The sequence below is a fragment of the Epinephelus lanceolatus genome, chromosome 16 (genome assembly GCF_041903045.1).
Source record: "Epinephelus lanceolatus isolate andai-2023 chromosome 16, ASM4190304v1, whole genome shotgun sequence".
NCBI lineage: Eukaryota > Metazoa > Chordata > Actinopteri > Perciformes > Serranidae > Epinephelus > Epinephelus lanceolatus.
The window spans coordinates 7758703-8305000 of record NC_135749.1 but is presented as its reverse complement, the minus strand read 5'-3'; the positions used below and the strand labels follow the sequence as shown (position 1 = coordinate 8305000).

General features: G+C 41.7%; 5 protein-coding genes and 4 non-coding genes across 14 annotated transcripts; 4 read left to right on the top strand and 5 right to left on the bottom strand.

The window, feature by feature from the left end:
* Nucleotides 1–82862: 82862 nt before the first annotated feature.
* Nucleotides 82863–364571, bottom strand: ptprua (protein tyrosine phosphatase receptor type Ua). 5 transcript variants are annotated; one of them, XM_033636998.2, is made up of 31 exons: nt 364275–364571; nt 283496–283624; nt 225755–226026; nt 206004–206085; nt 191800–191915; nt 186800–186971; nt 185050–185343; nt 179570–179890; nt 175331–175440; nt 171330–171531; nt 166565–166667; nt 163529–163808; nt 160229–160265; nt 149863–150001; nt 147488–147517; nt 146893–147053; nt 146348–146535; nt 139871–139943; nt 136625–136701; nt 132964–132981; nt 128621–128657; nt 121594–121691; nt 116997–117113; nt 116646–116800; nt 110587–110722; nt 107241–107390; nt 102549–102863; nt 96254–96379; nt 89154–89311; nt 87677–87812; nt 82863–83917 (listed from the first exon to the last, which is right to left on the bottom strand). In XM_033636998.2, exons 1-31 carry the CDS (start codon nt 364342–364344, stop codon nt 83855–83857), a joined length of 4365 nt encoding a protein of 1454 aa, XP_033492889.1. In that variant the 5' UTR covers nt 364345–364571; the 3' UTR covers nt 82863–83854. The 5 variants fall into 5 exon arrangements, with proteins under 5 accessions (XP_033492889.1, XP_033492886.1, XP_078031610.1 ...); XM_033636995.2 differs by lacking the exon at nt 132964–132981; XM_078175484.1 differs by lacking the exon at nt 147488–147517.
* Nucleotides 364572–414399: 49828 nt separating this feature from the next.
* Nucleotides 414400–435117, bottom strand: gmeb1 (glucocorticoid modulatory element binding protein 1). 2 transcript variants are annotated; one of them, XM_033637308.2, is made up of 10 exons: nt 434988–435117; nt 431539–431731; nt 431255–431307; nt 431000–431115; nt 426793–426896; nt 424869–425017; nt 423480–423605; nt 423231–423368; nt 422803–422940; nt 414400–419556 (listed from the first exon to the last, which is right to left on the bottom strand). In XM_033637308.2, exons 2-10 carry the CDS (start codon nt 431664–431666, stop codon nt 418703–418705), a joined length of 1806 nt encoding a protein of 601 aa, XP_033493199.1. In that variant the 5' UTR covers nt 431667–431731; nt 434988–435117; the 3' UTR covers nt 414400–418702. The 2 variants fall into 2 exon arrangements, with proteins under 2 accessions (XP_033493199.1, XP_033493200.1); XM_033637309.2 differs by having other exon boundaries at nt 422803–422925.
* A 1663-nt stretch (nt 435118–436780) lies between these two features.
* LOC117264229 (U11 spliceosomal RNA) lies at nt 436781–436915 on the bottom strand. The gene has a single exon (XR_004502268.2). It is a non-coding gene; the product is annotated as a U11 spliceosomal RNA (small nuclear RNA).
* A 1596-nt stretch (nt 436916–438511) lies between these two features.
* Nucleotides 438512–448016, bottom strand: rab42a (RAB42, member RAS oncogene family a). Its single transcript, XM_033637318.2, has 2 exons — nt 447550–448016; nt 438512–445256 (listed from the first exon to the last, which is right to left on the bottom strand). The coding sequence occupies exons 1-2, from the start codon at nt 447762–447764 to the stop codon at nt 444815–444817; spliced, it is 657 nt and encodes a 218-aa protein (XP_033493209.1). The 5' UTR covers nt 447765–448016; the 3' UTR covers nt 438512–444814.
* A 441-nt stretch (nt 448017–448457) lies between these two features.
* LOC117264085 (uncharacterized) lies at nt 448458–451115 on the top strand. The gene is made up of 6 exons (XM_078175445.1): nt 448458–448619; nt 449771–449835; nt 450088–450146; nt 450320–450371; nt 450624–450694; nt 450866–451115. The coding sequence occupies exons 1-4, from the start codon at nt 448473–448475 to the stop codon at nt 450352–450354; spliced, it is 306 nt and encodes a 101-aa protein (XP_078031571.1). The 5' UTR covers nt 448458–448472; the 3' UTR covers nt 450355–450371; nt 450624–450694; nt 450866–451115.
* LOC117264237 (small nucleolar RNA SNORA16B/SNORA16A family) lies at nt 449875–450011 on the top strand. Its single transcript, XR_004502275.1, has one exon. It is a non-coding gene; the product is annotated as a small nucleolar RNA SNORA16B/SNORA16A family (small nucleolar RNA).
* LOC117264225 (small nucleolar RNA SNORA44) lies at nt 450414–450543 on the top strand. Its single transcript, XR_004502264.1, has one exon. It is a non-coding gene; the product is annotated as a small nucleolar RNA SNORA44 (small nucleolar RNA).
* LOC117264236 (small nucleolar RNA SNORD99) lies at nt 450731–450805 on the top strand. Its single transcript, XR_004502274.1, has one exon. It is a non-coding gene; the product is annotated as a small nucleolar RNA SNORD99 (small nucleolar RNA).
* A 1-nt stretch (nt 451116) lies between the features above and the next one.
* ctps1a (CTP synthase 1a) lies at nt 451117–462753 on the bottom strand. Its single transcript, XM_033637899.2, has 19 exons — nt 462560–462753; nt 460981–461162; nt 460711–460881; nt 460529–460629; nt 460268–460384; nt 457460–457543; nt 457276–457356; nt 457032–457183; nt 456753–456885; nt 455490–455578; nt 455306–455400; nt 455133–455195; nt 453514–453557; nt 453323–453419; nt 453182–453237; nt 452989–453085; nt 452737–452881; nt 452557–452648; nt 451117–451445 (listed from the first exon to the last, which is right to left on the bottom strand). The coding sequence occupies exons 2-18, from the start codon at nt 461147–461149 to the stop codon at nt 452564–452566; spliced, it is 1779 nt and encodes a 592-aa protein (XP_033493790.1). The 5' UTR covers nt 461150–461162; nt 462560–462753; the 3' UTR covers nt 451117–451445; nt 452557–452563.
* Nucleotides 462754–546298: the final 83545 nt, after the last annotated feature.

Genomic DNA, 546298 nt, shown 5'->3' with positions numbered 1-546298 from the left:
AATTGTGGAGGAGAACACAGAGCATGTGTAGTTTGCTGTAATTGTAAGACTTTTTTTAATTTGTTCTTGTTGCTGCTCCTGTTTATTGTGGAGAATAATGGACCTGGAAGGAAATGAAATCCTTCACCATCTTGTATTTGTTGATGAGGCTGGTTTCAATTTGGCAAAAGGCAGGAAACACGGCGGAAACATCATAGGCTAGCAAGCCAAAGTGGATGTACCAGGCCAGCATGGCAAGAGTATCATGCTGTGTGCTGCAATTTCTGAAAATGTTGCGAGTGCATATATTCCCATCACTGGGCCATACAACACCCAACACCTGCTGATTTTCCTGGACACCCACTACAGGGATCTCAACCCTGAGCATGACAGAGAGTTGGTGATAAATGGCTCGCCAATATTTGCAATTGTCTGGGATAATGTCAGCTACCACTACAGCCCATTCTTGAATGCTACTGAGAAATTCTTGTCTGCATGGAGGTGGACAGGGTACGACCATAGACCACAAAATCAATGTCTGTGCTTAATGCAAAGGATGCTGCTTGTGATGACACACCACTTGATTTTGTTACTGTCGTACACTGCTGCATATAGTATGTTTTGTTTCCACAATATGTGTTGTTGGTTTTGATTGGCTTTATGTTTTTATTATGTCAAGTATTGTACAAGGTTTCTTTCTTTTTTCTGCTTACTTTACTCACAAGTATGTGAATTGACCTCGATATGAAGCGTCGGTAGCGCCAAACAATATAACGGTTAAAGCACTAAGACGGGGGAAAAAAAAAATCATCAGCAGCGGTCACATTTCAGCAGTGGCGGTGCACCGCTGCTAGTTGCATATAGGGGAAACACTGCACGGCATGCTATTTTCCTCTCAGTGTCTGACAGCTGGCGGTCAAGCTAACACAAGCTAATCATTCAAACGCAGTTCAATTGTCCATTTCTGTTGCACATTAACCCACACACTCATTTGGCTATCAGGCCGTAAGGGACACCTAAACAACATGTGCTTGGAAGTAGTGTGTGTTGAAACCCTGTCCGTGTGTGTGTACATGCTGTTTTTAGACCCTCCCCACTCAGCTCTTATTGGCCTGCTGAGTTTGATAACACTATACTATTGGTGGAACTACCCATGTGCTTCGCTGAAAATCAGAAGATGATTCATTAAATGCTAACTTATGCCAAGTTGTTGCCACAAAAAAAAAAAAAAAAAAAAAAAAAAAACTAGAAATGTCCGCCACGCCGGAGTACTTTAAGCCCTGAGAGTGTTCACTTTGAAACACAACAGCAGTTAGCCTCAGAAAAAAAACATACTGGTACAGAAGGCATTCAGTGTCAGTGAAAACATGTAGAATAAGGAGGAGCACACCATCGGGAGAGGCAAACCAGGCAAATGTTTGGCCCTGCCCAAAAAATAGGAAAAAAGGGGCCCTGATGTTCATTATTTTTGGCACATTTTGCAATTTGAAGGATGCAAGGTCACAGTGACTTTGACCTTTATCTACCAAAAATTAATTAGTTCATCATTGAGTCCAAGTGGAAATTTGTGCCAAATTTGAAGAAATTCCCTCAAGGTATTCTTGAAATATCCTGTCAGTGAGAATGGAATGGATGTATGGATAAACGCACAACCCAAAAACAAAATTCCTTCAGCCACAACTATCGCCGGGGCAGTTGCATTATGATTATGACTTTTGATCAACCACAACTGATCAAATGCACGTGGGGCCAGATAAGGAACTCAATTCAGAGTCCACTGTCATGCTGACAAAACATCTAAATATTTTGACCACGCGTCAATTTATTGGCAAAGACTTATTTATTGGCACAATAACATTCTGACACATGAATTTGAACTTTTTTTTTTTTTTTTGCAAGTTGCAGCCTTTCGCAGGTTAACAAGTGTGTTGCTGCATGGATGAGCTTTTTGGGAAATGCATTGTCATTGCTCAGATACCCTGTTTAAACATTTTCAGAATTCTATCTATACAACCACTTTTTATAACAATATCTGAAATAATGATGACACATTTTGCATGGTGGAAGTGTAGCGGTATATGCCAAACAGAGGTAGACGTGCTGGCTGGATCATCTCGTAGAAAGGTATTTGTCCAGCTGACATATTGAACGCCTGGGAATGAAGCAGTATTGATGTCAGCTCTCCGTTCCTTCATGGGCATCTAAGAGACCATGGATAGGATTGATTCACAGGGAAGGAGACTCAGAGTAGGAAATTACAGGGTCAGAAGATTCAAGGGCATTACTGCTGATGTTTTTTTCTTCCCCTCAGTGTGGATCTTCGTCAATAAATGGAGTGATCTGTGTTTATCGTCACTGCTTTGAGTGTTGTATTACCAATAAAAGAGTTCACAAGGTTAAAGCTATTAGGAAAGATGTCGAGAGTATATAAAACACACCTGCTTCATCAGCTGAAATACCAATGAGGGGATGCATAAAGAGCGCTTTGCTCACACTGGGTGAGACACTGCAAATTGTTACTGAAAATGAAATTCTGGTAGAGAGAAAAAACCCTGACATGACCTGAATGTGAAGAGTGAGATAGGATGTTAAGGTTTCAAAACTACATATTCAGAATTCTTCGATGTCTGAAGGAAGATGCTTATGTATTACAGCAGCGTGCTGTGTGTGTTGACCTTTGCAGTTCTTTGGGGGAACCTTGCCAATGAAGATTTTATTATGGGTAACTGTAATAAAATTCACAATTACAAACTTCCTGAACTCTGAGAAAACCAAAACTGAGACTGGAAGTTTTCAGATAACTTAAAAATCACTGGAGTATTGTCAGTGAGCATCTTTGATTATGTGGCCGTAAGGTTCAGTAATACATGCAATTAGATTTGGTTGTCGTAAAGGAAGGACGGTGACAGAGGTTAATGACAGTGAAATGTTTAATAAAACACTGTAGAATAAAACTTTGTGGGCTGCTGCTGGTAGCACACTAGCCATACTAGCTCCTGCAGGTTGTATGTACAGTCCTGGCCACGCTATTTCCTGTCTCCTCCTGCTTTTGGTCACACCACCTGAATAAATGTCACCAGAAGCATTTTGGTCTGACAGCACCATAAAACTGAAGGGTGGGCGGGGCCACAATTAGGACCAAGTCCGACTCTAGAGGCATACCGGGAATGAGTGTTGCAGCATCTGGGTGGGAACATATCACTAAAGCAGCTTCCCAGATGTTTGCCTGTGAGGCAAAACCCTCCTTGCAAATCACATACCTCATTTTCCACTTCTATTACCACCTCACCTAACTGAGGGTTTGCTCCAGCTAGGTTTTAAACTCACTTCACCCAGTCCCCAAGCTGTGATAACACCCCTGCACTATCCAGCTGCTGCCACGGCCATCTCATAACATCACTTCAGCCAAAGTGTTGATTTACTGAACTACTGCCCGTTAGCTGGCTCAAAGTATGCCTGTTCGGTACGGGGCGATTGCTTGGCATGTGGTATTGCTGCTTGCAGCTTTCTCACGAACCCCTCATACAAACAACTTCACAGTCAACACAGCACTTCTCTGGGTCCTGAGCAGTACACATGGGCTATAAACAGCTGTAGATTTATTATGATACGATAAGAAAAACACTGAATTATGTTGCTACTCTAACTGTACCCTGAAATACCATAAAAAAGGTCCATCAGTGTTACACGACTTACTTCTACTTCAGAAGAAAACACTGTAGCCTACGACAACATTTGAGTTATGTTAGTGGTTATATTGCAGAGTCAGATTTTACTTGCAAAATAAAACAATTAGAATATGGTATATTGTTATTAATTGAACTATCCAGCATTATATCAGAATTAAAAGCTCCACCTTGAACACATTAAATACATTTAAGTACACTGTGCTGACAATCCCTTGATAGTTGCTAGTTTTGCTTCAGAAAACCAGAATCACTGCCTTGCCGTTATACGCCTCCCTGAATCAGTCAAGTTGCGCTTACAGTTAAAATCCATATCTGTAAATACATTGTTGCTTCACACACATCATTCAGTATCTGACCAAAAGTCTGCACTCCTGTTCTTGAGATATGACACTGAGTAATGACCAGAGCATCCTGATGTCACAGTGACGTTGACCATTTGGATATAAAATGTCATCACTTCATTTCATCCTATTACATGAGTTAATCATAATTAGCTTGTGAATTCTTGCCTTATAGCCAAAAAAAACCCCCAAAAAAACAGTTTTCTACAGTGATCTTTGACTTTCAACCACTGCTTTCTAATCCATTCATTGTTGAGTCCAAGTGAACGTTTGTGCCAAATTTGAAGAAATTCCCTCAAGGTGTTCTTGAGATTTCATGTTTATAAGAATAAGACAAATGTAAGGCCACAGTGACCTTGACCTTTGACCTATGACCACTAAAATCTAATCAGTTCATTGTTAAGTCCAACTGGAAAACTGTGTCAATTTTTTGAAAAATTCCCTCAAGGCGTTCTTTAGATAACACATTCACAAGAATGGGATGGATGGATGGATGGACAGACATCCTGTGAACACAATACTTTATAACTAATACCATAACTAAATCAGCTGCTGAAAAGCACATTCAAGTCACAGCTACTCACAGTCACAAACACCAGTGAAATAAACTCAGTTGATGTATTAATTCCACGTTGGTGCATTGGTTGCTTACGTTGACAAAACCACCATGGTTAAACTTACACAGTATATGTAGGTAAAGACATGCTCAACTTGGTCTGCACCACGGTAGATATAAATAACAGCATGGATTTAATTCACCAGGGTATTTTCCAGCAGCAAAGTTGTCTATTTTCCATACGTAAGTAGCCGAGTATGACGAAAATTGTACTTGCGAAAATTGTACTTCAGAAACACAGGTTAAGTACACTCAGACATGCTCTACTCGGCAGGGCCCTGAAGCCCCCGAGTGCTGCCCGCTTTTCGACTCAAAGTTTATCGATCCTGAATGTATTGCAGATTCAAAACACACCAACTTCAACACTGCATATCAGTGGGTCCCGAGCAAAATACTTGGATCAGATGAATGGTTGTTGATACATGTGAATTCAGTGCTCCACTTACTTTTATTTACGTGGGAGTTAAGTGAGCTGTAAGACACTCACATGTACACTACCTTTGAAAAAGAGGACTGTATCTATACTCCGTTTGCTTGTCGTACGAAAGGTTGTCCTTGGTTGTCACTATGACTCCGTGGTTAGATCAGCTGCCTCCAAACCAAACTGTCCAAGGCTCCAATTTCACCCCAGCCAACATGCTTGTTTGAACAAGAAGGGTTGGTCAATATGAAGATATTACATCATTATTGAGATGTAAGACTATACATCGTCTTAGATTTTGGATATTGTTGTATCGTCATATGGCATAAATGGTGTTTTTTCCCTTGTTTTAAAGGCTGCTTTACAGTAAAGTGATGAAACAAAACAAAACAAAACAATAGTCATTCATACCACTTTTTTTTTGCATCAGAGAGGGTATTTGGTCAGAAATATTGTTATGTTGATTTTGTCTCCTAGTCCTAGCATCAATGAAGCGCTTACCGAAAGGGGTGGGAATCTCTAGGCACCACACAATTCAATTCAATTCCGAGGGCAACAATTTCGATTATAAAACGATTCTCGATTCTAAAACAAGCCAATAAGAAAATTTACACTAGATATTGAAAAACATTATGGTCATAAAGCTGGGAATACATATCCAGTGCATACAAACTGTATTACTTACTGTGGTTGAGATGACTACACTCCACCAGTCTCCTCTGGTCCATCCTCCTCATCCACAAATCTCAATGGGACTCTCCTGTCCCTCTTTTGCAAAAAAGACGAACGATGGCAAAACTACGAACTATGGTGAAAACACGGCAAAAAACACTCAAAAACACCACATAAAAAAAGCTCTCAAAAAACACAAATACTATTATTTACAACACTAAATATTCCTCCTCGACATTTCTTCTCCAGTATTTACAAAACTATAACTGACTATAACTATCTATGAACTATAAAAACAAAATATTGAAATATTGCAAAAAATACGAATGATGGCAAAACTACGAACTATGGTGAAAACACGATGAAAACACGGCAAAAAACACTCAAAAACACGGCATAAAAAAACCTCAAAAGCTCTCAAAAAAACGCAAATACTATTATTTACAACACTAAATATTATTTACAAAGAAAACGCCACCCAAACTCCACTAAAACTCACCAAAACACCGCTAAGTCACTCCAACTTGCACTCGGCAGCTGTCACTCTCCTCCTGCTGTGCTCACTTCCCTCCCCTCCACCACAGGTAATGACGTCACTACCGCTTCTCCGCTTCTCAGCTTTCAGAATCCGTAGGAATTACGTTGATAGCGTGAATGGTTGAGGAGTTATGGTAATTTGAAAAATAAATATAAAATTAAAATCGATTATGAGTTTTCCACATCGATGCTCGCATTGTTCAAGGCAGAATCTCGATACATCTAAAAATCTATCCCCCCCCCCCCCCGTGCTCCAGAACACAGCCATCACCTCTCTCCCTTGACTCAATGTCAGAGGCATTTCAGTGGTGCATCGTGCCAGCTGAAGAATAGAGGGCTTATCGTTTTCCACATTTCAAGTTGAGGTTACGGTAAATAGTTGAAGTGTCTCAGTACTTAACATAAATAAAGCCTCGCCAAAGAGTGGCTATATTTGCCAGAGTTTTTTTTTGTTGTTGTGGCCTGGGGTTCTCTGTGGACAGTCGACCAGCAGCTGAGCCTCTCAGATAAGCTCCCAGCCAGAGAGAAAAGAGAGGGAACAAAAAAAAAAAGACGAGTGAAATAAAGAGCAGGCCAACAGCACTGTGTGATTGAGAAGGGCTCCATTTCACAGTAAAAAGCAGGCGAAAGAGGGAGGAGGTCGCAGTCAACACAATGGGAATGGGAGAGTGGTGGTGGGGGGGCGGGGATAAAAGGCACAACATAGTATTAGGATACGGCCTATGGGAGCTTTTTGGGGGGGGGTGAGATGGGAGAAAGTTGCGAGAGCATGTCGGTGACTGCACCCTTCAGTGCCGCACTGCAGGGAAGGCAAGTTTGGTTGGTCTCACACTAATGGTGGTGACAGCAAGCACTGAATGCTGAGATGCACTCTGTCTCTCTGTCTGATGTTTTTGTCCATCTGTCTGTCTGTCTGTGCGTGTGTGAAGCACTCTGAGCCTCCCTCCCCCTTTCTGTTTGCTGATGTGTTGCTGGTGCTCAAAGGATATAATTTAAAAGATCCCATTTCTCTTTGGACGTAGTGGAGTACAGTATATCGTTGTAGGTCTCACCAATCTCTTTTCAAATAATGTGGTCATTTTAAATGTGCTGTTTATGCATTTTAACAGCCATCACTCACAAAAAAAAAGTTTTTTAATCCTCTATATCCTCAATATTTTTAGGCTATATCACGATACAAGATATACATCTCGATATTATGAAATCTCCTCTAAACTACTGCAGACTACTAAAATACAAAACTATTAAAAGTACTACAATTACAATAAAGTTAAAGTAGCTACTGTCGTATAATCAAGTTATATCAAGTATTGTTATTATAAAGTTAAATAAAATACCACTATAATAAAGTTAAAATAAGTATTTTTATAATTAAATAAATCAAAGTGGAGCCACTGGTGCTTTTATTTTGAAGCATCCCATGTTTTGGTGCTGGAAGTGTTGATGTTTTTGCTGTGAACTTGAAGCTTCTGGTCAACAGTTGATGCAAGCAGTTAGCAGAAGGTTAAACTGTTACAGTGGCGCCATTACACTTGATGATTTTTTCAGTGTAAGCTGGAAACAAACAAACAACTCTCCAATTCATATATTAATAACATGTGAAGTCCCACTGGTGCTCCATGGTTGCAAAAGGCAAATCAATAGTGGTCTGGAGCCCTTCAGATACAAAAACAAATGCCTCGCCTCACTCACTATCACTCAGGAGAGAGTGGTCTGGATGGGCTGAAGAGTGAGTGTGACTTATCATGTTTGTGAGTCTTTCTTTCTGTGTGTGTGTCCATAAGAGGGAGCGAGTAAGAACCAAAATGGCACCACAAGTCTTATGCTGATGGCTTAAAGGGTAAAGGTAAGGGTATTCAATACATCGCCCATCCCTACTCTCACAAAACCTGCCGTCCCAGCCTAGTCACCAGAAAAAAAATATTGGCATTGTGAATTTCAGCAAACCAGAAATAGATTACATTTGCATGTTCCATATGTATCATATCAACATTTCTAAAGTGACGTAGTATGTGAGCTGACGCTGTCAACCAGAGGTACAGGAGATGGTGGATGGCGTCTCACCGAGGTAAAATGCCTGCAGTCCACTCTTTGAGACCAGTGTCAGAAATTAGCAAGGGCCACGGGCCATTTGGCCCGCAATTTATCCAAGAATGCCCCCAAAAGCCATGTTCCGGGGGCCAAAATTGCCCCCAAGTTTTTGAAACAACTATATGTATTTATATTTTTAACAGTATTACAATCTGACATTAAAGTATAATTTTATTTTCATTAAATTAATTTACCGTCACGTCTACAACTCATTTTCCAGACATAATCAACGAGACTGCACTGATTACGTGAGAGTAATCTGACAGAGAAGGGGAGGGGGCTTTGCTGTACCATAAGTATAAATTAACCATTTCTTGGGTGATCTGTGTCTACACAATGACAAATTAATGAAAAATTAAGGTAGAATGAATGTTTAATTTTAAATTAACTTACGTCCAGGATGGCATCTAAGGAATTTATAGTAATTTGGCCTTTTTAACAGTAAAAGTAACTGTAATGTGGTGAAACATTAGTACTGTTATCAGTAGATTAATGGTTAAATCATCACATTTAAACTGGTTGAATTATAGGAAATCTGAGTGATATTTTGCAACCATAACTTTATGTAACCCATTATTTATTTCATTTATAGTGGTTTCTACTGAAGAGTGAAGACACTATCTTAGTTGGTTTTGCTTTTCATGTGCTTATTGTTATAACATAATTACAATTTTTTGATGGCCCCCAAACATTTTGAAAATGCCGCCATTTTTTAGACCGTGGGGGCCAAAATTGACCCCAAAATATTTTGTTAATTTCATACCCTGTTTGAGACCAACAAACAACCAAACTGGTGGTGTTTTAGCATGTCATCTCTGTTTCAAGCTTCTTTCTAGCCATCAAACGTGGGTGTTAGCAACCCGTCACTGTTTTTCAAGCGGGGACAGTGCCACGAAAAAAGTTCCTGCCAGGAGTGGCACTAAAGCCTGACCTTTTCCTAACCATAATCAAGTGGTTTTGGGGCCCAAACATAACCACGTTAACCACAATGTTGCTGAAATGTAAAGTTTCAATGTACCTGCTCCATTTTTATATACATATAAATATATCTTTATATTACATTGTCCCCTGTAATACACCTGCCAAGTGTGACGTAGATCGGATGAACAGTTTTCGAGATGTGCAAGGACAGACACACAAAGACATATGAACAGAAACCCCTTGCTTTATAGTTAGTTAATAGATATATTAGGAGTTTGATTATTTCAGCAAGCAGCTCACCAAACTATATGGAGACCTGAAGTGTTCAACATTACATAAATAAATAAATAAATAAATAAATAAATAAATAAATGAAGGTTTGGGTGGTGACGACAGACAACTCACTGTAATGAAAAATTGGAGGTATGAGAGCCTAGGTCGTAAAATAAAATATGACATAGAGATAAAGTGTCAATTGAAATCCCGCGTTATGTTTATAATAATATCTTGAGTTTACTGAACTAGTTTTCTGGAGGCAAACGAGTTTTCACGTTTAAAGCATGAGGGGAACATGATTAAGTTGAACCAGTTTCAAAAGACTTAAAGTTTGTATTTTATACAATTTGTGTACACAATTACTTCATATTGTCTTATTCATTTATTTATCTACAACACTTCAGGGCTCTGTGAATTTTCTGTTTATCATCATGAGCAATACTTGGAGCCGTACACCACATGAAAGTTAATTTGAGCCTTTTTTAAAGCCACAAAGACCCTCACATCGTGTGTTAAGAAGTTGAACGCAGTCATAATATTAAGTAAATTTACATCACGCATCATAAGATATGGGGAGCTGATCACCGTCACTGCAGCGGTCCTTTGAGAGCGGTTTAAATTCTCATTAACCTTGAATTCTGTCTTATTTGTTGCAGATCAATACATTATTTCTCTTAAAAGACGAAACAACTTGCCGAGAGTCAAGGCAATCAAGACAGAGAGTATCCGGAGACAGTTTGCCTGCAGGCATGTCGACTGAATAATAATGTAAACCTCTGCTGCTTCATTACACAATCTTAGCAAAACTAATAAGGTACTGGTATGTGGATAGTTTACAGGGACAAGACCTGTATAAATTATATAGAAAGACCATTGTGTGTAAATAAACAGATGGGATCTAATGCATGCTCAGATGTGTGCATAGCTGAGGCAAATGAGGGAGGCAGACGGTGGTTATTCTGCTTTTCAAAGAGAGAAAGTGCTTGTGCTTTTTTTCCCAGTTCTTTCTTGGCTTTGACGGGGAAGTTGGGGAATTGTTGGTGCACAGAAGGATTATGAATCTGCTGCAAAGCAAACACATTTCTCATGAGTTGCTGTGTGGATTTGAATGTAAATTAGTAGTCTTGTGTGCATCCTGAAATATATTGTCACCTGTGATATCAGTTTTGTAGCTCTCGTTCAACCGACCTCTGTCCCAACAGTGTTTCCAAATTAAATATTCAGCATGAACAAATGTGAGAACAAATGGTGCATCACTTCAAGCCTTTAGATCCAAGTTTAACACTAAGAGCCCTGTGAATTTTAAGCTACTGTTTGTTTTATTTATTTGGTTGTCTGCAGGAAAAATAAGACTTGCTACTAATGGATTTTGGCATGAGCATTAACCTGTTTATCTTCAATTACACAGTCAGTTATCTCTCTGTCACTCATTAAAATGTTCCAAAGTAAAAACAAAACTGGAAGGAGCAACTATAACACTGTGTTCACCATGAAATAAAAGTCCAAACCCACTTTATCTCCAAATGTGAATTAGTTTTGCATCTAACAAAAGATGTAATCATCAACTGTTGGTTGCAGATAAATATAGAGACATGAGTATATTTTTCACAGCCCAGGCAAATTTGCTGCAATGTTTCACACAAACAATGGCAACTTTAATTATCTGTTATCAGCTGTTAATTGCGCGAAGAATTTGTGTTGGAGCCACTTTGCGGTCGTAAGATACTGCAGAGCCAAGGAAATTAGACTCTTTTACACAAGCGAGCCAGAATATGTTGAAGCTTGCAGGGACACAAAGTAATACACTCTGATATCTTATCAAAAGATAATAACATGTGAGATGAAAATGTAACAAATCCACTGTAATAAACAGGACTTAATGACAACTTAGTAAAGGCATGCTGTAGTTGTTGTTTGTTTGTTTTACACACATAGTGATCAGTGGATAAAGAATAAATTACAGATAAAAGTCAATTCATAATTTTGCTTTAAATTTTTGCTGTTTTCCTAAAAGAGGACATCTCATCAAACAGATTTTCAGCAGATAAAATATTGATTGTTGTACTGCTGGGTGCTCTTTGATCAGTTCATCAGTATGTATGGGGGTTATAGTAAAGTCTCTTTTGATACTTTTTCTGATTTAGTCCATCACTGAATATTCTACTACGTTTCTATTTTGTCCCTCATGCAGGAGACTGATGAATATTTATGAAGGTCATATATCTGAGCTGTGGTCATAGAGCGTGTAACCATGAAATACAGATATGCCTACTATATACAGAATCTGTACAACAAAGTAAGGAATGAATATTAAGTGTGTTCTTGGTATTGAGGTCATGGTAACAGAAGAATGACAAGCAAATCACTGAGCAATACCAGCCACTTGATTTAGCCTGAGCGGAAGTCTCCTGCTGGCCAGATCACCTCGGTTCACCGGCTGACGCATTGAATCTCCATCTACGCAGCCATCATCCTTCAGAAAGCTTACATTCACTCTTTTGAAGTTATTTAAAGCAGGTTAGCCGCGCTGGTACAGACATCCAATTTAATTAACATTCGGGGATATAAAAAGTCCAAAGATCATTTGCCAGAGCTATTAGGTTTCCTGCATGAAAATGGCGTTCAATTTTTGACCCGCAGAGCCCGGGGGGCAGATTCCCTCTCGCACTAAATCCCATCGCGTCAATTAACAGGGGACACATCCATCAAACGCGGTCCTCCCGAGCTGCAGCTACAGCACTGCCAAATGTTAATGAACACCCTGCAATTATCAACATGAAGACAGATTCAGCAGAGGTCTATAAACATGCTATGAAGATGGAGATCACGATGAAACAAGCCTTATATTGCATGTATGCAGTGTGTATTGTGCTGGTGATGCCTGGAGTTATGAAATTAATTCATGAAAATGCCCCTGAAAAAAAGCCAAGTGGAAAATTAATATATTTGCTACGGCTGTCAGGAAATGTGGGGTTGTACTGTTATCATCTCTGCTTCATATCCGAGATGTGAGTGTATGTGTGTGTGTGTGTGTGTGTGTGTGTGCTGGGCGTGCATGTGGAAAATTATTTCAAAGCTCCTGCCGACATTGTGCAGGGGCCATAAAAAAGCTCATGGAAAATAGATTTATCCTCTTTTTTCTTCAAGTTTTTTGTTCTTGGCAGAGTGTGATCTTTATTCATTCTATAGCATTTAAGTGGAATGACATCACCGGACTAATTTGCAAATGCAAATTAGTGTGGAACCTCTAAGTTCATTTTTGATTTCCAGGGGGCATTGTCAACGGTCATAGGTTAAAATGCCTCTGGACGCAATTGGGTAGACCAACAACCAATCAGAGCAACAAAGCGTAATGCAGCGCAGAGCAACAGACAAACGTAAACAGACGAGCGCCTGTGGAGATGAGCTGTGATGGTGTGGCACAAGACCCCAGGACCAGGCCTGGCTTTGGAGCCAATTTGACATGGTCGCCAAACAGTGGAATTACACCTTCCGGGTCCGTCACATAATGGCTATTGGGCCCAAAAACACTTCTTCTCATAGACTCTGGATACATTTTTTTTAACCATCGCAATCCCCAAAAAAGACTTGTTTCAGTATCGGGATTTGATCTATTCAATCTGATGGCATTTTGAAAGTCCAGCAGAGCCACACAATCAAATGATTTTACCCAAGTTTAAGTTAAGCCTAGTTCACATTACATGATTTTCACCCTGATTTTGCGTCACAGAGACTATTGTAACCTTTTGAGTGTTCGTACCTGGCGACGTGTGCTTCTGTCAGCGGGAGTCTCACCAACTGCGTTACGACCTGTGTGTGCACACCACAAGATTTCTCCACCAAGCCCTCGCCGACAGAGCCCCAGATAATGCGGTTACGTCACCAAACTTGGAGACGACACATCGTAAAGGCATGGATATTCTTCCCAGTGTTGAATCAGATCTGCCTCCAGGGCCTGGGTCCAAACACAACGTGCTCCCCGTGATCCTGTGGATGCCGCCATTGTTGTTCTTGCTTGCCGGCTTGTCAGTGTTGCCAGATCTTGGGAGAGAAACAAGCAACCAGGGCTATGGAAACAAGCCCAAAAGACGCGACTATCATGCATTTAAATAACTTATTAGACGGATATATATAGAGGAAGATGACGTTTAGAGAGCAAGCCCAAATAAGCGACTCCACTTTAGAAACAGCTAATGAGCGGACCTGGCAACCTTGCGGCTTGTCCTCCTCACATTTCTTCCGTCCTCCAGCGTGCTGACGTGGGATCTATCCCGCCTCTCACTGGCTGATGCTCTTTGCCAGTCGTGTCACACTTCTTCAATTTTCTAGCTTGCCAGATATCCAGTCCCAGTCACAGACGAGGGGGCGACTTGCTCGTAGGCTTGTTCACACATGAGGACTCGTCGTGGCAGACTATCTGCTGACTCACCTCCGACCCCAGGTGGCCCAAATCGTGTAATGTGAACTAGGCTTTAGCGCAGGGCTAAACCAGAAGCTGGCTGCATGGCCAGCAGAAGTGTGCTGCTCAGCCACTGAAAGTCTCCAGTGCCCAACGATACAGAAGATTTGGGTAAATCTACACCTGGGAAATAAGGCTCGCGCAGTATCAAGGTGTTACGGTATACCACAGTATTTATAAATCCTAAAGGCATGATTTTTTTTAATATCCTCCAAAATACAGAAATACAGAATTGTCTCGTTCCCAGGCTAATATATTAGTGCTTGACCTGAGAAAACTCCATGGAAGTTTAGGGTAGTTAAAGAAGGTTTACAAATGTAAGACGGTATAAAATAGCAAGTGAGGACACTCAATGGCATTCCATTGAAATCCCATGAAGTGGATTTGGTGTAAATGTCAAAGAAATGACTTTGTTTTGACATTTCAGAGCTCTCCATTTGATTCACCCATTGTTTTGCTGTGTGAGCTTCCTTTTACAATGACATGCAATTTTGGTTTCTTCCTCTCAAGGGACATTTTTTTACGTAGTCATACAAAGTTGCAGACAAAAGACAGACCTCAGACATCTATAAATGCACAGTGCTGAAACTTTTCTTATAATTGTATATCAAAATGTTTAAAAAAAATAGCTCTGCATCAGTGATGACAGCTTCCTCTGTATCTGCTGTCTCGCACTTAAAATAACAGCAGTCTGCAAACACTGCCCATCTCCTCACTGTCTTCTCAGCTGTCATCCAGGACATCTTCAATAAAGTTAATAAACAGTAATTGTTTATAGTCGCTGTGTTTACCCAGCCATCACATCAGGCTGGCTCTACGGGCTCTCTGAACTTCAATATGCTTCGAGGAGCTGCAGAGCTTCAGTGGACACAAAAAGACACATTTACTAAAAGTCAGAGAATCTATCAAGCAATGACAGACTGTCTGATGTGTCATTATTGCTGAAGGCTGAGAAAAGGCCTGTCTTCAAAAGGAGAGGTAAGTTTTGGAGGGATGTCTGGATGTTTCTGGGATCAGTAACAGCAATGTTCAACGCTTGTGCAACACATTTCAGGTGTTACTGACAGTTTGGGGATTTGTAATATGTCGTGTATTCTGTATAGCTTAACACAAAGTATCAGGCCGTCTACAGGTATCAGACACTTAAATGTAATGCTTTCTAAAGACCTTTTTAAGATATTTTTTTAACCAAATTTAAGACTGATTTTTGGAAATATCACCATTCTTATTCAAGCATCATAGGCAAGTATAAAGCTCAGTGGTTTAAGTGTAGTCCTGTGATACAAGTGACAGAAAGAAATTAAAATATGATATTTAATGACATATTGGGCTTAATTTTTATAGAATTGAATCTATGACATTTTAAGACTTTTTAAGAGCTGCAGATACAGAATCTAGCGTTGTGTACAGAGATAGGTTTTTGTATTGAAGAAATGTATTCATGTGTTAATATCATTATGTTTATTTGATGTGTAATGATTCATAAATTGATATATATAACTGATATATCAATTCAATGATCACCGATCCAACAACATCAATGCAGAGTGAAAACACCAATCCATATCATCACCTTTAGGTTAGGCTTTTATTTTGAAATTCTGTGGCATTAAAAAATAACGACATTACATGCCAACTGTTGAACTATGAGCAGAGGAAAAAAGGTCTGCTAGCCGCTAAGCTAATCTATGCAGTGTAAACATGCTTAAGCTAACAATGAGTGACTAGCATAAAACAATTGTTTTGCTTATGAACCTTTACAGTTGTTACTAAGCTCAATTTGATAGTTTTGCTAGACACTGTTGTTGTTTGCCTTCAGGGCTTTAAGCCAGACAGACTCTAAATTTTATGAAAAAGATCATTGTTCGGGTTAAAATTAAACCATTTCTTCCTGAAAAGGCTCTCTGACAGGAAGCCCTGAAGGTTAAATTATCCCATGTGCTGTTTTATGTGTGATAGCGGAGGAGTAAACTTTATTGCACATATTTTTTTTGTGACAAATTGTGTTAATCGGGTGTATAATATCATCTTATATCAATTGCAGGCCCCTGAATCGCAAAAAATCAACTTTGTAATAACAGCAAATATAATGTTGTTTAAAAAAAAATCGATATATAACATATTGTGATGAAACTGGTGATTTACAGCCCTAATGTTTGGTTTCGTCTCTAGTGACTATTTATTCTCAAATTGCCACACGTGTATTCAAATAGTGTATAAATGGACAAAATTGTGGACAAAATACGGGTGTAGTCCTTTAAATTGTCTTTAAATTAGCACTGGTCTATTGGTGGCATTACTCATGACAATCTTCTATCACAATATATATCATCATGACGGTATATATCACGGTAAATGTTCTTGAATTTAATTAGGAAATGGTTTAAAACAACCACACCGAACTTCATCACAATTGATTATTTTCAATGCAGAAGGCACCCTTTGGCATCTATATTAGATGTTCAGACTCTTAACTAATTCCAATGTAAACCCATCCACGACAATATTTGATGCTCAGAGCAACTGATGTAGTATAAAGAGCAAGAAAGTCCATGTAGGGCAGGGGATGGATTGGTCAAACAAATGCAGACTTTCACCCAGGACACTACTGTTCATGTCTGGTGTGAAACCAAAAGTCAGTCCTCACTCACTAGTGACAAGACTCATCAATGTCATGTTGGGTATTTATTTTAGCCCTAATATTGTGTTTTTTCTAAACCTAACCAAGTAGTTTTGTTGCCTAAACCTAACTGTGACCGTTTGATCACTTTAACCACGTGTTACAACAAGTTTAACCCAGATCATATCTCTACGTCACATACGTATGTTAAAGGGTGTGAATACTTTAACTTGAAACAACTGAACCACACTTTATCCACCAAAGGAATTTTCTATGCAGTCCTATAAGAAGAGTGGTGGCCCTGAGAGCTCAACGGCCCTGAAGATTAGAAACATGCGCAAATTAAGATATCTTCAACAGTTTGACATCACTGCTGACTTTAACCAGCTCTGATGCCCTGTCGAAACTGCGTCATCAAATTTGTGAGATGACTTTATAATGACCTGGGTCAATATCAATGATTTCTTCTAGGGATGTTTATATGAACATATAATAGCATGCTAAATGGGCCTCTATCCTCTGGGCCCAACAGCAGGAGGAACAATAATAGAGCAGAGTAGGGGGCCATCTATAATGCAATCACAAACAACACAGAGCTTCATTTTCTAGACAACCCCGAGGGACATGACTACACTGGATACACATTCTCTCATTAAGCTTTCTCACTAGCATAACCTCAATATCATCTGCCTCAGCTGAGCAGCTTCCTTCCTTTGGGTTGGTGTTGAATGTTTTCTTGCACATTTATAATTATTACTTCCTGGGATCATGTCACTGATCCTCCTAGGAAACAGGCATCTCTCGCCATGACACAAATTTGATTTTAAACCCAGAGACCATGGACCATTAATCAGCATTTTTATTGCCATTCTTTCATAAAGAGTATTTAATCGTATTTCTATACTAAAATGTTCTAAACTTAAGATGAAATAACTTCTTCAATTCATGTATGGGTGTATCTTACTGCTGATTATTGTGCATTGGCAGGGGACGAAACTTCACCAAATGCAGTCACATAGGTGGTTTTAGCTATGGGAGCAATGTTCTAGGTGGTTTCGTTGTTGTTATCCTCTGCACTTGGTGCTCAGCCTGTTTAATGACCATTTACCAGCTTACACTCTTGTTTGGGGGATGTTTTTCTGAAGCAGCACTGTTGATGCTTTGAAGACAACATAAGGGTCAGCACATTGCAACCTTGAAAAATGTGTGCACTTGACACGGACTGCAGTAAGAACGACATTAGCGCTTCATATAAGAATGCAGCCTTCTGGTTATCTAGCATTGCATTGCACTGCACTACCAGCCAAAACACACTGAACTAGAATATAAATGCAACACTGTTAGCACATTTTTCATGATTTAGAGACAGTAGCCATTTATGCACATGAAACAAATTTGTTAAAATCTGTTAGTGAGCACTTCTCCTTTTCCAAGATAACCCATCCCCCAGACAGGTGTGACACATCAAGATGCTGATTAAACAGTATCATTACTACACAGGTGTGCCATGGACTGGTCACAATAGAAGGCAGTTGCTGCTGCCTGTGAACTGAATGTTCATTTCACCACTATAAGCCATCTCCAATGTGGTTTCTGAGAATCTGACAGTACATCCATCCAGCCTCTGAGGCGCAGACCACGTGTAACTACACCAGCCCACTGTCTTCACCTGCAAGAAAGTCTGAGACCAGGCACTCAGCTGATGGAACAATTGGTTTGCAGAACTTTAGAATTATTGCTCGGACTGTCAAAAACTGTCAGACAGGTTTGAAAGAGGTGTGAAAGAAGCCATCTACGTCAAACTGGAATGACCATGGTTAAACAGAGGAGGTGGCCTACGACACCACTTATCGCCCACCTACAATGCAGTCTTGGGATCCCTCCCCAGACAACTTCACACCCATTCACAACTGGTCCCATCTTACCCTAAGGACACACATGATGGCCAGGTGGGTCACGACTCGAGATTTTCTGCGAATGTTGGGCCGTTTTGCCGGCAAGCTGCGAGTGTTTAGACACACAGAGTCGGATTGGCGAGTTGATCCGAGGTGTCCAATTTTCTGCCTCGTAGGGTAGACACATTGGCGAAACCCTTTTAGTTTAAACAGACTGAGGCGGCCTTCCGCAACAGGAGGGGCTGTTGAAGACTTGTGGGAGGAGCTGTTGATGACGCTGCACGTGCGAGCCACTGGCGGTGGATAAACAGGAAACAGCTGATAGCAGGAATTAGCGAGCAGCTAGTAGCAAGAGGGGAAACACAAACCTGACAGACACTGTAAAGATGAGCAACTGGGGAGACAAGGAATTGCACGCCCTCCTTGTCCTCACAAACTAAGAGGCCATTAACCATCAGATAACAGGGACGGTGAAGAACGGGCCGACTTATGAGAGAATCGCCGAAGGACTGACTAGCTGCAGCTTCCCTACCACGTCACTGTTTACGTCACACGCTGAGCTACACGTTTTGTTACTTGCTCACGCCCCCATTGCCCCAAAAAAGGCGCATTCTGTATAAACAAAAGTAGGTCAGTGGCATTTTGCTGCACTCCCCGATTTTGTTTTTATACTGCTAATGCTAAAAAAAGACTGATTGGGCTTTCCTGCTAATTTGCACAATTCCTATCTAAAAAGGGCAAATGAGTTCACATGTGACCCCAGCGACCCTGTAAGGGTTCACACCCACACAGAGTTTAAAGCCTGCGGCTCGGCACCAGTCCTTTAGAACTGAAGAAGCTTCTTGGATGAGAGGCAAAATGTCTTCAAGAAACGCAAGCAAGTCCAGTTGCCTACGATATAGACTGTCAGAAACTGTCTCAGAGAACTGCGGTTTGTCGCTGTAACCTACTTTAGTGGGCAACTGCTCATTTTCGATGGCGTACGGCTCTTTGGAGAAGTGTTGTTTTCACAGATAAAGCCCAGTTTACACTGTACTGGGCAAATAGCAGATGGAGTATATGGTGTCCTGTGGGCAAGCAGTTTGCTAATGTCAGTGTTGTAAAGCGCCCCATGGTCACAGTGGGGTTGTGGTATGGGCTAGGATGAGCTATGGACAACAAACACAGGTACAATTATCGGTTCTCATATCTTTACAGCAGTAACCACATAGATAAATACTAAGGGGCCCATTTGACTCTCTCCCAGACAACATGGCCCAAAACATTGAGACTTTCTGATCACTATTGATCATAATAGTCTTGCTGACCTCTTTGCAAGATGCCAGCCTAGTCCCTCTTGTAATTGTTAGTTTTTATAGTTAGCTGGTGGTGGCTGGACTTGTTAGTTAGTCCCTCTATGGTGTTAGTAGGCCTTTGTTGTGAATCTGGCAGTCTCTCAAAAACTGTTGCAAAGCTCCTCTGAGGCTCCTCAGCTTCTCTTCAACAAACAGTTGAAAGCCACTCTGCCAGATTAAAGGAGAGTCTGTTGCTTTCCCACTGATTACAGCATCTCCACCCTCAAATCAGAGTCTTTAACTTACCCTTCACACACCTGACACCCACTCCTATCTCAGCCTAAATGCCCATCTAAACACATGATAGGAGTCAAAGGCGCCACAAATGTAGTCTGAAAGCAAGTACTACAGCCCCGGATGACAATTTGAGTTTTATTGTGAAATGATTGCAGTGGCATAAGGCGATGCTTCTCAAACTTTATGGCTTGTGAACTCTTTAAATGAAGCAATGCTTTCTCGCAGTCCCCCATCGAGGCATGCATAATGGTGAAGTTCAATCAAAGGAGGGTTTCCCTTTATAGATTGTTTCATTCAGTTAATTATCAGGGGAAGGCCTAGAGGCAGAAAACTATTAAGTTTTTCCACACAGTGATGATAATATATTTCTATTGAAAATGCATGTCTTTTCCTCTGCTATAGATGATCTAGCAGCTCCTCTTAAAACAGTCCTCCAGCTTCTTAGGAGGACCTAATGCCTTGGCTAAGAACCCTAACCCCACAGCACAGCAGCTTTTTCACTATCACTGGCCTACCTTCTTAATGATATCACAATTTTTGTCATTTGTGATGTAGACAACACTTCAAATGTTCTAGGTTCAAATGCTAAACACCACCACAAAGGTACAGAATTTGCCCTGTGTATATATCATATTGTTAATGGTTACATCATATCTTAAAGGGTAACTTAATGACAATGACTGCCATGTGCATACAGCGTGAGAGAAGAGGGAGAGACGCTGTGCTGCTGTGTCGCTGATTAAGTTCCCTCTGCAGGGAGGGTAACTCGCTAAAAGAGTCTGAGAAGTCCGGAGCTGTTAATAAAACATTCAGGACGCCACAGTTTATTCCACACTGCTGAAGCTGCTCCTCTTTTTGGAACCACAGCAGTCTAATAACTTCACTTTCAGCCATGCTTGTTGTTGCCGTGGGTAACAGCATGACGTCATATGCCAACAGGTCAAACTTCCACGAGTATGATGATGTGAATTGTTTCTTTTCAATTTTTCATATTAAAAATATACCCGTATTATCGTGAACAAGGCCATATGGCCTAATGCTGACTTTATATAGGCTGAAATGAGTCTGGTGGTTTTGTCTATGGTGATTTCAGGGCTGTTTCTGGTCAAACAAAGGGATTTGACTCTTACACAAAAAGCTCTGTATCTCTGTAGGATCCTCTCCATAATGTTGTTAGACACTTGGAATAACAACCTCTGCCTGTCAGAGGCAAAACCAAGAACTCTTAGTGGATGTAAAGTGACGGTGCCAAATGTCCTGGGTGGTTACAGTGCAGCCTGTTTCACAGCTGCCCAACACTCAATACTGGACTGATTCACAGATTGTTGCTCTCATTAGTCACTTAGACACAAAACCTGGAAAAATAGGGTCCAAGTAGAAAATACTGAAGTTACCCTTTAAGCAGTGTTTCAAAAAGAAGCGTGTGACACGGAGTATGAATGAGCTCGGATCTGCTACGTAAACAGAGGGAATACCAAGTTATCAAAATACCACACAGTTGCGCAAAGGCAATTTGAAGGCTGGGAAAATACATAACGGTGTTCACACTGCTTGAGCTGGTTGTTGTGCTGCAAAAAAACAGAGCCAGTCATGTTTTTCCTCTCATGTACCCTATAACTACATTTTGATAGGCCTACTTGACATACTGGATGCATTATTGGGTTTGTACTGTTTATTTACATGTATGAAGTACCAACTAAGTTTTTATTTCATGCTAACTTTGGTTGAGATGTTTATTACCCTGAGTGGGTTTGATGGTTATGTTTAATGATGTTTATTTCATAAACGCCTGCTTTGGAGTCAGTGTGCACTGCAGTCATCACTCTTTTCATCTGTGATTTCACTAACATGTGATGTGCATATAAATACAGTTCTTCCATCTGTGGTGTCAAAATTACTCAGGAACAGTGTCCATTATTATCTGGTTACTGCAGGATCACCCCATTGTCTATGGCAGATCATCAATGCCTGTGCATGACAGGTTTATTGATGCCACTCACGCTGCACACTTTGAAAATATTGCCTCACGTCAGAGCATTATATTCAGGCCAGAGCAGTTTTTTTAATCATATCTGCAAGGCATATCACAGAAAATGATGCCTGCATGCAAGCAATCAGTGCAACTTAATTCGTTAGCCCAGTGGACAAGATTATTTTGTGCATTGTTTATAAGCACTGCTGTAACGGATTTTCACAAATCACAAATTGATTGGAAAAACATGCACTAGATAAATGGGTAAAAAAGTTTTTAGACTAATAGCGTGCAGAAAATGAGATTTTAAATTGCCTGCATACGAGCTCCATAGATTCATGTGGGACAAATGCTTCAAGTACCACTAAGTGATTTAAAGTTGATTGGAACTGTCCCTGCTGTGATAAATGATGCTAGTAATGAATTGATCTTCGTCCTGGGATCAAACTGCATGCAACGCTGGGTGTAGACAACAGTTGGGCGTCCCACTGTAATCCCATACTGCCTGTGCATCCATCTGATAAAGTGTAAAGTGATTGGTTGCCCCGTGCAGTCTTGTTCCATCAATCATGGCTGGGTCAAGTGAGGCACCAGAGGGTAAACCTGAGAGAGTCTCCAGGGGTGTTAATGTGAAACAGGCGAGGCTGTGATGGAACCTGGGCATACTAAACACAGCGAGAACCTCCTTTACCCCTCTGAGCTACTGTCACTGCATGTGCACCATGGACTGTCTTTATGTGACCTCACAGCCTGAGCTAACAACTGGGTTTGTTTGTGCTGTGTTTTTTTCCCCCTTTCTCAAATCTGCCGCTGGCCATTTTTTCAAACTCTGACCAGAATGGGAATAAATTGAAAGTCGCCTGAGTCACCGGGGATCATGCTGAAAAATGAAAGTTCTTAGTTCACTTCAGCCATGACAAATGTAGAGATTGTTGCTCCGTGACCTGAGTTTGTCACATCAACTTGACCCTCTTTATGTTTGTGTACACACAGTGACCCATTCTGTTGTGGTCAGATGTGATCTGGGGTCAGCAGCCTTCTCAGTACCTTCTTATTCAACCTTTCACCTTACCTCAGTCACCCAGTGGAGCATGGGGAATACAGCTTTGAAGGCCTAAAACTTTAACTTTAAACTGAATCTCAGAAACTGAAGCTGACAATTTCCTAAATATGCACTTGTTTTGTTAGATATCAGTATGTGATACCTACCGAAATGACCCAGTACCAAGTAGTACTGAAATACCTCCTGTCAAATGATCCTGCATTTGATCCTACTTACACCAGGGGGCTGATCCTAGACCATCCTTACTCCCCACCGAAACAGCGAACTTTCTGTTGCTGCCATCTCCAGAGCCGCTACCCTCCAGATAAGCTGTCAATTTAATGTCTTAAAGTCAGTCTTAAATGGTACCACCAATCTTGCAGTGACACTAGGCCTGATCGATATCGGTATTCTCAGGCTGCCTGGCGATACAAGATATATATCTTGGAACTTTGTGATCAAAATAAAATGCAAAGACAGGGATTTTATTCCCCTGTTTGAAAATACACAGCTGCACAACATGTACATGAAAAATGATATAAAATAAATATCAGGGCTGTACATTAACATTTTGCAAACAGCACTGGAGTTACAGAGGTTTAAAGGTTTGCAGCACAGGACACAAAACTATAACAGGAGTATAAAAGTATCAAGTAGGCCGAAATCTATTGTAGTCTGAAACAATTAAAAATCTTTGTGGCGGAGATAAAAATTTGTTTTCCATCTGTTGGCCTTTCAAATGAATCCAGAGCTGGAAAATGATTTAAATATTTTTTATTTATTTAGACTATTAATCTTATTTATGCACAGAGCATCAACAGAGAGGCCGAGGGAGGGAAGGAGCGAGAGACACTTTGTCCTCGCTATATACGTCTTGTTTATGAAATGTCTGTGTTGTTGCATTTTGTAAACCCATCTGTCGCCTGCATCCAGGCGCTGTCTCAGTGTCACACATTAGACTACAACTACCAAGATGAACGGCAGTGCGCTACGATCCACCTCATACACAAACTCGCAGCACTGCACCACATATGTGGCACTGCGGTAATTTCATTCATCTCACAGACTGATTTAACGTAGCACGTGCAACATACAGACCGATTTCGCATTGTAGACTAATTAACAGACAGATTAAACAGAAGAGCAGCTCTGTGTCTCTCTGAGTGTTGATGGAGAACAGTGAATGAGTGTCACGCAACATGACCCTATATCGATATAAACAGTGTTTTCTTAATGTATATCTTGCCTGAAAATGTATCAATACAGTATATCGTACATAGTCATTATATCGCCTGGCCATAACTGACAAAGAAACAGTTCGGCTCAGTTGTTGAACCCATTAATCACCGTTGGGTAACATTAGCCCTGTGATGCTAACAGTTAGCCCTGTTAAATGTGTTTGTGCAGCCGGACAGACTATCACAACTTTCCCCGGCGCGGAGCTCACTCTCCCGCAGCAGCAGTTACAACCCGTTAGTCTGCGGCGTGGTGAAGTCGAGTGTGATAAATTTGATAAAACATTCTAAAGTATGGCTGTAATACACGCTGCTACATTCCCATTACAAGTATAGTCCCTTAAAGGGTGCTGGTATCAAAATGTTTTAAAAGACACCCAGCCCTAACTTGTTTGCATCTCACAACCTTACCTTACTGATGATTTTTATTGTTTGTATTTTGTTATATTCACAAATATCTCACCCAGTATTACAACGGCTGCACCACAGTGTCCCTCTGTCTCATCTTTTCCATTTGCCACATTATTAGACTGAGTTTAACACACATTAAAGTAAACCATTACATACATACACGTAATTATGCATGCTGCGATGATGATGGCTATTTACTGATGCACCCACATGCTTTTGAGTCAACTTCTTTATCAGATAAATAGTGGAGCACCTTGGCAGTGCAGTGGTTACAGCGCATGCCTTATAATCACAACATCCAAAGTCCAGTTTCGCCCTTGGGACCTTTGTTGCATGTCATACTCCCCCCCTCCCCCTCCACCACTTCTACACTGTAAAATAAAAGGCATAAAGGCAAAAAAAAAAAAAAGTGTATTTCAAGTGTGTGGTCTGACTTCCATTTCTAGGAATTATTTTGCTAACAACCTTGGAGCAGATGGTACAGATGCTGGAGTGCAAATAACTGGAGATTATTTTTGTATTGCAGCATTAAACATAATCAGAATTTACATTTCATTATGCATTCGAGAAATGCATAATGGAGGAAGCCCGCAAAGGCAATTACTATCACTGCTGGTGTTCCTTGTACTTAAAGCTAGAGTAGGTAACTTTTACAGCAAAGGCTTTTTTTTATAGCTGTCACTACATCGTGACAGCAGTATATGAGGCAGATAATGCTCCACTGCCCCCTAACAGTGCTCCTTATGGCATTTGCAAGGATCGCAAGATCACAAGAAAGTGCTCCAGCCAGTAGACGGTGCCTGGTTTCAGCTCGACTGTTTTCAACATGGGTGCTGGGTCACAGACTTTCTCATTTTACAGCTAAACAGTACACTAAAACATGTTTCTGAAAACAGTTGAGGGGAAAATAGCAATGCAGTAACAAAATCTTGATTCATAGTTGATCAGCGCTGCCTAGTTGACAGTCTAACCACAGACAGAACTGACAGGTGCTCTCTGAAAACGACCTGTGATTGGTCAAAGTCTCCTGTTACACACCCACTGAAAATTTCCCCTCAATGCTGCCGTTCTTCTCAGCTAAACAGAGAGTTTTACATTCTTTTAGCTCATTGTTTGGTTTCAGGGAACCCAGATTTATCATTTTGTTACCATTTCGCCTTTCCAAGTCCCATATGTAGAAATAGGGGGATGTATTGGCAGAAATGGTGTACAATATTCATATTCTTAACTTTGTTTACACTGCTTAGAGTTACCCAGAAACTAAGGATGCATTCACACTGGCGCTATTTGGTCCACTTTAAACGGACCAAGTGTTGCAAGTGAGGGTTGAAAGTGAACCCTGGTACGGTTCGCTTACAGTGGGAAATGCGAATGGACTATCCAGCGAACCAAAGAGAAGAAGTGACAAAGAGCACAGTGTATCTTGGTGTTTGGTGTTTTTGTGGTGACCAAGCTGGCTGAAGGGGATGGATTTCCATTTTCGGTCCTGGCCAATCGATGAGCCGGGTTTTCTTCTTCCTCTTACTTTTTCTCTTCCTGGTCAGTGGTTGTTCCCGGGCAGCCGTTGACACTGTGTGACATTGTCCAGGCGGTTTGCTCCACTTTAAAAAGTGCAGTGTGAAAGTGAACCGAACCATATGAAGATGTGAAATTTTTCGGTATCCTGGTGTGAATGTGCCCTATGAACTGTTGTGTTTTTGTTACACCAGAATTAGGCGTTTACACCTACGTAGGGCAGAGCAGTTTCTCTGCCACAGAGTCTGCCATGTTGTCTCTACAGTGGCCTGCAACAGACAAACGTTTAGATGCCGCTAAATCCTACACACTTGACCCTTAATTAATCTCATTTTCAGCCACATCAAGCAGTTTGGATGTGGCTGATCTGTTTTGGATAAAAAAAAGCTCTGATAAACCCTCTGCATGCTGTCTGCCTTGCACCAACCACTGGACAGATCATGTTAAAGAGTCAGATATTATTATTTTTGTATGTACCACAGTGTTCATCAGGTGGCCAGAAACACAACTCTAAATGAATGATAAGGTTGCTGTGTGTCTGCTGCACCTGTTTGTGAACACCTCCCCCACTATTGGATTGCTTATAGTGTGATGCACTGCACACTGTGCCTGTGGCCAAAGTAAATAATAATGCAGCTTTCAATGACATGCACGGTTACCAGTGGTAACAGCAAGTGTTTTTTTAATAATACAGACCTCCATCAAAATCTGACACATGTATCGACCACTGGGGCCGCCAACTATGCCTTCAACTGCCACTCATTCAGAAAGAACAGAGAAAGAGCAACCGCTGTATCGGTTCATGGCTGGGCCAGACAAACTGCAGGCTGACAGGATTCATCATGTCACATTGTTTTATTAAAGAAGACAGTCAACAGTTACTATGCCTACTCTTCCAAATGCCTGACGCTGGCTTTTGTTATACATGACGTCCAGTGCATGCATGCATAGCGTCCTGCGAATCCCTTGTGTGTGTGTGTGTGTGTGTGTGTGTGTGTGTGTGTGAATGAGTGAGTAAGAGGTGCGCATGTATTAATGTGAGTGCTACTAACAACATGAATGAAGCTAAGGCAAATTGACTACAGCCTTTTATTTTCCGTGTGTTGCTATTTTCTCTCAAAACTTGGCTAATACACATGATACATCGCCAGCTCACGTTAGCTACCGCATTGATTTCTGTTATTAATCAGTCATTATGAAGTCATAATACACATACGACGTTAATGTTATCTTGTTGTGTCAGATCCGCTCAGCGAACTCGATGCATACTGTTATGGCACATAATTAGGAGGCCTAGGTGTACGGTTAGGGGTGGAGTTAGGAAGCAGGGAGAGGCTGATGTTCCACTTGGGGTATTGGGTAACTCCCCTTCCTAGGAGCTCACACACCTTCAATTCTGGAATTTACATTGTAGAATCCGTTGGCGGCCCTGTGTGAAAGACGACTATGGGGGGGGGGCTTTGAGTTTGAACGATGCTGCGCTTTAGCCAATCACAACTGAGGGGGCGGGGCCAAGACGGCAGGTGTCCCCAGGAAATGTGTACCTACAGAAACAGCAAGCTCTGCGTCCATGGCGGCTGCTCCACCCGAAAGGCCGTCTGGTCAATGTGAAATTTTTTTTATTTTTTTTTCCAGCGGATGTCTTAGTTACAACATGATTGGGCTAACTGGCGTAGTTTCATGTTGTATCCGACAACGGGAGACTTTTAAGAGATGACATCCTGATGTTAGCTTTGCTGCTAGTGTTAGCTGTCCCTGTCAGCTGCAGCCACTGATGCTCTCTAGACATCATGATTTCCCAAAACTGAATAAATACCACACATAGCAACACAAAACTGCTTTGCTAGCTGCTATCATGTTGTAATTAAGATATCCGCTGGAAAAAATATTTCTTTCACGGACCGTATATTGAGTTACTGAGTTGCTACAGACACCGCTAACGGCTAACAGCTAACGGTTAGCCCAGCAAATCTACGATAACCATGTTATTAATTACAAAACGTGCACACAGAAATAGTAACATTTGTTCAATCATTGTGTTTATAGACTTTACAAACATCAGATTAGTCTAAACGGTGATATAGTGACGTGAAAAATGTGATATAACTGCCGGTTTTCTACCTGGAAGTATTTGTAAACAACAAGGCGATTCCCTGGGGGCACTGCCGGAAGTTAAGGGGTTGAGCGATCCCCGAGGCCCCTGCACTTCCGTTAGTCGAAAAACTACGTGCAGTGCCTCCAGAGGTAAAGGAAGAAAAAAAAAAATCCTTTTTTTTTCTCCTCTTTTTTTTTTTTAACCCATTTACCCCCTAGACAGCTTAGAGATCTACACACATTAGGTAAGTGAGGCATACGTTCAAGTCCAACTGCACACCGCAGGGAAATAACGAAGCTTAGTTAAAGGTTACAGTTACCAGCGTTAGGAGTGTCAGGTAACGAGTCAGGCATAACGTTAGGTGTCTTGTAACACACACACTGAATATTTTCTACTGTTGAAGCATTGAGGACGTGCTATTGTGGTATGCTAACTCTGTTTTGCAATACACACTGTTTTCTTTGTGTTTTAACTTGTAATGATCCCACACCCTTGACACCCTTGACGCGTTGTGCAACAGAAACAACCATCCATGCAAAACACAGCGCACTGTATTACTGTACTGGGTTTAACAGTGGAGAACTTGATGGCTGCTTCACTTCTGCAATGATGCCGTCCCAAAATCATTGGTAGCTACCATATGAGCAAAGTGCAAAGCAGCAGCCATGAGGTAGTCAGTGGGATACACACCAGATTGGCTATGACAACAAACCACAGAGAAGCTTTACTACAACGCACAGAGATGTAGCATGTCCTCACTGTCTGCTCAGGATGCCATCACTCCCCTACATATTTAATTATCAAATAGTGGCTTGCTGCTATATTAATGCTGTGAATGACAATGAACCTTTCAAAGTTATTATTTTAAACTCATTAATTTGTAGGTTAGACTAAGGAGTGAGATCTGGAATGTTTTATTTGGACTAAAAAATGATCTTAAGCACAAGGCGAGGATGATGAATACTAACTGAGTTCACCCACCTTTCCATTCATCACATCATGACTGGTTGCCTGCTCAGAAACATTTTCCTGAGCTCCCCTTCACATCCCTCTCATTACCTGGTTTAGTGCAAGTCATACAGGGAAAACCTCTGCACCTTGCAAATGCTTATTTGAATGCAAAGCTGAATGCTAAAAATGTACTCCAGCACTCAGTGCCTGAAATAATTACTCTGTGCCAGATCTCTTTTCTTCTGTGAATGACTTAATCATTTCTGAGTTTCACAGATTTTCCTTTTTATTCACATGCTCGGTTAAAAAGGCAATGATTCATATTTTCTGAGAACATAAGGAAGCATATAGCATTCTATCTGCCCATAAAATCTGATATTCTTTGCCCTTAAAACGGCACTTGAGCCACACTTTTTGGACACTTTTCGAGGCATATCACTTGATAGCTGAATAGCTACCATCAACTTTTAATTAAAGAGACGAGGGAAACTATGATGTATATTTTAGACCTAATTAGCGTGCCGACTCAGGGGAGTGAATTGATTAGATGAGTAAAGACTCCCCATGGATGCTGCAGATGAGCACACATACAAATGCATACACACACACTTGCATTCTGAGGGCGTTTGCACTTGGACTCCCAGCCTTGCAGCACTCAAAGCGATGTTTCACTTTGGTGTGACATTTTCATTTTCCACAGTGCAGCGCTAGCTTTGTATTCACCTCCAATATTTCAGGCTTTTTCCAGCTCTCTTTATCAATGATTGGAGTCGAGCACAATTACCTATTGAAAGAAGACAGAAAACATACATGATGATGTTACTGTTATTGATGGTACTGCAGTGCTATCAGTAACAATAACATCAAAGAGCTGTTACTGCCGTAGCTTTCAGAGTTGCTATCAGTAAAGTAGTCAAGCGCTGAATGAAAGAGCATGAGAGGCATGTTTGCCATTTGCCAAAGTCTTAGTAATCCAAACTGAATGACAGACAATGCACAGTTAAAATGCTGTAGTCATAGCTGGAATGAGAATCCCGAGGTTGTGTGCAAAGTCATGAAACCCCAGAAATTGTAAACAACATAAGTAGGGCAGCAACACTGCTGTCCATATCAGGTGAGCAAAGACAGTCAGCATTAGAGAACATTTTCTTCTACATTCAGAGAGACAGTGACATAAGGCAAACACTTTCAGTCTCTTCAGGTAATCATTCTAACTCTCCTTAATGTTCTTCTGTCTTACTGTGCCACACACTCCAGTATATTATTTCAGTCATTAAATTTAACCTGCACAAACCTCTGTGAATCTCTCTTCCTGAGTAGTGCTCTCACTGTCGAAATCTGAGAGAGCCTGTGGTGTTAGCTGCTTACACCGCCTCTTGGAATAACACCTCACACAGGATTCTCCACACCTCATGCCTGCAGGGACGGATCATTTTACCCTCATCTTTAAAGCTGGTCATCAATCCAGATTGTTTTGGTGTGAGTTGCTGAGTATTGGAGATATTAGACGTAGAGATGTCTGCCTTCTGTCCAGTATGATGGACCTCGATGGCACTCGACACGTGGTGCTCAGAGTGCAAAAAACATTTGAAAAGCTCATCAGCAATGTCTCTTTCCAGAAAGCATGACCCGGTTACTCACAATAATCCACAAAACTTGTTGTGAACAGTTTCATGTGGGAACTATTTTTGGGAAGAGAAAGATCTGCAGCCTGACTCCAAAATGCAAATGCTAGAGTCATGCACTCTTCAAATAATTCTGTGAGGCAGCATGTCTAAGGTGATCATTTTGGGACAATTCATACATGTGTAACTAAGATAAAATATTTACATTTTTTGCTTATTCTCATAATACTGAGCAGCACATCTCCATAGTTAATGTGCCCATTAGTAATGCAAGTGGCTCTCATATTCCAGGTGGCACAGAAGACAGAGCTGACACAAAATCAGCAGTAAGAGGATTAATGCGTAAAACATTAAATTGCATTAAATTATCATTATCTTAATTAAATATATTTACAATCCAACACCCAGGATTCGACCCTTGGCAGGTTACCCACTGGGTGCCCGGGGCTCAATACCCAAAATGTGCTCTTGCAAACAGAATAAATGTGAAGTTATACTTTTGGGTATAACCCCACTATTTCATATTTTTAGGTATGGGGAGAAATACATAAACTGAAGTGGTGGGGCGTTAGTGGCTTATTGGATAGAGCAGGCGTCCCATGTACAAGGCTGTTGCTGCAGCGGCCCGTGTTCGACTCCAGCCTGTGGCCCTTTGCTTCATGTCATTACCATTTTTCTGCTTTTGGCGCTACCTGTTCGACCTCGCTCATAAACACATTATAATGGGACTCACTGTCTGTGAATGTAGCTTGTCGTTACAATTCCAGTGCAATAGGTGGTGGTATGCATCGTAAAGACGCACTTAACGCACCTGGTCCGCCAGAAGAAGAAGAAGACGAAGAAGAAGCAGACGTAGTAGCAGAACCAATCCAGAGACCTCTCGGTACAAATAGGTGGGCAAACAAGTCCAAAAGTGGTCCGAACAACTCTAACTCATCGTGTTATATTAGCCTGTGTCTGTATTAACATAGCTGGAAGCTCAACATGTGCAGAGACATTAACTCACGCTGTTAGTAGTGTTAACTGCAGTGCAAGTCCCGTAGCAGCTCGCCTCCGTTAATCAATTACAGCGGCTGCACCAGCAACGGGAGCGGCGCGACAACCCTCTATTTTATGCGGCTCTTCTATTTTTGACGCGCTATGCTCCCCTACGTGACCCTCCAGCAGATAAAAACTACATGAAATAGTGTGCTAAACGAGCACAATGTGTTTTTAAATGAATAAACCATTGTTTGACCAACAGAGACCAACACACAACAAAACCAGTTGTTTAGCAAGTCATCGCTGCATTTCAAGCAGCTTTTTAGCCAAGAAACGAGGCTTTTTTTTTTTTTTTTTTTTTTACAACCCATTGCTGCATCTCCCCTGGGGGTAGTGCTTCTAAAAAGGTGAGACATTACCATGTTTTAGTGCTGTGATGTGCCACCAAAGTCAGGTCTTTTTTTCCCTGACCATAACCAGGTGGTTTTTGTGCCTAAATCTCACCACACATTAACCACAGCATTCTTGAAATGTAAAGAACTTTCAAGTGTCAATGTATCCACAACATAACAACAAATGCACAAACAAATGGTATGGTATTCATGGTTTGCAGAAACATACTGATTGGTGTATAAATTGCATATATCATTATACAGCAGTGTTATTTTGCAGGTTCACACTTTCTAATATCTTTTAGCAAAGTTTTTAATTCAAGCTAGCTTTCAACCATCTATAATGTACCAGCTGTATGCATTTCAAGAAAGTGGGCTTCCATCTATAAACACTATTTTTACTGAGCTCATGGCTCTGATGAAACAGTGCCCTGTGCTCCTCAGCTGGTCGCCATAAACCTGTAATGAGTTGTAAAAGAACTTTCCAGCATCATCGCCAGTCTATGGATCAAGCCAGGCCCCGTCATCAGGGCAAACTTTAATGCTGGTGAGTTCTCATCTCTTAATTATCAGGCCGGCTTTCATTTCCCAGGCATATCATTTAATTTAGCTGCCCTTTAATGCACAACTCTGTCTTTTATAATTGTCTTGCTTTTGCATCGCTAGTGGGCTCAAGTGTTTTGCTCTAACTCAGCAGCATAATTTTGTGGGAATGTGACTGCAGTGTTCATTCTTGGATGCATTCCTTACCGTCTTAGAGCCCCAGAGACTCAGTGTAGTCAAATACCAGTGTTATAAAGTCAAACATATGTCTTCTATGTCTGTTTTATGCAATGGATTTAGAGTTGTGTATTTTCAGGAAATTGCTCATAAAGCCTGAATGCTCCTTTTCATGTAAGACATTCTTACAGATCCCTTATTTTAGTCCTGCTTTGAAAGTAGTGGTGCAGGAATGACACGAGAGCACCTGCTCTCATCTGCTCATCTCCTGCTGAACAGTGACAGGGTGCTTTTGGTTGCTGTGTGCAAAATAAAAATCTCATTCTTTCCCAGAGGAGTGTTATGTTGGCTGGAGATGGCTCAATGCTGTATGTGAGTCTGACTTCAACTCTTCAACTCCACCAGACCTACCACTGTGCCCATCAATACAAATGTATGCTGTATGGCTAACACTTGTAGTAACCCACACAGCTTTATTTGAAATTCTTGTCAAGATCTCAAAGTTTCCAAAGAAGCTCAATAAGTTAGACTGACTCTCAGGAATCTGGGGCAAAAACCAGGCAAGATCTTGAACAAGTAGCCTCTATTCTGAATATACGGTGTACTGTATGTGATATAGTCATTACTCTCTCATATAAGCCTGATATCTTAATTATCTTAAAAACAATCAATAGAATAACTAAAGCAATTCTGCCTTACCGCACAGTGCAAAATTTAGTAAGCCAAATGTCGTTAACAGAAAAACCTGACTATCCAAGTTCTAGTTGCTCAAAGGCTGGGGACTTTAACAGTGGCAACACAGTGAAAGGAAAGGGAAGAGCTAGCATAGAAAGACTTTCACAGTAGTAGCAATCTGATGAATTAGACCACAAAGTGGTACTGAAATCCTTGAGCTGAATGTTAGAACATCAATGTCAAGTGACAATGTAATGTAATCACATTATTATATGTCTAGTTTTTTCTTTCTTTACACTGTAGAGGAGTGGAGTGTGTGATCAAATATATGGTATATATGCCATAAAACACTGGAGATAGCCACTGTGGTGTCACCCATTGGTTTGTGGACTCCCATTCTGAAGACTCGAGTCTGGCATGTCAGCTATTGCCGTCTTAGATTTTTGGAGCCAGAAATGACCATAATTGGAAGAGAGAGCGAGGTCAATCCTGATGCTAGCATGCTAGCTTGGTTAGCATAGTGCGTTCACCGCTATGGTTAACTGTGATAATGCTAATGTTAATTTTTGCCGGACAGATGCAACCATTAAACAAAGCGTAATGTTACTTACCAATAAAACTGAACATCCAATTTCTTACATTGTCTTTTAAAACAGTCAAATGCTAAACGAGACTTTTTAGGCAACCAAAATGCTCTCATTAACTGAGAACACACTGAAACAGCGACAGCTACAGCTAACCCTATAATGTGTGAATCTGGGTTACGTTACCTAACAAACATTGTCAAAGGACTGCACCTATCTCACTCAAAACTGTTTTTGAATGGGCTGTAAACATGCTTATTTCTGCTGTAAAGTTAGACATTTTAACATGGGGGGTCTATGGGGATTGACTCTATTTTGGTGTCTGCCTGAAGTGGACGTTCCAGCAACTGCAGTACCAAGAGGTTGCCGCTTGGTATCTGCTCTTATAGAACTGATACAATGATAATATTTTGTAGTATCACACACAATAAACTCCCTCCTATTTGACTCTGTTGTAAACTCTTTTGATCAGATAGTCACTGCACTACACAAGAATTTGAGAATCGAATTGTGGAAGTATTTTGGGTTCTTCACATTCGTACAGGCCAAAATGACCAATGAAGAAAAGTTTGTTCATTTTTGCAAAAAGCAGCTGCCTTACTCTAAAGCCACAACAATTCATGGGATGTTTAACACATAACTGGAGCCATGACATACAATTCCAAGTCCCACCACAATCTCAAGATACAAAGTGCAGAAGATATATACTGAAGGGTAGGACACTGTCGCTGACCACTGAGTTGATGGTTAGGGTGGTTTCTATATTGGCTGTATTCACATTAACTCTAATTAATTACATGTTAACTTTTTTAAAAAGCTACAGCCCCAATGTTGTGGTATGTTTTCTTCTTAGAATAAGAACTTAATTCATCATGACAGAACAGACTGACTGCTTTTTCTCTTCTACTCTAGAGTCCAAAATCAAGTTTATTTAAATATGATGAATGAAATTTCCTTCTAACTTTCTGGATTATACGGCCAAAATTAATTACAGGGCTCAACAATAACGATTGCCCGGGGCAAGTAAAACTCAAGGTCAGGCATGTAAACTAACAACTCACTTGCCCGATCGGGCAAGTTGCTAAAAATAGTAAAAGTTAATGACTAATTGATAAAATAAATGTATTTTAAAACGTGCTCTTTTGCTCTGATGCAGCGGTCTCTCTGTCTGAAGTCACAGGCACACACTTTGTAACAATGTCCTGCCCACAGCCCCCATTGATATTATTTTGCACGACGGACGCTTCATATAATAACAGAACAATATACTATTTATGGTCTCAGTCAAAAAAGTTCAGAGTGCTCAGAAGGTTCATCTAATCATGTGACGAAGGTGCTCTTTGGTGGGAATGTTGATATCAAAAAAGGGAAATCCAAGGCACTCTTCTTTAAATGTATAGAAAGCCTTTATTTAAAAAATGGCTGTTTCATATAGAAAAGGTTAAAAACATGATGAAAGTGGGTTACAGCCCACGCGTTTCGGCACAAAAGCCTTCTTCAAGGTGTAACCCTCAGCACACTAATGCTCCTTACATAGGATGATTAGGAACACCTGAGTAGGTAGGAGGAGCTCCTTACATAGGATGATTGGAATCACCTGGGTAGGTAGGGGGACAATAGAAACATCAGAAGTAACAGATCATGACCAATAGATGGCTCCGCCAATTGTTAAACAATTAAATACAGAGAAAAAGAAAGAAAAAACACTGTATCTGTAATGATAGAAAAAAGTTACAAAAAAGGACTGAAATCAATGTCTTCATTTAGACCTGGATAGATAGTGGCTTTCATTTGGTAAATATAAAAAGTCTGTCTCTGCAAAAGTAATTTGAGTCTGACACCACCTCTAATGTTTTTTTGAATACTTTCTAGGCCTTCAACAATGAGTGAGCCAGGATTGCTGTCATGTGCTTCATAAAAGTGCTTAGCCATTGGGTAATCAAAGTTTGCTTTTCTAATAGCATACTTATGCTCAGAGACTCTGTCTTTTAAACGTCGCTTAGTGCGGCCTATATAAAAACAACCACAGGTACAGGACAATCGATAGACCACAAACATAGTATTACAGTTAATGAATGACTTGATGTCATAAACCTTGTTAGTGTTAAAGTCACTGAATTGTTTGCATTCTTTGATATTGGCACAATGTTTGCACAAGCCACATTTGTAAGTACCCTTCACAGGTCGATGAAGCCAAGTTTTTTTATCTGAAGCAGAGAGATGGCTAGGCACCAGCCTGTCACGTAAAGTGGGGGCCCTTTTAAAACTGATTTGAGGTGGAACAGGAAAAACCTCTCTGAGCAGAGGGTCACTCTTGATTAAACTCCAATTAGAATGCACAATCTTTTTTACAGAGTTTGCAAAAGAACTATATTGTGTGACAAAGTAAATTTGCTCTGGTTTTGAAAATTTTTGTTTATTTGTCATCAAGAGCTCAGACCTAGGTATAGATTGGGCTTTTTTGTAAGCACTCTGAACAATCTTAGCCTCGTAGCCTCTATTTGCAAATCTGTTTGACATAATTTTTGCCTGATTTTCAAATTCGGAGTCAGTGTCACAAATACGTCGCAGACGTTGAAATTGTCCAAAAGGTATATTGTCCTTCAGCCACTTAGGGTGGAAACTGTCAGCCCTTAATACTGTATTTTTATCTGTTGATTTTCGATATACTGTGGTATGCAATTTGCCACACTCACCTTTGGATATGGTCAAATCCAAAAAATGAATGCTGTTTTGAGAATATTCAATGCACAGTTTTATGTTTCTATTGTTAGTGTTCAAAAAATCATAAAACAGTAAGAGTTCCTCCTCAGAACCTGTCCATAACAACAAAATGTCATCAATATACCTCCCCCACCATTTTATCTTGTCATTATATCTGGTGTGAACGACTTCTTTTTCCCATAGTCCCAAAAAAAGAGAGGCATTATTAGGAGCAAAATAGGCCCCCATAGCAGTACCTCTATCTTGAATATACAATTGATTTTGGAAGAGGAATACATTATTTTTAAGAATCAATTCAGTGAGCTGTAGAATGAATTCAGAAGGAGGCAAAGAGTCCATAGGCCTGCTCTGTAGAAAATATTCTAGAGCATTTAGTCCATCATCATGGTTAATGTTGGTATACAAGGACTCTACATCTAAAGTTACCAAAAAACAATCAGGAGGAATTCTCATTTCATGAAGTGCCTTTAAAACATGAGTAGTGTCCTGAATATATGAGGGCAGTTATTGGGTGAAAGGCTTGATATGAAAGTCCACAAATTGAGAAGCAGGCTCTGTAAGGGATCCACTGGATGATATAATAGGCCTCCCTGAAGGAGATTCAAGATTTTTATGAACCTTAGGGAGCATGTAAAAAGTGGGTATCCTAGGATGTTCACACCACAAGAAATCATGCTCCTGCTTGGAAATCCAACCAGCCTCCTTTGCTGTGGACAGCATCTTTCCCATTCTCTTCTGCATGTTTTCCAAAGGATTAGAGGACAATTTGTGATAATACTCCAGATTGTTCAACTGTCTTAAGGCTTCTTCAATATATTTCTCCAGGCAAAAATTATGTCAAACAGATTTGCAAATAGAGGCTACGAGGCTAAGATTGCTCAGAGTGCTTACAAAAAAGCCCAATCTATACCTAGATCTGAGCTCTTGATGACAAATAAACAAAAATTTTCAAAACCAGAGCAAATTTACTTTGTCACACAATATAGTTCTTTTGCAAACCCTGTAAAAAAGATTGTGCATTCTAATTGGAGTTTAATCAAGAGTGACCCTCTGCTCAGAGAGGTTTTTCCTGTTCCACCTCAAATCAGTTTTAAAAGGGCCCCCACTTTACGTGACAGGCTGGTGCCTAGCCATCTCTCTGCTTCAGATAAAAAAACTTGGCTTCATCGACCTGTGAAGGGTACTTACAAATGTGGCTTGTGCAAACATTGTGCCAATATCAAAGAATGCAAACAATTCAGTGACTTTAACACTAACAAGGTTTATGACATCAAGTCATTCATTAACTATAATACTATGTTTGTGGTCTATCGATTGTCCTGTACCTGTGGTTGTTTTTATATAGGCCGCACTAAGCGACGTTTAAAAGACAGAGTCTCTGAGCATAAGTATGCTATTAGAAAAGCAAACTTTGATTACCCAATGGCTAAGCACTTTTATGAAGCACATGACAGCAATCCTGGCTCACTCATTGTTGAAGGCCTAGAAAGTATTCAAAAAAACATTAGAGGTGGTGTCAGACTCAAATTATCTATTGGTCATGATCTGTTACTTCTCATGTTTCTATTGTCCTCCTATCTACCCAGGTGATTCCAATCATCCTATGTAAGGAGCTCCTCCTACCTACTCAGGTGTTCCTAATCATCCTATGTAAGGAGCATTAGTGTGCTGAGGGTTACACCCTGAAGAAGGCTTTTGTGCCGAAACGCGTGGGCTGTAACCCACTTTCATCATGTTTTTAACCTTTTCTATATGAAACAGCCATTTTTTAAATAAAGGCTTTCTATACATTTAAAGAAGAGTGCCTTGGATTCCCCTTTTTTGATACTATTTATGGTGTTATGCCATCGTGTCATTTCTGTCTCTACATGGTCACGCGTTAACAATTCTGCCCTGCTCTCTGTATCGCGCACGGCGGAGTTCCGCCACACACACAGGTGAGCACGCTAGAGCGGCTCGGGCCGCATTTTCCTGACCAAACCTGACCCCGAGCCCGGCGCAGTTTGTCAGCTGACAAAGTTATTGAAATGGACAGTGTGTAAATAACCAACAGACTGCTGTTACACACAGACAAACAGCTGCTTGCACAGCAGCGCAGCACGGCACTCATGCTGAGCTTGTGTTGCGTTCAGGCGTTGTCACGTAAATAACAACTTCCAACACTTAAATAGGTCATAGCACAAAACAGCAGTATGTCAAGTGACTTTTTACTTTATTATATTCAATAAAATTGTATGTTCCTAAATCTTGAGACACCTCATATGTAAGCTAGACAGACATTTCACCTGCTCATACTGTGCACACATGTACTGTATGTACTTAGTCCTAAAGAGCCCTTCTGGTGCCAGTAGATACATAGAAACATCCCAGCAGGCTGTGCTTTGCAAGCATACAAAAAAGTTTCACACATGTGAAAATTATTTTTCATGCGTGTGCTTCACCTCCGCTGCTACAACTCCATCCTAGGGGAAACACTGCTGTGTGCGTTTTGTGCAACAGGTGGATGTGGTAGTCTACTGGTAGAGTAGAGAGAGAGCTAAGTAGCGTTGAAGTAGAGTAGAGCAGGGCAGAGAGATGGAAGCAAAATATATTAAACCCAGTGTTAATACAGCAGAACTGGAGAGAGGGGTGAAAAATAAATAGAGGTGGGCATGGCTCAAGTAGGGCGCAAAATTATAGACGGAGAACGGTTGACAAATTTTTCACTTTAAGCCCTGACACTGTCATTTTTGTGTAGGAATTAAGCTACAATACATGACATTTGTTGTTTTAATTAATACAGTGTGAATAAAGATTATATAACATAAAAATAACTGCAGTCTTTGTTATTTGATAGCCGCTTAAATTAAACAATTTTTATAGGGCAAGTAAAAACTGACTTCGGGCAAGTAGATCTCTGACCAACTTGCCCGACCGGGCAAGTGAAAAAAAAAAACCTTAGCCTTGAACCCTTAATTATGTTATTTTGTAAGACATATTGTCAATTATACTACTCAAGCTAGCGCTTCTGTGAGGGCGTATTTAGGTATAACAAGGCTTAAAGGTAAATGTGAATGCCTGCATGCTAAAATGCTAAAACTGACAATGCTAACACGCTGATGTTAAGCAGCTTGGTAATCCGCAAATATTGGTCACTTGTGTTTTATTTACACTGGGGAGTTGGAATTTCCAGTCAATTTTTTTTTAACTCGAACACCCCCTGAAGTCAGATTTCCAGAAGAAAGGGCCTCAAAATCCAAACTGGCTGCTCATCAACATCAACAGTAGTAAAGCTGCAGTATGATACTGTTATTAGCACTTCTGTCCTATTTATATCCCATTAAATCAGAGGTACACACAGTACTGTCCGGCTTCTATCAGTGGACATGTTGCTGCAGTGTTTGTGCTTGCATTATGCAAAATGAGGCATAATGCCACCTGGCTGCAACTGGTATTGTAGCTGCTGGTGGTGTGTTGTCATTTCCAGCTTTGACTTTCAAAGTAAATGGAACACAGCATTGGTGCATTAAAACGCTAACATCTGCAAATTATCACTAATGACTACGTGCAGCTGAGGCTGACGGTATGGGAGTGCCAATACTTTTTGGTTTTTAGTAATAAACCAAAGCATTGACCTGCTGGTGATGCTGGATGAGAAGTCACTGAAGTCATGCTGGTATTTGATTAGTAAATAGGGCCGCATGCCAGACTCAGTGCTTTTAAGGGTACCCACTAAATTACGCCAGTACTGCCAAGTACTCATTCATATTAAATCAAATGTGCCAAATTTCGGTGCCTAAAGGTGCACCTGGGTGAACACTGGGTCATTCTGTGAGGGTTATTGTTTAGCTTTGCTACAAAAAAATTAATATTGTTTGTTTATATTGATTCTTGCCTTTTGATGATCACATTGTGGCTCATAGTTTCATTCATCCGTCCACCCGTCCTTCACCTTGTATAATTCTGCACCTTGTATTAGACAGTACACACTATGTACAGCCACTCATTTAAACAAAATCCATGTTCTCTTCAGCATGTTTTTCTGTGCCTTTGTTTGCTTTCATTCATCTATTTCAGCTCTATGTGTAAGAAAAGAAAGACTGAAATGTTTATAGATTGCATACTCTGCTCGTGATGAGATTCTTGATTAGACTTTTCACTGAATTCTTTCGTTTCACTTTCCTTTTGTAACATGGAACAAAGAGCCATCAATCTTTTAATCATTTAACACTTAGATTTTTCACACTTTATCTCTTTGTCAATTTGTTTTATTTATTTATGTGTTTGTGTTTGTGTGTGTGCGTGTGTGCGACTGTGACTTGTGAGCACATTCCACGAGCGGTTTAAATACAGTTTAAGAGGCTTTTCAATAATCCAAAAGGGAGAACACTACTTGTAAATGCTCATGTTTTGGCACAAAATCCCAAGATTAAAGCTCTATGTAATGACTTTCCATCGTGCAATAACTGCTTTTACAAGCACTGTAGCTGATTCCAACAGGATTAAACAAAGGTTAGATGTACCCAGCGGAGTCCTGGACCACATGTAGCACTATGGAGCAATGCTTTTTAGAGGGGGTCCATGTTTTGTTTGTATCTTAGGCACGCACACAAGAATGCAAAGTCTGCGATGCACAGTCCTGCTTCATACTTTTTTACTGACTGACAGCTGGTGGTGGAAAAGTGCCAAAAAAAAAAAGTGGCAACAAGCCCAAACAAAGTCCAAAAGGAAGAGAATCAAATGATAATGCAAAAAATGAAGGTTTCAAATTACTTCAAAAATCCCTTTGCAAATGTTGTATGGAGAAGAAATGCAATTTCTAAGTCAATGAATGTAAACGTGGCTTTGTTTAGATAAAAAAACTGCAGGGTACATTTCAGACTTAAGGCCTGGGTGCAGGATTTAAAAATTTAAAACAGCAATTTTTTAACAGACACAACAGCGTTGTGAGGCACATTGTTATTTTGAGGTAGCAGAAAGTGACTGCACCATTTACCAACAACAACCTGGTCTTGAGTCAGAACATCACAGTATTTTCCTGCTATTTAGAGGGCACCAGAGCATGTGAGTGGAGGGAAGCTGGAGCAGAGCTGAGCGGGGAGTAGAAGGATTTTATGTTGAGCGAGGAGCGGCTATTTTTTTTGAAAAGGTGGAGCAGAGCCTTATCTCTTGCTCCAATTTCGCTCCGGTCGCTCATGCCCCACCCAGAATGCATCTTTGCACCTGCGCATACCCACACTATTTTCTTTAAAAACTACGGAGTTTACTGTGTAGCTACTTCAGAAAAGAAACTGAGAAAAGAAGCAGCGGTACCTTGGAGAACGGTCCCTAATTGCAGGAGAGGCGAGAGGGCTTCCCCGGAGGTCAGCTGCTTAACCCGGTCCATCTCCTCCACACTTGGACTTATTTCCACCCTGCCGACAGCGGTACCGTGGAGAACGGTCCCTAACTGCGGGGAGAGGGGAGAGTGCTTCCCCAGAGAATCTACCAAGCTCATGTTTTATTTGTGAATAGAAGATTACAGGTTAGGGTAGTACGACACAGTTTTTTTGAGCGGAGTGGTGAGCGAGTGGAGCGGGATAAAATTTATGATGGAGTGGAGCGGAGCGAAGAATGCGCAGAACCAAGCGGAGCGGACGAGCGGCACAAAGTGACAGGTCTGCCAGCGAGGAGTGGAAATTTTCACCCGGTCCACTTCGCTCACATGCTCTGGAGGGCACATTATTCAGATAGTAAGATGCACCTACAAAGGCGAGTTCACATCATATGAACTCTGCTTGCTACACACACAGGGACATGCAGAATGGTTGCAGTTGAGTTAATCAGGAAAATAATAACATTCTCTAAAATATGAACATAGCAGTGAGCAGAGCAGAGCTGCTGTCTAACTCCCCAGTAAGAGAGATGCTGTGTATGTTTTTGCACGGCGAGCAGCGTAACTTAATTATTTCAGAAGCTGAGAGTTTAGTTTTGTTTCCAATGTCAAATTTACTACATTTTTTTATTTTTTCTGCATAAATGTCCCACAATAGCAGAAAACCATTCCCTTCTCCCATTTGCCAAATCTGCCACATAAACAGCAGTGTGCCAGGTGTGGGCACGCCTGGCTTTTAAAGGGAACAGGATATAACACTGTGATTGGTTGAATTCATATTACACACAAAACATGGCTATGATTATTTATGGGACTTAAAGCAACTCTTACCTTTCTTGCATTTCACACAGAAAAAATTTGAACATCCACAACTCCCGCCTCCCTCCAAAGTCCCATCCTCCTCCTGCAACTCCACCTCTCCCCAAAGGCCTACTCCCCCCTCCTCCATTACATCCTCATTACGTCTATGATAGACGTAGGAGTTGGCAAGGTAACGTTAGATACACAGAAGAGGAGAGTGAGTGTAACACATTGCTGATTGCAGACAGTCAAACGCAACCCCAGAGTTTTAAAACTCAACCGGGGTCAGTGATGACTGATGAGTTTTAGAATAAGGTTACAGTGCTAACGTTAGATAGTAGCATTAACATTACTAAGAAGTGGAAATGCACAAGGAAGATAACGTTAATGTTTCAGAGGCTACACTACAGTAGCCTAACGTTAGCCATTAGCAACTGGATGCTGTGTTGTCATATATAACCTATATAGCCTATGTTACATTAGAGGCAAACTAAAAATACAATGTTACACGAGCGGTTACATCAGTCGGAGGCCTCCACGTGGAGAGACAGGCAGGATGCTCGGCCAGTAACTGCATTCAGTCCGAATGCAAAGACTGGTCGGAGTTTTCTTAGAACCATATGAGAATGGTAATGAGTTTTTATCTCTGGTGGAATTCACTTACATTTTAGTGTGCTTATTAATAGCATTTTAACCTTAACAAAGAAAAGCGTAAAACTTCCAGAAAGGTAAGTGTTGGTTTAATACAATCTCTTTGCCCCTTGTACCTTTGCATCCACATTATGTGACATTCAACCATCAAAAATTGAGCTTGATGACCCTAAATGCACTTGTACCATGCACTTTAAATTTTTTAAATAGTGCCCAGAAAAAGCTATCATAGCTTATTAGCACAGAATAACAGCTAACGGCAGCTTCACTTAGTATATGTGAGGGTTTGCTTTTTGGTCTAAAAGCTACACATTCAAATACCATGCATTATATTTAGCTTTTAGAAATATGAGCCAGGGCTCCAACTAAAATGGTTTTCCTTTTCAATCAATATAATTGTTATTCCCTGGATGAATAGATCACTTGGTCTAAACTAAATGCCAAAAAACAGACCACAAATTATGTCCATCACAATTTAACGGAGCCCGGGTGACATCTTAAAATGACCGAAATTAATTCACTACCATAGGAGACTCAGCAAACCAGTAAAGACTCATCGTTGAGAAGCTGCAGTCACTAATTTTACTCTTTCTAATATAGAAAAAAATAAATTAACTGATAGATTGCCAATTAACTTTTTGTCATTTGACTAATGAATTTATCAGCTAATCTTTTCTCTCCTAACAGCAGGTTTTCTTTACAACCTAAGGTGACAAGAAAAATGTAAAATAAATGTGCATACATGTAAAATAATTAAAAGAATATATATTCTTTTAAATTCCACCCAAAATATTATTTTTTTAATTTAAATTTATCAAATGTACTTACAAGACTGCATATGTATAAACAGTATAGTATTACTTATCATCTATTTCCTTTTGTACTCCCTGTTAATTTATTCAGAGACTATTTTATTTATGTTCAATATTGTGTATTTGTTCTTTTTTTTTTTTTTTTTTTCTTCATTTTTTCCCCTTGGTCACAATTCCTTCAAGGAACAATAATATTTATTTGTAAAGAACATATTGTCTGAATCAATGACTTCTTTTAATAATGATTGCCAGGGAAAAAAAAGGTGTTTTATACAAATTGTGATTCCATTACTAAAATCAAAGAAGTCAAGTGTTGCTCAGCCGTGTGCTGTGAAGCATGATATGAAGCTGATGTGACAGGGCATGGTAAACATTTACCCAGAATAAATGGTGAGAATGAGCAATAAAGGCCTGACATTTTTTCAGCAGTGTATAAAAGAACACAGCCTTCCTGTTTGGCATTGAACAAATGTTTGTATATGTGCGTGGCTTTAGGACAAAAATGAACATACTGTCACACCAACCTCCAGCAACATGACTGGAGATGGGCCCATGCAAATGAATGCTATCAGAGACAAAGTGTGATAAATGTGCTGTCAATAGAGATAGTGCGGTGCCACATCACACTACCCATCAAAGCCCAGCAGAGCCAAAAGAAATCTCAGTGGTGCTCACAGGCAGCATCAAACCTCATCTAAAGAGTGCATGAAATGCTGCCTTGCTGCAGCTCTGTGATAAACTGTATCATTTCTCATATTTGCCTGTTGGTTTTTGACTAGATTTTTTTCCCAGTCTGGCCTTGTGCCTTTGTGGTCACTCAGACGGAACATCAACAAATCTGGGTTTTAAGACCCACTTTAAAAATGCTCCTAGCCTTCCTAAATGTACTTTTTTTCTAAAGCATAAAGCACAAAGGCTGATGGCAGACTATACTACTGATAAAGTCTATTATAATTTCTGAATAAGCTGTGATGGCAAATAATAACATACCTTCAGCTTAAATGCTACAATGTTCTATTAAATTTTTTGCCAAATAAATCAAACTTGCATAACGTTCCTTGTGCAGCCAGTCTGTGGAGATCTAAGGACAATAAGAAGGCACTGCATATGCCCATCTGGAAATATCTGTTGATCCTTTTGCTAGTCTCCACTGTTTCCTCATCATGCCAGCATGTATAAGATCTGTCAAATGGTCCATACCTGCAGAGCCGTTCACCATGCAGCTCCCTGATGACTGACACAATATGGCCACCAGACTGCCAACATCCCAAGGGCTGTCATGACAGGAAGGACCTGCTGGTGCAAAAATGAGAAGACACTTTTAAGAGCTGCCATTGTTTTTTTTTAAATGGTTAAAGAAAACAACTGGTAATAATTAATGCTGGCAGCTGGAAACACACAAACACTGATCGCAATCTCACATCCCTCTGCGCATGATATTGACGCCAAAGGCACCCTATAGCGTCTTTATATGGCGCACCCGGCTTTTTTTGTTGCCTGAATCTAAGTGCAACCATTTCACAACATTAACCACATGATACAATGTGTTTCAGCTGTGCACCACATAGATTCACTAAAGGTTTCCACATTTCACTATCAGAAGCCAAGGGGCATGACAAAGCATTGATGGGTTGGCACTAATTGTGGGTCTGACAGTAGCCATGTTTCCATTCAAATCTCCCTACCAAAATTTAAAAAAAACTAATAATAATTTTTAAAGAAAATAAGCCAAAGAAAATGTGAATGAATGCCCGCTTCCATTCTCTTCTGTTATTTGAATATTAGGAGTTTGGAGCATTGAGACAAACAGCTGGTGGCACTAATTCCCCCAGTCAGCTGACAAAAAACTATCGCAGTAGAAGAGATGATGTTGTTAAAAGAAACCTATTTAACAAGGACAGTGCACGTCTACTTAGCTGCACCAGATTAAGATATAAGATATTTTTTTATCTGTAGTCCCTGGGCAGTATACAGAGAATGATTTCTCTGCTAAAAGACTAGATTGAAACATGTCACTTATGTTTTTTTCATGTTATCTTACTTTATCTTACTATATAATGATGAAAACTCTGTCTGTGGGTGTGGGTATCTGTGTGTCTGTTCCACGTTTTTCTCCTCACTGACTTGGTCAATCCATGTGAAATTTGGCACAGTGGTAGAGGGTCATGGGAGGATGCGAATGAAGCAATATTACATCAATTGGCCAAAGGGGGGCGCTATAGTAACCGATTGAAATTGCAAACTTTGAATGGGCATATCTCATGCCCTGTATGTCGTAGAGACATAAAACTGTGCAGAGATGCCTCTCCTCATGAGGAACACATTTGCCTCAAGAACCCATAACTTTCGGTTATGTAGATTTTCCACAATTTTGAATTTTTGAAAAACACTTAAAATCGATCTCTTCCTAGGAAGTTTGACAGATCTGCATGAAACTTGGTGAACATAATCTAGGGACCAATATCTGAGCTTCTATAAGGCAATGAATATTGCGGAGGGCGTGGCTCATCACATAAAGGTGTATAACATCTCAAGGGTTTCACCCATCACCACGCAACTTTGTAGGCATATGACCACACATAATCTGAGGGGACCCCTCCATTATTGACCCCATCAAACAAAATGGGGGCGCTAGAGAGCTAATTTCTTATCTAGGCCGAACCGCCATAACGATTTTTACTAAACTTGGTAGATATGTAGAACAGGACACCTCAAGGTGACTGGAGAAATTTAACTCTAATTGGCAACTGGGTGGCGCTATAACAACAGAAAAATGCTTACAAATGGCTAAAATGCAACCCATCGCTGTGGCTCCCCCTGTGGACCAATGTTTTTTTTCTAATTTTTGGTATGACTAAGTCATGGTATGGATTGCTGCTGTAACAAGGGCTAGCTAGCTAATGTACAGTTTTAGCCCACTAACTATCCCACTATCGGCAATGGTACTACTGTACTTTCAATAAAGCAATCGTACTATCAAATTCACAAAAACTCTGTCTGAATACATTGCTCTTCTTAATGGGTTCAGTTGACTATTTAATCTGCAATTTCCTATGACCTGTATCCCAAACACACACCATGTGAAACTGTATGTGGGCAACTGTGCACTCAATGGGTGTGGACTAGTCATGTTATAATTTGAGGAAGGTTACAGAGTCTATAGCTCAACATAGATCCAGTGTTTCATCTGCTTCTATTTTTCATCTCCTAAACTGAATGGAGGCTTTAGTGGAGGTTCAAATCACATGCCCCATGTACATCATGATATATTCGATAATCTGCAATTTCAGATACTTGTGTCTTTCGCTTACAAAATTATCAGCATTGAACACATAAGACTGGCAGGATTGGTTTAACAATGCATTGACACATTCTTTATATGTACTGTGTGTATGCAGCGTAAAAACTGGAAGGGTCTCAGTTCCTGTAGTGACACAGAGAGGAAAAGATTCTCAAATGTTGTTTAAACCATTGTATTTTCAATGGGCTCCATAAAGAGGAACAAGTCAGTCTAGAACAATTGTGAAAGGACAGTTGAGACAGAATTTAGACAGCATCTCATCATCTCCAGCATGAACAAAAGATAGAAGCTTTAAGGCAGTTTTCAAGCAATTGCAGCACTTTAGAATGTGTGGTACAGCTGCAAACTGTTGCTCAAATAGAGGCAAATTGACCAATTTTTTTTACCCTAAAGCAGCTGTGTTGGTATTGCTGGCCGGCACACAGTGTCTCCGTGGATACCATCACTGACACTGTTGACCTAGGTGTGTTTCTTCATGTTTTTCACTCTTGCAATGGAAATGGTGTTTTCCCCACATGGCAGCAAGAGGACATTGAAAGCTTTTAACTTAGGCACCCAGGAAGCTGATGCCAAAAGGATAACAAGATAACAGGATGAAGGATAAAACTGCTGTGGAAGACATATTTTGGGGTTTTACTTTATAAAAACCCACTGAAATCAAAATAAAAAATAATTTTGCAGAGTATTTAATCTTGGCAAAAAGAAACACTTAAATTGTGCTTACTTAGTGGCAGTGGCGCTACGTTAGGTGTTCTTTGTACGGCTTAAATTTGTGTGTCTAAATGACAATGGCAGTGTGGTTGGTGCCATATCCCTATAGGTCAGCACTAAAGACAGTTTTTGAGAACTCCCTACGTTACTCTATGATTTCATGCGTTACTGAAATTAAAGTTTGTAATACTGAGCAAGAGACGATAACTTGTAGCTGGAATATATGCTGTCGGTGCACTTCCTATGTGTATAGTCTACGCAGTCACAAAAAATGGGCTGGGGGCAGACACTCACAGACATGGGAGGATTACAACATTTATGCCACATGTAAAAACAGCAGACTTTTGCAGAGGGGGAAACCATGAATTGGCCTTTAGCACCTCAATCTGCAGCTCCTCTCAGTTCAATGAAGCTTTATAGCAACTCTCAGCTTTCTGACCTGTAGCCTTAGAGTTTGGTTCACTCTCACGGGGTGGGTTTCAGCAGATACAGGCAGTGAAAAGCTCTAAAAACAAACTAGTTGCCCAACACCAAACAGCAAAAAAAAAAAACAGCAAAAAAAAGTTAGCAACTAGCTGTCGAACATAGAGGATCATTTAGCAGTTAAAACATTTACAGAAACAAAACTTCGATTAAACAGTCATGTTGCTCCAGATCAGCCAGGTCGCCAGACAGAAATGTTGGCATGTTGGCAAAATGTTCATTTCTGCAAACCAGGAATACGTTGCATCTGTTCATTTTGTAATTATCATTCCAATTTATTTAGGCTTACAACTATTAATGACGAAACAGGAGACCAGGTAGAACTTGCTGGCAGGCATGTATTCAGAGTAACCATCAGAACAGGACAGCGTACCAGTTGCTACACATAAAACTGGAGGGCGCAACGGTATCTCTGAAGGGACAAACTTATACTGTCAATACATAACATATCCCCCTCTTTACTTTGGAAGTTCACCTAACAAAGTCACATCAGTCACATCCTCTTTGGTGAGAACTGCATGAGTCCTCGTCTGGGCATAGCGATACCTGGGGTAGGCACCTGAGCAGGTCTAGGTGTGCCTAGGATGGAACGACGTTTATAACAGTTGGAGGGGATGGAGGGGATAGTGGATGGCTTAACATCAAGGCAAGATGCCTGCAAAGCTGCTGAACACTGCAAACCACAGTTTGAGACCAACAAACAACAAAACTGGTTGTGCTTTTTTCGACCCATTGCTATTTTTCCAGCGTGTATTGTGGAACAAAAAGCAGTTATTTTTCAGAGCCATGGCTGTGTGTTTGCTAGCAAGGTCACCCTATGAACTTGAAAGTGATACGATGTCAGTGATGTGTTTACAGCTTGTTTCCACTGCGCCCAAATGGACAAAAATCTGTTTTTGCAGGTAAAAGTTTAACTTTAGGATGTGGTATAGATGAGACTGTGCCCAACACCAGGATTGTAAACTGGTTTAACTGACCATGTGCTCCCAGAATATGAGAGTTATGAGTATTAGACTGATGTGCTTTGTAATAAAAATTTTGCCTAATGCAGCTTTAAAGTGACATTCTTGTTAATCCGTATAGGTTTTGTAGGCCATTTCAGCCCAACAGTCACTGCCTGAGAAAGCAGAACACCATTTCCAGTCTGACCCAGTAAATTATTTCTCCATCACCTCCTTTATGAGTTTTCTTTCTTACTGTAGTTGCCGAACACTGTCTGGAGCCTTAATTCCTCCAGTCAGCAAGGGAAATCGGTGATGCAGGGCACTCGTGGCACTTCTTGACTAGTGAAGGGAATTATATGTAAATCACTTGACATATTACCTCCCTTCTCACCTTCACAATGCAGAGCACATTTCTGCAATCCAAATGCAATGGGCAAAGGATTTGTCACACAGCAGATTGGAGCACAGTTTTTTTAACGCAAGTGGCTGCTTTTCTGAGTGAACTGCTTATTGGTGTGAACAATATAGGCTCAGTGATTTGACTGATAATGCGTGTCTGTGAACGCGGGGGGGTCAATTGAAAGAAAGACCTCAGTGTGTCAGGCAATCCGTTCGCTCAGACTGTTTATGTTAATCTTTCCCCTGCCAACAGAGAGATGTAAGTCATTACTTTAGATTGCAGAGAGGATCCTGAGGAGAGGAGGAAGTGCTGGTTAACGATCTGAAGAGAGGGGAGGATAACAGTGATGACAGGACAGAAAGGACGTGACCATGACTTGATAGCCCACTGTTGAGATGTTCTATTAAAGACATGTAATTGTTCCTTTAAGATTTTGCTGTCAGATCTTAAGCACAAAATTCCCCATTGTTTTCCAACAAGTGGCTTTTCTCAAGATTAGCATCCAATAGTTTCCTGTCCCATTTGTCCACTGTGCCATCATGAAGTATTAAACTGGAACAATTTAGCCCACCTCTATTAGAAGAGGTCAATCCTGCTAAATGATTCCCTTCCAATTGACTCATTCTCTCTCCGGCATACCCATTTCAGCTAAACTCAACAGAGCACTTACCATTTCAAGAAATCTCACTTTCAGCTGTTGGCGACCGCTGCGACATGTCTGACTGGTGGCTTGCCTTCTGTGTCACTGAGCAGTGTCTGAGGCCAATTGTCACACTTCAAAAAGCTTTCATTCCAGCATCTTCTCACATCACCTCAGTAACCACGGCCAGTGCTCTGTCTTTCTGCTTTCTATTTGTGGACCGAGAGGCACAGGAAGCAACCGATGGGGAAATGTCGTTCTGCACAAAGACACACAAACTGAGACTCATAAACTCAAGTCTGGAAAGGGATCTGTCTAGGTTACAAAGGGCAAACATATCTATATAAACGTTTTGGATACAATAGGAAGCTATATTTTTGCGACTAGCAGCCAGGCCAAGGCGTTTGTCCCTTAGTCCAACACTTTGGTTCAGAGCAAGACATCTGAAATTTTAATTTCCATGAAATCTAGCGGGCTACTCATGTTTGTTTGTTCCCTGACATTTAAGGCTTTTGCTCACCAAGTCCATATTGTTCGTCCAGAATTGTCACACATTTATAATAAATACTCCATAACATTGTTTCAGTCACTTTCTTCTGCATTTATCGCAACCAAAGGAGAAGTGTGTTGCATTTTGCTTCATATTTGCAAATTTTCGCGACTAATAGAACAATAAAACACATCAGACTTCTTCTGTGCATGACAACTTTTTTTGGATGACGAATTAAAGAACACAACCAAGAGACACAAATATGACAAAAGGTGTGGTCATACCTGCCAACAATCTTGATGGCGATGACATGAAAAAAAGTTTTAAACAGGAATCTATTGTACATGTGTTGCAACATCCACTTTTATTTAACCTCCTCTAATGAGTATCAGCAGCTCCATGGTTTGCAGACAGCGCCTCTTCAATACATCTGTGAAGTTATTTCTATTAACGACCAAAAAGTTAGGTCGGAGAGCCAATGTGACAGACTTAAGCAAAGTCAAAGTATCCTTGAGCAAGATACTGAACCCCAAATTGCTCCCGATGATGCTTCCATCGGTGTGTGAGTGTGTATAAACTGAGTAGCAGGTGGCACCTTGTATGGTAGCCTCAGCTACCAGTGTATGAATGTGTGTGTGAATGGGTGAATGTGACTCGTAGAATAAAAAGCACTTTGAGTGGTCTGATGAATAGAAAGGCACTATACAAATGTAGGCTGCAAGTTGTCACGACATCCCCCAGGTCTCACCTCCACCCATTTAACTTTTTAAGCAAACCCGTCCTTGACACTGCCCAACTCAAAACCAGCTGCTGATTTAAAAATATATTTCTGCTTTGGATATTTCAGAATTCTAGAGAACAAATCCTGATACTGTTTTGACACCACAACCTCTCCTACAGCACAACTATCTGGACAAAATTGAGTACAACGCACATAAAGGATTCCAAGGGTAGGCTACTATTAAGTTTACAGAGAGAATAAAGCTGCCAAGGAGGAGGAACCTTGATTCTGATCACACTATGGTCTCTCCTGTAGCTCTGTACATGTGCATTTTGCAAACCTGTGAACAAGTTACAATCTCCATTTTCAGAAACCTGAAAATTCCATCAGAAATAAATACAATGTTGAAAATTGCCTCAGAGAACACTGGGCACAATTTTCAGGCTCGTGTGCAGTGCCCTGTGCCCCTTACACAGGTGGTGCATGGAGAGTGTCTCTGCATGAGAGCCTGATGATTGTGTTGTATTGAAAAACTGGTTGCATGGTTACAATTGGACAACACTATTTTTTTCTACTAAATAAAGAATATCAAATAGGCATTAATTATTCATTGAACTTGTTTTATTTTCAGTATGAACACTGCAGTGAGGGTGTGTGTGTGTTCTTCATCAGATTGACAGAGCTCTAATCCAATGACTTTGGAGGGGGATCACATTTTGGGGACACCCCTGCACAGAACATATACCCTCCTTCAAGCAAAGACGGACTCACCAATTATCGATGTCAAATATAAAATTATGCTTTAAAAAGCTAACATACTGTAATGGGCAAAAGGTAGAGTCCCTGGCTGCGCCCTCAGAAAGTAAAATATATCTGTTTGTTCTGCTTAAATTTGTTATTGTGTTTGAGCCCTGACAAGATTAAAGGTTATACTTCTGTGTTATGTTTTTGTCTGAGTGAAGTCCTGTGTTTTATTAGTTGTTTTGTTTTTCTCTGACATTAATGGTCATATAAAAAGGTAAGAAATATCTAACAAGGGTGCATTTTTTATCTGATACTTCATAATATTCTTAGGTGTGTGTTCTAAACAAAGCTTTGTTGTCATCTGTCACCTCAGCTGTGTTAACTCATCTTGTGATCTGATGAATGTCTACTGAAAAAAAAAAGCATACTACTGCTGTTCTTAAGAGAAGTACGCAATTATCAGTATGCGTGAAGAATATCATCTGTATGTGTGAGAGAAAGCTGGAGACAGACGGGCGTATAGGAGGTTTATTTATAAAGATTTATTGAACGTTCATTATATCTTTTTCAAGGATGATTATGCTGAGATAAATATCACTGTTGCCCAGCATTACTTCAAACCTTACTTCAGTTGAGCTTGGTAACATTAGTCAACAGCACTGATCCCCTCACTGATCAGCCACCAGTCGGCAAGACTAATATGTCTGCAGTAACAGTACAATAGCTTGGAAACACTTACTGCCAACTTGCTGACACTGTTAGCTAACGCACAAGTCCAAAAATGGTTTAGTGTCTATTGGTCGACAAGGAACATTCTTAGCAGCAGCCCTACTATTTTCCAGATTCCATCTTTCTTCGCCATCTTATTTGAGGGGGGGGTGGTGTGAGCGACAGCCGTGACGGCCCAGGTTGCTGTCTCTGATAACAACTGGAGCTTTTATATTGAGGTAATGTTACCTGTCCATTGCAGCAGCCAACTTCACTGCAGGAGCAGGACAGCCTGGGTCTGCCAGGGATCGTAACAGCAGCTTAGTTTGATCAACAGCGCTGTTTGTGTGAGTTAGAGACAGACATAGATACTAAATATCATTAAATGGTGTTAAATGAATTGAATGAAAATAAAATTATGGCTTAATTTATGTAGGGGTGACCCCGAATAGTCGATGATTCGGTGATTTGATTCGGAGAAATCTGACTCGACTGCTAGTCTCACCGTCGAATCGTCGCAAAATGTGGTTATGAAACAAGACCGTACCATTCTGACTATATGGGGGTGCTCACTGCTGCCCAACATCTTTATTTGACATAGAATGTATTTGTTTTCTAGTAATTCATGATATATAGCCTATTTTGATACAAACATCAGCCTAATTTCTGTTAATAAAAAACTGAAAATGAAGCGTGTGTTTAATCAGTAGGCATAATCATTACTATGCATAAGTAAATCACCCAGTTGCTCGACCCCCCCTTTTAAATGTGTTTGGTGCTAGTGAAATTATACATAATAAATGAAGACAGTGACATATTTTCAATAAAAAACAATGAGTTGAACGTTCATTTCAAGCTTTTGTAGAACAACGAATTTCAGAATTGTACGAGTGTGGCCGGAGAATGGGCGGTAGTGTTTGATGCAGGAAACTCGATACGGACTTGAAAATCAGTTTCGGAGTGGGGGTGGTTTGGAACGGCGGTGTTTCGGAATGGAGGGCTGTCCCCGGCTGGGCAGCGCGTCTGCGCTCATCTAGAGCATCATACCTTGATGAAGTGAAAGGAATAAAGATAAAGATAAAAAGATAACCCTTTTACTTTTATTATTATCTTACTATGCTAACTGAAGAATAAAATTTGTTTATTTGGGTGTTTTAGCTCTTTTCTCTGGAGCGGAAACTGACGCAAATGAGCTCATTAATCAATGAGGGGGAAAACAACATGATTGGACGATTAGTCGGCTAAAGGAAAAATCTGTCAAATCAGATTCGACTATGAAAATTCTTAGTCGGGAACACCCCTAAATTTATGATTGTGGTGATATCTAGGTGGCCATTTTTGCCTCTTGATCACAGCTTTTCAGGCATTCTGAGCATTTTTACCCATTTTTACCCATTTTTATCCTTTGCCCTTTGCAAGAAATCCTCTGATTTCTTGCCAAGTTATTAGTCAAGTAATATGCACTTTCTCACAAATACAACTGAATTTGACAACTCGGAGAGATCTCTTTTTCCAAACACTGTTTGTATGCGGTGCTCTTTGGGCAGCCTACTTATTGACCTTTCGCTAAGCTTCGCTTACCCTTTGTGATGGTCCAAGCTGTCGGAGCAAGCATGGAACCCACACTACTAACTAACAACTAACTGCACTCCCTGAAGAAATATTATCATATTTTTGGAAAAAACTTGAGTGATTCCAGAGAGAAGCAGACAGAGGGGTCTACAGTCTGTGTTTGAAGGATATATCCAGGATGTCAAACTGACTCAGCAGCAACAACAGGTTAAAAAGACAAAGATAGTTAGACGCTAAAGCCAAACTATAGGCTACAGATCACAGTGTAAAAGTGAACCACCACATCACTGCTGATCGCCACACAAGACAATGACTATAAAGGGAAACTTCATTGATATTGGAACCAGCTGTGTGGCATCGCAGTGTGTGCAGATGAACAGTGTTTGGCTTCGCCCCCGTGCCGCTGCCAGCACCCGGACCTCCAGGGTAAGTCAAACAACGTTCATCTGCGCACACACTGTGATGACACACAGCTGGTTGAATATTAGTAAAGTTTCCCTACTTCCCTTCACTGGTTCCTGTACAGCAGGGTCGGTCTTTGTTTCCCTGTTACAATCATTACAAAGCAAAAGCAGCATGTGTATACATTCAGTGGGCTATATCTTCAGTAGCTAGCTAGCTAACCCTACACTTTTCAGGGTTTGATTTTGGTTTTGGAACAGGGAAGAAACGTGTATCTTTTTCCAACCTCTCCAGGTAACGAGTATCATTAATACACGACGTGCCCCAGGCACAACATTTAGCTGCAAATCCACAAAACCAGCCTGAAAATGAAGGAAATCTGAAACGACTGCATTAGAGTCAATGTCAGACCCTGATCTGAGCCGGCCCGATGCTACGTTATGATTGGCCAGGGGCAGGACTTGTGAAGGTGTGAGTGAAGGGTCAATTGCCACGCTAACTACCTGAAGTGGGTCTACTATGCAGCAGAGGCATTTTAGTTTCTTTTACTTTTACTGGTTATGAGTCATGTATCAGTTGGGGATAAAGATGATAAAAAAGAGCTATACTGTATTTAAATGCAAATGTCTGATTGTTACTGTAAATGACTCATGCAATTCATGGGGCTGGTATTTATTCTCCTGCCCATAATAGTATAAGACAGCACTGACTGTTTACCTGACTTAAAAATGTGTCTGCACACACACACACAGAAGCGATATAAAAAAACACAACAAGTGCATAGTCCGCATTTGCTGTCATATTTGGTCTTTTTTGGCCTCAATATAACATTATCAAATCCATTCACATTGAGCCTACAAGTTAAAAAGAGTGCTGATGGAAGCACATGAAATACATGTTGATAGGCCCGAGGGAGGGCTTTTTTTTTTAACTCGTCTGAACAACACAAGACACCCTCAGCAGAAAGAAACGATAAGGGACAGATGAGTGGGTAGGAGCTGGGGGTGGCATAAAATGATTCATCATGGCCTAATTCACTCCTTGGTCACTCTCAGTCCTAATGTTTCAGAGCAATTTTACACCCTCCCTTGATATGCTGGCAGTCGGCCCCAGCTTCACTCTCGGGAGTCAAAAAGGCAAAGGCACCACTGGCTCCCTCTCTGAACACACGCTGCAGCCCAGTATTTCCACAGAGATACCTCCCCGTCACTGCAGGCTCAGACAAACATGTGCCCAGCAGAATCAGTACAACAGATGAGTCTGAAATCGCGCCTCAAGGCGAGCTTTCATGTACTAACTCAAACCCGGTCTTGCCAGATGACTACCGGCTGCTCCAACGGAGTCTGCGCTTTGATAAAGTGATGTAGAGCTGAGGGATGTCTGCAGATATGGGTTCCGCAATCTGATAAATATTAAAGGTAAGAGTTCAGCTAGGTTCACTGCCTAGTGGTGATGGCTGGTTCATATCGGGTTTGTTTGGGTTGGATGTCCGCCGGCTCATTCCACCTGGCCAGAAATGAAAAATCCAAGAGAAGTCTATAGCAGGAGGCTACTTAATATTGCACACTTCTACCTCAATGTTGGTTTCCACAGAAACTGATATAGCATTTATCTATCATCTGTGGTGCTCAGTTTATCCACCTGTCTGTATGTCATGAGCTCTGCTTTCCTCACACTCTACCATATCATGTGTCAACACAATGAGATGAACCGCTGGTGTTTCAGTGAAAAAAAATACCCACTTAACTCCTCCATCATTTCACTGTGACCAAATTGCCAAACACTGTTTGACAGAATGAGGCTGGAGAGTTGCCTATAGCACCATTGAGAGATGTCAAAAGGCTGTGTAGAGCAAGGTTTTCATCTGACAGTCACTGAAGCCTGGGCTTCTATTCTCCTTGACTTCTTTGCACTGTATGGCTTAAACACCACATATAAAAGAGGCTTGCTCTGGCTGAATAGATCACAGGACAGGAGGACTGCTCAATATCTCCAATTAGGAAAAAAAAAAACTAGTTAGTTGGGAGGGCTGCTGCTCTGCACGGACCCTTGGCTTTGCAATCAAGGAGAGTTATCCTGTTGAGTTTGTGTGCAGGGGGCCAGAAGTCCAATGGAAAGCAGTGGAAAGTAACAGAGCTCAACAGTGAAATGAGGCCCCTCTGGATAACTAGGTTCTGTAGAAAGAGTGAAGATGAAAACCTTCCACCTGCACCAACGTGCATCCTGGTGATCACATTGTAATTGAATGGAGGACAGAGCAGATAAAATGTCGTGTGTGAATGCACCAAAGAGGCTCTTAAAGTTTTAAACGATGCCCAAACCACTTAATCTTAGCCAGAGACAAATTTCCAGCAAAGCATAAATACAAATTTGAGTACACCATGCAAGGTGTAATGGCTTACAAGGAGCTGTCTCTACATCCAGTCCAAGTGGCAACCTCTGGGTCTGTAAAATGAAGGCAACACGCTAGTGCCAAACACTTCAGTTCCTTGAATGGCCACTTGAGGCTGGCTCCAGAAGCCAGTGAATCTCCATAGACCCCCATGTTAAAACTTCAAACTTTCCAACAGCCTGCTGCTTGCAGCCTGGTACAAAAAAAAACTTTTGGTCCAAGTCCACAAACCAATGAGTGACATCACGATAGCTACTTCCATTATTTTTACAGTCTATGGTCCAAAAAGGCTCCATTACTTTGTCACCTAAACTCAATGTTCTTTCTGATTAGTTATCCTGTTTGAATTTGCACCCCCTCTCCTCTGCCAATCAAATCCATCCCCATTTTTCTAAGCAGTCTGCCAATCCTGTGACCAGCTGACCATTCCGAGGTGCGTGGCCATGCCATCAGATAAGAAAGCCTTTCAATGCTGGAAAGTCAACAATGTTTTCCTTCAGAAATCATAAAAGGGCTCTAACATTGTTTTCCAGCAGTGAAAATGCTTCCAACATTAAAATTCTTAGTGTCAAACCCGAGAAAATACCCACAGGTAATTTAATGCAACTGCAATCAGTCACATAACAAAAGTAATCAAATGTGATAAGTTACATTACTTTGTTGAAGTAGATAACAGAGTTACATTGCTTATTACATTTACACTGGGTAACTAGTAATCTGTCACCATTGACATTTCAAAAGTAACCTCCAACAATACAATCTAACTTGTTAATTTCACACCAAATTTACCACGTTGTTGAGTTGCAGCAGCATCTCTACTAACTCTAAAACTTTACAAACTTGGCTTTAATCAAACATTTTTGGAGATGTTCACCCAGTGTAGCATTTTGGTAAAATTGGAGAGAAAACCATTACTAACTGGTGACAGAAGACGCTCTTGTGTATTGATGAATATTCAATTTCACATTCTGGCACTTCAGTAAAAGTTGCTCTCAGCAGCTTTGTGAATAGTTTCTAAGTGAAAAACTCTCCAGCTGGGCAGACACTGTGCATTTTCATTGATCCTGTACGTTGAGTTAACTCACACTCTACATTTTCATCAGCCAGAACTTACAACTTGTCCAGAGACAATTCCAATAAAGTTAAGTCAACCAAGATCGCCATTTCCTCAAAATAAAGTAAGAAGATTGAAGCCATAGATGGCTGGAAAATCCAGAAAATAGGGTTGGTTTCATATCACAGCTGTCTCTGCTGTCAAAACTGATCTTTTGACAGCAGCCGTGTGGAAAATCAGACCGTGGAACTGCTCAAACTGCACACAGCTGACCACAATTTCAGACACGCCTGAAATCCATCCAATCGTTTGCAAGCCAGATCATTGATTGTTCAGGCAGTTAACCGGGCGTTGAGACCCTCAAACTGCACGTCAGACAACAATTGATCTAGAGGGAATTCTGAATTCATAGTGCTATTTGAGAGGGCTCCTGGAGTTAAGATAAAATCCTCTGGGCCCAAATGATTTCTTTCACTTAAAATGTTTACGCATTGGAAAAAAACAACTATTATATAATTTAATAGAGTTGTGTACTTCTTGTAAATACAGTGACTGGTGAAACGTCCCTCAATCCAGCCATCACAACACAGCAGGTTTTATGGGTTTCAACAAAACAGATATTTCCAGTGTGAAGATTAAGGATGTCTACATTTGTAAAAGCAACTGTCTATGAATTGCACAGTCCATGTATGTAATCTTACATGAACGGAGTATTGATTTTAAATGCATCTGTCAGAACTCTTTACTGGTGATGAAAGAATTTCTACACACTGTCCTATTACTTGCAGTCTGCTTTACAGAGTTTGCAAGCTGATGACTGTCTGAAGACTGTGCAGGGGAATTCTCTTATCTTCACCTATGGACAATATCCTCCTACGCACCTGTCCACAAGTTTCTGACCATGTGCATGAGCCTCCACATTCTAGTTTTCAGAACCCTTTACTGAAATCTCACTTCAGTTATTCAAACGTGCATACAACTTTTTGTAATTTAAGATGATACAACAGTATACTATGCATAAATAAACAAAAACAGGAAACATTCTGTGCCGACAGGATGTTACAGTACAAGCTGAGGAAACTAAAATATATTGGCATAATTTCTGGAAGCTGTTTACATTTTTCATAAAATGTCACGCTGTTTGCAAGCATGCAGGCGTACTTGCACTTGCACTAGCCACTGTAGCCAAAGGCTGCACTGTTTTGCATGAACATACAGTAGCTTTGCTGCCGCTTGCAACCAAGTGAAACTTCAAACAGGAAAAAAAAAATACCCAATGTTGGTTCTCCTCAAAGAGGAAGGTAAATACAAGATGTTTGTAGGAGCATAAATATTAATGATGATGAGCATGATAATCTGTGTGGCGGCATGGTGGTACAGTGGTTAGCATTGTCGCCTCACAGCATGAGAGGTGGGGGGTTAGAACCCCTGGGTGGGGCCACGTACATGTTCTCTATACATCAGCATGGGTTTTCTCTGGGTACTCCAGCTTTCACCCACAGTCCAAAGACATGAAGGTTAAGTTAACTGGTGACTCTAAACTGGCCATAGGTGTGAATGGTTGTCTGTCTCTATGTGTCAGCCCTGTGATAGTCTGGTGACCTGTCCAGGGTGTACCCCGCCTCTTGCCCAGTGTCAGCTGGGATAGTCTCCAGCCCCCCTGCAAGCCCTAACAGGATAAGCAGTTACGGAAAATGAGTGAGGAAGGTGGTGACTAGACATTAGCATGCTTACAGGCTCAACTATCCTGGTGAACACTGTAAGCATTATGCCTGCTAATGTTAGTACTGTCACTGTGAACATGTTAGCATGCTGATGTTAGCATTTAGTAAAAAACCCTGATGTCATTTGGATCATGTATATTTACAACTGAAGATGACAATATTTTATAACAGAAGGCCTGTGTTTCAAACTGGCCAAGGCATTTTACTGGCAAAGGAGGGAAGTCTACCAAAAGACACTTTATAGTTGCACAATAGTAACTGTAGGATGTAGTGTTTTTGAAGCTTGATAGTGGCCCAAAAGTCTAAATACCTCAGTACCCCAACTTGATGGAAGTGCGATACTAAATGCCTAAAATGGCCCTTTAAGGGTTTTAATCAAGCAGCGACCTCCTGGGGTAAAAAATAAAGTGCAGGATACTGCAGTTCCTAAAACGGCCACTTGCGGCTCCAAGGGAGAGTCAATCTTCATAGACACCCATGTTAAAATGCAAAAATGTTATGTTTAAATTTATGTTTTTATGTTTACAGCCTGATAAAAAAAAAAAAAAAAAAATCTGATTTGGTCTCTTTACCTAATTTTCCATCCATAACAGTACAAGGGGCAAAGTTTTATACAAGTCACCAATCTAAACTCAAACTTGCTTGCTTTGGGTGCCATTCTTTGACACTGCGACAATGCTGGTGCAGTGACATAACCATGACGTAACCCCATTCATACAGTTGGTATTTCAGTGCGTTTTCATTTCATCAAAGGGAAACTTAACATTTTTGTCTCTTGAAAAAACTCCAACAGGGAGTTGGACGTTCAGTTTTTCTGGGATGTACATTTTGTTTTTTAATGGTTTTAAGGGGTTTTTTGGATCGTGAAAATTAGCATAAGTATTATCATATTTAACTGTAGCCGTAAATGCACCATGCTAACCAAGCTAGCAGCTAGCGTCAAGATTAGCTCCACCATGTCATCCATATATGGTCATTTACCTCCAAAAATTCAAGGTGGTGACGGCAAAACTGCAAAACTCAAGGCTTCAAAATGGAAGTTCATAAAGTACATGGGTGACATCTCGGTCGCTCCGTCCATTATTTTACACAGTATACTCACAATCTATGCTACCACAATTACTCTTATTGTTATTATTATTATTAGGTTATTACTAAAATTAATGTAGTTGTAAGTTACTGTCATTACTGTCTGTCCTGCATCTCTCTCTGTCTCTGTCTCTCTTTATGTATCATTTTGTCATACAGATTACTGCAAATCTATTATGTTGATCTGTTCTGTACGACATCTATTGCATGTCTGTCCGTCCTGGAAGAGGGATCCCTCCTCAGTTGCTCTTCCTGAGGATTCTACTTTTTTTCCCCAGTTAAAGGGTTTTTTGGGGAGTTTTTCTTTATCCGCTGTGAGGGTCCAAAGGACAGAGGGATGTCGTATCCTAGTGACATCAATTTGACCAGAGGTGAACTATCTACTAAGTGATATCTAAGAATTCAAATATAAAATGTATGTTAATTTTATGTGTGAAGTGGTCTCAGGTGTCTGATTCCTGAGCATGCCGAGAGTTACATAAGAAATATAATAGCTACTGTTTTATGAGCAGAAGGATAAGGAATGGTGTTTTGTTTGTCCCGCTGTTTTATTGTCCTACTGTGTATCTAAACTTCAGATCTTTGCTAACAGCCTCAGGCTCTTCAGGAAGACTGTAACTAGCCAAAACAGAAACTAATTGGTGTTGCTGAGGGCAAGTCTGTAGTGAATGACTCATTACGTTTAGTTTTAATGAACTAGTGTAGTGCATAATTAGGGGAGCAGGACAAAGACCCTATGCCCTGGCACATTAGTGTGCTTTATAGTCTGACAAGTTGGGTCCTGGAGAGTCTGGGGAGTTGGTAAGTGCTTTCTGATGCCACACATTTATTTTTGGAGAATCAGTGCAAAATCTTTCAAGGTGATGGGAGGAGGACTTTTACTTCAGGTTATGATAACGACATCCGAACCAAGCGACAAACTCAAAAGCCCACTCCACTTCAAATGCATCAACAGCTGAGGGTAACCAAATAATGATGCAGCTTATGAAGGATTTATAGCAGAAACCATATTAAAGTGAAAGTGAGGTTAAAAAATACTGGAGCATTATTCATCAACAAATATGCTGCAGCTCTCACAGCTATCTTTTATCATGCTGTGCTGGTTTATGTCCCGGAGCTGTATGCTCGGTGTGCTCTGCTATCAGTAGACTGACAGACATGCATGGCTTCATTCAGCTCACTAGTGCACAACAACATTTTACCTACTGGTTGCAGCAGTGCGATTGCTAGGGCACACCAATGGGGGCTTTGATCCCAATAAGAAAACCAAGTTCTACTGGCAATTAGTTTGAAATAAACACGTTGCCATTGATTTTCCCTCCCAAATCTATTTTAATTACTGGATGCAATGTTAACCTTAGAGATCTCTTAAGGGATAAAGCTGGACTGATCTCCCAGAGCTCTCTCAGTGCAACCTGAAAGCACTTTCATTACTGGTTGCACACCAAAACCTCAGCCAGGCAGATTAAAGCACTCAGACATGCAGCGTTGGAGAAGATTGCTGGGAACACTGGCTAAACTAGATTGCCAATGGCATCCCAGGATCAACTTAAGTTCAGTGTTCAAGGTGAAGATTCACAAGCCCCCTGATGAGAAAACTTTAATCTCCATCTCTCTCCTCCTCTTGGCCTCTCTCTTATTCCCTATCTGTCTATTCTATCTATCTATTCCTCTGCAGGGAGGAGAAATGCCTTCAGTTTCTTACATCAGGTAATGCAGGTTGTGGTTTCTCAATGTTTTAGCTTGTTATGTTTGTAGTGTCTTGCAGGGCAACGTGGGCAGGGGTGGACAATATGGCCAAAACCTTATCAGAGTAAATGTAATGTTATATCACAGTCACAGTTTGTATCCCAGTACACTCATTTCTGCTGTAAATTCAATTAAGAAGTGATTTAAAATAACCACATTGTACTTCATCATATTTGACTGTCTTCTTTAATTTCGACCTTCCACAAACAAAAAAACAAAAACCAGAAATGGGACAACACTAGCTCCAAACAGCCGCCACAATTAAAACAGTATGGTCAACTCTTGGTCAGAGAACACATTTCTACCTCTGCATGGTATAAACTCTCCTATCACCCAGCCCTACTGGGCACTACAGGTGGGCAATATGGCCCTTAAATAATATCACAATATTTCAGGGTATTTTTGACGATATGACAAATGCGTTATTTTTTTTTAAATACTAATTCAAGAACATAGAACTGCAACACAACATGTGATATAGTTTTACAGTTTGCCTTCAAATATTCAGTAAAAACTAAGCAAAATTATCTCTAATTTCTTTAGTTTGTAAACAACAACAGTAGGGCTGTCAAAATTGCTCAAAAATGATGTTCGAATATTCCTTCTAAAAATAACTCATAGGTTCGAACCATTCATTTTTTTTTTCCGCATTATGTCCACAAGAGGGCAAACTAATACAAGGAAACATACTTGTATATGTATTAATACAAGGAAACATATCTACTTGTAGGTATTTTTATTTCAACATAAACGTCTTTGAAAACATTTACATACCTACACATTAAAACACATAAAACAATTATCTATAACATTACGTTATAAACCTCTCGCTTGCCCCCCCCTCTGACCCGTCAGGCCACACCGCCTGCGGAAGCACTGCAAATAACCTAGAAGCGCAGAGAAGCAAAGCCAGTTTTCTTTCGGGGCGGCCATGTTGTGCCGTGCCACGCAGCTCCATGGTCGGCTCGCGCCCTGCAGCGATCGTTTCGGTGTCTGGTCTATGTGTGCGCTGCGCTTCGCAGCACTTCCGCGGGCGGTGTGGCCTATGCAGTGTGTTCAGTGCAGCGGCCCAGGCCAACGCCCACTCGCAAAGAGGACAGCTGCGGTGGTGGGTTTTTTTCTCCACAATTGAATATCAATTTTCACATTTGAAGGTCCATTTTTTTTTTTTTCAAATTCAAATTTAGAATATTCGTTGACAGCCCTAAACAACAGTAACTCAGAGAGAGATTCAGATTGTGTATAAAAAATGTAATATTACAACATAAAATCTACCACAAATTAATTAGAGGGTTCGTTAAACGGCTGTATCATCAAATAAAATAGTATTGGACTGGGCCTCAGTATCAGCAGATACTCAATATTAAATGGCCCGTATCAGGATCCGCGGCAAAAATCTTGATTGAGACAAAAACACAAGGACAGCACTACAAGTTCCATTAAAAGACAGAAGAATGCTACTATCAAGCACGAAAGTGTGCCAGCCTTATTTAGAAAACATAGAAAGTAGTTCTACTCTTGCACTGAGTGACATACTCCATCATTACAATAAGCATGGCCAGTGAAATTTATTCTAGACTGCCCTCACCATAGAAACAACAGCATTGACCATTTCTTCAGATTTAATGAAAAGGACCTCTTGAGGTTGTGCAAACTAGATTTCTATCTCCCAAAAGCAAAGACAGAAGTGGCATGACATTGCTGAAGCACCACAGAAAACCTCAGGGAGGAGGTTGGGGATGGTTGGGTCAATAGTGTCAAATGTGTGACTCGGGAGACTCAGACAGTTTCTGTATATTTATAGACAGAGACTGTTTCTGAATACTGTCACTGACAATATGTGAATATTGTCTATGACAGTATTTACATTTGGACCCAACTGCACAGTGCCAAATTTTACTTACAGTGTATTTGCCAAAAGCTATCTAACATCAAACATAATCTAGGGCTCTGGATAGCTGTCCAATAAGTAGGGCTGTAATGGCACATGTATTGGTACAGAACCATTCACAGAACAGGGGTCATGAGCTGGTGTATTCAGCCGAAAGCAGAGTGCATACTATGTAGATTAATGCACATGATGTGGAACCAAAGTTCACAAGAGTGAGTTCTGCCCACAAGCTTTTAGCTGTATGCTGTTAGCCATTGTCCATTGCAATTGTATTGATCTTAAAAGAAATTTTTGAAGGATAATGGAGCTCTAAGGCACAGAGGCAACATGTACAGATACAGTGTAAGGCCTTGGCAACACTGAGAAACAAATTGTTTGTTGGTTGTGGCATTATAACAGCCCACGGGTTTTGTTGCTTTTCTTTGCCTAGTGGAGAAGTGCTAAGTAGCTAGTGTCTATGTTGGCATCTACAGCTCGTTAGCTAAGAAGATATTGAACTTTTTCACTGCTGCAACCTTTTTTTTCCCTCATAAAACTCAAATATTTGTAATAATACTGATCCAATACGCTGTAACAGGTAACTTGGCCTTATTCCACTTGCTGCAGACAGACAGGTGCTGTGTGTGTAATGCTGGGAGAGGGTAACAATAATTCCTGTACAGCCAGGCTTTTGTTTGTTTCCTCCTTTTATCTCCATGCTAACCCAAGTCCACGGTTTCAAAGTGAAGCCTACAGCAATAAGGAGCCATGTGCTCTCATACAGCTGGCATAAAAGTAAAAGAAACCATTGATCATACTCCTGTGTGTTCACAGAGCCATGCTGTTATTTACTGCCGTTCCCTCAGGTCCGTCTCATGGGCATTGCAATTTCTTTGAAATTGTGCATGACCACACACACACACACACACACACACACACACAGAGTAAAGCCTTAAATATAGATAATAACAAACATATCTCCACTAAATGGTTAGTATTTTTTCAGTATGTCTGCTATCTTAATCTGAATAGAAACATTTGTCCTAAGGGTTAACTACATAAGTGAACCAATTCATGTCTTTGCTAGGTGATTGGCTATTGATTTTCCATCTGTATAGCAGATTGGTCCACGGCTTTTGCCCAGCAGAGACAGAAGAGAGAACTATGGTCCCTTACCATTTCATTTCGGGCGCCATTAGCACTGAGGAGCCCATCAATTGTGGTTCATGGACTGTCTGTCATGTTCAAACATGACACTGCTTCATTGTGTAAAGCCCATGAAATAGCCCCAATAATCAATTCAGCGGTGCAATGGTATGTAGAACATTACTGTGGAGGTATTGACTGAAATCAGTCTCCAGTGCAACCCAGTTATACGGTAGCCCAGCTTTCCTGTATTACAACGACACTGTCCTGCTGTATGTTGTTACCTCAGCTATCCAATAGCGCCAAACATGCTAAAGCGAGGTAAGATTGGAATCCAATATGTTTAATGAATAGTGATGCGCTATTAGTATTCACTGTGTGCAGATAAAATGGGTTCTTTGCAGACTCTCTTTCCTTTCCGTTTGAATGACACAGAGAAATCAAAAGAGCGCCAGAGAGGCACAGAGGCCTTTCATCTGCCACCAAGCAAAAGTAAGTGAAAGAACAGGGCAGAGAGTTAGAGGAGCTGAGTCACTGCTTATTCTGTAGATTATCCCTCTTTGCTCAGCATGCCATCCAGAAATCCTCTGTGACTTCTGTTTTGTTTTCTGGCTTTGGCTGTCTGCCCCTCTGCTCACAGAAAGAATGGATGGACTGTATCCAGAGGCAGAAGAGATCAGTCTCAATGTAGATTTATGTTTTAAGTATGAATATGGTAATTGTAATAACATCATTTTTATGAGGTTTAATTTTGGCCTTGATAGGGGTCGTCCACCAATCAGAAGATCAGCGGTTCGATCCCCAGCTCCTCCAGTCTGCATGTCCTTGAGCAAGATACTTAAAAACTGAGTAGCAGGTGGCACCTTGTATGGTAGCCTCAGCCACCAGTGTATGAATGTGTGCGCGAATGGGTAAATGTGAAGAGAGGATGTGAAAAGCGCTTCGGGTGGTCGGATGACTAGAAAGGCGCTATACAAATGCAGGTCCATTTACCATTACCATACCATTATAGGGTGAAGATTAAATATAACACTTCCATGTCTTTGCCAGTATGGCTGTACTCAAATCAGTATACATTCTTATAAATACACAACATTATTACATTATGACATTATATTATTTTGCATACTACCTGAATTTCCCTCTCGGAGCTTTAAAAGCTTATCCCCTTATTTCCCCCTCAATACACCACACTTACCATTATGAGAAATATATTAGTCACTCGTCCACCTACTTACACTACAGTCCAGCACACCACCTGCCCCACACTTAACTCCTGTAACAGCCTACATGAGTAACACTCATGTTTTAGAGCCTTTTCCACACAGAGAAATAAAAAGCAGCCAAGGCTCTCTGGTCATAGTTCAGTTATAAAATCCTAACGCACCACAGAGAGTCTCTCCTGCGACTGACTGCACCTTCAGTCAAACACTTACTCACTGGATGGCAGAAGGTGAGGTCATACCAGTGTCTGGTTCAGAAGTAGTTTGGCTGACTTGGAACAGTAAACAGAAACAAGTTGTGCTGCACTGTGTTCCTCTGCCCTCCATCACCCCTCTCTGTCTCCATCACAGTTAGTTTAGTAGTTAGGTCATTTCAAGACTAAAGTCAGTTTGTAAAGGTTTACAGCCTGCCAGGGTGTTATTCTGTGTTGCTGTGTATGACACTGCTGCTTAAAAACAATGCAGTGATCCTAATAGGGCTGCCTGACTAAGAATTTTCCTAGTTAACCAATAGTCGTCATTTAGAGCCATTAGTGGACTACTCGCTCACATGTTTACGATATTAATTTAATTATTAAATGATATATTTTGGTGGTTTGAGTTGAAGGTGTGAGAAAGAATAGTATCAGTAACATTGTTAACACTGTGCTACATTACAGAGAAATACAAAACCATACTAATGAACCTTCATTAATATAGGCCTATATTTTATCTCCAAGTGCACGTCACACTCTGAGCGAGCCGCCTGTTAATGACGCTGTGGGCTAATGGGCATGTAGCTACTTCCATGTTTCAGATGATACGTCATGTTTGTAGTCGACCAATGAAGATGAGTTTACATATCACCTTGGGTTCGTCCTTCACCTTCTCAAAATGATCCCACACTTTGGATTTCCTGCCCGACATGTTGTTATTCCACAGGCTAGTTAACAACGTGTCAGGGCTGGTACCTGGTAATTAACATGACTCCTGTCTGACTGCTGAGCGTGGACACTTCCTGTGTCTGTCCTTTCAAATTAAATTCCAACATGGTCCAGTCATATAGGTTTTGGTTTATTTTGACATGGCGCAGCTCCTAATAGAGTTTCACACTTGTTTTTTTTTTTTTTTTTCCTGCGACTAAGTGACCAATGAAATCTTGCAGACTAATGATCTTTGTGGTCGACTAACGTTTGGTCAACTATTAGGGGACAGCCCTAGATTCTGATGACAAAATGTGAGTCGATTTGAGTCACTAAACTTTAGTAGGCAAGAAACTTGACTCGTTAGTCTACAAATTTACACTCGTGCTCAGCAGAATGTTGAGTTATGCTGGAAATGGATCCTCTCATTGCATTTTGACTTGTCAAAGTCAGAAAAAGTACAGGTGTTGGGTATTACTAATAACTACTACAACAGACCAGATTGCAGAAAAGAAATCTCTAGTCCCTGCCTGCCCTCCATCCAGGATTTAAACACCTCCAGAGTCAGGAAATAGGCAGGAAACATCACTGCAGACCCTTCACACCCTGGACACAACCTGTTCTAACTTCTCCCCTCTAGCAGGAAAACACCACAGAACATTGTGCACCAAAACAACCAGACATGAGAACAGTGTCTTCCCACAGAACAGATAATATCAGCTCACATCCACTCGCTCCCAATATAGACTATATCTTTGCAGTTTAAAATGCAGTTGTTTTTTTCTTAAATATCCACATACTATGATGACCTGTCAGTCTCAATATAAATCCTGCATGTTGTATATACAGTGTAAATAATAGATATATATACATGTATGCATAGTTCATAATCATCCAGTCCATGTAGGTCCATTCATAATTTAATTAACTGCACTTTTTTGTGTTGTTTACATCTCACAGAATTACTAAACTTTTCATACTTTATATTTGATTGTTGTTGTTGTTCATTGGTGCTTTTTATATATAAACTTATAGTTTGACATACTTGTTCTCATAATTGTCCTGTGACTATTCTGTACCTTATTTGTCCAGCTTTGTTGCTCTTGTTCTTAACTTTTTTTTGTACATTGAGAGCAGCAAGAAAAAAGGTCAAACCCCTCGTATGTGTTCATACTTTCTTGTACTCCTAAAATGACACACCCAAATTAAAATGCCTGTAGCTTCTGAACCGCTCTGACTACATACATGCATGAGGTCTTGCCAGAAAGAAAACTCTCTGAAGTTTCTTGTGAAAGTGTCAGAAACACTCTAGGTGATACAGAGACAGAGTAATAGGCCTCTGAAGTCAGTAAAAAATTGAAGATTTTGCCTAAAATAAAATAAAAAATGTTTTTCAGGATGAATAACTGTCTGTGGCTTCATCTGAGCAGGTAAATGACACTGTGGGGCTGTAGGCACACTATCAATGAACACTCGTTTCAAATTTGACGAAGACTGCTCAAAGTATGACCATTCTACAGTGTTTTTTTCCATGAAAAGATCCAGGCAGAGCTCCAAATGACAAGTCGGTCACTCGGCTTCAAAACAGTACTATCAGTGATCAAACAAACATTGTACCTTATTGAAATCAGGTGTGATAATGATAGCTGATGTTGTTTATGACACAGAAACACCATAAAATATCACCAAATAAAGCCATGTGAAACGTGAAAGTTATGATACCTCTTTCTAGACGGTATATTTCAGCCAAAAACAGTGGTAGGAGTGCGACTCGTACATTTTATAAAACAGCTACGTGCCCGCTAACAGTTCCACATAAGATTGTGAGTAATCCTTAAACTTTTCCCGTCAACAAATGGCATGACATGACTTGTACCACTCATCGCGATTTTGGACTTTGTGGACGTCTGCGTCCTGGCGGAGTTAGAGAAGTTAAAGCTACATTATCAACAGCTCTGTTCACGTGTCTTATTAAGTTGTGATATTGCAGCAGTGAGCCAGCATAAACAATAAGATGACCCTGAAACTGAAGCAGCTCGATAGAGTTAAGATGCCAGTTGTCCTTTTTGTAGATGGTACGATCCCTGGCCCTTGCAGTCTACATGTTAATGAAATCCTTGTGCAAGATACTGAACCCCAAAATTGCTCCAGATAGCTGTGCCATCTCTGTGTGAGTAGGTGTGAATGTTTACCTGATGAGCAGGTAGCACTTTGTATGGCAGCCTCAGTGAACAGCGTATGAATGTGTGTGTGAATGTCTAAGTGGTGCTTGTGTTGTAAAGGGCTTTGAGTGGTCGCTAAGACCAGAAAATCGCTACACAAATGCAGTCCATTTACCATTTTATTATTTACACCTCTGCTTGTCATACTGTAAACCTATTACATGAGGTCACTGAACTTCATGAACTAATAAGAAGCATAACGTTGTTAAGTACTCCTTACTTTAAATGTGCGATAAAACTGACAAGGAGATTGTAGGAGATGTCAGTGAAGCACAGTGCTCACGCCCACACAGTCCTGAGGAAAAGGCTCATCAGACAGCATAAGTGAGAACAACTTAAGGATGTACCACTGCTGTACGGATCTTAATAACACATTAAACTGATCATCAATCAATTTGTTTTTGTTTTTTTTCAAATTGATGTGTAAATTGGGGATAAAGACCCCTTCAGATCTACTTAATTTGCTGATGGAGAGCTTCTGAAATTAGTTTTAAGAAGTTTACTTTTAACCTTCCAAAATTAATGGACAATTTAAGGGCTCTTTGGCTCTCATACCAACCCAAACATCTTAGTCTACTTTGAGGTGTTTTGTATGGTTTCATGGATTAATTAAGGATCACTTAAGGGCATCTTAATAGATGCACATGATGTAGAAATCCTTTCTTACAGCAGATATTTTGACGACTAAAACACAGGCTGTAGGTCAGCGGGTAATTGTGGTAGTGGTGGAGCTACGGGCCAAAGTTGGATTATCAGGTGGCTAAAGCAGGCAACAGCCCCGAGGCACCAGAACTCCAGGGGCACTGAGAGCCACAGGCTTACTGTGTGTCAACCAGTTTGTACTGCATAAATAGAAAATGTCTGGGAATATGCACCACTAGAGCAAACTATCAGCTGACAAGATGAGGGCCTTAAAGGGAAACTTTTGGTATTTTTCAACCTGCCCCTTACTTCCCCATGTTTCTGTCTCTGGGGCCTTTGCATACCAAGTCTGTATGTTTTTTTTTCAGCCATTATCCAAAAAAAATTGTTACACACAGACACCTTGCAGAGTCAGATGCATTTTATTGTCCGATTCATAGCAAAAATGCCCAATACAAGACAAAATGGAAAGACATATTTGCTCCCTTGGTTCTCTAACTGGAGGGGCTGAGCCATCTGCCCTCTCTATCTCCACACTGTCGCTCTCTCCGTGTCTGTGATGTTACCTCATCATCTTCATCCACTTGAATATTACCATCTAACCTGCTAAAAGTAGAAAATCTCTCTAGAGGCTTTTGACAAATGCAAAAAAACGCAGGTAATTAAACCTGTTAGGACTTGGTGTGCAAAGGCTTTCACTGAATAATGGGGATGACAATGTTTGAAAATGAGTTCAGTGTTGAGAGGGAGCGCTGCAGCCAGCAGCTGTAAAACACTTCTAGGTTAAGAAATGGCACACATATAAACATATTAGTTATACATACTTGGTCCCTATGGTCTTGGCCACCTCTTTTGGACACATGAGAGAATGTTCGGAGCACAGCAGCCCTGTTAATCAGATCAGATCCACATTGGAAAAGTCAGCAAAATATTCAGCCATGACATTCAAAGTCTTTAACACTAAGTTAGTAACCTGGAAATCCAGATGCCCCGCCCCTAGCATATTCTACTTTGCACTACACAGGGATCTGGCCCCGACGAGCAGAGCCTGCTGAATCGCCTATCAGACCAATCAGATCAGTCTATCTGACAGAGGTGGGCTCTGGGCGGGTGTAACATGATGAGGACAGCGCTGCACTGTAGGAGTCGAAAAGTAAACAGCCAAGATGGCAGCTGCAGAAGGACCACATTCATTCAGTTTAGCTTTTGAAGAAACGCTAAGCCAACTACACTTATCTTTTTCCTTGAGAGAGGAACAGAAGACTGCCCTAGAAGCTTTCGTTTTCAGGAAGGACGTTTTTGCAGGTTTGCCGACGGGATAAAAGCATAATATATCAGTTAGCCCCACTGGTCGGCAAACAAATGGGGCTTAGTACAATGAATACGTCACCTTGTTTTTTGCTCTGATTGGCCTTCATGCTATCCAACTGTGTGTGGTGGCTTTTGAAATGCATCAGTTAGTGCCACCCCTTGGGTAGGAAGGGTGTATCGGTGAGGGCTAGACTCAAAATCTGTCTAGATTTGAGTCTGAATTTCCAGGCTACTAAGTTAGGCTTTCTGTACTCTTTGTCGTCCAGCAACAAGTCAACCCTCGTGAGACTTCAGAACGAGACTTCTCACTGAGGAGGACTTGGTTAGACACAATAACAAAGACTTCAACAACAATCTTAGCCTGCCCTCCACAAAAGCAAGCTTTTTTATTGGACGTACACTGACAGTGTACAATTGCCCTGCAGGATTAAGCTGCAGCCAGTTTCATGGCTGCCATCTGCAGTGCTCTCTCTCAACTATGGACCAGTTTCAAAAAATGTTGTCCCTATTACAGGGTGTCTACAGGTATCTGACACCAGTTATGCTTTTTAAGACCTTTTCAAGATATTTTTTTTTAGCAAATTTAAGACTGATTTATAGATAAATCATCTTTTCTCTCATTCAAGCACTTCAGGTTAGTTTTAAGGTAGTTAGTATACGAGTAGTCTTGTGCAGAGGTAGGTTTTATGTCACAATATTAGGGATGCACGATACTGGATTTTTTACTGATATCCAATATGTCGACATGTAACAACTAATGTGATCAATAACCAATACAGAATATATCCACCTGTTTCTCTACCTAATTTTAATGATCATCAAGTCTCTGCTGAAGTCGAATTAAAATCAAATTATGCATGCATACTCTTATCATGATGGGGCCTGCAGACACATTGTAGTACTCCAGGGTTACTTGGGTTGAAAAATCCTTTAGTTTCTCTTTAAGGTAAGTTCATCTTAATTATCTTAAGGCCCAGTCACAGACCAGGTGTATACTGTGTGTGGAGAGAATGGAGTCAGTCCAGCAGCATATTTTAGCACCTGGGCCTCCATGCAGGTTCATCCTTTGTAGTTACTTTGCGTCTCTTTGTAGTCATTTTGTGTCTTTTGGTGGCTGTTTTGCCGATTTTGCAGTCGTCGGGAGTCTCTTTGTGTCTCTTTGCAGCTGTTTTGCATCTCTCTGTAGTTGTTTTGTGTCTCTGTATGGTCTTCTTGTGTCTCTTTGCACTTGTTTTATGTTTCTTTGTGGTCATTATCAGTCTCTTCCTGGTCTGTACATGTCTCTTAGAGTAACATTTTGCAGATGAAAGGGAGGCCCCGAACACTTTGGGCATTCTGGCCTGTGCTCGTTTGGCCTGTTCAGTAATCAATGAACAAGAGCTGCCCCCTGAAGATTTGAATCAACAGTCAGTCAACAGAGACTGCTTCAAGTTGAGCAGTCCTTTTTTGCCTGTCAGTGAGCTGTGCAGTGTACTTCCAGGGATGTTTTGGTCCCCGGATTTAGCTGCAGAGTGAGCGCTCTTGACTTTCATGATACTCTTTGGTACAGTAAGCTGTGGCTGTGATGCAGCGGCACAGAGGAAGAGAAGCTTTGCACCTTAAGGCTCTAAAATAACACTATCTTCTTTCTTCTGCTTAGTAGTGGTGAGTTAACAGCTCACAGCAGCCTAAACTAGTTAAGTTTGTTAGTGCCATTAGCTTGTTTACGAGGCTATATTACGCGAATGCCACACTGAGCGTCTCGCTGAGCCTGATTCAAACTACAAAACTCAATATCAACTAAAAAAATAAACTAATCGTTGAACATTAAACAACCAAATCTGACTTGACTGCCATAATCCTGTCAGATACAGCCCTACACTGAGTAACGGTGAGTAACAGAAAAAAAGTATGTCTCTAAACCCACTTTCATTACATTTCCAAATAAGAGCAAATGCTTAGTGTCACATTCATCAGCTTGACTTGGGTATAAAGCTCTGACAGCTCTGGATTTACCTTATTAAAAGTGAGCAGTGTAAGTCGATCAGGTTGCACCTCATTACTCATATCAGTCCTGTCCATGCAGGTCACGCCACCTCAGACCCCCCGGCCTCCCTCCCAGCTCATTCTTATTGTGCTATCACATAGAGAGGTGGAAGATGGAGATGCAGGCCCCGCGTACTGCAAGTCACTGGGTTGAAGCAGGGTCATTATTGACTGGCCCTAGGCCATCGCCTCGCATCATCCCTCCCACCTCAATAGATTATGCTGTGGGTGGGAGAACAGTCTCACCAGTTTTTTCCTCTTCCACATTTTCAGCACTGCCAGGCCCCCCCCCCCCAGTCTGATTCACTGCCTTCTTACCAAACGACATATTTGCCATTAACTGCCGCCTTCATAGACGTTCTATCAGCCAGGCCTGACATAATCAATGATGGTTGCCATACTTAATGAGACATTTTCTTAAAAAACACCAGCTTTTAACAGCAGCAGCCCCCGCCATCCTGAAATAGGTTTTGCAGACCTTGTACGACATTATTCGATTTTACTGTGTAAAGAGATGAGAGAGAAGCTTCCGGTCCACATACCCGTTAAGAGCAATCTAATTTAATGCAATGTAAAGTCATGTCAGAGATAAGATGAATCCGCATGGATCTCGAGTGAGCTCAAATTGAATCTGCCATCACTCTGGGGAGTCACACAGATACATCTCTATTCACCAGCCGGGCTGCGGTTCACCTCCCGTGGTGAATTTGTGTCAGAATGACAGAGATTAATTGATTCATGTGGTGACCCACTGCATGGCTGGAGCTTTAACACAAAGCCAGCAGGGGGAAGAGATGCATCTTTGTATTTGTGTTTGCACAGCTTTACTTCTGTGGACTTGTGACGCTGGGGTGCCGAGGCCCGCTCCCACATGCTTGTACATCCCATCAGCCTATTTGGCCCCAGTGTTTTCGACACTACAGACAAGCTACTGATTCATTACAGGAGTTAAAAAGCTGTGGATTTACATGACAGGGATAAGGAAAAGACAAGTCATGCAGAGCCGGCTGGACTCAACTAAAGACAAACTGTAACCCACCGCCAGCAGATCCATTGTGGAAACCAGCCCGGCGTTGTTTATCATCGGCTTATAGTGTGCTCAAACAGCTCAGTGTGTCTGCTCTTTTATGTGGATATTAATAACTTATGAGTGAGAATTTGAACAATCAAAAAGCATGCATAAGTCTGCTGTGATTGCTCTCTTAGTAGGAGGGTGTGACAATGAAAAATGAAACAAAAGGAGCAAATAATAAACTATTCATGTGTAGTGAGAGCGGTGACTGCAGGTAGTCTGGGCCTGAAACACCGCAACCACTTTCAAGATTACCGAGCTTTATCACTACCTTTATATACTAATTAGATCTTCTGTACGTTTCTGTTGATTGCCTGGAATAAATAGAAATTCTCTGCGAGTGTGTGTGTGTGCAGAAAATGTCCTGTGATTAATGAAATCATCAAGATAAGCAACCTCAGATACCCACTGTTCATTCAGTCATCTAGAAAGTCTCAGTTCCAGCACTTGAATGCAGCCTTTCAGTGTGAAACAATGGCTGCTACAGTAATTACAGATGCCGCCGCTGTGACAATGAGACTCACATCGTACTCTTAAGCATTCAGATCAGCCTCCAAAAGAAAGAAGACAGCGGCAGCTCAGACAAATCTGAGGACCTGTGTTTTCTTTCCAGCAACATATAAAGAAAAAATACCACGTTTCCAGGTTTGTGTAATCTGACACAAACAGATGCTTTGAGGAGAGCTTCCTCCTTGTCCTTTTGTGCGCTGCGCACAATGGCAATTGTGTTTTGTTTTTTATCCGTGGCGCATTATGCAGCTTTTCATCGTCCTTTAAATGCCGTAAAAAGATCTATTGCCTCTTAAACAGAAAGGGAGAATGTAATTTAACCTGTGGAGACAACACTGACAGACAAACAATGCACCTTAGCGTGGCCTTTGACCTCATCATGTGATCATACTGTCTGCCTGTTTTCTGGAGTTCATCTTCCCTGCTGTGCAACCACTCTCATATGTTAGAAAATAATCTGTCACTGTCCTGTCTCTCATTTAGAAAGTGCCCAGGCAGCAGAGGGAGTGTACAGTGTATTGATAAGAAACAGCGCAGAGTGCAGAGCAGGGTCAAGCAGTGAATCACCAGAGCTTATCAGCCACTCATAAAACACAGTAACTAGATGTGACATCGCTTGTAAAGCGCCACATGCAGATTAAGTGTGCCGAGCCCTCGATCAATGGATCATCAAGACTCTCCAATTAAAGAGGTGGCTGAATCCTAGAGGCTCTGTTTGGTGGTAATGATAAAAAAAAGTCCATTAAAGTTGCTAATTAAATGATAAGCGTAAATTAAAATACAGGTCAAGCGAATGAACTGTGGGATTTTTAAGCAGCAATAATGGCTGGTTGCAAGTGGCTGGGGCGGGTGGTGGAAGTGGTGGTAATGGTGGAGGTGTTGGGGGGGTGGGGGGGGGGGGGCATCAACAACTCTTCATCACAAACTCATAAGTGCTTGAAAATAACTTTGCAGAGTGGAGCATCGGCCGCGCAGCCAGCTAAAGCTCTGTGAGGGGGAGTTCATAACAGGAGGGGCTGTAAAAGAGTACAAGTGTGTTAAGACCTAACGCTTCAGTTCCTGGCACTAATAACCTTTATCGGTAATAGCTTCATTACATGTGAATAAATCATTGCTGTTTGTAACTCCAAATGCCTACAGCCATGGACATATTATGAGATGATGGGCTCCTGGACACAGTAATGTAAGGGCCCTGACACACCAAGCCGACTGTCAGCCGTGAGTCAATGTAAAGCCATTGATGGACGTCTGTCGCCCTAGTTTTTGAAGTGTGTCCCTCACCGTTGGCACTATATTGCCCTTGTCTGCTTTTTTTTCAGCAAATCAGCATGTTGAGTTGGAGATGTTGGAGCCATAGACTGTATATTAAGATGGCGGACACCCCACTGTACAAAAATGAAGGCAAATATCCCGCCTACGGCTGCTGCCATCTTGCGCTGGTGATGTCATTTGGAGCCAGGGGCATTTGGACCCAGAGTCGGTAACGAATCCCACCCAAACATCAGTGTAACCAGTTGCAACCAGCACCACTGATTGTGAGAACACTGACCGGTAAACATGTCTGTCAATCATGCTGTCAAACCCCCGTTATATAGCATCAAATAACTAATTAAAACCAAACTTCTTTGAAAAATGAACACTCGAACAAACATCAGCATGATAAGAGCTACATAAAACGACCAAAATTTATTTGAAGCATACTTTTTAGTTTGACCCATTCACTAACATGGAGAGGGCGGGGTTTATGACCTGTACTGCAGCCAGACACCAGGCAGCAATTCGGATATTTTGGCTTCATTTTTAGGGAGTTGTCATGTTGTCCATCTTTTCTATACAGTCTATGATCAGGGCTTGTCAGTGAGAAAAATCACTGGGATTGGCGATGGAGCTTCTGCTGGAAGTAGCCATCAGAAGATGGGTACACTGTGGTCATAAAGAGATGGACACGGTCAGCAACAATACTCAGGTAGGCTGTGGTGTTTAAACCATGCTCAGTTGGTACTAAAAAAATCTCCCCCACAGCATTACATCACCACCAGCAGCCTGAGCTGTTGATACAAGGCAGGATGGATCCATGACACCAAATTCTGACCCTACCATCTGAATGTGGCAGCAGAAATCCAGACTCATCAGACCAGGCAACGTTTTTCCAATCTTCTATTGTCCAGTTTTGGTGAGCCTGTGTGAACTGTAGCCTCAGTTTCCTGTTGTTAGCTGACAGGAGTGGCACCTGGTGTGGTCTTCTGCTGCTGTAGCCCATCTGCTTCAAGGTTGGACAAGGTGCTGTTGCTTCAGAGATGGTCTTCTGCAGACCTTGGTTGTAACCAGTGGTTATTTGACTTCCTGTTGCCTTTCTATCATCTTGTACCAGTCTGGCCATTCTCCTCTGACCTCTGGCATCAACAAGGCATTTTGGCTCACTGGATATTTTCTCTTTTTGGGACCATCCTCTGTAAACCCTAGAGATGGTTGTGCTGAAAATCCCAGTAAATACTCAGACCAGCCCGTCTGGCACCAACAACCATGCCACATTCAAAGTCACTTTGAATGTTTTCACACTTGGTCCTTTTCAGCTCTCTAAGCAACTCAGAGCGGCGACTCAGCTTTTTTAGCGCATATGTCAACACTCAAAGAGAACTCAGACCCCTTTGAAGTGAACCGTACTCAGACCACCGCGGGAGGTACAGTTGGCTTCAAGTCAGCAGTGCAGTTTGAATACAAAGCGCTCCAGGTTCGCTCTGCTCTTTACCATTGTATTTACCCTTCTAGATCACATGCTGTTGCACTGGGACGCCTGAAAAAATAGACGAAACCACGTCGGCCTGTAACGCTTGCAAGGATGCAGGACGAGGAGTAGTTTGGTCCACGGAAAATACTGCACGTCTCCAGATGTGAAATGTAGAATATGTCAAACTGCAACAGTCTACAGCACAGAAACGCTGAGGGTTTCCTCCAATTTTAAGTTCATCTGTAAGTGAGGGGCATTATAACTGCACTGCAGTGCCACCTATGTCAATATATCATACATAGGCTATAGTGTGAACAGAAAGAGGACTGAGGCCCCATCAGAGCTGAAGTGGACCAGAAAGAGAACTGAGTCCTCTCCACCTGAAGAGGACATGTTCAAAGTCACTTAAATCACCTTCCTTCCTCATTCTGATGCTCCGTTTAAACCTTAATTTACCTTAATGAGCAGCTGAACAGGTGTACCTAATAAAGTGGCCGGTGAGTGTATGAGCAATGGGGGACGCAGAGACAAAGACAAAAAGCCACCAGTCAGATGACAGACATCACACTGCAGTCAAAACTTTCTCCAAGTCGAAATAAATAGCTTAAAAAAACAACTTGTTAACAAAGCAAACACTTAAACTGTATTTCATTTAAGCAATTAATCTCAAATGAGAGGTGGTGGAGACACTGTCGGGACATGTCTCCACTGTCCTTTGCATAAATTACGCCCATGAGTTAAAGTTTGACGAGGTAATTAGCATGTAAGCTAACTACAAGATGCGTTCACGTACCTTTCTTTTGCCGGTTCTGTAGTGACGGACGAAGTTTAATGTTTTGTTGGTCGTGTCGCTGGTTTCTGAGCAGCAGACCTACAAACAGCTGTTCTCTTCTTCCTGCCGTCATTAAAAAATAATCCTTGAATCGATATTTTCTTGATTTGGGACTAGCCTTCTCCATGGTAACGACAGCTTCTGCTGGCTGGCCTGCTGCGTCACAGTAGGTTGCCAGGTTTGCGCGCATTGCACTACAAATCACCCAATCATGTTTTAAAAAGAAAATAACTTATCAATATCTCGAAAAATGCAAATATTAAATCAAAAACGTGAAGTCCTCTCGTGTCATCTGTCTTAAGTCTAAGTCTAGTCTCAAGTTATGAATGCAAAGTCAAAGTCAAGTCATATTTTATCATTGTTAGCCCAGGTCCAGTCATATGACTCGAGTCTCCTACCACTGCTTTGTGGTCATTTTATGTCTCTTTGCAGGGGCATACATACAGACAGTGCAGGCAGTGTGGTTGCACTTGGGCCCCCTGTAAGGCAGGGGGGCCCATAGAGAGAGTGGGCCCTCTAACGATGCAATGGGTGGAGAATGGGTCCTTATGGGTGACTGCCACCTTGAAGATATGCCTGTGTTCCTAGACGAACTGTTGTTGCAGCCACAATAACATTTTTGCGTTACATTTCTGTGACTACATGTGAATATATAGAGTTTTGTTGTTTGTACACAGGGTGGCGCACAGGAAAACGCAGGTAACACAGGTAAGGTGCAGGTGATGAGTGGCAGGTGTGTGACGACGGGGGAAACAAAACATTTTTGACCATGTTAAGTGAGTAGTTCTTAAGCAAGAAGAGTTTGTAGCATGTTGAAACTTAAATTGATGAATGGAAATTTACCTTTGACGGACACTGAACTGTTGAATGGACACTTAATCTGTGATGGAATCTGAAACTGCTCAGTGGAAACTTACCTGAGATGAATTATGGACATACAGTGTTTTACCTGGGTAATATGTGTGTTGATATTATCCAGCGTGAAGTCTCTGATCATGTGATGAGATGATATGTGCACAATAGCACGCACTAGAGCCCATCATAACTACCTCACTCCATCGTCTCCTTGTGTTTCTCCATGTTACGTTGTTTACGTGTATAGTTGTTTTCAGCCACTCTGTGGTCACTTTGAATTCTTTTGTTGTCCTTATGCATTTGTGGTTATTTTTAAGTCCCTCTGTGGTCACTTTGATTATCTTTGTGGGCATGTTGTGTCTGGTTGTGGTCGTTTTGAGTCTCTGTGGTTGCGTTGGGTGTCTTTGTGGTTGTTTGATTGACCTTCCAAAAATAAATATTAACATAAGGGGTGCACCTGATAGAGCCCTTTCCTGCACACTATTTCCTTCTCTCCCCCGCCTTCCCTGACTCTCTCTGTTAGTATCATAATATAGCAGAAATGCCTAAAAAATAAACTCAGCAGTTTCTTCATACCTGCATCCAGCAGGCTCCTTCAGTAAACCATTTTACAAACCTCACTTTGTTACAAGTCGCACAAAACATGACTGCTAGACTTGTTCTGGCCCGCTCTGTTAGAACAAGCTCCATTACAGCGTCCTACGGCTCACTGTTGAGCAAAGGATAACCTCAAGCATGGCCACATTGTTCAGTTGTACCATGAAGTGAAAGATGCCAACATTTTTATTCAAGCAAAATTGAACTCGGCCTTTATATATGCAAAATTAACAGAGCCATATCTAACTGGAATGAAAATGAATTTGTATTATATTTGCTGAAACTGTCACAATATTATGAAAGAAGCACATGCAGCAGATTTTAATGGCATTTGCTAGAATCTACCACGGCACACCGTAAACCATTCAGACCGAGCAGTCTCTAACGCAGCTGTCAGTCACGTTAATAGTTCTGTGAACTGCGGTCAAACTGTCAAACTAGACAGCGCTGATCAAATATGAATCAAGATTCTGTTACTGAATTGCCCATTTCTCGCCTCAGATGTTTTCAGAAACATGTTTTAGTGTACTGTTTAGCTGTGAGATGAGAGAGTTTGTGACCCAGCCACCATATCGGATACTGTCACCTGAAGTAGTAGACATAGTCAACGCAATAAGAGAATTTTGATCCATATTTGATCATTTTAGCGCTGCTTACTTTGACTTACATGACTGACAGCTGCATTTGGGACTCTGCGGCTCTGATTGGCAGTTTTCAAGAATAAATCATCCTTTGAAACAAATATGCAGAAGCATGTGATGGCATGCAGATGACAGAGGTGTATTCCTGTTATGCCTAATAAGAGCTGTGAAATTCTCACCATCTATCTACTCATATGCATAAAACACTTGTTCTTTTTAAACAACATTTATAGATAGATCTTTATTAGTATTCTACCTAATTGTATGTACTGTTGAGTGGCTGTAAATAGTATGCAAATGTAATTGTATGTGTATTAGTGATGTTAATGTTCATCATGTAATGTGTTATGTAATGTATGCCAGGTGTATCACATCGTGTAATATGTTATATACTGCATGTTAGGTGGCGATCAGCTGATTGCCATGGCATCAGCTAATGGGCATACTTTAAATAAACATGCTAACAAGCTATCTATCACCCTCTACTTCAGACCCAGATCCTATCTGTGAAAAAAATCCACATAAAGCATGGTTGTTAAGCAACAACATATTTTATTTACTTTCCTGTTTTATACACTATTTAGAAAATAAAACACATTGAATAAATACAAATTTAGAAAGCGACAGATTTTTCGCCGTATTCTCACAGCAACACGCGGTTATTCTTACGGAGCTCTCTTGGGACTAGCGGAGGGATTCGCGGTGCAGAATCCATCCTAAAGCAGACTTGGGCCACACACTGCGATGAAACACTTAAGACTGGGCATGCAGATGCTGAAGTGGTCCCCATTTACAGACACAGAGAGAATGGATTGGCACACTGATAAGACGTTGAGAACATCTAGAAACACCCGGGGGTAGGGAGGGAGGAAAAAAACATCTATATACACGGAAAATAAATAAAGAGAAATTAGGTCCAAGACAACTTTACTGTACAGATATGTCCATAGGATGTGAGCAACTTCTTTCCTTCTCACCCTCAGCTTACCTTCCATCGTCAGCCTCATCCACGATAAAGTTCAAATATAGTACAGTACGACATGGGATGTTCACCAACAGCAGATTGCACCATTTACAGTGTTACAAACAAACACAAAATATCACCCATTGGTTGGCATCAACTGTAGTTCCCTTTCAGTGTTTGTTCATAGTAAGGCAGGATACAGCTGAGCTCTTTGAGTCCCGCCGTCGAGGTGTACGACAGGAAGTCCGGCTGCCTTGACAGTGGTCGTATATAAAATGAACTCTACTCCTGTTAATTGTCCTCTGGCTTGGCGGATGTAAAGTGGCCCAAAAGAGTACAGGTTGGATCAGAGCGCCGAGGAAAAGCAAAAAGGGTGTCAGTAGTATGTTACAAGTTGTCCAGTGAGCTTTCTCAAACAGTCTTTATGGCAGACGATGTTTCATGGCGAAGAAAACAACCAGAGCTGTGTACATGGACTAAGGAGGCAGGAGCACAGATCCAGGACGCGAGATCCAGGTCCTAGACCTTCTCTTCAAAGAGGGACAAGAGGTCAGGGATTGGTGCTATCTTACTTCCAAGCAGTCCAGGTACTCCTGGGCCAGGTCATAGCAGAACCGGTACTGCTCCTGCAACAAGCACAGATATTCAACCAAGATTATTTTCTGTATCAACAGTAAATCATTTGTTAGAAATGATCTGTTGGAATATTCAGAGCAATCCAGGAGTAATTAAGTGATCAAATATTGTAATTTAGTTCTTCGTGTACCCACTTTTCCTCCACCTGCTCTGTCTACTCCGGTTAAAGGAAAAATCTAGTGATACTCTGTATCTCTCTTAATGTCCCATGTGACCAACAATGAATTACTAACATCACTGCCTCGGACAGGCGAGAGAAAATATTTAAAACTTTTGCATATTAAATTGAAGACTCTTTTTTTTTTCTTAAGAAACTGAATCCAAAGCTTTTTTTTAAGACTCTTTAAGACCTGCAGATATCCAGTAACAAGTATTGTGTCTGTATCCAAAGCCTGATATATCTTAATCCTTTTAAACACAAGCGCAACACATGTGTATTAATACCCCGCTGGAATTGGCAATGTTGGCTAAAAGCTCCAGTTCCCAGCTGGTTCAGGAAATAATTCAGCCTGCTTAAAATTTATATATAAAGGAAAATGTATTTAAAAGTGACGAGTTATACTGGGTGATCTCCGCTGGTTTTTCTGGCATGGAAATACATGGAATATTCCTGGCCTTGTCCCGGTATTGAAATGTTCCTCCTGGGCTGCTCTTGGGCTTGACAGGCTTTCGCGTTTTAAATTGTTTGTAATATATTCACCTTATTCCTGGCCGCCATGACACCCTGCATGTATTATGGGCACGACTTCCTGCGCTGAACCATGACCGGCGTTTTCCAATGGTACGCTAATCTTTTGTAGAGCCATTTGGAAATAAAAGGTGGAAAACACCACCTCTGATGCCGTCTCTCACAGCCATCTAAAAGCATTGGTTGTTTCCCTTTTTTACCAGGCACATTAGCGATTAGCTTGTTAGCCTTGTTCCTTTAGCATATTGTTCAATTTAGCAAAGACCCTGAGCTTGCTTACTGTACACATCTACTTCTTCTAAAAAATGATTTATCACGACTCATACACTGACGCTTACGCATTTGGTGACATTCGCATAATTCACTATTAATTTTTAGCTCCATGTAAAGTAAATAAACGTGATGTTTCCAAGGTAACGTTCTGCTCATCTGCCTTAGTTTACTGAGTGAAAGATAGCGCAGGGTTCAGAAGCAGACCTCAGTAAAAGGGCACTGAATTCATTAATCCAAAAATAAGGCCTCGGTTGGTATCAAAAAGTCTTTCTGTAAAGATTTATCTTTGCAAAATCTTAATAATGCTGGGAAGTAGAATTTTGTGAATCATTTTTTTGTGATGTTGCATTGTGGTATCTCAAATAATATATATATTTATGCATTAATGTCATGTAGATCAGGATAACAGAACCAAACACACTCAAATTTTGTTCCCCGCTGGGATGCTCAGAGCAGTCTGCTGTCTGCGAGCTAGCTGTCACTGTGCCATAGACGACATGGGGACGTGCAAACTCAACGAAAATTGGCTATTTAAGATTAAGATTTTGCAACATGGCTGAAAGTGATACAAGGCCATGCAAGAAAACTCGCCAACAAACAGAAGGCATATCCCAGTTCGTCTCCACCACAAGACAAAAACAGCCATGTTTTATGTTACAGTAAACACTTGGGCAAAATTGTCCCTGACCCTGAGAAAATGATCAGTTCATGTGTTTTTTTCCTTCAGTTTTGGTTATTAAAAAAGCCTAAAAATGTCTTGTCAGTTCTCAAGTGAAATGCGTTTTTCTTTTTATTTCAGTGCTTTAGTACAAGTGGTGAGTGTGTCCAGACAGTGGACAATTTATATTCTGTCCCTTTTCGCTCTGATTTGTATAGTGTGTGTGTGTGTGTGTGTGTGTGTGTGTGTGTGTAGGGTATGGGAGCTTGGTGAGTACTCTGTTAAAACTCTTTGCTCACAGAGAGCCATCCATTAGCACTCTTTCTTATTGAAATTTTGTATCATAAAGTATTTTAATATTTCTTACAGATTTAAACTAGTTGGATTTAATAAAAGTTTCCTGTCTTTAATACCCTGCTTTAATTGATTAATAAATTTTGTGATCTTGGGAGAATTCCTCGTCTCCATCCATCATTAACGCTCACATGTGTCATAAAGGATCTGTGGACTTTCAGCTGGTGTGAGCTGAGTATTAAAAGGTCAGTGTAACCTAAAATCTCCAATGGTTAACTGTTCCAATTCACTGGCTGTCTGTTTATGTGTTTGTCTGTGTGGTGTCCTCACTCAGACGCCATTATGTTTCTCATAAAGCTGCACTGAATCCTGGTCTGTTCAGATAACTGTGGGTGGAGAGATTGGTAATGCTGTCTCTCCTACAATGGATTTGTCCCTGTATGACTGCTGAATGTCACTGCTAAATAATGGATTTAGGAGGAAGAAGACGTAGCTCTTTGAATCTGAGGGGCTGACACCAAAACCTGAAGTTTATTGTTGATGCGTCAGATCATGAATACAATTTCTGCTGGCAAATATAAAATAGTTGTCTATGTTTGACCAGTCACTATGGTAATAATTAGAATACACTGGCAACAACGACATGACCCCAGGAATGTGAAATACATTACTACAAATATTTAAACAGTCTTAAGGTGTTCAGACTGACAGTGAAGCTAATGTAATGTTAGCTGTAGCTAACTATCAGTACATGCAGTGACCACGTGTGTGGAATCATTTGCTGAGACTCTGCCTGAAATCAAATTGAGGTGCCATTTTGTTTCACATTATTATTCAGCCTGACTTTATGATTTTGTCGGCCAGTTTCTTTTTGGGACAGGACATTTTGTTTTAGCCCGAACCAAACAGAAGCGTGTTAGCTGCTATGTCCATTTTTCCGTTGCTATTCTCCACAGATGTGTCAATACTACAAAAACAAATAAATAAATAAAAATAAAATAAAAATAAAATGATATAAAATAAAATAAACAACAAAAAAATAAAAATAAAATAAGATAAGATAAGACAAGATAAGATAAAATAAAATAAAATAAAATAAAAATAAAATACAATCACAATAAAATAAAATAAAATAAGAATTTTACAGCAAATAAATGTTAAATTGTTACAATATTCTAACAATTATTTTAACAAACAAATACAGGATTGATTTGTAATTTTAAGAAAAATCGACAGCTACAAAAACAAATGAATGAATAAAAATAAAATAGCAATAAAAATAAAATGATATAAAATAAAATAAAAATCAAAATAAAATAATAAAATAAAATAAAATAAGAATTGTACAGCAAATAACTGTTAAATTGCTACAATATTCTAACAATTATTTTAACAATTACAAATACAGGATTGGTTTGTAATTTTAAGAAAAATCAAATTAATTCTTTATATGCATGTGAGATGCAGATAGATGCAATTCAGCTGAACCGATCCTCTCAATTCTTGATTGATTTGCAACCACATGCTGTTTTCCCTTTTGACTTTGTATGCAACATGATATACCTAAAATTTCATTCCCATTCAGCCTACATACACATTTACTGTGGAAATTTCGATTTATACAGTTTGTTTCTACACAAATGTTTTTGTATTTATTGAGTAAGAGAATTATATTGTAGAAAACAAAACACGTTTGATTTATTTTTGGAAAGTGGCTCATTTATTTCGCTTTCTTCCTGCAGAGCAGTTTTTCAACTTTGCTGACATTCCCTGTCTGAGGCAGCGTAGCATGAAACATGTTGCCGTAAAGAGAGATAAAGATCCCTGCCTGCTCACCATTGTCTCCACCATGTTTGGCTTCGAGTTGCGCAGTGTTTTGGCAGCAAAGAACACGTCCACCATGCTGTGGTGACGAATCATCTCCAGGATCATGGTGCTGGCACAGAAAGTACCACTTCGACCGCCGCCATTCCTGCTCCAGGAAACAACGAACAAAGGCACACAGTCACAAACACACAGAACAGAAGACATGAAGACATGAGTGACCTAATAAAGATGTGGTACAGCAGCTCAGACAGCCTCTCAGAGGGGGTGCTACAGAGTGAAATGTCACAGTTTGACTGAGCACAGATCAAGCATGCTGTCAGAAAAAGGCCAACTGGCAGACTTTCAAGATGAATATCTGAGTAAAGCTCTCATTAAAATACAGGAGCGGGGACTTAATCAGATATGAGATGTCTAACATGCAGCGCGACCTCCAGAGATCAAAGGGCTCCGACACAGAGATGGAGGACAAATCTAATGGAAGGCAGGAAGCTCGACTCAAGCAGCTAATGTAAAGACACAAACACTTAAGAAAAGTTTGTATACTTTTCAGAGTTATTAAATCTCATTAACTCTGAGCTACAGGGGATAAATTAACCATTAAGTGTGACCGTGGCAAGTCTTAAAGACCAGTGGTGAGGTGAATAATATGAATGCATTGCTGTGTCTCATTAGAGCTCAGCTAACTTGAGGGAGTCCAGCCTTCATTGAAAGTCTTAAAGTTGTTTCTGATGCATTTTCATTCAGACCAGGATAACATTTATGTATAGATGTTGAATGCATAATAGTTCTGAATGTTATGTCACATCAGCATCACATGAACACAGACCACAACTAAGCAGGATTTATACTTTTTCCTTTATCTACACTACTGTACGCCATACCCTTTGCTGTAGCCTGACATGCACCTCCCCAGAATGTCACAGCAGTGCAGACCTCCTGTCTATTTTTGTGAGCTGAAACTATTTTCCTCAGTGGAAACAAAGTTGTGAAGACACTAAAGCCTCACAAAATAGTATTTCAAGTCTTGTGTGTGATTAATCCTTCTGGGATTTATCCTGGCTTCATATGAGCAGAGGAAATCTCCGCTCTTCGCTAGGCTAATTTATACAATGTAAAATGCCATAGGCTTGTGCTAATAATGTTAGCATGTTGTATGGGGAAAATGTGTCCAGATAAAGACAAGTGTTTGTCTGTGAATGCTGCGAGCTGATTTGTGTACTTGTGTTTGAAACTGTCTCTATTTAGCCATGTTTAATGTGTGTTTTGAATCAACTAAACTTTACAGCACTTCACAGAAACAATGTCGCCAACTAGTGTTTTGGAGGTGTAACTGCAGAGTGACACAGACACACCACCGCACAAGTATAAATGCTCACAACAACGTAGGCCATGTGCATAGCCTACGGCGTCCGTACGGCATTGATTCGATGCAGAAATGAAAATCAACACACACATGCATAGAGCAGATTTCCGTAAGCATACTTACAGGCAGTGGACGATGGTGCGTCCCTCTCCACACTCCATCTGCCAGTTGTGAACCTGAGCCAAAAGGCTGAGGAAGGCTTTCTTGGAGTCGGGCACATCGCGGTATGGGGACCAGCGCAGGAACTGGAAGTGACGCACCACAAGCTGGCCTTCCTGAAGCTTTAGAGAGGAAGAGTCGTGGACAGGGAGCAAAAAGTGAGGAGGGTTAAATATTTTTTTCCAATATAAGACATCATATATGCATTAATCCCTCTGCATACACTCCACATATTATAAACTCATTCAAACATCTATCTGGTTATCAGCCGGAGGGGATTCTGTCAATGCTGCAACCCTGCTGCCCGAGTTCAACTGAGGACCTCCTGTTCTTAACTTCTAATTGGCTCTAAAAGTGGGAGCAGTGGCAGTGTACTGTAACCTACCACATTAAAATGAGACACTGGAGTTAATATGAGCATAGACCACTGTGCCATCAAAAGTAGCAACACTGCATTTTTACAGTGTCAATGACTGTAGCCAGAGTTCTTTAAATGTGTTTCTCCATGTGATTTAAAAAAAGTATTTTTCCTTTTAACACTTGAAGCTGCATTAATTGACTTATTGGCAACGCTAAATGCTCCACTATGTTCACTTCACCTGTGTGCTGTTTAGATGTTGGGCAGGTAGAGTACAATGACAGTGTCGGAGCCAAATCTCCCCCAGCAGAACAATAAAGAAGTGAACTTTTTTGCTGAAAACAGCTGCTTGCTGTGGCTGGCGACAAGGTTGATGGCAGTGATGAGAATGGACTGAAACAGTAAATTTGTAAGCCCTAAAATCAAAACAGCAGACTGAAGGATGCTGTAAAGCCTCGCTGAGGGGAAGTGACTCAGCTGGGTTGTATTTCTCTGTGAATTTGTCACCGTGACCAACCTAGTTATCATTACACCTCAACGTTTGACAGCCAGGGGATGGACTGTGGGAAAGGCACCTTAAAAGAAGTATGCTGTAGCTCACCCTGCACCACTGAGCTAGCTAATGTTATGGCTCAGCCACGGAGGACACCATTAATGTTTAAATCTCGTTTCGTCATCATCCAACTAAACAGCAAAAACGACTCTGTACTAATGTCACATATAGTCTGGTGATACCTACACATAATTTAAGTCTCAGCCCACTGTGTATTTTTGGATGCTGTTATCAGTGTTTCCACATTTTCCGTTATAACATTACAGATTGTCAGTTTACACCCCACGCCACTGACATTTCACTGTCTCGCAGTCACACTTCCAATACTGTTTCATCTCATGTGATATGAAGCAGCCTACTTCATTCATGGTTCTGATCATGTCACTCGTAATTAACAACAAACATTATGTTTGTGGCTGGATTGGAAAACTTAGGGCGCATTCACACCAGGATAGTCCGGGGGACTCAGTTCAATTGTGCTGGGAATGCTGAAAAATTTCACACCCTCATTTGGTTCAGTTCACTTTCGCACTGCACTTTTTAAAGCGGACCAAACCGCCTGGACAACGTCGCGCAGTTACAACAGCTGCTCGTTTGGGGGTGGTATTGCCCAAAACGACCACTGACCAGGAAGAAAAAAAGCACGAAAACCTGGCTCATCGATTGGCCAGGACCAAAAATGGAAATCCATCCCCTTCAGCCGGCTTGGTCACCACAAAAACACCAAAGTGCACTGCACTCTACGTCACTTCCTCTCTTTGGTTCAGTTCCTCTCTTCGGTTCACTTGCATTTCCCACTGTAAGCGAACTGCACCAGGGTTCACTTGCAAGCGAACCGAATCCCCCAATTTTCAAGCAGTCCAAGATTCCCTCATTTGGTCCGCACCAGAGTTCAAATGAGCATTCACACCACTCCAAACGAACCGAACTATCCATGGAAGCGGACCAGGATTCGTTTAAAGTGGACCAAAGAGCGCTGAACAGCCGAATAGTTGACCGAACTAGTTGATAACCAGATTCATGATACCAGTTACCCAGACAGCCAGTGTTGGAGTCAGTCAAGATGGATAACGAAAAGATATCTGGCTTCCTGGTACCGAGGCCCGTACTATGGCAGGGGTGTTAATTATGAGTGACATCATCAGAACCATGAATGAAGTAGGCTGCTTCTTAAGATATGTGATGCAACAGTAACCGATATCACCTGCAGGAATTGTTGGTGTAAAGTTGTAAAATATGTGTTGGTATTTCTATATTTGAAATTAGTACAGAGTATGTCACATAAAACACTTTCACGCAACACCAGACTGTTTCTACAACCTTAGTAAAGGGTGGAAAGTAGCCTAGTTACTGACTGGTGAGGTCCATCTGACCGAAATGTTGGATTCATAATAACAGGAGCCAACTAACAGAGTGTGGATCATTTTTCTAATAGAATATAACCTTTTCTAGTTCACACCACACAGGTGTCTTGTGTTATTTTGAGCTGCAGTGACAGAATCAGAGTATAGAAAATAGCAACACTATCATCTATCAGCGCAGACTAAAATAAACTTTGCATAAGTTGCTAAAATCATGTGTTTAGTGTGTAAATGATCTCTGATAGATGCTCCGTTTTAAACCCAGTGGAAACAGAGCCCTGGAAAAATGAAACCATTCTACTGACCCGTAACAACATATAGGCCACTGTTTTTCACCTGTCACCTCTCATGGACTTTTGTCCTTGTCGGGATCAGGTCATGAGTTTTTCAAAAGTAATTTTTTCGTGCTTTGAGCACCACAAGCTGAGTGCCATCTAGTTCCATTATACTGCAGAGAAGGACATCTCTACTGCTGGTATCTCCAATACTCAGCAGCTCAAAACAATCCAGACTGATAAACAGCACTACGTCGTTTTGATTCTGAGGTGAACTGTCCCTTTAATTTGGGGAAGACATACACTAGCAATACCCTGGAGTGAGGAAGAAGCCATCAATCATCTCAAAGATGGCATGACTTGTTAGGCTAAATAAACCCAATTATCACAGTTCATTACTGCCAGGCTCTAATGCTACTCATAGCACCTTTGCTGTATCCACTGGACAATGAAGTACCTTCTTGGGTAAGAGCCTATCGGTGTCTTGTTCTGTGGGGTCTGTCTCCTCGGGATCCTGCAGAGAGCCATGTGGGAACAGTTTCTGACACACTGTCAAGATACTTGAGGGGCTGCGTAGGAGTGAAAGGTTGACTGGGGCACTGACAGTATAGGTTTAGGCCAACGTGAGGGTGGGGTAAGATGCTGCAAGAGCTAGGAGGGTTCGTCAACTAAAGGAGGCTTCACGACAAGGACACATCTGCTCAACTAGCTGCTGGGAGCATCTACAGGAGACTGCAGAGCACCTACTGAGGCTACTGAGGTGGAAGGACGGGAGCTGGAAGTGTTGCGACAGTGGTAATTGGGAGCTGGGGGTAAGCTAAATAACAACACCCAGACATGGGTGTACACACAGACTCACAACCCACAAACATTCACTAACACAAAAGTCCTACTGAGGTATTGGATACAGTCAAAAACAGGAAACGTGTCTGAGCCATTGTAGGTTGTGAAAACATGGTGTTTTATAATAGAAGTTGTGTTTGCTTTAATATCATATAACTGCTCAAACAGCAGCATATCTGCTTATTAAACAAGTCCTGGGTCTATATGTGGCTAATAACATTACCATACTGTTGATACAGTTGCTTTTTTGGAAGTAGGATTATTATGCTGCAAATCATTCCAACCGCTGGGAACAACAAATGCCAGCTAGGACCGAGGTCACCATTCTGAATCATTATATTAGCATCAGGCTTCATTAACCCTCTTAAAAATAAATGCATTGATTCAGTGCCAGGAAATGCCTCCCACAGCAATACAGAGCTGGAGCAGCTCTTTGCTGAGGCAGGACTTGAGCAAGTGTTTTTGTCCGTATCCAACACTGAAGCAAAAACATGTCGTTTGATAAGAAAATTAAACATTTGAACGGTAATTTTTCCATTAGCTCTGTCAAACTGACATATCAAGGCAACTTAAGAGTGATTCAGAGTTTGTTTGTGCTGCGAAGACAGAAAAATGAAGGCAATTACATATTTTCATTAAATTAAGTTAGGGGGAAAAAAGAGCGGATGATGTGGAGAAAATAAGTCTGACAACGTGCAGCCTCACTGTGCGCTGCTATCATCAAGGTAAAACACTGCTAATGTATAACTGGACACTTCAGTAATTAGTTATATTTAGTGCATCATAAACTCTACAGCATGTATGTTTGTTTCATTACTTCTTCTACCTCCTGAAGGTGAGGCGTAGTGGAATAGCAGGAACATTTCACATCAAATGCAATACTTCTCCAGAGTTGCCAATTGTCACACTTGTGGTGCGAGACACCCGCTTACAGGTACGTACGTCTCAAGCTCGCAAAACAAATGTCACCTCAATATATGAGTGAAAGAGGCACAACGTGTGAACGTCAAGCTTGTCAAAAAATTCCAGCTTCAAGATTAATCTATAAACATGATGTTTTCAGCCGTTTGAGGACCTTGAACTAAACTGTGAGAATATAAAAACTCAGGGTTTTATATCTGGCACAGTCTCAGCAAAACACTTTAGAGAGCTGAGGTGAAACCAGAACCCCCATGTTCTGTTTCAGGAATAAGAAAACACCCATGGAAATAGGAAAGAAGCCTAATTGGCTACCTTTAGCTTTTTTGTTTTCTACAGTGTAACACAGGGGTGTCAAACATACGGCCTGCGGGGTAGAAACATCCTGGCAAAGGGTCCAATTCAGCCCACTGGATGACTTTGCACACCTAACACTGATGCACTTGTTAAGGCTGAGAGTTGCCAGGTTTCAGGAGCATGTTAAACAGTGAATAGCCTATTTTATCTTTGTAAAAAATAATGAATATTTACTGTGGACATATTTAAAGATATTTAACATTGTGCAAAATATTGTCATCAGCAGCTTCAGTACAAAAAAATCTGTATCAGACTTCTATCTAGAAATAATGTTGGTGCAAAGGCACTGCCAAAACTTTAGATCTGTAATTGGTCTGTAAAGCAGGGGATAACTTAACCTGCTTCCTCAATAGCTTCCACTATAGTTTGGTGTGGTGATGCCGGCATTACTGCACAGGAGTGGAAATGTAGACTGAGATATTTAGCCTGACTGAATGTGGAAAAACTGAGATATTGTTAAAACTGCGCTTATTTTTCTGAAGACATCTCAGGCTGTTTATCATCTGTTTTGTAAGTGGATGGAGGCACATCTTCACACTATTATGCAATGGTTTTTGGATCAAACAGGAGTAACTGAGCGACGACACGTATTAACATGTGTTTTTTGTGCAATCGCATTGCTCTTGATCACATGTAAGTACAGGTGTAAATACACTCCAAACGCATCCGAGGATGGATTGTTATCCGATCTGCCAAACCACTTCTGAAGGTGGTCAGGGATGCATTGTGACCACATTGAACACAAGTGTAAATGCAAATGCGTCTCCAATTCACATGCAACAACTCTGTGGGCGGAAATATGCAAGTGAGGTGCACCAGCTGGACACAGGAAGAAGGAAGAAGAAGACAACTACAACAACCCTCACCGACCAAGAAAAAGAAAACGGATGATAGCCGAGGATGGAGTCACGGTGAGACGAAGTGTCTGCTCTCCTTTTAGTCCGACAAAGTGTCCATACAATAACACGACTTCATGGCTGGCTAACATCTTGTTGTTGTTATTGCGGCGCACAGGATATGACACTGTAGTCCGCTGCTGTGTTTGCAGAAGAGGAAGAAGAGGATGTGACATCAGTGGGACGGAGCGTGATCGGATAGCAAACGGATCTGGATGTGGACACCAGACGCATATTAATACCAGGTATAAATGTATGTGGTCAAGCGCTATCCGATTGCAATCAGATCGCAAAAAACCCATGTTGATGCCAGGTGTAAAGGGGGCCATAATTGCTGGGGGGCAAAACACACACAGCGCCAACAACGATACTGTTTGAACCTGATTGGTTGAGATTATTTTCCTTACAGTGAACATTTAACATGTCTTTATTTATAACGTTACGCGGTGGTGTTGAGTCAAGTTTGTTGCAGACATGTTTAGCCAGCTGATGTTACCATTGATTTATGTAATAACTTGCTTTAATCACGTGTAACATTAACATGCACACCCTCTCTGTACTTTTTGTGTCATGTTTCCGACCAGGTTAAAATAGTATCATCGTGGTTGCTTGCACAGAAGCAAATACGTGTCATTTCTTTGGAGTGTGTGTTCATTATGCTTTTGTCAATCAGTTTATTTTTATTGATGCCACTGTTGCCATGACCACCTGCTATATTTTCTGTGATGAGAATGATGCTTTTGCCCACCAGTGCTATGCACAGGTGCACTTGTCTATAAACACTGGTTGCTCCTGTTGCACTGTTTGTGGCCCGTGAACTAAAATGGTTTGACATCCTGGTGTTACATATTTCTAGTTTTCTGTCAACAAGGAAAATTGGATATAAGCAAACTGTGTGCCATATATGTAATTGTATCTGATTGTAATGATTTTGCAGTCTTTTTGGGACTGCTTTGTTTATTTGTTCTGCCATGAGTCAGAAATTTCCAAGATCTTCTACTTGAAATAAAAATGAGAAGAAGTGCATGAACATTTTTTCCCACATGGCTTACTACAGTTTTAATGTTAGCATGATGCTAGCTGTCCACACACTGTGTCGTGCCAGGAAAGAAGCTGAAATGAAAAACTGTCCGGATTGATGAGTGAAAATCATCAGTTGCAAACCATCAATCATGTTTTTCCTTCACCTCAGCCAAGTTACATGGTTGCTAACGCAGCCAGCTGGTTCACAAAAATTGTTGTCTAACGCTGTGTTCAGACAGAGCTTGAAACAAATTAGGAGGCAGCATGATTGCATAGAGCATCGATGGACCCAGGGTGGCGGGAATTCAATGTTTGGATTAAAGTAGATTTTACAGATGTGCCTCTAATTGTGTTCATACCTCAATTAGTCTTTTTGGATTGAAAAGAAAAAAAAAATTGCACGATGCAGCTTCCCATTGGATCTATACATCATCTTCTTAAGCAGGACCATGGGACTTATTTTGTGGTGGATCCACCTACCCGAGTGATGTTCTGAACCCGGAAGAGACGGATGATAACGTCATCATCGGCTGTCCTGGACAGAAGCTCGACCGTCATTGGCCCAAACTGCTGCAACCCCGGTTCAGGCCAGTACTGCAGGCAAGGCTGATGGAAAGGAGAGAGGAGAGAGAAGGAAAGAGGAGAGGAGAGGAGAGGAGAGGAGAGGAGAGGAGAGGGGAGGAGGTAACAGGTCATTAGCCCACACTTGCTTGAGGCTGTACAAATCATTATGTCAGCAGCCAGTGATGGTGAAGCCCAGTAACAAGACACCTGAGTATTGACAGCAGAGACAATTAGCCTAAATGACAATGATTATCCACAAATAGCAAGCGTAAATTAAATGAGCAAAAAAACAACCTGCACGTCGCCAGGAACAATCCTTCGAATGAGCAGCATTCACCTAGCTTGAATTATTCATAAGTCCAAATCATTACCATTAGCGCATTATAAATTAATGGAGAAGGAGACCTTGGCTATGCCTGGGAGACATAAACAGGAAGTTAGCCGAGAGGTTGGCACACGCAGGAGCCAAGGTCTCCCATCACGGCTGCTTCAAAGACGTGTCCCTCCAGCCAAAGGGAGATAGAAGGAAAAAAAACACAGGGGAGCGGTGTTGACACGCTGACGAGTTCTGCGGTGACTTTGGGGTTGAGGAGACCCCTGGAGTAGGAAGTGATAATGGCATTTCACAATGACAGAAGGGTATTAACAGGTGACATTGGGCAGGAGGGGAGATAAATATTTATACATTCAGACAGGAGACAGGCAGCTCCAACTCAGGAGGGCAAACTGAGCGTGTGTGTGTGTGTGTGTGTGTGTGTGTGTGTGTGTGTGTGTGTGTGTGTTGGGGAGTGAACTGTTAATCCACTGGCAGCGAGAGACAAGGAAGGGGAAGAAGGGAATAGTGACAGAGGAAGAAGGACAGGTTGCAGCTGACAGGCATTGGTGGAGATGTTGAGCGGGAATCCAACATGACACAGTGACAGAGCGGCGATAGGGAGACGGCAGAACAAACCCACGCATGAGCAAACATGGGGGAGACGATAAGAACGTGTTAATGCCCTGACAGCCTGTGTAAATTAAATGGACGGACTGAATGCGGGACTGAAGCTTCATGGCAAAGCACTAGTTAGAGGTCAGACATGTGATGACCCCATCCTCACTGTACCGTGTGTCACATCATCTGAAAGAGAGGGCGATATGGATGGCATGTTATCACTACTACTCTCCACGTTTTTACCCATAGGGAATGGTTATATGTACAGTCATGTTTATTTATGAATTTCAGACCAGATGATTATTTCTATGTTCATACACATGATTCTAACTGTGATGCAAATCAGCAAAAACAACAATGTTTGAGTTCACTTGACATTAGACAGTGAGAGGAGTCAAATGAATTCAACCTGCTGCTGCTATTTGCTGCTTTATATTGTTGTGGTTTCACTCTTTGGTTTGGAACCGTTTGTTGGAAAAAAAGAAAGACATGGGAGGACCATGGGTCCCAGGCAAAGCTATGCAAATGGTCCTACAACCTCTCCTACACAGAAGCAAGACACACTTTGTGTTGTGTTTGTGTCTTTTTATAGTTTTTTTTAGTTTAGTCATTTTGTGTCTCTTTGTGGTCATTTTAAGTCTCCCTGTGGTTGTTTTGTGTCTCCTTGTGGTCATTTTGAGTCTCCTTGTGGTTGTTTTGTGCATCTTTGTGGTTGTTTTGTGTCTCCTTGTGGTCATTTCGTGTCTCCTTATGGTCATTTTGAGTCTCCTTGTGGCTGTTTTGTGCATCTTTGTGGTTGTTTTGTGTCTCTTTGTGGTCATTTTGAGTCTCCTTGTGGTCATTTTTTGTCTCCTTATGGTCATTTTGAGTCTCCTTGTGGTTGTTTTGTGCATCTTTGTGGTTGTTTTGTGTCTCTTTGTGGTCATTCTGTGGTCCCTTGTGGTCATTTCTTTGTCTCCTTGTGGTCATTTTGAGTCTCCTTGTGGTTGTTTTGTGCATCTTTGTGGTCATTTTTTGTCTCCTTGTGGTCATTTTGTGTCTCCTTGTGGTTGTTTTGTGCATCTTTGTGGTCATTTTATGTCTCCTTGTGGTCATTTTGAGTCTCCTTGTGGTTGTTTGGTGCATCTTTGTGGTTGTTTTGTGTCTCTTTGTGGTCATTTTGAGTCTCCTTGTGGTTGTTTTGTGTCTCCTTGTGGTTGTTTTGTGTCTCTTTGTGGTCATTTTGAGTCTCCTTGTGGTTGTTTTGTGTCTCCTTGTGGTCATTTTATGTCTCCTTGTGGTCATTTTGAGTCTCCTTGTGGTTGTTTTGTGCATCTTTGTGGTTGTTTTGTGCATCTCTGTGGTCATTTTATGTCTCCTTGTGGTCACTTTGAGTCTCCTTGTGGTTGTTTTGTGCATCCTTGTGGTTGTTTTATGTATCCTTGTGGCTGTTTTGTGCATCTTTGTGGTTGTTTTGTGTCTCCTTGTGGTTGTTTTATGTCTCCTTGTGGTTGTTTTGTGTCTTCTTGTGGTTGTTTTATGTCTCCTTGTGGCTGTTTTGTAAATCTTTGTGGTTGTTTTATGCCCTTTTATAGTCGTTTTGTGCCTCATTGTAGTTGTTTTGTGTCTCTTGGAAGTTGTTCTGTGTCTCTATGTGGTTGTTTTGTGCCTCATTGTAGTCACTTTGTGTCTCTTTATGGTTATTTTGTGTCTCTTTGGAGTCATTTTGTTTGTCTTTGTGGTTGTTTTGTGCATAACTGTAGTCGCTTATTGTCACTTTGTAGTCGTTTTGTGTCTCTTTGCAGTCGTTTTGTTTTTCTTTGTGGTTGTTTTTGGTAACACCATAGTTGCTTCATGTGTCCGTATATCTGTTTTGTGTTGCTTTGTAGTTGTTTTGTGTCTCTTTTTGGTTGTTTTTTGTCTTTTTATAGTTGTTTTGTCTCTGTGTAGTTCTTTTGTGTCTAGTTATTTTTGTGTCTCTATTATTATTTTTTGTCTCTCTGTAGTTATGTGTCCTTGTAAGCTGTTTTGTGTCTCTTTGTAGTCGTTTTATGTCTCTTTGTGGTCATTTTGTGTCTCTTTGTGGTTGTTTTGTGTCTTATTGTAGTCGTTTTGTCTCGCTTTGTCTTTGTTTCCTGTCTCTTTATGGTTGTTTTGTGTCTCTTTGTCTTCCCTTTGTGTCTCTTTGTGGTTGTTTTGTCTTTTTGTGGTCATTTGACCCCTTTTTGAAGATATTTTGTGTCTTTCTGTAACTCCTTTGCATCTCCTTGTGGTCCTTTTGTGTCTCTGTGGTCATTTTGAGTCTCTTGACGGTGGGTATGTGTGACATTTTGCAATTAACGGCCCTGAGACTTCAGCCCATAGTAGGTCCATTCACAAAACCATCCGTGACTTATAGTCAAAAAATAATGTCATGAGCATTATTCTTATTTTCTGACAGTGTATAAACTAAACAATAAATTGACTATTTGAAAACAAAACTAAAAATAATTATTACTTGCGGCGATAGTATTATTTTTTAACTTTTACAGGTGAGTTTCCTCAAAGTGAGACGGTGGAAAACATGTTGAGGATGACACATTACTTGTTTAAATTGTGCCACAGTGTCAGTGCCAGCTTTTAGACTCCTAAGTTTTAGGTCTGACAGTAATTTAGAAAGCATTGAGCACTACAAGTAAAAGTCTGAGAGAATTTAGATGCAGTCCAGAGACGTGCTCAGAGTCAATAATGTGCTGCTGGCAATGAGTCTCATCATGTCAGTATTTTACAAAAAATACAATGATACCAAACCTTACTGAGGATTCAATCGGCTCACCAAGTCGAAACAATCCAGTAACACCAGGGATGCACTCTGCTGCTTGGACACTGGAAAAATATACTTTTCAATACTGATGAACCTGCGATATCTTTGCTGTCAGTAAGAATTATTCATTAGACCAAAAGAGCATTTTTCAGACCCAAATTTCCTTAACAGGCCATTAAGTGCACATTACACATTGTAGGAGAAAGTCTCTGCTTGTTTCAAATGCAGACAGTACAAGCTCCAGCTATTTCTCCAACCCCAAAGAATGCTGGCTATTAACACATCAGGGAGATTTACAATATCCTGGAAACTGCAACGATCAAAATAAGAAGACCCCTTTTCCGCTACATGGCCACTAAACCAGACCACTGACCTAAACCACCTTTGATCCTTCAAGATCCCCAAGAGCCAGCAAGATGGACAGACCACTTCACATCCCAGTGTGAGCTGTTAGTACCAACTGGATAAATATTCCTCAACCACTGGCCATCATAACTCACTGCTGAGAGCCAGTCACCCACAGAGACGAGCTGGCACATAATTTAATCCCACTGTGAGCTCTGATCTCTACTAAACTGTAGTTTGGATTTCATACAGTGTATTAGTATGTGTGTGTAATATGTGTTTCCCTTACTTAGACCCATATGCCACTACCTTTAAAGCTACTAGCAGCTACTGGCAGTACTGGTCACACTGAATGTCTTGTAATGAAGTCTTGAAGTCATTGTGGTTTTCACACTACATGACTGACCGGTGACAGGGGGTTACACACTACAAGATCTTTCACCAGGAGGAGTATCTAGTGAGTGTGTCAAGATGGGTAAGGTCAAACCACAACCCAGGGTTGGACAGGTGCATATCAAAAATATCAAAGTCAAAAATTAGGCTGATAACTGGTAGAAACACTACATGCAATAGTCCACCTTCCACCTGCTCTTCCTCGCTTACTGTTACTTTCTTACTCTCACTCTCAAACAAATACACGTACACACATCTTGGAAAGCACTGAAGCGCCACTTATCTCTGTCTACAACCCGTGTCTTGCACTCCAATAGGCTGTAGCTCACCGACATGTACGCAGCAGATCCAGATATTTAGCATTCTAGATACAGTATGTGGGAAACATCTGCCGTCTTTGAACAGTTCATACATAGCGCCCGAGCACTGATTTGCGAGTGGTGAACCCACGGCAATTTGACTCTGATCTCTTGTCGGGGAGCTCCAAATACTGTCAGTAGGCAGAAAAATCTGTGCTAAAGTCATGTAGTTTGAACTCAGCATAAGTTAGGAAGTGAGCCACTGACAAAAACCCCTCCCATTTTTGGGAAAACTAATGTCACGTTTGGTACCATTTTGTGCGTTTTACTCTCAAAACACTAAAGCTATTATTAAAAAAAAAAACAAAATGAGAAGTTAAAATGTCATAACTTTGATTTAGGGATGAACAGCATTCAGGAGATGAACTGCCCTGTCTGTGGACAGGAGGGGACTGACTCCACTCTGGGTCAACCCGCCCCTTCTCCTCGCTTCGGAGCTCTCTTTGTTCTTTACTAAAAGTGTCTCTCAGCAGTTTTGTGAATAGGTCTTGGGAAACTTTTTTATGCCATTTAGGAGGAGTCCTGGTAGTAAGATAAGATCCTTTGTGAATACGGCCCAAGATGTCTTATGTTAATTCAAATCCTCATATAAAGTGACTGTGGTATAGGCAAAACTTTACTCATAAAAAACTGTCAGTGCAAGATTTAATAAGTATGTTTATCAGGATCATGAAGATATGAGGTGCTTCAGTGTATGTTGCCTTCTACACAGCAATGACAGAGCTCCTCATCTGGAATAATATCTAGAATCACAAGGCCATTTTTGGATTTCTCAGGCAGGAGGAGTTGCTCTTTGCAGGAGAACAAGCCTGACAGCATTTTTGTTTTACATTGCTTTTTGTGTCAATACATTTTCTCTGGTTCTCAGCTTACTGCTTTCCCGATTGTGTGTGGTATGAAATCGGCCTTGACACTAGACACTCTCCGCATCTTCTTTAGATAATACACACAATATGTTTCTCAGAGGAAAAGCTGCTCTGGTGGCAGAAGTTAAACCTCAGTAAGCAGAGTGAAAAAAAAAAAAGATCAGATTCGAAATCTTCAATTTCTATATGATAATGTTGGTGCCATGAGCATGCTGTTGAAAAACAATCATTGGCAAATTATCATGACGACTATCTCATGGGGTCATGAGAAGTTTGGGTGCTAGAAATAGGCCATAAAATATTAACCTTGTTCGAACATTACCCCACGCTGATATCTGTATTATTAGAGTGTATGTAAATGGCGCTAATCAAAATCCAGCTGCCACACAGATGTTGTCACACAGAGGGTTTTAAAGTTACCCATGGCTAAATTACAAGTGACAAGCTGACATCATAGAAGTTCATTATAAAATGACTTCTGCTACCAAGACATGCTAATCTCCAACAGGTTTAACAGCCCCTGTCATCTTACCCAGGCTGAGTTGGACTGGTTGAGCTGGTTGAGCATCACCACCGAGGTGCAGCCGTAGTCGTACACGAGCCTCCAGAAGTCAGTGGTTGTGCCAGGCAGCGGGTGTGGCGTCACCACGAAGGCAGCAGGCCTGAGGAAGCTGTCGGCGAGCGCTGCGTTGATGTAGTTGCTGCTCTCTCCTTCGGTGGTGACCAGGAAGGCCAGGGAGCGGTCCGGCGGCAGGACGTCCATGCTGCGGTTTTTCTCGCGGTTCCTGGGCATCAGAGAAATGCTGCACTCCTCCACATCCAGGTGAGGAGTCACCGAGTTCAGAGTCTGAGGGAGGAAGTGGAGGTAGAGGAGGAGGAGGACAAGCAAAGTGAGGGAGAAGAGAGTGTGCGGGGAAGATAATTAGAAAGGTTAGCTTGTGTGTTCATATTCAAGATGCAGAGATACAATGAAAGACTGAGAAGAAAGACTGTGATAAGAGGAGACAGACGCAGCGGAACCGAAATGGGATCAAAGAGAGATGGACAGACGCAGTGAAAAATATTCTGCACTCAAACAGCCTGACTGTCAATACTTGACAAGCACAACTATCTCCAATCATCTCCGGGAAACTTTAAAACACATTAATTATCAGTCAAAATCCCCACAAGGCTTAATGGATAAAAACACATTTAGTGCAATCTCATACATTATGAATAAGCATATTATGAAGCAATGGAAATTGAAATGAACTGATTATCTAACTTGCTTCGTATTGTGAATGACTCCCAATTGGTTTAGACAAAATGAATAGAATATTCGAGCTCATAACTGGAATACTGCGCCTAGACTACAAGTCGCAATTATGAGAGGCTGTCTTTTTTGACGACTCATATGAGCGGCACTGAGTGAGGATAAATGTGCTGCATGCGGGAAGGAAAATTCTAATTATTCTGGCCAAAGGTCACCAATCAATAACATCATTATAACTGACATTAACTGGACAAGGCAGTAGCATTACACAGAAGACAAATACATGTTCTTAGTTGCAATCTGAAACTTTTCTGCTGAGCAAAAGGTTTTATATATTTAATGTATACTGATTAGAAAAGCAGCTCCGGCCTCGGTGGCTATCACTTTCATGCTGGCTATCCATTTATATCAAGAAACCAGAGTATTCTCCTCACAAGAGACCGGCAGTGCAAGACACATTATGTTTGAAAGGGCAAATGTCAAAGCTCTCAAGAAGAGGATATACACAGAATCACAGTTGTGTTAAAGAAATCACACAGTTGTTGTGAAAACAGACATAAAGAGAAGTCAAGTAGTGGCATGACATGAAAATAAAATAACAGAATCAGAGTGAAGTCTCCGTCGTTTTATCATTTGTTGTCGACTTTAAAGGTTTTGATTTTCAAGATTTACAGCTTACAGTAATGAAAGCAGAGTAATGAAAGCCTGAACTGCTTCTAGTTCAACACCAAATGCCATTTGCATGGAGAGCTGTTACTGTAAACAGAATAGCACAGTACAGGTGTGTGTTTAGAAATTATAGCTACCGTGCCTACGTGTATCGCTGAAGCCAGCACCATAGCTGATGTGCACATCTTCAAATGCCCCTTTCCCTCCAACACAGAACACATTTCGCTCTGGTTTATTACCCCCACTTTTAACTGTTAAGCCTAGTTCACATTACATGATTTTCACCGCGATTTTGACGTCGCAGAGGATCTTGAGAGCCACCTTGGGTCGGAGGTGAGTCGGCAGATAGTCTGCCACGACGAGTCCTCATGTGTGAACAAGCCTACGAGCTGGATATCTGGCATGCTAGAAAACTGGAGACGTCTGACACGACTGACAAAGAGCGTCAGCCAATGAGAGGCGGGATACGTCCCACGGCAGCACGCAGGAGGACGGTAGAAATGTGAGGAGGACAAGCCGCAGGGTTGCCAGGGTTGCCAACCGTGACTTTGGGCTTGTTTTTTTGTAAAGTTGCTTACAAATATTGGTAGTCGGGTTGCAGTTTTTTGGGCTTGTTTCTAAAGTGGAGTTGCTTATTTGGGCTTGCTCTCTAAAAGTCGCCTTTCTCTATATATATCCGTCACCTCTTTTGGGCTTGTTTCCATAGCCCTGGTTGCTTGTTTCTCTCCCAAGATCTGGCAACACTGAGTCAAGCCGGCAAGCAACAACATCAATGGCAGCTTCCACAGGATCACGGGGAGCGTGTTGTGTTTGGACCCAGGCCCTGGAGGCAGATCTGATTCAGCACTGGGAAGAATATCCATGCCTTTACGATGTGTCGTCTCCAAATTAAAAAACGTAGTTTGGTGACGTCACCGCGTTATCTGGGGCTCTGTCGGCGAGGGCTCGGTGGAGAAATCTTGTGGTGTGCACACACAGGTTGTAACGCAGTTGGCGAGACTCCCGCTGACAGAAAGACACCTCGCCAGGTATGAACACTCAAAAGATTACGATAGTCTCTGTGACGCAAAATCAGGGTGAAAATCGTGTAATGTGAACTAGCCTTTAGGAGCACTTTGACCAAAAACAAATTGGTTTGGAACCCAAAAAGCTGGTTATCAGCTGAAACCAATACATAACAAGAATTCCTCGATAGTCGATACACCCTGTGCTCCAACAATTTTACCCTTAAATGATGATTCTTCATTATCCCTTGAATTTCCAGAGCTGGAAGCCCCCACATACACTCCACATTACTCAGTGGGTCACCCTACTGTATGCCGTAACATCTCAAGAACTCTGTATTGCCCGGTCAACTAGGGCCATGATAAAAAACATCGAAGCTCTTGCTAAGGTTATGGACAAGGTGAGGCAACATTTACCCATATGGCTCAGGTTGGTCATCAGTCTGGTTCACTGTACTGAATATGGCGATATCTTGATCTCGATTACCGTGGTCCTGGTAAAAAACTTGTCGCAACGTGGGCTGCTTTCCTATATCACAACAAGGTTCCAAGAATTGTGAAGAGAACCAGTTCAAGAACCAGAGCTAATTTGGTGGAGCAGAGGTAAAAGTTTGACGACATATGGAAACCACAATATCTGTGATGTGTCGGCTTGGGCTGTTTGAGTTTCCTGATGACAGCAGAGACTGTGTGGAGTGAAAACAACCAACCTTTCCACTGTCACTCTGTAACACAAGTAAATGAAGGATGCTGTGTTTGTGGGGACTGTAATGGTACATGGCAAAAAGGTCTTGCAGTTGTATAGCGCCTTTCTAGTGTTCCAACCACTCAAAGTGCTTTTACACTTGTCGCATTCCTCCATTCACACACACATTCACACACTGGTGGCCCAGGCTACCCTACAAGTTGCCATCTACTACTCAGTAAAACATTCACACACACTCACACACCAGGACAGGTTTAATATCTTCCCCAAGGATCCTTTGACATGCAGCCTGGAGGAGCTGGGGATCAAACCCCGCTGATGTTGCGATTAGTGAACCACCAACTCTGCCTCCTGAACCACAGCTGCCCTGTTAGAGCATTATCCAGAATGATCAGGTACAGAACATCTGTCAAGTGTTGGTGATATTAACCTGAGAAATCTGACACTAGACAATTAATCAAAAGCTGCTCCACAGGCATCAACTCCTGTTAACACCTTATGTCCACTAAAAACCAGCCTCAGACTGGCACTGGAAACAAACTACACGTAGATACATGTTTCCCATTCCCATGGCTTCATCTGGCATTGCGTAATGCTCCCTCCCTGGTGCTCTGATATGTCCTGGTTTTTGCTTTGCAACGACTCAGTGACCGCCCTATCCTCATGTATTACTTTGAGTAACTCATCATAGAAGCATAGAAGCAAAGAAATCTTTGGTCTAACTTTTCACCACCTCTGTAGTGTTTTCTGTAACTGAGCATCCAACCTAGCGTGGAAAATCTGCTTCCTGTTTTGCCCAGTGTGTGCGAATGGTCATGTGATGTACATTTTCAGGCGTGTTGGTATGGACAGAGATTAATAGAGTGCTGCAGGGATAACATTTTTTTTTAATTAACATCACCTTGGTTCCCCCTACAAACAGCCTACAGGATTTTTCCATTAGATTTTGGATACCTGCAGAAAATAAGCTCTGTGGCAAACAAAAGTTTATGATACTTGCACATTTTTTTCAGCAAGATAATCTCCACAAATGAACACCACTTTAATGATTTTTGAGGCAGAACGTTAAGCTATAAACAAATGACACCACCGTTGCATGACTTCAACATCGCTATCACAACAAGGCTGTAAAGCTGCGTTCGTGGTGATGACACTCTGTGGTCTCATTTGGCCACTTGCTAGCAGCCATCCTTTTTCAGACACACAAAGGTTTTACATTTTCAAGTGGCATTTTTATGAACATATCTTATGTTGTAGAGTAAAATGCATGCCCAGGTTTTAGGACTTATTTCAGCACCTCTATGTTCTCAAATAGAGCTCAAATGTTTTAAAATGCCATTTCAAAAGGATAATGTATTAGTCTGGATGTAGCCTAAATCTCACACCCTGGACAGGTCATCAAAATTCAAGTTTTAGCTAGGTGTATCTACCAAACTGGCAACTAAGTGCATGTTGCACACTGTTTGAAGGGTAAAGTAAGATAGCCATGTACTGTAGCTAAACCGAAGCTGTGGAGATGATACCACAAGAACAACTGTTGCTTTATGGTTAGAGCTGTAGGTTAGGGAATGAGTGTGTGTTTTTGTGTATTACCTGAAACTCCTCTCTCAGCTGCGAGGTGTTGCTCTGTGAGTCAACCTTCAGCATCTCCTTATAGGTGAGGGCGAACTCATTGACAGGGATGGCGGTCTCTCCACACAGACAAGCCTCCAGAATGGCATCATGGATGAACACATACTGCTCCTGAGAGACAGACAGCGGGGAAAACATTCACAAATTTACAAAGTCGTGCAAACCCTTCACTGCACTTATGAGCCTCCTAACTGTTAATTGCCCACTTGAAGAACAATGTAAAATTTAATTACTGCTGTTGAATGTTGACTAATAGTCATAACTGTCACACATTCTTCAAATCGCCATGCCCACTCTTAGGCATTGTTCCCGAGCAGAAATGCGCCTATAAATGGGGTAAAAAGTGCAGAAAACACACATCAGAGGAGCAAAAACACTGCCCACACACAATAGTTTAATGCCGTCATGAGCTGTGTGCAATTAACGAGGAAACTAGGAAATTTGTTTTGACATCCAACCAAACAAAAGATCAAAGAAGCGAGGATAAATTCAAAATTACAGGCATAAAACTGTCCCTCTTCCAACTTATTTATCATTTTTAATGTGTTCTGTAATTGCAGAAATATTTATTCAACTGGTAGACGAGCTCTCGCTGAAAGGTGAAGAGAGGAAATTAAAAAGGGGGAGAAATACCATTGTTTTGGTATTTACTGTACCGTCTCCACTTGCAGACTTGTTAATAAGAGAACATTTCTAAACTGTTTTCCAACTTTCACTTTTATTTACTTTGGTAATTAATGGATTTTTCTGGTGTGTTTATTTGAAGATTGGGAGTTCACAATAAGTAGACTTAGTGTGAACTCCCAATCCCAAATAGAATACCTTGCAATTAAACACAATTAAAGCGGATATCTTGAGTTCATACTTGTGTTTAATAAGTATCGACTTGACAGTATTGTCTCACCCTAGTATGACTTATTGTTTTAAAACCATTGGCCTTTTTAAATGAATGCAGAATAACAATTATAATTTCATCCTTCAAAAAATGTGCCTTCACTTACCAGTTGTGGAGAAGCAAGCGACTAAGTATACTTGCGTTTTATGCTACTTTATATTTTTATTGTACATGTCATATGTAAATCGTGTAAACATCAAACTCCACTACATAAATTTGACACTTATAGTCAAATTAATGTATTATAAAATCCTTAAATATGACACTTTGTGTATTAAACTGTGCAAAAATAGTACTAATAGTTCAAATAAGCTCTGCCTAGATCAGCTACAGAATCACCTGACCTCAAAATAGCTCTGAAAATCACACACACCCAAAACTAACATTTTAATTGACTGTTTTAGATTCCACAGGATTTTTATATGTGAAATAATTATGATTTATACAATATTTTGATCTACTTTCATTTTTAAAACTTTTAAACTTGCCCTGTGCCAGAAAACACCCTCGTTCCAGGCGAGAATTCACAACTTCAGACAGTTAAAAAATGTGTTAAAATCCTTCAAAACCTAAAACTAACAGTACGTACCGATAACACTGGTGTAAAAATATGCTGCTATAATCATCTTTTTTATTTTTGGATTTTTTTAAGATTATTTTTTGGCTTTTTTATGCCTTTATTGGACAGGGCAGTGAGAGGGGATGACATGCAGCAAAGGGGCTGGAATTGATGTCAACGATGCTGCCTTCACACATGGGACGCCAGCTCCACCCACTGAGCTATCATCTTTTATAAAATATAGAGTTTTGTGAAAATGTTGGCCCTTTAGTCGATTTTTGTCAACTCTGAGGAGTAAGCTGTATCACAAGGCCTCCTGTCTCACTGCCTGGTAATGCTGCTTTAGTGCTGGTTTGCTTTCTATTCATGATGAATTCATGAAACCATAACATGTCAACTCCATAGCCTCTCTAAATCAAAACTAAATAAGAATTTCGATTTAAAAATGTTTATTTCAATCAGCATTAAGAGGAAATCTTGGCAGTTTTAAAAAATAAAGTGGCTACTCAGTACAACTGATGTGAAAGTAATAAATATATAACTTTTGTGTCAACTCCACAGGACGTCAACTCAGTCAGATCTCACCTCTGACATCCATTATGTCGGCTATTCAAGAAAAAAATTAAATCACTGGGAGGTTGGCCCATTACAGGGTTTAACAGTCACGGCTTTGAACTTTTAAATACATTTTCCCAGCATCAAGAGTGAGCCTTGTGATGTATATGCTTTCTATATTACTGGTCACCTGTTCATCTATAATGTGCATGTATGTGTTCATTATACATGGTCCCTATCAAATAAACTTGGAAATAAATAAAAGTACTGGACTTAGAGTTGTCAGGTGGTCAGGGATCTCTTTTGGATAGCCAACGGTCAGTCAGAACAAATGTAATTTAGCTTGTTACGCTGGGCCTTAGTGCAACAGCACCTCCCCCCACCCTCCACCTCCCTAAAAAAAATAAAAATAAAATAAAATAAATGAAAAAATAAAATAATGCTGCTTCAAAGGAATACTTCACCTGTAAAATGACCTTTTGTATATCAATCACTCTCGCGTGTGTTACCTTAAATAGGTGAAGAAAACTTTGCTTTTCTTGCATGCCTCCACTGTGAATGGAGAATCCAAAAAGGCGAACATTCTTCATCCTTTACACACTGCTCATGCAGCCTAATAAAAGTCCCATTTATCCAGCACATGCATTTTTACTAAAACATTATTATACATTATTATTATTAAAACACATCAGTACAAATAGCCTCATGCCTGGGCACATACATGCATTTGAACTCTGCTTAAGTGGGGCACAGGCACGCTCAGGGTACGATACTCGTAGACAGAAGTGCTTTACACTGTGACGTTTTAGTGAAAATGCATTTGTTCGGGAGGCACAGAGCATATAACTGGATAATGAGACTTTGATTTTGCTGCACATGTTCTGTGAAAGTGTTTGTAAAAAGATGTTTTGATGTAGCTTTGTTGTTGCCATCTTCAGTTCCTTAGAAAAGTTCTCCTTTTTTGGATCCTCCGTTCACCGTGGAGGCATGTGAGAAAAACGTTTTCTCTACAATTCAAGCTAACACATAGAAAGTAATCAATATACAAATGAAAATTTTTGGGGAATCTTGCTGTTAATATTTATACTTCAACTTATGAATTTTGGATGTAGAAGTTTAACTGATGGCTGTCTAAGAGGCTTTTCCAATCTGAAAACATTTTAATTCCAGTGCAAACACGCATAACAAATAATAATACATAAGCAACGTAAAATAGGAGCTACATTGTGAAGATCAACCTATGAGCTGCTGGTTAACAGTGTCAGCCTCTCTGACCACGTTCCTGTCCTCCCACTCACCTCAGTCTGGATCATGTTGATGCGTCGGGAGCACAGAGTCTTGACACAGTTGTAGATGTCCACCACTCCTTCACACTCAGCCATATCCAGCATGACATCCAGCACAATGTAGCAGCCGGTCCTGCCTGCCCCCATACTGGTGCAGAGGAGAGAGCAGACGGATCGACAAGCCTGAATATACCACTGAAATGAAAAGGTCTCGGCAGGGAGCCCTTAGTAATGATCAAGATACTCCGTCCAGATTGAAGTATAATAAAGGGCTTTGTTCTGGAGAGAAAGAAAGGGAATACAGTGACTATTATTTTCTGGCATCACAAAAAATCCAAGTTAGGTTTGAAAGAGAAAAACCTTTTAGTTGGAGAGTACGAAGACATTTAAAAACGCCCTATGTACTGGCCTGTGCCTTCAGTGTCTTGGTCTACTGTTAACACTGTGATAATGGCGCGTGTGGGAGTTAGTGAATGCCTCAGCTGTCTCTAAAACTCAGTTACTTTAAGCTCATCAGAGTTAAAAACCGGGATGCTTTTTGCCTCATGTGTCCTCATACAGCAGCGTTAACTGTTTAATTTTCACTGAACAGAGAAAGATCACCCTGCAGTGCATCAGTATTGTTAAATGAGCACATCATTTTTTAAAAGATGTATCAAAGGATTTGTGTGAGCTGGAGTTTAAGCCCACGGTCAGAGAGCTGGTGTACAGTGGCTCTCAAATAAAAACAGAGATCAGCGATGAATCTCTGACTCTTTGTGAAAACATTTAGTGTCCCGATGATTATTGCTCGTGTTCATTTTGCTCATGCTGCTTATAACACTGATGTTTTTGACAGGCGTCTCTGTGCAGCACCATATTAATATGCTGGGTTGACTTGGTGGCACGTCATGCACAATGCCACCCAGCTAAAAAAGGAATAATGCACAAATAATAATAAATAAAGCAGGAGACTGAAGAGCTGTGAGAAATCTGTTGTTGTTTTCATTAGATATAAGAACACTTTAGCAAAATGAAATGTGAATTAGGGCCGGAACACATGGCGCATCTTTCACCTGCCTGGGAAACACAAGGTTGGATGCTAAGTGCTACTCGTGTGCCTACTCTGCTCCAGCGGACGCAGGTTGAGTCCATGGTTGCTAAACGACTATAACCAGTTCCGTATCATTGGCCTTCTAAACAGACATCCTCTGAGCTGATCCTGCCATTGTTTCTTAAATATTGTCCCGGGGACAGATGTAAGACATACACTCATTGGCCACTTTATTAGGTACACCTGTTCAACTGCTTGTTAACATGAATAGCTAATCAGCCAATCATGTGGCAGCAGCTCAATGCATTTAGGCATGTTGACATGGTGAAGACGACCTGCTGGAGTTCAAACGGAGCATCAGAATGGGGAAGAAAGGTGATTTAAGTGACTTTGACGGTGGCATGGTTGTTGAAGCCAGGCGGGCTGGTCTAAGTATTTACTGGGATTTTCACACACAACCATCTCTAGGATTTACAGAGGATGGTCCCAAAAAGAGAAAATATCCAGTGAGCCACAATGCCTTGTTGATGCCAGAGGTCAGAGGAGAATGGCCCGACTGGTTCAAGATGATAGAAAGGCAACAGGAAGTCAAATAACCACTGGTTACAACCAAGGTCTGCAGAAGACCATCTCTGAAGCAACAGCACCTTGTCCAACCTTGAAGCAGATGGGCTACAGCAGCAGAAGACCACACCAGGTGCCACTCCTGTCAGCTAACAACAGGAAACTGAGGCTACAGTTCACACAGGCTCACCAAAACTGGACAATAGAAGATTGGAAAAACGTTGCCTGGTCTGATGAGTCTGGATTTCTGCTGCCACATTCAGATGGTAGGGTCAGAATTTGGCATCATGGATCCATCCTGCCTTCTATCAATGGTTCAGGCTGCTGCTGGTGGTGTAATGGTGTGGGGGAGATTTTCTTAGTACCAACTGAGCATGGTTTAAACACCACAGCCTACCTGAGTATTGTTGCTGACCGTGTCCATCCCTTTATGACCACAGTGTACCCATCTTCTGATGGCTACTTCCAGCAGGATAACGCACCATGCCCCAAACTCAAATCATCTCAAACTGGTTTCTTGAACATGACAATGAGTTCACTGTACTCCAATGGCCTCCACAGTCACCAGATCTCAGTCCAATAGAGCACCTTTGGGATGTGGTGGAACGGGAGATTCTCATCATGGATGTGCAGTTGATAAATCTGCAGCAACTGTGTGATGTCATCATGTCAATATGGACAAAAATCTCTGAGGAATGTTCCCAGCACCTTGTTGAATCTATGACACCAAGAATTAAAAAGGGGGTCCAACCTGGTACTAACAAGGTGTACCTAATAAAGTGGTGAGTGTCCTTTCACATGATGTGCAGTGTGCGCTGCAGTGTTCCCAAAGTTTAGAAGAAGCACTAGGCACTCAGGATGCACTTGAGCGTGCCCTCCACATGTCTACATTGAAAATAATGGATTTAAAGGTGCAAAAACGCACCGTGTGTAAAGGCCCTAAGGTGCTTTAACATGTAACCTGTTGGGGCGTCGGTGGCTTAGTGATAGAGCAGGCGCCCCATGTACAAGGCTGTTGCCGCAGCGGCCCGGGTTCGACTCCAGCCTGTGGCCCTTTGCTGCATGTCACTCCCTCTCTCTCTCCCCCTTTCACGCTCGTCTGTCCTGTTAAATAAAGGCTAAAAATGCCCAGAAAAAATCTTTAAAAAAAAAAACATGTAACCTGTTTGGCTCAGGTGAAAGAACTCGATTTGCTTTGTTTAGGCTGGTGTACAAGCTGTCAACTCTGGTTAACAACCACCGTAGGACCACCTGAAGAGGTGCGTCTCTACAGTGCGAATCAGTGGATGAGTTGGAAAACTGGTTTCTTTTCACAAGGAAAAACAATCACACAATCCAAAGTGCGTCATAGCATTTCATTGCTGATGTGTTTTCTTCTTTTTTAAACGACTGAATCAGAGAGCTGTCACACACGTAGTTTGGTTAATTTGGTCTGGACCATGGGTCAAATTGTTGCCTTTTCTTCCTCAGTGCGCTTCGTATTCACACCGATTTTTTACAAACAAACCAAGAGCTGTAAACATGACATTAAATCGACTGACAGGTAACTCATTGATATGACAGCTTCACTGTCATCCTGCATCATCAACATTACGCACAGGGACATCATATTCCCTTGACTGACAGCAGGTCACGCTGCACTTTAATATGAGTGTTATTAGTATTATTAGACTGCAAATCAAATGCAAGGTAATAACGATAAACAGGTAGAGACAGCAGGAGGAAGAGGCGTCTTGTACAGCGGTACTGCAGAGGGGTATTATTTTGGGATCACTGTGTCATGCTCTTTTTCATGGACTTAATGAACTGTCAGAGTACACAGAGTGGGATACAAGCACAACTCAGTGCAGTCGAAACTAATCTTCACTTTCTGATTTATCAGGAAAGTCCTTGTGCATAGGTTACCATGGCTACCAAATGATTTCCATGCAGGCTACATCGCTTGTACAGATGACTTACTACACTATACCATAGCTTCCTGAACAGGTCACAGTCAGCAGAGGGATCTAATGGCTCGGCTTTCTGCAAAAATCACATTAAATCACACACAAATGAGACCAAGATGCTCCTTTTCAAACTGTCTAGGTCAGGTTGTTCGGCCCGTAGTTTTCACAGTAGCCAAAGCTAACTGTACCAAACGGCCACCAGAGGTTGTTTGACCCAAACCAAACAGGTTACATGTGACAGAGAAAAAGATTGGCATGGATCAAGGACCACCTCTGGACTTCAACGAGGGGCACTGCGTTTGTTTAAACCCCTCGTTTCTTCTGTTCTATATTTCGTCTTTTGGGCTTTCTGGTGGGGTGGATGGCAGTATGTGTGCTTTGTCTACAGTAGAAGAAGAAGGAGGTAGTATTTGCCAAGGTGTATCAGAAAACCATGTCTCTATCTCCTACGTGACAAATTTTCCAGCATAACTAAACAAATTTTCTTTACATTCCCCCCCCCCTTATTTCTGGTGTTTTAAATGCAAAAGCGTGAAGGTATACTATGCAGAATTGTCCGGAAAAACAATGTATAGACTCATACAAAAGTAATTCAAAGTATCCCTTTTTGTTACCCCCCCCCCCAAAATGTGTAACTGCGTATCTCCTTAAAATGCAGACTTTACATGTGACAGCCAGTGAGTGTAGCTGAGGCTAGACAGCTTGCAAATGTTTATTTGCTTGCTTGTTTTTACCTGGGGTGTTGTGTTGCCTGGGACTCGTATTTTCCTATCAGTCTGGAGGATGGAGAGTCAATCAGGGAGCAACATTTTTCCACCACCGATCCAGCCAGGTTCATTAGCTCTCTGTAGCCTGCAGCTGTCCACGATTAAAACCCAGTTCTAGTTGTTCAGCCAGTGTAGCGCTACAGCCAATGTCTGTGGCCGAGGAGGGCTCACCCTTATGGGGTATATATCCACGCGCTTGTTCTGCTGTTGGTCACTGTGGGTGTTTCAGGAGGTTTCAGGACATGTTTTTCACAGTGGAAAGAGTCTTGATACCACTTCCTGCAGCATTAGTGTTTCTTCCGACAAACTAGCTTTCTGCTCTGTGAGGAGCCTGCAAAGCGCTACGAATACAAAAATGAATCCAATGATGACACTATTTGGTTCAGTTCAATCAAACACAAAATCATTTGCCCCCTGAGTGCGGTTCATTTGGGCAGGTGTGAACACAGCAATCACACTCATGTGCACCAAATCAACCAGACCGAGCCCTTCTTGAAGAGGTGGTCTCAGTCCGGTTACAAATGAACTCTGGTGCGGTTGGTTTGTGGTGAGAAGGTGTTCTGACCTGGATGTGAACCAACTGCAGTCACATGACACATTGTTTGGGTTAAACATGAGCACGTTACAGTCCTGGAGGATTATTAATGTGCACCTCCTCCTGTACTGCCTTAATATGCACATTCAGCACATCCAATGCATCAAAACATTGTTTTCTAGTTGGAGCCGCGCCTCGTTTTCAAACTGTATGGTTTGACTAAAATGAACAATGACAGCAATATAGTCCACGATGAGCAGCGCTAAAATCAACCTGCGTAGTTGTCCCTCCATTGTGACATTAGAAAGTGTCACATTTATCTTGCAAGTGTACTCTTCTTCAATGTTTGCTTTACTTCCTGGATTTTTCCCACATGGAAATTCTGTCCAATCAAGAGCAGCTTTCTCTCACAAGGTATTTGATCTGGTCCGCTTGTAAATGCTGTCGTGAGAACATGAACCAACTCTAGGCAATTATACAACTTTGTCACAAATTTAGTCCCTGATTCAGGACTCTGAGACCCTGCCCTCTGCCTCTATTTTCTTATTTCCTACTTATTTTCGTCTTATTTTGTTCCTGGACTCAGTGAGCAGGTGAGGTTAGGACTTTATAGAAGAGGTAGCATCCAGGTGCCACATCATAAGCAGCAGGCATTCAAGAGGACGCTACAAAAATCGTGGCCATAGCACGGAAAAAACACAAATATAGTGAATGAGACTGATTCTTGCGTCAGCTTTCATTTTCACTTTTGCCGGTGATCTTGTCTACAAAAACTATACTGCACAGTAGACCTATAAAATGCACATATTGACAGGTAGATGGAACTCTCTTGTAAACAATGTCCTACAGAGAATGAAAAGTCCTTCAATGATAAAGGCAGACACTATCTCCAAAAATCCCACTGCCTGCATCTTCGTGAATTCCTTGCTGGTTATGTGTGAAACACAACATTCTGTTGGACAGTCTTATTTCATTTTGTGTATTTGTTTTTGTCACTATAGTGCTCTCCACCTACACACACACAACACCGAGACGCTCAAATTTATTTTGGGAAATGTAGAAAAACAAACTGGAGTTGACATTAACAGGGTAAATTAAGTGTGTTATGTTGTTACGTTATTAACGAGAAGAAGAACACCCGAGGCTGGAGTTATTTTAAACTCCTACTATATCATACATCTGTTAGGTGTTAACGTCATTATCAGGATGGGGGAGCGATGAGTTACCTGCAGTGGACCACCACAGGCCCAGCGTCAGGAGGTGTCGAGGCCTTGACCCGGCGCAGGAAAGCCAGCAGGCCGGTAGCGTGGTACGGCACCCCATGCTCGGGCCAGGAGGTGAAGTGGAACTGGCACACCTCATGTTTGGCAGGATAACCTCTCTAGAAGAAACAATCAGGCGCATGTAATGAGATGCTATTATTGTAAGAGCGGAAATATTTAGAGGAGTTCACGAATAGAAACCAATTACACAAAACCTGAAGCTAAATGAGAAACGTATTGGTGCATATATATATATATGACACAGAAGCTGCACACAGAGAGCTGAGATAAAAATAATGTGAGAGTATGACTCACCCTCTCCATGGCGAAGGTGCGCACAGTGTACTCCGCCAGTGTTTCTGTCTTCAATAGTGTTATCTTAATGTCACCGTAGAGCTCAGTGTCATCAGGCCAATACTTACAGCACTTCATCTGGACAAACAACAAACAAAGTTCACAGAGGTTCACACACACACATACACCTGATTCATCTCGGCACTAGACAACAAACATTCACGCCACTAGGCACTACGATTTCTACAAGCAGACAAATTGCGATGCTGTAATCCTTCTATAACCTTTGCTGAATATTTGCTCCAATCATCTCCGCCATCAGACCTGACATATTAAAGAGTTGACACACTGAGGTTTGATGAGATATTTCTTTATCTGATTTCCAGGGGCATTTCCCACTCTTGAAACAGAACTTAGTGTCCGTGCAGGTGCTATTTTTCTCCCTCTGTGCCCTCCAAACCTCCGCTTTTAAGTTTTTTAAGCGATTGGCTATTTTATATTTCCGTTGATGCAGTTTTTTTCTGTGGCGTCGACATTTTCTTCTCCTGCTGCTTGCGTGGTGTCAACATTTTCTACCGCTCCAGGCCGTGGACTCATTTTCTGATCCAAAAAATGCAATATTTCTCCCACCTACAAAGCCCGGGAAGACTCTTGCACCATCCCCTATGGGGGACGTTAGTTGCACTGCCATGTGAAATGATGAAAGGCTAAAAGGGCACTCTTGATTTTTTGGGGTATTCTTGTCATTCTTTTTTTTCCCTTACATTTCCTATTTTCAACTTCTCCCTGAGTCTCTGCTGATTTGTGACTGACACTGGCTGACACTCATTTACCCGCCTTGTTTTTCTGTTATTTCTACAGATGTTTCCTAGCAACCAATTCATACATCACTAAAATCTCTGATAGCTGAGAAACATCTTAAGTTTTAATGGTGCATCTTATTTAAAAATTTAACTCTAGCGGTCACTTATTTACAGGACTGTACAGGATAAATTGTGATTTACAAACAGCTGGTGCGGCCCTATGGAAAGCCATAAAGGACATATAAAGGTACAACTGTATCTTGAGTTTGCACAGGGTTTCCTCACATTTTTACCAACAGAGTTTTAGAAACTTCCCACTTTCCCATGATATTCTACCCTTTTTCTACCCATTACTTTATTTAAGATGTTTAAAATGGGTATGCCTACATGTGATGCAGCCATTATTATATTCCTGGCCCCTAAACGTTGAGGCCAGAGCCATTTTTGTTGACAAAAAAACAAAGATCCTATTGATATCAATGCAATTTGACTCACGTTTGGATTATAATCCTGACATGTTTGTGTGCATTTATTTCTTGTTAAATAAATGTTTGTTCTAGAGACATGTCCACTAATTATTTTGCAACCTTGCATGAACCTGAGCCTTAAAAAACTTTAGGTTGCTGTCCTGTCACACTGTCAAAGTGGATCAGTAATGCAACACAGTGGCTGGATATTACATATATACCTGCCTGGGTCATGAAAGGCTGTAAATAAACAGCTTGTTAATGTCAAACTGTTCGATACACAGGATGAGATTTATTTGGATATGAGGGTCTGATGCTGCTGTGCTATACAACGGTAACATTACTACAGCAGCCTGACACTCAAGCTAACATTAGCTATCTATCAGTAGTAACTGTCACAGCATCATTTAAAGCTTTACCACAATTAATATTTATTTATCTTATATATATATATATATATATATATATATATATATATATATATATATACAGTACAGGCCAAAAGTTTGGACACACCTTCTCATTCAATGCATTTTCTTTATTTTCATGACTATTTACATTGTAGATTCTCACTGAAGGCATCAAAACTATGAATGAACACATGTGGAGTTATGTACTTAACAAAAAAAGGTGAAATAACTGAAAACATGTTTTATATTCTAGTTTCTTCAAAACAGCCACCTTTTGCTCTGATTACTGCTTTGCACACTCTTGGCATTCTCTCCATGAGCTTCAAGAGGTAGTCACCTGAAATGGTTTCCACTTCACAGGTGTGCCTTATCAGGGTTAATTAGTGGAATTTCTTGCTTTATCAATGGGGTTGGGACCATCAGTTGTGTTAAAATTCATATTATGGCAAGAACCAATCAGCTAACTAAAGAAAAACGAGTGGCCATCATTACTTTAAGAAATGAAGGTCAGTCAGTCCGGAAAATTGCAAAAACTTTAAATGTGTCCCCAAGTGGAGTCGCAAAAACCATCAAGCGCTACAACGAAACTGGCACACATGAGGACCGACCCAGGAAAGGAAGACCAAGAGTCACCTCTGCTTCTGAGGATAAGTTCATCCGAGTCACCAGCCTCAGAAATGGCAAGTTAACAGCAGCTCAGATCAGAGACCAGATGAATGCCACACAGAGTTCTAGCAGCAGACCCATCTCTAGAACAACTGTTAAGAGGAGACTGCGCCAATCAGGCCTTCATGGTCAAATAGCTGCTAGGAAACCACTGCTAAGGAGAGGCAACAAGCAGAAGAGATTTGTTTGGGCCAAGAAACACAAGGAATGGACATTAGACCAGTGGAAATCTGTGCTTTGGTCTGATGAGTCCAAATTTGAGATCTTTGGTTCCAACCGCCGTGTCTTTGTGAGACGCAGAAAAGGTGAACGGATGGATTCCACATGCCTGGTTCCCACTGTGAAGCATGGAGGAGGAGGTGTGATGGTGTGGGGGTGTTTTGCTGGTGACACTGTTGGGGATTTATTCAAAATTGAAGGCACACTGAACCAGCATGGCTACCACAGCATCCTGCAGCGACATGCCATCCCATCCGGTTTGCGTTTAGTTGGACGATCATTTATTTTTCAACAGGACAATGACCCCAAACACACCTCCAGGCTGTGTAAGGGCTATTTGACCAAGAAGGAGAGTGATGGAGTGCTGCGGCAGATGACCTGGCCTCCACAGTCACCGGACCTGAACCCAATCCAGATGGTTTGGGGTGAGCTGGACCGCAGAGTGAAGGCAAAGGGGCCAGGGGAGTGTGCAAAGCAGTAATCAGAGCAAAGGGTGGCTATTTTGAAGAAACTAGAATATAAAACATGTTTTCAGTTATTTCACCTTTTTTTGTTAAGTACATAACTCCACATGTGTTCATTCATAGTTTTGATGCCTTCAGTGAGAATCTACAAGGTAAATAGTCATGAAAATAAAGAAAACGCATTGAATGAGAAGGTGTGTCCAAACTTTTGGCCTGTACTGTGTATATATATATATATATATATATATATATCTTGCTCACCTTTGATTTTTTAAATTCTTTATATTTAATAAAGTCAGTTTGCTTTCTTTCCATTTCCTGTCTTTCTTTCATTTCTTTTGGAACCACAATTTTTCTTTCTATAGGTGTATAGCCGGTGTTCCAGCAGCAGAAGCAGTCGCTCTCTAGGCTCCAGCTGTATTTAGAGACGAATCCTAGCGCAGAGGCAGACTAATCCATTTTGCAACTTTAAGGGGTGAGAGGGGCCTCAGAAAGCTTCCACTATTTCTTTAAAATAAAAAATGAGTTCTTTATAAAGATTTATTTTCATCCGTCCATCCATCCATTTTCATTCGCTTATGCGGTGCCGGGTCGCGGGGACAGGAGGCCAAGCAAGCAAAGCACCCCAGACATCCCTCTCCCCAGCAACGTTTTCCAGCCCCAAGATTTATTTAGCCAATTTCAATTTAGTTGACACTACTTATACAGAAATAAAAAATTGCAAACAACATCAAACTTTTCATGTCACGCTTTTCAAGGGCCCCCCTCCCGCTGGGGCCCTGGGTGTCTTGTTAATGACACCCCTGCGTCTGTGGCTCACATCTCAGTACGAAGATTACCTGCTTTATAAAAGCTCTAAAAGCAATGGTTTTCCCCCGAAATGGGAGCGCTGTCTTGGTGATGACGTGATGCCTGTCTGTTCTATGTGTATCATGTGACACTAGTGACGTTTCAGCAGTCATGCAGCGCATCACTAGATTCTGAATTTACCATAAAAAGAAGGTATTTTGTGTCACCTTAGACATGTTTTGGGATTTTTATGAACATATTTCAAACAAAAGCCAAAACAATGTATATTTAAAATTGTTTTATAGAACATTCTGTTGATTTCAAACCATTTCCAAGCCTGGAAAACTATTTTTTGTCTAATTTCATAACTGTAGGAACCCTAAATCTATACCATACTAATGACATTTACGTCTGGTTGTGGTACCTTCAGTAATCCCATTTTATAAACGGTATGTTTAGGGTAGGTTAAAAACATCATGTCTAACACTTTGTCATACACAGTACATTCTGGGTCCATTTAAAGCAGCCAATTCTATTCAACAGAGGCAGGAATAGTTAAGAGAACAGAGGCCACAACGTTCTTTCATACACATCAAAGCTTTGACCTTGGAGCAGAGCCACCAAAGCAAAAGGTGATCACTCATGATCAGACAGCGGCGGCCATTTCCTCCCACAACCATGAGCTGCAGCAGCTCTTCTGATATATAGTGAATGATAAAGGGAGCTCCAGAAATACATTCTCTCCATCCATCTTCACAGGTGGCTGAAGAGGTCACAGGACAAAGGGAAGGGAAACCTACCCTGCCCACTTCCACCAGCTTGGTGATCATGACAATACTGAAGCAGTTCTCCTGCCAAACCATCCGCCAGAAGTCATAGATCATCTCCTGCTTGGGGCCTGCAGAGGAGGAGATATACAGTGGAGGTATAGGTGGAGAGGTTGGACGGGAGGGAAACAAGCCAGGGGAGGAGGTGGAGGAAGAGAAAGAGAAAGAGAGGAGGATAAGGAGGGCGGAGGGATGAGCCATAAGTCAGAGAAAATAGCAGCAATAACCATCAATGTAGAGGCGCTGTGTAATCCATGCCAGGGAATAGAGTAACAATGTGTCATTCATGAACTATTGCCCGCTCTGTGTTCTCCTAATACTACAGAAAAATGTCATTTCAATACACCCACAAATCCTCAGCCATTGTGCAAACAAGCTCCTGTATTGCCTTTCCCGGGTACCGGTGGCAGACACAAATCACAGGCCCCTGGAGAAGATGACACTTTCATTGATTTCATTACACCCTGGCGTTGATAATATCACAAGGTCCTCCTTCATACTGCCTCCTCTGCCAAACACACTACACCGCTTTTAGTGAACAACATGTCTATTCATTTCCACCCACACTGTTTGTTTAATAGGAATATTATCTTGTCTCCTTTAACTGACCTGGACGACGTTTTTAAGAGAGGGTTGCATCTTATCATCCTTCATACGTGCTGGCAGAGTATTATATCCCTTTTCCTTTATTAGGAATGTTGTTTTCTGTTAATATTTAATCATGTATTGATTTCAGGTTTATTTGTACAGTACAATCTCCCACAAAAGCAATTCTGTGTTCATTATTTTGGCAATATGCTATTTGTGTTGATAGCTACATTGGGCTGAGTGTGGGGCAATATCACCTCGGTCTTACTAATATTTACTCTGTCTCCACAACGCTTCAGTCTGAATCCAAATTCAAGCATGTGTCTCCTGTTTAGCCGTGATGTCCTCACCACCTGTAAACTTGCATCAAACACCTTTTAGATGCTTTTTTTGGACAATGGAGAAGAGATTAACACCAGCATTATCCTTTAAAGCCAGTTCATGTTTGAGAATCAGAGTGATCTGATTGAAGTTTTGGGTCCTAGTTGCAAAATAATTGGAAAGAGTTGAAGCTGTTGAATGGGTTTTGGAGGAAGGCTTGGGGCATTGTTGTGATCCAGCCTGCTGATGACAAAGGAATGGACACATGTTTCACAATCTGACTTGGATAGAAAGCAATATCCCTGATTTAAGTCAAAAAGATAAAGGGCCCTGTTAAAACTATCTATAGTTCATGGTCTAAAGTGCATTACCCAGGTGCTTTTGGGGCATTTCCAACTCCACTTTTGATCATTAAATGGCACATAATCTGGGCATGAAGTAAGGTGATGGGGCAATGGGATTGTATTAAGTCCCATAGGTGTGTTTCGGCTGTAATATTAATTCAACCAATCAGAGTACTATCGCCCATTCCATTGAAAAGCAAGGTGCTACATGGTGGATTCAGCAAATTGGAGAAGTGAGCTGTTTTCTGCTGAGAGTAGTGCGGTAAGAGCGGTAATGTCACTCCAACAAATATTGTGGGACTTTTAAGCAGCAAAAATAAACACTGTAGTTATAAACTTGACAGAGGAATCAAAACCAAACTTGTAGCTTTGGAATTCATCAATGAAGTTACACTGCTCCCCGTGTGTAAATACCCACAGCGTCTCTTGTAATGTGGAGTTGGACAGCAGCTCTGCAGCTCAGCTCTTGTCTCTGCTACGTTCACATTTTTATCGCTGTAATATTTCACCCACCTTCAACCCATCCACGTGTCTCTGTACGAGACAATAGAGTGTACGCGTGTCGTGAATCTGTCTTTGTAGGCACATCGTACCATCTGAATAATGCTCCCTTTGACTTAAGACAAGGTTTTTGTTGGTCAATGGCACAATCACTTTCTGCTGCCTCGAAATATCAATGCACCAATGATGGGCCTAACCACACCTCATTGTATGCCGGAGCGTGGATCTTTCCAGGTGCCTCTTTGTCAGCTCAGCTAAATTTGTACTAAATTTAGGCGCTTTCGTCTAATTTACAAGTGTTGGTGTTGGTGTTGCTTTGTGCGGTGAGCTTGGACGGTGGCGATGTGTGGCTGGGAGTCACTCATCTGCCGACATTTAGCCAAATAGCTGCTAGCCAGCCAGGTCAAGGTTTTCAAATGGAAAGATCTGTAAACATCAAGGAAAAGATAGAGAGGGTGAGCACCAGCTGAACTAGCATCCTGCTAGCTGTTGTACAGGTGTTGGGAAAAAAACTGGACAAATTCCATGCCGCATCAGTTTCCATCAGGACATCAGGAAGTGTAATATCCTTTGATTGACCAAATATTGGTTAAATCCTGGACAGCGCCATTTAACCAGGAGACTCTTTTTCTATACAGCAATTGCACAGGCCAGAGGAAGGAGAGGTTTTATGTGCTCTAGGGTGAAAAAGGACTGGTGTGACGGTGGGAATGTGAGGTGCTGTCTAGTTCCTGCTGTGGATTGTTGCTATAAACCAATCAAAGGTGGCTGAGAGCAGCGGTGTCCATGTTCAGGAGAAGCAATCACATGGCTGTCTTGTTCAGGTCAGGATGTCTGGACAGTTAAATCATTCCACTACCAGAACCATCTGGATACACGGGCAGTTATAAAGCAGCAGCCAACAGTGTGACGAGATGCAAAGACAGGACTGAATTACAGGGCACAAGTTAAAGGAGCTGATGGGATCGTATTTCACTGTAGTTGTAGCTTGTATAACTTCATGTGGCCAATAAACGATCAACTGATTGATTGGCTGATTTTAAGACGTGCATGCATTGGGCACAATTACATCTGCTGCTTACACAACATGGCTGCTTGCCATGAAAATGACAACTGCGTCAGTCTGAAACTAGCAATGATAGTTGGGCTGTGTTCAAACGACCCAAAGAAATCAATACACAGTCCTGTGGAGGGTTTTTTTGTCTTCACAAACATGAGAAATACAGTGGTGCATGTTTTTACTGCTTTTTATTCCACAGTTGTCTTAACAACATGAATCAAAAGGTGTGCATCGACTACATGCCCCAGGCCAAACATGCAAAGACCTGCAGAGGCAGAGACGTACAATAGGAGAAGGAGGAGAAACAGCTTCACTTGCCTGTTAAAAAACAGGACATTTGCAGAGCCCTCCCTTTCATACAGCGATACACTGGTCTTTACTGTAGTTTAACTGAGGTGAGCTGAAGCCAGCCTGTGTTTTAATATGAACCTGTGGGCAGCTACTTTAACCGCTGTTTTCCCTCCTCTTCACAGGGTTATTCACAGCTCACTCCCCTGTCAGCAATCACCGCGCTGGTTTCTACGTGTATTAGTGATATGAGATGTTAATTTTTCAGCAGCAGCAGGAGAAGCCCGCTAATGCATCGCCAGAGGGACGGGGCAGTCGGCAGAGAGACAGATGATGTGTGATCCCAGCGGCTGGGTGAATCTGTATGCATAACACAACATGCTGCCGCTTTGGACTCGGGCTTTCAGAGTGTGCTTGGCATTTCTCCTCCTCGTCCGCCTCCCCCTCACCCGCCTCTCCCTCTCCCTCATCTCTGGACATAATAGAGAGTTAGCCCAGAGCACCTGCTGCCTGCTGAAAAAGCACAGCTGCCTTAAGACTCATCGAAGATACAACAAATCAACCTCAACCTGCCGTAACAGCCGACCACCCTGGGCTCGCCACGAGTATGCAGAGCCCGTTATTCAGTGCATGTTGTTGACAGCTGTAATGATGCAATGTGTTTACTGTACAGTGTGTGTGCACGCTAGGACACTTTACATGTGTTTAACAGTAAAAGCAATGAATTGTAATTACTTTGGCATCTGTGACAGACTGTTCTTTGGTACATGTTTTCAGCCTATAACCAGAGGTGGGTAGAGTAGCCAAATATTGTACTCAAGTAAGAGTACTGATACTTTAGAACAATATTACTCAAGTAAAAGTAAAAAGTAGTCATCCAAGAACATGAACGTAATCAATCAATCAAAAATAATAATCTGCAAATTCATGTATTTTAAACGATACCCCTTTAACTAAAACAAAAATAAATTAAATCTTTACAAACATAACATAAATCAAGGCACAAGAAACACAAATATATTCTATATATATATATATATATATATATATATATATATATATATATATATATATATATATATATATATATGTAATTATGTACTCAGAGGTGGGTAGAGTAGCCAAATATTGTACTCAAGTAAGAGTATTGTTGCTTTAAAACAATATAACTCAAGTAAAAGTAAAAAGTATTTTGCATTAAAACTACTCTGAAAACTACAATTTATCCAAAAAGTTACTCAAGTAAATGTAACTGAGTAAATGTAACTAGTTACTACCCACCTCTGCCTATAACATCATTTCAGGTCAGACTTTTTTGTGTCACATAAGTACATAAGCTCATATTTGAATGCAAACCACCAAATATTGATATTAGCCTAAAACCATTACACACTGAGCCATTGATTCAATTTTAAAATATTTAAAAACTCAGTAAATTATCTCATACATCTTATTTTTCATGTAAAATTATCTGTAAGTGACGAGGGGTGGGAATCACCAGGGGCCCGCGATGCAATATCATCATGTTACATAAGTTTCGATGCAATATTGTTGTGATTTTAAACGTGTTGCGATATGCTGAGTATTGTAATAAAATATATTGCGATATATTGCAGTTTATTACCCATTTTTCAGCTGAAAATGATGCCCCCAAAGGAAAAAATGTGTCCACATCAACAGCTTTATCTAATAAGAAGTTTTTATAAATATATGTTTGGTATTTTGATTATCTGCTTGCAAGAAGGCCCTCACAAGGCACTGGCTGCACATTAGAGGAGATATTGAAAATGATATTCATGTTATAGAAAAGATTACTTTTTCTCTTCATCTTCAAAAAATGTGTTCATTAAATTCTCGTTAAAATACATAAGACCTGGGGCGCCAGTAGCGGAGTGGATAGTGCCGGCACCCCATACACAAAGGCGATTCATCACCGCCGCAGCGGTCGCAGGCTCAACTCCGGCTTGCGACCCTCTCTGCATGTCATCCCCCCACTCTCTCTCTCTCTCTCTCCCCCATTTCACCCTGTCTGTCCATTAAAGGCAAAAAGCCCTGAAAAAATAATCTTTGAAAATACGTAAGACCCTTACGACCTGATTTTGTGGAGGTATTTATTCCCTCTTCAGGTCTCATTGACATGTGGCACTTATATGTGCACTTAATCTCTCCCAAAATATTCTTAAATTGTGAAAACATTTTCAAAGCATTAAAAATTACTTTGTTTATCATAATTTATGTTTTGCTTTGTAAAGTGCTGCAAAAAAAGATGAAGTTTTTAGTTTGCTCATCTTACTTTAGTCGTTTTTATCACAGCAAAATGTATGAGGTAAATTAAAAAAAGCAGCTGATTATATCATTCTAGCAGGCAACCAAACATTTAAGTTATATTTGTAATATTAATAATTTAGACAAAAAAAAGTCGATACTTGGTGTCTTTGTAATGATATGACATTGCAACACAAAAAACATTTTGATACGATGCTGCATCGATTTTTCCCCTCACCTTATCAGTGACTACGTTTGCTAAAGGACTAACTACCAACCACTACATGTTATACTGCATTGCAGTGTCTTTATGGGATGTGTTCAGGCCCAGTATTAAGTTGCGCACATCAAGCAGAAGAAAACAGACTTCAAGTCAAAGAATACACTTTGGGTCCTGTTTAAGTGCGTATAGCGTAACAGCATGTCTACACAGGGGGCGTTTTCAGTCCATCTGCTCACGCTACACCTCCTGCGCAGATGGTAAACGATGCATATACAGTAAGATTTACTGGATGGTGTTAGAATCTGAGAATCCATTTAGTGTGAAACCTTTTTATGAATAGAGTTTAAACAGATGCGAATGGATTCATTATGTCAGCTGTACTGTATGATATGTTGCACCTGTGCAGAACTTTCACTAAACTCTCGGTGTAGAGTAGCAGAGGTAACAGCAGCACCCACTGTTGTAGGAAAACAGGAAAGGAAAGTGCAGGTACTTTCTATGTTCCAGTTTTAACAAAACATCAGGTGTGTGTATAAACCCACCGTCCACACTGTCCACGTGCACAGCATATGCTTCTCTAGGTTATGTATGGTTATGTTTTATTACAGAATAAAATGAAACTTTCATTTGCTTCAAGTTAAAATAATCAGAAGTGTTTTATTTCAACAATCAAAGAAATTTTGTGTGATTCTAAAATCGGTTAGTTGGAGTAAGATTTCACACAGTGCTCCAACTCGAACAGCTCCTTCCACCTCTGCCTGCACTCTCGAATGCAAAAAGACTTTGCGAGCAAAATGTGAAAGAGAGGGAGAGGAATTTTCGGAGGTTACTTTTCTGAAGCGGTAGAGCTGAGACCAAAGTGAAAGATGGAACGAAATCAGAGGGGGATTACAAAGTGAAAAACATATTCACTGAATAAATAGGATCAGAGCCGGGTGAGAATAAAGAGAATGTCTTGCTCTCTTTCTCTCTCAGTCTGTTTCTCTCCTTCTTTCCGTCTCTCTCTCCCTCCTTTCTGTGAGTGTGTGTGCGTGCCGCTTGGGGAATGCAGCCTATATAGTGTATCAAACTGACATCAGAGAGCTGGTGCACCACACATGCAGATGGCGGGGAGGAGAGACACAAAAGCAGAGCTTCACAGGGGAGCGACAGTCAGTAGTGTTACAGTGCAGATTGACTGACAGTTACAGTCGATTGTTATGGGAGTGTCTCTCACAGGCGGGGGAAAGTGATGCTTTATGGTGGAAATCCAGATGTGAGCGTGAGGCAACACAGGCTCCTTGTTGTTTACACATTAATAATTCACTTAAGTCATTAGAATATTGTCAGCTGGGCTGCTGTGTAAAGAACGCCACAAACAAAAGCAAACATTAGCAGTCAAACAGCGCTGAGGGGTATTTTTACACTCACCTTGTGTGGCGATGAAGTGATTTGATCGCTGGTAACCCTGTGTGACAGAGAGAGAGAGAGATAGTGGAGGGAGGAAAGAAAAAGAGATGGGAGAGGAGAGTTAATAATTACAAGAGCATATGATGAAGTGAGACTCAGGGACCTCTAACTTTCATTTCACCCCTCCCATCCATTCTCTTCCTCCATTTTCAGCATCAAGTCATCTCTTATTCATCTCAGAGCTGGGTTTGATGTCAGCGCGCTGCTAAATTTCTGCTCTGCTTTTGACTGAAGATATTTCAGCGGCCGTGAAAACTAATCTGCGCCATGCCATCGGTTGATGACGCTCTGCTTAAAATACATTAGCGCGTTTGACCGGCCAGATTCTTTGCACTGTTCAGGCTCTAAGTTTGGGTGGGGGGATCACAGCTGAATTATAATGCAGAGAGAAATGACATTAATTCAAGTTTTTCTCTGTCTGTCTGTGAGCCAGGTCATTACATGCAGAGTGAGGGCGCTGCGTTTCAAAAGCAGCCCTGCGTGCGGTGCTTTGCATGCAGCCAGGGCTGCTGATCAAAAGGTAGATTGACAAGTGAGGGATCCTCAGCTCTGGGAGTAATTCTAACTTAGTGACACTGACTGATCTGGCTGTCTCCTCTCTGCTCAGCTTGGCATTAGCACAGTTATGATACAGTGTGCACGGTCTGGAAGGCTATTAGTGGCGTCCTGGCCCTCCACCAGGCAAAACCCCGTGTGTTGAATGCAAAGCAGCCGATCATGACAGATCCCAAGAATCAAGATTAGTGCGCCCTCTCATAACTCATGAGTAAAGCGATTCCAACTGTTGTATGGAGTAAACATTTGTACAAACACTGTACAGATGTCCCAACACACACGACAACTCCCCATCCCCCAGCACACACACTGATATACACATACGCACTGTTCAGCCAGGCAGGCACACAAATTACATTCCATAACTGTCATGCCACAGAGGGAAGTTGAGATGGATGGCCATTGCTATGAAAGAGTGCAGCGACCCTCATTCCCATGAGCCTCCGTTGCTGAGTTTCCCTGGGCCGACCAGTTTCCTGTCTGTCACCTTGGCAACCGCATTTCCCAACAGCAGGCAGGCAGAAAAACATCAAGCAATGTGAATTCAGAATGGATAAGGCAAAAATAAAACATGCAGAGTCATTTGAGACGTGGAGAACTTATCAATACTACCAAAAAGACAGAAAAACAACTTTCAATTTGTTTTGCTTTGACAAATTTGTCTCACTCTCACTGCAACCTGGGACAAATCAGTGAAATTTTGACCTTGGTGTATGCAAGTGGATGAAAATCAGTGCTCATATTTATCATGCATCTCATAATCACTTGTAGGAAAACTGCTGAAACTTTAAATGTTAATAGAAACCATCCTCCCAGAGAGAACTGGAGGACATTAAAAGGAGGTCTGAGGCTGGCTCTGCTGAGAATAAATGACCAGGATCAGGGTTTTGCAACACCTAGGGCTCTTTCTTTTTTGTCAAACACTGGGATCCACAAATTCAAATGACCTACAGCCTGCATTTTAAAATCAGCTGCATGGGAAGTGAAACAAGAGAAAGAGTATCACCGCTTTCGGGTGCACAAAGAGCTGTTTAAGCACAAGTTAAGGCTAAAAATATACAGTGCTTAGTCAAATCTGACAACAGTTTCAAACTGCACAAATGATAGTTGATGTGTTTATCTGAGAAAACTACCCACCATAGTATTTTAGAGTCTGAGGGTCCAAATTATCCCTGTTGTAGCTTCATTTCCTTGTTGCCGAAATTTGCAAGAACTCGTTTCCTGTAGAGTTAATGTGTGGGTGGAGGAATTACCATCACAAGCAATCAAGCAATGGCTGCCACAAACTGTTTTGATCCACTCAGTATCTTTCATGACGCATTTTGTTTGTTTTTTTTGGACTACCGGTAAGACTTTTACATTTGCAGTGTTCACGACTGATAGAACATGTGTACATGTGTTCCATAGGTGTCACCTGTTGGCTTTTGTGTTTGGGGTAAACAGGGAGTCACAGATCTGTATGCTGCTGGGGTTTAAAGTGCTCCAAAAAACTTATATCTTTCTAACTTGACCAAGCTTTCTAGTTTGCTGACTGCAAGGTAATCTCTGTAAACAAGTGGGCTTTCTGCATATGTATGCAAAATCTGTAGGCAACAGTACAATATTTTGGTATTGGAAGTGATCTAGTTTCAGTTTGTAGTCTGAGTAGTATTGATCAATCATGTTTGAGCAGGTTTTGGCGAAACACACTGGCTGAAATACAATCTCAGAAGCCATCAGCTACTGTCTGACAACCAACTTTTCTGCATTCATATGCAGATATCTGTTTATAAAAATTAGCCAAAATGTTGTCTGGACCTGTCTCAGGTTGCTAACCAAACTGTGAACAATAAAATAAGCAGCATAAAGAAGAGGTAGCCTGGGCCTGGATCTCAGTTTGCAACTCCCAGGGTTCCCATTGATTTTTACCAATGAATCTATAGTGTTTCCATAATATTTTGCCCCATTTCCATGACTGAATAGTTTAAAATGTAAAAGCCTATATCGGGATTCAGCCGTACATTATTAAAAAGGCACTACCCAGGCATTTGCAGACAAGCAAACTGCTCGCCTTTGATGACTTGACTCGCTCATAAGACATCCCGGCTGCCAACTAGCTGCTCACTACCAATAGACCAAACCAGCACCCCTTTTTTGGAGGTATGGAAACAACAGATCCTATAGTTTTCAATGCTATCTGTGTGTTTGGATTAATAATAATTTTGACACTGGTGTGCATTTATTTCTTGTTTCACAAACTTTTATGTTATGCAAATGTCTAATAATTGTTTCGCAACCTTGCCTGAAACTTAGCGTAAGCTATACCTTCATAAATTATGGTTGATCATTGTCATATCTCTTCAGGCTTGCCCTGTTCATATGGATGAATAAGCCAACACAGTGGCCTGATATTGCTTATCCTCAATCAAGTAAGTATACTTGATTGAATCACAAGGTATCATTAGTGTTTACAGCGTCTGTAAATAATCAACCTGTTCATTGCCAACTGTTAGTTGGAGACGACAGTCTGATGCTGCTCTACTCTATGATTGTCCTGCAGCAGCCTCCAACTCAAGCTAGCTTTAGCTATCCATCTGTTGTAACTGTCACCAGCATCATTCAGTGATCTACCACATTGACAGTGAATATTCACATGTCATATGTGCCTGAAATCTCAGTGATAAAGCCTTGGTAAACCCATACATAATAGCTGTGGGGTATTTCCTGTTTCTCTCCTTTCAACAGTCACACAGTGCAGGGCTAGATTTTAATTAGTATCTCTAGGAATATAAACAATGCATATTCAAATCTTTTCCAAAACATTCTGTTAATTAAACAGTTTCCAGCCCTGGGAAAGACTTCAGAGTTGTCATGACTGTGGGAACGCTGTAGAGTGGATCCCCTGAAATACTGGCCAATGCCCCCACAAGCTTTTTAGTTGTCAGACGATAGCGGATGAATTCTGAGACTGGCTGGAAGGTAACGTGCTATCTAACCTACTACCTGGCAATTGACGATCTGTAAAACTTGCTAACTCAAAGTAACAAGCTACATAACATGTTAACCACCAGTTGGTAATCCTTCTAATTTGTTAATTAGCAGTTAAGCTACCGTTGCTGGTTTTTGCGGCCGGCTAGTGCTACGATGTCACCAGCTAGCTAGCATGTTATTGGTTATCTTGTCAGCCACAATACCTTCCCAAATAGCCCTGAAATTAGTCACCATGTCACCAAACATCCAAGTAAAAGAATGTTTCTGTTCCACTTCATGGTTTGACCGGACAATAACCCTTCTCTGAGATGCTTGATGAATATGGGCCCCGAGAAAAAGTCTATAGGTGTCTCTAAAATGATTCCCACTCTTGTCTGCACTGTGATTGCATCTGTTTTTCCCCAGTTCACTGTCACTGAATATGTTTCAAATGCTTGCTGAGTCATGGTAACAATAAACTCGGGCTTAGATCCGAGTTGCTTGATGTGACCTAGTCTCCTCTCCTCTGTGGTGTACTATCAGGCCTTTTATAAGACAGCCTGATGTTAAGCAAGAACCCCAGGTGAGCGTCTCTCTATGAAAGAGGACACTGCTGCACTCAGTTTGGAAAGAATTTGACTCAGGGGAAAAGTGATGGCGGACAGGCTCAGCAGCTCAGAGCAGAAAAGGGAAGGAAGATCTGCTGCTGGAGGGAAGCCATGGAGGGCTGGCAGGGACAGCGAGAGGGGGCAGCATGAAAAGGGAGAGGAGATGGAAGAAAGGAGAAGCAAGATACTTACTTCCCTGTTTATCCGAATCTAAGAGATGCCAAAAGGTTGAAAACGGGGGGCGGAAAACAGAGAGAAAGAGAGAGAGAGAGAGAGAGAGAGAGAGAGAGAGAGAGAGAAAGTAGGAGGAAAAAAGAGCTAGTTATTGTGATTAAAGACCAGGAAAAGAGGGTAATGAAATGGTTAGAGAGCAGCTTGCCTTCAGGACCTGTGGAGAGAATAATGATCAAAAGCCTCAAATTCCCATGTTTCCTCGCAAAAGGCCACTTTTGCTTTTTAGAAACCAGTCTGTCTTTTCTATTAATGGCCTCTAATCCTACTCACCTTTAGCATGCTACACCTTTATTTCCATAGATTTAAGTAAAGACTTTTTAATCCGGAGCCAGTGATGACACAGAGTTGTCCTTGGTGTTAATAACACAGATGATACTTTCGCAAGTTCTGTAATGAAAGAGGGCATGGTAGGGATAATGTCTCATAGGGCTGGGTACCAGAACTTGATACCTTTAAGGTATCGACTGAAACAGTAGCGGACGGCCTTTCGGGAGCATAGAGGGTCGTTTTGGCCGGCCATTAACGATCAGCTTGACCAGGAACCAGGAATCAGGGTATCTACAGGTATCGGACACTTAAGCTGTCGTCTCATATGAACTCCAGACGATGTCCAGAGAATCAGATGCACACATTGTCCGGAGTTTCCCTTTCGCACATGTAGCACACAACAGCAGATTGTCCGTGTCAAAAGCGTTCTCACCACTAGGTGGTCCATTTTGTTTAGGAGAACATGACATGGTTCGTAATGTGGTCTCTTGCCATTCCTTCAGATCTCATCATCTCTCCAGTTAGACATTCTTGTTGCTATATTTGCGTAAATAACCCTTCGTCGTCACCTGTGGATGGTTGTTTTCTTCCAGTTTCCTGCGAGCCATGTGACAGAAACGTCATCTGTTCACCTGCTAGCTCGCTGTCAATTCTCCAGACAATGGCCTACTCTATTCACACATATGCTCAGTCGAACATTAAATGGCCTTTCTACTGAGCAGCTGGCAGGATAAAGTCAGTTTAATGTCTGATCCAACTGATTTGGACATTTGCATTCTCACACACAGCTCCTTCGGGTAATGTCTAGACATTTTCAGGCCTGCAGTTCATGTTTGACTTTACCTTTCAAGATCATTTTTAATTAAATTTATGACTGATTTTTGGACATCTTATTCTTATTCAAGCAGGCTAGTATAAAGGCAAGTAGGAATACAGTTATTAGAGTGAGTCAGGTTAATCTACACTTTGCCAACAGGTAGGTGCAACTATAAGCTAGAAAGACAGTTTTAAGTTCAGCGGTGGTCATAGATTTGTAAATTTGGACTTTCACACAGAACAACTTGACTCTTTCTGACAAAAAGAAATTAAAAGATGAATAAATTGAATTGGATAAAACGTTCTTGCAATCTTGACCTCACATATTCAAATTTAAAACTATCTAATGACTTTAAAGGCCTGTTATCTAGAAAATAGACATTTTAACACTTATTAACCTGCAGACACTCTGAGGAATAAGTCGATGGACCTTTTCAGAATCCATGCATGAGTCGCAGTGCTCACACACTCACGCCAGAGCACCTGTTTGGAAGCCAAACTTCACAATCTGCTGGACATGATTGGTTGATAGCGACACACATAGCAACTGTCTACCTGCTTCTCTACTGATAACAGAATCTGCTCATTGAAATGGACGGTCAGAAGAAAAGGAAAGGTGGGGCAGAGAGAGGGGGAGAATAAAAACAGAGAAAGGCCCTGGCATCAGACGCAGCTAAATGCTGCAAAATAAGCAACATGTTTGCCAGTAAGGGGATCAGATCAGTCAGAAACACAAGCTAAAACACACAAACACAGCCATACACACATGCCATGGCCTACCTAAGTGATAGCCCAATTACTCACTGGTTACTCGGGTAGTTTATTGTTAACCGTTAGTTTGTTTAAAAATGCGTGTTTTTCATCACATCTGACCTCAGCATTGCTGCAGCATTCAGAGATCTCAGAATAAACTTATTGATTACAATGTATTAATCACCATGGGACAGAAACTACCAGTTTAAGAGAAGGTTAAGTTGCATGAAACTGGAATTTTTCGAGGGTGACATGGGAAAATAAACTTGGTTATCCAGCCATCTCCAGATGACACACAGACATGCAAAAATATATAAAAAGCTCTTGGATTGGAAGTTCTTGGATTTGTCTGCTCAGCCATTACCTCCCATGCTCAAGCTCACGCTTTTATCTTATTCCAAACTCATTACTGCTGCTGATTCCAAAACAAAAGTGTGAAAAGCATTCCTTCCTGAGCACCAGAGCAAGACAACACTACCTGAGGGGGCGTTAACAACACTGATTTCAGAGCCTGTCAAGAAGCGAGTGTGATGATGATGGTGTCACTTTTGTGTTACACCTGTCAGCAACAGACGGCAACAAAGAGAACATCAAAAGATCTGACACAAAAGTGTCACGTCTTGCAACCAACGCCCAAGAAAAGATTATGTAAACCTGCATGTGAATGAGAGGAGAGAGTGCCGGAACTTTTTTGGTTTAACCTTTAAAAAAAAGCAATGTTCCATTTATTCCAACCTTGGCGTCTTCCATGAATCATTTGGAATCATTTCGCTGCAGCGTTGTGAGCCAGGGGTCTTGGCATGACATGCGGGCGGTGCTGTAGACAGCACAGTTAATGATACAAAGGTCCTTGGAGCGTTCGTCCTAATGGAGCCCTCACGGAGCACTAAAGGGGATAAAGTGGCCACGCACAGCCCTGTGAGCTTTGACGTTCCGCTTTAAGCAATGCCACCCACACACGCTGAGTCAGGCACCCGCTACTGATCGGCCCTCTCTGTCCATTTTACATTTCCTTTTGTTCGGCAAACAACAGTAGAAACAAAGGACGTAATACAGCATGCAGAGACCATAACAACTCAGGTTAAACCCTGCAATGAGTGCTTCAGCAGGCAGTGCCAAAAAATGGAGGAAAGACTGTTGAGAGCTTTTCACAGTCACCCTCAAGTGACCCCTCCATTATGAGCGAGCAGCAGATCTCAGACGCTGGCCTGTGCTGGAAGAAAAAGTAACTGTCCTTCAGATAGTTTTGGTCCATCTGATGCAAAGCGGCAGAGATAGGATCTGGCAGGAGTGCATACTGCTGCTGGGACTGGAGAGGCTCCCTGAGATACTCACTCAAGCTGAACTGTAGGTGAGATCAAAATATCTGAAAGTAGATGAAAGGATCAGCTGTGTTATATTGAGTCCAATTGCAGGGCAATGTCGCCTTACAAAAGCATTTGGGTGAGTCATGATGCCCGCTGCTCCGAGCTTATGGGCTCTTGTAGGATCTCCGAGTTGCTGCGATAAAATCTCACCTCAAAGCCTGCATGTAGTAGCACACCTAGATATAACACTATAGTTTGTGGGTGTAGTTACTAAATGACAGTTCAGTCTGAGTAACAGAGAGCTCACACAACCTCAGGCAATATGTGGAGATGTCCTCTGGTCAGGCACTCGGTCAACCACAGCAATAGAAGCTGACTAGTACGAGCTCTTAGCGCGGAGCTGTGGGATCAGCAAAGCCAGAGATGAGAGAGTAGGAGGTGAAGGAGGAGGACAAACAAGACTGAAGGTGACTTACGTCTATGTAGTTGGCATTGACATAATCAGAGCTGGGGTCCGCGAGCAGAGAGTGCAGCTTGACTCGATGGCGATCATCTGAAACACACAAAAAAGGAGGTTCACTGATTACGTGATGACACTACACCCATCCACTCTGTCAGTTTATATATTGACTTCTATGGACACAAATGCAGATGTCAGGTGTTCTATCATAACAAATTCAAATAAAGTGAAGGTTAGGGTGTAACTCTGCTGATTCATTTTTCGTAAAAATCAACATTCCTCATTAACTAACAGATAATTTGTGCTGACTGTGCTGACACTAAGTAGAGTGCAGATCTCCATCAGGTGACCAAGCGGCAGTTCAGGATCAAGCCCACTCAAGACGATCAGCACGTTTAAGAAGCGTCCAAGAAATACACGCCTCGTCTATTTTTGAATAGGGATGCACTGAAATGAAAATTTGTGGCCGAAGCCGAAGCCAAATAATATTAAACGCTTGGCCGAATACCGAATGCCGTTTTTTAGTTTTTCATTAGTTTTTGCAGATGAACCCCCTCCAGATTAGTGTTGTCACGGTACCAAAATTGGGACCCACGGTACGATACCAGTGAAAGTATCACGGTTCTGAGTAGTATCAGGATACCACAGCGAAAATGAGGCAGATGTGCCTTTTGTCATTTATAAAAAGATAAATCACTTTTCTATAATACATCAATGATATTTCAATGGAATAAATTACTTATTGACTTATTCATACTTCAAAAACAGCATCAATCAGTGATTAACAAAGGGGGGATCAAAATAAAATAAATAAATGAAATAAAAATCAACCAGCCACCCTCCTCCCCTGACAAGTCCCTTCATAAGTAAAGAACAGTCCCTAAAGTGCGGTGAGGTTTGTGGGCCGTTACCTGCCACAAAGAGAAATGTGAACAGCTCATTTCTCCTCTGATAGGCCACATACTGTGTGCCGCCATGGCTCGGCTGTTCAGGTACTTTTGGGCAGTCATGACAACAAGTTATTCACCTGGAGCCGGACTTCTCTGTCGCCGGTAAGCCGTTATCATGCGCCGCCGCCGTATTTGACAGGAATACGTATTCCTGTCCGTGTCTGTGACCCCCGTTCAACCCACAACCGGCGGGATTCGCCGTTTCGTTTCTGCTACTGGTTGAAATCTGTACTCACACAGCGTGCTGAATGATTTATTTTGCCCGCACAAAACTATTTTTAGTCGCAAATGCGAGTGCGGTGACAGACGGAGTAAAATATCGCCACACTGCCGACATTTTACTCCGTCCGTGACCGCACGCTGTTTGATTGTGTCATCAAAACACGCCGCTATTATTCGGCCTTGCTTTTCACTTATTCCACCGAATACTGAATGTGTGGTTTTTTGCAATATTCGGCCGAATATATTCGGTTACCGAATATTCGGTGCATCCCTATTTTTGAATGAGCTGAGGGGTTCTCAAGTTCTCTTACTAACACTGTATTTGAAATATAGATACACTATAATTATGAGGATGAATGTATTAGTAATGACAAAATTATAGCCAGACATCTTTGATCCATGTCATTCAGAATTACACTTTGAACAGTATTAACTTTACCTGTAGGCCACAGAGCAACAGAGAAGATAATACAATTAAAACAGACAAAAATAGAAACCATTTAATGGCCTCTTTACAGGCAGGAACAAAAATATCAAGGGTTTTGGCCAAATCAAAAAGATCTGTAAGTCCACAAAATCAGGCAGGTAAAGCGCTTCACTTCCAAGACGCTCCTTGTGTGGTATGACCCCTTGCAGCAAACAGAACAAAACTGGGTTGTAACCATGGCAGTGGGTACCTGGAGCAGATGCGCCCATTGAACTTGTCCTTCCCAGCTTCCTTACAGTTAAAATAATAACAAGGGAAAACAGAAATAAGAATTTACTCATCTCATAATGTGCCTGACCAGATGCTCTGGTTCAAAATAAAACCAAACTTTTATATGGATGTCAGTTTTTGAGACATGACAAAAGCCAAAATGTTTCCTGCAGACGGTAAGACTTGTTGTTTTCAGCTGAGCCGGCCCCTACCTTGTGGCCCCTAGCGTCCATTTTAAAAGGAGTGAGGAGTAAGCAGTGAATCACGGCACAAAGCAGTCAATAAAACAGGCTTTTCAACAATTGTGAGTCACTACAGCTATCAGGGGTCCCTAAGCGTACAGTCAAACACGTGCACACAAAACATGAGGCTGACTGGTCCAGTAGTTTGTGAGATTAGCTGTGGACAGATGATACGTACATGTAAACACACAAACGCGCACACACACGACCATTGACATGATCCTCATCCAGGCCTGGCTGAGATAAAAATGACATAATTGAGAGTTGGGAATTTGATGACATCAGATTAGAGAGCTACATTTGTCCCCTTCTGCCGTCTGTGGTCACCATACAGTGTTTAAATGTAGTCAAATTCACTGTATAGTTGTTTTCACTTACATATATTTCGGTTTCTGTTGTCAGACCACTGAACATGTGTGAAACAATTATTTCATGGCAGCCTATAAACACTGCTGCTGCACTGTGGTCATCAAATAATTATCTTATAATCACAACGCCAGTAGCTCTGCTATGTGTTCTGCTTTACTGGCCCTCAAACTGAGTGATTACAGATAAAGTCAGAGATGACAGAAAGTTCTTTTCAACTTCACTGGCGCGCAGTTTTAGTCTGGACTGAGAGCTGGAATGGAGAGAAAAAGATGCATTTACAAATGTAACCGACTTCATTTGGACGTACTCTCGGTCTGCTGTATCTGTGACGCAACCTTCATTGCCTTTTAAAAGCTGCAATCACACCTTAAAAAACTCATGATAGAAAAAATAACCATAATAACTGTGTTATTTCTTTCTACAATGATGGTAAGAGAACACAACAGTGCACTGAAGATATTGAGTGTACTTGCTATCAAGTCCAGCATTTCAAAACCTCTATTAAAGCCACTACTGAACAATCAATCTTAAATAATCCAACATTACAACATAAGTTGTTTTCTTCTCACATTAACAGCGGTTCAGGTGGGAGTAAAAATAATCATTGGTTCTAGACTTGCAACACACAGTGGTGCTGTCGTTAAATGTTAATGTACTTTACAGTGTATGCGTGAAAAGCTATAAAAGTTAAGGTGTGCTGTAACCTACAGTAAAATGAGACCGAAACCGAGCCAAGTAACAACAGCATCAGTGTTTCTCTCTTGTAACCCTGCAGTACTTACGGCTGAGCAGACTATCGTGCCTTCCTTTGGTCTTGTCCTTCTTTTTCGTGACGTCCCAGCCATCAAAAAAACTCTGCAATGTAAAGTCAGAGATCACACGTTACGTTTATTAAAAAACATATTGCAACAAACAGGGGCGATGTCTTTGAGGCCCTTGATGCGTCTTGAAACCCAGAGTAGAAATGACTTTGGTAATGCGCTCCAAAGTGCTACCCTAAGGTTGTCTGAGAAACTTCACTATTATAGCATCTTGCCAAGTCATCAACAGACATCTGCCACAACATAGCGGGGAGAGACCGAGGCTGAGAGATGACACGCAGCACTGAGAGATGGCTGCGGCCTTGAGAAGAAGGAGGCAGCCCACTGCAGTCATTCTCATTCTGCGCACAGTATGGGGCTCGCTGCTTGAAGAAGCTATTGCTCCATAATACCTCAGTGTTAAACTGCTAAATTTGGGACAGCTGTTTATGACACCCATCTACTAAATCTGCTGGTGCAGCGAGATGAGGCATTGAATCTAAATCAATACTGTAAGTGATAAAAGAGCGGGTGGGGGTAGAACTCCCCCCCAAAATATGAGAGTGGATGGGCCTGGCTTGAGTCTTGTCATATTCTGCAACATTTTAAATCACAGCCTGATCTCCCTGCTGTATCGGTAGGCACATCCAGGCTCTCGTACTCTCATCTGCAGCCAACTGATCCCCCCTGGGTGAAGGTGGGACCACCTGAGAACCCGGCAAAGACGCACACAGCAAGCTGATCAGGGGATTACAGCTGCCACTGGATCCTGCACAGGTAATGCCTGATCTAAGCCTGCTTAACAAACCTGTCTCAGTCCAGCACCCTGTGTGTTTGGAACCTCAACAAGAATTTGTTCACCTTCATGAAACTTTACTTTAATTAGCTACTACTAGCTTGTATGTTAAAGTCAACATGCTAAACACTTAAAGGGAAAACTTGGATGTTATGACGTTGGGTTCTATGTGGTGCTGCAGCAAACCATTCTTAGCCACTTAAAGAAATCAGTCTAAGTGGACGCTATACTGAGAATATTTCCACCATTCTACCTTACCATCAGACAGCCCTTTCCTTTGACACTACATTTTCTCAACCACAGAACTTCCTATGCATAAGTGAAAATGTGCCGTGCATGTATTATGCCACAGATCAGTTGCCTGGGTCAGACTTTCAGCGGTTTATAGAGGAGACAACACATACAAGGAAATAAAAAAGACTGATTATGAAAGGGACTATGAAATGCAGTTCACTCTAGAGTCAAGAGGATACGCTAAGGAGCCGGAGTATACAGAAGAACTCTTGCAGAGGCAGACTGAATGGGCTGAAAGAGAGAGATATGTAGGAGTACTGAAGTTTTACAGTTGAGAAATGTAGTGCCAAAGGAAAGGGCTATCTGATGGCAAGGTGTAGCAGTGAAAATATTCTCAATATAGCATCCACTTAGACTCATCTTTTAGAAAAAATTTTTTTAGGTGGCTAAAATATGTTTTGCTACCAACCTCGATCCACAAAAGTAAATTCCTTAGGTTCAGTTGTTGTACACTATTCTGCTTCTCCAAACTGGAAGATTGCCGACTGACATCTACTGTAATAAATAACACACTGACTATGAATAAGTACCTCGTACAACCCCACTTAAAAAAAATCCAAACTACCCCGTAAAACCTTAAAATTTGGATACAAATTCCAAAGTGTTACTCTGACTGTGGCCTGGCAACTTAAGCAAACAACCCCACATCTCTTATTGATTTTCACCGAAATCATGAAACATTGCCAAATACTTATTGGTTCATGGAAGTCTGCAACATCATCTTTTTCCATCCAAGCCTGCCAGGTTTGTGAAGATTCTCAGTTATCCAGGTCATGCTAATCTTAAGTGCTATATCGTAGGCAACTGGACTTTAGTTCTATGGAACTGAAGAAGCCTCTTGGATGAGAGGTGAAACGTCTTCAAGAAACTCAAGCAAGTCCATCTGCCCTCGATATAGCAGTGAAGACAAACCCACCATCTTAAAACTAAGAAATCACAGAAATTTTAGATCTTGTATATAAAACCATAATTGAAAGTGTTTTAACTTTTCATCTTTGTGCCTGGTACGGTCACCTTAGCTGCAGATCTAGGAACAGTCTGTCTAGGATCGTAACAACTGCCAGCAAAATTGTTGGTAAACCTCCAAGGACCTTATCTCAACTCTTTACAGAGAGGACCAGGAAGAAAGCGTGGAGTATCTTAAAGGATAACTCCCATCCTCTCTTCTGTCAGTTTGAGCCTCTAAGCTCAGGGAGGCGATACAGAGTCCCTCTGGCAACTAAAAACGTGCTTAAGAAGTCTTTTATTCCAAGTACCATCGCTATTCTTAATTCAACATAGTGAATGAAAACTGTTGAAGCCACAGAAATGAACTGTTTTAATATGTTGTAATGGTGCTTTGTCTGTGCTATTGTGCTCTATGTTTTATGTTTTTTGTGTTTTTATGTTTGGTGAGCCAAAGACAGATTTCCACCTGGTAGACAATAAAGTTATATTCTATTCTATCTCGAATGTGAAATAACCAAAACTTCCTCAACTTTGCATGCTCATGTTGGACCTCATTAGTTATAGTATGAAGCTGACTGAGAAAAGAGATTTTCAGGTTCTTTAAGCATTTAAAACACCAACGTATCCACAATGGTTCCAACATCTTACGAAAATGCACATACAAGAGTTCATACCTAACAAATTAGCATCCCATGAACGGCATTGTTACATTACATACTTACGTGAGTTACATGATTGATGTTAAGTTACATACTAAACGTAAAGTTATGTACATAATGTAAATGTAAATATTTTAGGTTTAGAAAAATGACTTTGTTTAGGTTTGGTTAGGTTAGATTAAGGAAAAGAAACCTGGTGATGACATACTTTCAATGGGGTTTGCTTCTGGCACCACTTGGTCAACAGAGCAACATGTCCTCATACAAGGGTTCATATGATGTCTAACACGAATGTCATTGTCATGTTACATACTGAAAATAAAGCTGCGTTAAGTTCTTCAGAAAAGAAACCTGGTGATGACATACTTAAAAATAACTCAAAAGTTTACTTGGTTTCACTCTGGGCATGAACACCGATTTCCTGGGAGAAAGTCCTGTAGTTGTTTGACCCATCCACCACCCTAACCTACCTCTCAAACTTTCGCTCTTTATACCACTTTCTTATTTACTCCCAGCAGCGAATTGGTCACGGGATCGCAGCCTTACCAATTATGTGGGGTACATACAAATTCTGGTGCATTATTTTTCGTAGATGTGCGTATGAAACAGTGCATGAGAACAGCATGAAAACACGAATCACATAGCAATATTAGGCATCAACACTAGTAACCAGGCCGCTTTATAAGGTAGTTATTGTGCATTTCAAATGGTATTTTGTAACGTGCAGTGTGTACTTTCTGTTTTTATAATGTAACCTGGTCACTGTACAAGGTAGCTACATGCTAGACACAAAGATTTACTATAAAAATAAAAATAATAAATACTTGAAATAAAAAATAAAAAATACTCGAGCACAGCTGTTATTCTGTAAAATGTTCCGCTCATCATGTATTTTGCTCACAGTCCAATAAATCTGCATGAATACACTTTTAAGACAGAACAAGCTAAAACATTAAACACAAAATCTAAGAATTCCTTATAAAAATGTTGGAAAGACAAATGTTGACAGAAATAAGCTGTCAGATTTAATTTCAATGATCAAAATCAATTTTGTCACTGGCCTCAGAAATCCATTATGAGCTGGGCGTTACATCACCGTGTTGCAGGGTTGAGGGGGAGCTTTAGTTCCAGGTGGAAACAAAATAGCGTAGATTCACCCATAGGAGGGCTGCATCAGTCATGGAGGATGACTTGCTCTCTGTCAGTGTGTTTAGTCACTGGCTCTGGTTCCAGATGTTGGCTTCCAAACACATACAGTATCCTACGCTCACTGAGGGCCTGACTCATTCACAACCCCCCACAATGCCTTGCAACACGTCTGATCAATGGCACCAGCACGACCATGTGGGAAATAAGGGTTATGAAGTCTGACAGCAGTGTGCACGCTGATCCCCTTCATCTTGTTTATTTCTCCAGGCGATGGGGAGCCAGAATAAGGAGTGAAAAAGCGACCCATATATTGATTTTGGTGGGGGGAAATTTGTTGGCCCCTCAGGGTTCTTAATGAATCTAAAAAGTGCATCTGGCTTCCTTGAGGTGGATGCGCAAAAAAAAAAAGACTCATCACCACTGGTTGATGCAGAGGACATCATATTAAAGTAGAAAAAAAATGCTGAAAGGACTAACTGGTACTAAGTCCACACAGCACCAGGAAGCTGCATTCTTTCTGTAATGCAGATGAAGTAAAATGCCATTTTACTGCTCGCTCATGAATATTAAACGCTCCATTTAAGCCTGTTCAAAGTAGACAGTAGTTGTCTGCGGTAACACAGAGATAAGCTCTAAGTACTCTAACTGCAAATAAAATAAAAAATATCAGGAATTTTTTAATGATGCCATCTGTAATATTGTTTTCACTCCTTTCTCTTTCCCAGCTGGAGAAACGGGTGGTCTAGGTGTGTGAGAAATAAAATCTCACAGGTTTGAGCCCCTTAGCTCTCATGTGTCTGACTGTTCTTCAGCAGTTCTACTCACTTGCTATATAATGCTTTAAAAATCCAAAGACTTACTCACTTCCATTGATCTTTCCATGGGTTTGGAGATGAGTTCCTGGAACATTTTAGCGCTGCTCAGGTGGTGAAACTGAATGTGAGTATCGCCAGAGTTCTTTTAAGTGTTGCCACCAGTGCTGCTGATGGTTACTGGCCAAGCAAATGTTTGGTATGCTGCTTTTAGGCATCAACAATCTTAAAGTCCAGTTACACTTCTTCGGCGTATAAATATGTCTCTCATCGTATCGATGCCACTTCTTTTATTATAGTCTGACTCACATCTGGCAGCAGGGATTTACTCCCACTCAGTCAAAGCTTTAGCGAGGTCCAACACTAATGTTTGGTGCCAAGGCCTGGTCCACAGTCGGCATTGCAGTTCATCTCAAAGGTGTTGGATGGGGTCGCGATCTGCAGCCTGTTGCAAGTCTGACTGTAAGCTTGAGTGAAGTAAACACTAACTGCTACGTTGCAACTAGTTATTTTCCCTCTAAAATTGCCACTTAGTTCTGTTGTTAATCTGTATTTAATGTATTTAATTAATTCTACAACTTAATTAAGTCAGTTCTAATCAAAGCATCGTCGCAGATTTACCCAGTGGATTATTCAGGTACTCAGGGGAAGAAAGGCTTTTTTCTTTCTTTCTGTCTTTCTTATACACCATATAGCACATGAATGCAAAGAACAAAACAGCTCACTTAATTGGTTTAACATCAAGTACCCTTTTAACACACATCAAGTCAAAAACAAAGTTTTAAATTAAGCACAATTCCTCAAGAATTTATAGCACACCTGATTTTCAGATCTTCATCCAACCAAACAGCAATTCTTGATCAAAATAAATCGAAGTCTAAATGACCTTAAATTATATATCTATTCATCCTGTGCTTTCACACATTTAATTACAAGAAAACACAGTATTGCATTCAGCCTTGTGCTTTATTTTTCAACTGACACTGAAATGCTTAAAAGCAACATTTAAGTTTACACCAAAGTTTGATGAGTGTGCTACACGCTCTTAAACTTCACCTTCTTCTTTTACATGTGCGTCTCATCACCTTGGCTTCTGCTGACTATTGACAGAAATGAAAACTGTTCATTTAAAAAGTAGTATAGTAAGCAACCGCATGTAAACTAGCTCTGATATGATATGACATTTGTATTCAGGCTGCTCTAACGCTGATCGTATGTATGACTTCGAATAGTAATGCACCGCAGTTCCTATATAACCCACATTAATCAAGAGGGCTGCGATGACATGACGAATGTTCTGACGAGAGTAAGTAGTAGAGAAGGAAATAGTACAAAGAGCGTAAGGAGGCAGGTTGGGGTGGTGAATGGGTTAAACAAACACTGGACTTTCCCCCAGGAGATCCGTGTTCATGTCGCCTGTGAAACTAGGTGACCTTGAGTTATTTTAAGGTACGTCATCGCCATGTTTTCCGTTATTATTATATCTAAAATAGAGTGATATAATCTGTGCTCCCCAGGTAAACACTCCTCTGGCTCCTCTATCATTTGTCTCTGTTGTGTCTTCACTCCATGTTCTAACTAACCTGCACAGTCAAGCCATTTTTATAACAAGGCATTGTCATATTGAAACAGGAGAGGGTCTCCCGTAGATTGTTGCCACTAAGTTGAAAGCAGACTTTACATCATACAATATGTCGTAGCATGGTTTCCCATAATTGGAGCTTAATTGGAGCTACAGGACGTGACCTAAACCAGTTACAGTGTATATTTCTTTCTCCTCCTTTCCTTTTCTCCTTCTTACCTCATATTCTTGTTTGAAGCCGTATCCCTCAGCTGTCTTCATCTGGTTGATGTGCTGCAGGAGGTCAGCCACCCTTACAGCAGGGTGGAGCTGACCCGTGTGATACGGCGAGCTCTTCCTCCGACAGTGGCGGTGGGGCGAGCCTCCCAGTAAGCTGCTGGACTCGTTGACTGAGCTTCTCTGTTCATCTGGGAACATCAACACATACAGTTCAAGGCACAGCGCTGACATTGTGCACTCTGCGACACGGACTCTGTTCTTTTTTATTAATGTAAACTCTGCTGAAAAGTCTAGGGGGCAGCTCAAGGAAAAAAAAAACAAAAAACTCAGCGTTTCTGCAGAGACGTGAGAGCTGACTGGCACTGCAGAATATTCAAACAGACCAGAGACTTGCAGGAGATTTCTCTGTTGAGAGCACCTTATGGTCTGGCAGAACAGATTGGATACATGCTTGGAAGTAAACATGGCTGAAGGTCAGGAAGGAGGGGAGCTTCATCTCTCTAGACACTTTCTCAAGAGTACCCATATGTTCCTAGCTGTCTTACTTCGAGCATTGCAGCCGTGGGCATCCATGAAGGAGTGGGCCATCCTCTCATCTTGCTGGAGAGTGCTCTGCTCTGTCATGCTGCAGTCTAAAGAGCTCAGCTTCCGACTCTTCTCTTGCCTGTAGGACATGGCTGCCTTGTTTATGGCCACCTTCTTCCTACTGTAGAGATGCAGAGAGAGGCAGGAGGACAGACAGAGAGACAGAGAGGGGCAGGGAGAAATAACAGACAGAGGACAGCAGAGAAGGGGCAGAATGAGAGATAGACAGGCAAAGAGATAAGGAAGAAAGGAAAGGAGGGCGGGTGAGGAGATGAGAAATTGGACTGAGGGGGAAATATAAGGGCTACGAGATTGAAACTGGACGAGGGGGAAAGTGTGATTTGGTGATAGCAAAAGAGTGTCGGGGGTGGCGGTGGGGTTGCGGTGGAGGTGGTGGGGCGAAAGGAGGTGAAGGAGGAAGGAGGAGGGGGGTCGATACTGGAGGATGGGGTGGAGAAAGCAATGCTCATTTCCACTCTAGTAATCCTGGGGCTACGAAGGGCAAGCAAGGGGAAGATGGCGTCAGGGTGGGAGATGGAGAAAGGAGTAACTTACGGGTAGTAAGGGTAAGAATAGAAGTCCCTTCTGATTAGCATGAAGGAGGAGGAAAGGAGAGAGACAGAGAGTGAGGAGAAAAAAAAGAGAGGTGACCATGGTTTATCAAAGATGGGCATCAGAAAGATAAATGAAGATGCTCAGTGCGTTGGAATGTTCCTAGCAAGCAATCATGACGCAGGATCAAAGCATAAAGACGGACGAGAGAGCCTGCTGCACTCCAACAATGTGACTCTGGACCAATGAAAATGTTGCTGTCTTTAGGATGCTTCCTCTACCTGCAGTTTAGTTCCTAATTATTTCTCATGCAAACATCACATAACAACCATTAATGGTTTAAATTGAAAAACACACTTGTACCATCAAATGCTCAAGCACGGATAATTAGATTTTTTAGTGACTGAAAACACAGAACAGTGTGCACAAATTTTTAATTATGTGTCAATATGTATTTATTTTGAAAAAACATTTAAACCCACTTGCATTTTCTTTTCAGTTAAGCCACTCAAAGGTTCAGTGAGTCACATTCAGGGGGATTTAGCGGTATATCACAATGAGGATTACAAATTACAACCAGCTAAAGTGTTTCCTGGTTAGAATTCCTTCTGTGTTTGTTGTTCAGGAGGTTTTTTTGTCCTTTCTGGGCCACTGTAGCAACATGGAGGTAATCATGACAGTCTCCATAAACAAGGAGCAACTCCCTTTGTAAATATAAGCGGGTCATCATGAGGTAACTGTAAGAGCCATTTCTAGCAAGTCCTAGTTTCCTATTATTTTCTGAGTCACTTTAACGCACCACCTGACCTGGCATCTTGGGAACTTTAATCAAAGGCAGGTGTCAAGCGAGTGTGGAACGTGGAAGACGCCACAGGGTTATAGTCTTTAACCGCCGTGTGTTTGTTTCATCTTGGTGTTAATTGTTTGATGAAGTCGTTTGTTTGGAGGATTTTTGTTTGCAGTTTTTTGAACGCGACATTCAAGACAATCAGGTCATAGCGTCATCCTGCGATATTCTGCAAATCGGTCAACTCTTAAACCGACCGAAGCACCTGGATCATCAAACAGTGAGGTTATCATATCTCCTGTTTGAACTTATTTGGAAGCTGCAATGGTAACAGTAACACAATGAGTCATATTTTCAGGGGATTGTACACTGAAGAAAAAACACTTACTATATTCTATATCTGCCAGTATATCCCTCCTAATCCTACACACTGAACCTTTAAATATGAAATATAAAAGTCACCCATTAGTAAGCAGTGTACCTTTGTGTCCTTTTTGTGCCAAAGACTAGAAAAATGTATCTCAACACAAAATGAAGGAATTTCAAATTGGTATAGAAAATGAAGGGGTGGATATGTGTATATAAAACCAATCCTTAATGTCCAGTCTTGTGTGAGCCTGCGTCAAAAAGATTCTCGCTCCTCGACTTGCAGAAAGCAACAAAGTTTAAAGTTGGTCCAGAGCCGAATCTCAGCGAGCAGCATGCCCTTTTTTTATTTCTTCTTTTCCATTGCCTGCATTTCACCAGCACCCTACTGAATTATGCTGCAGGGGATCTCTAATTTTCCCAAGATTACAGAAGCAAAATATATTTACTTAGACAGTCTGACTGTATATTAGTGACAATATCTGGTGGCTAAATATAAGCATGTCTGCTCCTGTTTTCCCCATGTGGCTGTCTAGTTCCTATTGTGCTGGGGAGATTGGCCCACTGAATCTTATCAGTCACTGCCTTCTTCCAGACATCCCATTCACTCTACCTCTATTCTCTGTGAGAAAATTCCGCAGGGCGGAGAAGTTCTCCTTTCCAAAAAAAGCAAAAACAACCTTCCTAACCAATTACTAGCCCATCCACTGGCACCTCACAGCTGCTCGCTTCATGTAATTGAGTGGGCAATGGAATAACATGCCCCTTGATGAAATATTTCACACTCAGATGAGTGTTCCACCATTGCCCAGCGAGCGAAGGAAGAATACACTGCAGGTGCGATCGACGACAGAGGTAATTTGCAGGTGGAAAGCAGCCAACAATTCCAGTGTGAGCAGGCTGCATTTGAATGTGCCCAGCCAGCACGCAGACCTTGAAATTAAAAGATGAGATGAAACACAAAAGCTTGGCTGAGGCAGCGGTGGGAGAGTTTAGGATTAATGCTCTACCATTCCGCTAACTCTGGTTGTAATTCACTCTCATTGCCAAATGCTTTCCTCAATAGACCCTAGCTGCCAAGTGGGATAGAGATAAATTTACTCCTTTGGAAAGGCTACACAGGAACAATAAGACTTAAGACCCTGAAATGTTTGACTGTGGAAAGGTCTCATTCATCTGACATCAACTGACCGGCAGACACACAAACGTTTTCACAGCCACTCACCCCTTCTTGACGATGATGACGATGGCCCCCAGGAGCAGAATAAGGACAACCAGACCACCAGCGCAGGCCCCAAGGATCAGACCCATGTCCTCAGCGTGCTGGGACACCTCCAGAGCCCGCTTAGAGTCCTTACAGGCAGCTGCACAGTGTGACAGAGAGGTGAGGAAGACAGTCATCCACATCTTGCAAAGACAGCCACTGTGAATGGTTCAATTCTAATTGCAAAAACAAGATGCTACTTGTAGCGGCTTGATGTCAGTAAATCATTGTCACAGCATAATTACCAACAAACACAACTGTTTCAGCAAAGATTGGCAGCCTCTGCTGGTGTCGATATTGAGGGTCTGCTTTGGTGGGAAGAATCTGCTGGATTTCTTCATTGATTAATGGCACAAGACAAGAGAAGTGTTGTTCTTTTACCACAGACAGAGCCGAAGTGGTGAATTCATCCAAGTGACAAAAACAACAACATATTTTCTGACTTAGCTTCAGTGGAGGTTTCTATATGCAAATTGTTTTGGCTTTATTTGACCATTTTTGAGAATATATGTAAATGGAGTTTCACAAATGCGTGGAGGTGAATGAACAGTGGAGTTTGCAGCACTGACAAATGACAGTGATGATTTAAAAACATTCACCAGCCAAGTGTCTGTTTAGTAACAGCGTCCTGTCTAACCTGTATAATTTACAAACCTCCCTGTGAAGTGTTTTCATTGCAACTACGTTCTACTAGAATTGTTTTGCATTTCCATTTTTGTATTAGGGCAGTGACAGAGATGAATCTTACAGCCTGGGTATGCTGTATCTGTACTGGTGTCAGTAGGGGGCTTAAGATTGCCAGGGGGCCAGGCCCTTTAAGCAAGACAGTTTGCCTCCCTGTATAAAATGTATATACACTGAAATAACCTTAATTATGGCAGTGCAGCAGTGCCCTGCAGTTTTACATTTAGTAGCATCTGCATGGCTCGATGATACAAAAAGAAGTGAGCATGATTTTCCCCTTGTGCAATTACAGTGAACTGCCCCTTTAAGTTTCAACAGTTTCTGTGTGAAAATGATTCTTAGAAACTTTATGGCTGTGTCTAACACCGCTCTGTAGACTTCACACCTTTATGATTCATCATCACTGACAGGTGTATTCAGCATGATCATTTTCACATCTTTACACTGCTCTGCGTGGTATTACAGGAAAATAGTACATGCCAAGGACACAGTTTCTTATTTTGTCGGTGAAGATTCTCAGTCATCCAGGTCATGGTGATCATAAGCGCTATATCGTAGGCAACTGGACTTGCTTGTGTTTATTGAAGACGTTTCGCCTCTCAGCCAAGAAGCTTCTTCAGTTCTAAATGACTGGTACAGAGTTGCAGGCTTTAAACCCTGTGTGGGTGTGAACCCCTGCAGAGTGGTTCGGGTCACATGTGAGCTCTTAGTTTCTATTTTGTTCCACTGAGGGCATTTTTGAGAGCACAGGAAAACATTTCACACTCTGTAGAGACAGCCTACATATTGTGCATTGAACCTGTAGTATGGGCAGGGTTTAAAGGGATAGTGCACCCAAAAATGAAAATTCAGCCATTATCTACTCACCCATATGCCGAGGGAGGCTCAGGTGAAGTTTTAGAGTCCTCACATCCCTTGAGGAGATCCAAGGGGAGAGGAGGTAGCAACACAACTCCACCTAATGGAGGCTGATGGCGCCCCAGATTCAAACGTCCAAAAACACATAATTGAAACCACAAAATATCTCCATACTGCTCGTCCGTAGTGATCCAAGTGTCCTGAAGCTCTGACATAAAAAGTTGTTACTCACATGTGCGCACTTGCGTGTGAGACCAGCGAAAACACGTGAACACACATGAAGGCGGTGCCCATGTCTCACGGTCTCTTGCAAGCGCGCACAGAGAGGACACTTGGATCACTACGAACAAGCAGTATGGAGATATTTGATGGTTTCAATTATGTGTTTTTGGACGTTTGAATCTGGGGCACCGTCAGCCTCCATTAGGTGGAGTTGTGCTGCTACCCACTCTCCCCTGGTATCTCCGCAAGGTATGAGAAGACTCTAAAACTTCACCTGAGCCTCCCTCGGCATATGGGTGAGTAGATAATGGATGAATTTTCATTTTTGGGTGAACTATCCCTTTAAAGGGCCAGTGTGTAAAATGGGTTGAAAACAGTGACATCAGTGGTCAAATTCTAGATTGCAGGGCTCACTCGACAAAAAGCCTTGCGCACAAGTTTTTCAGGAGTAGGTCTATCTAGCGATGAGGTGAATATTTATTTAGAAATCTAAACCATGTTACGACATTTTAATGAATCCCTCACGAGCAGGAGACCTGAGGAGCTTTCGGGAAAAAGACCAGTTTATTTGAGCACTCCAAAAACTCCGGTAACACTCCAGGGGGTAAAAGACTCCGTCCCAAACTCTGACTCTTCTAGCGTAACACACACACTTCATACACACATACTCGTTTACCATACCGAGTGGGGACCCCCTCCCCTCTCTGCTCCACCAACCTCCAGCCCGCACACTGACTGACAGCGTAGCCTGTAAACAGAGCTCAGCTGTTTATTTAGCCTAGCAATATCTCCGGACTATAGTAGCTGCAATGGACGACTTTGAACGCGATTTTGAAGAGTTTCTTGTAGCGGACACAGACCCAGAGCCATACCTGTTTGAGCCGGAGCACACAGATGAGGAACTCCATGTGTTGGATGCTGAGCGGGTGAGAAGAGAGGCTGAATGCACAGAATGGGATTCGGTGCTACTGCTACCATTGTTGGGGAGATATATCATCAGGAGGAAAAGCGCCGCAGAGAGTGCATCACAAGGAGTGAAGTTGCGTCTTCTTTTCCACGCAGATGACGGTTCGGGTTCATTCTCTCCTGTTGCGTGGTAAGTGTGGTGCATTCGCAAACTTTATAACTAAAAAACTTTTCACTACTCTCTATCGACGAACTACTAACACTCTCTGCTGTTTCCTCCTCCTTCTTCCTTCCTTCCACTCTCTTCGTTGGTTCATTTATACATGCGAAACGCGTTCTCTGGCTGGCTGGATTGTCCGCACGGTCTGCCTTACATACATGGCGGCGCAAGATGGCGACCTCTCTAAAGCAAGGCCCTTGCTATATATATATATATATATATATATATATATATATATATATATACATATATATATATATAAAAGCATAATTATAAGGCTACGAAAACCAAACGAATTTTATTTTATAGCAATTATACACTTATATAAACATATTAATGGGGAGAATATTCAGATTCAGATTCAGATTGACAATAAACCATGCCAAATATTACACACTGGCCCTTTAACGTTACGTTTAACTTCAAAGACTGCAGCTCAGTTCAAGGCTTATTTATATAAGACACAACCAGTGATGGACACACAAAGGTTGGTGGTGTTGCACAGTCTCCTACAGTAATCCTGGCATGGTTACTGTAGTGCACTCTGTGGTTTTAAATCCACCAGGGTGATTCACACAAGCCGGGGAGGGAGCGAGATGTGATAGAGGTCAACACACATCCAGTCGGCACACTCACAGGTGAGACAACAGGCAGCAAGCTAGTGTATTACTTATTATTAGACAGTATCAGAGAGGGCTTGGATGCTATTTCAGTTCACTGATATCAGCAACAAAGGAGAGCTAAACATGTTCGGCCTGGGAGAAACAACGCTCTGGTTATCTTATAGGACTGATGCATGCTCTCATTCAGGCAGCTATTTCCCTCCGACCCATATGTCACAGTCTCAGTGCATTTCTGTCTGCATTCCCATCTCAGCTCGCCAAGAGCATGAAATCCCCCTTTCCATGAATCATCTGCGCTCCCTGTTGTGTCGTATCCAAAGGTGAAAAATCGCTATGAATTGAAGGAGTGTTATTACACTTCTGGCAGTATGCTCTTCATTAACAAGCCATCTCACTGATGAGAAAACAAATAGGGTGGGGAATAAAACAAAATGCAGAGAGGTGGAAATCATTTAAGGGTTTCAGGCATGTCTTGGCAAGTTGCGCAGCAAAACCGGGTTGGACAACATCCCTGTGTTTTAACAAAGCATTGATGCTTCACAGGGGGGAGGTATTGCTTTTTGTCTGTGACTGAAAAGAGAAAAAAAACAGCCTTTACAGTGAAGCAGAATGCTGAGTTTGGCTTGATAAGCCGTGGATTGGTGGTGACTATAGCTCCTGGCAGACAATGCAGCCCGACAGACTTTCCATGATTACACAAATCATGCTGGGTGACTCATTCTACTTTTAGGGCCATATTTAGAAATTGGCTATCACGATAAATTTCATAGCACCAAAAGAAATCGAACAGTGGCCGTGCACGGAAATCCACAGGGATAACATTACACAGCACATTACAAAGGAATGTTCTTTGTAATGTGTTTTATGGTGATCTGATGGAGGCCATAAGCCGAAATGCACTGGTATGACAATGAAATTGTTCTTCATATAGCAAATGTTCCCGAAGTTTTGACCTCACCGGGGAATAAAAAGCAGCCAGGAATGGTTTTAACAGGATCTGTGCAGGAAATATTAATTTTCACTGACAGTAGCTTGACACAGAGTAAATAAAAACAGTACTTCTGTTATAAAGATAAAGTCAGAGCGGCAGAATAGTAAGCACGGCATAACTACGTTGTTAGACTGATGAAATTAGGGCTGAAATGTCCACCCAATCACCAGGAAAAATGTTGGCATTGTGCACTTCTGCAAACCACCCATATGTTGTATTTGTACTTTACTATGTAGCAGATATGTACTGAAACTGTACGTTTCAACAACACTGTAGTTAACTTGTGGTTAACCACGTGCTTTTGGGTTGAAACACCTAGTTTTGGGGGCACAATCCCAGCAGGAAACACAGTGATCTCTCAACCACTTTTCATGCCACTATCCCTCCAGGAAATGCATTGATGTCTTGGTAAAAAACAAACATTTTTCGTGCCACTGTCTTGGCAGAAAACACAGCGATGCCTTGGTAAAAAGCAACTGCTTTTTGTGCCACTATCTCAGCAGTAAATACTGCAGTGTCTTAGTAACAAAACAACAGCTTTTCATGCCACTGTCACCACAGGAAATGCAGCATTGTCTTGGTAAAAGAAGGAGAACAACTGCTTTTTGTGCCACTACACTGGCAGGAAATGCAGCAATGTACTGGTAAAAAAGCAATTGCTATTCATGCCACTATCCCAGCGGGAAATGCATTGATGTTTTGATAAAAAACAAATATTTTTTAATGCTACTATCCCAGCAGAAAATGCAGCAATGTCTTGATAAAAAGCAACTGCTTTTGTGCCCCTATCCCTGCAGCAAACATAGTGATGTCTTGGTAAGTAACACACACTTTTTGTGCCACTATCTCAGCAAGGAAATACAGCAATGTTTTGGTAAAAAACAACTCCTTTTATGCCACTATCATTGCAGGATATGCATCAATGTCTCAGTCAAAAACAACTGCTTTTTGTGCCACTTTCCCTGCAGCAAACGCAGTGATGTCTTAGTAAATAATGAAGACTTTGTGTGCCACTATCTCAGCAGGAAATAAAGAAATGTTTCAGTAAAAAAGCAACTGTTTTTTCATGCCACTATCACTGCGGAAATGCATCAATGTCTCAATAAAAATCAACTGCTTTTTGTGATACTATCCTGGCAAGAAATGCCACAATGTTTTGGAAAAAAACAACTGCTTTTCATGCCACTATACCAGCAGGAAATACAGTAATATCTCCCTAAAAAAACATCTGCTTTTTGTGCCACTATCCCTGCAGCAAACACAGTGATGTCTTGGTAATAACAAAGACTTTGTGTGCCACTATCTCAAATAACTGCTTTTCATGCCACTATCCCTGCAGGAAATGCATCAATGTCTCAATAAAAACACAACTGCTTTTTGTGACACTATTCTGGCAAGAAATGCCACGATGTTTTGGAAAAAATAACTGCTTTTCGTGCCACTATACTAGCAAAAAGAGCAGCGGTGTCTCGTAAGAAACAAATACTTTTCCTGCGACTATCCCGGCAGGAAAAGCAGCAATCTCTTGGTAAAAAACAACAGATTTTTGTGGCATTATCCCCAGTGATGCAGTGATAGGTTGCTTAAAGACACCCACATTTGCAAGGTAAAAAAAAGAGTCATGGGTCCCTAAACAACACCCATGTTTGGTGCATAAACAAACACAGCTAAAAACAACAGTTTTGTAGTTTTTTGTGGTTTCCAGAGATGAACAATGCAATTATTTTCTTCTGCCAACCAGGCTGGGAAATGTACATTATGTCAAATTCGTCAAAATCCAGGTAAACATGGCAGACGTGTTGACTTTGCATTAACGGCAAACAGCACCATGAAAAGGGGTCAGATCAGAAAACAATTCATCAAAATGTGACAAAATATGATTATTTTGTCACATGTCTGTATTTGAAACCCATGTATCTAATATAAGCTGATTTCAAATAAAGGTCTAGGCCACTTCATTCAGCTGTCACAAAGATTTTAAGCAAAATGTTCAAATGCTGCAGAGGCTAAATGTAAATGGGATGCTCTTCTAGCAGCTGAGCTGACATGAATAAAAGCCTCCTCTTGTAGCAGAATGGTGAATCTTTCAAGACGATTTGATTCGTAATGAACATGTTCTCACTGTTCTTTAGTGTCAGCTACTGTTGGCCGTGTTTCATCTGAGGACAAAAAACAACAAAGAAAAGCGCTTGGGTGGCGTGGAGAGGAATTTTTAAAAAAAAAAAAAACACTCGCCCACGACTGCAGCGGCTTGGCCAGGTGCTCCGGTGAACACAGCTGGCAGCATCTGTGTGTGGGAAGCTGGAGAGAGGAAATGAAAAGCAGCCAGGACTGAGCTTAACGGGACCTTTGTGGCACCTCTTAGGGAACTGGAGTAACATCAGCATGTCCTCTGGGTCTGCCTGCCACAGTCGTATATGCACAAGTACAGTAAAAAATGGCTCCTATAAATATACCCGCAACCCACCTCCTCCACTTAGGTGACATGCCAGCAGACAATTGTAAGGCAGGATTCTTTGATGTCATCGCACTTCAGATAAGAAAGAGTTCAGGGAGAGGAATCCAATTTAACTGCCACCTTTCTCAAGAGCACTACAAACTTCAGACATAATTCAGTAGGGAGGAAGGGGGGGGAACAACTTCATTTCACCCTCTGTCTCTCTCCCTCTCCCCTATTGTTTGAACTGAGAGCCTTCTATCTGTGTCTGTCTCTCAAGCAAACACTCCTGGTCGCTTCCTCTCCCAGGGAGGAAAAAAAAAGGATACGTAGCTGCATTCTGGATTTCAAAGCCATCCGAGCCCAAGAGGGGTTTGCCAAAATGTCAGTGTCAGTGATTCAAGAGGAACAGAGAGAGAACATGGATGCATGTTTGCTTTCACCTTTCCTCCTGTGTCTCTGGTGAGGGGAGATTGGCAAGGGGGCTTCCTCCCTGCAGCACCCAAAACAACACTAAGTCTGTGTCAAATCCCCTAAGCGGCAGCCTGAGCCAGGATAACTGTTGAAGTCTCTGACATTGCACCTTTTACCACATTGTTGAAACCACTGGAACTGCAAAAATATCCTGTAGTGGTTATGATCACAGAGAGAATCACACTTTTACTTATTCAACATTATGTTAGCTGAGAAAAACAATCGGTGGCCTCTGTCTCACCCCAGCGCTGCTGCTAATGTGGTAGCATTTCAGAATATAGCTTCCTATAACCTGCTCCTTTTATATACCCTCATTACAATAGATAATGATAACATTTTCTGCAGCGGCTTAATTGCTGAGACATGGGGATACAACACTGCAAGACACAGTTTAACAAAGGAGTCCATGGGGCAACCAGATGAGCAATCAGACGTTAAACAAGTCCCCAATATAACCTCATCATTTTAACTAGTTATTATATTCATTATGATCCATTATAATCTTCCAATCCATGTCAGTGCAAATACAGCAGGATATATTGCAACCACAGAGTAGCTCTGCAAAACACAACTCTTACAGTTATAACAGAGTTAAGACGATAACTGGAAAGTTCAAATTCATTTCCACCTCCTAGTGAGTGGTTTAGATAAAAGGGTTCAACCAGGGACTTGTTAGAAACCTGTCTGATTGCTAATGCGTTTGCCCCAGGACCCAAGTTGTAAAGCTGTCATTAAGATCCCTGTGATCCCATATTTCAACAATGAAGCTGATGAGTGAAATATTAATATTTATCGACCTTTAAAGTTGCTGGGCTTTAATAAAGATGTCCGACACGCTAATTAAAGTTAAAGTTCCACTGATTGTCACACACCTGAGTGTGCGAAATTTGTTCTCTGCATTTGACCCATCCCCTGAGGGAGCGGTGAGCAGCAGCGGTGCCGCGCTCGGGAATCATGTGGTGATCTATAATAACTAGAATTACCGCCTTGTGGTTGTATGCATCCGCCAACCAGTCAGGTTGCAGTTTACATCCATGTCTGTCCAGACTCATATGTAGCCATGACAGCTGACAGTGCTTCACGTATGGATGCTGCTGCAAAGAAGCTACAATTTCTAAAACGTGGATGCTTCACACACATCTTCAACCTGGCTTCAATTGTGTCATAACTGGCGTGTGAATTATTGGGTTATAGCCACATTGACCTTTGACCTTTAACTACCAAAATCGAATCAATTCATCCTTGAGTCTAACTGGACATTTGTGCCAAATTTGAGGAAATTCCCTCAAGGCGTTCTTGACATATCTCATTCATTAGAATGGGACTGACAGACTGTTGCTGGCGCAGAGGCATAACAATGTCGTGATCACATGTTGTCTTCCACAGTACAGCTACACTACATGTGTCACACCGCCAGTATGTACATGCATGGTTCACAGTGAGTCCTGCATGTGAAACGAAGGCAAGAATTCAAATATGATGAATAGTTATTGCTGAAAAATAGCATCCATAATAGTATTAGAAACCTCAGGGCTAGCTAGCCACTGTTCTTTGTAACTCCATGTAATATCTCATTCCGCATTTCTTTAGTCGGCCTTTCCAAAGAAATTATTCCTGGGATTACCAAACATATAAGATGTTGGTATCCACTACAGCACTTTGTGATCTGTTACGTCATCATAACCTTTTAGCTCTGACATCTGCCGTCAAAAACTTCTATACTGTTTGGTCCTTTCTGTCCTGCTGTTACTGCAGTCATGTCTAAACTACAGCTGCTGCCACTCAGCACGCCTTATTCTGTCACCTGCAATAGATTGCTGCTGGAATGACGTTTTCTTGTAGGCTGACCATTAAGTTAACATTGCCTTGGTTCCCTCGACAACAAGCTAATGGGATCAGATTTTGGATTATTGCAGAACGTTTTTACTTATACATTTTGTTTTGCATGATAATCATCACAAATGAACACCACTTTTATGATTTGTGAAGCATTACTGCAATCACCAGAAGTAAAAAGCTAAGTTAGCACTAAGCTAAGGTTATAAATGAACTGCATTACGGCTGCATGACTTCACTGTTGCTATCCTATCCCAGCTGACATTGAGCGACAGGCAGGGTACACCCTGGACAGGCCACCAGACTATCACAGGGCTGACACATAGAGACAAACAACCATTCACACTCACATTTGCACCTACGGACAATTTAGAGTCACCAGTTAACCTGCATGTCTTTGGACTGTGGGAGGAAGCTGGAGCACCTGGAGGAAACCCACGCTGACATGGGGAGAACATGCAAACTCTGCACAGAAGGGCTCCCCCACCCTGGGTTCTAACCAGGAACCCTCTTGCTGTGAGGCGACAATGCTAACCACCACACCAAAAACAAACAAACATGGACTTCAAGACAAGGGAACTGGAAGTGCAACAATGCTAACTCATGTCAGTGTATTAGAACATATTCCCGCCACACTCCAGGAGCTTATGGGAAATGCTGTTTCTTAAAGGTCACTACAACCAAAAATAACTAGTTATTATTTTATTTTATTTTCAAGCTGATGTCTACATAAACCAGCTGTACAGCATTTTGCACGATTACAAATGCCAAATGTTATTTCAGAAGTTTGAATTAGAGTTTCTCTATAACTTTAACTTCCTTCCTACTACTTGCCATAAAGTCGAGGCTCCACCATCTTGTTTGGTGCTGTAAAACATCTCTCTGTGTTCTGTGAAGCCCCACAGTAATCCAAACAGGGAGCTTACAATGTAAAAGACACAAAGAAGAGCCAGCAGATAGCCGTCATGATCACCTTGTTTAAGGTATACTGAATCATAATTAATGTGATAATGATTTATTGACGTCAAGATGTTCACAAAGAACCTTCAAACTTGAAAAGGAAAGTTAAGCGTTACCTTTGCGTGCAATCCGAATGCAGTTTATCCTGGTCTCCTGTGAGTGAAAGAAAAGGCTGAATTAATTCATTTGGCTTGGTACCGCAAAGACAAAACGATTAACAAGGGGGGAAAAAACGACCACAGTGCAAGTTAATTATGAGTCAGTCTGTCGAAATCCTCAGCCTTGTGTACAACTTGCAACACAGACGGCTGTGTGTGTCAAAGTCACCCAGACCTTTGCTACGTGGAGGAAATAATTGAAATTTCCAAGTGGATGACATCTCCTTGTGATATGAGAGACCTCTGCTCCCCTCAACCATGCGAGGTCCCTCACCCGGGTGCACTGATTGGCTCCATCTACCCCTACAAACAGCCACCCCTGTCCTGGAGACAGAGGGGCATGTTACCAAATTAAGATTTAAGGAAGTTAAATCAGGCTTTATGGGCAATTATGCTAATCTTTGCTCTGAGATTGGAGTCAAAAACCTTTCACCTAAAACGGTTGCCAAATTAGCTTTTTTAATTGGAAATCTGTTTCAAGTGGATTCTCATCTCCTCTCATCTCTTACAGTGACAGATAAGTCATATATACTCCCACCCAGGGGTTATTAAAGCAGTGGCAGGTAGTATGTCATGTGTCATCATGTCCTCTGTCAAGGTGGGCTTTTGGACACCAGAGCTCATCAAAGTAGCAATTTAATAAGAAGAGGGATTTGAAGTATCGAATTCTCCCTATCCTTGGGGTGGATTTTGATAGCATTTCATCGAATCTTATTTCAGTATCGGCTCTGCTTATCAAATCTGAATTCTTCCTAATCCCTTACAGAATCCACTGAGGTTTGGCTTTCAACGTTTGTCGGTAAATAAAATTCTAATTAACAAAAATCAAAGATTCAGTGGAGATATGTGATCATGTTTTGCTGTCTGAAAGTACATAAAAACACCACATATTTGAGAGGAAGCCTAATTAATGTTCTCGATCTTATTCTGTAACCTTAAAATAAGATGTTATGAGTGCTCTGACCCAGCACATCTTATTTTTCACTTATTTACTGATTAACAACAAATAAGTTGATTAGCTTAAAACATCAATATGATACGCATGAGTGTGTAATGCAGCCAGTTAGGGGCTGCTAAACTGCCTGACACCACAGCGTTGACATACAGCATGATCACCTTATTATCATTTTTTACAATGGTAAACATGTTGACAAACTGATGTCCATTTACACATCCAGCAGACACGGAGCAAGATTAGCATTCATCTACAGTCCCATGTCTGGCCCTCTGACAAATGTAAGTCCAATATTCACTCTCCTTTTAGCTTTGTTTTGGTCTCCACCAACTCCTTAAAGATATATCTCTCTAGCTAATAAATGCTCATTTATGTTCACCAGCTAGTTGCTAACTTCCTGCTGTTTTGTGTTGAGTACGTAGTGGGCGATGAGTTACTAAGAACTTTTTCCACTGAAACCAGCTGCCTGGGTTGAAAAGAACAGTTCGACTGAACGTAAACAGAGCTTAAAGGGAAATTTCGGTTATTTCAACCTGTCTCCTGACAACCTGACTTTGAATTCAATGTAACATGTGATGAGTAACTGATAAACAAGCAGCCAGGTGATAATTGGTGGGGTGATACTTCTCTGTGGGTTTGTCACTGTGAGCGACATCTTTCAGCGCACCTTGAATACAGACATGGACTTGTAGAAACGACAGGCTTGCTAACAAAAGTCATTGTGGTGTTTTAGCGAGTAGCTTAGACACAGCGTTAACTTTACCTAGCTAGCTAACTGCTATCAGCTACATCTGTCATTTAAAAGCAGTCAAAGTGGTGATCAGCAAGTCTTACGTTTTTGTACATTACTTTTTGTTTATAAGAGAGAAATAATATTCAATAATAGATCTGTTAGTTTTGGGAATGTGGATGTTTTTTGCCAATCTGGAGCTGGATCAAAAACAGATCAGAACCTAACCCTACCCAACATGTCAGCATATCCAGTAACTTAACAACTGGAATGAGTGGCAGGTAATCCCAGATGATGAGTTCTGATAAACGTAGCAGACGGTTGAAAATGAAATGCTGGTATTTTCATTTTCAGTGTAACAGATAGCAGTGATCTAGATATCGACTCCTATGCAGGAAAAATACTTAGAAAGGTGTGTGTTGTTTCCTGCTTGTGTGTTTCAAAACAAAGTGGCAGCACCAATCATGCACCTTTCAAGCCCCACTGAAGGCATATCTACCAAAGCAATTACTGTTTCAATTCAATTGCAGCCCGTGGTCCATAGTAAGCCTCGTACATCTAATTTATCCTGGGTAATTGTCAAAATAATATTCCTTTTCTATCTCCCTGAGCAGTCCATCTCTCCTTAAACACAACTATAGCTCAGAAAATAGATTGGAGATGAAAATGTTTGCAGGACAAAAAACGAAAACAATCAACATGAATTATAATATTCAGTTTGTCCTGTCGGCTGATTTCTGACTCAGAGCTGCTGTGTCAACAGAGCTTTTAATTTGCTCTTGAGGGAGAATCAACACAAATGGTGGTCCATGAAAGCTCACTGCTGATTTCAGATCACAGGGGGGGAAGTTTTCAGTCAGACGCAGTGTGTCGGCCCTGAACAGCACCCAGAGGAAACGGGGTGTATCTCTGCTAGAGAATCAGATACTGATGTCTGGATGAGAGGCTGCAGCCAGGCAGGCGTACATAAGCTCCATATGGACCTAATGATTTAAACAGCATTTACTTCCATTGCTTCTGTGCACACCGGCCAGCACATCTCTTATTCGTGCTTCAGTCACTTTTTCAATTGCTCAAGGAGTTCTCTTTTAGATTGCTACAGGCCTGGGAGGCAGGGTTTGATTTTCCCCGAAAAAAAGATTCCTAAAGTTTTTAAAGAGTTTGAATACAAGGGAATCTGACAACTGCAAAGAAAATACAAGAGTACACATCCTGAATGTAATTATCTTCGAAAAGTTAAGATTCATTTGGCCACTTGGCTTGTGTGGTGTTTTTGAGGGGTTTGTATTAAGAGATGCACCATTAAGAAGTCTAGCTTCACCAGTGGGAAACAATCAACCCAAAGCCATTGTGAAAAATAATATAATAAAACACATCACCCCACTTGGAAATAAATAGAGCCTTGTTTATGCAAGGACTGCTTCCTCTCTCACTGCGCCTCCAGCAAACTGCCTCCTGCCTTCTGACTTCCTCGACACAAATCTAAATTGACTGTCAAGGTTGCTAGATCATAAAAGTGGCGTGTTTGAGCTCCAGAAACAAAAGCCTTGTCAAGCATCTGAACAATTCTTACCCCTCTGAAGTTGCTGGTGGCCTGGAAGTAGATGAGGTAGTTTTTGGTGGGGTCTAAAGGGCTGTTCCAGTAGCCGTTGTAGGTGTGGTTGTCGCCCACAGTGAATGGTGTGGCCTCGGGCAAACTGCTGGGAGCCAGCTCAGCTGTGTAGTAATGTGGCGCTCCTTTAGCCTGCGCCTCGCTGTGAGAGTTTGGTGTGGGGAAACAGTCGACGGTGCCCAGCTCCCTCCTCCTCACCTGGCGGGAGCCATCCTCTTCCACCACCACCACCTGGTAGGCACTGGAGGAGGACAGTGTGGAGCTTAGTACTTCAAAAGAGTGCAAAGTACTATTGAAGCAAAACAAACTACTGTACAGTCATGTCCTGTTTGTCTGATAGAAAAATCTCTATTGTTTATTGTATGGCCAGAAGCCATGCTGTAAACTGTGATGGATGTTTGCAACAGAGAGTTTGGGTAAAAAAATAACCTTGTGGCTTTGTTCTCTCTTTCAAAGAGGTTTGACTTGAGGTTTATTTACAACCTATCTGATTGTCTGACTGCTCCTGGTCGTGTCACCACATTTCCAGATCGAAGCAATCAACTCACTGGGTACAATATCAGATTAACAACAGGAGTGACGGCCAAAACAATGAAGCTAAGTTCCAAGTTACACAAAACCACAATGGTCCCTTTTTAATAGCCATTTAGCACTTGTAATGGTGCCCATTCTTTTGAAGGAAATAAACAGAGCAGTGTGCAAAATTATGCTTTGTATTTATAGAAGCAACAATTATTAGTATTCTTTCAAGAATAAATGAGACGTTGGAGAGGAAAACTAGTATAATCACAGTTGATACAGTGCTTCTACTGGATGAAAAATACTAAAGCAAAAACTAAAAGGAGAATAACTGTAACAAGAGAAACATGTACAGTAGAATATGCTTTATATTTCAACCTGTTCTCTTTCTCAGGTTGTCAAATACACTTTCTCATGCCTCCTCTTAGTCACACACAGGGCAACATTTACCGTCTGTATGTGACACACAGCTGAAACACAGTCTAACATGTGGTTAATGTTGTGGAACAGTTGAGGTTAGTTTTAGCAACAGTGTTATGGCTTTAAGTAGTCACGCTCCATACATAACTCAGGCTGTCCTCATGCACCGTCTGCATGCTTTCCTAAGAAAGTAATGCACCAAAATAATTATTAGTGTAAGTAGTAGTAGTAGAGTAAATAAGGAAGCCGTCCCAAGTTATTTCGTTAGGTGGCAGGTTGGGACGGTGGATGGTCACAAAACACAGGACTTTCCCCAGGACACCGGTGTTCAGAACTCTGAGTCATTTTAAGACCTCTCACCTCTCATCCGAGAGACCTCTTCAGCTCTGCCTCTTGGCAGGTGAAACGTCTTCAAGAGACTCAATCAAGTCCACATTTAGCACTTAAGATTACCAAGACCTGGATGACTGAGAATCTTCACCAACATATATTACTTTGTGTTAAGGACGCCATCCCATGTCACAAGCGTCATTTGTTGGGCGCAAATTTGCAGGATATGACACGAATCAGGATACATATCAGGATACACTGCGTCAAGCGAGTGACGTCACTGCGCTACAACCATAATTGCCGTAAATTTTGTAATGTTACGTTACAACAACAATGACTTTTGACACAAACTGCGGTCTCCTGGCTGAAAGTCCAGTTTTGTTTGACCGATACACCTTCCCTCTACGTGCCCTAAGCGGACTTTCTCGCTCTTTATTAGGGCTGCCCCTTGAAAGTTAGAGATTGAAATCGTGAGTCAGAGATCCCTCAGTCAGCTGAGATTGATCCAAGTTGAGCAATTGGTAAGTGTGTTGTCCAGTGTGCTTATGGGGACATTTTATTCCCCAGATTTTGCTGCAGAGTAAGCGCTCTTGACCATAAGTCGACAAGATAACATTATTGTTTCTCTTCCGCTTCTAAGTGGTGAATTTACAGCTCATACATACTTAATACAACACAGTGTCTGGCTTTCGTTTGATATCTAGGGTCGCCAAAAGAAGTTGTTGAACATTTCTGACCGGTCGTTAGCACAGTTAGCTTGACTAAATTACATGAGTGCCACTGTCACTGAACGTGACTGAACATCCAGCTGAGCCCTGTAAAAGCGTTAAAACTTATATGGAAAAAAAAGAAAGTCAAATATTCATATTAACTGGCTGAGTCTGATTCGACTGACATAATACTGGAATTAGCTGAAGGCCCGGTGCATCTCCTTAACACACTAAAGGCTATCTTTGGCATTGATATCACACGTTGAAGCTCATGAAAAAGTGTTGGTATTTGATACCCTGGAAATAACAACAGGCTGTATATACTATATGCAATCTTAATTGTTTTCTCTTTCAAACTAAAGCCCCCAAGTTGATTTTTATTTGTGTGTTTATTTTTATGTTCTGCCATCTGTACTGCAACACCAAACACTATGGTTTAAAAAAAAACAAAATAGCCTAGCCTCACCTGCCACACAACACATTCCTATTTGCATTATTATAACAAATATATTCTTCCACAAAAGACTGGAGTTTCTTTTTCAGCTTTTTCTCAAAGCCTGGTGCCTCCATTTTCCCAACCCTGATTGATTCCTGACTGAAATTGGAGTGTGGTGCTTATTACAGTGGCACAGCTGTCAACCGGTCAGCATGTGATTGGTTGACATGTGGTGTCATTCCATAACTGTCTGACATGGTGAGTCAGGTTTCAGGATGGAGAGGGAAATATCTGGGTATTTTTTAGGCTCAAGAAGTGCAAAAAGACACAGCTCAACCTATTGAGGAACAGATCCCTGTTAATCAATTTGAAACATTACATACATTCTGTACAAAACGCGAATCGAAAACCACTCTGGTTCTTAATACCTTGTAGTTAAAATGCTATCTGCTTTGCTGCAAGCCTGGAGAACTATTCTCTGGTGCTATAAGAGAGTTCTTTTTGACTGCAGCTATAAATATCACAGTGTGGAAGAGCACTGAATGAATGCTGGTGTAGGAGTGAACAGTGTATTAGTTGTACCTGACTGGAGCCCCTCTCGCCAGCGCAGGGCGAAGCAGCACAGTGATGGTGCTCTCCGACTCACTCAGAGGAGAGGGGATGTCTTCATAGTCAAACACCGGGGCTGAGAAGAGAAAACCACACAAGGCAGAGTCAAAAAAGTTGAAATGTTGTGGGAGAAAACACGAATCATTTAATTTTTGGATTCCTCAGAAAGATAAAAAATGTTTGGTTTAGATTTTGAGTTTAAAGACATGTTGCTGCACTTTTGCTTGGATATTCTCGTAATCTTTCCACCCCTACATGAAATAAAAGTGCGCTATCTTTATTCAGTACCCGCACACGTCCCCTGTGTACTGCAGTGTGTGGAGGCCTCCCACACAGTGCCATTGACTGATGATGACTAGAAACAGCAGCCAACTACAGAGAAAACAAGAGGCCCTTATAATATAATTAGGACAGATCTCAAAGCTGCACAACCTCAGCAAAGCTCTGGGGACAATGAGGTTGAGTGTTTCCATCTCTGTTTACTACAGGGAGTGAATTAACCGGAGTATGTAGTGAGGCAAATGGCTATCCTGGTACAACAGATAAGCTGAAACAAAAAGGCTGCAGAATGGAATTGGAAATGTTTCTGCTTCTGAGGCAGGGCATTAATGCTTGCTGAAAAATCTGCTTGTGTAACCTGTCATCCAAAAAACACACACTCACACCTGCACACAACAGCTGAGGTCTGCATTATACACAGTGGTGTCGAGGAGTGTTTGAGCCAGTGCATGTTAGGCGGTTAAATCCAGCATGAATTATGAAAAGACTAATAGTGCAACATTACACTTTCATGTTTGCTTCTAAAATCAGTGCAGGAGCTGGCTTCCCACCGGGCTTTTCTCGCAGCTCAGCCGGGGGAGAGCATGTGATACTGTAGGTTGAATTGTATACCTTGACAGCTGTGGGCCCACGTAGGCCACCTCCTGAACCAGATGGAACAGGTACAGATAATAAGAAGAGGTGGGAAAACAGGCTGCATTATTTACAGTGCGGGGTCGCAACAAACAGAAGAACTTGAGATTAATTTCTTCGGTAAAATCAATAGTGTTTAGATCAAGTGAGACCCTGAAGTGTCATTTTTATAGACCCAATCACAGTGTTTGTTCCCAATAACTTCTGGGTAGAAAATCCCTGCACACACGATTTAACGTTGCCGAGCAAACAGGGGCGAACAGCTGAGATATCAAGAGAAAATGTTTAAGTCTTGTTATGTACGTGGTGCCAGATAATAGTAAAGAGGTGAGAAAGGTTTGGGTTCTTCAGATTTCCATCTGCAAAGAGCTAACACAGGCAAAGAAAGCTACACATTCAGCATCCAAAATGGGAAAATATTTGAGAAAGACTGATGGCTAGCGTTAGACGAAAAGACGGGCCTAACATTGTCAGGAGTAGGGCTGCAATGATTAGTCGACTAATTGATGATTAATCAACTATCAAAATAATCTATGACTATTTTAGCAGTCTACTAATCAGTTTGAGTCATCTTTCATAGAAAAGTACTATAAAAGTACCCCAAAATACTCTTATTGAAGCTTCTCACGTTCAGATATTGGCAGCTTTACACACTCTCCCATGACGGTGAACTAAAACCCTCTGGCGTGAGTACGAAACAAGACATTAGATGACATAGTTTTTGGGTTTGGGAGAGACAGACTGACATTTAACAACATTTTAACACATTTTTCGATAAAACGATTAGTCAACTTATCGAAGAAATAATCGACAGATTAGTCGATAACGAAAATAATCGTTAGTTGCAGCCCTAGTCAGGAGTTGGAAAATCCTGGCAGCCTGGTCCTTGTGACCAACAAGTAGGCTTTATGTCTCATTTCATTTTCAGGAATCAAATACATAAACTTATTTAAGGTTGCTAGCCTTGCGATAGTTAGCTCACATTAGGCTACTTAAAGCTACTATCGAGCATTGAGGCTGGTGAGCAAATGCTCTGCTTTTAAGTAAATGGTAAAGTTAGTTAAAAGGGAGACACATACACTGTTGTCGAGTTGCTGATGAATTGTACAGCAGCTCAGTAAGTTACGTTAGCTGATGGTAATAACGGGATGAAACTGAGTTTAAAAATCATCTGCAGTATGTTAACAAACTCAGCTACAAGTCAGACGGACAGATATGTATCTATATATCTTTAAAAGCTACGGTTAGAGCTGAATATGAACAGTAACAGACAAGTTTGCCAGTTTCACATGTCTCTGCAATCCAGATCTATTACCTATTCTTTAATTAACCCTACTTATCTTGTAAAAGTCAACCAAGCTCCATATTTTGCATTAGCGATATCATCCATCAGCCCAGCGCAGCCACTTCTGTTGCACCTGTGCAGCTCAATGTGAGCAGTTGGAGGTTCAGTATCATGCTTCAATACACTACAACAATAGCTGCTGAGGGTGGAGGAGTCACTGGTGATTTGGTCACTTTCAGGTAGACAACTGGCATTTGATTTTAATTATGGTGAAACGTGAAATCAGTAAACTTACCCATACTTACGCAGGCTGCAGCAAAACACATATTTGCCACCTAAAAAAAGTATCAGTATCAGTTTAAGTGTACTCGAGATGTAGAGTATTCTCTCTGCTTTACCTCACACACTACCTGTTCGAGGCATGCAGGGGACCAGCAACTGCTTGCAAAGTAACATTTTTGTCAACATAGTCTGGTGACTTTGAGATAACAGCTTCAGTTCCCTTGACAGAAAGCGCTGTCTGACAGCAGGGTAAAGTGGTAAAAATACTCTCATTATAGCATAGGCTTAAAGTGATATTGATTTCTTTTAGGTGGGCCTTTTGTAGGTGGCTAAAAACTAAACACCTGAGACAGCGTTCGTGCAGTGGCGTTTTATTTTATGCACGTGACACAGTGGTTTTCTACCTGGAAGTTACTGCAAACAATGTTGTGATTCATTCATGATGGGATTTTTTCTGAAACTACTTTTGTGTTCCACTACAGTTAATGTTGCCTTACATCGCATTACAGGTCTTTACACACTGTGACGGACAAACAAATAACCAATACGCAAATGCAAATTACCTGCCTGCATCAAAACTATTCATATTAGCAGTGATGCAAATTTGCAACCACGTTCCATAAAATAATATTTACGTTCAGTGTGAAAGGACTCGTGACAAAATCCATAGTACTGGTGTGTAAATTAATCGCACGAAAAACAGTGCCCCTTGTGTGTGAAGGCCTTAAGTCTCACATTCCCTCACAATATTTTTTCCTTCCCCTCTGATCTAGCATCAATCCAGGGTCCACTCCAGTTATAGCAGTGAAGGGAAACACTGAGAGGACACAGAGAGGAGAGATGATGTGGCACTTTGCATGATGCATTTATTGCTCCACTTCAAACAGCAGAGCCTCAACAGCATGCAGCCACTTGCTGTGAGCACAGCAACTGCTCTGCCTGGCTGTGGCTGTGGATATGGTTCATGTCTGGGCTGCAGTCATGGTTAAATCTGTGATGCTATGGATACGGCTACAATAACTGTATTGCGACTGCTCCTCACTGCTCCTGTTAACATTAACCAAGAAAGCGTAGTTAAGCCACACAGGATTTGAACCCGCCGTGCTTGACAGTGTCACCAACAAACCACGGGAGTTCAGGAATACAACAGCTTCAGTAACACTCAGCCAGCACAACCATATCAATTCACCGCACACATACAACAACACACATATAGTGAGTGTTACAGCCATTACAAACTAATGTGTCAGGCATAATCATAACAGCTGAATCACAGCCATGGCTACAGCTGCAATTACAGTGAAGAATGTCACACTACTTAAGTATTAGCCTCTGAGACACAAAGGTTAAAAACCGTATGGCGAGTATATTCTTGAGATTAACATAAAGAGGTTGTTTTAAGCATCGGAACAACACATTAGCATCAGCTTGCCACATGTCTGAGTTTATACTGATCCAGAAATAAGAAAAAAGTGTGTTCCAGAGTCCTACTTTTCACTATTCCTGTATGGATTCCTAGAAAAATCCAAATCATCTAGCTCATCTCATTGCAGGCATTTATCTCAGGGGAAAACATCACAATAACACGTGATGCTTCATCTCAGCAAACACAATTAGCGGACCAGCTCGCAGACACCTATTTGTAGATGAGAGCGTTCCACATTCCCTCGACACATTTTCCAGACCAATCTCAAGATCCACACCGGCAACCTTTTCACTCACAAACACGTCTTCTCTAATTTCTGAGCTGCTGCGTCACCCTTGGATGGTAAACACAGACTCTGTTTGCGGTGATGTTGGCTGAACAAAGCTGTTTTCACCCAAAAACTATTCAAGCTGAACATATGCAGTTTACCCAAATACAGGTTTGCTCTCGTTTCATCAAAGGCAGCGCGCGTCTGAAAGCTGTTTGGGCTCGAGGAAAATGAAGATAATTTGTATAATTTGAACGTATATGTGTAATTTAATCAAAAGCTCTTCAAAAGAAGGGAATGACGAGCCATTACTTAGTGTTTGCTTTGTCTGCGAATGCTAAAGACGCTTCTTTAAGGGAAAAATAAGGTTTCTTCTTCTTTAAATTGGTGCTCTTATGACGACTAAATTCTGCATTATTTGCATGCATTATCAGCATAGTATCATTGGAGTTAACCATTCAAGCCCATACTTTGATCTACTATCACAAATACACACACACACACACACACACACACAACAGCTGAAACACCCCTAAAAAGCAAAGCAGTCAGCACACGGCCTCACCAGAGATGTTGGTGGTGATCTCTGTGAGCGCTGTCTGGCCAAACCCCTTGGCAGTTCGGGCTCGTACTGACACCAGATAGGTGGTTCCGGGATGCAGGCCAGAGAACATGTGGTAGGTCTCATTCCTCAGCTTGGACACTGTGCGGCGAGGACCTGGCACGTTAATGCCTGGGTCTGACGACTCGATACTCTGGTAGCTGATCTGGAAACAGGAAGAGGATACACCAGATTAAAACGACAGATTACAGCCATGCTAGCCTAGACCTTAGACTAGGAACTCTTGGGGATCAGAAATTCTGGACTACAGTGATTGACTGATCGTGAACTGATCAGACTTTCAAGGATTCAAACACCTTAGCATGAGTTCAAATTAGGTCATAGGAAGTATTACTCAATTTATACCATTGTTAGGTCAGAATAAATCTCACTGTACAAGCCTGTAGACTATTTGTAATATGCTTCTCGCAGCCTATAGCTTATTATCCACACCACCTGAAAGACTGAATTTAGATGGCATTTTATTTAAAGGCTCTCTCACAAGAAATGCCTCTCAATTAATCTTAAAATGTCATCTTACAGCGCAGATCTAATAAATCTTGTGCTGCAGTTAGGCACTGATAATCAGACTCGGGTACACTCTGTGTCGTACCCTCCTTCTACAGCACTGCTGGCCTGATTTTACACCGTTTCTCTGGATTAGTTGATAAAATAAAGTCAGAGAAAAACAACAAGTGCTGATGATGACAGGTATGAATGAAGACCAGCTTGGTGTTATTGCTTTTTTGTTGCAATTTGATGAATGTGTTTAAGTTGGTAAATCAAGATTCATAAAAGTGAGGATATCAGCCAGGCTGCTTGTAAAATTGCCCATTCGTCATTCTAGTGGCTGCTCTTCAGTGTGGTGGTTTGCTCAGCGGTGTGACCTTGAAGCTGGGAGATCCTCAGTTTGAATCTGGCTTGGCTGTCTGTGGTCTGTCCTTTTCCTTGTTAATATTCTCCCAAAGTCCAGAGAAATGGACTGTAGGTGAGCTCAAACTGGAAACTACAATTGAATGAGTGTGAGTATGTTAGCAGCCTAACCAGGATTCCCTCCCATTCACCCAATGCATGCTGGGATAGGCTTCAGCCCCATGACCTTGAACAGGATACGCAGTTTCAAAAATAAAACTGATAGACAAATGGATGGATGGTCCATGGATGTCAATAAAATCATGTTAGAGCTATGTGACATATTGGTTATTGATTGACCCATAGACTACAGGACGTGATTTATGGGTGACAAGATGATTGCTCGTCTCTTGTTCAGTTCCCTCTTCAACTGGTTGACTCAGTCTCACCCACAAGTTTCCTAAGGTAAGCCCAACCTCTTGATGTAATGTTGTCAAAGTTCCCCTGTTAGTGCCTCTATGTATGTACAGGGCTCCACCCTATATATATTGAAATAGCTGACATTACTGACCCATTTCAGCTCGCCACAAATACATTATATTGGGGTATATGACACTGAGGGACATTCTCAGAGTCTCCTCAAACATATATACTGTCACAAATCTTTGACTGGACACACAGTTTGTGCCAATGGCTTTGTCTAGTCAGCTCAGAAACACACTCCGTTCTAAATGTCGTAACAGTAACACTAAAATTGAGCAACTGTCAGGGGTTTTTTTTCGTAGTTTTGTCTGGGCAGACACCCAAAGAACACCAGTTATGATATAATGGGTCATCAGAAGTGCAAAACACCCTACATTTTTGGTGTATATATAAATATACCCTTTTTTGACCAAGCGGTAATCTACAAGACTGGAAAATGAAGTCAACGTGGAAGTGCCAAACATTGCAGTTCCTCTAATGGCCACTTGAGGTTGGTTCCAGAAGCAATTCAGTCCCCATTTTACAGCAGAACATGTTAACAGCCTGGTACAAAAAACAGTTTGGGTCTCTATAGCTTATTTTGAAAAAATGACGGGGGTGAAATTTTACATATCTTATCCTTTAAAACGTTATCAAGGCTTAAAGTCGTCACCACAGTCTGAGTCAGATCCACTCCTTGCTCCTCCCCACTCCACCCTCTCGCCCAAATATGGCCACTTCAAAATGAGTGTCCACAAACTAATGGGTGACGTCACAGTGACTATGTCCATTATTTTAAACAGTCTGTGACTTTGACACAAATCAGCAAAACTGTATCCACTAAACCAGTGATTCCCAACTGGTGGGTCGCGGTCCAAAAGTGGGTCACGGGGGCCTTTTAATATGGACCGAAAGTGACTCACGAACGTGTCAAGTTTGAAAAAAAAAACACACTTTGTTTTGAAGTGCAGTGAATTTCCGGCACAGAGCTTATTTTTTCAAGTGCTGTTTAATGCTGTAGAACGAGCGACTAATGGACAGCTACGTAACAGAGACGGCAAACTAGCTTGACGACATGTTCAGATGCAAGTATGACATTGAATATCTTAAACTGTGTGGACCTTAAACTAACCACTGTATTAAACTAATGCATGTTTTTTTCTCACAAAAAATGTGTGTATAAACACCTGTGGGAATTCATCCAATGTTGCCACAAAAAATAATATTATACGGTACAATTATTTATTACTGATTGCGGGGCAAATGCATACAAAGTCAATGGAAAAACACTTGGAAGTGAATTTGCCCTGAAACACAAGACACATCCAGAGGAATTGAAAATGTTTCTACTTGAGGGGGACATTGTGAACCAGCTTCAAAGATGTACAGAGGTGAGAGGACAAACTATAGAGACTGGTTGTTTAGCTTGCTTAACATTACAGCTAACGTCTGTACATTTGGCATACTAGATATTTGGGGCGTGTAAATATGGACTGCGAAAACAGCCCAGTGGTCAAATTTGTGCAGATGAAAAAGGATGAAAATGTTTTCAAATTTGCTTTGTTTTTTCTCAGAATATATCTTCCAAGTCAGTATGTTAAAATATCTGTTTGGGGAAAATGTTTGTGTCTAGGTGTTGCTCATATTGGAAGAGTTGCAACAATACCTGTATGCAGCAAAAACAGAAAACGCTGGTGAGAATTCAAAAGTAAAAACTGGCAGTTTCACAGCTTTTTCAAAAGGGTTTATTGGACTAAGGGAAATAGTGTTTGGCTCTTATTAAATCCATCCTACAGACAATGTATTGTTTGTCAAGGTTGTGTGAGGATCAACCAAGTGCTGTCCAATATATGGTAACAAGCCCATAGCCTATAACATAGTTTGTTATCAGATTGTGCCTCTCAAACACTGATAATGGTATCAGCCTCAGGAATCCAGTATTGCACATTCAGAGCAGTAGTATTTGGAGGTCAGAGACGAGGTCACCTCATCTGTATGCAGAGCAAGGTTACAGTCCGACTCCACTCCCTGCCTACTTCCTCACTTTTGAGCTTCTGCTTCTTGTGAATGGAAACTAGTTTTTCTCCCCACCAGGTGACCATGTGTTAAGCCATGGTGGACCTTCACATCCACTTACAGAAGAAAAAAAGCTCCAAAACCCATGCTACAAAGGTCTTCGGTTGATACGGGGCCGTCAATAATTAATTAGAAACATTTAAAGTTGCCCCCTTGTGGAGGCATCTCTTAGGCAAATAAGTAATTAGAGTGGTTGTCCCCCATGTAATTACAGCCTGAAGTCTGTGCCTCAGCTTCATTACCATATGAACATGTACAGTAAATCCCATGAACTGTGAAAAGTGGGTCCTCCTCACTCTAGTGGCTCTGGCTCATGTGTGCTACCAGCATTTGGGCGAGAACCAGGAAAAAACAAGCCTGGGGGGAAATCAAAGAGGGGGAGCGGTGCAGTCTTTAAAGTAAGCAGAGGACAATTTTCCTTGATTTGAGTCATTATAGTGAAGGAGGATGAATAAAATAGATATTGGCAAGGGGAAAATAACATCCTACACCTGGAGAGGATTAGTGTGTGATGTAAGGGCGGTCGTATCGCTGCGCAGTGTGGATTTTTTTGCATGACTAACAAGGTATCCTACCTCGTACTGCGTGATGAGACCGTTGGGCTCGACGGGCTCCTCCCACTTGAGGAAGATCATGTCATCGAGCGGGGTGAAGGTCAGGGACTCTGGAGCGATGCCGCCAGGAACTACAGCAGGAGAGAAAAACAACCCTCTCTGAAACAAACACTCGGCTCGGGTCTCAAGTTAATGGACTCTTGCGCAGGCATACCAGGGGGTAAAAACACCTTTGACAGAGCGAAAAGGCACAGGGCCAGGGAGGGATGGAGGAGGACGAAAACAGAGGGAATAGAAAGACAGAGCAAAAGGGAGGTGATGAAAGGAAACTGTGGACCGGCTTGCTCTCAGCCCTGAGGATGAATTGAGATTCTGGCTTCTCCTGTCTGATAACAGAGCACCGTGTCTTGGAGGATGACAGTCGATTTTTCTTCTTTAGCACCTTACTGACAGCAAAGTAATCCAACCTGTGAACTGGCCGAGTACCTCTCTGCGTTTTTTGGCTTAATGAGATGCATCTCTTTAAAGGACTACACCTACTTTTCAGGAGCCAAGTGCTGGACAGTTGTGAGACTACATTGTGAGAATAAATAATCACTGACAGTGTTGGCTCTGGTGCCCTGTGGTAACACTTGGCGATAACAGCCTTCAGTCATTAGCATGTCACAAAATAAGACTTAAGAGAGCTAATGCCAAGAGAGTAGACTTAAAAATGTTACTAAGTCTGATACTTTTGTGCAGGGAAGTGAAAAAAGTTGCTCACCTGAAAAAAAGCCTGGCTACATCTATTTTGAGTGAATCATTTCATCATCATAAAATGTAGGAGCATTCAGGAAGATAGAGGAAATAAAAGCTCAAGCGAAATAATGCCCTGAATAAAGTGTGACTGACTCATAAAATGTACAAAACTACCTTTGAACAATGTTCCTTTTCGGTTAAAGAGGCAAAATAATGCAATTCAGTGCTCATCCTTGTACAAAGGCAGCATGACTTGAGTTTTCAGAATAGGCGCCCTACGTCAAAGTTCAATTTTAGATTTTGTTTTCTCACATTTTAAAGTCATGTTCAGGGTAGTGCAACTTGGTCCTCAGTCTGATAGTTAAGGTCATAATTTTTATCAGTCACGACAGAAGTTATGGCCATTGTGCTCGTTGTATGCATCAAGATACAACAGAAATACGAGTCCGTCGAACATCCCTGATTATTTAGTCAAATCTGGATGTTTTTTTTTAATTTATGATTGTTGCATATTTAGTCATGGCTGTCCAGGTTACAAAGGAATAATATTTTAGGGGCTTTACAACTAGATTTTGACTCAGAGCCTATCTAAAGGTGCTTTGGCTCCTTTGATGGATTCACATTATCAACTCATGCACTGAGTAACAAAACAAGTTAATGTTCCACCTTAAAAGTCACCGGCAGTCGGCTCAGTGAATGAAGTTATTGTTTCTCAGACTCCAGCTGCTGTGAGAGGCAGCAAAACATCCTTTCATTTTATAGTTACAGTTTACTAATAAAACTCTCCACAGTATGAACAGTGGTTACATGAGCCTCAAAACCAGACACAACTCAGCCCTGAGCAGAGTGACCGTCCTCTACTGACCAATCAGACTGCAGTGTTCACAGCTCCACCTTTTAGTACCACATCTGTGTGCTAGGTACCCCAACAGAGGGGGGACCAAACATGGGGACAGTGTGGAACAGTTCCATTGGTACCATCCACAACTTTTCACAGTGGAAATGGAAAAAAAAAGTGTATCGAACTGAACCGAACCGGACTGCTCGGTGGAAACGGGGCTCAAGTTACACAGGTAACTTAAATGCTTCTGATGCTTGTGTTTATGTTTTTTGGTGTCACAAAGAGCCTCAGAAATAACTGATTTGGAGGCATTATTTGTAGGCTATTGCACTTAGAAACAGAACCACAAAGAGGCATCTCATACTTTTATGGTCCAGGGCTCATTACTGTGGAATTGCTGTCACACACTTCCTAACGGACTTAATGAACTGACAAAGTTGAATATAATCAAGGCAGTTTTAACTGCTTTTTAATGAGGGAAAAATACAATTGCTGACATGCTCATGTGTTACCATGGTAACACATATGCATTAGCATAACTAGGTTATAGCCTGGACATGGCCTTTATATAGATCAACTGTAAGATCGCAGACAGACTTGATCAGGTGATTATTTATTTGTAGTTTAGCTACTTGTTGAAATGATGCTAAAATCACATCTGCTATCATAAAACTCTGTGGTTGGTTTGTTTGCTTTCACACCACAAACTAACTGCACCAGAGTCCAGTTGGAAGTGGACCAAGACCAACCTTTTTAAGTGGTCTTTGTTCAGTGGTTTGGTCGGCGCCAGGGTCTCACTGACAGCTTTCACACCAGCCCAAATTAAAAGTACTAAGCATGCAACTGGACCGAGGTTTGTTTCAACCAAACTAAACAGGTTGGGTGTGAGGGCACCCTGAAAGACAAAGTCTAAGACCCATGTTAGCTGATGTTGTGCTCTAGCCGTACATAATCTAGTGCTGATGGTAGGTCAATATTGAAACAGAGTGTCAGCCTGTAAACTGTGATTGTCTCATTGCTTATGTTTCCTGCCATGTAAGACTTAACAATATCACATTTACAGATCTCAGAAATGAACTTGGTGAGTACGATTTCATTGTAACCACTAGAATTAATAGCCGACATTGTGCAAATAAATAATAAATAATTTCATCTTGTTGTAAATTGTGCCTTTGTTGTTATTTTGTTTTCTTTTTTTATTGTATAACACTCAAACAAAAATTGCTTTCACTTTTTCAGTCTCTCCTGGGGACAAATGAGCTTCATGTTACTGTACATACAGAAGAAAACAAGTTAACCCGTGACTTTTTGGATATAAAGGTATAAAGACAGTGGGGAGGTCTCTATCTTCATATTCGCTGTGACTGAATAACGTTACTCTCTTGCAATGTAAGACTTCTTTGGCCTGTCTGTTTGCCTCAAAAGCTGAAGCTGAGGTAGGCAAAGCACGCTAGAGGAAAATCCTGCTGTACCCATGAATCCCTGACAGCCAAATCTGCTTCCTAGAAGCAGCGGAGACACAGCGTAAGCAAAGTGCTACACCAGTGTTTGATTGTTGAGCCCATAGGAAACAGGCAGGGGGAACTGTCACCGGCTGCGGCTCAATTACTGTAGTTGTGAGGGTGATGGCGGCTCTCCTTGTGACAGGGGGATTGGGGACTGTCAGGCTGGCATTCAGTGGCTCAAAAGCAAAACTTTCCATTGGTGCTGACATTCAAAATATCAAGTAAAGTGGGGGGAAAAACAATCACGGCTTGTTTTTTTGACATGTGTGTTTTAACTTGTCACTTCCTAACCAGTCAAATCTAATGAGTAAAAAAAATGGCATGCTACATTCTGTATGTTATTCCATTTATGTAAATTCATTTCTGTCTCTCCACAAGACAGCAGTGTGTAGGTGTAGATAATTAAAAACACTGTCTGTTTTTTCAACATCTCTTGCACTGCTTGGCGTTTTCACATGTTCCTTGAATATAATACAATATTCCATTGTTTAGCACATGCTAAAATGCATTTTGAAGATGAGAAAAAAAAGCCTGCCTTTTTCATATCGTAGCCGTCATTCCCTCTCACTCTCTCCGCCAGGTCAAGAATCTCCCTGAGTGGCATTCAATTACATTGAAAAGTCTTGCTTATTCTACATAACAATAAGTCTTTGACCTCCTGTGCTTCCACTCTCTGGGAATTTGCATTAGAATATGCCTAATCTGCTGATGTACACAGGAAAATATTAATTCAAAGATAAGCAAAGTCATTTTACCATTTTGCTACCGGCCATGGCCCGAGCTGATTAATGTTCCACTGGTCTCCATTTAAAAGGCTGATCTTCCATTTAGTTACGCTGATCCAGCTTATTTTGTGAGTCAATATTTGTGGGTTTTTTTTTTCTGGGTCTGGATGACTAAAGGCATGGATTTGTGTAAGCAGTGCACAATAATTATCTGAGCATGAGGGAGCATGCAAAGAAAACGAGAAATTCAAGAAGTTTAAAAGCCTGAGCTGAGAAACTATGACAAAAAAAGAGCTTCAGTGCACACATAAAAAAAAAACAGCCTGTTCTCCATAATGATGTCGCATTTGCACAGATGTAACAATCGCATGCCTTATTTCAACAAACCCTTTGCATCTTTTGTCCTGTCTGCTGTTCACTGGGTAAAATGACAAAAACAACGCCCACTCACTGTCTTCCTCAGTCTGGAAGGTGACCTCTCTGCTCTCCTTCTTGCCTTCTGGATTGGCCAACGCCAGTCGGACGTGGACCGAGCGGAAGGGTGGCAGGTCTCTCAGGGTGAAGTGAGAGGTGTTACGATCGACGGACAGGCACTCCCTGACGGTGGCGTTGTTCCCTCCGCTGCCTCCTGTTGGCATGGAGTAGCGGTAGCACAGGGACAAGGAGTAGGTGTGACAGCGGGTGAGGTTGTAGCCCAGCGGCTCCCACTGGAGGGCCAGCTGCCGGGGCTGGATCTCTGAGGCTGTCAGACCCCGCAAGGCACGCATGGGCTCTGAGAGGGACAGGAAACGATATCAGTAAAGTGCAAATGGTACTTTTGGACAAAGTGGATAAATCTGTGAGCTTGCAGGTAAAAAACTGAGATGATTCAGAATCAACAAGTTTCAGATTACTGGAAGTTTCTTAAATTAAATAAGTATTATAAGAAACACTGAACCAAATTTGCATTTTAAAGGTTAACTTGTACAAAATGACACAGTCTCTTGTGTTGCAATACAATAGTCCTCACTGCCTACTCAAAACTACTGAGTTATACCACATTATGAGGACAGAAGACTGTGAGATAAAGTTAAAAGGTCAAGAAAAGCTGCTAAGTGGCCCTTGAGTTGAGATTATTTTGTCACACTGCTGATCCCAAAGTCAAGAATGAACTTCCAAACTCACATTATTATATACAGCCTGAGTTACATTATAACTTGAGATCTTTATAAAGCGGCATAATGTTTTTTGGCCACTAGGGGGCAGTGCAAAAAGCTGTAAACACACTCTATTACTCAAACCCTCACTGATGGTCATTTGCCTTCACTGAAACAATGAGTTCACAGGTACAAGTGGTCCTTTTCAGGGGACCTCACCATCATCCTGAGGGGAAGGGCAGGCATAACGATGTCCTAATATCAAGAAGGATTAGGAGTAGATTGTCTCTTCGGTTTGAAAAGAGACTGTTGAGGTGGTTCAGACCTCGAATCAGGATACTTCTTGAGTGCTTGCTTGTAGAGGCAAAACATCTGTTTGGACAGAGACCTCAGAGCAAACCCAGAGCACGCTGGAGGGACCATATATCCCATCCAGCCTGAGATTCTGCGATCTCTCAAGCGGATGTGACTGGGGCGTCAGATGTCTCGCTACTTTGCTGTCACTGGACTTTGACACATAAAAAAAGGATGGATGGAAAACCATGATAAGTTTAATTCATGCTAGAGGGGATGAGATGCTGTTCTCTGTTGCAGCACAATTTTGTGATTTATGCTGACAAGACGAGAGTATTTTTACCTAACGCTCCCACCCAGTAGAGCTTAAAAGACAAATACTGATGGGGAAAAGAAGACAGCAACAGTTGCAGCTGACTTACAAACTTAGACTACGAGGTTACAGAGGGGTGAAATCAATGAAAAAATAATACAACTCCCTGACAAAGTGCATTCCTATTTATGCTAACATGAATGAGATGCAGCAGGAGACCAGCGCGCGGCCTTGTCAGAGAATCAATTGTGAAGCCTAATTACTGCTGTCATGTGTGAAAGCTGTGATTGCGGATGTCCATGTCCCTGTCATGCAAAATGAACAGTATGAAGGGCATGGTGGGTTATTTCCGTCCTGTGGCCTGGCCTGGATCTTCAAGTGTACTGCTGAGACATCAGATAAACCAAGAGGAGGGCATTGCCGTCAGCATGGCACAGACTGGCAATGCAGAGCTGCAGACTGCTGGGGGCCAGGACTAGGGGAGTACTAGCTACAGCCCTGCTGCCTCACTAAACATAGATCAGAAGCTGCTGCAGAAATGAATGAAGCAATGTCACGGAGGAGACATCAGTTCTGCGGGGACAGAGACGCGACGGAGAAGAGAATGTCCTCAGAGCCCTTGCTGATTTGAAAGATGTTTGCTCTTTCCCCAAAAGGGTGAAAGTGAGTTTGGCTGATTTGTGTCTTCCCTGCCAGTACTGATTCAAGCTAAAACTTTCCCGTGGAGTGGTATCAATCAATCATACGGTGAAAATTCAACTTTGAAAAATTGTATCATAACCGTCATGTCAGAGGTGCATGACAGAAACTGGCTCAGTGTCAGGTTTTTTAACAGTATCAGCTCCATATAGCAGTTTAATCCTGCTATAACCAGGTCTGCCACCGGGGGCCCACTGACTCAATGTTCACTTTCTGCTCAAGACACCATTACTCATCATTACAGCGGCGTCGCAGCAAGCTCTGTCCTGTCCTCTCCAACCGCCAGTCCTCCACCAGTCCTACCCCAAACTGACATTCAGCTTGATTAGCCTAATCAGAGGGATTAGCCAGAGGCAGAGGGAGTGAAGGAGGGGAGGGGAGGCTGGACAAGACATGAGCAGCAGAAGAGAAAAAGATGAATGAGGGAGAGTCCCTGTGGGTCTGCACATTTCATCTCATGCTCCTCATCTTTAACAGCTGCCTCAGTGAGCTGCCACTGAGGCCTATCCCTCCTGCCAGGAGCTATGTTGGAATTATGATGGACTATCAGTGCACACCCTGATACTTACCATTGAAACCACGGGGGGGGTTTGGGCCACTGACATGCATATTCTCAACGAGTATCCGCAGGCGTCAATTTCTTGAAACTTAATTTAAATCTGAAAACTATAAAGTTTTCAATCATTTTTGATGTGCTAATTGCTATCAGGTGTCCGTCATGGACTGCTTACACGTCAACAAGCAGTGCAGAATCTTTAACCTAGTCGTCAACTGCAGAGACTGCATATCAAACCATAACTCCAGTTTGCTGTGTCTGTTTGATAAATACACCATGTGTTTGGGGCAGAATGCGTCGAATCTGCGCATGACAAACTAGCACAAAAGCCGCAGTAAATCCGGTCCTCTGTGTTTTGGGTCTCTGTCGTCTCGACACCATTAATAGTTCAAATGGGGAGAACATCACATACTTTTGGCGTCTGTGTCCTCGAAGGCGTTCATAGCCTTGCACTTGCTTGTACACATGAAAAATGGACTACTTACTTTTTTTCATCAAAATTAGGGTGTGTATGCAGATTTTTATATGCAGGAATGCCCATTTAAAATAGGCAATAAACTCCCTTCCCATTGGCGGTAGACTAGAGCTGCGTACATGGTCAGTCTAGTATGCCTTTGTGTGTCACATTCGATGTCACGGACAGGCCAGAACACAGGGTAGTCAACAGTAAAGCAGCATGAAGGCCAGTGAAAGTGTTACTCAGTCTCTCTTTCACTTCATTCAGACTAAACATTGGATCAATGTTCGAGGGTTGCTTTGGTGGAGACGGATGGTACTATGTTGTGGCCTGTTATTGCATCTCAACTGTAAAATGGCTAAAATTAGTGCGTCCACCCATGCGCTCTATTTCCATCACTGCCAGAGCTGACTGGAGCTTGAGCTGATAAATACCCGTGACCACTGCAGAGTCATTTGACCCGTTTGTGAATGCTGATTGTCACCTTTCCCATTAAATAAAAAAGCCAGATGTTAGCAGGTGTCAGTGGGTTTTGTGCGTGGTGGGAAAGGGGCTTAAGCAGATTAAGGCCTGGAGATGAATGGGCTGAAAGAAATGCACACACTACCAAAATTCACCAGGATTGTGACATTTTCCAAAAAACTAAAATGCAGACCATTAGAATCATTTGCAACACACCAGTGATACATAAAAATGTGATCCAGGGGCGGGAAAATGAGTGCTAAGGTACATGAATAGCACATCTGCTTTCATGCCCAATTGCTTTTTGTAACCACACAAAAGCATGAACACTGGGGAAGAAAGCACAGGCCCACATCATTCGTTTAGTATCTGAACTGGGCCTGTGTGTGGCTGACCACCCTCAACAATGGCCCATGGGATTGCAATCCTCTGCACCAGTAAGTATGAAATGTCACACTCAACGACTGTCCAAAAAGAGGAGTCACTGTGCTAAAAGAAATGGCTCTCTGTGACACATTAGGAAGACAAATTCATCCAGAGTTTTGTGTCACGGGGCCTCTGCTGTCTGCTGCCTTCCCCCTGAGGATAAAGCTTCACATCTGAGCAATGGGAGTTGACAGGAGGTGGGTGAGAGGAAGACACTGACGAGAGTGGATCAAAGAGTGTGGCAGGTGACAGGGGCGTCATGCCGTCTACTTGACAGAGCGGCAGGGTGCCTTTTTCACCCGGATGAATAGCACTGTGGCTAAAACACAGATGAGAGGTGGCGACAGGACCCCTTCCTCTGCTTGCATGACACGAGAGCCTCAACGCTACACGAGCTCTTGAGCTCGACTTTCTTCTACAGCTGGCTTCAGATGCGTCATTAACCCAAGGGTCTAATGCTTCAAATATGAATCCTCACACACTGTCTGGTGCTTTTCACACATCTAAGACATTCCTGGTCTTGCATGTAAATGACTGTGGATGAAACCATACCTTGGTTCTTCATACGAATATGTATTTTCATTAGGGCGAAGCCCTGGAAAAATAATAAGCATCAGATACCTTTCATGCTGCAATCACAACAAACACACCCTTTGTCTTCCATGGCTGCGGGCAAACTACAAGCTGTTAAGTGATGCGTCAAAACAGTTTGATGCAGCTCCCAGCTGCAGCTCAGAACTCGGGTGTATCTCGGAGCATCAGAGCAGGAAGAGACTCTGAAAACTGTATTCTCTGTATCTGTGAACTGTGGAAACCAGATGGTCTTCTGTTTGTTTCTTTGTACTGATGCTTTAAGTCCTGTATACGCTGGTGCTGTTATAGCAACGCATGAAACCTCACATGTCCAATTATACTTTCTACATAGGACTAAGAAACAACATCAGACTATTGTTATATAATTACCATGAAGTGCATTAATAGCAGTCGGCTCTTAATAAACAACAAGTTTAGGGAAGACTCGTGGGTAACCATATCATCCATTTACATTCAGATATCTTGAGATGAGAGTTCAAGGGACCCCTTTGAGAGAGGTCATGCCAATTGATCCCTTGGCAAAATTTAGCCCAACTTTGGAGAATTATTTTACTCACTTTACAACAAGCTATGCCGACATGGTTGGTACCAATGGATGCTAGAAGTTGTTTATTTTGTTTCCCAAGATACAACTTCCTAGCTTAAAATATGAGTGCCCCACAACCTCTTAAAGACAGTAATGTCGGCCTCCAATTATTTTCCCCAGCAGGAGTCAGTGGGGGGGGGGGGGGCAGCAATTGTATCAGTAATTGTGCCTCCTTTGGGCTTGTCACTCATTAGCAGGGCTGTCTGGAGGCAAAAATGTTCGCAGTGTTTGAGGTTTAGGTAAATCTTGGTAGAAGAATTGTAGGCAGGTTTTAATCTAAAAAAAAAAAAAGTCTATTTAAACCCTGCCTACTAACATTTATCCCAACCAATGAGATTCCTTCTGGTGGTCTCTGTCTCTGTAACTTAAACTCCAACATAGATGTCATCAGAGCTTAATCTGACTCACCTGCACACTTTGTCCTGCTGGTCAGAGGAGGTCCAGGTGCTCCTGTGCCCCCCTCCCCAGGCCGGGTGAGCAGGACACTGATGCGGTACTCTGTGTCTGGCTCCAGATGCCAAATTTTATAGGTAAGTGAACCCACACCGTGAGTCTCCGTCCACGTGGACTGACTGGCTCGGTACTGGATTTCCCGCCGAATAACTGGTCCGTCCCCCACGATGGAGTTGGTGTTGAGCTGGATGATCAGGTAGGTGGGGCCTGCCCGCAGGAGCTGGGGGGGAGCAATCGGTGTTGGGGGCACTGCAATACAGAATGTCTTGTCATTATACTGAATAATATTACAGTAAAGTTTTTGGTGTGGTTTATTGCTGATAATACTCAGAAAACTGATTTAACGCTGATTAAAGACGGTCAAACATCACCATGTTCTGCAGAAAAGAGCAAAGTCATGACAGCAAAGACGAAGTCGAGCATTTCTGTCATTGATTTTCTCTTTTTTTGTTTTACAGTTTCAATAACATTATTTCTGCTCTGCTGGAGCACTGAGTCATAAAAATCTTTTAATCACATCAGGACTATAAGGCAGCGAGACACAGAGAGAGACAGAGAGAGAAAGCAAGACTCTTGAATGCTGTAAATTCTTAATTTTCACTCTAATGACGCAGAATAAGAGCTTATTTGCATGAATAATTGCCTAACTAATTCTGTCCTCTCTGCACATAAAGAAATTCAGCCTTGATGGATAATTTGACCCTTATCAACCCGGCGAACATCAAATTAATTCATCACATGACGCAGTGTGTGCGGGAATGCGTATGTGTGTGTGAGCGGAGGGAGGGTTGACTGCTACATTAGTCACTACACCTACTGTACCAGCAGAGCACAATAAGATATTAATATTTAGAATATAAAACAAGACAGATTCTGAATGTACGTTGGTTTACTTAATTGGGAAGTTCAGCATTTTTTTGTGTCTTGCTTCTTTTACCTGTACCGAATGAATAAAACAAAAATGACAATTTGTGGGATAGGAGGAGTTACACAATCCTCCAATCCCAAATGGATCCCTTACAGACATATTGACTCAAGCCCTAAGCCCTTACAGACCTAGGACCAATTCCATTTCTTCCCCTTAGCCCTTGTCTAAGATTTCATTGGTCACTTAGATGCAGAAAAAAGAAACTGACCAACCGACCAACCAGCCAACCAAACAAAAAAACAAACAAACAAACCTGAAACTCTATTAGGAGCTGCACCTTGTCAAAATAAATCAAAACGTATATGACTGGAACATGTGTGACTTTAATTTGAAAGGATAGACACAGAAAGTGTCCACACTCAGCAGTCAGACAGGAGTTTCTGGTACCTGTGGTTATCCCACAGGCTAGTTAATAACATGTCGGGCAGGAAATCCAAAGTGTGGGATCATTTTGAGAAGGTGAAGGACGAACCCAAGGTGATATGTAAACTCATCTTCATTGGTCGACTACAAACATGACGTATCATCTGAAACATGGAAGTAGCTACATGCCCATTAGCCCACAGCGTCATTAACAGGCGGCTCGCTCAGTGTGTGACGTGCACTTGTAGATAAAATATAGTTGTTGGGTAAAGGGTGGATATGAGTTTTATCTCTCTGTGTTGAGTGGAGCACTAACCTCCACTAAAAGGAAGGAGGAGGATATATGAGATATGCCTCCTGGTAACTCTCGGCCAACACTGGTTAAATTAGTCACGTGTTCCTAAATCTGCTTACCTCTGACAATGAGTTCTCCAAAGTTGGACACAGCAGCGCCCCTGGGGGACAGGGTGATGCAGCGGTAGAGGTCCTGCTCCCCACGCTGCGCCTCCACCTGGAACGTCGCCATCAGCCGCTTATGGCTCAACCGAGACAGCATGGACGTGTCCAGCACCATGCTGTTCCTCCGCTGACAGACCACACAGAGAGAGAGCAGGTATGAGCAACCCGAGTCACACATGTTTACCTGAAGTCTATTCATGTGATTAAAAATGGGCGGCAGGCTGAGAAGCAGACAGGAAGACAAAGGAGGGTTGGAATTAGCTACATGGGAGGGCAAGATAATGAATGTGTGATAAATGTCACCGGTAACAATGGTGTTTTCGCTCGAGAGGCTGGTGACACAGGCCTCCCGGTGTATTGTTTCCGGCACAGGGGCTCGAACTGACATCTCCTCATCTCTCGCCATGCTAATGTGTCAGTGCTCCAGGCACACTGGCAATTGGCTCGACACGTGGAACTGGATACTGAGGCCAACACTTGCAATGAGCTGTTCCAGGTGGGAGCCACAATATATGCAGCTCCCTCACAGAATAAGCAGATTATTATGTAAACTGTCGCCTGCTCTCACTTTCTGCAAGTAAGTAGGTTTGACATCCACGTGTTTCAATTGGTTTAGGAGGGATAGGGGAAAAATTGGTTTAAGAAAATAAGAAATTAGATGCACAGTGGCTGGGAACCCATGCCTAACTGTACAGGTTATACCTCATTTTAACTTCAATATCCTCTTTTATATAAGCTCCAATTCTTCATTTGTTTGCTATTTGTCTTGCTTTCAACACTCAGTTTGACTCGTCAGAGTACAGCATACACATGTTTGATTTTTAACATCAGTCACCTAAAAACTGCATCCAACATTAAAGTCCACCTTTAGACTTTAGAGCTAATAAATGCTTCCATTAGCCGAGTGTGCTGCCATTTCTGTCTGGCAGTGAGCCCCGCGTCATATCGTAATTAAGAGTTGATGCAAGAAGTGCTTCAGGTTTGGACTGAGAAAACGTTGATGTTAAAGATGTAAATAGCATCTGAGACAGATGTCTGAAGCGTGGGCCAGAGGACGGTGGTGGAAATATGATGCTAATTGATTAAGAAACATTATGCTAACAATTTGTTTGGACTAGCTAAATAGAGGAGAGAGTGTGGAGGAGCAGCCACAGACTGGTGCAGAGAGGACCTCCACAGCACCGCAGAGATCAAAGAGAAGGCAGCAATTAGCAGTCTCAGTGCTGATGATCAAACGGGCCCCGCACAACAAATGGAGGAACAGAAGGCAGTAATGGTTTGCGATATATCTCTATTTTCTGCTGTTACCTGTTTTTTTTTTTCTCTTAATGAGAAAAGCAGGGAGGAGCTGAAGCGAGTGTTGACTTACGGAGAAAAGTTCACGGCAGCATTCTGTCAAATCACAAAAGACAAGCCTCGTATTGTTTGTTTGCATCTTCCTGTGAGTGCATGTGTGTGTGCGCGTGTGTGTGTGGCTCCGCCAACAAAGTCGCAAACTCTGAAACTGATAAAAATGTCTCTTTCACATGCCGATGATCTTCAAAGGCTTCAATTCAGAGGAGAGAGAGGGGGGTGTGAAATAAAATCGGGTGGAAACACAAGGGATGGATCACCAAGTATAGTGAGATCTCATTTGCAAAGCGCCTTCTCCCTGCTGCCATCATTTCAAAAGCACTTAGATGTGCATGCTTCAAGGCCAGAGGAAGAGTGGAGGCATTCAGGGATGGATTTTTGAAGACTAATATTAGCTCATATTCAAACTAGGAAAATTGAAACTATTTTCAGTTGCTGCATGAGAGAAATGACTTTAGGGGCTTTAGTAAACTAAATGCCACCACAATCAAAAAGCTACAAAAGCAGAGGCGCAAACTTAATAATCTTCCAAACCCTCAAATGACTCATTTCCCTGCAACAACACAACCATTAAAAGACAAACTCAGAGCCACAAACTTGCTGTATTATTTAACATTATCAAATTACAGTATTATTGCTGCTGTTACACTGACAGTTAGGATAATATCTGCCTTTCCCTTTAACAACTATACAGTTCATCACAAGGTCAGAGGAGGTGACTCCAGCTCTTTATCATCAGCCAGCTCTTTTTTTTTTAATAGAGATTTAATGTTGTACGTGGGGGACTTGTGGAGGACAGAGTTAAAAAAAGAATAGCAAAAATTGATGCAGTAGAAGCAAAGATATCCTGACTTGTTGTACCTTATATGGGTCAAGCTCCACATCAGTGTATCCTGCAGCCATAACTCAACTAATGTGTATTTTCTTTCTTTTTTTGTTTTTTTTAAACCCACCGCGCCTGGTAAATGCCAGCAGCATTCAAACTCCAAGCCCCCAGCTTGTGATGCCGGCTTTCAATTAAAAATTTGTCATGTGTGTCCAAGATATGTTAGAAACTGTATGTCACTTCGGTAATTACTTCAGACCTGGCAAAATGCCATCAGAGTCTCCAGACAGCTTTAAATCCAAATATAGAGAAAAAAATAAACTAACGTTGCAGAAAATGTGTAAAAGAAAATGTGAATTAATGCATGTTTCCATCCATTACCAATGCCATTAATTCACTGCAAAAGAAGAGGCCACAACGAGATGACATAATTAAAAGAGCACCTGTCAGACCTTTAACTTAACAATCAACGTAAAAATATGATGGATATTTCTGTTTTTTAATGTATTAATTTTAGGAATGTTACAGTCAAGGTTAAAGTGTGCATGTACGTCATGATTTATTCACTATCTCTGTTTACATTGAACTTTTTTCCTCCTAATTTTCGATCCCCACTCTGGCTTTTTTTAATTCACAAATTGAAAATGAGCATAAAAACAGAGGAATGTAAACACACTTGCAGACAACATTAAAATCAGTTTCCTGATCAGTACAGTAAAGTGATGCTGGAGTGTAAAAAAGGTGGCATGTCCCTTTAAGTAAAAGCAGAAAGTAGATTCCATTATTTGGGTTCAGTTTGCAACGTAACCCTAAGCTCAGCCATCCCAATGGACATGGGGGGAATGACGATAAAATGTGCGTTGGGCATGACGATAGTTGTTTTATCCAGTGTGATGTTAGGTAGTGAAAGATAACCGACACAGCGTCTGGGGAAATTAATCTGAAATTCCACAATACTGCCGTAAAAAGATCCGCCATTACACCAGCTTTGCATTTTAACACTGAACCAAACAACGTTGGCATAACCCTTCTCTAGTCTGTGATTTTAGATACTGTACGGCTGTTCTGGAACCAAACGAGGCATGATGTGTACAGCAACAGCTTCCGCTCGAGTGTTACTACCTCTGCTGCCGGCTGTACTCCTATTCTATGTTCAGCACAGTCGTCAGTATAAAATGTTGGCATTGTACATTTCTGCAAACCACGGATAAGTTATATTTGTATGTTTCGTACATATGATATCAACATTTCTAAAGAGATGTAGTTTAAGAGCTGAATTTGTCATCAGGAGATGGAGGGGATGGTGGATGCAGATCACTGTTCAAGACCATTTTTCTACCGGGGATAGTGACACAAAAAGCAACTATTTCAAGCCAAAACATGATTTTCCCGAACCAGTAGGGGGAGAGATCAGTCCTCAGTAACTTCAAATTCATTGTGCTGCAGTTATTTGTCTACTGATGTGTTTTGACAACCTGGTCTCACTCTGAAAGTCGTTGAATTCTGGTGCTTGGGCACTGACTTCCGGTGCTGTCCTTTCACATCGGCATGATACGCAGCTGGTCACGGTTTGTTTAACGGTGCCTGGTGCCGTCAGGGGAAACACAACAGGACATTAATTAAAGTTAAGGTGGCGGAAGTCCAAGTAGGGCAGGCAGGAGGGGTGATGGATGGGTCCAACAATACGGATTTTCATCTGGGAGGCTGGCGTCTGCTTCCTGTAAGATTGTAAAGCCAAACATTGTTCTTTTTTCCTAAACCCAACTACGCACTTTCGTTGCTGAAGAAAAAACAGCGTCAGTTCGTGGAGTTATACTGATGTAGTGCATTTATTTTGAAAGAGACTGTATGTAACAGGCAGAACTTGACACGGCGTCCCAGAATGGCACCAACCAACGCACCCAGGGTACCTTGCACATGGTATCTAGACGTGGAAAGCCCACGACCAAATGCCAATATGTGACGAAGTTGGAGTGAGAACGTGTTGGTTCTGACCAACCTCTTCAACTCAGACAATTGGAGTATATCTTATTCACTGTCTTAAAGGTTTATTGTAAATTTAACTAACTGATAAAAATGTAACCAGTGACAGGTAGGCATAGACTTTGTGTTGTGCTTGAGCAGCTTGGACATCATTTTTATCCAAACACATCCCCTCCCCTGCTTTAATATCAATGTTTGACAGTGTTTTGAAATATCCACCATTTGAGACTTCTGATCTCGCTTTTTATTGTTCTCCATTGATGAAATATTCTCTATGAAAACTTTTAAGATGATGCCATGACGAAGCATCTTTAGGCATCTAGTTTGAGGAGGAGGCACAAGTTCAACTAACCTTCAGTTACTAAAGGGACCTCTTGGCTTTGGCTCGTATCAAAGTGTGTCGCTGCTTAATCAAAGACGTTGGTCACAAGTAACAAAATCTTTTTCAGACCGTATAGCTTGTAGAACGTGTTATCTGAGGACAGGAATATTCTCTTAACTGGTTTAGACTCAGTGACAGTATGAAAAGCTCTTGTCAACAGCAGCCTGAATAAGACTTTAATGGGAACGTGGCCAGCAGCGGTGCATGCAAATGTAGCTACTGTAAGTTGCTCTGGATAAGACTGTCAACTAAATGCCAAACATGCAGAACGTCTTATCTTTATCCTTTGTGTTGCTTCTTCTTCCTACAATCTCCAATCCCATTCTATTATCCAGGTGCTGAGATGTTGGCTTGACTGTTCAAGCAAAGATAAGAGAAAAAACCCAACACACACACATCTTTATTCCTCACCTCCAAGAGGAAGGGCTCAGTCTCAGAAACTTTGCCCGTGGCGACACACTGGAATGAGGCATTCTGCCCAGCATTAACCTCCACGTCACCCAGCCGAGAGAAATGAGGCACCTTGTCTGTGGAAGGAGGACACACAAGACACACAAACAGTGATGAAAGCGGCACCATCTGGAGCTGAGCATCACTGTCCAGATATATTAAACACACAGCTGTGAATTGTAATTTATTCAGAGCCTGTACAAATACACACTCAGGCCTGGGTACAACCTCACAGACATGAGTGCGTACATATAGCACATGTATGATGAACACATGAACATACAGTATTGATACAAACCTTGCAAAAACATTCATCTAAATAAGTCAGTAAAACTTTTATGAACTTAGTAATTTTAAAATATTGGCTTTTTGTAATCAAACTGAATCATCTCTCCCCCAGCAGCAAAACGCTAGCATTAAAAAATATACATCATAAGGCTGCATGAGACTAAATAACTTATCAACACAGACATTTTTTAAAGATTACACACACACACACACACACACACACACACACACAGACATTCTCCATTCAGTTTGACAGAGACGCAGTTGCCTACAATCACAGAGAGACGCTGTTTTTCTGCAGCATCAAATACTGTACTCCTCCAGCATTTATTAAGAAGCTTCTAAATCTAGAGTCTGAATTACATTGTTATTTAAACCCCGATCAAAAACACAAGTGAATCCCTATTATGTGTTTCTAGGGCAGCGTGTTATTACTTTATAATACATCTCACTAAAATATAAAACAACGAAAGCTGGGCTAATTTTATCAAATGACTCGACTGAATGGGCTTTAAGACGTGCATAAGGAATGCGTCTGCTGGGATGCATTGCTTTTATCAAATGACATACCATGCAGTTAGTCACAGCAGTCTCTGTCCGTAGTCACATACAGCATTACATTTGTTTACTGTAATGCGCGCAACACCATATGGTAGCCCACGGAGTCGTGATACATCCACAGTGTCACCGTTTAACACAGTGCAGCATATTTTCAGCTTATTTCTTTAAGGCTTCCTGTGGAGATTTCTTCAACACATTTCAGTTTACATTTGGTTTTTCTCACCACAACATACTGTTGTTTTCTTTAAGGTCTAACAAACAAGTTGAGTGCATTTCCTCGCTCATAAAATATATAGAAATAGGATGTTTGGAATATTTTTTCAACATTGTTTACATCCATGTTTGCTGGCTAGCAGTCCTCCTCTTCCCTGCCTTTTATTGGTACATATGGAAGTTTTTATTGGACTTTATTATTTGAACTTATGCAATAGTACAAAATAAAATGAACAAATAAATTATGATGGATAAACATAAGACTATTTACCAGCCTCAACATTAAAGTGATAAATACATAAATGCATCAGTAGTTTTATTTGATCTTAAATGGGCCATTCTGCATGATGAGTACTTTTACTTCTTGTTTCTCTTGTACTTTTACCTGAGTAAAAGGTCTGAGTACTTCTTCCACCACTGCAACCCTGTGTCAATTAGTCTATTAGCTCAATGCTAACACATAATGGGAATTACCATTAACTCGCTACTGAAAACTAGCATTGCAGTAATATCAAACTTACAAATGATCAAGTGTTGTTTCAAATGCTTAACATAAAAAGAAATATGTGCTCATACTTAGTAACATAAATTCCCCATGCTCTCTAGAAACGAACTAGCCTACTTGCTACAGTTATCTCATATGAGGGACACTTGATTGACCCACTGCAGTTTGCGTACAGGTCCAAGAGGGGGGTCCAGGACGCCACCATAACTTTGTTAAATCACATCTACAAGCACCTTGAGAGCTCTAACAATCATGTTAGATTGATGTTTGTTGACTTTTCATCTGCCTTCAATACTATTCAGCCTCATCTACTAATCCAGAGACTGATGAACAACTTTGGTCTGGAAGGCATTATTGTTGGCTGGATTTTGGATTTTCTGACTTGCAGAACACAAAGAGTCAGAGTTAATGGTCAACTCTCTGATCTATCTGTATCATCTACTGGCTTACCTCAAGGATGCGTCCTCTCTCCTCTGCTGTACATGCTGTACAAAAATGACTGTTGTAGCACCTTTGAAAACTGCCATTTATTGAAGTTCGCTGGCGACACGGTCATAGTGAGCCTGCTGAATAACTTTGAAACTTCACATGGTCCTGTGGTTGATTATTTCTTAAAATGGTGTCAGGAATCTTTTTTATCTTTGAATGTTTTGAAGACAAAGGATATGTGTGTTGATCTTAGACATGTGCAGCCCTCATCTCCTGACTTCACAGTGATTGATGGTCAGGCAGTTGAAACTGTAGAGTCCTGTAAGTACTTAGGCACTATTCTTGACAACAAGCTGACATTCGAGAAAAATACGGACTCGATTTATAAGAAAAGTCAGCAGCGTCTTTTTTGTCTTAGAAAACTTGCTAAATTCCAGGTTGACTGTACCCTGATGACTATGCTTTATCGTACTTTTATTGAGTCTGTGATCACGTTTTCTTTTATCTGTTGGTTTCAGTCCTTGAGGGTAAAAGAGAGAAATCTACTAAACAAGGTTGTTAGTTAGTTTGTAGTAAAATCACCAGGTCTGCACAGGAAACTTTACAGGACCTTTACAACACACAGCTGATTAAGAAAGCAAACTCCATCTTGTCCAACTGCTCTCATCCTCTACACCAACAGTTTCAGTTTTTACCATCAGGTTCACTGCTCAGACTCCCACTTGCTAAAACGAACAGATACAAGCACTCCTTTGTTCCTTCCGCTGTCTCTCTTCTTAACGCCAGGAGGAAAAGTTACAGTAGCTTATTCAATAGTGTGGAATATCTAAATCTTTTTTAACTTGAGTTTGAGTGAGTACTTATTTGGCTTGTCCACAATGTGTTTATTATGCTGTGTGTATTTGTGTATCTTTGTACTTTGTGTTGCTCCCACTTGCTGTGAAACTAATTGCCCCACTGGGGACAAGTAAAGCAATTGATTGATTGATTGATTGATTGATTGATTGATTGGAATGTCGCCACCTGCTGGTGTGGCGAGTAACTGCACCTCACACATATTGTTTCCCAGATCCTGCTGTGGTAGGAATCGGACAAAATTATGCAAATACATGTAGATGGCGAAATATTTTTGGATCATGGTACACATTTGTAGATTGGCCTGCGTGGGTTACAAATAATAAAGTCCAATAAAAACATATGTTACCACCAACAGCTGTTATTCAGTGTAATAGCATGAAACAGAACATGGGCTAATGGTGCTGGTGCAGTTGGTAGAACATGAGATACAAACAAAACTGGGGTTCACTTATAAAAACATCACCTCACAGTGCCTCCAGTGATGAAATCAAAGTTACTGCTGTGTGGTTGTATGTCTCCGCAAAGTAGTCAAGCTGCAGTTACAGTTTACATCCATGTCTGTCAATGTAGACATCATTAATTAATGTTACCAATTCAGTATCTGACCAATAGCCCTTTTCGACTGGCATGGACTGGCTTGGTTTGGGCCGTCAGCCCAGCACAGCAGTTTGTATTTCCATCACAACAGGGCTACCTTCTTGAAGGTGAGTCTTAAACTGATGACAGCTTGTCTTGATCGATGACGTTTAGAAGCAGTGGGTTGATCCACAGCTAAAGTTCCCTGTTATTTTTGCTGCATGTGTTTTTCCACAGCAGGGCAGGTAAAAGAAGTTTGCCTGTTGGAGGTGAGCTGTTTGCAGAGGTGCAGGAAGAGCCTGTTGACTGCAGCTCTTCATCAACATCTCACTGTGGCTGTTTCTGCTTTTACAGTACTTTCCTTCCTGAAGTTGCGAACAAAGTCCAGCTAATTCAGTAATAACACCTCTTTTCCTATTGATTCTTCACAATAAAAGTCCCCCGTTATTTTGTTAGGTAACATCTTCTGAGGAAAGGAAATGCTGAGTTTTCGAGCAGCAACTCCACACAACTTCTAATACAGCTGATAGCGAACATGAAACAGTAAAATGAAGCAGATATCTAAAGTAAAAACAGGAAGCAGGAGAGAAACTAAACTCAAAACCACACAGATTCAGTTAGAAGCTACAGATGTACTGAGTGCTGAACACAGCGACTTTTAAAGACGCCTTTCTCTCTGGTCTGCAGACAGAGGTCAGTAGAGTCTTGCAACACACACTCTGTGGTCGGTGAGATGTCACTGGTTCCCGCTTAAGGGTGGGTGGCCCAGCTTTTGGACCTACTCCTGAGAAGGTCAATCTCCAGAGTGGCTTGGTGTGGCAATGCGTGTCAAAACGGATATTGGAAACGTAAATCGGCGAGGCTTGGCTTTACTCAGTGTGACAATGGAAAAAGGGTACAAATGTCTCCCAGTCTGTTCCTGAGTGTTTAATAATGGACAGAAAAGTGTTTTTGCAGATGATGTCACAGTGAAGCTGACCTTTGACGATTTGGATATAAAATGTCGTCACTTCATCATTTTATCCTCGTAGACATTTGCGGGAAAGTTTGTCATATAACTAAGAATTCTTGAGTTATGTCCCAAAAACAAAATCTATCTCTCTTCATTGTTGAGTCTAAGTGGACATTTGCTGAACAAAGTCCCTCAAGGTGTTCTTGAGATATCGTGATTATGAAACAACCTGAAACATAATGCCTCCGGTCACGGCGATCGCTAGTACCTTTAATGGGGAGAATTAAAATAATCTTCACAAAATTGTCCTTCAAATACCTTTTTTTTTTATTCAATTATTCTCAAAATCATATATACAGCATGTACATCCGATTTGCTCTCCTGTCCTTCAGTCTAATTCAGTGCATGTCAGTTCCATTTATTCTGATTCTGCTGCAGATCTGCTGCTATGCGGCCCCGCCTCTTAGAAATTACATTCATATACAACTAATTTGAAAGAGCAAATATGTTTGAGGGAAATATAGTGCTGAGTGAAACATGTTTTCTATTAACATAATGAGGAAATGTTGCTAATTAGTAAAATGTTCACTGACAACGTGTTTTGTTTGTTTCTGCCGAAGTAAACAAACAAATTATCACCTTTTTTATAGCCATTAGACTGAAATCACAGTCTTCCCTATACCCTTAACCAAAGTGCTTTTGTTGCCTGAACCTAACCACAGACAGAACATATACAGCATAGTGCATAAATGTAGTGTTTCATTAACCGAAAGAAATGTTGTCTCTGAACATAATTCGGGCAGCAATTACATCGTCCCCACAGCAATTTTAAAAACAACTGACTAATATACAAATGCAACGTCTAGGAGACGGGGTTGTGCCATGTTGTTGCCAGATCAAAGTAGCAAGGGATCATTTTCATTGTGTTGTCATTTCCAGCTATGTTCTGATCTCCACGCGAGTCGCAGAGCATAGAGATGCTATAGAGTTTGTGTGTGTTTATCATTAATACATCAGTCTGACATTATGATTTGTGTTACTGCAATGCAGACAAAAACATTTCACTGCGTCTGACAAGCAGATACACCAGTGATACTCGAGGTTGTTTTTTTAACCAGCTCCTCGTAAAGCCCTTGAAAATGTCTCAGTGAGTTTCAGTCTTCAAAATCTGATACCATAAAAATATTTTTTAAAAAGCAGGTGATTTAGATAACAACAGATCTTTTAGAAAGCAGACATTCTGACTTTGCATCGCAGGGAAAGCACAATTGTTAGTAATAACATCAAGGATGATGCCATCGCTGTGTGACAGTCAGTAAGCATGCACAGCACAGGAACCTGAAACTGAAGCTCATTGTATTATTTACACCTGTGCTTTCCCTGCTGTATGTGACAATGTGTCAGAGCGTCTTGGCTCACCAGTAAGGTCGCTATAAAGCATCAGCTATTTGCTGTAGAAAAAGTGCTGCCCTTTCCTCATCACTGTGCACCTAATTTTAAGTGGCACTTAAGTGCCTCAGTTGGCTTTACGTCAAGATTTAAAATTCATTACATTATCTAAAAGGTATTGTGGTCCTCACTGTATCTAGCAATTATCTCTGTAGTACTGGTATATTTTATCTCTAACCCTCCAACATTTGCATTAACCTAAAAGTTGGCACATAGTTTATCACGTACCCACTCTCTCTGTTCTCACATGAGACAAAAGTTTAACTGAGACAAGTTTTGAAGAGGAGGCTATAGTGCTCTTAGTTTTGGACCACAGCTGACATTAATTATATTTTGTGCTGATAAATAATAGAAATAAATGAGAATTTTAAAACAGTCCCTGCTTCTCAATTAGTTTTAAAAAAAATGTCTGACTAAGCATTAGGCCTATACAACACAAAAACTTTACAAAATTAATGTTACTAAAGTCTAAACAAAAGTCTACGACTGAGATAAAGTTTTTTTTCTACCAGATATCATACCTGTATCATAAACCTTTGTTTGCCACAGAGGTTATTTCCAGCAATAAATCAAAATCCAATGGAAAAATTCTATCAGCTTTTTGAGGAGGGAACAAGTGTGATGCGTCCTCCCACAGGCACTCCATTGGTCTATAGTTGATGTGAGTGTTGGAGGGTTAAAACCATATTTTAATAGCTCAGTTTACTGGCAAATGTCACTTCATGCTAACCCTAGCAGACAGCAAATGATATTTTGCTATAAAAGAAGCACAAATTTTATATTGTGTAACAACACCCACTCCCTACATAATGTGAATGTGTTAGTGCCAAGTCAGCACCGTCTTTTCTAAATTGGCTGATTTATTTTTCAAGTGTATTTAAAAACAATAACCATCAGCTTCATCAAATAGTGGATAGCTTGCTTATTTACCTTTCCACCCTCACTAGTTTAGAGGAAAGTAATAAACAGGCCTCAGCTGCAAAAATATTGTGTTGTAATATCAGTGACATTTGTTCAAGTGTGATCTTTAAATGCATATATATATATACAGGAGGTGCCAGGCTGTTGTGGCTGTGTATGGTTCTTATATACGCTACTGAGGCTCCTGTTTGTTAAACGGATAAACTCTTTAATTGCCAATATGTCTTTCTTCAGACTTCAATCATCCAATCCACCAAACAAGAGTCAAGAGCAAAAAAAAAAAGCTGTTTGGCATTGGCAGAGAAGATTTGGCAAATTTTTCATGGGTGCAACCCACGTACTCAGCTCTGCTGCTCATCCCACAAATGCATGTTCCTTACAAATGTGGCACCATTTAAAAGGGAAATAAACAGGCTTTACAACGGTATAAGATTTATTGCCAAGAAGCATTTTTACAACAAAGAAACAATCTACCACACACAGATTTCCTTACTTTTTGTGCTAAGTTTATATATATTAAATAAACTACAAAATTAAAACTGAAGTTCTAACTAAGGCAGAGGTAAATGTTCTACTGTTTTCAGTCTCCCTCTCTGTTTGGGAGTTAAAATTTTAACAGATAGCGACAATTTACCATAAAACTTCAATTAATAGCCTCAGCTGTTATTTGCTTCAGTCATTGAAATCAACAGGTGTACATTCGGGACAGGCCTTTCATTCCTTTCACACAAAACTGTTGCTCAGCAAAGGTCAGGAAATACAATCAAATTGTTTATTCAAACCAGTGTGAATATTACTTGCTTAAAAATTAGGCTTCAGATAATCTATTTATTATGATTAATTAATTTGATTGAGCTCAGACAGACAGAGCATCAGAGACAGAATGAGTTACAGCACCCATTATACCGACACAACACCACTCTATCCTGTAAAAAACAATCCTCACAACTTGGATTAATTTTTATGAAAAACCCTTTTGATTCTTTTGATCGTAGGACAGATTAAAAAAATACGAATAACTTACAGGGTAATAGAGGAATTGACACATACTTTGAGGTAGCCAACAACCTGGTTTTATACATCTGAAGAAATTCTATTAAAAGAAAATAAACTGCTTGGCAACCAGACCAGGCCTCTAATTGAGACAGGTGTTTATTTGTCAAAATGTACAGCCACACTGGGCTAGTAAAAAGGACGAGGCTTTTTACTGATGTTTTATGGTAGTTACTAGCGGATGTTATTTTATGCAAACGCTAGCTATCAGACAGCAACATGTGTTTTGCTTTAAAGTAGCATAAAATTAACATTTCACCATCTGCTTCCTACATAACATGAACATGTTTATTATGTGGCCAAAAACCAAGACAATCGGCCAAAGCTTTCAACAGACAGCTAGCTCACTGATCGTTCCAACTTCAGTAAGTAATTACTATAGTAATAGTCATGTACCGTGAAAATACTGGTAATCTGGGATATTGTCTGCCCATGGGCTATTTTAAGAATATATCTATAAGTACGTCTAATTTTACTTGTGTCATATAAATCCGGTGCTTTCCTGTCGATGCTTGTTCCCTGCAGGTTGTCAGAAGACATTGTGGTAAAGTGTAACAAAAGTCAACTCTTTAAAAAATGATTGCACTAAGCAGATTTTGGATTAAATAGATTATAAAACGTGACAGTTTGAAAGCTAAGAGTTCTGTTTATCTATCCATAGTACAGAAGCATCATTTACTACACTTTCACCAATAAACCTGAACCTCCTGAGCAGCTTTTAAACAATGAAAACAATGGGAACAATGGGAACATGGCCACCTTATAAAATACAGTAATATAAAACCATACTAATAGAAATGCAATGTTCTGGTTTTACATGGTGAGTTACAGCCTCCTACTGTACACCACACGGGAATGATTTTTCAGGCAATGAAACAAAGTGATAAAAATATAATGAGAAAATAATAACCTCCATCATATAGGAGGAAGAAGCACAGTGATCACAGTGTGGAGCTCCTGCTGTGGTGTAAATAGGACATGTTCTGGGTAAACTGTTTCTGCAGGACACCAATGATGCAGAGACTGACACCTTTCACACAACACACACTTTCATCTGTGGTTTCCACAGTAACCAGCAGTAACATCTGGCTGAGGATGGGTCAATATAACTTGAGTCTCACATTTTAGCAATTGCTCATTTTCACTTCCCTCTCTGCAGCCCTTTTTTTGCTCTCTGACCAATAAGCAGAGCGAGGAAGCTCTGCAAACAAACTCCCTCGGGTGCATATATCAAACAACACCTAACTCATTCCACGAGTATAAACCTTGTATGTATTAAACTCTGCAGACCAGAAGCAAAGCTGAAGTGAGACCTAGCAAAGTAAACTCCCTGTCAACATTTGTTGCGGTGCCAGAGAGAGGAAACAAGCATAAACTTTCAAGTCATCTTTTAAAGACGGGCATTCACAGCCCCAATTATAGGAGAAGTCATTTGAGGATGAGGCAGTTGCATTAACAGTTACTGAGGAAAAAAAAAAGTAATTTAAAATCTAAAAGCCCGGCACTGTGGATGTGTGACCTGTCTAGCCTCAATTAATACGGCTAAACATAAATATAGGCAAGGTAATTTGAGTCTCAGATGCATTCTAGCTGTCTTAGATGTTGGCTCTCGAAATTAGTAATGCTGCCTCTTATTCTTGATGCAGGACAGATTGGTTTTGACTGAAACACAGGTTTGGAATAAAGATACAGGCTCTGGAGGAAAAACACCACAAATGTCAAATGAGTGGGAAAGCAAACTGAATAGCAGTTGCCTTCGACTTGAAGCTTTCCTAAGGGGGCGTACCATTATTCTTGCTACCGGTGGGAACATTGATGCCAGTTAACCCATATTTACTTAGATCTCTGTGTGACTGTGTGTGGTTTTAAGGGCTGTTATGGGCGACTATTCCTGCAGCTACACCAGCTGCTACAAAAGAACATGTGATTGTGCACATGTATGCTTTTCCTGTACTTGGCATTTGCTTGTGTATGAGTAGATGATTGTACATATGTGTATTTATTGTGTATATATAAAGCAGCCCCTGGCAGAAAAAACAGCCCCTAATATGAGTTTATAGGCATGCGGTGGGTCCGCCATCTGCAACAAGGCTAAACCCAGTCTGACTCATGTATCGAGGGGCCCTGGCAACACTACGTAACCAAAAGCCCCATCCATAATCACCATGGAAACACATCCTGCTCCATTGAGGATAGGGTGACAGAGGGCAAGTGGCAAACTTTGAGATGAGTAAAAAAGGTACAAAAAATTTAAAAAAGATTTGCGCTGGTTTTAGAGAGATCCTCTGTCTGCTTCCCAGTGAGGATTCAATGATTAATAACGCGTGGCCTGTCTGATTTTTCAGTAGAGCCAGAGAAGGATATTTGAATTTCATGAGCTAATGAATACCCTACATTATCATTCATTAACATTTTCTCACATTTATGCGGCTACAAAACAATAGTACTGTTCTCACAGAAGGCCAGTGGAGAGCAAAGCAGCAAGGTTTGACAGAAATACAAGGTTACTGAACAACAATGACAGTATTGTTGGATATAAGCTGCATATTTGACAGATTACAATGCTTGAAACTGCATGTATATAGTTTTTTTTTTTTTTTTTTTTGTGGCGGTGGTAGCACACTGGGGCAGCAGAACAAGCTATAAACAAAGCATAGTTACATTGCAGTTACATTAGCCCAAAACCTTTCTGGCAATATGATAACCTTAAAGGGATAGTGCACCCAAAAATGAAAATTCAGCCATTATCTACTCACCCATATGCCGATGGAGGCTCAGGTGAAGTTTTAGAGTCCTCACATCCCTTGCGGAGATCGGCGGGTGGAGCGGCCAGCACACCTAATGGCAGACGGCGCCCCAGACTAACGTCCAAGAACACAAAATTGAATCCACAAAGTATCTCCATACTGCTCATCCATAGTGATTCAAGTGTCCTGAAGCCCCAACATAAAAAGATGTTTCGAAAAACATCATATGAACTCTGTTTTTAGCCTCACTGTAGCCTGCAGCTCTGACTGCTTCTCTGTGCTCCGCGCTCACGTGTGCACACTTGCACAAGACCAGCGAAAGCATGAGCTTTGCTCACCCGTGTTTACATCACGTGACATGTGCACCGCAGGGGGAGACAGCAGTAACCACAGAGCTAAAAGATAATTTGCACTACGGTCTTTCAGCAAAGGACAGCCCAACATGTCTGAAGACTTTGAAATTGAGGAGGAACAGCATTTCTTTGTTGAGCCGTATTTGTTTGAGCCCGAGTATACGGACGCTGAACTCAGGCTACTGGACGAAGCAGCCGCCGCAGCTCATGAGCCTAACCCTCAGCCAGCCGCAGAATACCGGAGTCGAGCACTGGAAACCTGGTGGTGTAGTTGTTTCAAATGCAAAGCAATGCCAACGGATGAGGAAAGTCTTTGCTGCTCAGACTGGGAATTGGCGATGCCTGCACTTGAGAATCTGGACATCAGTACTGACGAGACTGCTGCTCTTCAGAGACCGTGCATCACCGATCACCCTGAGCGTGCGCACGTGAGCGCGGAGCACAGAGAAGCAGTCAGAGCTACAGGCTACAGTGAGGCTAAAAACAGAGTTCATATGATGTTTTTCGAAACAACTTTATGTCGGGGCTGCAGCACACTTGGATCACTACAGATGAGCAGTATGGAGATATTTGGGGATTCAATTTTGTGTTCTTGGACGTTAGTCTGGGGCGCCATCTACCATTAGGTGTGCTGGCCGCTCCCCCCACTGATCTTTGCAAGGGATGTGAGGACTCTAAAACTTCACCTGGGCCTCCGTCAGCATATAGGTGAGTAGATAATGGCTGAATTTTTATTTTTGGGTGCACTATCCCTTTAAGTCTAAAATGCATTCTCATTTGGCCTTGGAGAAAAATGGGTCTCTAGCTGCAGGAAGCTCCATTATGTTCACCAGACTGCAGACTCTGCCTGTCTGACAAATTTAAAATGTTCCGTTGTTGCTCGTGCCTGCCTGTGATCTCGATTGTTTGGTTTAAGTAAAGTGAGCATAAAACCCAGTCCAGACTGTCTAAAGTCAGTCTTTTGCTTGCCTTGACATTCTGACAAAATCAAACATTAGCATACGTTTTAGTCTTGGCTCATGCAAATACTGAAGTTTAATGACATAACCATTGTTAACAACTAATAGCTGCACTCTCTCCAGCACCAAACAGGAAGTAGCAAACCTGGAAGGCAGTAAAAATGGAGGGGACTCTGGGAAGGCACAAGAACATGAACAAAGACGAAAGAAATCTTATCATATTTTTGGAGAAATGAAAGAGTGATTCCAGAGAGAAGCAGACAGAGGGGTCTGTGTTTGAAGGATATATCCAGGATGTCAAACTGACTCAGCAGCAACAACAGGTTAAAAAGACAAAGATAGTTAGAAGCTAAAGCCGAACTATAGGCTACAGATCACAGTGTAATAGTGAACCACCACATCACTGCTGATCGCCACACAAGACAATGACTATAAAGGGAAACTCTGCTGATACTGAACCAGCTGTGTGGCATCGCAGTGTGTGCAGATGAACTGTGTCTGACTTCCTGCCTGGACCTCTGCTACCACAGGGAGCTGCGGGGGAAGTCAAACAGCGTTCATTCGCGCACACTGTGATGACACACAGCTGGTTGAATATCCGCAAAGTTTCCCTGCTTCCCTTCACTGGTTCCTGTACAGCAGGGTCGGTCTTTGTTTCACTGTTATAATCATTACAAAGCAAAAGCAGCATGTGTATACATTCAGTAGGCTATATCTTCAGTAGCTAGCTAGCTAACCCTACACTTTTCAGGGTTTGATTTTGGTTTTGGAACAGGGAAGAAACGTATATCTTTTTCCAACCTCTCCAGGTAACGAGTATCATTAATACACAACGTGCCCCAGGCACAACATTTAGCTGCAAATCCACAAAACCAGCCTGAAAATAAAGGAAATCTGAAACGACTGCATTGGAGTTAATGGAGCACAGCTGTGTTGTTGTCAGACCCCGGTCTGAGCCGGCCAATTGCGCATTGACACCTTTTCTCTCGTGTTTCTGGAGTTTTGTGTTTTTGCAGACACGTAAGAAACTGTTTATATGTCATTTATTTTAAAGGGAGTTTGGCATAATATTTTCTACCTGGAGCAGGATGGGAAATAATCTCTGTGAGAGGATATCAGACTTTATTCTTTTCAAAGTCTTCTAGTGCACGTCAGGAAAGAACTGCAGAGGTTATGAATAATTCTTTGTTGATTCGTCAAAACAAGCAACATCTTTCTCGTAAGCCATAATAGTCTCATCCATTGCTCATGTACAAATACTCATTATTGCTACCCTAACATATTATTTGAGCAAATATGTGCTGTGAAACCCTTAAACATTAGATTTCAGCTTTACATTCCTGTCACTGGAAATTAAATTAGACCACCATGATGCAATAAAACCCCTCACTGAAACAAGTGCATCTCAGCACACAGACATCAACTAATAATGATGGCACCAAAAACATTTAATCATCTATAAATGTGTGGAGTTCTGCTATAAGGTTAATAGCAGTGACTAATTATAGAGTTGTATGTAATCAGACTCACATTAGTTGGTCAAACTGGTAATTATCAAATGGATAAACATGTTATTTAATAGAAATAAAACAGTAATGACCCACTTTTTAATTACATCATATTATTTTCTGTTCTGGCACCATGTTATCTCCTTTTGGACGTCAGCATGGGTCAGTGCAGCTTTTATAAAGACGACTGCTTCCAGGCAAGCCAATCAGATCAGATTTAGCTTTTGTCTATGGCGTCCAACAGAGCTAATCATCTTGGAAACAGCCCAGCAGTGGGGAAAAGGGTCTGTTATGATGGGTACAACATGTACACAGAGCTTGTGTACCAAAGGACTGCAGGAGGTATAATGGTAAAGAACAGGACATAATGGGACATTACTAGCACTCATAAGGCTCCAACCCACTGATATCCAAGCAATGACAAAAAAAAAAAAACTTCCAGAGAGGATCAAAGTACAACCACTAGCTGTCCTTTTCTTGCCTGTAACATCACATTAGCTTTAAAAGCACCCGGCTGGGAGCATAGCGATCAGAGGAAAAGGTCAGCCATTCTGCCCGGACAAAAGAGAAGCCTCCTGCTGTGTTATTGTGCCTGTGTCACTCGGATAGGCACCAGGTATATGTGCCTCAGTTGCCCCCCTGTCTGCAGGTTTGCCTCATAGTCTTCAATCACCTCTGGGAAAACTGTTCCTGAAGCTTCCTGGCCCGGCCTTTCAGTGTTCAGGCGGACACTTTCCCCGAGCTCAGAAAAGGTCAGCAGGTATGCTATGAGCAGTGCAGAACAGGTACTTACAACAGGGGTAATTGAGCAGCACAATGTCGTCCAAGGCAATGTAGCCCTGTCGCTCCTCGGAAATGGTCGCTTCAAAGATGACCTGTGGAGACAGTGGATAAATTAAATGACTACAGACCATTACATCTTGAGTGGCAAGTAGACTGACAAAGTAGGAAATGGGAGGGATGGAGTCCAAAGGCCTGTCAAGAACAGACATGCACAGATATTCCATTAATTCCACCATACATTTAGAGGCTCTGCTGTAAAACCTGGAATTGCTATTTAAATGGTAATCTGGAAGGTTCCTTGCATTTCTGGTCCAGTGTGTTTTGTGATATTTGTTCAAACACAGTATTCTAATAGCAGCTAAATCAGAATTTATTAACTGAACCTTTTCATCTCTCTGAAACACCAACAGGGAAATATCAGGATTTGGAATAAGCCCCTCAGAATCAAAAAAGAGTGTTCTGGAGAGCCACTATTTTGTCCCAAAAGAAAGTCATGAGTCATACAGGGAAAAACATTATCATAGAGGAAGCATAGATTTCTGCACCAACACTGGCCTGAACAGATCTGAGTGCGAGGCAGCCACCTGACAGTTTGTGGTTTCAGCTGTGAGTAGTGATTGCAGTGATGTCTCAGTGGTCATAAATAGCTTGGATTGTTGGATATACTGTGTGCTTAAACCTATACTCCCAAGGTAGATATGAAAATAAACATTTGCAATTCAATTTTCTGGCAATAAAAAAAATTGCTTGTCTAAATGCAAATCTCAATGGCTATCTGCAGTATCCCAATCATCAACCAGAGCTTGACCAAACTAAATCTTAAAGGGACAGTTCACCTCAAAATCTAAACGACATTTTTGTTCTTACTTGTAGTGCTATTTATCAATCTCGATTGTTTTGGTCACAGTTTGAGATATCAGCCGTCGAGATGTCTGTTGTCTTTCTAATGTAATGGAACAAGACGGCACTGAAAGCGCCAGAAAATGGATTTGAAAAACCAATACATTCTCACTCCAACCTCGTCACATATCAACGTTTGGTCATGGACCTTTCACGTCCAGATATAATGTGAAAGGTACCCTGGGTGCGTTGGTTGTTGACGTTCTGGAATGCTGTGTCTGTTCGTTTTCACAGAAAATTTACCATTTACATACAGTCTCTTTAATAAACACACTACATCGGTACAAAATGCAAATTGACGTGGTTAGGTTTAGGAAAAAAAGAACAGGGTTTGGCTTTATAATCTTATAGGATGCAAACACGGCTCTCCAAAGTGAAGGTCGGTGTTTGTTGGACCCATCCACCACCCTTCCTGCCCACCCTACTCGGACTTTTGCCGCCTAAACTCTTATTCTTGTCCTGCTGTGTTTCACACTGATTCCGCCGAGTGCTGTCGAACTATAACGGCAACAAGCTGCGTATCATGCCGACGTTAAAGGATGGCTTCTACAGTGTCTGATGCTGCAAGTCACTGCCCAAGCACCAGATTTTTACTGGGTTGGATAAACTCAAAAGCAATGTCTCTTTCCAGAAATCATGACCTAGTTACTCAAGATAATTCACAGACCTTGTTGTGAGAACTTTAAAGTAGGAACTATTTTCTTCCTACTGAACACACACCAGACATGTCACCATGCAGAAGGAAGTGTGCATCTACTGCTAACTCACCTAGCACCACTGAGCTAGCTAACATCACGGCTCAGTCGAGGAGGACGCCATTGATCTTTACATCTAGCAGTCATGAGCACAAGCCTCTCTTCATGAGTAGATGCACACTTCCTTCTGCATGGTAATTAGTTGGTAGAAAGAAAAACTCAACAGCAATGAGTGTCTCTTTTCCAGAAATCATTACCTGTATAAACTACACCAGCCAACCTTATCATCATGCAGAAGGTAGCGTGCATCTACTAATGGATGAAAGGCTCGTGCATGCGGCACGGCAAGATGTATATATTAATGGTGTCCTGCTCTGCTGAGCTGTAACATTAGCTAGCTCAGTGGTGCTAGGTGAGCTAGCAGTAGATGCACACCTCCTTCTGTGTGGTGATATGATTAGTGGGTAAGGTAGAATGATAATGAATGATAAAAGTTCTACAGATAAGAGGAAAAATATGTATTTTCCATATTGAGGTGAATTCTTTCTTTAATTTTATCCTGATGTTTCTTCCATTTTTTCCCTATCAAACATTTATTTCTTTGGTCAGGGTCGGGAGGTCTCATCCAGCTCCAAGGACAGAGGGTGGCATATACTTCATGGATAGTAGCCTGACTTGATTTGAACACCCCTTGCCTAATGGATAATCATAAGCATTCTAACCCTCAGTAAGTATCTCAGTCTTTATTAAAATTCTGCTTTCTCAAAAGGGAATTAATCAAAACGGATATTCAACACAACAAACATCAGAAAATGATTCACTACACACCACATACTATATAAAGAATTCTATGTATAGAATTAAATAGTGTGCCAGATGGATAATTAAATCTCAGAAAACTCAGGTCATCCTGTTAATTCAGTAGGCGTATATATTAGCATTTTCTTCTGCACAACTGTCTGCAAAATGCGCACAGTTAGGGACTATTGATTGTACACTACATGCTACGGCGCCTTTAGGAATAATCTGATGCTATGTAAGGTATACTGTAATAACTCTTCGCAGCACAGCCAAGGCATTTTATTAGGCAGAGTGGTAGGCTCATAACTTCGATTACAATCAATTTGCCTCTTTCTCTCAGGCTCTTTGGTGGACAGGGCTTATAAATAACTCAGAGAGCAGGTGTGTAAAGAGCTAATTCATAGCATCTTTGGTGCATTATTTTGTTAACCTGCTGTGTTGGACTGAGTTTGGGAGCCGGCACTTAATTTACTACTTGCACATTTGTTGAGAACTGCTTAATCAACTACCTCCACATATGACCGTGGGAGACCATTCCTTTTTACTTTACCACTACAAGGGTTGTTTATTTTACTGTCATATCAGCAGCACATAGGTAGAAATTAAGAAAATAAGATAACGAAGACAGTTGAAACAAAATAGTGCCATTCATCCATTCTCAATAGAGAATATGCCAGCTGAGCGCCCCCTCACTCACCTTGACATTACACACGTGAGTTTTCCTGCATATTGTCCTGCATACAGACACATTATTGATTGGTGTGGCCATATATAATGGTCACATCAACTGTAACATTTCACAGTGGTACCAAAGACCATTCTTGACAGTTTGCGTGACAAAACAATCTCAGCTCAAAGGTCAATCTGTCGACACAACACGACCAGGACCACGCGTTTGAAAGCAAATAAAAAGCTAATTAGTGGTACTATTAGTTGAGAAGATTTTGTCACGTGTGCCTCCACATTGTTTACACCCATACGGTACGTTTCTTTATGGCACATTTTTATGAGGCAATGCCCACAGCCTAGACAGAGGTTATGACCCCACTGCCCGTTATTCCTGAAATATACAGCCAACAGAATTTTAACAGCATTCAGACCACAAGATGCCAAAAGTCTTCACTGAAATCAATATTACAAAGGCAACTATCATTAAATCCGCTTTTACACATACAGACTTGAAGACTGGAGAATTGACAGAATAGCAGTCATTAAAAATTGATCCCCAGTTCACAAGCTGTCACTGAGACTAAAAGACACCCCACTGTATAATGTGGGAAAAGCCATGCCAATCTGTTGAGCTTGTACGTCATTGTTGGACTACACAGTTTCAATGAGCATAGTGGCAACATCAGAAAATAACTGCCCAATCGGACTTGAGTAGGTGTATTACTGTGCTTGTTGCTAAACAATGTGCAAAGAAGGGTCCCGGCCATCCATTTGCACATTCTCCCCGTGTCAGCGTGGGTTTCCTCCAGCTTCCTCCCACAGTCCAAAGACATGCAAGTTAATTGGTGACTCTAAATTGCCCGTAGGTGTGAATGTGAGTGTGAATGGTTGTTTGTCTCCATGTGTCAGCCCTGTGATAGTCCGTCTGTGTGTCCAGAGTGTACCCTGCCTGTCACCCAATGTCAGCTGGGATAGGCGCCAGTCTTCCAGCAACCCTGTACAGGGATGAGTGGTAAAAAGTATAATGAATAAGTTGCTAAACAAGCCTGACATTTAGACTCATAGCAGGGAAGAGACACCCTGCGACTTTAGAATCCATAGGTGAGAACTCAGATTCGAAGCACTTGGCAAATGTCATTAAAAAAAAAAAAATAATGTCTCTTAGTGGTCTTTAAATAAGTCTGGCTTACCAAGAGTGTACAAAACATGAATAAATCCCTCTTCTGTCCTTTTTATCAATCCATACGGCAGCTGCAGGAGTCCTTAAACGCAGCCTAAATATTCACTCAGTCATCTAAATGAGCCGGGAGCATGCAGAGCCTCAAAGTGAATCGGGAGGCCTCCCAGAGCGCAACAAAGTCATTCCGGGTTTCCGAGTAGTAATTACAGAAAGCAGAGCCCAAATCATTCTCTCTACGAGCAATTCTTCCCTTTTTACTGCAGCACGACAAACTCTGAACTTGAGGGTTGAGTGCATTAACAGCTGCGAAGATGAAAGTTGTAACTGTATACTATATCATGTGTGTGTGTGTGTGTCACTGATTTAGCCACTCTTACTACGTCTAGTTATCTATGCCAGAGCCCAGTGGAAGTCAGACTGTGACCGTGCACTCAGACGAGCAATAGATTGCAATGTTGACAATACATCAGGCTTTAAGTGCCTGGGGCCAATCAATACCACAAAAGGCCTTGGCAGATGGATACAGACTAAGGCTTTCTTTCCACTAATTTATTTTTATTTTTCATTCCTATGTCGGGCCATTAGAGACGTCAGACCGATTAACTCTTCAATTCATCACGCGTCAACGCACCCACCACCATTGATTCACTCAGCTCCGTGCTTTGAGCCATCATTAAGCTCCTCCGCATCTGCCCTCACTTTTAGAAAAGTGTGTTTGACTATGACTGTGCCAGACACGGAGGAACTTGGCATCCAATAGCTGCGCACATGCAAAAACACAAGCTATTATGCAAATGGCTACAGTAGAATCCCCTTGAACTTTGTTCACACAACGCAGGGCAATGAAAATGAGACGATTTGCTCAATGTACGAAGAGTGGAGTGAAGCTGGAGTAGGAGAGGGTGCAATGGCCCTGAGTGCTCAATGCACTGCAGATGAAGAGGACACATGAACAGAGACAAAAAAAAACACAATCAGATAACGCAAAGATCTTCACCAAACTGACACAAATATACAGCATAACTAAACTCACTGCCAGAAAAGCCAAATACAGGCAACACAACCAAACACTGAAAGATGATGCAAATATGTACAACACAAGCAAGACAGATGCTTCAAGTTGCACGGAAAATAAAAACAGAGCTAAATTTTAAAACAAAGTTTCCATGGCACAAAAACCAATGAACATGCATGGACATGGATTTGCTTATGCTGTATGTATTTTCTGAGGGTCTCTGAATTGGGTCATGTTGTATGTAATTGTGGAGCATTACTGTATTTGGTTTGTTGTGATGTATCTGTGACGCATCTTTGTCAATGTGTTCAATGTGTGCATTGTAATTTAGTTTTTTTTTTTTTTTTTTGCCTCTTCTTACATTTCGGGCTGCTGGTTTATAACTGTCCATGTTTCCAGACTGGCTGCAGTGCGTGTTTGTGGCATCCAGGATGGTTCTAGTAATTCATGGTTTCTGTACTGTAGTTTTGAAAACAGTTTCTTCTGTTGTTTTACAAATTAAATCCAGACTCAGTGATTTCATTGATGGCAACGCTGGTGTCCTGGAACACGCTTCGGACTCTGATTGGTTCCAACTCACGTGTCACTGAAGGTCATAGTTTATTTACAGATCTTGAAAATACAAAAACAGGTTTCACACATCGGAAACTGTTCCTTTTGGAAACCCTAACCCTTCATCAGTCAACTGTCGAAACGTCACATGCAGTGATATGATTAAAATTTCCAAAAAGAGCAGTTTCTGGTGTACAGATCTGTTTTTGTACAGACCTCGAACACAGCCACCTTCGAACAGTGTATAGGAGTTATCCAAACTGTTTATTCCCCTTGTGGTGCAAGCCGAGCAGGAATGGGACAGCACCTCACATTCCTACTTTCGCACCAGTCCTTATTCACCATAAAGCAGACACCTCCTCCCCTCTGTCAGATCAGCATTTTGGAGCCACCTCTGAATGGCATATAGTACTAATCCAAAATGTTTATTCCCCTTGTGGTGCAAGCCGAGCAGGAATGGGACAGCACCTCATGTTCCTACTTTCGCACCAGTCCTTATTCACCATAAAGCACACACCTCCTCCTCCCCTTTGTCAGATGAGCATATAGAAAAGAGTCACGTGGTTGAAGCTGCTGTCCACGATTTAGCCAAGTTTTGGTGATACAAAGAATTTACAACTGGAAACTGGTGCAGGCATGTTGTCCAGTTTATTATCCAGGATGGCAGTGGTGCCCATGTTTTCCATCTTTTCCTCGATTTTACTGATAGAAACATTTGAAAACCTCGACCTGGCCAGCTAGCAGAAGTCGGCAGAAGGAGAGTTTACAGAATGGTGAGTTGATTTCCTCATATCTGAAAAGCTTCTTGCCACCATCTTCCAACACCAATCACAATAAGCACCTTGCAAAACAGACACAAGGGCATAAATGCTCGGGTTGGCCGGCTCTCTTTACTGTTTCTTAGACTTTTTTATTGGCATTCTCTTGTTTACAAAGCTGTTCTTGGCTTACCTCCAGCATACTTATGTGTCTACATTAAGCAAAAAATTGAAAATGGCTATACTTTCTGTTTTAAAAACATGTTTTTATTGTGTATGCCAAGGGAACGTACAGAGTCTGGCAAGCGAGCATTTCTGTAAGCAGCTCTTTATGTGTAAAATCTTCTGCAGAAGGACTTAAAGTTACACTCTTTGGTTCCTCTTGGATGTTTCAAAGGTTGCAGGGTTTTGTATATACTGTAGTCTTCTATATGCCAGTGTCAGGGTGTATCTTAGCTCGTCTTTGTTATCATATGCAGTTGCCCTTTTTTTGCATTTTTATGTTTCACTTCTAGTATATACAAGTGTATATACACTTCTAGTATATAGGCTTTTCTTTGTAGTAATCTTACTTTGTGTTTTGTATTGCTTGTTTTAGAGCTGTACATTTTCATTTTGTATTTTTGTTCTGTGTTGTCTGTCTGTAACATTAGCTGAACTGACAGAGGTGCAACTGAAAACATTTGCACCTACATATGGTGTGTTGCTGTTTTTTGTTGTGCTGTGTGTTTGTGGTGTGTTTCTATGTTTCACTGTGTTGGGTTCATCTGTGGTTGTGGTACGTTTTTATATCTCATTGTATTGTGTGTATTTGTGGTGCACTGCTGTATTTCATTTTACCATGTGAAAGGTATTCATGGTGTGTACTGTATCTGTATTTGGCTGTGTTGTCTGCATTTGTATCTGTATTTCTGTTTGCAGCTCAATTTGTTCATAGGTTCCTGCATATATGTTGCCCTACGCATTTCTCAAATAACCCGTTTTATTTCTGTGCAGCATTTATTTCTTTCCAAATGCTGTGCATGTGTTTGCATGAGTTTTGTCCATTTGTGTTTTCTTATGTTGCAGTGTGTTGAGCTGTCACGGCCACCACAGCACAGAGATATAAAAAGATGTATAGAGAGGAAAAACAGTGCAAGAAAAGATAGTGGAGGAACACCTTGCATAGGAGGAGGAGATAGAAAGTGGAGGGTGGAAGCTTAAGCCACACTGTTTGTCATGACGGGGCCTGATAGCGTCTTTAATATTTGATAGCAAAGTTTCACCCTTTTCCAATACTCACACAAGTAGGCACAGAGGAAAATCTATTTCTAAAAACAATATAAGAGATGGATTTGTCCAATTGAGAATATCCAGTTCAAGGTGATGTCATTCTCCAGCCTTCTCTCGGCCTCTCTCAGGCTTTAGTTGTGACAAGAATGGGGAACATAAAAGAGGCCTGTAACGCTACAAAGACACAGTCTGTGAGGTGTGAATCAAGGTTTGGTTCAGTGCAAGCAGAAGGGTGCCATCTCCCAAGATGGAGCGTCGTGTCAGCGCAGCAACCAAAGAAAATGACACAAGAGACAAATCCAAATCGGGAAGAGGGTTCTGGCACAAGAACAAGTGTAGACAGTTGAGGAGACAGAAGCAGCTGGACGGTCACATTTGATGTAAAAGGCATGCAAGCATTTTAATATTCGGCTCCCATAGCGCCATGTTTGGTTCATAAAATTCAATGCCGGTGAATTGATAGTGTAGAGTAACAAATCCATACTGCATCCCAGGAGGCCTCACAGTGAATACATAAAATCAGTGGTGGCAGTAAAAGGGATTGCATTAAAAACAAGATTTGCACAGTAATTAATATTTTGAGCTTTTAGTTTTTATTACAGCGCTGCACAAATTATTTATGAGTGTGCATTAATGATAAAGCTCTCAGTTGATACGTGGACGCCATCCATCTCAGAGAGGACTTTGATTAATTTAACTACTTACATGCAATCGTTTGAGGAATGTGGTGAACAAAAATTGCAACAATGTCCTGTCAATTGATTTCTGAAGCTAGAATGAGGCCAACACTATTGATCCGTATTGGCAATGCGGCAGTACAACATTGAAATATATTGTGTTTAATTGCGCCTGCCATCTTCTCTCTGCAGGCTGAAGAAATAAAATGAGGTGTACAGCAGATCCGCTGCAGCATGTTGCAAGAAGACAAGATGGGATATGCTCAACTTTTTTTTTTTTTTTTTTTCTGTGAGAGTGTGTGTCTCTGTGTGAATGTTGCACATTCACCAACAGTAGAACAGCAAGCCAACGGGGACATTTTGGCGGTCATGTTTTAATCATGCAAAAATCATGTCTAAAACCTTTGGGTGGATTCAGGTTAATTTTAGCATGGAGCAGACCTGTAGGTGTGTGAATGGCAGAGGTTAAACACAGCAGGCTGGAGGGGGGATTTTCACAACTTAATAACACAGTTTTTTTTGTCACACTCCTCCTCAGTGTGAAAGGCATACAGCCCCATGCAGGCAGGCTTTCTATAGGAGGATATTTAGCAAGTGACATATTCTACTGAAGGAACCAGTCTCCTTAAACATGATTTTTTTTTATCATCTCTTTTTAAAAAACCTCTTCATCAGGCTCCCTTTATAGGATGAGCCCAAAAACATTTGGTTTTAAGCCCCGTTTCCACCAAACACTTTCAGTACGGCACCTGTGGAACCAAAAGTAACCCTTCAAACATGGTACCTAGACCCTACATCCTCCTTTATCAGTCTGCACCTCGTTTATCGTCCACAAATCACCAACATTTTCAGAACAAAATAAAACAGGCTGCAGTGAGAGTCTGTCTCCATGGGATATTTAAACATACCAGCTTTGTGCATTTAGTCCTTTTCAGGCAAGCTCATGGGTTAAGAAATTTAAATTTAAGGTGTGTTGATGGATACACGTCGTCGACTCACACATTGACTAACATAGCAAGTTAATGTTCCACTTTAAAAGTTGCCGGCAGCCGGCCCAGTGAATGAAGTTATTTTTTCTCAGACTCCAGCTGCTGTGAGAGGCAGCAAAACATCCTTTCATTTTATAGTTACAGTTTACTGATGAAACTCTCCACAGTATGAACAGTGGTTACATGAGCCTCAAAACCAGACACAACTCAGCCCTGAGCAGAGTGACCGTCCTCTACTGACCAATCAGACTGCAGTGTTCACAGCTTCACCTTTTAGTACCAGATCTGTGTGCTAGGTACCCCAACAGAGGGGGGACCAAACATGGGGACGTCGCAGAACGGTTCCATTGGTACCATCCAACAAAAAAAAAGCAAACTGAACTGTACCGGACTGCTCGGTGGAAACGGGGCTTTAGACCTAATACAAAATTTGTCTGACAAAAACAAAACCAAGTGATGCCTCTTGCAACTAATAGACAAGCTTAGCAAAGCTCTGGGGAACACTGCAGTTACCCCGATAGCCCAGCTGGTTTAATGGATAGATGCAGGGAGTGGAAGGTGAACTTGATGGAGGGACTTTTTGGCTCGTTCTCAACGGCTGAAAAGCTAACCCCTGTCAGGACTGTGCCTCTCCGAAGTGCAGCTGCAGGCTACCAATAAGCTACACTTTGTCGTCTTTGAAATGTTTAATATTTCTTTGGACTTGCACATGTAGGTGGGGTGAAGGGACAAAAAGGGAGAATTGTTACAAACTCTGCTGTTTATTCTGATGTCATGCTGACTAAAATGGCAATGGCATTCTTAGCCAACTGGCAATACTGAGGTCAGCAAAATGTTTGAGGTCATGCCAATATACTGTATGATAAGTTGATAATGTAATTGTCGTGACTGGTTCACTGCAGTTTCAAGGCAGTAATGCTCAGCCGTGGCACTGACTGCTTTTTTCTATCACGGTATACCTTGAAGCATGTAAAAAAAACACCATATGGCCGTGTTAACAAGGTTAAAAACTTAAATTTCACTGGAGGGTTTTTAAACTGCCTGGGTAAAAGAAGGTGATGGGTTAGTGTAAAAAAAAAAAATTGCTGAAATAGGTAGGCAAAAGAGAGAGGGAGAGAGGAAAGATAAGACGGAAGGGAACCAAAAAATGAGATGCACTGGGAATTAGGATGGTGAGATAAGGAGGACAAAGCGGTCAAGGAGTGAACCCAGGAGAAGTCAAAAAATAAATCCAAAGGAAAGAAGCCAGTGTTTCTAAAAGAGCACCTCTTTAACACCTACTGTACTTCACAAACCCAGGCTGACAGTGAGAGAGCGAACCGGTCTGATCAATGTTCTCCTCTGTCCTTCAATGCCATCGCAATCTGAAGTCAGATCTCCAACTGAAATGTCTGCTCACCAAAGTCAAGCAGTGTCTGACCCGGGGTCATGAACTCAATCAGATGACATGCTGATCAAATTGGACCGTCACCCAGTACAAGTTTAACCGGCCTTATAGGTATCAGTCAAGCCCCAGGGAGCAGCACCAGGCTTTGAAGTCATTTTAACATACTGGACAAGCTGTTGAATTACAGCGTCTGGGTTTGTGATGCCACTGGGTGGAGAAAGATTTTTTACCATTGGCTTACACTGGGAAACAGACATCTGTCAATCAGTGCATATACATTATTTTGAATGTCACACGTGAAATGGCTTCTTATACTATCAGGATTTGAGCCATGCAGTCTGATAACTTTTCCAAAGTCTAGAAGAGCCACACAATTAAAACATTTTCTCTTCATTCAAGAGGATGTAGGGCTAAGCCAGAAGTTAGCTGCTCGGCTTGCTGAAGTCGATAGTGCGCCTCGGGCCTGTGTCCTATGGCTTAGCTAACTTTTCTGGCTTCTTGCACCACTGAGCAGCTTTCACAGGAATGACCTGGACCCCACCTCCCACACTGTATCCAGTTCTTTTTATACATCCATGGTATCAGTGCTACCACTCTTCTACGGAGACGATGATATTGGTTGCTTTATGGGAAATGTATTGTAGGATCCTGCATTTTGGGGGATTTGAATCAGTATATATCAGCCTCTGCCGCATCTGGTTTAGCCTTTGTTTTTTAATTAGTCACTTAGGAGTTGCCAAAATTTATGAAAGTGCAGTGCTAAATGATTTTAATGTCTAAGTTGACCATTCAGAAAATATACTATTTTTTTTGTATTTCCTTACACGTTTGCTAGTCCAGGCAGTTCTAACACTAATGGCGAATTTTATACCCTTTTCTACCACAATTAGCATTTATATGCAAGTTCTTCTAACACGTGAAAACTTACTAAAACAGTGGTTCCCAACTGGTGGGTCAAGTTTGTAAAAAGTACAGTGAATTTCCAGCACAGAGCTTTTATTTTGAAGTGCCGTTTCCAACTGTAAAGTGAGTGACTAACAGACAGCTACTTGACAGAGACAGCAAATTAGCTCAAACACATGGTCAAGGGTAGGTATGGTGTTGAATGTATTAAACTGTGTGGGCCTTGAAATAATGACTAAGGAGAAATCTGGACCCTGTGGCTGGACCAGTTGGGAACCATTGCACTAAACATGGGTGACAGACTCCTTTTTTAATGACAGTAGGTCAAAGCCATGTTCACAGCTCTTTAGTAATTGAGTATGTCTTTCTGTTCTTTATTTTGTACTGTCATGTTTAGGGTCATGAACGTGCTTGGGAAAACATGGTTAGTAAACAGCAGAAAGCAGCATGGAGGCCAGTGAATATGTACAGTGATAACTATATTTTTAGACGTGTTTCTTGTTCAGTTTCTCTTTCAAACTTGGTGGTGACTATTTTTCATATTTCTGCTTGGATGGAGATGGACAAAATGTTGCGGCAGCACGTCTTTGCTTCACAACAGAAAAGGGGCGAAAATTAGCATGTTCACCCGGGTCAATCAAAGCTGGAGATGAAAAATACCAGCAACTAGTGCACAGTAATTTGTCCAGGGAATGATTGCTGATTGTAGCATTTCCTAAAAATACAAGAGCTAGATGGTAGACGATGTTAGCGTCGGTTTTGTACAGTGGGAGAAGGGCTTTAGCGTTTCTAAACTGATCTACATCTGCTCACAAATGCTCTCATTTATAGAACAATTACACCACCAACAATGTCCATTTGAAACTCAGAAATATTGGCATTGAATTTTGAAATCTCATATCAGTGAAAACAAAACACAAACGCTGATCCCAGTCCAACATATCTCTGTGGCAGTCTGTCTTTCCTGAGGGGTGCTGATGGTCACTGATTGCGAGATATATATATTTTTTTCAGTTTAATCTCAACCACCCCTCCACCAGCACTCACTTTCACCTCCCCTCTAAAGTGGTAGTCCTCTCCCTGTGTGGATCTGCTCCTCTGTGGCCTGCAGGGGCTGATCTGTTGGCTAGCAGTGCTGGACAGTGATCTTTATCGATGGATGAGTGGAGCCCTGTGGGGCCTGTGCTGAGCTTTGAGTCGCAGCAGTGGGAGCTGGTGAGGACAGGGAGAGTGTTCCCGGGGCGAATAAAAGGAGGGGAACACTAAAAAGAGGCATAGAGCCTCACTCCAAGCCCACTCCTGTCCCTCTTCAGACAACAGATAGACACACTTTGTTCCTTCAGGCCTAAGTTTAAGCCTCTTCGCTCATCTGCACAGCTTTACCTGCTTCATTATGTGCTGCCGATCAGCCAGGTTTATAGGACAAATAAAGCAATCTGTCCTGTGTCTACATGCCTGGCGGGAGGACTTTAGAGAACAGCGCCTTCTCATCACTCAGGCAGCTTGGACATACATCACCAGAGTAGTAGATTACATTGCTTATGCACGCCTGTCCAAATGGTAAACACTGCAGCGCTAAGCAAATTCCCCGCCTGGGCTGACTTGTCTGATTGTACACCTCAGCTTCCCCCTCCGAGAGCACCCCGCCCCCTGCCTCCACCTCCTCCTCTGCTGCGGTGTGTGGCAGACAAACTTCTAGTGTCCATACAGAAGGGAAGAAAATCATTACTTTAAATCAGTTTGGCTGTTTGTGAGAGTCGCTCAGGACAGGAGAGCTGAGGATGGTAAAGCGCAGGCTGTCCTCATTGATCTGTGCAGCCCTCTAATCTCATTAACTGCCTCTTGATTTATTGAGATGGGGCCCAGAGTGCGCCAAGGTTATGGAAGCAAACACCCGGCCCACTCCCCCGCACTGAGGGTCGCATGGAATTGAGGTCAATTGACTGTTCGGCGGACCCACGCTCCCACAATCCCTTACACCAGCCGTTGCCTTCTCATTAATGTCTGTTTTGGGGTGTGGCGGGGGAGCTGTAGGAGGCGGCGAGCTTGGAGGGAAGAAAGAGAGCATTAGGGAATAAATTATCAGCCGTAATGAGGTGAGGCAGGGCTGCATCCCGTCATCAGAATCTTACAAGCTACACAACAGCGCTAATAATGCAGCATCGACAATACAGGCATCAAACGGAGCTATTGATTACACTGCAGCACACAGGTAAATTGACCAATAAATAAAGATACAAAGCAAACACACGCCCACTGTAATTATAAACCTATTGAGCCACGGTGATATATGACACAGCTGCAATTAGCTAATTCTTGCATGTGGTTTGAGTGATAGGATGATGATAATAAAGCTGCTGAGGCTGTCAGTAGCAACAGTTCAGTGTTGGGTGGCCACTGAGAGGCTCAATGGAGCAGCTGGTGGTTTAGTGCCCTGCTAAGTGACACTCTTGTTTCTTTATGAAGGAGGCAGTATACGGAAATCGCCCCTACACAAAAGGACTCGTTCTCAATATGTCAAATGTTACGTAGTGAAGAACAAATACTTGTTGAAATTGGCAGAAGAAGAGCTAGCTAACATTAGCTGTTAGAGCTAGCTAACATGGGGCGTCGGTGGCTTAGTGGATAGAGCAGGCGCCCCATGTACAAGGCTGTTGCCGCAGTGGCCCGGGTTCGACTCCAGCCTGTGGCCCTTTGCTGCATGTCATTCCCTCTCTCTCTCCCCCTTTCACACTTGACCTTCCTATAAATTAAAGGCAAAAACTGCCCAAAAAATATATTTTAGAGCTAGCTAACATTAGCCGTTAGCAGCCAATGGGCGGAACTAGCCACTAACGGTTGCATTGAGTTTATTTATGTTGTGTTTAAGCTCCATTCAGTAAAATGAGGACTGGGGGAAGTATATTATACTGTTATCATGACACGTTCAAATGCAGTCTTGTAAAATTAAGTTTTTGTCAAGAAACTTAAATACAGTTGTGTAAGCACCATTTATCAGTGTTAGATAGATATGACTTGCTACGATACAGAGAGAATGTTGAAGAGGACGTTAAATATGTGAGGTTACTTCGTTCTTGTATATTTTGACATTTGCAGATCTTTACATTGGTCCTGTGTGGCTACCGTTCATATGTGACAAATGAAAAGGAAGTAGAGTTTTTGTTGTAAAGAAAATAAATGAGGACGGCAGAGCAACACATTCATTCATTCATTGTTGGCGTTGCTACCGAGCCGACTCAACGTCTAAAGGCTCATTTATGCTCCCTTTACATACGAAAATGTATACGTCTGTTTCAAACGATGTTACCGTCACGGCCCACATATTTCCATGCACCCTTTACGTTGGCATGGATGTTAACCAATATATCCACCAGGAGGCAGCCCAGCGTCAAAAGTTTATGACAACAACAAACTCAAAAACAAACATGGCGACTGTGGAGGAGATATTGATAATGTACGTCTTGCATAAAAGACAAAAACAGAGGCAGCGTTGTAGGAGGCGGTGGTCGGTGAGGCTGTTAAATACATCGCGACTGGAGGACAGAGAATTCTTTTCTCTAGTACTGCCGATGAGAGAAATTGAATTGTTATTTCTTCTTTGTGTCTCACTACAGCTACGTATCGGGTAGTGACAGCAACACTGCCCCCACGGTTCCCGGTGGTACTGCTCCGTTTGGCCCGTATCCGTAAGCTTTATGGAAACATGCAGAAATACGGACGAAATGAATGCGGAGCACGGACAGAAGGCTCCATCCGTATCCGTATCCGTATTTAACGTTGAGCATAAATGAGCCTTAAAGCCGTCTCCTGACGTCATTAACGTGGTTATTCATAGAACTAAATTGAGATGAAGATAAAAACCATGCAGACTAAAGACAGAAACTACAAGTTGTTTAAAGGAGAAATTTGAATCTGAATTTGAGCTTATTGAAAGGTAGTGTAACGAAGGGCTGACTGGCTTTAAAACAGATCAGTTATTTTCTTTATAATGAAGATTTCTTTTTTTCCCCGGCAAAAAAAAGAGGAATAAATGACTTTGGCACAGTAGTGCGTCGAGCTAAATGCTAACACTGAGCATGCTGGCATCAGACATGCAAATCAAAATTTAGTAATTTTACAAAACAGTGACATAACAAGACGATTTCATCACAATGACTCCCCTCATAGAGTCAGTACACAATCTTAATGAGTTCCTGCTGCGCCCTAACAGTGACCTGCTCCAGTGACTTTCCCTGTCATCATCTCCACAGTGTCACAGTATGGTGTATATTATCAATCCATCTGCATCGTTACTCATCACATCACAGGCAGACTCCAACTGATGAAGCTTCTGCTAACCATTATGTTCATTATTTATTCATGTGTTAATTATTTTTGATTACCAATCAATCATTCATTCTAAAACAAATATCACATATAATAGAAAATGTCCATCTTAATTTCCCAGAATCCAATCTGATGTCTAATTTACTCTGAGTTGCATCGGATATATTCATTTTATATTGTTAAAAAATTAATCTGAGAGGGGAGAGAAAATATATTTAATGTACTTGTGAAGCTGTGACCAGTGTGTGATTACTTTATCTGATAAATCAATAAAGTGACAAATTAGTTAACAAAATTACAATCAGCTTTCTGTTAATCAACTTAATACTTTGCTATCAGTTAACTAAATATGTTAACATTGCTGATAAGACAGTGTTGGATTTTTGAAGGGCTACTACAGCAATTAATTTAGTGTTACACTTCCATAATGTTGGGGCTTTATAAGGTACAGATAAAAACAATCCATAGAGGCAGAGATATCCTGACGTTTAATCCCAGGTGAAATCACAGGATCAGAAATTTCCCATAATTCACCTCTATAGCATTTCCCCTTACATCCTTCCTGCCTCCTTTGTCTTTAAAGCTTCACACCCAGAGTTCTTCACTAAGGCTTCCTGTTAAAACTTCCAATCCAGACCACGACAACCCTGATGATGTCACATTAGCAGAGTAAACTGATCTTCACTGGCAAAATCTGTGGTATGTTCCTTTTACTACAAGTGACAGCGCTGCTGTTAATGTCAAATTTACATTTATTACATAAAACAAGAGCAAAATTGTGGGATCAAACTGGCTTTGAGCTATGAATGTTCTTCCTCCTCCATGTAATGAAAATAAATTGGAAATAATAGGAGCATTTGACGGTGTTTGTTTTGTGGAGATACAGTTTAACATTTTTGGACTGCGGACAGAATCTGGTGGGTTTGTGTGGGTTTCTAATCTGTTTGTTTTGGATCCAATTTTCAAAACTGCAATTACCTACCAGGTTTCATCTCTGACAAAATGGTACACGAATGCAACAGCTGGAATGAGGCCAGTGTGGAGTACTGCTTACTGCAGAAATCAACTGATCTTAAAGCCTCTGGTTTCAAAGCTTTAATATTTCATGTTAAAGAGAAACATTTAAAACTAAATGAGCAACAATCAGAATGTGAGTAAAATACAGCGAGTGTGTTTACGTAAACATAAATAACCCATTTATGAGTGTGTTTCTGAAGTATCCTGTTTATGTGTTTGAGTACGTAAACATCATATCCCATTATCAGAAACCAGCATTATTCTATCTATGAGAAACATGAATAAGCTACGTGTGAAAGAAACCAAAATACTCTCTTATCCCGTTTATTAAGCGGGGTTGACTACCTGCGCAGGTGCGGCTTCAGCCAAATTATGTAACATTATGTCCGCAAAAAGGCCCAACAGAGGCTGTACTTCCTGCGACAGCTCAGGAAGCTCAACCTGCCTCAGGAACTGCTGATCACTTTCTACACCGCCATAATCCAGTCTGTTCTCTGCACGTCCATCACCGCCTGGTTTGGATCTGCCTCCAAACTGGACAGGAACAGACTGCAGCGGACAATCAGGTCTGCAGAGAGGATTATTGGGACTGATCTTCCCTCCATCCAGGACCTGTACCGGTCAAGGGTCAGGAAACGCCCTCACACCCTGGACACAAACTGTTTAAACTCCTTCCCCCCGGTAGGCGCTACAGAGCACTGTTCGCCAAATCTACCTGCACAAAGACAGTTTCTTCCCCCAGGCTGTTGCTCTGATGAATGCCTTACAGTTACAGAGTGGCAGGACAAACAACACTTGCATCTTTGCTTTATTTCTCAAAATTTGACAACATACAATTGCACTATTTACCTCACAGACTTGTATATTTGATGTGTATTTAGGGCTTGTAAATATAACTTGATTTAATTTTGAATTTAGTTTAGTTCTACTTCCACTTTCTTTGTCTAATTTTGAGGACTTAATGTCAACAGTGGTACACTGAGAGCAAAGTTTACCGAAGTCAAATTTCTTGTATGTGCACACGTACTTGGCCAATAAAGCTGATTCTGATTCTGAAACACAAACAGTGCTAGCGGCAGCAAGTTTTGTCTTTCTGTAATGAAAGAGGCTGCGTATCTTCACCACTGTTTGCCTGTCTTATGCAGTGAGAGTGGAAGTGACAAGCTGGCTACAGTTTGAAGGACAGTTTTATGAGAGCAGTGTAGCTGTTTCCGGGATGAACCTTAGCTTAGTACAAAGGTGGATGTGTTCAGAGCAGACAACTGTTTGCGATCGGAGGAGAAAAGATATTAAGTTAAAGGTTCATAACCATGTCTTGATTAGTATATGATCACCTGAAACAAAGAATTGTTGTGTTTTTGTTACCTTAGAATGGGACGTTTAGATCTACATGCGCAGCGGATCCTCTTCAATGGAGTCTGCCATGTTGTTCTACAGTAGCCCAAAACAGACAATCACTGCCACTAGATTTGCAATTTTGTGTTTTCATGTTGTTCTCCTACGTGCTTGGCACACAGGGGAAGTTTCAGTTCTGCGGCTTCACAGCTAAATGTCACACTAAACAAAAGGTCTCCAGTGTTTTTCAGGCCACTGGGACCACTACATATATTGTATAAAACTGAATTGCACTTGAAATAATTCTCTCTTTCTTCTTTCCCTCTGCACCTTCTTCGGTGGTATCAGAGTTGGAGGGTGTGTCAGAGTCTCTTGTTCAAATTGTTCCAAAACGATCCATTGTGGCTCACAAAAATGTCCTTACACTTGGAATAACAGCACAACCAACTGGCCAATATGTGTCAATAATATGTTAATGTCAGCTAACTAGTTCACCACGCCATTAGGGATAAGGGCTGCATACTTAGCATCATTGCACAAGAATTCACTGGTAAAAGTTCCTATTAGAATTATTTTCAAATTATAATACAGTGTATTTTTGCTAATAATATGTTGGATTAATGTTAAAGTGTATTTTCAGACATCTTTTACTTTTGGGGGGAAAAAAACAACCTAAAATGAAAACGTTAAATTATCAAACAATAATTTGGCAGCCCCCCTGCAGTAACTCTGAGGACCCCTAGAGGTCGTAGCACCCCTGTTGAAGACTCAGGCACTGGACCTTTAAGTTGTCAGGAGGTAGTGAATGTAGGGTAGGCTGCTAACCCGTTTTCTCTGCACTCATGTAAACACTATATCCTGAATATGATCAGAACCTGGATAAGCCTCGTGAACAGGTTATAGATATCCACGTAAACGCACCCACTGAGAGTTTGACACTACAGACTCAGACAATTTGCTTCATTAGGACTGCATGGCTGTGGTTTGATTAGATGTGATCGATAGTGGTCTGGCAACGTACGCAAACAGCCAATGAACTGTCAACGCACTTCGGTTCAAATTATGCTGAATTGTGATGCGTGCATGAGAGTATGTGACATCAGAAGACGGGCACAAACACAGAGAGAACCCAAACTGTCTGAACTTTTGCTGATTGAGAAAATAAGTTCGCAGCTACTGTATATTTCCATCACATTTGACTGATTACATACATGAAAACTTCCATCTTGGTGGGGTTAATCTCTGCAGGCCAATACTATCCTTTTGTATAAGTCTTATCTCTCACCTGGTATTCACTGGGCCAGAAAGTGCTGACGGCGAGCTCCACCTGGTGCCACTGGCGTCCCTGGGAGCCTGAGATATTCCACACAGCGCTGCCCTTGGGGCCCGCGTTGACCCGGATGTAGACGTGCAGGTCCCCGGGGCTGTGGCCGTCGCGGCTGTACAGGAAGTAGCTGAACTGGATGCAGTGGGTGTCGTTCTCGCTGAGTGGGAGCAGGAGCAGCTGAGCTCGCTGGCCCCCGAAATGCTGCGAGGAATTGACCATCATGAAGGACCCTGGAGGGGGGAGGACAGAAGATAAGGAAACATCAGAGGACTATATGTACTTTTTATTGCTAACGACTGCTCATTTTATAGTTCAATTATTATTGGCAGACTCTCAAAGACAGCTTACTGTGGTGACTTGAACAGATAAAGAGCAGTTTGAAAGTTTAGTGCGAATAAAACAAAACGACCTTGCCAGCAAACGACTCTTCTTCTAAACAGCGATTGCAATACCTACACACACTTCACAAATAGCAGCCATTTCAGCATTTCCACCTGCCAGAGAGCGCTGAGTGACCTGAAGTAAAAAAAAATAACAAGATCCAACTCTTTCACCTGTAACACCTCAGCCTAGGATAGATATGTCATGTTAGTTTTCACCGGCTAAAGGACGTCTGCCTCTATTTTTTTATTTTTAAACACGGAAGAAGAGTCTGAGAGCCAGAGTTGACAGGCTCAAGGTTGTTACCCAGAATATCTGTGTGATCCTCTCTGGCTATTTGTCTGTATTTGGTCTGTCTTTGCTTCTCGCTGCTTCCTGCTTTCACAGGGCTTCCATCAGTTTTGTAGCGCTGCCTCAGATCTGGTGTGTTCAAAGCTGCAGCGCTGGGTGTCAGATTGGGCTTTCATTTTGGACTGAGGTTCACAGAGTCACTGCTGGCTCTCTCATCCTTGCAGCACAGCAGAGATCCCCTGGCCATGAGAGGAGCACCACAATGGAGGGAGGGGGGGTGGATGAAGAGGGAGCTTTGCCTTTGTCTGTGGCCTTCATAGCAGTGGGAAGCTCAATTTAAAGTGAAAAACAAAACACATACTGCAAAAGTGACTTGATTAGCTTGACTGTCTGTCAGTAGATGCCTATTCAGCGCTAATACAACACATTTTATTTCAACCTGACACAATAATTTGTCCACATCCTGGAAAACCATCATAAATACAAGTTCCACTATTAAAACCAGTAAAGATTCTAAAATAATCCCACTTTATGTCAGCCATAATCTTTTTCTTCCACCGAACACTTAAACAGGGATCAGGCTGCACAGCATTTATGTTTTTTAAGATGGTCACTATGTCAAATTAAGTGGTCCTGTCACGACTTGGCCCAGAGAGACGTCAGACCTATCATATCTTTTACAGCCAGTCTGACGTGCAAAGGTTGTAGAGCAGGAGAAAGGCTTTCAGGATCAGGAGCATCAACAATCATAGCATAACAGAGGATGCCTTAGGCAATGTCAGACAAAAATCCTGACATGCTAGTCATTCCAACAGGGCCGAGAGGGGGAACCTGCATGCTGGAAATGGTTGCTGATAAAAACGACAAAAACACAAAAAATATCATTAATTACTCATGGGGTTTTTTTGACAGTGTTGGTCAGGTCATATGTATAGGGCCTTACTGTCACCATAGCTGTCACTACTTCAGTGTATTTCCAGCTCATTAAAGTTAATCATAATGTTTTGGTCACCTAATAAAGTTTTATTCAGAATTTGGTCGTATTAAAGACCCTCTAAGGAGTCTGATTCTGGTAGGCAACTAAATTTTGTCTTAATGGTTTTTAAGCCTGTTTTTTGCCATAGATGGCAAATGCCCCAAGTGCCAAACCCAAGACTTCAAAGCGGGAGTCCACAAACAAATGGGTGACATCATGGTGGCTACATCATTTATTTTAAAAACTCTATAGGCTCTACTCAACAGGAGCATTGGTGAAAGTTGTTTCACTGTAATAAACTTGTTTTTATGCCCATTTTTAATCTCCATAATAAAAAATGCCTCTGATTTCCTCTGCATGACTCATCAACTCCCTATTTTTGTCCAATGCAAATGTTAGTATCAATACAGGAAGCAGTATGGTCTTCACCCTTCTGTGTGTTGTGCCCTGGAAAGTACAGGCTTCCATTCAGAAAACCAGAGCTGCAATTTACTTTTGCCTTTAATTATTGTTTAGCCTAAACCCAAATAGAGGGCAGCACAACACTACTCCAAAAGGGAAACAGTCTTTTTACAATTAGCTCAGGTGGCATGTATCTGTAAATTGAAAAATAGAAGACGAAAAGAGAGGAGATAAAACATTACTGAAGCAGACCTGCACTTGTTGCATGTCCATAACGGCTGATAAAAACCCCACAAAGACAAATTCATGTATTAAGGGGAGACACTACAGTTAAATAGAGTAAAACTTTTAACTATGAAACTATGAAACTTCCCCAGTTGATTACTTACATCGAGACAATTATTTATTACAATCTATAAATCAGGATATGAATATGTGAACAAACCCCTCTGTACAAACCTTCAGAATATTGACAGAAATAATAACTTTGGTGTATATAGGTGCTGCTGAAGTGGAGATTTCTTACTCAGAGTATATGAGAGAAAAGAGAAAGAGAAAACAGCAGCTTTCGAAGATGTGTTTCCAGAACAAAAATGTGACGAAAACAAACACCCATGTCACAGACACAAAACAGCCAAACATCTCAAAATTGAACAGTGCATAAAAAACTGTTTTCACAAATTCTGCAATAAATAAAACTTATATAACCTTTACCTCATCTCTCACAATAATAAAGACACGCTGAATTAGATATTATCTTGCAAAGGTATGAGAATTTCCCTTCTGCAACATTTAAATTAACTAGTGTTATAGTGGAGAGACTGTTCACGTGATCCCTCTTTAACTTTGGAAATTTACAAGAAAAGGGTGATCTGAAACAAAGTTTGAAATATGCTGCCTAATTTATTTAATTTACGAAAACTATGTTGTTTTGTTTGACGAGCTAAAAATAGATCTTTGGTAATCAAAACTCTGACGAATGTATGTTTTGTTTTCGTTGAGGAGACGGAACGAAAGTGATAATGGTGGAATATCAGATATCCAAAATGAGACAAAGGGAGAACAGAATGATAAATTATTTAAACTATGAAGCTGAGAGCAGCCGTGCTTGAATATATTTTCTACTGCCGTTAGAATGGTGTGGGATTTGAGCACCCACGAGCAGGCAAACTCCAGCAAATAGTCTGCACCAGGATGTTTCGCTGGCCTGTGAAACACTCACACAGAAGCATTTTCTCATCACAGTTTTCTCTGACAGAAAGTCAGTTTTAGTCACTCACTCATGTCAGAGGACATGAGTTCAACCATCCAGACGAACATGTTGCAGATGTAGAAAGAATTCAGGCTAAAATAAAATTATTTTTCTATCTTTTAACAGTGAGATCAATAAGTCAGAGTTTAAATTTGAACCTTCATACAAATAGTTGTCTTGTTATCTCAGATAAACACTTGTAGTCCTTTATACCTGTTAAAAACTCTGTTGGAGAAATGCAATTTTGTGAATGTAAAGTTGCACTTGTCTGAATGAAATTTCAACACTTGGAACCTGTCAGCTCCATTCCAATTTCTGATACGTGTATTTGTCTAGTTGACTGAAATATTTAGAGATGTCGTCAACTCAAACTATGAGGGATAAAAATGACTAAAATGTGACGAAAACAAATAAGCATTTTTGTCGAAAAACTGAGACCAATGCTGTGTCTCAAATCGCGTACTTCTGTACTTACACTTAATATTTTGAGCACATACGTGCGTACACACTGAGAAGTATGGAAAAATGCAGTGCACTATGAGTACAAGAAGTTGAGTGTGGAACTATGGACACTTCTCGCCCTCAATGGTCGCCATTTTGGCTACGTAGCGGAAGGGGAGTGACCACTTTTCAAACTGGAAATGGCGGCCGAGGACTGTGGGACCACTGCATTGTACAAATGTAAGATATACATGTGTTTTTTGCACTAAGCACCACCATACTGTTGTGGGATATAAGCCAGCAGTATGTTTATTGGGTTAATTTAGCAGTCTGTAATGATTTGGTACCGCGAACGATAACGCAAATGCTAATGCTAGTTTGCTAACTAGCTAACAGCTGCACATTAGGCATTAAAGGAAGAAGAAGAGGTCGAAATTTGCGTCGTTTGAGGCAACACTACCCTGTTGAGATTCACGCACTACGCCAATGAGTACATAGTGAACATAGTATACTACATGGAAGTGTACTAATAGATGTGTGTGATTTGAGACACACAGCAAGACTAAATTTGAAATAGCTGCCAAAATTAACACTCCTGCCTGACTCATTTTTCACTTTCTAATCGCTCATTCAGTTCATCCATTGAGAACTTCTGCTCTCTAAGTGTTCTTTCATCGTAACTTCATATAGACAAATGTGATATGATGAAGGAGACAAAAGGTTGGGCAGTGATCTGTCTGTGTTTATTACCTCGGACTGGTTAAAGTGGCCTTGGGGATCACATGATTTCCTCCCTAACTTCTAATCTTCCAATCATCATCATCACATCGACTCTTTGATGCTGCCGGCGGGAGAGCGAACGCATGCTAATTGCACTTATAACCTTCACATTCGGTGCGGCGGGTGCCACCGCCCGAGATGGCTGCGGCGGACAGGCACAGACAGCGGCATCGTGGGTAGTGTAGTTGCATCAGTACTGTAGTTGAGCGAGAGTGCAATCAGAGCCCTGCCTCCTGCCATTAATCACACTGACATGGTTATTAGGCCATAATGGCAACCGAGGGAATGCTTAAACCAGAGAGATGGCTGTAATACTTGCTCACTGACATGCAGGACACATATCTGCACACACACACACTCTCTTCTCTCACACACACACACATTTGACAGGCCCAAAAGCAGACTCAGATCCAAGTCCTGCTGACCTTCCCTAGAGTAAGAACTGGCTTCCTCTTTCAACTCCCTCGTCATTCCTCCTTCTCTATCATCTTACTTTCTTTTTGTCCGTCTTCCTCTGCCTCGCTTTTTCACCTCAGCTTCTTCTACTTCCTGATCCTCAACCTCCACCTGCTCCTTTTCATCCCAACTCTCTAAAATGCAAACAATCCTAATCAAACACAAATAGCACGCTGATTTATTTTCACACAAAGATCCGCCATCTGTTTCCTGTTTTCGAGTAAAAAAGCAGAATCCAAGCATCAAAGATAAATACCAGCGGAGGTCTTTCATTAACAACTGATGCGTGGACTCATTTTCATGGAGGATAAGAAACGTTCCAGTTATTTTGGATGTGTACTTTATTTTTTGACCTGCTTATAACAAATTGCACACAACCCTTTTGCCCTTTAATGTGCTCTGAACAGAAGACATTTCCTTCTGAGTACAGCTCTTTCTTAAGTAGTTTGTGTTATCAAGTAATTTCCCATGTCTCAGCTGTGATACAGTTGAATCACTTGTTATTCAAAAGCCAAAAAGTCACCGGGAGTCTGGTTTAATGCACGGCCTGCAGTGTACTCTGATTGCTTAGTCAGAATAACAAAGGGGAAAAAACAGAGACGGGTCAAAATGCAGGTCAGACACAGTCGACCTGTACATGAGGAGCTTTAAAATGCATGTCACAAAGCCTCCCTGTCCACTGTCCGTCCCCTCCGTTGGCTCCATCTTCCCTTCCCCTAAAGCATAGATGAGACGTCAAACTGCCAGAAACATCCTGTGATAACTAGCAGCTGCTGTCCTTTGAGATCTCCCTGTATTTCTTGGACAACGCTGATATTTTTTCTCTCTCCTCCACCTGCTCGCAGGCGAAGCCGGGCAGGCTCTGGCTTCGCCCCCGCCTCCCCCCCTGCCCCACCACCGCTGCTGCTTTGATGTGCGAGTTCTCGGGGGGGCTCTGTGGCTAAATTGCTTTTTCTTCAGCTAGGAGAGCTGGACCCGCTCATTGTTGGAGGGCAAGTCTCCAGCTGTTCTTATGACAGGATTGCACCGGGAAGAATGAGGGGGAGACAGTGAAGACACATTGCCTAAGCTACAGTAATGCTGGGTTTCTTATGATATTGAAATATCTTTCAGCCGCCCATCCTATGTGGTTAACCAAATTTAGACATCGCCTTTACAGCAGCTTTGTTATTGTAAGCTTCTCATGGCTCATCTGAAGCCACAACCACCAACTGCCTTATTTATTTAAAAGGAGATTTTAAAGCACTATGAAAATGACTCTTAACCATCTGAATGGGATGTAAGCTCATCATCGTTCACTCTCTGACTTACTGTGATGTTACGCTGACATCAGCAACGACTGCCTCATGACGCTGCAGGTCTTAGATCCAGGTACAGCAATTAACTTGATGGGAAACATCTGGCTTTCTCCTGAGCTCAGATCTCATATGTTTGACCAGCAATATCACATTATGTACAAACTGGCTTATGCACTTTAACATTACCTGCATCCTCTGCACCGTCGCCCTTATTTTATGCTTTGTACGGTGACCTTGGGTGTTTTGAAAGGCACCTTTTTAAATAGAATGTATAATATTATTATTGTCATTAACACTATATTTTCTGTTTATCTATACTATTTTTTACGTAAAAAGTTTAATGTGGAAACAGAATATGTGTTGGTAAATGAGAACTCTCATCTACCCAATAAAAATTAACTAATTCTAGGACTGTGACTAACAATTATTTTCTAAATTAATCAATGAATCATTTGGTCTATAAAACATCAGACAATGCCAAATCCCGCAAAGTCTGACTAACACACCGAGATAACGCGATTGAGAGTTAAATTACTCCTGCATATAGACAGTCAGGGCGCATTCACACCAGGATTGTCCGGGGGATTCGGTCTGATTGGGCGGGGAATGGCGAAAAATTCACACCTTCATTTGGTTCTGTTCACTTTCACTCGGCACTTTTTAAAGCAGACCAAACCGCCTGGACAACGTCACGCAGTTACAGCGGCTGCTCGTTTGGGGGGCGGTATTGCCCGAAACGACCACTGACCAGGAAGAAAAAAAGCATGAGGAAGAAGAAACCCGGCACATTGAGTGGCCAGGACCGAAAACGGAACTCCATCTCCTTCAGCCGGCTTGGTCACCACAAAAACACCAAACACCAAAATGCACCGCGCTCTACATCACTTCCTCTCTTTGGTTTGCTGGATAGTCCTTTTGCATTTCCCACTGTAAGTGAACTGCACCAGGATTCACTTGCAAGTGAACTTAGACCCTCAGTTTTCAAATGGACCAGGGATCGCTTGTTTGATCCGCACCAGAATTTGAATGAGTGTTCACACCACTCCAAACGAACCAAACTATCCGTGGAAGCAGACGAGGGTTTGTTTACAGCGGACCAAGCTCCACAGCTTCTGTGCCGGGCTTTAACTCAGAAGTGGAATAGGAAAAAATGCATAACAGAAGAAGAAGCCGGTCACAACATGGCGAAATCTACATCCAGACTTTTTTGGGATGGTTGTAATGTACAGAGCTGTAAAGTTGTCCACCATGGTACTGGTTTAACTTTGGTTTTGGTTTACCACTCAACTTGTCTGTCGATTGTTTGGTCTGTGACATTATAGGCAACCTATCATAGTGGAGTCAGACATCAGTCAATCAATTGATTCCCCCTCCCTTGTCTGTATACTAGGACAAGGACAGTGATCCAATTAAATAGCTCGACTTAACTTTGCATGTAACCGTACTGACAGTGTTCACCAGCTAGCCGCTAACTGTGTCCATCTGCTGTTTGGTGCTGGGCAGGTAATGCACAGAGGGTTTACTGCAGCTTTTTGACTGACAAGCTGCCTGGAAAAAGCTTGATGAACGCAAGACTTAATCAAAACAGTAAAGTCGTGGAGCAGAAAACAACAACAACAATGGGCTGAAAAATGCTGGAAAATGAATCTGTGTAAAGCTGAGGGGAACGGCAAAGTTGGGTAATAACGTCCCGTGGGATTGTCACTATGAGCGACACCTTTTACACTGAAGACAGTCTTTTGTTCAGGTGTTGATATAAAAGTATTAATTAGTGCAGCTTTAAGCACATTTAGCTGACGATCCTCACGCACTCTTACTGTAATTTAATTAATTAGTGTAATGATGTAATTAACTATGTAAAAGAACATAAAGCATGATTTTTTAAATATAATTTTATATCTTTAAAGCACTTAGTGTAAGAGAAGTGATGCTGCTGAAGGTTAACACACTTGCACATATTTCTCCAAACAGGCCCAGTGTCTCTCTTCATTTTAGCTCAATGAAGTCAACATGATTGATGCAGCAATTAGAAACTTGGAGATATTACCGGCTCTGATAACCTTACTCAACACCCTTGAGGACACACGCAGAGCCACATACTGTACACGCACACACAGGTCGGTGTAAAATAAAAATACACCCAATGCAGGGAAATTCTCCATAAATCCATGAAAGCTGATAAGGCTCCATCTATTTCTCCCATGACCCTGCCAAGGGCGAGGGAACATGCATTAAGAGATTAGGGGACGGCCTCAGCTCCCTGAATTCATATCAGAATGTGGGGTGGGAACCTGAGTCATAGGTCTGCTTGCTTTTATCACACTTACACTAAGGAAAAAAAAAAAAAAGCGTGGAGGAGCCGAGAGTGGAAACGAGGGGCGGGGAAGTGCTGCAAGAAAGGAGGAAGAGATAGTGGGGGCTTTTATCTTTATGTTTGTCTCCGTCATTTTTCGTTAGCTTTCCCTGGCTGCCATCAATAATGCTTTGTATAACTCAGGCGGCCCCATTCTACACAGTGACAACACCATCTTTCCTCGGAAAAGGCCAAGCAAAACCTGATGCATTTTAATAAAATTTTTATCTAACATTTTCTACCTCTCACCGCCGCCTCCACCTGCACTCTCCGTGAATAACGCTTAGCAGTCTAGTTTCTGGTGATGTTGATCGAGATTGTGTGATGGCTGAGAGTGAGCTAGACTATTTTCCTCGACCCCCTCCTTCAGGGCATTTGGAGAAGGTCATCCGAGATTTTCAATTTGGTCTCAGAATTTGGTCTTTCAGATCTTCATTTGCTTTCTGTCTTTTATTCTTTTTTTTCTGATATTGCAACCTGGAGCCACAGTGACCTCAGATGATATTGCACATACAAGAGAAGTGAAGTACGGCGAGGGCAGATGATTGGGAGGGCACAGATTGGTCTCGCTGTTTGCTCCTCTCTGTATTTCTGGCTGTAGTGTGTGATCCGCTTGGCTGGCAGGAACACTGGGGCTGGGACGCTTGTTTACCGGAGCCAAAAGGCAATGCAGATTTTGCCATTTACAAAGTGACACAGTGCTTACACCGTGCAAATGGGAAATCTGCAAACCAACAGCAGCTGGTCATGAATGCGACACTGACGGAGCCGAAACACCCCGCAAACAATACAAGTCTGACTGCAGCTGACAACTCGAGCTAATGAATTCCCCAGGTGGGACTCAAGAGACCGGCAGACAACCTGGAGACTGTTGACAACAACAGAGTCATTACTGTGTTTTTGCACTGACACTTCCAAGGTACAGCGATTAGCACCACATACTGAGTGAAATGTGCAAACAACTTTCATTGTGTATGCAAATGCTGCATGGCATGTAGCAGTAATACTTGAGCTGCTGTTCTGGTTTTGCTGCAGGATCCGATTCTTTCCCTCATGCTGAACCCTCATCCCAAACTGGTACTTGAGTCAAGTATCAGCACATAAAAATACTCTATCTACTGGTGTCTGTTAAGTGGTGCAAAATTCACTGGCACAAATATTCTTGTTTATGAAGATTTTCTGTTGTGGAATTTAAAACATATGTTCAAGAGACAAAGCCCTCGAGTAGCCACAGTGATTATGACAGGAGTTAAGTCGGAAGTCGGGTGATGCTGCTACAGAGTGTGAAACAAAATGTCGGACTTCAACACACTGTTTGTTAGGGATGGGAACTGACGACATTTCAGTGATACCAATGCCACCATCGATTCTGCTCATCGGCTTAAAGGGGAACTAATGTTTTTTTCAACCTGGGCCCTATTTTCCGATCTACTTTTGTCTAAATGAGTGATAGAATGTTCAATATTTGACATTTCTCCAGTAAGAAGCTAGGGCTGACCTGCCTGCAGCCCGTGAGCACGCGTTATATTAAATAATAGGGCACTCAGACAGCGTCAAACAACGTCAAAATACGTCCACTAAAAGTGCATTTTTTTTCACACAGATAGGCTCGGATTGTTAGTATAATTATCCGACAACATAATGGAAAGGAGAAATGAACATCTGTGCCTTTAGCTGGATTCGGACATGTTCCTCTGCCTGTTGCTGCTTCCTCTCTCTCCTCGTCTCTCTTCAGTTTCAATGAGCCGTGTACGTGTACGTGTACGTGTACGTTGGTGTACTCCATGTTCAAATAAATACGAGCGCTCATCCAGAACCAGTTGGTCAGAATCGGGTAAAAATTCAGCCATGACTACTCTAAACAAAGTAACTCCTTGCGTTTGTAAGGTCAGTCCAGCAGTAACTTCCTGCAACAACTCAAATCTTGCGAGACGTGAGATTTCAGAGCCAGACTTTCACTCTCTGAGTGAATGTTTTGACTTGCCACAACAAACGTCCAAATTTTTACCCGATTTTGACCAACTGGATCTGGATGGACTGTATTTATTTGAACATGGAGTACACGGACGTACACGGATGCAGAGCTCATTGAAACTGAAGAGGGACGAGGAGAGAGAGGGAGCAGCAACAGGCAGAAGAACATGTCCGAATCCAGCTAAAGGTAAACACAGACGTTCATTTCTCCTTTCCGTTATGTTGTCGGATAATTATACTAACAGTCCGAGCCTATCTGTGTGAAAAAAATGCACTTTAATGGACGTACTTTGACGTTGTTTGACGCTGTCTGAGTGCCCTATTATTTAATATAGCACGTGCTCACGGGCTGCAGGCAGGTCAGCCCTAGCTTCGTACTGGAGAAATGTCAAATATTGAACATCCTATCACTCATTAGACAAAAGTAGATCGGAAAATAGGGCCCAGGTGAAAAAAACATGAGTTCCCCTTTAATTCTTTATCAATTCTGATTCTGATTAATTTTCTGCGTGGGAAAACAGTAGGCCTACACGTTTTCAGCCCCAATGCAACTGCTTTATTGTCTTAATTTTGACCACAGTGTGGATAAAATGAGGGAATATTTGTAAAGCATTCATTTCATTTAGGTTTTCTTAGTCAAAGAAAAAACCTGCTGAACCTGCCTGCATGATACTAATGTTATTATGACAGAAGATTTACACTCTGTAACAAATGTGTTTCTCGGTTGAGTAGCTGTGGCAAAATAGTGTCAAACACATGGTATTCGTAGAAATTAAGCTCCTATCGCATCTCAGGATGTTTCAGCATATTGCTCGTGTTTCTGCCCGAACTTCAAATCATCAGTTTAAAGACTTCACAGCAACACTGTTGTCATCCTATTCATGAGGTGAACCCATGCTTTGGAGCATTATTCTCTCTGCGCCATGACGAGATGCATGAGTTTGACATCTTTGTTTTGCATGCTGGCACTGATAAAACAAATTGAAAAGTTCGAAGGCATTTGGGCAATTTGGAACTGGTTCACGATTCCTATCCGTACTGTTCGTATACCCTTTCCAACAGTCAACAGTCAACAACCGTAAGGAAGTGTCATCTCATTCCTAAACCTATCCAAGTTGTCTTTGTGCTGAAACATGACCAAACCATAACCAGAGCGTTGTCATGTCATAAGTGAAACACACACAAAAAATGTTGCCCTTTCGATGGGGGCGTCAGATCAGACTTTTAGTTTTATTCAGCACATTTGGTGTAGAGAAGAGTGTGATTTGGGAAACACAGATTTTAGAAAGAACAATGCCGACTGAGGGCATGGAGTGCGCACGTCTCTTACAGCTTTTCAGAGGACTTGCCAGAAATTATTTCAAACACTTAAACACCACAAAACAAGACTTGTCCAATGTCTAGGTGAATTGATCGTCTGACCCCTCGATATTGGACCTATTTCAAAAAAATGCTTCAGCGCTCAAAGATCGGAGCAATTGTTTTTGTTAAGTACAATTGATTAGAAGATGCCTGGAGCTACAAAACTAAAAACCCATGTTGTAATAAACTGTTGCCTTCAGGAAGCTTCAACTAAAAGTCTGAGAATAAAAAACACAATTTGCAGAGTCTTAGGTTAGATTTGCTCTCTAAACTATTACCTCTGAGCTATAAAAACATGGATACCACACACTGTTTCACTTCCTTTTCTGATCAGCCATTTGGAACTGACCCACGGTGTGATGTATGCCACTATGATCTTGCTTCTATTCCAGCAGCCATTGTTAAAGTCAATAGAGGGGACAGGGGTAGGAATAAATTGATGGCTCATATAAAAGGTATTACAACAGCCCGGAATGGGTAAGGTGCTTTAGAGCCTAAAAAACTGAGGCTAAACAACCTTTGGTGTCAAACATGTTTCACAGACATACAGCAGGTAAACCAATTTTTCAGATGAAAATCACGCCCACTGTTTTCCAAGCACTGCTTTTGAAGCAATTATTCCTGCAGCCTTGAGTAAAATTGGTGCAGAGAAAAGAAAATATGAATAGCTAGAGTTAACATTTTGTTCATTTTGTACTTGCCACACAACCCTTGCATTGTTTCAGCAGGAGAAAAGGGTAGCAGAGAAATCTGATTGGCTGCCAGTGGCATAAGAAAAAAGTTAAGCCAACTTTTCTCACTAACTCACTGACCGCCCTCACTTGAGCAGAGTCTCCCTAGAAGCAATGCTTAGTAATAAAAGATGACTTCTTGCTGTTGCTTGCAGCATGTATTCAGGGCTTCCCAAAACCAAATCTAATCCTGATCTGATCCTCAACCCTAAAACACCGGTCCTAAGTCAGAGTCCGGGCCAGCTGACAAACAGGAGTGGATGTAAGTGGACGCAGGGTGTGGGGGGAATCTTCTCAGTGGCAGAAATCAATAATGCATTAGCGGCCGCCCCGCGACAACGTGTGGGCTGACTATCCTCCCTCATACCGCTACCAGCTCCCCGCCCTTCTGCTGCATCTTGATATATACCACCCGCCCTCAGCCTCTTCATCTAACTCCTGTGATCTACTGTTTGTTTCATCTCACCATCCCAGAGGCCTTTTGAGGAGCTGGTGCTCGCTCTGCTCTTCATGCCAGCATTCCTCGCTCTCTCTGCCCTATTTCTTCTAGGTTTCTCTGGTCATTTAGTAAACAGAGCATGTCATTTCCCAGGCCCTGCTACTTTTCTTTGCTCTCTGTTATTGTAGAGGATCAGGGCTCATCCAGGGACACGCTGGACGAACAGGTACAGTAGCAGGGAGATATCCCGACGCACCTATATATAATATAAGAGTTTTAGAGAGCATGGATCAGCATAGAAAATGCACAGCGGCGGATTTTCCTAAAGGTGACACAGGCATCTAAACAGAACAAAGTTGAAGAATGTATTATTGTTTATTGTATTTAAATTGATGACAAACACATTCTATTACTAGTAAAGTCCTGCTCTCGCTCATTAGATAAATGTTACGCTCAGAGATTTTCCAGAGACTTTTACCATCTTTCACCTTTACAAATCTCAGCTCTGCTGTTTTGTTTCAGTCTTACTGCAAATTGACCCCTTTTTTTTTATTCTCAGGAGACGATGGAGACAAAATTGGAGCTAAAAGGAGAATGACTACTGGACTTTAGTGTGACCAGGTCCCAATAAACCAAATGTGGGACAAGGAGTAGATTTGTGAGGGACAATGTGGGACACCCGCCCCCAGCGCGAAGTTTAGTCATCAGAGACTAAATACATTAATCATAAACTATACAGAGTCTACTGTATATTAACACTGGATCGTTTTAATTATTGAAGTATTTAGCAACACAGAGACTTGTGGTCAGTGGGATGTGAGGATTCTTATAATAACATCTGTACAGATGTGAAGCCCTGACTGTATCGGACTGATCTTTAATGAAAGCTGTTGTCTTGTATTTTTTTTCCTGAAAATATTAACCAACAGTTTATTCAGCTTGTGTAGCTGAGGGGACAGGTCAAACTGATATGATGCTGATTTACAGGAGAATTCATATCAAATGGAGGATAAACCATGAACATAAACTACAGATCACCTGTAAAGCATTTTAATAAATTAATCTATCATAATTAAAACAACTGGAGACTGAGAACAAACTGATATATGAGTCTGATCAGTTTTTTAATGAATTGCCATCATTCCAGACAGGATGTGAGTGTGTCTGTGACTTCCTGTACGGACTGAAGGCTGCTGGAAACTGTCGGGAAACTGTCTGACTTCACTGTGGCTTTTTGTCACCGCCCCCCGCTGCGGCCGCCTGCTCTCGTCTACTTTCCAGGCAACAAATATATATACTGTATAGCTAACGAGTGTCACCTGTTGCTATCAAGGAGGTTGAAATAGTTGCTATATGGGGCGGGAGGGGCAGGCCCTAGCACTTAAACGCATAGAGCCCACGTGGACCGGCCACTGCGTGCAGCCTCTTCTCATTGGCCGGGGAGGAATGCAAGCGCAGGTGACAACCTATCATGCGGGACATGGTCTCAATTTACGTGACGCGTGGAAAGAGACAGAAATGCTATGCAGTCAGAAATCCAATTCCAAAAGAATAGTTATTTGCTATGTGTCGGCTTGATTGTGTAAATAGGCCCAAGTATTTAGCAAATCAACTATTTCAGGTGATAATACGTAAGTGTTGTGCCCACAGTTTGTTGTGCTGCCCCAAAGTGGCCCAAAACATTAATCATTATCTAAGTAAGTACCATAAACGTGACTTTCCACCACTGTGTAAGTGTTTGAATTATTTGGGACTGATTAGACGCAATATATTCCAAAAGACTAAAGAAATTAGTTTTTACCTTTGGTAAATGGACTGCAATAAATGGACCACTCAAAGCGCTTTTTACACTATGAGTCTCATTCACCCATTCACACACACATTCATACACTGGTGGCCGAGGCTACCATACAAGGTGCCACCTGCTACTCAGTTTTTAACACACTCACACACCGATGGAACAGTCACCGGGAGCAATTTGGGGTTCAGTATCTTGCTCAAGGATAATTCAACATGCAGACTGGAGGAGCAGGGGATCCAACCGCTCTACCTCCTGAGCCAATGCTTTTACTTTGAAAAATATAAACACCTTTTCTCCTCCGACTATATATTGAAGTTATATTTTTTTCTGTATTGAATCCTTGCAAATAAAGACATGGATTTCTATCTCACAAAAATTTAGTGCCACACTCAAGGGATGTATCAGCCACCCTGATACAATTGCTGGTCCCCCCATTGGCACCCCCATGTGAGAACAATTGCATATTATGGAAGCTGGTACTTCTGTCTTTAGGAGGCTGTGGCATGCTCATTTTTAAGATGGGAATGGTATTATGTGAAACTAGACAACCTAAGGCATCCACTGGTACCAACGATGTCATGCTAGCTTGTTGGGATGCACGCCAAGTAATGCCACAAAGCTGGGCAAAAAACTGAAAAACTGGCACGGCCTTTTTTAATCCTTTGAACTCTCACCTCAAGATAACTGAATGCAAGTCTTTGCAAATCAGAATATTAGAAACATTACCTGTAAAATAGGAAACAAAGTATATTTGTTAGTGATTTCTTAGCTCTTATATTGTCATATACTTCCATAGCATAATCGAATTCCTGAAATTCAGTTATGACTTTTGGTTTTGGTGTTTCCAGTGTCCCCAGCTGGCCACCCCTATGGAAGATTTCTCAAGGCACTACTGCTTAAAATATCTTTTACTGATCCTTTGTTGGTTCAGATTGTCGAGTGTTTTCCTTCGGATTCACCGACAGTGATGGATACAGCAAACACACTGTCTCTCTAACCAGCAAACTGTCCATTAATGAAAAAAAAACCCAAAGCTAAAAGTGAAAAATAGAAAAAAGACTTTATCTGAAGCTATGTGTTTCTTCTATTTATTTTTCATGTCTGCCTTGAAGTGCTACATAACTGCTTTCTTGATAACAACTAATGGATGGCTCTGAAGGCAACGGCCCGTCAGGGTGAGAAAAAACATATCCTTAAGAAATAATGTATCCACTTCAGACAGGCATATTATGATTTTGTTGATAACTCCTAATGGGTGTGTCTCCATGCTGAAAAGAGAAATGGCTCGGGCAGCTGTAATGTAACAGGCTCCATCAAAGTCGGGACCCTGAAATCTCTCAGACAACAAGTTGTACAAAGAGGTGAGGGAGAGAGAAGACTTAGAACATCCTGTAAGTGCAAGGTACATTACACAGTGCAACATGAGAACTGGTACTCAGGTGGAGTAACCTGAGGTAAGAGGAGGAAGAGGCCAATCGATAAAACCGGGTCCCGCAGAGGAGCCATCCTGAGTCCCCGGCTTCCGTGCTGCTTGGCAAAGACAAACAAAGTCTTCCATTCCCCAAGCCCATCTCCTCTCAAGATAAGCCCGTTTCTTGGCTGTATTTGCCCTTCACTGATAGGGGCCGTGAGAAGTGGGTGGGAAGTTTGAGGCCAATAGCCTAAAATCAGATTTCCATCAGTTGGTGCAGTGCAGCGCTGCAGCATCTGTGTGGACGAGGAGGAGGGGGGGGACTATTGGATCTGCCAAGCTGGATCAAGGCTCGATGCAGGTCCCACTCCCACCTACCCCCCTCCACCCACCTCCACACACAGAGCGGCTGCGATAAGGCCCTATCTGTTACAGTCCTACTGTGTGCCAGTGGCGGATATGGAAAGGTAAAGTGCATCTGGAGGAGAGAGGAGACCATCTGGTCCAGATCACCTTCAAGCTGCAAAGACCAGCACTTCTTTCCCTCCACCTGTCCCTTTCCTTAAACCAGCCACGCAGCCCTGACCCCAGGAACATATTATCAGCCAGGGTTAGCGTGGGCAGCAAAGTGCTGAAGTGCTGGATGTGGAATCTGAAACAACAGCAACAACTCCTGTGAGTTTGACAGTAACTTTGTGTTTGCCTGATGCAGGGTTTTGGAGTCGGGCACAGATACAAATATTTTTTGATTGAAGCTGCTGACGGTTGTAGGTTTGTGCAAAATACCAAATCCTTGCACTTCCACAAATCTAAAGTGTACAGTGTTTCAACAAGACTGCCTCGGAAAGCCTTTAGATCAGCATTTATACAGAGACTCTAAGAGTTCAGAATTGAAGTCAAAAGAGAGACATTATCGAGTAACAAGTCATATAAGGAAATACAGAAATTAAATACCAAAAGATCGCAAAGTAATCCAATACATGCCAGCTCAATATGAATTTTTTAACCCTGCATGTTAACATTACTTACTGCGAGCATTTTTAAATTTGATCACACCAGTATATTTCAAATTGTCCTTTTTCCAGAGCAGTTTTTTTATGTCACAATAGTCAGGTTTCCCATCAAAATGTAGGGCAACATTTGAACTGATGTTTTTAGGAAAATGGGGAAAAAAGAAAATTGCAAATTTATGTGCTTTTCCATCTGCTACCGTTGTGTGGAAATTACGAGCTGGTTCACTGAGATAAGCATAGATGAAGCTAATAATCCCGTCAGGTGCCACAGCAGAAGAGGGTGCAATGAACGAAGGACAATAATGGCTGTTAAATGACGGAGAGAGTTTTTAACAACTGATAATTACATCTATGTGCTACTGGTAACAGCTCTATGGGCATATCTGCATGTTAAAAGCCATCCTTGCACGATGAAGAGTTTGCAGCAGCCTATGCAACGACAATACGTTATCATTTATCAAGCATAAAAATTGTCGTGCAACATTTTAATATTTTTTCAAATCTTTGGCATTTCCAAAATGATACGCCAATTGAAAAAATGCAAACAAAAATGCCACTTTTTGTCACAAAGTCTTCAATCACGAAAAACAGGGCAGAGCCAGTTATGTGATTGGCTGTCTGCTCAATATATTTTGAATAATGAGAAAGTATTATTAGGATATTAAAAATGGATGTGATGATTTAATAAATTTAGCATTATATTATAATTTTTTTCTGTTTTTATTCATACCATTATTTAATGCATTTATATAAAAACTAATGTAACTAATGATGCCTTATTTATTCATTTAATTTTAAAAGACGTGGGTCTCCATAAATTAAGCACAAAAACCCTACTTCTGTTTTAATTAAGATTATTATTAATTAGTTCTACAAAAAGACATAAACAGATACAGTATATCCATCACATCAATCATAGATAGATGGGGACTTGGATTAGGAACCGGAGAGTCGCGTGGACTGGTAGCTGGAGAGGTGCCACTTTACCCTCTGGGCACTGCTGAGGCGCCCTCGAGCAAAGTGCCAAACCCCTAACTGCTCCGGGTGCCTGTCCATAGGCAGCTCCCTCACTCTGACATATCACTATTAATGCATGGGTCCTGCTTGTGCATGTGTGTGTATTTCAGGGCCTGTGTTTAATGTGTAAAAATAACAACACTAAAAAACTGAATTCCCCCTCGGGAAAGTTATGCAAAATACCCCAAAATATCCTGAACTCAGATCATTAGTTACTGTAAGTGTAAAATAAGAAAGCAATGCATATATCAGTCAATAAGGTATGTCTTCTACTTCTCTCTTCCTTGCTGACAGCTCATTGTAGATGCCAGTGTGAACCCAGCTATCTCTTCAAGCCACCTTGAGAGTGCCTTATTCCAAATCATTAAATCACTAAAGATAAATACGACAATCTTTGAAGAAATGTGCATTTCAAATATTAAAATGTGCCCTCAATCTGTGAGTAGGCATGGTTGGGGGATTCAGTCTGGCAGTAGGGGGCACACTAATACTAGCCTGCAGCATTCACAAAGGCCCTTAAAATAACAATGAGCCTGTATGTGTCCCTAATCTTGAGCCAAAACACACGGCACCCTGTTGGATTAAAGGAGCAGGGTGGTTTAAATTTTAAATGTGTCATTGAAAGGCGGACCGTTAACTGACAAGGGCCTTTCAAATCCCTTTTGGGACTGAAGCAACGGACTAACGGCTTAACGTACCACACACAACGCTGTGGCTGTGGGTTATTCAAAATCAACCACGCTTCAACCCAATTGGCTGCGCGGAGGCACAAAACCAGCCAATCGCCTGACTGCGAGATTCAAACCAGCCAAACAAAGAGCAGCTATTACTTTGTGTTCATTTACTTTCAGAGATGCACACACACATAGTGTTGCTCATTCAAAAGTCGTTGCTCTGCCAGACACAATTGAAAGGCATTTGTAATCCCCGGGATCTTAATTCATATCCTGTGTGGCTGCAGTTTTAATGGTACAGCTTCCAGCAAATAAAGCCTTGGAAATTGAAATCAATAGTAATAAATCAGCATAATAAGCATCTCGGCTGAAGTTAGAGGGAAAAGGCACACTGTTCTCAAATCTATCATTTGACATTTATGAGCGGAACTCTTAATCCTCGGATCCGCTAACAGTATGAGCAGAGCCGTCCGCCTGACTACAAATCATGGCAGGAGAGCAGACAAATGTCCATAAAGGGGTTGCGAAAGCTGACCCTGCACCCGAAGCAGCCTCAGGTCTGTAATTACAAGCAAATGCAGAGATGAAAAGATCTGATGAAACCCTACAGGGAAATATCCACACAGAGTTGCAGCAATTACATTCATTATTTTTCCCCTGCAAAAAAACAGAGACCTGAGTGTGTTCAACGCAAGGTCATGTGCTCTATTGTGAATCGCGCTCAGGAGTGAATGACTGACTGCAGACGAAGAGGAAGGTTTCGACAGTAATGCGTGATCAGGCACAGGAGAAGCAGCGGCATCCCAAGACGGCCTTCTCATCAGGTTTATTACAGAGAGCAGGGGCCTTGATTTAGGGCGACAGGTAGAACAACAACTGAAAAAAAGAGACACGAGTTTTCAGCCATGCAGTCAGGGTAATTCCTCGTCTCTTCTCCTCTACTGGCTCTCTGTCTGTGCAGTGCACTACAGATGAACTTAACGCCAGCAGCCCCCTAGCGCGGTCCCAAAATGCCAGGAGAACAATAGCAGCGGTCGTGGCAGTGGCTGTTATAGTTGTGACAAGGCAGCAAGTGGCTGGAATTGAGAGGGGAAGGAGGGGGGATATGTGTGTGTGTGTGTGTGTGTGTGTGTGTGGAGGGGTTCAAAGAGGGAGTCCAGCTTTGTTCGCCGGCTGTTGCCCTCCTATGGGGGGAGTGACGAGGGGGGTGGCAGGGAGACAAAGGGTCCCAACAGACTGGAAACGAGGTAGCAAGCGACACACTAAATCCTCTACACACATTTGATGACACACACACAGACACACACAAGAATTTTTTTTTTTTACACAATCTCATGACAGCGCCCAAGCGGAGCACAAGGAGAAGGAGGGGAACAAACTGGAACTGGGTCAAAAATCCAATTAATCCATGACAGGAGAGAGGGTTTGGAAGACACTCAGAGAGACGGTGCAGGAAAACCTCAAGAGATGGGAAACAATACACCGCTGCCCCTTGACCTGTGTTTGTGTGTGTGTGTGTGTGTGAAAGAGAGAGTGGTGTGTGTGTGGTGATGTGGTGAGTGCATTCATTTTGGATCAAGGCCAGGCTGTGTTTGTTATGCAGAACTAAGTGCTACTACTGTAACCAATGGCATTTTCCCAAACACCTCAGCTCCCAAACTGTACATAAAAAGCAGCTCTGACTTTTATTGTTTTATTTTACTGATTGATCGAGGTACGAGGCGCAACTCAAACAATTGGGGAGCGTAATTTCCTTCCTACTTCAGCCACACTTTCTAACGATCGTCTCTAATCCTTCCACAGCTTTGCACAAATCCCACCTCCTTTGGGGTGGAGGGGAAGGGGGGAGGGCTGGGGAAGTTCAGAGGCTCTTACCACTGAGTGAAATTGGGGAAAGTGCATGTTTGGATCCCCCAGAGATCTGGAGATGTTAATGTGGGGCGAATGGACTGCGGCTGTGGGGTGACAGCAGGGATGTCAGCGGGGCTGCGGAGCAGTCTCCACGGGTGATGGGTGTCAGCTGGGAAGATAAATAATGTAATGCCTACGGAATGTAATGGCATCCATATGAGTCGAGCCGGTGACACTCCTGGGGAAGGCTCCATTCTAATGGAAGACAAATTTGCAGCCGTCAGCCGCTGCTTCCAGAGTCAGAAGCCCACCAGGGATGGAGATAAAAGACGAGGAAGGAAGTGGAGAACAGAAAACTAAAGCAACACACCAGGATTTAGTAAATTGTTCTGTTAACAGGGTTTGCCCTTTAAATCCTCAGTGAGTTAGAGGAGAGAAAACTTCCTGCTGTTTGGCTTGAAACTTTCAAGCATGCTGTATTTCAGGTCACTCACCGATCAGGTGTTGCCCACCAGCTGTCAAAGTCTAAATATCTGCAGCGTTTCATTCAGCCTTTACCTACCCTGAAAACATCTGATCAGTCCACTTTGAAACATGATGACTTTAATGACCCCTCGTGCTTTTATTTTGTCAGCTGTCACGAAGAAACTTGTCACCTGCCACTCCCCAAGCTATCAGTCTTACTTTGTGATGCTCAACATCAACATTTTGGCAGTTGTGAAATGAAAATTGAGTTGATCACACTCTGGTAAATGGCCTGGTTATCATGTGTATTTCAGCCTGTACAGTACACCCCTCCTCGCTAGGTGCAATGGGACTGGGCGCTATCTGTTTCTGTTTGTGGGTGTGTAGAGACTCAGCCGAGCATTAGTCTTATAACATATCTGTAACTAACCTTGACTACTGCTTAGCAGAAACCGACCCAGCAGCAGAGGAAGACTCATTTGAAGATGCAATCCCAGCTGGAGTGTCTACTGAATAAGAAACCTGAAGTGCACTTCAACCGTAATTCAGTTTTTGCCCCAATGCTATTTTTTCCTAAGTATGTCCCACCAATATATTTATTAAAAATATAAATGTAAACAAATGCTATGCTGTAGAGCTGTACCTGCAACCTGGTCTCCCTCCAAAGTGGTCAGTAACCAATGCCTGGTCGGTGACTTCTGGCGTCAGACACAGACGGAAAAAGCCATCCTTTCACGCAGCATAATTCGTAGCTAGTCGCCGTTATCATTTGATGAAACCAGCAGCATCAGGGGGTAATGTAGCAGGACAGCAAGAAAGTTAAGGCTGCGGAAGTCCAACAAGGGCAGGTGGGAGGGGTGGCGACATTCACCCAGGAGGCCGGAGTTCGCTTCCCAAATGACTGTAAAGCCAAACTCTGCTATGCTCTTTTTTCCTAAACCCAACCACGTAAATGTGTTGGCTAAACGTAACCATGCGCGTTTGTTGAAAAAAAAAAAAAAAAAACAACATAAATTTGCGGTGTTGTACTGACACAGTTAATTTATTTTGACAGATTTGGTTCCCCAAATGTTGACCCCTTGGCCACAGCCATGGCAAAATGGCCACTGCTAAGTGATTGTAAATTACCTGCTCGCTTTTTTCTGAAACTAAGGCCCTGATTGTATTTAACATTGATACTACTAACAGATGTCAAAGTTCCCACATCATTCAACTATTATCACAGTTTCATGTTTTTTTCCTCCATGATAACATATGTTTTTTGCCCAAAAGCAAAGCTGAGACAAGGTCAAACTTTAAAGCACACTAGGCCTTAATATCTCTTCAGGGCAGACTTGTGACTGAACTGTTCCTAGAGAAAGAATGGAAAGCTGGACACAGAGTGACTGAACGCTAATATATTTACTCATGACTTGGTGCCGACCTGTCCAGGGTGTACCCTGTCTCTCGCCCACTGTCAGCTGGGATAGGCTCCAGGCCCCCTGCGACCCTCATGAGGATAAGCGGTTAGAAAATGGATGGATGACTTGGTGCCAGCAAGTTTGAATTGTTCACTTCTACTGCTGAGAATGAGCTGTTTATTAGGAAACAGCTGGTGTGTGGGTGTTCCATAAGGGCCAAGCTACTGGCACCAATGCTTATTAGCTAAACATGAAACAAACCATAACATAGAAAAAAATTTAACTAACAAATTAGAAGATCTATGAAAAAACTATTTACTCAACATTGCAACACCACTATCATAGCATGGAGCTTTGAGCAAACCAAACGTCGATGATTCAACAAGTCTGTACTCAAATGTTAGCATGAAGATGAAGCTAACAAGTAATTCACGGGGGACACATAAATTACTTTGGCCAACAATGTTACTTAAAGGTGGCTCTGTGCTAATTTCAAACCATATGAATTGATTTGGACAAGGTTTTCAACATGGAGGTGGCTGAGCTAGCGGCTAGCAGCTAACAGTGCTAACACCATAAACTGCGTTAAACAATGGCAACAGTGCTGACAGAGCTAATGGTGTTAACCAGGGGGAAACAGGAGGGTGGGCGCTATGCTTCCACCGCCAGTGAGCTTGCCAGTGGGATACGTACACGTGCTAACACATCAAACCACAGAGAAGCTCAGATTACAATACATATAGAGGTAGCGTGACCTTAACTCTGCTCAGGGCGACATTATTTCCATACATCTTTACATAGCAAATAAGGTTTGCTGCCGTATTGACACTCTGAATGTCGCATACAAACCTTAAACTAACAACATCCTTCAAATATAGTGAAGCATGTGTTTTAAATAAATTTAAAACAGAAGAAGCCCTGACCCGAGGGCAGAAAAAGGAAACAGAAAAAGGAAGATTGGACAGACGAGAAAGTAGGAGGTGAGTCAAAAACTGCGAGGTCGATTTAGAGGAGTTGCCAAGTGGCTGGACACGAGAAGGGGGGAGTGGAAAGAGAAAGAAAGAAATGAGCAGATGGGTGAACAAGGGGGGCGGATAGATTAATCTCAGGATGGAGAGACAGAGAGAATAGAAGAGAAAGAACAATGCGTGAGAGTATAAAGCCTCTAGTGGCACTCATTTCTGGGGTCGTCTCTGCCTTAATCAAGGCTCTGAAGAACTCGCGGGTGCACGTGGCCCCAGGAATGTGCTCCTGTAGTCTGCAGAAGGGTGATCAATCAGAGCCGGTGGCCGCCATGCAGATGCTCCGCTGTACCGTAACTAACACACACACACACGCACGCACTGAAAGCGACAGTGATGAATTAGGAAACGCTCAGACAGTTTAAGAGTCGCTGACTCTCCTCATCTGCATAATAAACTGTCGCATGATCTCATCTCACTTTGTTCTCCCCTTTTTCTCCTCTCTGACTTCAGTTTTCTTTTCTTTCAACCTGTATCAACCTCTGTCTATCACACCTACCTACACTCTGCTGTGTCACAGACAAGCTTGAATTTCAATTTGTCCTTTACTCTTTGCAGCTTTCTTCCTAAAAAAACTCAGCAAACTTAACTTTTTGTGTAAATATGGCTAAATTTAAAGCATTTCACTTTGAGGTGATGGGGCACTATTTTCTCATTCAGCACCAATAGCAGTCCAAATAGAGTTGTGTATTTTTACCTAAAAGCAGTCCCTGCAGTACAGCTTTAACTATAACATGAAAAAAATTAGGATGCGCCTTCGGTGGTTTCCGGGAATACTCTCGCTACGGTGCCTCCTTTTGTCCCCTGCAAAGTGGGAAAAAAAAAAGTTCTGCTGTTCTCTCACTGAACCGGGAACCAGGGCACCTTGAAAATAATGAGATCCTGTTGGTGAGAAGACACTCTCTCATAACATCCCACTCGAGTTTTGTTGACACCCGACAAGGTCTAAAAACAAGTACAATTCCTCAATAGCAGAATGAGTGGGAGGGGAAAAACAAGATTTAATACACAACACAGCAACTGTGAGACATACGCAGCAGCTATGCACAACCATTTATTAAGTTAAGTGGTGAGATAACTTGTTACCTGGAGGGTAACTTACCCTGAAAAGTGGTAAACGCTTAATAATCTTAGAGATAAAGACAAAGTGAGTCTCTCTGAACAAAAAGACATCCAAAGTCCAGACTCAACCAACTAAACAACTATCGGATAGATTGCAGTGAAATGTTGTATATGTATATATCCCCTGAGGCTTCTTCAAGTGCAACCATGTAGCTGACATTTTTGGTTTATCCTGAAATGTCATGAAAAGTGTTACTATAGGTGGTTTGTTATGACACATTTGGTACAAATATTCATGGTGCCAAGAGAATGTATCCTAATGAATATTTTCTCCTGCCCATGACGTTGACATTTATGGTTCTGAGTTCAAAGACAATCACTTGAAAGATTTTCATTTCATTTTTTTGCAGATGTTCATGTTCCCTCAGGATGAATTTTAATACTGTCACTATCACTGTTTTGATCCAGTGCCAATAACACTCAAAAGAGAAGGGCCATATTGTCAAAATCTAGTTGTAATACATGTAATATCTCAGTTGGTGTTAGTCTAAATGGTGTACGTTCTTACTGTACATTTGCATTTAATCAAAGTGTAATCAGACTAACTTGGTGTGGTGGAGGTTAAATGGGGATACATTTTTGCCCCGGAGTACCCTAGAAGGTGAATCCAGCCCTGACCAAGCCCTCTATCAGACAACTAGTCCACCTGCTTATCTTGTTGGGGGTCGCCAGTTAACCTGCATGTCTTTGGACTGTGGGAGGAAGCCGGAGTAACTTGAGAAAGCCCACGCTGACATGGGCAGAACATGCAAACTCCACACAGAGGGGCTCCTTCAACCAGGGGGTTGAACCAGGAACCTTTTGAGGTGACAATGCTAACCACTGCATCACAGTGCCGCCACTGACTATCCACTCTTTCGACTAAGGCTACTGTGTAACACAACCTCTCCCATTTATGTACCACTAAACACTAAAAATTAGTTCAGGGTGGGCACTCCAATTATATGACATTGTAGACCAGGGTTAGGCGACCTGCATTCTCGGAACCCATCGGCTGTATTCGGCGTCTGACTTCCGGCAGACGGCGATACATCCTCTGGGGGCAGACCCCCGATTTTTTGGCATTCCGATTTGATTTGGGCGGAGGAGGTGAATTTCTGTTTCCAACTTCCGTTTATATATAAGTAAATATGCTGAACCTTTGCGATGGATTCAGAGTTTGCAGTGACGCCAATTATGTTCCGCCTCGTTAGTTCACCGCACAGACCGTTTAACCTGGCAACAACTGCAGCCGGCTCAAACGTGATTGGTCAATATCACGCAAACTACAAACAGCCTACAACCGGAAACCAGGGCTCTTCCGCTCTTCTTCCGGAGGCAAGATCTCCGGGGTTTGCCTACAGACTCTACATTCACTGAATGTAGAGTCTGTATATAGAGACTAGGCAACCTGGAGCTTTAGCCCCTCTCCAGTGGCTCCCTGTGGCTCGTGTATTGTTGTAGGCCTAAACTAATTCTTCCATCCTTCAACTGTAAAAATGTGTAGCCTTTATACCAACTAATAAAAAATTTTTAACATTTCGTCAACTAAAATGTGTGTCACACATCTGTGGCCTGGTGCCTTTTCCTCTAAAAACATCACTGGTGATATCTACTGTAGTCTTGAGTCTCCCTAGCTAGGCTAACTGTGGAGTCCAAAATTCACAGAGAAAAGACTCAGGAGAGAATAGAGAATTTAATAGTGCATGGACAAATTTGTTTGCTTTCATCGGCAATTCTGCAAAGGTAAAGTACCAAATAATTAAAAATAGCCCACTGCAGAGTAGCCACCTTGTGCTAAAACATATTAATAAATGCTGATTTAGATCTAGTAGTAATGGTGATAGGCTAAATTCGACTTAAAAGCCTGTGTTACCTTTATTATGAGGCTCAAATATGTTTCGCAGCTCCAGACAGATTCTTCTTTTTGGGCCAAAAATGGCTCTTTTGGAGTTAAAGGTTGCCAACCCCTGTTTTAGGCAAACAACATACTCTCTCAATGGCCCATATATGGTGACAAAAATGTACATACATTGGTTTGTACAATACTTAACATATTAGAGCCCAAGAACTGCATTGTCATGTTATGTAGTTCAAGTAAAACGGCATACTTAACGTAAAGTTATGTAGGTTAGGTTTAGGCAAGTCACGTTATGCCAGTTAGATTTAGGAAAAGAAACATGGTTGGGCAGTGTCAGGTTAGGTACTAAATGTAAAGTTGTGTAGTTTGGGCATAGGCAAGCAAAGTTACCTAGGTTAGGTTTAGGCAAGTCAAGTTATGTCAGTTAGGTTTAGGAAAGGAAACAATGACAAAGTAGTGTTCACTTGGTTTCACAGAGGACACAAACACCACTTTCTTGCAGAGTCCTGTGTTTGTTTGACCCATCCACCACTCCAACCTGCCTTCATACGCAGACGTTCGTTCCTTATCATACTGCCTTCTTTACTCTTGTCAGAGCATTGGTCAGGTGATTGCAGCCTTCCCGATTATGTGGGTTATACATGTATTACTGGCTCATGACTCCATGGGTTATATTCTTTTCGTAGGCATACGTACAAACAGTGCATGAGAACAACACAAAGTACGTGTATTTTTTTTACCTGTATTTTTACCTTCAATATTTATTTATTTATTGTTTTTTTCTTTGACATTTGCAGTGATTTAAAGCAATGAAGCCCCATCTTGTTTATTTTTCCTCACAATGAAACCTATCATCCACTTGCTGCTTACATGTGTTATTTTTCTCTTCCTTTTTATTTATGACAGTGTGTGCTGAAGGGGGGGCGGGATATATGCGCTCGGTGCATTATAGACTCTATTAATCACAGCCATGTTCTGCGCTCTGAACAATGACAAAGCTCCAAATCCAGAGATGAAAAACTGCTGCTGCAGCTGAGCTGAGATGGAAAACAAAAGCCAGCTGATTTCAATCTTCCGGAGACTGAAGATTTTGAGACCAGGGTGGATCAATTGAAGATTCAGATGACTGCTTTGGTTTTATTGTTTTTCTTTCTTTCTTTCTTTTTTTTACTACTCCTGCCCACCTCTTGAAATATACACGGTTGTATGATCACACAAAAATGGGTTTTTCAATTACAAGCAATGACTTCTGGATTAGCACAACAAAAAGAGAACCTGCTCAAGACCTTTATTGTAGTCAACAGGTTTACAAAGGTGGAGGTAATCTACTTAGAGTGATTTTTGCCCTTACAATATCATTATTGTGAATGATGCTAATGCTACACAATATCTGACATCAACATTTCCCACATATTAGGGCTCATTTGATTTTTTTCATAGCAGCGACAGTACGATACCTGAGCTTCAGTGCCAGTTCTTACTTTGATAACTTATACTGAGAAATTAAAGAGTTCTTGAATTTAAAGTTTGTCTAGACAAAATCATCTGAACAAGAACTCTCAAAATACAAGTCTTACATTGACTAAATATCTACTTAAATTAGACATCATCTTGTTTAATATTCAGCGCCACCTTTCAGTGCTTGACAGTTCTTGAAATTCAGCGTGAAGGACACATTTCAGTCAACACCTTGAGTACTGAAGTTTAAACAATGGGCTGTATACAACACTTCAAAACTGACAACCTCTTAATAATGCTTATTTTAAACAGTGATTAACCAGGTGTGAGGGTGTGAACATAAAGCAGGACTTGCTTTCTCAAGCTCTTCACTCTTCACATGCTTCATTTACTTGTATGCTGCACTGGGCACCAGATTCGTCACATCACCTGGGCCAGGTTATCTCAGTGTTCCCACCTGTGAAACAAACATCCAGATCTGTGTGCTAGGTACAACAACAACAGAGGGGGGACCAAAAATGGGAACAGTACGGAATGGTCCCATTGGTAAAAAAGCGTACCGAACTGAACCGTCCCGTACTGCTTGGTGGAAACAGGGCTTGCGAGTCAGATTCACCCTCACTACAAAGCTCGACCCTCTCATCCAAATATGGTCACTTCTGGCTCCAAGGATCCGACGACATTTCGGGCAAGCAACTTTGTTTCAGGCATAACCTTTAAAGGGTTACATCTCTAAAGAGAAACACTAATACATGGACACAATGTTTTCGAGCTACTAAATATGTTGAAATTTGACAGTTTTCCCTCCAACAACAGTGTCAACATAATATCCTTGCGACAATAGAAAAAGTCTCTCAAAAATGCTTCATGCATTACACAAGAGGAGGACGACAATCTAATAATCCTGCATAAACACACACAAACACACCTGATGATTACTCACTCCAAACAGTAACAGACTGCTCCAGACTCCTTTTTTTTGGACATTTTCCCTCTTGTCGCAGGAGAGGTATGATAACCCCCGCCCCCCTCCTCATCCGCGCTTCTGGCTGACAGGTGCGAGAAACAAAGCTCTGTTATCACAGCTGCAGAGATGCACCTGCAGGCGGTGGGGATCGCGCATTATATTTTGAGCCCAAAAAAAATACTTGGACACTTTCTGGATGCCATCTTGCTCAGGTGGAACTTTTTTTTTACCTTACACTATATAGTTTTATGATCTTTCAGGGAGAAAGGGAGAACAAAAGGAAATAAGGACCTGCGCAAATTTAATACTAATTCATTACAGCTCCTTTAGAGATAGGGCTAATGCAGCATTCAAAGACCACTTGAAGGCAAAAATGAGTCAAAAAACTAATTCAATGTGCAGCGCCGAGAGAAACTTTCCTGACTTTTAATTACTTTATCGCTCTCATTTTCTCTATCTTTACAGTATTTTAGTGTGTACTGGAGAAAAAGAAGGGAGATAGCGCAAGAGCTTGGGAGACAAAGAAAAGGGGAGGTGAAGGCAAAGTATTGTAGAGATGTGGACTTTGTTCCGTGTCTGTCAGGTCTTTTTCGGCTGGGCTTTGAAGTGCCTTGGTCCCCAGTCCCAGGACGAGGGTGGTTACGGCCTGTGGAAAACAGGATTACACAACCCTCTCTCGTCCAATTAATTATCCGCCTGTTTGGGGAAATAAATCCTTATCTCCTTGCCTGCCATCGCTCTAGAAGACTTTACCCTTGCTGATGGTTGGGGAGTTTCAAATCCAACTCTGGAGAGAAATGAAAACCCCTCCACCAACTCCAACTTGGTCTAATCAGAAGGGATTGTTCCACATCCAATTAAAACTGCAGAGAATAAATTGCCCAGCTCTGATGTATCTAAACTATTGTTAAGAAATCAAAACACTGACTTAATTGGCTTTGTGAAGAGTTTTGACCATTTCTAGAATATAGTCAGGTGGTGTGCAGGTCCATTGTTTTTCTGTTTGAGATTCTGGGGTTGTTCTTTTAGCAGCAGCATCTCTTTGAGGTCTTTGTTCTCCTCGTGGAGCAGAGAGAGTGCAGTAAAGCAAAAGTCTATGCTTATTTAAGCCGAGGGCGATTCTCAAGGTCACAACCTTCTATTCGCTGTTTCACTCTGGCCTCAAGTTAAAAAGTGCACAGCAACAACTATGATACAACTAAGCCTCCAGCTCTGGCCAAAACATTGCACCAGTGTGGGCGGCACAATCAAAGTCTTGCATTCTTGTCTGTGGGAGTTGCAGCCCCTGGTTAAAGATAGCAGCCTGGAACAACACATCCTGAAGTCTGGATTAGCCCTGCCAAGTGTAGATTCCCTCGCTTTCGCTCTCCTTCTCTTCCTCCGACGGCTGCTCCAGGAGAGCATGTCAGTTCATCTCAACATAAAGATGCGCCCGGGGAAAGCCAAGACAACCCCCCCATCCACTGTTGAAGTGCAGCATATAAGCCATGAGGTACCCATGGGTGCACCTCCCAGCGTTGCTTTGAGTGGTCGGCCGCCTCTCAGTTGCTTGACTTTAACAGGCACTGTGGGAATTGTGCGGTAATTCAAAGACAAGCAGGCAAACAAGTGCCAAGACAGAAAGCAGAAGTAATTGCCAACTTGTCAAAAGAATGCATGCAAGTTCTGGATTTATTAGAAAAGTCTTGTTGTGATGTAAGCCAAAGAAATGTGAGTAAAACATTTTAAAATCTTCTGAATAATTTTCAAGGTTTTTGCAAGTTTGCATGAGGAAAATGTCATGAGATCTCTTGGGAGGGCCGAAATGTTTGCCATTCTTTCATGCAGTGACCACGCCTTCTAAAACATCGAATTCAAGGACTTTTAAAAGGAACTTCCAAGCCCAGTTCACTCACACCAAAGAACCCAGCATGGCACAGTTTGAGACACTCATCAAGGTTAATTGCTCCTACAACACTAAGAATTTTTTTAATGAGAACTAGCAGGTTTTACAGAAGCTCACAGACAACAATTAAAAAGAGAGGGAGGCATGAATGTGTGAACACTTGCTGACTGTGTTTCAGGGATGTCAGACTGTTGTCTTCTCTAACACAGCACAGCAAATTGATATTGTGTAGGTTGAGTGTAAGAGGCAGAGAATTTCTATCTTTGCATAAAATATATAAATTGAAGCACTTTCAATGATCCATGTCTATTTATAAGATAAGATAAGATAAGATAATCCTTTATTAGTCCCACCGTGGGGTCTTGTCTCTTTTTTCTCTCCATATTCACACATTTTTAAGGATTTCAAGGACCTGTGGGAGCTCTTTTTATCACACCTATCGGCATACTCAACAACTTGCATTTCTCTTTTTAAAGGAACCGTGTGTAGAATTTAGTGACATCTAGTAGTGAGGACTGCAGATTGCAAAAAGCTGAAACTGAAACCATCTAAACATGGAATAAAGCATTTCCCAGTGCTGTTCAGCTCATCGCAGAGGGGCTCTGAACACAGTGGCCGACGTGAAAATGTGAAATGCGGAACACAAAAAGGCAAAAACGCAAAGGGCTCCATCTAGGGCCAGTGTTTCGTTTGTTTGTTCTGCTACTGTACAAACATGGCAGTGAAACATGGCAGACTCCATGAACGAGGTCCCACTCCCTATGTAGATGTAAACGGCTCTTTCTAAGGTTTACGAAAACATGCCAATTCTTATATTCAGGCGATTATCCAGTAGAGACAACATAATTATTAGATTATATTCCATTTCTGCCGATATAAATCCTACAAACTAGACCTTTAAGAATTCTATTTTGAGTCAGTAATTAATTCCAGTCACTGTCTACAGATTTTCAAGTGTTATAATACCATCAGTAAAAGTCAATATTTCCTGCAGACATTTGGAGGCTTTTAAATGTGGAACATCTGTGCAGGAAGTGTACAGATTCATGAACTGTGCCTCAACAGCAATCCCATAACTACAAAATGGAAAGATTTGTTTTTATTCATTATTGATTGATTTTACCCACTACCAAAAACCCCTCACGGGAGGACAAATATCTTCATTCTGTACAATTATTGTTTTAGATGTTCTCTTTTCCTCCGCTCACTACTCCATTCCTAACACCACATTTTAAAATATAACACAATTAAAGTTTAATGCTTCAGAAATAATGAAGAAAAGAAGAGCGATTCCCCACCAGAGTAGATTCAAGTCAAGCAACTATTTCAGTCAATTCTGTTGGTCTATCACCACCCAGAGGTGTGGGCTAGAGTCACATGCCTCGAGTCACAAATTTGACTCACACTTGAGCCTTTTGATGTGAAAATCCTTGATACTTTTCCCCAAGCCCAGAGATTAAAAAGCATGTTGCGATACAAGACATCAAAGTACCCTTTATCATTCTGTTGCAGTTAATAGTGCTTTATGTTCTGAAAGTGCAATGTCAGCACTACCTTTTTATGATTAAGTTCAATTGCACTAGTTTTGACAAATTTGTTTTTAATTAATACTCTAAAACTTCAGTTAATAGCCTCAACTATTATTTGCTTCAATCACTGAAATCAACAGGCCTGTATTTGGGACAGGCCTTTAATCCCTTTAACACAAAACTGTTGCTCAGCAAAGATCGGAAAACACAATAATATTGTCTATTTGAACCAGTATGAATATTACTTGTTTAAAAATTAGGCTTTAATCTATAATTTAAACAAAACTACAAGAGTCTGTTTCATGGGATAAAACTAGACGGGCTTGGGAACGGGATTTGGGTGTGGAAATTTGGGAGGAGGCATGGGGAGGGAGCCTAACTCGCATTCACACCTCTTCATTGTGTTTGCGGCACGGTTTGATTCAGTTTAAGGTACTCCATCCGAGTACTAACCCTGGATGTCCAAGATGTAATCATTGCCCTGCTTTTACAGGACACATGCTTTGGATGTGCCCCTCCCTTAACAGTTACTGGGAAAATATATTTATTGTACTGTCGCATATTTGCAAACAGACCGTGATTCCTAATTTTTACACTGCTATATTTGGCATACCGCCCCCCAATTGTAAAATAAATACACTGCAAGCAAACGCTGTAGGGTTTGCATCTCTGATTGCCCGTAGACTTATCCTCTTCAACTGGAAGTCAGATAAAGCACCATCTTTTTTACAGTGGGTGAAGGAAGTACTTTCCTTGCTACCGTTGGAAAAGCTTCGATACAGAATAGATAAAAACCGTAGGAATTTCATTTTAACTTGGAGCCCTTTTGCAAACTTCATTCAAAGCACCCCCTTCCAGTAGACCTCTTTATCCCGTCTCACTTTTTTTTCCACATGATAAGAGATAGTCTAACTGTGTGCCCCTTTCTTTCTTTTTCTTCTTTTGAGCCTTGGGGTGGGTGGGGTTTGTTGTTTGTATGTTGTTTTTGTCTTGGACTTGTTCATTTGTCCTATGTTATACTTGATGCTTATTGGAAAATTGAAAATTAAAGTCTTAAAAAAATTAATAATAAAAATAATTAGGCTTTAGATAACATCAATTGTGAATCATTCATTTGATCCAACAGACAGCGTATCAGAAAGTGAGTGAGTTACGGCACTCAAGGATCATGGCACCCAGCATACTGACACAACACCACTTTATCCTGTTAAAACAATACTCACAACTTGGATTAATCTTTATTAAAAACCCTTTGATTCTTCTGGTCTGAGGACCCTTACAGACGAAGGGAATACGAATAACTTACAGTGTAATCGAGGAATGGACACATAATTTGAGGTAGCCAACAACCTGCTTTTATACATCCCAAGAAATGCTTGGCAACCAGACCAGGCCTCTAATTGAGACAGGCCTTTATTTGTCAAAATGTGGAGCCACACTGGGCTAGTAAAATAGACCAGGCCTTTTATTGGGACTAGGCTTTTAATTGAAGTTTTAGGGTAAATACAAATTTTAAAAAAGCATTCTTGAGTTTTTTGAATGGCGTTGCATTGGGTAAAGAGCACATTGTGACTTGTTTAGGACTTGAAACTTGAAGCTTTGGACGTGGGACTTGACTTAGTTGACGATGACTTGTACCCACCTCTGCATGTTCCCATCTAGCAGAATATGTCCTTTCCTTTTTTGCGTGATTCATATTCCTACTGAACAGTAAATATTTCAATTTGTAAATGCTTCTATGTGTCTGTTTTAAAAATAATTGGGTTTTCAAGGAGGATGATCAAGGTCGCCTCAATGTTAATTCACCCACAAGTGCCATCAAGGGATAGTTCAAAAGGATGATGTCTTCTGAGCTGTTAGAAGGCTTTAAATGTGCAACATATGTGTTTTTATTAGCTTATTAGTGGCAATCCAAGAGCTGCAAAATGGAGATGACAGGAGATAATGAGTGAATAAAAACAATTTTTCTGCCAGAGAGGATAAACTTGGAGCGACTGACTGGTCAGCATGTCATGACCCTTTTGTTAGAAGTAGTGCTGTGAAAATTAAAATGAAGAAGAAAGTGTTAAGAGACGATAGTAGCACCATCAAATTAAAATTAAAGTGGTACAAACAGGAAAGCAGTTGATGTTATTAAAATTCCTGGCCACTATATGAGAATTTACAGTCAATACAGGAAAGTAAAAGGTCACCAGTGGGGCAGAGTGAAGCTAACACTTTAGCAGTACTTCAACAGGTTTAAAAGGAAGGCAAATGTTGGCTTTCCATCCCCAGACAGCGCTTTCACATTTGGATATGAGCGGCTGGCAGTGAAAATTTTTCCCTTTGACATCATCATCTTCTTGCCAGCCTTATTTCCAACGTTGCCTCAGCTTTTTCAAATGGCAGGCAGAATGTAGAGGATATTTAGCAGCAGCATTTCAAATTTTAATCCTACAAACTTTCAATTTCACCGTAGTTGAGATGAGCAAGAAAGAGCTGGTGAGAATGAAAGGGAAAGCGAGATAGTGACAAGCACTCATCAGTGGGCAGCAGGCAAGAAGACGGAGAAGAAGCAGCAGCAGAAGAAGAAGCCAATTACCCGTGTGGGCAAGCGGACCGTGGGGAAGCGGCGCGCCGGGGCTGCCTGTTCTGAGTCCGATAACCCTCCCGTGTCATCCCTCTGTGTCAACCAGAATTTTATCTGCCACAAAAGACAGCCGCTGCATAGGCAACAACAACAACCTGCAGCCAAAGAGAGCCGCGAGCCACAGACGGAGACGAGAATTAAGAGAGTCAGGCAACCACAGGGGCAACTGATACGCAACACATGAGCTGAAAGGAAATGGAGTAGTGGGAAATACTAACACACACGGAGGGATTCATCACACACTGCGCCGTATCAGGAGGGAGGAGGGAAAATGTTACAGCCATCAAAAAGTAGGGCTAGACCAACCCACTGGATTGGTTATGTATCTGCCAATACTGCTCTGCCTTTTCTCTTGCTTATGTAATCTATTTCTGTCATGATATGCTGAGTACGCCCATGCTGCTTGTAGCACTGCTGAAACAGGATAACATTTAAAATATCAGCTAAGCATCACACTTCAAAATCTCACAATCAGACCCGGTTAAAAACCTGCAGCCCTATATTCATTATGAAATAACCCAATCTATCATGTCTCCTCCTGATGTATTTTTGGACAAAGTGTACAAACTAATTACAGTTTTTCTTTCTGTTTTCTCCTTCAGACAAAAGGCAAGAGAGGAGAGGGAAGGAAATTTCTTAGCTCAACAATATCAACAGCTCCATAGTAATTAAACCCCTGCCGTGCTGAGTATTTACCTCAATAAATCATTCCCACATTTTGGTGGCTGTAGATGTAGGGGGGGTGAAAAAGCCACAAAAACAAAAAAACACTGGACTACTCTAACTTTTGCTGCAGCACAGTGTAACATCATTCAGAAACACACTGCAATGGCCAGATACATGCCAGAATGTACACAAGGGAGAAGGTCTGGTGCACTGTGTAGCATTATGCTAATCTATAGCTTTACATGTAAGTGTCAAGACTGAGTGATTAATGATATTCACCAAGCTGTGTCTTTGCATGATTTACTTACTAAAATAAATACAGCATCTGCTCTAAAATTGCTCTCTAAAATTGTCTTCAGTGTAATAGTAATGGATAGTAGCTTCCTTCTGTTAGCATCATCTCTGCAAGACTTTTTAAGATCATTTATTATCACATAGAATGAAATGTATTACCTTTTTCACAGTCATGCCAGTGTTAGTAAGATGGAAATTCCCCAGCAGTTTGTAACAGTAATTCTTCATTTAATTAACATGACCTGGGCCTGGAAAGTGGCAGTAAATGGATAGATGGATGAATCAATGAAAAATGATTTGTTCATTAAAGTTTGCAAAAACTTACCCCTGCACATGCACATGACAGTATGATCAGCAGCGTGACAAATCCTCATACAATGGTTCATATAATATTTTAGGAAATTCAACATTTTGTTTAATATCTAACAAATTAGTGCCCTACGAATGGTGTTGTAGGTTTAGGAAAAGATTAATGGTTGGGCTTTGTGACATTACATACTTGATATAATGTTATGTAGCTTAAGTTTAGCAAAGTAATTTTATGAAGGTTAGGTTTAGGAAAAGAATCGTGTTTAGGTTTTGTAACGTACTTAATGTAAAATTACTCATTTTACATAATGTACTTGACGTAAAGATGTGTAAATTAGGATTAGGAAAGCAAAGTTACATGGATTAGGTTTAGGAAAAGAATCACGTGTGGGCATCGTCATGTTACATACTTAATGTAAAATAACTTACTTTGCGTAATGTACTTGATGTAAATTTATGTAAATTAGGATTAGGAAAGCAAAGTTACATAGGTTAGGATGAGGACAGCAAAGTTACGTAGGTTGAGTTTAGGAAAAGAATCATGTTTAGGCATTGTCTTGTGCATACTTAAAGTAGAGTTACTTACTTTATGTAACGTACTTGACGAAAAGTTACGTAGGTTAGGATTAGGAAAGCAGAGTTACATAGGTTAGAGTTAGGAAGAGAATCATGTTTAGGCATTGTCATGTTACGTACTTAACGAAAAAGTTACTTACTTTACGGAATATAGTTGACAAAAAGTTGCGTAGGTTGGGAAAGCAAAGTTACGTAGGTTAGGATTAGGAAAAGAATGATGTTTAAGGATTGTTGTGTTATGTACTTAATATAAAGTTATGCAGGTTAAGTTTAGCAAAGTAATGTTAAGAAGGTTAGGTTTAGGAAAAGAATGATGTTTGGGCATTGTCTTGTGATGTACATAATGTAAAGTTACTTACTTTATGTAACATAGTTGACGTAAAGTTATGTAGGTTAGGATTAGGAAAGCAAAGTTACGTAGGTAAGGATTCGGAAAAGAATTATGTTTGGGCATCACCATTTCACATACTTAATGTAAAGTTGCTTAATTTACATAATGTACTTAAAGAAAAGTTATGTAGGTTAGGATTAGGAAAAGAATCATGTTTGGACATTGTCTCGTGATGTATTTAAGGTAAAGTTACTTACTTTACGTAACATACCCAATGAAAAAAATTGAATTTCCCCTCAGGGGGATTAATAAAGTATATAAAAAAATTAAATTAAATTAAATTTAAATTAAAATTAAATTAAAAGTTAGGTAAGTTAGGTTTGGAAAAATAAACATGGTGACTTCATACTTAAGTATCTTAAATGTTCCCTTGGTTTCACGTGGAACACTAACACCGATCTACTGAAGGAAAGTCCTGTGTGTTTGACCCGTCCACCCCACTGCCTCCATATGCGCCCTTTTGCTCTTTGTAGTACTTTCTTCTTCACTCCTGTCAGTGCATTGGTCACCTGATCACAGCCTTCCCAATATGTAGGATTTCTGGGGGATTGTTTTGTAGGTAGCTTGAGTAGTGTCTGTTTGCTGAACTCCGGTGGTGCGCACTAAAACTCCACAAAAGACAGACTGAACAACCTCCTGCAACATAATCCACTTTCCCAACAGTCCCACACCTGGTTTATAGGTGTATAATGTCCCCACCAGCCCGCAGTCCCATACAAATATACATACAGATATAAAAGTAATGATACTGTCTAGCAGGAGAGAAAATATGTTTGAGACCTTGGTTAATGGGATGCAAGGCTTTTTAATACCCTTTCAGGCCGTTTTGAGGAAACACATTTCCTTGATTTATTTGGCCGCAGAGCTATTGTCAGTCTGAACAAAGGCTAATGTTTCATCTGGTGTGTCCGCCATGCCTGAAAGCCATGAGATGGCCTTCTCAGCTGCTGCATTCACCGAGGCAGCATGAACCAGGACATTCTCAGGAGCTAACCCACTGGGGACCCAAGACCAAAAGGACTAAAGAGCAAGGCAAAACAAAAGTTTATAGGACAGCTGAGCGTTTCTGTGGAGACACTATAAATGGAAAAGGGATATCAAGTGTTTCAGAGGAGGGTAGGAAAAACTCTCCCTCAAACCAGGGAAGGGTTAGTGGCAAATGCTCTCACGGGGATACAGGAGGTGTCCACATGAGGCTAGAACGAGGGCAAGGACTAATGTACTGCATCCACACTTATACATTTTAATTCAAAACAAAAATTATCTTAGACATTTAGCACCATTTTAGATATTATATCCATCCCTCCTACTACGCTTCAAAGTAGATATCCCATGTACACTGAGTGTGCACGTGCAGAAAGCAGATTTTGCTTAGACCAACTACAAGGTAGAACTGTGACACAAGTATTAGGCAGTTGAGGCAGAGTAGAACAGGTTGGGAATCTTTGCTAAATAAACAGGGTGACAGAGCGGTATCAGGGGCATTATCCTTTGCCGGAGGAAGCCATGACAATGGGGAAGGAGTGCCCACACAAGTTAGATGAAATCACATAAGGTATGGATACACAGCTATAATATTTTGGCTTGACACGGCATTACTTATAAGACCCAATCAAGAAGCCAATAAGGATACCTGCATTACTGTTTTCAAAAGTCTCTTCAAGTCCAGACTAAAATGCAATCCCTGAGTTTTCAAACTAAAAGCGGCTCACCAACACAAAGTTTCCAGTTTGGGGGTTTATATACACTGGAGTAGTGTGGACGCTAGGCAGGAATGTAACATTATGTGTTTTAAAACAAAAACATTTAGTGTGGATGTTACCATAGTCAAATATTGGAGACATGTTAAGGGAGCTCTTTGATATGACACCCAAAATAGGGAATATCCTTGACCCTGAGAGATAAGAGGAATGTGGTGTTTAGGTGAAATGAAGCCATGCTGCGTTAGAGCGGACAGGCAAGAGGTGGTTCATTCACACACTGTGGCAACCCACTGAGCCGACTGAGTCAGGGTTGAGGAAAGCTGTGAAAGAAATGTCTGTCTGTACTAACCTTGCATACTACTGGACCTATCCGCCTAATATTTTGTCTGCACCTTTATGACTGTATGCTCAGTGACCTCTCGTGGTTGCCGTGATTCATAATTGTTGAAAAACCTGTTTTATACCGTCATTGACTGCTCACTCCTCTTAACTGCCTGTAGGAGCTGCAAAATTACATAGTAAGAGCACAGAGCAGCAGGCATTTCCAGCAATTGAATCAACCATACCTCATCTGTTAAGGGCCACATTTTGGGCTTCATCGTTGCTCAAAAACTGACATCCACCGAAAACATTGTTCTCATTTTGAACCCGAGCATCAGCAGATTAATTCCATATCCAAAATGTTATGATCCACTAAAGTTTGCCCACACTTTACTGAGTGGACTTTTCTAGTTGTTAAAGTATTTGTTTTTGTGTCATTAAATTGCTGTTACAAACACAGTCTGATATGAACAGTGGGCGACCGAGCATGAGGCGCCACTGTTTTGTAAAAATCTGGCAAACTTAAATTCAAAACCTGGCGCATTGTCACTGTAACTAAAACACAAACTGGCAGCGTACACAAACATAGCTTCAAGTAGCGTGTTCGTGACAGCTGATGTAAGCCAAAAATACTACCTCTAATGCATCAAGAGATTGCCTCATCATCAGATTACTTGTAGCAGTTTCAGTCATGTTCAGGCTCATGGGGTTCACAAAGTATTTCATTTCCATCCTTGACTGAATTCTTTCTGATCTGGGCATATAAAGTAACTGTCTCAGTTTTGGTAGTTTAGAAATGTTTGTATTGGGTCTTCCTGGACCAGAGGTCAGAGATCCTGTGGTCTCAGCAGGTGCTAATTAAAGGAGTTCAGGAGCCGACAAAGTTCTTTGAAGGATTTTGACTTTGTTCTGGAGTTCAATCAAACTGTAGATTTCCTGTGTATTCTCCTTTTGCTCTCTACAGAGCTCCGGAGGTTTTGATCTGGCTGGAAAATATCACTTATTGTGCATTATTTAAATGGTCATTAGTCTCGCAAGCCTCATCCTTCCTGGGCACGGCTCTGGGCTTTCATTATTACATCAATTATCAGCCCATTATATGCAAATGACTCATCCTAACTCTGGAACTTATAATATATAATATATCAATTACACCGACAATGAGACAGTGAGACAGCGAGGGGATATGGAAATATTTCCTAAAGATAGCCTGTCGGCACCTGAGGGAAGGGAGAGGAGCAGGAAGGGAGAGGGGATGAAGAAAGGAAAAAACAGAGGATAAGAAAAAAAAGCTATTAGAAACAGTGGAGAGAAAAAAGCAGGGGGAGGAAGAAGATGGGGATAAAGAGAAAGAGCTGGGATAATAGAGAGAAACAGGGGTCAGTCAGGACAGTGATGAGAGCCATTTAATTCAAAAGAAAACTATAGTGGGCCCTAATACGACACCAGCCATAACCATTTGTTGCTCTTGCAGCACCATTTAAACATTTCTCAGTAATTTAACAATTTGCAAAATTTTAAACATAGGAGTCTTAAAATGTCATCTTGATGTGTTACTGGGAGCCAGAATAGAAGGATAGAAGGAAGGGTTATCATGTCCACCTCATCAGAAATTGGGGAGGTATTGAGGGGTATTGGTTAGCTTTGATAGCAAAACAAACTGGAGGAAACCACAAAGTGTCGTCCTCCTTTGTATGACTGGCAAAGTAATCATCCACAAAGCCTCCTGTGACATCATCCATCCACTGAGTGAGAGTATACGGGTCGGCCAGTCTGGTCCCGTTAGTGATGTCATGGTCAAGTTGACCATTGACCTTTTGGATATAAAATGTAATCACTTCATCACTTTAGACATTTGTGTCAAATTTTGTCATAATCCGCCCATGAATTCTTCAGTTATGGCCAAAAACATGTTTTGGGAGAGCACAGTGACCTTTGACCAACAAATTCTAATCACTGAGTGCGAGTGGACGTTCGTGCCAAATTTGAATTCCCTCAAGATGTTCTTAAGGTGTCACGTTCATGAGAATGAGACGAGGCCACAGTGACCTTGACCTTTGATTTTTAACCTCCAAAATCTAATCAGTTCATTGTTTAGTCCAAGTGGACGTTTGTGGCAAATTAAAGGAAATTCCCTTGAGACATTTTGGATGGATGGACACCAGTGCAGAGACATTAAAATGAGAACACAAATGCATGTTTTTTATTCTGTCATTATTGTATTTGTATTAAAGAATAATCCATTTATTGTGGTCAAAGTGAGATTAAAATGATAATAACAGATGGTTGGGCAGGATGACCTCATCTTAAGATTTCACTAACCACCACTTTTCTTCAAAGAATACTGATAAAATAAACAGTTGACAACAAGGAGAAAATTTATGAGCCAAAAATATGCTAATTCATAATATCAGTGTTGCTCTAATCCCTTGTATTACCAACCTAAATATAACAGCTCAGATTCTAAGAAACTGTATCATGTTTTCTTGCTGCCTTTCTAAATAGTATAGGCTATCTGGGCTATTCAGGTATATTTCAGTACATTGAGGGATATTTGTAGTCATGATATGAAAATGCATGCAAGTAAGCGGCTTAACCTGAGTAAAACCTTAATCACAATCTGAGCTATTAGCCACAACACTGTGCTATAAACTTAACATAAGTAGATGGAGGCGCTCTAACTCACAGTCCTCAACCACAACTGTTGACTTATGCCACACAGAGCTCCATTTGCACTTATACTGTATACTCCTACTCCAGAGTAGTGTTACCATAAATACACCTGGAGCGATGCAGAATGTGAAAACCTGTGTGTGTGTGTGTGAGAGAACAATCAGCCCCTGCTCCTCGATTCCTGTTCGAGTGGTGTATATTTAGATCGACAGCTAACAAGATATTTAGTTTGTGTATTCACATATACGTCTATTTTAAAATGTTCTTAGCCTGTATACAACTGTTTTAAAAGTCTCTTATGTTTGGTTTTTGGCTGTTTACTTTTGTAAATTAGTGACAGGGACTACAAATAGGCAGTGGTAGCAATTGTTATGTGTCTGTGGGTGGATGTATACACAGCGGGTGAACTGATGTGCGAGGAGGAGTAGGAGGAGTAGGAGGAGGAGGAGTAGGAGAAGATGAAGACAAAGAACGACAGGCTGATTTAGAAGAAGAAGAAGAAGACGAGGAAGACTTTATTGATCCCAGAGGGAAGCAGTCAGAGAAAGTAAGTAAGTAGCCTTATAATAATCAGCGGTAGTGACAGAGAGGCTGCTTTGGAGCAGTGGGACCTGTTTGTAGGAAGAGTCACTTGCGGTGCAACGTGCTGTTAATACCAGGTATTAAAAGCTCAAGCAAACATTGAAGGGCATAGGCAAAGCTAATAAATAATGCAAATCCACTCTAAATGCCTTTCATAAACTGGAGAGAGCTTAGAGAGGGCGCTGTGATTGACCCCCTTGTTAGCACAGGACTGAAGAGACACATTTGCTGGCACAAAAACTGAAGCAAACATGAGGTTTCTGAGGACACAGTCAGAGTGGGTTTTAAGTAACATTAAAATGCATACTAACACACAGTTTGGACTTTGAACTGTTTGTAGGCTACACCACTTGTGAGTACCAAAGATTAAACCTTAGAGATGCACCGGTTTATCGGCTGCACATCGGTATTGGCGGATATTCGTCTTTTTGACTGCCATTGACACATCGGCAAATAAGATGACACCAGTGGCAGTGATGGATGTTTTAATGTTGTTTCACATCAATTTTGTGTAGAATAAAGAGACTAAACTCACTAGCAACACTTCAGAGGACACACCCTATTGTTTACCTGATACATTGTGAACAACAAATTTGTGTTGACGTCAGCAGAAGGCGAGCTAGTTAATGATAGCTGTTAGCAGGCGGTGGCCAGAACTAACAGCTGACGGAGGATGCATTGAGTTAAATTATGATGCGTTCAAGCTCTCTAAATATTTTTATATACATTTTAACGTTCTCGTGTTCAAATGTAATCATGTAAAATGTAATTTCTGGCAAAAACACTTCCTTAAATACAGTTGTTTCAAGGAGCTTTTCGCCAAGGTTTTCACAGCAAAATAAAATGAATATTATAAAGAGAATATTCATACATTACATATAGTAAAAAGGCTTTTGAGGGTGTTTTAAAAAATGTTTTTCATGTGAAAGAAGGTTATTCTCAAGGTTGTTTCATAAATGTGTATGATTGAATCTGTGCTTGTTCAAAGGTAGAGTTATGAAGGAATGAAGGAATTTAAAACAGTTCAGTTATTTTTATATAATGAAGATTTCATTAGTTCCCTGGCACAAAAGGGGGAATAAATAACGACAAAAACAAACAAACAAAAAAAAAAAAACCCACTGGTATCAGCATCAGCTGTTGGTCATATTGTCATTTTAAACATCAGTATCAACACAGAATTTCACAATCAGTGCATACTAAACCTAAACAGAAATGATACGATGTTTGATTGTGAACTGAAATGTAATTTACTACACTGTTGCCAACTTGAAATTCAACTGAGGGAAGTAGCAAAACAGATCTCTTTGAGACACCATGCTGTTTTGGCTGCACATGCACCAAATAGTTTTAACTGTTAATAGATTCTGTTCAACCACAACTAAACATGGCAGCTAATCACCAAATGTTAACTTAGCCAGCGAGCTAGTTAGCCAGCTATCAAAAAATAAAATTATGTGACAATATTGATAATTATCTTAACATTATACATTTTCTGAAAAATCAGTTGAGAATAAATCAAAAGGAAAGTTCAGCCCCAAATCAAAAACACCTCTCACTTGTAGTGCTGTTTATCAATCAGGATTGTGTCGGTATGAGTTGCAGAGTGTTGGAGATATCAGCCCTAGAAATGTCCGCCTTGTCCTCCTAAGCTCAGCTGAAGAGGGCGCCGTTAATGTTTACATCTCATGCTGTCATGACAACGAGCCTCTCGTCCATAAGTAGATGCACACTTCCTTCTGCACAGTGATACAGTTGGCAGGTGTATTTTGGTAGAAAGAAAATAGTTCCTACATGAAACTGCTCACAACAGTCTGTGGATTACCTTGAGTAACTGGTCATGATTTCTGGAAAGAGGTGTTGTTGAGTTTTTCAAATTGTAAGGGGTTTTTTTGGGCACTTTCAGCACCACAAGCCATGTGTTATCTTGTTCCATTATTCTGAAGACAAGGCAGACATCTCTACAGCTGATATATTCTTTTAAAGGATAAAGTGACTAGGTTACTCCAGCAAAAAAAACATCTCACAAGTCAAGGTACCAAACAGATGTAAGAGACATGTGCCAAAATCTTACTGTATGTATCATAGTACCTACCCCTGAGGTGAATGGAAATAGTTGGCTTATTCTCATTTTGATTAGTTGCACACACCAGCACATTAACAAGCTCTTATTAGCAATTACCACCACAACGTAATTGGCAACCTTCTTTGACAACCTTCTTGAAAACCTGCCACACTACACCCCCACGCTTCAACGTACGCTAATAACAAAAAGGGTGTAAACATGACACCGGGGTCCATCTTGACAGGGTGAGTCAGATGGGTGAGAGCCGCCATCCTACTGCCAGTGGCTCGAGTCCTGTCATTGACAAAATCCTGCTGCCTCTCGCTCTAATGACGTGACCAGCCTCACACCGTCCTCTATTTACAGGCCTGTCATTAAAGCTCTGTTAATTATAGAGGGACGGTCACATTGTTGTCATACCTGCTGCTGAGACACAGAAATCCCCCGTAGATGTGAGGACAAAATGGACACCTTAATTTAGAATGCCAACCCATGCCTGTGATTGAACACGACATGGTGTCGGATGAAAAAAGAAATAAAAAGCACTCAGTGAGGAGATGTCAAAGTTGTGACAGGCTCTTTAAAGAGTACAGATGTGGTTCTTTTATTGAGGACTTAGAATATTCTGATTTAAAGTGTGCTGTTCCCCATTACATATATATATATGTAGTAAACTTGGGGGAAAATAATTGCTTATAATTCACTTGTCAATGCCCAAAAATGATGACTCTCTGCACCCACTTTCTAATCTATTTCAAGAATGTAGTTGCATTATGACATGTGCCATTGAAAAATCTTCCCTATTGAATCAGCTGATTATAGTGGTCAGCAGCGGTTCTCCAAAGACAATAGTGAATCAGTCGGAGCCTGCCTAATCACATCTCTGTCTAGCTGCATAATAAGCCAATCAACATGTGCTGTCAACATTATTTCTATAGCATCACACTTGTGTGGTCGATTCACAAGGATAAAAACGTGCATTTACTCCGTGATGACAGTCGATGCACACATTGTGTGGCATTCAGGGTCGAGCCTCAGGAACAGACCGTAAGGCTTTTAGATGGCTTTTTTTTATCAACAGTTTTCTTCTACAGTGAAGTGCAATTTCACTGCTTGTCCTGAGCCTTTATCATTCGGTGTGCCACATGAGGATAAGAGCGCAACAGGCAGTAAAAAGTTCCACATGGAAAAGTCCGGCTACTTTGATTAAAAAAAAAAAAAAAAATCTATCACTTGCCTTCAGCCAATTACTCCTGAATCTCCCCATAAGACATCGCCTTTTCTCCCACAGTATATATTTTTCCATCCTGTTTTCATTTCTCCAGTCTGTCTGTGGTCTGCTTGTAGTATTTAGTGGGCTCAGTCCGTCTCACCCAAGATACACACAGACGTAGTTTATGTCCTCCCCTTAACTTTCCCCAGAGTCTGATAAAAGTAGTGAATTTAGAACCTCAGAGGAACCTACGACTGGACTGACAAGGGTCACTATTTCAAGAAGAAAAAAGGTTCCAGATTCCCGGTACTATATCAAATAGTCAGCAACTTTTCCCATTAGAAAATGTCCATTCTGCTTATGTTTGTGACACCAAATAATGGCAGCCAAGATTTAATGCACCTATCCAATTCATTAAATTATAATTTGATTTTCTAAACACAGCAAAACAGATTTGTATTGACCCAATAAAAGTAGGAGGACAAAAGTCTATTAAAACTGTTTAAAGCTAGGGTAAGCAGAAATCTGGAAAAGGCAACAACAAGCCAAACAAGTCAGAATTTGAAAATACACCCTCCTCCTACAGCCCGCCCCTCTCTGTGCTAAGCCCCTCCCATCAGACGACCACGAATATATGCACGAACATCATATAGCAACGGATGGAGCTTCAGCTGCGGTGAGTCGAACTTGACCAGCAGAAAACCCCCAGTGCAGAGTGTCAGAGTGGCGGTACCAGGTCTAACCTGTGTAAGGGCAGCAACAGAAAGTTTGCTGATCCAGCAGGGAGTTGGAGTTGGGGTTTACACTGGCTGGATTCAGGTTGTCCCTACTGACTAGGGGTCCCCCTCTGGACCTGCCATCCACTCTCCTCCCAGTGAGGTGGTCTTTAGCGGCAGGGAGTGAGGCGAAGGACACAATGTAATTTGAGGCTCTAGTTAACGTTAGCTACATTAACTTGAACTTGAAGCTGCCACTGTGAACCTTTGGCTCCTGTTAGCCGAAAGCTAAACTGTTAGTAACATTTTCTCTCCATCTTGTAAATACTTTGCTGATATTGACACATAGTTTAGGGCGGCACGGTGGTGTGGTGGTTCGTACTGTCGCCTCACAGCAAGAGGGTTCCTGGTTCAATCCCAGAAGGGAACCCTTCTGTGCGGAGTTTGCATGTTCTCCCCATGTCAGTGTGGGTTCTCTCCAGGTACTCCGGCTTCCTCCCACAGTCCAAAGACATGCAGGTTAATTGATAACTCTAAATTATCCGTAGGTGTGAATGTGAGTGTGAATGGTTATCTGTCTCTATGTGTCAGCCCTGCGATAGTCTGGCGATCTGTCCAGGGTGTTTCTCTCTTGCCCAATGTCAGCTGGGATAGGCTGCAGCCCCCCCCCCGCCACCCTCAAGAGGATAAGCGGTTACGAAAATGGATGGATGGACGGATGCATAGTTTATTTGTTTATTGTCAGACCCTCTTTGAGGTATTTGTATTTTTGCTAAGTTCGTCTTCCTATTTTGGGTTGCTCTGCAGTGTAGGCAGTTGTTGCCAATGCTGGAATAACAACTTTCTCTGCAGGATTCTTCCCCATTGAATCAGGCTGAGTGAATTTTCAAAAGCCTGAAATCAGAGCCAAGAGCAGTTGCAGAAATCTGATGTTGTGTCAGAGGACTTAAATTATAATATGCTCAAAAGGTTATTGTGGGATTTTTGACCAGTGATGCCAAAATAAAACGTCCGACCTCAGCTATAACAAAGAACGATTCCAGTCATTGTTTCATATTGTGTTGATTTCAAAACACCAACGAGTGACGAACAGTCATAGGTAATTATTCATAAGAGGTGCTATGGTCAGGTCCATTAGGCATTTGGACAAATGATGAACGCTGTTGTTGTTCTGCTGAGAGCAATCTCACAGATGCTGATGTCCGTGTTTTACTATCAGGAACTGTATCCCCACGTATCTGATTGGTACCAGTATTTATGAATAGGCCCTTCAGCAGTTCATAGACCATACTGTACCTCCACAACAACATAGTCCCCGATGCTGACTAATTCAAGTAAGTCAAGCGATCAAGAGAAACTGCTCTCTGTTAATGTGCCATTTAAATGCAAAGAGTCATTCTGCCTCCTCTAGTTAGTTTTCCTACTCTGGGCGCTGGATCATCAAAGCCAGCAGTGTTCAGGAGCAAAAAAAAGGCAGGGACAGGGGAGAGGGCAGCGGTTGGAGGCAAGAAGAAAACCATAAACGGTTTGAAGTTCTGTGCAGCAAATGAGCGTCATGTTCAAACCCCAAGAGGGAAGTTTGAAGGGAGAAGAGCCTCAGAAGTCTTCTTGGCTTTACTGAACTTTGCAGAGCTGTGTTCATGCTGGACCGCTGCTGCAATAGCATTCATAGCTCTAAGGTGATTTATGCTGGACCAAAGCTGCCATTAATGATGACTTTTTTTTTTCTGTGAGCCACATGATGTTTGCATTCTGTCTCTGAAATGGTAGGGTTGAGCGTTTGAAAAAGTCTCAGAGCAGACCTCATGGACGATGGTGCTGCTGCTGCTACTGCTGTGTGTTTTTGTAAATGTGAGCAGATGTTTTCTCCTTGACATTAGAAGTAGCTGCATATGTTAAATATATAAACAAACCCTTTTTCATATTTGTTTTGAAAGCTCATATGCGTAGAACTGCTGACCTATCTGCAAAACATGCCCACATAGTCGATTAATGTGCTGCCCTTTAAAGGACTCTACCTGATAATTACCCTCATTTGCCAGATTGACGTTGCTTATGGAGTTCATGTAGAGCAGCGGGGCGTATTTCACTTTGATTCGCAGGTGTAGCTACGCTTTCTCGAGCTGAAAAAAATTATCCGAACAAAATGAAGTCATTAAGCATCCTGGTATTAACCACCAACCAGCTATTGACTGTGTGTGCTTGATTAAACTGTGATTTAAATTAACTGACAAACACTTTTTATTTAGAAAACAAAACTCAAATGCTATATAGATACTTACATGAAATCCATTGACTGTAAATGGGAACTATTTTAGAAATATATTAAAAATATATTTGTATGCAGGGAAACATTTGAGAATTTAATCTAGACCAATCTTTCTAGAAGTTGCCAGTTCTCAAAGGGGCCCTGTGGGGATATCGACTTAAACATGGTCCATTTTTGGAGGTGTCCTCTGTGGGTTCAATTTAATTCAACTTCAATAAAATCTCCTTCAAGGGCCTCTGAATCTGCTTTCTCTGATCCGGCACAGCAGGAACCTGTTCAATTTTACTATTAAAAGAACACGCTGTCCATCATGCACTGCAATCATGCCTGTTTCCCCACATAGCTCCCGACACTGAGCCCTGCTATCTCACGTCCTGCATTACAATGCTGACAGGCAGGCACAGAGATTCAGAAGACGCTCTGTCGTTGAAAAAAACTGCAGAGCTGAAGGGCGTAACATGTTCCTTTTTAGCCGCAATGTTTCATGTCATTGGTATTCCACTGGCTGGTGGGCGCAAATCAATACTATTGAGCTGCTGGTGCCCAATAAACTAAGTTGTTGTCTCAATTGCAGTCTCTTTAGCTTCTCTGAAAGAATTTAAAGCCCTTGGAAAAATTTGAGATAAAACGTATATTTGCAGCGTTGCTTCAGAGGTCCTCTTGGAAAACTCTGACCTTGCATATTCTTCCTGAGCTGAGAGTTGGATTGACAGGTCGGTTTTTACTGCAGTGTGAAAACACAGCAGATAGAGCTGACTCTACAGTGGGGATAGACGGGTATACGGTTATATTTTCATTTTAGCAAGCACAGTGTGTTCACTTACAACTAAATCAATTACGCTTCCCTGCATTACATATTGATGCAGCGTTAAATAAAGACAAATACATATGGAAGCTTAACATGAAGGCTATAGGCAACCATTCATCTCACAGTACTCCACATTAATGTGGTACAAATGAGAGCCTACTATATGTTCCATTCCTGTACTTAAGGGCTGGGCAATAATTTTTGTTTCTATGATTTATACCATGTCTAAAAGCATGTGTGCTGTCTCCATTAACGCTGGAAAAAACATGTGGTAGTAACGTTTCGCTGTGTGCTTTGCTGCTTGTACCAATGGCTAGGTCTAATTGCTGGTGTCTAGTGATGGAAGAAGTAATCAGGTCCTTAACTTAAAAGTTCTGTGTGTCATTTTCAGAAAATCCTTGTCATTAATGACACCGTTGTCCATTAAAGAAGTACTTCACTGCTGGGAGATGGTCTTTTCTTCCAGACTGGGCTGTCTACGCACCAAAAAGATGCGAATACTTTAGAAATTGCTGCTACATGACCAGAGAAAACTGAGACAAAGGGTTGTGGCATTCGCTTTGGCTCAAGAGGTAGAACACCTACAACTCCCACTCGTAGTGTGAGCTTGGCAGTTGTGACGCAGGAAACAATATGGCAGCTGGCTAGTTTTACAGTTTGATTGGAGTTTGGTCTGAGTTTGGAAAAAGACAGAGGGGAGGGGTTCAGGTCTCTCTCTTGATCTGCTTCTATACTCTCTGTGTCTGTGGTAATGGGCATAAAAAATGCGCAAGTACAATCTGTAGTTTGAGAAACAGCCCTTGAGCCAGTGAAAGTAAGATGGAGAAAAGTTTACCATAGTTCATTTACACATACTGCCCACATTGTTATCATAAAAGCTGGATGTAAATCACTGCTGCACTATGTAGGTGTAAGAACCTGGGGCCGGTTTCACCAACTGGTCTTTACTAAGCCTGGTCGTAACTCCTAAGACGGTCTTTGTTAAGACCAGTCTTAAGGAGTGGACTTACGCCAGTTGCACCAACAGGTCTTACACCTGGTCTTAGCTACACTGGTTTTAGCTGTGCGCGTCCATGTGAATGCCCCCGGAATGCCCCTCGCGGCCTGCCTAGAGGAGCGCGGTGACGTTAAATGACGTGCCGCTGAATCACCCCGTGTGCTTGACAGATGACAATTGACAGTTGACAGCCCCTCTCATCTGTGTTGACAGTTTATTTACAGTTTAAGATTTGAAGAAAACATTAAAGATCAACGAAAAACTTTACCGACACTGAAATTAGAAAATTATACAGCCAGCAGAGAGACCTATCACAATTAAGAAAAAACAGTCAGTGTGGGCAGAGATAACGGGGCACATCAATACGTGTTCAGACTCTGGCTGCCTTCATACAGAGGCTGACATGAGGAAGAAGTGGAAAGATCTTCTCAGCAAGGCAAAAAATACATCTCCTCCAAAAAAAAATCATCCAAATGGCAGGGGTCCTCCCCGAAAACCTCAATTTACAGTGACATCATTGTTGACGTATTTGGGGAGGATTCCCCTGCCTGGTGGGAAGGCCGGTGGTAGTGCTGCGTTGCAGCCCAACACAAACTGTAAATCCGGTGACAGCTCTCTCAATAAGTTCAAACTGATCTCTCCTACCAAAATGAAACCTCTCAATCAGCTCCTCGTCATTATATAGGCTGTATCCAATTGCTTCTGTCCCTAATTACCCTCTCCCATCTAAATGCCCGCTCGTATACAGACGGTGGATGAGACGTGCCATAACCAAGTTGCGCTCTCTGTGCTCTAGAGCGCATGAGAGCAGCTTGATAATGACCTTACGCCTGCTCTTGACTAGGCGTAAGATTTACACCCGGTCTTAGTGAGAAGAAGGCTTACGCCCTGTTGGTGCAACCGGCGTAACTATAAGGTCGGACTTAGAACGCCAAGTTACGACCGACTTAGCTTAAGACCAGGCTTAAGACCAGTTGGTGCAACCGGCCCCTGGGCATCGGCCAAAACAGTGACACACAAGACTGAACATCATCAACTTGCATCATGTTGATAGAAGACTGACAAAGAAATTAGAATAATACTTAGAACGACGATACTATCTGTGGTGTTCCTACATTTCATTTGGACCATTGGCCCCATGAAGTAGCTTGCCGTCTGTAAATTACCCAAGTAGTTGAACCTACGAATAGGTGTGTAACAATACACTGATCACATCCAGCGATCAACAATCCAATATCGTCATCTTTAATACACCTTTAATTTGTAATTCCTATGTATGTGTCACCATTTATGCTGATGCACACCTCCTTCCTGAACATTCGAACAGTGCGAGCGGTCTAGCATCAGGCAGACAAAAGAACACAACGAAAATATTTCCTAATATCGTCTCATGCTGATCACATACCCTGAATCAAACTGAATGGATATCATCTTGTGGCAGACTTTGTGATATCAGCAAATATTGAAATCATCACTGTGATAAAACTGTGATTTATACCCCTGATTACAAAGCAGCCGATGGCAGATTCATGTCGTGTAGCTGGCTAATCTGGTTTAGAATAAATGTTTAGGATAAAAAGATCATATTATGGGAATGGATGATAGAATGATGACTGGTGAGACGTATGTGGGAGGAGATAATGTCAGTGAAGCACTTGCTATAGTCGCTAGCCCATGTATGACCCCAATAAGTGGGCTCACAACAGGTTCCCTCTGCTGATGAGATTCCACACCGATATATATATCACATTTTTATCTCTTATCCAGCAGCGTCTGAGAGGAACATCCAAGTCATCGGAGCATGTGCTCATCCTGTCTGAAATTGACCTTCTCTAATGGATGAAAAGAAGATGAAAAGCAGCCTTTGTGGAGCTGCCAGCCCCTGAGGAACACCAGGAAGTGTAATCAGCAATGACCCATGCTAGACTCCACCAATCCCGAGGAGTTCCTTAACATACCCAGCCTACCTCGGGGGAGCTGTGCCTGGAACAGCGGAACAAGCACTTGATAACTGCGAATGGATTATGAAATCCTGGACATCTGGCGGCTGCTTCCACGAATTGCCACAATTTACCCGAGCCAGCAGCCTATAACCAGCACCAGTCACACTTGCATTACCTAAGAAAACATAGACTGCTTTAAATAAACATACGTGTAAAATGTCAGCGCAGATTGGAAGCAGGCCACCTGAGTAGATGCATGACAAACTTAAATAGAAAAGCAGCAAAAGGCTGAATGTGAGAAAACAGGCTGTCAGTAGGTTGATGACTGGAACAGGGTCCAAGGTAATAAGATTGTTTGGCATAAATCTCTGAGGAAACGAGCACATAGAGGAAGGCTGTAAGTCCCATTCAGCATCCATTAACATTCAACCGGAGTGGAAATAAAGCATGTTCACATGTTCTTCAGGACACATGAGTGAGAGACTGTGGTGAGAAGAGCCAGATTTCACAGCACGTCAACAGTGTGTGTAATCATTATCCCTCCTGCTTTTTCTTGATTTTCACATTAAGTATTTGTTGCTCCATCTTACTTACTACACTCACCAGGGGTTGTTAAAATGCGAGGGAGGGAAGTGTGTCTGTAGTTTCTTTTCAGGATGTACGAGCATAATGACAATCAAAAGCTAAAACGATTAGTCGGTTGACTGCATTGGTTGGTTGACTTATTGTTTCAGTCATGTTTCAAGCCAAAATGCCAAAAATTTAGAGTTCAGTTTCTCAAATATGAGGATTCTCTGCTTTTCTTTGTCGTGGATGAAAGTAAACTGAACGTCTTTGGGTGTTGGGATGACAGCCGCATAAAACAAGGGGTACAACTATTCTATAGCACTTAATAAACAAAAGGATTAATGGATTATTCAGGAAAATTACTGGCAGATTAATGGATAATGAAAATAATCTTTAGCTGTGGCTCTAAACTGAGTGATTAATTATACTCAGAGTCACCGTAGTCCAAGAAGACATGACATGATATTAGAAATTAATGTTAAAGCTGCAGTTTTTTTCTTATTTTCGTTGTTTTTTGCCTCTTGGAAGCAGCTGAAAACGCATCTGACATCATCTTATAAAGCTGTTATGGTGAACGTCTTAGCAAACAGCTGTGTATTTATCTAACAGACACCAAAAAACTAGCACTCTTGTTGAGTTACGTTTGTTTCTACCTTTGTTACGGCCCTGGGTGTCTCGTATAGCAACGCGCAGGGCATCCTTTAGTGTCTCTATGTGAAGGTGACAGGTGTTAAAGTTGTAAAAAGGTCGTGGTTAGGTACAGGCAGCAGTGTTAAAAGATTTTCTTTTGGTTTCACATGTGACACAAACTGTGGTCTCCTGGGTGAAAGTCCTGTTTTATTTGAGCCATCCACCTCCCATCTCTTGTGCCCCACGCAGACTTTCTTGCTCTTTAAACTACAACAGTTGTGCTCAGTGTCAACTATTGCCACGGATGGGTTTACACTGGAGTTATATGACAGCCATGTGTGTCTCATAAAGACACTAAAGGGTGTCTTCGGCGTTGATATCACAAAAATATGTGATATCAAAGTAATCATGACCTGGGGATGGGAGTGGGCTGAATATTTACTCTCTTTTAGCTCTGTTTTGGTCTCTTCCAACTCCTGGGGAAAAAAAGTCTCTTTAGCTGCTAAATGCTCAACTATGTTCACCTGCTTGTCTTTCACAATGACTATCTGCTGTTAGGTCCTGAGCAAGTAATCTTTTTAAAGAGTTACAAATATTTCCATTGGTAAAAGGTTGCATGACACTTACAGACAATAAGTTTAAAGCAGTATTGATGTTTATGGCCACTTGGGGGCAGCAGAAGACAACACTGACATATTATCACCTAATAAAGTCTCACGAAGAGCATGTTAGCAAACAGTTGCCTCTCTACACATGCAGCAGACATGCAAGATTATAATTCGTTCATTTTTTTGGTCCATCTCACATAAGTAAGTCCAATAATCAGTCTCCTTTCAGCTTTGTGTCCCCATCAACTCTTTCAGGGAAATATCTGCTAAAAGTTCGCTAGCTTGTCGCTAAACCAAAACAATGACCTAAAATGGGCTAAATAAGTCTGTAGAGATGAAGGAACCTGCAGAGGTGGGTGATAATTCTTTCTGGGATCATCACTATGAAAGACACTTTTAGAATACATTACATTAAGACATTGAATCCATGATTAATATAAAAGAATTGACTGGTGCAGCTTTAAGATTTGATATTTCTTTCTACGACACAAACTCAAGTTTTTTAGCACTGTCAAGTCACCTTCAGTTCTGAGATGAGACTGAGAGACAGCCCGAAAGGCTATGTCCTCTAAGTAATTTAACGTTCTGCTGCATCTATATAGACTTTCAGCCGTTGCACCAAAGGGCATCGTGTTTGAGTCGTTCAAAGTAAACAGCTCACCGTAATGAGATGAAAGGAGCAAAAATACAGTAATCAATTGGGTCTCGATTGCTCACGCCACGTTTTGAAGGGACATAATAAACGCTGTAGTTCTAAGGAACAACATAGACGGCTTTGCATTGTGCATAAATCAAGACAAACCCCCAAAACACTGTTTATTTGCTTTGCACAAGCTGATGAAGTTCGAGGTCTCCCTGAGGCAACACATCCAACAATCACCATGACTCTTCTCTGGCTGCATGGCCAAGCAAATGTGTGCTTTTTTTCTGTTCAGCACCAGTCAGAGTTTACTCCTTATTAAACAGAAGTGAGTCAGGGGGCAAAATTCAATTGCAAATGCATCTGATGGGATGCACCTGACATACACTGTGATAATAGGTGAGGGGGAGGTGGAGTACAGTCTGTGCTGAGATAATATCTGGATATATTTTGATACGACTGCAATGGACAAATCGAAATCTGTGCTGAACCCTGCCCCTTCCTGATCACTTCACTTGTGATGTGTTTAAAGTCATCTCTTTATCTTATTCTATATTAAATCAAACATTTAGCACAGCAACATATGAAGAGATGGTATTTTTGTAAACTGTGACACAGCTTGAATAAAAATGACTGTTTTAATATTTGGAAATTCTTTCACATTTTCTGTATTTCACTGAAATCACCAGTGTTGCGAATCATCCACATTAGAAAAAATAACTTTTTACCAAGGACTACATGCCCATTAAAAATCGCCCTGCAGAGGTTCAGTCAATGTTACTCGGCTTTAGAAATGTTGTCAAAAACATCTAACTCTTGAAAGTAACTTCTACAGTACTGGCAGTGATAATGCAGTACTGTAGCTCCTTTCTTTGGACCCTCCCCATCCAAAACCGGACAATTATCCTGCCTTGATTGCTCTGAAATTATTTAGGACTTGATGTTTGGACTTTCAGTTCCCTTCTGGTAATTGACAGAATCCTGCACAAACAGTCCCAGTCAGTTTACAGTGAATTTGTTTTCATTAAATGTGTCATTATTTTATTCTGAATATTCACAGAGCTCCCATAATGAACAGTCTGAAAAACAGCACGGCACATAAAAGCTGCGGCAAGCCTCTTTATAGTAGACTGGTGGGTTATTCTGTGTTGTGTTTGTGTACCAAACAGCATTGTTTATAACTCCATTTCTAGACGAGGAGCTTCTCCGGATCATGTTTGTTTTTACTAAATATATATTGCTGCAAGAACTGACTTATCCTAACATGGAATATTTACATGCAGCAGCTTTCCATCATATGTGTTTTATTCATGCTAATAAAAAGAGCATCTCGGGAGGGTTTTAACTCTAAAGCAATGCATGCTGGGAAGTCTGCTAATGTGCCGATCATGTTTCTTTTGAACCTTAAACTCTGCAGCACATTCATTCACAACAGTCAAGACACTTCAAGTCAGAAGAGCTCGTGTTCATTAGTTCTGTAGAGGTCTGAAAATGTAAACTAGAATCTTGAACTACCTTGAAGTGAATAAAACAGGGTCTCCCACATATTCATTTATTGGTGGCGGCCTGCCACGATATCAGCATCTGCTGCCACATATTGATTTTTTATTTTTAGTGCTGGACCATTCATTAGAAGCGCTGTTGGAATATGTCAGCCGGTCGGTTAGTCAGAGCGCAGAGTGTACTCTGGGCACAGACGGAGCAGCACAGCGCCAGGGGCAGTGAAAGTGAAACTTAACCATTTGTGAATTCATATAGAAATATAACACTTTACTTCTTAGAACAACAGCGCTCCCATTTCAGAGTTGTCCATCGTTTTTCCAACCTCCTTTAGATGAAACTGGCTGTGTTACAATGGAAACATGCACCCCAGGGTCCAGCTCTGGGTCTAAACATTTGCTTTCACTCGCCTCTGCAGCAGCTGCTCATCTTATATATTGATGATCTGATCAGCTCTGATTGATCAGACTTGAGTCAAACTCAACAAACGCTGCTGAGAGGAAAAAAGTCCGCCTGCACTGCATTCACTGACCTGCAAAAACCTCTGACTTCAGAGAGAGTACACAGCACTCACAAACAAACCCCCCCCCCCCCCCCCCCCAGACACATCGTCCACTACTACAACACATAGATTCTAAGTCTGAAACTGGATTTTATGCTACAAAGCCAAGGTGGTGCACTTTGGTGTGTTAGAAGCTAGGGCTGCTACTAGCGATTATTTTCAATGTCGACTAATCTGTCGATTATTTCTTCGATTGGTCGACTAATCGTTTCATCGAAAAAATGTGTTAAAATGTTGAAAACTGTCGGTCTGTCTCGCCAGAACCCCAAAATTATGTCATCTAATGTCTTGTTTCATAAGAGCTGCAATAAGAGTATTTTGGGGTACTTTTATATGAAAAATGACTCAAACCGATTAGTCGACTACTAAAATAGTCACCGATTATTTTAATAGTCGATTAGTCATCGATTAGTCGACTAATCGTGGCAGCCCTATTAGAAGCCTACCTCTCAGAAGGTCTGGGGTCGGGTGTGGCCAGTTGTAGGTCCTGATCAGCTGCCAATCAAAGTCGTCCTCTTGTCCCTGTCGGTACTCACACAAGCCAGGGTCTGAGTCCTCGTCAAAGGTACAGCCAGCTGCAGCAAGGAAGATGCAAAATGTGTTCGATTAGGAGAAACAGATTAAAATATAAACCTTGTAGCTATTAGTAAAATTTCTTTGCCACCACGAGAAAACTGGTAAGACAGTGCATCACACTGTAGTCCAACAGCAAAATGACTGCTCTGTTATATCACCACAGACACACTGTAAATGTGTTAATACATCAACTCCTTGAGAATCTTTGAAGCTATAAGCTAAATTATAGCTAATGGTTGTCACCAGGCGGTCGGCCTGGACTGCATGTCTCATCTGTTCCCTCCAAATTTACCACCATTTGGTGCAATTAGCCCTGTGGTGTGAAAATGACACAACAACCACAGGTCACCCAAATAGCCAGAAATAATGGGCAGCAGTGCCAGAGCAGAGAAAGGGCTTCTTCACTTGATGGAGGACAGCAACAGCCTGGCTCTTAGCCTGTGAAGGTGACCCAACCCTGTCTGGCCTCTAATGGTTGCATTCACCATTCTGCCATTATCACACAACCCACAGGCTTTTAAAGCACACAACTGGGTTGTCAAGCTGGGGGACAAAAATGCTGTGTTCTTGTTTAATTGGTTAGAAAACACAGGTGCACTTCAGGAAATCTAAAAATGAATAGTGTGGACTTGGAAGGACCAATTTGTGGTCATGCATAGGTGTTTGCCATATGCTCTACTCCGCTTCATCAATGATGCATGTCTTTTAGAGCTGGAAGGAATGAGTATTTTCTTCACTGATTGATCTTTAGACTATTTTAATCATCAATCTGTTCATCACAGTTATTCAGAGTGGCCTTCAAATTGCTTGTTTTGAATGTTTGCTTTAGAAATAATGACTATTATTAAACCTGTTGGTTTTGTTCCTTGGGTCAACTAATTGGCTAACCACTAAAACACTGGAGTGAAACTTTACGCTGTAGTACATCCACACAGTAGTGCATTAAACAGATAACCTGTTCCTCCTCCTCGTGGTGCTTTTAGTGGCATTCGTAAGAATCCATTGCATGTAAATGAAAACAACCAGAGCCGAGGGGTCTCTAACGCAGCTGTCAATCATGTTAATCACTGATTGTGAAACTGTCAAACTGTCGATCTAGGCAGCGCTGATCAAATATGAATCAAGATTCTGTTACTGCCATGAAAGTAAAAGAGTCAAGTCAAGAACATTCATTCATTTTCCATAACCACTTATTCTGTTAGGGGTCACAAAGGGGGGCTGCAGCCTATCCCAGCTGACAATGGGCGACAGGCAGGGTACACCCTGGACAGGTCACCAGACTATCACAGGGCTGACACATAGAGACAAACAACCATTCATGCTCACATTCACACCTACAGACGATTTAGAGTCACCAATTAACCTGCATGTCTTTGGTTTTCCTTTTACTTAGAAGGCGAGACACAGGAACTTGGCTTGAGTCTTGAGGAGTTGTAGCATTTATTCACTGACAAACAGCCCAAACTGTACACAAAGTACTGCTTCGTTTAACTCTCACTGTCACGGAACACTCGCTACACACACAATGAGGTACTGGAATCTGCTTCATGATTCGGTCTGGTAGATACCGGTCGTTTAGGAACTGGTAACATATTTGAACCAGTTTTCGGTACCCAATAGACCGTAAGAGCCATTAGTGGATGACCGCTCTGCCTCCTCAGCCACAGCCGCCCCAACATTACAGGCGACTACTTTCAGTTTTAGCTTTGTTGTTTCGGCTGTCGTTGTGTGAAACAGTTTTGTTTAAAACCTGTCTGACAGCTCATGTTCCTTTATATCACCACGTTCTAAGATCTCAAAACCTTCTTTCATGAAAACAATGACATCATAGTCAATAAAACTGTTCTGCGGAGCAACAGAAATAAAATCCAAGTTGTAGTAAATCATAAATCTTTAATAGTTTTAGCAGTAATGTTGTTGCTGTTGCAGCTTTAGCTAACTCCAAACGCCCTGAGCCCACTGCAGTCCCAGGATCCTGTTCACTAACAGATCGCATTAAGGCTTGGCAGAGGCGCTGCTGGTGTTAAAGAGCTACTCTGACTCCGTGCCAGCTTCTACTTAATAGTATCCCGTTTGGCCTACCCCCCCAAATGTTGCTTTTTGTTTCGAGGCTCCATCTGTTTTCTTTATTAATGTATAAGTTTGAAGTCTGAAGAAATATTGAATGTTGCAATAAACTACCAAGACAGCTAATTTTGGACCACCGCTTTCGCCCTTCCTGCTGACAAACAAATATCACCACCCCACCACCAGCGAGCGTCCCCGCCACCCCGGCCCCTCTTCCCCTCCGCCTGCAGCAGCCAAGCGAGTGTTTCCGGGTGCGTAAGCAGATCAGAGCTTTAATTGCCTCCTGTGTGAGGGCTGCTTGTTGTGCTGCGCCGTGCCCGGTTATCTGAGGATGAGAGGGCTGAGTGGTGGAGCAGGCCCCACGGTGAAGGCCTGCCTTTCATTGAGAGCCCTCCAGCTCCAGGAAGAAATGTCACCATCAGACACGTTCCACTGATTCCCCTCATTAAGACTCATCCTTCCCCAGCCTCCTTTGCTTTTAGCGCACGCGTTCCTCTCAGTGCCCAAATGAGCATCTCTGGCAGCAGGAGGGCAAACCCATGTAATTAGAAAAGCCACGTGCATTCTGCTAAATTCTTACTGATGTGTGCATTCCTTCCAATGTGTGTGTGGTTAGCCGAGGTTGTTTGCTGTTTTGATGTTTACTTAAAAATGAATAAAATTATAATGAATCTGTCAATGTCACACAGGCGAAAGCCGTAACGACTGTGGGAATGAATTATTTGTGTTCATCACAGCAACAAGGACTCGACGTGGGACTAAGATTGCTGAAATTTCCACATAATAATAAGTTGAATGCGAGAGAAAGCAGTTTTGAGAATGCTAATTGCTTATCAGAGGCGACAGCGCGGCGGCGTTCAGCACAGTCCCTGAGCAACGCGCCACCATGCAGAGCAGCAATAACACCTAGAGACGCGGACGGCGGTGCTCGAGATAACTTTAGTGAGCCACTGTCACAGCTGACAAGTTTCTCACGAAGAGAACAAAGAGGGAGAAATAAATATATGTGCAAGAAGGTGGCGGCCTCCTTTTTGAAAGGTAGGACGGGTAATTTGCCAAACAAGACCTGAGCTTGTCGTTAGATATCATGCCTGGAATGTGTTATCCATGTTGGGCTTGTCCTCCTGTCTCAACTTCAGCATATTCTCTGCTCTTTGCTCCAAAAAATGATTGGTCATGAAGCTTTTTGATTCCTCAGGAGACATTCCCACCTTGTGCCTTCCAACGGTTGTAATCCAGTCAAACCAGACGTGAGTTGTGCCACTTCCAGGGGTTCATATCCAAGTCACCTTCCTGCTCTGATGCGAAATCAGTTGCAGTGTTTCATCAGATTCCACATGAGCGAGCAATAAAATGTTTTTCTTGTTCCTAATTTTATACAAGACCGCTGATCAGAGGAATCCTCTGCGTGGTGCTGGGGGATTTTACTCAACAGCCGGCAAAGCCTGCATGAGGCAGCTAAAAATCTCATTAATACGGCTTTCAGTGATGGTCTAAATACTGTTTCAGAGGCTTCCCCATGATATGTCGGAATTCTGCGGGGAAAACCCAATATTAGTCATGTCTCTGACTTCCTTTTTTTTTTCTTTTTTAAATGTTAACTTCAAAACTTAAATGATAAGGCTGTTGTTATTCTGTTTCCTCACAGAAACAAGCCACATGTGTATACTGTCTTCTTTTTAAGACTGATTTCCTACAGCTGCTGGTCACTGCAGTATTTAGCAAATATTTTGTCACACAGGTCTAAATAGTGCAAATTTGGGGGGGACTATTTTCAGCAGGGGATTAATACGCATTTGGTACTCTAGTGAGTATTTACAACAGCAGGATGGTGTGTGTTGGATTGACTCAAACTACAGTGTGTGTGTGTTAAGACTAATGGAGGAACATGTCACCCAGTGTAACAGTGTGACCCATTGATTGTTTTTGTGGACACCAGTGGAGCTCTATGGCACCAAGGAAGCAGACATAAGGCACACAATACTTGTTTGATACGTTCATTGTTAGCTTTGGTCTTTTCGTAGGATTTCTGGACACACTGAAAAATAAAAACTATGATTTAAAGGGATAGTGCACCCAAAAATGAAAATTCAGCCATTATCTACTCACCCATAGCAGCACAACTCCACCTAATGGAGGCTTACGGTGCCCCAGATTCAAACGTCCAAAAACACGTAATTGAAACCACAAAATATCTCCATACTGCTCGTCCGTAGTGATCCAAGTGTCCTGAAGCCCCGACATAAAAAGTTGTTTGGAAAAACATCATTTGAACTCTGTTTTTAGCCTCATTGTAGCCTGTAGCTCTAACTGCCTCTCTGTACACTGCGCTCATGTGTGTGTGCTTGTGCGAGACCGTGAGACATGGGCAATGCGTTCATGTGTGTTCACATACTTTCGCTGGTCTGGCGCGCAAACATGCACATGTGAGTGCCGCATACAGAGAGGCAGTTAGAGCTACAGGCTACAATGACTGTGTTAACAAGGTCTTTAGTATCCTGGTTTTGAGGCTTATCCCGGCTTTGAGCATATCCGGGATATGATGTTTACATGGAACACAGAGAAACCCGGTTATTCATATCCCTGTATACATGATAAATACCAGTAACCCGTTTTCTGATCACTGCATCCTATCTGCGCAGGCGTGTGTTACGTCTTTTACGTCTTTTCTTTACAACAGATTGAGCAGGAAATGTGATATATTTATTATATTTAGAAGTAGGACAAAAATTAGACCTCTGTGGCTTCTAGCGGGCTTAGCGTTAGTAAATACTCATGTTGAAAAACCAGCGTCATGTAGCTTGTCCGCAACAGACTTGAATAGGTCGGCATTTCTGTGTCTTCTGCCGTCTAAACACGTAGTTATGTTGAGTTCTTTCATCATTTTCAGGCAAAATTCAGTCTCTTCATCGCTCCAAAAATGGGAAGCTCTCGTTGCCGCCATGTTGCTTGTATATGTGGTGCGTCACTCTGGCGCCTGCGCACACGGCAGGCAGCTGTCAGAGACCTGGATAAGGCGTATACATGCTCCAGTATCCCGGCTTCTATCGGAGTACTCTAGGTGGCAAAACCGGGTTTCTTGAAACCGGGAAAAGGGCATAACCCGGTTTCTGAATTCGGGATATGGTGTTTACATGCACAAACACAAAAACGGGATACTTAGAAATGAGGCTAAAAACAGAGTTTAAATGACGTTTCTCCAAACAACTTTTTATGTCGGGGCTTCAGGACACTTGGATCACGGACGAGGATCTGGGGCGCCTTAAGCCTCCATTAGGTGGAGCTGTGTTGCTACCCCCTCTCCCCTTGGATCTCCACAAATGATGTGAGGACTCTAAAAGTTCACCTGAGCCTCCCTCGGAGTAGATAATGGCTGAATTTTCATTTTTGGGTGCACTATCCCTTTAAGCATCAAAAACAGATGATAAAACATGCTTATAGTGTCTGATTTAAATTAGCTTTAAGCCATTAAAGGGTCAACACAACCAAATGACAAAAAAATGATGTCTTTAATGGCGTCATTGGTCAGCATTTTGCATTTACTGGCAGTTTTAAGCAGAAAGAGACAGAAAACATGAAGAGAGGACAAGGGGTATGACATGTAACAAGGCTGCAGAGGGCCATCAAGGAGCTGGCAGAGCTCCAGTACATCTCCTCCAACGCGGAGATGTACTGGCTAGGGGACGAAACATCAGTGAAAGGTGGCACCAGCTGACCCTGCAGCTGACCCCAAGTGCACCGGAGGAGGTGCGACAGGCAAGATGCCGGGCGAGTTAATAGCAGGGACAACCAGGGATGTTGGGATGACATGGTCTACACCTAATGTCCCTTTTGTCACTGTAGGAGTTTACATAGACTGGGGATGTTGCGGTGTCACTACTTGCAAGACCACAACTAGATTCCTTTTGAAATTATTTCCCATCCTGCTCCTGGTGGAAACTATTAGGCCGAACTCCCTTTAAGACATATGACATTTTAAAAATTCCCTTAAGTGTCTGCAAAAACACACAACATTTTGGATTTTGTCAACTCAAATTGCTTCCAGCCTCCATTGGTTCGCTGTACTACTTAAGAGGGAGGGGACCATGTGAATGAGAGGTGAACTGCTTCAAAAATTCAGATTCTCCTTAAACTAAGTGCTGGTTGGTGGATCAGATCCACAGCCACTCTTGTTCACTCCACAGCTCCACTAGTTTCCCCTCCTTTTCCAAACTACAAGAGCACTGAGACTTGTTCATGTTCTCTCTTCTCCCCGGAGTCCCATCCATGTTTACTGTCTGCTTGTTTGGTGCTGGAGAGACCGCAGCTATTGGTTGTTGCCAATGTCCCTGTCACTGAAGATATATATCTAACGTGTTTGATTTTATTTAAACATCAAGACAAAAAACAAACTTAAGATGGGTCAGACTGAGATTTACGACCACCTTACAGCGAACGATCGCGGAGACTTCTGCAGGACCCCAGTATGATGGGTAGACTGTTCTTTCAAAACCAGTCAGGAGTTTAATTCCTTCTTGTGTGCGTAGAGGGCGTTAATTGAATCCAGTTAGCAGTGTTTGTGTAGGATCAAAGTCAGAAAGCAGCGGGGAGAGCATAACTCTGCTGCACAAAGTGGCTGTAAGGCAGAAGAGGCCCTGGAGGGAGATTAATGCGGGAAGGTGCAGACCAGCCTCAAGTGCTCGTGATGGACCCCGGGTATGACCGTCCGGCCCGGCCCTCTTTTACAGTGAACGCCACCGCCCTGACTAATAGCCCGCGCAGCCGGCACATCACATATAGGTTGTGATGGAGAGGGAGGAAAACACAAGCCTCTTACAAAGCATTTATCCTGGAGAGGGAGAGATAAATTAGAGGGGCGAGACAGAAAGCGTGGGCTGGGTGAAGAGCCCTCAAACAGAAGAACGAGAGAGAAAGAGCAGAGCCAACGAGGGGCGGGGATAATGAAAACAAATCACAGATAACAGTATAACAAGAGGATCTGAGGAAAACAAGATTTTTTTTTCCTCTGTCTCAAAAAAGCTATACAGTATAAGACACCAAGAGGTAATCAAAGAAGTCTGAGATGAGGATGGGTTTCTATTGATCACAGTGTTCCCGTGCAGCTCCCTCTCAGAGAGGCTTAAATCATCTATATACAGATTTAACAAAGACACTCATTTGCAATTACTCATACGAGGATAACATAGTGCAGGGCAGAGTGGCGACTGATTCTCACGGATATAAATCCAGCTATATGGAAGCCTGCCAGTGTGAAAGATTGCCTTTCGCTGCTCATTTGAAGAACATGAACTGTAAATGCTACCGAAAGCTCCATTAAAAAGAAACCTTTGGACTTCCCCTCTTGTGATTGATGCTCTCTTTTCTTATGTTTCAAGAAAAAACCCCTCCTGTATTTGAGTCACTGTTTCTAATGCAGATTTTGTCCCTCCACACACAGGGCGCCATTCTTCCCACTTAATCTGCCTGCACTTAAAAATTAAACTCACTTAAACTTGACTGGGTGAAACCTGACCAAAAAAATCTCACCCTGTGCTGACAAGGCAGCTCGACCTGTTAAGCTCATTTCCAGTTGCATTAAAGCAAATTCCGCAGGCAAACCACCTAATATTGTGTAACCAGCAGCAGAGCTCTGCTGGCACTCCTTTAATCAGAGCCTCTCAGATACAGCAGCTCTGTTGGGACCGAGGATCCAGGATGTTCTGCCGCTGCTCTTGTTTGGTTTGAGATAAAGCTCCGCCGCTGCGTGATTTGCATTTGAGCGTGTGCAGGCAATGCATCAGACCTGACAAGTTTACTTACGGGTGGAGGGATGGGGGAGTGGAGGGAGGGAGGGAGGGATGGGGAAGAGAGAGACGCAGCTGTACAGCTCATCAATAGTGAGCCAGCACAGGACTAATCCCAACACCACTTCTTCATAGACCATTAATAACAGGCACTGCATTTTCAGAAGCGTTACCAAGGAGGAGGACGGGAAGCAGTGCGAGAGAGGGAGCGGGGTAAAGAAGAAGAATAGGTAAAAGAGTGGAGTAGTTCTATTTAAGAGAAACAACACTCCAGGTCGACTGTAGGTTCAGCCAATATTGGTTTTTGATTGACAATACAGAAGGAAATATGCAGCATTCAGACCAAAGTCACAGAGAGACAATATTTGGAAGTCGGCAGTATAAACTTGACCTTTTCCATGCACAAAAATATTCATTGAATTTTACTCTTTTCAACCTGAACTTGCACTGAGACCACTGTTACACCAACAAGAAGTGATGTATAAATTATGCATACACACAGAAACCATGCGCAGTGTACGCCACATTAAAGCTGCCCCGTGGAGTTTTCTTGTAAACAAACAAAAGTTATGTTTACATCACCAAAACCCACTGTGTGGATCCTCGGGGTCTGACAAAGTACATTTCCTTCATCGTAAAACATTTGTACAGCCGATTCTGTGAATATTTCAGACATTTATTTTACATCCTTTACTCATTACTCACTTCTGCCCTGCTTTGCTTATCACTCTGCCACGTCACCATGCTTTAACTAGTATTCATAAAACAGAGAGCACTGTGGGAATACGTGCACTTCAGATTTACCTCATGCATACACTTAACAGTGAGCTGAGTGTACTATAGTAGCGTGAACATAAAATGTAGCCTATATGTGAGAGACATAAACAGCCCAGCGGGTTTCTGCAAACAGATATATCTGTACATTTTATATCAGTGTTTCTAATGTCACATAAATCTGATTATGTGTGAGTCAACTTTCCCACTGGGAGGTGGAGGATGGGGTGAGATCAAGGTGGGACGGCTGCCGCGCTGCAGACCACTGTTCAAGACCAACAAAGAACAAAACTATTTGTTTTTAACAAGACACTGACGGCATTTGTGCCACTAAAAAAAATAGATATTTGTTGAAATCGGCAGGAGGACAGCTAGTTATCATTTCCTCTAAGCAGTGGGTGGGTGCAGCAAACTGCTCATGAAGGCTGCATTGATTTGAAGCATTCGAGCTCTATTCAGTAAATTTTAGCACTGGGCAGAGGTACATTGTAAGGTTCTCATGATGCGTTCAATGCAATCTTGTAAAATGTAGCTTTTGGCGAGAAACTTAAATAAATGCAGCTGTCTGAAGGAGACATTTAATGATGTTTTTACAGTACTGTAATTATGATGTACCATAGATATTAAAATAACTTTTGCATATTTTTTTTAAAGATGTTTTTTACGTGAAAGAAGATTATGTTACAGGTTATTTCATAAATGTGTATTACTGAATTTGTACTCATTCAAAGGAAGTGTAATGAAGGACTGAATGACTTTAGGGGGCGGCAGTAGCTCAGTCCATAGGGACTTGGGTTGGGAACCGGAGGGTCGCCTGCTCTAGTCCCCGTCTGGACCAAATATGGAGCGTGGACTGGTGGCTGGAGAGGTGCCAGTCTACCTCTTGGGCACTGCCGAGGTGCCCTTGAGCAAGGCACCGAACCCCCCAACCACTCGGGGCGCCTCACCAAGGGCAGCCCCCTCACTCTGACATCTCTCCACTTTGTGCATGTATAGGTCCTGTTTGTGCATGTGTGTGTCTTTCAGACCTGTGTGTTAACAAGAAAAGAGTGAAAAAATAAAGTAATAAAGTATACAATAAAAATATAAATTAAATATAATATTAATAAAATTATAAAAATAAAAAATAAAAAATTAACATTAAATCTGTTCATTATTTTTTATAGATTTCTGTGTTTCCCTGGCACACAGGAAAAAAATAAAATAAACACCAAGGTCTCTGCTACTGGCAAAAACATTGGTGTCAGTATCAGCCCAGAATTTCAAAATAAGTGCCTCGTTCAATTAGGAAAATAATTAATGTCATATATTATTTTATTTTTTATTCTTCTGAACAAATTAATTTGTAATTCTTTCTTTATTGATTATCGATTTTTCTTGTTTGCTAGGTTGTTTATTTGCATTTTGGTAATAAACATGCAGAACTTTGACTGTTGAGCTACAGCAAACGGCACTAAATGAGCTAGAAGTGGCACTGCCTTAACATAACCACACATCATCCACAACACTGTAAAACAACAACACATCTATGGTTTGCAGAAGAGCAAAGTGCCATCCATTATTCTGGCCATTGGGTTGGAATAGGGTTGCAAATTGTCGGCACTTCCCTTCATCAATCACAGGCAATATTGAGAATCAATTAGGAATGTCCCAATCCAATCCTCGGATCGGGTATCAGCTCCAATCACGTTATTTTTACAAAATCGGAATCGGTAATAAAAGATCGGAGGTATCGAAACAACAAAAATGGCCAGGTTTTTTATCCATCGTTGTTGATTGTTGCCTCCGCTTTGCAATGAATAAAGATATAGGCCTGTTTTGTTTGTTGAAGACAAGAAGAAGATACTGAATTTGTTTACATTTTGTGCTGCTGAACCACCGATAAGCTTTTTGGATACTATTTTTAAATAAAGAACAAACCTTATGGGACAACTTGGATGCATTCTTTTTTCTTTCTTTCTTAATGCTTTGCAAAGTATCGGATCAGACTCGTTATCGGACTCAGTTTCAAAACAAAGGACTCGCTATCGGATCGGATGCAATAAAAATGTGATTGAGACATCCCTAGAATCAATTAATCAATTAATTGTGATAGCTCTCATCAGACAGCAGTGCGTTGCCTGTGAAACATATAAAGACGTAGAGGCCGAGAAATATGACAGACATTGAATTAAATTGATGTTTTGCTTTGCCCGCTTCATTTTCCAGTTTTGCTATTGCTGGTCACTGATACATGCTTTCAAAATACATTATTCTACTGATAGCAAGAATATAACAAGAGACAACACATGGTTTATATTACAGATTCCTAGTTGGAATAAAGTACTACAATATTGTTTGTGCATATCAGTAGCCAGATAATGCATGGTCATTGAATTGTATGCAAAGGTACATAAAAACCATTAAAGCCCCTACAAGGAACTTTCATTTTGAGTTGATTTTGGCGACCCTGTGGACAAAAGCGGTAGTGTTTGCCGGAATGAAGCCTACATTTCCCATGAGCTCTAGTGCATATTGGCGTAAAGATGCTTACCTGGCTCGCGCATGTGTTTGTTTTGGGGATGAATGAAACAACAAGACGGGAAAACTTTGCCCCCGCTCCTATCGGGGATCCCAGCCTGCCTTGCCGGCTGCTGTCAGGATTGGGCTGGTAAATGCTAGATCGCTAGCGAACAAAACGTTTATCCTGAAGGATTTCCTGACTTCCCGAGAATTGGATTTTCTCTGTGTGACTGAGACGTGGCTGACAGTTGGTGAGTCCAGTGCTTTCACAGAACTTTTACCCGATGATTGCTGCTATTTTAACTCCCCGCAGACGTCGGGTTGAGGAGGAGGAATAGCGACTATTCATAAGAGTCACTATAAATATAAGCAGCTAGGTAAGATGACGTGTGCCGTCTGAGTGCCGTAAATCGTTTCGTCCTGGAAGCGACCTGGGGCGGACCCGGAGCCAGTTTCCTAAAGGTATGGATATACACTATATAGAAATAGCTTATCTTCACACCGATGGTCTCATTTGCTGTTGTAGGTCACGCACAGACATCAGCAGAAATGAGAGACTTTTGCATATCCAGTTAAAAGTTCCTTGTAGCGGCTTTAAGTAATTACTGTTGTGTCAGCAATTATTACACTCTTCAAATATTCCTTATTCCTTCACCTGTCCAAGGTCAGTGCGTCTGACGTAAAGGACTGTCAATGGATATATAAGCATCTGTAGTAAGGGGCCTTGAAAAGATGAGGACTTCATTCAAGGATTTCCTGAAAACATAATCTAATGAAGGTTTCACAAACACAGTTATTCTAATGGTTTGAATGCAGACGTGGTGAACCAATAATTAGGCGCCATAAGAAGCAGCCATAGAGTTTAATAATGGCCGAGCACAAGGTGAGCTTCACCATCAACATGGACAGTCAGTGAAACTGCATTGTAGGAGTGTGTCCTTGTTCATTTATGGCTATCTGTTGTATAAAAGCCCACAGTGGTATTACATGAAAACACATGTGGCTGAACGCAGTGGTTGATCTTTGTGATTGAGAATGCCGACTGTGATAGCCTGTGTGAGTAAACAGACAGCGTATGTGGGGAGAGATCGATCAAAATGCACTTGGCGGCGCTACAGCTGCAGTCATTTATCATCATTTATCATGATATTGGGATTTGACTGGAGATATCCAAGCATGTTATGACTGATGGACCAAACCACTGTGCTCTTGTGACCTTTACAAGACAGTAAATGTAGAGTAAATGGTCTGGTAATGGCTATATGTCTATTCAACCTGAGACAAACCTGGCCATACGTCTCCATTAAAGAAGGATGAACTATGTCTCCTCAAAGCTGAAGCCATGTTTCTCATGCACATCTCTCTTTCTTTCTATCCTGTCCAGCTCTTCCTCTTCCTGTCTTAGCTGTCCTATACCATCTCGGTCAAATTCGCCATATTCTGATCCCCCACACACCACACTCCACACAGGGTGGTGAAAGGTAAAAATCTCACTATCTGAAATCTAATTTCTCCTAACTGCAAGCTGCACACTCAGGTTGGGAGCGGTAGGCGAGATTGGCACTGGAGGGCATATGCTGTTGTGTGAAATTGTTTCATTACTGGTCCATGATGGTTCCAGTCCCTAACTGCAACGCAGGGAAAATCCCAGTAGCTGGGGCCAGCCGAGGCCAGAAATACTCTTATACATCTTTCAGTATCCAGTGGCACCCCTAGAAATTGTTCACAGGGGTGGCCAGATGGGGCCACTGGACATCTTAAGGGTGGCACACCAAAACCAAAAGTCATTACTGAACTTCAGGAATGCTTTTATACAGGACAGACATATATGTCAGTGCAAGAGTTGGGCAATCTCTTACTGATATACTCTGGTTTCTGATTTTAAAGTTAATGTAACTAATAGCGTAGACAGCGGTAACATTTTGAGTTCTACAACAATCGTGTTCGCAGTTCATTGTCCTTTAAGATGGCTGGTTATCCCTTTCTTTTAAAATACAAATATACAGCTTCAACTGATTACAAGGAACAAAGCATTTACTGGGAACAAGCCATCTCAAGGTTCCCTCATTGATTCATTGGTTCCCATAGAACCCATTTTCATTCAGATATCTTGAGTTCAGAGTTCAAGAGACCACTTTAAAATGGCCATGCCAGTTGTTTTCTTGCCAAAATGTATTAACTCTGGAGTATAACTAGGCCCTGTTCCCAGCACGCTATGTCAACATGGCTGGTACTAATGGATGCCTTTGGGGTTCTAGTTTCACAAGATACCACTACCTCTATGTGTCCTTGAAAGACTGGCGCCACAGCTTCTTAAAGATCCAGTATGAAGAATCAAGGTTTGGCAGAAATGGAACGTAATATAATAAATACGTTGGGAGTTTTTATGTGCAGGTGCTCATCCACAGAGTCCCCCATGTTTCTACAGTAGCCCAGAATGGACAAGGCATACATTGGCTCTAGACAGGGTCATTCACGTTTCCTTGTTGTCCAGCATTGTTGGAAAAACACAGATTTTTCCCGGTCCAAATATTTAGGAGAGGAGGAGACCTCTGCGGATAATTCAGCTCCTGGTAAAAATCCCCCTGAACAATGAACTTTCAACAGGGTTCCTACAGCTTTAGGCAAGTTAAATTTAAGACTTTTTAAGACTTTTTTAATGCCAACTGAAATTAAATTTAAGACCAACAACACAATCAACACAAATGAAAAAACTCCCTCATTTGATTTGTATGATTGGTGTTTTGTCACAGTGTTCAGGCACCACAGTACCTCTGCTTTTAGTGTAGGCGTGCACCTGAACATTGTCCGGAGATTTGGTGCTGCTGTCCCGGTTGTTGATATCAGAGATGGGGGTGGAGGCACGGTAGAGACGAGAGTAGAACAGAACTGGGAAATACCTGGCGTTTGTTGACAGCTTGATTTTGAGGCTTTGTGTTTCACGCTGTGCATGTGAGTTTGAAACATTTCTTGCACAAAATACACCGTGCCTCGTATAAATTGAGTGGTACCAGTTTCAGCCATCCAGAAAAATCTTTGTTGGACAACCAATTTTCATTAAATTTACACTTTCCCATGTGGTCCGACTGCTACATGAACGACGTGCATCTGCTCTGAGAGTCACGGCCGCAAACACATCACTGTTTTGTTGGTTCCGCTCTCGTGATTGCATGATGTTACTGCTATTCGGCAAATTATTTTTAAAAAAGTAAATGTTACCTATTATTTTTAGATTTGATACTAATTACAATCATAAAATCCTACTTACCACGTTTTAACATTTTTAAGACTTTTGAAAGACTGATTTAAGACATTTTAATGCCAATTAAGGCCTTATTTTTAGATTAATGAATTCGATGCCTTTTAAGACTTTTTTAAGGATCCGCGGGAACCCTGTTCAAGAAATCTGGGAGTTCGTGCTTGGCGCATGGGTGCAGTTTCGACTGGTTGCAATCTGCAGTCCTCACCGCTAGATGCTGCACTACACTACATACTGCTTCTTTAAAGACAGTAATGTCGGCCTCCAGTTATTTTCACTGGGGTGGGGGGCGGCAACTGTGTCAGGGGGGCCCTTGGCCATTCCTTGTCCCCCATAGAAAAACCCCTAACCACTGACTGAGGGTTGTTGATACACGCAGCTAAATGACTTGCACCAAAAGACTGGATAAGGATTTGCTACAGTACCTATTAGAGGTTGAAAAAGGTCATTGATTATCTAATGTGCTTTAAATTGAACTAGTTTCCTGTTTAGAAAAGGATGAAACATCAGTCTCTCCACAGTTTTGTACCTGGAGTATCAGTCTAACCTGACCCGACACTGCAGCACAGATGAACTGGTCCGTGTACAGCGAGATTAAAGGGGTGGCTGCATGATATACCAGCAAGCCAGATAGAAAACTAGATAGCGACAGAGAGAAAAGGTTCTGGCTCACCCTTTGTCAGCATGAAGACGGCTTATAAATTCTCTGCCAGCAGTTTATTTAGGTAGGAAAAGATAGCCACAAAGCACCTGCTGCGGACAAAGCAGGTACTTTTCATTAGGCCGGGCGCTCTCCTTTCATTTCTCATTTAATCTTCCCATTCCCCCCTCCTCCTCTGAGACATCAATGACAGGGCTCCATCTCCCGCAATCGGAACTGCTTAGCCAGTTAATGCTATTGTTGGAGATGTCATGGGGAGAGGGGCGCATGAATAGAGGTTGATGAATAAGAACAGACCTTGTCCAATGAGGCTCAAATCACACTAATTAAGAAGACGGAGGGTTTTCCTTCAGCACCTGCATTACAACACTGGGCCACTTCACCGCTGGAGAAAGGGAAGAAAATGACAGATATGCTCACGCTACTGTTGCATATGAAAATTTAATCAAGAGTGCTGGAGGAGACACTTTTTACCTTCATGTGGGAAGCCACTTTAAGTGGTTATGTCAAGTCTTTTTTGTCCCCTGCAACTGAGGAATATTCATTTCAGGACTGACCTAAATGCATTAGTTGAAAGCTTTATATCTCTGTTTAGTGGTGATGTATTCATATTGGAAATTATTGCTGTCTCCGCGCTTAAACCCTTCCTTGCCAATTAAAAGCAACATATTAATGAATGATTTTAAGTGGAGCCATACTTTCTCAGAAAACTGTTGCATTTTTTAAGACCAAACACATCCGATCCTCCAGACTTAAAATACAGAGGCCTCAAAAATAGCCTGCATCTATCTGCAGGATGTTATTCCCAGTTATGGTAATGGCGTGCATAGATTTACACAACATGCCTGATTGCATGATGTCACGACAGCCAACCGCCCGACGGCTTTGATGTCAATTTCCATACAATCAAATGGTAAAAATAAATGCTCAGAATGGCTCCGAGCAGACTGAACTCAGTCATGTGAAACCACAAATGAGGAAACAACTCCACTGCAGCAAGACAGTGATGGTTATTTATCGGCTTCTTTCTTTTTCATGTTGGGTGCAGAATATGTAATGCACACAGTCCTGGTACTCACCGCGGGTGGTCAGCCACAAGAACAGAACTCTCAGTAAGCCATTCCTAAGTTTTTAATATTTATTTTTACATATTGTACACACACACACACACACAAAAAATCAACGAGGGAAGGGAACGTGCCCCGAATACCGAGGGATCAGATGCACGGGTTCAGATGACAATCCTCCCTCCTCCCCTCCTCTGTTCTCAGAGCGCTACAGGCCCCTACACCGCTGCTGCGGCTCGTCCCACGGGTGCTGCAGGCAGCTGCAGGGCCCTGACCTCCATTACTGAGACAACACTCTGACTGCAAAGCCTCCCTGTCGTCCCTATCCCAACAGGCACATGGCTAGACAACACACTTTGGTACACCTCCTCGTGTATGCAAACAGTGCACTGCTTCAGTACAAGTTATTTCCCAGACCAGGTCCGAAGGGATGCAGCTTAAACTTTGTTAACTTTCAGACAGGATCCTGTGACAGAGGTTTTACTTTAGACGTCAAACAGCCATAGTTCTTTGAGATGATCAGTGGTGGGGGAAGTATTCAGATCCTTTAATTAAGACCACATTTTCACATTCACTGCAAGACGTTACAGAGGTGTATTTTATGTATGGGAATTTTCCTTTGTTTTCTATGAGCAAACCAATACAAACAAACACTAAGGAGCTAAAATTAACTTCACCATCTTTATTCAACACTCCCTTTTGCATAGGCAATTTAGTGACATCCCTGGAGCTGTAATAAAATCCTCAGTCCTCTTTGTCTAAGACAGAAACAAGCCGGGGAAAACTGCAGTGGAGTTCAAAACAAGACCACCGAAAAGTGGTCGAGACCAAGACTGGTACGACAACAGTGCTGCTTTAAAGTCTCAAGGGGAGCTGCATGGTCACATTGCATATCTCCCTTGGGACCTTTGGTGCATGCCACCCCTACCCTCCATTTCAACACTGCCCTCTGTTAAATAACAAATGAAAAATTCAAAAAGAAAGATGTCACTGGGATCTTTGTTGCATCAAGACTTTGTGAATTCCCGACACGAGTCAAGCTGGGTTTGGATAAATATTAACAACGATGTTTGAGTTCGGATCAGGTTCAGCCTATTATGGATCTACTGTCTGTGTTGGGCTACGTCTTGTTCAATGCAGGGTTTGTTATTTTCATGACGGCACATGAAAGGAACACATATGCTATACCTGATGCTCGGTGTACTTGCTTGAGGCAACAAGCCTTTCCAACTTGCAGAAGCTGCAGCAGTGAACAGAACTTTAAGAGCATTGTTGGAGCTCTGAAACCATCCATGGTGCAGGGTTTCTCACACATACTGATTTTCTGTTTTTTAAACTGGACTGTAAATTTCGAGGGCTGGAATATATATGTATCATTTGATGATACGGAGCGCCACCAAGAAGCAGCAGAACTCCAGGCACAGCCAAAGTGCAACATAACTATTTATTAATTTATACGGAAAGACAACACAACAGTTCTCTCTTTTCAGTGCTGTGTTTTTTTATTGTTTTTCTGAGCTACTTTTGAAAAACTGGCTGCATTCCCATGGAAAATACGCATCTCGCAGTCAAGTGCTGACTCTAACAGTTTGATTCACTCGCCTCTGCAGCAGCTGCTCCTCTAATTGAATCCAATGAGCGAATTGTAATCTCATTATAAACTAATTGACGGATTAAAGTTAACAAACTGCAGCGAAGGAAAAATTAAGACATGGAAAATAAACCTTGAAGATCAGTGCTGATGCTGCATTTAGGGACCTGCAAACACTTCCAAATACAGAGTGGGGACACAGAATGATCACAAAGACACACACACACACACAAGAAAATAGATACATGTCAATAGTAAAACTCATTTAAAACAATGCCTCTTGCTTGTCATTTAAACGTGCCACGTGTGAAGAATTCGCTGTTACGTCTGGAACCTGCCATCTACAACAGGCTTGAGACACGCCCTTGTTGAGGACTTGGCTCAGAGTCCGGAGTTACTCCCTTATCCTGAAGCCTCCTTAAGAAATCTTATTTCCAAAAAGTTAAAGGAAATAAACAAGCCCAGGAGCAGCTGTTACAACAATAGCACTTAAAACCACAGCACGTACACACTCGCATTCACACACACAAACAATATGCTTAAGTCATAACAGGGCACCGTAACCACGGTGATGAGAGCCCCTTTTTGAAAGAGATCAGTGCTCCTCGGAGAGAGTTGCACTGTCTTTGCTTTGACTTAATTACAGCTCACACCTCCCCTCTCACTCTGCAGAGGAGAGAAGAGAGGGCTTTGATTCAGATGCCCTGCGGAACACTTGATCCTTTCCTTCCGGTGGCATCGTTTACTCCCCTCTCTAAGCCCTTCTGTCTCCTGCTCTCACTTCTTTATTTTTATTTCTCACCCCACTTTGCGCCCAAGATGCAGCAAGCATCATTTCAACAGCAGCACAAGGTGACACCACTCAGCAGCACATGTGAGGACTGCAAGACACCGGAGCACAAAGTGGAATTCAGTAACAAGAGGTTTTACATCACATTATCAGCGGCACTTTCTCCAGCACCACATACATTTAAATGAGCACTCGTAATAAGAAGCTTAGCCGTGAGAGTGCTGTCCGTTATTATGATAAAGAATTATTACCCAAATGTCCAAGATGCTCTCCAGTATTTTAGCAGGCTTTTTCCAGCTGCTTAGTTCCAGCAAGCGGGGAAATAATGCCGGCAATTATTTAGAGTAACCTCTATTTCTGGGGAAAGAAAGACAGGGAGGGAAAGAGAAAAGAGAAAGTCTCAATTCTTTTCAAAAAGCCTCTAAATGCTTCCCTTTATTCCCGAAGAGCCAATAACTGCAAATGAATAGAGTACACTTACCCTTTGAATGAATATTCATTATTTCATTTTTAAATAGCGGGGACATCAGCTGAGCTAAGTGAGAACAAATGTCACTCATTCAGGCTGTCTTGTGAGCACATGTGGTGCTTTTGGTCTATTTAAGGATTTAAGTGAGACGATGTTGCTTCTGAACAGATGACATTGTGGCCACAAGTTAAAAGTAAAGATGAGTCATCAAGTCAAAAAAAAAAAAATGCAGCAACATCCTTCTTAAATGTGATGTTATGGACTACAATTAGACACAATAAGCTGCAGGTCATACCAGAACAAGACGTTTTGTATTCTGGAAAAAAACACAACCTTGAGTTAATTGATTTGAGAAGCAGGGTTTCTATTGAGTTTGAGGACAACACGAGGAAGAGCGCTCTTTCTTCTTTTGTCAGTGGAGCTAAATGCAGAATTTCAACAAGAGGAAAATGTTCTCAACATAACAGCCGCCTCACATAGGGAACAGGGATGTATGGGAGGTTTAAAGGTTGAGGTGGAAAATGTTTGCATTGTATGTTTCTGCAAATCATGGATACGTTGCGAGTGGCGTAGTGTATGAGCTGGCTTTGTCATCGTGTCTCCTACATATGTCACCTAGGTGTCTCTGAGACGCCAGGCTGCAGACCACTGATTGAGACCAACAAACAACACAACCAGTTGTGTCTGAGCGACCCATCACTGTTTTACAAGCGGCTTTTTATGCACAAAACATGTTTTTCCCCCACTGGGGATAGTGTGACGTAAAGTGGGTGTTTTTTACAGAGCCACTGTTGCACTGTCTGACAGAACAGTGCCAAGAAATTGTTTTACCAAAGTACTACTGTGTTTCATGGCAGGATTGTGCCCACAACAGTGGCGGCTGCTGGTTTTTCAAACAGGGGAAGCTCACTTTAAGTTTACATCATAAAATTTGTCATATTGTAGCGAGGTAGTAACTTATAAAAGGAACATTTAATTGAAGCCGTTTTTCAACCACACTCATGCCACAGAACCACAGCAAAACACACCTCAGAGATTTTCAGATGGGTTCAAACACCTGAACTGTAGTGTACAAACGGTGAAAATGAGCTATATCGCTTTTGGAAATAAGGAAGTCCAGGCGGCACTCTGTCAGAAGACTCCACTCGCAAATATCCGCATGGGACTGAGCTCGAAATGTGAAGCACTGTCAGTCATAAAGGGGTTTAGCCTTTTAAAAAATTCCTCTAATCATCATGCAGACTCCTACTGCTCCATTAGGTCCCAGGGAAGCTGAGCCTCCCTGGAAGTGACGATTTTGTCGCATTTATCCAATGACTGTCTCGCTTTGCTGCATGAAAAAAACCTGCTCAGCGCTGTCTCATAGGAATGCTTGGAGGGTCCGCGTCCACCGTGCTGACACGAGAATGTATGACAGTGAGGTCGCGTTTGAAAACTGGTGATAAACAGCTGACGTTTGAACATCATAGTCATGTTGTGAAACGCATCCTAGCGCACGTTTAATGCAATGTAAATTCTTATTTTAATGTAAATTCAATAGTGCATATTTGACCCACTATGAAATTTTAGAGGAAGTTCAGCCTCCCTTGTTGTCTCAGAGGCAATCGCCCCTGGCCTACAAAGCCATATAGCCATATTTTGAGCCAAAATTAATTTTTATACAGGAAAGGAATTAAAGGTAACATTGCAGTTAAAACTGTCCTGACTCAGTTAAAAACTGGATTTCAGCAGGTTACAGAATAAAAACAGAAACAATCAACAGAGGCAAAACAGCAAAATGCAGGCAGCTAAGCGGAGTGAGTAAAATGGGATATGGGATTTAAATCAGTGGTTGCAGGTATGTCCGTCCATCAGATAGCGTTTATGCGTGTTTGAAATGTGTAACAGAGGTTATTGCTCTAATGTAGTGTGGGATCTCATTCCAGATCTTGGTGTAGATGTGACAAAATGATATCTTGTTTTTGTAAGGCGATACAGGAATAAGTGCACGCGAAACTGATCTACTGACACGTTGCTGTCTGGTGTTGTGACTTGGAAGTAGAGCAGTAAGTGTAGGATTGGAGTTGTTGTTTAGGATATGAAAATAGAATTTAATGGCAAGTGCCTACACTTAACCAAATGTTACCACAGCATTGTTGAAACATATTTTTTTATGTGAATGCTACATACAGTAGTAAAGGGTTTAAAGCACTGGGAAAGTCAGACAGGGAAGAAAATCTAACAGGCACTGAGTTCGTCAGCCAGCTGGCCATTATGTGTTGGCCATGAGTCCTCGGGCTGGGCAAGAGAAAATCAAACATCACAATATTCTTATATTATATTGATGCTTTCACAAAATATTTGCACAATGAGATTTTTGCGAAATAATCACCAGTAATGCAGATATAATGACTAAGTGGGTAAAGGCAAACAATACAACGGCTAGAACAGTCTGGTATGTTCAGAGGATTACATCATTTCACTGAAACACAGCCTTTAAAACCAAGAAAAGAAACCACATATTGCCCAACTCTAACGAGTCCTCTGATGTTCTCAGGACTACAGAACCTGAAGGACGATTGTTCAGGACAGAATCCATTCAGAGCAAAATCAAACCACAGCACCCCGCTGTCACGGGTCTGATGGTTCAGTGACCTAATGCAATTTCCACTACTAGAAAATATCAAATCTGCTCTAACCTGATTGTAGCAACTGATGTAATAACTGCCAGATAACACAATATTTCATCAGAATGTGATAGAGCGAGTGCTGCGGTGCCTCTGTAGAAAGGCTTCTAAAGGTTTGTCTCAACACAACGGTTCATCCCTGCGTTGTGTCTGACACAGAGCACGACGTTCTTCCTCTTATACAGCTTTGTGGACACCAAGAGAACAAGTTTCATGCAACAAATCTCACCATCGCTGTCTTGTTAAGATGCAATTTACACACATGTATCAGAGGCGAGCGCGAGTTGACTTTTGACCAGATTCATCCAGTCCACCAATGATGGTGCAATACACAGGTAAACTCATGTAAATACTAAATGAACAAGATGGAGGCTGCAGTGTTTGTGTTTTGCATCAACTGTGTAAAAGATTCAGGGGAAAAGTTGTTTTCAATTCATGCTTTGGTTTGAACAAGACAGAAAAACAGCCAACAGCACTACACAAGATGTTTGCCCATACCATGCAGTCACAATGAATTCTCCACAGTGCACAGAAAGTGAAATTGAAAAATTATTATTTGTTTCACGTTGAGACGAAAAATGAAAACACAAGGCTGTCTGATCCCTCTGGTATCTTTTCATAAAAAGCAAAACATCCCATTACGTTGGTTTAACATGAGCACAGTGTGTAGTTTAATGACCTCGTGATGAATTATCTCTGGGTATTTACTACCTCAACATTCGCAAAAGAACTAGCCAATATTCTGTGTTGCTATGTGTAAAAGTTTCAAATTAACTTGCATGTTAATTAGGAGCCAATTTATCTTAATCTCACACTCATTTAAGATGAATGACTTTAATATTTTTCAAGTCTCTTGTTCCCTTCTAGACAGCGTTATAAGCACTTTTTTGGTACTTCACAGATTACAGCTCTTCACCAGGCAACAGGCGCACAAATATGTAACAACTGAGCCCGGCGTGGACAGGCGCTCATGAGATATTGTGCCAAAAACAACTGTGAGCGAGGAGGCGAGACGAATGTGTCTGAGATATGGGCTCCATGGCGGGGGCCTGTAATTACCACAGCTGGGGGCCTGCTCTGCTTGCACTCTTGTGTTCAGTGGGCCGGCCTTGACACCTTCACAAGGGCCCTCAGAAACCACAATGGCAATGACAATGTCAGCGCCGTCCCCCGACACACTGCTGCGGCCGCCCCGACGACGGACGATAACCTCCTTCACGGGGCAGTATAAGCTGATAATTAGGTGCTTAGCCGTGGTCATACAGAAGTACAGATCTGATATGCAGGCCTGTCGAGTCACTGGGGAGGAGTTAAAAGACTGCAGAGCAAGGGTAAAGAATTACAAGGGCTGGGAATTTGTGCTGCATATTAATAGTAGCCAATATAGGGGCCAGTGCCCACAGCCCACATGGCCATCTGGGCTGAGTTAGAGAGCAACCGGGACTCTGTAGAGGTTAACTAGAGCCTGCGTGAGTGTGTGTGCACGTTTATGACAGTCTGAGTGTATGGACATGCAGAGTCCATTCACATGGGCATTCGTGCAGGCATGCGCAGAAGCTTATGTGTCTGTCTTCGGAGCATTAAGCAAGGAATGAAAGTTTATGACGCGGTAATATCTATTATGACACTTAAGCTGATGTTCAGATAATATTTTAAAGCTCTCGATCCATCACTCGGACTGGAGCGCTGAGGCCTCCTGACAGCAGATTCCATCCTCATTTAACATTCACACTCTCAAACAGCTGCCAATATTTTTACAAGGAGCAGCATCCAGGCGGGGCCGCCGAGCAAACACATCAGTTTGTTCTTCATTTAGCACCACTTGGCATCTGGCCTTTTTAACACGGGACACACCCGCGTAACAACGTGGGCCAACCGCTTTAAACGGAGGGAAATAAAGTGTAACCTCAAACTGATGTTGAATCAGCACACGTTCGCCGAGTCACATCATCTTTGGTTCCAGTGTCAAGTGTGAACAATTATGTGTTCTTAAGCGTGAGGTTCAGGTCAGCGGCAGACGGGCAACAAAGAGCAGCATGGGAATTTGCTGTCAAGTGGCCCCAGTTTAATACACCACGTTCAAACTGAAGCGACATCATCTGTTGTCAACAATCATTAATTAAAAAATAATTTGTATTGCTTGTGTCAGGTGTCGGGCTAATACTTAAAACATTATATCTTATTTTCTAAGGTTTTCCACCACATGTTTGTGTGAACAGAAAGCAAAACAACTAAGATGGATAAATGTAATGATCACCTGGTCATCAGACGCAGCCCACTCGGCACGTTCTAAAAATAACCACAGCCAAGCCAGCCGTCACGTGCATCTCTGTGGTCAGTGGTCAGCCGACACTATGCCTGTAGTGCACCCATATACTTAGACTTATGGTAAATGCGTTTAATCAGCCCAGATTGAGATGATGGGGGGCAGCTAGTGACGGACCTGGTGAAGTTAGCAGAAGGATACATGTGTCACTGAGTCCAATTTGCTTCCATTTTTTTCCCCAAGTGGCCACTTGCAGTATTGCAGCAAAAAAAATCCCCTGCAGCCCAAAAAGCATTTTCCCCACAGGCCACAATTATAAAAGAAACGTCTGTAAGACACACTTTCAAACTGCAAACAAGGTCAGGTATGACTCTTTAGTACTATTCAGATGGGATTAGTTTTACATAGGGATGTGGACTAATGTCAGTGTATCACAGGATGTCTGTAATATAAATGTCTGATTCGCACGGGACAAGAAATCTCCATAATTATACCAGAGATGGGAGTGGTAACTCTGCACCCTGGCGTCACCTCCCTGTCGGCATGTGCGTGCTACGTTGCTTCCTGTAAGCATCAGCTGAAGGATAATAATAATTAATGATTAGCCTAATATGAAATATTGCCCATGATCAGGATTGTGTGTACACAACCATTAGCAATATGGATTTATATTAGGCCTACCTAACACAACCAGAAGTCTCGTGGCTCTGAAAAGTGCTTTCTTCTCAACCTTTCTGATTGGTCTCCCACGTACAGTAGAGCTATGCAATCATTAGAAGAATGTCCACTATCACGACTGTCGACAACACCGAATGCTTCTTCAAGCGCCTCCATCATCGAAAAATGCAGAAAACTAAAATGGGTGTAAACAGGACATGACGAAATATTTACATAAATTATTACAGAGGATCGCGTTTGCCGAGGTATTTTCTCCGGACCGTTTTACAGAAGGTAAAAGTCGCCGTAATTTTTACTGACATTATCCGTAATGATTACAGACATGGCGCGTTTGGACGGGACTAAAATCCCTGGTAATAATTACTTTACCCCACGTCTCCACGTTTAACTAATCCCGTCCGAATAGGGCTTTTTTGTTATTAATTTTTGATCCACTTTGGTTCTAGATTTGTAAAACTTCCCTCGAGCTGACAAAAGTGATTTAAAAATTCCTTTATGGCATGCGCACTGGGTGAGCAGTTCCATTGGACTGAATAGGCGTCATCTTGGGGTTCGGTATCTGGTTATTATTAGACATCTATGGAGAAAAATCCCAATGAAAAGGTTTGGACAGTGACTCTTGCTACTGACACACCATTCTTGGCTTTTTAAGATAAAATACTTTGAATCAAACATTAAGAATTATATTAAAACCAAAAAGAGTGACAAGTAAAACTGTCCCCACACTGGCTCCACACAGAGCTATCCTTGATGTGTTTGCGTGTGTTTGGACACACTGTGTCCTTTCAAGGTGAGGCAGTGGGCATCTCGCCAACACCTAGGCCTTTGCAGGTATAGTGCAAGAAAAGATCTTCCATTGCTCAGGCTGTCCGTGTCGGTGGGCAGGACGCAGAGAGTGACCTCCCATTAAGCATCCAACCTCTTAACGGGGGATCAGATTGGCTCTCACGCCTCACGCGGTGTTAACATTATATCAAGCTGCCGACTGGGAGAAACACATTAGCCTTATAGAGGTAATTACAAGTGCGGAGTGAAGAAGGTTTTTGTAGTGTGTGGATGTCCTGTGCTGATAATGCCAGGGTCGGATTAACCGTCCAGGGGGCATGTGGTGTTACTTTTCAATAAACTGAGCAACAGAAACAGATTTGTGTTTGCCTACAGTGAGGTGGAGGCTGAAGATTTAATTTGTCAAAATATCTCAAAATGTCAGCGGAGCCTATCCCAGCTGACATCGGAGGAGAGGAGGGGTACACCCTGCACAGGTCACCAGACTATCACAGGGCTGACACATAGAGACAGACAACCATTCACACTCACATTCACACCTACGGACAATTCACCAATTAACCTGCATGTCTTTGGACTGTTGGAGGAAGCTGGAGCACCTGGAGGAAACCCACGCTGACACGGGGAGAACATGCACACAGAAGGGCTCCCCCGACCTGGGTTCGAACCCAGAACCCTCTTGCTGTGTAGCAGCAATGACAACCACTGCACCACGGTGCCACCAAGTAAAGAACAAGTTGCTTTAATTCATGCTTGTTGCTCGAACTACAGATTGAACTTTGCACAACACGCCTCTGCCTCTTCTATTCTGTGATAACGTGACGATGATGAGGCTATATCCCTTTTGCTCTAACAGCATCAGCTCACATTATGAAATTAAGCCATGACACACGAGTCACAGCATCACGATGTCATCCCACTTTTACTTCTCCACCAGTAAAAGTCGGGCAGCATCAGAGAAGGCCCAGGAAACTATCGAGTCAGATCAGCCACGAGCAGATGGCTCCGCTCAGACACCGACGCATGGAGCCGAGTAGAAAGGACCCTCGAAACCCTGCAGAGCGCTCATGGGTGATAATGACCATCGGCTTTCTGTGTAGTAGAGTGTGACTGCATGTGTGTGTATCATGGGGAGGAGGAGCGGGAGCCAGGAGTGCTGAACCATTGAGAAAATGAGCCAGGGTGACAGGGAATTGGGGAGCTGTCAATCTGGCCTTGATCCTGGCTCCTACAAAACTAACCCTCGGGCCTCCCACCACTCTCGCCACCCCTGGGTCCTCTTAATCACCACACGGAGGCACATTACTAATCTTAACGTTTTCCTTCAAGAGCAGTTTATGCCTTCGTTTCCCTCTTCCCTTGCACAGCTTTCATCTGCCTTATCAGCCGAGCTCTCCCTCTGCCTGGGCCTCTCTCTCTCATCTCTGAGTGACTGTGAACAGAAAAAGCAAAGTCAAGCTCGTCAACACGTGTGTATGTATGCGTGTGTGTGTGTGTGTGTGTGTGTCCACCATATGAAGAGAGGGCTTCGTCTGTTTTTGTAAGTGAACACGAGACACAGCGGAGATGAAACAAGCGCGCTCGGAGGAGAGGAGCTTTTGATAATCTTGGAGAATAATGAAAAAGAGCATTAGCACAAAGTCTCCCAGAGGCTAATGAGCCCAAACCCCTGTCAGCACTGGTTCTACTGAAGCCACTGACCGCTTTCTTGGCTTCATTCAAAAGCAAATGGATTGGAGAAAAAAAAGGTGGTTTTGTAAAGCTGGAGTCTGTATAAGTACGCATGAAAGGAGAACAAGGAAGTGTTTACTTTATCTGGCTTTCTTCACACCTCTCACATCTGACTGTGCTCTGTGGAAGTACTTTCATTTCGCCGGCAAAGACGCAGTAACATAATGCACGAGGTGAGATAAACATGAGCCTCGGGGTTGTTCTTTACATATTAGGGATACTTTTTTTTTCTCGTATCAGGACAATCTGTCTTTTGTAAATTGTTTTCAGAAACAACCATTAGATGTTCCTCTCCCTGGGCTAAATGACATGAAATGACAAATTTAATGAGTACAACAGAGAGGGAGAGAATTAAGTCTCACCTGCTGTGAATATGAATACACATGAAAGCGTTTGGGCCTGCGAAAACATCAATGTTATTTGAGACATTGCTGAGCATTTCCCTGTAGGTCCCGAGAAAAAGGCGCACCGCTTGGACATCATTAATATAACTTGATTTCCTCTCGTCATATTGTGCCAATATGCATCAGTTCCCTCGGTCCCATTAAAGCCCAAAATGCTCTGTTTCCATTGTGATTTTAATGATAAACCAATCTTGTCACACTGATCCCATTTTTCAGATGTTGCTTATCTCATTAAAGGATGAAATGTCATATGATGAGAGTTGCAGACTGCAGCTCTCTGCTCCTCACTGATAGATTTAAGTGGCTGCTTTGACTGGGAAGTGTTTGGCGGGGGGGGGGGGGTTGCTATTTACTTTTGTCACTGATATAGAGCCCACCACCCCCTGTGGACTGGAGCTAGACTGATAATTCGATCAGGCCACCATATCAGCCGATATTAGCTAATCGGTTTGTGTGTGTGAGCCGATAAATTGCAACACTAAAATTGCAAATATACTGTATGTTTCATGCAGTGTAGAAACAGTGTGCCCAGTGTAGAAACAGTGTGCCCATTACAGTGCAGAGTTTGTCCACCAGAGAGCACTCACATTTATTTTTCAGCTGAAAAACAAAAATGTTATCAAAGGTTTTTTGGTAAAACTTTATCGTTGTCTCACACTGTTTCCTGCTCATGGTTATAATAACCTGCATTTGTGCACTTCACTGCTTCAGTATTACACTTCTATAAAGTTAGAAGACACACAAGAGACTACACTATCCATCATGCAAGTCATTAACTTGCTGCACTATATCGTCTATTCCAGGCAAAAGCTCATGTGTCTCCAGCCCCCAGTTTATAACGCAGGTTTGTTGAAAAGAATTAGAAGTCCCAGGTTGAGATCGCCATGACGACATCACTATGACATCGTATTAATCATTATCTTTTCTTGACAAAGATCCCCAGAGTATGGCAAACAGTTTTAACATTTAATACTTAGGCTATAGATTGAAGATATCCAGAATTGTTCCTTGTCAAAAAGAACATGACATCGAAGTTGTTATCACAAGAAGAAATTGTACTTCAAGTTATCGAAAACTTAATTTGTCATAGTCAAAATTCAATTTAAGATATCTTTAAATCCTTAACAATTATAAGGCATTTTCACCGTTAATAGCTAGACTGGATATATATTGCACATATCCATAATTTAATGAACACTGTAGATACCCACCATGACGTTCTTCCTGAGATAAATGATTTCACTTTTGCCATTCCTGTGTATTGAGCGTTCAATTTCAGATATCCACAACTGCAGTTTTGATATTCAGAGAAAAAATTCTGGATATCTGCAACAGAATTCGTCTTTAAAAAAAACCTCCCATTTCAGATATCTACAATCCAGGTGTCATAATTTTAAAGGTATACTCTCCAGTGAACACTAAAGCCAAAGCTAACCCAAAACTCACTCTTGTTTGCTGGTTTGCCTCACTTTATTTGCAGTTTTTGGTGCTGTGTCTCCTGGATGCTACTGCTAACGGTCTGGCACCTGGTTGGTACCTTTTTAAAAAAGCAGAGATGTACCGATACCACTTTTTCCTTCCCAATACAGATTCCAATCCCTGAATCTTAGGTATCTGCCGATACCGAGTACTGATCCGATACCAGCGGGTAAAAAAAACATGGATGGGATATGAACTGTTGTATATCTCAACTCCTAAAACTCTATGTAAAATATTAAGACATAAATACATAATAATAGAATGAATGCCATAAAACTTTTCTTATTATTATTATTATCCAGTGTTGACACAGATCAAGACACAGGTTAAAGTGCAGCCACACAATTTGGTAAAAAAGACATTTTAAAGGCTACAGTAGAATGCTTTTTAAACTCCGCTCCGTTTAGTTTGCCTGTAGCGTGCGTATGTGTAATGGCGTGAGGCATTACGTGGTATCGAATTGGTCATAGGCTGTACTTGCCGATACCCGATACCGCATTTTAGGCAGTATCGTAGGCATTTCTGATACTGGTATCGGTATCAGTACAACTCTATAAAAAAGCCCTGACTTCCCCCGAGTGTTGTGGAGGTACATGTCCATAAACATCCCGAGCACAGAAAAAGGTAGCAAATAAGACAATATAGGCAGAGGGCGTAGTCTCTGCAGATAAATACACCACCACACACTTCTAGTGGTTTATAAGTGATGATTAAGAGGGATATCTTCTGTATTAGTCTTAAAAAAGCCACAAGCTTGAAGCCGTAAAACATATTTGAGCCTTAAGATAACACTGTGTATTGAGTCTAAATTAGCCTATCGACATTATGAATACGTCCAAATGAACATTCAAATATAAGTTTTACCACAAGATGGCTCCTCTGCAGTGGGCTCTTTATGATTATTAGCACTTTAACTTTGCAGCATTGGTGGTGAAAGCAAACAAATCTGTTCATGCACTGTTAAATTCTGTATTTTACTCTGAGACTTCTACTTGTATGGATTTGGAATCCATAGCTAGTTAAGCTAGGGAGGCTAAAGACTAGCCTTTTTTACAACTGGAGAACGTAAGAATTTCTTTAGGTCTACAACAACCATAAATAAAATGGTCAAAGACACAGAGTACCACTGGAGAGGGGCTACAGAGCTGCAGGTTGCCTTCTGCGTACTTTGATTTCAGACAACCACAAATAACCAAAATGGAAAACCATGCGAGATATTTTTCTTCATGTTGATTATCTGGTCTTAATGCTCATTCTGGGTATAAGAAAGCAAAGTGACGGGACAGTAAAGTCATGTCATTTGTCTTTGAAAGAGCGTCAGTGTGGATATTTGAAATGTTTTTACCGACGAAGAATTGACTTGTGGATATCTGCAACATATATCCATCAATGTATTAAATGTTAAAACGACCTCTTGTGCTTTAAGGATTTAAAGACATCTAAAATCTATCTGTCTGTAATTAAAGTTGTAGATATCTTGAAATACTTTTACTGAGGATATCTTTAGTAACCATTCTGACTGCTGAGAATCCAGTTTTGACCTGGAGAAATGTTACTATGGATATTTAAAATCTAATTACAGATATAGTTCGATTAAATGTTCAAATGGCTTACCATAACAGAGCCATACAAGACATTATACGACTGTTGTGACAGGCTGAGCAGCATTAACATGACAAGTTAAGCAGTCTTCATGTGTAAAATCAGATGAGCGTCCCTTGAATGGTTAATTTTTTATGACATACAGTCTTTGTCTTACTGTTCTGTGCTGCTGCTGATTTTAATAACACCACTGATTCTATCTGAACATGTTGGATGGGCCAAAAGAAAAAGGCTTTTATTTGTAATTGTTGTTTGAGCTTGTTTTTATGCTTCACATATAGAACATACATTTCTGCCGTGCTATGGTGGTCTATTACTATGTAGAGCCGAAGCTATTTCCTCCTGGGGATCATTGAGCCTTTCAGCCCAAACCCTTGCTTTGTCAGGCAGAAACCTAGCATCATGATGATCTGAGAGCGCAGCGGGTGCCGGCTCTGAAGCAGCAGCGCTGTACAGCAGCTCAGTCTTTGGAGAGTAAAAGAATGCAGCAGATACTTTGAGGAAAAAAGAGAGGAGGATGAGATGAGATAAAAATGAAACATTCATAATCGCCCTGAGGAAATTGAACTGTTGTAGTGACAAAACACCAAAGGAGAAAGAAATGAATAGAATAGATATACAGTGAGAAGAAGGCAAATAGGGAAGATTTAATCACAGTGCGGCTTAAAAATGTCTTATGAGTTAGGTTGAAACATACGACCAAACATGAGAGGAAGGTATTACTCCATTATGAGACTATGGCGAGATAAGACGATGAGTTTCACACAATATCAGGTGAAAAAATATGAGAGCAGGATTATGAAATGTATGTAGTCTGAAATAATTTAAATATTTTTGTAACCCTTAATTTTACAGAGCCCATAATTTTATGTAATTTGCTCACAGTTTCCTGGAAAGAGCTGTGTGATGTGGTGCTAATTAAAGGGGAGCAGAGACAATCTTCTAAGACAGTACTCTGTACATAATAAGTACCCATTCATTTTTTAAGGAACCAGTAAACTCTTAAGTCTAACAGTGGTTTTGATTTCCAAAGTAATTTGCTTGAAAGAACGGACTTTGGTGAAAACTACGAACTCGCACGAGTTTTCCGCAGAACCGGAAACAAAACAAGTCTCGCATTCTTCTTCTTCTATGTTTTCTGGCGGTTGGCAACCAGCTTGTAAATGCATTACCGCCTTCCCGACCCAGAGTGTGGATATCACCATGGAGAGAGGTGCGCTACGTCAGACTTAATTCGAACGTAAATGTTTCCATCCCCCGTTTTGTGAATCAACATTTTTTCAAATCAACCAAAACCCGGCTGAAGCGAGCGTATTTTAGTTTGTGCGAATCAGGGGATTTTAATTCGAATTTTGCCGTTTCCATCATAATGTTACGATGCGATACTTCTAGATGTGCATCTAAACAGGTTGATGGAAACATGGCTAATGTCTCCATTTGCGCTACAATTACTGATTCTTTTGTACCAACCCTCTACAGCAGGGGTGTCAAACATACAGCCCAGGGGCCACAATCACCCCCTAAAGGGTCCAATCTGGCCCTCTAGATGACTTTGCACCCCTAAAGTTGATGCACATGTGAAGACTGAGAGGATTCAGGAGCAATTTAAACAGTGAGCAGATACTTCATGTAAAATACTGCTTCAGAGGCTTTAACACTGAACACAGCTCTCTGAAATGAAAATAAGTACTTACTGTGGTCATATTTAAAGATACTGAACATTGTGGAACATATTGTCAACAGCAGCTTCAGTACAAAAGTGTCTGTGTCAGACTTCTATCTTACAACAATGTGGGTGGAACCCTGCTGCTGAGGCACTGATAGAACTGCAGATTGTAAGGCGGCAGATGACTTAACCTGCTTCTCCAATAACTTCAGAAGTCACATGTAATGAAAAACAGTAGTAGACTGACTGAATGTGGAAAAACTGAGACATAAGCCCCTTGTCCACCAACATTTCCAGGAACTTTTATTACCAGGAATTTATCTACCTGGGTAAAAGAATTCCTAGCGTGCTGTCCTTGTGTAAGACATAACGTTAGTGACGGTGGATGAGAGACTGTGGACGGAGCGTATTGAACATCACTGTCTACATGTTTACATGTTCGTGCTTGCTGAACACATGTACTGATAAAGTATTGGCTTCTTACTCGCTAAGGGTTAATGTCACTTACAGTAACGAGTGTAACTGCGGTCAACTCGAGTCATTTTCGACTTATCTTCACTTCGTTTCCACAGCGGCCGCTCGGCTGTTCACCGGTTACTGTGTCGCGTTGGTGTGTGTATGTGTGTGTGTGGAGGAGTTCAGCCCCAGCACAAAAGAACCTATACCATTCGCGCTTATCAATACTACAGTCTTTGATAATGTAGCCCCACGGCTAATTTAGCACCAGGTTTCGGTACCCATCCTTAATCAAAACACGAATGAAGTGAAGCCTGTGGAAATGAAATAAGGTTTGCAGCGGCTGCCCATGCCAGGAAGTGTGCAATGCCCCGCCCCTCAAGAATTCCAGGTAATCTGAAAAGTCCGACCCCCGTACTAGGTACTTCATTTTTTTTTAAGTTTGTGGATGAGGGAAAGTTTTTTACCCGGGTAATTTCAGTGGAAACGCGCCGAGGTTTTTCAAAATCCTGGGTAAATCAGAAAAGCGGTAGAAAAGGGGCTATACTGTTGAATTTGCACATCAATTTTCTTTCGTCTTTGTTCGGTAAATGGATGAATGTTTTCAGAATGAAAGAAACATTTGAAGGGGTTGAAATGTATAAGTTATTATGCAGTGGTTTCACTGGACCGGCCCACCTGAGATCAAATGGGGCTGTATGTGGCCGCTGAACTAAAATGAGTTTGACACCGCTGCTCTATAGAATCTGCAGTTACAGATCAGATACTTTCTAGGATAGGGGTGTCAAACATGTGGCGTGAGGGCCACAACCGGCCCGCCAAAGGGTCCAATCCGGCCCACTGGATGACATTGTACAACTAATAGTGATGCATTTTGAAGGCTAAGAGGCGCCAGGTTTCAGGAACAAGTTAAACACTGAGTAGCTTTCTTCTTGTAAAATGCTGCAACAGAGGTTTTTACAGTTCTTTTCTTTCACTTTAGTCTGCTGTGGTAAAGTCAGCATTACTACACAGGAGTGGAAATGTACAGATAAATGCACATGTAATGACAGTGAGTAGTCGACTGACTGAGTGTGGAACAATTTAGAAAGTGCACTTAAGACATCACAGGCTAATTGTCATCCATTTTGTTAATGGATTAGCGTTTTTAAAATGCACTTCTTTAAACAAAAAAAGGAAAACATTTGGAGGTGTTTGCTATTTATAGGATATTATGCAATAGTTTTACTGGTCCGGGCCACCTGCGATCGAATCGTACTGTAAGTGGCCTGTGAGCTAAAACAAGTTGTGACTCCTGTTCTAGGAAACTAGTGACCTGTGAAATAAAACATTTATTTTAAGCAAACGAAAGAATGAGATGACAAAAAGATGAATGTTAAAGTCACCTACTGTTCACGGATGATGTGCAAACTTTGTCAAATGCACAGTGACAGTGTACAGAGGAACATCTCAGACATTTCACACATTCATTTTAATCCTGAGATGTGAATGTATATGGAGACTGTGACTCAGAACTCGTGATCATGTCTAGATATGTGTAAAAATAAAAAAAAAAGTCGCTGAAATGGTTGTGCACAAACGACACAAGGACGTGAATCCACTAATGTGACACTCACCATATTAAAGACAATAAAAAACACACTTTCTTTTATCAGATACAAATAAAACGTCACAGAAATTCACCTGAGAGCATGTTGGTTTAATGTAAAGGACTGCAGATTTGTATATGAGGCTTTGGAGGTTGATCACATGATCCTAACTCCAGATGGACGACGCTCATGTACAGGAAATTGACAATATGCACGAATATCAATGTATGACTATGAGATGCAAAACACCTCAGAGGAACAAGAAGACAAGCAGATGACTGGATTTATCATCTGAACTAATGATAAACACTACCTCCGGCAGTCACACACACACACACACACACACACACACACACACACCAAACACAGGGAGAGCGGAGTGTGGCTGCATGACAGGCTGGGTATGTGCTCAAGAGAGCTGCGACAGGAAGACTCAAGTGAGCTTAAGAGGTGAGAATGTCTAAAGTGAGAAACAATAACACAGGAGAAGACGGCAAGTGAAGAAGAAAGACAGAAACACAGTTAAGCTGCGTTCAAGTCATGTGGGAATATCTGTCGGGAACATTGTTAAAAACAAAACAGGAGTGTTTAAGTATGTTTGTAGTGCTCTGTAGCCACAGCGACTGAAGTGCTCGGCAGAGTTTGGTTTGTCAGTTTTTAACATTTACTCCGCGTGAACTTCTGAAGTGAGTACATGTTTGGATTTTAGAGCAGCTCTGTCACATATAAAACAACACTCTGTGGTTAGAAAGGGTGGCAACACAGTGCGCCATGTTGCTTCAAAGCCTCAGCAGTAGAGTGGAAACACCTGGCGGCCCGGTGATTTTATGTGGCACAGAGAGTCAAAGTATTTAAAAAGCAGATTTATGTCTCATTTATTTTATGTATAATGTTGATTTGTCTGTGTACTGTGTTGTATGTTGTCTTTCTATGGCTGCAGTATGACGTATGAAGACAAATTCCTCACACAATAAAGTTGATCTTGATGTTGATCTCAATGTGAAAGTGAAAATCTAATTCTGGGTAGTCTTGGAATTACGCCTGTCAAGACAGCTACTTTTGTTGGACGATATATTGTCCTGGAAATAATTGCGACAAACACTATTATCCTCATTTTGAGACCAATTTATGCTACTGATATAATTATAATTTAATAGAATAAAATTTTAAGTACAGCCGTTCAAAGATGAATGAGTATTAAATTGATTACAACAGTGGTTTTCAAACAAAGGACAAGACAAAATCTCAAGGCACACAGGTAGCTTTTGTGATACGGTCTAGTTTTTTTCTCTTCTCTTTCGGTGGTAGGTCGTTTTTGCTAGTGCTTTGTTGTAATTTGCTCGGTTCAATAACGCAATCCATTGTCCCACTCATGAGTTTTTGCTTTTAAATGTTATCATCCGTCACACTGGCTACCAATCAGGGCTTCTGATGAGTCACACACTTGGAATTCTCATGCACGAATGGCCACAAATAGGTTCCCTGTGATGTGTTCTTTTAATTAAATTCAATTAAATTACATTTTTTTTAGGTAGAGTTTGCCTCTTTATTAGGAAATGGGTGCACACAACACACTGATAGTCAGTTAAAAAAAATAATTTATAGCTTTTTGTATAGGCCCAGTTGCATATTGCAATAATAATGTGTGGTTATCACAAAATTCCATGGCACACCTGGAGTGGCATCATGGCACACCATTTAAGAACCACTGGTTTATAATATTGAGACATTGGAATTGAAATAATTAAAAGAATTTAACATACTAAAAAAACAAACACTGTCTATATATGCAAAAAAGTATTTATAGAATTATAGTACCTTTATAGGAGTGGCCCAAAAATATTCAGTTTGAGACTTGATACAAAATTTGGCGCTGCCTCTTGTGACTAATATACAAACTTAGCGAAGCTACAGGAACACCGCAGTAAGTTCGTTGTCAGGAATTGGCAAGCTAACGTCTAACAGGACTGTGCGTCTTCCACTCCAAAAGTACAGCTGCAGACCACTGGTAAGCTAAACGGTGCTGCAGCTGTCCATAAAAAGTACATACTGTTGCAAGGACTATGCACACAATCAGGACATACTACTTTCTCATAATATTACACCCTGAACTTTGACCCTGTTGCTTTTATATCCGTTACCTTGGAGTTTAAACAAACACACAGAGCTCTGCTGTTGTTACTTTGCAATATATGTACTTTAACTTTTAAGTTATAACTGCACAGATTGCAGATTGTAACATGTTATATCTGCGACAGTCAAATTACATCTGCATTTCTGTCATTGTTATTTTTATTGTTGTGTCTAGGGCTGTGCGATATGTATCGTGTGACGAGAGTACACATATATATATATATATATATATATATATATATGTATATAGGGATAGGTATCGTTACCGGGATACAAAATGACCTATATCGGCATATATTTGATTTTGGTCACATCGCCCAGCCCTAGTTGTGTCTTTTTGTTTGTAATATTTATGATTACTTTGTTCACTTAAACATTCAATATTCCTATTTTTACTATTCGTCTGGTCATCAGTGACTTGAATACACTGTCATTTCTCATATTCTGACAGCTGTCAATCAGCTGTCAAGCTGTAATTGATGCGAGGTATCCTCCGCAGGCAGAGAGCACGCTGGTTTGCATACTGCAAAATCCGAGCAGATGTAGTAGAACATCCTGGTATTTTTGGCACACACATTTGACATACTATGTATTAGGACACATTCTGACATACTATACAGTATGTTAGAGTGTGTATTGGAACGCACGGTGTGTCATCTTTGAAGTGTTGTCTTATTTTTCTTTGGACTCAAGCGAGTAGGTGGGCTCGAGATGAAAAACAAAAGGGAGAATTGCTGCACTGAAGTGTGATAATGGTTGGGAAAACCCTGCTGTCTATTCTGGCATCAATAGTTGACGGAAGACGACAACTCGAGCTGCAAATTTGTTGGTCAATCAACAAAAAATGAGCCTGTAAAAAAGTTACTGTAAAAAAGAAGCAATGTATTGGTTAATCATGAAACTAATCAGCAGACTGATCAGTGATGTAAATAACAGTTACAGCTACAGGTAGATGAATCTGACAATGGAGCAAAGAACACAGAGCTTTAACACTGGCTCAGCAATTAGGGATAGCAAGTGTCATTCACACAGCTCAGCGACGCGTTCAATAACCTACTAAATGGAAAGATTTTTGCCAGGGAAGCTCATCGAGCAGAGACAGATGATAGTATTGAGTCAGAAGCCCAGCTTGCTCTCAGGTTCAGTGTCAGTGTAACAGGAGACATGTTGGCCTCGTTTTGGGTTTAGTTAGATTTACACACGGGAAAATCTGAGGAGTGAGAGGATGCACATGAGTCAGGGAAAATGCTACAAATGCAGGCACAGTCGTCTCATAGAGCCGGCTGCTTAATTTAGGTTTAATTAGAAAACAATCTGAAATATATAATTCCCAACACTCTGCGACTCTCGTTGTTGACACCAGCCAGAAAGTTATTTAAAAGTAATTTGCACTCTGCAAGCTGACATAAAGTGTTTACTAGCAAGAAGCTGCAGTTTACATTGTCCTCTAAATGCAGTATCAGTGTCTTCCTCTGTTCATTTTTCAAAAAGCAATCTTACACTGCATTTTCCCTGGAGTGCACGCTGCCCCTAGTGGAGGAGAGTCGTCCTTGCCAACACCTTATCATCACTGCAGCATTCTTCGCAGTCACAAATGGTAATTAGTCACACGTGAAGAGGTGGGGAAAAAAACAACAGCAGCCACACGAGGATGCAGGTGTTTGCTTCATAGGGTTATTTGCATTTGCATCGCTGTCATTTAAACTGCAGCTCTCTGCAGCAAACATCCCGTCTCATCATATGTGTGAAGGGATGGAAGGATGGAGGAGAGGCGGTAAGGCCTCCAATGATTCAGCCCCCCTCTGTGCCTCAAAATGTCTCTAATTAGCTCCATTTACCCCCCACAAACCTCTGAAAACCAAGCGGAGCCTTCCTCTTCTCGTACCCCCCACGGTGCAAGAATTATCCTGTCCCCACCTTCTCCCATCTTGGCTGTAAACCGCCACGTCTAGACGACATGCCCCCCCCTCCCCCCCCCTTCCTCTCCCGGGTTTCGTCACCCCGCAGCTCATCAGAACGGAAATGAGAGTTGAAAAAACAGGAAAAGAGAGGAGCGAGGATGAGCGTCGGAGATGTCGGAAAGAGTGATGAAACCTGAGATGTTTTTCATGCAACGACGTGTCACATCTTTGTGTACAAAAGGTAAATTACTCCGAATGGAGCGGCAGGCTCTTAGATTTAGGGGGGTATGCAATTTCACCAGATAGGTGAAATGGCCTAGGGGGGAGGCAATGGGCCTTTTGATGTACTCTGCTCTGACGTTTATGGAGAGCACTTTGAAAAAGCATGCATTTATTCAGACACAGAGACAGATGGAATCACACACACTGCCACACAAACACTGCCACACAACCGCAGTGTGGAAACACATGCCGCTATGTGAGAACACACACTGCTTGGTGGCACATATGCACACATCCTCACCTAGAAAAGAGTGTGCAGAATCCTAACCTTTCATCGGAGGGATGTGAAAATAAACACACTAACACACAGGGCTGTAATGGTTTGTGTATTCGTGGCAAACCGCAACAATACGGGGGTCAGGGTTCGGTGCACGCAGCCAGAATACATGGTTTGTAGGTTGGGTCAAAAAATATGAAACCAAAGTTCAAAAGTTTGAGTTCAGCCAGAAAACTTTTAGCTGTACACTTTAGGGCTGCAACTAACAATTATTTTCATTGTCGACTAAACTGTTGATTATTTCTTCGATTAGTCGACTAATCATTTTATCAAAAAATGTGTTAAAATGTTGAAAAATGTCGGTCTGTCTCTCCCAAACCCCAAAATGATGTCATCTAATGTCCTGTTTCGTACTCACGCCACTCATGTTCTAGTTCACCGTCATGGGAGAGTGTGTAAAGTTGCCAATATTTGAACGTAAGAAGCTGCTGAAGAGTATTTTGTGATACTTTTATAGTATGAAATGACTCAAACCAATTAGTCGACTACTAAAATAGTCACCGATTATTTTAATAGTCGATTAGTCATCAATTAGTCGACTAATCGTTGCAGCCCTAGTACACTTATTAAAGTTAACTAAAGCTAAACTAAACTTTAGTAGGGCCGCCCCCTAATGGTCAACCAAATGTTGGACCACAAAGGTCATTAGTCGGCAAGATTTCATTGGTCACTTTGTTGCAGAAAAAATGAAATAAAACAAACATGAATCTCTATTAGGAGCTGCGCCTTGTCAAAATAAATCCTAACCTTTATGACTGGACCATGTTGGAATTTAATTTGAAAGGACAGACACAGGAAGCAGCCACGCTCAGCAGTCAGACAGACGAAAGGCCTACACACACATAAACAGCTCCTGGAAGAAGATCAGCTCTGCACTCTGGATTTCAGCTCTTGAAAGCTGACACAGAGAAGGCACAAGAGTAGTGCCCAGTGCCCGACCTCAAGTTTTCCAGGTGGTTGAAGACGCAGCATATACGTCCTCTAATTCCCAGGGCTGGTACCTGCGGTTATTCCACAGGCTAGTTAATAACATGTCGGGCAGGAAATCCAAAGTGTGGGATCATTTTGAGAAGGTGAAGGACGAACCCAAGGTGATATGTAAACTCATCTTCATTGGTCGACTACAAACATGACGTATCATCTGAAACATGGAAGTAGCTACATGCCCATTAGCCCACAGCGTCATCAACAGGCGGCTCGCTCAGTGTGTGACGTGCACTTGGAGATAAAATATAGGCCTATATTAATGAAGGTTCATTAGTACGGTTTGTATTTCTCTGTAATGTAGCACAGTGTTAACAATGTTACTGATATTATTCTTTCTCACACCTTGTGTCCGGTCAGCTACAACAGCAAGAGAGAGGAAGCTGTGCAGAAGACGGGGACGGTGTATTGGCTTTGCTCCACTCCCTGCTGCTTTCCAGCAGCCTTTAGACACAAAGGCAGAAGAGGATACAACAATCACTGAAGGAATCGGCATTTACATTGGCACGTGTCCAAGGTGAAACGAATTGAAACTCCTTTTTTTCTTGTTCTTTTTGTTTGGGATTTTCAGCTTCATATTGTCAGAGATGCTTTTCAGTTTTAAAGTCGATTGTGACCTGTTGCCTTTTGGAAAGTGTTTAAGATGTTCCACATTTTCATGATGGACACAGTTTAAGTTTCCAAAAAGATCAGCAGACACTTTGACACTTGCACTACTGTCTGTCCAAAATGAATGAGAAGTAAATAAATGCTCTACAAACGTTACACAAAATATTCCCTAAAGTAATACATGTAACACATATGAAGCCACTTTGAGGCACTCTCTGGGGTCACACTCACTGATACTGTCATTTTGGATGTTTGAATTTCTGGCCGTGTTTCAGTTGTAGTTGAACTCGTTGACTTCCCCTCAGCACTTGCCCTCAGGGTGAATCCCCTCCATCATCACAAGTGTCGTTTCATTCGTCTGAAAACCTTAAGTGAACTTGCTGAGATCGACTCTCGCAGAGCGGAGGGGGCGAATGAACGACGATGGTCACTGCAGTTATGCCTCTGATGCAAGAAAATACATCCATGGTTCGGTGGCAGTGATGTAAAACTGGTTGCATCACTGAAGATGCTGAAGATGAATAAAATGGAAAATAATAAAATAAATAAATTCACTATTGAATATGCTTCAGTTTCAGTTTTTCTGATAGTTCTGTATGTACAGGTAGACTTACATGTGATTCACTCATCTATTAGCAGCTATTTTCTCAAGAGAATCTGACAGCTTGATATTTAACTAAAAAAAAGTCATAATTAACTGCACTTGACATTTACCTTGATTGTCGTACTGTTGCGTAATGTCTTTATTCCAACATTGTCTGTAGATGCATGGAAGATTTAATGTTTAAGCTATAATAAACCCATAGCATCATAAACCTGTAGCAGTCATAATTATGATAATCGTGATACAGATCAAAAACAGAAAGGTCTAAACCAGAAACTGATGCAGCTCATTACAAAGCTCCTGCTGAGGCACTGCAATTATACGCAGAGGACGCCTTCATCTCACTGAAAGGAGTCTGCAGGTATATCTGATGATTTGTAAAATGGACTGGCGGTCGATCCATGACAGTTGGACTGAAAGTGAATATCCCACCCACTTTCCCTCTGCTCTCCAAGTGGCCACCGTGCAACGTATGCCGTTACGTAACACCAAGGGTTGAGGGGAAGTGAATGAGGGCAGCCACAGTGAAGTGGGAGCCATTTCTGTGTCTAATTGAATAAGGCCGATTATGTCACAGGCAGTCACATTATATATGTTTTTTCATGCTGTATCCACACTATGAGCAACACAGCAACAGGCTACACTTTCAATGGAAGCCAACGACATGAAGCAAAAAACTGACGCCCGACACTCGTCACTGACGACGGACACGAACCAACTACAAATAAAAGTAGAGCTGGCCTCAGCTTTTTCAGTGCCCCAATGACACACCAACCAATCATGTTCTTGTGTCTAGCTGTGGCACTGTGTTTTTAACTTAGTTAGCTGACGTTATGCTATCTGTCTGCGCATGGAAGTGCACACGGGCGGCAAAATGTGATGTTAAAATGGGTCATAGGGTAGGGTAAAGTAAAACTTTAATGTCCCCGGGCGCCAATTTGGGACACAGACAGTAGTCAAAACAAAACAGACATAACACACAATCCAGAATCAAATGGCCAGGGATAAATCATGGCCAATTTGTGGTCACTGCTGGTTAAGAAAAGTGATAGCAGATGAAACAAAGGATGGTCTGTGACAATTAGTGCTACATTTAGGGAGGCAAAACCTCCGCTGGATAATCTTTTTACCAATTACAAACTTCAAAGCAGACACACACAAGCCTGTGACGACATAACGACGTTAAGGAGTGCTTGAGCAACATTTTAACGGCAACTCGGTGATGCTGTTGGATTGTTGCTTGTAGTGTGAACACAAAAAACAACACTGCAGAAGTGTAAAATGGAGTCTGTGCTCACCTTTGGAAGCGTAGCTTGGGAAACGGAGCAACGTCCAGCACTGAGTGGCACAAGAGTTTACTTAAACAAAGAGCCAATATCATTTGTGAAAATTTGGCATCCAGTTAAATCCTTTCAAAGGGATAGTGCACCCAAAAATGAAAATTCAGCCATTATCTACTCACCCATATGCCGAGGGAGGCTCAGGTGTAGAGTCCTCACAACACTTGCGGAGATCCAAGGGGAGAAAGGGTAGCAACACAACTCCACCTAATGGAGGCTGACGGCGCCCCAGATTCAAACGTCCAAGAACACATAATTGAAACCACAAAATATTTCATTTTTTATAGCACAGTCTGGTCCTTTCAAATGTTTTCTGAGGAATTAGCAATAAGTGAGGATTGGAGAGGTAGCCAGCAGTTTCCGTTTATCACCCTGTGGTTTGTCCTCTTCACTGTGCTGTGCAAATAACAGGCTGCTTGACATAATTACAAATTGTTAGGACGCTATTGTTATTACAAAAGCTTTGTCAAGTCTTAAATCAATACGTAATTTTTCATGACAGTTTCATGGAAATTATTATTATATGAACAACAGACTGTTGAAGCTATTGAGTGTGATCCTCTTATGAAAACTAAAATAATTATCAATTCTTAAGTTAAATAAATAAATAAATGATAAGAACATATCTTTAAGCATTTGTTATTTTCCGCTGAACTGAACTCGCACCGAACCGTGACTCCTAAACCAGGCTCTGATCTGATCTGTGACTCTGTGACACATAAACACCAGCACTCATCCACACACATCTTATGCACAAGTTCCTCCTGTGCAGTGATACAGCAGTGTCTGGCAGCCTGAAATGGTAGGATGTGTCGCTATTGATCGGCTGATGCTTTAAAAAGGATTCTAAATGAAGCGAACAATCCATAGTTCTAGTTATTGTGTCATTTTATTTCCAGACTAATAACAGCACGGAGGGGGAAAAGTAAAAGAGCAGCCTCTGTCCAAACATTTCGAGCTCAATAAAACCTGTGTGAGCCAAATCAAGGTGGGCTTAGATTGCTCACAGCGGGTTCATTAAGGTAACAATGTTGCTCTCTAAACACTCGCCGTCTGGCTGCTTTTTTTCTGGGAACATCTTCCATTCCCAAGGAGGCGAGGCGTTTTAGTGTTATGGTTTGTTTGAACTAAACAGAAGTGCGTTATTGTTCTGGGCAGCGACAAACACAAGATTGAAGGATAATTATTTTGATTTTATCTCGTCAAGTCTAACGTGATCAAATTTATGATCTAAACCACTTCTTGTTTTCGAGCACATCAGAAATGTTGTGAGACCAGACCTACTATAAGGAAGGATGTGTACATGCACCAATGCTTTTTTATTTTCATTTTTTCTGCACCATTTGGTGTGTATTTCATTCTTTAACCAAACTCCTGCGACAGCCGCAGATAGATCTGACCGAAATTACAGTAATGTAAAGTGAAACTACAAGTTTTATATTGTCATAAATAACATATAGGAGATTCTCTGCAAACCAAATATAGAAACGCTTGTTTTAAGATCATATCAGGACTTATTTTACTCTATTTATGTGTATATTTATTCATACAAATTAATAAATACTGACTGAATATTGACCTCTACACTTCAATTACCAGCTTTTCATAATTACAGTAATTTCAGCGCTGTTTGTGAATAAGAATTAAACTATCTCACACTGGAAGTAATTGAAAAAAATTATACATCTATATATATATATATATATATATATATTTATATATATACATATATATATATATACATATATAAGAAAAAAAAGCACTCAAATCCCCTAAGAAGTAGTGTGTCCTGTGTATCAGTGTGGCGATACATTTTGGTATTAAATTTGATTCACTTTGACATATTCAATGGAAGTTACTGAAAAAACTGCCATTATTTTCTACTAAAATATTTATGTAAAATTAATGAACTGCACAAGAGTAATAAAATGTGCTACATGAGAGCAATTTTTTTTTTATTGGAGACCAGCATTTCAAGTATCAAATACAAGATACACAGCTGTTTCCCCCGCTGTTTTTTTTATACAGTGCATTAGAACAGACAACTAGAAAAAGAACATCCTCCAGGAACAAAGAGGGAATAATAATAATAATAATTTTATAATAAAAAATAATAATAATTTTATAATTGTATAATTTAATAATATAATAATGATAATAATAATAATTAATAGGTGAAGATAAATTGGTAAATAAATAAAAAGAAGAGGAAAATAAATAACATATAATATAAAGGGAGGTGAAAGAAAATTATAATAATAAATAGATAATAAATAAAGGATGCCCAGTGTGCTCACTATAAAAATAGATAAAATAAAAAAATTGGATGCATCAAATCAATTCAGTTGGGGTCCAGAGAGGTAAGGGAATTTACATATGTGATGAGAAGTTGCCATCTTTTATGAAAACTGACTGCTGAACCTCTTAAGGAATATTTAACTTTTTCCAAAGACAGAAAGGACATTAAATAAATTAACCAAGAAGTAGCAGGAGGGGCGTTTGGGCTTTTCCAATGTAATAGAATACATCTGTGGGCTATGAGCGAGGCAAAAGCGACAACATCAGAGTCTGTCTTAGTGAGACTAGTTGGTGTACAAGGTACACCAAATATTGCTATCAGTGGGCAGGGTTCCAACATGATATTGAGAGCTTTGTTTAACGATTTTTGGAAACAGCCTATTAAGTCTGTTTTTTGTGAAATGAATTTTGTGGAGGACCTTAAACTGAATTAAACTAAGACAAGCGCAAGAAGATGTAGTACATGAGGGTAATTCAGTATAATTTTTTATCTTAATTTTCACTGATATTGACGAGTCAGCATGAAGGTATTGAAAAAACATTGGGTTAGGGTTATTTGAAGAGTAAAGCCTACATTAATGATCCCTAAGTGAGCCCTGTTAAGTTAAAGAGAGGGTTGGGAGGTGAGCTCATCGTCCTCCTTACACATTTGGTGAAAACTGAGAAAGAAGACGCCGCTGGCTCCGCTGTGAATATTCGGCTACTGTGTAAATCTGTCTTGTCTGTTTACATCCTGTTGGTGTCTTCTTTTCACATCACAGTGTTATCGGTTATACATTTGTTTTTCACTGCTTGAGAAAATGCACATGTGGTGTGCACAGACTGTGGCATGAGAGTGTGTTCAAAGTGTCAATATTTCCTGAGTGTATTTACAGTCAATGTGTGAGTTACATGCAGCGCTGTGAACTATGAGCACTACGTACATGGAATTTAAAACCCTGGTAAGTACAGCCGTGTAATGATTTAACAGTTTGGCTAACCTGCATGTTTGTAAAAAAAAAACCTGACCTGCAGTGTCAAGATCTCAGCAGAAACTAGAATATTAAAACTCAATTATTTTCTAAAGTGCCACCAGACACTCTAAGTGGGACACGCTGAGGAACAGAAATCATTATTTGACTGACAGGTGATTTCTAAGAAATGCAGTCAAAACAACATGAGGGAGGCAAAAAAGAAAAAAAATCTTGCGTATTATCACTTTGAGAGGTGTACTGTACATCTTCAGAAGTGTATCTGCACAGTGCATGTGAGTCTAGGGTGAAGGGAGCTTCTGGTATTCAGAAATGAGCTGGTGACTGAAAATCACTGGTCCAATTATGGAAGCCCTGCATGCTTTGTACCCACAAACAATAAAGGAGGCCTGGGCATAAAAAGCGATTTAACTCAAGCGTTTGTCACAGCCAGACAGGTTGACATTAGCAGACGGAGATGAAGTCCCAGACAGCTGAAGATTTGAAAAACAAATGACAGCTCGAGTCTCCATTGCAGTTTGTCATTGCGTTTCCTTCCAGCATAGCCATCTGTGCCTTTCTTAAAATCCACACTTCCCTGCAGAGTTTACTGTAGATGCTTTCTCATAAGTTTGGCCTTCACTCTTAAAAGAAAAAAAGAAGAGGAAAACTCAAGTGCGAGGGCAGACTAACATGACACTTTGCCCAAGCAGTGGAGACAGCCTCTGTCTGTGGAATAAAGTGTCACATCTTCAAATCGAGTTGAGAGAGAGTAAACTCCAATCCTTCTCCTGTCTCACATCTGAGGCCATTAGCTGCCACCTAAAAATCATTAGTGGTTTCCCTCAAATCCCTGCAGTTCATAAAATATTCACCTGTTACTGTTGGCAAGGTGGCTGGGCACCGGGAGGTTATTTAAGGGCAGGGGTAGAGATGCCCCCCGAGGCACCGCTGGTGTGCAAAGTCACACGGCCTCAATTAATCTCTGTCAGCCCTTGGACAATGTGACCTATACCTGTCCCTCCTCATGATGGGGTTTAATGGGAGTAGGTGGCTTTGACTTGGCTGCCATCATCCACTCGATTTATGGATATCCTATAGGAGCTGCTGTACTGAGCCTGAAGGTGGGACAAAGTATTGATTCAGTGCTCTGACATACAGACATTAAATCAGCCATTCACAGAGTTAGTTTAAAGTCTTACTCCCCTGCTTTTGTCTTCGCCAAAAATGAGAGGGAGAGCTGAAATAATGTTTGAAATCACCCAGCATCCCCCCCTCTTCATCTCTCTGCGTCTCAAAGCAGGCGTGTAAGCCATCTGAGCGGCAGTAGCTTGAACCGCTGTGCAGCACTAGCTGCCCACCGTCATTAGAGCAGCCCGCTAAGCAACCAGAAGAACACAAATAAACAAGATCAAGGAATGAGGTCAACGAATTAAGTGAAGCCCCTGTCATGCCTACATTGTCTAATGCTGTCTGAAGACATTCAGCTCAGGCGATGCCTGAACAAAAACAAGCCCCCCCCCCCCCACCTCCCCCACATGTTAATACACACATGGGCTTTACGGTACACAATGTCAATTGAGAGGTAATGAATGTGTTTCTATGTGTGTATTGGAGACATACTGTATCTGCTATCTAAGGCAGACAACACAAGGACCCCTGGGACCTCACTGGGAACTCTGTGAAGGAGAAACAGGACATTTCACTCCGTAATGATGTAGCCCTGCGCTGGGCACACAACCACGTCCTTTCTTCAAATGGAGATGCAACACGCAGTGGAATTAAATCATGTTTGTCACTTGAAGAAAGCTTTGGACACCATCACATCCCACTAATGGCCTGCCTGTGGAAAAGGCCATAAGGCAGGCAGCATAACGATGGCGAGAAATAAATAAAAAATGCACTGTCTGCATCATTATCTCTGGGTCTCGCTCTCTCCCTGCTGCCTTGCTCGAGGTTGTACCCGCCGTCCGCGGTTGCACAGTTGGTGCTGTGCCACCCCGCAGACGGCGAACCTTATGACCGGGCCGTGCCAGATAACACTTCACCTCATGTTAGCATCACAGCTAAATTTGAGCGAGAGGTTGAGATGCTCGGCGCAAGGCCACCGCTGACGCATCGCCCCAGAATAATGCTCCAGCATGTGGGTCTTTTCATGCTTATGCATGTGTTTGTTTGCGACTGCTTTGGTGTGTATTAAAGAAAGTGAAGGAGGGGAGAGGGAGCTAGAAAGGCAGGGACGTGCAGGTTTTATAAAACAGACAGCAGATTCTCAGTGTGTGTGTTTTCTAATCCACTTACGTTTGCACCCTTAGGCTATCACAGAGTGAAGTTCCAGAAGGGAGCATTGCATTAGGCTAACCTGCCAGCTAATGCTTTATTCAGGCGGAGAGCCCCGACACAACAAAATGAATCACTCACACTCAGTGAGATGAAACACATAAATACATGTGGACCAAATGTGCTGCTCTAAATGGGATTACTCTCTTTGGTAACAATCTTGAAATCCATAGGTTTTGGGATACGGGAAGGAATGAAGGGAGATGAATTTCGCTGCAGGCTGCCTAGAGGTTTCCTCGTCTCCAGTAGGGGTCTGTCATAGCCAAAGGGTAAATTAACTACCTGTTGACTGCTCCATCTGGCCACAAGCCCCAAAGAGTGAGGAGATCTGTGGAGTTGTGTGCCGTGCAAGTCCCCTACACATGATTCATACTTGCAACCAAGTCTGAGAGGTGATTTATGACATTCCCTGACGCCGGTGACACTGGCCGTGCAGCCCATTCGAAGACGGACGGCATCTTTTCTGTCCTGATTAAAGGGAGAATAATTCATTGCCGACTCAACGAGCATGGGTGTCACCTTTGGGAGCAGCCAGATCTCAGTGTTCAGCAGTCGGCGGAGTCTTTGTAGCCTGCAGACATGCTGCTGGACACATCTTTGCTTTTGCTTGAGTGTAATCAGGCCTGACAATACATGCACTTAGAAAAACACACGCCTTAAAAAGTCAGTGGGTAGAGAAAGAGTGCTTAGTCAGTGCTTACTTCTTGAGTATGTTGCCACAGTGTAGGGGGCTAGATCGGCCTGGGTGCTGAGGTCAAAGGTCACCTAACAGTGGACCAAGAGGAGTGTAGTCTCTTGAATTATGCAGTTAAATCCTACATTAGTATGGAGATGGTATCCTTCATAGGCAGTCAGATGTCTGAGAACCCATCGAGTCCGTCTGGAGGTCAGAAGGTCTTCGGAGCTGGCGTCCAGGAAGTAATCCCAGCCGTTTGCCCCAGGTGAACACTATCAGATGCACCTGTCATTGCTGAATGGGAGTGAGACTGGGGACACATAAAGCTAAGAGGAGCTCAGTCTGATGACAGGGATATAAAGCTTTCTCCAACCCTCGGGCGAGATTCTCTAGTCGGGCTGAAGTGGATTTCTGAGGAGAATTAGGGCCTCTTAATCTCTTTTGTCACTGTTCCGCAGAACTCCGGAGACAATGACTATTTCAAAAAGGAAAGGGACTGATTTTCCACATTAAATTCAATAATGGCACTCCACTGTTTAATTATTTTGTATCCTAAATAACAGGAAAATGAGCCACTGCCAAAGCTGGCAAAGTCTCATGGAAGAGCAGAAGCACATAGTGAAGAAAGTCTCATAGTCCCTGATGTGTATGCTTAGAAAAATGTGAATCTGGATGTAAATGGGCATATATATCAATTCTTTAATCTAGCATTGGATGCCAACAATTAACCTTTAATTGGTTAACGGCTGAGAATAATTTGGACCAGTTAGGCATGTCAGTCTAGGCATGTCTGTGACACTACCCGGGTCAAGTAGGAGCTAGAAATGAAAAAAAGCAGCTCAAAATGAAACCAGTTACTCCGCAGGAATCCAGGGGGGAGACTGCAGGGTGGCCACCAAGTTTTCCAGTGGTGGGACAGCATTACCAGTGGTTATCATGCTAGCCAGATCCAATCCGACCCAGGTGGGGCACAGTGCGGAGCTGCCAAGGGTAGCTATGTTTCTGCATGTTTGCACAGCTAGACATTTAAGTCACAAAACATGAACATTTCACCACCTCTGAATGGACAGCACTTGAAATGCAGCGATGAAGCTCACCAAGTAATTGGAGCGTAAAAAGAAAGGCCTCTTGTGTGTCACGTCATTTGCATTTTTTTTCTTAAACATTAACCAGTTAGTCATAGATAAATGCAAAATTAACCAAAACTGACATTCCTAATCCAGTATTTATACAACATGGCCAATGCTTTTAGATTCCCCCAGCAACAAGAGCAGTAATTTCTCTGCACTAAATCTAAGCATACATATCTCACTGTTATGGCCCTGAATGGCGACTGTATGTGAATAGGCCACATTCAGAAGCATTCCAACAATCTCCTATTGCAGTCTTTTACAGATGCTCCATCTCAGCAGTGATTAGCATGTAGTACTAGGCGGGCGTCTTGGAGACAGACCAAGCTGCAGCCCATAGGGAATGAATGGATGCGATCTCCAGTAATCCCGGATCATCCAGGCCCTGATTGAGGTAAGAGCCAGCAGTGTCTCTGTGCATCACCCATCCTGTTTAGCTACCCAGACACATTAATGCCAGTCATGCATGGGAAACAATCAGGGCCCGTGGACATAATCCTCACCCAAAGCTGTGTAAATAACTCGGCGCGGCTCGGAGGGGGGTTACAACGGCAAAGTCACACACCGAATGCGAGGGATACAGTTTTGGCATTCATGAATCCTTGCGTTCAGCTAACGGAGCTTTGCGGCAAGAAGCCACTGGAAATCACTCAATGTGCATCGGCAAGAAAGCTTCTTTGAAATGATCCAATTATAATGCAAACAGCTGTGTGTGTGTTTACTGTATTTATGTGTGTGTGGGAGTTCATGTTTTGGTGTGTGCATGTTTGAGGGTGTCTGTACTTTTTCCCACTCTGTCAGCACTCTGGTTTGACAGAGAGCTGTAAGTGAAAGGACAGGGCAATATTACTGGCTGTTTGTTTGGCGCGTTTCCCCCTGTCGCTCTGTCACTCTGGCTCAGCATCACAGCCGCTGACTGAGATGCTGTGACGGCTCCTCTGTCACATCGGCAGCGCGATGGGAAGGCTGACTGATGGCCAGGACAGGCAAGAGGTGCAGGCTGGTGGGTGGGTAGCAGCAAAGCACAAAAGCTTGTGTGCGTGTGTTTGTCTCTGTGTGCATTAGAAAGCACAGGGAGGTAGAAATAAATGTGCATCTGTCGGGAGGTGCAGCGAGTGTGAATATGCATGCATGTAAGGGAGGGAGGAAGAAAGAGACGCCTTCAGCTATTCCTGTTTGTCTGTTTCTGTGGCTTCTAGTTCTGAGGCTTCACGCTGCTTGGATCACGCTGGAGCTTCAGCCAGTTTTTCTTTAAGTAAAAGAAAGATCTCTCTGACATGGCCGAGGTTTTAGTGGAGGGTGGTCATCCGGGCCCAACAGCGCTGATCAATTAGTAACAACACACTTCTAATGAGCAGCTGATCCTTCAGAAAAGCCGGTGGCAGAGGGCTTTGCATGGGAAACAGCACAGCAACCAGCCAACTCTGGCTTCATGTGTTATTCATACAGACAGGACACTGGCACTGCAGGGTTGCCAACTTTGTGTCTGTGAAAAAGAATATGTAGTGCTTCCAGAACTTATGAAGCTCACTGTATACATTAGGCTTTGAAGCTGCATTAAGCAGTCTTACTTCTATCGACCTCGACCGGCAAAGAGGAAGCCCTGAGGCAATGCCGATACAAGTTGTATATACTGTAGATGGTATAGAAACAATAGCGTCATTGACTAACTGTAGCTGAGATCAAATATAAATACAAGGTTAAGAGCTAATATGTCACCATGCAAAATATTGCGATGAATACTGTAATAAAAAGCTGCTTTGCCACTGTCACTTTCTGGCATGAGAACAAGGCGTTTTAGCTTTCGTGGCTGAAACTCAGTCACCGCACCATCCATCAGTGGGCTGAAAATGCAAGTAGCTGGGGGAGTGGAGGGGGGACCGGGGGTGGGATTGTTCCACAGTCGTAGGCGGGACTCAAAGTGAGCTCTGAAAGCCAGAAATCTCAACATCTGGCTGAGGAGCTGTTAATTAAAACTCCTTTCAATCTTTCACAGGTTTTAATGTGACAATACTTTCACAGATTTTTTTGGTGCACGTGGCGCCCGTATTACCGTCATCATATTGGTAGATGAAATAAATGATACATGGAGATTTAACGTGTAAGAAATCCAGACTCTACTGGTCCATCTCAGCTGTTAGCGCTGCCACATCACATCAAAAAGGCTCTGGGTTTAATTGGAGTTTGATTGTTCTCCCCGTATCTTTTCTCCAGGTGCTCTAGTTCCCTCCCACGGTCCACAGTCATGCAAGTAATGCCGACCATACACTAGAAGACTTTGAAAAGACTTTTAAATAGACTAAAGTCCAACAACTTCTTACATCTAAAGACAGTGTGAATTTTTAGTCGGCTGGAGATCTTCCAGGGTCATTATTTGCGAGACTACATCCACATTCCTGTTGAGATAATTTCCCATCATGTTCCTGGTGGATGATATTACACCAAACTCAAAATATTACGTATTAACAATTTCTTATGTGTCTGAAAAACACGTAACCCCAACGACACAAGATAAAAGGTGTCACATGTCGACGGTATTCTTGATAATTCGGCATCAATATGATGATGAAAAACAAACTGTATTTGCAAACAAACTTTGCATTTTGCCGCCTAAACTACGAGCCTCGATGGTTAGCAGCGCTGAACTTCACAATTTGCATGAGCCAAAACTAAAAACTTAAATAATATTAAATATATTTGATTTTATCTGAATGTTAAGATGAGAAAAAGCTGACTTAAGACAGCTCGGACTGTGTTTTCTGACCACCTTACATTATAGGAGTGTGCACCAGCTGAGGTAAAACTCTTGTGATTTTATCTCAACTCAGCGAAATTGTTTGAAAAGTTGTTGGGTGTATGGCCGACATTAGATGAACTGGGGACTCAACTGATCATAGGTGTAATTGTAGTGGCTTATCCATGTGTGCGTCAGCCCAGTGATTAATGCCTAATCCCATTTCTACCCCTTAAATCTTCCACTTGGTATTGAGTGCACTCGTTTGCGAGATAACCCTTGATGAGGGAAGTGAGAAATATTAGGGTAGAGATCTTTCCCTAAGAAATGAGACACCACTTCCTCAGTGCCCAGCCATGTTATTGACTATATTGACTGTGTGTGTGTGTGTGTGTGTGTTTATATGTGGGGGTGGGAGGGGCGGGTTTTCAATATGTATGTATTATTTTTGTTTGTTTTTATTCTGTGAAGCACTTTGTGCTGCATTTTTAATGTATGAAAAGTGCTATACAAATAAAGTTTGATTGATTGATTGATTGACTTCATGCAAATCGGCATGGCCGACGTGCAGGCATACGTCACACGTAGTAGCGACGCAAGATACTGGTAGTCATTCAGGTTTGAAAATGTGCTTATGTTGTGGCGTGTGCTATGTTTATTCTTCTCCGTCTGATGAATCAACAGAGAAGAAACACTGAAAACAGGAGGCGCCTATGACGTCTTCTAGTTCTGATCGATTTTGTTCAAGTAAATCGATTTGTTTAAATATTTTGAGTTGCTGATGAGTTTACGCTAGTCCAACCATCTGTTGTTTGTATAGACTACGTTTCGATCATACAGTAACAAATTGTTTTCCAAAACTTGCCAAAGTTGCTGACTTCGCAAGGTGTTCTGGAGTGTGGGTTGGGGCTCCCTTGGAATCTAGGGCGGGTTTTAAGTGTTGGAAACCACTACCACTACCTCACTTCTGTTTTGGGACACCACTATCCTAAATGTGAACGCGCACTAATCTGCTTCTCTCCAAATGTATGCCAATAGCACTTAAAGAAAATGAACGGAAACCATTGAAAACAAGTCTGTTTCAGTGTTTAACATGACTGCATGCGCACTCCAATGCAACACTTGTATGGTCTTTTCAACCAAAACTGAAAAACCTTGACAGCTGATTTAATATTCACAAAAAAGAATGTTTTTTACTCAAAAAATGTTGTACTTCACAAGAATAAAACATTCCTAAAATAAGTGAAATAATGTGCCATAGCAGTAAGATTATTTTAAGATGTTTCAAGATATTTTTACAAATGACATTTTTTCATAATGCTGTATGAGAATGAAGAAAAATCACACTCAGTGTTACAAAATTCTGGAAACAAGTTCATTTACATTTAAAACACAACAGCACCGGCAGATATTTCCACTTGTTTTCAGAAAGTGAGATTTTCAGGGGTTTGATAAGACAAAACGTTCTTGATAAAATGCTGGATTTTGTATCACACCTCTTCAATTGTGAATGTTACCCCATGGATCACATTCCCACTAAAAGTCTGAATCTTTTCCAGGGTGGGGTGATTGTATGAGAGCTACTCGAGGTGTGAATGTCATCTCGGTGGCAGAAACATGCGCTAAATGCAGACAAACAGACACAGACATGTACACACACACATCCTAAGTCTCATCTAAGAAGACAGGAGAGACTAAGCCCTGAGGATAATGGGCAGACAGCGCTGTGTGTCTTCTTTCATTTTGGCAGTAAGAGAAGAAATGAGAGTTAAGACACTCCGGAGACACATTCTTCAAGTAGACAGATCGCTTCTACAAATACACCCGGTCCCCTGTGGAAGAGCACATTCCTCAGAGAAGACGCTCCTCTAAAGATATTCAGTGGAATTTACTAGAACATCAGAGGGAAAGGGAAGACGGGGAGCAGTAACCACCCTCATAAACCTGTCTTTGTTTTAGGGTATTGACTGAAAGAAACCCACACGGTGCCTCGACAGCAACAGGCAGCGTTCAACGTTGCAGAGTCTTGGGATCTCTCCGAGCATGGGCAGCCTACTTAGCAATATACCACATTCCCCCAGACCCTTGAGAATGATTATAATTAGAGTCTATTGTATATGATTCATCGAGAAAGTGGGTAATTTATTTGCAAGAGGGATGATATGCCAACTATCGGCCAGCAGCTCCCTTTCCTACGTCCTCCTTTAATAGAAGCGCTGATCATCGGTTTGTTAATGAAGCATCAATGATTGCTGGTGCTTTCTCTTTTTTGTATTTTTTGAGGGGTAGAAAAGCTGCTGTTGGGGACAAAATACCACCAATTTTCTCATTTTCCTCTCGCCACTCAATAACGTGAAGTCTATGATCCGTCAGAGCAGGGCTGTAATTATCATCCATTTCAACAAGAATGAAACGGCATGAAACATCACAACCATAGATTATGTAGCGTAGCTTTCTGCGACAAATGCATTTTTCAACATGCTTGATAATCACTCTTATTCATGGCTCAAGGTCCTTGCAATCAAATCTACTTGTGTTATTGGCTGAAGTAATCAAGGCTATTCCAGTGGTTTGGAGACTGGGAAAATGACAAACACAGCACAGGTGCCACTGGTAAAAAAAAAAATGGTGCAGAAGTAGGGCAAAAACTGTGAAGCGGACTAAAAAGTTATGCTGAGTTCCAGTGATAACAAAAAGTTGGATCTTATTTTGAAGCTTATTAATTTGGAAGCACTGGTGTAACATACGTTGTCACTGAGCTGCCAGCATCTCTCTTGGCAGCTCATACTATATTTACACCAAATCCAATGTGACATGAATGTAGCATAAACCTGACTGATATATTTACAGCCTCCTGCTCACACTGGATGCACCAGTCCTGTTTGTGAAGTGTCTGTCAGTGGTGACAGTTTACATTCATCCCAATGGACACGCACTGAGCAACACCAAAGACACAATGCAAACAGGATATGGAATTTTGAAGTGCATTGAAATATTTTGTAATTTTTGTGTTGCTATATGTAATGCTGGTATGCTACTGTGCACATACTGATTTAAACATTTTGGTGTTGAAGAATTTAGAGTTTCAACTCCTACTCTATTGTTTTCTCCTCAGGATGAAAAGGTATTTGATAGAGCAGTTAGGCTGGTCTTTTGAGGTGGACACTGATATTGATATTTGGGATTTTAAAAATTTTGACTTAGAGGCAGATGATTTTTAAAAACACAAGCACAACAATCTTCACAGACTCCTCTGATTTGTGTTCTTAAAGAGGAACATGCACACTGAGCAGGGCATTTTACAGAGTATATGGACGCATTCACACTGGCGCTATTTGGGCCGCCTGAAACGAACCTTGGTCCGCTTCCATGGATAGTTTGGTTCGTTTGGAGTGGTGTGAACGCTCATTTGAACTCGGGTCTCGGTTCGACTCGGGTCTCGGTTCACTTGCAAGTGAACCCCGGTGCAGTTCGCTTACAGTGGGAAAAGAAAACGGACTATCCAGCTAACCAAAGACAGGAAGTGAACCAAAGAGAAGAAGTGACGTAAAGTGCAGTGCATCTTGGGTAAAAAAAACAAACAAAGCCAACAGTGCAAACCGGAAAAAGCAGAGATTTAAAAAGAAAAAGTTGGAAAATGTTTCGTGGGCAGACGTGGAGTAGTGAGGAGGTGCAGGCGCTTATTGATATATGGTCAGAGGACTATTGCTCCATTGTTTTTGTGGTGACCAAGCCGACTGAAGGGGATGGATTTCTGTTTTCGGTCTTGGCCACTCAATGTGCCGGGTTTTCTTCTTCCTCATGCTTTTTTTCTTCCTGGTCAGTGGTCGTTTGGAACAATACCACCCCCAAATGAGCAGCTGTTGTAACTGCGTGACGTTGTCCAGGCGGATTGGTCTGTTTTAAAAAGTGCAGTGTGAAAGTGAACCAAACCAAATGAAGGTGTGAGATTTTTTGGTATTCCCCGCCCAATCGAACCGAGTCCCCCGGACTATCCTGGTGTGAATGCGCCCTGAATCAACTTGTCAGTCCTTTCTGTTGGACAAACTTTGTAATAGAGTTCATGAATCACCTAAAACCTAGTTTGAAATCTGTACAATTCAATGTCTTGTTACTTACAGGCCAACATGTACACCAGTACTGATACTGTATCTGCAGTAGGCACGTCACAATAACAGAAATTTAGCAGTCGATAACCAATAACAGGGAAATTTCATGATTCTCAATACCAATTTGATACCACGGTGAAAAGCAAAAATAAAACAATGAATCCCATGTGCTGGAACTTATACTCCTTTAAATAAATGAATAAACATCCAATGTGTAAGATTTAAGGAGACAAGTAGAATCTAGCGGGGACGATTACAGATTGCAACCAGCTGAAACTTCTCTTCGTTAGAATTTCCATTAATGATCATTGTTCAGGAGATTTTTACCAGGAGCTGAATTATCTGCAGGTCTCTTCTTCTCTAAAACAAACAGACCCGATGACTTAAAACAGTAAAAACGCTGACTAAAGCAGTTTCACAATAAAAAAAGAAAAGTTGTTTTCCAATTCTTCTCTTAGCATAACGTAGCGTATCGTAACGTTTCAGAACTTGAGCATTGACTTGGTACCTCAGTGTCAGTCCTCGTGACATCCCTAATCTGCAATAAGCTAATACGGGACAATTTATAAGAGGGTCAACACAGTGGTGACTCCTCTCCAGAGCACTGAGGACTGAGGACTGAGGAATGAGATTCGATAAGAAGATCTGATCAAACCCTGAGTGTTATGACAACAATAATAACAAATCATATAAATGAATACTTGGACCACACGGTACAAAAAGCTTGCATTGTAAGGAAGTCCCCAAGATAACAATATGCATCATACCCAGCTTACTACAGGTGGACGATGTTACCTGTCTAATATTTATATTTTTTAATAGAGGACCTGTACCAGCAGACCAATACATCAGCCAAATAGTCGCGACATGTCACTCCTCTCTACACAGAGCCTGGAGGTGAGAGATCAGGTCCACAGATCATGAATCAGACCGGAGTTGTGAATCTTCCTCACGTTCACTCCAAGGTCACACTGTACAGTCCTGGAGAACTCTCCACTCCAGGACACAGTCCTAGAGTTCGTCCATTCATCATTGGTAACCCTGGAGCAGGCCAGCAGACAGGCCCATTCAGCCGTTCCCCTGTGAAACAGCACCGCGGCCGCATCATATCTACGTTTAAGACGGACTTTCGGTACGCTGTGCTACTTGGAGGGGCCGCGCTTTAGGGAGGGTGCTCCAGAAAACTCGCTGAGCTCATCCCCAAGTTATGAGGGGCATCTTTAAGTGAACTCTTATATATAGGCAGACAGAGTTATAGCACACACACCCACTGCTTCCTGTCTCCCCGCACCTGGTTTACAAAAATGAAGTGTCTCCCTTGGGTGTTTCGAAGTGTTGAAAGAAGGCCAGTACGGTAGAGGGCCAAGAGAATAAATAGCTTGCGCTCTCCTTCTCCCTCTCTGTATGTAAAGACACTCAGCATGGATATTTTCCACGCAGGGAATTATGTAGTCCCAGTTTTAAAACAACTGTGGACTGGTCTGACTTTGCATTAAGTGTATAGCACCGCAATAAAGGAGACAAATCAGACGTGATTCCTGCACTATCTTGACAAACGAGCAGTTCTTACCAGGACGTAATGGTCTCTAAAATGAGCCTCGTGCTGCAGCGCACATTAATGAGAAGCTTCCCTTCAGTGCAACTTTTCTGTGTGTGCGTGTGTGTGTGTGTGTGTGTGTGTGTGTGTGTGTGTTTGTGCTGATACACATAGTTCCACCGATGGAGCTCCGCCACAGGGACCATGCAGCTGCAGACAGTGTCTCTGCTGTGTTCAAACAGTGGACAACAGCCCCTCTATCCTTCGCACAGTCACCAAATAGCCCCCTCATCTTCCTCCTCTCCTAATCTCCATCTCCCCCTCGCTCTTCCCTCAGTCTGCAGCTGAAGGCACATACATTGTTGCTGGGGCTTTACAAACTTTTTATTTCTTTCTCCATCTTCTACTTTTTTCCATCACTGTGACACTTTGTTCCTTCCGCTCATTCTGCTTCTCTTTCTGCAGCAATCTCTCCCTGTCCATCCGTCTCCTGTAGACTCTGATAATGAGAGTATACAGTTTTGCTTCCCTGCTCTCATTTTCTCTGCGAGTAGCATGCTGCTTTGCCGTTGCGATAGGGGTTTAAATTCTGCCGGCACCGCTGCAGCTACCCATTGGGCCGGAATAAATCCAGGAGCCTCCAGTCTCGCCTCTGAATGGACCCACGCCCCTGAAAGCGAACCCAGAACAACACTCCCCCCCCCCCACCCCACCCCCCCAGCAATCCAGCAGCAATGAACCCAAAAGGCCTTCCTCTGGGAGGTTTAGCTTCCCTCCCTCCCTCGCCTGCACTGCCTTCACAAAGGATGATTTCAGCTGCCTAATCAACTAGAAAAAAAACTTGTACCCTCCTCCCAGTTCCTGCTACAACCACTTCCCCTCCTCCTCCTCCACCACGCAAATTTCACATGCCAGTGACTTTGTTTTTCATAACATGAAGGGAGAGGGCGATTGCTCGAAACAACATTTTCTCTCAAGCATATTTGAAATGTCAACATCATTAAGACCAACTGTCAAATTTAGTGACATTGAAAAGGGCCCCTACCTACCCAATCATTATAACCACATGCCAAGTCTTTATAAAAAAGAAAAAATCTGAGGAAAAAGGTTGTTTTTCTGTCAAAGCTCTACAGGCGTACATCCCAGACTGCATCTGCAGCAGCTCAAACACCTGTGGTAATGATCTCAGTGACAGAGTCGGGCAATTACTGGACATTTTTATTCATGCCCCTGGCTAGGTCAAAACTCACATACACCGCATACACCCACGCACTCACCGAGTCCTTTTTCTTTCCTGCTTCACCCCCCTAGCAGACACCTATTCAGAGTTAGGGCAGAGCAAACAGCCCTGATGCCCTCTGGCAAACCCTGCCGTTAAAATCCCCACAAGCCCCCCAGTCTTGTCTTGCACCAGCAAAAGTTAGAGGTCAGTCCTGAGTCAGGTGTCCAGTGGCCCTGCCAGGGCTTCATACCCAATGTTCAAAGCTGGACAAGCCACAGCAGCACATAACGGTAATGCATAATTTTGTGCCTCAGCCTGTTGTTAGACAGATACATATAGGGATGTTGTCCTTGAATCTTAAAATAGTTAAATGATATATATCTGCAGCAGTGTTAGCAGCAATAGCAGCAGCAGTGATAGCATTAATTTTAGTAGTAGAGATGGAGGTAGCACGAGAAGCAGCAGTTGTAGCAGACATATTTCCAGGAGCGGTGGCGGTAGAAACACTTGTAGATGCACTTAGAGCAACACACACCAGCCACATATGACATGACCCATCAGGTTATTTCAGTGTCCTCTGTGCAGAGGAGCAGCAATTTTATCATATTAACTCGGCAGATCTGGGTTACCCACCTCTTCTGTTTGCATTCGGGGTGCGACTAGCACTTTCATAGTTTTTGCCTCAACAAATAGTCCAAGGCGTCAATTTTGAATTGTTTGTTGTGTCTGTTTGGGGGTCCGAGTAGTTGTTGATTAAGTTTACAGACAAACCTATCGATAAATCGACGAACCGTTTCAGCCGTATTCTGCGCACAGTTTGTGTTACAGGTGTCAAGCGTCAGATGCTGTAAGTCACACAGCAGGGGTATTGTAAGCAAAATAGCCATTGGTGTTGGTAGTAGCAGAAGCATTAGTACTGTAGTTGTAGACGTTTGCAACCCGCTCTCATTCCCAGATTGTCAAATACAGATGCTTTATGTCCCCCCTTGGGGTCTCATAGTGACGCACGGGGCACCTTTTAGCATACATTGTAACTCGTGGTTAAAGTTGTGAAACGGTCGTGGCTAGGCACAGGCAACACAAGTACTTTGTTAGGTTTAAGAAAAGATCATGATTTAGGTCAAGCTAAGTGCATTTGTTTCGTAACAATAACGTAATGTCCCATAAATATGACACATGAGTAGGCTTGTCGCGGTATACCAGTTTCAAGGTATACCGTGGTTTGAAAATTGAAGTTTTTTGTATGGTGTCCATTTGCTTGTCTACAATTTAAAAAAACAAAAAACAAAATGCAACTGGATGGAGAATCTCTCTTTATTTTAGTTATATCCTCCTCTCAGTAGCGTAGTGGTAGTTGAGTGAGCACCGGAGAGCTTCTGTCGTTTAGACGCGATAACGATACACCATGTTTCGGGGTTCATGTGACGTCGGATAAGTCGTCCATCTCCCCTAGAGAGCAGGGAGAGTGTAATGAACCTTTGTGGCACCCCCTATGGATGATGGCGCCCTTAGCATTCCCCTATACTGCCTACGCCATGGGCCAGCACTGCGTCTTCACTCCTTTAAGATAATAGTTATAATAATAAGATAATAGTTCTGTTATCGATACTGTGAAACCGCGTCACTTTCTGAGACAGTTGTTGTCGTTGCAACCCTACATGTGAGTGACGACTGTACGAAATGTTATGTTACAACAAATTTGAGCTTTGGTTTCTGATGGGACACAAACTGCAGTCTCCTGGATGAAAGTCCGACTCATCCACCATCTATCCCTCCCACCCCACGCACACTTTCTCGCTGTCTCAGTAGGTCTACATTGGAGCCTGGTGTGTCTTTGGCATCGAAATCACACGCCGAGGGGTGTGACAAAGCATCTGTATTTGACGACCTGGGAAGCAGAAGGGGCTGTAGTTTTAGTAGCAAGCAGCAGTATAAGTATAAGCTGTAGTGGTAGCGGAAGCAGCCTACTAAGCAGCATTAACAGTAGACATGGTAGAAGTGACAGTGATGGAAGTAGATTTGATTAGAGTTGCAGCATGAGCAGCGGTAGCAGCAGTACTTTGCAGCATCAGCAACATCAGTAGTAGTAGTATAGTAGTACTATATATTAGAAGCAGCAGCAGCAGCAGCATCAGTACTTATCAGCTGTATTAGTAGCAATTGTGGGTTGTACATCAGTAATACCAGCAGCAGTGATGTTGATGATGGCTCAGTAATGGTGGCTGCATGCGATAAAAACCTTTCAGCGACACAAGGGAGAGAAAGACGATAGTCCACTCAGCAGTCCTTACCTAAGCATGCACGTCTGTCACTGTTTGTGTGTCAGTGTGCACTTTCTCAAATGGCTGCAAGGTAAGTTTTGTTTTGGGGCGTTCTCTCATCTGTGCTGCAGTAAGCAGTCCAGTAGGTGAGCAATTCAAGCGCGCCTCCAGCCCAATTAAGCACAAACAAATCAACTTAATTAGGCAGGAGACCGCTTAGCTAAGGATTTACTGTAAACCACCCCAAAACACGCTGGCCATCCCTGGATATAACAAACTTGTTAGCCTTCACTCACATGGTGGCTGATGTTTTCAACACCCCCGCCCACACTGCGCCCTACCAACCGGCCACACTAAACCTTCTATTAGTGATTCCACTAATGCTCTCACTTCTTTGCCTCTACAGATTCACCCTGCCGTGTACAGTAATCCCTCTCCAGCAGATTCTTAATTAAACATGGACAACACATGGGGTCAAAGACTTTGCCCCGACGGCAAGGACGCGTAACCAAAAGGAGGCTCAGACTTGTGTCGGATTGTGCTACAGAGCTCGTTACTCAACCTCTCTTTCTTTCACTGAAGACAAAATAAAAAAGAGCTGTCACTTTTGACAGGATTCCTAATCTGCGCCCCCTATTAATTGCTCCACCCTCCCTAAATGCACTGGTGCGTATACCGAGTGGAGACAAGGCACACATACACACACGTTCACACACAAACACCGTTTAAGTCAACTGTTTCTGTCCTTGGCTGTAGCCTCTAAAATGAAGACGTGACTGACTCTATTACCATAAAGTAAGGACAACAGTAAAACACTTTGTGGAAAGTGTGGCACCCCCCCCCCCCCCCCCCCCATTCTCTCTCTGTGATTGGCAGGTTTAATTAACAACAGGTCTTCCGGCCTGGCAGAAAGTGGGTGACAGAGTTGGCGAGGGTAGGGAGGGGGATGAGAGTGTATGCGTGTTGGGGGTGAATGCGGAGATATGAAAACAATACATAGCCTACTTTTGTGTGCGTATAATTAGAGATGTCTGGGACTACAGAAGCGTGTGGGCATGGTTGCACAGATTCAGGCGGCAGCAATTTATGTGCAAACTGTCCCTTAGGAGTGACAATGACAAACATGTCACGCATTGTTCTACATAAGCATTCCTCTCTTGCGCTAACCACATCACGGCCACTGTAACCCCTCCTTGCACCTCACAGGCTACTGACAAGTTTAACTTACTGAGTTGTTAAGTACATGGCATACAATATGTATGGAGGCAGGAAGAATCGGGATGTCAGGTAGCACATTTGCATAACTAAAGTGAAAAATGACCTTCCTCTGGCAGCTGAGTCAGGAATTTGTACTAACCTCTTCCTAAAGGCTGAAGCACAGCCTTTTCCTGCCGTGTCCCGAGGTTTGATACTTGGTCCAAGTCTCTTTACATTTATATGTTCCCTCTAGGCCACAATCTCCATAAGTACAATATTTCTTTACAGTTATGCTGACAACACCTGGCTTTACCTACGCTTATAGCCTCGTAACCACAATAAATTAACACATCTGAATAGGTGCCTCCAGGACATGAAACTCTGGATGGCTCAAAACTTTTTCCAACTCAACGAGAACAACGTTGCATTCATGTGGGGACAGAATTATCGGAAAAATGAGTTCCCAACTGCGAAATTCACGTGAATGCTTAAAGTCCAAAGAACTATGCCAAAAGGCAGCAAAAACTTTGGTACACGAGTTGCCGAGTTGACGTCATATGTGCAAAAACATGGGGGACGAATGTAAATGTTTTGTTAATTGTAATCTACTTTTTGTATTTGTTGCATCCATGTTACACATTACGACTTAAAGCCGCACCTTTTACCAGCCAATGTTACAAAAAGTTAACTTTAAATCGCCACTAACATGGCTTTCTCATACAGCAGGGACAGGGGGAGAATAGCCTGGATATATAAGAAAAGATGGGGCCACCAAAGTCAAGACTAAGGACCAGTAGTGGACGAAGTATTCAGGTCTTTTACTTAAGAAAACGTGGCAATATTGGGGCACCCTTGAGCTCACCTGGTAAAGTGTGCGGCCCCTATAGGCTGAGGCCTTTGCAGCGGCCCGGGTTAAGTCGTCATTCTCCCTCTCTTTCCCTACTTTCTTGTCTCTCTCCAGCTGCACTATCATAAAGTCAAAAAGCCCAAAAACAAAAGAAGAGAAAAACTTTCGCATTCAAAATCTTACTTGAGAGAAAGCACAGAAAATATTCGCATCAAAATACACTCAAAGAACAAGAAGTAAAAAGTAGTCATTATGCAGAATGGCCCATTTCAGAACTCATTATGGGCTATTGTATTAAATTATAATTACTATTAAATTAATGTGAGCATCAATTTTGCTGCTGGTGCATGTGGGGCAATTTTCTTTTACTTTATATAGTACAGGATAGCTTGTGAATTTCACCAAGGGATCAATAAAGTTTTATCTTTATCCAAATAATAAATTATAATTTATTTGCTGAATATATTTGTATTCATAATCAGAATCTGCAAAGTAAATAATATTTTAAACAAATGTAGAGGAGTAAAAAGTTTAATATTTGCTTCCAAACTGTACTGGAGTAGAAGTATCAAGTAGCAAAAATGGAAATACCTCAAAATTGTAGTCAATACAGTACTTGAGTAAATGCAATTTCATTCAACCATTGCTAAGGACACCGATGCAGCTCAACAAGATGAGATTTCAGACACTGACAATGAAGACGAATGTGAGGAATAACCGACCATTGTGAGTCCGACAATGTTACGGGAGAGCAGTGTCATATCAGTGGAGTCCTCTTTCAAGTGCAACACACACCAGCAAGTTGCATCATTTGACACACACTGAGTATTCCATACAAACAGAAGAAGCAGTCGTGGGATGGAGACCTGGATGTGTCACATTTTGACACCTCACTTTGACCTCACAGGCTCATGCATTTTACTGTCCGACTTTAAACAGTTGCCTATTTTTGCTTCTTTTCCCTCCTCTCAGTGAAGCACTTCAGATCAGCTGCATCTGATTCAAAGCGGTATATCAATACAGTTGAGCCGAGCTCAGTTGAGAGCTATCCTTCCGCCTCTTCACTTTGTTTTGCAGACTTTTCCCTTTTATTAAACACACGATAGGGCTGTAAACATTGTCCATAGCAGCCTTGGGAGTGATGGCCTGGAAAACTTGAATGAAACACTGCTTGCATTTTCATTTGGCTTTGAATGAAGTGTTTTAATGGGCCTAAATGCCGTTTCAGAGGCTTGTCTAGCCCAGATGAGAGTTAGATGTTGGCATAAAGCTCAATACTCAATATTGTGGGAATAGCTTTGGCATAAAAATGATCAGCGCACTGCTGGCACAATGTTACCATCTCCCCTCAAAAATCCACAGAGGCTGAACCCTACTTTAAACCCCAACTTGTTTTGAGTGAATAATCAAACCTTGAAATTAATTAAATCACATTTAGGGAATTGTTTCGACAGGAATTTCGCCTGAATGTTAACCAACCGCAACAAACTGGCTATGAGCAGCCGCATCTATCTTAAATACTGGTGCCATCTGAGTTAACTATTCCCTACAGTCCAGAGATAGCACTCCAGCTAGGGCAGTGAATTTCTTTTAGTTTTATAATACATTAGCACCAGCAAGGAGCTTCTACATGAAACACAAAATTGAAAAAGTCCACCGGTGCAGCCTTTTGATGGCAAGCTTTCTGCTGCTCTCATCACTTTTCTAGGTCAATATACAGGAGGCTGTGTTTAAACCGACTCACAAACAACATATGTCAACTGCTGCCTTATGCAAGGGCAAACAAAGTAGATCTGTTTTTAATGTCTGCTCAGGTCATCCCTGCATCATCCCTCCAGTGTCTGGGCCAGCCTCATCATCCTCCCATGGCCTGTTATTATTGTGTATGGGCTCACTGACCCCGGCCACAGTGCCATCTGCTCAGACGCTATTGATGCTGAGATTAGGGGTGTAGGCCAGGAGGGCACAGGGACACACATGTTTGGTGGCCGATCTGGAGACGCCTCCCCCGAGTCACTCTCACCTCAGGCTGGCCAGCTAGATCAGACGGCGGAGGCGAGATGAAAGGTGATGCTCAGAGTTATGGCACAGACAGAAAGCCGACCACCAGCTGATTTCCATGCTGTTTCCCAACAGCTTCCACTGATGTAATCAATAATCCCCCCTACCCCCCTCCTGTCTGACACACACTTCTCTCTTCTCCTAGTTCCTTCACTCTCTGCCTCTTTTTCTCCTCCTTCACCTGAGACGCCGCGACTACACTTGGGGGTCTTGCTTATTGAATCAATGATTCAAGGCCTCCTGTAACGGCAAGCTTATAAAAACCACAGTCTCACGCTCTGGGCACCAGCGGCAATACATCTCATAAAACAGAATGAGGATTTTAGAGGTATATGCCTCCATCCTTGGCTGGGCTTATGCATTCCTCTGTGAATGCAAAGACAGTTTTCTCATTCCCATGCAGGGCATGATCCGTCAGCTTCTTGCTCATGAATGTAATCCTTTGCGTTTATCTGTCTGAGTTCAGAGGCCACAGGGGCTGTAACCCCCGTACTCGCTACTGATGCAGACGCCATTTGGAAAAAAAACACAGCAGATGCTGGCCCAGGTGCTATTGCATCTTAGAAGTGCCAAAATACCGCCATCATCTGAATCATTGCCAAAGTAACCCTCCACATAGAAGTCAGGATGGGTGGTAGGAAGAAAAAAGAGACGGAGCTAATAAAAAATTTGCATGCTGACTAAAAGATGCAGAGAAAGGACAGATGGGTTGAGAGGCAAGAGGGCCCAGATGAGGATGCAAGGCATTAACAGTGTCAGGGTTAAAGGTTTGATTCCCAGCAGGAACGCCTACGCTGGAAGTATTTATTAATTTCACTTTCAAACCTATTTATCCCCGAAAAGCAGACTTCTTTCACACATCCTGCTGCAAAGTGAAACAGTTCTTTCCAATCACAGTGGAAACCACTCGGTACAAAGGTGTAAATATGCTTCAGCCAAAGTGCAAACTGTGAGTCAACCTTTTAGACATCATGTTACCAAACATTAAAATGATTCAGTAGGGGTGTGCGATATATTGATCATACTCCAAAAAACAACAATTCACAAACATGACACGTCACACGCACCCCTCCGGCTATCCAGACTGCTTTTTCCAGGGCAATAATGTGAGCAGACGCGGCGTGTATTTTTGTATCTGCAGGGCTCCATTACATGGGGAGCTGTTGGTTTCTTTCCAGCTCATAGTTAATAAAGTCTCACATTTAACAGTGCCACAGTAACAGTTTAACGTAAGTGTGAGCACACGAGGCATGTTGTATCTGCAGGACTCCGGACTACAACTATTAAGTACTATTTTGCGACCATGGAGCACCAGCACGACCCGCAAATATTATTAATATATGAACTGAAGAGCTGTTAGCTTGTTTCCTGTTCAGTGATTAAATCCTCATGTTTAACGGCACCACGGTAACAGTTTAATTTCCTGCTAACTGCTAATAGCTAACTGATGACCGGAAGCTGCAAGTTCACGGCAAAAACATCAACACATCAGGCCCAAAACAAGCTGCAGGCTTCAGAATAAAAGCACAGACGGTTCTGCTCTCATTTATTTTATTACAACAGTACTTTATTTAACTTTATTATAAAAGTACATTATTTTGCTTATGCAGACAGTATTTTATTTAGGCTAACTTTATTGTAACAGTATTTTATTTAACTTTATTAGAACAGTACTTTATTTAACTTTATCATAACAGTACTGTATTTAACTTTATTAGAACAGTACTTTATTTGATAAAGTTAAATAAACTTTATGATAACAGTACTTTATTTAACTTTATTAGAACAGTACTTTATTTGATAAAGTTAAATAAACTTTATCATAACAAGACTTTATTTAACTTTATTAGAACAGTACTTTATTTAACTTTATCATAACAGTACTTTATTTAACTTTATTAGAACAGTACTTTATTTAACTTTATCATAACAGTACTTTATTTAACTTTATCAGAACAGTATTTTAACTTTATTAGAACAGTACTTCATTTAACTTTATTAGAACAGTACTTTATTTAACTTTATCATAACAGTACTTTATTTAACTTTATCAGAACAGTACTTTATTTAATTTTATCATAACAGTACTTTATTTAACTTTATCATAACAAGACTTTATTTAACTTTATCATAACAGTACTTTATTTAACTTTATCAGAACAGTACTTTATTTAACTTTATCATAACAAGACTTTATTTAACTTTATCATAACAAGACTTTATTTAACTTTATCATAACAGTACTTTATTTAACTTTATCAGAACAGTACTTTATTTAATTTTATCATAACAGTACTTTATTCAACTTTATCATAACAAGACTTTATTTAACTTTATCATAACAGTACTTTATTTAACTTTATTAAAACAGTACTTTATTTAACTTTATCAGAACAGTACTTTATTTAACTTTATCATAACAGTACTTCATTTAACTTTATCATAACAGTACTTTATTTAACTTTATTAGAACAGTACTTTATTTAATTTTATCATAACAGTACTTTATTTAACTTTATCAGAACAGTACTTTATTTAACTTTATCAGAACAGTACTTTATTCAACTTCATCATAAAAGTACTTTATTTAACTTTATCATAACAGTACTTTATTTAACTTTATTAAAACAGTACTTTATTTAACTTTATCATAAAAGTACTTTATTTAACTTTATTAGAACAGTACTTTATTTAACTTTATCATAACAGTACTTTATTTAACTTTATTAGAACAGTACTTTATTTAATCTTATTAGAACAGTACTTTATTTAACTTTATCATAACAGTACTGTATTTAACTTTATCATAACAGTACTGTATTTAACTTTATTAGAAAAGTACTTTATTTAACTTTATCATAACAAGACTTTATTTAACTTTATCATAACAGTACTTTATTTAAATTTATTAGAACAGTACTTTATTTAACTTTATCATAACAGTACTTTATTTAACTTTATTAGAACAGTACTTTATTTAGCTTTATTAGAACAGTACTTTATTTAACTTTATCAGAACAGTACTTTATTTAACTTTATTAGAACAGTACTTTATTTAATCTTATTAGAACAGTACTTTATTTAACTTTATCATAATAGTACTGTATTTAACTTTATTAGAAAAGTACTTTATTTAACTTTATCATAACAAGACTTTATTTAACTTTATTAGAACAGTACTTTATTTAACTTTATCATAACAGTACTTTATTTAACTTTATTAGAACAGTACTTTATTTAACTTTATTGTAACAGTATTTTATTTATTTATTTATTTTATTAAATCAGTATTTTATTTAGGCTAACTTTACTGTAACAGTACTTTATCTAATTTATATTACAGTATTTTATTTAACTTTATTGTAAAAGTAATTAATTTAATTTTCTTATAACAGTACTTATCTAACTTTTAATTATATAACAATAGCTACTTTATTTAATTATATTGTAGTATATTAGTCCACAGTAGATTAGAGGAGATTTCAAAATATCGAGATGTATTGTATATCAAGATGCAGCCTTAATATATTGTGATATTATTTATAGGCCATATCGCCCAGCCCTGATTCCAAGAGTTACGGCTGAACTGGTGAGGTCAGGTTCTCCAGGTTTTCCGGCTTCCTCTCACGGTCCAAACACATGCAGGCTAGGTTAATTGGTGACTTAAAGGTGTAGGTGTGAATGTGAGCGTACCGTTGTCTGTCTTTAAGTGTAAGCCCTGTGGTAGTCTGCCGACCTGTCCAGAGTATACCCCGCTGATCACAGTCGCCCAGTGTCATCTGTGATCAGCTTCAGGCCTCCTATTTCCCTCAAGAGAATAAGCGGTTACAGAAAATAGGTGGATGGTTAGAGAAATGGTGCTGGATCAGCACTCAGTATCAATAGATACCACAAGGTGAGGTATCAATCAATACTGGGAGAAATAAAGGTTGGATCGGTGCATTTCTGTCCCCATTTACATGGTTACTGCCCTTCGCCCCCCTCTGTGAAGATTTTTGAAGAGGAGAGCTGTTCTGAACACACGTCAACACACGTCATACCAGCCGCAGCTGCACAGGAAAGATTGGGAGATATGTGCACAGAAGCACTTCTGGAGTAGTTGCAGATGGAGGAGAGAGTATTACTCATCACCCGTCTCTTTCCTCAGCCTGCACTACGCAGCTCTGACACCTCATGTATTCTATTACAAAGTAAGATGCTCCAGAAAAGGGCAAAATAAAGCCACAAAACTGGCATTGATCCAAATTTATTTACAGAAGGAGGAAGTCAAGAAGCCGTTGATGAAGATGTCCTGCAGTGATAGCAGACACACAGGTGTTGCTGTTCATGCTGCATAACCTCCCCTGCTGTGCACAGGAGGGTCACTGCTAACCTTGACAGGGGTGAGCAGGCGATGCCGCAGTGCCCTTGTTCACTCCGTTGAGGGACATGTCATATTATTTATTTAATTATTTAACTTTTTTTTCCCACAAGTTTCCCTTCAACTTTTAATATCTCTCGTGTGCCACAGGGACACTCTGAGGCCCACAGGTTTGATAACTTTAAACGCCTACTTTTTAAAGTGTAATATCTACAGCTACCCTGGGACCCTCACACCCCGGGTCTTGCTCCATATCACTGACTTTTTCTTTTTTTTTGTTGTATCTTACAAAATGAAGTTAAAGATATGAGAGGGAGTTTGTAGTTTGGCAGTTAATCTAAGTTGAGTTTATCAGCAATGTGGTCTTCTACATTAATGACACGGGGGACTAAACATGTGAGTCTGGGAGGGAGAACTCTGGGAGATAAAGAGCTGAGGAGGAGGTAGCAGAGCTGAAAAGAAATAGCTTTTGGCATCATGCAGTTATTTTACCCGAGAAGCTGCAGAGAGGAAAGGAAGCGAGAGGAATGCTTTTCCCGCAGTTTGGCCTTAGATGTCATCTCAATCTAAAGCGACACTTGCTGACAGCACCGCCACAAAATCATCCTGTGGCTGAACTCTGACCCCGTCTGCTGAATCTGCTTCTTGGTCATCTCGCGCTGCAGCGACAGTTTCCTCTCTGCTGCCAGCATCACGACTCACATCAACCTGTCATCAGTCGTGACAGATCCGACCGCAGGTTTCATGGCCAGGGAACGGCTCGGACAATTGGTTCAGCCGCAGAGTGTAAACACACCGTCGGCTAGGCAGCACGAGAGATAGAGAAATATTCATAAAGATTATTCACGCCTGGCTGTCAGCAGCGGTGACAAATCTGGGCGGTAATGGCAGCAGCAGCTAAATCTGACGGAGAGCAGGACTGCACTAAATGGACAGGCAGCCATCATTGCAGAACAGTCATGCACCTGCATATCTCATCTCTGTGTCCAACTCATCCCTAATGCAAGCGCACAGCCACAACAGACAGGATTCCACATCATCAATCACACCTGCCAATTCCCAACAAGTTGGCCATGTCTGTGTGCTGAGAGCAATGATTTCAATACCACAGGGTAAATTATCCTTGAAAGGAAAAATCCTCCCTCAAACACTCCACACTGTTATCTATCATCAATCTGTGACGTTGAGTGCATTCCAGGGGCTTAAATTTTGATGAAGTGCTCCAATTTGCCTCTCTGGTATACCCACTTTCCCTCAACCTGCTTTGTCTACTTCTTTTCAGCAGGGCTAGAAGGCTATCATTTAGAAATTTGGATTATAGCACTGATGTGATACCTGGCTTTCAATTTTGACATGTTTGGATACCTTACATTCAGAAACATAAACATGTTTAGTTTTTTTTAAATAAAATAAATACAGATAGTATAGACTATGTGCTGTATATTAATTGTCACAGTATTACGGCTATATCCTAATCATGTCAGTCCGATTGGATTTGGCTGTTCGGTACAAGTATTCGACTGTTCATTTCTCCTTTTTCATATAGGGTTTCAGAGTTTGAACAAGGCTCAGCGGAAGATTCTGCAGTAACTATGCTAATAATGGATGGGAAATGTGCAACAACTTCTGCCGGCAGAAACATCATCATATCATATTAAGTTACTGTGAGCTGCAAATTCATGTTAGTCTCATTGGTCTCTCTTCCTTCAGGCACCTGCCTCAGTCTCACTCAGACTCACCCTGGCTCTGGGTCTGGAGCTGCCTGCACCAGAGAGCAGTGTGAAAGTGAGGAGCGCTCACTCTGCAGCTGAATCTGGGGACCGAAACATACCCAGAGGTCCTAATCATAATTTGAATATTCAACTCTAACGGGGACAGCCCCACACAGTATACAATTTTTGCAGTTAGTACAAAATGATAAAGTGCAAAGATTTCCCTCACCGGAAATGAGACTTGAAAAACTGAAAATGAGCGTTGCAGTGTAATGTTCTGTGAGAACGTTATCGACACCATAGACCATATCTTTATGTGTGGTCTGGGGTTTGATTGCAGTTGGCTGGCACCTACAGTTCCATCTTTCCCCATCTATTCCAAGACATGATATCTTATTGCATATCTCTTTTGGTGTTCAACATAAGAGAACTATGTGTTTGATGTTTGTTTAGCTAACTTTTATTTAAAGCTAAACTTATTTCCAAGATTCACAGCATTTCCAAAAGAAAGAACAAACTTTTTTTTATTGTCATAGGGCGTTTATCTTCATACTTGTGTCTTACATGTATGTGTGGTTTATTTCTTTCACAGTTTTTCTGTATGCTTGCAATTTATACTGTTTTAAGGTTGAAATAACAAATGATGCACATTTCTATTTTCCTACATTCCACATGGCTACTCAGGCTGCAACAAATGACTGTTTTCATTGGCGATTTATCCATCAATTACTTTCTCGATTTATCTATCAGGCCTACCTGTTTGGTCTATAAAATGTCAGAAAATGCTGAACAAATGTGTCTCCCAAAGGTTAACATGATGTCTTCAAATACTGCATTTTGTCATGACCCAAAGGTATTCAGTTTACTGCAATAGAGGAGAACAGAAACCAGAAAATATTTACATTTAAGCAGCTGGAATCAGAGAATTTAGACTAATTCCTAAAGACTGATTTGTTTTCTTATCCCTTGGCTCACCAGGGTCTGTAATTAGTTTTAATGTTTTGAAGCTTTGAGCAGCAACTCTGTATTCGTCTTGCAGTCCAATGCGGGACAACAGTGCCCATCAAAGGCAAAAAGTCAAGCAGATTTAGTATGCATACTGATTTTTTCAGCATACTTAATACTGTCACTTTTATAGAATATATTTTACATTCTCAAAATCTGCTGTAAAATGCTTCCTTTCTCGAGGATGGTTGAGGAATTAGGAGACACTTTGCTGAAATGAAATGTAGTCAAGTTTTCAGAGACAGAGATCGTTTTTGGCGCAATTACTTCACTGCAATCGGGTAAGCTTCCCATGCAGCTGCTTTCAAAGCATCACCATGACACTCTCAGTGTTCTGTGGACAATTTGAGACATGATCTGTGGCAGACTATGAGCTCTTGTGTTGAGGGTGAGCGGGGTTGAAGGAGTGCAAAGAGGCATCTCAGGCACTTGGAGCGTTTCTAAAATTTTCTAAAAAGCAAATTTATGTCATCTGTAGTGTGAAAGTCTGGATGCTTTAAAAATCTCTGGCTTTTGTTGCTCCAGCAGCGGGTCCACTGGGACTCTATAATCATAAATTAGCAGCACTCTGCGTACCTGCAACAGACGGCAAATTCCAAGACCCAAATTCCACCAGCAGCTGATTCTCAAGCAGCTGATGCGTTCATGCTATGTGAATTTATTCCCCTCACCTATTTCGCTGATTTCATGAAGCGTTTCATGCAGCAAATCATTATATAGCTTGTTGAAATACATTCGTATAAGTAATGAAATGAGTCACTGAGGGAAAAGCGAGCAACAGCAATCACAAACCCAGCAGCTTCCTTTAAAGTAATCTAAATTGAACACCAACATAGGCGTCCACCAACACAAGAGGATGTCTAAGAAGGAGCAAATTAACTTTATCGTCTCAACATGTCTAGCGATCAGCTTGACAGGCAGCATGGTGCCTGCTGGCACTTCTCCATCTGCTCAATAATGATTTGCTGTTGATGGGGAAGGAAAAAAACAACATATTTCTAACACCTGGAGAGGCAAAGATGGTCCTGGTTCTCCCTGCAAAGACGCCTCATGGGTCCTGGCCAAGTCAGTCTGGCAGCTCTGTCAGCTCCATTAACAACGCGTGGTGGTGACAGGCGCACGCCAGCAGCAGCAGCAGCACTGGTGGATTAACGTCATAAACATATTGCAGAAGGCGATAATGGTTGGGGATGGTCTCATTGCTACCACCATGATGACCAACATGTGGTTTCCAACACAGGCCCTGCTGAACAATTAACTCAATAAAAAGAATCAAAAATGACCACCAGTCACTGGCAAAGGTGCCTTTAAGCAAATCCAACGCCTCCACATCACAACTTCTGTACATCGTGGTTTAACAAGCAGCCAGCCATAGAGTTTGGATATTTACTGACCATGCACAGCTAGTTTAACAGGTGGAAGCCCTTCATAAATCCTTACTTCACAGTAATGACGTGGATTTCTAACCTTTCAACTCTGAACAAAACCAGCTGACTCTCATTGTGGGTTTACCGCTGACAAGCATTAGCATGCCAGCCACATTTATCCTTTTCTTGGAAGCAAATATGACTTATTCCGACTGGGGAGTGTTCACCATAGACTGTATAAATTAATGGATGCAGCCACTGTGACAGTACTGATTGGTTCGTGGACGCCAGTTTTGAAGCCTTGAGTTAGGCATTTTTGCGGTCGTGAGCATATTTGCCCAAAAGGCGGAAGCTAACCCTGACGCTAGCTGCTATCTTGGTTAGCTCGGTGCGTTTACACCTATGGTTAACTAAAGCAAAAAAATTTTTACCAGCAAATATGGGCTTAAAGCCATTAAAACAGGATAAGCCCAGTTCAGACCAAAGATTTGCGACGAGGCGAGTTGAGACATGCAACTCCTTGCACAGCTCCATTCTGCAGTGCTCTAAAAACCTTGTCAGCAGCGACCCATCATCCAACACGGGATGGAAACAGAGGGCTCAATGGGGACGGAGCACCTGCCACAGAAAGCAAACATGCCGCTTGCAGTCGTTTTGACTTTGTTAGCGAACTTCACTACAAGCCGACTGGCTGAATTTGACCAGTCGAGTTGCAGGTGAAACCATCAGCGGCTTAAGTCAAGCTCAGACCGGCCAGTTCACACCGCTGCAACTTTTCTCAGCAATGTTCTTAAACAGTTTTGTCTCATTGCTAATCTTTGGTCTGAACTGGTCTATAAACTGAACACCTGACTCTCCGTAGCATCTTTTAGCACAACCAAACGCTGAACAAGACTTTTTTAGGTGACCAAAACATTACAATTAACTTTCATGAACTGAAAACACACTGAAATAGTAACAGCTATATTTTATGCAACCAATGTTGTCACTTGGAAATGAGAGCATCCACCTGTCACTCAAAGCAGCCATGTCTTTAATTTTCCATAATTTTAAGCCTTGATAACATTTAATGGGTGAGTTATACAAAAATACACCCCCCGTACAGTTGTCATGAATAGCAAAATTAGCTATAGAGACCAAAACCTTTTTTTGTTCCGGGATGTAAACATGTTTATTTCTGCTGTAAAGTCGGACATTTTAACATGGGGGTCTATGAGGACTGACTTGCTCTTGGAGCCAGCCTCAAGTGGCCGTTCAAAGAACTGCAGTTTTTGGCACTTCCACATTGGCTTCATTTTACAGCCGTAGAGGTTGCTTCTTATTGTTCAAGCATGGCTACCCCCCATTGCTAGCCTTGTAGTAACATCATTAAACAGCCTAAATTAACTTACTTAAAAGTGTTTCTATTTGATTTTTTTTATCAAGAGGGAGAAATCGTCAATGTCACAAATTCCTGACTGAATTACTGATGACGTTGACAGCGTCTCCAAGTTGGTTGCTCGTATTTACAGTTTAAACTACAGGATGTTAATGCGACATAACTGCCTTCCCACATGACGCAAATGTTCTTTCCCTAGACTGGCAAAGGCGTGACCTCCCTGACTCTCCTCTGATTGGATGGTACTCTTTGCCTATGTTGATTGGGTTGACGTGAGATTGGTTAGGGTTAGGATAAGAATGTCAGGGTAAGCCAATCAGAGGCAGAGTAGGGCCGAGTAGGGCAGGTCATCACCATCCTAGAAAAAATAATTTAATGTCACGGATCATCTTTCCACTGAAGGCACGGCGAAGGCAACCCTAAAATCATAATACCATACACTGGTTGTTACTGAAAAAACAAGTAATCACATTACTGTAACACATAATGCGTTATTGCCCAGTCATGTTGACAACTCAAGATACATCACATGGATCACATGGAAAGACAGATGGAGCAGAAGGAGCTGGAATTCAGCGTAGACGGGCACAATCAGGTCTGTTGGAAGCCACATTGCATTTCACCAACTTAACTCCTTTGGAGAAAATTGACTTCCAGTTGCACAACAGCAGCCCTAACTCCTCCCTCGATGATAAGAGGAAATCATTTTTAGATAAATAGAATAATCACACTGCAGGTGTGTATAAAGGCACAGAAGTCTGCCAAGTCTCTCAGCTACTCATCGCAGGCCTCAAAACTTCCAAACACCCAAGCAGTCTTCAGTTGTGATGATTAAAAGTAAAATGTTAATTTTGTTATACACCTTTACAAGTTTGCTTTAGCCGCACTGCCAATAAAACTCGGAGACAAACGGCTCGTGACTAACAGTGGAGGCAATTAAAATTTCTCAAAAGCCATCAAAGTGGTGGAATGTAGGGAAAGAAAGGCCCGATTGACTGCCACCTCAGCTGGGCTGCTTTGCTCTCACTGGCTGCATCTGTCAGGCTGCTCTGGGTGATTGAATATGTCCGCACATTTTATGCGTGACCCATCCATTCAAACTAAAGAAAAACAGGCTCACATAGACTGTTTGCAATATGCTACCCATATAATGCTGCACCACAAAGGTGAGGAGTGAAACGTGGGCTGTACTTTATCATCTCAAATTGGTCATTTTTATCCATTTTCAGTTTAATTGCGGCCATTTTTCTTCAGCCAAAAAGACAATTAAAGCCAGATTGTTTAGTTTGTTGCTTCTGAAATGGAGTCCCACAGCTCTGAGGACTCGTAACTGTCTGGTAAACGATGTGAAGTTATAATGATAGATTCCCCAAATCTTTCTTCCTTTATACTGTAAAATGGGTGTCGAAACAACGCTTGTATCCTTTGCCATCTCATTATCACTAACTACAATTACAGAGTGTACTAATTTTCTTGAACAACGTGTAGCCATTATGCAATTGTTCTATTAAGGAATCTTGTGTTATTTCCTCCAGAACAACCGCATTTCATCATTGCCTTTTGTTCGAGCATACGCTCCATTTTCTCCCTTTACAGCCTCCACATTTGCCCCAGGAGAGCTGTGTCTGTCAGGCTATTTTCTGTTGGATTAACACTGAGCCGGATCCACGCTGCTTCACACCGAGGACCCTTTCTACATCCTCCCAGCAGCCCGTGAAAGCCCACCTTCTCGTGTCAGCACCCATTTCAGTGTGGTCTTTTCAAGCCAACCTCCTTCCGACCTCCAATCTCAGAGTGTGTGGTGCTGCGTGTCGGGGCTGCACAGTGTTGGGGTTCGCTCACGTGGTTTTATTCTTAGATTAAATTACATTTCTGCTCTGACTTCTTAGATCCCCCGCTAACAGGGGCTGGGTGCATTGGAACAACACGGCAGGCTTCGCCTCACCTCAACAATCGTACATTCTGTAGGTGAAACTATGGAGCTAAGGTGAGGGACCTCCAAGTGCAGCCACACGCTGACACCTGAATACAACAGAAATACAAAGTGAGGGTAGCACTGCATCTTGTCTTTATTATAAATCAGCATAAAAGCTGCACGACAATAGCTGGCAACCCTTTAAGGGAAATGTTGAAACTTCAATACCCATAGACCCTGCTACATGACGCCAATAAACTACAATGCTCAGTACCAACCAAAATGTGTCCATATAGCATCAAGTACCAGCAAGTGTCACGAATCAAAAGTTCACAACGATTGCTTGGTCGGATTCTTACGTACAGCACCACTGGAGAAATATGATGCAACCCTTCGCAACACAGCTAACATACGTACGAGTTTGGGTTGTTATTTTATTCTTTATCAGATATTCCTTGCTGTGTTTTATCTATGCAAAGATCTCTATGTCTGATGCGTTCACTGTCAAAAGGAACTATTTGTTTTAATCTTAAAAAGTTAGTGTCCGGGCTGCCTTAAAATTTTAAGTCTGCTGAATTCGACAAGTTGAGGTAACTTTGTAAGAGGGACGATCGCTGCCTTGTGAATCTCGATATGGCATCAATTTTGTTTTGAGGTATTTTTGAAATGATTTCTCTTCTCAAATTCAGTGAACTTAAAAATTTAAGGCAGCCCCGACACTAACTTTTTAAAGCTGAAAGAAATAGTTTCTTTTTACAGTGTCGGGTATTTCTTTAAATTAAAAATGAATTTGCTAAAACAGTATAGATTCTCCAAACTAAGCAGAAAGTTTAAGTATCAGGAACAAATGATACCCAGTGTGTATCTAGGACATTTTTTTTTTTTACTGTTGGTTAGATATGCAAAGATTACGCAATTAATTGATTAATCATCAGACAGTAAATCAATCTGCAATTATTTTGATGATACTGTTGAGTCTTTTTTTTATGTCAACAAACTCTTTCTGTTTCTCAAATGTAAATATTCTCTGGTTTCCAGACATCTATGATAATAAATCAAATATCTCTGGGTGCTGAACTGCTGCTCACACAAAACAGGACATGCGAATATGTCACCTCGGGCTTTGGGAAATTATGATGGGCATTTTTCATCATCTTTTAGACCAGTGGTTCGCAACCTTTGTCGTGTCAAGGATCCCTAAATTGATACACATTATGTTGAGATTTTGCCTCAGGGGCCTCCATCTGAAAAGATTTTGGTTGTTAGATATGATTAAGAGCAGAATTCTATAGTTGTCACCTGCAATTGGGGAGCTAAACATGGAGGAAGTGAATTTAAGTGAAAATAAACTATTCCCCTGGAACTCTCTCGAGTCCCCAGACCCAAAGTTGTGAACCACTAATGACATATTGATTAATTGACATTATCAACAGATTGATGATGAAAATAATTGTTAGTTGCAGTCTTACTAATCATGATATGATGCCTTAGAAATCAAAACGTCGAAAAGAAAGCAGTCGTACAAGAACTCTGTGGAGATGAAATAGTCTAAAAATTCTAAGATTTTTATTCAAACCAGGAAACATCCGAGCAGTAAAAGTAAAAAAGGATTACAAAATAGACCACACATTTGAAGTTTCTGTACTTTTTCAATACAAGGTGCTACATATTTCAGTCTGCACCAAAAAGTATAGAGGTTCGATACACAGCCCAGGTTGTCTTGACCGATTACTTCCTGTGTGGACATTTCTCCACGTCTCTCGACAGCTGAATTAATTTCCAGCACATGAGCTGAATGCATGCCAGCTGGTGATGAGACAGTCGTCTCTGTTGTTCTGTGTAATCTCATAAGACAGTTGGCTTGTTACAATAAATCTTGCCTACAGAACCAACTTGATCCTGGAGAGCAGGGAGTGGCTCAGTGCACGTCTGTTCAGCAACTGGTTTAGGTGGCTGTGTAACTGATACCCATGTGGCAGAGTATTTATATCGTCGCTACAACGCTGGCACGAGTTGCAAAGCATTCTTGAGGTAGACCAACTGTCACTTTCACTTGAGACCACCTGACAGGGAGCGACCACAGGCAGTTTTTTCTTCTATCTTATTCCACAACACTCCTCAAAAGACAAGGTTCAGAGGCCTCGGAAACCTTCAACCGTTCAATTGTTAAACTTGCCACAGGCAAACTGAAGAGGATTTGGACTCCCATGTCAGACAGGCTTTGTGGATTTCACATATTAGGTCTTAAAATCTCAGTTTTCCTCTCTGAGAAGACTTTGCTTCTGTCTATCAGAGTTTAACTGACACAGAGAATATTTGGATCAGCTGCCAGTGCTTTTATTTGGGGCACAACACTGCCATTACTAATTCATCTCCACTGTATTGCTTTGGAGCAGCAGAAACACTCCTGATCTGTCCCCCCCACACACACAAACACATACCTCTGATGGCTGATTTTCTACAAACTGCACCAGTCAAGCAAATCATCCTCTGCATCAGCAGCACAATTATGCAACATGTTCCGTCAATACTATTTACACACAGCAGCACATTTCATAGTATAAATAAAATCCAATGAGGGATGACAATTTACATCTTCTTGGATGACACAGAGTAGAGGATGTTGTTGCCACCTACTGAAGCCTGAACAATGAAAACATGACCGTTATGATGCTGAGTGCACTGGGCAGAGATTGAGACAGAGAGTGCTGCAAATGTGAATCCAGATTTCTTTATAACTTAGATGTAATCTTCAGAGTGAATGTCCTCTGCAAAAATTTGGTAATCAGGAACACCACTGAGTCGTGTAATGAAATGATGCTGTGATTTTACTCTGAGGTTGCAAGCAATTCCATATTTCATGCCCTGAGGGATATTAACGTCTCCCTATGCGCACAAAGGAGAAAGTTCACGCCACTGACGGCACCCGGGGTCTGATTTAAACAGCTTAACACACACTCTCACATAACTTTTTAAGCCGTGAAACCCCAAACAGCGCAAGTGCAATGTTGACTTTAACATATGTGCCCAGACTGTGGAGTGAGAGCGACTTTAAAGCCGTGACAATCAACTTTAAAAAAAGCAGCGAGAAGATTTACAGGTGCGCGCAAACATTCCAGCTTTCCTCTCTTTACCTGTTGGTCCTTCCATGCTGTCTGCGTAGATCCTGACGGCCAGCATCAGTAGCAGTGCTGCTGAATGCATGTTGGCAGAAAGAAGTAAAGTCCAGCTCGTTTTGTCACAAGAAGGAAACAAATCCTACAGCAAACTCCAGCAGCAGCGGCGGCAGCAACAGCAGGACTGGAGAGAAGTTGTGCGCTCGGCTCCATTCATCGCTGAATCCCTCCGCAGAAGCGCTGCCTGCCTGCTCCCTCCTCAGCCCGCACAGGGAGCATCTGATCTCGAGCTAAAGCGTTCGAAAAGAGCCCCCCTTTTTCCTGTAACGGCTCCGCTACTTTTTTTTTTCTTGTACTGCCAAGCGAGCAAGTGGGACGCGGGAATGCGGGTCTGCGGCGCCTCCATGTGGCGAGAAGGAGGATCTCACACCCTGCACTCACACAGCTTTGCAGGTGTTACCTGCGGTGTCTGTGGAGCAGCCACACATACAGTTGGTCACCATACTGTCACGTTAGAGGGGTCATATTTCCTCAGTGCTCCCTTTAAGTGCATTTCTGGCTTCTAAACACTCATTTCTGCTTTGGCTGATGCTCCACTTTATTATGCTAAAACCACCAGATTAAAATGTGACTCACTTGTGCTGAGGTATTGAGAGTAACACTTTGCCAAAGGCTACCAAATCAATGAAGGCAGTTTATTTTGTGTTCTATTAATATGATGCACAAGAGGCTGTTCTCTTCAGTAGCTTTCAGTATCCAACACAGTGGTTTGTGTGACAGCACGGTGGCATTGAGTTTTACCTGGATAGCTTAGTTTCAAGCCACAGGTGCGACGCCTGCAGTTTAGTTACTGCTGAATTCCCTTTTCCAGCTCCAGCAGTGCTCTGCAGAGGACCCTGACGTCTTGAGTGGTTGAAGCATGTCAATGACCTTTCCATTTGATTCATGGGGCCCTGTTCACAAACATTCTGAGAACACTCACAGAGAGCTTCTAATGTAGCCTAAATTTTTTAGTAAAGAGTCCTAGCTTAGGGGTGATTTTAAAAGTTCTCAGAGCAACTCTGAGCAAGGAAGGGACAGAAACTTTTACCTTAGTAAGGAGGTGTGGTTGACCACATTGGTAGGTTGGATGCATTCTTTTAACAGATGTGATTGGTTGTCACGGACACACCCTTTTGTGAGCCTGCAAGGTGTGGACACCCAGTGGACATGAAATGAACTGCTGACTGTGAAAGTGTCGTCATTGTAAATGTGATCACTGCTGATGGGAGGTTGAGACAGACCCAAGTCATCACTGCTGCACTGTGTTTCCACCATTTCCTCTTTGATTAAGAAACTCTGAAGCCTCTTAAATGTCCTCCTTCCTGCTCCTAACAGTTTTCCACCTTAGGGCTAAGATGCTGTGTCAATAACTTTTATCTTTACAAGGACCTAGTCTTAACTTTAAGGGGAAACTCTAAGAAAACGTCACACTTCTAAGAACTTCCTTAGAACTGGTCACTAGGAGTAACTCTGATTGCTAGGAGGCTTTGTGAATACGGCCCCTGGTGTCCAAATTATATGGAAAAGTAGGTTTATTTGTCTTTGTATGTTGTCTGGATCAGGAGTGGACATCAATTCAAGATGGCCACCAAATGAACCCCAACTATGAATCAAACAAGCAGATTAGAAAGTGGACAGTTGGACTTCTAGATTTCTGTCTTAATACCTGTCAATTTGTGTGTTTGTTTCTTGTAGCAGTAGACTGCTCCCATAACGAATGACATAGTCATCATGGACATACGTCAATACAGCAACAGGCTGGCCAGTGAGTGACATCCAGACAGCAGCGTGTGTGTTTGTCTACAGCAGAGGAATTAAAGTGATTTGTGACAGTGCGATGTATCTTACCTGAGCCATCATTCCCGTGAAGGCCCACTGTCTGAACATTTTCAGAGGAGCACTCACCAGGTACTGACGAAGACAGAGAGAAGTACACTGAACTTTTTTGAAAAACTTATTCAAACTGTGTAAATGTGGGGAGGGAAAAGCTACACACTCACAACTGCAGTCCTTGCATTGTTAGCTTTAGGAATGTTTTAGCACAACTTCACTGACTTAAGCAAGATTTATACTCGTGCGGCAGAGCCTGTGTTGTTGTGAGCATTTAAACTTGTGTGGTGGTGTGTCTGTGTCACACTGCAGTTACACCTCCAAAACACTAGTCAGCAGCAGAGGTTTCTGTGAAGTGCTGTAAAGTTGAGTTGATTCAAAACACACATTAAACACACATTAAACATGGCTTAATAGTGACAATTTCAAACACAAGTACACAAATCAGCTTCATTATAACTCGTAGCATTCACAGACAAACACTTGTCTTTATCTGGACACATTTTCCCCACAAATACAACATGTTAACGTCATTAGCACAAGCCTATGGCATTTTACATTGTATAAATTAGCCTATAGTGTCTAGCGATCTTTTCCTCTTCTCATATAAAACTAGGGACAACAGCAACATTTAACAAAGGTAACGTTACAAAATTCGGCTCCATTACAGCTCACAAGGTTCACTGACAAAACAATTGTCTTATACTAAACATGTTTTCCAAACAAATATATGCTAACGTTATTAGCACCAGCCTATATTTTACATTGTATAAATTAGCTTAGCGATGAGCAGAGATTTCAACTAACTGTCCAGAACAGGCCATTTGATGTACTGACATTAGCTTCAATTTACAGCTGTTTTGGGGTTGAAATATTATATATGTAGACTTCAGTAGCGTTTTGTGTCACACTTAATGTTCGTGAACGAAGGCAGATACCAGGAAGATGGCGTTTGAGCCGTAAACTTATAGACACCTTTCCTCAACATGGGCTTATCTGACCTTGTCCAGGGGATTTATTTTAATTATGTTTATTCAGCAGAGATCACCTTGTTTTAATGTGCAAAGTGCACAGAACAAATATATATGCAACACTTTTGTTTTTACACAAGTAAAAGGATGTAAGATCCTTTTTTATGCATGTAAAAGATGTCTCTCTCAAATTTTGGTCACCAGTTTGTTTTAATCTATGTTAGTATTCTCTTTTCCAACATAATCCATGCACCTAACAGGTGAGGCATATCAAGATGATTATTAAAGCATTATTATTACACAGCTGTGCCTAAAGACAGAGCACAAAGCACCTGATGTCTTCATATTTATTTCGTTGAGAGCCAGAAACCGACCAGTGCTCCCATTAAGGCATAGTACTTGCCCCCAGGTTAACCATGCCATTAGCTTGTGGTTATTTAATTAAAGCAAATGTATTTTTATGCACCATTTAAATAGGCGTTGCTAATGCAGGGTTCAAGACCTGCCCCAGGGAGTTTCCAAGAGGTATTTGAAGAGGTCATTGGGTGATTAAAGGAATAAGAAACTAAAGAAAAAATAAGTTTCGCAAATTTATGCTAATATTTGGGGACTTTTCTCTTTTTTTTGTCAAAGTTCCCCTCGACGAAATGTCCTGTGGGGCCCCACTGACCCCCACATCCTCTTTTCTTTCTCTCTCAATCATTTAGGTGCAGCCTCGGGCATAAACATAGGGATGTAATGTAAATGCAATACAAAGCAATCTATTAACATTCCATAAAGAAATCCATAAAATATTGACCAAATAAACAAGATCCTAAGAGCAGAAATTAATTAAACTATATAGGTCATCTCTTTGTCCCGCCCAGCTTGGAAGGAAAGGACTGATGAGTGTAAAGGAAGGGTTTATACAACTTCCTGGGAGCCCCAGTGGAAGTCTGTGCAGGATGAGGTGGCTCACGGCAATCGCCACTCTGTATGAATTAATGAACGCAGACACAGTGATTGCCTGGTGGAAGTTTCCTATTCAGTGATGAGGCATGGCAAATAACATTGTAAGTTACATGGATGTAACTCCAGTTCTGTGAGTGTATGTCGCTCTGTAGCACAGATTAAAGAATGGAAGCCCGGTTACTGTGAGGAAGATAATTAAAGCATTGCAGTGGTGCTATCAGTGGGTCAAATCCGAAGCTCAACTATAATCAAAACCTAATCTGTAGGTATGTACAACTGGACCCCATTAACCCCTTCCTTGGACTATGAAGCCAACTTAAAGGGATAGTTCACCCCAGTATCAAAAGTACATATTTTCCCTTTTACCAGTCTAATTATTGGAGATATTGACCGTAGAGATGTTTGCCTTCTCTTGAGTATAATGGAAATAGATGCGCTGAAAGAGCCACAAAAATAAAATGAAAAAATTCACTTTCTACCGAACAACACTCACCAGCCGTGCCACCCAGAACTGCGCATCTACTCATGGATGAGACGCTTGTGCGTTTGACAGTGCAAGATGTAAACAGTAATAGTGTCATTGGCTAAGTTGTAATGTAAGCTAGCTCAGTGGTGCTCAGTGAGCTAGCAGTAGATGCACACTTCCTTTTGCACAGTGATACAGTTTGTGGGTGTAAACTGGTACAGAGAAAATAGTTCTTACATGAAACTGCTCACAACGAGGTCTGGGGATTATCTTGAGAAACCAGGGCCCTATTTCAGAAAGCAGGCTCAACAAACTAAGCCTAATCTTGATCTCTGAGTTGACTGAGCCTGAGCTGAGAAACTGAGTTTTTGGTTCCAGAACAGTTGATCAGAATCAGCTCCCTCAACTCTGAGTAGGCCTATGTTCAGCCTGAGGGAAGCGCGTTCACGGTGAGCACCAGAAGACATCATCAGTGCAGATAACATGATTTTCAATGGCAGAAAGCTGAGTTAAAAGAAGAGCCACTTATTTCATTCCAACTGAATCGGAGATTTTAATGACCGCAAATGAAGACTTCAAACATGTCTTTAACAACAAAAATCTTATACAGCAGAAGACACACAGAGTCACTTTTCTTACAGCTTGACAAACCGCTGCCTTGCTGATGTGTTCAGTGTCTCTGATGTCATAAAAAAAACTGCCGCTGCCGAAGAATCAAAGGGCAATGCATAAAATTTGCTCCGATGATAATGCAAATCCACGATGTGTAATATTGATGTATCTGGGTGGAACAGATTGTTAAAGGGATAGTTCACCCAAAAATTAAAATTCAGTCATTATCTACTCACCCATATGCTGAGGGAGGCTCAGGTGAAGTTTTATAGTCCTCACATCCCCTGCAGAGATGGGGCTAGCAACAAAACTCCACCTAATGGAGGCTGGGCGCCCCAGATTAAAACGTCCAAAAAAACACATAATTGAAACAACAGAATATCTCCATACTGCTCATCAGTAGTGATCCAAGTGTCCTGAAGCCCCGACATAAAAAGTTGTTTGGAAAAACGTCATTTGAACTCTGTTTTTAGCCTCATTGTAGCCTGTAGCTCTAACTGCTTCTGTGTACACCGAGCTCACGTGTGCATGCTTACCGTGTTACTTCCGGTGTTCCGAGGGCAACCCCTGTATTTGACGTCACAACGCTATGAACTGTGGGTAATTTCCTTACCGTAAGTCCGCATCGATGTTGACCTACGGTAAGGGGGCATAAAGGGCTCACTCACTGACTCACTGACTTGACGATTTGACAATGGGACAGCCCTCACACACTCACGCACTTCACATGAACGCGCCTCTAAGTCAGTGAGTCTGTAAGGGATCGGATTGCAATTGGGCCTAAAACTTCACCTGAGCCTCCCTCGGCACATGGGTGAGTAGATAATGGCTGAATTTTCTTTTTTGGGTGCACTATCCCTTTAAGATAAATGATAAATTGTGAGGTGAAATTGTATCTTTCCTATAGACGTTTCTCAGGAATGATAAGACGTCCAAACGGGGTCTAATCACCATCTCCTGACGCAACAGTCCCTGAATAAACTGTGCCTCAACGTCCATGACTTTATCCACAAAAGGATACTCAATGTTTCTCTTTCTGCTACACACTCAACCTCAGGCTTAGATGGCGCAAACCTGCGAGCCAGCAGGTTAGCTTCACGGAGTATGTTGCCATAGTAACTGACTGAAGGTTACGCTGAGCTGGCTTTGTGAAACGGAAATCTCGAGTTTCCCTCACCTCAGGCTGAACATACTTAGAGTTTTCACTAATCCTGACATTGCTGTTGAGTTTTTCAAATATATTGTTTTTGGTGCTTTGGGCACAGCGAGCTGAGTGCCATCTAGTTCCATTATACTAGAGAGAAGGCAGACATCTCTACGTTGGATATCTCCAACACTCGGTAACTCACATCAAAACAATCTAGACTGATAAATAGCACCACAGGTAAGAGGAAGAAATGTGTACTTTTGATTTCTGGGTGAACTGTCCCTTTAACATGGTGATGTATCACCAGCCTTGACTAGAACTACATGAAACAGGTATAAGACGTACTACATTTAGTCGATGATTTAGATCTCATGTTTTTAACAACAAATGTTTGCCCACATAAAATGTGCAAGATCTTGATCTTTGGTCTCAAACACCTTCATATCTGAGACTTGAACTCATTGTCTTGGTATTGATTCAGCCTCCAGTAAACTAGTCCTGAGCCTTCGGCAGTTTGTATGGTTGGGCGGTAATGTAATGACCCAGCCTGTGCTGGATACTTTTATCCCCTGGCCTTCGATTCTCTTCAGGGTCATTCCAAAGTGACAAGGCCACAGTTTGGTAGTCGGTGGATAAATAGCTCCACATACACCATGTGATGGTCACCCAGACTTTTATTTCCAAACTTATCAACACACTGCAGGGTGAAGTGCAGCCAACTCTTTCCTGTACCTGTTAAATTTGTGCAGTGGCCCAAATCCACTTGGCTGTGGCTTCAGATGGCATCGAGCCATCCTGCTGCTCGCTACTGGACAACTGGCTGCTTCAAAGACAGGAAGAGCTGGATCAAGACTCTTTATCACCTCCTGCCTATGAAATATTGATTTTGTAGCCTCAGGGCTTTTAACTTGTGTCTGGGAGATATTTATTTCTTGGAGGATAGTAGTGGGGGGCATATTGTGAGCTTGCTACATTTGCCAGGCTGTAATAATTCAATGTGAATTTTTAAACTATTGGGAGAGGTTGATATATTGGTGTCAGAGATATAGTGGTCCACATGCCCTTCAAATCTAATAACTTCCTCTGTGCTTACGTTAACAGCTCACCCATAAAGTGCTTATATTACACGTTATATAACCAGTTAATTTGCTCATATTAATTCTGCTGTATTTCACTTCAGCCGTGTCACCAATAATATACAGGAGCTGGTATTGTTGGTACTGGAGAGCTCGGAGCTCCAGCCGGTGATCGTCATCAGACAAACACCCACCACAAGAAACAGAAATCAATTACATCTGCAGGGAAGGTTTAATTTATTCTTTTCCACACTTCAAAGACACTATTTTAGGCTTTATGTCAATGTGATTCTACTCTCAAATCAGAATTAAAGTTGACATTTGACAACTGACATTTGAATTCTCCTCACATTTTTGTGTGAAGGAGTGCAAACTATCATGATACTGCTGCTATTTTTGCAGCATTTTCATTTTTCAGAAGAGGATGAAACCATTTTTGGACACATTTGTGGAAACTGACTGTCATGCTCAAGCCTTGAGAAGCTTTTTTCTATAGCATTGGCTGATTGACAACTGAGAGCTGGCGTTGCTAGGAGACACACTGTCAGACACAACTTCTGTGGTGAACTCACTGGAGGGCGTTACACCGTTTTATTCTCAACATATCCACATAACTGTAAATAAAATAATGGACGCAGCCACTGTGACACCACCCACTGGTTTGTGGATCCCAGCTTTAAAGCCTCAAGTTCAGCATTTTGACTGTCACCAGCCAGAAGTGACCATATTTGAATAAGAGGGTGGAGCTATGGAGGAGCGAGGGGTGGATCTGACTGCCTCAGTTGGCCACCAACGTCGTTAGGCATTGACATTTGGTTGAATTTAGGTTGTGACGTCAGGTGACCAAAATTCAATGTCAGGACATTATCTAATGCCAACATTAACTTGACATAGAATTCTGATTGGAGATGATATTTTGTTGGTTTTAATATGTGTTGTTAAGTCACCAAAATCCGACATCTTCCAAATGACTCATGCCAAAATCAACTTGACATAAAATAATGACATTTAGTCATAAGGTCTGGGGAACAAAACCAAGCATCTTCAAAACATCTCAGGGGTGCGTTTTTTTTTCGCCCTCAAATTCATTGTTTTCAATGTAGACCCGTGGCAGGTGCGCTCAAACACGAGGGTGTCACCGTCGCATTCCGGAGGACCTATTTTTCAGAGCACGACCACTGCACTCTGAGATAAACCGAGTTTAACTTTGTGTATCATGTGACAAGGAACAACCAATCACAGTCAGTATTTGCTAAATTGTACCACTGTTAACAGTAGGAATATAGAAAAGCTGTTAGATGGAGATGTCAGTGATATGGTGCCGACTGTGGTCGCTTAGCAACGTCAGGCGCAACCTGCCTCCGGGCCACACACAGTGTCCAACGGACGTGCCTCGCTATTGCCCAGCAGTTACTGATGTGGCATGTGTACGGCCCCTTAATGTTAACGTGCACCGAACATGAAATTCTTATATTGAAAGACATCAAAATATCGTCAACTGGATTTTCTTTCCACCCAAAATTTAGTCTACCATCTGTCTGATTTAAGAGTCTAACATATTTCTGACGTCATGTCAATGTGTGCTGCCAGCTGGAGCAGTTATTCTCAGGACAGCCTGTCACTCAAAGTAGCCGTTCATAACCATGCACAACTTTAGATCTTAATGAAATTATTAATTTCGACCAGGTTATGTGAACTGCATATATCCCAATCCTCACTCAGAGAAGGAGCTTCGTTCCTGTTGGCTACAGCAACACTAAACCCCTGAGCTTGCCTGAGAAGGACTAAATGCACAAAGCTGCTATCTTTAAATATCCCATGGAGAGAGACTCTCACTGCAGCCTGTTCTATTTTGTTCTGAAAATGTCGGCATGCAGCCTCGTTCTGTGGACGATAAACGAGGTGCAGAATTCCATCTGTGTCACCGCTGATGAGGAAATACAGCAAGTGCTGGACGGAGCAGTGAGTGACAACAACCCCGCCCACATTTAAGGGTACTGTTTGTGGTGGAAACACTAGGGTCTAGGTACCATGTCTGAAGGGTTACTGTTGGTTCCAAAGGTACTATACTGAAAGTGGTGGAAACTGGGCTTTAGAAAGAAAACTATAGTAGGAAGTAGTTTGCCAAGCTGACTGTAGCACACTGTTTTTGTTCTGCATTATGCAAAGGTTGCAGGTTTGGCTACAGGTATTAAGGCATTGCTATGCTTGTTTAATGGTCAAACATCGTCTTCAACCACCTCTCCACACACCTTTGTGTTGTTGGAATCAGGAATCACAATTTCCACAACCTTCCCAAACTAACAGTGCGACAAACACGCCCAATCCAAGCAGCAACTGGCCAGGTAAGCTGAGGTGAGAAAGTAAACAGGATCTGAACTTTTTTCTCAAGCTCTCTTTTCCTATTTTTTGTACAACTTTTTGTGTATACATCTGAGCGCATCCCTATGAATATGTTCCATTAGACATAGCCCAGGAGCATGTGCCAATATCCTCATATTTAAAAGATTATTGTGGCTTGTCCCTCTGAATGACCGCAGACTCCTCACCCTGCCTTCGAGTGAGGCCATTCGGAGAAGCTATAAACACGTCACATATAAATATATAGATATTGATTTCTTGGCAAAATAGTAATAAAAAAGTACTTTACTTCAAGTGAGTCTATCCTGCACTGTGTCACATATTGGTGCCCTGCAGAGAGTGCCGTACTCTGGTTTTGGTCTTCTCCCTTGAATGCACACAGCTGAGGTCAACCCAACAGAAGTCCACTGCTGCAGTTGTTTTGGTGTCTGTGTTACATTTGGAGTGATTTAATATGAGCGGAAAGGTAAATGAAGGGTTGCAAAGGAAGCTTTTGAGCAAGCGGATGCCGAGCTGCTGCAGTGGCACTTTTTGCCATGTAGTGCTTAAGTCAGGCCTTTAGCAGTTATTATCCACAATATGTTCTGAATACAAGCTCAGTAGATATAAGTCACAGGTCAGCTTAAGGTCTCGGCTGTTTCATTATTCAACAGGGCAGCAGCGCAGTCTCCGTTTCCCTTATTACTGATGAATAGTGTTGCATGGCTCAGATCGTCTGGTATTTTAGTATAAACTGCTTGTTTTCAAGGTGGCAAACAATCACACTGGATTGTGCTTTCCTCTCCACCCCAGGGATTTCTATTTAGAAGAGTCTGCAGAGATTTTCTCCAGACAAAACCTGAGCTGGTGCAGAGGACTCAACATATGCTGTACCTTTCTCGTGCATTTAAATGTTTTGGTTGCTCATTTTTCACAGCTATTATAATGCACGCCATGGAATGATGGCCTCAGTTATGCAAGCATTGGGCATTCAGCGCAGTTGTGCATGCACCTGTTCTCAGGGAGTAGTGTGGGTGGGATGAAGTAATGCAAATGCCTGGGGTTGTAGGAATGCAGGAAAGTAAAGTTTGGTGAGTTAACTGCGGTCACCACAGCAGTGTTTGTACAGTCACAGCATTTTATATTTTTTGGCTACAAATAGTATCTCTTCCCTGAGAATAATGAGAGGACAAAACATTCAGAGGCTGGAAGAGGTTTTGACCTTTAACCACCCACTGCTCTGCCAGTAGGAGATGAGCATTGTGTGCAACTTTAACTCACTGCCAGAGCTATGGAACATGTTATATATGTATTGACTGATTCAACTCTTTGTATATGCAGCTATTGTGGTCATTTTCAAAACAGCAAAAAAGTACCCTGCCACACAAAAGTATAACGCACAACTACTGTGTACAACTGGAACCTTGAAGGTGCTGTATGCAACATTCAGAGCATTAACATTGTAAAGATATCCCCCTGAGACCCCTTATTCATGCACTTTTCATGGAGTTAGCATTGTTAGCTGCTAGCCACCTGCTCAGTCACTTCCATGTTGAGAAAAATGTCCAGACAACTTCGCACAGAGCCCCTTTAAAAATACGATGTCTCCAGTGGGGCCAGGTGGGCATCAAATTACTAGACTTAAAATTTAAGAACAAACATGTAGCACTAAAGCCTAGTTCACATTACATGATTTTCACCCTGATCCTGTGTCGCAGAGACTATCGTAATCTTTTGAGTGTTAATACCTGGCGACGTGTGTTTCTTTCAGTCTCGCCAACTGCATTACGACCTGTGTGCACACCACAAGATTTCTCCACTGAGCCCTCGCTGACAGAGCCCCAGATAACGTGGTGACGTTGCCTTTATTTGATAGGAAAAATATAGTGTGAAGGGGGGATGACATGCAGCAGGGGGCAATGGGTTGGACCTGAACCTGTGGCCATTGCAGCGAGGACACAGCCTTTGTACATGGGGTGCCTGCTCTACCAGGTGAGCTAGTGGGTACCCCACCTTGCAGGGCTTGACGCTAACTTTTTTCCCAAGGAGCACATGTGCTCCCAAGTTGAAAAAGTAAGGACCACACAAAGAACTTTAGGGGCACAATGTAAATTGATCAAATAATGTGTTTTCCGTAATAAACGTGATGCAAATAGACATTTACAAGCAAAATTATTTAATGAATTTGTATACAAAATGTACAGAAAGGTAAAATCATCAAGTTTTGAAAAAGTATTGCAGTTTAATTTTGTCTTTAATGTTATAATCTTATATATATTATCTTTGCAATATGATTATCTTATATAATGTTATTACTATCCTAAAACATTCTCCAGGTCCTCTGAAACTCTGCAGGACTTATTTCCACCCTGCCCAGCAGCGGTACCATGGCGAACGGTCCCTAACTGCGGGGAGAACGGAGCAGGCTTCCCCGGAGGTCCGCCGCTTTTCCCTGTCCCTCGTCTCCGCCACACTTTGACTTATTTCCACCCTGCCCAGCAGCGGTAGCTTGGAGAACGGTCCCTCACTGTGGGGAGAGGGGAGAGGGCTTCCCCGGAGGTCCGCCGCTTAACCCAGTCCGTCTCCTCCGCCACACTTTGACTTATTTCCACGCTGCCAACAGTAGGACTTATATTCATTGTGCCGACAGTGGCTTGGAAAACCGCCCATAACCGTGTCACACGGGGAAGAGGGAAGAGGGAAGGCGGCTGGAGTTCCTCCAACATTTGCGGTTAGATTATCATTTTTTTATTGATAAAAATATAGGCTGCTTCGGCTGATTTTTTTATGCACACATGTGCCCCTAAATATTTTTTACAGTTCGCACACACCTATTTTTAGTCGCAAATGCGAGTGAAATGCTCGCACTGTCGGGTGCTGCCTTGGCAGCTATTTGTAAACAACAATGGTATAACATGGCAATAACAATCATTTACTGTCCCTGTTGTATGGCGGCGGATTTCATACATGTACCTTTTACACAGATGTTGATTTGGCTCTGTTACTAGCTCTTCTGTTGTGTTAAATGCGAGACAACTCTGTCCCTTCATGTCGAGATCATACCTTTTCTTAAGAACAGAAAAGTGGAATAACAGCCTGACATTCCCGCTTTGAACAGGCAGTGTTAAAGAGGCTTTTGAGTCAGATTCATTCCTCACTGCTTCACAGCTTCACGCTTTCATTCAAGAATCCAAAATCAGCCAAAATGCCAAACTTGAGGCTCCGAAACAGGAGCTCTGCAAACAAACAGGTGTGGCACAGTGGTTACATCCATTATTCTTTACAGTCTATGTCTTCACTCCAAGCAACCCTACTATTATTACACATTGTTAATGTAGAAATATTGATAAGTGTAGCTTTATAGTTACGTAACTATGAAGTCCAGTCACCAAAAGAACTTCAGTAGCCAATGAAAGCCAAGACTTGCAATGACAACAGTAGACCCACTGCAATAAAACAATTTACAGTGATTAAATTGATTCATAACATTATTTGAAGTAATAAACAACACATTACAAACAACGATCCGCTCATCAATTTTTCATGTATCGCTTCCCAACCACAAACACAGACAGACCTTACAGCAGGAGTCTTGAATAAGACTGCCAAGCTGCAGTGTTGCTCACCTCAAGTTTGTTCTTGAAAACGTACAAACTGCTCTCAGCTTTCACGGTCACAGCTTCACCCACATCTTTACTCTCTACTTTTTTTTTATCCCTGCAGCACACAAAATAAGTGGCTGGTCAAAAGACTGGCAGTTCAGATGTTGGTCACGTGTGTGTAGGGTCGATTCTTTGTCGCTCTGTGCAGCGTGTGGCCTTCAGCTGCAAACGAGTTTCCACCTTCATTGTGCGAAACAGACAGGATCAATTAAAAAAAGAGTGTGTTGGTTGTTCCGTAATTACAAATCATCTTTTCAGAGTGAAGCATTTTCACTCTGTCTTTTTCACTCGTGTGAGGTCGCCCTTGAAACATCATTGTGTCTGAGAATGAGGTAAGACTGGCAGCTAATATATGTCTGAATGTCCATTTTGCTATCACGCCATTATTCAGTCTGACATGGCTCTTATGCAGATCAATGGTAGCTGTTTTCTATGGGGAGGAACATTTCCAGTAAAACACAGTACAGGTTGTTAATACAATATTGTAGTAGCTATAATTCATGAAAATGTGTCATGGTAAAAACAGACAAGGCACTGAGTATCTTTATCAAGGCCATGGCTCTCCTCTTATGAGACACCTGAGACTGCACCACACACTTCAACAAAAGATAAATGAGGCCGCAAGAAATAGCTTAAGAAATAATTTAAAAAATATCAAGGTTAAATAGGTCTCTTTGACAGCTGAACATTGCACTGCTATTAGCTATACATGTGCTCTTCCTGCTGTGAAAAGTCAAATGCTGTTAACAGAGGCCTGATGAAGATGTTTCCTGTTCGCTGAGACTAGCTTACAACAGTCAACAGGGTAACGGGCTCGTTTGCTAACGTTTGCTGGCTAACGAGAAAGATCCAAATGCAAACAGTCGAGGCAGCAGGATGATTTCTGTGGTTTGTTGTAGAGGCGAGGGTTTAGATTAACGTACAAGCAAGCAGGCAAACAAAGGAGGGCAGGCTGGACCAGGCAAGGTGGGAGTCCAAATTAGGCAGTAGGTCAGGCAGGCAGGTAACAGAGGACACAGGGTTTCATCAGTGACATAGAACACTGCAACTTTGATGAACTGATAGAGAAACACAGGATCTTTCTTGGCTGACAGCCGTGCACATCATGGAGAAAAAATATGCAGGTGCATGTGAGGAGGTGGGCGAAGTAGGCCAGGCAGAGCAGATGAGGGAAGTGGGAACAGTTCTAAAGATGGGTGTGGAAGTCAGGTGATGGGGAAGAGAGGAAAGGTCTGTGGGCATCTGGTGGACAGAAGGAAAATGGTCCTGGGGAGTCGGGAATGTAGCTGGAGAGAGAAGGGACAGACAGACATGCTACCTTCAAATGGGGTCACTGCTTTCACGAAGAGAGTCCATTGAACGCACCCCTCATGTGGTATTCACAACCTTGGAAGTGGAAATCGTCTGGAAGTTCACAAAAGCACAGTCGCTTCACGAGTTGTGATGTGTTTGTTGACTCTTTCCGAAAAGGCAGAGGCCATGGAAGTTAATATTTTGGTAGATGTAAAGTTAGTAGTTTAATTTCAGTCGCACAGAGTTAAAGTTCTCATGATTTAACCACTTTAAATGCAAGCAGGTATGCACCCTCTGTCATGTGCTGCCTTAAAGTTAAACTCTGGAGGTCGTGTATAAGATATGTTTGGCAAGAGGTTACCACACAGCGTTTGAATTGTGGTTAGGTTTTGTCGCACCATTATGTTTTTATCATTAGAACAAGATTAGAAAAGATGCTTTTGGGGGGCACATATCGTGGCAGGGAAAGCAGTGGCGTCTTGATTAAAAACAGCTTCTTGGTAAAGATTCTCAGTCATCCAGGTCGTGGTAACCCTATGTGCTGTGTCGTAGGCAACTGGACTTGCTTGACTTTCTTGAAGACGTTTCACCTCCCATCCAAGAGGCTTCTTCAGTTCATAGGTCACAGAACTGAAGAAGCCTCTTGGATGAGAGGTGAAACGTCTTCAAGAATCCATTTGCCTACAATATAGCACTTAGGGTTAAAAACAGCTACTATCCCTGTACAATACTCCAACAGTTGATGCCTAGAAAGCAGCAGGAAACAAAGCAATGATTCTCTAAGGACACATTCACACTGGTGCTATTGGCTCCACTTTAAACAAACCCTGGTCCGCTTCCATGGATAGCTCGGTTCGTTTGGAGTGGTGTGAACGCTCATTTGAACTCTGGTGCCGTCCGCACGAGCGAACCCTTGTTTGCTTGGAAACTGGGGGTCTGGGTTCACTTGCAAGTGAACCTTGGTGTGGTTCACTTACAGTGGCAAATCCAAACAGACTATCCAGTTAACCAAAGAGAGGAAATGAACCAAAGAGAGGAAGTGACATAGAGCGCAGTGCATTTTGGGTAGAAAAAAAAAACAAAGCCAACAGCACGAACCGGGAGAAGCAGAGGTAAAATAGAAAAAGTTGGAAAATGTCTCGTGGGCAGACGTGGAGTAGTGAGGAGGTGCAGGCGCTTATTGATATATGGTCAGAGGACTATTGCTCCATTGTTTTTGTGGTGACCAAGCCAAAGAGCATGGATACCAAGAGGCAAAGCTCCGTTGAATTTTTGCCAACAGCCACTAGGGGCGCTAACGCCACTTTGGACTGTTGAGCCCAGACAACATGCAAGATGTCCAGGAAAGAGAAGAAAAAATCCATCTATCCATCTATCTATCTATATCTATATCTATATATATATATGGCCTACATATATATAGATATACAGTACAGGCCAAAAGTTTGGACACACCTTCTCATTCAATGCGTTTTCTTTATTTTCATGACTATTTACATTGTAGATTCTCACTGAAGGCATCAAAACTATGAATGAACACATGTGGAGTTATGTACTTAACAAAAAAAGGTGAAATAACTGAAAACATGTTTTATATTCTAGTTTCTTCAAAATAGCCACCCTTTGCTCTGATTACTGCTTTGCACACTCTTGGCATTCTCTCCATGAGCTTCAAGAGGTAGTCACCTGAAATGGTTTCCACTTCACAGGTGTGCCTTATCAGGGTTAATTAGTGGAATTTCTTGCTTTATCAATGGGGTTGGGACCATCAGTTGTGTTGTGCAGAAGTCAGGTTAATACACAGCCGACAGCCCTATTGGACAACTGTTAAAATTCATATTATGGCAAGAACCAATCAGCTAACTAAAGAAAAACGAGTGGCCATCATTACTTTAAGAAATGAAGGTCAGTCAGTCCGGAAAATTGCAAAAACTTTAAATGTGTCCCCAAGTGGAGTCGCAAAAACCATCAAGCGCTACAACGAAACTGGCACACATGAGGACCGACCCAGGAAAGGAAGACCAAGAGTCACCTCTGCTTCTGAGGATAAGTTCATCCGAGTCACCAGCCTCAGAAATGGCAAGTTAACAGCAGCTCAGATCAGAGACCAGATGAATGCCACACAGAGTTCTAGCAGCAGACCCATCTCTAGAACAACTGTTAAGAGGAGACTGCGCCAATCAGGCCTTCATGGTCAAATAGCTGCTAGGAAACCACTGCTAAGGAGAGGCAACAAGCAGAAGAGATTTGTTTGGGCCAAGAAACACAAGGAATGGACATTAGACCAGTGGAAATCTGTGCTTTGGTCTGATGAGTCCAAATTTGAGATCTTTGGTTCCAACCGCCGTGTCTTTGTGAGACGCAGAAAAGGTGAACGGATGGATTCCACATGCCTGGTTCCCACTGTGAAGCATGGAGGAGGAGGTGTGATGGTGTGGGGGTGTTTTGCTGGTGACACTGTTGGGGATTTATTCAAAATTGAAGGCACACTGAACCAGCATGGCTACCACAGCATCCTGCAGCGACATGCCATCCCATCCGGTTTGCGTTTAGTTGGACGATCATTTATTTTTCAACAGGACAATGACCCCAAACACACCTCCAGGCTGTGTAAGGGCTATTTGACCAAGAAGGAGAGTGATGGAGTGCTGCGGCAGATGACCTGGCCTCCACAGTCACCGGACCTGAACCCAATCGAGATGGTTTGGGGTGAGCTGGACCGCAGAGTGAAGGCAAAGGGGCCAACAAGTGCTAAACACCTCTGGGAACTCCTTCAAGACTGTTGGAAAACCATTTCAGGTGACTACCTCTTGAAGCTCATGGAGAGAATGCCAAGAGTGTGCAAAGCAGTAATCAGAGCAAAGGGTGGCTATTTTGAAGAAACTAGAATATAAAACATGTTTTCAGTTATTTCACCTTTTTTTGTTAAGTACATAACTCCACATGTGTTCATTCATAGTTTTGATGCCTTCAGTGAGAATCTACAATGTAAATAGTCATGAAAATAAAGAAAACGCATTGAATGAGAAGGTGTGTCCAAACTTTTGGCCTGTACTGTATATATATATATATATATATATATATATATACAGTACAGGCCAAAAGTTTGGACACACCTTCTCATTCTCAAACTTTTGGCCTGTATTGTATATATATATATATATATATACAGTACAGGCCAAAAGTTTGGACACACCTTCTCATTCAATGCGTTTTCTTTATTTTCATGACTATTTACATTGTAGATTCTCACTGAAGGCATCAAAACTATGACTGAACACATGTGGAGTTATGTACTTAACAAAAAAAGGTGAAATAACTGAAAACATGTTTTATATTCTAGTTTCTTCAAAATAGCCACCCTTTGCTCTGATTACTGCTTTGCACACTCTTGGCATTCTCGCGATGAGCTTCAAGAGGTAGTCACCTGAAATGGTTTTCCAACAGTCTTGAAGGAGTTCCCATAGGTTTTTAGCACTTGTTGGCCCCTTTGGCTTCACTCTGCGGTCCAGCTCACCCCAAACCATCTCGATTGGGTTCAGGTCCGGTGACTGTGGAGGCCAGGTCATCTGCCGCAGCACTCCATCACTCTCCTTCTTGGTCAAATAGCCCTTACACAGCCTGGAGGTGTGTTTGGGGTCATTGTCCTGTTGAAAAATAAATGATCGTCCAACTAAACACAAACCGAATGGGATGGCATGTCGCTGCAGGATGCTGTGGTAGCCATGCTGGTTCAGTGTGCCTTCAATTTTGAATAAATCCCCAACAGTGTCACCAGCAAAACACCCCCACACCATCACACCTCCTCCTCCATGCTTCACAGTGGGAACCAGGCATGTGGAATCCATCCGTTCACCTTTTCTGCGTCTCACAAAGACACGGCGGTTGGAACCAAAGATCTCAAATTTGGACTCATCAGACCAAAGCACAGATTTCCACTGGTCTAATGTCCATTCCTTGTGTTTCTTGGCCCAAACAAATCTCTTCTGCTTGTTGCCTCTCCTTAGCAGTGGTTTCCTAGCAGCTATTTGACCATGAAGGCCTGATTCGCGCAGTCTTCTCTTAACAGTTGTTCTAGAGATGGGTCTGCTGCTAGAACTCTGTGTGGCATTCATCTGGTCTCTGATCTGAGCTGCTGTTAACTTGCCATTTCTGAGGCTGGTGACTCGGATGAACTTATCCTCAGAAGCAGAGGTGACTCTTGGTCTTCCTTTCCTGGGTCGGTCCTCATGTGTGCCAGTTTCATTGTAGCGCTTGATGGTTTTTGCGACTCCACTTGGGGACACATTTAAAGTTTTTGCAATTTTCCGGACTGACTGACCTTCATTTCTTAAAGTAATGATGGCCACTCGTTTTTCTTTAGTTAGCTGATTGGTTCTTGCCATAATATGAATTTTAACAGTTGTCCAATAGGGCTGTCGGCTGTGTATTAACCTAACTTCTGCACAACACAACTGATGGTCCCAACCCCATTGATAAAGCAAGAAATTCCACTAATTAACCCTGATAAGGCACACCTGTGAAGTGGAAACCATTTCAGGTGACTACCTCTTGAAGCTCATGGAGAGAATGCCAAGAGTGTGCAAAGCAGTAATCAGAGCAAAGGGTGGCTATTTTGAAGAAACTAGAATATAAAACATGTTTTCAGTTATTTCACCTTTTTTTGTTAAGTACATAACTCCACATGTGTTCATTCATAGTTTTGATGCCTTCAGTGAGAATCTACAATGTAAATAGTCATGAAAATAAAGAAAACGCATTGAATGAGAAGGTGTGTCCAAACTTTTGGCCTGTACTGTATATATATATATATATATATATATATATATATATATATATGGCCTCTTGGACCATTTATATCAGAACTGATTACTGCTTTAGCATTAAAAGATATCATATTAAAATAGCCTATATATTATTATTATTATTCTTACTGTCCCCTTACTGTACAAACTGTAAATAAATCTTTATTCCTGACTATGTGACGTCGCCATTAATGTGTTTCTAGTTAAAATATTAATTTTTTTATTATTATTTATTAATTTTTTTGGTAGATTGGCTTATGGGGTGATTTTGAAGGAGTAATTAAGTTAATCTTCTCATAAGTGGATGTAATATGTAGAGATGCTATCTAGGCCGTTTTTCTTTGTTTTGTTTTTTTTTTTAAGTCTATATTTTGCTTTACAAAAACGTGAAAAAGCAGCTGTGACCAAGCTATCACGAGGTGAGTAGCATTGTAAGCATATTTAATAGCGATATACTTCAGTTTGTCTGTGTGTTTTTATGCAAGCGGGTCTGCTGCGGTCTGCTGAGTCCAAAATGGCGGCAGTAGGACGAAACCATGGGCGAGTCTGTTGCTATGGGGCGTTCTATTGAGCTTCGCCTCTTGGTATCCATGCTCTCTGACCAAGCTGGCTGAAGGGGATGGATTTCCATTTTCAGTCCTGGCCAATCGATGAGCCCGGTTTTCTTCTTCCTCATGCTTTTTTTCTTCCTGGTCAGTGGTTTTTTTGGGCAATACCCAAACCCAATGCCCCCAAATGAGCAGCTGTTGTAACTGCGTGACGTTGTCATACATGTACAAAATATCAGTGGCTAATAACTGCTTAAAAAATAGTTAAAACTGTTATTTTCTTAATTCAGAAAACAGAGTTGTATTATAATAGCTGCCTACAGCAGATCTACAACCACCCACACAGCAAGACCCAAATGTTACAGACTCACAGAGGCACAGGGTCAGAGGGACAAACAGTCTGATGAAGAAAATCTTTTGTGTATTAATTGGTGAGTAAAAGTTCCACATCGCAGCTCACAATACCTTTCATGGTCACTTGAGTCCAGATGTCCAGGAAAGTGGGCTTACATCAACAGGACACAAACCAGAAGTCGATGTGTCGGAGCTGCAGCAGAGCTGTAATCCAATCCTATGTTCAGCAGTATTCCAGTTAAATAGGAATTGACCGAGCTTTATGGTTGATGAGCTTTGATAATGATGGTGAGTTTGTTTCCCTGGTAATTAAATGCAGGTAAGGTAATTTGCGAAAGAACATTGAGGTGGGTGTTTTCAGCAGTTAGGAAAAAAACGTATATATTCAATAGCAGTAAGTTGAACGCACTGATTCAACAAAATGATTTATTGTCCGATAGTCTTGATTTGTTACTTAAATGCAAAATAGTGCAGCTTTCTTCACAGTCAGCTGCTTCAGCTGTCAGACTGAATGAAATATGTTGAACATCTCCACTGACAGTCGACAAAATCACATGTGGCATCTAGAAATATTATTCAATCCATTAATGTGATGTCAAGCAAAGCACAAAAAGCTTCAAACCAACAGTCTCTCCTTTAGATCTCAACCAAGACAAATGTAAATCCAGAAAATAAGTAGCAAAATTTCCATTGTGTGACACAATCACAAAAGCATACAAGCATTTTGTAGCTCCGTTAGTAACACACAAAACCCACTCAGTAGTCTTTTGTACTCAAACCATCACTGTAATTATAGAGCATTTTGTGGACAATGTTTTCATTCCCAAACATTAATTTTCCAATAAAGCTGAGTTTGGTTTGCGGGGGAATTTAATCAGTGTCAAAAAAATGAAAAATCAAAAATAAAAACGGTGTGTTAGGGAAGGAAACATGAAGGTGGTAATCAAGAATACTGTCAGTCTATGAACGCTTATGGTGCTGCGGTGGGGAGGTAACAGAGAAACATTAGATACAGCAGGCCTTATGAGATAGGAGCAATTAAACCCTAAATAAAACCAGTGGACAAACATTTTTTCTAACCACACCACAATTACAAAATTACCTAGTTTTTGGAATGCATTAAGTGCACTAACCTGCACATCAGCAAACCCTCACAATACAATTTAATTAAAGCAACATAGAGTACTTTCAAATAACTAATTTAGCAGTCAAAACCTCATGCCAGTGGTGTTAATGTTGATATCTTCAATACCTACTCATACTCGGGGGCTGTTTCCATGTCAAAATCTGGCCTCTACATTGCCCACAATGCAACTTGATCACCGACAGTGTGGTCCGAGATTCTGCTAATAGCAGCTTAAGTAACCTGTATCTATTTTTATTTCCCTACGTGTCAAACAATGACGCTGTAGGTAAAGCCTAGTTCACATTACAGTACGTGATTTTCACCGCGATTTTGATGTCGCAGAGGATCTTGAGAGCCACCTTGGGTCGGAGGTGAGTCAGCAGATAGTCTGCCACGACGAGTCCTCATGTGTGAACAAGCCTACGAGCAAGTCGCCCCCTCGTCTGTGACTGGGACTGGATATCGGGCATGCTAGAAAACTGGAGAAGTCTGACACGACTGACAAAGAGCATCAGCCAGTGAGAGGCGGGATGGAGGACAAGCCGCAGGGTTGCCAGGACTTTGGGCTTGTTTTTTTGTAATGTTGCTTACAAATATTGGTAGTCACGGGTTGCGTTTTTCTGGGCTGGAGTTGCTACTTTGGGCTTGCTCTCTAAACATCAGCTTCCTCTATATATATATCCGTCTAATAAGTTATTTAAATGCATGACAGTCGCTTCTTTTGGGCTTGCTTCCATAGCCCTGGTTGCTTGTTTCTCTCCAAAGATCTGGCAACACTGACAAGCCGGCAAGCAACAACAACAATGGCGGTGTCCACAGGAGACTCCCGATGACAGAAACACACATCATCAGGTATGAACACTCAAAAGATTACGATAGTCTCTGCGACGCAAAATCAAGGTGAAAATTGTGTAATGTGAACTAGGCTTAACCCTATAATGTGACTTTTCGCTCAGTGACAGCATGTCAATTTCCGCTCGATACATGCACAGTGTGTTTTAAAATAAATCTCTAACATAGGTTTACTTAATTTTTAGGTTTACTTCCTTTGGTTGAGGCAACAAAAGCACATGGTTAGGATGAGGAAGAAAAAGGTCAGGGTTTGGGTTGAAATGAGTACATTGCTGTCACACTATGTCTGAAATAACTGAAATAACAGCGGTCTCCTGGGCGAAAGTTCTTTGTTTGACCCATCCACCCAATATGGACTTTCTTCCTCTTCATACTAGGGCTGTTTGTCAGAGCGTCAAATAGTCATGTGTACCATAGTGTCTCTTACAGACGCTAAAGGGGGCCTTGATGCGCAGGTATCTAATGCTCAGGGCCACTGACCAAGTGTTGCATTTGACAATTTGTGAGAACGGGTTTACGCTGAGTCACTGATTCCATCCAGTGCTTGTACATTACAGTCACGCACAAAACCAAATGAGACGGGGGTTATCAAAAAGGAGCACTAGCCTGGAGCCAGCATCACCATCCCAAAAGTACACCAGGGCAGAAAGTGCAGAGAAATCATGATTATATGTGGTGTGTTCAAGAAAGACCTCACTGAAATCCAAGGATCTTTAAGTGACATTGAGGACATATGTCAGACTTTACACAGCTTCCTCTGGAGACACAAAAGGCTTTACACTGCAGAATATAATGTGTACAAGGTGATGATATGTCAATGCTGTATTCAAAACCTGTTATTGTTTATTAATATATTGTTTTTATTTTGGTCCTTAGCAGGCTCCAAAGCTACAATAGGCTCCTGTAGCCAGAACTATCACCACAGCGCTGTGTCAGCACCACAGAAAGGTCTGGAAGCAGACATTATCATTCTTCTATAGGGGAAAAAAAGCTCTGGGTTATTTGTATTTCTGTAAAACAATCACAATCGTCTTGGACATTGCTAATCCCAGGGTGCAGCAATGGTGCCCTTGTAAAATAGTGTCAGGAGGAATTTGTTTTGGTGGAAAATTTACATGTGGGGAGGCACGCCGAGAGCTAACAGACCTTTCATTAAGCCCCACCCCTTTTGTGATGGTCCAAGCTGTTGGAGTAAGCATGGAGCCCACACTGTAACTAACTGCACTCCCTGAGGAAATATTATCATACTTTTGGAGAAATGAAAGAGTGATGGCAGAGAGAAGCAGACAGAGGGGTCTACAGTCTGTGTTTGAAGGATATATCCAGGATGTCAAACTGACTCAGCAGCAACAACAGGTTAAAAAGACAAAGACAGTTAGAAGCTAAAGCCGAACTATAGGCTACAGATCACAGTGTAATAGTGAACCACCACATCACTTCTGATCGCCACACAAGACAATGAATATAAAGGGAAACTTTGCTGATATTGAACCAGCTGTGTTGCATCACAGTGTGTGCAGATGAATGATGTTTGGCTTCCTGTCTGGACGTCTGCTGCCACAGGGAGCTGCGGGGGAAGTCAAACAACGTTCATCTGCGCACACACTGCGATGACACAGAGCTGGTTGAATATCAGCAAAGTTTCCCTGCTTCCCTTCATTGGTTCCTGTACAGCAGGGTCGGTCTTTGTTTCACTGTTATAATCATTAAAAAGCAAAAGCAGCATGTGTATACATTCAGCAGGCTGTATCTTCAGTAGCTAGCTAGCTAGTCTCTATATACAGACAGACAGTCTGTAGGCAAACCCCGGAGATCTTGCCTCCGGAAAAAGAGCGGAAGAACCCTGGTTTCCGGTTGTAGGCTGTTTGTAGTCCGCGTGATATTGACCAATCACGTTTGAGCCGGCTGCAGTTGTTGCCAGGTTAAACGGTCCGTGCGGTGAACTAACGAGGCGGAACATAATTGGTGTCACTGCAAACTCTGAATCCATCGCAATGGTTCAGCATATTTACTTAAATATAAACGGAAGTCAGAAACGGAAATTCGCCTCCTCCGCCCAAATCAAACCAGAATGCCAAAAAATCGGGGGTCTGCCCCCAGAGGCTGTATCGCCGTCTGCCGGAAGTCAGACGCCGATACAGCCGATGGGTTCCGAGAATGCTAGCTAGCTAACCCTACACTTTTCAGGGTCTGATTTTGGTTTTGGAACAGGGAAGAAACGTATATCTTTTTCCAACCTCTCCAGGTAACGAGTATCATTAAGACACGACGTGCCCCAGGCACAACATTTAGCTCCACATCCACAAAACCAACTATTTAATGAAGGAACAAAGCAGGCATGTGTTAATGGGGACTTTGAAAATGGTAGCCTAAATAGCCGGCCAAGGGCTACACTAATGTCCTTTTGGAATATATACTAGTCTGTGTGTTAGCGTCGCTTTCATGTATGTTGTCTGACTTGTGTATCTTCTGATGTTCGTTGCTCTGCAAGGGTTACCAAACTAGTTTCCTCTCTTGGGATTAATAAAGTTATGTAACGTAATCTAATACTCTTACCCACTATATGTTTTGTCCACTGACTGATGTGTAACACACCTGCACACATGGCTGACAGTTATCAGGAACATGCCACAGTATCCCGCACACCAGCTGGTATATCCAGGTTCCTCAAGTTCGAGATAAGAATTCATCCAGGATAAAATACGACCAGAACCTCAAAAACCCGACCATAACAGAGGAACTAGCATGCACGTAAGCACAATAAATGACAGCATAAATTCAGAAAGGTTTACCAGCTTGTTTAATACAAACATATTCTAATGCAAATAGAGTCATGAATCAGTCGGCGGTTCAGGGTCCTCTTTGCTCAGCCACTCATAAAATGTAGTACAGAAGCACCACCTGTGCTTCTGTGTCTTGTTTTCCAGTTTTCAGATAGTACACAGTGTTGTACAAATCAAATACACCCTGTTGTTTTGGCTGCATCTTTCCAACTGTGTGCTCTCTGCTGCATGCATATCCACATCAAATACAAGCCAGCTCTTATGATGAATGTGCACGCACAGTGCCCTCAAAGAACACTTCACTTGAAAAATATTGGCCACGTCAAGGGACATTTTTAGTCCGTGTGTGTAATGGATACACAGACAGAGGCTACTGCTGCCTTATATATCAGGCCCAACAGCATGTGAATTGCAGTTTGTCCTAACATAGCAGTATAACACATCTACTTATCACTTTTAATGGAGTTTAATGACATAAGGCCTACTCAGCAGAGTGCACTCCTCTGGTAGCAGTGAAGAGTAGCAGACTGGGGGGAACATCTGGCTGGGGATATGCGGTAAATTCTTTACAGAATAAATTTAGTTTTAACAGACCTGTAAAGTTATGGCAGTAAAACAGGATATAAAGCTGCATATGTTATTTGAAATTTCATTAGTTGGGGAAGAATTATGTCGGCTGCAATACCTGTGGAAAATGTATATCAGTCAGACAAGACAGGGGCTGGACCGAGTCTGACGAAATGTTTTATAGGAGTGGACAGATGGGGCCACTGAAAATCGTGGGGTAGTGCAACAAAACCAAAAGCCATAACTGACTTTCAGAATTAGCTGTTGAAGTATAAACTATGTCAGTATGGAGATAGCATACTGATAGACTAATACAGGTACAGTTAACATTTTGAGGTCCACATCAGTCCTGTTTCAACGTGCTATGACATGTTAGCAGAGGCATAGATTTTGGGTGGGAGGGCAACACATTCTCACTCCGACCTCGTCACATATTGACGTTTGGTCATGGACTTTCCACGTCCACACACGACGTGCAAGGTACCCTGGGTGTGTTGGTTGTTGACGTTCTGGGACACCGTGTGAAGTTCAGCCTGTTACATGCATTGTCTTCTTTCAAAATACACTTCTGTTTTCACAGGAAATTTAACGTTTGCATCAAAATAAAAGCACTATGTCAGTCAGTACAACAACGCAAATTGACTTTTTTTTCCCTGCAACAACTAACACACGTGATTAGGTTTAGGAAAAAAGAACAGGGTTTAGTTTTATAATCTTATGGAACGCAAACACTGCTCTCCCAGGTGAATGCTGGTGTTTGTTGTACCCATCCTCCATCCCTCCCACTCCCCTACTCTGACTTTCGCTGCCTTAATTTTCGTCCTTGTCCTGCTGCGTTTCCCCCTGATGCCAAAGAGCACTGCAAAACTAAAGCCCCTTTTTAAATAGGAATTGTGCAAATATCCAGGAAAGCCCAATCAGTCTTTTTTCAGCATTGGCAGTATAAAAACAAAATCAGGGAGTGCAGCAAAATGCCGCCTGTCTACTTTTGTTCATACAGAATGTGCCTTTTTCGGGGCAATGGGGGGTGTGAGCAAGTAACAAAACGTGTAGCTCAGCATAAACAGTAAACGTACGTGGGAGGGAAGCCATGGCTGGTCAGTCCTTCGGCAATTCTCTCGTAAGTCGGCCCGTCCTTCACCGTCCCCGTCATCTGACAGTTATCTGGCCTCTTCGTTTGCGAGGACAAGGAGGGCGCACAATTCCTTGTCTCCCCAGTTGCTCATCTTTACAGTGTCTGTCAGGTTTGTTTTTCCCTCTTGCTACTAGCTGCTCGCTAATTCCAGCTATCAGCTGTTTCCTGTTTATCCACCGCCAGTGGCTCGCACGTGCGTCATCAACAGCTCCTCCCACAAGTCATCAACAGCCCCTCCCGTGGAGGAAGGCCGCCTCGTTCTGTTTAAACCAAAAAGGTTCCGCCAATATGTCTACCCTACGAGGTGGAAAATTGGGCGCCTCGGATCAACTGGCCAATGCAGCTCTGTGTGTCTAAACGCTTGCAGCTTGCCGGCAAAATGGCCCAACATTCGCCAAAAATCTGGCAGTGTAAAAGGGGCTAATAACTGCAACCGGCCGCATATCATACCGACGTTAAAGGACGGCTTTTTCGTCAGTGTCTGACGCTGCAAGTCACTGCTCAAGTGCCAGATTTCGACAACTTCAAAATAGAACCGGGTTGGGTAGGGGGGGCTTTGTATAACTTCAACAATCAAATAATTAGTAGTAAAAATAAAGTGGCAGCTATTTTGATTGTCAAATAATTGTTTTCATCATTATGTTAATGTAAAAATAATTGGCTGTGTTTCTGCTCCTTGAATGTGAGAATTTGATGCTTTTCTTCATCATTCATGATCATACACTGAATAACCTTGGATTTTCAGACTGTTAAAACCCTTTTAAAACATTTGAGGACGTTCCTTTGGGCTCTGGGATATTACACAGGGCATGTTCCACGAATATCTGACATATTATAGACATCATGATTAATCGATTATTATACAACAGTTAGTTCCGGCCCTGCAATCTGATTGGTCGAGAGACAGTAAAACCGTGATGATATTGGAGTACAACATCACGGTTATTTCACTCTGTATGTATCACTCCGCCTCACAGCTGATTGCAATCAACAATCAAATCAAAACTGATGGTTAGTGTTAGTTAGGTCAGCAGTTGCGTTGTAGGCTAATTAATTCATCCACTGTCAAACAGCCAAAAATATGGATTTATTTCCTAAAATAAGTTTTGAATTGAACTATGAATTGTCATCAGAGGAAGATGAGGGAGAGGAGAAGCTGAATCCATCTGAGCACACATCCAGGTTTGTCAGTGTTTCATCAGCGGAGCTCAATGACTTGGAGAAAAGCAACATACTGTCAGATCAGAAGGCAGAGTCGGCTGTGCCTGTGAAGCGACAGTCCACCATGCAGTCACCAAAGACTTATTTCACCGGCTGCACAATTAATGGAAATGTGCAGATAAATGTGTATAAAGAGAAAGTGCCTGGCGCACCATGTCTGCGTTACATAGCAACGGTGACAGCGGAGTCCTGAGGGAACTATTTTTGTTGGCGGAAGACAAATAAAATGCTTAAATTATCTATTTTGTCCTCATTTTTCAACATTTCTTAATCAGCCTTGCTTATTTAACTGTTGAACTGTTGTATAAACGCAATATCACACTCAAGGCCTGCGGCCTCGTGCCTACAACCGAATCACAGCCGTGACGATATCACAGTACAACATCACTCCCTCTCGTGTGATATTGCTTAATTAAATTATGGGCAGATTAATCAATAATGAAAATAAGTGTTAGTTGCAGCCCTAGATTTTATTTTGAAAAACTGCTGGAACGTGACTGATAAATGTAACAATGCCTACGGTAATGTAGATGGCAGTATCGTCCTGCAACCCTGCGTCGTCATATGAGGACATTACATTTTAGGATACTTCATTCTCCTTAACTTAGACACATTGTCCTTGTTTGTGGACACTTTTTTTGTGCCAACTGATGGTAGCTAAAGCACAATACACTAATCTATGTGGAAAAAAAACAGTCCATCACTGCCAAGTCAGTCTGCAGGCGATCCTGACACAAAAGTGGACAAGGTACAAAACCTGGTCACATTTTATGGTTGTAAAAGATATTTGCAGTTTATTATGACATACAAATTTGATCAATTTAAGCAACAGTAACAAGGTAAGACACTGTTAATTAGGAAGTATTAGTTTGAAGATATTGGGCCTTTATTATCATCACAACATTTCACACAGGCCACTTAGGTGTGACAGACTTTTCCTCAAGACAAAAAGGACATTCCTAGTTTGGAGTGTGGAGCCAGGAAAATTTATACAGTTACAAACCAAACAAATCACAAGGCTTTCAGATATGTTGCATTTTTTGCAAATTTGCTTTTGCACAGCCGTGTTCAGGCACTGAAGTGAACAGTTCTGACAGTTTGAGACTTGAACAGTGACCCATAACCCATAGAGTTACAAAACACTGAACAAATGTTGCATGATTTGCAATTTTGTTTTTGCACAACAGTGCCTGGGCTTTGAAATAATCACTTTTATACTTTATTTCACACCTGTGACTATTAGAAATAAACCAGTTTTTTATACTTGTCAGGTCGTTCTCTAACCTAATAGCTCGGAGAAATTAAACATGCATACCACACAAAGGCTGGAGTCTCAGGAAAGTGTGCCCCCTCAAAAGCAGTGGTTGCCATCTGCCATAAAACATAAAGAAGAAGACGAGTCACAGTTGAAGCAGGAAGTCACATGACATTTCCACCATAAACTGATGAAGAAAAAAATATCAGAATGCAGGAAAGGAAGTGTTTGGGAGAGAAGCCCCAAGAACCCTCAAGGATCTGGAGTTATAAGGAGCATCTTTTTTATTCTGTGATTTATAAGCAGATTTATGGATGAATATTCACAACAATAGGGCTAAAATCGCCTGAAAGAAGTGTATGTCATACTGAATCTAAAAATAAGCGCTCCACACCTGTGTGTTCAGACGTGACTCAGTTCAGACAAGGAGCGAAGATTTCTGGCACAAATTGCAGCAATCAGGCACTAAGGGTTTTAAAGTACCTCAATAGCCTCCATGAACTGTGTGTCACAGCCACTGCTGCTGCTGTAACTGTTGACTATGAGATAAGTGAGCCAAACTACAATAACTAACTTCCTGTTGTTTTCAGAACACCTGCACGCACCTGTCCCTTTCAATCACACAGTATCTGTGCCTCACATCTCTCCCTCTGCCTCCTCTTTCAGCTCCCCCACGGCCCCCTGGGTAGGAAAAGTTTAGCTTACACTTGAGACCAGGCATGTAAACGTGTTGCTGATTGAAGGCAGACATGATTTAAAAGCAAATAGACGATATTAGAGAAATTAAAGAAAAAATAAGCGGTGGTACCTGCTGGGAGAAAGCAAACAGATTAGTAATTAAAGAATGAATTCAGCTGAGATTTTGTTTAGGATGGTAAACTAATTCAAGATGAATACAAATTCTCCATCTTAAAATGATTTAAATGGCTGATGAAATGTTTGAATAAATGTTTGCAACCAAGGCTGCGCCATGGTGCCACATTTGATTACTTCCTCCATCACTGAGAGAAACTAAATATGGTCCAAGCAGCAGGTGGGGGGCATTGAAAATGTGCTGCCTCTCCACCAGCACTGCACAATGAAAATCACCAATTTTAAGTCTATAACTTTACCAGCCTAAAAATGTGGTGACAGTGGTTCTCCGCCCCTGCAGCTCAATAATAATGCCTGTCACTCCCTTCCTCTGCACAGACAAGACAAATGTAGTGAAAGGTCAGATGAAACTTCTATAATGCAGACAGAGACTTTTTTTTTTCCTACGGTAAAAGATGTGTTCATTGGGAGGCAAATTCAGGTCAGCAGTCAGCCAGAGGCAGAGTAGAGCTCCCTCCACAGCACCGTCTCCTAGAAATTATGTTGATACACAACTCATTTGAAACAGCTAACAGGCCTACGATAGAAATGTAATGCCAAGTTTTCTATTAACATAATGAGGAAGTGTTGCTAATTAATGTACCTGGCACGTCCCAGAAATGTTGGTATTTAACGTATCAGCAAAATGTTCACTGACAACGTATTTTGTTTTCTCCCCGAACAGTATTTTTTAATTTTACCTTTTTAATTAGCATTCAACAGAAATCCCAAGTATTCCCATGCCTTAACTTAAATGCTTTTGGTGCCTAAATCTACAACACATTCTCACTCTGACCTCGTCACATACTGACGTTTGGTCATGGACTTTCCACGTCCACATATGACGTGCAAGGTACCCTGGGTGTGTTGGCTGACATTCTGGGATCCTGTGTCAACTTCAGCCTGTTACATGCATTGTCTGTTTTCAAAATACACTTCTGTTTTCACAGGAAATTTAATGTTTACATACAGTCTCTTTCAAAATAAACGCACAGCTTAACAACGCAAATTGACATTTTTTTTCCTATCAACAACATACGCACGTGGTTATGTTTAGCCAACACACACAATTGGTTGGGTTTAGGAGAAAAGAACAGGTTTGGCTTTACAATCTTACAGGAAGCGAATATCGGCCTTCCAGGTGGAAGTCGTAGTTGCTGGTCCCATCCACCAACCCTCCCACCCACCCTACCTTAACTGCTACCTTAACTTTTATTGTAGTCCCATCGTGTTTCCTCCTGACGCTGTTAAACAATAACAGCTACGTGTATCATGCTGATTTTAAAGGGCGACTTTTTTCATCAGTGTCTGACGCCAGAAGTCACTTAGTACGTTTACATGCAGCTTGAGAAAATCGAATTGTTGGCTTAGTCTGACTGAATTTGGACTATCTGTAGCTCGAATAACACTCCTAGATAATTCGATTGAAAATCAAACTATTGCTGCATGTATCCACTTAGTCCGACTCGGCGTTCTGCACATGTACCACTTTCTTTCTCGGGTTTTCACCAGGAAGAAGAAGGAGATGACACAACAGCAGTTCAGTATATAGCAGTGCAGTAACTCCTGGAAAAACAAACAAACAAACACCATGGTGACTGAGAAGCAGAAGATGCACTCAGGCCCGGTTTTACGAGGGTGCATAAGCATGCATTGCACCCTTATTTTATGTGTCTGCATGCTCAGTTGAAAAGAATGAAAAAAAAATTAATGTTGCCATAACAATATAGAACACATTGATAGTGAAGTGTGTATTCTATTTGCCAGTTTAGTTTTAATTCAATGGTAATTAAATAAAATTCCTGCCTTTCTTCAGTAACGTCACTGTCAACGCTGTCTGTCATGACAAATGCGCGTGACTGCACATCACTCATTTGCGTCCAGCGCAGTTACCGGCCTGGCGGCTGCTGCCGGACGCAGCTTTCTGCTGTACCGTTAACAGCCTGTAACACAAATAATGTTAACGAGATCGCCATGGATATTCAAAAATCGTTCAAGCAAAACACGACCAGCAACAAGTCAGTAACGGTAACGATGGTGAGACAGAGACTCGACCTCGACGTGAAGTTAGCCTAGCTGCTGGGGAGCAAGCGGCAGCCTCGTCCTGCTCACTCCTGCACGAGCCGCTGCCTTCACCCCCAGCCCCAGAGCAGGCGCCCGGCTCATCCAAAGCACCACCACCCGATGACCTAGGTAAAGAGGAGCCATAAGACTCTATAAAACCTGCACATTTTGCTGTGGTATGGCGGTTTCTGGCGGATGAAATGGACCACACGGGTTTTTTTTTTATTTTATTTGAGCTTTTTTTTTTTTTTTTTTTTAAATTCAACTTTACTAAACATGTTTAAGAAAAGACACAGAAAAACAAATAACAAAAATAGGGCATATAAACAATACAATAAATTAGTTGGTGAGTAAGTTAGATGGTATGTGTCATGTTCAAAGTGGTAGGAAGATGTTAAGAATTTTTCTATGTCCTACCACATTATACTGTTTGTGCAAATTTGAAATAAAAAAATAAAATAAAAAACTAGAAATTCAAACTAGGAATTCCATCTATAACAATCAGTGATGGTTTTGAGCTGACAACACTGATTGTTATAGATAGAATTCCTAGTTTGAATTTCTATGTTTTATTTTCAGGGTAAGAAACATCTGTTGCTAGATGGACTGATGGGTGAGGTAACCCAGACTAAATGTAGCCTTTTCTTTGTTCTGCTACAATATTGCTGCAATAAAGCACTTGAAAGACACTTTAAATATTCTTGCTTGGCTGGTATCATCCAACTTGAAATGACTGGAAAATGCATAATTTAGTGTTGAATAACGTGACAGGCATGTGCACCCCCTCTGATCTAAGATGCACCTCTAGTCATTATTTTCTGGAACCGGCCCTGGACGCACTTCTGGACGGACGAGGAAACTACATCCATCTCCGCCATCTTCATTTGTCGTTACCTTCCTCTTCGGGTCAAATGGAACTAGCTCAATATGCACCACATTAAAAAGGACACAGCGCCACCTATTGAGGCGGAGTCAGAAGTACTTTGTCAGAAATTCGATTTTTTTCTTCTGCATGTGTACTCAGACAAGATGAGAAGTCCGTCTTGACTGATTAGCCGAGCCATGAGCTTAGCTCGACTACTGCGTGCATGTAAACGTACTGACTGACCAAACAGTGGTTTTCGACAGCTTCGGAGTGAGACCCAGTTGAAATCTAACCAAAGACAGGGGTCACCCGAGAATCTGGTGTCATAGTCCTGCACTTTCTGTGTCCACCATCCACCCGACCACTGTGTGATTCCAGTGTGGCACATACAGTACATGTAGTGCATCATTAAGTCAAGGAAATGTCTCTGAACGTAATCCAGGCAGTATTTACACTGTGGTGCAGGAATGAGTCCTAACACCTGGAAATGAGTTGGCATTTTTGCATTTCTGGTTCCCTTGTCTCAAAGTCAAAGGTTAGATGTCTGAAATAAGATCTGTGGTTGTACGGAGATTTTCACTTTTTCATCTATGACATAAAGTATGTCAGTAAATACCCCACTTGTGATTCTGAAGTTTTTACATGTCCTTAAAGAGGTTTTTCACAAGTGGATAAATGAGACTACAGCACATCGTCGTTGTGGTGGCGACGTAGATGTCATGCAACTGTATTGTAGTTTGTTTATAGCTTAACGTTAGCTTTTTATTACTGCCGATTGCATCTATGCCTAAAAAAAAAAAAATCATAAAAGTGGTGCTCATTTGTAAAGATTATCTTGCCAAACAAAATGTGAAAGTATCAGAAATGGGTTTTTTTCACCACTTTACCTTTCATCAGACAGCCTGTCGTTCAGGGAAGTCACAGGGAAGTCGTTCACAGCTTAAGTTCCACATCTATGCTCTCTTCAAAGCCTCCAGACTCCATTGACAAAAATAGAAATCTTGGCTCGCTGAACTCAGCAGCTGCTGGTCTACCACTGCCTTGATCAGTTAGTTAGTTACTGTTATTGTGTGACTTTGGTAAATCTGAATTAACCCTTTTAAGACACCAAAGTCACACAAGAGCACAAATAACATCACTGATTAAGGCAGCGGCAGACAGCTTTTGCTTAGCCTCCATGTCAGACTCCAGCCTGCATGCCAACTGCCATTTACTGTAGCTGACTATTAATAAATAGATACAACCCTATTTCAAAATAATCTGAACTATCTCTACAACATTATACCTGCTGAACATCTGCATTGTCACTGGAAGCATATTAGCATGCTATTGTTAGCATTTAGCTGAAGGCCACATAGCCTTACAGAGCTGCTAGCATGGCTGCAGACTCCTTATTCATCACTGGCTAGACACTGACAGGAAGTGCAGCAGAATTGGTTTCGGCAGTTTATGAATTGTTTGTGAAATAGGTTTTGTTTGCAGCATGGGTCAAGTTATTAAATTTTAGGCCGCGTGGACAAAGGCAGCTTGCAGAGGGACGACTCAAATATTCATTCATTCAGATGCTGAGAGTCACAGAGGAAAAAAAAAAGATTCACACACACACAAAGACGACCTCAAAGCAAAAGTTGTGGATGTCAGAGGAGCAATGACAGAAACAAAGACAGGCTGAAGTTTTGCAGCAAAAGGGCAGCATCAGCACTCGTCACAGTGGAATACTGATAGGGGACATGTTGCTTTGGCTGTGAGCCTTGGCCGCCCGGCCTCAGCTCTGCTCCAACCGCCATCCGCCTCCTCCCAACAGCATCCAAGGGGCCACAGAGACTGGATGGGGGGGGTCGAGGCGAGGGCTGCGTCATGCATCTCAATGCAAACCAGGCGCGTCGGCCTGTCAGCCCAGAGAGCCGTCTCTCTTCCCCGGCTGACACCAGAGCAGCCCAGCCAGTGCAACACTCGTCAGCATTTATTTTCATAAGCGGAGGAGCGGCGAGCTGTCACAGTCTGGCTGAGAGCACCACTCACATTTCCCCTTTTGTGTGTACATCTCACACACACAGGACACAGGAAGTTCCTCTGAAAGTTTACCACCTTTATTGTCCTGGCAGAGCCGCACTGCCGCATACACACAGCTGCGAGCTTTGGAAACTTTAACATAAAAGGCTTCAAATGTCAGATGTTCACCTCAATCATCTACAGACGGAGGATTAACAGCTTAAAAACTCTTTATCCCCAAGGAGATGGCTGACTTTTAGTCCTCTATCAGCCCCGGCTCGGCTCAGGAGGAGGAGGTGAGGCCGTAGTCTTTCACCTGCCACGTCGCACCGGGTAGTTTCTTTATTTTCACAGTTTTTTTCCCTGTACTTCCATGGGTGTAATTGCGGTATGAGATGGTGCTTTGAGCTGGGGCTGTTCTCATCAGCGCTGAGCAATTACATATGCCCCTAGGGGTGCTGATAAAAACACACACCTAGAATGAACTCTGCAGTGCCAGGTGACGGCGGGGAGGCTACAGCAGGCCCATATTAAACAGAAGCGGGCCACAGCACGGTGGAGGTGAATACAGATCACCTCCATACAGATGCACGCAGCCCAGACAAACCCCGGCAAGCAGACAGCTTCCCGGTTCCAGACCAGGACACTGGGCTTTGTCAGCCCGCTGACCTGTGAAAGGAACCAGCCTCCATCTCCTCGCCTCATTATAGTGGCCAGCCAGGTTGATCGAACAGCGTTACTAAAAATATCAGTCCCCTGTGGTATTGTATGAGTATGAGAGGTAATTCTTATATAACTCTGATGTAATCACATTCATTTTCCTTTTATACTGACTACAGGAAATCACCAATTTGCATAACAGCTATTCATTTTGGTTTATTGTTTTTCCCCCCCAATAAATTAACAATCTTTAATAACCCATCACTCAACACGTAGAAACAACCCCCCACTCTTACATCAAAGTAGGACTATTTTCAGGCTATTACAGACACAAAATATATTTTCTATTATTTAAGGTGTTCTAAATATTTTTTGACAAAGAATAGAAAAAGACAAAAAGGACAAAACTACAATCTTTTAAATGCTTCTCTGAACCAAAATGATAAATCAAAATTAAAGCGGTTGTGCTGGGGGCGAAAAAAAATGTCAATGTTGCCAACACGTGCACAATCCATACTACTAGAAGAAAAACATTCAGTAAAAGGTCCAGTGTGTCGGATTTAGAGGTGGAATACTATATTAATTAAAATATGTTCATTAGTATAATCGCCTGAAGCTGTAGAATCTGTGATGAGCGGTTTATATCCACATACAGAGTGGGTCCTCTTCCATCTTGTTTCTACAGCAGGCAAGAATCGACCACTGGATAGGGCCATTTGCATTTTCACATAGGCCACCGTAGTTCTCCTACACACCTGGCAGGGAAGTTGGGGAAGTTTCACCAATGTGTAGGCCAGTGCAATGGAAGTATACAGTGTGGATAACCAAAACTACACACCAAAATAAATTCCTTTTCCAACAAGGTTTGTTTTGCTTACCAGGCGAGCATGTGCTCAGGAGTGATCACAAATCCAGAATGAGGCTCACACACCTGTGCTCCATGAGCCTCTTAACAGCTCAGGTGCTCTCACTTTGCCTGGCCAAATTTTCGCTGGGTCCTAGTCCTAGTAGAGCCATCATTAATCAGACATCCCCAAAAACAGGAAAATCTTTTAAGCTTGTGCTAACCACAGACCTTATTTCAGGCGTCTAAGCAAAGACCCGTCGAGTTTGAGATGAGGGGACCAGAAGTGCAGAAATGCTAACTCAATGCTAACTCATTCTGTGTTTTAGGACTCATTCCTGCAAAACTCTATCGTGAAAGAAATATCTGTATAATAACTGTTTAAAGCGTCACGAAATGTCTCATTTCACCACTAGGGACTGGATCCATTCAGTGCAATAACATTTCAAAAGTCTAGAAGAGACACACAATTAAATCACTCACTGCTGATTCAAGTTAGCAAAGCGCTAAATAGGAAGCTAGCCGCTCCCCTGGCTAAATCTCAGGTGCCCCAACAATGTGGAAACAGAGCGGAAGAATTTGGGTCATTTTAGACACAGAAATTGAATTTTCTTGATACTAAGATACTTTGCTAGGAATGAAAGTGGCTCCGCCTCTGAAGCTGTTTCCAGTTTTCTTAATACATCCATGGTGACTATGCTAGGAGCCGGTGCATGCTTGCGTTCGTCAGTTACAATACCTCTGAGCTTAGTTTCCTGCAGTGCTTTGGCATTTATTTCTCTCTGGCATTTTGTTTTCGGGATTGTACTCACTGTAGTCAGTTTCAGTCAGTAAGAGTTTTATTGATGAGGGAAATATGTCTGCCAAATTTCACAGTTTTAATTACTGGTATAACCGGGCATTGACAGCCATTTAAAACAACAGAACACAGAGAGAACAGTCTGACCAACACTGGCGAGGCACATTTTGCTTGTGTGAATATAATGTAGACAGAGTTATAAGCATGCAGAAGTCAGCATGACTAGCATGTTTTTCTAAAATACTACATACTAATATTGCAGAACAAAACTGAAAACCAACCGGGAAAAACAGAGGAACAGGGATGGGCACAGGAATCACCACAAAGATGAACGCAGGAACGGCCACAGAATGCACCCAGGAGGAACACAGACGAACCGACAAAGGGAAACACACAGGTATATAACCAATCTCAAAAGCGAGACATAGCTGGAGTAGGTGGACACGGGCAAAAGGAGGGAAATGGAGATTGGCTAACAACAAGGGTAGAGTGTTAGCCACAGCATGATGGGAGGGAAGCACAGCCAGTTAGCCTCTGCTAGCCTCTGAGCTAGTCCCGGCTCTCCGTTTGGATCCAACCGGAGCACCGATCCCTGGTTTGTTATTCAGGTTAAAGTGGGAAGAAGCAGCAGGTTTGTCGGGCAGCTGAGTGAAGTGGAGCCTGTGGAGGAAACACCGGGACCGTCTGGATGTAATAGTCCGTGGAGGAGCTGCGGTGCTCGGCTGCACAGATAGGAAACCCCTCGGCTAACAGGACTCCGCTACTTTGTTTATCTTATGCATTCCTTGGACTTCCAGTTTCCCCTTTTGCGTTCTTTCGTCTCACGCAGGCGCAAAACATATGTGCTCCTTGGCCATCGGATGCCCTGACACAGGGCAACGTGAGGCGACGTAGATGACTCAACAGTTGGCTTTCGTCGCCGCTAGTTCTTTGATGTCGGTTTGGTGTGTCCGCACCTTAATACAGAACAGGTGTGAAGGGTAGAGTCAGGGAGCAGGGAAGGACTAACGAGACAGGTGTGACAGAAAACAGGCGGGAAAACACACCAAGACAGGAAGCAAAACCAGACATGACACAAGAGAAGAAGAATCTATAAAATAAAACAGGAAACAGATTAAACACGAATGAACATGAACATGAAACAAGGAACACAAACAGAAAACTCCAAAACAAAGTCCACAGGATAACAGAACAAAAACCAGGATCATGACAGTTGTACCCTCTACCCCTGTCCTTGCACTCACAAGGATACAAAAATCAATAGTTGCTGAGCAACAGGTCAACAGAGCAACAGGTCTTCCTAAAATTGGCCAGGCTGTGAGACTTTCTTTACTTCACACATCAAAGTTGAACCCGGCGATGGTGAGCAAGTGAAGCTTTTCTTGGTACTTTCATTTACTATTGTTCCGGAGACATTTGATATCTTGTCTGTTCATGTTTTGTGTGAGAGACAAGCTTTCTGTTGAAAACTATTGCCAACATCTAAGTTTCGCCAAAGTAGAGTGGACTGAATTCTCGACTGCGACCCCACTTTGTGATCTACACCCACGCTGCTCACACATCACACGTCACATCGAGCAGTAAATCATGTCTTTTCCACTTGAAACAGCACATCGTTTCACACCTCTCACCTCCGTCGAATGATTGACGTTGACGCTCGCTTCGATCAGTCTTTAACGGATGCACCTGTCCTTTGCTTTGGACGTGACATGGACGCAAGTTAAGGAAGTCTGGGGAGTTTATAAAAACATAGATGAGGAGAGAATTAGGTACAGAAACATCCCACCTGTGAGACCATTCCTTTGTCTTTTTTAATGATAGAAAAGGAGAAAAATGTTTATGAATCTCCTACAATGTGTTTCTTTTTTCCATACTTGTGCAGTTGAAGAGAATGGTGCATCTCTCACCTTTTACCAACTGATTTATTTCTAAGACTTCATAACATTAATTCGATGGTTTCCACTAACTGTGGTGATTCCCTGACTTTTCCTCTCCTGCCACAAGTCAAAGTTTTCACTTACCCAATGACATGTCTCAAGATCCACTTGATGAATGGCCACAAAACCTTGTGCTGACATTCATGTTTGCAAGACACTGAATCCTACTGACTTTGGTGATTGCCTTGACTTTCTTTAAGCGTCCCCGTGAGGCTGACATTTGTAGTTTTGAGTGAAATGTCTCCATAACTTTTGAATGGGTTGCCGTTAAATTTGATGCTGTCATCATCCCCAAGGGACGATTGTAGTAAGTTTGATTACCCCTTAAATGTTGCCTGACATTAGACAGAGCTGTCAACTTGTTGCACTCTGTTTTAATCTCCAGTGTGACATTGTGTCGGCTCTAACTGATTTACATGGGGAAGGGGGATTCAGTTTTTTCTTTAACCAATCACTGGAGACCAAGGTATCCCCCTGAACGTCACTTTAAGTCCACCATGATGTGCAACCATGACAGCATACTTGTTTTGTTGGGGTTTTAAGAGCGGAGCACAGCGAAGCAAAACAAATTAAGATGTCGGCCGATACTGAGAAGACATGTTGATTTAAAACAGCCTCAATAGCAGCATTTATCTTGTCTGTAGAGGTCACCATTGTTGTTATTATTTCTCATTGGTTCCAGCTCACAGCTTGACAATGGTGTTAAGTGGCATTTATACTCGGTCTGCGTTGGGGTTTCTGTGAAGAGCTGTAAAGTTTAGTTAATTCAAAACACACATTAAACACACATTAAACATGGCTTAATAGAGACACTTTCAAACACAAGTACACAAATCAGCTTCACTATAACTCGCAGCATTCACAGACAAACACTTGTCTTTATCTGGACGCATTTTCCCCACAAATACAACATGCTAACATTATTAGCACAAGCATATGGCATTTTACATTGTATAATTTAGCCTTGCAGCTAGCGATCTTTCCCTCTTCTCATATAAAACCAAGGACAACAGCAACATTTAACAAAGGTAACGGTACACAATTTGGCTCCATTACAACTCACAAGGTTCACTGACAAAACAACTGTCTTATACTGAACATGTTTTCCAAACAAATATAACATGCTAACATTATTAGCACAAGCCTATGGCATTTTACATTGTATAAATTAGCCTAGCAGCGAGCAGAGATTTCCTCTGCTCATATGAAGCCAGGATAAATCAAACACAAGACTTAAAATGCCATTTTAGTGGAGGCTTTATTGTCCTTTTTATTGAAATTAAACTAAATAAAAGCAGTCAAAATGCTCAGGATGCCATTACTCCACTATGGGTTACTGTTATATTAATGCTCTGAATGTCACACACAGAACTTCTTCAGGTCAAAACTTTAATTTCTCCTAATTTTTTCGCAAACCTAACACACTAACCTAAGATGGTGATTAAACAAACCTGCTGAACATCATTTTTACTGTTCTTTGTTCTGAGCTATTTTCTGTTTCAGTGCCCCACTTTTCCCACAAGAATCAATACGGTTTCACTTCATGTTTTAGAAAAGATATCAAATTGATTTTTACTGAGGTTTAGCCATTTGACAAGATATACAGTGCCGTCTTGTGCAGCGCTCACTTTGTTCATGCTTTGAAATGTTTTTCAATCGACAGCCAACACCTACATGCTGTTAGTAATTTAAGGGCACGCTGTGCTTCTGTGCTGGAGCAGAGGCACTTGTAAAACACAAAAACCACATGTGTACAAAAAACACAAACACAAATACGGACATGTGCACTCATACAGGAATAGAACATCCCAGCATTTAACAACTCCTCAACTGGCCCCAGCGCCAACAGCAACTCTTCTTTCCTCTGCTCAGTATCGGCCGTCTCTGTCTTATCTGTCTGACACTGCGGCATGCACACATTTGTCTTATTTAATTTTAAATGGGAAGTCCCACTCCGCCGTTGATAACATTTTATCTCCTGCATTTTAACGAGAGAAAAAGAGACAGACCAGCACTGGCTCCCCTTTTTAGATTTTGAGATCCCCATCCTCCCGTCTCATCAATTTGTTTCTCCACTTTAGACTTCCTATGATAGCAGTCATCAATTTATGAAAATATTCTACACCTGGGACTCCTCTCTTCTGTCTCTGCTGCTCTCGCCCCCTCAGTACTTGAAATGTATATCCAGAATAAGTGTCCATCACCACAACAGAACATACACACTGCCTCCTCATGTCCTTAGGCTCTTAAACTCTTCTTGCACACTCTGTGCTCCATTTACTCTGGTGTGCCTCCTTTTCTGCAGAGCTTTAGTTTAATTCATTTGAATCTGCCTGTTGTATTTATGGAGCATCGTTTCCATCCCTGCACCAAAGTGCTCGCGTTGAAGCTAACAAATAACTGCATGAGCCATATTTCAAAAAGGGGCGTTCAGTGTCCTTCAGAACTTCAGTTATTAAAATCCACTTTGAGAATCTGCTTTGTGCACAAGGAAAACATCTTTATACTTCTGTATTAATACCTCATAAACATAAACAATCAGCACAAATTAATAGCAAAAACAACATTTACAACGTGTTCATTTACAGTGGTTGTAATCAGCCACTCACTCCTGTAATAAAGGACTAAAACGCTTGTGACCCCGGTGTTGTCGTGATAAGTTTTCATCTCACAAAGCAGTTTAATGGAAATTTATACACTTCACTGCTTCACAGCGTGTTAGGGCACAGGGTCACTGTCAAGCAGCACTGAAGAGTTTGGAAAGTGTGCCTGAGCGGAAGTCAGCTGAGGACAGAGAAGGAGTATATGGTATCTGTGAGAGTAAAGGGAAAAATAACATGAAAAGCAACAATGGTATGGCTGAGGGGAGTGATTTATGATGATGTGAAGCCACAGCAGGCCTCTACAAGAGAGTAGCTGGCTGTCTGGCTCAGAGATAAGAGAGGGTAGATAGGATGCTTCCCTGACAGACAAGGTGACAATCTGGCCTCAGTGTGTGTAAACAAGAACGCCACTCTCTCCCTGTCCAACGACGGGGTTAACACCTCTGTCCGTCAGCCGGGCTCCCATCATCGCTCACTGGGCACTCTCCTCCCCGTCTGCTTGTCAAGGTCTGGGAGAAGGGAAGTCGCACCTTCTGCTGCTGGTGCGTGCCAACATGGCTGGCAGAGGGAGGAGACGGGGTGGCACATGGTGGCACAGGCTGCCAGAGTTTTATTAGTTTCCCTTCACAGCCTCGGTTGCCCAAAAAAAAAGATCAGACAAGGTTGACAATCCTCTTTGTCTGCGCTGTAAACACAGCGGTCCTCAGAGCCACAAATCCCTTCAAGCAAGACTGAGTGGAGTGTTTGGGATGATACAGTAGTTTGGATTAACAGCCCACCAACAGCTCAGCTCGCTCCTTGTGTCAGACCGATACTGGAGGTCCCTACTCAAATGTATATTAGCATTTGATGTAATATATTTAGACTTCAATAGTTAAGAGGAGGTCGCACAGATCCATGAGTTTTAGGGCTTATCGTATGGAAGGATGTTCAACAGTGGATTAAATGATAGATTTTAAAACTCATTTTATAAAGTCATGTACCAAAAATGTGTGCTTAAAGCTAAGGTAGGCAGAAATCTGGCAAAGGCAAAAAAGAAAAGATCTCATTTCATTGTATTTCACTGTAACAGCTTGTATTTCACTGTAACAGCTTGACTTCAGCCAGCGCAGCCCCTCCGGCACCAGGTCTCACAGCAGGCTGGTGGCCAAAGGCAGCACCAGGTCTAACCCGTGTAACAGCAGCAACAGAAAGTTTGCTGACCCAACAAGGAGTCAGGGCTGTCCAGTCCCCTGGAGCTGGGGTTTGCTCTGGCTGGAGATAGGCTACTGCGGCTGATGACTGGGAGTCCGTCACTGGAGCTGTTGCCCACTCTCCTCCCGGCGAGGTGGTCTGTAGTGGCAGGGAGTGAGTCGGAGGACATACTCTGATTCTAGCCTCTAGCTAATGTTAGCTACATGAACATGAACTTAGCAGAAGACTTAATTCTCCTAAAGACTCTCCTGTAGACTCTTTTTGGGAAGTCTGTCTTCCTCTTTGCTTTGCAGTGTAGGCAGTTGTTGCTGATGCTGGAACAGCACATTTCTCTGCCATTGAATCAGGCTTTCACTGAAAGGACGTGCACACACATCTGCATTTGTGGAACAGCCTATAGGAACGTGCTCTCTCCGAAATGACCTGTGATTGGCCAGAGTCTCCTGTCACAGGCTAAATCTTCTAAAGCCTTCTGAAAACAGAGCCAAGAGGAGGTGCAGAGGTCTAGTTTTCACTCAGTCCATTTGAATGACAATATGCTCAAAGTTTATTATCAGATTTTTGCCCTAATAATGCCAAAATTAAACTGCCTACCCAGCTTCCAACTTCTTTGATTCACATGATTTTCACAGCAAAAATACAACATTAAAACCTTTACTCATGGAAAACTATGATGACCTGTTCCATTTTTTGTCAGCAAATTAAAAACTAAATAATGTGAAAGACAAACAACACATTACTGTCTTATTCAGTGACTTGGATGCATCTGTGGAATGACTCTGTAGCTCCTGATTACAGAAACAGTTTCCTCCTGTTGGATCTTGCATTAATTAGCATTTTGCCTGTCAGTAATTTTTGTTAGTGGTTCTTGGAAGAAACCAATTTTGTGGACACAATTTATCTACAATCCGGTGAGAATTAGACAAGAAGCAACAACAAAACAGCTGGGAGAAAGTATGAAAACATGCAGGCTGCCATGCTGCTATTTGCAAGCTAATGAATCTCTATCAAGTGCTGTGTATGTAACATCAATGTTACTGTCAGTCGACTATGATTGTGTAGGTTCCAGGGATAATGTTGGCCGTCAACCAGCTAAATCCTCCAGATGTTCACTAAAGAAAGATTGGAAGTTATACTGGATTCACTGAGCGGAGTCAGTCTGTTGTTGGCCCTGTTAGTGCAGGGCAGAGTGAGATGTGTCAGACAGCAGAGCCTTTTCCACTAACCCCAGGATAAACAAGACAAGAGTGATACATGTAACCATGGTAGAAGTACACATTAAAGATAACAACATCTGTAGACTCAAACTGCTCAGAATACATGAAAATGAAAAATGCATGGCAAAAATGAGGCTAAAATTTCACAGAGAAAAACTACACTAAAATATGTTAGGTTTCTATGAACTAACAAAAATCAAATGACTAAAAACTAATATTCATTTGGGCAAATTTTTTTTAACTAAATCAAAATCAGAACACTACGTTACAGTATCCCCTTTTACACTGCCAGATTTTTGGCAAATGTTGGGCCGTTTTGCCGGCAAGCTGCGAGCGTTTAGACACACAGAGCCGGATTGGCGAGTTGATCCGAGGTGCCCAATTTTCCACCTCGTAGGGTAGACATATTGGTGGAACCCTTTTAGTTTAAAAAGACTGAGGCGGCCTTCCGCAACGGGAGGGGCTGTTGAAGACTTGTGGGAGGAGCTGTTGATGACGCCGCACGTGCAACCCACTGGCGGTGGATAAACAGGAAACAGCTGATAGCAAGAATTAGTGAGCAGCTAGTAGCAAGAGGGAAATGCAAACCTGACAGACACTGTAAAGATGAGCAACTGGGGAGACAAGGAATTGCGCGCCCTCCTTGCCCTCGCAAACGAAGAGGCCATTAACCGTCAGATGACGGGGACGGTGAAGAACAGGTGGACTTACGAGAGAATTGCCGAAGGACTGACCAGCCGCGGCTTCCCTCCCACGTCACTGTTTACGTCACATGCTGAGCTACACGTTTTGTTACTTGCTCACGCCCCCCATTGCCCCGAAAAAGGCACATTCTGTATAAACAAAAGTAGGTAGGCGGCATTTTGCTGCACTCCCCGATTTTGTTTTTATACTGCCAATGCTGAAAGAAGACTGATTGGACTTTCCTGCAAATTTGCACAATTCCTATCTAAAAAGGGCTACTGTGTCAGGGCAAAAGTTGAGCCAGGTTGTGTCGACCCAGTGGCATTTCTTTACAGTGCTATCACCTGCCTAAACATTGCCTAAATTAGGATATATTAATCAGTCAGTGTGTACATTTATTTAGCTCTTGGATCTAAAGCTAAATATTTTACCAACGACTGGCCAGATTGACATTAAATCTGTGTATTTGTGTTTCCCATTGGATGAATTTTTCTGAATTTAATGGTGACTATTTTGTCCTCTTGTTCAGTGCCAACATCTGGTCCCCTGACCAACGGTTAAGGTTCCCAGAGAATATTAAAACATAAAGATGCCATAAAATATACTGATCCTTCTTCTAGCACAACAATCAAGTAAAAATGCTCACTTATATGAATGAAATGTCAACTTAAGTCATGATCGCCAGAGGATGAACTCTTTCCACTTTGCATAACTCTTGATGGATTTTCTTCGGACAAACTTAAAGGATACTTTACTGAAACTTATTTTTGTATTTTTAGCCATTGTTCTTTTTTTAATCAGTTTTAATTAATTTTGTACGAACCAAGTGCCAAGGACACCTAGTGTTTTTGCATAATGAGGAATTATCATTGACTTCTTAACCTATTCAGCTGAAGTTTTTGAGGTAATGAGGATAAATTGTTGGCTTGTTTAAAGCTGCGAGTTTTTCCTATTACTGTATTTGTCCTGTTGGACTTTGACATAGCGACGTTAGCATGCTCCTAAATCTCAGTTACTGTTTTGATGAGTACGATTTCATCATGTCAAATAGAAATAATGGGCAGCATGGTGGTGCAGTGGTTAGCATTGTCGTCCCACTGCCAATGGGTTTGTCGTTCAAACCCAGGGTGGGTGGGAGAAGCCCCTCTGTGTGGAGTTTGCATGTTCTCCCTGTGTCAGCGTGGGTTATCTCCGGGAACTCTGACTTCCTCCCACAGTCCAAACATGCACATCAGGTTAATTGGTGACTGTAAATTGTCCGTAGGTGTGAATGGTTGTCTGTCTCTATGTTTCAGCCCTGTGATAGCCTGGTGACCTGTCCAGGGTGTACCTCGCCTCTGACCCAATGTCAGCTGGGATAGGCTCCAGCCCACCACGACCCCCAACAGGATAAGCAAAATAGAAATAATGCTCAAAACTACAAAACTAAAACCAAGCTGTAATTAACAGTAATTAACCATTATCATTTACTGTTAGGTCCACTACAGGTGAGGCTCTGGGAATGGAAAAATCTGCAGTATATATTTAACTGCAGGGCGTAAGGAACATTTCACCCTCTTGGGGCCACCATCAGGGCTTTAGACCTGTTTTTCTACTTGACAGTGGCAAAGATTTTTACTCTTCAAATTCCACTGACACCTGCCTCACCCTGCCCTCCAGCTGCAGCTGGCAACCTTGGGATGTGGCAACCCCAAGAGGCAGTGAAGAAGTGCTGTCTACATTTTTACCCAGACATTGTGTAATGTTACATCAGTAAACTGTATACTGCTACGAATAAGAAGTAGAGGTATACATGGTCTGGAAAATCTATCGGCAGCAGCTCCGGCCATCACTGCCTCTCTATAATTGGTGCTTAAGACTGATAAGAAAGGTTTAAATCCTGATTAGTTAAACTTTAAAGAGTGACTCCTTCACTCTAAATAAAGAAGGTCTAGGTTGTAATCCACAGTTTTTGTTTTCTATAGTTTAAATTAGTTTTGTGTCATCTATAAAACGCTAAGAAATAGTGAAAAATGCTAAATGCGAAGGTGACACCTGTGTTTCAGCTGACCACTGTCAAAAACCCAATGATATTTAATTTACATTAGCATCAACATTGCTATGGTGTGTACATTTAGCATTTAGCTCAATGAACAGATGTATTACCCTGCGAAATGACTTGCTTATGGGCCCAGTGATGCAGAGGCAGGATGGAAGAACAGGGTAATTCTTACACACGGAAATTGAACTTCTTTGGCTTTATGTGTCACTGAGAAACTTCCATAGGAATAAACAGGGCCCAGCCTACAGTGCTGTATCCAGTTCTCTTTATACATCCATGATTTTAACCTAAAGCACGATCTTTTCCCAGCCTAACCGAGTAGTTTTGTCGCCTAAAGCTAAGCACGTTTCACAATATTAACCATGAGGTACAATGTGCCTCACATAAAGATGCTGACGGGTGCCCTGTGCATTGCTATCACACGCTGAGGGGTTGGCCCTAAGTGCCATCACAGGTCCGGGCAATTACTGCATAATGCTGAAGGTGGTAAGGCTGTCACTTTCTATTCATAAGTTGAACTTGAAATGACCTGTTCCAATTCAAAAGGTACAGTATATAAATGCAACGAACCATCTAGACCTATCAGTCAACTAAATTAATAAATAAAAAAGAAGGAGGACAATTGTGAGCAAAACTGTCGTGATCACTCAGATGATCACCACATGGAGTATTTTGGGTTCTACACGATAAGTAAAGGCCAAAGAAGACCATCACTAACGATGTGTAAAAGCAGCTGCCTTACATGTCCATTGTGTAAGATTTAGGGGCATCTATTGTCAGAAATGGTATATAATATTCATAGATATTTTTTATTAGTGTATGAATCCGTTCTCACGTCTGGAACCTCCTGTCTACAGCGGACTTGAGACACGCCCTCATTGATGACTTGGCTCAGATTCCAGAGTTACTTCTAATCCTGAAGCCTCCTTAAGGAATCTGATCCCGTTTGATTCAGTGGTGGGAACCCCTTGCCACTGCCTGCCTTTGCTGCCGTTGACCCCAGCAGGATTCAAACCCTAGAACCTTCCACATGGAAGAGGAGTGCTCTAACCAATACACTAGGGACTTGAAACTAAGAATTCTCGTGGTTTGTTACCTTAAGGTGCGGACACACCAAACCGACATCAAAGAACTAGCGTCGACGAAAGCCAACTGTTGCGTCGTCTACGTCGCCTCACGTCGCTCTGTGTCAGTTGCATTTGAACACACTACACGGACTACATCCAACAGCCGAGTAGCACGTATGTTCTGCGCCTGCGTGAGAGAGAGTGGAGTAAGAGAGTGGTACATCCTGTCAGCCGAGGGGTTTCCTATCTGTGCAGCCAAGCACTGCAGCACCTCCACGGACTATTACATCCAGAAGGTCCCGGTGTTTCCTCCGCAGGCTCCACTTCACTCAGCTGCCCGATAAACCCGCTGCTTCTTCTCACTTTAACCTGAATAACAAACCAGGGCTCAGTGCTCCGGTTGGATCCAAATGGAGAGCCGGGGCTAGCTCAGAGACTAGCGGAGGCTAACTGGCTGTGCTTCCCTCCGGTCATGCTGCGGCTAACACTCCACTAGCCTCACAGCTATCTCCGGTTTGTTAATCAGGTGGGAAGAAGCAGCGGGTCTGTTGGGCAGCTGAGTGAAGTGGAGCCTGAGGAGGAAGCACCAGTTAGCCCCGGTTTCACTACAGGCAGATTCACTCGCTACAGGGGCAAGGAAATAAAACCTGAACAGCCAATCAGAGTGATCTCTCTCACTGACAAGCTCTGCCACTGATTCAACATGCTCAATCAGCCGAAAAGCCGCCGCCGAAGTGCCGACAGTGCAGGACACACCGCAAAAACTAGGGCGACAGACGCTCATCGACAGCCCGACTTTGGTCGATGGCCAACCGTCAGCTTGGTGTGTCAGGGCCTTTAGAATGAGATGTTTATGTTGACAGAGTGGGTCCTCTTCCATGGATTCCACCATGTTTTTTTTACAGTCGCCCAAACAGACAAATCAGACTCTGGCTCCAGACAGGGCCATTTGTGTTTTTGTGTGTTGTTCTTCTACATGCTTGGCACACAGGAGAGATTTAAGTTCGGCAATCTTACCGCTAGACGCCACTTCTACACACTGGACCTTTAATCTACAGCAACAGTTGCAACTTGCGACCCAAGTGAGGCAGCAGAGGCACCAGAAACTACAGAACAACCTCACATGACAGCCCCAAGACACAGAGTGCAGCTGTATGGCACCACATTGGAAAATATGTCAACTATAGTGAAGGGGAACAATCTCAGGCTGATCATGGTCTGAAGGAAACTGCAAAAAAAAAAAAGGTGACAGACCTGGTAGGTGTTGCTTTAGGGACCTCATGATAATGGGTTCAACAACAACAGTTCCAGTTCATTAGCAGGGTATCTTACAGTCAGCATGTGTAGACTAAATATGCAAATTGATGTAAATGAACCTAAAAAAAAAAGCTGATTTTTTTGTCACTTCAAGCACATGTGTTTAATCTGCTGGAGTATGATGACAGAATTTATGAGTCTGTTTCCCTCCTGCGATGCTATAGATAGAGCTCCAAGCAGTCCTTCCTGTGAGATTCACTGACTACAAGATGTCACGCTGGTGTATCTATTCTCAGCTTAACATGCTATATCTGAGGTGATACTGACAAAATGTCAGCCGCGTTGGCCTCTCTTTTAACAGCCTTACAAACCCTCAGGAGTCTCTCAGACGTTTCCGACATGTAACTGATGCTTCTGCTGCTCCTGTTCTCTTTGTCCTGTGCACGACATGTGAGGAAACACAATCTGGTGCTTACAGAACGTCTCTGTAATTTACTCAGACAGCATATCCCACTCCTCCTACACCACACAATGACCCCTGCGGTTCAGTTTTTCAACCTCTCAGCCCTCACCTGGCCCCCAGCGGCTTTACATTCAGCTGCTGATGTTTCCCTTTGGTACTCAACACACCTATAATCAGTTCATCCTGGTGTCTATTTCAGTCCTCCGGTTTATGTATGCGCCTGTTTTTGTGCTTGTATAACCCAAACCCTCATGCCTCTCCCCTCATGCAGCCTGTCTGGGACTATTAGGGGCTACAAGAAGAGGGAAATGTAATAACCAGCGAGCCCTGGTGCCCTGTCAGCACGGCTCAGCCTCTAGAGAGGCCTGCCCATCACGGACAGCATCCGTGACAGTGCAGATTACACCGTACACTGCAATAAGCCTGACACATGGAGAAGTCAGAGATTACAGCAGACTATTTCTACCATCTATTATTGCAGCTGTAACCCTCATCTCCAGTTTCAGCCCGTGGTGGAGTGAGCACACAGCGCCCTCTGGTGGTGAAACACTGACACGACCACTCACACTTGTTATTTTTCTGTTTTAATCTGATATTAAAACACATTACAAAGTCAGTATGCAAATACCCTCATTGTTAAATTAAATTATTGGAAATGCACACGTCTTGAACATGTCTTTGATGATGTGAGCTACAGCCAAGAGCATAAATTAATCCATGTTTGCACCTTAAACAGAGTTTGGAAACTAATAAATATGAATCTACAAGTGTAAAATACAGGCATACCAAGTTTGACATTAAGTATATATATGTCTTTATATATCCACTTAAACAATCAGCCCAGTAGCTCACACTATCTATCATACTGAGATAAAGCCATAGGTGATCACAATAAAGAAAATAAATGGAGTTTGTGGATAAAATCAGGCAGTAAGAAACCACTGAGAGAATAAGTGCATAAGCAATGCAGTTCCAGTGAGAGGAGTTCAGTCTGTTTCCGTTTAACTATGCACATAAGAAACACTCTGCCACACGGTGTGGCCAAATTCTAAAGAAATGCTTACAGAGCAGGCATCGTTGCAAACATCTTCCTGTTGTCCCACAAGGACGTCACACAGTGCAAAAACAATACAGCTTGGATGCGATACTACCACACACAGACAGTGCAAAATACATCCCTGCCTCGAGTGACACCAACACTGTTACTGGTAACAAGTCTGATCAGCAGCGGGAAGCCGTGACTTGCAGCCTGCTGCTGCTGAGTCAGTGTCAGAGGATGTGAACTGACAAAAACATCAGCACCATTAAAGCCCTGCATGTAGACTTTACAGTTACATTACAGTGCATTATCTTGTCCTCGGGTTGCTCATAGAGGCTTCAAGGATAACTCCAGATGATTACAACTCGGGTGTTTTTGTAGTTTTGGCCATTGCTTCTGTTGGGTTTGATGACATTGAATGGACCAAGGTCATAGCTGAGATTCGAGATAACAGTGACGTCTCTTCAATAACGTATAAATTCTGTATACGTAAACCTACTTGTGGCAAGACATGAACGCACCAAGGTGAGGTTTTGCAGTCACGACCAAACAAGCTTTTGTGCACTATCTCCATTGCCTTGGAAGGCGAGGATTGCTGGATTCACATTACAACCTACAGAGAAAAGTAGAATACTTCAGCGTCCCCACCCCAAAGCAGGGACTTCACTACCTTTATACATATCTAAAAAATAGGCAAAATACCAATCCAAGTTTCTCTCTTTCACCGAGCTAAGACTTTCGCTTAATCCCCTTGTTAACCCATCGTAAAACACACTTCATTCAAACTTGACAGAAACAAAATAAATCCCTGCTGTGTCTCTGCCTCTCAGTTTAAGCCGAGCAGTGGCGCTCACTTCTTCTTTGAAGGCAACTACAGTGATGTTACATCACGTTTCAAGAATGTGGAATTAATGGCAACTAAATAACTGATTACTTGAATTTCAAAACTAACACGTTACCTCCGAACACTGCCAGTTATAAATACATCTACTCCCTGTACAAAGATGTCAGTACAGTCTGGTTTTAGGCCAATGCACATATCTCCAACCTCCTGGGTTCTAAATGATATTACACGAGCCTTGGATAGCAAAATGTCCCGTATTGGTTTTGATTCAGCTGCCTATGGTTTGAAAACTACCTCTCCGACAGACTGCAATGTGTAAAGATGGATGATGTCGATTCCAATTGTAATATTACTAAAGGTGTACCACAGGGCTCAGTGTTGGGGCCAATATTGTTTTCAATTTACATAAATGATATTGCCCCCCCCCCCCCCCAACCCCCCGAATCATGTAAATTTCATCTGTATGCGGATGACACAGTTTTATATTGCTTATATTACATTACATTACATCTGCTCAATCAGCCAGTGAACGTCTACAATCAACTTTTGATTTGCTTCAACTTCAGTTACATATCCTAAGTTAGTAGGTCACTCAGATGTAACCAAATGGATGCTGTTCACCAAGGCTTCTCACACTGGTTCTTTCAATATCCATTCTGCAAATGGCTTATCCATAGAGAGAGTCAAACTATATAAATACCTTGGTATCTGGCTGGATGACCATCTTAATTTTAAGCACCATACTGAAAAAACACTTGGTTTTCTGTACAGAAATAAAAGCTGTTTTCCTTTTGTACACAGGAAAAGAATTGTAGAATCTGTATTTTTGTCTGTTTTGGATTATGGGGATGTTATATACGGAAAAGCTGCTGCCTCTACACTGAAATCACTGGATGCTGTCTACCACTCAGCCCTAAGGTTCATAACAGGTGATCCTTAGAGCACCCACCACTGACACCTTTACCGTTGGCTGTGAGGCAGGAAAAGCATTTGTTCATTTATAAAGCTTTGATACAGATGCTTCCACCCTATATTTCATCAGTCTTAAATCTGTCCTCACATACTGTTGGTCCTCGTTCACAGAATAGGTTGCTTCACATTCCCTTAATCAGAACTAGGTCATTCTCTTACAGTGCACCTTATACGTGGAATAATCTGCAAAAGACTTAGAACTTGGACACTCTGCTACACTTACGGCTGTTTAAGTGCCTTATTTCTGATCTTGTTTTAATTGAGTGCGCATGCTTTTAATTATACATCTACAATTTAGCATAGTTATCACCCTGTAACTCTACTTTTACTGCTCATTTGTAGTTATTGTTGTTGCTTTAAACGATTTCATTTCTGTTTTAACTGATATGATTGTTTTAATGTCTGAGTTCATGCTCGACATCATTGAAAATTAGGGGTCTCCCTAAATTGATTATATAAAGGTTTGAATGAATGAATGAATACCTTTTAGGGCTGGGTATTGCTACTTGATACCTTTAAAGTATCGACTAAAATAAACCAGTACCTGCATTCAGTTGTTTGTGTACCTAGATACAGAAAAAAATGACTATTTGTATGGTTGTGTTGGCAGCCAATCACTGGGAGCATTCTTTGATTTACTGCAACATGTGAGTGGCCCATGACCGTAACAGCTACAGTTCATACAGTCTGTGGTGCGGTGAAGTTGAGTGCAGTGTCTTTGATAGAGATGGCTGGATGGCTTTATGCAAATGAGTTCTTCCAATTCACGATGGGTATTGGATTTAGCAGAAAAAAAAACTGTATCTACTGAAGTACTCTACTGGGATCTGTATCACATTAAAGGTACCATTATTGGTGCTGGTATTATCATTTTTAAACAATACCCAGCCCTGATTCCTTTGATCAATTAAAAGGCAGCAGTCGGCCAAAACTGCAGTCCAACTAGCAAGTGTGACACTTCACGGCCCTGCTGATGTGTGCATGTTGTCACCATGACAACTAACAATTACAGTTCAGTTTCAATTTCAAGTTCAGGTAGTTCAAAGTCCTTTCTATTCACTCTATTTCTATGAGTCAGACTGACAACAGTTCAGACAGACTGATTTAACCAGGCGTTCTCAATGTTTCTGCAATACAGATGAATGTTGTATTGACAACTAACTATTGAACCACTATCTTGAGCAAAAAGAGGGTCAGACTTCATGTTTGTTTACGTCTTTTATACTCTCAAACTCTGAATGTGTTTTCAGCTAGTTGGCAATATGAGCACAACATCTGCAGATTAAAGCAGACTGGGCTAAATAGGTGATGACTGACATTTTTAAGCTCAAAGTCAGTGTCCTTGAGATTCAAGGTCATCGTTGCAAAAAAAGCTTGAAAAGTTAAATATTTATTATTCAGCTCTTTTTGCCAAATCATATTGTTTCCTCCTGGTTCAGACGTGTGGGTATGGATAGGAAGCCCATGTTTTGGGAAACTGATTTGCCCCTTTTATTTGGAGGTGCAGCTGTAAAGTGAGCGCACCCAAAATGGTGGTAATAATTCAGCTTTGCACAGGAAGACTGTGATCACACAACAGATGTTTTCACTTCCCTTAGGTTTGGCTAACCCGCAGACTTGTTAAAAGTCTGTCTGACTGACTCAGATACTGACACATTCTCACCTCTCAGTATTTAACTCGGCGGGCACAGCGTTATTATTCCCAACAGAAATGATGGCCAAAACTACAAATATCTGACCCAACAATTGTAATGAACTGGAATCACACTTTAAATACAAATCAAACAGAAGCACACAGTATATTCTTTGTTGTGATGCCTCTTTGTTTCAATAAAAAAATCAACAAGTTGAGAGAAGCATGTACACACACCAAAAAAGGAAAAATGGCTACTCCCTAGAGCTTGGTCTTAGGCCAAGGCAATTTGTGGATTTGGAAATTCTGTGTATTTACAGTTTCAGAAGTCTGTGATCGTACGAGTCCATACCTGCTCTGCTGGATAAAATAGGAGGTTTGTCTCATTTGACCTTGTTTTCTTCCTGAGTATGTTCTCCTATAACCACTATCTGTACACCTGACAACTGTCCGCTGGCATCCAGCTGCAGCCCCTGAACCCCTTCAGTCTGTGCCTCCTGCATTTGGCACTGCGTCTCCTCCTCCGCTGCAGCCATCGTCACCTCCATCCCGCTCTGGACCATCATGGTAGCACCATCTCTGCCCGACTCCCCGGTCAGCTGCAGCTCCATCACTCCCACCGCCTGCTCCATTGGAGCTGGGTTGATCTCGATGACCGTGTGCTCCTGGCCGGCCTCCACCTCGCCCTGCATTACCTCCTGCTGCACCACCATGGTGCCGTCCACCACCTGGCCTTCTATGGGCACCACCTCTGTGCCGCCAGCCTGCTGGCTCAGGTGCAGCAGCTCTACGGGGCTCACCACCGTGCCCAACTGGCTGGAGTCTTGCATGGTGGTGGTGCCCACCAGCGTGAGGCCAGAGGACGGGTGCAAGGTGATGGTGTCTGCCTTTCCGTCTCCAGTCACCATGTAGCGGGTGAAGACCTGCGAGCCTGCGGGCAGCAGGGTAACTGTGTTGGAGGATTGGGCCAGGGAGGCGATGGGCAGGCCTGCCACCGTGAATGGCTGACCGACAGAGGACAACGAGATGGGGGAAAGAACAGTGAACTGTTGGGGCTGCAGGGTGGCCTGCTGGTTGATGGGGGAGGTCAGGAGGGTGGTGGTGGAGGCGGGCCTCTGGAGACGAGGCCGCTTGGTTTGGCGCTTGGTGGGAGTTTTGTTTTTGGCAGGCTGCGGGCAGGAAAAGAGAGCTCGAACCTGCTGCTGCTTCCTGTGTTCTTCCAACTGAACCTCCAGGTCTGCACAGAACACACAACACAGCACTGGAGTTATTTTGTTCTACAGTTTTTTCTCAGTTTTTCTTTTTGCACAGCCTAATGTTGATATTTAATATTAATATTTATTTGAGATGGCAACAAATGTCAAGTCCAATCTAAAAACCATATACACCACTGACTTATTTAAAATCTCATCTGTCCTTTTTCATATTTAATTTTTAAACAATGTGAATTTAAAAATAACAAACTCACACAAACACCAGGTTTTGTAGTCGCCACACACAGCCACTGCTTTGGGCTTGTGTCCTATAATTAAGTTCCAAGAGTTCTGCATCTTAACATTTTTCATACTTTCAAGAGTCTTTTCAGGTCATTTGCTTTTTGAACAGTGTTGGAGAAGCCACTTTGGAAGCACAGCTTTGCAATCTACTAATTACTTCAGTTGAATTACTCCGTTAGCAAGATAACTTCTAAAATAGTATGCAACAACTTCCCTAATATTTGTTTATAAATTACAATAATCAATACGTGTGGTCACAGGGAGTTCATTTACAGTAGAGATGCGATGGTAAAATAGAAATAAAAAACAAATATAAATTCCTTTCCTTTTATGGCTTCAAATTGTTTCAGTCGTTAATGACGCAAAAACAATGGAAAAAAGGTAATTTAACCACTTGAATTACGATGCAAATATGAATGTAGCTCAACTACCAGCAAGCTACTTTTTTTTTTTTTTTTTGGATAATTTAGACTAACTTGGAGTTTGAGAGATTTTGCAGGACTGTTTCTTGCTAAATTGCTAATTGCCTTTGTTCCCATTTTTCCAGAGAAATCAAACCATTTACTCAGGTTTCAAAGGTTTAAATGTTTGGGAGATGCATCTTAACGCAGCAGAAAAAAATTGATGTCGATCCAGGTTTCAAAGGGTTTATTAGTTTCCTGCCAATCCAAGGCAATACACCAGATTTTTTAGTTCCACAACAAGAAGCATCTGAAATGCTTCTATTAATTTAATTTGTACTTAAATGTTATCATCTTCATTTCCTGCTTCAGAGGCCGTGATATTTAACAGTTTGGCACCATTTACTCACCAAGGAAAAGGACCTAATAAGGAACACGACTCTCACCTTATATCTGTGATTAATATTCATTAGTCTAATTAGTGTTGACAGGAGGTGGTGGCAGTAAAGTGTTGATGAGTGCCGGACCATAAGAGGTGAAACATCTATGTTTAGTGGATTTTTCCTCTTAATCATTTTTTAATTCCAAGTGGCAAAGAAAAAAGAATAATCCAAGCTGGTAAACACATCAGTTTGTTCACCTCATGGTGGCACTGGAGAGAAAAGGTCAGGAGATGATAAAATTCATCCTCCTGTGGGACCATGAATGTCTGTACAAAAAGTCCGGTAATCCATTCTGTAGTTGTAGTTTAATCTGAATTAAAGTGGTGGACTGGCACACTGACACTGCCGTCCCTTGAGTCACGCTGCTAGCATGGCTAAAATGTAGATTTCATCTACAAAATGAGCACCTTATAGATTTACTACACATCTATGACTGAATACGAACATAAACACAGTGGGTCAATTGACTGGGTATATGCAGGAATCCTGAGGTTAATTTCAGTACCTTTTAAAGACTTTTTTAAGACCTTCCAAAAAAACCTGAGCAGCAACACATCTTTAACTTGCTAAACAGTTGTAGTTTGCTAATTAATCTATGGAGCACAAACATACAATAGAACTCAGATAAGATGAAAAGGATTTTTTATTGTTTTTTGCTCCTCTATTTGGCGCCTGGAGGTGCGCCGTCGCGTGATGTCACACAGGTACGCGCACGGCCCCGAGTGTGCCTACCTACACATTGTTGTTTGTAATAGTCACGAGGAGGAAAATAAATTATATATTCATGGATACTTTTTGTCAAAGCTTGAATGCCAAGAAAATTTAATACTTAATAAAATCGTGATTAAGACTTTTTAATACTTGTAAAGGACCTTAATTTTCCGACATTTGATTTATCAACTTTTAATACTTTTTAAGACCCCGCGGACACCCTGATTGAGAAAATAAAAACACTGATGCTGGTGTTTTCCTGTAAAAAGTAAAATGAAAATCAGTCATATAATAATCTCCTGTTTTTCTAGTTATAAATATGTAAAAAACCATTGTGTTTCTGTTCTACCTATGATAGCCACCAATTGTCCGAACACCCGAGGTCTCTAATTTGTAAAGTCTCATGAGGCTGTGATTATCCAAGAGGTCACAACAGGTCATTTTATACATTAAGGCCCGTCTGACAGAAGTTGTCCCGCTAAAAATGAAATGGCGACTGTGGGGGCTAATGTCATCACACACCAATAAAGTTGAATTCATTGAATCCACAAGAGTTCCAGGTTTCCAGTCATATCATTTAAGTAATTCCAAGACTGTTTAGGGACTCTAGTATGCAGAAATATTCAAATACAATAGGCAAAAACTGCATGTATTTTGCCCTGAACTGCACGAGACTAGCCCACAGTGTATATGTCGGTAGAAGGGAGACTCATGGGTAATTCATTCATCATTAATGTTGTTGTAAGCTACTGTCATTACCGTCTGTCCTGCATCTCTCTCTCTCTCTCTCTCTCTCTCTCTCTCTCCCTCTCTCTCTGTCTCTCTTTCTGTCTCATTGTGTCATACGGATTACTGTTTTACTGTTAATTTATTATGTTGATCTGTTCTGTACGACATCTATTGCACGTCTGTCCGTCCTGGAAGAGGGATCCCTCCTCAGTTGCTCTTCCTGAGCTTTCTACCATTTTTTTTCCCCGTTAAAGGGTTTTTTTGGGGGAGTTTTTCCTTATCCGCTGTGAGGGTCCAAAGGACAGAGGGATGTCGTATGCTGTAAAGCCCTGTGAGGCAAATTGTGATTTGTGATATTGGGCTTTATAAATAAAATTGATTGATTGATTGATTGACTGATATCTTGAAGTGAGAGGTCAAGGGACCCTAAGTCAATTTTTCCCTTGCCAAAATGTTGCCTAACTTTGCATTACTTAGCCCCATTCCCAAGAGGCTGTGCCAGCTTGTTAGATAACAATTGGTCAGGACCTCTAGTTTCATATGATACTGGTGTCTTCATTCTAGCTTTAAAATTCAGCCTGCTACACCCTCTGAGAGACAGTGACGTGGGCCGAGGATGCCTGTGTCCCCACAGAGTCACAGAGGTTAAGAGAATCAGTGTGGCAGCTGCTGAAGTGGAACCTTGTTTTTGTTCTGTACTCACTGTTGAGTGCGCTGAGGATTTGCTCCTGGCTGGGATCTGTCTGCTGCCTCCTCCTCTCCACCGTCTTCTTGACCGAGTCGAGCAGGCCGAACACTTGGGCGAGGTTACTGAGCACCGCCACCTCTACCAGACAGGAATCTGGGATCAGTGCGGCAATCAATCAAAGGGTCACTTGGTCAGTCAGAAAGGAGGAACAAATTCAGCTGTTGTAAACAATCAGTCATTATTGTTACATGAACCAACAGCAGCCTTTCTAAAAGCTTTCTGGTGTTGGTTTTTCATCCGTCGGCTTCCAACAGCAGGTGAATTTGTTCTTTCTTTCCATTTGTTTTACATTCATGCACCTTCAAGTGAGCCTTAAATCCTACACATGGTCTGTTTGGATGATGCTTTCCCCGCAGCCTGTACACATTAGCGTTGTTCCGTACCTGTGTCCTGTAAGGCTGCTGGCTCCCTGCGCTGCTGCACGCCGTTCAGCAGCTCCAGCAGCTCTGTGCTGATGTTGGTCACCACTTCACCCAGCAAACCTACATCAGCGATGCCCTTCCAGAAGTTCAGTGTGTCCTCTGTGGACAAACAGACGATACACACAAGTCTCAGTCACTGGTGTGCTCTGTGCTTATGTGTGTATGACCTACAAATGAACTGTCTGTGTTGGGTTGTGTGCTCTCTGTGACCTGAGATCTCATTCGATTCCTTCTTGTCCACAGCCTCCAGTGAGCTCGAAATCCAGTCCATCTTCCCGCTCAGAACCTCGGCTCTGTCCTCGCCTGCTGTTCCGCCATTACCCAGAGCCACCTGAGCTGCAATTCACACAGGAGAACCAGCATTATGCTTGTAACGCACTGCTGTGAAGACCTAAGATCATGTGAATGTGGTTGCTTGGTATATTTGCAGCAAATGTTTGGCAGCTGATTGTAAGTCTTGAATATCGGAGCATCTTTGAGAACAGTCGATGCTACCTTGGACTACAACACTGAGACAATGAAAGTTTCAGCGTCGAAAGGAGAAATTGGTGTGTGGAATCTTGTGTTTGATTATTAATCTTAATCATTTGATATGAGTCTGTTTTGGGTTGAATATAAAGCGGTTTAATTGAGGAATGAAACAACAATTTGTGTTTTCCCCTTTACATTTCGTAGCGGTGAAAACTAGCTATCCAGGCTAATTCTCCAACTAATTTAAATGAATATTTTTCTATGACAGTGTAGGGCTGTGTTTATTCTCCTGTCTGGCACCCAACTTATACTTCATCTGGGGATAAATCTACGCTACCCAGCTGTTTATGCTGGCATCATGTTGGCTAAAATGTTGGTGACATACCAAGAACAGCAAAATCATCATGGTCATGTCCATACATTGAGCGTTAAGTCGATAACATAAATTATTGTGACATTATTGCCTCTGTCTCCACATCCAGTGATGCCTGCTTATACTGTGGTCACTGAGAACTCCTTTCTGTTTGGCTGACAGGTGTCTGTAGTAGAGCTACACACCTATGACACGGCTCTTAATTAAAGAGCCACTCCTAAACTCATAAGGACAGCAGCAGTGAAGCACACTGTAGCTAAAGAGCACGGAGCTCAGGTTATTTGTGTAACCACTGAGCTAAAATAAACACTTGTTCAGAGAGAATCATGAAAATTTAATTCTGACTTGTTTGAAATTTGCATGAATCTGGATGCAAATAGCTTTCTGTTGGCGTGTTCCTTACCCCTGTGTATGTACACTGCAATCATGAAAAGTGCGCCTTGTCAGCTGTCATTGCTTGTGTGGCGTTTACAGTATTGTGATGCAAAGCTAAGGCTTAGAGGTAAAGCTACACTTAGAGGAAGACTGTAGGGGTGCAGGTCGCTGTAATCAATGTGTCAAAAGAATTTCATGCAGGGAAGGAAATCTGTCTAACACAATGAAGCATTTCCTCCAGCTGGTCCCCAGTCGTAGTCATAATGCCACAGAATCAGCGCATGCTTGCATGACAGAATGTGAAACAGCAAACATACAACTTGTACATGGAGAATATTTTTATCTTCCTTATCACTGTTACTTTACCGGTGTGTTCTCACCTTGAGAGGATGTGGGTGTGGTAAGCCCAGAACCATCTGGAGGGAACCGTGTGTTGTTGATTAAGAGGTCAAACTTGGTGCTGCGACATGTGTTGGTGCACAGTGTGCTGTGCTGGTAGAAGTCGAGCTGACCTGAATCCATCATTTTTCTGAGGAGCAGAAATTAGAAAGGGTATCAAACAGTTAGTAAATGGAAGAGTTTTATTTGATTGGCCACCACTGCCTGAATATCTACATCTTTTAGAACTGACAGCCCAAGTTTGATTGCTGTCTGAGCTGCCTGACTTCATGCATGTGCATTTTGTGGCTGGTTGTGTAGTGCTTCTCCAACACAATGCTTGTTCTGCTTGTTTGGATGTTATAATTGTAAAGGCAGCAGCTGATTTATGTGCAGGGCTTGGCTACACAAACAGCCTGAGTAGGAGAAATACTCAAAGTAGACAAAAGAATATAAATAGTGCACACAGGCATCCCAAAATGCAAGTAGTGCTGTATATTCCTAAATGAAGAAAATATGTATTCTTAAAGCTGCTTGGATAACAAGACACATCTCATCACCATAAACCTAAACAAGTAGCAGCAACAGAGAAATTCTATGGTCAACATTAGCAAACAGTTGCTTATGAACCCATCCAACAAACACAGGGTCGTGGTTTTGGCCGCCTGATTCCTTTCAGCTCTGTTTTTGGTCTCCACCAACTCCTGAGGGAGATATCTGTCTCTATAGCTGCTAAATGTTCCACTATGTTCACCAGCTCCTCACTAACTGTGTACAGTGGGTTTTTAGAGCTTTTTAGCTGAAATCAGCTGCCAGCTGCAGAGAGAATCAAGCTTGATAACAGTGGAGTTTGCTTTGGTTTTCTGGCCCACAGTGAGCTAAACTAGCTTATTAAGCTTCGCTGAGCTGCAGGGAACTGCAGAGTCGATGATAATTCTCTGCGGGTTCATCACTACAAGCAACACTTGAAACTGCAGATTAGTGCAGCTTTGAAAGGGAACAGCACCTAAATTGCAAAATGTTATTTCCACGGCCTGGGAAAGCTCAGTCAATATTTGTGACCATGAGCTGTTTTGCTGCCTCTCACAGCAGCTGGAGTCTGAGAAACAATAACGTCATTCACTGGGCCGACTGCCGGCAACTTTTAAGGTGGAACACTAACTTGTAATGTTACTCAATGCATGAGGTGACAGCGTGAATCCATAAGCACACATTAAATTTCACTGTGACAACTTTGACCATTATTTTAGTATTTATAATGACAGAGACTTTAGTAATAAGTGGATCTTCAAGCATTTATATATATTAATTTCAACCAGATTATGTGAACAGCATATATTTGGATTTGGGGGAAAGTTGTTCATGTGTACTTACATTTTTGGACTGTCTTAGACCAGAGGAATAACATTTATACATTTTGAAAAATAGGTGTAGTTCCCCTTTAAACTTGAGAGAAACTAATTAGGACAACTGAAGTACAAGTTCACCACAGTGTCTTTAATAGCTCCATTTCCATTTTATAATATTCTGTTTAATAAAATATGCAGCAGTTACAATATTTGATGTATCCCTGATATTATACTTTTTTTTCAGAATACTCCACACACAGTATATTAAACATCAGTCAAACAGACAGGAGGTTTAATGAAAAGCCAAGAGTCATTATCCTCATCTCATTTACAGCTCACGAGTGATGGAATAACGTCTAGTTAGTTCACAGCTACACGGAACATTTTTATCTTGTCATCGTTTTGGATATTTAAGACGTATGAGTCACATCTCTGGCCGTTACATCAGCGGCAATAAATATGTAAGAGTTTGCCTGCAGACTGTGATTAATTGTAATGCTGTGTAGTGCAACCAACCAGCACTCAGAATATTTAAATATGGCTTCCGGCTGACTAATCCAAATATAAATCTCCTCACCTTAGCATGACTCCACCCATCCTGATGGCTCTCTTCCAGTCTTTCAGAGTGGCTTTTCCAGAAATGTGCACAAACTGCTTCGGGCTGATCAGCTGGTCTTCGTACTAACAGAGAGAGTATTAGTTAAGAAATCAAATTAAGTTCATTGAGTGCAATGTAGAGATCAAGCAGAGATGATTACAGACAAGAAAAAAAAAAAAAGCAAAATGACATGCTGTACTTTATACGTCGGATATTGCTTTGCTGATACTGAATGTTATGTTTTCAAATTGTGTTGCGTTTGCTGGGCTTTCTGGGTCACAGCAGCAATGCCCAAAGTCTTACTAAAACACAAACAACCAAAAACAAACCCAACACAAATGCTTTTGGTGTGTTTACGGTCATTACAAAGATACTTACATCTGCCGTTGTACCTCTGTGAATGTACATACTCTATGGGCACATTCACACCAGGATAGTCCGGGGGACTCGGTTCGATTGGGCGGGGAATACCGAAAAATTGCACACCTTCATTTGGTTCGGTTCATTTTCACACTGGACTTTTTAAAGTGGACCAAACCACCTGGACAACATCATGCAGTTACAACAGCTGCTCATTTGGGGACGGTGTTGCCCGAAACCACCACTGACCAGGAAGAGGAAAACCCATCTGGAAATTCAATTCAATTCAATTTTATTTATAAAGCCCAATATCACAAATCACAATTTGCCTCACAGGAATTTACAGCATACGACATCCCTCTGTCCTTAGGACCTTCACAGCGGATAAGGAAAAACTCCCCAAAAAACCCTTTAACGGGGGAAAAACGGTAGAAACCTCAGGAAGAGCAACTGAGGAGGGATCCCTCTTCCAGGATGGACAGACGTGCAATAGATGTCATACAGATCAACATGATAAATTAACAGATAAATTAACAGTTGGAGGTCAGACTGAGTGTCAGTGAGAAACAGCTGGAGGATCTGAAGACAGAAAACACAGGTAACAATCAGAGTTTAAATGGAATTATATATGGAGAAATAAGCAACCATGAAATTGTCATAATGTGATAAAGTCTGAAGCAGAGTCAAAGTTTTTAGCTCAGAGAAAAAAACATGTAGAGAATCTTCAGACTGAAACTGTGGAGGATCCGCAATTGTTCCCTGGGGAACTCCTTTATAAATCCATCCCCTTCAGCCGGCCTGGTCACCACAAAAACACCAAACACCAAAATGCACCGCACTCTATGTCACTTCCTCTCTTTGATTCGCTGGATAGTCCGTTTGCATTTCCCACTGTAAGCGAACCACACCAGGGTTCACTTGCAAGTGAACAGAGACCCCCAGTTTTTAGCGGACCAGAGTTCGCTCGTTTGGTCTGCACCAGAGTTCGAATGAGCGTTCACACCACTCCAAACGAACCGAACTATCCATTGAAGCGGACCAGGGTTCGTTTAAAGCACACCAAATAGCACCAGTGTGAATGCGTCCTTAACTAGGATGCTACTGTTTGTATGCAATCGTGACACTTCTTACAGTGAGGCTGGTGATAGAGGTGCTACTACTAGTAGGTACTGGGCTGCTAAAACTGAGACCAAGAAAAACTTGAGTAAAGAAGTGTGGTAATGTTCTGGTCCACCTGTTTAAAGCTGCGACTAACTTTCAGTCATATCTGCTAAAACTGTCACTACATCCACACAGTAACACACGAGACAGTCTGTGAAAATAATCATATTCCTCCACCTTGTGGTAGCAAATGCCATTAGAGGCTCTACAAGGAGAAGGAGGAACATGATTTTTCCACAGACCATCCGTCTCGTGTACTACCATGTGGGTGTAGTGACAGTTTCGGCGAAAATGAAAATATTTTTTCTAAAACTTCCCAAATGTAGCTTTAAAGCTGAGCAAACTGATTTAGTTTATTCCTCAGCTGCTACAGTCTAATGTACAGTACTGTTTGCACTGCTGACAGCTGCCTAAATGATTTCTTACTGCTGTTTCAAAATGCTTTCGCGGGCCCTGGTGCTCAATATTTCATTTGGTTCAGAACATTTGTTGTGCTTAACTGCTCGTTGCGGATTCAGCTTGACCAGCTGTGACTGATAAGAGTAAACACCTGTTTAACTCAACTCATTCATAACACTATGTTTGAAAAGATTAGTAAGAAAGCTTGTTTTAAAAAAAAGCTTTAAGTCCTAAAAAAGAACATTCATCATATTTAAGTGTTCAGGGCTTTCAACTTAATCACCTACTGTAAGCACATGCCCACTTATAGCTGTAATCAGCATAATGCTATTTGAAGTTTGCAGGTTTACAGTGAGAATAAATAAAAAGGTAGCTCAGTGTCGTTTTTCTGGGACACCAGATGAAGTTCATGTTCATTTTCTGCTGAGTGACTATTGAATGACCTAGTTGCCATTTAGCTATGTACAGTATTGATTAGTAACAACCATTTGTAACAGTCTTTTTTGCCATCTATGAGTGTTTAATATTTGAGTCAATGTGTCCTGTGACACAATTGCTTTTGAAGACCAGTGGTGAAACCTAGTGATGGGCTATATAGTGATGATACTTGATGTATTGCAGCTTGTTCCACGTGGATATATAAAATGATTATATCAAAAACATCAAGTGTAAATTGTCACGTCATTTTTGTGAGCCATCAAGATGAGATTTGCTATGGTGTTTCGGTTTTCTCTCCTATTGCTCTCTTCCTCTCACAGACACACAGAAAGATTCACAAACATGATACATCACACACACTCCTCTGCCCATCCAGACCACTTTCCCCTGAGCAGCAGTGGGTCAGCAGGCGAAGCGTGTGTCTTTGTATTTGCAGCGCTTCAGACTGCTACTATGCAGTCGCATTTTGCAACCATGGAGCACAACTATGACTTGCAAATATTATTAATATATGGACTGAAGAGCTGTTAGTTTGTTTCCAGCTTTCAGTGAATTAATCATCATGATAATCGTCACTGCAGTAAAAGTTTACCTAATGAGTTTTACGATAGTGTGAGCAGACAAAGCGTGCACCACCATTAAGTCTCATTTTGCAACCATGGAGCACCAGTGCAACATGTGAATACTATTAAAGGGGAACTAATTTTTTTTTTCAACCTGGGCCCTATTTTCCGATCTGCTTTTGTCTAAATGAGTGATAGGATGTTCAATATGTGACATTTCTCCAGTACGAAGCTAGGGCTGACCTGCCTGCAGCCCATGAGCGCACGCTATATTAAATAATAGGGCACTCAGACATCGTCAAACAACGTCAAAATACATACTCTTAAAGTCCATTTTTAGGCTTGGATTGTTAGTATAATTATCCGACAACATAACGGAAAGGAGAAATGAACGTCTGTGTTTGCCTTTAGCTGGATTCGGACATGTTCCTCTGCCTGTTGCTGCTCCCTCTCTCTCCTCGTCCCTCTTCAATTTCAATGAGTTCTGCGTCCGTGTAAGTCCGTGTACTCCATGTTCAAATAAATACGGATGGTCATCAAATTCAAATGGCTCATCCAAATCCAGTTGGTCAAAATCGGGTAAAAATTCGTTTGTTGTGGCAAGTCAAAACACTCACTCAGAGAGTGAAAGTCTGGCTCTGAAATCTCATGTCTCGCGAGATTTGAGTTGTTGCAGGAAGTTACCGCTGGACTGACCTTACAAACGCGAGGAGTTACTCTGTTTGGAGTAGTCATGGCTGAATTTTTACCTGATTTTGACCAACTGGAACCTAACGAGCCATTTGAATTTGATGACCATCCGTATTTATTTGAACATGGAGTATACGGACGTACACGGACACAGAACTCATAGAAACTGAAGAGTGGACGAGGAGAGAGAGGGAGCAGCAACAGGCAGAAGAACATGTCCAAATCCAGCTAAAGGCAAACACAGACGTTCATTTCTCCTTTCCGTTACGTTGTCAGATAATTATGCTAACAATCTGAGCCTATCTGTGTGAAAAAATGCACTTTTAGTGGATGTATTTTGACGTTGTTTGACAACAAGCAAGCTTTAAGTCCGCAGCAAAAACATTTACACTTCTGGCCCGAGACGAGCTGTTTGCTTCAAAAGAAAAGCACCAGTAGCCCCTCTTTGATTTAAGTATAACAGTAATTTAACTATATCAAAATATTGTTTTTAAGCCATATCACCCAGCCCTTATGAAACCCTGTGGTTGCCATTTTGCTTCAATGTAGATTTAAAAACCATGATGAATACCAACCTTCACACATTTTACATTGATTCCTGGGCACACGAATTTCTTCACTAGCAACACAGCTTTACAGTCGCCGCAAGTTATGGGACAGCCAATTTCAACGTCATCTCCATCTGTTTGTTCTAAAACAGTGAAAAGATACACATGACATTTCAACGTGAGGAAAGCAGGGGAAAACAAGCTTTTTGTAACATAATGTGCACAATGTGAGCATGACTAAATCTTTCAAGTTGTCCAAATATTATTCTGACAATCTCTTACCTGGATGTGCTTCAACAGCCATGACAGCTGCATCTGTTTCAGCAGATTCATCTCTGAAAAGACAACAGTTGGCATTTTCACATTCCTTCTTCATAGTACAGAGGACACTGTCTGTCTATCTTGTATCTCAGTATCTACACAGGAGCAGTATTCTTTACTACTACTGTAATCAACACCTAATCATGGCGGATCATCTTGAATCTTGAATTGTTCTGAAGTGACCTGAACTGTAGTTTGAGGCTACATCCTAGCCTAGTCTCAGAGAGCCTGGGTTCAGTACCTACCCAGGGGTTATTGGCTGGAGCTGGAGGATGACCTGAGTCTTATTAGGGTCATCAGCGTCTCCTTCACCGTCAGCTTTCACCATTACCACCTCCCCCATGGACACCGTGACCTCGTCGGTGGTCGCCATCACACTCAGAGAAGACTACAGAAGGGGGCTGCTTTCATATAACAGCTATCCAGGAGTTTGTTCATCTGAAACACAAGACAAATACATAAAAAAACATTCCATGAAAGATGATATGTAGCCCATAAATATTTATCTTGCTCTCATATAGTGTTAACATTAGTAATGTCAAGACACTGAGATTAAAAGCAACTTCTGAACTGAGTTAAAGAAAGTTTTAAAGTCAAAGTTATTCGCAAAATAGCAACGTATGCCAGTTGGATGTACTGCCAAATTCACAGAAACAACATTGAAGATGGTTTATGAAGTGAATTGAAAATTCCATTTAATCGTGCGACATCTGTGGCATATTGTGTGATCACACTCCACATTTTAGTGTCCTTTAATTCTGACAATCCCAAGGCACAGCTGCGAAGTCATGATGCTGTTTAATCAGTTTGTCAGGTGGATAGATTATCTTGAAAAGAGAGAAGTGCTCATGAACATAAATGTTATCAAATCTGTGACCAAAATTTGAGAGAAATACTTCTATTGAGTTTATGAAAAAAGTCTTAGATCTTTAACTTAAACCTGTAAAAATGGGAGCAAAAACAGAAGTTTTGCTTTTAAATTTCTGTTCGGGATGCACAATAGTATCAGCACGTCATCGGTATCGGCCGATATTGGCTTTAAAATGAACCGACCAACATGCCTTTTCTTGTTTTCCACAATGAATGAATATTACATACACTGAAAAAACATTGTATTTCATGTCTCCATCTGCCGTTGAGCCGTCATGGTAACAGTATGGATGTATAATATAATGGCAGTTACAGACGAGACTTGATGATCCCTTAAATTAGGTGGGAAAAAAGTGAATCGATATCGGTATTGGTCAAATGAGTTTATTATCAGCACATCAGATATCAGCAAACAATCCTATATCGTGCATCCCTTGTTTTTGTCCAGTATGGTTAACGGCACTTTTTAACTCAAGTGTAGACATACAACATGTTTAGTTACATGTGAGCATGTTGTAACATACTGTAAAACTTCAATTAAATGCCTCCTTGTCCCTCCTAGTACACATTAAAAACCTGTTTCAATTAGATGCCTGGAAGTTCTTCCAAAACCGGGTTGTTGGCTACCTCAAATTATGTGTCCATTCCTCAATTGCCCTGTAAGTTATTCATATTTCTTTAGTCCATAAGGGTCCTCAGATCAAAAGAATCAAAAGGGTTTTCATAAATATCAATCCAAGTTGTGAGTATTGTTTTAACAGGATAAAGTGGGGTTGTGTCGGTATGCCGGGTGCCATAATCCCCGAGTGCCGTAACTCACTCTCTCTCTGATGTCTGTCGGAGCTAGATCAAATCACTGAATCATAACTGATACATTATTAGTAGCCTCATTTTTTTATAAGTAATATTCATACCAGTTCAAATAAACAATTGGATTGAGTTTTCCAATCTTTGCTGAGCAACAGTTTTGTGTGAAAGGAATTAAAGGCCTGTCCCAAATATAGGCCTGTTGATTTCAAATAATAGCCCGGGCTATTAATCAGTCCCTCCAGAAAATATAATAATATAATAATTAATGCAAATTCAAAGAAAGTCCGCAATATTTGTGGGAGCTTGCAATTTTTCAAAAGTCCTGCGATTTTTCTGCATTTTCCAGCCGACCGGAAGTCGTCGTGCATGCAGCGTCATTTGAAATGTCATCAGACGCATCATCAAATGCACTAATGGCATTGCAGTGTGGAAAAACACCCTGCAGTGACATAAGAATTTGCACTGTTTAAAGGCATACAACATGTGTTGAATGCATTAAAATGTTAGGTTTACAGAAGATGTAGGTTACGTGTTGTTTTACAGTCACATTGTCTGGTTTGAGAGCTACGATATTCACTCATGATTTTTTGCAACATTATTGGAGTCCATGTGTTGAAACTAATTAAATAAAACTAAAGAAGAGAACTATAAAAAACATTTGCAGCTATTTTTGAAATATTTTGAAATATTCAGTATTTTAGCAAGTGATTGCATGACTTATTTTTTTTGGAGGAAGTAATTTAAAAAAATCACATTTTTTTCTCCTTTTGTCATTAGCCACAATTTTTGTCATTTGCCGCAATTTCCCGCAAAAAAAATCACATAAAAATGCCGCAATTTTCATCGTAATTTTTGACAAAATTGGCGCAAATTCAAGGTTTTTTTTTTTTTGCTGCGAGATCCTGAGGGACTGCTTAATTGAAAGTTAGGGCGGTTGTCAGCTGATTCACTCTCCCTACCATGAAGAAAAACAAACTTCATTTAGCAATTTGTCATTTTAATGTTGCTGAGAAAGTTAACCACTTGTACAACATGATTATGTTACAATTCATGAATTGGTGAATATCAGTCTCGCATGATGTGACTGTATATCTGCTAATTTAAACCAAACATGAGGCATTTTGTATTTTACAAATGGTTCAACCCCAAATGGATATGATATCGCGAGCACAGACTGTGTACTACTTGGGTTAATACAATATTATTTATTTTAAATGAACTATTTCGTGGTGTGCACACAGGGGCGGCAAATATCACGAGACCACAATGACTGGTACATTATTATAAGCCGTGGTGTGTCGGGTAGTTATCCACGCAAATTGAAACTGCACATGCACACGCACTTTTACAAAGTGTCAGGCAGTGCAGTGAGATGTAACGGTAACGTTAGTGAGCTTCACTCCGCGCACTGAGGCACAGAAACCGCAGCTTTGCGCGATTTTGGGAGATGCTAAGAGAGGTGCGGTGTAGCAGACCGCTCCCAGCCACACTTGAGGTAAACCATCCGTTTAGTCACAGATAACAGACTCCTGTGTGTTAAAGTTAAGTGGGCTATCACGACCGCCGTGGGCAGCTGACTGCTTTTCGCCGCTGAGATGCACACAGCTCCTCAGACTCGGCTCGGCGGTAGCCATTATGGCTAACGCAAGGGCGTAACTTATGTGTGGCAAACTGGACAATGTTGTCAACTATACGGTCCGAGACGGGTAAAGCTTTGCATTTACAGTGTGACGGTTACGTGCCGCTTGTCTCTGAACCGTACGTCCCTTCGTAACTCTGCATTTTAACTCTCCGCTCCCCCTCAAAATGACGTCTCCCTGTGCGGCGGCACGTACAGCAAACAACGGCACGGCGGCGGCGTTGCCCCTCCATTCTGTACGAGCCTGGCTGGCTGAACCCCATCCGCAATGTACCCGCACCCCCGGCTCAAACTGCCGCTAGTGTCCTAACACCGGCCCATATGTTACACGCAAGTCTATTTCAGCCCACATAGTGAAAAAGTGCTTGTCCTTACCGTTTTATGGAGAGAAACGCAGCCCTAGATTGAGCAGAGCTGCGGCGCATGCGCACTCCGCTGATAAAGCTTGACTTCCTGCTGAACAGCGCTCGCCTTGTTATCACGCTCCTGTAAACCCTGACTAAACTCATCTGCAGCCAGTTTCACTCACTGCGACTAAAGTCACTGTATTATATGTTAGAAAGTGAAGGTTATTTAACGTGTGGCGACACCTTTGGTTTTTATAGGCTTCAGTTATTAAGTCAGATCTCGTGGATTGTGTCTAAGCTGCTTGTGTCCACTGTAATGTAGTGTTTGGATTGTTTGACATATGGATACTGAAACCTGGAGCAGCCTGGGTATTTAATAAAGTTTATTAGTGAATAGACTCGTTTTCAAAGGGGTTCTTCACAAACATACATAGCTCTCATTGACCAACACACCCCCACATCATGCCCATAAGCCCACAATATCCTCACATAATAAAGGGATGGATATGCCACAAGACACACAGAGCATCAATATACCACCACCACCACCAACATTAACATTAACCATCAGGCACAGTAACTTGATGTTTTAAGAAAGGATAATAACAGATTTTTAAAGAGGAGCAGTGAGCAAATTATTCCAATCAGAGGGAGCTTTAAATCTGAATGTGCATCTGCCAATTTCTTTGTTATTTTTGGGAACTAAAAAGTAAGGTTGCTGAGTGTGTCTAAGTGAGTATGAAGATAGGCTATATATGGTGTTAAGTACTGTTTTAAAAAATGAAAATGCACTGGAGCCAGTGGTGATGTCAGTTCAAAGTTTCATACATTGAGCAGTGATGAGTTCAGAAGGAACACTTTAACATAAATCTACAGAGGTTATTGTAAATGACATTAAGAGGTTGAAGATATGTTTCACAGGTATTCAGCACAGTCCAATATTGGCAGCAACAACTGTTCAGCAATTATTTTGCTTGTGTGAAAGTTATAAAGCAATTTTTGGAACGATACAGTTGCACTAAATTGCAGTTGAATTTATTAATTATTGAGTCAATATGTTGTTTGAAAGAGAGCTTTTGATCAGTCCAGACACCAAGGTATTCAAACCTGAGCAAAGAGGCTTGATATTTTTCAAAAACATGGAAAGAACACCATGAGCAACTCAGAAAAAAAAATGGCCCAAAAATTGCAAGAAATTCGTAAAAGGAGAAAATTAAAAAAATATATATATATAGAAATAAAATAAAATGAAATAAAATAAAAAAATAAAATAAATATAAAAGAAAAAAGAAAAAGAAGAAACATTAAAAAACAACAATTAATGACCTGGAAAAAGTGCTAGCTTTTTTTTTTTTTCCCCTATTTTTAAAAAAGAAAAAAACTTTCTGAATCTCTTAATTCTTTGCAATTTGTGGGACATTTCTCATTAAGTTGCTCACTGCCTTTTTCACGTGTTTGAAAGAAACTGCGCCTATTTGCTCAGGGTTCAAATGTTTAAAAGAGATAGACAATTCTGAAAAGTCACCAAGACTTGATCTACCAGAGAACAATCTGCAAGACTTGTTCTGTATCTTCAAAGCTCCTGCAAAAATCCCAAAGATTAATACATGAGCGTCACCCTGCAGCATGGTGTAACATTTAGGTTGTTGGATTAATTAAATTTGAGATGTGTCCACATATTTTCAATACAGCTGCGAACTACACCTCTCGGCTTAGTTCTAAATACAACCTAAATTGCTTCAATACAATTTGTCAGCTGCAAACTACATACATGCTGCAGCCATTTTAAGCCGTTTTGATGTTTTCTTTCACAGCAGGAGATGGGGCGCCAGGACGAGAGATCACTAGCAGCCCCTGGGTTAAAAAATTATGCTTCCGAAATCTCTTGATGGCGATTCCGCAAAAAGAGTGGTTAACCCCACCCCTCTTGTGCCAAGCATGACAGAAGCCCTTTTTAACGAGGATCATGAACATCCCTCGCCCTCACCAGTGGCGACATGTTCCTCACTCAGAGGTTTGGCAAATATATATAGTTGCCGCCATGTGTGACCGTTTTATGGTGTAGTGCAGAATAATCATACATTTTAATATGTGTTATACGAACTATGTCACCATTGGTCAGTTATTTTCGAAGATTGAGTATATTTGGTTGTGGAGATTTGACTGTCGCAAAGCATGATGGGTAGAAAAGATGAGCCTCAGCCTTGTGTTGTTGGCTCTTATTGGTTGTTGAGCGCAATTCAAGCTGCCGATGCGTTCAGGGAAAGTGGGGAAACCAATGAACGCCTAGAAAAGCGCTTTGACCGGCATTTCAGCTGCTCCTTCTCAATTAGCCTCACATAGTTGATCCACGCCAAAGATGACTGTAAAACAAAAACACATTAACCCTTTGAAACCTAAGCGAATTGGCGTGATTTCTTTAAAAAAAAAAAAAAAAAAACATGTGAGGAAGTCAATGAGCAATAAAAGAAGAAATTGCCCTAAAAATTTGCAAGAAATTATTCAGAAGAAAAAAAAACTCACAACTAAACCATTAGTAAAAAAAATGTAATGATAATAATTACAAGTATAGTTTTTTTCCACTTTTGCTTTCCCTAGTTTTTAATTTGTTTTTAAATACTTTTCTAAATCTGTTATTTTTTTGCAGTTTGTGGGACATTGCTTTCCGAGTTGCCCATCACCCTTTTTCACCATGTTTTTGAAATAAATTGCACCAGTTTGCTCAAGATTCAAAGGCTTACATACTTGCAAAAGGTGTGTGAAAGCAGCTCAAGAAAAGTGATGCCGCTACAGGTTTCAAATGGTTAATAGAACATTTAATAACCATTCAAGTATAATTTCTACACATTTTATCTAATTAAAGGCTGCTTGAAAACCTTCTGCACACTGTCCTGATGTAATTATGTGGAGAAAAATACCAAGATCCATTTCTATATTTAAAATGTCAAATTTAAAAACATTTAGGATAAAATAAAATCAGATGTAGCTTTTACAGCCAGCCATGTTATTTGTGTTTTGTAATTGTATGTCGCGCCTCCTTGGAATATGATAAAACTTTCTTCTTTCCTCAAATGGATAGGTAACATCATCAGTATTGCATAACTGTATCATTTCTCGTTTTTTTATTTCATTTATTTATTTTTTAAAATGATGACAACAAAGCTCACAGAAATAGGGAATTCAAAAACAGTCCCAATCACCCTTAATTCACGCTGTAAGAATTTCATGTTGCTTAAAAATCTTGTTATAGCCTGTTAAAGTGTCATTAAGAAAGAACACGTTTAATTTCTTTGACATCTATTGCCGAACAACAGGTTCCAGCTAATAATGACAATATAATTTTATTTGTTTTAATTTTCCTCCCATGATTGTAGCACAGTCTCACTATCAGCTACACAATCTAATTCAGACTAATGCAACTTGTTTTAGATAAAAGGTGCCACCCTTGTCCACGACATTAATATATCACAATAACCAATCTAGGTCATAGTGATACTCCCTCAAAGTGTCACAAGATGGCGCCAAACCCCAGTCAAAAAACTGACTCCAAACTTTCATTGGACATCTATTTATTTTTTTTAATCAATCAATAAAATCACATCAAATAAAAGGCAAGTTCCTTATACATGATATATAAAATAAATAACATTTATTCAGTAAAGCTGTGAAATGTGACCATGGGGATCAGGAGCTGAACAGTTTTGTGCTATGTACCGTAATGCAGGCCTAACAGGTGCTGATGTTCCCTGATAGGCCCACAGTATTCCCCACCTGTGGGGTGGTTTGATCATTCATATGGACAACATAAAAAAAACACATCATTAAAGGCATAGTTCAACATATTGGGACTTTTGCTCATTTTGTTTCTGAGAGCAAGATGAGGAAACCGATGTCAATCTCATGTTTGTGTTATGTATGAAGCTGGCGCCAGGATGTGGTTAGCCTAGCTTAAAGACAGGAAGTAGATTGAAACAGCTACTCAGTTCTGTGAAAGCTTGCTAACTACTCACTGTATCTTGTTGGTTTAACCTGTGCACCAACAAAAAACGCAAGGGGAGTTACTTGCTGGAGCAATTTCCCAATGAACAACAGTTAATCTTGCTTTGACGACGAGACCCTTGAGAGTCACTGCACCAGGCTGCTAGTCGCCAAGACATAGCTCCAGCATGTAACTTCTGTACAACCTAATTTTTAAATTTCCGTTTAAATGAACAAGATACAACATGGTAATCACAAAGCTTTAGACGTGTTTATGGGCTTATTTCAAAATTCAGAGCTAGGCTAAGCTAGGCTAATTGCTCCTGGCTCAAGTTCTATACTTAACGTACTTGACATGAGAGTGTTGTCAATCTTATCCAATTCTCAGAAATAAAGTCAGAGCCGGCCCTACCCATTAAGCGATATAGGCAGTTGCATAGGGCCTTCTGGTCTCTGGGGCCCCCTTGATTTTTTTTTAACGAACACAAGACAATAACGAGCCCTGTGATGGTCTGGCGGCTTGTCTGGGGGTGTATACCGCCTCTAGCCCAATGTCAGCTAGGACTAGCTTCAGCCAAAATGGATATGGAGACAAAAATAAAATGAAATGTCCTGAACAAAATCTGACGCCATTTTGTGATTTTTTTTTTGCCAACAAATACTGACAGAACAATACGCTCAGAGACAGGCAAAATAGACAATTGAGGTATGCTGAGGAAGTAATATACTGCCCCCTATGAAACAAGCACTCCCAGGAGGACTCCGGGGTAAAAAAAAAAAAACAACCCACACTTGGGGATTGTATTAGATATGATCAATATAACAAAACTGATGAACAAGACAAAAACAAAAGTCAACACAACCTGGACTAGGTGCAACACAAGTTGGTTCGGTGCCATGTGAAGTGGCAACACATTTCAATATCGGGGGCCCCGGAATCAAACCCTGTATAGGGCCCACAAAAGTACACAGCTGGCCCTGAAGAAAGCAACCAAAATGTTGAACTACCCCTTTACAGTAAGAGAGAGGCTGGATCTGGACTGAAGCTTGAGTATGGCCACCACCATCACCATTATGGTCTACACACAGGATGGTCACTGTTTGTAAGGTTACAAATGCTTTTGTATTTTAATACAATTTTTAACTATATATCATTGCTGGATATTCTAGTAATGGTTGATGAGAATAAGCTTATTTCTTCCCATAGAGTCCGTCTTTCAAAAAGCAGTTTCTTCTTGGTGTCCTTCCAGCGTTTGCCTTTAAATGTATGTAGCGCTTTCTGAAGAATGCTCCTCGGCTGCCATCTTCACACCACGCAGTGCTCAGGAATGGGAGTCATGCTCACTGGAGAACAGTTTGCTAACGGCACAGTATTAACATACAAATTCAGTCAATATTGTACATTTGAACCCTGTTTAGATGTGAGACAAAAACGTAGTTGCAGTATTAAACACAGTCACTCTCGTGATTTCTGATGTTGCAAGGATGTGTAGCCAGATTTCAAGGCATAGTATTCCTCACCTGTGCCAAGAACACAAAATGTTAACGTGATTGTCGAACAAACAAAAACATATAGTGTGTATACGACTTTATTAAAAAATGGCTGTCGAGTGATGATTTAGCAGGAAGCATCGGTTTGGATCTGTACAGACGAGTTAAAATAAAGGGATGCTGCAAATGTATTAAAATTACTGAATCACTCATACAGCTTTTATCAACCCAATGACAAACATGAGTCAAAACTACAGAATGCATAATCTCTTGCTGTTTACAGTGTGGGTGTGAACAGGTTTTTTGGTGAGATGCTGGTGAAAGGTGAATAAGTGGTGGGACTGGAGGTGAGTTCCCAGGCAAAGACTACTCTAGTTTATTGTTCGCTCCGGGCCTTTAAACAGCAGATTAATAGCGTCTGCAGTCAAAAGGCTCTGGAGACTTGAAGCATACGTGATCCTCTGTGTCAAAGGTAGTTACTGCTATGTGTAGAAGTGGTGTGCACAGACATGCTTTCATCGTAAATGCAGCTAAGAACAGCAAGCTGGCCGTAACAGGCTCCATTACAGCTGGTGTTATTACTGTCACAAGTCCGTAAATCCCAAATACTCTTACCAGTGTAGAGGCTTATGTGTGGTATGTCAAAATGACTTAGTTAACAAAGAATTTAAGCAACTTGAAGTGCAGCTTCAGGGTTAGTGAAAATCCTGGCGTTGAAAGTTAACGGATGTTAGCAATCACTTCAGTCAGATTTTCATGAGTAACAAGAGCATTTTAAATGCTTTTAAGACATAAATACACTTATTTGTTTTCATTGTGGGAGTTTTATGAACAAACTAATACCATTCTCATGTCTTTGCATTAAATACAGAGCTGGAGTGAGAAGGTGACCGGCCAAGCATGAAGCAAGCAACACATTGTGTCTTATTGATTTAATTTGTATCCGAACAGAAATTTAAAAAAAGACAATGTCTAGTTTTACATCCCTACTCCTCATAATTTGATGCTTGGGCAGAAGGGGTTGAGTAGGCAGTTAGGGTCAGGGAACAAAACGACTTCATAATGGTTACAGAAAGACTGCGGATGATGATAGTCCCTCGTGTGACTGACGACTCATGTGACTACCGTCTGACGTGACAAAATAACTTGTCCACTTCAAGTTTTTACACAAGACACAAACACCGGTCTCCTGGGTCAAAGTCCTGTCCTTGTTGGACCCATCCACCCACCCTAAGCAAACTTTCCTGCTCTTTATACTATGTCCATTGTTCCGAACGTCTAAAAACACAGATGGGTTTACATTAGGGTTCGTCAAAAGCCTGCTGCATCTCATATAGACACTAAAGGTTACCATGACGCTGGGGACACTGCCAGAGCGGCATAATTTTACACCCTGAGAGTGAGACCAACCTGCTTAGGCATAGCAGTGTGCTGTAACTATTTCACTTAGGTCAAGCATCCTTGTGAAAAACAGTTGATAGTCAGTGAGCACAGATGTTAGCGTCTCTACCGGCACAATTTAACCACACTTCAACCTCACTCAAGTCACTCGGCGTTTCTCAATACCAAGTATGCCAAGTTCGAACTTGCGCACTTGGGAGTTCGGACTTGGCAAGTTCGACTCGGGAGTACAAACTCCCACGGACAGCTGCCATTGCCGCTGGTCTGTGAGAAATGCATTCTGGGATACCTGGCTGTCAAAAGTCCACACAAGTCACCTCCCGATGCATCCCCGATGGAACAGGCAGAGCAAGTTCACATCCGGGCATTTGGACTGTACTTGGCTGGATGCAGACTTTGAATTGGAACAGTACTTGGGCTGCGACTGATGACGTTTCACAAGTCCCCAAGAACACAAGTAGAGGCAAGAATGCAGATTGAGAAACGCCTGCTGACAAGACATCAGGAAATCACTGCAGCTGGTTTGTCCCAGGCCCTCAGGAAGGGTGCTGAGCTTTGAAGCCAATTTTTGTAGTGGCCAAAGAGTGCTATTACATCCGTCATGTGTTTTCCCCATACTGTAGATGTTATGAAAGAGATGTCTGTAAATCATTGGATACAATTTTTGAGCATCACAACCCCTGTGAAATGACTTGTTTCACAATCAAGATTTGATCAATTTGGTGCAATAACATTTGGAGAATCTACAGGAGCTGCAAGATTGAATCGTTTTTTCCCCATTCAAGTTAACGGAGCACTAAACCGGAAGTAGCAGGCTCACCCCAGGAAAGTTTCAGTGTGCTTGCTCTTTAGGCCATACAGTGTGGAAGAGTGCCAATAATCCAGGAAATTTTATACGCGGCAGTTGAACTTTTTGGGCATAATGCGCCACTGAGCAGTGTTAAGGCTAAGCTAGGCTAATCGCCTCCTGGGTCATGCTCCGTACTTAACGCATAGACAGATATAAATTTTCTCATCTAACTTGGAAAAATAGTGGAAATACTTGCTTCCCCCGCAAAGATCAAATCAAGCATTTTGTCAGGCAGGAAATAAACGTGACGGGGCAAAGGTCCTTTGCCAAAACCCAATCCAGGGTGCTGTGTTTTCATGTCATATCGACTGCTGAGCCTGTTGATCTGTAGTGGGTTTGCAAGACAGTAACAACCATGTTAACAGAAATGCTAATTAGCTTTAGTGGTATATAATGAGATGTTAACGTGACATCTTAGTGTTGCCTAGGTTTCCTACTTGGAAGTTGACTTTTTTTTCCACGTATACACCAACATTTCCTCCTGAAACTTCTGGGATAGAGCATAACATATAGGCCCACAGAAGCTGGCCACATCAGCCTGAATAGAATATCATTTTTGTGGATAAAGCTTTGAACTAAAGAAGCAGCTGTTTGCATGAGCTACAAACAGCTGCAAGTGAGACTCAAACTTCCCTTTGTTCTTAGTCAAACACGTCTTTACTACTGCTGACGAACTCATTAAAGGTCTGATGACTGAGAGGTAACACACTTGATGTCTTGCTCCTGTTGATGCTATGATACAAATACCTACATGGTACCACCTATCCTAAATACTATGGCCTATCTTTATGTATACACCTTAACTAGAAATAATCTTTTTTTTTTTTTTTTTTACAAAAACATTACTTATCTATTCACAGAATGATCAAAGGTTTAAGTCAGTTTGGCGTAAGTGCACATACAGCTTACAGTAGCAGGAGGAGCACATTGATTTAACATGGTGACACCTATTGTAGAGTGCATTGTGTGTGTTCACATGATCAGTTAAATAGCTTTCAGTGACCTTTTAGCTTTCATCTCTATATATTTCACTATTATTTACAATATTACAGTCACAAGAGATTGCAGGCAAAGCATCGCACGAACGTTGACAGGTAGAAACCCACAATAGTGCTGTATGAAATGTACCTTCAGAATACTCAGTGGTCCATTAACTCCAGGGCTGTGAAAAGCAGTATTGGCTTCACTCTAAGCCCCATCACTTCTGCATGCTTTCTGTGTTTTCCAAACCTAACGAGGCCCAAAACAGCTCAGCTCATGCTACACCACATGGATTTAGAGACACAACTTGCCTATAAAGTACACATCGGGATGTACAATGGCCCCCTGTTAGAAAAGAATCCCAGTTGTCAGAAGAATCCACACATAGAGAGGGAAAGAAGCACAAGGTGAGGAAGTGATGGATGGTGATATCACAAGGTGTTGAGCCTGAGTGACTTGGTTTCAATGGACAGCTGTAGCCGTGTTTCCATTGAAATGTTAAACAAAGTTTAAACGAATTTTTGAAATGCTGCAAAAAAAAAATGCAAATTAAACGCGCCTCCAACAACTGGTTTGGAACAAATAAACTAGACGACGCAAAGTGTAGTTTTGCCATTAGTTGGCGGTACAGGCTTCGCTTTATGCAAAGCTGACATCTACCAGTACAGAGTAGAAGAAGCACAGGTTGCAAACAGGACACAAAACAAGACACTTTGGCCAATTAACTAATCTATGAGAAAAAGACGGAGAGAGCTCTTTGCATCAATTGGGCAAGTTTTAACTGGTCGCTTATGTTGGCTGGTTGGCCGTGTGAAGACAAATTAATGCAATGACTTTTACGCATGGTAAGACGCCCACATCACAAACAGCTGATCAGTCTCTGGATTCACTTTGCTATGTCAGAACATATTCGGTGAGGGCGTTTCCATATCCTATTTATTGGATAACCTCTTTCCAAGAAGGCAAAAACCACCTCCAGCAAGCATCAAAACTTTTTTGTGTGAGCGAGTTTTATCGGCATTTGTCGTTTCCATAAAGCTTTTCTAATTGATACTTCAAAATGTGCATAAAAATATGTTTATGGAAACACGGCTTGTGAGACGAGGTGAGCTCTTGGTGCGACAGGACAGTGTTTAGATACGGAGAGTTCACAGTCAGCAGTGGCAGCCCTTTTCAGCGACCGCAGTAGCTAGTTCCTCTTCGTCGTCGGCCGGGTAGAGGACCTTGGCGGTGAGGCCGCTCTTCACCCCGTCCCAGCCGTCACGGGTGACGATCTCCCCCATCTTCATCAGCTCGTAGATGTCTCTGGTGAGCAGCTCGAAGGCCCGGTCGACGTTGCTGTTGCACTTGGCCGACGTCTCCACGTAGCGGATGCCCAGCTCGGCTGCCAGCTGCTCTGCTTCGTCCCGGCTCACCTTGCGGTCCTTGTTGAGGTCACTCTTGTGGCCGATGAGGATGTAGACCATGTGATGGGGCAGGATGTGCTCACTCACCTCCTTGTGCCACTCCCGCACATGGTCAAAGGTCTTGCGATTAGTGAGATCGAAGACAAGTAGCCCGCCCACGGAGTTACGGTAGTATGATGTTGTGATGGACCTGTTGGGGAGATTGATGACATGTTAGTGAGTCTACAAACTTCTAGGACAGTTCTGATGAACACACAACCGTGACCTGTCAGCACAGACTTTCCATGATCCCGACAATATGTAAGATTCAAGGCTGTTTTTTTAGCCTTCTGGGGAATATCTAAGTCCAAGTCCAAGGGCTAATCCTGATAGTCGTTAGCTTGCTAACCCCTGGCAACAAGCCCAAAAGTCAGTCAAGAGTAGTTTAACTGTCCAAAAACTTCATCCTTCACTCTGTAAATCCACCAGCAAACCACCCGGCTCCCAGGCTGTCAAATGCAGCGCCACCAGCCGGATTATTGAAGTAACTGCAAGGTTCCCAGAGCTCAGCTAAACTTGTCTGTTTGCAAAAGGCATCACATGGTTTTGTTTTTGTTGGTCAAATTTTGTATCGAGTCTCAAACTGAGTGATTTTGTGTTGCACCTGTAAAGGTACAGTTTAATATACACTGTCTTGGATATATCAACAGGTCTTAAAATTTGTGAAATCTTTATTTTATATTCCAATGTCTGAATATTGTTAAGAATTAAAGTCCTTTGCTTGTCGAAAGAATGTACTTGCATTATTATGCTATCGTATAAAATGGTTTCAAAATGACGATAGTATCATTTAGTGCAATTACCTCCGGGAAAATATATCGTCCAACAAAAGTAGTTATTGCAACAGAGCTACCAAAGTCTTGTCAAAGCAAACCTCCAGTCAAGTCTCAAATGAGTCAAGACCAGTCAAAGTTAAGTCATAGGTCAGTCAAGACAAGTCCATGTCAAGTCTCACCCCATGGAAGTATAACTAAGAACGTCAGTGCTTTTATTAGCACGTCTGAGGGTCAGTTGAGGCGAGTCCAAATCAAATCTTAATATGCAACTCGCAAGTCAAGTCTTTCAGGTCACTAAATCCTGATCACTAAAATGATTTGAACATTTTCCCTTCAGTGGTGTTTAACTAAGTATCTTCAGTGCATACTAACAACTAATTTAAGGCAGGCCATGCAAGGCCTTCCTGACCCTGTCCAATTTATTTGTATTGTTGTGAAATTTTACGAGGTCAACACCAAAGCTGGAATTCTGTTTAAAGTTGAAATCCTGAATCAAGTCAGGGGAGACAAGGCTCTCAAGTATAGCAAGTCTTACAGCAGTCGAGTCCAAGTCAGGCCTCATGTCTTGATTTTTGTGACTTAAGTCTATCTCAAGCTTACAGCTCCGAAGAGATCCATATTCTCCTTCACACACACTGAGGATAATTAGACTTTGGACCCCAAAACCATCTGGTGATCCTGTGCTATAGTATCAGGTTTGCTGTGTGTCAGTTTGTAAGTGCAACTTTAAATGCATTTAGGCATTTTCATTATGCAGTCCTGTGCACAATACTGATTAAATAACAGCAATATTATAACTAGATTGTGACACAGGACACCGAAGACAAGATGAGGCCTCAAAATGCGGTAACTGCCCTGCTGGGGATGTGAACCAAATTAATTGAAATGAACCATCTGACCACACACAGACTGTAAACATCGGCCCCTTGGGGTCCCTAAAGGTCCTGTGTTGTTGCCCCCCATTGGCCCAGCCTTGCAAGGGTCTATTAATACACACATACACAGGTTACACAAGTCCCAATCCCTGCACAGGGTGGTTTAAACATTACTGACTGATTTCATAAACACTTCTCACAGTCGGTTAAGACAGAAGTGAAAGTGTGGTGAAGCCTGAAAGGAAAACACCCTCTGAAGGTTTGTCTTCAAAAGAGAAAGCAGATCTAAGAGCCGAGCTTGCGTCTCCAGACTGGATGCTGCTATAAAGGAAATTATCCATGACAGCGAGGACACATGAAACAGAACAAGCAACAGGACAGATGAATGCAAAACTAGATTCGGGTGCAGGGGGTTGACATCCTTGTGTTGCCCTGGAGACTGTGGAGTCAGTGTCTCAGGGAATCAAGCTGGGGCCTAAATATGAGGAGGCTGCCCATCATCCGTGGGTGAATGATGCAACTCGATTTCCACTGATTTATATAGGCTGCAGACCATCATAAGATCGAGGCCTATATAATCTCTTGACCCTGCTCTCCACTGTCTGCTTCATTACATCACAATGAGAGGGGAAATGGCCGTTTAATTTAAGGGGGTTTCATTTTACAATAGCAGCCAAACACGACAGCGACCTAAGGCCTCTCCATTATTTAACGCCAAATCTACTCGGTGGTGTATGATGCTTATATTCAATTAGAGGCATTTTATGTAAGATACATTTGATGCAGTTCATACCTGAATCGCTCCTGTCCGGCCGTGTCCCAGAGCTGCAGCTTGATTTTCACCCCGGGTTCGATGTCAAGCGAGCGGGCATAGAAATCTACCCCGACCGTCGGATCCGCCACATCACTGTAAATCCCGTCCGTGAAGCGCTTCAGCAGCGACGACTTCCCCACCGTGGAATCCCCGAGTAAAATGATCCTGAACTGGTATTGCCACAAAATATCCATGGCATGACTAGCTGGGGGATGCCGGAGGAGCGTGTGGGAAACAAAGCCCTGTGCACGGTGTGTTTACATGAAGCCCCGGCTGCTGCTGCGGCTGCGGCTCCTGCTGCTGCCTTCTGCTCAGGAAGAGACGCGGAGCACTGAGAGAGCGCAGCAATCATGTGATGTTACATTTACCTATGCTCTACTACCCGGGATATCTCAACTATAAACCTCCTGCAGCCGTCAGTGAGGCAGCTGTGTGTTATGAAAGAGTCACAGATAAGTAAAACACAATTGAGGTTATCCAAGCCTCATTTAACCAATCAGCTGCACCCACCCAGAGACTTTTGTCAACACTGTGTGATATTCTAGCACATTCTTCCAGTGCACATGAAATATCATCACCATATGAGAGCAATATGTCGCACCTGTCTGTTTAGAGCATGACACTGCACTGTTGTTATCTCCAAACCACAAAGCATATGGCTAACTCAGTGGCTGCTGTCCGTGGTTCTGAACTACAGAGGCTTCAGCTCCAGCTATGACCGGACTCTTTAACATATTTCTCTCTTTACACACAACATATTCACTTCTGTGTGTCTCTGTGGGGATAACGTGTTCACAGAGACGTCACAATCTCTGTTTTGTCGGTATTAACGTGTCAAAGTGGCGATAAATCTACAAGACAACAAGGAGTCCCTAAACGCTTGCCAAAATACATATCCCGTCATGCAAAGGGGTCCACGTGAGCTACGCGGGCCAATCAGAGTGCGGCGGCTCGGCGCTAGCGTATATAACGGAACGGGACACTCCTTTCTGCCTCTTCCTTTTCAAGTTGTCCGCGAGGAGACGAAGTGGAGCCAGTACAGAACTTCGGTGAGGCCTGAACTAATCTTTAACTCATAAATATGTCACATAAGTTACATGTACATGTGAAGCAATGTACAAAATACTTTTCTACGCTAGCTTACGTGTGTATGTCCCACAGAAGAGTTGGGTTTAATAACGTAAACGGCTGGGCAACACGAAACGCGCTAGCAAGTAAAGCTAGTGCTAGCTTACGTGGCCATATTACTGTAGCCTCACAGGGTGCTGTAACGCGAATGCTTCACATTTACAGCACGGTGTTATATTTACGGAATAACCCACATTGCGTTGGCTTTTTAGAAATAAAAAAGATGCTAGGTAGGCTAAGAGTTAGTTGTTAGCTTTATGCTAGCTCAACGCTAGTATGTGTGAACCACGTGGTGTCGTTAAGATCCCTCTTAAACTGAAGTTCAGAAATATTATAACAGACCTTAAGATGGCGGTTTTCCTCATTTTGCTGCAATGCACCAAGCTTTATGTGGCTTGTTTAACGTCAATATAGTCACAGAAAGTCCTTAAAGCCTAAAAATGTCTTAAAAATCAGTGTTGCAACAGTCAGTAAATTGTCTTAACTTTGAATTTGTGAGGTTCTAACTACTGCAGACACTTAATCTAATTATGTTTATCTATTTTTAATTTCCTTTTGGGGGAATGGGTGAAGCCTTTCTATGGAATTTCCCGTTAAAATGTTACAAATCTTTAAAAAACTAATAAGAATTTTACTTCATACATGCACTTACCTGTTGGCAAAATGTAGATTGACTCAGCTCACTCAACCATATTCCTACATAACACGTACTTCTGCTCAAGACTACTTTACATACTACTTGCCCATATTGCTTACCTGCGACATTTAAACAGGTAAAACATGATTTGTCCTAAATTTGGTGTCTTGAATGGTCTTAAAGCGTTAAATCTGATACTTGTAGTCTTTGTTGCATGGAAACAATGTAAGATGTCAGCTTATCTGCACAAACTTGATGACGGAGGCAGCTATAGTTACCAACATAATTAACTGGTTTTGATAATCTAGTGTTCTCTTCCTAAAAACTCTGAACACTTAATATAAACGATTCTGCAAAATCCTGACTCTTAAACCCCTTTAGTGAACCTTCTGCAGCACTGTAGAGCATACACTAACCTGATCTTTCTTTCTGCAGAGTCAACCTGCAGTAGAAGCTCTGCCACCTGCCACTCCAACCATGGATGTCTGTCAGAAACACAGGTATGTTTCTGATTCAGGACTACATACCATTTCTATATAACAGGCTCCTATCGAAGCCGTTCATGCTCTCCTGTAGCAGTGAACGGTCAAAAGGAAGCCGAGATGAAGACTTTCACCGACGGTCGCTGTTCAGTTCGAAAATAACTGCTCCAGCAACATTTAGGGGAAGGACACTTGGACTAGATCATGGGATTTATGACTGATCAAAAGTAATGTCTTCTCTACTAAACATGTTACTTCATCTTTCTGCAGGTTTTGGCTACAGTTGAAGATGGAAGGGCGAAACATGAAGATGAACAGATCACATGCAGGTACTTTATGAGCCACATCTTAAATTTAACTGTTTCTGGCTGTGATGACAAACTTGCCCTCACTGATACAAGTCTTGATTGAGACATATATAGTGTACCTGAGCCACATCTGCTACAATTAAGTTTATTCCATCACTGCTTGGAAAAATAATTAACAATTGCTCCATTTTTAGGTGATCTCATGGCTGAACCAAACGTGACTGGATGAGGTCATCTTGTATCAAGGTAACGATTCTTTAAAATCACCTGAATGATTTGTCATTGTTGCAGCATGCTATCCTAAGGACGGGAGCTTGTGTGTAGCTCTACGTTCTCCAAGTGCATGCCAGAAAATAGGGTGGTCTTTGACTGTTGTGGCCTCTCATGCCACCATCAGCCACTCAGCTGTCCTACAGATTTGCAGTTTGAAAGGGCAGCAGCTAGGAGAGATAATATGCCACACTTTACATGATTCTAACAATCTTTCATCTACTGTAGGCATCAATCTGTCCACGAGCATCTGTCTGATCTCCTTGGATTGCATGGGATCATCACTGTCCTGTTTGAAGGTATGTAAACATATTTTCTTGTGCATTATTTGTCTTTCTGATCTATGATGACCACATACAACAATGAGGACTGTTTGGATGAAGCTTGCGGATATGGGACTGAGATCAGCCTGTTGTATACGGTCTATAACAGACTGCTGAATTGCACTAAATTTGGTTTTATTATTTCAGGTCCAGTGGCGTGTTGTCTGGACAAATGCCGTTGGGAATCAAAGTGTCTGGATTCACCACAGCGCACTGTCGACAAGGAAGTAACAGCGATGGGGCCAACATTTGTTCACTAGACCAAAGTGTCTAGTAGGAACATGACTGATGGTGTGGCACTAACTGCACCATTACAAAGGTGTTAGACTTAATACAGTTTTGAAAACCTAAGTGAGTCAAACTGTTCACTGTCATTGAAATAAAACGCACAAAATGACTTTATTGAGAATCCCTTTATTGTTTCCCCATTTTCTATTCATGAAGACAAGTTTAGAATAAGCATAAATGGTTGTAGTTCATGTAACAGGACTTATTTACATTAAGGCCACAACAGTGTCAGAGTAGATAAGGTCAGTTACACTGGAGCAGCACATTACCAAGGGGCAGGTTGTCAAAGTCCTGCTGAGCCTCAATTCATTCCAGGGGTGGAACCCAACACTTCATTCACAGCAGTCTGTAGTCCGCTTCACTGAAGGAAAAATCTGCCTCGGTCAGTGCCTGGGAGTCCAAAGTCTGCGTCCCAACAACTCCAGAAGTATGAGCAACGCTGTCAAGAGAAGAGTCAGTGATTGTTAGATGAAGCATTGGTACTTCAGCTTGTAGCAGCCCTTCAAGATTTGGGCCAAAAGCACCATAGTCTGTCACTACATGTAGAAGACTTCACACCCATTCACCCCTGGTCCCACCTGACCCAAATGACTCACATGGTGGCCAGGTTGACCTTAGCAACTCTGAAACTAAGAACTCACATGACCCTTACAGGCTATAAACCCTGTGTGGGTGGGAACCCTTGCAGAGTCGTAACATCAAACCAGTCATTTAGAACTGAAGAAGCTTCTTGGATGAGAGGCGAAACGTCAAGATGTTGGCACTTAGGATAAATGTAGATGGATTTGTGCAATATTACATAATTTCATTATCCAAAGTAGCCCACTTTTTTGGCTGACCTGCAAACAGTATCATTAGGGCCCAGTGTCACTGTGGCTGTACATGACATTTGATACTGATCGCAATGTGACTGGAGAGTGGCATTCATTAAATTACCTTACTAGTTTAATTATATTGCATCAGGTGAACATTTTGCCGTACTTCTGATTTTCTCATTTGACTTTTTATTTAACCAGGGAGCCCCATGAGATTGAAAATCTTTTACAAGAGAGACCTGACCAAGGTAGCAGCCAATCAAAACACATTTAAAATACAACAAAACACAAATTCCACAATATGTAGCCTCAAGAAAAACAAGCACATGTCTTTGTCACCACATTCTTAATGATGCCCTTAAATTCATTGATGGATATAAGTGTTTCTAATTTTAAATCTTTTTGAAGATTGTTCCATGACCACGGTGCACAGTAGGAAAATGCAGTCTCTCCCAGATCTGTTAAAACCCGGTGTACATTGAAAAGCAACTACCTGGAGGAGCGTAGCAGTAACTACCAGAGCTAACGTGCCTAGCTGCAACTAAACGGAGCACTAATGACATAAAAGGCTTCAAACATGATCAGTCACGTAGTATTCTTCATTTGACAATGCCTTACAGAAGTGGAAACCGGCTTTAGCATCACTGGCTCATCCCCAGGTGAAGGTATACATGCACTTCATAATAATGACTCGTAATGCAAATGAAAACATGAACATTTTTATAAGTATTGTACCTCTGAGTCACTCATTAGAGACTGAAGGCAATTTCAGCTCTGATATCTCAGAGTCTGGCGTGCTGCTGCCGCTGCGATCACTGTATGTATCCCTGTGGCAAATCGAGAATGTTACAGTTATTAATCTGATAAATGGAGTCTATACTTGAAGCGTGTGAATGAGTAGAAGTGCGTGTTTACCGTGGCGACAGACGGCAGCCCTTCTGTAAGTAGCTCTGCAGCTTCCCTGCTGCAGCCAGTAGCAAACCAAGGTAGGGGGGTGATGGGTTAATGGGGCGAGAGGTGAACTCAGGGTGATACTGCACTCCGACGAAATAAGGATGATCTGAAAATAAAGTATGCAGAAGGTTGTAGTGGAGCTGCCGACCTTGAAAAACCCCAAACACGATCACCCAAAAGCTAAAAAGCAATTCAGCGTTTCCTTTATCGTACCGTCCAGCTCAATGACCTCCATTCGTTCACCTTCGACGTCTTGACCTACAAAACGGAAGCCCTTGTCTTCAAAGTGGCCCTTGAGTTCTGGATTGACCTGCACAAGGACGACAAGGTAAAAAAATAAAAAATACATCCACTACACTGTCAGCAAAGCGGATTGCACTGCTCGTGAACTGAGAGTTCAACATACTTCAAAGCGATGTCGGTGCCTTTCATCCACGTATTCTGCATCTCCGTAAAGTTTGCCTGGAATACAGAGCAGCTGTGAGCACAGTGCAGACACAACAGCACACCAACACTGGGCTGTAAGTCATCTCAGAGTTCTTCTTACGCAATACACTGTTGTTGGTCTTGAAAATGGTCCGTCTCTTCCCAAGCCTCATGGTTCCTCCCATCTGCCCCGGGTTGTGTTCTGGCATGTCGATCACCTGCAAAGGTTCAACATGACAATCTCAAGTCAACGCACAACTCAAGTCAAATTACAAAGACATCATTTCTGAATTTAAAAAAAAAAGGTCTTACCACAGGATGCTTTGATTCTGGGTCAAATTCAGTTGAGTTGGCGTCTGAGTGAGAAACAGATAAAGTTATGAAATCTGTTACTTTATGTAAACACGTGTAGAAGACATAAGTGGCACAGTATTCAGTGGCCAGGTATATATAAATATACATGCATTTGGTGGAGAAACAGCATGTACACCTGTGAGAAATTAAAAGCATACAAGTGGCTAGGTGCTTACGACTACGTTATCTGCAGTCATGTACAGAACGTCAAAAACCATAAACCAGACTAGAGTTTTGTATTTTGAAATAAGAAATCCTCTACAGCCAAAGGACACAAGACCAGTATGAATATGCTCATGTTATAATTCACACACCAGAAAACTAACGTTAACGTCCTGCTTCTGCCTTACTGGAACGAGATTTCAGTCCAGTGGTCGTCAACATGTTAAGTAGCAACTGCAGACACCACCTGTGTTTCGGTTTAACTACTGACCATATTAACTTGTGAAGCCTGATTTATGGTCCTGCGTTAAATCAACAACATACCAACGTTGTAGGGTACGTGGCTACGCAGGAGGCTCGCCGTAGCCCGCAGCGTAGCCTGACGTGCACCTCCCAAAAAATGTAACTACTCGTCGAGGCAGCGCAGACCCAGCGCAGACCGAGAGGGCTGTGATTGGTTTGCTTGGTAGCAACACATTTCCAGTTCCGTATTTCCAGATTGCGCCATCCCCGTCATCTTTAAACATCTTCTGTTGCGATGTAGATGTTGCAGTACTAACACTTTCTTCGACATCCAACAGCTCCAACTCCAGCAAGATTCTCTCTCCCTCGGTCGCCATTGTTCACTGTGACCGGAAAAGCCGGAAGCTAAAAGAATCAACTAGAGATGACGATAACCATTCAGGAAAGGAACGCAGCCCCCTACCACTCTGGCACCGCAACGAAATGGAGTAACGGAGAAGTTCGAAGGGTTCACGACGGTGTCACGGCATTTAACGCAGGAATATAAATCAGGCTTGACACTGAGCCAAATTTGCCGGTGGTTGCTCACAGTAACTTGCGTAAATAGCTAGTGTAGATAATAAACACAGATGGCTATGTATTTATGTATGTATGGTTAAAGTCATACTGAAGGCTTTTACACGGACACCTACGTGTTCAACAACAGCCATTGCTACAAGCAACCACGACACACTGAGTCACGTTAACTCTGAAATGCTTGTGATCCCGTCAGAGTTCTGTAGACGTTAAGTTTGCTGTTGGAATATTGACTCTGACAACTGAACACACAACCAACAAAATGTTTAAAGCTTGCTAACTCGTCAGGACTACTACATTCATCACTTTGGGAAATTGTTTTATTAAGATGACGGTCAAATCTAAAGAATTAAGCAGATGAATCTGAAGAAATTATTCAGAACTCCGATTTCTTAAAAACACTACTTTGTGCTGAGTAGTTGTACTCGGACCATAATACAAAGTCCTGCTTCATGTTTCCCCTGATATAGGGATAGAAAAATGAGGAAACTTCAGAGCACATCTGAACAACATTTCGGTGTTGGTTACTTTCAGCTATTCTTTAACATGTCATACTGCACAAGTTCAGTTTAGCTACATGGGAGTATTAACCTTACCTGCCCAGCCGAGTGTGTTCCTGGCAAATTCACATACAGCCAGCTGCATCCCCAGACACACACCTGCAGAGGATATCAGTTCATTTCTCTATAACAAATGTGAAAACAGTTATCGCAGAATAGATATGAGGTAAGATAGTGTGATAATAGTTTTCCTGACAGCTGTCCCGTACCTAGGAAAGGTTTCTTCTGTTTCCTGGCCCAGCTGATGGCATGAATCTTTCCTTCTGTTCCTCTGACGCCAAAACCTCCTGGAACCAAGATGCCACTGCGGATTAGGAGGAAAAACAGATGATGAAACTACAAATGTAATGTCCAGGTTGTATTACTAACAAAAGACAGTGTCTCAGCACTCACTCAGCACTGCAGAGTTTCTGCCACGCCTCGTGGTATTTCACTGGTTCCTCCTGCAGAGTGGCCGGCTCCAAATTCGCTGAGTCTATATACTGTGGAGAGAAGAGGAGAAGAGAGTTTCTATACTTTCTATCAAAGCTTCTGTGTGGACCACGTTAAAGAAAAATCTGCATCCCTCTTTAATCAGACGACATGCTGTCTCTGTGACGGGATGGAGGAGTCTTTTGTGTGTGAGCATTTAGTCACTCTATAAAAAGCAGCTCCACACTAAATCTTGCATGTAGAAAAGGCACTGCTGTTGTACTTCCAACATCACTCATTAGTTAGGCGTGTTGTTCATGTGACCACACCTACATGAGCTGTAGCATTGTGCACTGAGATGTGCTCAGCTGCACAGTGTGGGGACAGAGCATGGAGTAACCACTAGATGGCAGCACAAGAAGGCTCTGCAGTCTGGATGTTCACACTGCAGTTTAACCTGAACACACGACCCTCACATAAAAATGTGTCTCAAGGACAGAATCACTGAACTGACTCTGGAAAAAGACAAATATTTTTTGTTGTAAAGAGGGTCAGAGGGAGAGACGTGAGGCAACAAAACTGCAGGAGGTGATAGAGACAGGAGTATGCTCAGCTGGTGTTCTGCAAACAACAGGAAGTTAGTTATTATAGTTTGTCCTGCTGATTTGACTGCTCATCATCATGGTCACCAGCTGCAGGAGTGACGGCTGTGACAGCTCATGCAAAAACATAAAGGTGCTTTAAATGACTCAGAGTTCCACTACCGCAATTTGTGTCAAAAACAGCACTCCTTCTCTGAGTAATAACTTTTAAAGTGAACTTTACTGTACTTATTATTTGTGTTTTAAGGCCAAAAGTAAAAAAGAAAGAGGTGGCAGCTTCTTCTGTAACAGACTGTGTTAAATTTATTATTTAATATCGCCTTATAGTGATCACAGACCCCTGAATCATATTGAATTGAAATCGTATCGTGGCAGACCTTGTAATATCAGAAAATATTCATACGTTATATATACGTTATATATATACGTTATATTCATACGTTGTCCAAAGAATCGATATCGTGATGAAACTGGTGATTCACACCCCTGGTCTCCACGGTGTTGAACTTGATACAGCAAAGGCCCTGATACTCAAGCTGCTGCACTTCAATTTTGCATCCTGTCACACTGTAGTTCCTATTTGTGAGTGATCTAAATGAAGACATTGGTGAGATGGGTTAGTGAGCACTGTGAGTTTACAAACCTTAACCTCCAATTTATGGCTAATGGCCAGCGCTGAGTGCTCCAGTGCTTTGATGACAGACGCATAGGAGTCTGAAAACTTGGTGTACTTCCCAACCAGTGCTATGGAGCACTGCTCCAGCAGTCTGTCTGACCTGTGAACACAGCACGTGCACTGGTTAACAATCTGAAGCAAGACCTTCACTGGACTGAAGCCATCAAGTCACATAGGTCAGCACAGCGCAAATTTCAGCCATTTTTAATTAGTTAACCTAATGCTTGATCTCCACTGACGACTCACCTGTCAGACATCTCCTTCCACTTAGTCAGCATTTTCCTGGGTCGAGTCTCGATGGGCATATTGAGCCTCCTGCTGAGGTAGCCCACCACGCCCTGCTGCTCCAGCAGTAACGGTACTCTATAGATGGACGACACATCATGCACACAGATGACCTGCAACGAGACGGGTCAGTGAGTTTAGCGGAGCTGAGAGAGTCGGGGCTAAAGCAGCACCAGATAAATGTGCTTCGGCTTCAGTGACGTACCTGTTCAGGTTCTACATGGCAGAACATGGAGATCTTTTCTTTGACAGAGTTCTCCAGAGCGGTGGAACAGCGACACATGATCTGAGGGGCGAAGATGAGATGAAACTTTAACGATCACTGGGGGAGAAATGGGTCATTGAGTGGAATGAGGCATTTATAGAGGGACATACTGCAGATGACTCACCAGATCAGGGGACAAACCGAGTCCTCTCAGCTCTCTGACGCTGTTCTGTGTTGGTTTGGTCTTTTGCTCTCCTGTTGCGCTGGGCTGGACGGAACAATGGAGATATTACATATATTAAACTGACTGTCTAGAACCACTAATGTGTGAGCATCTGCAACTTCTACCATGACACAAGTGGACCAAACAGCTGCTTTGATCAAAATAAAGGAACTAAAATAATCCAAGATGATTTATCAACTGAAGAAGCTGAATTGGTATTGTTATGGTTGTGATACATCTGGTCGGGTAGATTGAACGTCTATCAGTAATCTCCCTGATTCATCTATTATTTTTGGCTTATTGTGCATTAAATGTGAGAAAACTGGGTGAAATATCAGCCCCCAGTGTCCCCAAGACCTTGAGGAACACCATAAAAAAAATCATGCTTTGATTTGGTATCAAAAAAACTTGGAGACAACCCCAGCATGCAGAAATATTCAAATACAACGGGCCACAAACTGCAGGGGTTAGCATAAAGTGGGCGTGTCTAAATGGTAGACTTGTGGGTATCCATAGAACCCATTTTCACTCAGATATCTTTATGTGATGGTTCAAAAGAGCCCTGTGAAAATGGCCATGCCAGTTTTTCCCTTGCAAAATTTAGCCTAACTTTGGAGTGTTGTTCAACCGTCTCAAATTAGCATGACATGGTTGGTATGAACTCATTCCTCAGGTCTTCTAGTTTCATGATATCTTCACTCAGTGTAACTCAACCTGCTACAGCCTCTGAAAGACAATAATGTTGGCCAAGGATGCCAGCGTCCTTGAGAAGCTTTAATTATTTACAAAGGGCGTAATCATTTCAGCACTACTCTACACTCTCACTCATCTAAAACCACCGACTTGTTTGCTGCCATGTTTCATCATGGACACAAGGAGAAACACCATATACAAAGTACGTAAAGCAATAGATTATGTTTTATATCATCATGCCCACAGAGGTATCCTTGAGAGGTCAACAAACTGGTCTCAACTGACAAATTTCAGAGTGGAAAAACATCATCAGATCTGCCACAGAAACTCCACAAACTGCTCCTGTAGCATAGCCCACATTCTCACTGTGTTGCAAACAGGATTATGTTTACCAAACTGTGACTGCATTCTCTTCATACTTGCTCCTGTTTCAGTCCTCACACGTGACCCCGTCCAGCTCCTGAGACACGTGTTTACTACTGTGTTCACACACATTTGCACCTGTCACTTGCTCCCTCACTGGTCAGAGGAACTCCGCTCTCCTTTCTTTTAAACTCAACAAAAACTTTACACCAAAATATATATATTCAGGATTTTTTTTTATTTCTGGGCACAGAATTTTGGGCTAATTTGGACTGATTGAGATGTTTTAAAAAATATAAGAGTGATGCATTTCTCATCCTTCTTTTAGGCCAAGGAGTAAAAAACATTTTCTAAACTTTCTTTATCATAAAATTACTCATATCTGAGCTGATATTTAGCTGAGTGTTACCATAAAACACTTCCGCCTTAGTCTGCCTGGGGACACTGGTACATTTCAACCCTGTTCAAGCAGATTTCACACGCATGGGTGTACTCAGGCACACCACTCGGTCGTGCATGGGACTATTTGACGGACGTTTTAATGGAGTTCTGCTGCTGTTAAACACGGCCCCTGATAACTTTAATTCATGACGAATGTTTGCTTTTTTTAAATTCTCTGTTTACCATGGAGGCATGTGAGAAAACCAAAGTCTTCTTCATGAATTCAAGGCAACATGGAGGGAGTTGCTGGTATACAAATGACCATTTTGCAGGTGAAATATTCGTTTAAGGGCTGAGACACTTTGTGAATACCTTTTGTCTTCACCAGGATCTAGTCTTAACTGAAAAGGCCCAGACACATCATACTAACTTCAGCGAACCAGCGGCGAAGAAGGGCCCCTGCTGTTCCGCGTGACATCACTGTGTCTCGGCCACAAAGTTGCACATGAACACACTACACATGAATACTACAGTTGACGGCCAACCAGCACGTTCTGAGAGGAAATACTTCTCTACACCAGCAGACAGCTTTGTAATCATCATTCAAAAAAAGAGATGGGAGGACCATCTTGACGCTATAATTAGCAAGTTAGCACACTTACAACACAATCCAATGTTGAAAGAACAAGGCATATTTACCGTGCGCCAGTGAACAAAAACACAAACCATGACGAAACGTTTCCACACACAAGAGCTCAGTGGCCAAAGAAAATAATATTACATCATCTATCAACTTTGTTAGGATCTCACTCCTTCCTGACTTTAGCTATTTGTTTACTTTCCTCACTTCCACTTCTCTTCTAGTGCCCTGAGCTGAACTGATTCAACTTACTGAATCTGATGCTGACGGGGGCCAAAGAGGGGTAGCACTGCAGGACACACTGCATCAACTTGGGCAACAGATGCTCATAAATGGCATCCAACTGTTTGGTTGGTGTGTCAGGGCCTTACGAGGAAATTCTCAAAAAACGTAGTAATGCTAGGAATTTTTTTTCTGAATTTCGGCACTAAAAGCAATTCTTTGTATTCATGTAAGTATCAAATTTCACATATGAATATTGTGTCTGTCAATTAAAACTGAGGATTTTTTCTGTGTACCAATTTCAACTTGCAAATTCTATCCAGTTGTTTCGTACCTGCAGAAGATGAAACATGCTTTTGTGATCGAGGCTGAACAAGTGTGTGTGTCTACAGTCAGTTGTTCTGCAAAAGCAGCTGACACATTTGCCCCTCAGATAAAACCAGGAAGGCCTGAAGGTGTTGTTCTCTTACCTGTGGTATCAGGCTGACGTGAATGTTGCAGAAGTTCTCCCTCTTCACTTTAAACTGGAACTGCCTGAAGGCCTCGATGAAAGGCATGCTCTCTATGTCTCCAACGGTTCCTCCCAACTGCAAACAAGCAGACAGTCACATATATTAGCAGTGGAAACCATGGCAGCCTTTGCTTCAGCATATAACCCTGTATGAAGAAACCTGACTATAAGCTGTTTAGTGGTGCAAATTACAGGATGCTGTAATGACCGGTCATCTTACCTCTATTACGCAAACTTGAGGTTCCACATCATCGTCATCAACTGATACTTTGGCCTGTTTCACAACCCATTCCTGTATGGCATCTGTGATGTGTGGCACCACTGAAAGAGAAAAAAAAATATTGCTTGTCCATTTCTCTTCAGCATGGCGCTCTGTACCAAAGTAAAACAATGGCTGCTTACCCTGCACAGTCTTGCCCAGGTAGTCCCCCCTCCTCTCTTTGTTAATAACTGACTGGTAGATCTTGCCGGTGGTCAGGTTGTTGTCTTTGGTCAGCCGGATGTCGAGGAAGCGTTCGTAGTTCCCCAGATCCAAGTCCACCTCACCCCCGTCATCCAGCACGAACACTTCCCCTAAACACACACCACAGAGGCACGACACCATCGTAACACATACATAACGTGTGGCTGTTTAATTCTATTGAATGAAAACAATAATTTCCTCTGACGTACCATGCTCATAGGGTGAAAATGTGCCTGCGTCTATGTTGATGTACGGGTCGATCTTGATGGCGGTTACATGCAGGCCGCATGACTTCAGGATTGTGCCCACGCTGCTGGCAATGATGCCTTTGCCGATGCCGGAGATGACTCCTCCAGTAACCAGGATGTACTTCATCATTGTGCTCTGGAATCTGCAGATAGATGACTGATTAAAATTACATGCAGAACTACTAAAAACACGATCATACACACTGTACTATGCCTTGACTTTTGGTGTCACTGTTTTTAAGATAAAAAACATTTTAAGTAAATGCACGTCAGATTATGAGACAATGGGCCCCTGGGCGCAGATATGCAAAAGGCCCCTACATCTTTCTGTATTATAGGCAGGTGTTTTGTGTCTCTTTGAGGTAACTGTTTGTTTTGTGTCTCTTTGCAGTTCCTTTGAATATTTTTGTGATCGCTCTTCATGGTCCCAATGTATTTATTTCAGTGATATTTTACTGGTGAAGTCCACGGGCCCCCCCTGACACTTTGGGCCCCTGGGCCTGTGCCTGGTTACATTAGGCCATCCATGAGTAAATGGGCCCTGACTTATTAATTTTAGCCTAACATAATACTAGTTGAAATGGCTTTATCTTTTGTAGGGCTTTGTATCATACCATTTTTCTAACGTCATTAAGCTAAATAAAACCACGGGCTAACCTCCATGTCCTTGCTGTAATTACAACATGGACCCAGTCGCTGTTGACAATGAAACGAATAGGAAGCCATTTAAACATTTACCGCCTAAAACCACTCGTTAATAACGTTACAAAATGCTGAGGGGTCACCACAGTATTATTATCCGCAACACTTTAACTTGTTCATCCTTCCCACGACACAATAGTTCCACCATATACAGCATGGCACATTTGAAGCGCTCGGTTACACACGCGGCGTGGGCAGAACGGGTGGGAACTTCCTCGTTCCCTTATGCCAAAGTACGACAAGTGAGAGGGCCGCCCGTCCACGTTGACACGGTGCACAAAGTCAACGGAACTCAAGTATTAGCGCCAGCGCTGTTAGCTTTGGGCTATCGGTTACGGCTAATACCGGCGAATTACCATCAGACACATAAAAACCAAGTCCTCTCTAAGCACGGGGGGTAGAACACGGACAAAGTCAACTTTTGCGGGACAATGCACCACGGGTGGTTTACAGTCTTTAATTATTTAAATACAAATGGCAGCTAACATGATGCATCAAGCTTGCTAATTTAGATGTAACCGGAATACCCGACATTGCTTTCAAAATAAAAGCGAAGCTCCCTATTCAGTAACATTTATATGATAAGCTTTAAACTAATACCTGCGATATAGCCCTACTTGGTCATCGATAGCAGCATTAAACGCTGTATTTTAGATTTCGAGACTACTGAACTGTTATCAGTCTTAATACCCTGCTACCAGCGCACGATATTTCCAACTGAATTTTATTTTGACACTATTTACGGGAAACCATACGTCTTCATCGCGCCTAGCTTGAAACTTAATGTTTGCTAGCTAGCCGACAACCTCTCTGTTCACAGCATCAAATTTCAACTCACCAAATTATTCTTCTGTCAGAGCTGCTCCTCAAAACAAATCGTCGACGACGGAATCAGTTCACGAGATCTTGTGCCAGAATCAAAATCTCGATCCAGATATCAACGCTTTAGCTCGCGCCAGTGCTCCCCTACAGACCCATCTATCCTCCAGTTGACTCTACACGTGTATGGAGCACGATCCTGAGCTGCGGTGCATCATTCATTGTCTTACAACATTGTGCTGCCTTCAGGTGCACCTCGTAAACTGCTGTTGCCCAGCTGGGAATGGTGCATTCAATTCTGACGCGTTCTCTCAAAGCATTTACATGAACACTTTGCGCTGTCAAGACACATTAGCCTACATTTTTTTAATGTGTTAGATTATTTTATCAACATTGGTTCCTCTCGCTCTCGATAATAACCAAAGGTACACCGTGGCATCCAATGACATAAATAATAGAATGAGCCTCTATTTTAGTCAATAATAGTTGATAGTAGGGTGCCATCTCCAAACCCTGCAAATATGACTTCAGTGTGTATGATTCAGGGGATATATTGGCAGAAATGGAGTCATATATAGTAATAAGATTGTTTTCTTAAGTGTATAATCACCAGAAAATAAGAATCTGTGTATTTTCATCACCTTAGAATGAGCTGTTTTATCAACACAGCGGGGGCCTGTATCACGAAGCGAGATCAACCTTTCCTGGGTTACCCAGACCTATCCTGGGTTGACTAACCCTAACAGTGGCAATCAGGATAATCAGTATCACGACGCTGGATATCTACTCGGTAACTCAACCCAGGGTTGCTTTATCAAGAGCCATGAACGCGCACGCAGCGGACCAATCACAATCATGAGAGAAGCGCAGCGTCACTGAGCGTCCTCACAGAGCGCCGTATGTGAGGGGAAAAAGTATTTCTCGTGAGGATCAGAGATTAATTCTACTAAAATATGAGGAGGAGAAAAGCAACATTGCAGAAAAGGCCAACACTGTGGCAGCCGCAGGAGGAGGAAACATGCGTGGCAACGTATAACGGGATCAATAATGTTTAGTTTTAGTTTAGATTAGTTTATTTGCACATAATGTTAAAAACAGACAGTATAACATTCACAAGATTAAAAAAGAAAAGTGCCGGAGAGGTTAGAAGCCACTAAAAGCTTATCAAAGACATTCCCCTGTCAAAACATCAATGAAATCACATAATAGAGAAGAAAAAGAAACGGGTCAGGAAAGAAGAAATAGAGGAGGAGAGAGGGAAAAATCAAAACAAAACAAGGTAGCAAATAAAATGATGTGTAGGTTAAATTACTCATCACTGGTTCAAGTAGCTACAGTACCTGTACCTGTACATCTGACACTGATCACACCCTTGAATCCCATGAAATCTATGCTGCGCAGATGAATTGCGTGTATTACAATTATCGTCTAACATTATTGCGTCTGATAAATTGGTCTTCTTTGTCATAACGTTATGTATGCTACAATAAAGCTTAAAGCTGACGCCACAATTAAATCATATCAACACCAAATTGATAGTCTGAATAAAATCATCCTGATATTGAGCTGTGTTAGAAATTAACAGCTGCACAAAAATATAGTCTCCCTCTTTAAAAAACAAAAAGGAAAATCCCTCAAACACCATGAAGTGTAGACATGATAGGCTACTTTCCACATTTCCAGCAGCAAAGCTGGCAATTAGGCCCATTATCTTTAACAGGGATCATTTCCTCCAACAAAACAAAATGTTGGCACTAATTAATGGTGCTATTAAGTGTCTGCAAATGACCAGTTTCTTTCTTATGAAGGGGTGGGATGAAATTTCGACTTCTTTCCACTCCTTTTTGAACAATCTTTTCATAGTCTGTTGTTGTTGCTTTCTTTTCTTTTTTAATGTTCAAAATAAACTTTCAAATCAAAATCAATCAAATTAATTAAACTTCCCGTCATGACTGGGCTGCATTTCTGTCAGCGAGTCATTTTTTTCCGAACAGCTGATTGGCCAGTGGGTGGTGCTTTTTATAGGATCAGATTCAACCCTGAACTTACCCTGCTCCGGAGCAGGATAGCCGTTCAGAGTAAGTTACCATGGTGATCTACCCCGATAAGAACTGAACCGGCTTCGTGAGACCGAAAACCCAGGGTTAACCCTGAAGTTACCTCGCTAAGACATTAATCCTACTTCATGATACAGGCCCCGGGTCCTCTGCCACGGAGTTTGCCATGTCGCACTGCCATGTTTCTACAGTAGCCCAGAATGGACAAACCAAACATTGGCTCTAGATCAACCCGGTCTCACTCCAAAGTCTTCGAAATCCGGCACTCGGGCAGTGACTTGAGGCATCAAACACTGATAAAAAAACGTCCTTTGGCGACTGACTAATACGCGGCCACTCACCGTCACCGTCACTCGGTGGTGTCGGAGAAACATGATTGGAAAAAAAACAAAAGTTGGGGTGGCAAAAGTCCAAGTAGGGCGGGTACAACAAACACCAACTTTCACCCTGGAGAGCAATGTTCGCGTCGCGTAGGATTATAAAGCCAAACCCTGTTCTTTTTCCTTAAACACAACCACGTGTGGGCGGCACGGTGGTTTGGTGGTTAGCACTCTCGCCTCACAGCAAGAGGGTTGCCGGTTCGATCCTGGGCGTGGGAGCCCTTCTGTGCGGAGTTTGCATGTTCTCCCCGTGTCGGTTCTCTCCAGGCACTCCGGCTTCCTCCCACAGTCCAAAGACATGCAGATTGGGGACTAGGTTAACTGATAACTCTAAATTGTCCGTAGGTGTGAATGTGAGCGTGAATGGTTGTTTGTCTCTATGTGTAGCCCTGCGATAGTCTGGCGACCTGTCCAGGGTGAACCCTGCCTCTCGCCCGATGTCAGCTGGGATAGGCTCCAGCCCCCCCGCGACCCTCAAGAGGATGAAGCGGTTAGAAGATGAACAACCATGTGTGTTAGTTGTTGGAGATAAAAAAAAGTCAGAAGGAGAATGTGTTGTCTATATAGGGGTCATGTGCGTTTTTGCGTTTTTGCATCAGCCACCATAATTGTCTCACAAGCTCCCACATGGAAAAAGTTTCCATTGGTTGCAATTTGCAACCTCAGCCACTAGATGCCACTAAATCCCACACACTAGACCTTTTAATAAAACACAACCGTTTGCATCATAGATGTAGATTTCAGGGGGAGCGCAAGGACACATCCCCCTCAATATTTAGAACATGTGCATTGTCAGTAGCTGAGGACTTTTATTTTGAAAAAAATAAAGACATTTCCACCAGAAAATTGACACAGAAAAGGCCCAAATTGGTGCATTAAATATCACCAGAATGCAGGAAATAAAGTGTTTGGCACTCAAAATATGAGTTGTGTTAAAGTCATGAATTCAAAACTGTACTGATATGAAAGTGCAGAATTATTAGCAGCAAAATGTGCTGAAAGAATCAAAAGTAAATGTACCAATAATTCACCCCTTTCAGTGAGTTATTATGTGATGTACATATTTTCTGACTTTCATTCTATTCTTGTTTATTCTATAGATGAATATATGATAGTTGAATTTCACACTTACAGCCTGAGCACAGTAACAATTTATACTTTATTTTAATATTTTTATATCTTGAGTACTATTGTTAAACACTGTAGTATAATGCACGTTTTATTTATTTTAATGTACATTTTCATTTCTATGAATTTAAATTAAAATGTATTGCTTTATATTTACGTACTTCTATTTCATACTCTTATTCTGACAATTCTCTTTTCTTTACATCGGAGCAACTCTGGAATCAATAAAGTATTTCTGATTCTGATATTATTGGATGAAGAAGACCATTTTACCTACTTTTCTGACTATTGAGCAGTTAAATCTTTTACAATGCACCATATTTTCGAAACTAATCATGTGTTTTTTGTATAAAATCTTAATCTGCAAAGCATATTTTAACTACTGTGGAAGAAAAATATTGAGGTAAAGGTACTATTATTTGTTTCTGAATTGCAGTGGGATATAAGTATACAATGACATGAAATGGATATACACACGTAAAATGCAAGTACCTCAAAACTATACTTGATTAATGTACTTGTCCATCACAACAGCTTCCTCACATGCTGTCACTTCTCCTGGCTGTTATATCATCATGATCACCTGAAGGCAGCACCCTTGCTTGTTATTTTTGAATCAGCAGGGGGAGCTCGTGTCTCACAGTTGAAGGCTCATGTTGTAAAGACAAGGGGAAAAAAGTTGTATTTTCCTCGTGTAGACAGGCCTTCAGCCAGCTGTTTAGCTTTACAGATTGTACAAGGTATTTATCAGCGTTACATTTTTTAGCTTGGAGCTCCGTGCATTGTTTATATCTTACTTCCAAGTGTCAGAGAATGAAAATGGCACTCGTCTTGCATGTTTTATTTGTGTGAAAAGATTTGTTCCACAAAGAATAAAATACAGTCACACCAGCCTGGGACTAGGATAAGCTTAAATGCTAATGTCAGAGCCATTTTGTCCCGACAATAGATGTAACAATGCATCAGTGTGACTCCAGCGGTAATGTAAGCTGCTGCTCGGAGGCGACAAAGTGAGGCTGAATTGATCCCACAGCAGAAACACTTTAGTGCTCGGAGGCACAGAGATGTTTTCCTGTGGGGTTACAACACACAGGTTCCTGTTTCTTTCCCTGATGCAAAACAAGCCTTTCTGCTCCTCGGTGCCATACAAGAGATGGCCGCAGTCTAAAGTGATTAGTTACACTGTACTGTGGAAAGGTCAATGATCCTGTGATGTGGATCGCAGTGCATTATCCTCACTGTGCTCAGTGAGATATGAAGTCCAGGCAGGGAGCACTGCTGTCTCAATTTAGTCAAACTGTGACTCGTCGGGATTGAACGACACGACGTCCACGTTGCCTGTTGTTTGGATCATCTGCAGCCGGGTTCATTGGGCTCACTGTGTGGGTGAGCACAAGCGCTGCAAATTAAAATAACAAAATGACGGAGTTAGTGACTGATGGCTGACTCACAGACAGATAACTGCAGAGTTGACTGATGCTTCCATGTAACACCCAAATCTCTACTTGTGAGCCTTAGCAGCCAGCTTAGTCTCTGGAACACAGGAGGGGGGCTTAATGAGAGTTTTAATTCATTTTTGACCGGAGCTGTGATTGAATTAAACTCCCACAGAAGGGCTCACCACAAGCCATTTCCTCTTATTAGAGATGTAACAGAAGCAGCAGGCTGGGCGGCAGGTCAGTCTGAGATGAAACTGACTGTTCTGCCTTTATTTTATTGAAACATACTCTCTTACAGACTGTGTGTAGGTGCAGGTGGTGCAACTTATGGTCTGCTGATGTTTCCACACAGCTGACTGTGCATTATTATGTATTTTTAAAGATACAATTAACATTTTGAATTATTATTTGTTTTCTCTTTGAGAGGTAGAGGACAAGATTAATACGACTCTTATGGCTGTGCGTATACAGAGCTGGAGCCAGAGTGCATTTAGGTAGCTTAGAATAAAGACTGGACACAAAGGAACACAGTCCAAAATAAAAAAATAGGTCTGATTATTTATTCTATAGTACCTTATTCTGCTCCCCACTGTCTAATTCACATGCATCATCACACAGAGGTCAGGATGTATGTAGCCTAGCTTAGCATAAAGATTAAAAATATGACTACTGACTTATTTATTTAATTTAAAATACCTTAACAGTCTACACACTTTCTCATTTTCAAATTACATCTTGTAGTTTGGAGCTGAGTCACGACATGATTAGACTAACGTAGCTTTAAGACCGGAGGATGCCCGGGCCACACTACCTGCCTGTGTGAGCAGCACGTGTGCGTCGTGGAACTGCTTGTATTTTTTTTTCTCGGTGCCCATGTTTACAGGTTAGAGCAGCCCATAGATTTTAATAATAATTAGATAACAAGCGCCAAGATGGCGCCTATTTATTCCAATGGAGCTGCTTGATTGGTGCTCGATTGGCGCATACGCCAAAAACCTTTCTAGCTTCCTTCCAAGTGACACATGCAGTCTGTGAAAATGGTGTTATTATACCATCTTTCACCACAGTTTCAAAGTTTTCATCTGTCACACATATGAAAAAATATAAATATTTCTTTTTAACTCAATGTCTCTTGTTTCTGTTTAAAAATAAAAGCCCTCTGACAATGCTCTTCTCACTTGAATTTGGATAGAATGATTTAATTGCGCAGCTCCTCTTTCCAAATGTTATCGGACCAAATGGATTACATCCTGATTGTGGAACGAGTCATTTTGCGGGGGTTGTGATGCTCAAAAATGTGTCCATTGATTCCTCAATGTCAGTCCCCTGGCTCAATTCCTGACTTAAGCTCCAAACCTACCTAGCAGAAACAAGTTTCTATCTCTCTCTATATTGTGTTATATATCGTAGCATAATGCGCATATTTTTCCATTCTTCAATTTTTTCTGTTTTTTACTATGATAAGTCTGTCTGTAGTCTCTATATACAGACTCTACATTCAGTGAACGTAGAGTCTGTAGGCAAACCCCGGAGATCTTGCATCCGGAAGAAGAGCGGAAGAGCCCTGGTTTCCGGTTGTAGGCTGTTTGTAGTCTGCGTGATATTGACCAATCACGCTTGAGCCGGCCGCAGTTGTTGCTAGGTCAAACGGTCCGTGCAGTGAACTAACGAGGCGGAACATAATTGGCGTCACTGCAAACTCTGAATCCATCGCAATGGTTCAGCATATTTACTTAAATATAAACGGAAGTTGGAAATTGAAATTCGCCTCCTCCGCCCAAAACAAAGCAGATTGCCAAAAAATCGGGGGTCTGCCCCCAGAGGCTGTATCGCCGTCTGTCGGAAGTCAGACACCGAATACAGCCGATGGGTTCCGAGAATGGTCTGTCTGTGTATAATATATATAATATACAAATACTGTATTTGTTATTCCAAGCGTAGTTAGGCTACTTGGGTTGATCTATATTATCGTTCTAAAATGGTGCGTTTAGAGTGCGGGTGCTTAAAGATCAGTATGTAAGATGTATGACATATAGACATATAAGTCAAGGGCGGCGCTTCCGTTTCAATACTGGTGGGGACACGTATGCAATGGGGGGACTGGGGGGCCTCAAACACCTAATTTCCTGCATTCTGGGGAAGTTTTCCTGCTGTCAGTTTATTGTGGAAATGTCTTTAATTTTATAAAAGTTAACATCCTCTGCTACTTTCAAGGGGACGAACTCACATGTTCTAAATATCGAGGGTACGTGTGTCCCCCCCCCCCCCCCCCCCCCCGAAATCTACGCCTATGATATAAACTATACGATACTCGCCTTTTATCTGGTACATCAATTCTGCTGTGGCTCCCTATGAAAGACAGCAGTGGGTGTCAGCAGCGATAGCAAATATGGAAACAAGAGTGATTACATTTTCACTGAAGGAGAATTTGTCGCTGCTTTGCTGTCTTTCAATGAGACATAGCGGAAGATGGTTGGGTGGAAGAATGGTCCAAGTTGTTAAAGACAAGCACAGACTCCATGACTGTCCTCTCAAGAAAAAAACTACAGTGTTAGTCATTTTAGCAATGTTTAGCAAGTTAATATTCAAGTGATCAAGCCCTGTAGCGGGCGTAGGAATTATGAGTCTTGTCTGGCAAGAGCAAAAGTGGAGGTGGTGTGACGCTGTCAGAGCCACAGGGTCATTGTAAGGAGGAGGTGGGGTGGTTGGATGGGTCAATGAAATGTCAGACTGAGACACTGGAGACAGTCAACATTGGTTTCTTTTAACCATGCCCTTAACCAAGTGGTTATTATGGTAACCATGACGAAGGTCCCCGAACCTCAAAGAAATTGAAATCAAGATGTTTTTCTACCCTTAAAAAAGTTATTTTAACACACAGTCATATTTCCCTGAACCAAACTAAGTCACATCTGTGCCTAAACCTAACCAAACCTTGTTACATCATAAAACAATTTGTGTGTTAACGTTGGTGGAAGGTACTAAAAAAAAAAATGCTATCTTGTCGACAGCTTTTAAACATAATGGAACACTACATCTGAAAGCCACAGTATTGTGTCGGAGCAAGAGTCAGGATGTGGTTGGCGCACAGAGAGGCTCACTCTGTCTAAAGTCAAAACATAAACCTAGAAACAACTCTAAAGCTCATGAATTAACATGTTTCTCATTTGCGTAATCAGTACATAAATGGTAATTTAAAACATCATAATTCATGGTTTTAGGGGAAGTTACATGCTGGAACTACATCGGTGGTGCGCAGCTTCTCAAAGGCTTGTCATCTACCAGGTTTGGCTCCATCTTGCATGCAAATAGGCCAAAACCAGAACCTGTGCTTCAGTATCTGGCAACCTGTGCCATATCTGGGGATGCTGTTCTGGACAGATGTATAAGCTGCTGTTTATCAAGAAATAGTTAGCATCTAACTCCTCTTCCTCTACATACACAAGTTCACCAACCAAGATACAGCTTTCAGATAAGACAACTTGAGAGTAGCTGTAGTAGCCTTGTTGTTTCCTCACCCATTTAGAATGTTATCACGTGATTAAATGGGTGTTATAAGTGTTAAACAGCATCGTAGACATGGGTTAGAAGGCTCTTGCTACACTGACTGGTGTGTTTAGAATGCCCATTGGCATCAGCGGCAGTTTTGTTAGGTTTCACTTTCACTTTTGTGGGGTTTAGGTGCACAGACTACATGGTTAGGTTTAAAACAAACATCATGGTTTGGCTTTGGTATCACAGGTTACAAACCCTGGTCTCCTGGGCGATAGTCCTGTGTTTGCTCTGTCCACCACCCTGACCAACCACTTTGTCACTCGTTATACAACTGTTAGTCAGTTGGCTTCCTCCATTGCCACATACAAATAAGTGTGGCCGACTAACACATTGATAATGGCATTTCGAACATACAAGTTTGTCCTATATCTGTGATGCTACACTCTTAACAAGAATGTGTCAATATTAACGTGTTGAATTTCTACACATCAATGAGCTGAATTTGGGACAACACGTGTTGTGTTAATTTTGACACATTCAGTGTGTTAATATATCAACACAGTGACTGTGTCACATAGATTAACACAGAGATGCATATAATGTGTAAGTACTAACATATTCATGTGTTGATACCTAAAACTTATATTAACACATTCATGTGTTACTCAAAATTACACAAGCTTGTGTTACTCTAAACAAATGGCAGAATACAATGAATAAAAAAGGAAAATGCCAATTGGAATCATTTTGAAAAATTATTTATTTCAAGAAATATTTTTTAAACATTTTAAAACATTTAGTCAACATGTCTTGTTTCACTTATGAATCTTCAAAGTTTCTTTAAAAACCTTTTACCTAGCATTAAGACATTTGGTTGGTCAACAGTTCATTTCATTTTCATTTTAACTTCACAGAAAATAAAGAAAATAAATTAATTACAAGCTCATTTCTAGAAGATAACCAAGGGGTCTGGTGTATGAAACACAGTAAAACAAAGGCCAATTTGGTACAATACTGTATAGGCGAATTTATTGGAGTGTCTCCAGAGACCGAAAATACAAGCTCAACATGCCGACATGAAGAAAAAACCCCCCACATACAATCAGACGGGCTTCAAGACATCATTTAGACAGGCTGTCTACAGCAGCAGAGCAAAATGCTTTTACAACACACAGATAACTCACATAACTCATAGTGGAGTGAAGTGGCGAACAATTTGATTCAATAACACTTGTATTCACTAACACTCGTATTCACTGATGAGCATATTATTGACCTACTTAAGTGCAATACAATGAAAACAACCAGCCAGTGCGCCTCGGACTATCTAACGTATCACATCTGATCACTTGCAACAAATATGAAGGACACTCACAAGTAAGATAACTACAGAACCTCTCATTTTTTTTCCTCCCGATTCCAAGGTATGGCAGCTGCCATACTTCGCCATACCTAAATGACGGCAATGGTGGTGGTCCAGGGTCCGGCGGTGGTCCAGGGTCATTTCCAGAGAGTTCCATTTTAGCTGCTGCATAAGAAAAAGAAACGTTTCAATACAAAATTTAAGGACAAACTACAATTTTCTACAAATGATAAATGATATCTACAAAATAATTTTATTTGGAGCATACAGGGCATAGGCACTTTTTGCGGTTCCTATTTTGACATGTCATTGCAGAAAATAATGAGCAATATTATGGACCTGCATGTGTTTATATTCTATAATCATCACTGTTAAAATAATAAAGGCACATGGTCAAAAGCCTTAAAAATTAATCATTCTCGTTTTATTTAAGGTAATTATTTCTTTATCTCATTTATTACATAACACACATTAATAATCGTGTCATTAATACTGTAATAAACTTACAAGTCTTTGGCTTGTAAAATCTGTCTAAGTCCAATATTTTGAAATTTAAAAAAATATATATTATATGGTCAAAATGTCTGGTGGAAATAATCTAAGCACAATCTATCCTGAGTGGAGCACAATGCTTATCTTCGTCTCTAGTGTGTCAGCACTAAACGAGAGGTTTCCAGCCCGAATACACCTTTATTTTGCCCGGTTAATACTCAAATAACAAGCAAACATGTCTGTCTAACCATAAAACACAACTGGCAGATGCCCAAATGACGTTACTTGCAGGTCCCGATTCATGTATCATTAAATGAATGTACTAAATAAATGTAATTTAAGAAAAAATACAAATGAAAACATGAATTAAGTTAACATTACTGTAAGTCTCAACGGTTGCCCCCTCTCCCCCCAACTCTGCAGTGAAACCAGCAAAATGGTGGTGTTGAATTGCTAAATGAATGAATGAATTACTGTGGCACTGACTTCAAACCCAGTTAATTGTTAAAGTAAACTAGATGAGGTTTCTGCGGACTTTATGGAATGAGCGACTGTTTTGCTATACTGTCCTAAACTGCATTTTACTTGGTGTAATTTTGGTAACAAGCACAGTAGAACTTAAGCTAACATTAGCAGCTAACGTTAACGTTAGCTTACTGTTCAACAGCCCTGCTGAACAAAATGGGAAGCTTATCATATCTGGATTTTCTTAGAGATATGATTTAGCTGGTGGTTTCTACACGTCGAATTTAACTGACTGATAAACAGTTCGATGAAATACAGTGCCCTCCAAAAGTATTGGAACAGTGAGGCCAATTCCTTTATTTTTGTTGTAGACTGAAAATATTTGGGTTTGACATCAACAGATGAATATGGGACAAGAGATCAACATTTCAGCTTTTATTTCCAGGTATTTACATCTGGATCTGATACACAACTTAGAAGATAGCACCTTTTGTTTGAACCCACCCATTTTTCATGAGAGCAAAAGTATTGGAACATGTGACTGACAGGTGTGTTTTGTTGCCCAGGTGTCTCCCAATTACATTGATTATTCAAACAATAAATAGCACTGAATGTCTGAGCTCAGTTTCAGATTGGGTACGATAGGTTTTGCCTGTGCAGACTGCATTTAGAAGTGGAACCAACATGAAAACCAGAGAGCTGTCTATGGGTGAAAAAGAAGCAATTGTGAATCTGAGAGAAGATGGACAATCAATCAGAGCCATTGCACAAACATTGGCCATAGCCAGTACAACCATTTGGAATGTCCTGAAGAAGAAAAAAACCACTGGTGTACTAAGCAACAGACATCAAACAGGTAGACCAAGGAAAACATCAGCAGTTGATGACAGAAACATTGTGAGAGCTGTAAAGAAAGACCCTAAAACAACTGTTAGTGACATCAGCAACAACCTCCAGAGGGCAGGAGTGAAGGTATCACAATCTACTGTTCGCACAAAACTTCATGAACAAAAGTACAGAGGCTACACCAGATGATGCAAACCACTCATTAGCAAGAAGAATAGGAAGGCCAGGCTGGAATTTGCCAAAAGGTACAGAGATGAGCCTCAAAAATTCTGGGAAAAAGTTTTATGGACTGATGAGACAAAGATTAACTTTTTCCAAAGTGATGGAAAGGCGAAAGTTTGGAGAAAGAAAGGATCTGCTCATGATCCCAAACATACAAGCTCATCTGTGAAACAAGGTGGAGGTAATGCCATGGCTTGGGCTTGCATTGCTTCTTCTGGGACGGGCTCTTTCATCTTCATTGATGATGTAACACATGATGGCAGCAGCAAAATGAACTCAGAAGTCTACAGAAACATTTTGTCTGCTAATTTAAAGAAATATGCAACCAAACTGATTGGGAGATCCTTCATCATGCAGCAAGATAACGACTCAAAACACACTGCCAAAACAACAAAGGAGTTCATCAGGGGCAAGAAGTGGAAGGTTTTAGACTGGCCAAGTCAGTCTCCAGACTTAAACCCAATAGAGCATGCATTTTACCTGCTGAAGAGGAGACTGAAGGGAGTAACCCCCCAAAACAAACAACTGAAAGAGGCTGCGGTGAAAGCCTGGAAAAGCATCACAAAAGAAGAATGCAAAAGTTTGGTGATGTCAATGGGTCACAGGCTTGATGCAGTTATTGAAAGCAAAGGATTTGCAACTAAATATTAAGTCTCATTCACTTTAATCTATTTTAAGTTTACATGTTCCAATACTTTTGCTCACCTAAAAATTTTGTGTTCCATTACAAATAATGCTATCTTATAAGTTGTGTATCAGATCCAGATGTAAATACCTGGAAATAAAAGCTGAAATGTTGATCTCTTGTCTCATATTCATCTTTTGATGTCAAACCCAAATGTTTTCAGTCTACAACAAAAGTAAACAAATTGGACTCACTGTTCCAATACTTTTGGAGGGCACTGTAGTTTAAACTGGTCATGGATACTTACCAAAGAGTCCGACAGCACCCCAGGCGAAGCAGCCTCCATCTTCCTCCCCTTTGTCTGTCTCAGAGTAAAGCACACGTAAAGGGCGACCCCTTCCTGCCTCTTAAAGTAACACACCCATTGTGTTAAACTGTCCAGCACATTAAATGTTAAGCTTTCTGTGCATTTTGTACACAGCTTGTGTTGAAATCCACACAAAATGTGTTACACAAGTAACAACACATTTTTTGTGTCATTTTTTAACACATCTCTTCTAAGAGTGTAGCTAGGCTCAAATATAGACTCTAGGCCTTTTCAAAGAAAGACAAAGCAAATGAAGCCAAAATATTAGGGATGCAGGTGACTGGATTTTTTTTGCAGATATCCGATATGCTGATATATAGTAAATCATTCGGCCTACAACCAATACAGATATTGATATATCCACTTTTTTCTCTACCAAATTTTAGTGATCATCGAGTCTCTTCTGTAGTGGAATTAATATCATATTATACATGCATACTCTTATTGTGACGGCCCACCAGCAGATGGAGACACGAAATTCAATGCTTTTCAATGTATGTAATACTCCTTCATTGTGCAAGTAAGAAAAAGCACGTTGGCCGATACTGAAGACGTGCCAATGTTATCAGGCATTCATACAAAATATCCTGGATATGGCCGCCGTTATCTTGCGCTCTTGGAGCCCGAGTCTACACAGTAGCGCAATAAGGAATTGAGTGCCCACCCATACATCCATGTGACACATGACCTCGTGAGGAGAAGAACAACCTAAAATGACAGAAACCATCTTTGGGAAAAAATGTATTTGATGTGCACTTTTAATAAATAAATACATTTTTTAGTTTGGCTCATGGGAATCGAGATGTTTTGGCTTCACTTTGAGGAAGCTGTTGTGCCGTCCATGTTTACATACAGGCTCCACACTCAATGCACAGACATGACTTGCTGCTCTTATAAAAATAAAACCAATAACCATATCTTCAAAAACGTTGAATTATTCCTTTCATTGATGGTTCCTTCAACTTAAGTCAAATTAATGGAAGAAAGTCATGGGAAAGAAACAAGTCTGAAAGTGACATCTTTTGAATGAAAGACCAATATCATAGATCTGTCCAATGATGCTGTCTGATCCATGCGTGGTAAAAAGCCCTATCCCACTCATCTACCGTGGAAAATGTAGATCTGTCTTACTGAGGCTTTATTAATAACGTGGGGGTTAAACACCATGCTGAAGCTGCTCAGTGCTGAGGACTGCCTTTACACGTGTGAGCCCACAGCGCAGTGGAATAGAGCTGTGAAGGGGGATGGGCAGATTACTTTGTTTTACACCATGGTGATGAAGTGTCTCTCTTTCAGCTCGCTGTCTCTTTTCCTGCTCTCAACCTCTCTCTATTTACACCATTATATACAGTAGCTTTCACATATAATAGACTGATATCAGATACTAACATTTATCATCTGCCTCTAATATAGAAGAGGTTCTTCTTTTACCTCAGCTATATACATATAACACTTTTTGCATACATTTTTTAATGGCTCAAAATGTTTTTTTTTTAACACACAGCAAATTCTTTACTGAAAGGGTTAGTATATCACAAAGCCTCTCCTCACTATGCATTCCTTAAAACACCGTGAATTAATCCGTCATTTACACTTTGAAAACATTTGGTTTTGTGTGGTTGTAAGCATGCCTTTACTAGAAAAGGTTAACCCCTTTAAAGGACTTTAATTTGACAAGCTTTAAATTGACAAATTATTAAATTTAAGGGTTACATGAATTAATTGAATGGAAATTAATTATATTCGAAGAGATTCGCAGTAGTGTTAGGGCATTAAGGTGACCTACACCCTGAATTTTGGTTAAATTAAAATGGTAAATGCCAAAGGCCACTGGTTTCCAATGGATCATCTGCACAGTTTAGAGGAGCTTTAATCCCATAAAATTTACTGAATATTATGTTAGTACATAACATCTTAATTAGTACCATAAAAGGTCCTTCAATAAGGTGAAACATGGAAACATGGATCATACTATTTTAAGAGATTTCTTAGGGTGCTTTCAGACCTAGAGTTGTCTTGCTTTGGTCCAAATCAGGGACTGATTTTATGACGAAGTTGTATAACTGCCTAGAGTTGGTTCATGTTCTCACGGCAGCATTTACAAGCGGACCAGATCAAATGCCTTGTGTGAGAAAGCTGCTCTTGATTGGTCAGAATTTCCATGTGGGAAAAATCCAGGAAGTAAAGCAAACGTTGAAGAAGAGTACACTTGCAAGATAAATGTGACACTTTCTAATGTCACAATGGAGGGACAGCTACGCAGGTTGATTTTAGCGCTGCTCATCGTGGACTATATTGCTGTCATTGTTCATTTTAGTCAAACCATACAGTTTGAAAACGAGGCGCGGCTCCAACTAGAAAACAATGTTTTGATGCATTGGATGTGCTGAATGTGCATATTAAGGCAGTACAGGAGGAGGTGCACATTAATAATCCTCCAGAACTGTAACATGCTCATGTTTAACCCAAACAATGTGTCATGTGACTGCAGTTGCTTCACATCCAGGTCGGAACACCTTCTCACCACAAACCAACCGCACCAGAATTTGTTTTTAATCGGGCCGAGACCACCTCTTCAAGAAGGTCTCTGTCCGGTTGTTTCGGTGCGCACTTGAGTGTGATTGCCCTGTTCATGCCTGCCCAAATGAACTGCACTTAGGGGTCAAACCAACTTGTGTTTGATTGAACCAAACCAAACAGGGCAGGTGTGAAAGCATCCTTAATGAATTAGGGTCCTTCGAAGGATAAGGTCCTTTTAAGGTACAAACTAAAAGCCCTGCTCTGGTTGACTTGGCTAACTGGACTCCACATACCAAAAAGACACAAAATATGTAACACTGCTGACATCATCATGCTGTTAAAGTGATGGCTGTTTGTCATTAAGACAGAAGTGTAAGCCATGTAAATGTCTGTAATGGCGTCATGAATACAGGACCATGCACTGGTAAGTAATTTTAAGAAGGAGGAAAAGTGTTTTCCATTCTCTCTTGGGTTGGATCAGTGATGGATTTTTAACTTAGTTTACAACTGAAGTCTTAATATTAACGACCATCATCAGCATAAGGGACTCCCACCTCCCTTCTCACAGTGCCAATTGATTTTCTCATCAATGTCATCATTTAATGATAACACACACACAGGTTTCTAATTATGTTTTTTTATAGACTGAATCAACATAATAAAACTCTCCTAAACAAATAAAGATGGAGTCAATCACTGTGTTCTGTGGTTTATTAAAGTGTTTTAAGTGTTTTCTTTGTGTAAAGGGGATGATAATTGAGTCATGCATAGAGTGCTCTTGCAGAGGCCAACAAGGCATGCATTTAATTTACATTAATCTAACAGCATTCAATTCAGACTTGTGTTTAAAGTGTTACAGAAATGCTACTAAGTCCAACCTAACAAGGCTGTCATTGTGAATCATAGAAGTGTAATTTGTCCTGCCTTAACAGATGCAACAAAGCTAGCAGAACAGTTCCAGAACAGAGTAAAGCCCCATAGACCCTCATGTCAAAATGAGCCTGGAACAGCCAAATGATTTTGGTCTTTATGGCTAATTTCAATGTTCATGACAACTGTAAGGGAATTCATTCTTTTTTATAACTCAGCCGTTTACATTTACCAATGCCCAAAGTTCTGCATTTTTAAGGGCGGGGCCGCTTTGATTGACAGACTGTCTGTGAGATGTCACCACAGTCTATGAGTCAGATCCACCCCTCGCTCCTCCAAATATCGTCACTTATGGCTCCAAAAAAACAACATGGCGACGGCCAAAATTACAAGCTCTAAGCTTCAAAACGGCAGTCCACAAACCACTGGGTGACATCATGGTAGCTACGTCCATTGTTTTTACAGTCCATGGTTTAGAGCAACGGATGTAGCAAGCAACCAACAAGCACAAGACTTTGACCCAGGAGTCAAGTGTTCATGTCCTGTGTAAAACTACAAGACATCATTGAGGTATTTTAACATGTGAGTTGTTAGTCACTAACCATTTCAGTCGATTTCTGTAAAAACGCCACTCCTCCTATTTATTTGATGGGGCAACAGGAAGTTGAAACAGATTCACCTTTTGGAGAAAGGCAACCTAATGTCACGCTGCAGTGGCCAGTCATGTGACCGGCGATCACACTGCAGTCCACAAGAACAAATAATAAAATCTCTTTCTATCTTTTTTGTGTGTACATGCACGTGTCTTTTGTTTACATAAAGATACTGTGGTAGTAATAATCAAAAGGAATTGTGCTGATCTTTCAAGCCAACAAAACCACACATAAAGAAGACAAATGCTCAGTTGCTGAGATGGGGAGATCGACTTTACTTCCACCCTCCACTCTCCCACAAATGAGCCAGTGACACTCCCACACCACCACACAACCCTGCGGCTAATCACGATGATTTGGTGTGGATGCAGCCTAACATCGACCATGATCTTTTCGTAAACCTAACCAAGTAGTTTGTTGCCCGAACCTAACTTCTGACCCCTCATGCTTCAAGATCCACCGACTCCCTCTACGTCTACGCACATGGCCTACGCTGTTGTAAGCATTTATACTTGTGCTGTGGTGTGTCTGCTGCAGTTCCTGGACACATTTTCCCCACAAATACAACATGCTAATGTTTTTAGCACAAGCCTATGGCATTTTACATTGTATAAATTAGCCTAGCGGTTAGCGAACTTTTCCTCTACCCACATGAAGCCGGGACAACAGAAACATTTAACAAAGGTAACATTACAATATTTAGCGCCATTACAACTCACAAGGTTCACTGACAAAACAACTGTCTTATACTAAACACGTTTTCCAAACAAATATAACATGCTAACGTTATTAGCACAAGCCTATGGCATTTTACATTGTAAAAATTAGCCTAGCAACGAGCAGAATTTTTCTCTGCTCATATGAAGACACGATAAATCATTCACAAGACTTAAAATGCTATTTTTGTGGAGGCTTTATTGTCTTCACAATTTATTGTTTCTTATCTGTGAAATTAAAGTAAATAAAAGCTTTGTTTCCACTGAGGGAAATGGTTTCAGCTTACAGAAACAAACAGGAGTATTACATCCATTATTTTACTTATTAATTATCCATTATTATGTCGTCATCATCAAGTAGTAAGTTGAGGGCATTTGAAGGTACAAATATTAAACTTTTTAGTTTCACAGTGCCTTCATAGGTGCAGTGTGTCAGCAGCTAATCTGCACACAGGAATTTTATTTTTTTGGGTTTCAGTGGAGCGTTTACATCGAGTGAAATCAATTTTGTGATGTACACATAAATGCCTGTCAAGTTGCTCGGTGCTGTGTGCAAACACCACTACAAACATTGATGTCATTTGTTGATGTCTACTCCGAGGAGCTCACAAGCAACTCTGCGAGGGAACATTCATTATATGACATCATCAGCCAGTTAATGGGCAACAGTGTACAGAATGGGGGGGGCGGGGGGCTGCATGTGCAAAAACGCTGTCAACTTCTGCTCCATACTGCAGAGCCCAGAGCTACATTATGCTGCTTTGTTTCAGTTTCAAATATTTTAACAATTAGAATATGCACAATTCAATTCTGTTTGATGTTTGCTGCCAAAGTGACTGTCTGATGATGGTCTAACAGCTGTTTCTCAGGCTTTTGTACGCTGATGAGAGGATAGATCACATTTTATCAGATGTGTTAATAGGCAGTTGTCATGCCAGTTTAAAAGCTGATATCCAAAATTAGTTATTATATTGCAGTCATATTTATTTGTATGGTGGAGTGCCATGAAACAAAAAGTGTGGCATTTAACAATGTTGATGCTACTTTGAAGAAATGGTTGACTGGTTTTGAGGAAAGTCACTCCGTCTCAATTCAGTAGTAAATAATGTTTTGTCACACTTGTTACTTGGTTAGAATCGGATTTAAGAGCACCGAGGTCAAATAAAACAAACACCACATTTGATGCTTAGATTTTTTTGTGCTGCTGTTCAAACATTCACTGACCGCAACTTCATTTGTTCACAGGAATGTTTGCACTTCAATCATACACTTCACCTCACTTGGATATGCTTACTTCAGTCACTCAAGTTATAAAATTATAGGTGCTGACCATGGCTTGGTCATTATCTATCTTCCTGATGACAGGATAATACAGATAGCATTCAGCAGTAGTATCCTGATGTCAGTTTTGGTGTCAGCAGTAACATTAATCCTTTTCAACAATTCAGTTGTTTCCATTTTTTGACAGCACATTTTGCCAGTGTCATGTGTACAAGATGTAAATGAAACCTCAACCTTCAACCATTTCTGACTCGGGCCTATAGTGTAGCATACTGTGGTTTTCAGTTTAGCTAGCCACTTTCCTCATTTTCTTCCTTTTGTCTCCTTTTATTTTCGTATTTGTCTTTTTTATTAAGCCGCCCTGCACTGGTGATGGCCATGGCATAATTTTTTCGGGTTGTCTGCGGCCTCGTGCCTACGACCGAATCACAGCCGTGACGATATCACAGTACAACATCACGAGCTCGAGTGTGATATTGCTTTTATACAACAGTTCAACAGTTAAATAAGCAAGGCTGATTAAGAAATGTTGAAAAATAAGGACAAAATAGATAATTTAAGCATTTTATTTGTCTTCCGCCAACAAAAATAGTTCCCTCAGGAACCGTTGTCACCGTTGCTATGTAACGCAGACATGGTGCAGCAGGCACTTTCTCTTTATACACATTTATCTGCACATTTCCATTAATTGTGCAGCCGGTGAAATAAGTCTCTGGTGACTGCATGGTGGACTGTCGCGTCACAGGCACAGCCGACTCTGCCTTCTGATCTGACAGTATGTTGCTTTTCTCCAAGTCATTGAGCTCCGCTGATGAAACACTGACAAACCTGGATGTGTGCTCAGATGGATTCAGCTTCTCCTCTCCCTCATCTTCCTCTGATGACAATTCATAGTTCAATTCAAAACTTATTTTAGGAAATAAATCCATATTTTTGGCTGTTTGACAGTGGATGAATTAATTAGCCTACAACGCAACTGCTGACCTAACTGACACTAACCGTCAGTTTTGATTTGATTGTTGATTGCAATCAGCTGTGAGGCGGAGTGATACATACAGAGTGAAATTACCGTGATGTTGTACTCCAATATCATCACGGTTTTACTGTCTCTCAACCAATCAGATTGCAGGGCCGGAACTAACTGTTGTATAAGTCGCCATACATACATTTGCCCCATTCTTGTGAATGCAATATCTCAAGAACATCCTGAGGGAAGTTCTTCAGATTTGGCATAAATGTCTACTTGGACACACCGCACAGTTGAGGTTGGGACTTTATAAAAAGGTAGAGACCAGGTGCCGGGCCAGAGGCAGCATGCATCCAAGAAGGAGCTACAAAAATTGCGGACACAGTGCCGCAAAAATGCAAACGTAGTGAGGCATAACATCACGCTAATAAATTCACTGGTGATAAACACGCAGTAGTTGACAGTTCATGCATAGTATACCTTTAACTTGCAATGCATCAATCTGTAAACACAAGTTGATGATGTTATGCCCAATATTCACTCTTTTTTAGCTCTGTTTTGGTCTTCACCAACACCTGCAGAGAATACTGTCTCTTTAGCTGCTAATTTCTTCACTATATTCATAAGTTTGACTCTTCATCCTCTCAAACGTCAAAGTCAAAATGGCTTGCTATTGGTTAGCAGTGCAACTTTAAGTTAAATACAGATCATTCATCGTATGAATTCATTTTGGTTATTTGTCTTTGTCTTCTTTGATCCACTGGTCACAGCAATTCCACTGGAATAAAATCATCTTGCCACAAAATTTAGCTCTTTTAAATCCTGCTGTGTCGAGGCCATGACTTAGTAACCGTGAATAGTCTATGTTTTTGTCGTTCAACAGGTCAAAGAGAGAAACAGTGTAGCTGACTGTGTTGTATCTGTTTCAGATTTATCAATATTTTAAGCTTGGTGAATATTATTTGGTAAAGTAGGCTGCAAAGTAAGTAATTATGGATACTGGATTTGAATCAACAAAATGTACTTGAACCCAAAACTTCCTTCAATTTATTATATTATTATTATATAATCTTTAGCAGCTTAAGTTGAACTCTCTCAGTCTTTGGTACTAGACAGTATCGGTCTACTCTGCGTCATACTCACTACACATCTGTTAATGCTCCAGCACGTGCACAAGCTGTACATGATATAACTGAACATTTTTATATCACAAAAACATGACCCAACGCAACAGAGCAGAGCCACACTGATGCAGTCAGAAGGCTTTAAGGCTCACTCCTCCACTGCGACTTTTATCTCATGTAATTATGCTGAGAGGATGACATCGAAGCAGGGCTTTTGTACATGCAGAGATAGGACTGTCGTGTGGGAACATCAGTGGGCGACTATACCCCCACACCTCGGCCTCCTCACGCAGACCGATCGCTCCATCTCGCTCCTTTCATTCATTGGTTAATTACATTACTCATCTCTCTCCTGGCCTCAGCCGTGTCAATGGAACAGCTGGGGTTGTTCCTGGAGCACAGATCCTGGGAAACATAAATCAAAACCCATCCTGCTGCCACTGAGTAAGACAGTGGGAAGCAAAGGGTCAATCCTTGTCTGTATTGTGTAGTATCTCATTCATAGAAAAATTACTGGCTGAAAGGGTCACACATTCATACATGAACCTAGAGAAAGGTCTATGTTGGTTTCCTTCTTGGTGACAGATGTCTTTTTCCCATTTGGACTGTCCCGACAATGACCATGTTGCGCATCCAAATCTGGTTGTTTGGTTGCTATGCAGCTGGTGAGGGGGAGAAGATATCAGTTAAACCAGAAAAAAATGTTGCCCAAATCATAATTGTGAGATGTTAATAAGAAAATAATTTTCCATCTTATTAATGTTTCAACATTTTAGACCATGTTTGAGCTTAAATATTGCCAAAGTTAAGAAGGATTAAGTGTTTGTGTGTAACAGTATGGGATTCTCCAGCTTACAGACTGTTGAATTCTTTATAGTGGGCTGACAGCTCCTCAGGGCAAATAGAGGCTTTTGTTGCAACGTGTTTTGGACACTTGACTAAACTGAAGGTGACGCACACCCACTGTATGATAAACCCTACATTTTTAAAGATGCAGTTAGCAAGACTTTTGTGAAAAAGCAACAACTACAGAACTACTATTGCTAACTATTGCTTAAAAAATCTGCCATTCCTGCCACTTTTTAGCCAGCTCAGTGTCACTGCAGTGTGGGCAGTGTGTGCGTATCAACGGTGTTTGGCTTCTCCCTGTACCGCAAGTGAAACGTGCCATTGATGACGCATTTGACCACACCCAAGGACCTCCCACAACAAATGAGCAGTGAGTTATGGGCACTAGTTGCACGATGGGAAGCCAAACATCGTTCAGCTGCACACACTGCATTGACACAGAGCTGGTTGAAAATCGGCAAAATTTCCCTTTAAAAGTAAGGAATTGTTTCTACTGTTTGTTAGTCTGCTCTCACTTTAAAGAGCAGTGTGTAGGATTTAGGGGGATCTATTGGCAGAAGTGGAGTAAAATATTCATAATTGTGTTTTCATAAATGTCTAATCACCCGAAACTTGAATCATTACGTCTTTATTAGCATAGAATTGGACCTTCATATCTACATAGGGAGCAGGTCCTCTTTGCAACCTCACCGCTAGATGCCACTCCTACACACTACTCCTTTAAGCAGCTGATGTTAGCATGCCTGGTTTTTCCCCAGCGTTTTCAACATTAAGCACCAACCAGGCTTAAGTTAGACATCTTCCCTTAAGCCCAGTACAGACCAAAGTTTTGCAACGAGATGAAAATGTTTTAGAACATAGCAGAGAAAAGCTGCAGTGGTTTGAAGTGGCTGGCCTGAGCTCGACTCAACTTGGCTGATGGTGTCACCTGCAAGTCAGCTAGTCATATCGCTGGTTCTCTGGTTTGAAAACGTAAAGTACGTCACCTGTTTCAACAGCCAACCAGCCAGTCAAGTCAAAATGACTGCAGATGGCGTGCTGCTGCTACTTGCTGTATATGTTTATAGTAGCGTCACTTTTGTCTACCCCTGACGACTTGAACCTATTGTTTTAAAACTGACTGAGAATGAGTGATCAATCTGTCAGTGTTATCATCATAAGCATATATGCTATTCCAGAATAGAAAGCTTGACAAGCATAGAAACAATTGCTCAGTTGTGACAGCAATTCACAGTATTTTATATTTAGGCACTTGTAGAAAGCTTTCCCTGCCCACCTGAAGTGAGGTATCACATCTGACAAGTGAAATGTAAAGTCTGTCTAACAGTATTTAATCCTCAGATATTGTTCCCTGAAAAAGCGCTTTTCTCTCTCCATCATCTTTTCGGTATAAAGAGACCACAAACCACTAAGGTTGGGATATAAATGGTTTTTATGCCTGTCGGTATCAGTGCTGTTGGAGCCCACAAGGCACAAAGATGACAAGTTCAACTGTAAACACCAGTATTGTGCGGATCTATGGTCCAAATGCTATGAAATCCATTATCACTTTAAGAACAAACAGTGTGAAAAATATGTTGAATTATGTGTTGTCTTGCTCCACAAAACCCATCTGACCTTGACTTGTATTATTGTAGGAGCAGAAAGTCAACAAGATTGTGTCTTCGGTTCTTCTAATTTGGTAACATATTTCAAGTTCTTCCACAAGTGGGCTGGTATATGATTTTTTTCTCAAAGAAGCAGATGTGTGGCTACGTTTTAACAGCTGGCCTGGTGACCTTTTGGAAATGGTGGTCAGAACATGATTGGAGTGTGGTGCATCACAGCTGTTTCATTTTGGCTAGGAGTGATGCAGACCGCCTCATCCCATCCAGCAATTCTTATATCCATCTGGACGAATGGCCTCCAGTTGTTATTGTGTTTTATTGCTTTTTTTTCTCTGTAGTGTGGAAGTGGCATGGTAACAGCAGCAACAACAGAAGTACAGTAATGTCAATAGTCAGTACTAGAACCTGTAGTGAGAAGTAGTCGTATTACTGTAACAGCAGTGGCTGTAGTAGTATTACAAGCAGTTATAGTAGCACCAGGTGGAATTGTTCCTCCCAGCTCCCTTACAGTCAAGATAGTGGCAAATATAACAAGGAACGGGTTTTAATTCTTCTCATAATTTGCCTAAATTTAGTGGATCATGACATAGTGGGTATGGAATTGTGCCGCAGAGGCTCTGGTTCAAAACAAGACCAAACATTTCTATTGGTATCAGTTCCGGAGCCATAATTAAAGCCTAAATGTGGCTGTGGTTGGGGAGGAAGAGTGAGGAGTCAGCAGTAAATGACGCCATAAAATAGTCAATAAAAAAGTTTTTTAATAATTATGAATCACGACAGCCACGAGAGATCCTAGAGCATACAGGTACACAAAATATGAGGCTGATTGGACCAGTAGTTTGCAAGATTAGCTGCAGACAGACAGATACACTTGCACACACACAACCAAACACATGATCCCCTCCAGGTTCACGCCTGATGAAGATAATAAAATACTTGTAGTAGTAGCTAGTAGTAGCAGCATCAGTGATAGTTTTAGGGAGTAGCAGCAGCAGCTGAAGTAGTATGTAGTGGTCTTAGTAGGAGCTGCAGTGTTGATAGTACTATCAACAGTAAATTAGTAGCAACAGTTGTAGCTTGTAGTTGTTTTAGCAGCAGTAGCATCAAAGGGAAGCATTATTATTGCCCCTGTTACCAGAAGCCATTTACACATTCATAGTTGCTCTCTCTGCAGTTACAGGCCGCCTGCTGTAGCCGCCAGCTCAGGCTGTTTTCCAGGGAGTAACAGCTCTGCGGTCACGTGTCTGGGTGGTCAGGGAGGTCGGGGAAGGTGGGGGGCAGGGAAGGGAAGCAGAGGGGAAAATCACATGTTCCCAGGAATGTTAGTCTCTGTTGTGGGTGAGCAGTGGGAAGCTCATGGCCATCAGCGTGAAAACAGTGGAGCTGGAGCTCAGTTAATTTCAGAATGGAGTGGAGCAGACTGGTTACAAGGGAGTAGTCCAGTAGCCATAAATAATATGGAAATGGGTGTTTGTTCATTTGATCTGAATTTCTGAAGGTTAAAGCCAACACCAATATTTGTAAGAAATCCTAAAATCCTAAACAACAAAATAAGTCACTAAATATCATAGTGATAGACTATTCAAAGTTCCATGCTTTGGTTATGTCCATTAATCTGTCCATGACAACTGAGCAAACTCCATCTGCCGAAACAGACTGAGATGTGGTTGAAAGCTCCCTAAAAAGTTAGTAGCCTAGACTAAGAGTTACAATTATTTTGTCAGAAAAAATAGGCTGTCATTGCCCTTTAATAATAATACTACTACTTCTACTTACACTACTACTACTACTACTACTACTACTACTAATGATAACAATAATAAGGTATTTTATTTATAGGCGCCATTAAATCAGACCGAATATGCCAGCTTGAAAAGGTGTGTTTTGAGACAAGTCAAAGGGAGTCAATATTGTGAATGTCGAGGGGGAGAGTACCAGAGGTAGAGTACCAACGGCTGAAGGCTCTAGCACCCATGGTAGTCAAGCAGGCAGATGGTGATGTGAGATGATGTGAGTTTAAAGGCCCAGACTCACCAAACCAACCTCACGTCGCCTGTGTCTCAGCCAAAAGGTTGCTCCTGAACACACCACGAACATTACAGCCAATGGCCAACTAACATGTATGTTCTGCACCTGCGTGAGAGAATATAACTCTCCATATTAGTGGGTGGCGATAGTCTGTATTCGGCATTCAAAAAGGGAAACAGGAAGACCTGATGTTCAAAGAACAAACAATTTTTAGGTGTATCAGTGAACAATAGCACAAATGGCTGAATTGGCCGAAAATAGCCGACTAGTGCCAATGGTGCGGACAAAAAACCTAGGGCAATGGACGGCCCAACGTTGACCAATGGCCCACTGTCGACTTGGTGTGTCAGGACCCTCAAACAGCCCATATATTCTGAGGTTCAAAGTCCTTTCTCACCAATTAACCCTGCAGTTGAGTGAACATCCTCAACACATGCCCATTTAGTAGCTGATCTGGAGTTTTCAGTTAGCCTATATCTTAGGTCTTGATGGTCACTTGATATGACTACATAACCTGACCAACGAGTCCAAAAGTCCCAAGACAGAAAGAGAGATTTTTTGTGATATCATTACAGGAGGTAACTAATTAGAAAAATGAAATTGTTTCTATGTTTTCCACCTGAATCACCCTCCAAACTCTTGAGAATAGCAGTCACAGGCCAGAAAATGTCACGCACTACATATACGAAATATGATCAAAAATGTCTTTAGAGTCAATTTGGATGTGATCTGTAAATACACAAAAAAATGTCATCAGTCACACTGCAGAGGTGGATGACACTAATGGGATAATAAAAAAACCTCCTCCATGACCACCTCATTGCATTCATTAAAGCTGATTTTACAATCTGCAGTTTGCCTTTAGCTTGTCGAGCTTCGGCTCACACAGAGAGGGAGAAGCAGGCCACTGTGATTTTCATACAGAAGCGGTCTGCTATTGCCTCTGGCTTATTGAATTCCCTCTCGTCGCCACAGGAAGAAAATCCTAATTGACAATTTCACACCAGCTCCTTCCCTCCCCGTTATTCATTTCCTATCATTAGTCCGTGATGGGTCGTAACTGTATTCCATCTCTTTATTAAAATTACTTACACATTTCCTCCTCTTTCCCCCTATCACCAGTACCCCTGCTTACCACTGCGTTTGGAGTGCCCTTGTGAGGCTAGTCTTTGAGGAGCGCGCTGAATTGGTTGTATAATTGTCTGTTACGCAACTGAGTGAATTAGGCAGGAGATATGTTTAAAATGAGGGCAGGGATTGGTGGCAGTGAAGAATACTGTGTTCTAGCTTTCTGCCTTGCAGAATAAAGGGGGAGGAGAGTTTGTCTATAAATGTGTATGTGTGTGCTTGTGTGTGTATGTGTGTGTGACAACAGCAGTGAGGGATGGAAAGGGAAAGACAGACACAGATAAAGCTGGTGTGCAGCAGAGGGATAGATGCGTAGGCATGGTGTAACAGCATGAGTCATCACAACTTAGCTGATGGACGTGTGGCCTGAATCCTTAACAGTCCCCCCTCCTGGATACCTACTGTATATCTGAATCTTCCCTGTTAAACAGTTTAAAGTAGTAATCCCAAAGAACAGATTTTATTCAGCTTCCATCTTTGGTATTAAGGCTCATCACTGTTGTGTTTGTGCTCTGCACTACCCAGAGATCACCTGTCAATCAATGTGTGGGCAGTACTGTGAATTCTTTTCCTGTTCTGTTATTGAAGTTTGACTTTTTGTAATTATTGCTCTTATCCTTTTACATCAGCTGTGTTGGCTATTAAATATCTGCTCCAAACAAACAGGAAATGACATTTCCTGTATGCCAGAGGAGGTTTAGGAGAAATACTTTTAAATGAAGAGTGTTAAATGAAGCTAAAGTTGTGATTAAAGTGAGTAAAATATATCTTTAAAAACAAGTAAGTGTGTTTATTCGTTTATTTGCTAAATTACATGAGATTATTGATACTACTTCTGTCTGTACAGTAAAGGTAAAGCTACAGAAAAGTGCCAGAAGCCCATTAGCTTAGCTTAGCTTAGCTTAGCTTAGTAGAAAGACAGGAAACAGAGGAAAATAGCTAGCCTGGTTCTGTCTGACAGTAACAAAATCACCCTACCTGCAAAGCTAAAAATATAGATTTAAGGCTTTAAGGAGGCATATACCAGGTTAGCCATTTCCCCTTGTTTTCAGCTAACTGACCACTAGAGGTACAATGAAGAAAAATGTATGAATACGTAGGCCTATGTATCAATACCAGTGACAAATATGTGTTTCATGATCCACAAATGAAGACAAGATTTACAGATGTGTACGGTGATTTGTGAGTAATTTATGGTATTTTTCCATGGAATATTCTGGTGTCATTTGGCTTTAATTTTGAGTTCACTTGCTACTGGTTTCCAAATGTAGCTAAACATTTTAATGAGAATGTTGCAAGAACCAAGCAAGCAACAACTAGGTGGCGGACTTCTTCTATGCTAATTGTTAAACAAGGGAAAAAGCGGCTTGCGCTCTTTATGTGATATTCTCAACAAGTATAAGAGCCAAGGTGGCACATCTGTTTAGATTCTCCTCTGCAATGCGTGCAAGGTCAATTTATTCAATATATGTATAATTTCGTATATGAATTATAACCTTAATTTGCCAGATAACATTAACATCTGCTAGCTTAGCTGCCCCCTCCATATGAAGTTTTATAACTAGGTTTGGAAACACGGACCATGCCTCGAACACATCCCATTTATGTACGACAGTACTTAAGCACACCTGATCTATTCCTCTCATCTTTGACGCTTTTATACGACCTATGACAAACAAGTGCATAAAAATGCTTACTGGACCAGGAGCTCCTTCTCAATGTGTTGGACAGCAAACTGTTCGAAGACGATCAGCAAATTCCTGATTCTGGAGTCCTTTCCATCTCCTACTACCCAACCTCATTTAACCTTCGGCCTTCATTGTCTTGTTGTTGGTCCCTTGCCTTCCAGCAGCTCCAGGGGAAGATCCCATCTACGGCATCCAAGGGATGTCATCCCATTCAGACACCTCCCTTCACTTGTCCTTCACCACCAAACAGCTTAACTTTAGATAATGTATTGCTGTGAGTGCACCCAGTTGCATCCATCTGACCGTCCCATGTCAAGCACGCTCAAGTAACAGATTCTTGCCAGTACCAACGTTAATCTTTGCCTTCTCATTCTCCCTCTACTGTGACATAATTTTTCCTGCCTTCCACAAGTAGGGGTCAACTGCAAGTCAGAGCTCGATGACTAATTGTTACTGATCGTTGATCTGGCCTTGTGATTCAGACGCAAAGGATTCTATACTATATACTGGTGAACCCTCGATCCTGAACTGTACTGCTGTGTTTTTGCAACTTGCTCTTCCTTGAATTGCAACCTGTGCGACACACCATCCCATCTGGCCATAGCATACACCTTCACCATTTCTCTGCCTCACATCTGAGCTTCAAATAAACAAAGTCCTGCCATTTTCTGCAGCCTGCAACCTATCACACATAACCAGCCGACACCAAGTCAACACCCTTTTCTCTCTTACCAAAGGTGTGGATAACGCTCTACTCGAGTGAGAGGATGGTCTACAATAATTTCAACAACCTAAGATGCAATGCAATCAGATTTGCCCATTCCATTCTCAAGATTAAATCTTACAACATATGAGTCTACATCAGTGAAATTAACTTCTTCATAAAACTGTCCTCAGGGGCATCATGTCATTGTGTGTGCCACTCACACATTAGCATGTTAATCAAGGTCTCTGAGAGGCTGAACCATATACTTCACTAAAACGTTCGCCCCTTACTGCAGACTTTCTTGCTTGCTGCATCCGAACTCTCTGCACAAGCCTTCTGTCTTCATTCATAGACAAAGTCTTGGAATCCATGTTCCTACTGGCATTCTTTGGCTCTCTGTGCTGTTCAGAGTTTACTGCTCTTACCGACAACTTCCATCCATCTTGAAACGCCACCCTGTCAGACATTTCCATTCATTCACCTGACGCTCTCATCTACCACCTCAAAAGCAGCACGACCAACCAGTCAGGTCTACCTCAACCCAACCTCTTTTAACTAAACATGTACCTAAGTTCATACAAAGCTATCTGTGACTACTTAAACTCAAGACGAGCCAGTCAATCTTCCCACCAAGACTCTGTTTGTCTCTGAGACAAGTTAAGAGACCAAACACTTTAGGTTTCACCACCACTTTTGACAAATCCTACCCAGATCCGGACTATCCTATAAGCTATAGGCATTGTTTCGATGCAGAAGTATAATTCCACCTTAGAAACTCAACTAACCGATTCCTGCGTCTTCCCACCTCAGCTGACATTAATCTATCATTGCACTCCTCCAGCCATGACCCTGATTTCTCACCTCATCCCTTCCGTCCTTAGCCTTTCCCTTCATCCGCCCTTCCTCCCTCCGGATCCTTAACCCATCATATGCAGTGAATGATTCTAAAATCATCTATTCATTGACGTGATCTTTGTTAATGAAATGGTAGCTTTGTTTATGGCATCAATCTTCTCATCTAACTTACAATAAGAACGCAAAAGTTACGGAAAAGCAAATTTCCCAAAATGCTAAACCACTGCTTTAAGAGGCATTTCACTCATTTACATTAGAACTTCATCTTGAACTTTCTCTGCAAAGTAAAGTCATAGTAGTCCTGAAGAGTTTCTACTTGTAAAATTGTAATTATATGGTTCTAATCTACCCTTTTAATGAAATCCAAATCAATTCATCCTCAGATGTATCATCTTTACGTGCTGCTATATGCTTTTGTATCCTTGTGAAATGGCAACAGCTTTGCCTTGTCGCTGGTTAAAGTAGCACTTACAACTTCTGAAAAGTTAACTCTGTGCCTTTGATTTATTCAGTGGACAGTGTGTGTGTGTGTGTGGGCACTAAACAGCTGATGAATGCAATCTGCCCACTGCATTAAAAAGCACCTACATGGACGTGCATCACAGCAAATCCAAGCCGTAGCCTGGACTGACAGGCAGCTCCGCAATAGTGTATAACATATAGATAATAGAATGAATGTGTATTTTGACTGGGTCAGATCCTTTAAATTAAAGTTGCTCTAATTAATAATTTAATGCTAATGTCTCGCAGTAAACAACCTACAGGGATCTTTCACCTGACTATTTTAGTGCCTTTCACTTCATTGTTTTGGTTTAACAGCCCACAATTTTACTGTTTCATTTCAGTCTCACAGCTCTCACCCACTTCCTTTCAAGCAGCAGTGGGTGGCTGTTTTATCTTAGATGCTCTGATCAACCCACTCTATGCAGGAGCATCCAACAGTCAACATTTTCTTAAAGCATGACCACGCTTGTTCCCTAACCTAAACCAAGAGGTAATTTTTAACTTAAATCAAGACACTTCCCTAGCCCCAAGCAAGTAGTTTCTGTGCTTAAACCTTGCCAGGCTATCACACACTGAGACAGACAACCATTTATGCTCACATTCAGACATGTGGGCAATTTAGAGTCACTAATTAACCTAACCTGCATGTCTTTGGATTGGTGAGGAAGCTGGAGAACCTGGGGGAAACCCTTGCTGACACGGAGAGCATAATTTTTATTATTATCAATTACACATTGAATCAGTCTTCTCTGGCAACACAGCATGAGCACACTATTATCTACGCTCACTGCTGTTTTTACAGTTTGAAAAATAATCTTTTTATATTGAATTTTTAGATTGAACCCGTATAACAGTCATGTGAGATGTTAAATCATACAGAGTACTAAATTGGGCCTATGTAAGATGTAATTAGCGATAGCAGAAAACATGTTTATTTTTTGTAATTCTTAATTCTATAGATACCAAACTTAATTGGGAACAGGCTTATATTAATGACAGCCCTTTTACTATAGTGTTTCCTGTTGCAAAGGTACATTTTATATGTAAGTAAGACCTGTGTGGTCAGAAGGATGTGTTTGTCTCTGTATATGTATCTAATATTGAGCATAAATGAGCCATTATTCCTCTGACACACTGTCAACACACTCGTGTACGGCGTCCAAATGGTTATGCACAGCACTTTACACGGTGTCCTTTGTTTGCTCCAGGATCACTCGGTTGCACAAATTTGTGTTTTTTGCAGATGAAGTGGGAACAAATGATGCTGAGGCTTCAAACTGCTGCTGCTGTTTTTGTTAATTAAGGCAGTGATGAGAACAAACCTGCCAATTTTACAAGAGCAGACTGTGAAGATTAGAGCTGAACTCTCTTTTTCCATGTTCATTTTGAATCTGAACATTTACAGCAACTGGTAAATGTAAGGACCACGGTCACCTTCTGATATGCACAATTCTCTCAAATGCTGCTGCTGCTGCTGCTGCTGCTTAAAGAGCACCTAACTACACTGATGTGGCACAGTTAACATGAAACAACGCTGCATCACAACATTGGACATTTCACTTTCCCCTCTTACATCTCCCCCTCACTTATGAGCCCATTAGCAATTACACATTGAATCAGGCTTCTATGGCAACACAGCATGAGCACACCAGTATCTACACTCACTGCTGTTTTAACACTTTGTAAAAAATAATCTTTTTATATTGAATTTTTAGATTAAACCCATGTTTGGTCATGTGAGATATTAAATCTTATAGAGTACTAAACTGGGTCTATGTGAGATGTAATTAGTGATAGAAGAAAAGGCATTTATGTTCTGTAATTCTAAATTCTTCAGTTACCAATGACAATCAATGACAGCCCTTTATTTCTAATGTTTCCTGATGCAAAGGTATATTTTAAATTTTATTAAGACCTGTTTAAGTCTTCTGTTTTAAAAAAGGGAAGTGACTTACGCAGGATTCCTAATGCTGTCAAAGAATCAGCTGGTACAAAGACACGACACACATGCACACACACACACACACACACACACACACACACACGGATAAACACAAATCCATCAGCTAATTGACCCTTTGCTAAGCCCCGCCCCTCAAAAGCAGACTGGCCAATCATCGGCCAGCTCTGACAAGGGTCCAACAACAACACAGCTGTGCTCCATAGACTCTATGCAATTGTTTCAGATTTCCTTCATTGTCAGGCTGGTTTTGTGGATTTCAAGCTAAATGTTGCGATAATGATACCCATCATCCCCAGAGGCTGGAAGGAGATGTACTTTTCTTCCTTACTTTGAAACCAAAATCAAAACCTGAAAGGGGTCAGGTTAGCGAGCTAGCTACAGAAGGTATACATACCATACTGAACCTAGTGCAAACGACAGTCATCTATACAGTTACAGTGCTGTTTAATTAAGCTCACTGAAACCTAGAAGCTATTCATTAACATAAAACCTGGCCAAAAAAAGGTGCAGAACCATTCCGTTATACCTTGAAAAAATATTGTCTTTTTGCCCTTTTGGACCTGTCCAATATTTTTTAAGTGCCTGACAATTTATGTGTGCAACACCAGGGGGATCTAAATTCAGGTGGAGGACAAAAATGTTTTGTTTTTTGCAGTTCAACAAAGAGATAAATCAACTAACATATGACACAGTTTAAAAACATACATTCTCTGCATATTCATGTTAAAATTTATGTATCCTAGTGAAACCATTGCCTGTAAATTACACTTACCTTGCAAAGGACATCACAAATGGAATCGAGAAAATTTGACTGCTATCTTTGGAGCCACAGAGCAATCTCGTCTTAAATTTAAGGGCTTAATGCTAGACAGAGGCCATGGTAGTCGACCTTGTTGGTAGGGCATGTGGACGGGACGATGGTGGAAGGTTGCAGGTGCTCAAAGAATAAACATAGTCAGATACCCTAATTATATTACAACTTACCTCATCAGAAACCTTGTCTAGTTAAACTGATGACACTTCTCACTTTGACTGAATATGGCCCCACACTGCCCACTAAGAATCCTCAAGACACATTAATGCCATTACATCTGCAAAGATGAAGAATAATTCTGCACTGACAACACATTATTGCAAGCCCATTAGGTTCTTATTAACAATGACAATAAAAATGCCCGTCTGACTTGATGACACTACAACAGCACATTTTAATTTTAATTTAAAGGACTTCAAGGCACGTTGTTGTCATTTTGTTGTTGTTGTGATATAATTCCCTGATGAAAGAAGCCCAACAAATATTCATATCTATGAAAACAAAGATTATTGCTGCATCCCAAGGAGCACCTCACATTTGATTGCTCTTTTTTTTTGTTAGAAAAATTAATCATACTGCACATAAGAATAGCATGTGTTAGGAGTCATAGAGTGATGTGAGGATTTGAGTCACAATTTACTGACGTGGGAGTTGTCAGGGGAGAGCTGGGTGGTTTCATCGTGATCCTACACTGATTGCGAGGCCATAGGGGAAAATCAGGGGGAAAAACGTAAGTGCTCTCCACAGTCTAATCAGGACCAAGCATGGGTTTTTGTCAAACAACTCGGCTCAGTAGAGAGGTACAGCCTAATGAATAAAGGAATTGTTTCAGCCTACTGAAATCTGTTGATTGCTTCAAAAACACCTCACAGTGCAATTAAATCATGTGTAGATGTGGTACACAGCACACATCTTTCATCAGATGCACTGAATGAGAAGGGGTGTAGCGCTGGCGAAGCGCAACAGAGCGACACTCCACCATATCTTTACACCATGTGAGGAAATATTTGCATTTGCATGATATGGTTAAAATTCATATAAATCTTTTTAAATGCTTGAAGGTCCAATCATCACTAACACATATGTCATGCAAATGAAATAATAAAAACAAATGGAATGGTCAAAGTTGTCATGACATTCAAAGTCTGTTAAATGATTCATAATGTTCATTCATGTAGTCTATATTTAGCCAACTGTTAATGGTTCAATATGAACCATTATATATAATAAGTATGTTTTCTTTGGTGTAAATTCTAATTGTTTTGTTTTCATTACATCAGAATCAGCCATTTTATACACAAGTTTTCACTACATTTCCGGTCCATTTCCCCATTCGTTCATACTGATGCTTTGCATTTCCGGTCTAGCAGAGCTGCCACTTGATACCAATGGAACTTAAATGGGAACATTCCTCTACTTCTCTTACCAAAGCCTTTGGCAAAGGTGTTGTGACTATCCCTCACCCGAAAACTTTAAATACCTGGGAGGAAAATATGTCAAAATGGCTCAGTGTCACTTATAGTAACATTTGTACATACTTTGTGGACTCAGTGGCGGTACACGGCAACACAATGGAGAATGTCAAAAGCTCGGAAGCCTATCAGTATCTACACAGCAACAAAGTTGGTTGTGTGCTCATATAAAAGCATGCCAGCTTTGTATATCTGAAGGCAAATGTTGAACCCAGCCAATGTCTCGGTGATTCCTGGCACAATGCGTGGGTTGTGGAAACAGAGACCGGAGACGTGGGGACTGCGGGCTGCAGCTGTGTAGCTGGACCTGGGCGATCGTGTAGCCACGCAGCCGCGGTAAGTTAGCTAGCTAATGTTATATCTTACTTGTAGTTATTGATATCGCCGACCCGCTATTGATTAGTATGACTATGAGCAAACTAATGAACGACATGGCTAACTAGTTTAGCCTAGTGTTTGTTTGGGATTAAGGTCTGAACATGTTTGTGTTAGTCCCCAAACTACTTTTTCGTTTAGTAATATCCATTAAAGGATAACTTCGATATTTTTCAACCTGGGCCCTATTTCCCCATGTGTATGTGTGCGTATGATTCATAGGTACAACTTGTTCTAAAATTTGTTCAGTATTGAGGGAGGAGGATGCAGCCGGGAGCCGCGAGACGAGCTAAAACGGCAACGGGAGCAAATGCGTCCCGTATAAGTTTGTGCATTAAAAGTGCTTTTTTTCGCCACTGACCGGTTCAGATTACCAGTGCTATCTCTGTAAATAGCATAGTAAACATTTCCCTTACCCTTCACTTGCTCTGGGCTGTGACGTCATCTCGCGAGAGCTTTGCTTGTTGCCGGAAGAAAACAGAGGAGCCATGCTGAGTGCCGCTCCGAGTGAGAGTTTTACTGCATCGATTGAAAACAATGGTTCGTGTTTGTGCTTATCCGAATTGCAAGAGCAGGATGTCGCGCAACACCCCGTACAGCTTTCATAGGCTGCCTTTGTCGGACGGCGAGATGCTGAAGTTGTGGCTAGTTGTGCTACAAATGGATGCTAACACTCCTGTCCAGACACTGCGCCTTGCAGACCATCGGGTCTGCAGTGCTCACTTCTCCCAAGATGACTACTGCCAGCCGAAGAAGAGAAGACATCCAATCCCAAAACACCTCTTCCTCAAGAAAACGGCTGTCCCACGAGTAGAGAGAGCTACAGACACAGTGGAGCAAAGCTCTCCCAAGATGACGTCACACACAGCCCAGAGGTAAGGGAAACGTTTACTATGCTATTTACAGAGATAGCACTGGCGATCTGAACCGGTCAGTGGCGAAAAAAAGCACTTTTAATGCGCAAACTTTTATGGGTTGCATTTGCCCCCGTTACCGTTTTAGCTCGTTTTGCGGCTCCCAGCTGCATCCGCCTCCCTCAATACTGAACCAATTTTAGAACGAGTTGTACCTATGAATCATACGCACACATACACATGGGGAAATAGGGCCCAGGTTGAAAAATACCGAAGTTATCCATTAAGTGCCCGATGTTGCTGATCAGTGTTAACAATATCAATATGGCAGCGCCAGGGGTCAGGGTGCGTAAACTTGTGTATATTTACACAGGAAGCGGGTGTTTGTGATTGCCATGTTGCACCGCCATGTTTCTACAGTACGCAAGAATGGTCAAACCAAACACTGGCTCTAGTTACAGCCATTTGCGTTTTCACATTTTTGCATTGGCCACCATAGTTAGATAGTTGTTTTTTTTTGTTTTGTTTTTTTACGTGAAACTGCTCTATTCAGCGTTTGTACCAATTTGGAGAGAAAGAGACTTCTGTGGATGATTCCGCTACCAGTAAAAACCTCCTAAACATCTGGACCTTAAGTTTGAGAAAATAGGTGAGCACAGATTAGCAGGTGCTGGGTTACCGGCCCATCTCCGACATGCCAAACAGCGTTGGAGAAACACCTGCTGCCCATCTGCTCCTGGTAAAAACCTCCTGAACAATGACAACTAAAAAAAAAAAAAAAAATTAACCAAAAGAAGTTTCAGCTGGTTGCAATCTGTAATCGTCACCACTAAAAGCCATGAAGTCCCCCTAAATCTCACACACCATTAATTAAGATGAAAAGGCAGCAAAACATCCTTTCTCTTTATAGTTACAGTTGACTAGTGTATATAAACTTGGCACTGTAAGAACAGCGGTTACATAATCTAACCTTTGAAACAAGCCACAGCTTCAAAGGTGCACGCTGGCACTTAAACAAATCGCACTACATCCCTGTGTATGACTGAGCTGTTGACTCGTCTGCTGCCTCTGGCTGCCTGGTTGGGAAATAATGACAAGGATGCTGCTGTTGCAGAGAGTTGTTGTGAATGAGCCCAGGGGCCTCGGCAGTGACCTCAATGGAGGTGGCTGAGAGTCAGGAATGTAGAGAATTTCCACAGCAGGACTACAGACAAACAGCTGCCTAAGAAAGAGGTGTGAAGGAGAACATTAGATCTGACTGGTTGGTGATTTGGAACACAGTCAGTCATTTTGTATGGAAGTCAAGGAATGACATTATATTGAAGACATTTAGACTTGAAATTAAGTCAGTAATCCACCATTTTCAGTGAAATTGCCCACAACATGTATGGGATGTATTATAGGAGGTGGATACTGAACTCAGATATGGTGCCCAGTGATTTGATTGAAAACTGCTCAAGGGTTTGCCTCTGTGTTGTGGAGCCCTCTGCCCCCTCAGCCCATAGACTTTACATTGGAATGATCTTATACAAATAAAAATGTATGTCTTGGCTCGAGGAAAGTTTTACAAAGATTCTTACTTTGTGGCTACCATTAGGTTTGTCTCAGTTGTGGATTTTTGTATTGCCCTATTATTGTTTAAAATAACACAAATGTTGTGAGAAAAAAAAAGAAAGACAAGCCGGTCTCACTCCAAAAAAAGCCATCCTTTCTGCACGATAGGGGGCTGATTGCCGTTATTCTGTAAAGGCACCAAGCAGCATCGGGAGAAACCCAGCCAGACAACAACATAAGTTAAGGGGGCAGAAGTCTGAGTAGGGCAGGAGGGGCGGTGAATGGGTCCAACAACCATGGACTTTCACACAAGAGGCCGCGGTTCACTTCCTGTGTGAATGTAAAGCCAAACCCTGTTCCTTTTTCCTAAACCCAACCACGTGCATTTGTTGTTGAAGGAAAAAAAAACGTCAATTTACAGTGTTGTACCAATGTAGTGCGTTTATTTTGAAAGAGACTGTATGCAAACTGAACATTTCCTGTGAAAACGGATGTGGATTTTGAAAACAAACAATGCATGTGACAGGTTGCAGTTCACATGGCGTCCAAGAACGTCAACAACCAACACACCCAGGGTATCTTGCACATCATACCTGGAAGTAGAAATATCCATAACCAAACGTCGATATGTGACGAGGTCGGAGTGAGAATGTGTCGCAAAATGAGTTAACATGACCAAATAATGAACTAATGTTTACCTACATAAGACTCAACCCCCAGTCTCCTGGTTTAAAGCCCTGTGCTTTACCAATTCATCCACTACAAATTTCTATCTTTGTTGCTATATATACAACATATCTAACTTTCTGTCAAAAAGCAGAGAAGGCTGTTTGTCCCATGTGCTATCAAAGACAGCTCAGATTAAGACTTTTGGCTCTTATAAACACCACAGGCTTAAAAAGATGAGATAGGGATATAATTTAAATTTAGTTATACATAAATGGCAATGTCTCTCAACAAAAAAAATATAATAAATGCCTTTGCTTTTTCATAGCAGTAACATGATCAAAATGTTGTGGTTAATAAGAGTGTCTGAGCGGATGGTTCTGTGATGTGGAAACATGGTCACCACTTGGCCATCTGTCTGCCCTGGACCAGGGACACAGCTTCATCGCCTGACCACTGTTTGCTGGGCTGTCAACACGGCTTGTTATAGTGAATTAAGATATCAAAGTTGATCTTAAACTCTAAATATTCACATGGATTGACTTTTCTCCAACAAGCCACCTAATAGATGGCAGTGATTTATTAAAATGAGCTGATTTTCAGCATGTTGAATGTTGGTGTAAGCTGGCCTTTAGGAGACTGATTGATACCCTTTAACTGGAGTCATTTTGTCTAATTGAACAGATGTCCACAGGTTTTATTTGACTGAATTATTCCAGTTTGATATCAGCTTTCAGAACTTAAATCATCCAACCTTGATTCAAGCAGCACCCCTTTGAGTCAGGCAGTAATAAACGTTTCCTGGTGGAGACAAGGACAAGACATGGAGCCTTTTGCAAATGTTATTTAGTCATTCAATCATTCACAGATTACAAAATAAGACTTATCAAACGCACCGAGAGAATCGAGGGAAATCCCAGTCAGCTTTAAGAGGGTGTGCTGTCTTTCAAAAAGTCAGGTTCAATTTAACCAAAAAGGAAGAACACAGTTATTGTGTGTAGCACCCTTGTAACTGTACTGTTAAGATTACAGGGGCAGTGTGACCGTAGTGGTGTCACTTTGTATCGCAGAAGACAGGCAACAGCGTTATCTGGTTTCATAAATTTTGCACGCACAGAGCTGTGAAATGAGCACACGGGGCAGTAAGTGTGCGCACTGAGCTCTGAGGCAAGGGAGCACAGAGACGTCTGAATGAGGGAGCATTTGTTTTACATGTAGAAGTCCAGTGAACGCAGCGCTGTGATGCGCCTCAACAAGATCTTAAAGAAGTTTAATTATGAGATATTGAGTCTTTCATTCACATTTTATTGCCAGAACTTGACCAAATGTTTGTGTTATTTAAACCAGCATGTAGCTCTTTCATGTGGGTTGGGAATAAACGTCAGTAAAAAACATGGATGTCTCTCTTGGTTCGAAGTGGTGGAAATATATAACTGTGTTTATTGATGGTTTTCATTAGGAATGTCATAACAACAAAGACTCCATTTATTTTTTACAAAACAAAACAAAACCAAAGTTTTTTAGTTCAGATACACACAATATTTTAACAAAGCACGCTGCTGGGGTTTGTTTTACTTGAAGGGATATTAAGGCTTTTTTTTGAAGTGGGATTACAGTCAGTATATTACTTACAGCAGGCCCCTCAGTTTGGAGAAGCAGGTTGGAGCCCGACACAGAAGAAGAATATAGTGCTATGGAGGGATCAGCAACAATATCTATTTTAGCCACTTAAAAAAAAAAAAAAAAAAAGTCCTACCTATAAACACCAATATCAGTTTAAGTGTACACCGGATTGAGACTATTTTCAGATATTGAACCCAAATGGCTCCTGATGCCTGTTCCATCAGTGAGTGAGTACAAGTCAATGGTTACTGAGTAGCAGGTTGCACCTGTTATGGCAGCCTTGGCCACCGTCTACCAGTGGGGTCTATTTACGGTTGTTTTTTCAAAGAACTGTGCAGTGAACTAGGTGGTTAGCTCTGATATTCCAGGGTTGAACCTGCAGGTCAGTTGGGGCCTTTCTTTACATGTTCTCTGTGTCAGCGTGGGTTTTCTCCGGGTTCTTTGGCTTCCTCCCACAGTCTAAAGACAAGCACGTCAGGTTAACTAGTGACTCTAAAGCCTAGTTCACATTACATGATTTTCACCCTGATTTTGCGTCGCGGAGACTATTGTAATCTTTTGAGTGTTCATACCTGGCGACGTGTGTTTCTGTCAGCGGGAGTCTCGCCAACTGCGTCATGACCTGGGTGTGCACACCACAAGATTTCTCCACCGAGCCCTCGCCGACAGAGCCCCAGATAACGCGGTGACATCACCAAACTAGATTTTTTAACTTGGAGACGACACATCATAAAGGCATGGATATTCTTCCCAGTGTTGAATCAGATCTGCCTCCAGGGCCTGGGTCCAAACACAACACGCTCCCTGTGATCTTGTGGACACCGCCATTATTGTTGTTGTTGCTTACTGACTTGTCAGTGTTGCCAGATCTTGGGAGAGAATCAAGCAACCAGGGCTATGGAAACAAGCCCAAAAGAAGCGATGGATATAGGCTATATAGAGAGCAAGCCCAAATAAGCAACTCCACTTTAGAAACAAGCCCAAAGTCGCAGCTAATAAGTGGACCTGGCAACCCTGCGGCTTGTCCTCCTCACATTTCTTCCATCCTCCTGCATGCTGACATGGGACGTCTCCCGCCTCTCATTGGCTGATGCTCTTTGTCAGTCGTCTCCAGTTTTCTAGCATGCCAGATATCCAGTCCCAGTCACAGACGAGGGGGCGACTAGCTCGTAGGCTTGTTCACTAGGGGTGGGAATCTTTGGGCACCTCACGATTCGATTACGATTACGATTCAGGGGCTACGATTCGATTATAAAATGATTATTGATGCATCTTTAATTTATGTATACTGATGCACTTTTTCACAACACACATTTCTTTTTGTCTCACTGAATAAGCATTCAACACTTGCAATTTTTAAAAACAGTGCATTTGTAATAAGAAAGAGTTGAATTCATTTCCATTATATTTTATTAAACATATAAATGGAAATGCTTGCAAACTGGAAAGTTACAACTTCGTTGTACGGAACCAAAGGTAACAACAGGTATCTGAAATCACAAGATAAAATGCACAGTTAGAGTAACAAATGATTCGGTGGCGACAGACGTCCACGCATCACATGTAACTGCGTTCCTACCTGCCTGCCTTCAACAGCGAGGCCATGACTTCTGTTTTGGTTTGATGGTAGAGTGTCGGTGAAATAGCGTCGGGATGGGATGGTGTATCTGGGCTCCAGTGTATGCAGCAGTGCTCGAAATCCCTGATTTTCCACGACAGAATAAGGACACAAATCCTTGGCAATAAAGGCCGCGATGGCCTTCGTAATTCGCTTCGCCTTTTCCGATGAGGGTGGCAGCTTTCTAATTGCTTCCTCGATTGTTCTCAGGTCGGTAGCGCCACTAGTTGCCGCAGCAATAACAGCCTGCCGTCTCCCTGACTCCTCCTGGCTTCTCATGTTTGTTGTGTTGCCAAAGTATTTTATTTTAGCACAACACAGCTTACATATAACGTGGCTCTTGTCCAGTTCGCTTCCGCTGTCAACGTTGTAGAAGCCGAAGTATTTCCACACATCTGCTTTTAAACTAGAAGAAGCTGTTCAGCTCTCATGGCGAGGTGGGTAGCAGTCAGCCATGTTTGTTTTCCTCTGTGCGCGTCGGCGTGTCTGCTCCAGGTGCGCATCCCAAAGTGTCCCAGAGATGACACGTACCGCGCTTCTTAGTTCCGCATTATTTAGAACCTTCTGTATTACTCTAATTAACAGATTTAAATAATCGAAATTTGGACGTTTGTGAATTGATTCAGATTCGTCCACGTCCGAATCGCGATGCATCTAAGAATCGGAAATTTCCCCCACCCCTATTGTTCACACATGAGGACTCATCGTGGCAGACTATCTGCCGACTCACCTCCGACCCAAGGCAGCTCTCAAGATCCTCTGCGATGTCAAAATCGCAGTGAAAATCGTGTAATGTGAACTAGGCTTAAATTGTCCGTAGGTGTGAATGTGAGTGTGAATTGTTGTCTGCCTTGATGTGTTAGCCCTGTGATAGTCTGGCGACCTGTCCAGGGTGTACCCCAACTCTTGTCTATCATTAGCTGGGACAGTCCACCTTGACCTTTTACAGGATAAGCAGTTTCACATAATGAATGAATGAATAAATGTATTCTGATCAGAGTGAAAAAGCCTCTGAAGCAGCATTTTATATGAAGTAGCTACTCACTGTTTAACTTGCTCCTGAAACCTGGCACCTCTTCATAAGAGCAACAATATTAGGTGTACAAAGTCATCCAGTGGGCCAAATTGAACCATTTGGCGAGCACAGTTCTGCCCCGGGAGCCATATGTTTGACACCCCTGCTTAAAACTGTGTGCACTCAAGACAGAAAAGCTGCTGCAACTCAAAAGCTAAACTAAGTTCAAGCCTGAGCAGCAAAGTCTCTGATGTGTGGTAAAGTCAGAAAAAAAAAAATCATTCACCTCAAAGACTGATGATGGAGCATGAATCATTGCATGAAATCTTTTGGTTTCGCCCCGCTCCACACTGGTGGCAGTAATGCACTGTAAAATACAGTAATATAAGATTTTTAACGATGTCATTTCCCATATTCTGGAGCCTTTTAACAGGTAATTTGGTACTTTTATCTGGTTAAATAACATGTGAGAAATTACTGGTACATCTTGTAATTTCATCCTGAGGAAGTGACTGGCCCCAGATCTCATATTTAAAGATATTAAAAAGCTCAGAAATTGATTTGATGAGTAATTCACAGCCATCTTTAATAAACTGTCTTAACTGTCGAATCATCACTCACCTCAGCAATGGAAGTCTCTCCACTCTCTCTGCGCTCTGCCGTCTGCCTCTGACTGACTCTCAAGCTAGATTTGTGAAAAGACTCAGAGAGTGGTGGAGTGATAATTATTTATTGAGCAGTATATATATTTTTCACATTGACAATCATAATAAGGCATACTGAATGTAAATAAACTGACTCTGGAGGGTGTGACATGGCAAATTTAGAGAACTTAAAGTCCCAAGCAGTAGGCCAAAATGTAGTCAACCAGTACTGAACTGTAAAATAAATAATATTAGGGAGGACACACACACTTACTCTGACTTGTTGTGACTGTCTATAGCTCCATTTCCACCAAACACTTTCAGTATGGTACCTTTGGAAACAAAAGTAACCCTTCAGACATGGTACCTAGACCATAGCGTTTCCACCGCAAACGGTCCTCTTACATGTGGGCGGGGTTGTTGTCACTCACCGCTCCGTCCAGCACTCACTGTATTTCCTCATCAGCGGTGACACAGATGGAAGTCTGCACCTGGTTTATCATCCACCAGTGGTGTAGTGGTAATTGATGAGGTGGGTGTACTACTAGGTAGATAGGGAGGTTACCGATGAGGAAGTGGGCATACTCTCCTATGTATTACAGTGGCTTTTTAGCTGATAGGTGGGTATACTGTAACTGGACAGAAATAGAAATGGGTATACCCCGTATACCTGAGTATACCCTCCACTACACCACTGTCGTCCACAGAACGAGGCTGTACGCCGACATTTTCAAAACAAAATAAAACAGGCTGCAGTGAGAGTCTCTCTCCATGGGATATTTAAAAATAGCGGGTTTGTGCATTTAGTCCTGCTGTGAGAGGCAGCAAAACACCCTTTCATTTTATAGTTACAGTTTACTAATAAAACTCTCCACAGTATGAACAGTGGTTACATGAGCCTCAAAACCAGACACAACTCAGCCCTGAGCAGAGTGACCGTCCTCTACTGACCAATCAGACTGCAGTGTTCACAGCTCCACCTTTTAGTACCACATCTGTGTGCTAGGTACCCCAACAGAGGGGGGACCAAACATGGGGACGGTACGTAACGGTTCCATTGGTACCATCCACAACTTTTCACAGTGGAAACAGAAATACAAAGCGTATTGAACGGAACCGCACTGCTCGGTGGAAACGGGGCTTTTGTGAAATGCACAGTAAATAAACAGTCACAATAGTTAAGACATAAGCTAACGGTGTACAAAATACTTCAGAACAGCTGCCTACTGGGAAGGGTCAAAGTGAACCTATGTGCATGAGCTTGGCTCTATTTTCAGAGCTAATTATCTTGAGTGACACAAATCAACATCGTGTTCATGGCAACTGCAAACATGTTGGTGACCCAGTTCATACACGAGTAGGGCTTCACTCCAATATCAAAAATACACGTTTTTCCTCTTAACTGTAGTGCTATTTATCAATCTAGATAAATTTGAAAAAAAACAACCTCTCAATACAATCCACAGTCCCTGCTGTGTTTTGCATAGGAACTATTTTCGTTGTGCATGGTGAAACAGTTGGTGGGTGCAGTTTAGTGGAAAGAAAATAGTTCCTACATGTAAATTATCTTTAGTAACCAGGTCATGATTTCTGAAAAGAGACACTGCTGTTGAGTTTTTTTGTGTTTTTTTTTTTTTTTTTTTATTTGGCACTTTGCGCACCACAAGCCGAGTGCCATCAAGTTCCTATATAATTAAGTGACGGATATCCCCAACAATCAGCAACTCACACCAAAACAATCTAGATTAATTAATAGCACTACAGGTGCGAGGTAAAACATATATTTTTGATGTCGGGGTGAACTTTCCCTTTATTCTTTTTCAGCCACTTGTCCGCTGAGATGTTTTACTCTCCCAATAATCAAATGAACTTTCAAACTGGAAAATGTAGGTCTTTTAAAATAGATAAAATCAACAGGGATTTGGCAGTTTGCCAGTTTTAGGTGGTGGAACTAAAATTTTAAGCTGTGAACTTTTCAACTTCTCCCTCACAGTGTCAGACACTCTGAGTCAATAGACTGGCTCATGGACTCTATTTCACCTGTCAGCAGCTATAACCCCATCATTTATTTATCATTTTTATTTTCAGCTGCGCAATACCAGACTCAGAGTCAGACTGGTTTAGGCTGGCTTGGTGAGTTTACAATACAATAAACTGTGTTCAACTGTGCAATACTTTGCATTTATACTGTACATTTCAAATAATATTCTTACTTAACTTCTTATTTATACTATTATTACATTCTTATAATTTCTCTATGTGTGTACATGTACTTATATACATAAGGCTATATACATGCTTATATATAAGAGCAACAGTAACCCAATTTCCCCCAAGGAAAAAATAGGTATTTAAAGTCCCTCCCCTTCCAGTGGGCCATCATGGGACCTCATCTAGCAACAAGTACAGTCAGTGGCGAGAGACACATAATGTTTCGATCCTGTTTTGCCATTAATTCCACATTTGTATGATAAAACAACAATTTTGCAAACCAAGAAAGTCTCAGTCTGTCATAAAACTATCAAGGTATACAACTGTGACAATAGATAATAAAAAAAGACTACACAAGTTGTTTAAGTGACGTCAAGACTTTCACATGAGCAATGGGTCTTGCTCGTTCCTTCACTTCCTGGATGATAAAAAGACCAGGAGTTGCTGGATAAAACACATCAGGAAAGATGACGTTACATTTGTGCACAGCCAGCAACTTAGGTATATTGTGCAAGACAAACTACAGCAAACTTTCCTGACTTGAAGAGATATGTTATAAATTGACATCTGTAATTCATAGCACAATTCAAATGGGATCAAATGATTATTTGTCTCTCGCTGCTGAAAACCGAACATATTATTTCCAAAATAAGGTCTCATGGTTGACACCAGAAGGGGCTTTGCCTCTCTATGAAGTATTTCTGATTCTGAAAAACATGCTAAAGGCTTGTTAATCCATTGCACAGTGCGTTTGAGATAAGAACAGCCACACAGGCGGGAGCAAGACTGTTGATTGGTTGACAAGTCAGGAACACAGCCAGTGATTGGGCGACAGATTCAACCCAACTCATGCATGGCTAGTCGACTGCTAAAAAAATGGATAAAAATCACAGAAGACATTCAGTGTTGGACTTGTTATGGTGGATTTATTTTACGAAGTCTCCAAAAGACACTGCAGTTCAAGGCTGAATTACAAAGCTCCTGAAAGGGACACGATCGCACCACCTTCAGGGGACGTACACATGCTGCGTTTTTTGTGCCCTCAAATTAATTGTTTTCAGAGTGAAGCCATTGCGATGCACACGTTGTTCTCGAGCACCTATTTTTCAGGGCGCAACAGCTGCCCCCTGTAATAAACTGAGATCAACTTTTGGAACATAGCAGCGCGCACTGCATGTCAGGGACAAGGACCAACCAATCACAGCCGACAAACATATTTTCCTTCATTCATAAATATCAGTCTGTGATAAATATGAAGGAGTTGATAATTTTAGTTGAGAGCTACCAGAGCTTGTCATCTGTCCCACGGACGATAGGCCTACATACAAACAGCGCCTGCACAAGAGTAGCAGCCAGCACCTGACCTCGTGCTTTCCAGGCGGTTAAAGACACAGCATGTGTATGGCCCCTAACTCAGCTACCTGGCATCCAGCGTCATTGACTGGCTAATGTTAGTGGTGTGCCCGTGTGTGTGTGTGTGTGTGTGTGTTCCTTGCCACTAACTGGTTAACGGTGATAAATGTGAGGCCTGCCAGGGGACATTAGTGGCCAACAGGAGCCTTTCCTGATCCCTCTCTGGAACTTGGTACTTACTTATATCTGAGATTGCTGCTTAGCTTGGTAGCATAGATGACGAGTGTGGTAAGCCACTGGATGGCATTTCTGGGCAGGTCTAAGACTCTGCTTTAGAACATATTGACTTATTGTGGAATAAGGAAAGCCCCTTTAAAACTGTGTGTTAGAGATGAGTGGCTCTGATGGTTCAATATCTGAATTTTTAATTAAAGGCCAACATCAATCCAGTGTATCAGTCTAACCCCTCCATGCTCTGAGTCCACCTTGTTTGTGTACAAAGACAGTGACAAGTTGTTTCTCCCTCCATAACCCGAGAACACAATGTCTCACACTAACTAGGAACACACCGCCTTGCTGATAAGGCTTTGGGTCTCTGTGCAAAAACACTCATTACCCCAGTCTATTACTGCTCCAGCTCCAAAACAAATTCCTGTAAATCTTGTGTCATCACAGCAGCGGAAAGGAAAACAAGTACATAGCGTGAACTCAGCAGAGCAGAAAGACACCCACATGGAAAGAGTCATCTTGATGAGTCTTTATTATTTTCATACACTAATATAGCTAAAGTTTAATTTATTAGGAAAGAGCTACATCTATTGTTGTCACCATTATCCTTACTGCATTAAACATAGTAAGATACTGAAAACAAACAGCACTGAAATAAATACAAATTAAGTAATGACGTTTTTATCTGTGCTGAGTTTAGCTCAGTCCCCGGAAGTTTTTGTAATCAATTAACAGCTCCTCCTGAAAACAGAAATATAGAGTGGAAAATGGAAAAATAAATGTGGGACTTAGAGCACCAATGCGACAGGGGATGTGTGCTATGGTTGGTATTTGGCTCAAAGGCTATCGAAAGGTTTGTAGCGAAGTTTTGTCTGTAAGTTGTTTTTCCAAAAATGTTTGTTCACTGAGAAAAATCCTCAACACGTACTTTTTACACTGGATTTACTTTCTGTTAAAGAAATAGTTCCTATATAAAAGGTTATCAGTAACTGGACATTGTGTCTATAGATACAAAATTCTGGTTAATTTTGCAAAGATTTTTTTCAAGGGCAAAAGAATCACAAATCAAATTCAAACTAATTCCACTGTATTACTGCAAAGCAGAGGCAGCAAACTCATAGACAGATCCCAAAATTTGGGCAAATATTACAAAAACTATTTAAACAGACAGCACAAGAGGAAGTGAAACTGATCCTCTATGTCATGCAGAGAATGTTCACTTTAGCATGTATACAATGGAGGTTATGATGGGCGGACAGTTGCCTTCAAAGTTACACCCTGAATATGTCAGCACTCAACCTGCCGCAGCGACATCATGTCACGGCAGTAAAACTGTATGGAAGTGTCGTCACTCACAGTGATGCATTTCAGAATTTATATCTGAGTCAGTTCTTGTTCTGGGTTACAGCCACATTACCCATGTTTGTGATGTTTGACTTCCACAGAAGGGTAAGTAAATGTTGCAACAATCTAACGAATGGTTAGTAAGGGCAATGGGGGGTGAGGACCTTGATGTCTGACTAACTAACCTGATACTCAGGATGAGTCATTATTAATCAGAATGAGATCAACACCTCTGCAAATGTGTTACACATCAATTTGTCTACATGTGTTTCTCCAAGCCACTTTCAATTAAACTAAGTCCGCTCGTACCAAGTTTGGTGCTGGCTCAAACAGGCGTCTGGTAATTGGGCACCCTGTGAAATGGCACAGCTTGAGTTCATCGGTGGGTTTGAACACCCCCCTTCCCAAGAAAACATTAAGGAACTCTACTTCCTCTCATCACGCTTTTTAGAGGACATTGGGTTTCAATGGCCCTCTACCCCCTCTCCTTAGAGGTAGGTTGTTGTGTTTTGATGCCCCTCTAAACCCTCCTCATAGAGGCTGGACATTGGGTTTGACGCCCCTGTACCCCCTCTCCTTAGACACAGGATGTTGGGTTTCGATGCCCCTCTAATCCCTCTTCGTAGAGGCAGGACACTGGGTTCCGATGCCACTCTAATCCCTCTCCATAGAGGTGGGATTTTGTGTTTTGATGCCCCTTTTATTTATTTATTTATTTAAGTTAGAAGGGACAGTGCACATTAATGAACATTTGCATGTAAATATGCCAGATTATAGCCCCAGGCTAATTTTCATCTGTAGTCCCTTGGCAGGTTGATCTTACAGAGTCAGGGCATTGGGTTTTGACACCCCTGTACCCCTTCTCCTTAGACACAGGATTTTGGGTTTCGATGCCCCTCTAAACCCTCTTGGTAGAGGCAAGACATTGGGTTTTGACGCCCCTGTACCCCCTCTCCTTACAGGAAGGATGTTGGGTTTCAAAGCTCCTCTATCCCCTCCCCTTGGAGCCAGGAGATGGGCTTCGATGCACATTTAAAACCTCTCCTTAGACACCTGTTACTGGGTTTCAATGCCCCTCCACCCCCGCTTCTTAAAGGCAAAGGGTTGGATTTTGATAACCCTCTACCCCCTCTCCTTGAAGGCAAGATGATGGGTTTAAATGCCCCTCTATCCCCTGTCCTTAGAGCCAGGACTCTGGGTTCAATGTTCCTCTATTTCCTCTGCTTGGATGCAAGAAGTTGAGTTTCAATGCCTCTCTACCTCCTGCTTCTTAGAGGCAGGACACTGGGATTCGATGCCCCTCTATCCCCTCTCTTTAGAGGCAGGATGTTATGCCCCCTCACCCCTGCTCCTTAGAGGCAGCACATTGGCTTTCAATGCCCCTCTATCCCCTCTCCTCAAAGGCAAGATGTTGGGATTTGATGCCCCTAAACCCTGCCCTTAGAGGCAGGACACTGGGTTTCGATGCCTCCCTACCTCCTTTATGTACCAATGTGTGTGTGTGTTTACATATGTATGCCTCCCCTGTGGTTAGCTGTTTTTAATAACAGTTGCCGGCTGAATTTAAATTGCTAAAGCTGTTAAAGGTAGACTTTTCCAATTTTCAACCTGCTCTGTTATCTGCTGGAATATGTGAAGCTGGTAAGGTGGTGTGTTCAAGCTTAACAGGTTGCTGAACGGTTCTGAAAGCCTTTAAAACATCCAAAGATTCCTCCTTGAGAACCAAGGTCTGTTTGTGGCTTACTGTCTTAAGTGGAAACATACTGAATGATGAAAAGCCTCCTGGGAAGTGAGGCACTTACTGAAGGCTCAGCATCTAGAGACAGTGATATGCACCTGCAACTGATTGTTTTCTGCAAGATTGTGGGACTTATTTGTCATGTGGTGCAGATCATGTTCCACCATGTGACCCATTTTCTGTTAAAAATCCTGTGGGGAAATATTCATTGTCAAGGATGCTGCAGTGATTCAGTCCATTTAACTTTGTTGCAAGCACAATCTGTCCGGCTTCTCTGGCCGACATAATTCATCTTGTACATTATAGTAAAGCACATCAAATTGATGCTATAGCTTAAATTATAATTGATTGGTTTTTATTTTGGTGGTTCATAAAGATAATCACCAAATGGAGGTCATAGCTTCCCCCCCTTTTATTTAATACTACATCACTGCTTAGTGCCATTATCTAAAATGATCCTTTAACATGCTCATTTCTCCCCTCTATAGACCTTTCCTCTCTCTCCCTCTGTCTCCATTTGTGTCGGTGATCAGACATAATTGGTTTTGATCCACAGTAAGTCGATGGCTTGAATCTGCTGTGCAGGGAGCAGTGAGATTGTTGGAATGCTGACCGAGAGTAAGTTGCGATTAGGTCCAGAGCACTGCTGTGTAGTCGTGCAGCGAATACATAATACACACCCAAACACACACTGTTCACTATATACAGTATCTTCCCACCACTCCACAAATTGCGTTTCACAGCCCAGGGATGTTGTAACTCACTGTTTTCCTCCTCCTCACTCTGTTTCCTTTAGTGTGTGTTGTTTGCAGTTATAATCTGGTTCAGCAGGCTTTTATTGTGCTCATAAAACATATCAGTCAACACTGGTGTGGGGCTACTGTATGGGGCACCATTAAGAGGCATCCATACACATGTGCTTGCTTGTGCCATTATTCTTATGAATAATTTCCATACATATGTTCCCTAAGTAGAGCACAGTGTTTGCTGTAAATCCACTGCTCTCAGGGCAGAAATATACTCAATCACAGTCACAACCAATTCTACTGCACACATCAAACTGTGTTAATTACATCTGATGTTAAATCACAGGGCCATTGCACAAGTACAAGAAGAATACAAGCGTAAGAGCAGAACAAAGGCTGAAATTGAAGCTACGCTTTACAAATATCACAACGTTAGACTAGATCAACAAGAATGATGCTGAATAGACTTAACATTAATTAGAAACAGGGACAATAATGCTCACATATACTTACTAGCTATACTGTATGATGTTATAGGACCTATTCTAGTCTGATCTAGAAGTGAGCATTACTACAACACATTATCTATTTGGTTAACTAATATAATTAACAGAGGTCACATGGGCTAATTTAAGGACCCCCTAAATTAAGGTTTGGAGCTGGCCCTTACAAACTGAAGGGTTGGGTTCAGGTGTAATTTAAAAAACAGATTATGTGTTGGTGTAGATCTGGGGTCAGCAACCTTTACTATCAAATGTCTAGAGCTGCAGAACCTATTTCAAGCGTACAATGAAGGTAACACAGCCCATCCATCCATCCATCCATTAATCCATCCATCCATCCATCCATTTTCATCTGCCTATCCAGGGCTGGGTCACAGGGGCAGCAGGCCAAGCAAAGCACCCCAGGTGTCCATCTCCCTAGCAATGCTTTCCAGCTCCTCCTGGGGGACCCCAAGGCCTTCCCAGTCCAGATGAGATATGTAATCCCTCCAACATGTTCTGGGTCTGCCCCGGGGCCTCCTACACAGCCCAACACAGCCTATTAAGTCTAAATCAGCCTATTAACCCTAAATCAGCCAATCAACAAGACTAATATGTCTGAATATGCATTCATTAGTAGTGGGCTCTTTGTTATTATTGGGTACTTAAACTTTATAGCATTGCCATTAAAAGCAAACAAATCTGTTCATGCACTACTGAAATCTCTATTTTCGTAGACTGACCTAGACTGTTATGGGGATTTGGATTTCATAGCTAGCCTAGGGAGACTCAAGACTAGCGATGACTACTGAGGTAAAATTTAGAGGAAAAAGTGCCAGACTGTAGATGCATCATGCACATTTCAGTTGAGATGTATTTTTACAATTGGAGAATGTGAGTCACTTTAGATAAATGATTAATGTTAAAAATAACTGTTATTCATTTCCATATAATTTTTTAGAAGAACTAAAAAGCAGCATGCGCTTCTGAGCTGCAGCTTACTGACCCCTGATGTTGCCTGATTCAGGGCAGAAAGTTCAAAATGGCTATGTTTAGGGTTAGAGATAGTGCCTGTCAGATTTTGTGAGATATGGCATGTATCTGGAAGGAATTAATGTCTCTGCCAAGACTGCAGTGGGATTCATAAAATGTCAAAGGGATTGAATGATGGCTGCTGCATCACTTTGGTCCAGACTAAAATAATTTGCCAAATGTTCAATGCATGAGCATGAAATGTTGTACAGACATTTATAGTTCATAGCTGTAAGAGGATTAATCCTCCTGATTGTGGTGCACACTGACTTTCCCTCCAGTGTCATCAACAGGTTAAAAGTTTGGCTCTGAGTTAATGTCTCCACAGCTGTGGAATGGAGCACCATGGTGGTCCACTGTGGTTCATGAACACTATCACCAGCGAAACTGAAAGCCAACCGCAGCTTTGTCCACTTGGTGTTTTGCCTTGCTACTGTTACATTTTTTTCAGCGCTGTGTCCGAAATTTTTGTAGCTTCCTACATGCTGCTGGCACCTGGTTTCTACCTTTTTAGAAAGTTCCAACCGCTCCTGTGTGCTGTGCCCAGGAACATCACTAACAAAGACAATAGCCTGTATTGTCTTTGTTAGAGGGCAGACTATCTGCTTTGCATAAATTAAACAGAAAAGTAGATAAAGGCTTTGTTTCCATGGAGGGAAATGATTTTCAGCTTACAAAGATAAACAGGAGGTCTGCATTCCCGCAGCATGTAGGGCTATTCTTGAGGAGGTGCACATCAGGCTAAGGCGTAGGCTACGGCAGAAATGCGTCTAAGCAGAGCCTACACCGTAGTTATGGTGTTAACTCAATGCAAAAGTATAAATCCTGCTTTAGTTTGAAGCTCTAACACAATCAGCACACAAGCTGTCTGCCGAATTAAAGCAAAAAAGAACCTCCATTGAAGATCCATACGCTGCTGCCCACAGTGTGAACAAGCAACTGCAGCTTACCAACACTGCATCTCATTAGAAATTACATGCATGCATGTTTAAAATCCGTTTACATGCTGTTCGTATATTTACCCTTCAAATGTGCATAAAATGAGCAGAGTCTGCCTTCACAAAGCCATCCAGGCCAAACGCTTGACAACCACAATATGTGCATGTGTGCAAGTGCTCTTCCCACTGCCTCTTTCACTCATCACACCCCCGCATACAGTAAAATCCACAAACGTACAGGTTCACATTCAGGAGCTTGGAAAAGAGGAGAAATAATCCCGGGTCCCCATGGGAGCAGATGTCACCGGCACAAACAAGCGACAGATTGCCTCAGCCCACGGCCAGGCTGAAGGTGCTCTGCAGAGCGAAGGGAGGTCATTACTGCTGGCCCTTCTGCACAGGAGGAAACATAGAGAGGGGAGTGAAGAGGCTGCAGGGCTCAACACAGCACTCACATACTCTTTTCTGCTGGCCTTTTTTCCTCTGCTAAAATGCAGCAGGTCACATTTGAACTGAAACCACTTACAGAGTTTTTTTGTAACCTGCAGCAGATCAACTGTGTGCCATTTAGCTGCTGAGGCATGAAATAACACGGACAGAGAACTCAGGGGGGAGATTTTGCAAATTGGAGGAAAGATGACCAGCTTGACCTGTGCAGTAAATGCTTGAACAGAGACTGGATCAGCTCATGCAGATCCTGTACAGGTCCCCAGTGCATGGACCCAATTGATTATAGACTTATTACAACAGTGCTGTGAAGTGGGAGGAGAAGAAGCCTCCTGGATAATTTCATAATACTGTATCTGTATGCATGTGTTTCTCTTTCACTTCAGTAGGAATTGGTTATTGAAAACGATTATTTGCTGTGTTTGGATGGTACCAATAGAACCGTTCTGTACCGTCCCCATGTTTGGTCCCCCCTCTGTTGGGGTACCTAGCACACAGATCTGGTACTAAAAGGTGGAGCTGTTAACACTGCAGTCTGATTGGTCAGTTGAGTTGTGTCTGGTTTTGAGGCTCATGTAACCACTGTTCATACTGTGGAGAGTTTTATTAGTAAACTGTAACTATAAAATGAGAGGATGTTTTGCTGCCTCTCACAGCAGCTGGAGTCTGAGAAAAAATAACTTCATTCACTGGGCCGACTGCCGGCAACTTTTAAGGTGGAACGTTAACTTGTAATAATACTCAATGCATGAGTTGATGACATGAATCAATCAGCACGCCTTAAATATTCCGTATGACATTACTTTAGTTTTTATATGACATACACTTGACAGTAACAAGTGGATCTTCAAGTGTTTATATATATTAATTTCAACCATGTTATGTGAACAGCATAGGATCCTCACTTGAAGAGCAAAAAAAAAAAGAAAAAAAAAAGGGCATCACTCCTCACTTGTCTCTTCTTCCAAAATGTATCAAAAATAATTTTGGAAAATTATTAACACCTTCTTTTCTTGTCTTTGTGTTTGAGCTTGCATCATTTTGGATTTAAATCATAGAACTGTGTCTCAAACAGAATATAAATGTAATCAAAATGTGAAGTATACATAATTCATTTACACAATAACACTATATTATTACACTACAGTTATGTCACGTGTTTGTGTTGCTGTAACATTGATCCTGAAGGGTCCACTGTAATTACCAAAGAACATATACAGCATATCTCTGTGGTAATAACATTGTTTAAATTGAATCAGACTAGTTTATGTTTGTGTCGAACAGTATAGGGACATAATGCTAATCCTATCCTGGGCACAGTGGGTATACCTCCTCCTCCTCATCTTGTCCTGTATCTTTTCCCTTCCCAGAGCTCAGCTTTGATATACGGGTTCTTTTAATTTTCATCTGTCTTAATGAAGAAAGTAAGCACAGGGTTAATTGACATTTATATGTATATGTTACCAGGCTCCGTCAGGATCCTCTTGCAGTGAAAATTAAAAAAAATACATATATGAGGAGAAAGTGAAAGTGAAACTAACAAGCCAGCATCATGATGGCTGGCGGCTGTGTAACGTAGCGAGACTGCACAGGAGGTATTTCTCAGATGATGTCTGGGGATGAATGGCACTGATGAACAATCAGTCCACTCATAAAATTATGTAGTTACCTGTTTCACACACTGTCCAGTTTGAAATTGTAGACATAATCAAAGAACCACACTGTACAAAAAAAAAAGATTATTCATGTCACCACCCCCACACACACAGTCACACACGCACAAGCAATGATGGTGGTCCAATGAGCAAGTCGGTAATCCTGGCTTTATACAATATCTTTGCCGCACCAAAGTCATATTATTTTTAGGCAGATCCCCATTAGCTTCCACAAAGCGGTCGCTACTCTTCCTGGAGTCCACTCACAAAACAAGATTAAAAATACATCAATTTAAAATCCCACAGTATCAATGAGACATTAAGTGAGTAAAAAACAAAACTGTCACAAACTCACTGTACCAAATAAAAAATAAAATAAAATAAAAATATTCCAGAACTGCCATAACAACATTTTAGTTTAGTAGGGAGATCTTGAAGGAATATCTATTATTAATCTGTCTAATGCTGGTAGGGAGCACATTCCCAGCTGAGACCCCTCTGTAAAGAACGGCTCTCATTATTAAATTTGTTCGTGGACTTGGTGCCATCAGAAGACCAGTGCTCACTTGACATGTCACATACCCATGACAAAAACCACTACATACTAGTTTATCTCCAGAAAAATGAGGTGTATTTTCTAAGATGACAGTATGCATGAATAACAAAAGACTAGATTTTAGTTTCACCTCCACAGTCAGCCAAGATAGTCAATTATGCATCTCTCACATGTTGGCATGGAAAGAACAATGAAGACCTAATCTGGCTGCTCTGTGCTGTACAATTTGAAACTTTTTAAGGTGTTTTTGAGCAGCACTTGACCAGATGACTGGGCAGTACTCCAGGTGTGACAGAACAAATGACCTGTGTATTATACATCATGGTGGGTATGGCCATGACTCCAACCAGCAGTTACCTAGAGGACTATTAAATGATTTCCACATCCTGTAAATAACTCCTCCCACTTTGCGACTCTGTGATCTTTAGCTAATCAGCTGTAAAATATCGTGGTTACCTGAGCAGTATTACACACAACTTTAAACACAACACATTCACACATAGAAGAATTACTCTGATTAACAGTGATGAGGTTTTTTTTATCCAAATAAACTGGGATTAAAAGAAGAAGTACCGCCTCCTGCTGTTGGATGCCACCTAAATGGATTTGCATATGAGAAAAGAATCATGACACTTGTGTTACAAACTGCAGGTGTAACACTAGATCACAGATCTCGTCCTGCAAATCAGACTCAGGAGGCAGAACAGCTGTGGTAAAAACACTGAAAAACTAGGTCAGGAAGCAGCAACAAGAAATCCAGAGGGCTAAAGCAGGCGGGTGATAGTCAAAAGGCAGCAAGATGGTCTTTAGAACTCGAAGAGGCAGGAGAATAAAGGCTGGAAAATAAAGGCTACAAATAAAAGACAATCTGGTGGACAGTGACTTTTAACTGCCCTTTGTAGTCAGTGCACTGTGGCTGGCTGTGAAAGAATAGCAGCTGGGCGGACAGATGACTTGATCGGGAGATACTGAGGCGGCAAACTCAAGTGACGGAACAAATATGCAAAGATTAATCAAAGGAGGAGAATTAATGCCTTGATGGAGCACCTGCACGCCCTGAGAAAATTCATAGATGAAGGTTAAGTACATGAGGCTACATTTTCTACTTACAATTCCCATGTTGAGGCTGATTCCACACATTGTAAGACATTTATGTAGGCCTTCAATTCCAGGCTGGTAATACGACTTATTGCCAGTTTATTTCACTTCATTCAGTCTAATATTAAAAGGAAATGACCGCTTTAGCATGAAAATACAGACAGTACATAATCACCCTCATGCCGACAAGAAGTCCAGTGTAGTTTTTTAATCCACAAAACTCGCTTGGGGTATCGGAGAGTAACAGCTAGTCGGATTTTTCCATACACTTGAAGTGCATGGAACCCACGTCCAAAAACATTTTGAAAAGGTAATAAAACTCCGCTAATGCATTTCAAAAATGTCAGAACGGCTCGTCCATCGTAATCCAAGTGCCCTGAAGTCACGGCATGCAAATTGACTTGAAAAGACATAATGTACTCCCACTTTTATAGCATAATTTTTCAAAATGATTTTGGACGTGGGTTCCATGCACTTCAAGTGTATGGAAAAATCCAGCTAACTGTTATCCTTCGATACCCCAAATGAGTTTTGTGGATTAAAAAACTACACTGGACTTCTTGTCGGCATGAGGGTGAGTAAGTACTAGGGTTGGGTCGGTTCTCGGTAATACCAATTCGGTCCGGTACTCTGTCTTGGACTGGGTTTTTCTGAGACCAACTGGACCGCGGAACGTATGTGGAGCGGACTCTGCGGAGGTCCGCCCGGACTAAAAGCGGACGTCCGCAAGCCCTGTGCGCGCAAAGCTCAGATTTTACGACCTAGTGTCACACGAAAGACTGCTCGGCATGTATTTTTCACATCGCAGGGATTTTTCACGGACATTTCTATAGGTAACTACAACGCGAAGTGCACTCGACTATGGAAGCCCGAATGACTGTGGACATTCCTCACGGAGTCCGCTCCACTTATAGTACGCCCAAGTCTGTGAGCACCTGTCTGCCTCTTCGCTAAGCGCACAGCGAGCAGGAAAGAGAGGGGGTGGGGGTGGGGCGGTGACTGAGCTTGGGGGGGGGGGGGCGTGCATGCGCCGAGGCCTCTACTGTAGCCTGGAGTTTGTTTAACAGTGACGGGGAGTCGATAATGGTGGACAATTTAGTCTCGAAGAAATCAAAGGATGCGCCAACATGGCAACACTTTGGCTTTGAGCCAGACGAAGGAGGCAGCCCTTGTTTGCACTGATTGAGTAAGCTAAATCTGCAAATTTATTTGTAAGGAATAAAAGAAACGTGTTACTGTCACCTCCTCTGTGGTAGTATAGGTAAGGTAAAGGAGGTTGTTCGGTTAGTGTGGGGAGCAGTGAGACCTGGCATTAGGGGAGTGTCTCTGGGACGCCAGAGATCACTGTCTAGCCTCCTGGAGGTGTCGTGGGACTAACTAGACGAAACACCGGTGAAAGGAGGTTCCCACCCGATGACCCCAAAGACATGTTAGTTATCACTGCTCACGGGGCTGTATAGTTAAGCCTTGCCATAATAGCTTATCGTAGGGCTTAGGAGGATTATTCACTGAGTGCTGATCCCTTTTTTTTTTTTTTTATTAGAGCACAAACTTCTTGTGTTTATTTGAATTCAGAACTAGCCCAGCTAGTGACTGCTGTGAATAGGGCAGCTGACAACAAGGAAAAGACCATGTGACCGCTTGGAAAGACAGCTGACAGGAGGGAAAAGACCCCAGCGGTGCTGGCATGGGTTAGCAACCCATGGTAGCAGTGGTGAGGCCTAGCAGCCTTTTTACAACCAAAATTAGCTACAGCCAACATAGGGAAAATACCCCAAGAGTCAGCGAGAGCAGGGGTGGAAGATGACTCACAGGTGGATTACACGGTAACAGACATTGGAAATGACACGACTATGACTTGGACCGGTGACTCAGTGAAGGATAGGGGCATGGACCTATCCACCAGTGCTAGAATTAGCAGCACTCAGGGCAAGGTGAGCGCATCTGTAGAGGGCAAAAGTAGCATAGTTGAGAACAAGATGCTTCAGGTTTGTCCTTGCGGCTGGCAGAAAGTAACATCAGTGAAAGGCCTCAGAACTCATCAGGGAAAGAAGAAGTGTGTGGCAAAGAAAGGGCAGAGTAGCCGCATTGATCAGTACTTCCTAAGAAGTCAGTCGAGTCAGTCGGATGAAGTCCAGCGGCAGGTAGAAAACCACAGTTCGCAGGATATCAGTAACGCTGCCACTGAGGAGGAGGGGGTAGTAAGAGAGGATGCAGGTGACAGTGAGGCCAGTATGCTAGCCAGAGAAAGAACTATGGAGCAAAAGGTTAGAGTTAGATGGCCTAGAGCAAATGACAGTAAAGAATGGGAGATAGTTAATAGAGACTTGTCAGTAATCTTGAGTAGGCTTAGAGGAAATGCAATACAAAGGTTAGAAAAGATGGGAGATATAATGTATTCATATGGTGTAGAGAGGTTTGGGGTGCATGAGAGAAAGAGGAGTGAGAGGGTACGGTCAGTTAAGTCTAGGCGGCAGAGAGAAATAGAGAAGTTAGTCAAGGAAAGGAGACAGTTAAGAAAGCAGTGGAAAAAGGCTACAGAAGAAGAAAGGGAGGGAATTAAGGTGTTGCAAGAGGAGTTGAGAAGCAGGCTAGCAGTTCTTAGAAGGGCGGAGCATCTCAGGAAAAAGAGGAGGAAGAAGGAATATGCTAGGACAGGTTTTTTCAGGGACCCTTTTAAGTTTGTTAAAGGATTGTTCAGCCAGGAAAAGGGAGGGCAGCTTAAAGCAGAAAGGTTAGAGGTTGAAGAATATTTGAGAAACACGTATTCAGATTTGGAGAAGAATAGGATAGTAGGTTTCCCACCTGATATCCCTCCATTAGGAGGGATAGAGCATGAGATGGATGTCAGGCCACCTAGGTGGAAGGAAGTTCAGGAGGTGGTCAGGCGTGCAAAGGCTTCTTCGGCCCCAGGGCCTAATGGAGTCCCCTACCGGGTTTATAAAAGTGCGCCTGATATCCTTAAATTTTTGTGGAAACAGCTAAGAATAGTTTGGGAAAAACAAATTATACCAAGAGCATGGCGTAGGGCAGGGGGTGTCCTCATTCCTAAGGAGAAGGAGTCTGTGGACCTTAGCCAGTTCCGGATGATTTCTCTCTTGAATGTGGAGGGAAAGATTTTCTTTAGTGTAGTAGCGCAGAGACTAGCTAGCTACTTAGAAAGGAATAGCTTAATAGATACCATGGTGCAGAAGGCAGGAATACCAGGTTTTTCAGGGTGTTTAGAGCATACTAGCATGATCTGGCACCAGATTCAGGCAGCAAAGATTAACAAAAGGGACCTACATGTAATATTTTTAGATCTTGCAAATGCGTTTGGTTCAGTACCGCACAGCCTCATTTGGAGTGCGTTTGACTACTTCAGAGTGCCACAGGTAGTTGTTAACTTAGTGAAAGCATATTTTCAGGATATTAGGTTGTGTCTAAGTACAGCAGGTTTCACAACAGATTGGCAGAGGCTAGAAATAGGCATCATGGCAGGGTGTACAATTTCTCCATTAGCATTTACTATGGCAATGGAAGTAATCATCAGGGCTTCTAAGTGGGTGGTAGGTGGGGAGAGACGGCAGAATGGGTTGCATCTTCCACCAGTTAGGGCTTACATGGATGACATGACACTGGTGACCACAACAATGCCATGTACAAAGAGGCTACAAGAGAAGGTAAATAAGAACCTCAAGTGGGCCAGCATGAAAATCAAGCCTAGTAAATCTAGAAGCATCTCGATATGTAGAGGGAAGTTAAGTGATAGGAAGTTTGTCATAGATGATGAGGACATCCCAACAATTAGGGAAAAGTCAGTAAAGAGCTTAGGTAGGTGGTACAATGTAGAGTTGAATGATAAGGAACAGGTGGTGAAATTTAGAAAAGATGTGGCTGAAGGATTGGATAGAATAGATAAATCAGAACTTCCAGGAAAGTTGAAGCTGTGGTGTTTGCAATTTGGGCTATATCCTAGGTTAATGTGGCCATTGTCAGTTTATGAAATTCCAATATCTGTTGTGGAGAGAATGGAAAGGTTGGTTAGCTCTTACATTAGGAAGTGGTTGGGCGCTCCTAGGTGCCTAAGTAGTGTTGCATTGTATGGAAAAGGGATACTTCAGCTGCCAGTATCTAGTTTAACAGAGGAATTTAAATGTACCAAGGTCAGGACAGAGCTCTTGTTATCTGGGAGTAAGGACGTGGTAGTTAGGAGTGTGGTTCCAAATCCAACCAAGGGGAGGAAGTGGAACCCAAGATCGGCAGTTCAGGAGGCAGAGGCAGCTCTTAGACATGCAGAGATTGTAGGTAATGTTCAGTTTGGCCGGGGAGGCCTGGGGCTTGGCTCAGGTAAACCGGTATGGAATACAGCAGGCCTTAAAGATAAAAGAAAGCTGGTTGTAGAACAGATACGCAGACAGGAAGAGATAGTAAGGGGTGCAAAGGTAGTGGCCCAGGCTAAACAGGGACAGTGGTTGAATTGGGAAAGTGTAGAGAAGAGGAAGCTTAGTTGGAGGGACCTGTGGAGTATGGAGGAGAATCGTATTAGATTCCTGGTAGGGGCTACATACGATGTGTTACCAACCCCCCAGAACCTAAAACTGTGGGTAAATGAGGACCCATCATGCCCATTGTGTTCACGTACCGCAACTTTAAAGCATATTTTGTCAGGCTGTAAAGTTAGCTTGTCACAAGGCCGATATACATGGCGACATAATCAGGTGTTGAAATGTTTAGCTGCAGGCATCGAAGGGAAACGAAGACAGGTGAATTCAGAAGGTGTTAAGGATAGGGGCTTAGTAATTCAGTTTGTCCGTGAGGGAGAGAAATACAGAAGGGATAAGTTAGTGAGGAGGCAAGGGTGTGGCCGCCTAGAAGGTGCTTGTGATTGGGAAATGCAAGTAGATTTAGGGGGAAAGCTTGTTGTTCCTCAGGAAATAGTCTGTACCAGGCAGAGGCCTGACTTAGTGTTGTGGTCAGTGAGTCAACAGATAGTTTATTTCATTGAGCTGACAGTTCCTTGGGAAGACTCAGTGGAAGAAGCCTATGAAAGAAAAAAGCTTAGATATGCAGACTTAGGAGCAGAAACTGAGCAGCGAGGATGGAAGACTAGGATTTGTCCAGTGGAAGTGGGGTGTAGGGGATTCATAGCAAGATCAACTGTCTCACTCCTGGGGGAACTCGGAGTGCGGGGACAGAATTTGAGGAAGACAGTGAGGGAAATGTCAGATAAAGCAATTAAATGCAGCCAGTTTATCTATTACAGAAGAAATAATGTCAGCTGGGGGCCAGCAGGGGGAACTACTAAGCAGGGCATATAACTCCTTGAGATCAGGTGGAGAGATCCACTTCCTGTCAGGAGAAATCCAGGAAGAGGAAGTATTTAAGTGTGGGAGTGGCCTATTGGAATCCATTTTGTTTGAGGCCATGCGGCAAGGTGAGTGTGCTTGCTGATCCTGTAAGTCCAGTTAGCTCCTTTAACTTTAGCTTATATTGTAGTTATGCTATGTAGTGTGTGAAATAGAGTATGGTGAATGTGACAGGAAAGCTAGTATCAGCATTGCTTCTGCCTGGAGCTCGCATGTATGGAGCCTGGGTTTGGTTGAAGATGGCAGTGCTGTTTGGGCTGAGAAAGCCATGTGTAAGTAAGAAGGAAATCCAGGAAGAGGAAGGTTATTTAAGTGTGGGAGTGGCCTATTTGAATCCATTTTGTTTGAGACCATGCTGCAAAGTGAGTGTGTTTGCTGATCCTGTGAGTTCATTTATCTCCTTTAACTTTAGGTTACATTGTAGTTATGCTATGTAGCGTGTGAAATAGAGTATGGTGAATGTGCTAGTAAAGGTAGTATCAGCATTGCTTCTACCTGGAGCTCGCATAAACGGAGCCTGGGCTTGGTTAAAGTTGGCAGTGCTGTTTGGGCTGAGATCACTGTCCAGCCTCCTGGAGGTGTCATTGTTGTGAGGGCTCGTCCTGGGGAGGTAGACTGTACAGCCTAACCCGGCGGGGGAGTGTGATAGCCTAACAAGGCTTCCTTCCCTGGGTCTACCTCCTCTGTGGTAGTATAGGTAAGGTAAAGGAGGTTGTTGGGTCGGTGTGGGGAGCAGTGAGACCTGGCATTAGGGGAGTGTCTCTGGGACGCCAGAGATCACTGTCTAGCCTCCTGGAGGTGTCGTGGGACTAACTAGACGAAACACCGGTGAAAGGAGGTTCCCACCCGATGACCCCAAAGACATGTTAGTTATCACTGCTCACGGGGCTGTATAGTTAAGCCTTGCCATAATAGCTTATCGTAGGGCTTAGGAGGATTATTCACTGAGTGCTGATCCCTTTTTTTTTTTTTTTATTAGAGCACAAACTTCTTGTGTTTATTTGAACTCTGTTGTCCTATGGTCGTTTTTTTTTTATTTTAAATGAGTCAATTGCGCCCCAAGTGGCCAAAATCCGGTATTACTGACGTGATGCAGTTTTTCACAAAAACCAGACCGTTTTTTTTTTTTTTCCTCATACCGACCCAACCCTAGTAAGTACTGTCTGTATTTTCATTCTAAAGTGGTCATTTCCTTTAAGGTTGTCTTTTCAATGCCCTGTAAACTAGTAAGTGGCAAATTATTTCCCCTATGTCATTTTCAGACAAAACAAAAGCTGTGAATTTAAGAGTCAATTTAAGAGTTATTTCTATGAGCTAAATTACAACAACCCGAAGGCCTACAGCTGCATCAAATTCATCCACGCATGTCGCCATTTTTTTTTTTTGACCATTTGTTAATATCTAAGTAAAAAGATAACATCCCCATTCTTAATCCTACAAGCCTCTGGTTGCTTGTTCTCCAACTAATAACACAGCCATCAATGAACACAAACTTATTTGAATCATTGAATGATAAAATCCTAAGTTGTGAAACCACACTAGGAATGTTTTTAATGCACAGGTCATAATAGCTCACAAGAATTATTACTTAGACTGATTTTAATTTAGAATAAATACATGATGAAATGTAAAATATAAAAATACTAACAAATAACTGGTATTTCAACTGTTTATTCTGTATAAGTACAGCTAATATTGTCATAAATGTGTGCATACAGAACACAAAAATGAATACAGGCAACAAACACATGGTTGCTCACAAACTACATTGCACTCTAGCTAAAGGTAATGATAGTGTAACAGAGTAGGTTTTTTCTTCTGCCCATTAATGGTTACAGAGCTGCATTCAATGACTCACCAGTGCCGTAATTATTGGACAGCGCCAGTGAGTACTATATCCAGCTGAGTTATTATTGCTCATTTGGGGATTTCCTACCTGGTTTCTGTGCTGGTGACGTGGTCCACCATTTAGCGTGGCTGAAACAACAACCCAACTTCATGGGTTGGTTTCCCAGTGATTGTAAGGTATGCATTCTTGCAGTTCCACGGTGCTGCATGTACATGGTGTGTCATTTGTGTTATATCTGCCTATGTTCCTTGTTTTTCAGCTGAGCTGGCTTGTCCTCTGGTGTTAGATCTGGAGTGATACTGTCAGCTTCAAGACTTTGCTTAACGCAACTTTGCTGTTTGTGAAGGTAGGCTGGTGTGTTTTATGTCCTTAACTTCAGGTGGCTTCTATCTGGCCTTCAGCTAAGCGCAAGTCTTTCTTGGTCTGTGTTCTGCCGTTAAAAGTGAGCAAGCCGTGGTCTGATGGCTCTCTAGGAAACTGCGCCTCTGCTTCCTGGGACTGCATTAGCTTAATTTTAGTTGTGTAACTCCCAGTTCGTAATTTTAGTGTTTGCATACACTTTGCAGGCATTTGTATTCTGTGCATCATGGTGCGGGGCAATGGCTTTGACATGATATTTTTCTGTTGTCACTCGGACTCTCGCTGCAGCCCAGTGACAACCCAGCAGGACAAGGTCCACTGCCCCTACACCTTCCCAACATATGCTCCAATAACCACGGAGTGAGAGGCTCTGAATATGAAAAACAGCCCCTGTTTAGTAATATTGAAGGATATGGGAAAATTTTTCCCTGTCCTTGAGGAAAACTTAAATCAGCGCCAGTAAAGTTGTGATGTTGAGAATAAGGGGATTAACAGATTTGCCCCCACTCAAGCTTAGTTTGTGATTTCACTGTGACTCAAGAAGATAACGGACATCTCAGTTCGCTAGATGTCCTGTATGTCTACCATGCCTTCTATAAAAACTGCCAGCTGACTTTTAATCTTTACATTGCCTCATCTCCATAAAGTACAACAAGCTTTCATGATATAAGACAGAGACAATAATAACAGTGCCATGCGTAACATTTTAACATCAATCATTCTCGATACGCATTATTTTAAAAGTAAAAGAGCAGTGCTAACAAGGTGAGTAGCCTTTATTTAACTACATACTAGACCTGATGAATGTCAGAGAGATTTGTTTTCTTGATCTGTTTGTGGAGGTCAAGGCACAATATTTGTGTTCATGTTTGATGCCAGAAGAAAATGACTGAGGCTGTGTGCATGTGCTGCATTAATGTGCTGGTGTGAAGCTCTGACATTCAAAAATGTTCTCAGTTGAGTGAGAACACCACTGATTTTACAAGCTAACAAAGAAACTAACAATAATGTGATGAGAAGATCAAGGGAACATGACCAATGCTCAGCGCTAGGTTCTTTAAAACATGAGCTCAGTTGTTCCTTAACAAGTGTTCATTATCTAACCATGGCGATTATGGTCCACTAACCATACTAAAGTAGTATCAAAACCATCTTTCCCTAATCAAGTGGTTTTTGTGTCTAAACCTAATTACACCTTAACCATAACCAGTGATGTCAGATCAGAAAACATTTCTTTATAAAGTAGTTTTGGGAGGCATGGACAAACAATGTTATCCTTTCTATAGGGGCGTCACATCAGAAGACCCTTGTTTGTCCTGTTCCAGATGGCATGTATAACCACCATATTTTGATGTTTCATTTGAAGACTTGTTGGTCAGAATGGCCACAATTATGAGAATAAAACTCAAGTTAAAAAATAGCAGAATTAATTGAAGTGATATTAGCAGAGTAAACAGAATTTAAACATCCAAACCTTTAAGAAATTCAAAACACCCAGTTTTTTCAAACACCCAGTTTTAAATGTCTTAAACAGTTGTGCGGTATGTCTAGTCGGTCAATCTTGTCAGGATCAGAGGAAAGACCCAGTGGTGTGTCATTTGCATAAGAATGGAGCCTGGGAATATTTCTAACAATGGAATGTCCCAGGAGTAACGTAAATAGAAAAGAAATATGGACCAAGCATGGAGCCCTGAGGCACCCCACACTCGATTACTTATCTCCCCGAGATAACCTGGCCACCCCAGTAAAAATAGCAATAAGTCCTACACTGGGAAAAGGAATAAGATGCCCAAAGGCTGCTAAAAGGCGGCTTGTGAAATCAATTCTAACATGTTTATCAGCCACAATCTATGCAAAAACAACAGTGGAACCCACAGTTTGAAACACTTTTCATTTAAATGGACCTGTCCTTATATACATATATTTATGTGTGTATATTAATAGGACGTGTAACACATTTAATGACTAAGAAAACTGATGACAAACAGTAATATCCTTTCCCTCTCTGTTTCACAAACTTACAAAAGGCACGTACACACATGCGCGTGCGCACACACACACACACACACACACACACACACGGTGAGGACAGTGAGTACAGTAGCCCCAGGCCCAGATGGTGCTCCTTCTCCACCAATGACGATGTTACATAAGTGGATTGAGCCCAGGGACAGAGGCCTGCATGCCTGCTTTACTGAGCTTTACTGAGTGGTGCATGGGATGCTTTCTGTGGAAAAAGGAAAAAGAGAGAAGGAGGGGGAGAATGTATCTGGTGCTTGAGCCTGGAGAGACAGACGCGCACGGCTTTAAATAGCTCTAATCCCACCCCCATCCTTGCACATGCATTCGGCCACTTTCCTGCCACTGGGTCTCTGACAGAGCACAGCGAGGTATCAGGCATCCGCAGCCCTTCTCCGCTCAGCTCTGGAGGGTGTGTGGGTGGGGAGCTGTATCTGGAAGCATGTCTGTGTACGGACGTGCACAGCTGTGTGTGCACGCCGGGGAGAAGGTGTAAGTGTGATGTGAATGTTGAGGCGATCTGAGCGGAGAGGCTGGGATTTAAAAGTGAAGGACAAATCACAGGGTTTGGTCTGAACAAGGACATGTTAATGACCTTGGGCTGTGATAAATCCAAGAAATAAGGTGATTCTGGCACTGATGGTGTCCCTGGCGTTTTACAAATGCTGTTTATGCAAAAGCTCCCATTCCTAGATAAAAAGACAAGGTTACTGAAGAGCTGCTTGCATGCAAGTGACGTAATGCATATCCTATTCTTCTGCTGCACACTAATATTCCCTACACCACTGCCTACACAATAACACTGACATGTGGCCAGTGGTTAAATGCCATACAAATCAGCACTTGCTCATCCAGTCCCCCATTTCCCTGCCTGCCTTCACCTTTCCATCACAACAACACCACCTCTGTTCTCTTTTTCCTTCTTCCATCTCTACTTCTTTCATTCACTGCCTCCCTCAAAGGCAGCCATCTCCTCTCATTGTCCCGCTGTCTTTTGTTGCCCTCCTCAACAAAAGAGAACACTTTAGGCTGTGATGTGTATGTGTGTGTATGTGTGTGTGTGTGTGTGCTTGCCTATGACAATGATGCTTCATTTCCTCCAGACTGGTTGCTTGGGTATAATAGCTGGTGTGTAACTGTGTGTGTTTGTGTGTGTGCAGAGTTAGCACACTGCCTCTTTAAGTCAGAGAGAGAGTGACAGCTTGCAGCTATGCTCGATTCTTGCCCCCTGCCATTACTGCAACACACTGCTGTTTGCTGCCACACATACAATTTGAGAGCATTATCTTATGCACAGTGACGTATATATTAGCACAAAAACAGGCCCACCAAGAGGGTTTGTGGTGATCGTTGCCAAAAGAAAAAATATATATATAAAAAAGCAACACAATTTGCAAGCTGGATTCCTATTGTGTGATGTGTTGTGGTAATTGTAATGAACAATGATGATTGTTTTAAGATATTCCTGATAGTCATAATGTGCAAAATAAATTCTGAAAGAATATAAATTATCCTCAAAAGATTTGGCGAAGCTGGTATTCTTAAGATAAAGTTAAATAGTGCAGCAAAGACTAAATGAAATAACCACAACTCAAAATCCACTCAGTAGCTTTTTCGGTATCTTTCTGCCATATCAAAACTACATATGATGGCAGGCACAAACACTTGAACCGCTACGTGGCTCAAGGGATGTTCTCTTGGTTGGGCCACTACTTTGGTACACATATTCCCCCTCAGGATGAATTTTAATGACTTTGGTAATCCCCTGACTTTTCATCAAGCACCATCATGTGAGAAGGGAAGTGACGTAACATTAGATAGTGCCTGACCAGACAGGGGTGTTGGAAGGTTGGTGACGTATGGATGTGGAGCAAAATGTATTTTAGCCACCTGAAAAGACCCACCAAGTCAGTGCTAACATTTTGGTTTAATGATTTTAAGACTGTTTTTATTTTTATTTTTTAGGGAATATTAGCATTAGCACAGTAAACCATATATGTAAATGAACTGTGCTAACCTGGCTAGCAGCTAGCATTAGGGTTATGTCCACTGAATTTTCCACACAGTCAGATGGCGACGACCAAAATGCTAAACTCCAGGCTGGATGATGACATCACAGTGGCAGCATCCATTATTTTATACAGTCTATGATTGCTAACTCAACAATCAATTCAAGAGAACATATTTTAATGACTGACTGTGAACCGTCTTTTGTGGAGCAATTTATACCCCAGCAGTGCAGGTTTTTCCAATTTATGGTGCAAAACAGCAAATATGATAATGTATTTCACTTTGGACTCTCTGGTCTCTCTTTTCCCAATTGCCGGCAATTGGTTGCTTGTCAAACTTCAACAAAGTTTGACTTTAGGCAAAAGTTCTTTGGACTGACTTGTTGGAAAGGCTGTGACTCCTCTGTGGCTCAATCCAAATGCACACTCACCATAAGGCTGAAACTCAATTTGAGAAATATGTTGAATCCTATCCAATAATTGCATAAAGTTTATTAGATACACCTGTACAATCTTCTACTATCCAACCCAACAGCTCTGCAATAATTCGCTCCCTGCTTGTAACTGCTTTCAGTTTTTGTTGACACTGTCAGAGAGGTGTGTAAATGCTAACCGCACATTACTGATTTATATGGTGTGACTGCTGCTTTTTCATTTTACTTTGTAATAGCTGTCATGAGGACCCATTAAGAAATCAATAACATAATTTTACTGCTATATATTCATTTAAAGGGAACATGTCAGTGCTGTTTGACAAGGCTGGATGGTGTTTTCCACTGGCTCGTATGCTTTCAGAAAATGTCACAATAAAGGGTAATATAGTACCTCGGAATTATAGCATTTGTCATGGTTGTCATTCATCTCCCTTTTTCACCTTGGCTGAGTCAACACTCAATGATGCATATTTGTACCTACTTATTTAGGTTGCCGTGCTTTAACCATGCAAGACTCTTAAGATGTTCCGGCCCAATAATCACACACATTCAACCAATCCAGGAAATTGCAATTAGAGGTGTCCAGGATATGAATAGCTCCTGAGTGTGCAGCGCTGCCGCTGTCACTGACTGAATAAGTAGCTTTTTGCTTTGAGGATCCCCTCACTCGCAACTGATAGCACCATTGTTAGCTCAGCCATAATATATTTTCTGAAACACTTACTGAAAAGCTGTGAAAGTTACAGAAACACAAATGATGCAAAAGGTCTGCTCCAAATAGCTTTTTGCTTTGACATACTTCGATTTCTTATTTTACATTTAATGAAGCTTGAGCGAAAGCTCAATCAGGAAGACAATACTTTTCATGCTCAGACTCTAAGTTTCTTTCTCACCCTGCCTGTCACTCCTCGCCCGTATGCTCACTCACGATCTCTAGGTGTCATTGTCTGGGTGGGTCAATTGAGTTTTCAGCTGATTCACGATCAACCAATAGCACAGCGACACACCTTCTCTGCCCGCCTATCATCCCACTGCTCCTCACATTAAATATGGATCTTTCTCTGTCATAGTGCTTTCTTGCTGCTGTCATGCACACCCTCCACCTTGCCATCACCACCTGTTCTTTACGGATTCATCAGCCTCATACGCCTCAGCAGCCTCAGAGTCATCAGCCACCACCACCAGTGTCTGGACTCCATGGGGAGATTTATCCTGCTGCCGCTCAGATGTCCCTCGATCACAAAATGTCTCCCTCTGGTGTCCAAGACTTCTGTTAAATCTTAATCAGCACAAATTATCTGTTAATCTGTATTAACAATGATCTTTACTTCATTCTTCTGTCTCTCCTGATTGAATTATTAGTGGTCATTTGATGTGCATAGACTAATACCAGTACAGTGAACCTTTTGGCTTCCTTAATAATCCTGATTTAATGTTTTACGTATCTTTATATACATGCTTTGTGGCATTTTTTTAAGCGTCAAGAAGCCTCTTTGTTGGCTTTCAGTAATGGCTTAATTTTTCAGCCTCGCAGGTTGGTGCTTGGTATCAATGGATGCCTTATTATATCGCACAAGATATCTCTACCTTTGTGCTAGCTTATAAAATGAGGGCACCTAAAGACAGTAACTTTGGTCCCCCAGGTATTTCATAATTAAAGTAACTGGAGGCAAATTGGAGGCCAATCCCTTTGGGAGTGCCACTGGGCTGTATTGGGCGACGTACTTGAAAACTGCAGGCTAATCAATTACATTACTAATTACTAAACAGCAAAATAAACGACTGATATTACTTGTACCTTTACTCTCTTTGAACACAAACCAGTACCAACATTCTCTGTATTAACACATATAGAAACAAGGTGTAAAGCATGTTGCAATGTTTTCAGGCATTGCTGTGATTAGTAGCTGTAATGTAGTTACTGAATTTCAAATCCTATGCCCTCACACTGCTTGTTAAGAAAAAAAGTAATTACTGTACTAAGCAATGTGTAACTGCCCAACACTAGAGTGTCGTCTGACCAGGTCTAAAGGCAGAAGTGTTTAAACCTGTACCAACCATAGCCTCCACCTGGCTGCATCACACCTGATTCCCTTCCAAGCATCCTGTGTCTTTGAATTCTGCGGGGATAACAGGGTACACTTTCAGTCAGTCTCCCCTCAAAGGCATTCATGTTGCTGCACTCAGTTGTACACACTTAGGAGAGCTTGAGAGAGAAGTTAGACTCCTGCCTCACTTTCACACCTTGCTAATCTCGGTTTGCCAAAATGTTGGTTGAATAGGCACGAGAGGAAAAGTCAGGGGACCACAAGTAGCCTACACTTCAAACACAAATGACAAAAACTAGCTGAGTTAACCATCTTTGATGTCAAAAAGTAAAACTCTACTAAGTTACTTAATTCCAGAAAACCAGAAAACATTTGACGTAGAATTTTTCATATGACATTAATAGTGGTCAGGATTAGAAAGGTTACTTTAAAAATGTTCTGATACAATTACTAATTACCTGTAAAAATCTGTTGTCAGTAACCTAATCCAAGTTTTACAACAGCAACGAGATAACTTTTATTTAAACTCACTACACACTTGTGTATTCTGTAAGACAACAGAACAATGTAACCCTAGAAATGAAATTGGGAAAACCAAGATTTTTGCCATCAAAAATGTGTCCTCTGCTCAGTGTATATTCTTAAAGAAAAACTTACTTCCGAACCTGGTCTCACTCCGAAGTTGTCAAATACCAGCACTTGGGCAGTGACTTCTTCATCAGACACTGATGAAAAAGGCCATTGTTTCATGTTGGCATGCGGTCGGACAACAACATAAGTTAAGGGGACGAAAGGTCTGGGTAGGGTGGGTGGAGGGGTGGTTCATGGGTCCAACAATCACTGACTTTCACCTGGGAGGCCGGTGTTTGCCTCCCATATGATTATAAAAGCCAAACCCTATAATTTTTTTCAAACCTAACCACGTTTTGTTGCATAAACCCAACCACGTGCATGCATTAGCTAATCATAACCACGTGTGTTTGTTGTTGAAGGAAAACAACGTAGCATAACAACATAACACAGTTTGCGATCATATGTAGACATGGAAAGTCTATGACCATGTGGCAATATGTGAAGAGGTCTGAATGAGTGTTGACTTTTCGGCTACAATGAACGTGCACAACATATAACCACAAAGTACGGTTTACAAAGTCAGTGATCAATTTCAATTGATTACAATGAACATTAGCATAGTGTGGAAGACCATGTATTTTGTTCTTAGAGTCAACAGCCGGTGGTCCTGTAAGGCCGTACACAAGCTAAATGATCACATCAGCATGCTAACATGTTCACAATGATCATGCTAGAATGTTCATGTTTAGCAGGTATAATGTTTATCATGTTTGCCATCTTAGTTTAGTGTGTTTATATGCTAACAGTTGCTAATTAGCACTAAACACAACGTACAGCTGAGGCTGATGGGGATGTCATTAGTATAAAATTAAAATTAAATTTTGACCAGATGGTGGCACTAGATGAAAAGTCAGGAGATCACCAAAGTCATTTGGATTTATCTCCTGATATTCAGACAGAACTGTTAACTCGTTACACTCCGTTTCCATCTTCAGACTGACATTGCGTCCACTCTAACTGATTTCCATGGGGGGTTCACCTGAATGTTATGTAATTTTAAGTCCATACCGCGGTGTAGCCGTGCCAACACACTGGTCTTGATGGGAAACTTTGATAATTTCCAACGAGCTTTGTGTCACTGCAGAGTGGGCAGCGTGTGCAAATGATTGATGTCTGGCTTCCCATTGTGTCGCCAATACCTGAAGCTCCCCTCTCACTTGGGGGTCCACCAGGTGAATTTTTACCTATGTGTACTGCCCATGTCATAAGTTTCCCTTTAGGAGTGGAGCAGAGCGAATTAAAAAACATGGTCAGTGAGAAGACATGCCATCTGTGTTAAAGTTTGATAACGCCGTTGGACCTGCCTGTGGTGCTGACTGGCTAATCGTTAGTTCCCGGCTGTGCTCAATAAACTGTTTCTTATTTCAACCTAGGAACCACTGTTTCATGTCATGATGCCAGACAAATAAGTCAAATCAAACTCATTGGAGTAGGTGGATCCAAATGTCTGGATGTCAGTAGACACAGGCAATGAGATCTATCCTCTGGGAGCCATGAATGTGCAAAATTGTGTACTAATCCATAGGGATGCACCGAAATGAAAATTTGTGGCCGAAGCCAAAGCCGAATAATATTAAACGCTTGGCCGAATACCGAGTACCGAATACCGAATGCCGTTTTTTAGTATTTCATTAGTTTTTGCAGATGAACCCCCTCCAGATTAGTGTTGTCATGGTACCAAAATTGGGACCCATGATACGATACCAGTGAAAGTATCACAGTTCTCAGTAGTATCAGGATACCACAGCGAAAATGAGGCAGATGTGCCTTTTGTCATTTATAAAAAGATAAATCACTTTTCTATAATACATCAATGATATTTCAATGGAATAAATTACTTATTGACTTATACATACTTCAAAAACAGCATCAATCAGTGATTAACATAGGGGGGATCAAAATAAAATAAATAAATAAAATAAAAATCAACCAGCCACCCTCCTCCCCTGACAAGTCCCTTCATAAGTAAAGAACAGTCCCTAAAGTGCGGTGAGGTTTGTGGGCCGTTACCTGCCACAAAGAGAAATGTGAACAGCTCATTTCTCCTCTGATAGGCCACATACTGTGTGCCGCCATGGCTCGGCTGTTCAGGTACTTTTGGGCAGTCATGACAACAAGTTATTCACCTGGAGCCGGACTTCTCCGTCGCCGGTAAGCCGTTATCATGCGCCGCCGCCGTATTTGACAGGAATACGTATTCCTGTCTGTGTCTGTGACCCCCGTTCAACCCACAACCGGCGGGATTTGCCATTTCCTTTCTGCTACTGGTTGAAATCTGTACTCACACAGCGTGCTGAATGATTTATTTTGCCCGCACAAAACTATTTTTAGTTGCAAATGCGAGTGTGGTGACGGACGGAGTAAAATATCGCCACACTGCCGACATTTTACTCCGTCCGTCACCGCACGCTGTTTGATTGTGTTATCAAAACACGCCGCTATTATTTGGCCTTACTTTTCACTTATTCCACTGAATACTGAATGTGTGTTTTTTGCAATATTCATCCGAATATATTCGGTTACCGAAAATTCGGTGCATCCCTACTAATCCATATCATGTGTGTTGAGATATTTCACGGACTATGTGAAACTTTAAACTGCTGATGGAGGTAGATGAAAAGTCAGAGGATCACCAAAGTATTTAGGATTCTTCCTCAGCTGCACAAAATGTCACGGCAATCCACGTAGCTGTTGTTGAGATATTTCAGTCAGTGTTAATTTACACCATCGATTGTGCTATCATGATTCAGAAATGACACCAAGTTACAGTAAAAGACAACAAATGACAAATGTCAGTGTCACAAACAGCCTTTCCAAACCACCATAAGTGGTTACTGAGCTTCTCTGTTCTTGCCTGCGTTAACCACCACCCCCTTCTCATCCCAATCTTCCCATCATGCTGCAGGCAACTAAACAGATCCTTTGTTTTGGGTCTTAGAGAAGCCATAAAAAAGCAGACTTTGTTCTGTACTCTCTCTCCCTTTCTCTCTGTCATCCCCCTCCCTCCCTCCCTCCCTCGTTCCACCCAACCAGCAGATGGTTAATGATTCATGGGCTGGGTGCGCACGTGCTATAGTGAGTGTAGCATTACTCTATGGACGTGCAGAGAACAGGGTGAGATACAGTGTGTTGTTTAGGGCTCGACCGATATGGAACAGTGAAAGAATGACACTACTTTTATGTTGGAGCTGACATTAGCTGATCATTTATACCAATATTCAGGTTTTATTATTCTAAATATGTTGAATACAATTATTCTTATCATGTGGAGCTTGATCACAGTACTGCCTTAGAGTTAACATATTAACTGGGATTAGTTTTTGGACGGTCACGGACGTGACACATCGGTCGTGTGATGCTTCAAGATGTGCATGAGTGAGCATGACACGAGTTTGTCTGTGCATGTGTTTATGTGTGTGACATATTGTGTGTGTGAGAGAGAGAAAGACAGAGGGAAGTTTTTATCAAAGTCAAAGCAGTAATCATTGACTTAAGCCCAACCTTCACAGTCTGGCCTTACTGAGCAACTGTTTTTTCTTGTTGTCATTAAAACTCAATCAGATAATTTCCCCTCGCTCTTCCTCAGCTGCACTATCTCTGCTTGCATCTCACCCCCTCTTTTTACGCTCTGCCTCTCCCAGCTCTTGTCCTGTTTCTTAACTTAACACCCTGGGGATGCACCTCTCCTCAGGTTACAAATCTCCCTCCTGCCATCTCTCCATCTACCACAACCACAACCATTCAAATGACAAGAAAAAAAAAAAAGAGAAGACACCAGCAGCAGCTGCCCATTAGCCTCCCAAAAGCACTTCTGCTCAACAGAAACCCACAAGGTGACAGTTTGTTGAAAGGAAATGCAATCTTTCTCCATCCACTCCTTCCTGCAGCCGGGGACAGACAATGAGGGGAAGTGATTAAACTGGGGTCCATAGCAGTGGCAAGCTTCATAGCCACTTTACAACAGTATGATGGATTCTTACAAGAAGAAATACACACACACACAGTCACACACTTGACTCTGCAGACTTAATCTAAAAACAGTGTAATGTAAAGCCGAGGCTTTCCGTGCTCTCTCACGCATTAAGCAACAACAGTAATGCAGAGAAAAGAGGTCACATACAAGAGGCCACTTTCTCTCCTCCAAGGGAGTGGACTACCTTCCAACACACACAACGACTTCATACCCACAGGCAGCTGACACTACTCTCATTCCATGCATTTGTAAGAAGAACACTCAACAGGGAGGGAATTTAAAGAATTCACTGTAAGTTTGAACATGGCATCATTTCAGTGTCAGAAATAGTACTCCGAGTGATCAGAGGAGGAGGGCTGTAACGCTGCTCAACCAACTGACTGGATCGTGTCGACTGGCACACCAGGCTGGTAGGCTGTCAGTCACTGTTTGGCCATTGGTGAGCATTTGTCACCCGAGTTTTTGTAGTGTGTCCCGCCCTGTTGGCACAAGTTTTCCCTTGTCTGCATTTTTGCCCATTCAGCATGTTGAATCGGTTGCAGAGTGGTGTGTCTGGGCCTGAATACATTTAAAGCCATCACGTGAGAACTCACTCTGATTAACCGTTAAGTTCAGTGAACAAGAGGAGAAAGTATATATATATATACACATATATGTGTCTGTGTGTGTGTGTCTGTGTAACCTTAATTTAACTATGAAGTCACACTGAGATTAAAACCTATTTTGCAAGTGACTCCTAATCAAGAAAGTGTGGAAAGCAAACAAACGACCATGTCAACAACGTATGAGACCGAAACAAACGTGTTATATTAGATAACATTATTTTTTAGCCATTTAGCTATTGCTTTTAGCTGGCACACGATAATTAACTGTTGTTCTTTCAACATTGGATTGTGTTGTAAATGTGCTAACTGGCCAACTACTGTCTTGACCTCAGCTCAGCTTTTAGGGTTTTTTGTTTTTTACAGAAATACAGTCACATACCGTACATCCTGGTGAAATGCCAGGGATGTATGAAGGTATGAAAAAATAGATACCACCCAAGGCTAGTATGGACATTGTTTCCTCTCACGCAGGTGCAGAACATACGCCGTAGTCTTTGCGATGTGTTCAAGTGCAACTTTTTGGCCAACACACAAGAGATGTAAGGCAATGCAACAGAAGGCCTTCATTGCCACTAGTTCTTTGGTGTTGGTGTGTGCCTTTTTTTTTACATTTTAAGCCAACAGGACAAGGCTTAAAGGGATAGTGCACCCAAAAATGAAAATTCAGCCATTATCTACTCACCCATATGCCGAGGGAGGCTCAGGTGAAGTTTTAGAGTCCTCACATCCCTTGTGGAGATCCAAGGGGAGAGGAGGTAGCAACACAACTCCACCTAATGGAGGCTGATGGCGCCCCAGATTCAAACGTCCAAAAACACATAATTGAAACCACAAAATATCTCCTTACTGCTCGTCCGTAGTGATCCAAGTGTCCTGAAGCCCCAATATAGCGTGCACACGTGAGCGCGCGGGACCAGGGAAAGCACGTGAACACACATGAAGGCAGTGCCCATGTCTCACAGTCTTGTGCAAGTGCGCACACGTGAGCACAGTACACAGAGAGGTAGTCAGAGCTACAGGCTACAATGGGGCTAAAAACAGAGTTCAAATGATGTTTTTCCAAACAACTTTTTATGTCGGGGCTTCAGGACACTTGGATCGCTACGGACGAGCAGTATGGAGATATTTTGTGGTTTCAATTATATGTTCTTGGACGTCTGAATCTGGGGCGCCGTAAGCCTCCATTAGATGGAGTTGTGTTTCTACCTCCTCTCCCCTTGGATCTCCCCGCAATACGCTAAAACTTCACCTGAGCCTCCCTCGGCATATGGGTGAGTAGATAATGGCTGAATTTTCATTTTCGGGTGCACTATCCCTTTAAGGGGATAGTTCAAAATTTTGGTAGATACTATTTCTTCTTGAGAGTTAGATGGGAAGATGGATACCACTACACTGCAGAGCGAGAACTGAGACGCCTACCTTAGCATAGATAATGGAAGCAAGGGGAAACAGGTAGCCTGGCTCCCTGCAAAGTCAAAAACATGCAAAACATATGGCAACAGTTTATCCATCCAGCTGGTTACCTGGCAACTCCCTAAGACAATAAGACTTATGTTTACAGTACAAGCACGTACATCACTGTAAAACTACAACTTATACTTAATACACAGTGCATACTTAAGTCAAGATGAAACAGAAGCAAATCTGCTGAAAAAAATAATGAAACAATCTGGAGGTACTTTACTCGACGTCTGCTCTACTTTGTAATCTACACTAATACATTTTGGAACCACTTAAGTCAGGGTGTGGCCAGTACCAGTACCCAGACTGCCATAAACCACAGCTGTGTTCTCATTGTAATTTGAGCCCATCCCGAGAGCTGCTCCCTGCTTACATTGCACATCTTGTCTCGTCAAATGTCTGGCATGATTAGGCTGGTCAGAATGAATGTGTCATGGTACAGGAATTACTCCTGTTAATCTGTCAAATGATGCAAAATGTTGCTTGGAATATAGAATAAGACAGCCAGAGCTGCACACTTGAGACTCCGTTTAAATCAGACTTTGGTAAAAATAAATAAATAAATAAATAAATAAATAAATAAATAAAATGAGGAAGGAATGGGCTTGCTGAGCTGGACTGTAGACCTGAAAGCAACAGCTTGATGAGTTCTGATCTGACAGCAGCATGCAGGTTTTTTGCACTGCCTAACCTCTGGGCCTTTAACATGGTGTGACTAAATTAAGAAAATCAATGAACAGAAGGAGGAGCTTCATGCTTTTTTTTTCCTGTTCATCATGTTTTTAGGAATGTGCCCTCAGTGCTTGCATCACTGCAGAGGCCTCATTGCAGCACCTTTTTATGCTACTTCCTGCTTTCAGTTGCTAATAATCTACAGGATTTCACTGTATAATGGACTCCTCTTAGTGTATTATGAGAAACTGTATTGCCTGTGGCCTAATGCTCAGCCTGAGACAGTCTATATCATCGACCAGACAGCACTAGTCCAGCAGCTGTTTAATTATTATACCAACCAGACCTTGCACCTGCAGCTTACAATATGCTGTGCTTAACCAATGCTGGCTGGGCTGTTTCTGTTCTCTGGTCATGCAGCAAGTTATATTAATAAAATATGACTTTTGTGGCCTTTTTTAAACACTTTGGAAGCTCGAGCAAAGAATTTGCATGTGTTTACTCACTCTTAAATTACAGTCATAGTCATAAGCCCTTTTAATACAGAGATACCACAACAGGACGGCAACAAAAGCCCTGTTTACATTGTGAAAAGTTGTGGATGGTACCAATAGAACCGTTCTGTACCGTCCCCATGTTTGGTCCCCCCTCTGTTGGGGTACCTAGCACACAGATGTGGTACTAAAAGGTGGAGCTGTGAACACTGCAGTCTGATTGGTCAGTAGAGGACGGTAACTCTGCTCAGGGCTGAGTTCTGTCTGGTTTTGAGGCTCATGTAACCACTGTTCATACTGTGGAGAGTTTTATTAGTAAACTGTAACTATAAAATGAAAGGATGTTTTCAGGAGTCTGAGAAACAATAACTTCATTCACTGGGCCGACTGCCAGCAACTTTTAAGGTGGAACATTAACTTGTAATGTTGTTCAATGCATGAGTTGATGACGTGAATCCATCAGCACACCTTAAATTTAACTGTGACAACTTTGACAATTAATTTAGTTTTTATATGACAGATACTTTTAGTAATGAGTGGAACTTCAAGCGTTTATATATCGGAGCATCTGTAGCTCTTCCACTCAACTCTAATTTGTTACTGAATTGTCACAGCATACCTCTTTACACCTGATAACACTCTATGCATGGGAGGTGAATTGGTGGGAGTCTACTAAAGTATCAATTTTGGGATGTGTCTACTTTAAACTAGAACATATGACTCTGACAAGGCTGCAGAGGCACCTGGTTAGCTTATTTTTATAGCTATACTGTAACATGAGCTCACAGACATGGAGTAACATTAAACCACAAATACATAATGCAACAACTACAAAACAAAACAAGTGGCCACCCTTTAATTTCCTGTGACTCTTAAAACTAAAATAATACCCAGGGTTTTATAAATTTGGTGATGGTACCATGTCATTGGCATGTCAGAGCTCATTTAAATCTTCAAGAGAATATTTTCTCAGTACTCACTGATCCTTGGGAACGCAGACACTGTTAGCAGCAGCTTTCTCAAAATCCTCTGTCCAGCAGCAAGGTGTGAGATGAAGTCCTGAGCACCCTCTCAGCAACAGCAGCAGAGTCAGTAGACCACAGGTAGCATGTAGGCACTGAGGCACACTATCCAGAAATTCACAACACTAATAAATCCCCAATCTTTGACTATAAAAGTCCACATTATTAACAATTCACATGTAATGTCCATACTCACTCAGAAAATTGGCGCAAGATATGTCTCCCACACACACTCAGTCTTCTCTTCCCAGCTAGCAAGGCAAAGCTAACTAGCATTAGCTCACATCAGAAAATGGCGTCCCCGAAGTTTACTTGCTGAAACAGCTCCAAACACGGCTCACTCTCCCGCACTGATTGGCTAATTAACAAATTGACACCTGGATTACCCCAATTAACAGAGGAAACAAAATGAGACATTCAAAGACTATACAGAACACAGGATATTTCAGTACCCTCCCAAATAAAATACCAAATATACATTTCTCCATATTAATGTAAACTTACTTCACACCAGCCATAATTTAACAGACAATATTTCAGGATATACTTCACATTTGTTAACGAAACACATATTTAAAGAATGAAATGTAAACAAATGTAGCAGGGTCCTACACATCGTTCCTGTGGGCGTAAACAACACTAAACCCCTGAGCTTGCCTGAGAAGGACTAAATTCACAAACCTGCTATTTTTAAATATCCCATGGAGAGAGACTCTCACTGCAGCCTGTTCTATTTTGTTCTGAAAATGCAGCCTCGTGTTGTGGACGATAAACGAGGTGCAGACTTGTCTGAAGGGTTACTTTTGGTTCCAAAGGTACCATACTGAAAGTGTTTGCTGGAAATGGGGCTAAAGATCCTGCATGCTGGCTTTGCTTTTTTACACAGAACCAAACAGGGCCAGATTAATGCCATTCCGCTGTGTGATTTTAGACAGCATGCTGGCGTTCTGAATGCTAAAGAGACGTGACAGACGTGCTGTGTAACACAAAAGCATCAGCCTTAAGTGTGACACGTAACACATGGTCGTGCAGCACTTTCTAAACCATAACAGGCATAACATGGCAACAACAAATATTCACAGTCCCTCTTACATGGCTGCTGATCTCCTCCCTACTCATCCGGAGCTCTTGGATCTCATGGTCTCCCCACCTTGTGACTTTTTCGACATTTTTGATTGCTGCTCCTCCTCTTTGAGTTAGCTCCTAACTGCTGCTTGCTGCTTTTAAAATGTCCCGGTGGTGGGTTGCACACATTACATGTCATTAAAGCATCACATTCATCCCACCCATTGTCTCTCAAAATGGGGAGACAATGAGCTCTGGGACCTCATCGTCTGCTCAATTTGTGGACATTTTCAGTTGCTGTTCTTCTTGAGCTAGCTGCTAACTGCTTCTAGCTGCTTTTGAATTTCCAGATGGTGGGTTGCACACATAACACTAAGTCCCTTTTACACAGACACTGATTTGGCGCTGAAACTATCTCCCATGCTGGCTTAAAGGCGAGACAACTCTGCCCCCCCATTCCACAATTGAACCTTTAACACAGAATGGCGAGGCAGAATTATGCCACAACACTCCCACTGTAGGAACAAAAAAAGGCCGCTGAGGCCGCTTGCTGACGCGTCACTCCAGAGAAGAGTAAAAAGAAAAGGACGTTGAATTTGTCTTGAAAATGATCCAGGTTTATTGTAACAAAAGGATCAAAAAAGGCAGCAATCAATTATTATAATGCAACAATAAAATAACAAACAATAAGTACTTGTGTGGCTAAAACAAATGGGAAACGGTGACGGTCAACAAAAAATATTTCAGCCTACTATAGGAACGCTTTCCTTTGTCAGACTCCCGCCACCACACAACCCCTTAAATAACCAAAAAGCCACATCCATAAGCCCCAACATGATGACATAACATAAGCATAATTTCTATAATTTAAACTTATCAATAACATAAACTTAAAGTTCATTATAAGTAGGCAAAAGCAAATATATATTATTTTGGCTGCTACACCCACCTTGAACAGGCTGTATAAAAGCGGGTTTACGAATAATTGTGATGTTTAACATAACCATGGAGGACTTGAAACTTGCAGTTTTAACTGCCCACTTTCTGGAAATTCACAGGAAATGCACCTCTGACTTACTATTCATAATTTCTTGTAACTGCATAAAGCCTCCCTACTTGTTCTAATTGGTCTCCTATAGCCATTGTCAAAGTTGTATTAAGGGTTTGCTTCAGCTTTTATTGCTGTTCCATAAAAGTAGGTTATTTGAAAGAGACTGATTAAAAAGAGAATGGTCAATGTGACTAATCATTATGAGTAATGTGACCTTTATGTGTGAAATCAGCACCCCGTTAAGTTACTGCTGGTTCATACCAAACAACTCTTAATGCTAAGGCTTCACATTCAAAGTGTTTAACAGGTCAAATGTGGCATTACGTTCACTAATAGGCGGCAGTTAATGTTCACAAAAAATGTTCCCACAAAGCAAAACATGGAACTATTCTATGCTTTTTGTAAGTGGAACGGTTTTGTGTGGATGTGTGCACTCACATGTCATCTTAAGTATATAGATCTTCCTTTTCAAGTAGGTCTCCTGAAGTTTCTTGACCCCCGAGCCATCGAGGACCACAAGCAGGATTCTTTTTTCAAGGTATTAAAGCTGCCTCTTGGTGGACTTCGCTTCTTTATTGACAGCACAATATAGGCATTCATATGAGCCTCAATTTCCTCTCTGGAACCACTGTAAGCTTTCAGAAATTCAGTCATATTAATATAGCCTTGTGTGTTGCTGTGCTTTACATTGAAGTGGTCACAGTCACCTTAGCTGCTCTTAATGACAATTACATAAGCCACCATGTTCTGAACAGACATTAGAAACTCTGTGACTTTGTATTGATACAGTCACAAAGTAAAATGAGACTGTTCTGTCTCCTTTCCTTTTCACCTTGTACACCACAAACTTTCAGTATGACTCAGGGTCATGCCACCTGCAGAAGTTCTCTGGCGACTCTGCAGTGGTTGGGTGTATAAGCGATGGACGGGAGGAGGAGCACAGAGCACTGGTGGATGATTTTGTGGAGTGGGCTGAAAGAAATCACCTGTTGCTGAACGTGGCCAAGACCAGGGAGATGGTGACTGACTTCAGAAGGAAGAGGACGGCATCTCAACGCCTGTGCATACGGGGAGAGGACATCACCATGTTCCAAGATTAAAAGTACCTCGGCATTCACATAGACAACAGACTGTACTGGAAGGCCAACATCGAGGAAGCTGAGATCTTTCAATGTGCGCAGCAAGATGTTGGAGATCTTCTATCAGCCTGTTGTTGCCAGTGCACTTTACTTTGCTGTAGTCTGTTGGGGGAGCAGCATCGGAGCCGGTGAGATTAATAGGCTGAAAAAACTCATTAAGAAGGCTGGCTCTGTGATTGGCTGCAAACCGGACTCAATTGAAGCAGTGGTGGAAAGGAGGACATTGAACAAACTGTTATCCATCATGGATAATCTTGTTGTGTTGAATAATGCGTTCAAACAGCCCAGCTTGAGCAGGAGGAGGAGCTAGCAACAGAATTAGCAAAGTTAGCGGAAGGTTGTGTGACTATGTTTGGTTTTCAGAATAAGGTGTTATAAAATACATACAACGATGGACAACCGATTAATTGGATTATATTCAGAAGAAGTGTTAAGTTAATTTAAAAAGTAAATACCACTAACTTGTGAGGGAAATGTGTCGATTCTTTGATTGTTTTGGTTGTCGGAAATAAAAAGTATTTTTACTCTATCAGTATTTGAAAAGATTCCAAAGTGAAAGTCCCACATTTATACCTTGAAAAAACGTAAAATTTGAAACTTTAAGTGCCGTTAAAATAAATGTTGCTCCATAATTCCTGGCAATAACTGAAATATTTGAGCTCAGGACATTTCACACGACACCCAACGTGAAATTCAAGCATCTTTACTGCATATATATATATATATATATATGTCTAGTTATTATGTGATGGTTGATGGTTTCATAGGTCTGGCC

Bases quoted from the DNA above. Each gene is read 5' to 3' on its own strand.
- ctps1a (XM_033637899.2), bottom strand. From the start codon at position 461,149: ATGATGAAGTACATCCTGGTTACTGGAGGAGTCATCTCCGGCATCGGC. The intron at 455,196-455,305 runs GTACGGGACAGC...TATCCTCTGCAG, and splicing joins ACAGAAGAAACCTTTCCTAG to GTGTGTGTCTGGGGATGCAG. The intron at 453,086-453,181 runs GTATGTTGAACT...GTCCTTGTGCAG, and splicing joins GGCACCGACATCGCTTTGAA to GTCAATCCAGAACTCAAGGG.
- LOC117264085 (XM_078175445.1), top strand. From the start codon at position 448,473: ATGCAAAGGGGTCCACGTGAGCTACGCGGGCCAATCAGAGTGCGGCGG. The intron at 448,620-449,770 runs GTGAGGCCTGAA...TTCTTTCTGCAG, and splicing joins GGAGCCAGTACAGAACTTCG to AGTCAACCTGCAGTAGAAGC. The intron at 449,836-450,087 runs GTATGTTTCTGA...ATCTTTCTGCAG, and splicing joins GATGTCTGTCAGAAACACAG to GTTTTGGCTACAGTTGAAGA.
- gmeb1 (XM_033637308.2), bottom strand. From the start codon at position 431,666: ATGGCGACCACCGACGAGGTCACGGTGTCCATGGGGGAGGTGGTAATG. The intron at 422,941-423,230 runs GTACGGAACAAC...CACTGATCCCAG, and splicing joins AGCAGCCTTACAGGACACAG to ATTCCTGTCTGGTAGAGGTG. The intron at 419,557-422,802 runs GTGAGTACAGAA...TGTTCTGTGCAG, and splicing joins AATCCTCAGCGCACTCAACA to ACCTGGAGGTTCAGTTGGAA.
- rab42a (XM_033637318.2), bottom strand. From the start codon at position 447,764: ATGGATATTTTGTGGCAATACCAGTTCAGGATCATTTTACTCGGGGAT. The intron at 445,257-447,549 runs GTATGAACTGCA...TCTCCCCAACAG, and splicing joins GCCGGACAGGAGCGATTCAG to GTCCATCACAACATCATACT.
- ptprua (XM_033636998.2), bottom strand. From the start codon at position 364,344: ATGCATTCAGCAGCACTGCTACTGATGCTGGCCGTCAGGATCTACGCA. The intron at 226,027-283,495 runs GTAGGCTTCTAA...TCCCCCCTCCAG, and splicing joins GACCCCAGACCTTCTGAGAG to GGTCCTTCATGATGGTCAAT. The intron at 83,918-87,676 runs GTGAGCAGGCAG...TGCTTGTTGCAG, and splicing joins CAAACATGGTGGAGACAATG to GAGCAGTACCGGTTCTGCTA.